At 36.5% G+C, this 571,424-nt stretch overlaps 18 protein-coding genes across 42 annotated transcripts; 11 read left to right on the top strand and 7 right to left on the bottom strand.

Moving 5' to 3' along the window:
• Positions 1–48,096: 48,096 nt before the first annotated feature.
• Positions 48,097–68,323, bottom strand: LOC126830470 (uncharacterized). The gene is made up of 8 exons (XM_050560858.2): positions 68,227–68,323; positions 53,748–53,861; positions 53,175–53,333; positions 52,151–52,287; positions 51,641–51,740; positions 51,103–51,206; positions 49,728–49,891; positions 48,097–48,245 (listed from the first exon to the last, which is right to left on the bottom strand). The coding sequence occupies exons 1-8, from the start codon at positions 68,263–68,265 to the stop codon at positions 48,097–48,099; spliced, it is 966 nt and encodes a 321-aa protein (XP_050416815.2). The 5' UTR covers positions 68,266–68,323.
• Positions 68,324–108,008: 39,685 nt separating this feature from the next.
• Positions 108,009–114,935, top strand: LOC126830206 (dextranase). The gene is made up of 3 exons (XM_050560543.1): positions 108,009–108,104; positions 111,406–112,600; positions 113,299–114,935. Exons 2-3 carry the CDS (start codon positions 111,689–111,691, stop codon positions 113,821–113,823), a joined length of 1,437 nt encoding a protein of 478 aa, XP_050416500.1. The 5' UTR covers positions 108,009–108,104; positions 111,406–111,688; the 3' UTR covers positions 113,824–114,935.
• Positions 114,936–119,640: 4,705 nt separating this feature from the next.
• Positions 119,641–122,528, top strand: LOC126829731 (dextranase). The gene is made up of 2 exons (XM_050559844.2): positions 119,641–120,569; positions 122,007–122,528. Exons 1-2 carry the CDS (start codon positions 119,658–119,660, stop codon positions 122,526–122,528), a joined length of 1,434 nt encoding a protein of 477 aa, XP_050415801.1. The 5' UTR covers positions 119,641–119,657.
• A 7,677-nt stretch (positions 122,529–130,205) lies between these two features.
• Positions 130,206–132,847, top strand: LOC126830285 (transmembrane protein 186). Its single transcript, XM_050560645.2, has 2 exons — positions 130,206–130,343; positions 131,766–132,847. The coding sequence occupies exon 2, from the start codon at positions 131,774–131,776 to the stop codon at positions 132,767–132,769; it is 996 nt and encodes a 331-aa protein (XP_050416602.1). The 5' UTR covers positions 130,206–130,343; positions 131,766–131,773; the 3' UTR covers positions 132,770–132,847.
• Positions 132,848–134,601: 1,754 nt separating this feature from the next.
• LOC126831119 (transmembrane protein 131) lies at positions 134,602–212,170 on the bottom strand. 3 transcript variants are annotated; one of them, XM_050561753.2, is made up of 39 exons: positions 211,967–212,168; positions 208,187–208,257; positions 196,058–196,095; positions 183,548–183,613; positions 183,070–183,193; positions 182,228–182,341; positions 181,688–181,810; positions 181,293–181,373; positions 178,049–178,199; positions 177,165–177,283; positions 176,664–176,772; positions 176,043–176,148; positions 175,161–175,311; positions 174,475–174,645; positions 173,599–173,709; positions 173,034–173,156; positions 172,078–172,182; positions 171,500–171,586; positions 165,432–165,584; positions 164,672–164,747; positions 163,474–163,591; positions 162,135–162,270; positions 161,304–161,413; positions 160,540–160,618; positions 159,917–160,089; positions 159,383–159,522; positions 158,601–158,802; positions 157,240–158,102; positions 155,848–155,996; positions 152,732–152,943; positions 151,823–151,926; positions 149,464–149,556; positions 147,158–147,397; positions 146,575–146,677; positions 145,651–145,772; positions 145,267–145,407; positions 142,283–142,395; positions 141,405–141,575; positions 134,602–140,672 (listed from the first exon to the last, which is right to left on the bottom strand). In XM_050561753.2, the coding sequence occupies exons 1-39, from the start codon at positions 212,088–212,090 to the stop codon at positions 140,535–140,537; spliced, it is 5,610 nt and encodes a 1,869-aa protein (XP_050417710.1). In that variant the 5' UTR covers positions 212,091–212,168; the 3' UTR covers positions 134,602–140,534. The 3 variants fall into 3 exon arrangements, with proteins under 3 accessions (XP_050417710.1, XP_050417712.1, XP_050417711.1); XM_050561755.2 differs by lacking the exon at positions 141,405–141,575 and having other exon boundaries at positions 211,967–212,170; XM_050561754.2 differs by lacking the exon at positions 149,464–149,556 and having other exon boundaries at positions 211,967–212,169.
• Positions 212,171–212,360: 190 nt separating this feature from the next.
• On the top strand, positions 212,361–223,383 carry LOC126831120 (ELMO domain-containing protein 2). 3 transcript variants are annotated; one of them, XM_050561759.2, is made up of 8 exons: positions 212,361–212,383; positions 214,137–214,327; positions 215,327–215,459; positions 216,566–216,695; positions 217,222–217,355; positions 218,002–218,070; positions 218,768–218,901; positions 219,599–223,383. In XM_050561759.2, exons 2-8 carry the CDS (start codon positions 214,171–214,173, stop codon positions 219,748–219,750), a joined length of 909 nt encoding a protein of 302 aa, XP_050417716.1. In that variant the 5' UTR covers positions 212,361–212,383; positions 214,137–214,170; the 3' UTR covers positions 219,751–223,383. The 3 variants fall into 3 exon arrangements, with proteins under 3 accessions (XP_050417716.1, XP_050417715.1, XP_050417714.1); XM_050561758.2 differs by lacking the exon at positions 212,361–212,383 and adding an exon at positions 212,394–212,679; XM_050561757.2 differs by lacking the exon at positions 212,361–212,383 and adding an exon at positions 212,394–213,172.
• A 14,453-nt stretch (positions 223,384–237,836) lies between these two features.
• LOC126829573 (mucin-2) lies at positions 237,837–248,550 on the top strand. Its single transcript, XM_050559519.2, has 7 exons — positions 237,837–237,923; positions 238,974–239,154; positions 239,818–240,032; positions 241,040–241,324; positions 243,502–244,515; positions 246,668–246,765; positions 247,190–248,550. The coding sequence occupies exons 1-7, from the start codon at positions 237,872–237,874 to the stop codon at positions 247,226–247,228; spliced, it is 1,884 nt and encodes a 627-aa protein (XP_050415476.1). The 5' UTR covers positions 237,837–237,871; the 3' UTR covers positions 247,229–248,550.
• Positions 248,551–262,684: 14,134 nt separating this feature from the next.
• On the top strand, positions 262,685–274,874 carry LOC126830191 (alpha-N-acetylgalactosaminidase). Of its 2 annotated transcripts, XR_007683753.1 has the most exons (9): positions 262,685–262,742; positions 264,736–264,904; positions 265,878–266,052; positions 267,000–267,174; positions 268,770–268,852; positions 269,628–269,789; positions 270,683–270,880; positions 272,627–274,075; positions 274,107–274,874. XR_007683753.1 is itself a non-coding variant. In XM_050560526.1 (8 exons), exons 2-8 carry the CDS (start codon positions 264,750–264,752, stop codon positions 272,876–272,878), a joined length of 1,200 nt encoding a protein of 399 aa, XP_050416483.1. In that variant the 5' UTR covers positions 262,685–262,742; positions 264,736–264,749; the 3' UTR covers positions 272,879–274,874. The 2 variants fall into 2 exon arrangements, 1 of the variants encoding a protein (XP_050416483.1); XM_050560526.1 differs by having other exon boundaries at positions 272,627–274,874.
• Positions 274,875–276,159: 1,285 nt separating this feature from the next.
• On the bottom strand, positions 276,160–305,546 carry LOC126830189 (SLAIN motif-containing protein 2). 7 transcript variants are annotated; one of them, XM_050560518.1, is made up of 10 exons: positions 305,170–305,546; positions 300,915–301,060; positions 296,204–296,224; positions 295,105–295,242; positions 291,064–291,216; positions 289,870–289,911; positions 287,586–287,684; positions 286,008–286,103; positions 284,981–285,281; positions 276,160–284,319 (listed from the first exon to the last, which is right to left on the bottom strand). In XM_050560518.1, exons 1-10 carry the CDS (start codon positions 305,469–305,471, stop codon positions 284,247–284,249), a joined length of 1,371 nt encoding a protein of 456 aa, XP_050416475.1. In that variant the 5' UTR covers positions 305,472–305,546; the 3' UTR covers positions 276,160–284,246. The 7 variants fall into 7 exon arrangements, with proteins under 7 accessions (XP_050416475.1, XP_050416477.1, XP_050416479.1 ...); XM_050560520.1 differs by having other exon boundaries at positions 295,147–295,242; XM_050560522.1 differs by lacking the exon at positions 287,586–287,684.
• Positions 305,547–306,104: 558 nt separating this feature from the next.
• Positions 306,105–344,478, top strand: LOC126830184 (nucleolar protein dao-5). Of its 6 annotated transcripts, none has more exons than XM_050560499.2 (14): positions 306,108–306,166; positions 308,389–308,462; positions 311,975–312,090; positions 314,422–314,599; positions 315,269–315,388; positions 318,452–319,786; positions 323,978–324,196; positions 324,774–324,830; positions 325,563–325,598; positions 326,191–326,232; positions 326,539–326,589; positions 326,957–327,051; positions 335,925–336,108; positions 336,780–344,478. In XM_050560499.2, exons 2-14 carry the CDS (start codon positions 308,456–308,458, stop codon positions 337,871–337,873), a joined length of 3,534 nt encoding a protein of 1,177 aa, XP_050416456.1. In that variant the 5' UTR covers positions 306,108–306,166; positions 308,389–308,455; the 3' UTR covers positions 337,874–344,478. The 6 variants fall into 6 exon arrangements, with proteins under 6 accessions (XP_050416461.1, XP_050416456.1, XP_050416458.1 ...); XM_050560501.2 differs by having other exon boundaries at positions 306,120–306,166; positions 311,978–312,090; XM_050560504.2 differs by lacking the exon at positions 308,389–308,462 and having other exon boundaries at positions 306,105–306,166; positions 311,978–312,090.
• Positions 344,479–350,616: 6,138 nt separating this feature from the next.
• Positions 350,617–384,935, top strand: LOC126830464 (transcriptional regulator ATRX; the record flags this gene model as incomplete). The annotated part of the gene is made up of 27 exons (XM_050560852.1): positions 350,617–350,634; positions 351,472–351,661; positions 353,403–353,579; positions 358,303–358,860; positions 360,891–360,988; positions 361,309–361,417; positions 362,295–362,472; positions 363,003–363,210; positions 364,083–364,223; positions 365,930–366,077; positions 366,674–366,783; positions 368,976–369,116; positions 369,523–369,700; positions 370,185–370,322; positions 372,303–372,478; positions 373,205–373,444; positions 373,914–374,128; positions 374,783–374,868; positions 375,308–375,476; positions 375,714–375,822; positions 376,264–376,382; positions 376,689–376,866; positions 377,104–377,286; positions 377,951–378,122; positions 378,261–378,391; positions 379,371–379,463; positions 380,094–384,935. Coding segments are annotated over 27 exons (4,545 nt in total), but the record flags the coding sequence as incomplete, so codon positions are not given.
• An 11,574-nt stretch (positions 384,936–396,509) lies between these two features.
• On the bottom strand, positions 396,510–414,755 carry LOC126830185 (PAN2-PAN3 deadenylation complex subunit pan3). 3 transcript variants are annotated; one of them, XM_050560507.2, is made up of 18 exons: positions 414,456–414,755; positions 411,466–411,566; positions 409,913–410,068; positions 409,438–409,561; positions 408,249–408,400; positions 407,184–407,249; positions 406,135–406,239; positions 405,626–405,683; positions 404,436–404,594; positions 404,141–404,257; positions 403,256–403,399; positions 402,805–402,982; positions 402,221–402,308; positions 401,971–402,110; positions 401,432–401,561; positions 400,819–400,883; positions 400,307–400,445; positions 396,510–399,213 (listed from the first exon to the last, which is right to left on the bottom strand). In XM_050560507.2, the coding sequence occupies exons 1-18, from the start codon at positions 414,616–414,618 to the stop codon at positions 399,067–399,069; spliced, it is 2,232 nt and encodes a 743-aa protein (XP_050416464.1). In that variant the 5' UTR covers positions 414,619–414,755; the 3' UTR covers positions 396,510–399,066. The 3 variants fall into 3 exon arrangements, with proteins under 3 accessions (XP_050416464.1, XP_050416465.1, XP_050416466.1); XM_050560508.2 differs by lacking the exon at positions 409,913–410,068; XM_050560509.2 differs by lacking the exons at positions 396,510–399,213; positions 400,307–400,445; positions 400,819–400,883; positions 401,432–401,561 and having other exon boundaries at positions 401,696–402,110.
• Positions 414,756–417,188: 2,433 nt separating this feature from the next.
• On the bottom strand, positions 417,189–438,301 carry LOC126830192 (hsc70-interacting protein). Of its 2 annotated transcripts, none has more exons than XM_050560527.1 (13): positions 438,181–438,301; positions 434,284–434,403; positions 433,819–433,873; positions 433,082–433,151; positions 432,564–432,701; positions 431,649–431,733; positions 430,604–430,714; positions 430,018–430,120; positions 424,170–424,286; positions 423,779–423,848; positions 422,804–422,886; positions 421,851–422,042; positions 417,189–421,001 (listed from the first exon to the last, which is right to left on the bottom strand). In XM_050560527.1, the coding sequence occupies exons 2-13, from the start codon at positions 434,394–434,396 to the stop codon at positions 420,999–421,001; spliced, it is 1,140 nt and encodes a 379-aa protein (XP_050416484.1). In that variant the 5' UTR covers positions 434,397–434,403; positions 438,181–438,301; the 3' UTR covers positions 417,189–420,998. The 2 variants fall into 2 exon arrangements, with proteins under 2 accessions (XP_050416484.1, XP_050416485.1); XM_050560528.1 differs by lacking the exon at positions 438,181–438,301 and adding an exon at positions 436,352–436,372.
• A 36-nt stretch (positions 438,302–438,337) lies between these two features.
• Positions 438,338–444,884, top strand: LOC126830187 (xaa-Pro aminopeptidase 3). Of its 2 annotated transcripts, none has more exons than XM_050560511.2 (7): positions 438,338–438,504; positions 439,186–440,080; positions 440,904–440,991; positions 442,243–442,377; positions 442,833–443,020; positions 443,626–443,746; positions 444,122–444,884. In XM_050560511.2, the coding sequence occupies exons 2-7, from the start codon at positions 439,268–439,270 to the stop codon at positions 444,289–444,291; spliced, it is 1,515 nt and encodes a 504-aa protein (XP_050416468.1). In that variant the 5' UTR covers positions 438,338–438,504; positions 439,186–439,267; the 3' UTR covers positions 444,292–444,884. The 2 variants fall into 2 exon arrangements, with proteins under 2 accessions (XP_050416468.1, XP_050416469.1); XM_050560512.2 differs by lacking the exon at positions 438,338–438,504 and adding an exon at positions 438,510–438,560.
• Positions 444,885–446,851: 1,967 nt separating this feature from the next.
• On the bottom strand, positions 446,852–464,154 carry LOC126830188 (amidophosphoribosyltransferase). Of its 5 annotated transcripts, none has more exons than XM_050560513.1 (12): positions 464,036–464,154; positions 456,877–457,054; positions 455,797–455,930; positions 454,320–454,453; positions 453,519–453,631; positions 452,896–453,032; positions 452,447–452,551; positions 451,782–451,910; positions 451,325–451,452; positions 450,519–450,740; positions 449,590–449,710; positions 446,852–448,218 (listed from the first exon to the last, which is right to left on the bottom strand). In XM_050560513.1, exons 2-12 carry the CDS (start codon positions 457,023–457,025, stop codon positions 448,082–448,084), a joined length of 1,509 nt encoding a protein of 502 aa, XP_050416470.1. In that variant the 5' UTR covers positions 457,026–457,054; positions 464,036–464,154; the 3' UTR covers positions 446,852–448,081. The 5 variants fall into 5 exon arrangements, with proteins under 5 accessions (XP_050416470.1, XP_050416472.1, XP_050416474.1 ...); XM_050560515.1 differs by lacking the exon at positions 464,036–464,154 and adding an exon at positions 458,697–458,826; XM_050560517.2 differs by lacking the exon at positions 464,036–464,154 and adding an exon at positions 458,777–458,793.
• A 188-nt stretch (positions 464,155–464,342) lies between these two features.
• LOC126830190 (multifunctional protein ADE2) lies at positions 464,343–474,425 on the top strand. Its single transcript, XM_050560525.1, has 8 exons — positions 464,343–464,450; positions 466,353–466,550; positions 467,417–467,595; positions 468,481–468,688; positions 469,933–470,102; positions 470,606–470,783; positions 471,245–471,403; positions 471,949–474,425. Exons 1-8 carry the CDS (start codon positions 464,438–464,440, stop codon positions 472,110–472,112), a joined length of 1,269 nt encoding a protein of 422 aa, XP_050416482.1. The 5' UTR covers positions 464,343–464,437; the 3' UTR covers positions 472,113–474,425.
• A 510-nt stretch (positions 474,426–474,935) lies between these two features.
• On the bottom strand, positions 474,936–516,188 carry LOC126830186 (serine/threonine-protein kinase DCLK1). The gene is made up of 16 exons (XM_050560510.2): positions 515,949–516,188; positions 510,133–510,826; positions 505,029–505,125; positions 491,317–491,430; positions 490,600–490,673; positions 489,903–489,978; positions 488,429–488,525; positions 487,909–487,966; positions 487,428–487,550; positions 486,651–486,797; positions 486,052–486,185; positions 481,445–481,522; positions 480,036–480,132; positions 479,078–479,158; positions 478,628–478,741; positions 474,936–477,956 (listed from the first exon to the last, which is right to left on the bottom strand). Exons 2-16 carry the CDS (start codon positions 510,823–510,825, stop codon positions 477,843–477,845), a joined length of 2,097 nt encoding a protein of 698 aa, XP_050416467.1. The 5' UTR covers position 510,826; positions 515,949–516,188; the 3' UTR covers positions 474,936–477,842.
• An 8,590-nt stretch (positions 516,189–524,778) lies between these two features.
• Positions 524,779–534,562, top strand: LOC126830193 (myeloid differentiation primary response protein MyD88-like). The gene is made up of 6 exons (XM_056103087.1): positions 524,779–524,918; positions 529,753–529,805; positions 530,152–530,196; positions 530,872–531,064; positions 531,534–531,625; positions 532,869–534,562. The coding sequence occupies exons 2-6, from the start codon at positions 529,787–529,789 to the stop codon at positions 533,096–533,098; spliced, it is 579 nt and encodes a 192-aa protein (XP_055959062.1). The 5' UTR covers positions 524,779–524,918; positions 529,753–529,786; the 3' UTR covers positions 533,099–534,562.
• Positions 534,563–571,424: the final 36,862 nt, after the last annotated feature.

The raw sequence follows: 571,424 nt of genomic DNA, 5'->3' as shown, positions 1-571,424 counted from the left end.
TGGTTTTGAAAATGCAGTCGGACTTTGATTCCTTTATATGAAGCTAAAGAGTATAATATTTGAAGCTAGATGAACTGGCCAGCAACAGGCCTATTTAGGTTTCTTTATTCAGGTTAATGAATAAAAACCCCACCTTTTTCTGCACCGATTGGGCTAATGAAGACGGCATATGAGGGAAGTTTTGCCCCGAAAGCGGCATTAAGACCTACTCTAGAATCAAATGCCAACTGTTAAGAGTTATTTTACGTGCAATCTAGTTTGTACACGGGTCCCTATCATCCCTCTGCCCTGCATCACTGACATGGGAAAAACAGCGCTTGAAAATCTCGAGAAACTTTCTCGTCCAACACCGGAAACGAGCGTGAGAACTCCGGATTAGCGAGCCAGTGTCTTACTTACTGAGCCACCACTGCTCCCAAATCTACAAAAGTTTCGGATAAACAGTTTACACAAAACCCACGAATGTACCATTTCAAATACAACACTTCATATTTTACTGTATGTCCATTTTTGACACTACGGTGTTTTTAAATAGATGAATTATGAATTAACTCTGACTTCTACGTTGTGCATATGGTCAGTGACATATAGGAAACTACAGCATCTATGGTAGTACGTTATGAGTTATGATACTGTCTCTATCCCGGCCTCGAACCAGAGGCTGAGAGTACGCTATAAGAACCCTGCATGATGTCGGTATCCCGGCCTCTAAGCCGTGGCGGGTAAAATGCCCTGTACATGTAGTACCGTTCTATGCTGTCTTTCCTAGGAACACTGAATGATGTCTGAAAATACCCCAAGAGTCCTAAAGGTGGCAAGAGCCACATACGTCTTGATAGTTCTACATGATGTCTTCGCCCTAGCTTCTAAGCCGAGTAGGCGTGGGTATGATGTTCCCATAGGAACTCTGAATGATGTCTGTTTCCCAGCCTCTCAGCCGAGTAGGCTGTGGGAACGTCCGTCTGAGAATAATAAATGATGTCTCTATGAACTCCAATAAAGGAACCTAAAACTCACTCGTTCTTATACAGAGGATACGTGCATGGGTCATGGACGGACCCCCGGGAAATTGGCCAGGTACTTCCTTTATCTGATTGGTCAGCTGCTCATGAGCTACCATGGACTCAAACACAATGTTCTAATATGAGCACCCAGGAGGAGAGACGGGTGACGGGTGTTCACTTTCCTAAAGCGTGGGCTACCATATTTGGATTACCAGACTATGTCATCTACAAAGTGCATCTCGTTAGCCTAGTTTTCGTTGTCACTCGTACTAGTTAACGACTTCAATACATTAAACAGAGAACTTGAATAACCTCTACAGTATATATAGTATTACACATTTGTCAATCTATGAACAAACGTTCTTCTGTTAAAATTTTAAGATCTGTTAAAACTACTGTTAATCATTTACGGTCCTGGGACCGACTTTCCCGTTGCTATGTGACACTTGCAGATGGAACTTACAGGATAAAATGGCGGTCCTCTAGATTTAACAGGGTACCAGTGGATAAAAGTGGGTTTAACTATACAAATTATAAAAAGCAAACATTTGAAGATACTACCCAAATAGCTTGTCAGAAAGTATCATTTCAAAATATTGAGCCTAACTATAGTGGGTGGGGGGGGTACACTTTAGGTCATAAGATATGTCATTCTGTCAGTTGGCGTGGTTTCGATTACACACTTATACATGACGAGGACTAGGGTGGCATGCCTAACCTTGAGGGTTTTGTATGATTGCAATAAAATGATACCATTTTTATGTTAGTGCAGAAATGACCTAGTTTGTGTTGAGTTTATGTGAACCCCCATTTGCTCCCTCTCTCTCCCTCTCTCTCTCTCTCTCTCTCAAATTTTTTTGGTAATTATTCAGTATACAATGTCATAGCAACGTCTTTAAGTTTGACATAGTCTCCTTGGCCAAGGTGACACACTTGACTTCCTGAAGTTCTGTTTTAGTCTTGTGTAAGGGTGAATTCTTCCATAATTTTATGTTTCATATTACATGTCTTCCTTAGCAATATACATCAGCTATTTATCTTGTCTTTGTTGGGTTGTGATTTAATCCAACTTTGTTTATTACATTTATATTTTAGGCCTTTTGAAATACGTTATTGCCTTCTCTGGGGATGTATACCTGTTGTCTTTGTTGGGTTGTAATCCCTTCTCGCGTGTGACTTAATCCATTCGTGCACCCATCTTTGTTTACTTTATACTTCATGTATGGCATAGGCCTATTGATATATTTTATTGACTTCCGGTTTCGGGGATAATCTCGAGGCTGCATGTTGTATTTCTGTATTAGTTAATATGGTTGATAACCCACACACACTGTAATGTTTACGCAATGCGTCAGTTATACGGATAGGTTTTATGGACTTCCGGTTCCGGTAACAAGTTATAGAAAAGAATGTTGAAATGCGTCGTGCGCTTTAGTTCATAATGTATGTCATTGCGTCAAGTGTTGTGAAACTGTGTAGGGCGGACAATTTCGAACAAAATAAAGATTTCCATCATATCACACTGCATGGCGTATGCCCGTCTCATTTCGATCAATTGATGCAGGAAACTCGGATGGTAAACAACGTTCTACTGTTTCATTTTATTTAATTCCCAAAAGGGAAGACGATGGTTGCCCTTCAGGTTTATTGAGACTTTAAAGATGTATTTCTTATAGGGTAGCTATTTCCAATAAAATTGTGGCATATTTGGTTAATATGGAAAGTAGAGACACTCAATCTGAATACCCTGATAAAACACCGACGAGGTCCCACAGGACCAAAATTTAAGGGTGTCACTAACAGGCAATCTGTCTGCTCGAGTGGCGTATTTTAAGAAGCGCTTGTTACGTGGTCATCAAAATGGCTAACGCTCGTGAGACCATTGAGAAAGACTTAAACGAGTAGACTCGGCGATCAGACGGATGAAAACGAAGTTGGCAGATGCTTTCACCATGGGGCAGTTTTCTTAAGATTAAAATGTTCTGAGAGAGATTTAAAGCAAACGCTTGACAGATAAATAAGTTTGAATATCTTTAAATCCAAATATCAAATAACATAGTTTGTTTGCAGGACGGCATCTTTAAGAACAAAACATATATAATAATGTGTGTCAGTGAAAACCAACGGGATGATAGTTTTGTATAAGATATAGTGGGTCAGAAACGGGAACCGTGTAAGAATCTGTAATTGTATAACACTAAAGTAAAGATTAGACAAAAGAGTCGCTTTGTTGCTTATTGGGTATGGAATACCAAACAGGTCTTAATACGAAATTTCTGAAGTTTTTCATTTACTATTGGGAAGTATTTTTATTTCTCTTTTCAAAAATGTAAATTATTTTCTGGCACATTCACATTTACGTGCCTTGAACTTAATAACAGATCGAATTCGAATCGAACTGAACTCGTTTAATGCATCGCTGGAAAGTTATTTTTCTATCCGTCTTTCAATTAATTAGTCCCTGACACATTAATGATTACCCAATTTAAACATAGAATAGCCTAATTACTAAAAATGAAGCTATACTTTCCATTTGTTAGTTATGGAAGGCCCGTATTAGCCATACCACATAGGTGGTTTCACTACTGTCACCATTGACTATCACGGCAATTTTTCTTATGTTACAATTCTGGAATACATAGAGGATATTTGTCGTTTTAGATTGAATAACATATTTTATTTCATCGAGAAGCAAGAAAGCTTATATTTTCACTCATGCTACGCATTCGTGAAAATATAAACGTTTTCTAGCTTAGAGATGAAATAAAATATGTTATTCACGACAAAACAACAAATGTTCTATTTATTTTATGATTTTACAATCATTTTAGGTAAAAACAACTAGCCAGTGGAATAACACTTTTATTTCACTGATAAAACGCGGTATTCCACTACTGATCATAAAATAAATATTTATAATGTAAAAGGATAACAAATCCACGTGTGAGTGCTCAAAAAAAGACTCTCCATTATTGTATGGTGACTTATTGTATGCCAGGTTTGTTCCCCCACATTATATAAGGATCTGTCCAAACCAATATTTTATATTATAATACTTATTTCAACATTTAATTACCTTCAGTCGTGTTTATGTAAAGTTGTTATTTTGATTAAAATGCTCAATATATTCCCACTGTTATCTCGGCTCATTGTTCATTGTCTTCCAGAATACAAAACCACATAAAGCAGTATTCCCGTTAGAGATGTTTAGATAAGTATAATGCACTAGGTTCTCGAAAACATACAATAGAAGCACAGATAGAATCAACAATTCTAACTAATTAAACATGCATTATGCAAGAGCAAAATCTGCTTATTACAAGTCTTTCTTTAGGCCTGAAATGTTATCTAAATTATCAATTAGACATTAATTAACTTATCCAGACCATAATAAACTATCGATGTCAAGGCTAGCCTTCAATGTTGGCTGGATTAGATTCCTATATGCCGCTTAACGGCCATTGATAATTAAATCAAAACAGTGGATAATCGAGATTATGCTGTTTATATTAATGATTTTAGTAATGATGACCGAGACTATGCAAAAATTTCACCCGCTTTGTTCTCGGCGCATAGTGGATCAATTTGACTGAAATTTTCAGCAAATTACCTTTACACTATCTAGTTTTTAACTATTATAGCGAGAACTGCCATCTCTTTATCTTATCTCCCATAATGTATCTTTAATCAACGTGAATTTTAAGTTCAAATATTTGTATCATTTGACTATGTGAATTCACTCTACTCAAACTGAATTGTTTGGTGTGTTTGTGGCGAAGCGGTCCCCGTTTTACATGTGTACGCATGTCGATGTGATTGAACGTAGTGGAACTTTTCCCTATATAAAAATTAATTCACCTGAACAATATCAAACTATCTACCAAATTTGGCTAGAACCGATTTGACCGGTTAACATGTAGACAACTGAAATGAAGAGAGAAATGAGGTTTAACATCCACTCGACACGAACTAAGTCATTTCGGGACTAACATATGGTTCAATTTTGTTTCAATAATTCGCTTCTGTGTATGGGACTTTAGCTATGGAAGGAAACCGGTGGACCCGGAGAAAATCTCCTTATGATCGAACGCGCAGCTTAAGAGAATAAGTGTGAAACTTAAAGCCAGGATACGAACCAATACGTTACAATATCTTGGCAATAGTAAAGGGAGATAACTTGTTTGATCATGACGTTCTGTGTTTTCGACAATATGTTGTTTTTCTGAAATAAAACGAACAGGGCTAACGAAGACTGAGTGCATGTGCCATACAGTGTGCGATGCGAGAATTGTCATGTTTACGTCTTTCAATGCTCTTACAAGCCGTAGCAATTAGATCAATACATTACATCACTCGAGTAGAGAGGCTGTCTGATAGTGACACCCTTCCATTTTGGTACTATGGGCTCCGTCTGTGATTGATCCGCGAATCCAGATTAGGTGTCTCTACTTGCCATATTTACCACATATGCGATACTTATATTGGAAATAGGGGGGTCGGTGACTAAGTGGGTAAGACGCTGGCTCGCTAGCGTGGAGGTCGGGTGTTCGATCCCTGCATTTGCCGAGAAAGTTCATCCAGATTTTCCAGCGTTGTTTCCCCTTGTCAGTGATGCAGGACGGAGGGCCTGACAAGGTCAGCTGTCTAGTCGTTCGGATGGTACGAAAAACCGAGGTCCCGTGTATACATTGAAATGCACTTAAAAGATCCCTTGGCAGTTGGAATTCGATATAAGAGTAGGCCATAGTGCCGCTGCCCGGGCAAAATTTCCCTCATAGCACACTGTATGGCGTACGCCCGTCTTCATTAGCCAATCGGAGCAGGACAGTAGGACGTTAAACCCCATTTCATTTCATTTTGTTTATATTGGAAATAACTACCCTATAAGTACTTTGGGTGGGAATGCATCTTTAAAGTCTCAGGGGACATGACGGACAACCATCGTTTTTCTTTTTGTAAATTAAACAAAAATATGCCGTAGAAACGAAGTTTGACGTCCGATTTTCCTGCACCAATCGGTCAAACGAAGACCAGCATACGCCATGCAGTGTGTGCTATGAGGAACATCTCCAACTGGGCTATATTGCGCCAAACATATGGTGAAATTATTCGAGACAAAATAAAAGAAATCACATAAATATATTTATATCCATAAATAAAAACTAATATCACATATATAAAATTAAAAATAAATATCAAATACTTTATGAATATAAACAATTGAAATGGAAGAAAAGCGGGTTATTTGTAATAAAATTGTGTCTCTTTCAAAAAGTTTAGGATCTTACAATACAGCTGCGGTTGAGAAAACAAATGTGTAATGTCTGACAACGGTAATATTTTGATCTCGCTTTAAGATGAAAAATTGTGATTAAAAAATGTATGACCAATGCGAGAGCGACACAATACAACTTGTTACAATAGGAGTTGGGCCTATCTCTAAGGAAAGGCTTGATGTGACGAAGTTTGTCTGTGCCTGCAAGATCCCATGATCGTTGCCAGTGGCCATAAATGAGATGATTTATTGATGACTTAAAATCTTGATATTGTATTAAAAACGATGATAGGGGGAGATCTATAGCAGGTTTGGAGTAAAATCTGCTTGATCATACCTTTAAATCAAACGTGACTGGGGAGCCAGCAAAAGATAATGTAAGACGTTCGCTCCATCTGTTGACCAAAGAAAGTTGTCATTGGTTCCGTGGGGAGGGCCTAGCAAGGAACTACGTACAGTCGTTCGGATGGGGCGAAAAACCAATGTCCCGTGTACATATTGGCGTGCACGTAAAAGAAACCTTGACAGTTGGAATTCGACATAAGACTAGAACGTATAGTGCCGCTGTCCGGACACAAATTCCTTCAAAGCACACTGAATGGCGTATGCCCGTCTTCACCCCATTTTATTTCATTTCAGTTCATTATGTAGCTAGATACAGAACAATAGTCATTAGCGTTTATCTATTTGCAAAGACAAAAGAACAATGGCGTTTCTGGAATGTTGAAGTAATATGGGCTAATATAAATTATTGTTTCAGCTATATAGAACAATAAACACTTGGTCCTTATTGTTTAATCTATTTGCTATAAAATAACAAATAGTTTATTTGTAAATGGAAAAGAAGTTATAAATGTTTGAACATAGGCTATTGATTATAATCAGTAAACTAAAGTGGTATTTGGTCTAATGATTTAAAGTTTATAAGACAATACGGGAAAATGTTCGTGATTGTTAAACTATTTTTAACGTGAAGTCTCTGGGTGTAATTCCAGTAAAATGGATACGAGGAAATCCTTTGTAAAAAGTTGGTTTCTAATTGGAACCCATTTGTTAAAGATCTATGCTGACCCTTATGTAAATGGCACACTTTACGTTTTCCATTTTCTCTCTTCTTCAACAAAACAGGTCTACATTTCTTCCAAGCTGAACGTTCCATCATCTACGGTAGGCTGGTCTCCAATTACAAGTTTGTTTATTGAATGATGTCTATGATATTAAAACACACCCACCACGATCTTAACATGTTCGCAAATATTTTTTGATGGGTCTGTTCTTAAACCATGCTGAATCCAAAATGGTAAATTATATATCGTTGATATTTTGGGTAGCCTACATGTTAGCGTGGATTTAGCCGTGAAAGATGCAAATCACGCACCGGTACTTTAAACAATTGTTTATTTAAACTATTGTTTTGCGACCTATTGTCATTTTGCTTTTCAGCTTTAAAGGAGCTAAATCGCTAATATTTGGGACTTTACACAAATGGGTCGCAACGCATACAATAATGCAATATGTATCTAAACTGATTTACATTCAATCGTTTCTATTTTTACTCTAAATTCAAATCAGTTATGTTCGGTCCCAATCGAATGGCAATCTCTAGCGTCTGGTTGTTATAGTCTACACCGATAGTATTTATTGCGCATGCTCTCCAGATAAGAATATGCCGTCACCGTTTGACATGACTTGTGGAATATGTCTCCGAGTCCCTTGTTAGAAATGGCGCTGAAGCGAATTATTGTTCACGATTCGTGTACCAATGGTAAAATGTTTATTTTGTCTTACATATTGGATACCAGAAGCCCATATTTTCCCGGTAAGACCACAACATCAATGTGGATTTAAATAGACAAATAATTCGTGTTTTCAATGTCGAAGACTTTGGATGATACTGAGTTAGAGACTTAAAATAGCCACTTTAAAGTAGAAATATTTTCATTGATTTATAAAAGCCAACCACATTAAGTATATGCATGGAGTTAAAACATTATCACTAAACATTGACGGGCCTCTTTTTGTTACTGGGGCGTTGGGTGGCCGCATGGTTAGCACGTGCGTGCTGTATCATAAAGCCTGTCATTGAGTCAACTGGCGTGGTTTCGAATCCCCGGTTGTACGTGACAAGGAGTAGGGTAGCCTGTCCAACCTCGTGGGTTTTCTCCGGGTCCTCCGGTTTCCTCCCACTGCTAAAGACCCCTACGCGCAAGCGAATTATTCAAATAAAATTAAACAATATGTTAGTCCCGAAATGACCTGGTTTGTATCGAGTGGACGTTAAACCCCATTTCTCTCTCTCTCTCTCTCTCTCTCTCTCTCTTTTTGTTACTCGTGAGGATGTTGCACACAAAAAGGGGGCGGGATAACCATCTGCCTCGATCACTCCCCCTCCCCCAATTAATTTTACCTTCCTGTCGCCTCACCAACGCCCACTATAATAACGATTATAACAGCATGAATGGTCAACGCTGTACTACAGTTATTATGGGACAAAGATGGAGTAGTTTGTATTTCTATGGTTACGTGTGCAGTACGTGGTTGGAAAATGTTGCTCGGGTAGCAGTGTTGTTTCAATTTCCAAGAGTAAATGCTACCTGGATGTATTGATGTTCACGCCAATGTGCATACATGTTGGCTACAGTTTTCCGTTTCTTACGAAAGACTAGGCACACTTGCCCGGCCAGTCCCGCTTGTATCATGTAGTTTCGTGTATCTCTGTATTGCTTCTAAACCATCCCATTGTTTAGACCAATCAAGTCGGAGTAAAATAATTCTGCGCTTTGGTTTAGTTCCATCGACTTACAGGACCCGCCCGTGAATAAAACAAGTACAAGCATACCTCCTGAACCAGAAACTGCCATGACATCATCACAATCATCATATCAAAACTTAAAGTCTACAAATCGATATACAGTTGTCGAAGGAACAAGCATGCCGAGTTTCATATCGATCGTAGTCGAATTGACGGAGCCTTGGAGATTTGAGTGTGTGTGTGTGGGGGGGGGGGGGGGTATAAGAGTGTCGCCCAAGAACAAGAAGAAGAAACAATACATGACCACATGTATGCATCAATGATGTATGATGTAGTACCAGTAGACGTTTTTATATAAAAAAAAATCTGGCTCACATTAAAGATACCTTATTGGAGATTAGATAGAGCTGGCAGTTCTCACTATAATAGTTAAAAACTATATAATGTAAAGGCAATTTGCTGAAAATTTCAGCCAACTTGATCCACTCTGAACCGAGAATTTAGCGATTGAATTTTGGGCCTAGCCTCGGTCACCATTAATAAATTCGGTACGATAAACTATAAAGTCTCGATTATCCATTTCTTGATTTAATCATGAATGAGCGTAGAGCAGCAGATCGGATCCTAATCCAGTAAATATCGCAGGCTAGCGACGACATCGATAGTTGATTATGGTCTGGATAAGTTAATTAATGTCTAATTAATAATTTAGATAACATTTCAGGTTTAAAGAAAGGGCTGCAATAGGCAAATTTAGCTCTTGCATAATGTATGTTTAATAAAGCGCGTTTGATCGACCATATTTTACAAGACACCAGGAAAAGAGCCGAAGTGGTGGAATTTGATTTAAACATTGGATCACAATTCCATGACACTTTCAACGGAAATATCAGTGAGCTGAAATTTGACTGTATATTTGTTATAGCTCTTAAGTTCAATAATAAGGATAATTCGTATTTTCCGTGTTTTGCGTCACTTCCTGATTCTTCAAATCTTCGTTACAGATCAATCGTAGCAAAGATCTGTTTGTTAAAATTAACATTGTCCTTTAAGGTTTCTTCTTACTTTTATCTCTCAGCTCCATTTTTTTTTCAGTGTACGCCAATACGTTAATGTTTATTCTTACTTACTCTTTTCAGCTCCAATTAGTAACAAACCATTCATTTTTTCTCTATAATTATTGATTTTATCATTGCTGAGTTATTCGAAGAAGATAATTGATATTTAATGCAAAAGAAAACGTGTGTTGGCGTTCTATTCACAATTTACAACATTAAGACGGGATAGGAGTGGGGCTAGCTTTTGGAAGCGGAGACGGACAAGGAAAACATGAAATAGTTTAACGTCATTCCTTTCTGAACCAAAAGGACTCTTGATGACGACAATGGGCCATATAAGCGTGGATTTAGGCGCGAGAAATTTGATATTTTCTGAAAGATGCAAATCACGCACCGGTACTTTAAACTATTATTTATTTGAATTCCAACTTTCAAGGGTTCCTGGACGCACACGTCAACGAGTACACAGATGGACCCCGGTCTTTACCGTCCCACCCGCACAACCAGACGATGTTCTTTGCCAGTGTCACCATCCAGTACCAGGCTGGAAAATCACTAGCAACTTTCTCGGCCAAAACAGGAATAGAATCTGGGACATCCTGGGCGAGCTTCAGTTACAATTTTTTCACGACTAGTGGTCGGAACTAGAAACCGAATCGTTAGTGAGTCGTCACCCGAGGCTTCCAGATCACAGGCGCCCATTTATGTCACGTGAACAATTTTTAAACGTCATCGTAGGTTTGATTGTCTACCTAGCGAAAACTATTGAGTATTGCCACTGGTTGACAGAATCTAGAGTAGTGAACTTTGATCCCAATTATTTAATTCCAATCCGTGATCGGTTTCAGACGAGTTATTTGCCACTGAGTTAGAAATTGGAATCAGACCAGTTATTTATTAATCTCGCTTACGAACATGAACGTAACAGTCTTTTGACATATACTTAGTCATAGTTTGATGTTATTTTTGAAATTTTTCCAGATAAGTAAGTCTTTTGACGAGAGAGTTGTTTGTGATTTTCCAGTCTGGTTTCACCATGTCAGCGAAACTGGTTGGTGGGCCTGACAAGAAAAGTTGTCCGGTCGTGCGGATGGGGTGTTAAAGGCCGGGTTCCACTTGTTGAACCAACTAAAATAGAATTAATACATCTATCTTGTTGTAGCTATGTATGGTTTCATGAACTGTTGTTATAGTTTTTCTGTATATATTTGCCCCACATGCTTGTATTACAGTATTAGCCCAATTAAATAAATAACTGTTTTTGCATAAGTACATGTATGTGTTATATTTTATTGCTGTATCCAGTTACTAAATGCCTCTAAAAGATTAGAATTTATACACTGATATCACACTACATGGCGTATGCCGGTCACCGTTAGCCCGATTGGTACAACAAAGTAATTTCAGACAAACTACTTCATTCTGAGCGGAGTTATGGCCGTTTAGTCTCGGTTATCATTCCTACCGTTGTTACGATAATAAACAGACTCGATTATTCATTTTTTAATTAAATTATTAATTGACAATTTGTGTTTAAGTCTCTTGAAAATCAGAACCATTCGATGGTATAAAGAGCTGATTATGGGCTTGACATGTGAATACATGTCTAATTTGAGACCAAACGAAAAATCTGCATTGGGCCGATTTAGCTCTTACGTACTGTATTCTTAAGGCTGAGGTCTCTTCAAAGTGAAATACTATAACCTATATTGACGGCACATGACGGCACATGACTTGGTGCTTTAATTAGATCAGTGAACGTAATAGCCAACTTAGAAGTAAAGGTTGTCTGGTTTTTAATTGTAATTCTTAATTATGACTTATTTTTTTTCCCGATAAATATTGCTAATTAAAGACGTTGATTCTTGTGATTTAGAAAATACTATATGGGGTGGTCCAGAAAAAAAACCAAGTACACTAATTAAAGTGGAATAATTGTACCTATATCATTAAAGTTTCAAATGTACAACTTTAGTTTAAACATATTTTATTGACAAATATCAAAAGGATTGAGCACAAGTTTCAAAAACTTAGAAAAGCCCTTTCCATACATATAAATGATAGACATTATTTAATACTAACAAGATTTCGAAATAGTATATACAATAATAAATAATTTATAAGTAATATAAGTAAAGTCAGATGAATTATATCTCAAAGCTCTATATAAAATAAGTGAAGAGGTGATAAAGAGAATATAAAATTATATTTAAAACATTGAAAAATAAAGTTTAATAAATGGGATATAAATGAACTGATGCATGTATAAAATGATAAAAAGAAATAATAAAAAAAAAAAAAAAAAAAAAAATTGGGGGTGGGGGTGCGGAAAAAAAAAAAAAAAAAAAAAAAAAATAATATACCGGATAGCCCAGACAAAAAAAAAACGAGTACACTAATTAAAGTGGAATAAGTGTACATATATCATTAAAGTTTCAAATGTACAACTTTGACGCTTGTGATTTAGAAAATACTATACCGGACAAAAAAACAACCGAGTACACTAATTAAGGTGGAATAAGTGTACCTATATCATTAAAATTTTACATGTACTGTACTCCTCAAAAAAAAAGTAGGGGATATTGAAATGCAAATACCCATGCAGGTTGTGATATAATAAATAGTCATGGACACTTGACATGCTTTGAGAGTATGTTCACAGATGAAGAAGATATCACCCCAACAGAATCACTGAGCTGCACACGCGACACGCAATAGCGCAATACACGTGGGAGGGGTTCATTGTCAATTTTGACACTTCAAGGAAGGGTTGATGAAAACTGCCGCGTGCTGGTTTATCTATCCATGTTTGCTTTCCTATATGTTCTTGCATAAGATTTACTGACGAATTGCTGAATGTCTGAGGACTGGTGGAGCAATTACTCATTATTAAGACAAAAATCAAAAACGTCCATTTTCACTTTTGACGAGTGAAATGGGGCCGTCAGGTAAGCCGCCCATATGAACTGTTTATGTTCATGTGTAGGCAATTGGCCTGTTATTAACATACACTGGTTACCTCTAATAAAAACAGCAGTGCATTTCCGCAGTTTTGTATTGTTTCTGAATATTCCCCTACTTTTTTGAAGAGTATAAATGGATATTGCAGGTGCACCGCTCACATTGTGTTAAAAATAGTTTGAGTTTTAAAAAGGAATGTCAAATCACAGAAATCGAATTTGTTATTTCTTTTAAGCTTATTTCTGCCTATTTTGCACGATTTGTATCTTTCAGTTCATTTTCCTTAGATGGTCCTTCATAAACCTTTTCCGAGAGACTGTTCCAGAAGGCGTAATCCATCTGATTTAGGTCCGGGAAATGGGGCGGCGAATAGTCTTTTTTTTAAAAGATGAATTAATGGGTTTTAATAAACACGCGATTGCCGCCACAGAACTATCTCGAGGAGGTATGAAATAATTACTCCTAATGTCATGCGTGGCTCTTAATTTAATATCCATAAAACAATCTACCCCAGTGACGACTGCAGTTCCGGACATGCACCCGATGGATTACGTCACCTGGAACAGTCTCTCGAACGTACGAAACCAGTTACAGAAAATGAGCATAAATAAGCTTTGAAGAAATAAGAAATTATATTTCTGGATGGGAAATGGGCTTACGGGCAAGGCGAGGGACATTTTGATTATGTAAACTAATATGAGTGTGTATGTGACGTCTCAATCCGGCGAAACATGATTTGACATACTTTTTTTAAAAACAAAAAACAAAACAAAAAAAAAAACCTGTGGACTTACAATCTGGACAGGTGCAATACTTTTTTGAAATATTCTACTTTAAATAATGTACCCGTTTTTTATGGACCACCCGATATATATGAGCATATATTTGTGATTTTTGTTTGCTTTTCTATTCGTCTGTTCGGAGTGTCCCTCGAGTGTAAAGACCTCGCGAGTCGGGTAGTGCCATATGCCTGTGGTGTCGCACTTCCGGTTCATGCAAATTCTTGTCAATCGGTAGTGTAAAAAAACCCATTGATTAAATACATGTTAGGCATATGCGCCGAGATTTAAGTCGAATTAACTGATTTAACAAACTTTATATTTATTACTGTCCTCGCTAAACAAGAGACTCATATGGTTAGATTCGAAAAAGTTCAGTCTGCATTCCACCGTTCAGTGGTGAATATATATAGTTTCGGATATACCATTGTGCTTAAGCACCGGTCCCCGTTGGCCGCGGGCGGGGGATACCGGGCAGATCTTCCCTGATAATTCAAACATTTGGCTAAGTCTTAACTACTCCAAAATTTTCTGAGCATGTATGCCGGACTGCCTGTGTAAGCATGTCAAGGCCTACCTCCTTCAAGGTCCAAGTAGGGGGCCTCAAACTTAACTAGCACAGGTTCTCATTTGTCCTAATCCGCCACGGGTTCTAGAGCGGAAGGCCTGGGAAGGAAATGAGTCTAAATATTCAGTTGGTACGAAAGACCTAGGTCCATTCGTATATACTCGAGACAAATACCAGTATTTAAATACAGATGTGACGCCATCCTTTGATATTCCAAATAATGGTAGGGGCAATGTGCCAAGCGTACATTATTTATACTAGATCAAATTTTGGACGTATTTCATTGCAAAGCACGTGCGAGTGTCAGTATTTTAAGTTGTTTAATGTTGTCGAGCTTAAGCCATTGCGTAACATATTGAAATAACAACTCGTGACTAACGTCACTCGTGTTGTTTCAATATATTACTTAATGTCTCGCTCTCGACCATTAAACCACACATAATACACATCCTTTGAATTATCTTACGGATACTTTGACAATCGTACCTTATGTATACAAGATGGTGGACAATATATGTCTTTCTTGAAACCGACCAAGTCGATGTGTACAAGGTCCGTATTGTTATAGAATTGTTGTAATTAAATATATCGAATGGTTTGTTTTTATGGTTTATTTCAAACGCACAGAATGACTTCTAGTTTGATAAAAACATAAAACAAAGAAATCAATGATGTTAGGTTGTTTAAACCAAATTATTCTTTTCGTTTTTTTGCTCTAAAGTCTATTCATTATTGTATAGATTTTCTTTGCTAAAATTTTAATAATAAACAATCTTTTACGAAACACGTAATATATTGACGTCTGATATTCGACAAAAGCTGCTAATGAACGCTTCTGAGCAAAAATGTAGAATCGGTTCATCTATTTTAGGAAACCGTAGTGGCTTAGTGAGTAAGACGTTGGTTCGCTAACCTGGAGGTCTCGTGTTCTCTCCCGGTATTGGCCAAGACAGTTCATCTGGATTTTCAGGTGTGATTCCCCCTTGTCAGTGGTGCAGACAGGGATTGGCAAGGGACAACTTATTATCGTTTGAATGGGGCGAAAGCCGATGTCCCGTGTACACATCGGCCTTTACGTAACATAGACAGTTGGCATTCGAAGTAAGAGCAAGGCGTAGCGCCATTATCCGGACAAAATTTCTTTCATAGCACACTGTATGGTTTACGCGCGCCTGCATTAGTCCCACCGGAGCAGAACAGTAGAACGTTAAACCCCATTTCACTTCATTTCATCTAATTTATTGACTTAAAACCCTTTTCAGATATCGTTCGCTACTCTATCCGATCGATAACCTCTATTGACTGCTTTTAAAAATCTTATGGGAGCATGAATTCGTTTTAAATATTTTCAGAGTACAGGTAGAAAAATAAGCTTTGTCTGTTTTCAGAATGCATGTTTCATCTTTAAAACATTCTTGGAGAAATTCAAAGTTGAAAATGTTTTGGTTGCCTTTATTCTCTAGAAGCAGTAATTACTACCCACAATGCAAATAAAGTCGATCAGACCGAAATAAGTAGTCTAGCCATGCCACGAAATTAATTATTAAAGTAAAAATTTAGAGGCATTAAAAATCAAAATCCATTCTGGTCTCTTATTTCTTCGTTTTAAGCTGAGTCAACAGAAATTTCTATTCAGAAATTGTAGTTCCCCTTGCAAGTCGTTTTGGAAGGATGAAATGGCACATATTACTTAAGTAATGGACGAGAAATCTGTGTGGGAAGCTTTTTATCGGCCGGTCAGTAGACCTACGACTAATGGAAGTCATATTTATATTTAGTTTATTGAAACAATACATAACAAGATATGGTCCAGTCAAAAAATTGTTCGTCTGTTGTGTGATCCAACATATAACACAAACCTTCTATATTGCGATTACCCATAGTTGACGCTTGCAGCCATTTTTTATAGCCTCGTTTATCACGGAGTTCTTTTACATTATTCTGTTATTCTCGGGATAATTACTCATAATAAATTTCGCGGGTTGTGACGTAATGTAGCTGTAATTGTTATTATACACTTTTACGTTAAAATATTTAGATCTCCGGTTAATCCCGATTGATTTGTAACACAGTGGTGGATTGAACGTTAACCCGACTGTTAACCCGTCGTTATTTGGGACAGGAATCATCACTCAGTCCAGCAGTTTTTGAGTGTAATTCCCCTCAACACACTGAGGAATATGATCAACAGGGCTAGAGAAGATGGGAATACGTCTTGCAGTGTTCTATGATGGAATCACACCCGTAGCCAGCAGTTCATATTTATATAGATAGCCCATTCTTACTTGTTCAGGGTGAAGGTCAGTATCATTGGCATCTTCAATCAATTTGATTGCAATCCTAGAAGCTGAATATTGGTCAAAAATATGCGATTGCATAGATCACATCTTGAAGATCCCAGATGGCTGCCATAATATATTTTAAAAGTTACGGATCTATGGAAAATTTGGCGCTTTCGTCCAGAACGACCTCATCCATCTTAAATCTACTCTTTGTATTCGTATGTCATAGAATTTAGCATCATCTTACATTTCACTAAAACGAACGCGTTAATCTGTACATTAATCTTTTATCACTAACATTTAATCATGCCAAAAGGTAGTGAAACGTATAGAGATGATATCTGAGAATAAAGGATTAACTTTCCCTGATTGATCACCATGTTATGTAATACTAATAATACAATATACCTTTACAACTTTATGCATCAATAAATCTATTTGAATTTTAATAATTCAGATTCAGAGACGACACAACGAAAGCGAATGTAATATGATTTAATGAAGCATACATAATACAAATTAAAACAAAACAACAAGCAATTCGATAATCCGTCTTTTCAAATAGTTTTTTTTGGTTTATAAAATGGAAATGGATAGCGTTCTGTCACGGCAAATGCCCGAGTAGTCAACTAATTTTCTCCCAAAGCTAAAGATCCTACGTGCAAGCGAATTATTGAAATAAAAACTTAAAGGGCAATATTGGTGTCAGTCATTATCAACTATGTGATAGTACTGGTTAAACACATTCCAAATATAATTTTAACACAGAATTCATTGCTAAGATAGATGAATAATACAGGTGTCATGAATCGGAAGTGACGAACGCCAAAGGAAAACTGACTGAAGCGACGAGTGAAAACATATACACTAATAATTCCTTCGAAGAACAGTTTCTAAGGCGCTGTTGGTTGTTATGTTCTCTGATTATTTGCAGATTAGTGTTTTGAAACAAGAATGTTTGAGTTTTTTAAATGGCCCACTGACGTTAATTGTTTCATTGATGTGGTAGTAAATTCCATAGAAAAGGTCCAGCAAAGAAAAGGCACGTTTTCAATTTGTAAGTTAAATAGTTGGAGATTTTAGAAAATGTTTTTTCTGACAATGTAGATTTCTACTTTTTTGTTCGAAACACTTCACACGGACGGTTTTATACAGGTTCTGCGGTCTTCTGTCATTGTTTATGTCCACTGTAGGCAAACAATTGAACATAATGATATATACCAGATTAATAATAATAATCTTTATTCACAAAAAACATCAGGTAACAAGAATTCATTAAATTTCATTATACATTTTCATTATATTTATACATTTCCATTTCACATCAAACTAGAAATGATTTAGATTTAACGTTAATTAGAAACGAAATGACCTACTCTCTCTCTCTCTCTCTCTCTCTCTCTCATTTCACACCAAACTATAAAAGATTTAGATTAAACATTAAGTAGAAACGAAATGACCTACTCTCTCTCTCTCTTTGATAAACAATATGACTAGTTTGTGTTCTGTGAACGCCCCCCCCCCCTTCTCACTCTCCCTCTCGTAAAAAAGAAAACCACACGACTAAAGAATCTTTGATATCAGTGAGGAGTCTTGCTATATAGTACCAAGCATAGATTTATTAATGTATTTTCGTGATGAACATTTCATTACTTTTAGCAATAGGTGAACCAGTGTTTAGAACTGCTCATGGTGTGTAAATATTTATATTTTAATGTAGTAGCCATTAGATAAAGAAAAGAAACGCACTTGGAGATGTTTATTGTTTCTATAAAAGGTTGATTCAATTATTGAACTAAATTGATTTGTTTGAAGTAATTTGGTTAATTCATTTGGGGATCTTCATTAAAATTTTCTACAAATACAGTCTTTACAATATGTTAGTTCCGAACAGTGGTTCAGTCGTAAGACGGTAGCTCAGTGAGCAAGACGCTGGCCCGCTAACCAGGAGCTCCTGTGTTCGATCCCTAGTGAGTTGGCCGAGAAAATCTAGAATTTCTATCGTGGTTCCCCTTTGTCAGAGGGTAAGACGTAGGAGCTGGCAAGGAACAACGTATAGTCGTAGGGATGGGAAGTAAAATGACCTTTGCTCACAGTTGGGCGGGACGTCGTAAAATAATCTTTGACGCATGGTATGCGAAATAGAAGTAGGCTGTAGAGCGTTGTCCGAGTAAAAATTCTTCCACAGCACACAATATGACGCATGCCAGTCTTCATTAGCAGAAAAGAAGACCGCAAAACACCATTTCATTTCATTTCTTAAGGTACATTTATCTTCGTTCCATTTCAAAACCAGGGTTTTCTTTTCTGCTGATGACGTATTTCATCCATTACAGCAGTGATACATTCCGGTATGTCATTGAAATTTCGATGGAACACTTTTGCAATCGCAACTTCCAATAACTTATCTTACTTTTAACTAACTAGTCCATCCGGGTGTTTGCCGAGAAGATTCATCGTGATTTGCCCATGTCAGTGGTGCAGTTCGAGGCGTCTGGGACGGAACAGCTCTTTTTCGATGGGATGGGGCGAAATACCAAGGCTCCGTGTCAAAGAACCCTTTACAGGGTAGAGTAGATTTTCTGGACAAAATTTCCCTCATAACACACTGCATGAGTCATAATGTCCGTCTTCATTAGCCCATTTCATTTCATATAAATGGATGATTGATGCTATACTCTAATCTGGCAATTCTGAATGTAAGATATCAAACGCGAACGTGTAAACCAGAGCAGTCAGGTAGAATAACATGTGGCTTTTAAAGCGCTAGGATCTGTACAACTCAAACCGTTCTATGGAAGACGCAACGATATGCCTCAAGGTTGACAACAACCAAAAACGGGGAACTGAGTACCACAACAAAGCGATCGCCTGGAGGTTTGAATACCATAACAATACCAACCCGAGACTGACAAGTGACAAGTCGTTTCTTGGAAGTATGACCCACTCTAAGATCGGCTAAGGTCAGGACAGCACGTCATCTGGTAAGATCTGCTGGATGGCACCCTGTTACGGGGAGGGGTTCACATGAGTTCGTCAGTACTGACTCTTTTCATCACCAATGTTTGGAGCAGAAGGAATGGCCGGTCTAATGCGTGGGCTTTCGGCCATAAAGTTTGCCACTGAGTTAAATGTCTACGTGAGAAGGTGTAGAATCGCCGGTCAAACTCCACAGATTTTCTCCTGGTCCTTCCACCTAGTCTTTGTCGAATTGACGTTAAACCCCATTTCCCCCTGTTTCTCCCCCCACCCCCTTACACACAAGCTCAGGGATTGTAATTCCATATGTATGTACCTCGTTTTGTAGATTATGTCATGATAAATAAGATAAATAATCTGATTTATTAATTTATTGATGTCAGATTTGTGTCGATTAGACTTTAATTAGACCTCAGGTTCCAGCAACTTATTAATGACATCTGATAAAGATGATACCTAACTCCTTTGTTGTGTAAATATAATATCTGATGTTGTGTAAATATAATATCTGATGAAGATGATATCTAACTCCTTTGTTGTTTAAATGTTATTATAACTCATTGTTAGTGATAATAAACATATTCTCGTTTCTTGTAAAAGAAGTTTCAGTTCCGCATCGATGCTAACAGCATAATGTTCCTCGCTATATGTAACACATTGAAACAGACTAACACTTTCAAGTCACCAATACTGGAAGAGCTCGGTAATCGCCCCGAAATAACTGTCTTCTTCTTCTATTAGTGTTTAACGTCCGCTTCCACCGCGGGTGATATCACAAATATGTTGTCTTATTTTTATAATCTTAGCGCACGCGTATGGGGTCTTTGCTGTGGGAGGAAATCGCAAAACCCAAAGTAAATCCAACGAGGTATCGAAACCATGAAACTATTCAATTGGACAACTACTTTCATTATGTATAGCAATCGTTTTGAAGCGTTTCGCTCCTGTTATGCAAGATCTTTTTTCGAAGTTCCAAGTAAACGTACGGCGCCAAGACCACATAATGATAAATTTGAAATGTTCCTATTATTAATTAGAACCGGTTTCGCTTTAGTTTTTATATTTTATGCCGACATTTCGTGCTTTAAATCGTCCTAGTGCAAAAACCGAATATTTGAACATGTGACTACCGAGGTCACAAAGAACAAAAGTGAATTTAGCAAGTTTACATTTTTATTGAAAGAGTGATTACTTTCGATCAATTTCAGCATGTTTTTATGATACAAGAATGGCTGCGCATTCACTTTAAGTGTAAATTACCTCATTTAACCCGGATAGCCCAAAAAAGCCGCAACCGCGGACTGATTACCACCCGGCCACGTATTCTACGCAAAATTTTACTATAGAAAAGTTGGGTCTGGTTTTGTGCCCATTTGATGGACACCTCCTCGCACCGAGCTTCTGGTCTAAAACTTTCAACTGACTTATGGGGAAAATCTCATAACTGACACCCATATAATGACATGCAAAACGTTTTGAAGAGCGATATTAGCCTTAGAATGAAAATTGCGTATGCACATTTCAATTAACTCATCTTTAGCTCTACAAGCAAGTGTATTGCCCAAGTGAAGTTTTGATTTGACGATGTCTACGCATCTACCATCAATGTAAACATTTTTTTTACATCAACATTATGATTTTGTTTTGCAGGAAAAACAAGAAGTTAGTCTTATCAGGATTGAATTTTACTTTAAACTCTTCTTCGAAGTCTATTGCAATGTTTAGTAGCTTAACCAGAGACTCCCTACTCGGGGTTACAAAAGTTACATCATCGACATAAGCTATTGCTTCGACATACACATCCCCGATGGAACAACCAATTTTACTTTTACGGCATCTTACTAACTGTTCATCAAGATAGGGTTTTATACTATTTTCTGATTAATTTACATGTTCAACAAACATCTGGCCGAAGGGACATAATCCTCTCTGATTTAGTAATTTGAAGAGCTTAATTATAGTGGCCGTTAGCGGCCATTCAAATGTCATCTAAATCGTCGCCTTATGAAGAAGGCGACAAGTCGACGAAATCAACCCGCCAACACGACAAAATAACCCGACGATCGTCGCCTTCATTTCGTCGACTTGTCGGGTCAATTCTGTCGACTTGTCGCGTCAACTTATTCACAATTATTTTGACTTGTCGTGCTGCGACTTGTCGCCTCGGGAGTTAATCTGTGCGCATGCAAGTTATCCAATCAGCAAATGCGCAAGCTCGAGTTTGACTAACGAGGCGACAAGTCGCCGCATGACAAGTCAATATAATTGTATTTTGTCGGGTTGTGAATAAGTCGAAGGCGACAAGTCGACGAAATGAAGGCGACGATCGTCGGGTTATTTTGTCGTGTTGGCGGGTTGATTTCGTCGACTTGTCGGGTTGTGAATAAGTCGAAGGCGACAAGTCGACATTATTGACCCAACAAGTCGACGAAATGAAGGCGACGATCGTCGGGTTATTTTGTCGTGTCGGCGGGTTGATTTTGTCGACTTCGACTTATTCACAACCCGACAAGTCGACAAAGTACAATTATCACCTGACTTACATTCGACAGCTGAGCAAGTGTTACTTAACAAAGATTATTTCAGTTATGTTTATCTTTATTTAAATATTCTTGATTTACTTGCGATGGAAAAAAGAGATCTTTGTGTTGTTATATTTTTTGTTTTGATTATTATGAATTGAGGGTAATGATATGCTGGCGTTAAAGCGTTTGGTGGGGGTTACCCAATACTTGATACATCTGGAAGCTGGATGAATTAATATGCTGAGGATTGATGAATGTGACATAGTAATATTGAGTACTTACCTTATTGCCCGAGTTTTTGCAAAGGTAACCTTTCTTACATATTTAAAATGTAATATAATAGAACCTTAATCATTAGTATTCCAAATGCAAAATAAAAAATGAAATGAGGTTTAACGTCCATGTTCTGCCCCGGACAGCGGCGCTACGGTCTACTCTTATATCGAATTCTAATTGCCAATGTGTACACGGGGCCTCGGGTTATTGTCTCATCAGAACGACTATACGCTGTGCCTTGCCAGGTCCTTTGTCCTACATCACTGACCATGCAGGGGGAACAATGCCGGAAATTCCTGATGAACTTTCTCGGCCAACGCAAGAATCGAACACTGGGCCTCCAGTTAGCGAGCCAATGCCCTACTCACTGAGTCACGGTGGACCCTATATGGGGATTAGCCACTTTAAATGTTAGAATTTTATCTTTGTGACTATTCCTTTTGTCTTCACAATGATCAATTGATTTTCAAAAAGAAGACCCTTCACAGCTACTTACACGAATCTGCGGCATCAACGTCAATCAATAAATGTTTGAGAGACGTAATCCTGAGCCTTAAAAGAATTACTGTAATCTCGAGCAAGAACAGATATCACCGGATGTGGTTTTGTGGTACTGATAGGAATCAAATCGGATTACAAACCAAATACGTGTATACAAATTACCATGAGGATTGTGATTGTTTATTTATGTTAAAGGAATGGCATTGGAAGAACTGTTAATTGACCAGCGTGTGTTAATTCTGTCATGAAACATCGCGAATATTAATCCTTTCACCAAAAAAGGAAGGAAGACTGTTAATAACGGTATAAGAACTTTTTTATTCGAAAACTAACAAGGAAGAACAATGTGAGGACGTCTGAATTCTGGGGACTTTTTATTTTGAAAACAGTTCTTGGATAAATTGTGTTGTACTTCAAGTGTTCTTTTTTTAAATCATGGCGTATATTCCTTTCTGTGTGATTATTATTTTAAACGCAGGTAAGATTGTCAAAGTAGCTCGCGTATTCCCGAAGAAAACGGTACAAAGCATTCTTTTATGGGTACATTTTTGGTTGAGAGACCGGTATATACCCCAGGATGATCCATATTGTTATTGGTGCATCAAGGGGCAGATCCACGCCCATTTCTTGTATGTGTGTGTCGTCTACAGACCGCATTTGTTAACGTATCATCTTAAAACCTCTAATACTTATACTCTAAGAAACCGCCAGGGGCAAAGTCACAACCATTTTTTCTAGTGTTCCTGTGTGTCGCCTACAGGCCGCAATTGTTAATTGTCTTGAAAGCTTTTCATACTTATTCCTTATACGCTAAGAGTGACCTAGTATTTTGGGTGCATGCCCGTTCCCCTGAGACAGCCACGCCCAATTTGTGTGCGTGTCTGTTTCGCTTACAGACCGTAATTCTTAACAGTTTGTTTTGAAACTTTGCATATCTATCCCATATATCCTAAGGATGATACCTATTGTTTTTCTGGTTATTGCCCGACCACCAGGGGCAAAGTCACGACCATTTTTTCTTTGTGTGTCCTGTGTGTTGCTTACATTCCTTATAACCACGCCCAGTTTTTGTGTTTTTGTCTACGGGCTGGAATTCTAAATGGATCATCTTAGAACTTGGCATATTTATTCCTTATACTGTAAGGATGGCAACTATTTATTTTGGTGCATGTCCACACCCACATTTTTTAAAATTTGTATCTGTAAATAGTCTACTGTTTGCAATAATTAACAGATTTTGTTCAATAGGTTGGTACCTATTTATATTGTTCCATATCCAACCCCGAGGGGCAGAGCCACGCCAAACCATTTGTATTTATTGTCTACAGGCTGCAATTCTGAATGGATCACTTTGGAACTTTTCATATTTATTCTTTATACCGTCCGTAAAGACAGCCACTATTTATTTTGGTACCCCCTGTAAATATTTCATCTGTACATTTGGTAAAACCAACCCAACGCCTAGTCTTCTTTGCTTCTTGTCATATTACAGTCACTGCGGCCATTTCATGTTTTATTCTCTACATTTTAAAAAGTACCATATAAATCAAGGGAGGAATGTGGACGTATATTGCAGCGTTGGCGATGCTCTTTTTATTCGATTTTGACGAAACTTGAGATATAGGTCTATCTCCGAAAGACCTCGGTTCCTTTCGATATTGGCATGTATCGGATCATGACTTCATGGATTATGGCCCCTAATTGTACGAAGAATAACGTTTTTAGCGTGTGGACACTCTAGAGGTCACAATTGCCATCCCTTCGATATTTGCGCATATCGTATCGGTTCGTAGCTTCCTAAATTATGGCACCTTGTTGTATGAAAAATCACGTTTTTAGTTTGAAGTCCCTCTAGACGTCACAATATATCACCGTTATCACCAAAACTGCAGGACTTATAAATCAAAATCTCTCCGAATCAGTTTTACAACGAATGCTATACATAATGATACTAGTTGTCTGAAAAAAACGATTAAATAGTTCCATGACTGGAGTCCAACATTGAAACTATTCAATTGTTTTTCAGATAACTAGTATCATTATGTATCACAATCGTTGTAAAAATAAATCGGAGAGATTTCGATTTGACAGTTTTTACGTATTTTTGAAACAGGTTTCAAAGTGTGTTGGTTCTGTTATGCAAGATCATTTTCGACGTTCCAAAGTAAAAGTTCGGTGCTAAGACCACCTAAAGATAAATTTGATATGTTCCTATTATTAATTAGAACAGGTTTCGCTTTAATTTTTATATTTTACGTTGACATTTTATTGCTTTAAATCTTCCTAGTGCAAAAACGGTAAATTTCACCTTTTGACCTCCAGGGTCACTAAGCCTAAAGGTGAATTTAGCAAGTTTACATTTTTATTGAAAGTGTGATTTCTTTCGATCATTTTCAGCTTCTTTTCATAATACAAGAATGACTGCGCATTCACTTTCAGTGCAAATGAACTCATTTGACCTTTGACCCCGAATATCTCGAAAACCCCCAACGGCGGACTGATTACCACTCGGCATCGTATTCTACGCAAAATTTTACTCTAGAAAAGTTGGGTCTGGTTTTGTGCCCATTTGATGGACCCCCCCCCCCCGCGCTGAGCCTCCGGTCTATTAGTGTAGATAAGTATATCAAGGATGTGGACCGTCTAGAGGCCACATTTTTCATCCGATTTTGATAAAACTTTCAATTTATGTTTATATTACAAAGATCTCGGTTCCTTTGCATCATCGCGCATTTCCGAACGCAAATTCCTGGATTATGGCATCTGATTGATCGAAAAGTCGCCTTTTTAGCCTGTGGACCCGCTAGAAGTCACAATTTGTATTCAATTTTTTTTTTTTTTTTTTTAAATTTAAATATATCTCCGTTCCACACGACTGAAGGGTGAGTTCGAATTTCGTGAAAATCAGACCCAAATTGCCTGACAAAATGGCCGCTCGTTGCACGCAAATAGTGTAAAAGTATGTAAGACCAAGGTTGTGGACCCTCTAAAAGTCATAATTTTTATCCGATTTTGATGAAATTTAAAATATATTTTTATATCACAAATTTGCGGATTTCGGGCCATAACTTCCTGGGTTATGGCCGCTGGTTGTACGAAAAATCGCTTTTCTTGTAGCTTGTTCTCTATCCATCTCTTGCAAAATGTGGGCGTATCTTGCCTGGCAACCTCTGGTTTCGATCAAGTCTTAGTGTGCGTGCAATTTATAAATTGTGCTTTGAAGATTTTTTTCCATTTCATCTATTAGGATTTATAGTATGTTGACTGGAACGAATTAGGTACTTGTGACTTGTAGAGATTTTTAAACATCGGTTAAGCACAAAGCTTCTCAGTGGCGAGGTTCTGAATATAGATTCTATGGTAGTGTGGGTTTTTTTTGTTTTGTTTTTTTTTAAATTGTGTAGATCAAGTGTACAGCTTGTTAACTGGGCTTTAAGATCCCCATCTGATCTTTTAGGATTTTACGCTCTCTGCTACTTGAGAATTGTAGAGCTTTTTGAACTTCAGTTAAGCACAAATATTTGGAATATAGATTCCATGGTAACGCTGTGGTAATGGGAAATGATTGGAAGAGATTCTCTAGTGTTAACAGTCTGTGGGTTTTAGACAAAATCTCGACACACTTGGTAAGAACCATACTGATCCGCAGTGAATATTCGCTAGGCAGCGACAATCACTGATAAGGATGACATCGAGGTGACTTAATGGGCCACAAATTTTAACTTTTGTCACCCGACAAATTAAATTCTAAAACATTTTTTTTTTATGTATTAGGAAAATAATTAAAGACGTTTGAAGTATTTGTATGTAAAAATTATTTCATATTTGATATAATGACAGAACTTGTAATTTTAGGCGCACGCGTTAAACTACCTAACCACATGTAATAGGATTTTGTATGTACTGGATAATTGTTTTATAATAGGCCTACATAAATAAATTACATTGTTGTAAGTTGTCTTTTTTATCAGACATTTTTGGCAGATAAAATATTCGAGTTCGCGGAGAAAAAATATGAACAATTTTTTTACATAAAAATTATTATCCATTTTTGCGGTATTCAAATGGGACCTGGGAAATAGAGACTACAACACCTTCCGAGGCGAAACTCGAAAAGTCGCCAGAGCGACAGCAAGCCAAAATGATAGGTCCTAATTTCCTAATTTCTACTTTTCGAGTTGCATTTGGGCTTGGTATGCATGTTGACGCCTCCTCACTGACATCAATAAATACAAAAATGTGACCAAGTCGAAAGTCGAAGAGACGGTACACAAGTTGAAAATTAGGAACAAAGGAAGGAGCGCTATTTTGGCTGTGTATTATTTCTTAATTTCCTATTTTCGAGTCGATTTTGGCTTGTATAGCGTGTTGTCATCTCATATTTTGTCGTAACTTCGACTTTCGCGTTCCGAAGCAATCTGATTAAAACACAGATCCGATTTCGTTTCGTTTTTTATAGATCTAAATTTCGTTTAACTTGTCTTTACTACACCAGGATCTGGAATAGTTGTTATCATTGACGTGTTCTGGATGATGTGAGGGATTGGTCAATGAAACGGTCTGTCATGTTGAGCTTTTGGCGTTATCCACTACAAACATCAATGCTGGTTGGTTAATAAAATATCTGACGTCATAGGATCAAAAGTCGCTCGTATGACCTCTGACGCGACCTCCCATAACAACTGGTCAGATCTTTATGTTGTGTAGGCCATCGAAAGTATAAAAAACGAAATAGAGATCTGTATTTTAATCAGATTGGTTCCGAAGAGGAGAAAAGTAGAAATTATGAATGGTAGTTATAGGCGTCCATACCAGGGGGTTTCGATCGTGGGCCGATAGAATTCCCCAGGATTTAGCCAGTGTTGTTTGTCCTTGTCAGCAGTGCAGGATGGGGGGCCTGACAACGAACAGTGCCTAGTCGTTTGGATGGGACGATACACTGGGGTCGAGTGATTGTGTTGGTGTGCACGTAAAAGAATCCTTGACAGTTGGAATTCGACATAGAGTTGACCGAAACGCCGTATGCTCGTCTTCATTGCCGAACAGTAGGACGTTAAACAAAATTCAATTGAATTTCTATTTCAGTAAAGTTCTGTGGCGGTGCTGTGAATGCTTGCACTGATGATCTACCAGATCCAGAGTGTCCTAACCTAGCAGCTGATAATGAATGTTTATTTGGTGCTAATGAAACTGGAACGGCCTGTGTTTGCCATCAATCCTGTATGTCCACAGATATGTGTCCCGGTAAATATACTTCTTATATTTCTCCCCCGTCACTCGGAGAAAGCAGGGCATTGTTCAGATGGGTTCTTCCAAGCGTCCGTCTGTCCAATACATCTTTTGGAATACAAGAACCCAACTTCTAATTGTGGCAGAATGTTCAAACGTTGTGTAGTTATTCATTAGGTGAATATCTTGACTGAATTCGCTGGTGGGTATTTTCGGCCGAGGTTAAGCCGAGATAAGCAATTTAAGTGGTCGAGACTTTGGAACACAATGATGCAGATTATAATGGAATGCGAGTGTTGAAACTTTGTTTTAGTTTCATTACACCAATACACTATATGTAAAGTGCATGATTATCTAATTGCTTAGCCCATCTATTTAGTTTTGAATTAAGGCGTGGGACACTATCCTAGCCTTCGGCTTAAAATAATGAAATATGCAACATACCCGTTTGACTCGGTAATTAAGGAGCTGAGATGAAGGTGTCACAATGACACGCGTTTTTGCGTCCATTTTGTGACCCCTCTCAAATGCAAAATGGTCATGTGGTTTCAATGTGGTTTTCGGTGCTGTTGTAATACTATAGGGGTAATATACTGTAAAGGTTATTTAAGTTCTGTAAAAGATACTCTGGTTAATGTATTGAAGTCGTTAGCTAGAACCAGTGACAACGAGAACTAGGCTAACAAGGATATGTCTAGTAGACTAAAATCGAACAATGCCATCATAGTCTGGTAATCCAAATATGGCAATCCCATGCGTTAGCAACGTGGACACTTGTCCTCCTGGGTGCCGATATAAGTATGCTGTGTTGAAATCCAGGGTAGCCTCTGAGCAGTTGACCAATCAGATCCCGGGGGTTAGTATCTTCTTTATATCCTCTTTATAAAGAACGTGCGGGGTTTAAGTTTCTTTGGGCATCATTTCGGTTTCTCAGAAGGACGTTCCCACAGCCTACTCGGCTAAGGGATAGAGAACTTATATTTAATCTCATAGTTGTGTGTGTTGTTTCCGGTATATAATTTTTGTATTATGGATGTTGTATTCGATATATACTATTCAAAACAAGTAGGGGATATTTGATTTTTAAGTGTTATTAAAGTCACCTAATGAAACTGACGAAGAAACAAATGACAAAATGAAATGAAGTTCACATTCATCGATTTATTCCAAATGATCGTTAGACTAAGTAAGGCACAGACTGACCATTATAAGGGTAAAATGATACCCGGGGTCAAACAGCAAAGTTACCACAGCATCACAACCAAGTCAGTAACGGGTAAATCCTCCTCTGTTTGCCAAACAAGCATTGATCCGACGTGGCATACTCCTAATGAGACGTCTAAGGTCATTTTGGTCCAGATTGTCCCATTCCTGTTGCAACGCAGCAGCAAGTTCTTGAACATTGGCAGGACGTTGTTGACGTTGACGTAACCTCTGTCCAAGCATGTCCCAGACATGCTCGATGGGGGAGAGGTCGGGACTCAGTGCTGGCCAAGGTAATGTGGTGATGTTCTGTTGTTGGAGGTAACCTGTAACGATCCTGGCCCTGTGACATCTTGCGTTGTCATCCTGGAAGATGAAACGGCGGCCATGACGTCGTGCGAACGGCACAACATGGACTGCCAAGATGTTGTCCCGGTAGTACTGGCCTGTAACACGCCCTGCAACAACATGTAAAGCCGTTCTTCCAGCAACAGTGATGCCTCCCCACACCATAACAGAACCACCCCCAAATCGATCATGTCTGATGACGTTAACGTCTTGGAAGCGCTCGTTTCGACGACGCCACACACTCCTACGTCTGTCCAAAAAATCAACAGTGAACCTTGACTCATCTGAAAACATCACATTGCTCCAGCGTCGATTATCCCAGTTTTGACGATCCCTACACCAACGACGTCTTGCCTGAATGTGATGATCTCTCAAACAAGGGATCACGCGAGGACGTCGGGCGCGAAGGTGACCCCTATGCAGTCGATTCCGAATCGTCTGGCCACTCACTCTCACACCAGTGTCTGTTTGAAGACGAGCGCTGATCTGATTTGCTGTGATGACACGATTTCTCAAGGCCAAGGTACGGATAAATCGATCCTGGGCTTGAGTTGTCGCCCTTGGTCGACCTGAGCGTGGTCTGTCCTGTACAGATTGTGTATCATGGTATCTGGACCATAGCCTGCTTATGACAGACTGAGAAACATTCATTGTCCGCGCCACAACCGCCTGTGTTGTGCCGATCTGTAGCATGCCAAGGGCACGTAACCTTTCATTTTGGGTAAGCCGACGCATATCAAAATTTGTTTTCTGGTCACTAAAACAATTAAACTGATGTTTCCACCCTGGAATTCAATGCCACAATGACTGTAACATTCAAAGTCAGAGTCGTGCAAATCTTGGGTTGGACCCCCATGATGATCCCAAGCATCACCTGCATTCCATTCGTAGTCATTTGCATATTTTAGTATTATGCCCCCAAAATCAAATATCCCCTACTTTTTTTGAATAGTATATAAACTTAGTTATAACCAACAAATAGTTCCAGAGTTAATGTTTTAGACTCCCTTAGAGGATGCGATAAAGATATATACGCAATGTTTAAAGTGGAGTCATAGAGTAAAGAATTACAAAAATAACCAGAGACAATACTAGACGATCACAAGACTTTATAATATGTAGCAGTGAAGAGAGTATGCGTCACACGTTGGATGTGGCGAGCGTTTGGGTAGTTTGTCTTCCCACATATAACCAGTGACGCATAGCATAGCACTTGGCATCGTGTCGTACATAATCGTAATGCCCACCATCCAGTGTCGTACATATAGCATGTCTCAGGTTTATTACATTTCAACCCCATATAGCTCTTAATTGCACCGCAGTTGGGGAGGGGGGGGGCGGAAACCTCTCGATGTAAATATTGTAACCCAATGGAATTTTGTTTCTCATGCCAAATCAGCGTTCATCACGCCCATGTGGTACCTGGTTCCCCTCGGTTACCGGTTTGGTTCGTTATCAGACTTGGTTCAGTACCCGGTTTGGTTCGTATGGAAGACCAAACTGCTCTTGTTTCTTAATTTTCTGTCCTTAATTCTTATTTCTTGTCGTATTTCTGAAGAAATGTAAATATAACTTTTTGATTTCCTAAACGAAATTTTATCTTTATATTAAAATATAATTCAATTAAACTAGGTCATTTCGGGACTACTAACGGTTCAAGCAGGGAATCGAAATATGACAACAAATGAAGGAATAAGGATTATGAGTTAAGAACAGTTAAAAAAGAACTGTTTGGTCTTCCATAGGTTGGTACGCGGTTTGGTTAGATACCAGGCTTGGTTCATTTCCCGACTTGGTTCAATACCCCATTTTATTTCACTTCGTTTTAATACTAAAACTAAGGAGGCCGCTGTTGTTCTAAATACGTGTTTATAGTAGTGATATATCACTAATACAGAATTGACAACAGCTATGATATTGCATATATTAGCATTAGCTATATATAGTCTGGAGGCTCAGTGTGGGGGTGGGAGGACAAAACCAGACACAACTTTCCTAGACAGGGTTCCCGCGGTCCTTGAAAATCCTTGAATATCCTTAAATTTAAAATTTCATTTTCAAGGTCTTGAATATCCTTGAATTTAGCGGAAATAGGAAAATATCCTTGAATTTCAGTTGAGATCCTTAATTTTGTTTCAAATGTCTTCAATTCCTTTTAAATATGAGATTATAACGATAGTTGGTAATGTTTGGGTTATTTTTAAGATGAAAAATTGTAACTTTAGGCTAAAAAATGTCCTTGAAAATCCTTGAATTTGACGTATATTTATCCTTGAATATCCTTGAAAAAATGTTTGACGAAGCCGCGGGAACCCTGCTAGAGTAAAATTTTGCGTAGAATACGATGCCGAGTGGTAATCGGTCCGCCACTGGGGCGTTTTCGAGATATTCGAGGTCAAATGTCAAATGGGTTCATTTGCACTGAAAGTGAATGCGCAGTCATTCTTGTATCATGAAAATAAGCTGAAAATGATCGAAAGTAATCACACGTTGAATATAAATGTAAACTTGCTAAATTCACCTTTGTTCTTTGTGACCCCAGAGGTCAAAATCTCGCCGAATTAGTTTTACAACGAATGCTATACATAATGATACTAGTTGTCTGAAAAAAACAATTAAATAGTTTCATGGCTGGACGCCAGTCTTTCGATCATTTTCAGCTTCTTTCATAATACAAGAATGACTGCGCATTCACTTTCAGTGCAAATGAAGTCATTTGACCTTTGACCCCGAATATCTCGAAAACGCCCCAAAGGCGGACTGATTAGCACTCGGCATCGTATTCTACGCAAAATTTTACTCTAGAAAAGTTGGATCCGGTTTTGTGCCCATTTGATGGACGCCCTCCACCCCACACCCACACCCCTCCCCCGCGCTTAGCCTGCGGTCTAATAATGTATCGCTCTCAACCCACTCGCCCGTATCGGCTGATATGTGGAAATCAACTCTTAAGATTCACCCTTCGATTTTCAATGATGTCTGGCCCAAACAAATATGCTCCAAGGCGTGAATACGTCAAAGGTACAAATTACTTGTTATGTCAAAATGAAAATATTTCATTTGAATGTCCTAATATGGAAATTGCCATGCTGATAGATAACTCTACATAGCATTCCGTTGGTGGCGTGTTTAGCTGATAGTTCGATTGAATTTAAAATGTGTAGAATATCAGATAGTTCTCTTTATAGCAATGTTAGCTTGAGACTGTTATTATTACGTCTTCAATATATGAATGCTTAGAATCATATGTACCCTCATTTAAGTCAACACAGTGCGCAAATCTAGCCAAATTGAAACTGTTATGTCTGAACTTATCAAAGAGGGGTCATGATTTTAATTCTGGAAATTTGTATTACAGGTGCTCCAGCACTATCCGACCAGAGATGTGACTGTTTGTCTCATGTTATAGTTTGTGGTGGGTGTACACCTAACGCCGGATGTCCAGTGGCAAACTGGGGGACAGTCTGTGCCAAGACATGTAGTATAAGAGGCGGTAAGTGCTCTTCATAATATATTTTTGTTTATTAGGGTTACTGCTGGATTCCTTTTGGCCTTGAACCTAAGAAAATGATCAATATCGTATTTCTAGTTTTCTGTGACAACCGGACGAGCCGCCATCTTGGAAATACTGGTTTATGACACACTGGAATATACAAATAAACTCCCGTGACTATCAGACCCCCAACCCGATAAAAAGAAAAACTAGAACTACCAAAACGTTTACTGAATTGTACAATTTTTTGCCAAACATGAGACTGTCTTTAAAAAAGAAATATGCTGAAATTGGACATGAAACCTCTTTAGAAGATTGATAATGGACACTGGCCAAGGCTAGTTTCTATGTTTGAAGTCATTGCGGACTTGACATCTCGGTTTTTTCGTTTTTCTGGGAATCGGCAGTTTGGGAACATCCACAACGCGGCGTCTAAAACATCCATTGTATAGCACCTGCCCAGAGAATAGTAAGTGAAACGTTGAAGTTTCTATGCGCATAAGAAAGTGCATGTCCCTTATTAAAAAGTGTGATTCAACGAATTTTTGTTTATAAATCTTGAACAATTGAAGATGAGTTGACCTCATAATTAAAAGATAAAAGTAAAGTAATAAAAAGTACAGTAAAGGAAAAATAAATTTAACAAAATAGAACATAATGATACAGAACAGAGCGAAACGCAACGTAACGCAATGCAAAAAAATGATACAATACAATTAATTTCTATTTCGTTATGCTAATGATCTTAGTCTTTCTTTTCGTTATTTCATGACCCACATTTATCATTTCTGGCAAAACACGACCACGATACACTAACAGCCAGATATCGTGTTCCACCGCTTCCATTATTCGTACAGATAAGTGTATTGCCATTAGTCTGTGGGGATGGAGAGTAACGTCCAAAACAAACCGGGCTGTGGTGATCGAGACTGGCGTTGAATTCAACGACAACTCGGGCTATGGTGCTCGAGACTAACGATGTAGTCAAAGATAAATCGGGCTGTGGGGATCGAGATGAGTGTGGTAGTCAAAGGCAAATTGGGCTTTGTTGATTGAGACTTAACGTTGTGATGTCAAGGACAAAACGTCTTGGGATACTTTTTATATTATATAAAATAAAATTAATTGCCTCTCTCTTTCTGTATGGCAACAATCTTTCTTTCAGATATTTTTTGTGGGCTATTTCTGCAAGGTTCGCCAAATGAAGAACCAAAGGGAGGAAATTACCCATATGAATATGGAGATATAGAATACTGGGGATGTGTAGAGGGGTATGAACAAACAGGAGGCTCAATAGGGCTAACAATATGTGGTTCAGGCTACATGCATATTACAAGTGTCAAGTACGGTGAGCGACCTACGTGCACTCGTAAGTATACTATACATTATATAAAGTGGTCTGTATTCATTGGTGTAGACCTGTGGAACCCTATTTTATTTCATTTTCATGTACAATGGCACGATGAGAAATGGTTCCACTACTGATGTCTTCCGTCTTGCTCCAGCCACAGTTGTGGACCGTTCTAAGGGCTTCCTTTGAGCAAGTTTTGTCATGATTTGATGACAGAAACGTTACTGGCCTATATAATTCCCTTAATTTCTAATGACACTGACTCTAAACTATACTGCACATAAATTAACATATAATAAACCAATTCGCATTGAAATAAAAGTGAAGCATTACCGCATAATTATATAATTATATGATTTGAAAACATCCAACTGCTACGCAAAATTTCTGTCCTATCCAACTCAATATGTCCGCCCAACAAGAAATAGCATGCGCACTCCAGCGCACGTGATCGCACGTCACTTTCTATATATGGATTTCATGTTCATATTTATATACTAATGACATAAGCGGGGGGGGGGGGGGGTGTTGCGGGGGATAAGTATTAATTTATCGTCCAAACATGAACAAAAGTTGATTATTGTTCCAAAAATGAGTGTAATGGGCCTCTTCTCATCTGGATTTCACCTCGGTGATGTCATGGCGTAGAACGTATAACCACAAAGAAAAACTATTTTAGTGGCACACTCTTCAATATTTGTCATAGGATTACTTATTTCAATACAAACTGTGATGATTTGTGTTGATAATTGTGCGTTTGAAACTATATTTTCTTGCGCGAGTATATCAATTGTAGCGGCGAACCAAGACAAGTTGAAGTTAGCCGATACAATATTGCACCTATGGCACCATGTGTAAGCATGTGCACAATTGTTTAAATTTAAATCTCTTGTTTTCAAGGTGAAATGTCTTTCAAAATAGAATAAATAATTTCCCATTTGACAAATGAAATGGGGTTTAACATCCTATTGTTCTATACATACATTCGTATTACATTATTTATGAGTTCCGACCCATTTGTGTAAATTTTTAGGTCCAAAATATTAGCGATTTAGCTCCTTTAAAGCACACGCGTTAGACCATATTAGAGCATCCAACTCCACACAAACTATATTTAGCGCAGTACGTTCCATGTAATATATTGCAAGAGGTGGTGCTTAACTTGTGTAATACTATAGGGTTTATTTTAGTTATAAGGAAGGTGTTCTGTTTAATATAGAAATTCTTTACCTATATGATATGTGACGAAAACTAGGGTAATAAAATAGCTTGCATTATTCTACTACTATCTTAGACTAACTCGCCGACAGTTATGTCAGTAATTATTGCTGGAAGTAGGGTACTATAGTTCAGTCATTTTGTGCACGGATTAGTACAATTGACTAGAATAGTGTTGACGTAAAACGCTGCCTTAACGAAACACTTACCCAAAAATGGTAATTGTCCCGCCCTAATAGCTGAAGCATTATATTTCTATATAGGAGAGAGCGAGTTTGATTTACTCCCAGATATCATGATGAGACAGTAGGGAAGACTATCATCATTTAGAGCTCAGGGGAAATACCCATAGCCTCCCCGGCTTAGAGGCTAGGGTGAACACATCATCCTAGCGCGAACCTTATGTAGAACTAGCAAGAAGTATGTGGCTCTTGCCACGTTTAGGCCGTTAGGTCTGAGTTAGAAAGGATATTAAACTCAGACCGCGGGTAATTTAATAACTCGAAAAGTACTATCATAACTTTGTAGTTTGCTGTATTTGTTTAATTATATAAACTTAGTAACAACATAAACGGTGTTCCAGAGTAAATTAATTAATGATTGAAATAATTGATCCCACAGCGTGAAGTCCGAAGAAACGCATAGACTTGTTCCTAAGTAATATAATTGTTCAATATTTGGAATAATTAAAAGCTGCAAATGAAGGAAAATATTTCTAGCTTGTTTATTGTCCCTGCCACTTTAGTTTTAATCTGTATAATCTTGTAAAGTAACTCTGCTTCAGGTTCAGAAGACCTTATTTTGATATTCAGCTGGCCAACGTGTCGGCTTGGGTTTTAACTCCTGACTTTTAGTTTTAAGACACTATAAGTAACATCTTAGTTTATATCCTACAGACATTGTATCAAGATACACCCAATTAAAACTATCGAAAAATCAATATGCTTAATTACTTAATACGTAATGTACTTTATAATAGCTGTTAGCCATAAAGTACAAAAATAGCGGATTGATATTTACGGGACTTCACAGTGACACAACAGCGTTTGGCACACGATATCTTAACATAGCGTTAAGTAAAAATATATTTCATTCTAAAGAAATCTAAAATTCTTATATATTTACTAAACATTTTCTCTGTTTTTGTTATATATTGAGTATGTGGATTGTCATGTCTGATCTCCTGTATTCTATGTCTTTGTGATATAACAACGTATCTAATTCTATCCTTATCATGTTCTATTACCAGGTGTATATTGTGGTGCCACACCCAAGATATTATATGCCACACCCAATGTATCTGAAGGCTGGTTTTCTGATACAGCAGCATACTCTTGTCAGATAGGCACCATCCAAACGTCAGGCGATGACGGACTCGTTACCTGTAATGCCCATGGTACCTGGACGACATTAAATACCCAACCTTCTTGTAAACGTAAGTAGTAGTTCCTGGGCGACATCAAATGCCCCACCTTGTGGCATACGTAAGTGACAGTACCTGGGCGACATCAAATATGCCACCTTATTGTATACGCAAGTAGTAGTAGCTGGGCGGCATCAAATACCCCACATTATTCCGTGCGTAAACAGAGGTTCCTTTAGAATAAAACACTTTTTGAGAAATGTATATCGACAACTGTTATAGCAGAACATTTTGCCAAGTATTTTCTCTTTTGAAAGGACAAACACTTTGATTAGGAATGAGAATAAAAATTGTCGATTTGAGTACAATGACAATCTGTTAATTCCTTAGATAAATTAAAGCCAGTTATTAATAGTACTTTGTATTCAATGGACAACATTTTAAGCAAAATGTGATACTCTTGAAACATTAACTTACGTTCGTATTGGCTGTTTTCCAAATATTATATTTCAATAAAAATACTGATTTTGATACAAATTTGAAATGTTAAATTGCTCCTGAAATTGAATTTGGGTAGATTTAAATTCATTCATTTCTGCGTTATCATTGGTGTATTTTGTATTTGACTAGTGTTAAATAACCTGCAAAATATATAATTAATACCAAAAACCATATTAATGTTAAATAGAGTAGAGTTTATTTCTTACCTCTACATAGGTAAAGCTGTTATCACCAGGTTTTTTTGGGGTTTTTTTTTGTAATGTTCAATTATTAAACAGGCATTATGCAAGAGCTAAATCTGCCTATTATAGGTCTTTCTTTTGGCCTGAAATGTTATATTAATTATCAACTAGACATTAAGTAACTTACCAAGACCATAATCAACTCTGGGTGCCTTTGGATGGCTCTGATTAGTATTTGGATAATTTTGTGGTTGATGAAATAACCACAAACATGGATAATCAAGACTTTGTTTATTATCTTGGCAACTGTAGTAATGACGATCGAGGCTAGACAAAAACTGTATCGCCTACAGCTTGGCTCAGTGTGAAGTAATTTGAATGAAATTATCAGGATATCCCCTTTTCATTATCTATTTTCCAATTATTATAGGGCGAAGTGCCAGCTCTTTATTTAATCATGCCTACTGCCGCTTTAATAATCTGAAAACAATATATATTACTACCACAAATCATATAATATTTTCTAGTAATATTACGTGATGTCACTAACCATGTGATATATAGCCAGACACTGAATAGAGAAACTGAAACACAACTCTCCTGAACAATTTCATGCATTGCGGGTATACATATAAAAAAGGAGCGTCAGATATTATCTTTATCAGATGTAATTCACCAAAATGTCTGCAGACATGGAGTGTTTATGATTGCCAGATTATCTTCTAAGCTATGATCACGTGTCGGAAACGAACGAAGCAAATGATTTGCCATTTAAATATGCGAAACGAAACAAAAACGAATGGTGGATACACACACATAAACGAATGATTTAGCATTAAGTCGTGCATGTCTTCTTGTGTTTATACTTTTATGGTGCATGTCTATTATACTAGATTTTAAATGCTAATTTGAAATATTTATTTCAGCTCTGGTTGCCAACTACAAAAGATTGCCTACTTATGGACCAGTAGCAAATAAAACCCTGACTATAAAACAAGGCAGAAGTGGCGCTTATTGTGGTGTTGTGTGCTTACAATCTTACTATTGTGTTGGATACACTTATGATTCGGGAAACAAACAATGTGAATTAAATGAAAGTGGAGAAACGTCATCAAATACCAAATACATTCTAACTCATCCTTATTAGAGTCTTTATCCCAGAGGGGGGTTGGATGGCCGAATGGTTAGCACGTGCGCGCTATGTCATACGGTCTGTCATTGAGTCAACTGGCGTTGTTTCGATTCGCCGGATGTACGTGACAAGGAGTAGGGTCGCCTGTCCAACCTCGTGGGTTTTCTCCGGGTCCTCCGGTTTCCTCCCACTGCTAAAGACCCCTACGCTCAAGCGAATGGTTAAAATAAAATTGAACCATGTGCCAGTCCCGAAATGACCTAGTTTGTGTCGACTGGACGTTAAACCCCATCTCTCTCTCTAACTCCCTCTCTCTCTCCCAGGTGCTGCCAAAGGATCGGAGAACCGTTTTTATTATTATTAAATCAAGTTTATATAATATGGAGAAACGTCATCAAATCCCAAATACATTCTAATCCATCGTGACTAGATTTTATATCATATGAGATCAACAGCATGTAAAACTTAAGTTTGGCCTAAATCAATGAAGTTTACCTCTTTAACCATTAGAAATGGCCGATGACTCAAAAGCAATTGATCATAACAAGTTTACCTCTTTAACAATTAGAAATGGCCGATGACTCAAAAGCAATTGACCATAACAAGTTCACCCTGTAGCACGCAAAGTGTGTAGCTTCCATTCAAAGAGAGAAATTAAAATTAGGTTATATAAAATTTGAAATTATCGCTGTTAAACATGCATTATGCAAGAGCTAAATCTGCCTATTGCAGGCCTCCATTTTGCTCTCAAAATTGACACCAGATAGTTATACGATAACGTGAATTCGACTCAGATCTTAAAAATATAGGGCCATTTCTGAGGGCATCTTAAGCCATCGTATGATCGCCTGTGAAATTTTTCAAGCGCCAGCAGCAACTTCGTGAGCGTTGGGAAAACATGCCAAAAATTTGTCAGATCTTGCGAAGGTTCATTTTAGTGTTGAATTCGTTTGCCCTTAATAAGGCCATCGTGAGGGCATTGCGAGGCCTTCACGTAGTTGTGTTGCCTACTGAAGACAATTCTTGGTTACTTCGTATTGTGTTCGTATGGAGAACAAGTGGCTGCCATGCAAGATAGGACCATATTTTGTAGGCGATAGCATGGGCGCAGATCCCGGTGGGGACACCGGGACGGGTCCCCACCAATATTTTTAGTCGTGGGGACATGATATACTGTGTCCCCACCACTTATTTCCGATGTTTTGCTCACTGTTTAAAAATTTTTGAAATTGAAATCATCCCAAACATGTTATTTCTAACATAACATCACCACTGTCACATTCAAAATAGATAATATAATACAACTGGTACTATGTGAATCATTAAAATAGCTATGGGAACAATATAAACAACTAGATTTAACTTTAAAAAAAGCGAATCGTTATTATTTCAATGTGTCTGCCATTTTTTAATTTTAACGTGGGAAATTCGCCTTTGCCATCGGATTTGGAGGTTGAGCTGGAATCTCACTAGTGTAAATTAGTTGTTGTAGTGTACATGAGAGAATAAATCGTGAACGGAGGCTTGAAGATTTGTCTTTAGATTAGATTTCGTATCATTTGCTGCCTCAGGGATTAGAATTGTTTGTCAGAAAATGATGCTGAAAATACCCACAGAGTGCGTTTTAGAGCGTATAGTCTTCAAAACATTTAGGGGGGGGGGGGGAACCCTCATCTTTACTAATAGTCGCCCGCGTATGGACTGTCCCCACCACTATTTTTTGGCGATCTGCGCCCCTGGGCGATAGACAGAGGACAAGCTAAAAAAGGCGATTTTACGTACGTTTACAATCTAGGGTCATAATCCAGGAGGTTACTGTCCGATAAGCGCGAACATCAAAGGGCATCGAGGTGGTTATGCTATGAATATAAATTTCCAGTTTCGTCAAAAATCGGATAAACATTGTGACCTCTAGAGGGTCCACAACCTTGGTATTACATACTTTTACACTATTTGCGTACGGGGAGCGGCCATTTTGTCCGGCAGTTTCGGTCCGATTTTCACAAAATTCGAACTCAACCGTCATTGTGGTTTAACAGTGATACACTCAAACACCGAGACCTTTAAAGGAACGACACGCTAAAAAACACGATTTTGCGTACAATCATAGGCCGTAATCCCTGATAATATCGACGGACAGGGGCGACGACAATATACGTCCACATGAAAATGTGGGCGTATAAGAATGCTCAATGGCACCGATAATCAGACGAAGTAAACACGATTTGACAAGATGCCCTCACGATGGCCTTATGAAGGACAAAATGGACACACGAATTCAAAACAAAAAGGCATTTTTGCCAGCGCTCAAACATTTACTCAATCGTGTGTCAATTTCCAGACAGTGTGACGCCCGCTTAAGACCTTAAGTGTTATCTAAATTATTAATTAGACATTAATTCAGTTATCCAGACCATAATCAACTCCTATGCCATTGTTAGTCTGCGATATTTGGTGGATTTCTCAATCTGATTAAAACACAGATCCTATTTCGTTTCGTTTTTATAGTTCAATATTTCGTTTTACTTGTCTTTACTACACTAGGATCGGGAAGAGTTGTTATCATTGACGTGTTCTGAACGGTGTGAGAGATTAGCCAATGAAACGGTCTGTTACGGCGAGCTTTAGGTGTGTTTTGCAAGGAACTGTGAGTAATCCTCTAGTAACATCAATGCTGATTGGTTAATCAAATGTCTGACGTCATAGGGTCCAAAGCCTCGCGTGTGACCTCTGACGTGACCTATCGCTCAACCGGTCAGATCTTCATGTAGTGTAGGCCATCGAATGTATAAAAAACGAAACGAAATATAGATCTGTATTTTAATCAGATTGGTGGACTTTTTATACGTTTTATGATGGATGATTTAACGTAAAAAAAATGGATAATCGATTTTGCCCTCGTTATCTATTTTGTTAAACATACATTATGCAAGAGCTAAATCTACCTATTGGAGGTCTTTCTTTAGGCTTGAAATGTTATCTAAATTATTAATTAGATATTAATTGACTTATCCAGACCATTATCAACTCTCAATGTCATCGCTGGCCTACAATATTTACTGGATTGGAATCCGATCTGCTGTTCAACGCTCATTCTTGCTTAAATATAAAAAAAATGGATAATCGAGACTATGTTTTTATCATACCTACTTTAGTAATGATGATCGAGGCTAGGCCTAACATTTAATCGCTAAATTCCGGGTTCAGTGTAGATCAATTTGACTGAAATTGTAAGCAAACTCCCTTTACATTATCTAGTTTTTAACTATTATAGTGAGAACTGCCAGCTCTTTATCTAATCCCCCATAATGTATCTTTAACGTTTATAACGAGAACTGTCAGCTGTTTATCTAATCTTACCTAATGCTTGTGTTGTAAGCTGTCCTGTATAATTTGAATTAAAGTTTATTTTATCTGTTTTTACATATTTAACATGTCTTGCTAGGTCCTGTACTTGAGTCTTGGGGTCATATATAATCAAGGAGATGCCACGGGCCTGATCAAACCCCAGCATGCAACTCGTATCAGTGGGCACCTTCGGCAAGAATGGTTCTACCGTGTCAACAATATGATTATAATCTGGGGTAGAATTTTTTTATCTTGGGGGGATTCAGGGTGGCGAAGGTGCTCTAACCGGGGCGCACAGCAAGAAAAAGGGTGTCTGATTGTTCGAATTGGACGGAAAACACTTGTGTGTATCTTGAAAGATTCTTCTTACAGAACACTGCAGAAAGTAATAGGGCGTAAACCAATTCATTTCTTTTCTGGCATATGATTACCATTTTATTTGCTACTTTATTATTCGCTTTGCTGTAACTAGGAAGTGAAAATTGCCATTGGCAGGCGTTACGACGGACTCAAAACAAAGGTAATTGGTTCACTCTAGATTGATACAAACAAATGCCTGTTCTTTGCGGGGTGGGGACGCACTAGATGCGTTGCTTTGTGTACAGTGAATGTTATAGTTTGGTTGACATTTTGAATTCTATTGTTCTCTTCATAAGATTTAACCACGCTGTCATAGAACACAAGCAGTACACACGCCTTTAGCATGTCGCCATTTATACAATTATACTATTCAAAAAAAGTAGGGGATATTTGATTTTTAAGTGTTATTAAAGTCACCTAATGAAACTGACGAAGAAACAATTGACAAAATGAAATGAAGTTCACATTCATCGATTTATTCCAAATGATCGTTAGACTAAGTAAGGCACAGACTGACCATTATAAGGGTACAATGATACCCGGGGTCAAACAGCAAAGTTACCACAGCATCACAACCAAGTCAGTAACGGGTAAATCCTCCTCTGTTTGCCAAACAAGCATTGATCCGACGTGGCATATTCCTAATGAGACGTCTAAGGTCATTTTGGTCCAGATTGTCCCATTCCTGTTGCAACGCAGCAGCAAGTTCTTGGACATTGGCAGGACGTTGTTGACGTTGACGTAACCTCTGTCCAAGCATGTCCCAGACATGCTCGATGGGGGAGAGGTCGGGACTCAGTGCTAGCCAAGGTAATGTGGTGATGTTCTGTTGTTGGAGGTAACCTGTAACGATCCTGGCCCTGTGACATCTTGCGTTGTCATCCTGGAAGATGAAACGGCGGCCATGACGTCGTGCGAACGGCACAACATGGACTGCCAAGATGTTGTCCCGGTAGTACTGGCCTGTAACACGCCCTGCAACAACATGTAAAGCCGTTCTTCCAGCAACAGTGATGCCTCCCCACACCATAACAGAACCACCCCCAAATCGATCATGTCTGATGACGTTAACGTCTTGGAAGCGCTCGTTTCGACGACGCCACACCCTCCTACGTCTGTCCAAAAAATCAACAGTGAACCTTGACTCATCTGAAAACATCACATTGCTCCAGCGTCGATTATCCCAGTGTTGACGATCCCTACACCAACGACGTCTTGCCTGAATGTGATGATCTCTCAAACAAGGGATCACGCGAGGACGTCGGGCGCGAGGGTGACCCCTATGCAGTCGATTCCGAATCGTCTGGCCACTCACTTTCACACCAGTGTCTGTTTGAAGACGAGCGCTGATCTGATTTGCTGTGATGACACGATTTCTCAAGGCCAAGGTACGGATAAATCGATCCTGGGCTTGAGTTGTCGCCCTTGGTCGACCTGAGCGTGGTCTGTCCTGTACAGATTGTGTATCACGGTATCTGGACCATAGCCTGCTTATGACAGACTGAGAAACATTCATCGTCCGCGCCACAACCGCCTGTGTTGTGCCGATCTGTAGCATGCCAAGGGCACGTAACCTTTCATTTTGGGTAAGCCGACGCATATCAAAATTTATTTTCTGGTCACTAAAACAATTAAACTGATGTTTCCACCCTGGAATTCAATGCCACAATGACTGTAACATTCAAAGTCAGAGTCGTGCAAATCTTGGGTTGGACCCCCATGATGATCCCAAGCATCACCTGCATTCCATGCGGTAGCTATTGGTGCGTTTGGGCGTCACATGTAACTGGAAATGTTTCTTCTGTTAGGTTCTATAATGACTTTTTTCGTATTTATTTGCATATTTTAGTATTATGCCCCCAAAATCAAATATCCCCTACTTTTTTTGAATAGTATATTAATCAGTGCAAGTGGACAATAGTATAGTCTTGGTCATCCAGGGTGATAGACTTGTAATAGTAGACCATAGTTTTGTCGGTTAGGATATTTGAATTACAGCATAATATCTCGTCGTGTATCCAGTAGAACCTTTGGGATTTTTGATTTCGGTTCTCCCTCATCAGTTGTGTCTAGTCGTTCGGATGGGACAAAAACATGACCCGTGTGCAAACCGATAGTGCATGTAAGATATTTCCCCAAAAAGGTAGAATTCCAAAAACAGTTTTAAGGTTTTGCAACTGTGGGGGCAAAATAGGGAGGGGTACTGGAGGTTCCCCCCCCCCCCCAGGGGATTTGCGTAGGTTAAGAGGGTCTGCCCTGCGAAAATTTTGACCCTCTACATGACCATTTTGAGCTATTTGGGGATGCCCCCGTACTTTGGCCTTAAAATGGCCTGAAAACAGTTGCCGCTGTCTGGACGCAATTTCCTTCCGAATATAGAAAGGAAAATTAAATATCGTATGTTAAACCTGGGCCCACGATTGAGTCAGAATGTGGTACACTCGTGGGAGACGGGCGTTCTTAATCCTCCAGCCAAAGTGCTTTGTGCCTACCATTTTTCCACTCTGAGGAGGGCCAGGTTAAAGGACAATATTGGTGTCAGTCATAATTATGTATGTGATAGAACTGGTTAAATACATTCCAAATATAATTTTAACACAGAGATCATTGCTACGAGAGATATGTAACAAGCACGTGAAGAAACGGGAATTGACAAACATGACAAACACGAGTTGCCCTTCTATATATCTGAATGAAGTAACGAGCGATAACAGACAAACGATCGAATTTCATTTCACTGATAATTCACTGATAATAATATGGGACGGTGAGAGGGTATATCACAATTCAAAAATAGAATTGGCTGTCACTAGATAAGGGTATACGAGAAAAATAAAAAAAAATCCCGTGCATTCCCCCGTTTTATTCATTCTGTTCTTAAGAAAAACATTTTAATGCACGGACGTTTCTAATTTGTTCGTTATCTTTTATCTAATGATAACCAATTCTTTTTTTGAATTGTCAGATATCCTCATACCGTCTCATATAATAGCTTTTCATCTTCAACTGAATTATCAGTGAAATGAAATTCGATCGCGTGTCTGTTATCGCTCGTTGCTTCAATCAGTTATATAGTATGATAACTCGTGTTTGTCATGTCTGTCGTCACTTCCCGTTTCTTCACGTGCTTGTTACACATCTCGCGTAGCAATGATATCTGTGTTAAAGTTATATTTGGGATGTATTTAACCAGTTCTATCTCATATTTTATAATGACTGACACCAATATTGTCCTTTAATGCAATGGTTGCATTATCTTACTACAGACGCCGGCTCGTATGAGACAGGCTTTAGTCACAAAATGGCACGGAAACGATATTCTGTTAGTTAGTTTATAGTTAGTTTATTTCAGCCATAATACATTGTACAATGCCAATGTACTTGAGAAAAGTTATAACAATTTGATAAAAGTCTTCTATAAGTTAGTATTTTTGTTAAAAATGTTTTAAATAATCAACACGAAGTTCTATTTATGCCGTTGAAACATATCCTGGCCTATTATTAACTTACATTAATATATAAACACCATATTTAAACAGCATATGTTGAAAAACATAAATAAGCAATATGGCGGAATATTAACATACGAGTATTTACTACAACAAAATAAAAATAGAAATGTAAAAATAAGACTAAAAAAAAATATTAATGGAGCAAATGAAGACGGTAAAACAAAATAAAAACTATAATTGCGAAGCAGTACTTACAAAATAGACATAGAAATAAAAAAAACAATAAGATGAAAATAAAATAAAAACTTGAACTGCGAATAATTACTTGCGTGTTTCGGCAAAATGTGTCAACGCGAAGGTCGGGTTAAATTTTTCTATGATCTTCTGTGAAGTATAAAAATAAAAATTGAAAATAAATATCACCGTAATAATATCAAACTACGTTACTGTATCACGTAAAGATACAGAGAAAGAGAGAGATGGGGTTTAACGTCCACTCAACACAAACTAGGTCATTTCGGGACTAACACATGGTTCAATTTTATTTCAATAATTCGCTTGCGCGTAGGGGTCTTTAGCAGTGGGGGGGGGGAACCGGAGGACCCGGCGAAAACCCACGAGGTTGGACAGGCGACCCTACACCTTGTCACGTACAACCGGGGATTCAAAACCACGCCAGTTGACTCAATGACAGGCTTTATGATACAGCACGCACGTGCTAACCATTCGGCCATCCAACCCCCCACGTAAAGATACAACATACAACAGTAAAGATACAACATGTAGTGTCGGGTATCAAAATAAATGCCTATTAAAGTGGAAAAAGTCTGCCATTAAAACCAGAAGTTATACTTCAAGATCAAACTTTTTGGATATTAGTTATTAGTAGATAGGATCTGGGCCAGTTAGGGTCTTCAGAAGTGTGTAATAGAGTATTCTAGTACATGAGGATTGTTTACATTGACAGCGGTGCTACGGCCTACACGTGTATTAAACTTCTGTCAAAGGTTCTTTTACGTGCACGACAACGTACACTGGACCTCGATAAAAACACGGAGGCCGGTAAAATAAAAAAATGCGGAATATTACACGAAAGAAAAGGAAAAACGAATTGTAAAACATCTGATTTCAAACTACAATACAGGCAATGTGACTAATTGTTGTAAACCTTGTTCTGATTGGCTCAGCATATCTGTCAATCTTCCATCAGCAGCTATAAATATTCCACCTAAAATATACGTAAAACAGGGATGGTCCATTATTAAAATGTACAGAATTAAGAGATAGAGATGGGTTTTAACGTCAACTCAACACATCCTAGGTCATTTCGGGACTAATACGTGGTTCAATTTTATTTCTATAATTCGCTTACACGCAGGGTTTTTTTTAGCAGTGCTTATGTGTGTGTGGGGTGGGGGGGGGGGGGCTTGTCAGTGGTGCAGGGCGTCTGGCCTGACCAGGACAGCTGTCTAGTCGTTCGGATGGGACGTAAAACCGAGGTCCCGTGTACACATTGACGTGTACGTTAAAGATCATTTGGCAGTTGAGATTTTATATAGATACGATTAAGCCGTAGCGCCACTGTAGCGCCGCTGTCATATCACACTGTATGCGGTTAGATCTTTTTGATACGGCCAACTTCAAGTTTGGTCAAAAATAGATAATTCAAAATTAGTATATAATGGAAATTGAATCCAAATTACTTTATTGTGGGCGAAATTATCAGTGTTTGAAGTTTTTACACAGATTGTTTGTTATCGTAGCAACGTTACTTGTTAATCTAGCCTCGATTTTTAAATTAAATAATTAAAAGGCGATCGTATTTCAATCCGTCTACCTCTGCGCCGTTCGATTGTCTAGGTAGTTGATTCGAGGCTTGTCACGTGAATAATTTATATAACATTTGAAGCCAATAGGCAGATTTAGCTCTTACATAATGTAAAACAATAATTTAAACTACCAACCTGTATGTATGAATAGAATTCGTTTTCCTTTAAACATTTCCTTTCTTGTATTTAGAATTTGAACCAATCCTAAAACTGCTTTACCTGTATAAACAGGGTCCAACACAATACCTGTTTTTTTACCGACCATTGTTATAAATTCTGTTACACAAAATAAACAAATGGATGGATGGTTGGATAGATGGATGGATGGATGCGTAGATAAATGCATAGATAGATACACAGGTTGATAACATAGATAGACCAAGATAGATACATTCATAGATACATACATAGATACGTACATACATAGATAAATAGGGGGCAAAGCTAAGTACACTTTTGTCCATTGAATAAAGGCTTTTATCAATGGAATGCCAAAAGTGCCACATTTAGCTAAGATTTCAGAATTCAGTAGAACTAATTTCTATGAAAAAAGGAATCGCATTATAATCACCAGGCTTAAGGGCGTCGTGACCACTGGGAATTTGCATGCGAAACCAAATATTTGTCTAGCCCAATGGGCTTATGAAGAAGAGCATACGCAACGCAATTTGCTATGAGGATCATTTTGCCTGGACAGCGGTGCTACGGCCTACCCTTATTTCGGATTCCAACTGTCAATATGTACCCCTGTTTTTCGTCACATCCGACCGACTATGCGTTGATCCTTGCCAGGCCCTACGTCCTAGACCACTATCTAGTAGGGGGAAACAGCCGATGAGCTTTCTCGGTCAACACCGGGATCTAACACCACACGAGACGTCCAGGTTAGTGCGCCAACGTCTTACTTAGTGAGACGCCAAGGCTACCATAAATAAAAAAAGTACGACCGGAATAGTTCCCAAAGGAATGCGGCATTCTACAAAGAATACGCACATACGGCCTGGTGTACGAGAATCGGCGGCATTTAGTGTAGACTTGTATATCAAGGAAAATAATTAAAGCCCCTTTATGATTTGGATAACTGAACCGAAACTGCAGTTAAACATGACGTGTAAATATATAAAATGAAATGAAATTGGGGTTTAACGTCCTACTGTTCTGTTCCGAACTCGTCTTATGAAGACGGGCATACGCCATACAGTGTCCTATGAGGGAATTTGTGCCCGGACAGCGGCACTACGGCCTACTCTTACATCGAATTCCAACTGTCAAGGGATCTTTTACGTGCACGCCAATGTGTATACGGGACCTCGGTTTTTCGTTCCATCCGAACGACTAGACAGCTTTCCTTGTCAGACCCTCCGTCCTGCATCACTGACGAGGGGGAACCACGCCGGCCTACTCTTATATCGAATTCCAACTGTCAAGTGATCGTTTACGTGAACGCCAATGTGTACACGGGACCTCGGTTTTTCGTTTCATCCGAACGACTAGACAGCTGTCCTTGTCAGACCCTCCGTCCTACATCACTGACAAGTGGGAACCACGCCTGAAAATCTGGATGAACTTTCTCGGCCAATGCATGTATCGAACACTCGACCTCCAGGCTAGCGTGTAAATACAACCAATTTATCGGATGATTAAAGTCTTCTACCAGTTTTCATTCAGAAATGTTTGCCATATTTTGATTTAAAACCAGCAGCCTGCCGATGTATTCGTATCGTTATTCAATCAAGTTTTTAAACACACAATACAAACCTAATTCTTCACGTGTTGATAAACCATAACCGTTGCCATGGTAACCAGGTATGACATTGACAATATTCTCAGCTTTAACATGATGTAAACCAAGTTTTGTTAGAATATCGTCTATACTGGGAATCACTCTATTAGTCTGCTCACTGACATCTATACCATGACATCTGTCACATAGAAGAAAGACACAAAACTAATTTATTTCAGGACTAACATGGTGTTGCGCGTAGGGGTCTTGGGCGGCCATTCAGACCATGTCGGGATTCGAACCAGCAACATCTCATCTAATTAAAACCGGAAACCGGAAAATCCTAATAAAATCAACGTTAGACATGCGACCTCGCACCTGTCAATCAGGAGATACTAATCGTAGACCGGTTGGGGAGGTTTGGGCGCTATATATAATTGAGTATTTGGGGAATACTAGCCCTAACCCTTTTTAGAAGACTGATCTTGGATCGAAGTTACCGTTCACGAATCTTAAACGGGTTAGGTTTAAGAATTTTGGGGAGAGGATAAGTCTCGACATAAGCACTCACCTAGAGAGGAAATCAACGGTAACCTTATGGGCTACAGTTTATGTGATCAACACCATTACAAAACGAATATAATAGACCTTAACGCCTAGTAGTTTTATAGTATGACACTAATTTTATGTCCTTTTTGTAAGCTAGGTGAAGAATTCTTGTATGGTGTATTTTTAGGGTCAATCGCTTAAAAAGGCATTATGTACGATTTAGATAAAGCGAGGACAGTTCTCGCTAACAAATAGATACCGTAAAAGGGATACTAAAAATTTCGGCCAAATTACTACATTCTGAGCGCAGTTGCAAGTTTTCAGATGAATAGTGTTGTCTCTTGATACGGTATTATACAAACGCTCCATTATCCATTTTAAATTATTAAAAGATAATCGTGTTTCACTCCATTAAAAGTCGTGATCATCCGATGGTCCAGTGGGTTGATTATTGGCTTGTCGTGTTAATAAATGTATTTAAAATACAGATGTAACGTCATCCTTTGCCAATCGTACATTATCTATACTAGATGAAATATTGGACTCGCGTGACGTATTTCATAGAAAAGCACGTGCAGGATAGTGTCTGTATTTTAAGTTGTTTAATGGTCTCGAGCTAAAGACATTGCGTAATGTATTGAAACGACACTTGGCTAAAGTATCAATATTTTACTTAATGTCTTGCTCTCGACATAAAACTTGGGGACAAAATAAGGACCCGCAGTAGGCAGATTTAGCTCTTATATAATGATATTTATTTCCCCTCTGGTCAAGTACAGCCTTGTTTATATTGATGACGTTGGCGTACCTTAGATGTGATTATTACACATGGGGTTGCCACGGGGCATTTTGTTGACGTACCTGAGATGTGAACCAGTCAGATAGTTGCCTATAGCTAGACCAGCCAATGTATTACCCAATCCACAAGATGTAACAACTATGTCATCAAACCGTTCACATACATTCTATAACATATAACACACAAGATGAAACAACTATGGCATCAAACCGTTCACATTTATTATGTGACATATAGCACAGAAGATGTATCAATAACGTCATCAAGCCGTTCACATGCATTCTGTAATATATAGCTCACAAGATACAACAACTACGTCATCAAACCGTTCACATAAATTGTATAACATAACATTATTATAGCACTCAAAATGTTACAATTCATATTTAGCCCCAATTGCCAATGACGCATCAATTTTGAAAATAAGGTCAAATTTCAATAAGACCGCCCATTATGCATGAAAAACGTCATTAGCTGTCAGTAAATGGAACAAAAGAATGAAGATGGATTTTTAGACGACACAGACACAAAATGGCCTCTGATGATCCTCAAAAACTCAACGCTGTGTCTACATAGGACTTCTTATTGTTACAAACTTACCTGATTCATCATCTCTCTAAAAGCTTCGATATAACCAAATACCCCGACTTCATTCGAGCCCCCCACTGGAATTGTATAACATTTCTCTCCTGTTGTTAATCTGAATAAAATCACAAATGAAATGGGGTCTAACGTCCTACTTTTCTGCATAAATAAAACAAGATCCGAGTACAATAAGATATATTTGATGCATCCCTGCCCTGCACACACCCTCCCCTAAGAATTCCGCATACTTCTCTGTACAGTTTGGGCCTCGTGGTAAACTCCAACAGAATTGGTATATACTAGGACAATATAAGATATACTATGCATGCCGATTTAATATAAATAATGAATATCTTGCTTATAATTACAGGTTGCAAACATATGTATGTAAGTTAATGTCATAATGCCATGTATAATGCTTTGTAATAAAATAAAACAACAATAAAGATTGCAAACAGCGATGGTACAAGAACAGAACCCTGTGGTACTCCAACATTATAGATTGATATAAAGATCACTTCTTACTTTATATGTTGTCGAAGATTCTCAAACTTAGGAGTCAGGCCAGCCTTCCCAACTTGCGATTTCTGTACAATATACATCTTAGCGGCAGATAAACAATTCAGCAACATGTTCCCCTCTATGCTTATCTTGCTCTCATCCTTAAAAATAAATGATTTTATAATATGCACGAGTTTCTGCGGCTAAAGGGTGCGTGTGTGGGGGGGGGGGGGTCAAGAAAAACATACGGTTTTAAGAATAATTTATTGCTTATAACCATTTTAGTTTACTTTCGGCGTTAATGGTAATCGCACCAGTAGTCATAATCAACTTATAATAATTTTTTAGCGGTTTTAACATGCGCTTTTGTTCATTAGTTTTCAATTTTAATGAGTAGGATCCCTTACTTTTATTGTAAAGGTTATCAAACAATATGCCTTCTTGGTGCAAGATAATAGCAGATATATACTAATGTATTTCATCGACAATAACCTAAATTCATTTTATTTAAATGCATCCATTGATTGGTGAATATTTTCAAACTATAAGGGCACGAGTGTGTGTTGGGGTGGGGTGGGGTGGGGTGGGGTGGGGGTAATCATTGTTAAAAACATATCTTGCGCTTTGTGAATGAGGCACCCTATCTAATTCCAAATACATTACTCAGTGGGTGTACACGTGCCAAGGAAAATATTGGCCTGTCCCATCTCGTGGATTTTTCTCCAGGTCCTCCGGTTTCCTCCTACTGCTAAAGACCCCTACCCTCATGCGAATTATTGAAATAAAACTGAACCATATGTTAGTCCCGAAATAATCTACTGTGTGTTGAGTGGTCATTAAACCCCATTTATCTCTCTCGTCACGAATATCAAGTCACTCATGCATCTGAAGAACTAAATTACAGTTTAGCAAATCATGAGATTACTTTCAAATGGATCCACATTTTGAGATTTACCCTTTGGGTTACATGCGTTAAGTTGTGGCTTGGTCTATGCATCCTGGGACCGTCACTTTAATTCGTCCGGCTTCCGTCCTGTGTAAAACTTACATGTTCATTAACTATCAACAAAAGATGTGATTTCATTCCCACTTCTCGTGCTGCTATGGCAAGAGATCTACAATGATTTGATTGAAGCTGACCACCGGTGATAACCTGTTTGTAACCTTGCGCAACAGCGCCAGCCAATAAAAAGTCTAGTTTCCTAACCTGAAATTAGTAGACAAACAAATTATTAAATAATAATGTTGAATAAAAATCACACTTAATAGAATTAAAAGCAGTTAAAGGACATGGTAAATGACTTCATTTATTAAAAAGTTAACACAATTCTATACACAAAGAAACGGGTTAAGCACTCCCTGTATTTTTCACAATAAATTGCATTATGAGGTTTGACGTTTAAACCCTGATAATATAATCTGGTTGGCAAGAATACATCTTACACAAAGAGTTTATATCCAGTTTTTAGATTTTAATCATGATTTTCAAAAAAATTTCAAGATGCCGTGTTTGGGCAAAGGAATAAAGGATTCACAGTGAGGCCACATCCTGTCCACCGTCTTCATGGGCAGAACAGTAGGGCGTTAAACCCCTTTTCATTTAACGTGCTCTCCAACTTACCTTGTTACCGGAGAGAGTACTTCCTGTCATGTCATCTCGTTTTATAAATATTTTAAATTCATCAGGAACACCGGGTAAATTCCATGTGTGTATTGGCGTGTTTTCATGTGTCAGCTGAAAAATAAATTTAATTTCTGTGAATTTTATTTTAGACCATACACAACGTCATTAAGTATGGTCCAATAAATCATTCAAATTGATTCAAACGTAGTTATAGAAGACATACTTATAACCAGGCCTCGGGTTCGCTATCGGTATTGGTCCAGAAAGTTCCCGAGGGTTTTCCGGCGTTGTTTCATCTTGGGAGGTGTGTAGTAAAAGGACCAGTCTCTATTTGTTCGTATGGGACGGAATGTCGAGGTCCAGTGTAGACATTGGCGTACGTGAAAAAGTTCTCTTGGCAATTGGAATTTGTTCGCTGTCCGGGAAAACGTCCCTCATACTCATAGCACACAATGTATGGGGTATGCCCGTGTTTAATAACCAAGTCGATGCAGAATAGTGGGACGATAAACCACATTGAATTTCATTTCTTGCTTAAATATAGTCTCTATCAGCCATAAAATATGTTATATTAATGCAAGAATGCGGCGATTTATTGCGGGAAGGGGCGCAACTCTTACTTGACTTGGACAAAGATACTGGATAATCAATCACATTAAAAACCAAACTCCCGATTAATCATGGGCAATGGACTTTTCGTCAAATATTGACAACGGTCCCAGAACCTCCGTATGTTGAAGATTAGGAGGTTCTGGGTGATCGAGCCTAGCTTAAATATTGTAAAACATTGTGACATAAACTACTCGCATGGGGAAAATGGATGGATATCAAATAAATGCATTTACTTTAGTGTCAAATGGACACTGTCCACATGTTCCTGTGATTTTCCCGTATTTTTAGCAAATAAACTGACTTTTTTTAAAATTTGAAATATGTGTTTTTATCGAAAGAAATATGTACCGAAAGGACTGACTGATTTGTAAGGCAAGACAATTTTATTCATGATTTTTAATTAAATGGCGAAAGGGGTACCTCACGGAGAAAAAAAAAATGTCAACTGAAACGCGTCTTACCATGTTCTTTTATTATACACCAGGGCCCTGTTCCTCGAAATCTTAATTAAAGATAAGAATCCAAATTTTAGTAGATACTTCAATTTTGATTGGCTAAGCACTAAAATCAATCTAATATTATCCAATCAAATTACTAAAATTAAAATTTCGTGAAACAGGCCCCTGAGGTATTTTTTTTTATTATAACAGACAGCTTTATTGATAACATTCACTAGGTTTATTAACTGCAAAGTTTCAATGGGGTACTGCCACCGTTATCTGTAGGTAATTGGGGACATTTGCAAGACAATTTCATACAGGTCAGATTATAATTTTTGTCGTTTGAGGGTTCACAAGGTTCTACAAACTGAAACAAGGGCCTGGTCGTATAATCATTTGGATGGGATATGTGCGGATCTATTATGAAACCAATGAAGATAAAGCTTCTGGGTCCCTAGGCCAGGGACCCCCACCCCACCTCCATCGAAGCAACTTCTGCTAAAATGTACGTCTACTGTCGTGGTGGGACCATTACTATACAGAACAGGAATGTTTAGGGGTGAATAGCTACCATGCTATAGCTGGATGTCCTGGCAATATTGCAGGCAGAATCAGGATTTAGAAATTAGGTTCCAATCAAATCTTACAAGTGTAGGGTTTGGTATTAATTTCTTGTTTTCTTCTGTCATAAAGCAAATCCATGGAAGTAGTGAACAGTAGTTACCAAGACCTCGTTGGTGGCTGAAAAGGGTCTCCATAACAGTTCAAGCTACAGGGCCCCAAAATATTGGTCGTCCGCTGCTGGGTTAAAATCATCCAAAAAAGGTAAATTTTTAAGACCATTACCTGCCTTTCTCGCAACCTACGGTGAGCAGTGACCAGGGCTATATCCCATAGAACAAAATAATCAGCTTTTAGTCAATTGAAATGGCGCAATCCTAAAATAATTTAGTTTAAACATTCGTGAATAGTGCGCGCGCATTTTCAGGGTTCGAATGGTGTATGAAATTACGATGTATTAATTGATTAGTGAATTTATTATTTTTCATTGATTTCAGACCAATTACGCTTATAGTTTGCTACGAAAGCCACAAAGTCACGTTGACAGGTCACACTTACCGTTTTGTTTTGTTTCTCCGGTGGGTATTACGCCGCTTCGTCAAATATCAAGAGATATAGGACCCGAAAAAAATTAACCATGAAACTCGGTAACTGCACATTTAATAACAACGATGATATATAAAAGGAAATTTATTTTTAAAAACATAATACGGACACCCTTTATGTTTCTATGTATAGATGGATCAGCTGAGCAAAATGACGTGAAAGTAATTTTTGAAAAAGAATGAGACTGTGTACGGAAGAGTGTCGCTGCCAATATTAAATGCTCTGCTAAAATGTCTTTTCGATGGATTATGTGTAAAAAGTACAATGTACAAAGTCCTAATACCGGTAATGATAAGGTCAAAATACCGCTAAGGCAAAAATTCAATGTAAAACGTCAAATGTAATGTGTTAAATGACAAATGTTTTATTGGAAAATGCTGTTTTTTGACATGTCAACATTTTACATCTCTCATTACATTTCACATTTGCGCTCTGTCGCATCTCATTTGTCATTTACGCTTTCTTCATAGCATCTTATGCACAGCACTATTTTTGATATAATTATTCAAATGTAGGACATCAAGTGATTTATTAACATATACGGAAAAGACGCCGAGATCAACCAGGCACACTATAAGCCAGGGGCCTGTGTCACGAGTCGCAAAAATAGACCTTCCGTAAAAACTACCTTGCCAATTATCGAAAACACTCTTAATCCCCTCAGACGCCAGTGACCTCAGTGACCGAATGCATATTCGTAATTATCTATATACAGCCCGCGTGTGTATTCATTAACCCCTGACTATTTCCTTAATCCCCTAATTAAATAAAACAATTGACTACGATATAATTTGTTTTGTAATTTAGATTGTTTTATCATGTCCCACCCTCTCTTCTAACGACAGCGATTTTAATACTGTGTTTTAAAGTGACTTTTTGATAGAGTCCCTCTACCATCGTGTGCAGTCCAAAAGATACGAGATACATTTCGTCAGAAGAGTATTGTGGTTCTAATTTTCCGAGTAAAAAGATGTGGTCATGCAAAATGTATCATAAAAAGTCAAACATATTGAAACGCGATTTGTAAATGTCGATCCATTATCAGACCGTAAAAATGACCGTAAAAATGAAATACGAAAAAATATCTCAATATACGTTAGAATTAATAGTACAAATCAAGTTTGTTGTTAAGTGGAATAACAGATTAAAAAGGGTCGTCTAACTATCTTTGTGTATTGATATAATAATATGGCAAGTGCAGTGTCGTTTATATCTGTCACTAATCAATCCGACTAAAGTTGCACAGATGGGGTCATAAATTAATTAAGAATGCTGATTAGGTAATTATCTTTTTTTTTACGCCGGCCAGATCAATTAGCTTTGCTCACCGATGTTTTTGTAATAAAGTAGCCTCGTATTATTTGTTGATTGGCGTTTAAACAACATTTAATTGACTTGTTATGAAATCTGAATATAAATCATTTGTCGAAGGTTCGGATTAGCCATACTAGTCACCAGATTTCGTTGCAGCCACGGTCGTCCAGCGAATTTCTTATCGTGTGGTACATACCCTTAAAGTATGCTGGCTTATAATGTTGTTGTTGTTGTTTATTACAGATTTAACGTCCAATACAATTCATATGATATTATGGACAGGTTGATTTAATTAAATTATATACACTTAAAGGGTTGAAAAATTGGTAAAAAGGATTAAGGTTGTGTTGGCGTTTTGTAGTGTAATCATTGCACAATCAATCAATCGCGTGAATGAAATCTTCATCAAACATACCAATCAATTTGATACGATAATTATTACAAATGAAATACGAAAAAATATCTCAATATACGTTAGAATTAATAGTACAAATCAAGTTTGTTGTTACAAATTATTACAAATTTAACGTCCAATACATAATGTATGATATTCAAATGTAGGACATCAAGTGATTTATTAACATATACGGAAAAGACGCCGAGATCAACCAGGCACACTATAAGCCAGCATACTTTAAGGGTATGTACCACACGATAAGAAATTCGCTGGACGACCGTGGCTGCAACGAAATCTGGTGACTAGTATGGCTAATCCGAACCTTCGACAAATGATTTATATTCAGATTTCATAACAAGTCAATTAAATGTTGTTTAAACGCTAATCAACAAATAATACGAGGCTACTTTATTACAAAAACATCGGTGAGCAAAGCTAATTGATCTGGCCGGCGTAAAAAAAAGATAATTACCTAATCAGCATTCTTAATTAATTTATGACCCCATCTGTGCAACTTTAGTCGGATTGATTAGTGACAGATATAAACGACACTACACTTTGTAATAACCATCATAATATGCAAAAATGACAACTAATAATTCCCAACTATTTTTTGCTTTTCAGGCATTTCTGCTTTTCAGGCCTGCGGTTATTGTAATTTAATGCACTCAATATTTCTAACCCTGCTTTTCTACATCACCATAACATCCAGTGAAGTACCACTCAATATTTTAAATTGTCAACCTTCAGGGGACTATTGATCATTGTGCAGTCATTGTTCTAAGGGTTTTTCGTATATCAGTGTAATCACTCGCATCAACATCCACATATCAATTATTTTGGTTATAACACAAATCAAATCTCATCTTCGTGGGATGTTGTCATTATCAAAACCTCATCAAATCGTTGTAAATACTCCACAACAATCTATTCTTTTACCATTTGTATTTATTTCAGTGAAAGGGGTCGTTGATAACATTTCATCAATTTTCATTTTCTTGCAACGTTTGTATTATTAAAACCCACTAATCACTGTGTATACTCCACAACAACTTATCCATTAATCAATTAGTCAATTTTTTAGGTTAATTGGTATTATTACTTATTAGCGTACAATTAAATCAGATTACCATTAGGTACACGTAATTAAGTTACATCCCTGGTTTGTCATCATTAACTTAGCATTGTGGTGTACATGTATATATTGTCCTGTCATATTTTCATTTTTTATCATAGCTTGATAATGACTAGAGAAGCCTAGTCGAAACGTCGCTCAGTAAAAAGCAGTAATTGTATTCCATAGAATTGTGACCTGTAGACACTACACTTGCCATATTATTATATCAATACACAAAGATAGTTAGACGACCCTTCTTAATCTGTTATTCCACTTAACAACAAACTTGATTTGTACTATTAATTCTAACGTATATTGAGATATTTTTTCGTATTTCATAATGGATCGACATTTACAAATCGCGTTTCAATATGTTTGACTTTTTATGATACATTTTGCATGACCACATCTTTTTACTCGGAAAATTAGAACCACAATACTCTTCTGACGAAATGTATCTCGTATCTTTTGGACTGCACACGATGGTAGAGGGACTCTATCAAAAAGTCACTTTAAAACACAGTATTAAAATCGCTGTCGTTAGAAGAGAGGGTGGAACATGATAAAACAATCTAAATTACAAAACAAATTATATCGTAGTCAATTGTTTTATTTAATTAGGGGATTAAGGAAATAGTCAGGGGTTAATGAATACACACGCGGGCTGTATATAGATAATTACGAATATGCATTCGGTCACTGAGGTCATTGGCGTCTGAGGGGATTAAGAGTGTTTTCGATAATTGGCAAGGTAGTGTTTACGGGAGGTCTATTTTTGCGACTCGTGACACAGGCCCCTGGCTTATAGTGTGCCTGGTTGATCTCGGCGTCTTTTCCGTATATGTTAATAAATCACTTGATGTCCTACATTTGAATATCATAATATCATACATTATGTATTGGACGTTATATTTGTAATAAACAACAACAACAACAGCTTTCCTTACTGTCATGATTGGATTATCGTATTAAATTGATTGGTATGTTTGATGAAGATTTCATTCACGCGATTGATTGATTGTGCAATGATTACAATACAAAACGCCAACACAACCTTAATCCTTTTTACCAATTTTTCAACCCTTTAAGTGTATATAATTTAATTAAATCAACCTGTCCATAATATCATATGAATTGTATTGGACGTTAAATCTGTAATAAACAACAACAACAACATTTGAATAATACCCAAAATAGTGCTGTGCATAAGATTCTATGAAGAGAGCGTAAATGACAAATGAGATGCGACATGTAATGTAATGAAAGATGTAAAATGTTGATATGTCAAAAAACAGCATTTTTCAATAAAACATTTGTCATTTAACACATTACATTTGACGTTTTACCCTTAATTTTTGCCTTAGCGGTATTTTGACCTTATCATTACCGGTATTAGGACTTTGTACATTGTACGTTTTACACATAATCCATCGAAAAGACATTTTAGCAGAGCATTTAATATTGGCAGCGACACTCTTCCGTACACAGTCTCATTCTTTTTCAAAAATTACTTTCACGTCACTTCGCTCGGCTGATCCATCTATACATAGAAACATAAAGGGTGTCCGTATTATGTTTTTAAAAATAAATTTCCTTTCATATATCGATGGCTTGGAACACACCTGTACTATGTCCATTTTTAAGGTTTGAGAAAAAAACGTATTTTAAGATTTCAATCAGCTATAAAAAAGTAAGTTATCAGTGGATGTATATGGTTTCAGGAAAGATTATTGCTTGAATCAATTCAAATAGGCTGATAGAGACGCACTTCAACTTAAGCACAGCATACAGCTGATTTTTGGATAAATGTGATCCACAATGACTTATGTCCGTACTTTTTTGTCAGAATAATTGCACAAAAGACTTATGTCCGGACATGGACTACGTGTGTTCTAAAAAAATATGTGGGTAGTCCACAACAAATGACTTATGTCCGTACTTTTTTGTTCAAATTGATGTACAAATGACTTATGTCCGCACTTTTTTGCCAGAATAAATGCACAAAAGACTTATGTCCGGACATGGACTATGTGTGCTCTAAAGAAATATGTGGGTAGTACATAACACGTATGGTTATTGTGCCTTTTCGACAGCTTTAAATTGTCAGGGGACTTGCATCTTTTTACACAACAAGCGCCCTGGAATAAGGATTTTTAATATCTAAAAATCTTATTTTCACCAAAAATGGACATAGTACAGTTGTGCTCTAAGCCATCGATATCATCGTTGTTTTTAAATGTGCACTGGTCTTTTTATTAGAGGTAAACCAGCGTATGTTAATAACAGGCCAATTGCCTACACATGAACATAAAGAGTTCATATGGGCGGCTTATCTGACGGCCCCATTTCACTCGCAAAGAGATACACTGTCAAAAGTGAAAATGGACGTTTTTGATTTTTGTCTCAATAATGAGTAATTGCTCCACCAATCCTCAGACATTCAGCAATTCGTCGTGGCATGCTCCTATCCAACCGTCCAATCACGATTTGAGGCAATCTGACCTACTCCTCTTGCAGTCCCACAAACACGTACCCGATCATGTCCCAGACATGCTCTATAGGGGAAAGATCAGGAGTTATGGCTGGTCAAGGCATATGGACAATATGGTGACGCTGGAGGTAGTCATTCACGACACGAGCGCGGTGGGCACGGCCATTACCATCTTGAAAGATGAAACGTCGACCTGCACGTTGAGCAAAGGGCAGAACTATCGGTGCCAGGATGTGGTCACGGTATTACACACCAGTGACCCTTCCTTGAACAATATGCAAGTCCGTTCTGCCAGCCATGGTGATCCCTCCTCACACCATAACAGATCCTCGCCCGAATCTGTCATGCTGTCTCACGTTAACGTTAGCATGACGCTCATTTACACGCCTCCAAACGCGAGCACGCCTGTCGGTGAAATCCAAAGTAAATTTGGACTCATCTGAGAACATTACACGCGCACATCGACGATTACCCCAATTTCTACGCTGCCTACACCATTGACGTCATTGCTTGTGTAGTGGCTCTAGGGCGACCTGAACGAGGTCTGTCATCAACATTGTGTGTTTGATGGTACCGGTTCCACAGTCTGCTGATCACAGGCTGTGGCACATTACGCATGTTGGCTACTGCTCGCTGTGTAGAGCCCATTTAAAGCATGCCAATAGCACGCCTCATTGCAAACACTAAAGCAAAGATACGCTTAACAGTAAATCTTATCCAAGAACCGATAGGAAAGCAAACATGGATAGGATAAACCAGCACGCAGCAGTTTTCATCAACCCTTCCTTGAAGTGTCAAATTTGGCAAGGAACCTCTCCCACGTGTATGGCGCTATTGTGTGTCGCACGTTCAGCTCAGTGGTTCTGTTGGGGCGATAAGTTTTTCATCTGTGAACATACTCTCAAAGCATGTCAAGTGTCCATGACTATTTATCATATCACAACCTGTACAGGTATTTGCATTTCAATATGCCCTACTTTTTTAAACAGTATTATATTGCTCGAAAATATTAGCCTAAATGCTGAAGAATGGGGGCGCTTATATATAAACATAGAGTCAATGTGCTAGACCCTCTTCGATGTAGCGTTCTCCAATTAGGCGAGAGGTAATTATTTTCGATCTCGAATAACCAGTCTTTTTGACAGCTATCGATACCGAAAAAAATGTCTCGATTCGTTTTCTTTGTTTTGTGGAACAAAGATCTCATATTAGTTTACACAAAATACACAGAAAGGAGCGGCAAAGTAAAGCATTACTTATTACACGAATAAGTCTCGATTTCAAAGGACCATTTTTTTAAAACCAAGGAAAACGACGAAAAGAATTCTACTCATCCGATTTTAACAAACTTGGGGTCAAATTGAAGCTTACATTCCGAAGAACATTTCTACGGGACGAATTGAGATTATATGAAATAGATTTGATTTCAGACTAGTTTACATAAGACCAAAGAAATATTTTGATTTAGATAAAAGAAAAACAATGAAGTATTACTTAATATATACAAATTTTCAACAATATTATATTTATTTATCATTGTCCTAAACCAAGCCCGAAACCAACCGAGTCCGAAATTGCAAATTGCAACAGGCTTCTTCTACAGTCGCATCGGATAGAAAGACCGTGTATGTCGCCTATTTCATGCAACTCCAGTTTCACAGCTATTTCTTTAGAGTTTCAAGTTTGTTTTTGTTATTCATACAGCTGTAAGTCATAGACTTCTAGCTTATACTCCACCCACCCCAATGCTTTCAACGCCACAATGTTTACAGATCTATAAAATTGCGATAAAATACATTTAATTAAAGTAAAAAAAAAATTACGCAAGGTAGCCTAATTGTCTTGTCCTTCGGGTGGCATGAAAAGCCGAGGCCCCTTGACCACATGCCGTGACATGTGGGCTTCCACCACATGCTTTCACGTAAAAGACAATAGCATCGCTGTCAGGGTAAAATTTCCCCTGTAGCACACTGGATGGCGTACGTCCGTCTTCATCAACTCAGTCGTTGCAGACGTTAAAATAGTATTATAAGTGTTTCATGTAATTCATATATTTTTAGATTTTCGAGTGATATGAGGTTCTACGTCAAAAAAGGATAGCTACAACGCGAGGAAAAAAATTTGTGCCATCTAAATCTGCCGTCCTTTGCTCCAAACATTTCAGTGAAGAAGATGTTGACCGAACACCCACATCGTGTATTTCATTGAGCGGTGGTAACAGCCGGTGTTTCTGAAGCAACGAAGAGAAAATTACCTGTACGAAGAACACTTTTAAACGGAAAGACCCCAAAGTAATCACGCCCGATAAACCAATCCTGAAAAGAACGCTTGAAGTCAGCCAGACACAATTAGTATTCACACGAAAGAAGGTACAACTTCAGGCTAATTAAAGTCGTCTTATGAGGAGAAGCACTAACTTACAGAATATTATCACAGATTTAAGGAGCAACGATCTTTAAAAGTACCGTACTAATAGTTTAAGTGTCTTAGAAAACTGCGCACGTGGTGTGACTGACCTTTCGAAAAGACAAATTGCTATGAAGAGTGATAATCCTGTACTCCTTTGACCTTGAATTCTTCTACATCCAAGAACTATCGCCAAATGGTATCAGTACGTTGATAGTCAACCAGGGTTTACTTCTTCAGATTTTTCAGCATTAAAATCAACAGCAGAAAGTATTGGAAATACACCTATGGTATGCTCTTTATTGATGGGTGAAATACCAATAAGAGAACGTGTGGAATGGGACGGTCACGGATATGGGGACTGGGTTAGATGACGACAGTTTACCAATAGCTAAAGAAGCATTAACTGTCAATTTAGTAAAACAATGTTTAGAAAAACTTCACTCCGTAGGCGTAACAGTTATGTCACTAACATTTGATGGTGCTGCTTCAAATCTGGCTAAGATTAAACATCTTGGATGCAATCTGGAACCGTTTGGTAACTTTAAAACCCAGTTTCCCGACCCTTCAACTCAAAATAGTATCTCAGTTTTCGTAGATCCGTGTCACATGTTGAAACTCGTTAGAAATACTTTAGCTGATAAGGGTTCCTTGGCAGGTGGTGATAGCCAGTTAGGGAAATGGAACTATATCGAAGCCCTCCATAAATTTCAAGAGAATGAAGGGTTTCGTATTGGTAATAATTTACGATCAGCGCATATAAATTGGTATAAAAAGAAAATGAATGTTAAGTGATTCAGTGTCCTGTTCTTTAGAATTTTGTATTAAAGAGTAAATTTCTGCGTTCAATCACCGCGAAGCTACAATTAAATTTATTAGGATTTCCAATACCCTTTTCGATATTCTAAATTCTAGAAATCTCAAAGCATATAGTTAGAAATGTCCATTTCAAGAAAGAAATTCTACAAAATATGTAAATATTTTAATGAAGTTAGATCACATATGATGTCTTCAAAGCAATCATGTAATGGTAATAGAAAATACAAACTAATAGAACAACAGGATTTATAGGTTTTATTATAATTATATATCGATAGCTTGTTAAGTCTTTATCAGAATACAGTTGCATGTCAACAAGTTGGTTAAAATATTTGCTTTCATTTATAATCAGATAAGACCACGTACTTCGTTGAAATTGTTTACCACTGCAAACAGTGCCTATACTGTATCCAGTAATTTTATTAATGTAAATTCTGACCCTCCATCCGTATCCATTATTAAATCAACCCTTAGTAAAATATCTAAATGAATGATTACGTTTATATTCCTGATCCTATCCATTTGTCGTTATGTTCTTTAAAAATAGTGGCTTATATTGCTGGATTTGTTGTATATAGACTGCAAAAGAGTTTGCGTTGTGAAAGTGCATTGGTACACCTTTTAATTGAAATAAAAGGTAAAGGCAGTTTACTATTTCCATTTTATGATCATATTAATATATGCATTACATGTAACCAGTTCTTTAGACAGTATCTGATTCATATATCCTTATCTAGTCAACTGTCATAGTATTATAAAATCGGTTTTACATTCATATTTGTGTCAACCAATATTTTCTTATTCTTTAGGCTCACACAACCCAATTGTAATCATGTTATATTGTTTATTAAATCGATTGCTGAGAAATATTTACAAATTAAATATTTTTTGCGCGAAAACAATACACTGCATCATTGCGACACATTGTAAAGACTAAAAGTCGACAGATGTACACAAAACTTATCCTATTTTCAGGACAATAATTGTAACTTTGACGAAACAAAGGTCTCATTCGATTTTTTCCATTGACGTTTAATATGTGATTAAGATAATTGTAATGTCTTGTTACATAAAGAGCCGCGTATATTCATCATGTCTTTGTAAATAGGCTTACCGAACGGAATTGACCAATTTGTGGATTAGTATCATAATAGAGATTAACCTTTTTATACGCCCACATTGAAATGTGGTCGTATATTGTCGTCGCCCCCGTCCGTCCGTCCGGCGTCGACAATTGCTTGTGGACGCTCTAGAGGCTAAAGTTAATATCTGATTGACTTTAAATTTATACACAGTGTTTAAGGTCTTGAGACGAAGAAGCCTATTGATTTTCAGCGATTTCCAATATTTGCTGCCAGAGTTATGGCCCTTGATCACTTTGAAAAATCTTGTGGCCGCTCTAGAGGCCAAAGTTAATATCCGATTGAGTTTAAATTTATACACAGTGTTTGAGGTCATGAGACGAAGATTTCTATTGATTTTCAACGATTTCCGATAATTACTGCCAAAGTTATGGCCCTTGATCACTTTGCAAAATCTTGTGATGCTCTAAAGGCTAAAGTTATAATCCGATTGACTTCAGATTGATACACAGAGTTTAAGATCTTGAGACGAACAAGTATATTGATTTTCAATGAATTTTTATGACTTGAACAGTTAAATCCATAATATTAAAAGCTTTGCATACAAAACGTTAACATGGGGCAGAACTTTATAAAAACCAAACAAATTCTAATAGTTTTCTGATAATTACTTCGTGAGTTGTTGCTCTTAATCAGATTTTAGTGTATTATAAATGTTTCATTACCGAAAAAAGTAAAATTATGCGATAACCCTTGTTGACTACCCGGACGATTTAGTTGCTGTGGGCGTATGTTTCGTTGCCTGGCAACCTATCTTTAACAATAATAAGTGTTTCTTACTGGGGATTCTGAAGTGAGAATCACACCCAGAGTCTTTAAATGAAATAAATGTAATGCATTATTGTTCTTAAATAAGCTGATTGCTTTGATTTTCATTGGATTGGATTTAGGGTTGAAGGTAACATAATTTCTCCATTAACACTAATAGTTAATTAAGCCCCCGACATTGCCTCATTTATACATACTCCTCGCAGTGTTTCGTTTGATTAGAGCTAATCCCACTTAACACTGATGTAAAGGAACCAAATTTCTGTGCCAAATTATGACTGGTCAATAGTCCGATTAATAACCAATAGCTAACTGCGTAACAATAGGCTATCATTACGCTTTAAACAGAGCTCCAAATAAGACCAAATTAAATATGTTTCCATAGCGTTACGTCATGACTCGCGATTTTATTGTGCCCAATTAACCAGTGCATAGCCGGATATTTTAGAAAAACTATTTGCGTTACAAACGAGGATATCAAGACGGATACAATGTAAACAATACTGTTTGGAGACGACCAATATTTTTACCGTTTTTAATACCTTAAATCACTGCCCAAATGATTTATTATAATTTAATAATTTGCTATCTATATCTGTATATATGCTGCCTTTCATGGTGTTAAACAAATTTCCTCTAGGATATTAAAGTCTTAGTTTTATATATTCCACACAACCAGCTAGTGGGCTTCTTGATGGCGTCACTGGCTTCAATCATCATAATCAAAGCCCTATTATTATAGGGAAAGTTGTGGGCCCCAACGCCATGGCGTCATACAGCTTTACTTAACAAAACGTTTTATTTTTTTCTTTCACTATGAAGAAAGATGCTAAATAAAATACACTAAAATTCGAACTATTCGACAATATTGTCTAATAATTAACTAACTAGACAATTTTGTTCAATAATTAACTAACTAGACAGTTTTATAAAGATGGGGATTCTCTTTGATTCAAATATAATACGTTTATACGTTGAGTTTAACGGCCTGTTTTTCTACACCATTTGGGTCAATGAAGACGGATATAATTTATGTCACGATGTCAAGCTTTTTTTTTATGTGTGCGCCATTATCGACACGGGACCTCGGTTTATCGTAACATCCAAACGACTAGACGAAGTTCTTACTACATATACGGCTTTGGTCATAATTGTAAAATGGCGTCATGCCCTGGAGTCTCCAGTTCAGTAAAGCTTCTTGATAGAACATAATAACAGTCGATAATTAATTTTATCACACAATAATACATACTACAGTAGATATCGCTTGTGTGATAAATTCCATAATCTACTGCGATATCTCCTTAGGAGATATCACTTTACATGAATTTGATTGGTCAGTTAAAAAGGAACTACATGTTTGTATTTTCAAAGAACAGTTCATTTTTTATTATTAAAAATGAATTATTTTTATTTAATTGACCTTGATGGAACACTTGGTCAATATAAAGGACTTTGCAATGGTTTAATTGCTATCAAAAAATGATGTATCACTACGCCGCTATGTAATCAGGTTCAGTAAAAGTGAAGTCTATAGCAAAGAATTATATTTATTTATTTGTGCATTTAAGAAAGGATTGGGTGATAAATAAAATCTCCTACTCGTCTTTTTTTATATCAAAAAAATATCAACACTCGTCGATAAAGTAAAAAAAACTCGGCAGAACCTCGGTTTTTTACTTTATCGACATGTGTTGAGCCTAGTTTTTTTTTTACTTTATCGACGAGTGTTGATATGTTTTGATATCAAAAAAGGCTCGTAGGAGATTCTCTATATATCTGTATCAAATCAAATTACAGTACCTTCATCCTATATTTCGGTATATTAGTGATGGGTTTCATCCAGTCAGCCGGTTCATAATGAAACAATTCATCCCGGTTGTCTTCTCTATAAAATGTTTCTTCTTTCATCATCTTCGTGTGAATAATTTTTGCATTTGAACAAAACGGTCAGGTTTATATCTACCACCATAACAAAGAAAAACACATTAACGTTTTTAATCCGTTTTCTATGGTGGATGATAGTGGCCATGTAAAATCGCGTCCCTTTTGGTTGAAATAGTACATGTAGTTATATCGAAAATATTGTACAATTTGTAAGCATAAGATTAGGATACAAAGACAAGCCAAGTATAGGCTTATATTAATAGGTTTGGTATATACAATTTCAAATAATATGTGATATAGACAAAAACCAATTACAGTATTTTAGTTACGGTACAAATAGGTAGGTAAATAATTTTAAATAAATAAATACGGAGCCTATACAGGAGATACCCAGGAAAAAGCCTAGGCGAGATCACTGATGACGGAGAAATCGCCTCCGATGCAAGGAAATGGAAAACGCCCCCCCCCCCCACTCAATATCATTTTTCTGCACACACTCCTATACATTGTACTATAGACTTGACTAACAATCAACCATATTCCTCTTTTCGCCAGCCCCCCCCCCCTCCTTCCTCAGGTACTCACTCCCCGCCACTCTTTCTTCGCCAGGCACCCACACACCCTCTCCCTCTTGCAAGCAGCTCAGAATTGAAAATTGGCCACCACTAGCCGTTACCTAGACTACGTCACGTACAAGAGAGATGTCAACATTTTGCTGATAAAAAAAACCTGTGCGATGCACATTCATTCTGAAAAATACTATTATAGTGCAAAAGTAAAAAATAAATTGCCTAATTCACAGGCTGGCTCGTTATTCGTCATTAGCGAATCCCAAATAACGTGCCAACACGTTATTCGGAATTCGGCTGTAACGCATATATACTATTCAAAAAAAGTAGGGGATATTTGATTTTGGGGGCATAATACTAAAATATGCAAATGACTACGAAAAAAGTCACTATAGAACCTAACAGAAGAAACATTTCCAGTTACATGTGACGCCCAAACGCACCAATAGCTACCGCATGGAATGCAGGTGATGCTTGGGATCATCATGGGGGTCCAACCCAAGATTTGCACGACTCTGACTTTGAATGTTACAGTCATTGTGGCATTGAATTCCAGGATGGAAACATCAGTTTAATTGTTTTAGTGACCAGAAAACAAATTTTGATATGCGTCGGCTTACCCAAAATGAAAGGTTACGTGCCCTTGGCATGCTACAGATCGGCACAACACAGGCGGTTGTGGCGCGGACGATGAATGTTTCTAAGTCTGTCATAAGCAGGCTATGGTCCAGATACCGTGATACACAATCTGTACAGGACAGACCACGCTCAGGTCGACCAAGGGCGACAACTCAAGCCCAGGATCGATTTATCCGTACCTTGGCCTTGAGAAATCGTGTCATCACAGCAAATCAGATCAGCGCTCGTCTTCAAACAGACACTGGTGTGAGAGTGAGTGGCCAGACGATTCGGAATCGACTGCATAGGGGTCACCTTCGCGCCCGACGTCCTCGCGTGATCCCTTGTTTGAGAGATCATCACATTCAGGCAAGACGTCGTTGGTGTAGGGATCGTCAACACTGGGATAATCGACGCTGGAGCAATGTGATGTTTTCAGTTGAGTCAAGGTTCACTGTTGATTTTTTGGACAGACGTAGGAGGGTGTGGCGTCGTCGAAACGAGCGCTTCCAAGACGTTAACGTCATCAGACATGATCGATTTGGGGGTGGTTCTGTTATGGTGTGGGGAGGCATCACTGTTGCTGGAAGAACGGCTTTACATGTTGTTGCAGGGCGTGTTACAGGCAAGTACTACCGGGACAACATCTTGGCAGTCCATGTTGTGCCGTTCGCACGACGTCATGGCCGCCGTTTCATCTTCCAGGATGACAACGCAAGATGTCACAGGGCCAGGATCGTTACAGGTTACCTCCAACAACAGAACATCACCACATTACCTTGGCCAGCACTGAGTCCTGACCTCTCCCCCATCGAGCATGTCTGGGACATGCTTGGACAGAGGTTACGTCAACGTCAACAACGTCCTGCCAATGTCCAAGAACTTGCTGCTGCGTTGCAACAGGAATGGGACAATCTGGACCAAAATGACCTTAGACGTCTCATTAGGAGTATGCCACGTCGGATCAATGCTTGTTTGGCAAACAGAGGAGGATTTACCCGTTACTGACTTGGTTGTGATGCTGTGGTAACTTTGCTGTTTGACCCCTGGTATCATTTTACCCTTATAATGGTCAGTCTGTGCCTTACTTAGTCTAACGATCATTTGGAATAAATCGATGAATGTGAACTTCATTTCATTTTGTCATTTGTTTCTTCGTCAGTTTCATTAGGTGACTTTAATAACACTTAAAAATCAAATATCCCCTACTTTTTTTGAATAGTATACGAAAGAAAACTGTCCTGTGCACGCCAACAAACCAGTCAAAACCCTACTCGCTTGACAAACGGTCGTCTGTCGATCACTTACCTCTACGGTCGGCGGTAGAAAGGAAATGGTCGGATGCAAGGTAGTCCGGCCTGTTTTATTGCCGATTCTCGAATAACGTGCTGACTCAATATTCGGGATTTGGCAATAACACAGTGTAGGAGGGGGCTGCCCCGTGCTCGCCAGCAAACCAGTCAACACCCTATTCGCTTGACAAACGGTCGTCTCCTTACTAGTCGGACACCCAATGTTCACTTCCACCTACTTTCGGAGGCAGCGACGATATGGTCGGATGCAAGGTACGCCTGTCTGTTTTAGTGCCGAATCCCAAATAACGTGCTGGCTCGGTATTCGAATCCCGAATAATGTGCTGGCTGTTATTCGCGAATCCCGAATAACGAGTCGGCACGTTATTCGAGATTCGGCAATAACGCGGGTGAGTGAGGGAGAGGACTGCCCCGTGCATGCCAACAAATTACTCGCTTGAGAAACTTTCGTCTCCTTGCTAGATCCCGAATAACGTGGTGGCACTAAAACAGACCGGCCTACCTTGCATCCGACCATTTCATCGCTAGGAGTACGTAAACGTTGGGTGGCCGACTAGCACGAAGGCGATCGCGGAGAAATATTTGGTGACCTCTCTCCTGATAATCGGTGATATTGCTAAGAGTTATCTCCCTTTAATTAATTTGCTGACCTTAGGTCGTAGACGTTTTTCCTAAACTCTGCATCTTTTGGATTTTTTTGCAAATCTGATTAAAACACAGATTCTATTTCTATTAAGTGAAAAACAAATTCAAACTACCCCATTGCCCAACGTTGCCATACCTTGATATTATAAGGGATATTGCTAAGAGTTACCTCGACCCTTTAATTAATCCGTTGACCTTGACCTTAGTTCTCCGACTTTTTCCTTAACACTGCATCTTATTAAAACACAGATCTATATTTCATTTTTTTATAGTTCAGAATTTCGATTTTGTTGACTTCACTACACTGAGATCTGGAAGAGTCGATCGAGGGTCATCTCTCACCCGGATTCGAAATGAAGTTAGCAAACATATTTCTAGAACCAATAAAAAACATGATACATATATAATAATTGTTACTTTGTATTAGAAAGTAACATTCTAAGGCATATTAATGCATAATATATATAATAGACGAAAAAAAATACAATAAGTTATTACCGTACACATACCAAAATATCGCAGACTAGGCTAAGTGAGTGCACCACAAAGGGTACGTATTACTCCACTAACAGGCACAATCCTGCTAATTTGTTATGTCTTCTTTGTAGTTTAGTGTTTAGATGCTAACAATACCACATTATCTCACACGCCAAGTGAACACGTTGAAAAGGGTACGTCTGTGAAATGAAGCTATCAAACATTTTCCTAGCGCCAATAAAAAGATGATATATATTTAACACTATAATAATTGTTACCTTTTTATTAGAAAATAACATTTAAGGCATATTAATGCATAATATATAAAATAATAAGTTATTACCGTACACCTACTAATAAAACTCTCACACGCTAGTAAACATGTCTTTAACTTCTTTTGTAAAAACAATATGCTAACTTCGTTTCAAAGTGGATTCTATCAACTAATTGACTTAACTCACTCTTTTTGTCAAGCCATAGATCACGGAAAGTATACAAGAGCAGCGTTCTGTGACATCAGCAAGACTGGGCCCGATTCCTAGAAAATTCTTAAGCACGTTCTTGTGCTTAGATTTAAGTAGACTTTGCATTTAAGTAAACTTACCTTATTTTGTGTTCCCAGAAAATTCTTAAGAACGTTCTTGTGCTTAGATTTTAAGTAGACTTCATTGTAAGCACAAGAACGTTATTGTGCGTTCCAAAAAAAAACTTAAGCACAACTTCGTTCTTAAACATAGTCAATCTAAGCACAAGTCCCAAGCAAAAGACGGCTGATCGTAGAGTTATTCGACGGCATTTCCGACACCTTTTTATACCAAAGAGACAATTACAAGACAGAGAAAATCCTTCTCCAGAAGAAATTATTAATACTATAGAAAATTTCGCTTCTAGGCCTACCCTGAAACCATTTTATTTATTTGCCAATTAGTAAACAATAGGCTACAAACACACGGGCTACTTAAGATCAGGCGCTCTCACAATTATTCAGTTAGTTTGTATGTGTCTGCGTTTTTTTATCTTGTGGCACATTTTATATGTGTATAGGGGACATGTCAAATGCATCTAAATCAACCTAGGAATATATATTATGACGTCAATGAAGCAGACGACAAATTTATGACGTAATTCGCATACCAAAGTTGTTTTTGTGACGTTAAAGAGCATCGTAGTCTCAGTTTATGGTAAACTTTACCAGTCACAATGTGCTTAGACTTATACTTGACTTGTGCTTACGTAAGAATGGTCTTGAGAATTTTCTAGGGACGGTATTTTTACAGACGTAAGAAAAGTGAAGCATGACTTTGTGCTTACTTTAAGAATTTCTAGGAACCGGGCCCTGGAGGGCGTCTGGTATAGGAGCGGACCCGCTAGATTAGTTTATCGATTACTTAAAAAATAGAAAGCAAGTAGTACTTGTTAGTGGTGCCTCCTCTAACCCCAGGATTGTCCTTGCCGGTGTCCCACAGGGCTTGGTTTTGGGTCATCTTTTATTTCTGTTATATATTAATGATATTGTAAATGATATTAACTCGAATATTAGATGTAATAAAGATAAATACAGTCGCCATCGAGCCCACGACAGACGCCGTAATATTAATACCAACAAAATGCCACGTATACATGATAAAGACAGGTTACTACCAGTGCGTATGCGGTACAAGAATAAAACCTAACTTTCAAATAGATAATTCCGAACCACAATGAAATGGCATATATATTTAACACTGTTTAATAACAATTAAATTTTGGTGCCTTGCGTTGCGACCCGACTCTGTCAATTGTAAAATGAAAATGTAAACCGAAATGTTTAAAATAAGTCGAAATAATTATCGAAATTACCTTTAATATAACAGATTTAGCTCTACTAAATCCTGACCGACACTGACAACCATAATTGGTCATTGCTCGCTCCCCATTTGCCTTAAAGCCCAATCCCTGCCAGTTTCTAGAATAATATGCAAGTGTTTATTAATATTTTTATATTGTATTGACTGTATATAGTCAGAAGCATGAGCCGAAGGCCTATACGGGTTTAACACAAACGCCGTTGACCAATAGAGATTACACTTCAGGCAGCCCGAGTGTATGATTCGCGCTGAAGTTCAAATCTAGCTGCCAGTTCACATGCATACTCATCGCAGTGTTTCGTTTGATTAGAGCTAATCCCACTACTCACTGCTGTAAAGAAAGCAAATTCTTGTTCTAAATTATGTCTGGTCAATAGTCCGATTAACAACCAATAGCTAACTGCGTAACAATTTAATACCAAACAGAGCCCCAAATTAGACCAAATATGTTTATTATGCCCAATTAACCAGTGCATAGCAGAATATTGCAGAAAAACTAATTGTGTGACAAACGAGGCTATCAATACTGATATAATGTAAACAATATTGTTTTGAGACGAACAACACTTCCACCGTTTTTAATACCTTAAATCACTGTCCAAAGTTTTAGGGAAGGCCACTGATTAAAAGAAGGGCTGTCATGTTGCTGTGCTTGGGGATAGATTTGATATAACGGGAAGAATAGACACACTCCCTCCAAAGCGCATGTATTAGAAGCTAATCCAGCAATGGCCAGAGAGGGATTTCTCGGGCCATTGCTTCAGGAATATGGTCCACATGCTATGACGCAAGCTTTACAATGGCTGGGTTGAAATCATAACTCTCACAACAAATGAACAGCTAATACTCTATGAATAATTATGATGCCACTCAAGCCATTGATGACTTGCGATATGCGTATGACATATGCGAGACATGTATCGTTTTGTAGAGTAAGATGAGTTACACATGGCAAATTAAAAGTTTATTTCGATAAGCACTACGCCTGATTTCAAGGGATATCATTAGTAGGTTATAAGTTAAAAGAAGTTAAAAGAAACAGACAATAGATTTAACCTGTCTCGACTGTAAATAATCGTTTCCCCGATATTACATACCGATATGATCAATTTTACAATTATAAACAAGATGATGACTGACAACGTACAAAACTAAAAACCCACAAGCCAGCAGTGGGGCTGATGTCCCCCGCCGAAATCCCCAAATAAATAGATAACACATATTAAATCACACATTTATTTTTTACAAAAGTATCGAGCAATCAAACTGATTATCAACTATACACTAAGTTTCATCACTCTCCATTAGATAAATTATCTTGTCCCAAAGCATCGACCAATGAAATTGCTTAGCTCTGCTTAGCTTTAGCTCGAAATGTTAATCATTGAACTCAGTCAAGACATTCACCTAATGAACATCTACATCAAGTTTAAACATTCTACCTCAATTAAATGAGCAGAAAATGCTCATTATCGAACATAGTCAAGGTATTGATGTAATAAAACTATACACCAAGTTTCATCACTTTCACTTAATTAGAATTAAAGTTACCGTATCCCACAGTACCAACCAATGGAATTGCTTATCTCTGATTACCCTAAGCAGAAAATGCTCATCTTCGAACTCCATCAAGGCATTGACCTGATAAACAACTACACCAAGCTTGATCATTCTAGCTAAATTAGAAGGAAGGAGAGTTATTGTGTCGTAGAAAGTGTGACGGACAGACAGACAGACGGACGAACCCATTTTAATAGTCCCCAGCCATATTCATACTATAAACATGCCAAAGATTCGAAACGGAAACTGACAACACCTAATCAAGGGTGACGGATTTATTGTGTCAAGTCTGGACCGCAGATGTTGCTTATACAACAAACACTATATTTAAACATACATTATGCAGAAGGTAAATCTGCTTATTGCATGTCTTTCTTTAGGCCTGAAATGTTATAGAAGCTATTAATTAGACATTGATTAACATGAAAAGACCTTAATCAACTCTCCGTGCCATCTTATGTGTGCGATTTTCATTGGATTTGAAACCAATCTGCTGTTCAACGTCTAGTTGATATGTTGTTACGGAGTTGATATTTCTTTCTGAATAATCATAATATTAAACATTTATTAGTCCCACTTATTCCGAATTGGAAACTTAAAATATATTGCTAGCTTTCACTTTTTCAGGATCATGCCCTTGACAGCGAAGGAAAGGGCTCAACGCTATCGAGATCGTAACCTTCGGGCATGTGCCTCGTAAAAATAGAAAAATGTGTACTCTTATTTTGTTCATCGGAATGTAAATAGATCCTAAATTAATAACTTTTGTGTTCAGTAATCCGACCAAAGAATTATAATATGAACATGTTATTCACCTGACTGGCTTCTAAAAGACTTTTTTGTAGTATACATTTATTGCTTAGGATAATGCCTTTTTTAAAAGAATAACCGCTAGAGCGCGTTTTATTCTGTTTAATTCTCATAAATAACGTGCTGGAGCATGTAACAATTTGTACTATTATTCACAAAACAGAACTATGGTAGCTGATAGTGGTTATATAAATCTCGCCTTTTTCATAAGGCGACCTCACGCAATCACGACACCACTAAAGCGACAACACATTTCAGTGATTGTTGCAGTAACAACGACAGTATTTGGGTCTTGGTCGCTTTTTACAAGACACGTCATAGCTGCGCCAACTGAGATAGTCCTACCATGTGAATCAGATCAATCCTTCCTAAAGCCACGAAATAAAATGAAATGGGGTTTAACGTCCTACTGTTCTGCTCCTAAACTGGGCTAATGAAGACGGGCATACGCCATACAGTGTGCTATGAGGGAAATTTTGCCCGGACAGCGGCGCTACGGCTTACTCTTATATCGAATTCCAACTGCCAAAGGATCTTTTACGTGCACGACAATGTGTACACGGGACCTCGGTTTTTCGTCCCATCCGAACGACAAGACAGCTGTCCTTGTCAGGCCCTCCGTCCTGCATCACTGACAAAGGCAAAACACGCCGGAAAATCTGGATGAACTTTCTCGGCCAATGCAGGGATCGAACACCCGACCTTCATGCTAGCGAGCCAGCATCTTACCCACTTAGCCAAGTGATCCCCCGGCTCACTAAACAGACGTCCCGAGCAGGGACGTAAATGTGGGTGCGGGAGAATCCGTGCAACTAAACTGCATACATCACGCTATAGTATATAATAAACTTGTCATGTTTCAAAAATTGAGGAAAAAAGATAGTCGGTCTCAAAATAAGCGCTCACGGCAGTCGGTCACGGATTAATTGAATTAATGGGGTAAACAAACAATGCAAAAATAGAAGGACAAATCCCAAATACTTAATATATGTATTTGCGTGCATCCGTGCCCCTAAATTGAATACGTCGCGCTACTCACAGTATAAAATAATTTTGTCAAATTTTCATGTTTCAAAAAAAAAAATTCACTCTTATTCTGTTGTATGTTGGTCTAAGAAAAGAAACCCATGGGGAAAAATAGTAGGTCTCAAAATAAGTGCAGTCTATGCAGTCGATCCCAAAATTATGCATTGGCGACTAAATGAAATAATGAGGTAAACAAACAATGCCAGAATAGAAGGGAAAATACTTAATGTATTTGCGTGAATCCCTGCACCTAAATTGCATACGTCACACAAAACCTTGTCAACTGTTTTCACTCTTATTCTGTTATAAGTATATTGGTCTCAGAAATGGTTTCCCCACAAGGGAAAATAATAGTCGGTATAGTATAAAATAACCTAGTCAACTGTCATGTTTGTAAAAAAAATCATGTTATGAGTATGTTGGTCTAAGAAATTGAAGAGGTTGTTACGAAGATTTTGATATTCTTGATTGTCATACGAATAATATTAGTCGAACAGTTGGTAAGAAGTTATCGAAAGCATGGTTTTATCTTTTGGTTTGGTAAAAGAAAAGGTGAGTTTGTTTCAGAAATAGTAAAAAATCTTTTAATTATGAAATATTAAGTCGATCTATTGAACTTTAGAATTTTTATTTGCGCATATTCAATGCCAGTAGAAACTAAAACGTATTTTACTCATGTTATAAGTGAGAGTCGTCTGGTCATCAGAATCCTGCAACATCTCCCCCCCCCCCCCAAAAAAAAAATAAAGCCAATAAAATGTACTGCCATCCTGGGCTTTCCATGTCAAGGGATAAGGAAGGCTGACGGTTCAGTCGCGTCAAAAAACAATTCATACATTAACAATTTTTTTCGGTAAATGCTAGTCATTTAGTCGCATGATAAAACATCCTTGAAGTTGTGAATTGTGTTCCTGTGTGTCTTACTTATGCTTGTTGATGTCAGAAATGTGCGTTGATATCTCGACAACCTCTGCTAACTTTTGAACAAACAAAGGACAGACACAGATGGGTGAAGACCATTAAACATTCGCGCATAACCAGACTTATCCTACGCCGGGAAGGCATTTTGAAAATCGTTATTCTTTATTTAAATAATCACATGAAATTGTACACAAAGTCAACAACGTGAAACAAACTTTAGATTACACATTTAAAAGATCTTAAACTGTTTTATTGAAATGTGTATTTGGGTGGTTCCCAGGTAGGAAGCACCGCCCTAGATTATTATATTGTTGACATAGTGTGTAGTCCCGATTATCTAGGAATATGTCACTGACAGCGCCTTCTTAACAAAGGCAACCAGAATACTGACTCCAGATTAAGACAGTTGCTTGCAGAGGTTTGGTTATGACCGATCGAGGCTTAAATGTGTCAAATTAAGTAGAGTAATGTTACTAGTGACGATTTTAAATTTCAAAAAAATTTTCTCTTATATGGATGACCAGGAAGTCGATTTGTTTGTGCTGACAATGTCGACTGCTGAATACAAAATTAGTTAATTATGATAGTAATGTGCACTTACAGAGCGCCAAATACATCTAAACCAAAAAGCATGCAATAATAATAATACGAAGAAGAAGAAGACGAAGAAGAATCAAAATCGATTCACAATTTAGACTTTCAATGGACAGGTCTATTTTTCGGAAAGAACTGAAACTAATTGTTCGTTTCATTTTGATAGCATACCTAAAATTTTAAAACAGTTATAGCCTCTAAATAACCCCGGAAACGAAAACCAAATTTCGCTTCTAACAAGTTATGCGCATTTACAAGGGCTATACAAAAATTTCAGCCATTATGGCGTTAACTCCATGCCAGATTTCAAATATTTATGCCAAACTACCAATTTCGAAGAGTTCACGTGGTTCTGGCATGCGCAGACATAATTTTCAAAATAGCTTTATCCTCTATGTCACTGTCACTGTCACTTTTCATGGACGCCGAAAATAGTGATTTTGAAAAAGATATAATAAAAACAATAATCCGAACAAAAACAACTGTGTCTGAGACAACGTACACACGTGTGAAACCAGAGGCACTCGAAGGGATTAACTTTTCTTACATTATCTTGTCTAGAATACTACAATAGTGTTTTGACTCGGTGAAGTTAAAATTAGGCCAACAATTTTGAGTAAATCGTTAAGTCTGAGAATGCTTTGTGAACTCGGGGCTATGTCTATACACAGTGAGTATGAAGGCTAATAGATCCGTAAATAACCGAGTCTTCAGCTGTTATTTTAACGTAGTCATGGTTTCCCGACCTCGCATCTTCAGAAGTAAATCAGTCCTAAATATACAGGAATAACTACACTGAAACCTTTGTCACCAAACTGTTTTGATTTTGAACGTGGAAAAACAAGGATTTTCTGGTTATGATATCGCAAGGATCGATGGTTACTTGATATGATGTAGTAGTTTCCCGTTAAAGTCGAGATATTTTCCCAGGTAGTACGATATATTTTCACCGGTGGCTTCGATATTATTTTCCTAGCGATGTTCCTTGTAGTTTCGATATATTTTCCCGATGGTATCGGTATTCTGTCCGCCGTGGTTTCAATATATTTTCCTGATAATTCCGGTATATCTTCAGTCGTAGTTTCGATATATATTTAGTCGTAGTTTCGATATATTTTCCCTAGACAGTATCGGTTTATTATTAGATGAAAGGTTATATATTCAGGATCGCGGCTGTCGATGAAAACGTATTTTGAAGAATTGATTGAATAATAGTTGGCAGTAACTAGGGTAAATAGTCTAATACGGATGAGTTAGAATGTATTTGGTATTTGATGACGTTTCTCCACTTTCATTCAATTCACATTGTTTGTTTCCCGAATCATAAGTGTAACCGACACAATAGTAAGATTGTAAGCACAAGGCTGCACAATCAACATCACTTCTGCCTTGTTTTATAGTCAGGGTTTTGTTGGCCACTGGTCCATACGTAGGTAATGTTTCGTAGTTTGCAACAAAAGCTGAAATAAATATTTCAATTAGTAATTAATATCTAGTCTAATAAACACGAGAAGTATATATACAGTCCGTATATGTACCTAGGTATAAGTCCTTAAAAATCTCTGTATAGTCCATGAAAGTAACTATAGACGATGTATAAGTAGATGCGAGTCTACAGACCATATTATTATAATAACCTTAATAGTCCATATCAGTACCTATAAAAACATATAGTTCATATAAGTAACTACCCTCAAAGTAAGTACATACAAATGGTCCATATAAGTACATAGCCAATACAAGTACATGTAGTCAATGTAGTTCTTATAAGTACATACAGTCCATCTAAGTACCCTAGACCATATAAGTACCTGTATACAGACCATATAAATACATTTAGTCCATATAAGTCTCGATATACATTAAAGTTCATGTATGGAAGATTTTGTAGGGGATTCGCACAATCCAGTTAGCGTGGCTTGAGTTGAGGGACAAGAATTTCTTTGAATCTAAAAACTGGGCTTTACAGTTCTTTATTGTCGGAACTACTACTTACGTATACAATAAGGTTGGGTATTTGATGTCGTCCAGGTACCATGGGCATTACAGGTAACGAGTCCGTCATCGCCTGACGTTTGGATGGTGCCTATCTGACAAGAGTATGCTGCTGTATCAGAAAACCAGCCTTCAGATACATTGGGTGTGGCATATAATATCTTGGGTGTGGCACCACAATATACACCTGGTAATAGAACATGATAAGGATAGAATTAGATACGTTGTTATATCACAAAGACATAGAATACGGGAGATCAGACATGACAATCCACATACTCAATATATAACAAAAACAGAGAAAATGTTTAGTAAATGATACAGTAGTCTTTGCTGAATAAATCGTCCTCATTAACGATGCATTATACCGAAGCTAAGTCTGCCTATTGCAGGTTTTTCTTTCGGCCTTAAATGTTATATAACTTATTAATTAGATAATTTATTAACTTGCCAAGACCATAATCAACTCTCTGTGCTATTGGATGCTTTGATTTTCAACGGATTTGAACACGATTAGCGTTTAATGATTTAATTTTAAAAAAATGAATAATCGTGACTTTGTTTACTATCGGAACAGCGGTAGCAATGACAATCGAGATTCCACTATTATCCAAACAGTGAAGTGTGTTATGGAGCGAAATGTGTTGTGGGTTGAGTTAGTTTTACTTAAAGATGCATATGCAAGAGTTAAATCTGCCTATTGCGGGTCTTTCTTTAGGTCTTTATAGTTGTATAAACTATTAATTAGACATCTATTAACATTCATAACAAAACACAACAAAAGGTATATATGGATATAACTACTTCTCTATTGTTTAATAACGACGTTTCGTAACACACACGTCACGTATTCAAAGTTAATGATACATATCCATCTAGTCATCCTACTTACACCAAATGAATTGTAACAACGGTAACAATGACAATCGAGGCTACAGTGTTTTTGAAATTCGGTTTTCTCAGCTCAGAGTGATGTAACTTGATTGAAATTTTCAGCATATTCTCTGCACGTTATCTATTTTTTACAGTTGCTGATTTAGGACATGCAACAATTAAATTAAGTCGAGCGCTTGAGATACTTAAGTCGAGCGCTCGAGATACTAAGTCCAGCGCTCGACATAATTAAGTCGAGCGCTCGAGATAACACAATCGAACACGTCTCAACCGATGTTTTAAGCTCACATCAGGGCTCGAACCCAGAACTATAATCTCGAGGTAGCTGGTCAGCTATAGTTTGAAGCGCGACAACCCCTCCCACATCTCGGTTTTTATGTATCTAAATGTAAATGTTGCGACCATATTACGCCAAATAACAAATATAATTTTCATAAGTTTACGTTTAGTGTCAACAACAATATGAATTGTGACACAAAGCATCTCATATGTCTTGACTTGCAATGGGTGTCAAATTTCTACATAGAGGAGACGGGCACGCATCTATGGGATAGAGTACGCAACCATCGACGGGATTGTAATATTAAAAATGGACCCTTATTTGTAAATAGACATATCTTTAGATGTGCACAGCACCTACAAGTAAAATTCCAAATTTTCCCTTTTTATAAAATGAAAGCCGATGACATCAAAAAAGGAAATTAATGGAAAACCATTTTATTAAAAAAAAAACGTTCCTCGACTTAATAGTCAATAAGTAACAATTGGCCATTAACTTCATTAAATCTTAAATCTATCCCAGGATTATCTTCCCCTCATTGTTCCTAAATTGAACCCATATTAAACCACGTGTGTACATGTTTTTTATTAGTTAACGATATACTATGTAACCATAGACAATGGTAACTATAGCCAATTACAACGAAAGTGTTACTATGTAAATATGTATAAATATACTATGTATACGACACAATTCATCGCGTCCATTTTGCATACCGATAGTTCATTGGCTAATCACGCTTTTTTACCGACATTTCGCCTAATAGTTTGGATGCAGCTATGGCGGGTGTGGCGCCAGGCAGGGTAAGCTTACTCTTCCGCACACCTGTTACCACTGTTTGTCGTGTATTTTGTACACGAGGAGCAGACCATTTGCTGATTACACTATTTTGCTTGAATACACTATTTTGCCTATAACGTTTTTAAGGACTTCGAATTCTGTCTTATGGTTTGGATTGTTCGTACTTGGTTTTATTTCATTAATACTATACTGGCCGTCTTTATACAATGACATTATTTATGAATAGTCCCAAGACGGACGAAACGTGATCACCAGAAATGGACAAAACTGAACATGAAACAAGGTAATTAAATTTGTGTTGGTCCTTAAGTGCTCGATTATCCTTACACATGGGGCCTCTTTACATTAAAATGAAATAAAAGGGGGGTTTAATGTCCTAGGGTAATGAAGACGGACGCCCGCCATACATGTACAGTCTGATAACTGCCAAGGGTTCTTTTAAGTGGACACCAACGTGTACTCTCCTTATCAGGCCCTCCGTCCTGCACCAACGGACAAGGCTGAGCCACGCTGAAAAATTCCGGGGAACTGTCTAGACAAACACAAGGATTGAACCCCGGACCCCCTGGTTAGTAAACCAGCACCTTACGCACTGAGGGGTACGCACCATGGCTCCTGATGTGAAATGGGGTTCGACGTGCCTAAACCAGTCGGGCTAATAAAGATAGGTCACTTTATATAATTTATGGTATACTTACGAGTGCACGTAGGTCGCTCACCGTACTTGGCACTTGGAATATTCATGTAGCCTGAACCACATATTGTTAGCCCGATTGAGCCTCCTGTTTGTTCATACCCCTCTACACATCCCCAGTATTCTGTATCTCCATATTCATATGGGTAATTTCCTCCCTTTAATTCTGTACCAGGCGGACCGTCCAATAATAGCCCACAAAAAATATCTGAAAGAAAGATTATTAGCATATCCAAATTTACCCAACTCGTTAGTCTCGAACATATCCAAGGCCTATTTTAGTCTGCCTCGGAGCACGTTCGTGCTGTGAAAAAATAAAAAGACGAGCTCTCAGAAAGTTTCAATTTTGGTAAAAAGTCGCGACAGGTATCACTCAAGAGAGGCTCATCGTTGTACCTAAACCATATCTTTTTGAAAATTGGAATCTGAGATACGCTTCGGTGTTTGTCGCTATACGGCGCGTCGAGCGATCAATTTCTCGCATGAGTGTCCAATGAAACTCCAGCTTGCTAGAATTTGCCTGGCAAACACGTGTTGAAATGGTTCAACAAATTGTTTAATACATTTTGATGCTTCTTTATTTTTTTTTTTTTTCGCTTCTGTGTCCTGCCCTAAAAATCAGCCAGTAGAAAAGCAATGTCTTCACTCTAGACTGTCTTCAATCAGAATCACGTTTATTGCGAATTCTTCTTGATTCAAAGGAATTTATGGTTTCTGGATAAACGATTCTAATTTCCGCCGGATCATGCTTACATTTCAAACTTATTATTTTCAGTTGCATCAGTCACCGGTATGAAGTAATATATAGGTATGGACCATAGGCTTCCGCACAGGCAGGTTTGCCAGTTTCCGTGTTGTGGCAGTGACCTCGTCCAGTTTCCGAAGATATACGCCAAATTGACGCTAGAGACCATGTATTTTTTCAAACATTCAACAAAGACCAACGATCATCAAAGAACGATTTGTTTTTGACGACAACGTTAGTCTCGGTCAACAACGAACGAGTTGACGTTGGCTGCACCTGCCCTACTGACAAGTGGAAACTTAGCTGGAAATTTGGTTAAGACACAGTGGCCATGTTTAATGCGGGATCACCCGTCGTGGTGATTTTAGTAGCTACATGGACAACTTTGACAAAAGGTGATAATATATATATGTTATTCCAATATTTTCAATTTGGCAGAGAAGTAGCCTTTCAAAGATGGCGCGTCTTTCCGGTTGACACAGAAAACTAAAAAAATACGATATTGATCATATGCTATGCTTAGGTTCAAAGCCAATAGGAATCAGGACAGTAACCCTAATAAACAAAAATAAATGATGAAGAGCACTTACTGTCTCGCCGAGTACATGTCTTGGCACAGACTGTCCCCCAGTTTGCTACTGGACATCCGGCGTTAGGTGTACACCCACCACAAACTATAACATGAGACAAACAATCACATCTCTGGTCGGATAGTGCTGGAGCACCTGTAATACAAATTTCCAGATTTTTTTCTTTTTGGATAGATGTTACGTAATGTGCTTAATTACAAGACGGTGGTACACAGGTGAATATATGTTATTTCTATATCGAAAAGTAATAAATAATAGTGGAGTAAAAGGTAGAGTATGCTATTCGAAGTACTCATATATTCAAATTATAATCTTTATTCAGTATTTAAGGAAATGAAATGAAATGGGGTTTAACGTCCTACTGTTTTGCTCCTAACCTGGGCTAATGAAGACGGGCATACGCCATACAGTGTGCTATAAGGGATATTTTGCCCGGGCAGCGGCGCTACGACCTGCTCTTATATCGAATTCCAACTGCCAAGGGATCTTTTACGTGCACGCTAATGTGTACACGGGACCTCGGTTTTTCGTCCCATCCGAACGACTAGACAGCTGTCCTTGTCAGGCCCTCCGTCCTGCATCACTGACAGGGGGAAACCACGCCGGAAAATCGGGATGAACTTTCTCAGCCAATGCATTGATCGAACACCCGACCTCCAGGGCGACCTTTGGATGTAGACTATGGTCGCGACTACAGTCTGAACCAGCGCCCAAACGCAAATGGCCCTAGCCATTGACTATTCAATATGTATATTTTATCATGTATTTTTAAAAACTGATTAATTTTCCATACTGTGATGTGAAAGCAAGCTATAAATAGGTTACAAATATTGACGCGTATACAATCTCCCTGATAATGCCTGTCTACTACATCGTTAACACTGTTCATCACGTGCATTTTGCATACCGATAGTCCATTGGCCAATCACGCTATTTTACCGAGATTTTGCCTAATAGTTTGGATGCAGCTATGGCGGGTGTGGCGCCAGGCAGGGTAAGCTTACTCTTCCGGACACCTGTTACCACTGTTTGTCGTGTATTTTGTACACGGTGAACAGTCCATATGCTGATTACACTATTTTGCCTTATTACACTATTTTGCCTATACCGTTTGTTTTAGGACTTCGAATTTTGTCTAATAGTTTGGATTGTTCGTACTTGGTTTTATTTTGTTAGTCAATATCAGAATATTTTTCATTGGATTTATGTTACCCAACCAAGATCATTTCACACGTACAGTTTTTTGTCGAGTGCCTAATATATTCGAATAAGAAGATCCTAATCTGTCCAATTCATCAAAAAAAAGACGGAAAAAAAATCAAATTTAACATCTTACTACAATGCCCATTCACTAACTTTCAGATGTTAACATGGGCCCTATAATACCGACCAAGGTGTAAATAACGCAACGAAAATCGACAATTTTATTAAATTTTTCAGAAAATCTTCTTCTCAAGTGTCAGTTTTGTCAGCCATCTTTGAACTATCCCGACCGTGCTTTATCGCATGGTATGGCTGGTCACGACCACCGGTTGAACTAAATACCATTCGCATGCAGATGGTTCGACTATAGTACGAAAATCCGTGCAACCGAAGGTCGCCCAGGCTAGCGAGCCAGCGTCTTACCCATGGTACACAGTAGTGCAGTATAATAAAATGTATGAACTATATAAAACATAATTATATTACAACAGATAACTAGTTCTTATGCTGTTAGCCTTAAATATATATCTGCTACATTATTTACAATGTTTATATCCGACATAACTTTTATATACAAGAAAATGTTATTGCAATAGGATGAGTCGATCCATGGTTTGATCTAAGGTCTTTATACATTTGACAAGATACAATGAAATGAATTTCATCTTCGATAAGCAGCCGCATAGATTATCCAGAAAATATTTACATATTCTGTCAGATCTATCTATATTATACCATCTTCCAGTTTATATTGCTAAGTTGTGGTTCCCACATCTAAATCTGGTTAATGCTATTCGATATTTATTATTATAAATTATTGATGATGTTTGTAACACAACATCGAGAGTCACACTCACACATTGATGACGTTTGTAACATAAAATCGACAGCCACACTCATATGTAGATGACGTTCAAAGTCGACTTTTCGACTTTTCTACTTTTCGCCTTGGAAGTTGTTGTAGTCTCTGCCTTCCAGGTCACATTTGAATACGCGCATACAGACATTTTTGTTAACGGGAATTGCGCGTATTCAAATGTGACCTGGAAGGCAGAGACTACAACAACTTAACTATTAACACACTGCGCTATTAGCGACCTATGATCTGTCGTACTGTCGACTTTTCGACTTTTCGCCTAGGAAGTTGTTGTAGTCTCTGCCTTCCAGGTCACATTTGCATACGCGCATACAGACATTTTTGTTAACGGGAATTGTGCGTATTCAAATGTGACCTGGAAGGCAGAGACTACAACAACTTCCTAGGTGAAAAGGTAACTTTTCGAGTTACATTTTGGCTTGTATAGCGTGTTGGCGCCTTCTTACTGACATCAATAAATACAAAAATATGACTATGTCGAAAGTCGACAAGACGGTATACAAGCCAAAATGCAAGTCGAAAAGTAGAAATTAAGAAAAAACGGGGGGGGGGGGCGCTATTATCGCGGTGTGTTATTTCTTAATTTCCTATTTTCGAGTCGATTTTGGCTTGTATAGCGTGTTGTCACCTCACATTTTGTCGTAACTTCTACTTTTCGACTTTCGTGTTCTGAAGAGGCGAAAAGTAGAAATTATGAATGGTAGTTATAGGCCTCCATAGATATAAGAGTGTGTTGTGGCTAGTTGCCCTCTCTTCTGAACAACTTTCCTCTTTTTCTGAAGAAGTGCCCTCTTTTCTGACCAATTGCGCGAAATGCTGCAAAATTGTCCCCGAATTTCGAAAGAGTTGCCCCAATCAATCATCGGAATGTTCGCACCAATGTCATAATATTCCCATTGTACTAATAACAACACTGTGCCCTTTACCTACTGCATCTCCCTTGTTACAGACAGGCGATACTAAAAAAACAATCGCACTCAATGCACGTACATGCACCATTGATCAATCCTGCTTGCTTGTCCGCTCGCAGCCTCAATGGGGTGGTTAAGACACTGGCTCGCTAGTCTGGAGGTCGGGTGTTCGATCCCTGCATTGGCCGAGAAAGTTCATCTGGATTTTCCGACGTGGTTTCCCCTTGTCAGTGGTGCAGAACGGATTGCCTGACAAGGACAGCTGTCTAGTCTTTCGGATGAGACGAAAAAACCGAGGTCCCGTGTACACATTGGAATGCACGTAAAAGATCCCTTGGCAGTTGGAATTCGATATAAGAGTAGGCGATAGTGCCGCTGCCCGGGCAAAATTTCCCTCATGGCACACTGTATGCCGTATGCCGTCTTCATTAGCCCAGTATAGGAGCAGAACAGTTGGACGTTAAACCCCATTTCATTTCATTTCATTTCAAGCCTCAATGGGACAGGAAACTAGTTAAGGCTGTTGGTGATTGACTGATTGTGGCTGGTATCCAATTACCTCTGATTTCGGTTTCGATTTTAAAAAGTTTGCAGTTTGCAGCCATTTTGTTGGACCGCAATTTCGATGAAGAACACGTGATATGACGAAAAAACGAAACTAGTTTTATTTACTATTCCTGTACCTCACCCATGGATCATTTTTCTCCTCGGATTGAGGCCATTACAGTTTTCAGTTGATACAAAGATGAATTTTAATTATTTCGAAAAAAAAATATTTAGTCGTCAAATAATGTTTTTCCAATCGGGACCGATAGGCCCTGGCCATTCTGAGCCCTCGTGCATACTTTGGCGCTTCGAGGCCAAAGTTCGCCCCAGGGGTTTGGCACAATATTTGAAAAAATGTTCAGGATCCAACACCCAATTCAATTTTGACCAAGCCCGGATTAAGTGGTGTGCTACAGAAAGGAGCCCCGGTGTTAAATGGGCTCCCAAATTAGTTCTAAAATAATAATTTATTATTTTATCTATTATGTTGTTTCAAATAAATCAGCCATACTGACATATAACTTGCATTTGTATGACGGATAATGACCAGAACACGCCCGTTTTTTACTGTTGATGCAGGGGTCCCGTTGAAACTATAAGCAAAGGGTTCCAGCCAGGTTTAATCCGGTTTCCACTGGTGGATTCTAGATTAGATTTTACGACCAGGTTAACATTTCATAATATTCAGAATCAATTAATCTGTTTTTGTTTTATTTATTTTGTTAAAGATACATTATGGGAGATTGTAATAGAGAGTTGGCTATTCTTGCTATAACAGTTCAAAAATAGATGATGAAAGAAGAATATATTGAGTCAAATTACTTTATTCTGAACAAAGTTATCACCATTGTAATTTTTGACTAGAAATAGGAGTCAACTCTCTCTTCACCGTCTCCGAGAATGACCGATCGTTTGATTGACAGGCGTTGACTCCACCTACATATTATTAATCTCGATTATCAAGTAACGTTTTCAATGGCTGTGGTACCGTTAGCCTATTCCGTTTGAGACGGGGTTGCAATTCAATTCGTATCACACTTATTTTTACTACAAATTAAAAATAAGACTTTTAAAGATACATTATGGAAGATTTTTATAGAGCCATTCTTGCTATAACAGTTCAAAAGTAAACGATGAAAGAAGAATATAATATTGAAAATTTCAGTCGAATTACTTTATTCTGAACAAAGTTATCATCGTTGTATTATTTGACTAGAAATGGTAGTCAAATGTATCTTCACCTTGGTCGATCGTTTGATTGACAGGCGTTAACTCCACCTACATAATCTCGATTATCAAGTAACGTTTTCTATGGCTTGAGACAGGGTTGCAGTTCAATTCGTATCACATTTATTTTTACTACAAATTAAAAATAAGACTTTTATTATATAGATAAGAAGCGAAAGTTTGAAAGGAATGGACCTAACTAATGAGGCATAATTATAGCCGACTTCTTGTTAGCCTGCGTATACTCTTGTACTGTAACTGGTAGGCCTACGTAACTCCCGACCGAAACAGACAAATACTAATAGGAAACAGTGATCCAATGGGGCTGCAATTCAACTGGGGGGATGTTAGCTGCAATGTTTATCAATTTCGATAACTTTTCTGTAAACGCAAGTGACAAAAGAGCGTATAATGCCGACATCCAAACTCTCATTTTAACCACAACTGAACATAATATCAAGGCCGTATATATCAAACTTTCGATCAAATTGACTGACATGCGGCATCGCTCAACAGCGGCCTGGCTTCGTACACTCTATTATTTAGCCTCGATCTAACTGATGACGTCAACGTAACGGTTAATAATTTCTCCGCATGGGGCGCCATTTATGATTTAATCAATCAGTGAAATCCTATTTAAATCCAAGCTGTAGCCGAGCCATCCGTGGGTCTACAGAGTTGATTTTGGGCTTGTTGTTTAAATACAGATCTAATTTATAATTTCTATAACATCTGAAGCCCAAATTAAGACTTGCAATAATCAGATTTAGCTCTTGCATAATGTATGTTTAAATGAATTTAGGAAAATGTAAAAAGAATCGGAAATAGCTAGCATGCTCAAGGCCAATATGCTACCCGATCCCACGAACTCAATTGCCATTTATTCCTTCAACAGTCACGACCGGTGTCAAAATCTTGATCATCTTTATGTTCTTGGGGAAATTATTAGTGAAAGAGCGTAATAAGGGGGGTAAATAGCTTTAAAACAAGATGTCAACTCCCATGGAATTAATACTGCCATTTCAGAAAAAAACACTCCTAAAACTTTTATTGTAAAATTTCTTTCTTGAAGGATCATATCTATGGTTTTTATTAATCCTATTCGTCGTCACGTTTCATGTTTGTTGATTATAACGGGGAGTGGATGGCTGAATAGTTAGCGTGTGCACGCTGTATCATAAAGTCTGTCATTGAATCAACTGGCGTGGTTTCGAATCCCCGGTTGTACGTGACCTCGTTGGTTTTCTCCGAGTCCTCCGGTTTCCTCCAACTGCTAAAGACCCCTACGCGCAAGCGAATTATTGAAATAAAATTAAACCATATGTTAGTCCCGAAATGACCTAGTTTGTGTCTAGAGATTAGTTATAATCTCTTGTTGATTATAATGCATGAATTATGGGATTTATTTCGAAAGGGGCGCAACTCTTTCTTGGCTATAACTATAAAGTTTCATTGTCCATTGTGTAACAGAAAGTTTTGTTATATTTATGTGGTTGATTATCCAGTAAAATTTCGTCAAATGTGGATGATTGACCCAGGCCTAGGAGTTAAACCTGTTAAATGAAGTGTCTTATAAATGACTTGCAGCATTGACACCTGTCAATAATGAAAAGAGAGTGAGTGACACATGTTTCCCGTCAACCTATCTAACCAATGCATGCGCTTAGTAGTGATGTCTTCGCCGGTCCGGTGATGTGGTGAAACAATACTGTTTATGCTCGCTGTTAATTATTGCACAGAAACCCCACCCATTTCCCTATATGATATCAACTAAAATTGACGTATACTCGCAAGAGTGTGTGACAACATTGAAATTGTTTAGTTATTGCACTTTTAAGGTCCACCCAATCTAATAGAGCGAAATCCTTGTGATCAAATAAGGCAATTTTTTTATTGAGTCATGACAAAATTTCAAGTACATGTCTCTTCATTACATTCATTATGATTCAGTAACATTAATGAAAATAGATTTTTATACGCCCACATTTTCCTTGGATGCAAATAGTTTAAAAGTAAGTAATACCAAGATTGTGGACCCTCTAGAGGTCACAGTGTTTATCCGATTCTGATGAAACTGAAAATATATATTTATAACCCGAAGATCTCAGTCCCTGTTGATATTAGCGCATATCAGACTGTAACTTTTCTGGATTATGATCCCTGATTGTACGAAAAATCGCCTTTTTAGCTTGTTCTCTGTCCATCTCTTGCAAAATGCGGGATATCTGAAATGGCAACCGCTTGTTGATTTTTATGTTAATTTTTTGTAACTGAAGAAGTTTTATTCAGTCTCAAATCTTACAATGTATCCTATCAACCGGTTTAATGGAATAATTAAATATTTGCAGCGACAAAGTATAAAATACGTATTATAAATTATTAATTGGTATATTATGTTTGAGGGAAAGGTATTTATACGGGTACAAAAGAAGCCGTATACGTTTTATCGGAAATTTAGATAAATGATTTATTGATTGTTTTGGAGGAAACATGTTATACTAAAACGTGTTACTTGATAGGCCATAAATTCAATCTAATAAAATGTATAAATTACGCCTTTCGGTAACTTTTCTTTGGAATCATGACATCAAGATTGGTACAAATCATCGTTAGTCATAAGTGGACCTACACCCTGGTATGGAAGCCTATAACTACCATTCATAATTTCTACTTTTCGCCTCTTCAGAACACGAAAGTCGAAAAGTCGAAAAGTAGAAGTTACGACAAAATGTGAGGCGACAAGACGGTATACAAGCCAAAATCAACTCGAAAATAGGAAATTAAGAAATAACACACCGCGATAATAGCGCCCCCCGTTTTTTCTTAATTTCTACTTTTCGACTTGCATTTTGGCTCGTATATATCTTGTCGACTTTCGACTTAGTCATATTTTTGTATTTATTGATGTCAGTAAGAAGGCGCCAACACGCTATACAAGCCAAAATGCAACTCGAAAAGTAGAAATTAGGAAATTAACACACTGCGCTATTAGCGACCTATGATCTGTCGTACTGCCGACTTTTCTACTTTTCGCCTAGGAAGTTATTGTAGTCTCTGTCTTCCAGGTCACATTTGAATACGCGCAATTCCCTTTAACAGTATAAAATCGGCCTCGCTTAGCAGTGGGACTTTTTCTTAATTTTGAAAGATTATAAAGTATGTCTATGAATTAATTTTCATAGAAAGAAAACAATATTTAAGTGATTGCATTTTATAAATTAAGAATTGTATCTTATATATATATCACAGAAATAGCTGAATTCGTTGCACTATACCATATGAAGTATACAATCGGCCTTGCTTAGCAGTGGGACCTTTTCTTAATTTTGAAAGATTATGAAGTATTTCTATGAATTAATTTTCATAGAAAAATTATATTTAAGTGATTGTATTATATAAATTAAGAATAATATCATGTATATCACAGAAATAGCGGAATTCATCGCATTATACAACATGAAGTATACAATTGGCCTCGCTTATCAGTGGGACTTTTTCTTAAGTTTTGAAAGATTATAAAGTATTTCTATGAATTAAATTTCATAGAAACATTATATTTAAGTGATTGTATTATATAAATTAAGAATAATATCACAGAAATAGCGGAATTCATCGCACTATACCACATGAAGTAGACAACCGGCCTCGCTTAGCAGTCAGCCCTTTTCTTATACGATTAAAAGATTTGCGGATATTTTTTCAATTGATTTCCATAAAATAATGATATTTCTTTCTAATGTGTTACGTATATTAAGCACACTATCTTATATATCCCAGGAACACGGAAATGCATCATCCAATACCGCGTATAGAGCCTAATCGGCCTCGCTGGGACTTTTTCTTAATTTTGAAAGGTTATAAAATATTTCTATGTATTATATAAAATTAAACATGCATTATGCAAGAGCTAAATTTGCATATTCTTTGTCTTTTTTTAGGCCTGAAATGTTATATAAACTATTAATTAGACATTGATTAACGTATCCAGACTATAATCAACGCTAGCCTGCGATATTTGTTGGATTATTATCCGATTTGCTGCATAACTTTCCTTCTCGATTTAACGAGTAAGTGGATAATCGAGACTATGATTTTTGTCGAACAGACTTTAGTAATAATCCTTATAAGACATATAGAAGTAGATTTCACAAATTAAAAACACTTATATGGATATACTACTTCTGAATTTATTAACATGCTACGTTTCGATACACATACAGATATCGTTATCAAGCAAATAATGATTTATAACAAAAATGTGGTGCAATATAATTTAACAATTGGAAACCATGTAACAGATTAATCAATAATTAAGAATAAACAAGATGAGAGAAGTAATAATATGGATAAACAATTACAAAGGATTAACAAATTGAAATCTTGTAATGTATTGATAACAATTATTATTAACAATAAATAGTCCTTTCTAAACTCGACCTTCAAATAAAATGGGAGCGACTTAAACAAGAAAGAGGCGGGGCTTACATCTGCCTCGCTCGTCAGAATCGTAAAAATCGGTTTCGCTCAGCACGCTTTTTCATTTACCAACTAGACTCTATCACACAGACATTTTTGTTAAAGGGAATTGCGCGTATTCCAATGTGACCTGGAAGACAGAGACTACAATAACTTCCTAGGCGAAAAGTAGAAAAGTCGACAGTACGACAGATCATAGGTCGCTAATAGCGCAGTGTGTTAATTTCCTAATTTCTACTTTTCGAGTTGCATTTTGGCTTGTATAGCGTGTTGGCGCCTTCTTACTGACATCAATAAATACAAAAATATGACTAAGCCGAAAGTCGACAAGACGGTATACAAGCCAAAATGCAAGTCGAAAAGTAGAAATTAAGAAAAAACGGGGGGGGGGGGGCGCTATTATCGCGGTGTGTTATTTCTTAATTTCCTATTTTCGAGTTGATTTTGGCTTATATACCGTCTTGTCGCCTCACATTTTGTCGTAACTTCTACTTTTCGACTTTTCGACTTTCGTGTTCTGAAGAGGCGAAAAGTAGAAATTATGAATGGTAGTTATAGGCTTCCATACCCTGGCAATCACTTTTTAATGTATCTTCACTAAAATATAAACGTTTCTAGGGATTGTCACCGTTTACAATATTATCCCCACCATTTTATTTGTCAATTCTTTATAAACTTACAGCGAGATTTGTTTATCCTTATTTAGGGTTCTCGTTATACAACGCTTACCCAACTGTCGTAATGGTGTTTATTTTCGGGTTTGAGAGATTTTAATTACGATTCAAAAACGGCTTGGGCGTGGATCGATAATTTGGAAAATTAAAATTAACTACTGTTTTAAGCAATTTGTTTCGCATCGTTCGGCTCCAGATGGTCTTTTTTACATTTAAACATACATAACTGTATGTAACAAATTGCACTTTTTAGTTCACTTGCCATGAGTTTATGCTCGGAAAAATCGTAAGAAAACAATAAATAAAACAGTAACATTTTTGCAACGCTTCGCTCGGCAACAACCTCGTTTGCACAGCCCCCTCCCCCCTTTTTTATAGCTGTTACAAACTTTGTATTAGTGATATTTTACTACTGTATAAACACGTACGAGCGTATTTAGAGAGAGAGAGAGAGAGAGAGAGAGAGAGGATAACGTCCAATGGACACAAACTATGTCATTTCGGGTCTAACATATGGTTTAATTTTATTTCAATAATTCGCTTACGCGTAGGGGTCTTTAGCAGTGGGAGAAAACCGATGAACCCCGAGAAAACACACGAGGTTGGACAGGCGACCCTACTCCTTGTCACGTACCGCCAGGAAATCGCCAGTTGACTCAATGACAGACCTTATGATGCAACGCACGCGCTAACCATTCGGCCATCACCCCACCACCACCACCACCGACACGCGCACCCGCACACACACACATACTGTGACAATGCTGTGACAATGAATATTGCTACACGTCATAATCTCGTCATGGCGATATTAGTCGCGGTGGTTCCAACTCTTAAAATGAACACCATGTCAAGATCTAAATCCGTGTGAAAATTATTGCCGTTCCCATAACTCGACCAATGAAATTGCTTTTCTCAGCTTAACCAGCGAATGAATAACTACACCACATACGGACAATCTTCCACAATTAGAAGCTGTGTTTCAAAAGATGTGTTGGACCGACGGACGCTTGGAAGAACCCATCTGAACAATGCCCTGCTTTCTCCGAGTGACGGGGGAGAAATATAAGAAGTATATTTACCGGGACACATATCTGTGGACATACAGGATTGATGGCAAACACAGGCCGTTCCAGTTTCATTAGCACCAAATAAACATTCATTACCAGCTGCTAGGTTAGGACACTCTGGATCTGGTAGATCATCATTGCAGGCATTCACAGCACCGCCACAGAACTTTACTGAAATAGAAATTCAATTTAATTTTGTTTAACGTCCTACTTATCTGTACCAACACTGGACATTGATTAGTCCGGAGGATCCACCTCCGAACCCTGTTTAGTTGGAATAAGTTTTGTTTTTCTCGCTGTTTTGCCCACTGGATCATCGATGGTTTGTTTTGATATAATTGGCTAATTAAGATATGTACTTCATTAGCTCATTAAAAGTCGAATACCTCGTTAACAATGCACCGTAGCACCTAGAAATGTATTATCAACAGATACAAACGTGTACCCAAACTAGATCATTTCGGGACTAACATATGATTCACTTTTATTTCAATAATTGGCTTGCGGGCGTTCCGGAGAAAACCCATGAAGTTGTACAGGCGATCCTACTCCTTGTCACGTACACGCGCGTGATCGACACTATACCACTTTACTCAATAACAGACCTTAGATCATTCGACCATCGTGCTGCTGGCACCAGACTTGCTTTCCAATAGCTCCTTGCACACTCTTTTAAATTGCGCTCATTTCGCCCGCAGCGACATCGAAAGGGTTCCACCACGTTATTTTTCGTAAGTAACTACCTCCCCGTGTCGGGATTGGGTAAGTTGTGCGCCTGCTGTTCCCAGAGGCGTAGCCGTGAAATATATATTGAGGGGGTCCGCAACCCTAACCCCTAACCCATTTTTTAAAACCCCTAAAAAATATAAACAAACACCATGTGGCCATGCTGTCTACCAAGACACCGCGTGCAAAAGCATTATGGTTACGTTGCTGGCTGAGCGGGCGATAAATATTTGGTTTAGGCGGTTATGTTTTTGGGTACCTACATGCGATTCACTCTGATAAGTGGCAGAAAAAAATTAATAAAATATTACTGACAGGCTAACTAGACACAATTTTATGGAACACAGGTACTTTTCACTCCACACATGTTTCCAGGATGATTATCTCTGTGGTTTATTTTAGCAGTATAAACCATATTGGGATATACACATATTTTATACAGATAGAATCTTAACTAATCCTAATAATTGTTGTAAATAAATAGGAGTTTGGGCCTACTTTGTAAATTTTTTTTTTTTTTTGGGGGGGGGGGGTCCAAGTATATTCAGACCCCCCAGAAAAACAATTGGGGGTCGGAACCGCCATGTGTGACGCCCATGGCTGTTCCCCTTGGTGGTGGTAGCCGTTTAACATGCTACTTGTGTGAAATCGAACCCTGATTCCCGTTTCCCGTCAACACCATCGCCAAATGATGGGACAAACACTTCATGGAAACCGCGATAGTCATTGTTATTAGGATTTCAGTCTTGGTCGTCTCTACTCTTGACACTTCATGTCAAAGTCGACAGGGACACGGGAAAATCCCACGATAGGCAACGTTATTCGGTTTGCAATGTTTGCCCGTCGCCACTTTTGACAGTAGCTTCGCAGACTAGGTCTATCTCTGGTATAGAGAAGCGAAAGCGGGGACCACGGCGCATTGAATGTATTAGCTCTACAATTGCCACATCCATTACATGACTAATGATCCGTTCGCAGTTTCGACTCGCTCTCCGAAGGAAACACGCCTTATTTGCATGCCTAAAGTATAGCCTAACTGCCAGGATCAACTAAATAGCCTTCTCGAGTTCGAGAGAGAACCACGTGTAAACGCCCCAGTCGGAGAGCGAGCAGGAGGACGACGGATCAGGAAACCAGGAGAACAGTAGCCAGGACTGAACAACGCCGTACTCCTAAGTCGTTGTGAGATCCCTCGCTACGCGCACGGAACAACCGAGATGGAGCCGGGACAGGCGAAACCTAAGATACAAGTTCGAGCAAGCGCGCCGAATCGGAATCTCTCCGCGGCCAAATACCGAGATGGCAACCAGGACTCGCTGATGTAACGATAGGACGAACCAGTCTGTCCCGCCGTGTAAGCGTACACTGGAACCGTCTGGAATGAATCTCCGGACCGCTGATTGCCGCAAGCTGTGACTATAGTTCCAACGTTCCGAGGGTCAACCTCGCCCCGCCGTTTCCATTGCACGAAAGACTGATGTTTCCAGTTCCAGGACAACGACGCTACATATCGAATTCCAACGTGTACGCCAATGTGTACACGGGACATCCATCCTGCACCACACCGGAAAATCGGATTAACTTTCTCGGTCAGCGTCTTACTCACTTTTGCGCACAAGGCCAACGTGTACACGGAACCTCGGTATTTGTCATGTCCGAACGATTAGACGATCCTTCACGGGGAACTTTGCTCGGCTAACAAGAGGGGCAAACATGGGTCCTATTGCTTACCTACCCAGCACCTTGCGTACTGAGCAACCTCGGCTCCCAAAATCAAATCGATCCCCGTTCCCATACCGATCGCTCAACCGAAAAGGTTCCCATTATATTAGCTGCTAATGTGGGAATACTTGGATCTACACGGACAATCTTACCTGCGTTTAATGTAATAATCACCCAGAAAGGAATATACGCCATGCTTAAACAGTATAATCTAAATACAACACAATCTATTTCTCGGAATTTAAGAGGTTCCAAACCGACGTCCTCACAAAGTTATCCCTTTAACATAAATAAATAAATAAACAATCGACATGGTATTGTATAAAAGTTGCGAGCTTAAACACACGTATATACGTATTTGGTTTTTAATTCGGCGTACTTCCTATCAGTACCACTAAATCACATCCGTTGATTGCTGCTCTGCGCGAGACTATATTCTTTCTCTTAAGGCTCAGGATGACTTCCCTGATCCAGTTATTGATTCACGTGGATGCGACTTCAATAAAAAAAAAAAAAAAAAGATTCGTGTAGTTTTTGTTTTAATTTGATGAGGGTTTTATAGAAATCAATTGATCATTATCAAGACAAAATGCAAATGAAAAGTTGGAATTAATCAAGAGCGGTTGACAGTAGAAGCTATATTAGCTAAACATCCGGTTGGGCACGCTAGTCAGCAATCACCCAGACAAAATACTTTGCGTAAACCATACTCATTTCTCGTAGTGCTAATTTATCGTTACAGATTCCTCGTCACGGACAATTCATCTGCAATGACATATCATACACAATAATTTCCGCTCGTCTTCACTGTTACATGGTCGTATTTATTTGAGGTTTCCTTTTCATTGTTCTGTAGGAATTGTAAATGAACTGGGATCCCTTTCTTCCGGAAATATGATTTGAAACAATTTAGATAAAATGGATTCTTCTAAGTATATGATTCAAATCTTTTTCCACTGACGTTGTAATTGATTTGAACCGTTAATCTAGATTAAAACTCAAGTTAAAATACCGATCATTAATCACAATAAAAATTTAATTACGGAAAACAAATTATATGGCTGCTTGGCATCAGAGAATAAAGCATTGTTCTTTATGTTTGTTAAATAAATAATAATAATAAAGGACGGGGTTATCGTACTTTCTTCTGTCGATATATTATGATTAACGGTTTTATGTAACAATAGCACGAGTCTTGATTCCTGTCAATTATGTTGATTACAAACAGATAGATATTTAATACTTTCAAGAACAGTACTTGGCATAGGTTCATATCGCAGACGCGAGCCACGGTGGCTTCGTCTGTAAGACGTTGACTCGCTAATCTGGAGGTCCCGTGTGCGATCCCTTCGTTGACCCAGAATGTTATCGGGATTTTCCGGCATGGTTCCTCCTTGACAGTAGTGCACGACAGAGAGTCTGTCCAGGAACAACGTTCGGGTGGGACGAAAACCCGAGGTCCCATATACACATTGGCGTGCACGTAAAAGGCCCTATAATTTTCAACCAATTTCTATACATACAAAACATAAGGCTAGAATAATGATCACTTGCATGATCATTTTTATTATTAAGAGGCCTAGGATCATAAGTAAATGGTATCGGGTTATGGTCCTTTTGTCATGTACACCTTTTCGCGGCGTTTCCACACGCGTTTCCACCGTCGAAAAAGTCGGTCTAATGCAAATGTAATGTTTGCATGCCAGCGATAAAAACGCGCGCAGTCTTAACAATAACCTCTTTAAATAGTTTAACAACCCCCGATGGTTTGTCAGCAAGCTGAATATTTCACCGCAGACTAACAATCATTCGTCCGTGACATAAAATCGCCGACAAACATTCGTTGGTGTGAACAGGCTTTAGGATGTATTTTGTTTTCAGAACTTTGTATTCAACTTTTCTTCTAATTTTATTTGAGCGTCCGTTTTTCTGTTTGTCAATAAATCATTTGATATTTCTGCATTTGTTTTTAATATTCAAAGCTTATTTTTCTTATACATAATTACGTAGGTTGTCTGATTAAACATCAAAGAGAAAATTTGAGTGTTCGCTAAGGAGAAAAAATTTCATAACAACCAGTTGCTTTTTCTGTTGTATTTTAAACATTAAAGTAACGATGCGTCATTGGCTTTTTTTCGGTAAAATATCAAATATAAAATTTCTTACGACTTAATCCACGCTAACATGTACTCTGAGTATTTAAACAGGCATTATTCAAGAGCTAAATCTGCATACTGCAGGTCTTTCTTTATGCCTTTAATGTTATATAATTTATTAATTAGACATTAATTAAATTACCAAGACCATAATTAACTCTTGATGCCATCGTATAGTCTAGATTTTCCACAGCTTTAAATCCGATCTGCGGTTCAACGGCCGTTATATATTTACCGTAAAATGGATAATCGGGACTTTGTTTATTATCGTAACAACGATAGGAATGCAAATCGAGGCTACAGTGTTATTGGCGACTCAGAGTGAAGTAATTTGACTGAAATTGTCAACATTATCTATTTTTAACTATTATAGCGAGAACTGTCAGCTCGTAATCTAATATTCCATAATGACTCTTTTACATTTGATAAGAAAAATCAAAATACCAACTCTAGATAATGTCCCGATAATGAATGCCAATAAATTTTCGGAGACAACAAAATGACGACTGGTTTATTTCATAGCGAGCAACATAGATCGATGAAATTTCAATTCCACATATCTTTGTAAATACTGAACGGAATTGAACCATTTTGTGGACTGATATTCTTATTAAGAGATTCATCGTTCACAAGTGATTCATATTACTGAAAATGGCGCATCGGAACTAAAATGGTTGTTGCCTTATTATGGATGTTATGAGTAGTAACATTCTAGAAGATACCATACAGAAAAATAGGACGTTGAACCCTATTCCATTTCTTTTGAATTGGTTTGATTTGTTGGGTTGTTTTTTTTTTGGGGGGGGGGGGGGCTATTGTCAAAAGAAAGTGTTTCGATGATTTAGGACGGTGTACAGTCGATATTTCAGGATGGTGTACAGTTGGAAGACTGATTTCAACCCAGCGACCCGTAACTGGTGATTTGGCACTGAACAATGGCTGTGTATGGAGCTCTAAGTGCGTCAACTGATATGACTGCAAACAATGATGCAGTTTGTGTATTTTCTACAGACCTACTATAAGTCCATTTAGGATCACTTACTACAATAATTAGGACATGAATACTTCATGTTTCCTATTTAGAGTGGTGTTGTTGGGCAATAGACACGTCCTTCCTGAGATCATTAGGGTCCAAGACACGTTACAGTATGATAATGATATAAATCGTTTTGTAATGAACTTCATGAATGATATTTTCGTGTTTATTAGCCCCGTCGGAGCAGAGCAGTAGGAGATGAAACCTCAGTTTATTTCATTTCATTTCCTTAGTCATTGTAGAACGTATATTTTGTTTGAGAAAGTAAGCGATGTTTGGTTGTAAACGTAGATGTAATTAGAGGTTTGAAAAATCCATTAGCTGGTAATTGAATATTATTCAAGATTTATTGAAGCCTACAACTGTGACGAAGTATAGTTATTGGTAAATAGAAAAAAATACGTTTCAAAGGTTAGATTGATCCGGAAAAATTGGTTAGCGGTAATGGTTAGAGAAAATCAGGGCCGTATTTAGCGGGGGTGCAGAGGGTACATTGCACCCCCAGAAAAATATGGCGCCCGGAGCAATTGCCCCCCCCCCCCCCAAAAAAAGAAATTGATAACCTTTCAATCATAAAATAATACACTTGATTATGATCACCCAGTGGTGCTCAGTTGGGCATTATTTTGACGCCCCACCACTCTGCTGCACCCCCACTTTTAAAATCCTACATATGGCCCTGGAGAAAATTATGTTCATTAATTCGCAGAGTAGAACACGCTTCTATCATGTCTCTAATTTAAATCTCACAGGCGAAGTCTTACGAAGAGTTCGAATATTTTATGTCCAAGGCCGGATTGGGCCTCGGACCGTCGGACGTGATCAGTGGTCCATAGGCTCAGAGTGGGGACATTTTTTGACGAATATTAGATGGGAGCCAGTGGAAACCAGTTGATCCGACGGTCCAGAGCTTCCCGGCCCGCCCCTGTTTATGTCTGTGTATCATGTAGAACAGATTGGGGGCACTGTTGAATCTCAAAACTAACACGGTAAACACATTGTCCAAGTACTATTGGCTGTAATACAAAAAGCAGAAACTGGAATGATCGAGACTAATAACTCTACGACTTTCTTTCTTTTTTTTTCTTTTTTTAAAAAGGTGGATCAATATTTATTTTCTTGATAATCGGTGTTATTGTAACGTTACGTTTTTATTAACTGTGCAATGAATGCTCCTTTTTGAGTTTCGCGTCGATATATTTACGTTATCCAGTGAGTAATGTTTGATCTGATAGCGACCTATTTTTGCCTTGAAAGCATCATATTGTTTAGATCTCAAACAATCTAGTAGAATGACAATGTTTATCGATGTAGCCTTTCAAATTAAAACCAGAAAGGATGGCTTCTAGAATTAGTCTGTGGGTGACTTTGGGTGTATTTATTCCCAAGAGTCGTTGATAGTTCGCACACTTGTATTAGATCAGTAAGATTAATCAGTGTGACTTTTAATCTATAGAATATCGAGTTCGTTTTAGAACATTGTTCAGATAGATGTACACGTGTTTGATATTGTCGAGGGGCCACGGTGGCTAAGTGAGTAAGACGCTGGCTCGCTAGTCTGGAGGTCGCGGGTTCGCTCGCGGTGCTGGCCAACAAAGTTCACCCGGATTTTCCAGCGTGGTTTCACCTTGTAAGTGGTGCAGGCTGGAGGGCCTGACAAGGAAAGCTGTCTAGTCGTTCGGATGGAAAGAAAAGCCGAGGTCCCGTGTACATATTGGCGTGCACGTAAAAGATCCCTTGACAGTCGGAATTATATATAAGAGTAGGCCGTAGCGCCGATGTCCTTTTAAAAATGTCCCTCATAGCACACCGTATGGCGTATGGTCGTCCTCATTAGCCCAGTCGCGGCTGAACTGAACAGTAGGACGTTAAACCCCATTTCATTTTGATATTATCGAATATAATACGCACACCACTCGTGCCCCCCCCCCCTCTTCCCGCATATATACGATTTTCTTATGGGAAGCAAAACCCCGTGGGCGCACAAAGGTCAATATTTATATTTATTTCATTTAAAGGTCCGAAACGGGTGAATTTAGGGCTGCGTGGAGCTTACTGGAGTCGATTTGTAGCCTTGATGCCTTAAGGGACAGATAATTAACTCGTCTGAAACCGCTTCTTAAGCAGTCAATAATTACTGCAATAAATCGTCCTACTGTTCTGCTCCGACTGCTTATTTCTGGATAAGCTTTTAGAAAACTGTTTTTTTTTTCGAGCCAAACGACGTTAAGCTAGCGCTCATCCTAGTGCTATTAGCTCGGTCAACGGCGTTCGACACAATTCACCATGATATTCTCAGTCAACGTTTGCAAACACGTTTTGGACTGGGGTAAGCAGTCCTGGAAAGGATAAACTCGTTCATTCAGCACCGCGCGCACAAAGCTTTGGTATAATTGGTTTATATCGGGTGAGGCACGTCTGGACTACGGTGTACCTCAAAGTTCAGTTCTCAGACCGGAACCGTTCTCACTGTATGTTGCCCCACTCGAGGATATCATTGTCAGACAGTGTCTTCATACTATGCCGATGACACCCAATTGTACATCTGTTGAGAAACTAGGATGGATCACACTGTTCAAGCTTTTATTGAGACCTGTGTGGATGAAATTCGGCGTTGGATGCGAGCGAATATGCTAGCATTAAATGACGGGAAGACCGGGGTTGTCTCGGTTTTTGTTCAAATACAAGAAGGCTGATGACTCGGACATGTCTCCATGAACCTACTCTGGCTTCCCATTGTACAAATATGTCGCTTTAAAATTCCGCTCCTGTGTATTTAAAAGAGCTATCAGACTCAACTTGTCAACTATGAAGTCGAACAAAACATATGTGGATAGAACATTTATGTACAGCGCACCGAAGGCTTGGAAGGAATTACCGGCTACAATTAGAAATATTGAAAAATACGAGTCCTTTAAATCATCGCTTAAACCGTTTTTATTTAAAGAGTATTTTTAAATGTTTAGCAATGTTACTTCAAATTCTATCTACAACATTGTAAAACGCGTTGAGATATTATTTGTATATAGTAAGTGTTTCTAATTTTTTTTTTTTTTTTTTTTGGTGTGCGTGTGTGTGTGTGTGTGTGTGGGGGGGGGGGGTCTGTACATGGTGCAAACATTCTGCCAACGTAGATGTGGCTCGGATAGAGGTGGCAAATCCCTCAAACAAATTTCTATGAGAGACATGTAAATTTAAATCATTGTAAGGTCAAGCTTACATATGTATCAATAAAATATAATATTGTTCAGTGAATATTATTTGGGAAAGCGATATATTGGATTATTGCGGTATCAAAAAAAAAAAACATTTCAATAAAATTTACATTTTCCGATGTATTGATGTATAAAGTTATTGTCCAGCTCTCGTTAAGCACAAAACGTGGCTCTGTCGGGTATGGATTCATGTAATATTCGATTAAATATTCATGTGTGCATGCTGTAATTAATGGATGTTTTGTTGCAATAAATATCTTGTTTGATCTTTGTTTTGTATTTTCTTTTAATTATTATAATTATGCAATTACGTTTAATGCAATTACGTAGGCATGATGTCCTTAATGGATGTTGTGATGCAATAAATATCGTAACAGAAAGTCCCAGTTGCATTTACTCAGCTGGCGTGGCATAACATAAGTCCCAATGGATATTTCTTAGCTGGAATGACATAAGGCCCAATGGATATTTCCTTAGCTGAAGTGGCCCAAGCAGGGGCAGATCCCAAGGGGAAGGGGGGGGGGGTCCAAACCCCACCCTCAGCTACATAACAAAAATTGTAAAAAAAACACTTTATGAGAAACGTGTAATAGACCGGGGGCTCAGTGCGGAGGGGGGGGGGCATCAAATGAGCACAAAACCAGACTCAACAGTTCTATAGTCCAACCTTGAAATTATTCAATTGTTTTTTTCGGACAACTAGTATAGCAATCGTTGTGAAACTGAATCGGAGAGATTTTGATTTGACAGTTTTTACGTATTTCTGAAACAGATTTCGAAGTGTTGTAGCACCATGGGCCTTTCGTCAGACGTGACGAGCGGGCGATGGAAACCGGTCGCCACATCCTACGTACGACCCATGCATCTTTTCTTACTACATATCTTAGTAGTCTTGTGATCATCTAGAATTTGTCTCTAGCTGTCTTTGCTTCTGCTTCACGTTGTGTATATACTTCTTACTGTTTTCTTAAGACGTTTGTCTTTCCAGGAATAACAATGCTACAGTTCGTTTTTACATTTTATATACCATATAGCTGCTTACATATGGATACAATACATAATAGAATAAAGTCATTCTCTCAAACCTCCTTCAGCCAGACTCGTTGGGCGAGACTGCTGATAGAAACTTTAACATCTTTTCCCTTCCATAATCTGTCTTTTGTCTGGCGATTGCTCACAAATATAATAGTTTTGTAGCTTGGGTTTTGGACCTTCAATTATCTAATTGGTCAAATATGATGTAAATAATTAGAGAGATTGGTTAATTGAGCCAAATGACGTCGAAGCCCACCCCTTATATGGTAATGGAAATTTACTGGAGAAACTTCCCATGAGATATCTGTTATCAACCTAGAATTGAATGTTTACCACATTATAACTCTTTTTAATGTCATCTGTCACTCACTCGCTAACCTAAGTTAAAGAACAAATATGTGAATCCATTAACTTGCTAGAGATATTATTTAATACAATTTAATGCTATCATTAATTATAAGAGCAAAAATTCTAGCAATATTAATACAGTGTTTTGATCTTTTTCGACATTCGAAAGTAAACGTACGGTGCTATGACCACCTAAAGATAAATTTTAAATGTTCATATTATTAATTAGAACAGGTTTCGCTTTAGTTTTTGTATTTTACACTGACATTTATTGCTTTAAATCTTCCTAGTGCAAAAACAGAAAATTTGACTTTTGGTTCTCTGGGGTCACAAAAAAACAAACGTGAATTTAGCAAGTTTACATTTTTATTGAATGGGTGATTACGTTTGATCATTTACCGCATGTTTTCATGAAACAAGAATGTCTGCGCATTCCCTTTCAATGCAAATGACCTCATTTCATTGGGGAGGGATTTGGTGCAATGGTTAGAGAGTAGGATTTGTGACCGAATGGTTGCAGATTCGTGACCCGAATTGTGCGCCGAGTTCTTGTGTCCTTGAATAAGACACTTTATCCCTGTATTCCAGTCTACCCAGCTGTAAATGGGTACCGGTAGGATGGTGATACAAAAAACAGTTGCGCCAGTTGCGCTCCTTGAAGCAGCATATGTTGGGGCTCTTTCTAAGAGTTCGGGGGTAAAGGGAGGTAATCAGGCTTTACCTGTATCCTAGAGACCGGGACAATAATTGTGTAGCGCTTTGAGCATAAACTTGGTTTATGGATATAGCGCATTATAAATATACTCATTATTATTATTTGACCTTGGACCCCAAATGTCTCGAAATCGCCCCAACGGCGTATTTGATTACCATTCGGCAACGTATTCTACGCAAAATTTTACTATAGAAGAGTTGGGTTTGGTTTTGTAACCATTTGATGGACATCCCCCCGTACTGGGCCTCCAGACTAACGGTCGTTTCGTGTGCTTTATCCTTTATCTTCAGATGGTGGGATGGGCTTGGCATTCAAAGCGGGAAATAATGATATAGACATGTGTAATATCACAATTAATGCTTTGTATCAATGAAATTGAATCACAATGTGATACTGTTAATTCATTATAAAAAATTGCACACTGATAACACTTGCCATGGAAAGCAGGAATAATAGCTGTACACCAACAGCCCCCCAACACCCCAAGAACTATAATGTATTGCGTATGCTCGTCTTCATTGTACGGGTTAGTGCAAAGCAGTACGACATTAAACTCCATTTGATTTTTTTTCTCTTCATTACAATATTGTCACTCCCATTACAGTATTATTTAGTTTTGGCCATATCTATTTTAGTGAGAAAACTAAACATCTGTAGATGCTATGTTTCAGTTTAAATATTTGTTAGAACTTTAGCTTCAAATCCTATTTGAAAAAAGGTTGATCTTATATAGGCCCTTGTTTGTAGTTAAAACCTTTTCAGTTTATCGAATAAATTATGTTTATTGGGCGATAATCCCTTTTACCGTAAATGGATTTCCAAAATTCCGTATGTTCCCTTATCCATTATATTTTCCGCATTTTGTCTGCAGGCCTAATATTGCCCATACCCATCCTGTATTGTTTGTTTGGTGGAAGTTTAATAAAGATTGTTATATAGAGGTCAAGTATGTACTGGTGAGTGTCAGCCTACAATATGATGATATCGACAGATAGATATCCAGCTATACTTACTCAAACGGCGGAGGTGGGATTTCTATTAAGGAGGCCCTTGATTTGTGGATCGCATCTAGCAATGAAATGGAAAGGGGATTTAATCTTCCTACTGTGCTAATGAAAATGGGCAAACGCCATGCAGTTTGCTATGAGATGAATTTTGCCCCGACAGCAGCTCTACGGCCAACACTTATTTCTAATTCTAAGAACCACATGACATTCAATATCATCAGCTAAATCACCCGTACTAATACAAAGCTAAATTTACACGTTTCATAGAAACATAGTAATAAATGGATCCGCCACTTTCTTACACCACCATATGACACTTAAAAAGTTGAACCTCGCCCTAACAATACCACAGTTTATTATCATACATTCTCGACAAGACTTTAATACGGTCTACGCACTTCAATATCTACAGTATTAGATAATAAGTCTTTGTTCTAATCGGTGCGACAAGAGGAGGTACTGATTTTAACAGTAAGATAAGCTTTCACTGTTTTTGTCGTTATTTTATTTTTGGGTATTGAATTTAAATCGTGAAAATTGATGTTTGGAGTATTCTTGGCGATTTTAAGTGATTTTGATATGAAGAAAAATTTTCTTTGCGGGATGTTGCGTGACCGAGTGGTTTCTCTCGTGCACTTAGGTCGTAAAGTCTTTCATTGAATCAAGTGACGTGATCTCAATCTCTAACTTGTCTAACCTCGTGGGATTGCTCCTAATGCTAAATACCTAACTAAACATTTCAAAATGTACCAAATGATAGTCCCGAAATTACATCGTTTGTGTTAAAGACGAGAGAAACCTCGTCAAAACTTAAACTTTTAAATAACTTGTATTACTGTAATCGTGTCATGTTTTATTCTCATTAAGTGTTTCATTTGAACTTATTTGTTATATTTGTTTTCCGATCCGTTCGAAAACTCTACTGAAAGTAAGTAATACTGGTTATACGGAATTATTCAATCATTCAAATTTGATGTCGGTTTGGCGAACCATGATGAATTTGGGAGTTGACAAGATAAGTCAGGGAAGTTTCTATTATTATCTGTAATATTCATCGATTCATTTACATAATTTACTTAATATATTCCAATCATATGATACACGTAAAATGGATGCCGATGCTCCTTGCCTTCGATAATAATCGAATCCACCCAGGGACAGTTAACATAGTTCTATGTAAACGAGATTAAGGGTGCACTGTGTAAGAGCTAAATCTGCCTACTTCAGATATTTATTTTGGCAGTTATTAACATGACAAGCCCACAATGAACTCTCTAGGCGATCGGATGACCGAGATGTAAATGGATTGAAAAGCGATTGAGATTTAAAGAATTACAGACCAAAAAATGGATAATCAAGTCATTATAGCTTCGCTCAGAATTAAGAAATTTGAATGAAATTTTCAAAATATTACAGCAAGAAAGGTCAGCTCTTTATCTAAATCTTACATAATGTATATTTAATTAAGTTTGGTGCCCACTGAAACGGAACACTAAATAATAATTAGTGTTTTCGGAGGCTGGGTTTTCATAATGATATGACATGTCAATTTGTTAAAGGACAATATTGGTGTCAGTCATTATAAAATATGTGATAGAGCTCGTTAAATACATCCCAAATATAATTTTAACACAGAGATCATTGCTACGGGAGACTTGTAACAAGTACGTGAAGAAACGGGAAGTGACGTCAAACATGACAAACATGAGTTGTCCTTCTATATAACTGACTGAAGTAACGAGCGGTAACAGACAAACGATCGAATTTCATTTCACTGATAATTCCGTTGAAGATGAAAAGTTGTTATATGAGTCGATGAGAGGATATCTGACAATTCAAAAAAAGAATTGGCTGTCAGTAGATAACAGATAACGAACAAATAAGAAAAAGTCCGTGCATTACCATGTTTTTATTAAGAACAGAATGAATAAAAACGGGGAAATGTACGGGATTTTTCTACTTTTTCTCGTGTCTCTTATCTAGTGACAGCCAATTCTATTTTTGAATTGCGAGATACCCTCTCACCGTCCCATATAATAACTTTTCAACTTCAATGGAATTATCAGTGAAATGAAATTCGATCGTTTGTCTGTTACCGCTCGTTACTTCAGTCTGTTATATAGAAGGACAACTCGTGTTTGTCATGTTTGGCGTCACTTCTCGTTTCTTCACGTGCCATGTTCGTTCTTGCTCCATCGTTTGTCTGTTACCGCTCGTTACTTCAGTCTGTTATATAGAAGGACAACTCGTGTTTGTCATGTTTGGCGTCACTTCTCGTTTCTTCACGTGCCATGTTCGTTCTTGCTCCATCGTACACTCATACTTGTTAAGAAATAACATATTCGTTGTGTTTGAAGGTTTAAAAAGACGTTTCGCTGTGTTTGAAGGTTTAAAAGGACATTTCGTTGTGTTTGAAGGTTTAAAAGATGTTTTGTTGTACTAAACAGATGTTTCGCTGTGTTTGAAGTTTTAAAAAGAAGTTCCTTGTATTTAAAAAAAGACGTTTCTTTCTGTTTGAAGGTTCAAAAAGCCGTTTCATCGAATTTTAAGGTTTAAAAAGCCGTTTCGTTGTGTTAGTAGTTTTTAGAGGCCATTTCGTTGTGTTTGAAGGTTTAAAAAGTCGTTTCGTTGTGTTTGAAGGTTTAAAAGGACATTTCGTTGTGTTTGAAGGTTTAAAAGATGTTTTGTTGTACTAAACAGATGTTTCGCTGTGTTTGAAGTTTTAAAAAGAAGTTCCTTGTATTTGAAGGTTTAAAAATATGTTTCGTTGTATTTGTAGGTTTAAAAAGATGTTTCGTTATATTTGAAGGTTTCGTTAATAAACTTTTAAAAATCGACAATAATTTACGCCCTAGACTAATTCGTAACTTATCTCAGTTTCAGTCCGGAACGTACCACGCTCCGCACCGTTTATGCGCGTTTTAAAAATATAAATCGTGTTTTATAAATTCCCGAAATATACACACAAATATCATGATTGTAAGTGATAATTCTAAATAGTGTTTGTTACCGAAAAAACAATAAAATTGCGAAATTAAAGAGATTTAGTTCATCGATATCATTCCCATTGAATCCTATTGTGTGACCTGGTTTGTTTACATTGATTTAATGCCCCCGTCAGACCGGGGTGGCGTCCGTACTGCGCTGGTGCGACCTTACGGCGACCAGAAAATGTACAAGGTCAGTGGCAAACGTGAACACAACGCCAGAAAATGTCCGCAAAAAATTTCAAACTTAAAAAAAGTCGCCATCTTACCGCGACCTGTTCGATTATACCGCGTTCTAACGGGGGAGCCCGTCACGAATTCTCCTCGCTTATGTGGTTTCTGTTGAGATCTATTGGTTTGGCAACGGCGATCATCGGCGAACCCGCGACGCTCTAACCACGATTGCACCGTAAAAGTCCACTATTTTCCCGATACGCATGCGCGAGTGGAAGTGTCGTAAAAAAATAGCCTACCAATATTGGATTACGGGTTCGTAAAAAACAGCCACTTTGGTGATTTTTTTTTTATTTTCGCAAAAAACACTGTGTACCAGTACCAGTCCGTCTTGTATTTTTGTTTAGAATATATTACTATCAGTTGTTTATGGTCCATAGGGAGTTCAATAATTTGTAGTATTTTTATTCACTTGTTAAAAATCTTCGAATTTTACCAGTCTGAATATGACGTAATGACCATAGCAACCATTATTGTCAGACCAGCCTTAAAATGAAATTAACTTATTATCTTTTAAATAAACTCCCTAATTTTGTATTTTTTTGTTTCAGGTGTGTGTTTAAATAAGACAGTGGTTGAATTTCATTGTTGATGGCATACAAGCAAAATTTTATGAAGATTTTCTTTTGAGGTGTAGAATTTGTGGCTACTGCAAAGGGAGTCTAGTACCCAGAAAATATCCATTCGAAGTGTGAGTCGCCCAGGAAATTTAGAGCACTGTTATACTCATTCAACGCCAATTTCCGACCAATCAGAATCCAAGACATTTCCATTCTGGGCTACAATATAAATCAAATATTCTGTTTGACATTGGTACTTATTTAGTGACCCAAAATGATGGCGACGAAGACGATTCTAGCTCTGTTAGTCCAGTTCCTGATCAGACAAGCATTTGGTAACCTCAATACATATCCTGCGCCTCGTGGAATCCAGGCATCCAACAAGTTTCGGGTTTATCTTAGTCAAGGTGGACAAAGACAATCCAGTTTCACCTACATCACCACATCAGCTCAGCGTGCTACAGAGACGCCCAAAACCAAAGGTGGGCGTTCGGTTTCGTGGACATCCTTCTCGTTTTCGGGAAGCGCTGTTACCGCCGAGATCCACACTCCACACGACTTTCAGAACTGTATCGTCAGACCGCAACATTACGGATACAAATGCCAGAGGACCGGAAGTAAAACAGCCCATGTTACAATAAGCAGCACGAGCAGAATGATGTCTGTTGAGTTTGACTATGATTATGGGAGCATCAATGTTGACATTAAGGACAAGATGCTGATTTTTGCGGATCCACCAGAATCAAATGTTCCAAACGAACACGATAGCTCGGTTCTCTTCTACAAAGCCGGAGTTCACAACTTGAACGGCCAGATGCACCTAAATAACAACATAAAAACTATTTATTTAGCTCCTGGTGCCTGGGTTGAAGGGGGCTTTCTCACAACAGCTAATCATCGGGTTACGCTCCGAGGACGTGGAATCTTGTCCACACGATCCTACAAGTGGCGTGACGAAGAGTTCCTCTGGGCAACGCTGAACTTCGACAAAGGAGACAATCATGTTGTAGAAGGGATTGTCATGGTCGATCCCCAACGATTTTTCTTTAGAGGTCTTAGTGGCTACAACACCATCCGCAACGTGAAGATGATAGCTCCCTGGGCGCATAATTCAGATGGTGTGGCAATAGGACGTGATGGGTTAGTTGAAGATACGTTCATCTGGGCTAACGACGATTCTTTTAAGGTAATAACAAAATCTTATTCAGTTTATAGAACTCATACACTTATACAAACACCTGAGTAAGAGCTTTTATATAGTTATGTAATCCAAGATGGTATGGGAAAGAGGCATACTGCGTAGAGGAAGGTTCGTTCATCTGGACCACCGACGACAATTTTACGGTTTGCGTTAGAAATGTTTTTCGGTTGATATGAATTGCACTTGTTTGCATAGACAGGACGTGCCAATTTGGCTGCATAATTAATATTGCAAACTACAATATTGTGAAAAATAAATCTCTAATAGGAATATCGACAGACATAATACAAGAGAATATTTCTACAAGGTATCTTACCCTATTAGTATTTATCTACCAGGAGTTGGCTGATAAAGTAGTATTCCCGCTCGGAGTATTCCAGTCCGGTTTCCCCGTGTCAGTGGTGTAGGATGGGGGAGGGGGGCTTGCAAACACTTTGGTCTAGTCGTTCGGGTGGCCCCGTGTACATGTTGACGTACACGGAAAAGAAACCTTAGACAGTTGCGATTAGATGAAAAGTAGACAGAAACGACATTGTCATGGCGAAATTGCATCATCGCGTATGGCGCATGTATGGCCGTCTTTATTATCCCGATTGGTGTGAAAAAGTAGAACGTTAAACCCCATTCCATTTCATTTGCTCACCTAAAGCCGTTAATCTATACTGATATCTCTTCTCACTTAGGTTTATAAAGACAATATGGTCGTCAGACGATGTGTGGTCTGGCAGGCTCAAAATGGCGCCGTGTTTCAGTTCGGATGGTGGAAGAAAAGATACGCGAAGAAAATAAGGATCAGTGACGTCGACGTCATTCACACCGACTGGTGTACATTTAAGGGGCGTAAGTGTCATCTCAGTACGAATAATGCAATCATTGATCTGGGTGGGAACAAAACGAAATCCTTTAATGTCAGTGACATTGTTTTTTCTAATATCCGTATTGAAGGTTCATGTCCTAGATTAGTGTACTTCAAGATGAACCCTTCCTCGACCGGAAGTGTCACCAATATGCATTTTAACAACTGGTCCGTCGAGTCCCAAACGACCCACGACCATCTCCATAACGAAATACAAGGAGCCAATAAAGCGCCAATATCAGGCTGGACGTTTACTAATTTAAAGATCGGCGGTCATTGTATCAGTAGTCCTAATCAGGCTGATTTTAGACTTGAATCTCACACTAACAATATTAAATTTATATGTCATTAAATACAGAGAACTTGTCCTTATTCGTTGCTTTATATTAATTCGGGGGCTTGGGTTGTTCTAATGAAATTGGCATTATATATACTTGTCTATTATATATACTTGCATCAAAGATGCTTTCCCACAAAAGTATTTATCGGGTGGTTATTTCCAATAAAATTATAGCAATTTTAGTTTAAAGTAGAAACATCCAATCTTACTTGAAAAATAGCCTACAGGATTCCCAGAAAACATCAATGGAGTGTATACGAAAGTATAAGGACTTCATTAACCGGCAACCCGACGATTTGGGATATCTGCTCGAGTGACGTCAACGGCTGCACGCGAAGGTACGCGTCAGCCAAGTCACGTGACACAAATATGACTTTTTTTTAATAGATTTTTTATACCTTAGGTTATTTCTTCGCGAATACAATGTTTTGAGAAGGATTTGAAGCAAAGTTTTGATAGATTAATTAGATTGAATATGTTTTTAGTCCAAATATAGCATCTGACCACCCAGTTTGTACGCGGGAAGGTATCTTTGATATGTCTTAAAATGTTATTTTCTAATATAAAAGTGACAATTATTATCCTGATAAATTATATACATGTATATAGGTTTTTATTCGCGCTAGGAATATGTTTGGTAACTGCATTTCGAATCCGGGCGCTGGAATATGCGTGAGAGATTCCACTCGGTTATTAATATTAAGATCATATTTTTATACATACTACCTACGACATTGTCTTGATAATTTAATCATCCATTTAGATCCATGTCAATTGGGCTTTGAAATATTCAAAAATGGTTTGATTCCGCAATTCAATTTACAAAAGTATCCCGAAGACTTTATTGGTGCTTCAGCTTGCATCTGTGTAAAATGTGCAAAGGCGTTCTGTATTTGCAGAGCCAATTAGTTATCCCGCTGTTTATTTTGTAAATGTATGGTGGAACTTTTAAAAATCCTTTTGAGTGTTATCAACGAATTTCTTATTGTTATACTATTGGGATTAATTTTAACGTGTCATTTATTTTACATTTTAGAGCTTTATTCGTGTTGTCACTTAAAAATTGGTATGTGTTTTCGTGAAAAAGTAATACAAGTTTAATAATAAATATATTTTTCACTTTAGTCCGCCTAAACAGCTTCATTCTGACCTTTATTTCATAGACATTGACATAAAACTATAGCAGATATGATAAAATTGATACAACGTCAGTGGCCATCTTTGGTGACGTCATAGGGAAATAACCTACCACGTGATGAGTGTCCACCCAAGTCCAAACCTATTAAACATTTCTCCCTACTCAAATGTTCCTACAGAACCATAGCAGATTCAGGACTATTACATGTGTGTAGAAGGTCAACAGGCAGAGCTTTAAATGGGAATAACTGTAACACCCTTTCAAATATATGTCTATGTCAGCCGTTTCAACAATTTTTATCCGATTTCTAGGGTTATGACCACTGCCTTTTACCCATAATTGTGAAATACGTGCCAGGGCCACTGTTATTAGTTTCAATCAGAGGAAACTTAACATATATGTTAAGGATCAAAAGATTCTGGCGGTTTTCGATTTTGGTATGCATCATGGGGCAATTTGTATGGTAATGATCCTTTTCTTTTACGTAAAATGTGAATTATGTACCCGGTTATGTGGACTTTTCCGAAGCCGCGATTTTTTATTCGAATCAATAAAATAGGAAACTTTGGCGTGATTTTATCACGAATATTGATAATTTCGTTATCCGAAAGTCGACCATCTTGGCAATAGCCCCTAATGGGCTTTGTCAAAATCGTAGGACCCAAGAAGTATTTATGCCAATTGATATGCTTGCACTAATCGAGGTGTTTTGTAACTTCCTAGTTTTCCTCCGAATAATTATAATTTCCTCGTGCTCATTGGTGGATCCGCTGAATCTAAAGATCATTAATAGAACAGAACAAAGGGCCTTTGAAAGTTTCATGTGAATTAGATATGAATTATAAATATCGAAGAATTGTTACTTGACTTCCCAGCTTCATTTTTATATTGTAAAGACTGTGTTTGTTAAAGGATTACAATTAAGATGAGAAAATGACTTGGCTGAATTACTTTAAACAAATCAATTTACTATAATAACTGAATCAACCTTTTGTAGAAACAATAAACATCTCCACGTACGTTTCTTTTCCTGATCTAATGACTACTACATTAAAATATAAATATTTACACACCATCTAACATGAGCAGTTCTAAACACTGGTTCATACGGTGGCTGAGAAAGGACATCCAATGATTTTATTTTTCCCAAATTATCTCGATCGATCGACTTAAAAATTATCTCGATCCATCGACTTAATAATTATCTCGATTTATCGACTTAATTATCTCGATCAATCAATTTAGAATCTCGATCGATCAACTTTTTTTATAGCGAAGCGGGGACACGGCCTCGGGCACTCTCCTTCCCCTCAAACCAGCGGCTCAACGACGGTGACGAGAAGGGTATGTCGGGAGCTGTAGGATTTAGCTCTTACATAATGTATGTTTAATATGTACTGTCTCTATAATTCCGTTTTATCGTTTAAGGACAACACATGTTGATATTAATATACGAATATCATTGTTTTTGATTTATATTATTTAACTCCCTTTAATTTTAGGGCAGTTGGTTTTTGGACCCCTGATACCATTTCACACATTAGACCACATAGCTTAGTAGCGATATGAGCCTCAGCGGAAGCGGGCGTTAATACAAAGCTACTGGGACTAGAATGCGGAGTGGGTGTGTTCAGTTCTTAACTCAATGATATATTCTCTAATACACTGTTCGGGGTCTCGTTTACCGACACGTAGTGGAGGATATCCCAACTGCAGTGGGAAACAGTTTGGGCACAGCGAAGTCGGTGCGAGGTTGTTCATAAATACGTCATTGGAAGTCAAACTGTTTGGGCCCCGCGAAGTCAGTATGATCTTTGTTGGTAATTACGTCAGAGTAAGCCAAATAGTTTAACTGAAATAAAACCAAGTTTCAAATTCATGTTTATTTTAGTTTATAGCATTGAACCGTGTACGTGTTTTTGCAACAGGTAAGAGAATGTTCTGATTAGATATAAACCAATCCTTGAACGTTTCCATTAGACATCATATCTTTACACAAGGGGTGTGGTGTCATTTGACTTTAAAGATGCGTTTATGGGCGTTCTTACTATAATACAGTACTGGCCAAATTAATAGCAATTTTTTTTCTAAAAACGTTGCAGAATTAACTCACTAAATTTGAAGTATGGATAAAATCATACACCGTGAATATATTGAACTGAATATTCTTACACATAACCATATTGACATCTACTTCACATTGCATGGTTGGTCGAGGTAATTGATGATGACGTCATGACGTCGTAGCGGCTGATGACGTCATCGACGTCCGTCATGTTGTTTTTTTGCCGTTTTTGAAATACGGTCATTAGGGAATTCTCTAATACAAGAACATCAGTTACGTTTTGGGGAGAATACAGGACAAGCACACTCAAAAAACAATGATTTCAATGGTCGTGCATGACGTCATTACGACTGTGTGACGTCACAATGACGTCATCTCGCCGAAACAGGTGTTTTACGCCAAAACGCTTCAACTTGACTGATTTCCATGTTTTTGGTGTTTATTTATATCTTTTCTTGGGCGCCGAATCGAACTACGGCTTTTAAAATGTTCAAAAATCGACGTAAATTGATTTTTTCAACGATAGTTGGTATACAACGATGAGCACATGAGCGAGTAGACTGTGGGGAAAGTTACAACTCATTTCCAGGCGCCATTTTGGGTCCCAATTATGAGGCCATAAATGCTATGATGTCATGGCTTCATACAGGTTTACATACCAAAATTTGTTTTTTTCTTGTAGTATTAGGCGTTGAGGGATAATATAACGTTTTACCCTAAAAAAAAAATGCAAAAGAAACCAATGCAGTTTGGTTTAGTGATAAATATATCAGTGTGTTTTACTATTTACTCATTGGATTATAAATGATTTCTTTTTAAATTCCTCAAATACAGAGTGGTTATGCAAGCGAAATGTGCAGAAAAATCGAATTTGACAAACATCAATTAAAAAAAAGAAGTATTTTTTATATGGTGCCGGGCGTTTCTTTCATAATGGCCGCCAAATTTGGTAATATTATTATTATTATTATTACAGCATATTTATAGCGCGCCCTTTCATAAAACATGTTCAGGGGCACTTTACAATTAAGTGACAATGTAATCATAAATAAACAACAAGATTATGGATATGTTAACAATTGTATACAGAGTCAGTTAAAAGCCTCATTAAATAAATGTGATTTAAGTTGTTTTTTAAAAGAATATAGAGATGTACAACATCTTAAACTAAATGGTAGATTATCCCATAAAACAGGTGCTTGATAACTAAAAGGGGGGAATTGTTAGGCCTCTCTCCCCCAGAAAAAATTCTAGACATTTCAAGTCGGTCTTGCCTGGCCGTGAATACGGCAACCTGAAAGTGGTCGATTTTAATGTAGACATCTGAACTCCAATCAACAAATCAATCAATCAGGCTGTTGTCGTTGCATTCACATGACACCAGACGTGTCACCGATGAAACAAATATGCCTGAAACAAATGTCGCTGTTAGTGCGACCCATTTGTGACAATTTCTAGGTCCCAAATATTAGCGATTTAGCTCCTTTAAAAGCGAATGCAAGTTAAATATGTTTAATAGTACTTTTATCTAGTGTATCTTTTATTTTGATTTTTCTTATAGAATAAGGCTATATAACAATAATAGTATGTTCAGCTATACTTTTCGTTTAAAAAATGTATGTTTTATGTCCTATAGACACTTATTCGCTGAAATCTATGACATCCAACAATATAATAGATCATATAAATAGATAATAAGTTTGCATGACGTCATATGAAAATCCTGGCTTCACAGTTGTCGCAACTTTGTCTATACACGGCGTTGCGTCGACCAACCATGCAATGTGAAGTAGATGTCAATATGGTTATGTGTAAGAATATTCAGTTCAATATATTCACGGTGTATGATTTTATTCATACTTCAATTTTAGTGAGTTAATTCTGCAACGTTTTTAGAAAAAATTGCTATTAATTTGGCCAGTACTGTAATTTAAAAATAGGTAATGAAAAATGAATATATTGGAAATTTCAGTCAAATAACCATATTCTGAGCGGAGTTGTTAATAGTCGTTAAAGGTTTCACGGTATGGTCTCGATTGTCAAGTACCATTGTTACGATGATAAACAAAGTCTCAATCATCTAATTTTTAAAATAAATTACTGTATTAAATTACAATCGGGGTAGGCTGGTGATCTAGAGAGAGTTGATTATGGGCTTGGCATTTTAATAAATGTTTCAATAATAATAACATCTGAATCCAGAATAAAAACCTACATTGGGCCGATTTGGCTCTTACATAATACATCTTTAGGCGATGAGCAAGATCCAATGGCATAAAAACTAAACACTATTTACTGAATAACATTTACTGGTTTGTAAAGATATTCTCATTTCATCTTTTTCAAGCAAATGATCATAGCGTCCCCGTCACCTATTTACAGCCCCTGCGTTAGACCTCAAATGCCATGTGCGCCGCGGGTACTGTTTTTATTCTTGTAAGAAACCAACCCATGAGTAGAACGCCATGCCAAATAGGTCACTGGTATTTAAAACAATGTTATCAATTGTATTGCCATTCGTCCATTATCTGTTTAAAATGTTGAAAATAACAAATGTTCTGATTAGATATAAATAAGTCCTTGAACGCTGCCATTAAAAGTCAGATATCCTGTTTGACACTGGTACGTATTCAGTGACCCAACATGATGGTGACGAAGACGATTCTAGCTCTGTTAATCCCGGTACTGGTCGGGCAAGCATCAGGTATCCTCAATACATATCCTGCACCTCACGGAATCCAAGCATCCAGCAAGTTTCAGGTTTATCTTAGCCAAGGTGGAAACCGAAAATCCAGTTTCACCTACATCACCACATCAGATCAGCGTGCTAAAGAGGTGTCCCATGCCAAAGGTGGGCGTTCGGTTTCGTGGACATCCTTCTCGTTTTCGGGAGGCGCGGTTACCGCCGAGATCCACACTCCACACGACTTTCACAACTGTATCGTCAGACCGCAACATTACGGGTACAAATGCCAGAGGACCGGAAGTAAAACAGCCCATGTTACTATAAGCGGCACGAGCAGAATGATGTCTGTAGAGTTTGACTATGATTATGGGAGCAGCAATGCTGACATTAAGGACAAGATGCTGATTTTTGCAGATCCACCAGAATCAAATGTCCCAAACGAACACGATAGCTCGGTTCTCTTCTACAAAGCCGGAGTTCACAACTTGAACGGTCAGATGCACCTAAATAACAACATAAAAATTATTTATTTAGCTCCTGGTGCCTGGGTTGAAGGAGGCTTTCTCGCGACTGCTAATCATGGAGTTACTCTCCGAGGACGTGGAATCTTGTCCACGCGATCCTACAAATGGCATGACAATCGGTTCAGCTGGGGAATGCTGAACTTTGACCACGGAGGCAATCATGTTATTGAAGGAATCGTCATGGTCGACCCCGAACAATATTTCTTCAGGGGTCTTAGTGACCACAACACCATCCGCAATGTGAAAATGATAGCTCCCTGGACGTTTAATTCAGATGGTGTGGGAATGGGACACGATGCTCTAGTTGAGGATACGTTCATCTGGGCCAACGACGATTCTTTTAAGGTAATAACAAGCTTTTTCGGTAATCCTTAAACGTCCACGAACACCATAAGCATGACTTTAGGTAACCCCTGATTGCATAGGACATGGTGATTCCATGATGTCAGAGTTAGGTAACCCGAGATGGTATGGGACATGATAATTTAGTTGGAGATACTAGGTGAACAGCTGCTCTTTAATTTAATAACAGTGAGTTAAATATATGCTTAACTGTATTGATGTATCAATGTCGTCTAATCCAGATAATATTAGTGTTAAATTGTCAAAGCCCATTGCTAATGAAATTTCTATTCAACCATGTTGCCTTGTTAATCTTTCACTCAATATGCGATCATGCTGTACGCAAACAGAAAGTAAATCAGATTGTTCTAACTATCGATCGGTCTCATTGTTATGTTTACATTTGAAAAAATGTATACCCAAGCATATTTTGAACTTCCTCCTCGACAATTCACTATTAACTAAGTTGCAAAATGGTTTTAAGAAAGGCGATTCAACGATAAATCAATCATTTCTTTCAAAGGCAACAGATGATGCCATGATGAGCATTATGTGAGAATCATGTTATCTTTATATTTGAAAAATGTATACACAACCATATTTTTAACTCCCCCCGCGACAATTTACTATTAACTAAGTTCCAATGTGGTTTATGAAAGGAGACTCAACGATAAATCAACTTATAGACATAAACCATTTCTTTTCAAAGCCAACAGATGATGAGCATTATTAAATGGCTGACCAAGATAACAACATTTACCGTTAAGCATTGGCGTCACTCCCGGAGACTGCAGATGAAAAGACTCATAATCGAGGGTACCTTAGGCATTGGGAATGTTACTTGATAATCGAGAATATGTGGGCGGAGTTATCGTCTGCCAATCAAACGATAGGCAATTCTCGGAGACGGTGCGGAGACAGTTGGTGCCAATATCTAGTATCTACATAAGTTATATAGCCGAAATATTAGTCTAATATATAATTATTCCCAGAACGGGTGTTTCGAACGGATCGGTTCTTTCGCTCCTCACTTCTTCATATCTAGTATCTACATAAATTATATAGCCGAAATATAAGTCTAATATAAAATTATTCCCAGACGATAGTTCTTTATATATGTTGATTAAAGATCCTACACAAGCTGCCCAAATTTTGACTTCCGATATTGAGAGAAAGAGGGACTCGCAAAAAATGAGGTCTAGTGGCTGGATGGACCCGTGTACACGTTTGCGTACACGTAGTAGAACACTAGACAGTTGGAAATAGGTGATTACAGACGGAAACGCCGCTGCCACGGGAAAATGTCCCTCAGCGTACATTGGGTATATATAGGCTACCCGTCTTTGTTATCCCGGTTGGTGCAGAACAGTAGAACGTTAAACACCATTTCATTTACCGTAGTAAAGTCGTTAATCTGTACTGATATTTCTACTCGCTTAGGTTTATACAGACAATATGGTCGTCCGGCGATGTGTGGTATGGCAGGCTCAAAATGGCGCTGTGTTTCAGTTTGGTTGGTGGAGCGGAAGAGACATGCAGAAAGTAAGGATCAGTGACGTCGACGTCATTCACACCGACTGGTGTACATTCAAGGGGAGTAACTGTCATATCAGTGGGAATGATGCCGTCATTGATCTGGCTGGGGACACGAAATCCTTTAAAGTCAGTGACATTGTTTTTTCTGATATCCGTATTGAAGGCTCGTGTCCTAGATTGGTCTACTTCAAGATGAATCCTGCCTCGACCGGAAGTGTCACCAATATGCATTTTAACAACTGGTCCGTCGAGTCCCAACCGACCCACGACAGTCTCCATAACGAAATTCAAGGATCCAATAAAGCATCAGCATCAGGCTGGACGTTTACTAATTTAAAGATCGGCGGCCATTGTATCAGTAGTCCTAATCAGGCTGATTTTAGCCTCGAATCTCACACTAACAATATTAAATTTATATGTCATTAAATACAGAGAACTTGTCCTTATTCGTTGCTTTTTTTTAATCCGGGGCTTTGGGTTGCTATAATGACATTGGCATGCAGATATATATATAGAGCTAACATTTCCATCAGGGCACTTTTTATTTTAGTTCGGGGTATTGGGTGGTTAAATGGTTGAACACGTGTGCGTGATATCATAAGATCTGTCATTGAGTCAAGTTCCTAGCTTGAGCGTGACAAGGAGTAGGGTCGCCCGTCCAACGTCGTGGGTTTCCTCCAGGTCCTCCGGATTCCTCTCACACCTAAAGGTTCCTACGCACGGCGAATTATTAAAACATGTCAATCCCAAAATGACCTAGATTATGTCGAGTGCACGTTAATCTGAAAACTGTCGTGTCTGCGATATGTCACACTATGTCCTGGAAGTATCATGATTGACAGGAGTCAAGACTCGTGCTATTGTTATATAAAACCATTAATCATGATATATCGACAGAAGAAAGTACGATAACCCCGTCCTTTATTATTATCTATTTATTTAACAAATATAAAGAAACGGTGGTTTATTCTTAGAGGGCAAACATCCATGAAATTACAATGGTTTGTTTTCTGTAATTACATTTTTTATTAAAAATATTGAGATCGGTTTTCTTTCTAGAATAAAACTTGAAATCGATAACCATGGTCTAGAAAAAGCTGAAATCGATTGTCACGTGAAATGAAATGGAATTGAGTTTAACGTCCTACTTGTGTATAAAAGGTCAACAGAACTATAAATGGTAATAATTGGGCAGATAAGTGTATAACACTCTTTCAAATCTGAATACAAGCACTACAATTTGCATGGCTGTGTCCGTTTAGGGTCATTTATTAAAGATACATTTAAGCGCTATTTTGTCTTCAAATGTTATATAAACTATTATTATGGCATTTTTAACATGACAAGCATATAATCAACTCCATAGACCATCGGATGGCCGAGATTTAAATGGATTAGAACGCCTGCGAGATTTAAAAATTTAACGATAAATTTGAAAAACGAGACTAAGTTTCGAATGTCTAGTACCGTTGCTACGATAATAAACAATCTGCGCTATATCTTCGAACACCCATAACTCCGCTCAGAATAAAGTAATTTGAAATTTTCAATATATTCATTTTAACTGTCTGTCCGTCCGGATGTCCGTTCACCTGTGTTTGTGGACAGTCTAGGGGTCACAATTTTTATCCGATTTCTTGGATTATGGTCACTGCCTTTTACCCATAATTGTGAAATATGTGCGAAGTCTGTGGACCCTTTAGGGTCACAGTTTTTGGTTTCATTCAGAGGAAACTTAAAGGGCCAATCTCGATTATATTTTGGAGAATATAACTGCTTAATTTTGTGTTAAAAGCCCTTAAAATACTCAATATACGTGATACGTTTTCAATGGAAATGAAGACCGATGTCTCAAGCCGTTTTATACGGCGTCTGGATAAAACCAGACTTTTATTTTATAAAAATAACGTGTAGGTGAAATTGACCTCCTTTCGTTATCAAGTACAACATGTGGGTCATGCAATGCATAGACCTCTAAAAGAACGGCAATAGATTATCAGGTCACCTAACGAAAAAATTGCCCCGAAATCTTAAAAGAGTTACGAGTCCGGATAAGCGGTTTCGTGGGTCACGTTTAAACGACGTAATATTTCGAGCTGAAATTTTGAGATAAGGTAAATACAACATTCCTCTATATTTTTGCGCTTAAATTTCATTCATACGTACCCGAACCTCATTTCAGAGACTCTCTTAAAATTTTGGCGGTTTTCGATTTTGGTATGCATCAGGCGACAACTTCTGGGGTTATTGTCTCCTTTTCTTTTACGCAAAATGTGAATTATGTACACAGTTTGTGGACTCTCCAGATGCCACGATTTTTATCCGAATCAATAAAATAGGACAATTTGGTGTGATTTTATCACAAATATTGATAATTTCGTTACCCAAAAGTCTACAATCTTGACAATGGCCGCTAATGGGCTTATTCAAAATCGTACGTCCCAAGGAGTATTTGTGCCAATTTGGATGCTTGTATCATAGGATTCATAGGAGTCTGACTTTCTATCCGTATATAGATTTATGCATACACAATAAAAGCCTCGATTATTGAAAAAAAAAAAATGATTCGAAGCGGGAGCAGGTAAAATCGAGGCTTCAGCAGACATGCATTCCTGTTCTTTTTTATTATATATTGTCTAGTTGGGCATGGTGTATGCATATACGGATAGAAAGTCAGACTCTTGTGCTTGTATCCAGATTTGAAAGATTTCCCTGTCATTAAGCAGTTCTCTACAGCACTAATCGAGGTATTTTGTAATTTCCTAGTTTTCCTCCCACTGATTATAATTTCATCGTGCTCATTTGTGAATCCGATGAATCTAAAGATTATTAATAGAACAGAACAAAGGGCCTTTGAAAGTTTCATGTGATTTAGATCTGAATTATAAATATCGAAGAATTGTTACTTGACTTCCCAGCTTCATTTTTAAATTGTAAAGACTGTGTTTGTTAAAAGATTTCAATTAAGATGAGAAAATGAATTTACCGAATTACTTTAAACAAATCCATTTACTATGAATCAACCTTTTATAGAAACAATAAACATCTCTGCGTGCGTTTCTTTTCTTTACCTAATGGCTACTACATTAAAATATAAATATTTACACACCATCGAACATGAGCAGTTCATCTATTGCTCAAACGATAATAAAACTATTGAAATGTTCATCACGAAAATACTTTAATAAATCTATGTTTAGGACTGCATAGCAAGACTCTTCAGTGATATCTTAAAAAAGCTTTAATCCCGTTGTTTTCTCTTTTAAATAGTGAGAGGTCATTGTCCGTTTGAGAGGGAGGTGGCCATTGGTATGCATTTCGGATGGCATCCTTACAGTGAGTGAAAGTAAAATTTATTGTTTAAAGATTTGAAATCATCGTTGTTATTTTCACTGTACAAACTAGTGTGCATGTGGAAACAAAATATAAATTAGCGTTAAAGATGGGTTCCCAGAAATGTATTTATCGGGTGGTTATCTTCTATACTAATATTTGTGACTGTCATTTGTCTGGCTGTCTGTCTGTTCGGGGTTGGCGGCTACACTAAGTCTGCCCCGAGTCTGAAATTTGGGGTATAGGGGTAGCTCGGACCGGGGAGTAGCATAGGCCAGGTGGCGTTAGTCTACCACTTGCGGTTTCGGAGTTATGACCCCCGAGCGAAGCCGGTCTGTTCGGGGTTGGCGGCTACACTAGGTCTGCCCCGAGTCTGAAATTTGGGGTATAGGGGTAGCTCGGACCGGGGAGTAACATAGGCCAGGTGGCGTTAGTCTATCACTTCCGGTTTCGGGGTTATGACCCCCGGGCGAAGCCGGGTATCCTGCTAGTTTCCAATAATAATATTTGTGACTGTCGTTTGTCTGTCTGTGTGTTGGCGGCTACACTAGGTCTGCCCCGAGTCTGAAATTTGGGGTATAGGGGTAGCTCGGACCGGGGAGTAACATAGGCCAGGTGGCGTTAGTCTACCACTTCCGGTTTCGGAGTTATGACCCCCGAGCGAAGCCGTGCATTCTTCTAGTTTCCAATAAAAGTATGGCAATGTTGGTATATATGGAAAGTAGAGATATCCAATCTTACTAGAAAAATACTGGATTCCCCGAAAAACACTCATGGAGCGTATACAGGACAAAAATGTAATGGTTCCCCTAATCAACAGCCCGACGATTAGGAACTTCTGCACGCATGATGTCAAAGGTCACAAGCGAACATTGAGTGCTTGATGTACAAGTTGATAAACTTTATGAAGAGTTAGACGTACAATACTTTCTGAGATAAAAATGAAGAAAAAAGACCCGGGTAGTGGATAATCCGAGAATTTAATTAGAAATTCGATATTTGTAATAAATAGTAAGCGATTAAAGACAACATCGTATTATGTATGCAATGAATTCTCCTCTGACTCCCAAGACGTGACGTAAACATGACCTGGTTTGATCAAATTTTAATAGCAGGGCATTCCTTCGTAATTACAATGTTTGAGAAGGATTTGAAGCATAATTATGACAAATTAATTAGTTTGAAAAAGTTTTTGGTCCATATATACCATTAAATCACCCAGTTTGTACGCGGGAACCCATCTTTAATGTGGCTGATTTATAATTTAATTTGAATAAAAAGATATTTATATCATTTATTTTTACATATTTTTCAGCACTAAGCCGGCCGAGTCAGGTGGTCACACAATCAAAAAGTTGCCCCCGCCATCACCAAACCTCTGCATGTCACTGACCAGGATAAGACCCACGACTCCACCCTTTGTCACATCAAGAGGGAGTTAGTGTTACTACGGCGCTGGTTCGCTAACCTGAAGGTCCCGGGCCCTTATTCACGAAAACTTAAACTAAGTTACAACCGAAATTTTAAGAAATACTGCAACTTCATTGGATATATGCAAATTGATTTTACTGGTCAGCCAATCGAATTGCAGTATTTCTTAAAATTTCGATTGTATCTTAGTTTAAGTTTTCGTGAATAAGGGCCCAGGGCATTCCGGCATGGATTGCCCTCGTCAGTGGTACAGAACGGAGGGCCTGACAGGGAACATCATCTTTTCGTTCGGATTGGCGTACATGTAAAAGAACCCCCGACAATTGAGTTCTAAATAAGAGTAGGCCGTAGCACCACTCTCCGAGAAAAAATTCACATTAATCCCCATTTCTTTACAGTTTCGTCACGTACGCTAGTACAGGAAGGAATTGAAATTTACCTCATAGCATACAGCATGGCGCATGCCTGTCTTCATCATCCTGTAGGACGTCAAACTCTTTATTTCATTACGTTTTCATCACGTACACTATTAGTCATTACAAGAAGGAATTGGGGAATTTCCCTTATAGCAAACAGCATGGCGCATGCCCGTCTTCATTAGGCTGGACGATACCAGGGCCCTCGTATAGCGGAAGACTGAGGGGGGGGGGGCATATGCCTGGGGGCGACACTTCTTGGGGCGACAAATTATAAAAGCATTTTCCCACAAAACATTTGCCATTTAACACTTAACATTTGACATTTTACATTTAACTCTTGCCTTAGAGGTATTTTGACTTTATCAATATCGGTATTAGGACTTTGTACATTGTACTTTTTACATAATATAATCAATGGAAACGACATTGTCGCAGAGCATTGGCAGCGATACCCTTCCATAGAGATAACTAATCACCGGCTTTCGCTGCAAATAGAGAGGGTAGAATTAGGATTTTGCCAAGATATATTATAGGTTTATTCTATCAAATGGAGGGTTGAGGGGGAAATAAACATAAGATTTTACTTAAGTTGATTTAATAAATAGTTATTTAGATAAGCATTAAAAGTTTAAAAGAATGTATTTTAAAATTTCTTTAATCATAAAAAGTCAACTGAGCGCAGACAATGAACAAAGCATATACAGTATGCAGAGGGGGTGGGAGCGTCACTGAAACTTTCGCACTGGAGCGCCACATAGGCTTACAAGAGTGGAATTGAAAGAGCGGAATCATCGATGAAATGCCAATAAAAAAACAGATCAAGTTCATATAGCAATATTGACACAGCACTTTCTTCGGTCTAGTTCCGTTACACTCTTCAGTGGCATAACCTTTTGAGTGGGCTAACAATATTTGCTGAAATCATTAAATATCGATGACCGGGGAAATTCTATCATCGTACAAATATTGAATAACGAGTGCAATGATACTGCCATGATTCGGGAATATCATATAAAAAAAAATCGAAGTCCGTCGTCCGGGAATCCGTGCGCAATAATTCTCCACAGGACAAACATGTTCAAAGTTGATGGTACTCCGATTGTCGTAGGAGGACGTCGCCCCTAGTACACGTCGAGTGTAAGCCGGGTTGGTCGACAATAAATTGCCTCCTGATCTGAACTATGCTGTCCCAACATTACCCAGTGTATGAACAACACGTTCGGAATGTTTAGAGGGAGGATAGTGTCCATTTTTCAAAATTGGGGCACACCCAATCCGCCCCTAGCACACAATCCCACCCGTCATATGTGATTCCTGTGTTGAATTGATATTAAATCTCAATATCTTGTTTCATCTTATCTTAAATAGTGAAGGAGCCGTGGTGGCTAAGTGAGTAAGACGCTGGCTCGCAAGCCTGGGGCGCGGGTTCGATCACGGTGTTGGCCGAGAAAGTTCATCGTGATTTTCCTTTGTTAGTAGTGCAGGACGAATGGCCTGACAAGGATAGCTGCCCAGTCGTTCGGGTGGGACAAAACACCGCGGTCCCGTGCACGTAAAAGATCCCTTGGTAGTTGGAATTCGATAAAAGAGTAGGCCATAGCTCCGTTATCCGGGAAAAATGTCCCCTCATAGCACATTGTATGGCGTATACCCGTCTTCATTAGCCCAGTTGGGGCAGAACAGTAGGACGTTAAACCCCATTTCATTTCATCTTATCTTAAATTTTTAATAGGGAACCAAAAACATGTAAGAGTGGATTTGAAAAAAAAGGTTCAGAAAACAGTCCAACTTTCACTTTAAGAACCTTTCATTTCTGATGAGTAAAAGATTTTGAAAAAAAAAATTAAAAAAATTAGAATAGTATTATTATTTCTCTTTTAAAGAAATGTTATGTTTCAAAATGATAAAAAACGACTTCTTTCATCAACCAACTTATCAATGATTTCATAAATTAATAACATAACTAATTTAATTCAGTATTTTGTATAAAAAAAAATAAACCTTTTCTTAAAGAACTAAAAAGCTTTAATTTAATTAATTGATTGATATGCATGTTTAGATCAATATGTTCTTGTCAAAAAAAAAGTTTTTCATGTAAACAAAGAGATTGGCCAAGATGTTCAAATGTATTTATTTATTTTAATTCTAGAATCGATGGGAGTATTGTCAAACGGAAGATGAATTCACTGAACTATTATAAAGTTTCAATCCCGATCATTGTTTTTTGGGGCCGCCATCTTGGCGCTATTTTGTGCTTCGGTCGGGACTATTTTATATAAATCATCACGTATTTTATTTTTTTTTTAGCTTGGGAATGATTCACCAATACTCAGTTGATGTCAGTTCTAAACAAATAATAATACTTTCAATGTTATTTTTAAGAACAGCAAAATTATGGTTTGGGTTACTGATTTATTGCATACGTAAGAAAATACGCAGCTAGTTATACACAAGAGATAACCACACACACGTATACACGCCTTGTCCCGAATTTGGTGACTAGATTGAGTGAAAAGTTCATTTTAGCAAATTAAAAACTGAAGGTTAAATTTTCTTAAAATTGCTTCTGTACTTTTACCATGATGTAGTGTCGCTTTATAGGTATTATCGCTCAACGCTCCCTTTTGCATGGCCATTTTTGTTAAATTTTTGATCCAGAATCGCAGAAGAGTGTTGGAGTTACATTTTCTGGCAAGTTTTGGTTACTGGAAGTAATTTCGGGTAATCGCCTACTAAAATGACATCACCGCATTATATATAGATTCCTTGGACTAGGTCTAGTAAAAAATCGAAACGGCCACTTCTCTTCAATACTTTTATTTATTAAGTTTTATCAGAACATTGTGTTTGATATGTGAGCTCTTTGTGGTTATAAAGGTCAATTTAACATTGGAGAAAGTACTCGTCTGATTCCGTCTTCCGTAAAGGGAGTTGTTTCCCTTGCACAAAGGTCAAAGCATGGGAAGTTTGTTCGCTCATCAACGGTACGATAGTTCACAGCTAGAATTATTATTGCTTTAAAGAACTGCTGAATTCCATTGGTGACAACAGACTTGAGGTAGGTAGAGGCCGTATATGGTACTTAGCAGGAATTACAAAGTAATTTATAGAAATGGTAGAATGGTCAATCGCCGAAATAGTTCATCTTTGAACGTAGTCTCTCACTCTGACTAGTCAGTAGTGACTACTCTGGAGGTAGGTGTCCTCATTCATGGAGCTTGTAGGAGGAGGGGGTCGATGGTTTATGGCTAGCGTTTTAGATCATAAGGACTGTCATTGATGAGTCAAGTGGTGTGATATCGATTCATATGATACGAAGGACCAAGGTCATATTGGAATGTAGCCTACGTAAAAGAGGGAAATTTTGCCCAGACAGCGGCACGGTTCAAATGCCAAGGGATCTTTTATGTGCACGGCAATGCATAGACGGGACCTCCTTTTTTTTTCGTCCCATCCAACCAACTACACGTCCCTTGCCAGGTCCTCCGCGTGTGAACCACGCCGTAAAATCCCAATGAACATAGGCCAATGCAGGGGTTGAACACGGGACCTGCAGGTTAGTGAGACAAAGACCTACCCACTGAACCACCGTGGCTCCTTGTGTGATAAGGATTAAATATGCCAATTTCCAGGATGATCCATTCAAAATTGCGGTCTGTAGGTAATAAACATGCACCAAAATCAATAGTTGCCGTCCTTATCTTATAATGCTAAGTTCCAAGATGATCCATTCAGAATTGTGGCATGCACAGTTGCAGTCTGTAGGCAATAAACATAAAAATTGGGCGCGGCTGTACATGCACGTTATGTTATAAAGATTAAATATGCCTACTCTTATATCAAATTCCAACTGCCAAGGGATCTTTTATGTGCAAGCTAATCTGTACACTAGACCTTGGTTTTTTGTTTCGTCCCTTGCCGGGCCATTGGCCCTGCACAACTGGGGCACTGACAAAGAGGAACCACACCAACAAATCCCAATGAACTTTCTCAGCCAACGCAGGGATCGAACCTGGGACCTCCAGGTTAGCGAGCCAACGTCGTACTGAGCCATCGTGGCTCCCATAAGTAAAATATCACCTTAGGATTAGAATTATTCACAGGTGTTCAATTACAGTCCCGTTTGAATGCTAGCGATGGGCCACGTCAAGACATGCATATTTTAGTTTTCATTTCACCTTTTGGCTTAGTTTTTGATTTAAATAAAAAAATGTTTTAATTTTTTTCTCATTTAAGTTTTAAGTTTTCAATTTATTTTTAATTCAATTTTTTTTATTTCAGTTTTTGATTTACACTTATTTTACATTACTTTGTTTTATCAAAGATGATTTGAATTTAATTTAGTTTTTGTTTTGTGTTATTTAGTTTTTATTTTTGGGCTAAATTTTATTTTTATTCATGTTTTTTTTTTACATTTTTTATAGAGGAGTCACGTAGATAAAACATTTTGTCTACTTGCCATTATATTTTCTAATTCCAGTTGTTAAAATGAACTATCGCAACGGAACACGTCTACTGTATCAGGTTTCTGCAGTTCTTCAAAAGATAAACAGACCAAGTTTTCCTTCAACCGTGCTGAATTATTGTGGAAATGTTTTTATGTGTAGAAACCTATACACTTTACAAAATCGTTCTAAGAGGTTTCTGTCAACTTGTTTTAATCATGGTGTTTTATTAAAACTGACGAGCCATGAAGTGTTGAATTGCCTTCCTTTATTAATTTGTACAGAACATAATTCATACACTGGTTGTTCTTTTGGACGTTATGATTATAAACAACAACAGTTAGGTTCACATTTGATAACGAAAACTGCAAGAGGAAACCGTTGTTTCCACACATCCAATCAGAGACATGCAACTTTCATTCATACAGAGCATAATGTGTACGCCTGTTTTTCTCGACGTTCTGAATATAAACAGTTCGGTCCAGGTCTGCTGACAAAAACGGCAATAGGAAAGCGATCTTTTCACACATCACATCTTTTGTGTTTAAACAGTGAACTTGAAAAGGAGTATATGTCGATATATCGCTTAAAAAATATGAAATATTTACAGATATTAAACCGGTCTAAGATTTATCTGACTGTATCTTCGATGATTAGTCTTCTACCGACTATTTATAACGGAGTTTACGGTAATGTGAGTCCGGTTCTATTTTTGTCACTTTCTGCTGTTATCACATGTATTACTGTTGCTTTATATATACTAAGCGCATTAATGCCAAGAATTGTCGGAGAATTGGGCATCAATAAAAATTCCGACGAGATAAGACTGTCGTATTTGTCGTTCTGGGGTAAAAGACAAGATTTACTCATACCGGTCAACATGTTGGTGCCTTTTGCAGAAATAGTGGAATCGTCTAAGAAAGACTATGTAGTAATCAAATTGCGTGATATGTCAGATAAATGGTATCTGTTTCCTCAATATGCTAAACTATTGGAGAAATCAAAAATAGAATCTGTTTTAGGTAAAATAGAAAAATGATATCAGTTGGTGTACCGGTAATAGAATTTAGTATACATATATATTATTGTGCTGTATTAAAATATCTCCAATAAATACCTGTTATGTCTTGTATATTTTTAGTAGGGTATCTGTTTGTCCTTAATTTTGTGGTAATCATATAAACATGTATTAAGCCTATTCAGAATAGTACATTCCACATAAATTGCCAAGAATTAGTTTTGTTGAAGTCTGGTTATAGGCCCTAGTATCCTATTACGGGAATGCGAGCTTAATTACAGTATTTTCCTACAGGGACCTCTTTTGACCTAATTCTGCCTAGTTAATCCATTGAAGAAAATAGTTGAAATCCAATGAAATGAATTTAACTGGGGTTTAATTAACGTCCTACTTTTCTGCACCAACTGGGCTAAAGACATACAGTGTGGTTTGAGGGAAATTTTACCTCCATTTCAAACTATTAAAATGCTCCCAACTGTCCTGCATTCCGAAAACCAGCCAATATGTCCCGCAATCGCTCACCAATATTTCTGTTTCTCAAACATTCTGCACATGCTTCATATTTTTACTGTTGTGTCATAGTACTCGTAATTTTACGTGTAATAAATTTAAAGTACCGTAAAGGAAAATTCCTTCTTTAATATTTACGTGCAAACTTATGACTTATACATGCAGTTTTGAAAAACTGACCTGATTTCCGAATGTCATTGCTTCTGATACCGCAAATGTTGGCGAGAAATGGATAAAAGTGATTCATTCTTCAAAAGTGTCGTCCCCTACACCAGCATTAATTTAATCAAATTACTTTCCATGCCAGTTTGTAAGGCTTATATTGAGTGCATATTTTTACTGATGAAATATTATTTGAGAGACGACAGATATGAGATTCAAATTTAATTAAACTTTAAATATTCTTGTCAGGAGCTTCACAAGTATATATTAATAAATCACAAATTCTTAGAAGCCGCGAAGTCGAACAAAAACTACTCTTTTAAATCTTGAAGTTTTAGTAACATATCTTTCAATGTCTATTGTCTTTGCTTCATCATAGATCATAAACTCATTAAACTATCTTGAGATGTTATACATTCAGGAGAAAATTACATGTTATCACTACAAAATCAGTGTATTTTAGTACCAGATTGCTGGAAATGGCGTTTCCAGGCTTCTAGTTTTCAGAATTTTTCAAAGGCGGTTTTATGCCTATGTTGCTCTTGGTGAGCGACTCCTCAGAAAACAAGAGGGTTTTTGAGCAAAATATAGGCTATTTTTTCCAAAATGTCCAGCAATGTAATCAAGAAAAGGTGGTCACCCTAACCAATGTGCACATGGGAATTTGGTTTTCCATCCTATCTGAACAACTAGAAACTGTCCTTGCTAGACACTTTGTCCTGCACCACTGATAAGGGGGAACCACGCCTAAAAATCCAAAGAAAAATTCTCTGCCAGCACTGGGAGCAATCCGAGACCTCTTGGTTAGTGAACCAGTGCCTTCCTCCCTGACCTTCTCATTAATCTATACATTTCAAACAGATCAGATGACCAATGATTCAGAAAGAGCAATAGTTATAGAATAAACCGTTTGTTTCACTGATGTAAGCCCATATAAATTTAAAAAGATGATATGCTAAATGTAATCTCTGGGTTTTCTCCCAATGCTAGAGACACTTTTGCACAAGCGAATTAATTGAATAAAATTGTATCATGTGAGGGACTCCCAAGGTGACCTAGTTTGTGTTTACTGGAGTTAAACCCCATTTGTCTCTCACTCTCTCGGAGCGTTTACAACAGATTGTGGAGGAGGGGATAAACAGAGAGATGGAGATATAATTTTAAAAACAAATAATACAGTATTGCAGTAAAAACAAAGAAATTTTTATTTTTCTTAAAATGGATATTTTTTCCATCGCAGCAGAAGTTATGAATATCAGCACTTTAAACAGACCAATCAAAAGACAAAATAATAGACCAGGTGGAGCCACTTGCTATTCATCCTGGTTGGGGGTCAAAGGTTACCACAATTAACACGTCACAATAAGGTGTAATGTATCCAAGAAAATGGACATCACTCATTGGTTAACTTCTTAACCAATTAAAAATGTTATACGTCAACTCCTGGTTAACTACTAATCCAATCACAAATACTCTTACAGCTAAATCTAATAAAACACAGTTTTCTACTGGTTCACATCTAAACCAATCAAAAGTAATCTTAAAATCTAAGTTTGAAATTGATAAACAGATTTAGCATTACCAAATTATTTTTTTTTACACATGGTTTTACTGTGCAACAAAAATAAATATCTGTAACTAAATAAAATATTCTAATTCAAATATCGTACTGAATCAAAAATAGCTAATCACATCTAGGTATCTGTGATTGTTGAAAAACTTTAATAATCAGAAATTTAAAATACTTGTTTCTGAAATTAAAGAAAATTGAGATTGCTCTGAATTTTTTAAGTTCAGAAAACATATTCTACTTGTACAAAATCATTCTGTATTAAAAATTAAAGATGGTTGCCAGGCAACGAAACATACGCCCACAGCAGCTAAATCGTCCGGGCAGTCAACAAGAGTTGTCGTATATTTTTACTTTTTTCGGTAATGAAACATTTATAATACACTAAAAATCTGATTAAGAGCAACAACTCAGAAAACCATTAGAATTTGTTTGGTTTTTATAAAGTTCTTCCCCATGCTAACGTTTTGTATACAAAACTTTTAATATTGTATCATGGATTTAGCTGTTCCAAGTCATAAAAATTCTTTGAAAACCAATATACTTGTTCGTCTCAAGATCTTAAACTCTGTGTATCAATCTGAAGTCAATCGGATATTAACTTTGGCCTCTAGAGCGTCCACAAGATTTTTCAAAGTGATAAGGGCCATAACTTTGGCAGTAATTATCAGAAATCGCTGAAAATCAATAGGCTTCTTCGTCTCATGACCTTAAACACTGTGTATAAATTTAAAGTCAATCGGATAATAACTTTGGCCTCTAGAGCGTCCACAAGATTTTTCAAAGTGATCAAGGGCCATAACTCTGGCAGTAATTATCGTAAATTGCTGAAAATCAATAGGATTCTTCGTCTCATGACCTTAAGCACTGTGTATAAATTTAAAGTCAATCGGATATTAACTTTGGCCTCTAGAGTGTCCACAAGCTTGTGGACGACGGACGGACGGGGGCGACGACAATATACGACCACATTTCAATGTGGGCGTATAAAAACTGATTAACAAAAATAATGGTTTTCGTTCAATTTTTGTAGTAAAGTATTTAAGGTACAAATTCTTTCTATTAAAAACTAAAAATAATGCATTAACAAAATAATTGGTTTTCTTGACCAAAACAGAAAACAATGAGAATTGCAATTCATCTCTAACAATTCAATAAATAATTTTACAAAAAATTAAATTTTAAATATTTGTGACTCGCGAAAGGAAAATGAGTCTGAAGTCACAAGTCTTTGTTTACCATAATAATATATGAACAAATGGAAATAGATGAAAAATATTTAAAATTTTAATTTCATTTACTTCTCAAATATGAACTTCTACATTTCGTGTTATAGTTTTATGTTATATCATTAGCCTATTTTAACGTATTTTGTTCATATCGTAAAAAAGACTTGGGACATCTGACTTATTTTGCTATCACAGGTCACATTAATTCTACAATATAACATTTTTTTTCCTTCCATCAAATAATAGGTTACAATCTGTCAAACCGTGTAATTAGTCTAGTTATAACCATGTTTATAGTTCAATATCGGGGTATTAAACAGTTTCCATGGTTACAGATCAGGGGATACATAAACCCGGAAATCTTAATAAGATTCTGATTTTTCATTGGTTGCAAGTCTCAAGTCAAGGTACCACACTTTTTTTTTTATTGGCTGAGGATAGAGGTAGTGATTTTCTATTGGCTGACAATAAAGGTAGTGATTTAATTCCTAATTTCCCTTTCCAGCTTTTGGCTCCTAATGTAGTTTAAATTTTTCGTGAAAAGGGCTCCATGAAATTTTTCATTCTAAATTATGGATAAAACGACACTTTTGAGTAAAAAAAAACTTGGTAAAAATACACTTGTATACATGTTTTTACACAATTTAATTTTCAATTTCAAATGCAATAACACAGCTTAGGGTACCAGAATCAACTATTTTAATATAAGTAAATATTTGAATTAGTTGTTTCATAGCTATACTTAGACAGGTTAAAATAATCCCCTATCTGGTTACCATGGAACTGTTTTTAGTCATCTACAGGAATTTAGTCGCTAGGAATTCACCGTGTTTCTCTAGGAATTCGCCGTGTTTCTCTAGGAATTCACCGTGTTTCAATAAGAAGAATACATCGTGTTTTGCCGTGCTTCCCGCAAGGAATTCGCGAGCCTACCTTAAGCTAGGGTCGAACTAATATTGTCTATAATAAATTAAAGGAGTTGTAATATAGTAATGCTCCCAGGAAACGTGTACATGTATAATGTACAGACAGGTTTGAATAACAAATGAGTTAGGTAATCTCGGGAAGACATTTACCGCACTTTATACATACATAACGCCGGCCAAAATGTATGCAAACTATGAACAACTTACAATTTTTTAAACATAACAATTCATCTTCGTCTATAACTTAGATGTAATCCGTAAATTTGGGGCTACTATCAAATCCAAACTTTAAATTATATACGATGAGCTTTTACACAATACTTCATTACTCGCAGCTTTGGTTAATCTAAATCAATTATCCATACAGCACGTACAGTAAATCACTCCGCGGGTCCCTTACATGGTCAGAAACGCGGCAAAAGATTGGGACTACATGTATATTCTTACGCTGTTTTACTCGGCGAATAATATCCGCTGTGACAATATACATCTACTTTATGTCACCCAATTCATTTCGGTGGGAGCAGATATTGAATAAAGCCATTTCACACACACATACGTGTACATTACATGCGCCTCATATATTTATACAATATCCATGAGTGTGTTAATTCTCGTCTTCACCCCGTTATAATTTACTTATTTTGAGTACACTTTCTGAATGATTCCATTCTTTTGTACGTCCAACTTGTCGATTTCCTACTGCATATACATGTACCCTGTGTAGCTGCAATCTATAAGCTTATACATACATGTATGTTTGCGTTTAAAATCTAGATATCAGAAGCTCGAAAGTTATACTAGACGGTGAATACGCAAGTTTCGTGGTTGAACCCGCATCGATATTGCATAATATCGGTCCCATATTTATCTTTGCTACTCGGACAAACCCAAAGAACCACTCGGACCAATTAAATTACATTATAAGGCTTGACTTATTCATTTTAAAAATATAATACAGACAATATGTTATTTATGATTAAATCACAATACAAAGAGGCGAATAATTTATAGATGAGTATATTCATAGCTGGAATGGCCGCTGCCGGTAAGTACATATTAGCAAATATTTATCTTTATAACATCAACAATTTAATTGTTTTTCTTTGATGGGCTTCATGATGAAACAATACCACGGGTAAGTACATAACGCTTTATTATTTCAAAGAAAGCAGATGCATATTAAAACAAACAAAATTATCAATTATTAACGTACGGTTAACCCCATTGCGGAGTGATTTACATGTATGGCACTGTGATTTATGAATGGTTGATTTAGATTAACTGAAGCTGCGAGTAATGAAGTTATGTGTAAAATCTCATCGAATATAATTTAAAGTTTGGATTTGATAGCAGCCAATAAGATGAAATGATACGTTTAAAAAATTGTAAGTTATTCATTGTTTGCATACACGTACATTGTGGCACCACGTTATACATGTACAGTGTGTTAGAAATAACGGTTAACGGTTAACATATCTTGTACTCAACTTAAATAAATTACATTTTTCGTCAACATGCTTACATCGGGATGATATCGGCACTCAAGCGATTCACCGTGTTTCACCACGAAACACCATAATTCACCGCGAAACACCCTATTTCGCGGTGATTTGGCTAGCTGCCGTTTCGCTAGCGATTCTCCAAGATTCCACCGTGAAATAGAGTGTTTTTCCGCGGTGTTCGGCGATTATAGTTCTAAACTCCAGGACTGTAGTGTACGAGGGAGTTTCAGTTTATAAAGGAGCTCTATGTCTTCATGAAAATAAATTTATTTTTCTAATCAGAGTAATTGTAATAAGAGAATACATGTGTTATATCGGTAATGTACGTACATGTGTATATATATATATATATATATATATATATCTTCTTCATGAAATTATTTTTGAATTTCATCCTAATTTTGAAACATATCTCTGCAAATTACACGTTATTAAAATTATGTCTGATCTTAAAAAAACATCTCTCAGCAAAATACCTTTTTGCAAGTCAGTTTTCTCCAAATACTATCTAGACATATGTTAAAACCTTTACACTATGAGAAGAAAAATAAATTTAACACCCAAAAACTGAGCTCAACTTTACTTAACCGAATTTGTCACAATTAAAATATCTGAAGTCATTTATCATGAGTATCCTTGAAAGGTTAATGATGACATTATGAATGTTTTAACCTATATAAAAGGGTACACAATAAAAGGTTAGATATAAAATTTGATGGTTCACAAACAATACAAAGGTCTAAACTAAAGTAATTGTTGGTATTAGAAAGGATGCATCTTACACATTGAATTTGTTATTTTGTTTGGTGCATCTTATACACAGAATTTGTTATTTTGTTTGGTGCATCTTATACACAGAATTTGTTATCTTGTTTGGTGCATCTTATACACAGAGTTTGTTATTTATATTCATGGAGAAACACACCTCTTATACATGATAAAATAAAGCAGATAATTAATTGGTGCATCTTATACACAGATTTTGTTCAAGAGGTATAATTATTCTGTTAAAAATGTTCACTGTTTGTAAACCATAAATTTCAATATTTAACCAAATATTGAGATGATTAGTGGACAAGGTTGTCTGATCAATTATTGGCTTTATTCAATTTATCAAATCTGATGAGTGGAATAAGAAGGAATAAAAAGCAAAAGAGACACAGCAGGGAGGAGATAAAGGGGTTTTGAATGAAAGACAGAAGAAGGAATGAAGCAAAGCTACATAAGGAAAAGAAACATTTAAAAGAGTTGCGGAAAGGATAGAAAGAAGAAGATAGGATAGTAATAGAGGGAGTAAGCAATACATGGACAAATGATCAAAGGAGAAATGAAAATGAAGCCTATAAAGATACTACAAAGCAATAATGCACATTTTAGATTTCAAGAAATGAAATAAGGGGAAATTTTGCTCAGACAAGGTCATATTCTTATTTCAAATTAAAACTGTCAAGGGATCTCTATGTACACACCAAGGTGTACACATGACCTCGGTTTTTCGTCAAGTCTGAACCACTAGACTCTTGTCAAAACTTGATAACTGCTTGTAACAACACCAATGAAATTTTTGTTAACTATCAATAATACCTAATTATTGGTATATTTAGAGTAAAATTAATGCCTTCTTTCTCTTCCCCATCCATCTGGTGCGTTTTTAAAATTAAGATCTACACATTACATACAAAGGTTTCGAGCAAATTTTAACAAACTGTCAACTCAGCCAAATGTTGAAAAATTGAATAAAGCCAGTCCTATATATCATATGTTCACTTACAGAAAGATAGAGCACACAATATAAGGAGATCTAACAAATCATTTCTAATCTAAAACCACAATAAGAGGAGGATAATTAACTCTCAAGGACTAGTTGTTCAAAGGGAAGTAATTCTATTGTTTCTTCTCCTCTTCTTCCTGGGTGGGTGTAAATTTTCCCCAACTACTAGAACTGTTATTGGTAGATCCAGGTCCCCAGATGTCCTGTACAGGACCAAATGGATGGAAACTTGCACCACTTGCCGTTGTTATCTGTAGAACAAAAGAACAATTTAATTAAGGTTGCTGATAACAATTACACAATTTCTGGACAATACCTAATTCTTCACAGCTTACAAGACAAAGATTTTATTTAAAGATACATTATGTAACATTTAGATAAAGAGCTGTCCGTTTCAGCTATAATAGTTAAAAAATAGATAATGAAAAAAAGAAAATTAATTAAAAAGAAAATTAAAGCAACATTGGAAGATTAGATAAAGAGCTGACAGTTCTCGCTATAACAGTTAAAAAAATTTCAGTCAAATTACTTCACTCTGAACCAAGAAAACCGAATTTAAAAAACACTGTAGCCTCAATTGTCATTGTTACCATTGTTACAATAATAAACAAAGTCTTGATTATCCATTCTTACAGTTAATCATGAACAGATCGGATTCCAATTGTACCCATCAGATGGCATAGAGAGTTGATCATGGTCTTGTCATGTTAATAAATGTCTAATTAATAGTTTATATAACATTTAAGGCATAAAGAAAGACCTGCAAAAGGCAGATTTAGCTCTTACATAATGTATATTTAAGAAAACACACCAAAATATCAATGGTAGATTATGTCACGGTTTGGATTCAATCGTACCAAAAGATTTTACCTAACACTTACAGGTGGCGCTTGAGTGATAGTGTGAAAATTCTCATTGATATATATATTGTTATTTCTAAAATAGCCAAAGTTTTTAATTTCATTTAAAATAGAAATAATTACCGGAATAGTTGGGCTGTTAGAACCCGAGAAGGAGGAGCCACTGTCATTCATGGTAGAATCAGTTGGTATGGTGTTGCCAGCGCTAGTACTAGGGGTATTCCCCCAAATGGAAGCAAAGGAATTCCATCCGCTTGTAGCCGAGTTAGTGATAGTGTTCCAGAAACCACCAGACTATAAATAAAATATATCGTTATGGCAACACAGAATTTAACAACACATGACACACTTATATGTAATAGAAGTTTATTTCTGGCAACCGGGTTCTCTTGTCTTGATCAAGCAGATATTTGATTAAAGATACATTATGTAAGAGCTAAAACTGCCTATTGCAGGCTTTCTTTTGGATTCAAATGTTATATAAATTATTATTTAGACATTTATTAACATGAAAAGCCCATAATCAGTATAATTAACTCTTAAGTTCATCGGATGGCAGAAGATTGGATAATCAAGATTTAGTCTCGGTTGTCAAGTACCATTAATACAATAATAAACAATCTACGCTACATCTCCCAACACTCATAACTTTGTCGAGAATAAAGTAATTTGAATGAAATTTTTAATATAATCATGCACCGTATTAAATTTCTGCTTTTTAGTTCTTTGGCGAATGTTTTGAAAATTCACTCTACTCTTTGTCACGTACAAACCTGGTATCAAAACGTTACCACTGGACTCAATGACAGACCTAATGATCTAAAGTGCAAGTGTTAGACCATTCAGCCACCTAACCATCCTAACTAGTAAAGGCATGGATTCAACACCCGATTGACAACACTCTCTAACAGATTTCATCTGTCAGAGTTCTTGACTACAGGTTGCCATTGATTTTTGTTTTTGTCTCTTCTATAAAACTGGATGTTTTTCCATGAACTTACATTAGGATTAGGTGGTGAATCTGTGGCCGATGACCAAGAAGTGGTGTCGAGGGGTGAATCCCACAAACTCTCACTTCTAACTGGAGGTACATCAAATCCGGGCCAATCTTGTCCTGAAATATATATTTATCAATTGTGAAGAAGGGATTGGCAGATTCCAAAAGAACTGAAATCACAAGGTATTTGAATATTCTGGAATTCAAAACTTACAATCTATGAAGAGTGGCAATTCAAGAGGAGTGACAATCTAGCACGAAGAGTGACAACCTAAGAACAGTGACAAACCACCACGAAGAGTGGCAATCTAAGAACAGTGACAATCCGCCACAAAGAGTGACAATCTACGAAGTGACAATCCACCACGAAGAGTGACAATCTAAGAACAGTGACAATCCACCACGAAGAGTGACAATCTAAGAACAGTGGCAATCCACGAAGAGTGACAATCAATACAAAAATTTCAGCTGCTCACTCTGCTGTTAAATTTGTGACCTGAATCTGTATTGCGATTCGTATTGTAACACGACACCTGTGTCCTGTATTATGATACGTATACTATTCAAAAAAAGTAGGGGATATTTGATTTTGGGGGCATAATACTAAAATATGCAAATGACTACGAAAAAAGTCACTATAGAACCTAACAGAAGAAACATTTCCACTTACATGTGACGCCCAAACGCACCAATAGCTACCGCATGGAATGCAGGTGATGCTTGGGATCATCATGGGGGTTCAACCCAAGATTTGCACGACTCTGACTTTGAATGTTACAGTCATTGTGGCATTGAATTCCAGGGTGGAAACATCAGTTTAATTGTTTTAGTGACCAGAAAACAAATTTTGATATGCGTCGGCTTACCCAAAATGAAAGGTTACGTGCCCTTGGCATGCTACAGATCGGCACAATACAGGCGGTTGTGGCGCGGACGATGAATGTTTCTCAGTCTGTCATAAGCAGGCTATGGTCCAGATACCGTGATACACAATCTGTACAGGACAGACCACGCTCAGGTCGACCAAGGGCGACAACTCAAGCCCAGGATCGATTTATCCGTACCTTGGCCTTGAGAAATCGTGTCATCACAGCAAATCAGATCAGCGCTCGTCTTCAAACAGACACTGGTGTGAGAGTGAGTGGCCAGACGATTCGGAATCGACTGCATAGGGGTCACCTTCGCGCCCGACGTCCTCGCGTGATCCCTTGTTTGAGAGATCATCACATTCAGACAAGACGTCGTTGGTGTAGGGATCGTCAACACTGGGATAATCGACGCTGGAGCAATGTGATGTTTTCAGATGAGTCAAGGTTCACTGTTGATTTTTTGGACAGACGTAGGAGGGTGTGGCGTTGTCGAAACGAGCGCTTCCAAGACGTTAACGTCATCAGACATGATCGATTTGGGGGTGGTTCTGTTATGGTGTGGGGAGGCATCACTGTTGCTGGAAGAACGGCTTTACATGTTGTTGCAGTGCGTGTTACAGGCCAGTACTACCGGGACAACATCTTGGCAGTCCATGTGGTGCCGTTCGCACGACGTCATGGCCGCCGTTTCATCTTCCAGGATGACAACGCAAGATGTCACAGGGCCAGGATCGTTACAGGTTACCTCCAACAACAGAACATCACCACATTACCTTGGCCAGCACTGAGTCCCGACCTCTCCCCCATCGAGCATGTCTGGGACATGCTTGGACAGAGGTTACGTCAACGTCAACAACGTCCTGCCAATGTCCAAGAACTTGCTGCTGCGTTGCAACAGGAATGGAACAATCTGGACCAAAATGACCTTAGACGTCTCATTAGGAGTATGCCACGTCGGATCAATGCTTGTTTGGCAAACAGAGGAGGATTTACCCGTTACTGACTTGGTTGTGATGCTGTGGTAACTTTGCTGTTTGACCCCGGGTATCATTTTACCCTTATAATGGTCAGTCTGTGCCTTACTTAGTCTAACGATCATTTGGAATAAATCGATGAATGTGAACTTCATTTCATTTTGTCATTTGTTTCTTCGTCAGTTTCATTAGGTGACTTTAATAACACTTAAAAATCAAATATCCCCTACTTTTTTTGAATAGTATATATGATATGTATCGTTACTATAATAATAATATTATAATATATTTAAAAGCATGATTACCTCCCTTTAACCCTGAACTCTTTGAACCTTAGACCCGAAACCTATGCTGCCCAAAGACAGTCTTTTTATGTAATTAAATACACCATCCTATTGGTAACCATTTATAACTGGGTAGACTGTAATACATGGATTTCGTGTCTTTTTCAAGGACACGTAAACATGACGTACAATTCAAGAATACAAGTTCCGGTCTCGATCCTGCAACAGTTTGGTTATAAATCGTATTCTCTAAGGGGTTACTCGATCGAACATTCTGGAACGGAATTCTTTCAATCCACAAAATAGTGATAATCGAGTGAAAAGGGGGATTTCAGGCTACAACGCATGCATCGACTGAATAAATAAATATTTCAACCAACCATGCAGCGAAACATATTTGTTGTGTTTAATTACGTCACAATTCTACTCACACCACCTCCGTGGTCTGAACTGACAACTGTGACAGGACTGAATACCGTGTCACTCGATTGCAATTCTGTCAATTCGGGACATTCTGGACTGTGAATCGAGCATCCCCTTTCTATTGCGCTAAATTCCTTGATATAATTACCTTTGAGTCTAGGAAGCTGTGCATCATTTTCGACTTTTAAATCAAAACTCAGACTTTTTATCCAAATTCTTAACTTAGCTGCTTTTATAGTTCTTTTTTTTTTTACAGTAATTTTATATATTCTTATTTTTCCTTTGACTATTTACATGTATTTTATTTTATTGTTTTGTTTTGTATTGTATCTTCTTTAAGTTTGTAAAGAACATCTGGGCACTTATGTGAAAGATCTGGTATATAAATACACCAAAATAATAATAGTTAGGTTATACCATTATATAAGAGCACTTTACCTTGGTGAAGCATTTTCAGTTGATGCTCTTGGAATCTGCGTCTACGATCTGCTTGTAACTGTTGCATCATGGTTAGTTGTTGAGCTTGTTGATGTGAATCCAGATTGGATGTGTTGAAGCCAGGATATAATCCACCAATACCTGAAGACAGATAGAGAGAAATAGGGTTTAACATCCACACAACTCAAACATTTCTGGACTAACATATGGTTCAATTTTAGTAGTGGAATGAAAGCGGTGGACCTGGAGAAAATCCATGCGGTTGGACAAACGACCCTACTCCTATTCAATGGCGACCTTATGATTTAAATTGCAAGAATTAAACCATTCCGACACCCAACCCCTTAAATGCCAATAAAAGCAATTTAAATTTTATAACCTTACCATTTACTGCGTAACCAAAATCATTTGATGATGAGAAGGATCCAATATTGCCTGGTCCACCACTGTTATAGCTAGACTGGGTGTTCTCGTCTATTGTATGTAGACCAAAACTATTCACTCCCCTGAAAAACACAGAAAAGCTTTTAATTATGACAATTACACTATGTAACAATCTCCCATATTTTGCTATATCTATTTATTTTACACCATTTCACAGTGGTGTAACAGGGTGGGGGCAAGGGCAAGTGACTGGTACATGTGTAAAGAGCACAAATTTTCCTTTGGATTCTAACCTATAATTTCCATTATGGAACAATTATGCCCTTTCCTTATTTTTAGATTGATGTTTCTGCTCAAATATAAGTGACATTAAAACTTTCCTTGTTATATAACATTAATATTCAGTACAATTATTAAATATATTGTCAAATTTAGACCGAAATTCTGTAAGGGAGACACAAGTGTCTTTGTCCCCAGGTGCTACACTACTGTCATTTCATATTGGTCTGAAGACATTTCTAGAGAGAGAGAGAGAGAGAGAGAGAGAGGGAGAGAGAGAAATGGGGTTTAATGTCCACTTGACACAAACTAGGTCATTTCGGGACTAATGTTCAGTAGAACACAGATTATGACTGGCTGATCATGACTCGTCTCTAGCAATCAAAAACCTTTAATATAGAAATTACTCAAATAGATCAATTATATATGAATAACAATTATCAGGCATATAAATCAAACAAGTGTTTTGATTTATTTGTATCTATATGCTTGATAACGACTTGTGAAATCTAGCTGAAGCGTCACAGTGTAATAAACCATAGTAATTGTTATTCCATAAAAATTGTTTTAATTGATTGTGTCCCAATTACTAAATGCCATTTAAAAAAAAAATAGTCACTTTAAGTAACATAAAAGTTGACTTACATGTTTTCAACAATTGGTATAGGACTGCTAGTTACTGGGGGATTAGTCCATGGATTACCTCCCTTATTCTCTATGGGTGGTGACACGGGCTTGGCCAACAGACCTAAAAATACAAAATAAATAATGCAATAAAACATACAATTCTAATCTCAAGCCACATTCTCTCTTAATGTGGACAAAGTGAGATAAAATATACAATTCTTCTAATCTCAAGCCACGTCACGTACAAGCAGGTTATTGAAACCATGCCACCTTAACTCAGTGACAGTCCGACCATCCAACCCCCAAAGCACAAAAAAGAAACAACTCATAACAGTAGAACAGGCTATAACTGATATGCTCCTACTGGTAATATCAGTTGAAACTTGCGACTTTTTGACACACCTCTAACAAAAGATTTAATTTATTCCCGTTCCAAATTCACTTTGTGACTTCTAGGACAATTTTGACTTCCCGCTTAAAAACTCATCTGTTTAAATCCATAACAAAACAGTAAACAAAAACTTAAGCATTTTGCTTGCGCTGTGAACAAGCCTTGAGGAATAGGCACGATATAAATGTATCTATTATTATTATCATCTACCTGGTATTCCATTATCTGAAAACGGATTAAAGCCAGAAGCAAATCGTTTATCTGTTCTATTTTTAGACTTGTTGTCGACTCCATTACTGCTGTTGCTAACGATGCTACTATAGCTACTGCTTCGACTGGAGCTTGTCAGACTATCAGGAGAAAAACCATTCGCATTACCATTACCACTAAAAGACTTGATATGCTTGGAAGCAAAGTCTTGTGTTTGGATCGACAGGGCAGTCAGGTCTCCTAGAATTCAACAATTTTAATTTATTATGTTAAGTTCACAGGTTCTAGTAACAAGTCAGAGAGAAAAAAAGAAACAACAACAATAACTACAACAATTAAAATCTAAATGTTTAAATATTTAAAAGATGAAGGTTAGTTTAGTTTAACAATGAAAGAAAGAAAAATCGTATGTTATTTTCACGAGAACTCTTGTGTTAGAAAGGAAATGAAACATTTGATATCTGGCCGACATTTTCATTATTTCAATTTCTTTATAAAACAGGAGTAAAAACTGATTCACAAAGGAAATGAAATAGGTGTAATATCCTACTGTTCTGCCCCGACTGGGCTAATGAAGACGGGGTTCACAAAACAATATATCCATATGTATAATATGCATAAAGGGATTTACATGTAGTAGTGATGGGTGCTAGTATATATACAGGCGGTTATATAAGGGGCATGTAATTAGGTGGCGATTATAGGAAGCCTGGATATAAAGCATCTGATACTGTTTTTTCCAGGCTAGACTAATAGAGCAATAGATTTATTTGAATATTAAATAGGAGGTAAATTTTGGAATACTGAAGCTCATTAGACTTAAAAGAGATGCCCAATATATATATTTTAGGAAATAAAACAGGATAATTCTATGTGGAAGGCTGTCAGAAACTTGGACCATTATTGGGCTGATATTCCTATAAGAGATTCAACTTTCACATTATTGTAGTTTGTTAGGTATTCCTGTAGTGCTGAATGACGCATCAGATTTTTAACGGAGATGCCAAAGATATATTTCTATGACACAAAGAAAAGCAAACGATTAGTTTTCTATGTATGGTAAGACAAGTTGCCATGCTATATTTGGGTCTGGATAAACATGATTACGTTTGCTGGGATTAGGAAAGAGAAGTAATAATGATGTTTATTAGAGGACCACCAAATGAACAATTGAGGGAAATGAATAGTGATGTTTATATTAGAGGACCACCAAATGAACAATTGAGGGAAATGAATAGTGATGTTTATATTAGAGGACCACCAAATGAACAACTGAGTGAAATGGATAGTGATGTTTATTAGAAGATAACCAAATAAACAATTGAGGGAAATGGATAGTGATGTTTATATTAGGGGACCACTAAATTAAGGGAAATGAAATGAAATGGGGTTTAATGTCCTACTTTCTGCTGTATCCAGATTAATGAAGACAGAGGAGATTGCTAAGCTGAGTTGCTAGCAAACTCAACAGCTCCATTAAACTTTCTACAATTAGGCTATTTCGTTGTATTTTGGTGTTCGATTTACATAATTAGTGATTTACATAATTAGTGAACTACAAATAACTTTAAATCAATGTGTGTATCAGGGTTTCTGTTTTTAAATTTTGCCTGTCAGACATTTTTCAGCAGGGTTATCAGAGACGAGAATTATGTGCTGATGATTAAAAGTGTGATGGGAGATCAAGATTAGTGAAGTAACAGTTTTGATTAAATCCACCACTCATTAGTACAATGCATCTATGTAGGGGACATAACTCCCCTGTATCTATTAATTAACCTTTTATACTTTGCACCCATTGAGCCTTTTGTTTCATACACTATAAAAATGGACAGAAATCTAATTTAGAATTGTTTGTTTATTAATTCAATATCAAACTTAATTGAAATGAAAAATTCAAATATCATAATTTAGTATCTAGGTTTGATTTGAAACATTAAAATAATGGTAAGATGTTTAAATCTTGTAATTTTAATGTAATCAATAGTGTTTAAAATCCCAACATGCAAACATGAAGAAATTCAAAATAGTGAAATGAAAACTTGAACTTGCTTATTTCAAGGATACAATCTTTTCATTGGTTTAGAGAATTCATCTCTGTTTGGATCTTTAGCCAATGAACAGGTGGCATCCTTAAAATATTTTAGTTTTAAGACATCACGAATAAGCCATCTGGAACGATCAATTTTTTGACAAATTAAGTAAGGCCTGTAAAGGTCCATCCAATAGCTCATCGATCAAGGTTCAAAAGGTGCAAAGAATTCCTTTAAAATTGATAATAGGAATAGCACAAAGGGGGAGCTAACCAGGAGTAAAATTTGGTATGTCCCATGCTGGAGGTGGTGAATCTCTCCCAGGGTCCTCGCTGTCTGTTTCTGTGGTTACAACAACAACAGCACCTAGCAAGACAACACAGCAGCCAATGAAAATCATGCAGGCAAACAGTAAAGTAATACAAATTATAACAACACAAGTATATTAGGAAATATAAACCCATGCAAACTTAATGGAACTTAGCTAATATCAAAACATGTCTCAATATTCAACAAATTAATTTAAGTTTTTCTTAAAATATGGATTTAAAAATAAACACTCTTATTTATAAAATGTGTCTATATATTCAAGAGATTAATATCAGGGTTGTTTTTTATTATATTTCTGATTTAGCATGAACATTTATATTTCATACTTCATTTAAATTCCAATTTGATCAAAATTAAGAATAAATCTATGCAATTAAATTTTTATTCTGAAAGACTATGTAAAAGTAAGTTCATTTAATTTTAGTTGTGTTTCTGGTTTAAACTATCATCAGTCAATCAAAAAATCAATTATATATTTCAATATACACTTTGAGGTATTGCAATATATTGTTGTATGAGGGTTTAACATGAGAGAGAGAGAGGGGGGGGGGTACATCCACTGGACACAAGTTAGGTCATTTTGGGACTAACATATGGTTAATTTTATTTCATTAATTCGCTTGCGTGTAGGGGTCTTTAGAAGTAGGAGGAAACCGGGGGATCTAGGCAAAACCCATGAGGTTGGACAGGCGACCCTACTCTGTGTCACGCACAAGCAGGGGAATCGAAACCACACCACTTGACTCAACAGACCTTATGATGCAATGCGCACGCACCCAACCCTGCTGTAATAAACAAGTGTCCGCTCCTACAAGAGAGAGAGATATGGGGTTTAATGTCTACTTGACACTAACTAGGTTATTTTAGGACTAATATGGTTTATTTTTATTTCAATAATTTGCTTGCGCATTGGGGTCTATAACAGTGGGAGAAAACCAGAGGATCTGGAAAAAAAACAAAAACACGAGGGAATCAAAACCATGCCACTTGACTCAATGACAGACATTATGATGCAAAGCGCTCATTCGGCAACCCCAACCCCCCCTGCTCCTACAACACATCAGAAGTGAAATAAAGGTCTGTGCAATAGATTTATAGATTAAAGTGAAGTTTTACATTAAATTTGCATAAGTAATATAAATATAGTGATCTACTCTATCTAATTGTATACATTCATTCAACTAAAAACTGGATATTAAAGCACCCATTTCAAAGGTCAAGGTGTCAAACCAATTTCATTTTAAAGTATCAATGTGTTTAATACACCTCAAATACGAAATATGTCATCAGATTGATTATTTAACATTTAATTAAGAAAACAAAATCAGAATATCCCAGCTTGTTAATGTCCCGTCTTGGATTTAATCGGAATTAAACTTGACCCATCAGGTTTCTGCACTACTAATAAAAGATGGCTGAACTGTGTTACACTTGAGCAGCATAGATCTATGACATTCCAGTTATAATAATTTTGTAAATACTGAACGTAATTGAACCATTTTGGGACAGATATACATCTTTCACAGTATTTAATTTACAAGTGATTTCTATCTAGACCTTAGTAACTAAATAGACTTCTGAAAATAGTACCTGAAGTACTCAAATCTGAGAGATTAATATCCAGTTTTATACTATGTTATAATAATATAATTACACTACTCAACAATTTACAAATAATACACAACATAAAGCTATATACTATATAACTACATTGAGCAGTAAGGTGATAGGGATACTCGATTCGTAATCTGAAACATTCTGATTAACAGAATTTCCATCGATTTTCTGTCAATCGGATTAAAATACAGATTGATATTTTATTTCATTTTTTTATACTTCTGATGACCTCTACTGGTGTATGTAGTGTAGACAAACAAAATTTTGAACTATAAAAAAAACAAAACGAAATAGGATCTGTGTTTTAGTCAGATGGCAGTGTGTCGGTTCCCATAACTGAGGTAGTGTGAGTAGAATCGTGACCTAATTAAACACAGCCAATGTATTACGACGGTTATGATTGGATGAGATATTTTCTTACATCCGATGTTGCCGGATATCCTCTTTATCACTCAAATATCACTGTTTATGCCATAGAAAGGATTAAATTCCAGAACGTTCAATCGAGCTTCCCCACTGAGATAGTGTCTGTGTGTACACATACACGATAATAAGTTGAAAACAAATTCTACACTACAACTCTCAATTGAACAATTAAAAAGTCTGTTAATTTTGCTTTACTTCAGAATTGACAGACAGTTTTATAAATTCTATAGAAATCACAAGACAACGATAATTTTTTTACCTTTTGTTTTCTTGGCTGATTTTGATGTTCGTTTTGTTTTTGTTTCATCTGATTTTTCTTCCTTCGTTGGTTTACTCTCCATGGAATATGGCAGTTCTAAGGAACTGAAATGTGAATTCAATGCATGGTTTGATTTAATGCATGTTTTTCAGAAAAATTAGAATTTAATTCATGTTTTACAGAAAAGTTAGAATTTAATTCATGCTTTACACAAAAATTAGAATTTAATGTTTTTCGGAAAAGTTGGAATTTAATTCATGTTTTACACAAAAATGAGAATTTAATTCATGTTTTACACAAAAAATGAGAATTTAATTCATGTTTTACACAAAAATTAGAATTTTTATTCATGTTTTTTTTACAAAAATAAGAATTTAATTCATGTTTTAAACAAATATGAGAATTTAATTCATGTTTTACACAAAAATGAGAATTTCATGTTTTATCAGCAACAGTAAAATAAGAATTTCGAATATGGAAGGTAACGGAATTGGATTTAACGTCCTACAGTTCTGCACTTGCCGGGTAATTAAAATAGCCTATTGTTCTGCATTGACTGGGCTAATGAAGACAGATATATTCGTTGGTGAAGTGTCAAAAGGGTGTATCTCGGGAAATTAGTCAAATACACATTTTTGCATTTTTAAACTCTCCCAATTAACATGCACATTTCTGTCTAAGCTGTGTATCTCTACGCCAATTAGAACTGTTCTGGGTATCATGTGTCCAAATGTTGTATCTTGATTTGTGGAAATTTGAAATGCATAAGGTTCTATTTCTTAATCTTTAGAAATTCTTAGATACACCCTTTTGACACTTCACCGACAGAGACACTACAGTCTACACATTTTTCGAATTCCATCTGTTGAAACACAATCCAGAACAAGATGACAAGAAATTCTTATATACCTTGGTCGGAGGATATTTCCACCAAAAGTCTCGTTTGGGTTTACTCGTATTTTACGATGAGCTTTTGATCTTGAAGTCAGTAAAAATTCACCCTCGCCATTAAAATCATCGAGAAGATCTACGGACGTTCGCTCATTAACTCGTACTTTCAATTTTTTGGATTTATTTGTTGTAATTGGTGGCTCGGGTGTGGAATCACGAGCACTGGAATTCTGAAAAATAAAATACATTTATAATATTCAAAATAAAAATAATAATCTTGACATGAGAGAGAGGGAGAAATGGGGTTTAACGTCCACTCGACACAAACTAGGTCATTTCGGGACTAACATATGGTTTAATTTCATTTCAATAATTTGCTTGCGCGTAGGGGTCTTTAGCAGTGGGAGGAAACCGGAGGACCCGGAGAAAACCCACGAGGTTGGACAGGCGACCCTACTCCTTATCACGTAAAACCTGTTGACTCAATGACAGGCTGTATGATTAATCTTGACATGAATATCTATATAGAGAGAGTAACAGTCCCATCAGGGCTCTTATTTCAGTTCAGTACTGATTGACTGCTGGAGAAACGAAATGAAATGGGGTTTAACGTCCTACTACTATTCTGCACATAGAGTGTGCTTTGAGGGAAATTATGCTCGGACAGTGGCTCTACGGCGTGCTCTTATTTATAATTGTAACTGTCAAATGTTCTTTTAAGTGTATGCCAAAGTGTACTTGGGACCTCGGTTGTTCGTTCTATCCGGACGACTATACCTTGTCCCTTGCCAGGATTTCCATCCTGCACCTCTGACAACAGGGAACCATGTCAGAAAAAATCCTGATGAATTTTCTGGACCAAGACCAAGATTGAACACAGGACTTCCAGGTTAGCAAGTCAGCGTCTTACTTACTGAGCAGATGTCAATCAAATTACATTCTATAAATTTATGTATTTCTTTAAAAACAATAACATAAAAATATTGAAAAACTTGGGATCATCCTAAAAAAAAATTCTCACATTCTTTAGAAAAAATATTTTGTTGGTCCAACGTGATGTGGTGTAAAAAAACCCAGTGATAAAAAAGGTTTCTATTTAAAACATCTTTTATGGGCATTTAGTAATTGAAATAATTAACACAAGGTACAGTAGAATCTGTATGAGCAGCCACGCCTATTCAGCGAAATCTCCTTGTAAGCGGTCACGATAAATTCCCCCCGTAGAAATTCTGTTGTTTCATCTCTTTATTCAACGGTCACTCCTCTAACGCGGCCAGCGGTCACTATTTTACAAATAAATTCAACAAAACATCGCCCATTCAACGGCCATTGTTGAATGATACCATCTTGTCGTTCTTAGTAACACCCCCGCTAATCCCGTGAGAAGTAGTTAATTAACTGGATCCCCACTGATCAGGTAAAAAGAAATGTAAAAATAACAATCAACCCGGGATTATCTGTTAATTAATCTTTTGTTTTATTAAACAAAATGACAAGTTTACAGAAGTTATGTCCGAAATTTGAGTAAAGAATTTTCGTTCGGCGCAAGATTCAGCGACGGTCAAATTTACCGCTTCCAATGCATCCAAGCATAATATTTAATTTATGTCAGCACAAAAAGCAACAAGATTTTATTAAGAGGCCACTACCGTTAAGCGGTCAGTTGTGAAAATTCCCTTGGGTGGCTGCTTAATGCAGATTCTACTGTAAAATTCTATGCATAGACAATTACTTACTGAAGTTATTACTATGCCATGTTTTGATGAGGATACTCTCGTCTTTATCACACAAATGATACAAATAATTGCGTATCCATAAAACTGTACCTTGTGTTAATTTAAGATCATGTCCAAAAATATTTAAATATTTAAAACTCAAACCTAATATAGATCCAGTCCTCATAAGAGGACCAGTATTTACTGTAAGAATCTGACATTAAGACATCCACCCAACATGGACGGACAATCAGTATAAAAAGACCCCTGAGTTAAGATAATTTTCAATTCAAATCCTGATCATTTGATCAATTATAATGTAATATGGTATCTTTCCAGATGAAGTAACATTCAAACTTAAAGATGTTATAATTGTCAGAGACAAGAGATGAGTGATTGTACAAGATAATTTGTTAATTGCTGGCCCCAGGCTTCTATTTACTGATCAGGACAAATTATCAACAGTTATTATATAACACAAAGCTTTCATTTTAAAACATTAGACAGCTGGTCACTGATTTTCATATATCTTGTTTATCTGAGATTATTCAAGCAGGGTGCCCCACACAGCCAAAATTTGCTACATCAAAAGTTGAGAGAGAGAGAGAGAGAGAAATGGGGTTTATCGTCCACTCGCCACAAGCTAGGTCATTTCGGGACAAACATATATTTTAATTTTATTTCAATAATTCGCTTGCGTGTAGGGGTCTTTAGCAGTGGGAGGAAATTGGATGACCCGGAGAAAACCCACGAGGTTGGATAGGCGACCCTACTCCTTGTCACGTACAATCGGGGATTCGAAACCACTCCAGTTGACTCAATGACAGGCCTTATGATACAGCGCGCACGTGCTAACCATTCAGCCATCCAAACCCCCATCAAAAGTTGAACTCACCACAGAGAATGAGCATGCTCAAATGACCGGTTGTCAAGTGATTACTGGCTAGACTTGTTATTTACCTTTCCAGTCTATATTTTTATTGATATTAAATATAACACGATCATTTATCTAGTGACTATAAATGTGAGAAATTAAGTTATGGCTTATTATATATATATTGTGGTATAATTGTCGAAATATTTGGGGATATTCGTAGATATTTATTTATGGTGGGGCACCCTAATTCACGGCATTGACTGATAAGGTTGATTACAAATGGTATTGAACTAGCAGAAGACAAGGAAACGGCCTTCAATTTATTTTACAAATTTCTCTGTGGTCTTAAATAACCATGGCCACCCATACCGTAATAAATCCAGATTTTTCTGCTGTTTAAGAAACCATGGTCACACGTACCAAAATATAGCTGAATTTTTCAAGTCAATAAATAGGCCACTATTCCAAAAATACCTCTGAGTTTTCTGTTTGAAAAGTGCCATACCATGCGAGAAATTTGTGAAATTACGATCCCAACTTACCTTGTCTTCATTATCACCATTAGATGAATCGGTTGTCGTGGAGGAAACTTCATCTTTGTCGTCAGGGAGAACAGACGTGTCCTTCGACCTAACTCCACCCAAGATATCATTTCCTTTACCACGTTTTTTCTTATTTCGGGATTTGCCACCTGTAAAATAAAATTAAGTATTGTAGCCAAAAATGGAAATTTCTTGGAAAAGACAAGTGGTGTTGTTGACTGAGTATAACAGTTCTCTAAATCACACGAGGTGACTCACTACGAATGAATATTTCCTGGGCAACAGAATGCTTTTGAGGTGCCAAAAAATTCTACATCTCAAAATTTTATTCCATGAAACTTCAGAAAATCTTGCTTGTGTAAAACTTTACCCAGGATGGAACAACTGACAGAGCCAATTTCATAGCCATAGTAGGCCAGATTTTTTCTATGTCCACTTAGCATACTAAAAACTGCTATAATAGGTTGATGCATGTACAAAGTTTCATAAAGATATATCCAGGATGGAAGGAAGATTGGAGCCTGTTTCAATATCTCACTCATTACTTCATGTGGGATAAAATAATTGATTGACTTATGCCCTTGTGTTCCAAATTTTATGTCAAATTTGTCTGAATGGAAAGATAAAAGAATATTTAAGTGAAACATGTATAGTTAAAAGGGCATTACTACTACTAGGCTGCAGAGTTTACAATGAGCACATTCAATAGCCCCCTGCATTAAAACTTTTTGTGCATGGGATACAAATTCTATTGATTTAAACCCTTGTATACCAAAAAATACCAGCAAATGTCACTGGGAGATGGAAGAACAAAGCCCATTTCAAAAACTCACATTCCTCTAACTTTATAAGTGTATTAGTGTGGGATAATAACAAATTTGTATTGACTTACAGTCTTGTTTGTATACGAAAGGCACTACTACTATATAATAGATTGGTATGTGTACAATGTTTTTCAAAATGTGTACAAAGTTTCATAAAATGTTTACAAAGTTTTTCATAATATGTACAAATTTTCTCAAAATGGGTACAAAGTTTTTCAAAATGTGTACAAAGTTTTATAAAATGTGTACAAAGTTTTTCAAAATGGGTACAAAGTTTTCTAAGTTAAAGAAAGTTTGTAAGTTTTACAAAATATTATCCAGGACTGATGGAACAAACAGAATCCATTCCATTAAATATACATGTAGTATGGAATGATTCCATATAGGTTTTTCCAAAAGAAGTCACCTTAGTAGTTAGGCTAAAATTGAAAGTGGTCATAATAGTAGAATAATAATGTTGAGCGGTGTTTGTACCGTGTCACAACTTTTGGCTTGGAAAAACCCATTTTGGTGTCCTTCCAGAGTAGATCCGTACGGAGTGGAATAATAAATAGTTTTATTGACTTACCATTATTTCTGAGTATTACATCTTCCTTATCCATTAGATCGGTGATGTAGTCTATATTATTATCGTTAGGATTGGTTGTCATTATATACGTATCTATTTCACTCTTCTTATCAGGATCACGTTTTCTATCATTAGTAGAACTACTCGAATCTACAGGGGTATCCGCTTGTTTCTTGGCTACTTTCACTTTGCGTAATTTTTGTGATGTGTTATTTTTATCATTTATATTATTGTCAGTAACATTGTGTGGCTGTTTGTCTTTTTCATTTGTCTGTGGTTTTCCACCATTTTGTAAGTTTGCTGATTTTAATTCTTTTTCTCGAGAAGATTGCCGGTCGACTTTCCGACTGGTTCGAAAAATCTTCCTTGGAATGAGGTTACGTAAAACACTTAGTATGCTGCTGAATAACGATTCTCTGTTGGCACGACGATATTCAACATGGCCATTCACTTCTAAAATACGATTTGGAGTCGGATGCTTTACCTCTGCTACCGAAGGTTGAGGTGGTGGTTTTGGATACAAGGGAGACAATCCTGCTATACTATTGAGATCAAATACTTTCCCTTTGTCAAATATCTGAGCATTGTTTACTTTCATTTTACGTCGAAGAATATCGGCCACGATCACACGGTCTGCTTCGAAATACGCGGCTACCAGGATACAGAATAGCAGGAATCCCATGACGCAGACGATAGAATAATAAAGAACAGGTTCCCAATTTGGGCGCGGTAATGCTGCCGAACATTTAGGTAATAAATGTGGAGGAACAGTTGCTTGTAAGGTGTAATTTGCCGGAGGTCCCAGACTTGTAAATATAGTTAAACTTCTTCGTATTCTGGACATAGTAAAATCTGGTGTAAACCTGAAATAAAAAATAAATTTTAACTGTAGTATTTAAAAACAGTTCCTAGCTTTTATAAGGGGAGACTATGCAGAGGCAAATGCTGTAGCAATAGTTGAATATTCCCAATGGTCCAGATTAATGAAGCACATGCAAGATATAACTTCACATACAGAGATTTCAGATACAGAGAGATGTTGCTCAGTGAATAAGGTGCCAGCTCACTAAGCAGAAGGTTCCAGGTTTCATATCCATGGTTTCATCTTTTTAACTTCAGGACAGAGAACCTGGCAAGAAATAGTGTCTAGCAGTTCGGATAGTATGAAAGGCCAACCATCTGACAGTATGTTACGGATCCCCTGACAGTTTGAAATCAAAATAAAGAGTAGACTGTACCACCATTGTTTTGGCAATATTTTCCTCATAGCACACTGCATGGTCTATGCCCATCTTTATCAACCCGGTTGGTGCAGAAAAGTAGGACGTTAAACCCCATTTCATATAAGCAAAGAAACTTACGCTATATCTATTTTTCTACTGGTATTGGGCAACATTTCAAAGCCTTCACAATCCAAAACTTTAAACCCGAACCCTTCACATGGAGAATCATTTATACTGAAACTCTGTACGTAAAATGCTAATTCCCCTGTATTACGTAAAGTGAACGTTCTTCGGACGGTGAAATGTGGAACCAATGTTTTAGTTGATTTTTTCTCAGAAACTGAAAAAGAACAAACACAAAACATGACAATGAAGCAGCAGAACACATGTCCGCAGCGACTAAGTCCTCTGAGCAATGCATATAGGTGGTCACATTTATTTCTTTTTAAATGATGGGAGCATTTATAAGAATGTAACAATCCATAAAACAATTATAAGAAATAATTCAAATTTCTTCCTAACGCTAACAAAATCATTCTTTAGATGATAACAGTTCAAGTTATTGGAAATCACTGAACATTAAGGGGGCCATAAACACTGTGTATAATAACTTTAGCCATTAGAGCAATCTCACACGATTTTCTTAGTAATCAAGGGCCATAACTGCAATAGTAATTATAGGAAATAGGCTTCTTCATCTCAAGAGCATAAAAACTTTGTTTAAAATTTTTCAGTCAATCATATGATAACTTTAATCTCTAGGGCATCAACAAGAAACTGAAGGTGAAGGACAGAGGCGGGCAACGACAATATAAGATCACAATTCAATGTGAGCTATATAAACAAGATACAAACTCGTTCAATTGATAGAAGCTGTGATTCTCGTATATTAACAATTAATAAAAAAAAGTGGTACTGACTATCACAGTTTTTAAGATGTTTTTCAGTCATATCAAATAACAACGGTGTACTTGATCCAGGTCTACGACTACTGAATCGTAAATCACCACGACGACCTTGACCTTGTACCACCACTGCATCAATAATAGTCAGGTTATTCCTGAAATATAAAATAGCATCTTTTATTTATAAATGCACAAAAGAAATAGGATTCAAAGACAGAAAACTTAAAAATATATATAATCGATTGACTCAAAACATCATCTTTTATCAACTCCTTGGGACAGTTTGGTTTAAAAGATCTTCACCTGTTAGACATACAACTCTACACCTTTTTGAATCGAAACAATTCGACTTGACTCAATCACAGACCTTATGATTTAAACCATTCGGTCAACCAACCCACTTGAGAAAAACCACGAGGTTGGAGACAGGCAATTGCGTACAAGCGTGGAATAGAAATGACGCCTCTTGACTCAATGACAATACCTTATGATCTAAAGTGCACCTAAGACTCTGACACACAGAGAATATAAAATACAACCTTTAGTTACCTGATAATTATTAATGAAGTTCGAAATGTATCGTCTCGTGGTTGGAAACCTATTTTTATTTTTAACTTCTGTCCTGGTTTTAAAAGAGCTGCCAGAGAATCATCATGTGGTTTTGGTCCGAGAGAATTCTCTACATATTTTCTATGGCTAATCCACGGATTATCTGCTTCTTTCTGAAATGATAAAAATATAGAGTTGGTACCAGTAATCCTAAACAATAATTAAAATACCTTTTAATTCACACATTCATGGCACATAAATTTTAGTCTGAATCATTTCAAATTGATGAATTCTGGGTGCTTGATTTTGGGCCTATAATGTATTGAATCGACAAATTCAAGGCAGTTTTAGTGCTGGATGTATGAATTGACAGAATTGAAATTAAATGATCGAAGGAAGAGATTGTTTTTCAGACAGCATTCTAATTGTCAAGGGTTCTTTTATGTACACAGGCAGACTTCAGTTTTTCATCCAACCCGAACAATTAGGCAAAATTTACTTTACATCATGAAAGATGGGTTATTTCATGTTGTTCATGCTGGGATTCATTCTGGAGACATTCTACTTGAACGACTAGTGCCATTATCACTCGTCTACTTCCAAGAAACAAAGGACCAACTTACAGTATATGCTTCAAGATCTCTTAAAGTAAAGGCATCTATATCTTCTGTTTCTATATATTCAGATACATGTGCTGATAACCTGTAATATATAACAAATGAAATGCAATGGGGTTTAACGACCTACGTTTCTGCATCGACTGATCTAATGAAGATGGGAGTACGCCAAACAGTTTGCTAGGAGGTAAATTTTGCCCAGACATCAGCACTAAGGCCTACTCTTAGTTCGAATTCCAACCGTTAATGGTTCTTCTTTGTACTTCTTTATACTTTCAAAATTTTGGGGGAATATGAAGTTTTGACTTATTTTTTTATTTTAATCACTGTGAAAATAAGATTAGAAAGTAAGATTAGATAAAGAGCTGGCAGTTCTCGCTATAAAAATTAGAAAATAGATAATGAAAAGGAAATATTTTGAAAATTTCAGTCAGTTGCTTCACTTAAGAGCCAAGAAATTGGCGATATAATTATATGCTAGCCTCGATTGTCATTAATACCGTTTTTACGATCATAAACAATGTTTCGATTATCCATTCTTACAGTAACCGCATCCAGCCCAAAACGTATTTGAATCCACTAAATATTGCATGCAGGCATCCGATGGCATCGAGAGTTGATTATTGTCTTGGTAGGTTAATTAATGTCTAATTAATAATTTAGGCCATAACAAAGACCTGTAATAGGCAGATTTAGCTCTTGTATAATGCATGTTTTTACATAACATGGTTTATTACTATAATTCTATTATACTAGATATTTGTACTGACCTTTGACCTATGAGGTCTATTATAGTGTGTGGACTGGGATATAAAGACAAAGGTAAAATTTGAACTAAAACAGGAAAATCACCCGGGTTCTCCACAATAACATCAGATATCTGAAATAATACAAACACATCTTTCATTGATTCAATTTTGAATTTATACATATGACCAGCTTGGTCTAATTAAGACAAATACAAACAGATATTTCATTAGTTTACTTAAATCATGTGATCAGCTCACTTAAAATGAGACAAATACAAACACATCTTTCATTGGTCCATTTTATACATGTTACCAGCTCAGTAACCATGGTTCTGTTTTATCTACCAGTCCTTAATGTGAAACCCCCGACATATACCATGACACCACACAATTCTGACAATTCAGAGTGTTACAACTTGACCAGTCATTACAGTCAAAACGTTTGATTGTGTCCTGATTCTGCTCATGCTACAACTTTGTCTACACTGGCAGAACTGTGACAGTAGCTCAATTCTCGCATCACTATATTGCAATTTCGCCAATTTGGAAATTTCCAGACTAGGAATCGAGCACCCTTCACGAATTTAAACATGATGTTAAATTAAAAAGAGTGAGAGAGAAATGGAGTTTAACATCCACTCAACACAAACTAGGTCATTTCAGGACTAATATGTTTCAATTTTATTTCAATAATTTGTGTGTGTAGGGGGCTTTAGCAGTGGGAGGAAACCGGAGGATCCAGATAAAACCAATGAAGTTAGACAGACGACCCTACTCCTTGTCACATACAAGGAGGTTAGTCCTACCAACCCCCCTTGGATGTTATATATATGGTGACCTTAAAATACTTACGGATATATTCCCAATCTGTGTAAGAGGAAATTTAACGAGTGATTTTCGGACTAAAGATGGCCACTGTAAATAGGCCTGGGCAGAGAATAAAAAACCTCGAACATGATTTGTATCTAGCTCTATTGTAACATTAGCTCTGAAATAAATAATTAAAAAAAAATTAAACTTGTTACACATCGAGTTGTGAATGGCTGCACACCAAAGCTACCATTTTAGTCAGTCACTAATCAACTGGCGCTAACCGCTCCATCAATTCAAGTCCAATCGACATGAAAATTGGCATGCTCCTTCTTTGAACAATTCTGCATCCATTTAGGGAATTAGATTTTTGAATTTCATCCAACAACTTGGTCAGTTCCTGGTCCATAGTATGATCATACTTGTTTATATAACTATGCCTATACATTTTATTCCTGATTTATTTATTCATGTAACCAAAGCATGACATAAAATAATAGTTTTAATTCTATATAGACGTACGTAACTAACGTATGAAAATTAAATGGTAGCTGGCTTTTTTTTCGCACGTATACAGTGAATGGCCATTTTGCTCAGTAATCCCAGCCAGAATTTGGCTATTTTTTTAAAATTGCGTTAAAGTTTTAAATTTTTATTTAGAACTGAAATAAATTAACTAAAAACATTAACAGAATTGATTGTGTATATCTGAAATAGACACGACCGAAGCACAAAATAGTGCCAATATGCCGACGTCAAATCTAGAGTTGTAGATGATGTTATTTTTGTGAAAAATCATTGGAAGAAGCGATAAGACGTTCTGTACGGATTATACAGTCCTAAAGGCTGCAAGAAGGCTATTGTTTACAATGTAACATTGTGTCTTGTAATGTTGATAATGATCATAATGATGGTGTTTACATTTGTTTGTTGATGTGACCTCATGACCTGTGACGGTTAGATAACGTCATATGGATATCATGGCTATTCACTGTGTCAGAGTCACTTCTCTGCAGGTAGGGTGAGTCTGTCGTTCAGATTGTCTATATAGATTGTAACAGAAAATGAAATGTGGTTTAACATTGAACTGTTCTGCGCCTACTAGGCTAATGAAGACAGCCATATGCCATGCAGTGAGCTATGAAGACAATTTTATCCCGACAGCATTTCACCTACTCTTTCTTGAATTTCGTCCCATCTGAAAGACTAGACTTTTTTCCTATGTACTGCACCATAAACAAACAGAAAACACGCTGCTTTCAGCCTGAGGAAAATTCTCTGCTAACAACGGAATCGAAACCCAGGATTTCTTAAAACTGTGAGCGAGTGCCATACACTCAGAGACACATTAGTCTTAAACAATACCATCCTGTATACTCACATGTTTTGTTCTGAATTTTCTAATTTCTCCCATTTTTGTTGTAACCATGTATATAAATATTGATCTGTATTTGCTACTTCTCTCTCTAGATTTAACCCCACTAACCACTGATTACCACCTACAGATAGAAAAACATTTTAAATATACAATAGATCTGGTCAACAGTAGAGCTGGCGAAAAATATCGATATAGCCGATAATCGTCGGCGACTATGGAAAAATATCGATATTGATATTCAATTCTTGATATTGACACTCGTATAAAAAATAAAGGAGCTTCAATAAAATGAAATTAACGGAATGTTTTGTGTCAAATAATCGTCGTCATATCATTCAAAACACGCTAAAAGTAAAAACACACACACTAGACAATGTACAACCAACGCGCCGGTAATTTTTGGGGTCGTTTACAACAATGGCAATGAATAATTAATTAATTGTTCGGGGGAAATAACTCGATTTTAATAGAAATTTACTTATTGTTATAAGCAGCTGAGGAAAATTGTTGACAGCAACTGGTGACGAGCGCAAAGCTGCGATTAATATTTTGTTAATAATACTAATACTATAAAATAAGCTGTGAACGAAACAAACATTAAGAAAACATAGTTTGAGGATCATAGTTTCTTTTTTTATTTGATCAATAACACATTTAAATGCATTATTAGCATACAAACAGTTATTTCTTTCAACTTTAATTTTCCGATATATCGATATTGCCGAAATGGTTGCCGATATATCGATATTCAAAATAGGTATCGATTGCCAGCCCTAGTCAACAGTTCATCTTTAAAACTGGTCTGCAGTTCAACATACTTTCAAACTGGTCTGCAGTTATTGCAAACTTGCAAACTAGACTGCAGTTCACCATACTTTCAAACTGGTCTGCAGTGTAAAAGTAGTTACTGATCCTGTTAGTAAAAGTATATTACACAACTTAAAATGTTAAACCAAGTTCAGTTGTTAAACTCAATAGAACAAAGAACATGCACAACTTGGCATGTGTATATCTATTGCATACAGGTAAATAAACAGTAAATGAAGATATAATAACTTATAAGAACAGGTGTGTATATTATAATAACTTATAAGAATAGCTGTGGTATATTATAACTTAATGTTAAGAATAGACATGGTATATTATAAAGAACAGACATGGTATATTATAATAACTTATAAGAATAGATGTAATAACTTACCTGGTGTAAACGTAGGTAAACCAACATAACAATCCTCTAAACATTCTCTTTTAGAATTAAAATATATCTTTCCAACCTATAATACAAATACAATAAATTATATCTTTCCAACCTATAATACAAATACAATAAATTATATCTTTCCAACCTATAATACAAATACAATAAATTATATCTTTCCAACCTACAATACCATTTAAAAACAATACTTTTAAATAGTTAACTACAACCAATGCAAAGAAATTTAAACTGAAAGTCTTTAAGATCTTAAATCATATTAATTACTTTAAGGCATTACAAAAGAAATATTCTGGTTCTCAGACAAAACCTTTAAAGGATATTTGGAAAGGATATTTTTATTTTTCTGACTCGACATTGTCAAAGGATCACTGGACTAAATGACTTCTCATTTTTTCTGTATAATCCAAACTACTAGACACTATTACCTTGTCATTACCACAGGTACTATTCCTTATAAAATTATGAAGGTTTTTATGGTGGGGCCCATAGGGTTTTAACCCTTGTGATATTCTCGTTACGAATCCAGTGTTCTTCAAGCACCCAGCCTACAAGTGAACCCCCTATACTCACCCCATTTTGTTCCTCCACCACTACAGCCCCACCCTTGATTTTAACCTCCTATATTCATGCCCACGGCACTACAGCCCCGTCCCTTCGAAAGTTAACCCCCTACACTCAACCAAATTAGATTCCCCCCCCTCTATAAGCCCAACACTTGAAGAAAACACCCTATACTCACCACATTAGGTTCCCCCGGTTGTAATATAACTATATTATCATTCTCGGGAACAAAATAAAACCTTGTATCGGCCGGATTGAATGTAACCTGCGTCACCTCCATATAATCTTTAAACGTACTGTTTATCTGTAACACTTTATATGGTGTTCGACCCTGAAAACATGAAGATTAAACAAACTAGTGACATGTCATGCAAACACAGTCATTGTTTTATAAGGCGCTACATCGAGATAGAGCATCATCGAGCATCCAAATCTGGATCAATGAGAGGTTTTTTAATCAAGCACTGAACAGTTAAAACTAGCTCCCCCATATTCTATTTTATGTCACTGACAATTGTTCAAAAGTCAGTGTGTAGTTATGTATGCTAGATGAACTTAGAATATGAAGTTCTGGTTAAATCAACTCCACTAATATAAACTGTTTTAACTAGGGGAGCTTTTATAGGAGAGAGATATTTGACTTCTGCAGATTAATGAGAGCTTTTTTAGATCACCAAGCAAATATAAAAAAACAATGACATGACAGGGAATAATTTCCCTTTCTAAACCACCTTATAACACTTCTCATTAATTAAGATTTGATGTATATTTTCATTACTTGAAATACTTCTATGTCCAACTTGAAAAATAGGGGAACCATCGTTGTAATAACTAGAAATAATTAATAGAAACTGTTAAAAATCAACACGCTTCTTCTTTTCACTAACATCAACAACTTGTAAAAATCTTATAAAGTTCTGATCACGAGTTCACAAAGCATTCTCAGACTTAATTTAAGAATTTACTCAAAATTGTTCACATAGTCCTTTATAAAACTTTTATTGTTTTAATATATCAAATACATCAAAAAGAGACTATGTGAAAAGTTTTGTCATTCTGGATCAAAGATATTTCTTATAAACAATGATTGAAAGTTGATTAAATTCTTAACTTAAGTCTGAGAATGTTTGTGAACTCAGGGCCTGATGAAGAAGAAGTTGTGGACGATGGATGGACAGGGTCTTTGTTTAAACATAGTTTATTGTACTAGAACATAAATAAAGTACAAACGGATTGGGACAAAAGTTACGAGAACTTACCGATGCCCTCTCCACATACATTGTAATTGATAGTTATAATAGTACAATTGATAAAAACATACAAAAACGAAGGATATAAATGTTATAATAAATAGTTAAAAATCCCATTATAGAGAAATTCTTAAATATTTGGATTATGAAAGTAATTTTTTCGACATGCCCAAAGAATCTCGCTGGGGGATTTAGTATCTTCTTATGAAATTCAATATGAGTATTCACCCTTGCGAATAAAAAATCGAAATCGAAAGTTGGAAGGGGAAAAACTCACAAAGTAGTAGTATTAAGTAGTATTATGTACACAAAAATAAACAACAACAACAACACCAACAACAAAAAAAAACAACAAAACAAAACAAACAAAAAAACAAAAAAAATGAAACTACACTATGCATACTTATCAATTGAACCTTTCAGTTGACTTAATATATTTTTGTACTTGATTAAAGACATTAATGTTAATGTCAGTATATTTAAGGTTATGGTGCTGATTATTTCGATATCAAACAAGTTACATTCCATAAGATAGTGCTTTGCGTTTTCAGATGACGCGCCACAAGAACATTTAGGATTTTCAATTAAATTTATCCGAAACAGATCTGAGTTAAGGGAACTGCACCCATGACAAAGTTTTGTGTGTAAAATACTCAATTTTCTATTACTGCTCGCATAATAATTTGGAGCCTTTATTATCTCGAATCTCTCAGACAATTTTTTTTTAAAAGCTTTGATATTTTCTATTTTCTTTGTTGATGAATCCAATAAGTTCCAGTCTCGAATTGTTGACGGAAAGAACGAATTTTTATATAATGATGTTCTACAGAAGGGTGGGGAAATATGATCACTATTTCTTAAGTTATATCTAAGTGTATTGCTTTCAAAGGAATGAATAATATCTAGTAAGTATTGGGGTGCGTTATTGTTTAAAATTTTATGTAGGGTGGTAAGACGTCTTATACTCTGGCGTTCAGAGAGCCTGTTCCAACCAGATTCATAATAAAGCGCTGCTCGGCTACAGAATTTTGGAAGTCCAGAATGAACGATATCGAGTTGATTGTCGCCGAATTTGAAATTTGGAGGGATTGAAAATTTTTTTTAGTGAAAATTACAACCTTAGTTTTATTGGGGTTGAATTTAATTGACCAATCTTTTAAGTCTAAATTGAGTAAATTTTCGAGGTCTGGTAAGTTTGTTTTGTTGCACCCAATTACCGTGTCATCGGCAAAGAGTCTAGCGGTATTATCTAAAACATCCTGGATGTCGTTCATATAAACAAGAAAGAGGAAGGGACCTAGTAAAGATCCCAGGGGTACCCCGGAGGCCAAAGTTGCATAATCCAAAAGGTAACTGTTTATGAAGACTCTTAGTTTTCTACCGGTGAGATAATTTTTTAGCCAGTCTATCATTTTGTCACTTATACTATACCCAGATAGTTTGTGGAGTAAACCTAAATGATTAACCCGATCGAATACTTTGGAGATGTCACAATATATGTGACATGAGTACTGTCGTTTGTCTATAGAAGATAGCACGTCCTGGTAGATTTCTAGTAACTGATGCACAGTGGAATGTTTGGCTCTGAAGCCTGATTGAAGACAATTTAATAGATTGTTAGAATGAAAATAATTGTAGATGTGTTTGAAAACAATTTTTTCAAAGATTTTGCTCACTGACGATAATAAGGATATGGGACGATAATTTGAAACGTTACCTCTGTCCCCATTTTTAAACATGGGCATAACATTTGCAATTTTCCATGCACTAGGGAACGTGTTAGAACTAAGTGATTTGTTAAATAATAGTTTCAGGGGTAAGAATATCGTTGAAACGACATTTTTCAATAGACAGTTATTTATTTTATTGGGGCCTTTTTTATTTTTAGGGTTAGGATAACATCAATAATCTCTTGATTGGTAATTTCCGGCATGTGAAACATAGAGTTTGTTCGTTTGGGCAAATACGGAAATTCCTTTTTGTCAACATTGCTTGAAACTGAACCGAAGAATGTATTTAAAAGTTTGGCCTTATCGAAATCTTAATGTGCAATAATGCCTGTATTGCTTGATATTAATGGTGGTATATCAGAATCTACCTTTTCACCTATATAATGTTTAATATGTTTCCAAAAATCTTGGGGACTCGCTTCTGGATTTGACAATTCAGATACCAACCTGTCATTGTACTCAGTTTTTAAAACTTTTTTATAATTATTAACTTTATTACGTTGATATTTGTATTTCACTAAATGGCTAGGTCATTTTGTTTGAATGGCCCGCTTCCTTAGACGATCACGAATCCGAATCTCCTTACGTAGACTTGAATTAAACCAGGGTTTATCCGAAGGTCCAATAATTACTTTCTACCTGGGAATACATTCGTTTGTAAATTTCGTAAGAATTGAATAGAAGATATCAATTGTGTTATTTAAGCCAAAAGGAGTTAGCGCTTCGTCCCAATTAAAATCAGAAATAAGATTATTTAACTTTTCATAGTCTGCTAGCTTGTATAAAACAATTTCTCGTTCAAAACAAGTCCAGAACCGCAGCAACACCTTTATGGTCTGATATGTTCTTATCAATATCTATAGTTTCACTTAGACATATCTTAATCTCGTCTTGAATAAGAATCACGTCTAGCAAGGATGATTTTGAAGCGGTAACTCTAGTTGGTTCATAAATGATATTTTTCAGATTGTTTGTTAGCATCAAATCATAGAGTTGACCATTTTTTAGACCTAAAAGATCAAAATTAAGATCCCCGATTATGATTACATTTTTTGAGAATTGATAAGCTAGTTCTATTGATGATTCTAAAAATAACCAAAATTCAACGCACGAGTTTGGCGGTCTATAAGCAGTAGCTACCAATATGATATCATGTTTTAACTTCACTTCAACCCAAACTATTTCAGCGTCCTTAAATTCTAAGTCTGATCTTCGTCTACATGATAGTTTCTTATCAACATACACTAGAATTCCTCCCCCACTGAAATTCCTATCTTTTCTAAACAGCTGGTGAAAATTTTTAAAAGTAAGAATCTCATTACATTACAAGCAAATATATAAGTAAATCAACCAGTATATTATAGTATCTAATATGAACCCCACACGTCCCCCTTCTCTCAATAAAGATAGGGTTTAGATCTACTTGTCTAGGATGCACCCTGTTACTTTGATCAAGGAAGGGGAAGGGTGTGGTTCTATTCCTATTATGGATTTATAAGTATGGGTAGTTTCTAGAGGGTGTGTTAAGTGTACGGCAAAATATAACATATATACGGAAATGTACATACACACGATAAACACAATAAATAAATAACAATATGAAACAAAATTTCAAAATACGAATACATACGAGCTCAAAAGCAACCTTTTATAAGAGGAAACAAGTATACTATATATCAAGATGATAAGAATGGTATAAAATGATCATGTAAGCCAAAATGTGGATAGGATAATTGATGAATAATCAACCGTTTGGCCCTTTTAGAGATGTAAACAGGCGCTCGTTAAACTAAGTCAGTAGTGAGTAGTGATTAATATAAGAGCGATGTGTTAGCTATATACTAAACGTGATTACATTATACAAACAAGTAAACAAATCTCAGTTTTTCTTTTAAACATAGATAATCTAGATGAGAAAAGTGGGATGGGGGCACAATGAAGACTTTCGGTACATTGATATTAAATCATGTTAAACATTACGAATAAAGGATGGACGTAGAAACAACTAATAGTATATGATTTTTTTATCATTATACTAGAGGTGTAATATTGTGAATTAAGATTGTATCATCATTTTTTGATTCTAGCTAATTTGTGTTTTATTCTCTTTATCTCTTCACTTATATTCATGTGCATCTGGATTCGAATTTTTAGACCGGATTTATCAACTGCAAAAATTTTGCCGTTGGCAAACCTTGCCGTGCTAACTTCAGTGTGCGATTGGACCTCTTCCAGAAGTTTAACATTAGTGTAAGTCATATCTTCAGCTATCGAAATACCAGAATGTTTTAAAAGTTTTCGATGTTTGATAACTTTTTGACGATCATCTCACCTAACAATTCTTACTATCACACCCCTGTGTTTCGGAGGTTTGTCGTCTGCCTGCTTGACTTGACCAACTCGGTGTGCTGCATCAACACTTATTTCATCTGTGATGTTGAGTTTATCTTTAAAAAGTGATTTAACCATTTCCACACAGTTTTCATCTGCAGATTCTTTTAAACCAAATATACTTAAATGTGACTTTCTGCTGTATTGTTCGAGATTGTTCAGTTTATTTTCTAAGTATATTATTTTCTGAGATTCCTCACTCAAATGTGATTCGATGTTAGACACTTGCTCTTCAAAATTATCTATATCTCGTCCTACTGTATCGTGGACTGCTTCTATGTCAGTCACACGATGTTCAACTTCAACCAATCGTTTGTTTATGAATTGTTTAAAGTCATGTTCAAGTTGCGTAATTGCGGCTGATATACCTTTTTCCACTGCGTTATCAATCATTTGTTTTATATCATTTTTGTCAATAAAGCAGCTTTCTGGATCATCTTCGTTTAGGGATTGTAGACGAGGAATTTTGCATACTTCTTCCGACTCACTTGCAAGACTGGAGTCGCTGTGTCTGTTCATTTTTCCATTTGAATTGAACCTTGATGATGAGTGCTTGTTAGTACTTTTCACTTCGTCTTCACTCATTGTTTTTGTTTTATTAATTTCACTGTCATCGTTAAATCACAAAAGTTTATAACTTTATATGGAGAATATTTACCTCATTTAGTTATCCTATGCACGTCCTATTGATAATCCGTTGCTAAATTGAGCTACACAGGATGTTTAACAAACATTTTTGAGGAGCGGGTTACCGTGCGTCTTACTTGCCGCCATGTTGGTTATGCAACTGACAGGGTCAACAGCAATATATAAATTATAGGGGGTGGGGACTGGGGTACAGCTAATTACACATAGTCAAAAAAAAAGAAACTTACAGGATAAACTCTATCAAATACAAATTTATCTGGAATGGCATAAAGACTTCCTTCTGCTGTTCTTAAAGTCATAGGTATAAATAAATCCTGATAAAAAAAAATATAAATAATTAGTTTAATTCTGGTCTGTAAGCAAACGTTAAAAACATACTACTTAACTGTCAGAGAAAAACGTCATCTAAATCTTGTCTTCACCCATAAAACAATAGCAGCCTGATTTCTCGCTGCAGTGTCTGGTTCTCCAGCAGTGACCTTCACTAGTTTACGTCCAGACATTTTGTCAACAACTGTTGGCACCACAAGGTGTGGAATATTGGTGATAAACCAAGAAAGCAACGTTGCGGTGCCCAGAACACAAGTGACCAGTCCAAAAGCCTAAAATAAGCTACATAACATTGAGGAACTTGGCAGTCAAAGGGTAGGAATAATTTTTTCCAAAAAGTAAACAATACACTTTTTCAATTTTCTTGAAATCAAAAAAAAACCCCAAAAACATGTGATGTTATAGCAAGAATTAAATGAATTAAAAATACTAATAAAAGAGTTAATTTACAATATATAAGAGTATTATTACATACTTGAAATTGTGTGACAATCATAACTTCTGCTGCGTACGCCCCTTCCTCACTAGGCGCTATAACATCCACACTGAATACTGCGTAATGATATGGTTTAATTGTTAACTATAACAAAAAACAAAACAAAATATTTAAACCTATTCTGTATCAATCCAGCTGATTTCAAAGGGCATATACCATGCTAAGTGCCATTATCGAAATTTTACAACAGCAGTGCTACTGTCTACTCCCTATTTCAATTTTCCACTCTCAGGGGATCTTTGATTGGTTGACAATGGTATACATGGGATCTTGTTTTCTGTCTCATCCGGAAGACTAAATATTTATCCATGCTAGGTGCCCCATGATGTACTACTGACATGGGATGAAAAAAGGGTGGAAAATCCATCTAACACCTTTTTTAAGAATCAATGTTACCTAAAGGTGCATTAGAAAGAGCTGGTCATTCTTGCTATAATATTTTCAATAGATAATGAAAAATGAATATATTGAAAATTTCTGTCAAATTACTTTATTCTGAGCAAAGTTATGTCTGTCTGTAGAATAGTGTAGTCCCTATTTTCATTGCTACCATTGTTACAATAATAAAAAAAAGTCTTGATTATCCATTATCAAATAGCGACCTTGTTTCAGTCTGTCCAAAATCACAATCATCCAATGGTCTTCACAACCGATTATGGGCGTGTCATGTTAAGAAATGTCTAATTAATAATTTCTATAATATTTGAAGCAGATTAAGCTCTTACATAATGCATCTTTAACATCAAACAAGTTTTATGGTTGTGTCATGTTTTTAGTTATGTATCAATGGAAAAGCAAGGAAATGTACAAAGCTTACTTCTTAAGTAGTGTAGAAAATCAGAACCATAAAGACAATAAGATAAATAGATATAATATTAACTTATAGGGTCTATATCTATTTCTGATTGCGTTACTTTAAAGGGGAGATAACTTACAGGGTCTGTATCTATTTCTGATTGATTGTGTATTCTTGTTAAAGTTGTACCATTTCCCTTCTCGATACCTAATATACGTACTTTAGTCTGTTTCATATTAGATGTATATTCACCCAGTATAACCTGATAAATAAACATTAGAATAAAATTATAGTCTGTTTCATATTAGATGTATATTCACCCAATATAACTTGATATAGAAATAAAATGAAATGAAACAGGGTTTAACGTCCTACTTTTCTGCACCGACTGAGCTAATGGAACCCAGGTTTACACCATACATTGTGTTATGAGGGACACTTTGACCAGACAGCGACACAACAGCCTAATCTTATTTTGGATTCCAATTGTTAAGTTCTCTATCCTTCACCACTGACAAGGGGAAATCCCACTGGAAAATCCTGGGGAGCTTTCTCGATCAACTATGGGAGCAAAACCTGATACCTCCTGGTTAGCAAGATAGAATATTATTCACTGAGCCATCACGGCTAGATTATATTTACCTGGTGCAGTACAAAACTCTTATACTTTAGACCATAAAAGATTTCAATATTATTTGACTTACTTCTACAGGATTATCATTTCTAACTGTAAAAGTCATACTACGTGATTCCCCGACTCCCATAGTACCAAAATCTAATTGACCTTTGAACTTCTCTGGTCGATGATGAATCACCTGAAACATGAAATATAAAAAATAAGGTTCCGTACATTTAGTTACAAAGAGAGAGAGAGAGAGAGAAATGGGGTTTAATATCCACTCGACACAAACTAGGCCATTTCTGGACTAAGATATGATTCAATTCTATTTTAATAATTCACTTGCATGTAGGGGTCTTTAGAAACTTATGGTAACCGTAGGGTCAGACAGACAACCCTAATCATTGTCACTTCCAGCTCGAGGAAAGTGCACAAAACTAGTCTCTCATGAGTGTCCAAACTATTCTCCCTTTATCATGAGTGTCCAAACTACTCTTCTTTGATCATGAGTGTCCAAACTACTCTTCCTTGATCATGAGTGTCCCAAACTACTCTTCCTTGATCATGAGTGTCCAACTATTGCTCCCTACATGGTCCTAAAATAGTTCACAGCAACTGAAATGAGCAGTAGTTTTGAGCGGTTCAAGTGCTCAAAGGTTATGGTTTATTAAATATGCAGCATGCAAGAGTTAAATCTGCCTATTACAGGTTTTTTATTTAGGCTTCAAATGTTATATAAATTATTATTTAGACATTTTTGTCACATGACAATCCCATAATCAACGACTACAGTTGACTCGATTGTCAAGTACTGTGGCTAGTTCGGTCTGAATAAAGTAATTTAAATGAAATTTTCAGTATATTCACATATTCTATTTTGGAACTTTTATAGCAACAACGGTCACCTCTTTATCTAAATCTTACATAATGTATCTTTAAAGAAAATATGAATTTCATTTACCTTGAAGAGTCCATTATAGACAATTAATGGAATATGAAAGACGGATGTATTAGTATGTAGTGTAAGGACTGTATTAAAATGAAGCTGTGTAGCGTTTGGATGAAACATTACTATAAATGGTATGGCTGTCTGTTGTGGTAAAATAATCATAGGATCACTAAAATTTAAAATCTGAAGAAAAAAAAAATTTTATCCATTTAAAATTAAATATTTTTGTGATCTTTATCCAGCGTATCAAATTTATTTCTGAATTATATACTATATTTTACAGGTTAATTGACAGAACACATTCTGGAATTGATTTCTTCAATTCCTTAAAAGAATTTCAGGCAAGCAGATCTGTGTCAACAGAATATACTATATCGATCAATATTACCATAGGTCAAACATTTGATTACTTCAAGTTTATGCTCACACCATGCTATGTTTTAGCGACTGGCAGAACAGTGACTAGATTTGATTCTGTGTTACTCGTTCTGAGCTGACAATGGAGTAAACCCTATGCAATTTAGATCCAAACTCTTCATTTTTAAATTGTATAGGGTACTCGCTATAACACGAGTGGATACCAACAACAGTGATATAGTAAAGTCCTATAATATAGTGCTATAGTCAAGACCACTGTCTTGGAGACCAGCTATAAACCAGTGTATTTTAGTAAATATGCATTGTGGTTAATAACTTACCGAGAAATAAGGTGCTGCTGACAGAGGGAGACTGACGTTATATATTACGAGTGAAAAGTTAAAAGTATTGGTAAAAGCGAGAGGTCTGCTGACATTATGTATATGTTTTAGACTGAAGAAATATGTCATGTTAACATTATACACCATCGACCTGAAACAAAATAAAAAATATATTAAAATTATTGGAAGATAAAACATGGAATGAAGTTGAACCTCTCATAAGGTTCAATTTAATTTAAATAATTCGCTTGCATGTAGGGGACTTTAGCAGTGGGAGGAAACTGGTGGAACCCGGGAAAACCCACGAGATTGGACAGGCAACTCAACCCCTGGTCATGTACAAGCGGGAATTGGAACCATGTCGCTTGTCTCAATGAGAGACCATTTGGTCATCTAGCCCCCTAGCCCCCCTTGGCATTCTCTATGTCAATGGACAATGATTGAGAGTGCAATGTAAGGGGGAGAAATTCTTGGTGGCCAGCAACATTTCTGCCTACACATCATCAAATTCCAGCTGCCATGCCTGGTCCGCTTCACCCCTGGCAAGTGACAACCAGGCTTGACATTTCTGGGACAATACAAAATGAAACATGCACATCCATTAACAGATATGAGTATCGATTAACAGATTTGAATGTTTGATATGAGCATCAATTGATGGATTTGAATGTTTGATATGAGCACAGATTGACAGATTTCAATGTTTGATATGCACTTCAACTGACGGATTTCAATGTTTTATATGGGCATCGATTGACAGATATAACATCATAATTAAAAGATGGCTGGTTCACGGGTGATTATACTTGTTTCTACTATGGACAGATTCAGATTTTTAACTTTTCTTAGATTAAATATTCTTTAGAATCTGAACATACATACCCATGTAAAACATTAGCTTGGTATGGCAAGACTAATTTATGTAGATTATTTTTGGATCTGATGATAATTTTTCCCGACCACTGTCTGGGATGTAAGGCTTTAACAGCTGTAATAAACACAAAATATATCAAATACAAATAGGGGATAAAAGAAAATCAAGATTTTTGTTGGACAATATTTAATTTTTCAAGGCTAAATCCACATTAAAATTTAATCAAATTGATTATGATTATTAAATATTTAATTAAAAAAATAAACCAAAATAGGAGAAAGAGAGATTTTTTTTGTCCGGGACTAACATATGATGCGCTTTCATTTCAATAAGTTGTGGAAAGAGGAAGGCAGATTTTCCAGTCACAAACAAGCTTGGGATCAAAACCACACCACATGACTCAATCTATACTAATATTTGTGACTGTCGTTTGTTTGTTTGTCTGTTCAGGGTTGGCAGCTCCACTAGGAATGTCCAACGGCTTAAATTTGGTGTATAAGGGTTGCGCGGACTGGGGAAAAACATAGGCTTGGTGGCGATGGCTACCACTTCCGGTTCATGACTGTACCCGTGCTCCCAGGGTCAACTGCTAGTGATAAATAATTTGGTGTAGAATATTAGAGACATACCTTTATAAGTGATATGAGCTACAGTAGTTTGTTTTTTATCATCTGGTGGAATTTTACTTGGTCTAAAATCTATACTGATAGCATCATTAGGTGGAGATACTACTATACTCTGTAAAAAAAAAACATAAAAAATATTTTATTACAAATCTTCAACATTTAAATTTTGCTAAACTTTTCAAACTATATCGAAAGGTGTCAAGCAAACAAGATTTCCAGAGATCTAAAACATTTGATTCTACTCACATTATCTGTGGTTTAACCTACTACTGTTTGCTCCAACTGGACTAATGAAGGCATGCTATAAGGGAAATTTTGCCCAGAGAGCAGCACTACAGCCTACTCTTATATTGAATTCCTACTGCCAAGGGTTCTTTTCCATACATGCCAATTTGTACATGGGGACTATGTTGATGTGTATTGTTACTTGTTACTTACACTAATATGTATTGTTACTTACACTGATAAGTATTGTTACTTACACTAATATGTAATGTTACTTACACTGATATGTATTGGTAAAGATCCAGTATTTAATAAGCTGAGTTTAACAGATTTAGGTTCATCAAACGTTCGTAAAATTCCGAAATCTATCATTTCAACAGGTGAATATATACCAGGTTCTGTAAACAAATTCAAACTAACATTATTTGGGGGATATGAAATGAAATGGCGCTTAACGTCCTACTTTTCTGCACCAACTGGTCTAATGAAAACGGACAAGGGGGAATAAACACAACAGTTCATTTCAATCATTAAATGATATTTTTACAGTAATATAGCAGCATATAAAGAGAGAATAGATCGTAGAAGGTTGAAAAGAAATGGGACCTTAATTAACATCCTTGTTAAGAGGAAAGAGGGAAAGAGAAATGAGGTTTAAAGTCCACTTGACACAAACAAGGACTAACATATGGTTCAATTTCATTTCAATAATTTGCTTGCGGGTAGGGATCTATAGCAATGATAGGAAACCGGAGGACGCGGAGAAACCCATGAGGTTGGACAGGCAACCCTACTCCTTGTCACGTACAACCAGAGAATCAAAACCACGCAACTTGACTCAATGACAGACCTTATGAAGCAACGCACACACCTTAACCATTCGGACCTAACCCCCCAAGGGACACTGGATTTTCCTTCCATTTGAATGACTAAACACTGTTCCAGGCCCTTCATTCACTGACAAGGGGTAACCCTGGGATCAAACCCAAGACCAATTGGATATCTGAAAGAGCGTCATCCACAAGAAGACCAAGATGAGTAGCCCTTGATGCCCAGTTCCCAGTTAGATTATCTGGTGATTTGAGGCTATTGGAGCCATTCTTTAAGTTCCCAGTTACATTGTCTGGTTATTAGAGACTACTGGAGCCATTAATTAAGTTTACCTGAAGACACCTCTATTTCTACAGGTAATATTAATAATTTATCTTGACTTTCTTCGCTTGTTTTTATACGAATAAAGGCTGTATGATTATTCTCTACCCGAGCTATAAAATTAGCTCGCATCACTGACTTTGTTTCAAAAGGCTGAATCTCCTACAAGAAAAAAATAACATAAACAATGTTTTAATCTAAATATCTACTTAAAGTTATTAATTTATAAAACCAACCACATCTAGTCTTTGTTAAAGTAACAATCTTGTTATTAATTTATAAAAGTCAACCAGTACAGTCTTTGTTAAATAAGCAATATTTTTATTCCCGATCATTGATAGAAACCAACCACACTCAGACAATGCACAGAGTTAAAACATTCTATGTTGTCGTCATCTACAAATTTATGGAATCTTATAAACCTCAACATTTCTCAAATACATTTGAAAACTCTTATTCTGAAATTAGTTGGCTACCACAATGGCTTATGTTTACAGTAGTGACATCATACACAGATAAACAATGGGTATTATTCAAGGATATTGTATATACTAGAGCTTAAAGATTCAGTATGTAAAAGCTAAATCTGCCTATTGCAATTCATTTCTTTGGTCTCATGTTATATAAATCATTAATTAGACATCTATTCACATGACAAGTCGATAATCAACTCTAGACCATCAAATGTTTGAGATTTTCAACGGATTAAAACACAATCGCAAGTTAATAATTTAATAAAAAAAAATGGATAATCAAGACTTTGTTTATTATTGTAACAATGGTAGTAATGACAATCAAGATTAAACTATTCTTCAAACAGCCATAACTTCACTCACAATAAAATAATTTGACTGAAATTTCCAATAATTTTTCAATATATTCATTTTTCATTATCTATTTTTTAACCATTACATGTATAGCGAGAACTGTCAGCTGTTTATAGAAATCTTACATAATGCATCTTTAATATGTTAGAATTTCTAAATTAATATGCATATTCAACAACTAGTATGATTAAAAACTGATTCATGATGACAAAATTTTATTCTAGGTCACATAGACTTATTGATGCTATAATAAAGGGGGTCATGTAGTATATGTAAATATATATATATCATAGATGTAAACCATCAATATGAGAATTTATTGACATTTTAATCTCTAGGGAGGTCGTTCACTTACTTGTATTAATTAAAGTTTAATTAATTACAGTTTAACGTCTGTGTGCATGATTTGCATTTTTTGCAATGTACAAAATTTCCCAGGGCAAAATTCGCACTAAAATGTACTCAAATTAATTCCAAAAAAACCATAGGTGACACTGTCTTGCGATGACAATATCCTCTATGTCGTTTAAAGTGGATGACGAATGTTGAGGAATTTTCAATTTATCACATGTGTAAATATTGAGCGAAATTGAACCCTCAAATGACAGATAGATACTTTAATAATTGATGAATTTAAAAATTGTAGATACTTGAGTCATTGTATTTTAATCTAATCAATAGACCTATGAAACGGATCTGTTCATTTCAAGTAGATTTCAAAATGATAAACGTTGATGTTTTGAAAAATAAATTGTTTCAATGGCATTTAGTAATTGAACTGGAATATACAGGACACAATTCCATGGAATACAATTACTGCTTTTTACTGAGCGACGTTTCAAGTAGGCTTCTCTTATCAAATCTTCAGTATTAAGTAATGGTTTTTATATGTATATATTGTCACGTTATATTTTATATTTTATCACTGTTTGATAAAAGATTAGATAAACATAGTAGAAACATCGCTCTGTAATAAATGAAATGAAATGGGGTTTAACGTCCTACTGTTCTGCTCCTATACTGGGCTAATGAAGACGGGCATATGCCATACAGTGTGCTATGATAGAAATTTTGCCCGGGCAGCGGCACTATCGCCTACTCTTATATCGAATTCCAACTGCCAGGTGATCTTTTACGTGCTTTCCAATATATACACAGGACCTCGGTTTTCCGTCTCATCCGAAGAACTAGACAGCTGTCCTTGTCATGCCCTCCGTTCAGCACCATATGGAAAAGATATGGATACAAATATCGATGAGGATCTATCCAAAGCCTGAAGAAAATTTGTACCCAAAAATACTTTACAAAGGAACTCTTGGGCAATAAATAATTTCAAGTCTTGGAGTGTGTGGAGAAATAATCGAAATGTGGACGGAAATAAAATTCTGAAAGATATCTTAGACATGGAATATGGATAACCGATTTAAATATGCCGATAAGTACGCCGTCTATTTCAGTTCTGAATGCTACAAACTGTACCATAACAATATTTAATTATCAAAAGAATAAAAAAATTATTTCTGTGTTTTTTGTATTATTTCGATCATGTAAGTCATAACCGGTTGATATGAGCCGAATATATCGACCTGCGATGACGTCATAAGCGTTATGAAATATCAACCTGTCATGACGTCATCAGCGGTTGATATGAACCGAATATATCAACCTATGATGATGTCATGACAGGTTGTTATGAGATATAACTGCTATGGACATCAAAGAAAAAACTACCGCCAGTTGTATATATATGAATAGCTGCCCCGATACTTCCCTGTTTAAAAGGGGAAATCGTGTGAATTTGTCCCAATTTTATCAGACGTGTACGTCAAATATATGTAGCAGTAATAATAAGCTTTCTTATTCAGTCTTTGCCCAGTAGATATTTATATTATTCATGTACATTATATCTTTACTTGCACCTAAATGTCGCAATAAAATTTATATTATGATTAAACGTTTTGATAAAGATGATATAATTAAATAACAAGTGACAGCCATAGGTCTGTTTTTATCATGGTACATGCAACATGTGGAGCATAGTGTGTTCTATCTATAGACCTATATAATAGTTTATGTTATGTTTACAAATAAACAGTTTCTAAGCAAAATCTGATCAATAGACTCTATACGTATTAAATGATCTGGTCTTTTCAACTAGATTTGATACTGATGAGTATTTTATAGTTTAAAGTACAAGTATGGCACTAAAAATAGTAATCATGTTGCGAGATTTAACTTCCATATTACTGATAGAGAGAAATAGGGTTTCACATCCCAAGTCCACTCAATACAAACTAAGGCATTTCGGGACTAAGATATATGGTTCAATCTTTATTTCAATAATTCATTTGTTGTATGGAGGAAATGGTTGGGACATTCCTTTTAGAGAGTTGTAGTGTTATAGAGTGCTTCAATTTAACATCCTTACCCATAGTTCTTTTCCAGCCTCTTTTTCACCTGACGGTAATTCCAGGTGTAAATCTCCCTCACTTGAAAACATTTCTAATACCTGTAATATAAAAAAAATAGGGTTTATGTCCTACTTTTCTGTACCGACTGGGCTAATGGAGTTGGGCATATGGCATCTGTGAGGGAAAATTTTTGAGGACAGTGGCGCTACGGCCTGCTCTTATATCAAATTCTATGTGCACACCATTGTCTATCGGAGATGTTTACCGGGCCATGGCTCTTTTATGTGCACGCCATTTTCTATCTGAGCAAGGGTTCTTTTACGTGCACGTCATTGTCTAACCGAGATGATAGATTGTCTACCCAAGATGTCTGAGTTGAAAGATGGTCTAACTGAGATGAAATAAGACTTACCTGTAATTTAGTGCTGTGTGGATTATGCATTTGTATTAGAGGTGAAAAGGTGCTGTTAACTGGTACCCTTGCACCTAAATAGGGTCTTAATCGGTATGGATTAGGAACCCCTACCCCAAAAACCTGTTGAGAAAAAAATAAGAACATCAATCAAACATAGACAAAAGTAGACCCAATGAAATGAAATGTGGTTTAATGTTCTACACCTACTGGGTTATGATTAATATCGGCAAAGTGTTCTTTAATTCGCTTTGAAAAAGCATGTATTATCTTTAACATTCTGAAAATGGCCAGATTCTGCTACTCTTTTAAGGGAGTGCTGCCATTCTGCCCTCTCGTTTCCTATGTCTGAAATATCTAGTCAAGACTCTAGTGTCCTGAACGTTTGACAACTAGAACTCCCACAACTCCCACCCCCACCTACCCCCTGAATATTAACACAAGAATCTTATCTGATATTCTAAATAGCCTACTGATGTAGAACGCGAACAACCTGCACCCCCTCCCATACCCATATGAATATTAACACGAGAATCTTACCTGATATTTTAAATAGCCTATTGATGTACGGATATAAAGTGTATTTTCTACATTGCCCACCTGACGGGCTAAAAACACCACATCAAATGTTGTATTCCCACCAGGGGGCACCACCTACAAAATTAAACAACACAATGGTTTAGAAGGGCTTGTCAAACAGACGTGAGGGGAGAAAATAACATTCAATTCCGACTTTACAGTACATAGTGTTATTCTACCCTCCTTTGTCAAGTCTCGGTGATCAAGATTGATGAAAATACAGAAAATTTTGTTACCGTTTCTACACTTCTTATCTTTTCCACATTCTGTTCACTCTGTTTTTTTAGCAAATCTACTGCTGTAGCTTGTTGCTCAATCTTTTTAACATACTCAAAGAACGCTTGGGCAAATGATTACCCATGCAAATCATTCTGTGCGAGTAATTATCCCTCAACTGGCAAATCCATATTTGGAATTTACGAGAGTAGCCATCTACATCAGTGTGCCCCGTTATAATTTCATCTATTATCTAAATAATGATGGAGGGGTATGGTTACTCTGTGTGAATAATTACACCCCAATCATTCAAATCCATATATGCAATTTGCGAGAGTAATCATCGACACATTAGTCTGCTAGTGTCACAAAAATAACAACACTTCCGCGTCCAAACGAATAACCCTACAGAACTTGATGGGTGGGTTGAACGACACCGCGGATAGAAAATGATCAATTAAATGTCGGCTATTTAGTCTTAAAATCAATTCATGTCAACATTTTCTTACTCCATTAGCGCAGATGGGTGCTTGAGATCTATTCACGGGTTGTTAGTTTGGATGCAAGTAAAATTAAAGTTTTCTTACTTTGTCTTGAAAAAATGAACAATGAAAGTGAACTGTACTGCCTGATATTGAAACTAAATGTAGCATATTTTTTGTATCTGTATTTTGAACTGTAACTTTTTCCATACGGGGCATCCCCACTGGCCTGAAATAAAAACATTCATTAATAATCGAACCAAGGTCAGCCTATCCACCAATATGTAATCAATCTAAAACTACTATATACAGGCACTAATCGTCATTTCGATTCACTGTGTTCATAAGCCCGGTTGGTGCAGAAAAGTAGAAGATTAATTGTTGTCCATCAGTTCTTCTATTTTCAGATACCTTGATACCATGAACTAATTGTATCATGATTATCATATATAAATAATGGTTGCCAGGGAAACCAAAATACTAGTAGTATTACTACACTCTATGGTGTTTCCCAGTTTTCATTAGGTACAGAAAAATGAAATGAAATGAATTTTGTATTACTATTACACAGAAAGCTACTTACTGTTCAGAAAAATCCAGTAAAGGGGGATCCAATCGTACTGTTGAGAAAAAATTATCATCTTGTTGTCTGAAATAATAAAAAAAACCCAGATTACATAAACTGCTTTATCTTCACATTCTATGGGGGGGGGGGGGGGGGGAGGGGAGCGAATGGTTTAACGCATACACTTTGTATCAAAAGGTCTGTTATTGAGTTACGTGGCATGGTTTAGAGTCCACAGCCACACTTGTAACTTGTACGAGAAAGGGAGTAAGGTCATCTGTTTAGACTCAAGGATTTTCTTCGGGCCCTCAAGTTTCCTCCCACAGCTAAAGACCCCTGCGCACAAACGAATAATTGAAATAAAATTGAACCATGTTCGTCCCAAATGATCTAGTTTGTGTCAAGTGGAGGATAAATCATTTTGGGATAATCAGAGGATCTATTTAAAAAATAAAATATATATCGCAAAATGCAACAAATCAAGCCAAAAAAACAAGACATTTACCAATTAAATCGGGAACCACATTGGCTCAGTGAGTAAGACATTGGCTTGCTAACCTGGAGGTCCCATGTTCGATCCGTGCATTGGCCGAGAAAATTTATCGGAATTTTCAAGCGTGGTTCCTCCTTGTCAGTGGAGCAGGACTGAGGGCCAGGCAAGAGACAATGTCTAGTCCTTCAGATGGGATGAAGATTCAAGGTCCTGTGTACACATTGGCATGCACATAAAAGATCCCTTAGCAGTTAGAATTCAATATCAGAGTAGGTCGTAGCGCCACTGTCTGTGCAAAATTTCCCTCATAGTCATAGCACACTGTATTGCATATGCCTGTCTTCATTAGCCCAGTAGGTGAGCAGAAAACACTGTAACCCAGGTATCATTTAATCTTGTGTATCTAGCACTAATTTCTTTCACATTCGTTTAATATCAAATCTTTGTTTAAAAATTCGTAAAAATCGTTTAAAATCACCAAAAATGATCTAATTTGTACTTGTGTCCAGTTTAAAGCTGACTGATTAATTTTGATAACGAGTGTCCAATTTACAAGTATTTAATTTCCTGACCACTGTTCAAAAATGAATTATTAATCAATTGGGTTGTTTATTTTTTAACAGTGATTGAGCAATTAAACACTTTTAAATTGGACACTCATTATCAAAATTGAATGGTCAGCTTTAAACCAGACAGAAATACAAATTAAATGATTTATGGTGATTTTAAACAGTTTTTACAAATTTTTAAACAAAGATTGGATATCAAATGAATGTGAAAGAAATTAGTGCTAGATACATAAGATTAAATGATACCTGGGTTACAATTAATGTAGAACATTAGTTAAACCCTATTTCATTTCATTTCACCAATTTTATCATCTACATGTAAAAAATACAGATTTGGCTGAACCATATAGAATCTTTTTTTTTCAATTTTGAGCAATTATACTAATCACTATACTTTGTTTATATCTTATATTACTTGTCTATATATTCAACATACCAACAAGGAAGCAAATTAATATAAGCCTAAATTGTTTCAATATAGTAACTAGAATATACAGGTCACAATTCTGTGGAATTGATTATGGTTGAAAGTTGATTATGGTCTTGCCATGTTAATAAATATCTAATTAATAGTTTATATAACTTTTAAGGCATAAAGAAAGACCTGCAATAAAAATTGCAACAGATCCACAAAGTGCTTCTCCTCCATCAACATGCTAACCCGGTTGACCGGGCTTCGATATCGGTGTCGGTGGATATAGTTCCCTGGAATTCTCTAGCTTGGTTTTAACTTGTCTGTGGATGCAGGACGGAGAGCCAGGCAAGGACAACATCTAGTTGTCTTCATTATATTAGCCCAGTCAGTATGCAGAAAAGTAGGACCTTAAATCTCAATCTGATTAAAACACAGATCCTATTTCTTTTCGTTTTTATAGTTCAAAAAACTTCTTTTACTTAATACTTGTCTTTACTACTAGTACTACACTAGGATCTGGAAGAGTTGTTATATTACATGTGTTCTGGTTGATGTGAGAGATTAGCTCTTGCAGGGCATGAAGCACACGGAACTGTGGGTATCCCACCAGAAACACAAACGGTGATTGGTTAATCAAATGTCTGACATCATAGGGTCAAAAGTCGCTCGTATGCCCCCTCACGCGACCTCCCACTACAAATGGTCAGATCTTCATGTAGTAGAGGCCATCAAAAGTATAAAAAAACGAAACAAAATATAGATCTGTATTTTAATCAGATTGCGTAAATCTCTTTTCATTTCTCCTTCATCAATTATATTCTCAAGATTGAGGCCCTTATAATAAGAGATAAATTAAAAAGCAAAATTTATCATGAAGGGAAATAAAACCAAGTTGGAATAAAACCTGCCTTTATAACATATGAATGACAGTCATTATAAATATTTTTGTGTCAAGATCAATTAATTACAATTTTATTACAGTTAAACATGCTATGTAATAAAATGGTCGAAATTAACATGAAACTGAAGCAAATTACACAAACAATAGAAATTCAATTTTTACCCTTTGGTATTTCTAATTCTTTATTCTAATTATCTATTTATAGAGTACATGAAATATGTGAGAACCACACCATAAATAAAACAAACAGAAACAGAAAGTAGGTCATTTTGGGACTAACATGTGGTTCAAATTTATTTCAATGAATCACTAGCGCATATGGGTCTTTAGCAGTGGGAGGGATCTGGAGGACCCTGAGAATCCCAACGAGTCTGGACCGATGACCCTACTCCATGTCACGTACAAACAGGGAATCGAAACCACACCAACTGACTCAATGACAGACCTCATAGTTTCACACACACACTTTTGATCACTAGACCAAGTAATCTAAAGTTTGCTGCGTTTGTTAGGCTTCTACATCTCACATACATGTATATGATTCATGAATGAGACATAAATTTCAATGACATATCATATTGTTTGTGAGTTCATAAGAATCTGAAATGTTTATTTAGAATTTCTTTGTTCATTAGTTATTTCACCTTTGATATTTACTTTACAGACAAAATGGTTATTTTTGACATTAATGAGAGACAGTCATTTTTAATGATTCATATATCCATATATTATATATACATGTATACATGTACATGTATATCTTACGAAATAATAAAAAAAAACACTATTGACAAAATATCAGAAATCAGCGGCTGCCAGGCAGGATACGCCCACATTTTCGAGAGATGGATAGAGAACAAGCTAAAAAGAAAGCGATTTTTCGTACAATTAGGGGCCATAATTCAGGAAGTTACGGTCCGATATGCACGAATATCGAAAGGAACCAAGATCTTTCGATTATAAACTTACATTTCAAGTTTCAACAAAATCGGATAAAAATTGTGACCTCTATAGGGTCCACAACCTTGATATACCATATTTATACGCTATTTGAGAACGAACGGCGGCCATTTTGTCGGTCGGTGATATAATAATACGGTTTTTCAAATCGGATAAAAATTATTACCTCTGTAGGGTCCACAAGCTAAAAACACGATTTTTCGTACAATCAGGGGCCATAATTCAGGAAGTTACGGTCCAATATGCGCGAATATCGAAAGGAACTGAGATCTTTGGGTTATAAACTTACATTTCAAGTTTCAACAAAATCCGATAAAAATTGTGACCTCTATAGGGTCCACAACCTTGATATACCATATTTTTACGCTATTTGAGAACGAACGGCAGCCATTTTGTCTGTCAATTTTGGGCCGATTTTCATGAAATTCGAACTCAGCCATCCTCAGGGTGTAACGGTGATATAATAAAACGTTTTTTTAAATCGGATAAAAATTATGACCTCTATAGGGTCCACAAGCTAAAAACGTGATTTTTTGTACAATCAGGGGCCATAATTCAGGAAGTTAAGGTCCGATATGCGCGAATATCGAAAGGAACCGAGATCTTTGGGTTATCAACTTATATTTCAAGTTTCAACAAAATCGGATAAAAATTGTGACCTCTATAGTGTCCACAAGCTAAAAACGTGATTTTTCGTACAAACAGGGGCCATAATCCATGAAGTTTCGATCCGATACATGCCAATATCGAAAGCAGCCGAGATCTTTTGGAGATACACCTATATTTCAAGTTTCGTTAAAATCGGATAAGAATTGTGACCTGTAGAGTGTCCACAAACAAATTGTGGACGGATGAACGAACGTCCGGACGGACAGGGGCGACGGCATAATACGTCCACATGAAAATGTGGGGGTATAAAAACACTTGCTTGAAGCACCATAATATTGAAATGAGGTCAGCAATATATGCATATATACATAGAGCTGGGGGATATTTCGGTTTTCCATAAAACAGTCAAAAATACTGTCTTCAGATATTTAACATAACTATTGAAAAAATAACTTTCTTTTATATTATTTACGATATTTTATTGCTTGGTGATGAATAAATACTGTTATAAACTCCAGAGCGTTCATTCCACGAAGTTTCCAAACGCTGTTACAGAGTTTTGTTTTCGTCACGTGACTTCTCGCTCTTTTCCACCCGACTTACACTTTTAAAAGAGCAGCAATATAAATAATGCTAACAGTAGAGATTGACTGATTATCATTCAGCATCAGCAATGTCATGGCAGTTCGTGATCCGAAAAATTGTTATTTGATTAAATCGTTTGATACTTTTTGAGATAGCACTATGTTTTATAGTTTAATTTAGTATTCTTGTATTGTATAATGCATTTTCAAGAAGGTATACATTGAATGAGAAAATACGAGTTTGCAAGGCTAAGTGAATAGCATCAAATTATACCTGCTGTACCTGTAGCTATAAAAACATGCATGGCAGAAAGAACACAAACTTCTTTTTTTTTTTTTACTTTTTTGTGCCTCCTTCATATGTAAATATTCTAAATTTTAAGATATCATAATTTTAATATATTGGAAATTAAAATTGTAATAAACAAGAGAGAGAGAGAGAAATGGGGTTTAACGTCCACTCGACACAAACTAGGTCATTTTGGGACTAACATATGGTTTTGTTTTATTTCAATAATTCGCTTGCGCATAGGGGTCTTTAGCAGTGGGAGGAAACCGGAGGACCCGGAGAAAACCCACGAGGTTGGACAGGCGACCCTACTCTGTGTCACGTACAACCAGGGATTCAAAACCACGCCAGTCGACTTAATGACAGACTTTATGATACAGCGCGCGCACGCTAACCATTCAGCCATCCAATCCCCCTTTAATAAACAACAATAACATTTATCCCACCCTTTAAGCAAGTCTCCATGGCTATAGATAGATCTATGTCTGAACTAGCTCATTAGATTTTGTTTGAAAATTCGGTGCATATGTACTTTTAATAATGTTACGTGACTACTCCAGGGATATTTCAACATTTTATGCATGTTTTTTTTACATTTAAAGGGTGCTAAACTTAAATTATTCACATGTTATAAAATATTGTGGTAATATATCGCAATATTTTTTGAAAATATCACAATATCTGTTTCCAGGGATATCGCCAAGCTCTATATATACATGTACTGTGAATGTTTACACCATTATTATAGCTATAAAGTAAATATCGTCCAGTCCTACTAAAACAATGGTGATATTTATGTCAATAGAGAAATATCAAGAAATGAAATGAAATGGGGTTTAATACCCTACTTCTCTGCACCAACTTGGCTAATGAAGAAAGGAATAAATATCTTCTTGTCCAACTAAAACAATGATAATATGTCAATAAAAAAATATCGTCCAGCCCTACTAAAACAATAGACAATGATAACATGTTAATAAAGAAATAGTGAAATGAAATGGGATTTAACATTTTACTTTTCTGCACTGACTGGGCTAATAAATATCATCTAGACAGTGATAATGTGTCAATAAAGAAATATCATCCAGTTATAATATAGAGAGTGATAACGTGTGAATTAATTATGTGTTGATTTTCTACAACATACTGTATTATATTGATTGATTTACCATTCTTGACACTATAAATAATGGAAACTATTTGATTCAAGCTATACACACAGCGTCCAATTAGTTCCACCAGATTCCTGAAAGTCTCAATGCATCATTTCAACTCTATAGACTCCCTTGCAAACTACATTATTAGCATGAATCTGATATATTAGAGAAAAATGCAGATAATGTATCATTATTTTAAATATGCATTATGCAAGAGCTAAACCTGCCAATTGCAGGTCTTTCATTAGGCCAGAAATGTTATCTTAATTAAATAATCAGACATTAATTAACTTATCCAGACCTTAATCAACTCTCGATGCCATCGTTAGCTTGCGATATTTAGTGGATTTGAATACATTTTGTGATGGATAATTTAACGTAAAAATGGATAATCAAGACTTTGATTATTATTGTAATTAAATAACGTTATTAATATCGCTAATATTTTGGTTCAGAGTTAAGCAATTTTACAGAAATTTTCTGCATATTCTGTTTTCATTATCTATTTTTAACTATAATAGTGAGAACTATAAACTCTTTATCTAATCTTACATTATGTCCCTTTAATTCTTATTTTTTAAATACTATCTATTGGCGGTTTGCAAACATATAAATGAGATGACCATATGCCATACAGTGAGTTATGAGGAAAATTTTGCCTACTCTTATTTCCAATTCCAACTACTAAGGATTCTTTTGCGAGTATAGCAATGTGTACACAAGGTCCTCAGTTTTGTGTCCCATCCAAATGAATATACCAGGCCCTCCATCATACACCAATGACAAGGGGAAAGTATGTCGGAAAATCCAGATGAACTTTCTCGGTTAACACAGAAATCGAACACGGGACCAGCAGGTTCACGAGCAGACGTCTTACTCACTGAGCCAACCGTGGCTTCCCAAACCTATACAGATATTGAGCAGATAGCAGACACACACGCCAATGCACAAGCTTGAAAGGTGACTGGTAACAATCTCAGAAAAAAAGATGGTGGCAAAAAAAACAATAAAACGAAATAGAAACTTTAGATATCTCTTAACTCAAAGCAATAGTTTACAATATGTTGAAGCCGCATTATGGAAGATAAGATAAAGCATCGACAGTTCTCGCTATAAGTATAGTTAAAAAATAGAATGTGCTGAAAATTTTAATCAAATTACTTCACTCTGAGCTGAGAAAACCTCATTTTAATAACACTGTAGCCTTGATTGTCATTGTTACTGTTACGATAATAAACAAAGTCTTGATCATCTATTTTTGCGGTTAATCATCAACAGAAGCTTAACCGCAGATCGGATTCAAATCTGTTTTAAATTGGACCCATCAGATGGCATCAAGGGTTGATTATGGTCTTGTCATGTTAAAAAATGTCTAATTAATAGTTTATATAACATTTAAGGCCTATAGAAAGACCTGCAATAGACAGATTTAGCTCTTGCATAATTTATGTTTAAATAAAGCCTTAAAACACATAGTCTGGAGGCTCAGCACGGGGGGGTGTCCATCAAATGGGCACAAAACCAGACCCAACTTTTCTAGGGTAAAATTTTGCGTAGAATACGATGCCGAGTGGTAATCAGTCCGCCGTTGGGGCATTTTCGAGATATTCGGGGTCAAAGGTCAAATGGGTTCATTTGCACTGAAAGTGAACGCGCAGTCATTCTTGTATCATGAAAATAAGCTGAAAATGATCGAAAGTAATCACACTTTCAATAAAAATGTAAACTTGCTAGATTCACCTTGGTTCTTTGTGATCATAGAGGTCAAAAGGTCACATTTTCCGTTTTAGCACTAGGAAGATTTAAAGTTATAAATGTCAGCGTAAAATATAAAGATAGGTTGCCAGGCAACGAAACATACGCCCACAGCAACTAAATCGTCCGGGCAGTCAACAAGGGTTGTTGCATATTTTTACTTTTTTCGGTAATGAAACATTTATAATACACTAAAATCTGATTAAGAGCAACAACTCACGAAGTAATTATCAGAAAACTATTAGAATTTGTTTGGTTTAGAGCATCACAAGATTTTGCAAAGTGATCAAGCGCCATAACTTTGGCAGTAATTATCGGAAATCGTTGAAAATCAATAGGAATCTTCGTCTCATGACCTCAAACACTGTGTATAAATTTAAACTCAATCAGATATTAACTTTAGCCTCTAGAGCATCCACAAGATTTTTTGAAGTGATCAAGGGCCATAACTCTGGCAGTATTTATCGGAAATCGCTGAAAATCATTAGGCTTCTTCGTCTCATGACCTTAAACAATGTGTATAAATTTAAAGTCAATTGGATATTAACTTTGGCCTTTAGAGCATCCACAAGATTTTTTGAAGTGATCAAGGGCCATAACTCTGTCAGTAATTATCGGAAATCGCTGAAAATCAATAGGCTTCTTCGTCTCATGACCTTAAACACTGTGTATAAATTTAAAGTCAATTGGATATTAACTTTGGCCTCTAGAGCGTCCACAAGATTTTTCAAAGTGATCAAGGGCCATAACTCTGGCAGTAATTATCTGAAATCGCTGAAAATCAATAGGCTTCTTTGTCTCAAGACCTTAAACACTGTGTATAAATTTAAAGTCAATCAGATATTAACTTTAGCCTCTAGAGCGTCCACAAGCAATTGTGGACGCCGGACCGACGGAATCCCAGTCTAGGAAAACCGACGTTAATCTGCGACGGAAAACACGTATATGGCGACGAGATTAAATGTTTGCAAATTCTTTATGAGTTTTTATGAATTTCGCCGGAACATGGACGCAGATAAAACCGACGAATGCATTGTACATAGTAGTTCACAGGATATATATGTCGTAATGGTCAATGTTAGCAGGAAAATTTTGGCAGGCTTTGTGACGCGGCCTGCAGGCTGGAGTCCAACACTGAAACTATTCAATTGTTTTTCAGATAACTAGTATCATTATGTATAACAATCGTTGTGAAAATAAATCGGAGAGATCTCGATTTGACAGTTTTTACGTATTTTTGAAAAAGGTTTCAAAATGTGTTGGTTCTGTTATGCAAGATCATTTTCGACGTTCCAAAGTAAATGTTCTGTGCTAAGACCACCTAAAGATACATTTTAAATGTTCCTATTATTAATTAGAACAGGTTTCGCTTTAGTTTTTATATCTTACGTTGACATTTTATTGCTTTAAATCTCCCTAGTGCAAAAACGGTAAATTTTACCTTTTGACCTCCAGGGTCCCTAAGACTAAAGATGAATTTAGCAAGTTTACATTTTTATTGAAAGTGTGATTACTGTCGATCATTTTCAGCTTCTTTTCATAATACAAGAATGACTACGCATTCACTTTCAGTACAAATGAACTCATTTGACCTTTGACCCCGAATATCTCGAAAACGCCCCAACGGCGGACTGATTACCACTCGGCATCGTATTCTACGCAAAATTTCACCCTAGAAAAGTTGGGTCTGGTTTTGTGCCCATTTGATGGACACCCCCCGCGCTCAGCCTCCGGTCTAACATGAAATCTACAGAGTCCTATCTTGTTAAAGAATAATCACTAACAGTTGAGACATTGGTTGGGTTTAAACAATATTTTTAAACCCAAAAATATACATGAGTATACAAGTATATATTCCTCCAGATCGTTGATTGAATTTATACAATATTTTATTTTGAGTATAACATGAGAATATACAATACTGATATATACATGTTCTCCTCCAGCTCCTTCACACCAAGTGTAGTATTAACAGTTAAAAAGCTGAGTACTTTAAATGACACGACTGTGGGGGAGTCTAATAATAAATCAATACACTGTTTCCTTATTGAAATGTGTCAACGACCTAATCACACTTGGTTTGATTTATAGAATCTCTACAAGTTAACAGGTAGACAACTGGATTGAGAAATAGTGGGTTGCAAGATAGATATATGAGTATGTAAACGGCAGCCAGGTGTTAAAATTCAATGGTCATCAATGCTGTATGTCTGGCTATTTTGATCTTAGATCTTTGCTACAGTGCCATGGTCGTGCTGGTAAAGAGTGATCGTATTTCAGACCTGTTCATAAGGAAAAACTTCCACTGTGTGAAATTGTCACTCTTACCTCTTGCAATCCATATTAGACAATCAAGAGAGAGAGAGAGAGAGAGAGAGAGAGAGAGGGGGTCATTTCAAGACAAACATATGGTTCAATATATATTTATATTCAATAACTTTTAATTGCTTAAACATGCATTATGCAAGAGCAAAATCTGCTTATTACAAGTCTTTCTTTAAGCCTGAAATGTCATCTAAATTATCAATTAGACATTAATTAACTTATCCAGACCATAATAAACTCTCGATGTCAAGGCTAGCCTTCGATGTAGGCTGGATTAGATTCCTATATGCCGCTAACGGCCAAAGTTAATTAAATCTGAAAAAGTGGATAATCGAGACTATGCTGTTTATATTAATGATTTTAGTAATGATAACCAAGACTATGCAAAAATTTCACCGGCTTCTTTCTCGGCTCATAGTGGATCAATTTGACTGAAATTTTCAGCAAATTACCTTTACACTATCTTGTTTTAACTATTATAGCGAGAACTGCCATCTCTTTATCTTATCTCCCATAATGTATCTTTAAATTAAAGTTTTCAAAGATTCAGTTAGTTTGTTCATGGCTCTAGTATTGTATGTTTAACTTTTAAGCTGATACCAAGACTGGATACGGTTGGTTTTTATCAGTTAATAAACAAATGGTTAAATGAAGATGGCGATACACCATACTTATAGTGAAATTTTGCCCAGACAGCGGATTTTCCACCAACTCTTAATCAAATTCCAAATCTAAAGGGTTCTTCTACATGCACATAAATTTTCTGTACCATCCGAATGACTAGACAACTGTTCCTTGTCCGGTTCTATGACAAGATAAAACCATGCAGGAAATTTACCGTCCAACACCAGGAGCGAACCTAGCAAGCCAGTGTCTTACTAAGGCAACACTGCTTCCTATTAATTAATATACTATGGTGTGGTCAAGCATCATTCACACTAGGTAAAAGAAGCAGAGTATATCCTTTGTTTACTTTCATTAGATCAATAATCATACTATTGACTGGAACCACTGGGGAAAACGATCAATTAAATAAACAAATCTTTATTAACATTAGTTTTTACCTAAACATTGGCTATGCTTCACCACGTTCTCTATTTTTATACATGTATAAATAATAACAGTGTCAATGTGTGTAATATACACTTTAGACGGTGCAATATTACAAGAAAAATGGGTTCCCAGGAAAAGGAATATATGTCCACGGTAGTAAATTGTCTGATAAAAAGTTACAAGGGCAATAACCCATAGTAACAGTGTCATTGATGGGAATGTCAACGTGTGTAATTTATAAGACTAAAACAAAATATGGGTTGCCTGAAAACGAAACATGTACCAACAGAGGTAAATTGCCTGATAAAGAGATATCAAGGGCAAGAAATGCAAGACACGACGTAATTATCGGAAATCATTCAATAATACAGACTAAAAGAAAACATGAGCTGCCAGGAAACGAAATATATGCCCCCATCAGCCAATCGCCCAAGCAGTCCACATTAAAAGATGTGAGTCTTTTATATATCGCACTTGAGCATTTACCAGTACAAGACACTAAAAGTTTACCAAGGGCAACAACCTATGTAGTAATATTCATAAATCTTTAAATATTTCAGACTAAAAAGAAAAAGAGGCTGCCAAGCAATGAACATACACCGATAGAAGCAAATCTATATGACTAAGTATTTTACAGGTCACTTGAGCAAGGCATTAAAATGTTATCAAGTGCAATAACCTATGTAGTAATTAAGTAATTATCAGAAAGGATTCTTGCCAGAATTAACCTAAACAGCACATCAATCAGATGCTAATGTTAGCTGCTACAGCAACCACAAGAATCTTCAAAGCGATCAAGAGCAGAAACACCAAAGTAATCATTGGAAATCAATAGACTTCTTCAGATGAAAACTTTAGCAACTTAAAGAGTTAGAAGACTTTCAAAGTGATCAAGGGCAATAACTCATTATCAGGGCAGAAATCATTGAAAATCAGTAGACTGCTTCATCTCCAAAGCACAAAGATTGTGTATAAAGCCAATCGTAAAATAAATCTACATGCAGCCGTGACAGCATTCAAAAGATTATTCAAAAATCAAAGTGAGCCAGAGCTAAAACTATCTAATAATATCAAGAAATTTCGATGATAAAGTGCAGGCATATAGTTTATTTTGGGACTAACACATGGTACATGTATCAATAATTTGTTTGCATCCTAGGGACTTTAACAGTGGGCGACCTTAATAACAGACCGTATGATTAAAAGTGCCTGAGTTAGACTAGACAAACGTCCTAAAGCTAAAATATACTTTTACACCACAAAAAATAAAATAAAATGTACTTATTGGGAGTAGCTCACCGTCTCCCAAATTAACTTGTAATGATTAAGTTGATAAGTGGATCGCATCAACAATATTCATGAACCAAGGAATTATTATGATATCTTGAACAGAACACAATTAAAATAAAGATTCTTACCTAAAATCTTGATTTGAATTTGAATGGCCTGGTTTTATCTGAAAAATATAATAAAAATATATACAGAGACAGTATAGTACAGTGAATTTTCATAACACGTAAAAATATACAGGTCTATTAGAGGTGTATGAATGAAATGGTGTTTAACGTCCTATTTTTCTGCTAATGAAGACAGCCGCACACCATGCAGTGTGATATGAAAGGAAATGTTGCTACCCACTCTTTGTCGAATAGTTCTATTACATGCAGAGTTTTCTGTCCCATCCAAAGGACAAGGTTTGCATACCCTTACATACTATAAACATCATGATCATTTCACTAACCAAACTACCTTCTGTATATTAAATCATTTGTCCAATATCCAATATACCTTTTCGATTAATTAATTGAGAGTAAACATCTTTCTTTCTACAGTGTAATTTATTTATATTTAAGTAAATGATTTCTATATACCTGTTTTCAGATCCCATAATTATTGTATCTTTGTAATATGTAAATATTTATTGAATAAATTGAACACTAACAAGAAATGAGAAAAAAAACAACAAGATGTTGTTCTTTGCCAAGCCCTCCACCCTGAGAAACTGTTTCGACCAATACTAGGACACACACACTGGCAAGACCGTGCACATAATAAAAACCTTCACATTTCGAATTGGAAATAAGAGTAGGCCAAAGTACCGATGTCTGCTTAAATTTCCCTAATAGCACACTGTATGGTGTGTGTCTGTCTTCAATAGCCCCGTCAGTGCAGCACAGTAAGACTTAAACCCATTGTATTATCAATTAAACTGGATAATATACTGTATGTAATATGCATACAATTACAATGTATAATAGTTTCATATACATTGTATACAATGTATAATAGTTCCATATACTGACTATATGCATACAAAGTATAATAGTTTTATATACACTGGTTAATATAATGTATAATTGTTTCATATACACTGGATAATATACAGTATATGTATACAATGTATAATTGTTTCATATACACTGGCTATAATATGAATACAATGTATAATAGTTTAATATGCACTAGTTATGTTTACAATTCATAATAGTTTCATGTACACTGATTAATATATACCGTAAAGAAGTTTCATATACACTAGTTAATATACAATGTATAATAGTTTTCTATTGATTTTATATTGAGAGAGAATCTGGTTGACTGAGGTATTGATTACCCTTGAACAAAAGACAAGATTTTAACATTATTATTACATGTACCACACCCTAAAATCTCATTCACAGATCAGACTTCTTTAGATTTCGATATTGCTTATAAAAGCTTTCGTGACATTTTATACATTGCATACAGATTTTAAACTCTCGCATTTCACTAATATTAAACATCACACATCGCATACAGATTTGGAACACTAGATTTCTTTAATATTATACATCACACATACAATGTACATGTATCTCTAATATCATACTGCAATCACCCTTACTTTTGATTTCCAAAATATTAAACACCGCAATTCTGCATACTTTTGACTCCATGCTATTAAACACTGTAATCCCACATCCCTAATATTAAACACTGCAATCCCCCATACTTTTGATATCTATACTAATATTAAACACTGCAATTCCACATACATTTGATTTCCCTAATATCAAACGCTGCAATCCCACATACTTTGGATATCCTTAATATTATCCATCATTCATCACACACAGACATGGAACTCTCGATTTTCCTAATAATATTCTTTATCATTATACAATCATTCATCGCAAACAGGCTTTTGATATCCTTAATATTATTACATATTCCAATCCCACACAGACTTGGGGAATTTTGGTATCTTAAATTTATAATTATTAATATTATACATTCACCCATCACACAGGTTTCTCTATTTCTCTAATATTATACATTGTTATCATTCAGAGATACACGTAGTAGACTACTCTACCCCTTAAAATATGCTATACATCTCACTTGCATCCCATCCATTAAACAGTATTTATAACCATATGACGAAGTGAAAATATCTCTCAACATTCAACATACCCCACAGACAATACAAACAAGCCAAAAGGTCCTACATGTAATAGTGCTGGGTTATCAACCGTTAAAATTTTTATTTTGTTTACTTAAGAAAGCATGAATTAAGCTGTCAAAAATTAAATTTCGTTCGAAAAAGATTGTCAACTTTTATGAAATTGTCAATTCATCTGAATACTTGACAGAATTATTACCATGAGATGTTTTTGTCACTAACACTGTAATCATTATGGTTGATATGGGAGTGGTCTTAATTATAACAACCGAGACCAAACATTAAAATACCACTCCTATATCAACAAGTTCAAATATTTAAAATACAATATAAAATAGGGTTTATTGTCCTGCTCTTCTGTACAAATAAATACAGCAAACATTTAAAGCAACAGACCGTTGTTTTTATTTTACAGTCTATGTCTTCTCTTTAAACCAAGCTAAAGTACCGAATCTAGTTATGATGGGCCTTTTTTAAGTCTGATTGAATCCGAAATAGGACGATTGTCTACCATTGATATTTTGGTTTCATTTTCTTATTTAGATGTTAAAAAATCAATCTTTGTACCGGTACATTTACTGAAAAATGCAAAATGCCAACTATATATATTGGAGAAAAAAAGAGAACAAGCTCTTTGGGTAAACAGCACAGCACCTTGCAACCTCTTAATTGAATATTTTTTTCAATGTGATTATGTCACTATCCTCAGAGCAGAGTACATGTACTGTACATGCCTGAATTTTTCACGACTAATTGTTAATATTAAGCACATGATAGTACATGCAAATATTATTATTGGGAACACCCAATAATTCGAAGAAGAATGGAGTTCGCAGGCGTGCACATAACCAGTACATGTTCTGCACAAAGCAATACCAAGCGATAAAATAAATAAAAAGATAGATTGCCAGGCAAGATAATGTTTGACGCTCACAATCAAAGTTGTTAAGCTTCTTCACCGAGATGGAACACTAATTGTTTAACGCCCACTGACTCTCATCCTTCTTATCACATTCGTATTCATGTATACATTTTCATGCAAGAATTCCACATAAGGGAGACCTTGGGCTCTCTTCATGAAAACTTAAACAAGTTTGAACATTCTAGCTCAATTAGAAGGTGAGTTATTGTGTCCCAAAAAGTGTAACAGACAGACAGATGGGCAGACAGACAGAAGAACCCATTTTAATAGTCCCCTGCTTTTTTCAAAAGGGGGGGGGACAAAAATATATGAATATATGAGAGCGAGAGAGAGAGAGAGAGAGAGAGAGAGAGGGTATCCTCCACACAACAAAAACTAGGTTATTTTCGGGACTAACATATATGGTTCATTTTTATTTTAGAAGTCTTTAGCAGTAGAAGGAAACCGATGGACCCAGAGAAAACCCATGAGGTTGGACAGGTGACCCTGCTCGTTGTCCCGCACAAATGTGGAATCGAAACCACACCACTTGACTCAATGACAGACCTTCTGATCCAACGTGCAAGCGATAACCATTCAGCCACCCATTCAGCCACCCAACCCCACTCATACGCCATGCAGTGTGTCAAACTGAACCAATTCACTCGAACTATGCTCTTCACATTACTGTTTTCCTAAATTAAACTGAGTCATATACAAACAGACTGGTGTTAAACAGGAAGTTTTGATTCAATTAAAAATTTATGAATAAAACAAATAAAAGGAAACATAATAAAATATGATATAAATATACAAATATGTCACCAAAGAAATAATTATGACAATGACCTACTAAAGTTATCACAAAGTTTTGTTTGGGGAAATAGGTGATTCATCAGCAAGTGTTATACGGAAATGAAATGAAATGATAAGGGGTTTATTGTTGTATAGACTGATGAAGATATGTCATTGAGTGTGCTACAAGGCATTCATCCATATTTTCCGGCGTGGTTTCCCCTTGTCAGTGATGCAGGACAGGGGGCCTAACAAGGACAGCTGTCTAGTCTTTCGGATGGGACGAAAAACTGAGATCCCGTGTACACATTGGCGTGTACGTAAAAGATCCCTTGGCAGTATGTATGGTGTATGCCCATCTTCATTAGCCCAGTTTAGGAGCAGAACAGTAGGACATTAAACCCCATTTCATTTTGTGCTACAAGGCAAGGGCAATTTTGCCCAGACAGCAGCGTTTCGGCTTACTCTTCATCAAATTGCAACTGTTAAGGCTTCTTTAATGTGCACAGTCCCCTCAAATAACTAGACGCTGTTCCTGTCATGTTTTCCATCTCGACCGACACCCGAACCTCCTGATTAGTGAGCCTGTACTTAACTCACTGAGTCACCGAGTTTAACGAGAAGAGTCAGAAAATGAATAGACTAGATCGGACTCAAACAAAACAAAATGGCAATTTAAAGTTGATCAATAGTTTTGATAACAAAAGTGGATATAAGTGAATATTATGTAATATGTCTCGTACGGACTAATCAGAAAAATATAATACACTGCCAAATATAAATTATATATACATTATATATACATTGAAATATATATATACATTTCTAACAACTGAACTCAGAAATCTGGTGTAAACCAAAAATTGTTTGTAATGTTGATTTTATTGGTTTCGTAAGAGTTAGGAAGAATAAGTTGATATCATTCACTTTTACAAATGAAAATGTATGACACAAACACATCTACAATGTAAGTCGTCAATGTTTAGTCAGTTCAAATTGTCAGTAAATACGGTGTGGTCCATTAGTATGTGTTATGTCCCTTAGGTGTTAAGACTGTGACTAGTGATTGGTTAGGTTTGTTACATTTTTGCACTAGAATTAACATCTTTAACAGCTTGTTACACACCTGATAATTAATGACTACTGTATAATTTCTAACCACATTCTTCTATACATAATAAACATAAGTTTAAAATAATGATCCTTATGATTTAATGACAAAACATTTGATTAGTAAAACGATTAGGTTTACAAGTGAATAGTATCAGTTTCACAATGTTAAAGGGCATATGGTTCTATGCTTTGGAGACGAAAATGGGTCTAAAAGCACCTAATAAAGGAGCTAAATCGCTAATATTTGGGACCTAGAAATTGACACAAATGGGTCCAACACATATATACAATGTAATAATGTAATATGAATGTATATAAAATGATTTACATTCAATTGTTTCCATTTTTACCCTAATTTACGATCAGTTATGTTCGGCAAAATATGGCAGAAGTCTCAACTGAACGGCAATCTCTAGCATCTGGTTATTCCAGTCTACAGGATAGTATTTATTGTGCATGCTCTCCAGATAAGAATATGACATCACCGTTTGACATGATTTGTGGAATATGCCTAGCCTCGTTCTTCGAGTCCCTTGTTACAAATGGCGCTGAAACATACATGTATTATGGTACACGATTCGTGTACCAGTGGTAAAATGTTTAGTTTGTCTTAAATATTGGATATCAGAAGCCCACCTTTTCCCAGTAAGATTACAACAACAATATTGATTTAAATTGACAAATAATTCATTGGGATGATACTGAGTTAGGGACTTAGCTACTTCAATGTAATATGAATATATTTAAAGTGATTTATATTCAATTGTTAAAACAATTATTGTAATTTCTAGTCAATAATGTTTGGTGAAATATGCGAATAGTCTAAATTGAACAACAGCCGTTTACGTCTGCATGTGTAATTATTATCATTTCGTTGTTTGTGAATCAGTAATTACTAATTACTTCCTCATTGTCCTGTGGGATATATCTTTCATTTTTCATTACAAATGAAGCCAGAAACCATAGAATACATGACTTGTGTACTGATTATACAGCATTCATTGTGTCTTAAATATTGAATATTAGGATTCCATATTTTCACAGCAAGATACACATGTACATGCAACAACATCAATATTGATTGAAATGGACCAATATTGATTTCTAACTTGTGTTTTTAATTTCAAATATTAAGGGACATATTGCGGTAGACTAAGAGGTTTAGCACCTTTATCTATCAATGAGCAATATGACTTCTGACTTATTTTCTAATAAATATATATGTACAACGTATATAATTCGGACACACCAGTACAGTCATGTCAACAATACTATTATTATTATTATTATTATTGCTGTGTTCAGTCATCGGTGAAACACTTCAACACAAGGTCACCTACGGTACAAGCTCAGACAATGTTTGTTATATTTGGCTGGTGAGCTGAAAGGAGCTCCCCTTTAATTTTCAAAAGTCAAAAATTACTCTCCTAAAAAAAATCCCCTAGCTCGGACAATTTGATGAGTTTGGTAAATAAGTATGGCTATAAATCATAATAATAAAAGTGATTCCTTTCACTATATAAAGCAGATGTACACCAGCTTCAAAGTAGAATAGTTGTACAATCACACACTGATTTTTGACCGATACAAAAACTCTCTTCAGATCCTGATTCAAGCTCCACCAAGTGCATAATAAAACAATTGACTGCAATCAACTAATTAAATCAATCATTAACCCCACCATTTCATTTGAATTTAAATTCCAACTGTCGGGGTGGGGGGGGGGGGGGGGGGTAGTAGTTTAACATGAGCACTGAAATCACAAGGTCTGTCATTGAGTCATGCAGCATGGTTTCAATTCCCTGCTTGAAATTTGACAGAGGAGGGTCGCCTGTCCTACTTCGTGTGTTTTTTTCTGTGTCCTCAGTTGCTAAAGAACCTTATGTGAAAGCGAATTATTGAAATAAAATTGAACCATATGTTAAATGTTAGTCTCGAAATGACACTGTCTGTTTGTCTCTCTCTCTCTCTCTCTCTCTCTCTCTCTCTCTCTCTCTCTCTCTCAGGGGAAATAAAATGAAATGGGGTTAAATGTCCTGCTGTTTTGCTCCGACTGGGCTAATGAAGACTAGCATACGTCATCCAGTGTGCCACTGCCATGAGGGAAATTTTGTCCGGACAGTGGCGCTACAGCCTACTCTTATATCGAAACTTTCTGAAAAAGTTCATCTGAGTACCTGTAATTGCTACAAACTTTACTGAGCACTCATGCATAAAAACCACTTTTAAAACTAGTTTTAATGATGATAGGTGGAGAGAAGAATATAATGTAGTACATGTATCAAGGTCACCCCAGAGGTTCTAGTTCAATGGATACATGTAGGTTGTTTTTATTTATTAAGTTTAACAATTTAAAGGAATACAAGTTTATAAATAAAGGCTAGCAACAAAGAATATGCCCTACAACAGTCCACAAAAATTGTCGCATATTTTCTTGGGGTTTTTTTTGTGATTTACACTAATACCTGATCAAGATAGAGAGACAGAGAAATGGGGTTTAACAACCACTACACACAAACTAGGTCATTTTGGGACTAACTTATGGTTTAATTTTATTTCAATAATTTGCTTGCGTGTAGGGGTCTTTAGCAGTGGGAGGAAACCAGAGGACCTGGAGAAAACCCACAAGGTTGGACAGGCGACCCTACTCCCTGTCACATACAACTGGGGAATGGAAACCACGCCAGTTGAACTAGAAACCTATGATTCAATTAGTTAAAAAAAAAAAATAATGAAAAATGTATATACATGAATTGAAAATTTCATGCAAATTACTTTATTCTTAGGGCAAAGTTACAGTATGACTATTTGAAGTTATGACTGTAAGAAGATGTAGCGTAGATTGTTTATTTTTCTAGCAATGGTACTTGACTGTCTCAATTATCCATTTTATAGTTAAATCTTAAATCACACAGGTGTTTTAATCCATATAAATCTCAGCCTTCCGACAGTCCAGTTAGTCAATTTTAGGCTTGTCATGTTAATATATGTCTAAATGATAATTTACATAACATTTTGAACATAAAATAAAGACCGGCAATAGACAGATTTAGCTCTTGAATAATATATTTTACATTAAACATAAAACTGATATCAGTAGATTAGTGTATTATTGTTGTTATAAATGCACAAATCTGCTACTTCACACTGACCACATACAATATATTGAGAGAGAGAGAGAGAGAGAGAGGGTTTAAGGTCTACTCGAAACAAACTAGGTCATTTCGGGACTAACATGGTTCAATTTTATTTCAATAATTCGCTTGCACGTAGGGGTCTTTAGCAGTGGGAGGAAACCGGAGGACCCGGAGAAAACCCACGAGGTTGGACAGGCCACCCTACTCCTTGTCACGTACAACCGTGGAATCGAAATGAAATGAAATGAAATGGGGTTTAACGTCCTACTGTTCTGCTCCTAACCTGGGATAATGAAGACGGGCATACGCCATACAGTGTGCTATGAGGGAAATGCTGCCCGGGCAGCGGCACTACGGCCTACTCTTATATCGAATTTCAACTGCCAAGGGATCTTTTACGTGCAAGCCAATGTGTACACGGGACCTCAGTTTTTCGTCCCATCCGAACGACTAGACAGCTGTCCTTGTCAGGCCCTCGGTCCTGCATCACTGACAAGGGGAAACCACGCCGGAACCGTGGAATCGTAATGATGCCACTTGACTTATTATGGTGTAACAGTGATATATTTGAACGTTCTTTTAAATCAGATAAAAATTGTGACCTCTAGGGGGACCACAAGCTAAAAATATGAGTTTTCGTAAAATCAGGGGCCATAATCCAGGAACTTGCGGTTCGATATGCGTGAATATCAAAAGGAACCAAGATCTTTGGGTTATAAACATACATTTCAAGTTTCATCTAAATCGGATAAAAATTGTGACCTCTACAGTGTCCACAAGCTTAAAAAGTGATTTTTCGAACAATCAGGGGTCATAATGCGTCAAGTTTCAATCCGGTACATGATTGGCAAGTTAATAAATCATAATTTATATAACATTTAAGGCCTAAAGAAAGACCTGCAATGGGCAGATTTAGCTCTTGCATAATGCACCTTTAATTTTATTGTGGTTAACTCACACGCAACTGTAGAAATGAAAATGTATATATTGAGATATTGTAATGTAATATCAAAATGGTGTCTATATAATAGTGTATTGTTGTTATAACTGTCTAAATCAATTTACCAATGGTAACATATGTTCCAACATAAATAAATATATATATTAGTACTATTACCATAAATTTTTTGTAAAACCATAATAGTGCAATTTGGTTTGTTTTCCTGCAAGCTGGTAAAAAAGTGTCTGATATTGATTGCAGTTTGAAGTCTCGTCAACATAATACTTCCCTCATCTTCAGGGCTGACAGTCAATAAGTGTCAGAGACAAGTATCTCTGACTTTTGTTCAAAAATCTGACGATGTAACTTTGTAAAATTAAATACTAGACAATGTATGACAAATCTACACACGTTAAAACATGGTCCTTCAGTCAATGACAACATATATTAACAAATTGAAAAATGTATATATTGAACGATACTGTAATCAAATATCAAAATGGTCCTTCGATCATTGACAACTTGGTCCTTCAGTCATTGACTATCATAGCATGGTCCTTCAGTCATTGACAACATTGTCTTTCAGTCATTGACAACATGGTCTTTCAGTCAGTAACATGGTCCTTCAGTCATTGAAAACATGATCTTTCAGTTATTGACAACATAGCCAAGAAAGTTCATCAGGATTTTCCGACATGGTTTCCCCTTGTCAGTGGTGCAGGACAGCTGTCTAGTCGTTCAGATGGGCAAAAAAACTGAGGTCCGGTGTACACATTGACGTGCACGTAAAAGATCCCTTGATAGTTGAAATTCGATATAAAAGTAGACCATAGATTAGTGGCGCTGCCCGGGCAAAATTTCCATCATAGCACACTGTATGGCGTATGCCCGTCTTCATTAGCCCAGTCTGGAGCAGAACAGTAAGACATTAAACCCCATTTCATTTCATTTCTCTTCAGTCACTGACAGCATGACCCTTCAGCCATTGACAGCACAGTCCAGCAGTATTTTATTATTTCATATTATTGGAAGTTTTCCACTTTTTTTGGCAAAATACATGTACACTATTTATTTCATTATTATCAGTTAGGTATAAATATAAAAGATATACACACAATATACATGTAGTTCTAAAATAGATCTTTTATACCTAACTAATAATAATACAATATATATTGTATGCAAGTCGTGAGAAAATAATACAATGAAGTCTAGTGTAAAATATGTTTAAGTTTTTCGAAGCCTGTGTGATCGTATTTCTTCAATGGGGCACAGCAGTGAGATGACAATTTAAGGTCATGTGTACATATTGGTGTGCATGTTAATAACAGTGGCTCAGTGAAAAGGGAGACAGAGAAATGGGGTTGAATATCCACTCAACACAAACTAGGTCATTTTGGGATCAACGCAATAATTACATTTTATTTCAATAATAACAGTGGCTCAGCAGGACGACAATTCAAAGTCCTGTGTACATATTGGTGTGCATGTTAAAGAACCAAGTTGAAATTCGATTATAGCGCATGAACGGCAGGGTTAGCCCTGACTGTATAAAAGTTGCCTCACAGCATACTGTACAGTCAGACAGATGTGATGACAATATAGGATCAGTGGCGGATTAAGCTCCACCAAGGCCTGAGGTGGCAGTTGCTGGAGGGCCTATTTAGTTTTTAAATAGGGCCTATTTAAAATGGCGTGGGCCGAATTAATTTCGGGTCAGGGCCTATGTTGATTCCCGTTGGGCCTAAACCCCACCCCCTAACATTCATTGTCTATGCGTTTTTAATTGTATCAGACAAGACTAAAAAAAATTTTTTTACAAAATCTTTGGGCCTGAGGCTGTAGCCTCATCAGCCTCACTGATAATCCGCTACTGTATAGGATCACAATCAAAGTAGTTACACGAACAAAGTCATCAGTATCACAAAAAAAACATCTTTGAAGCATCTAACAATTTACTTCCTTAGAGAACATAACTCGACAAATGAAATTTGAAGCACAAGAAAAGTCACAGTAACCTGTGATTTTAATAGATATTTCATTACATAAAACATCCTATTCAAATTCAGACAGCATGTAAATCATACATTATGACATTATAATAGGGATGAAAGATACTTAAAAAGTGGATGATATAAGTGGATGATATATATACATTTAGGCTACATTAAGAAAGTATGTAAAATGTCAACAAAAGATATGAATTATGAATACATATTTATTGTTGTTTTTATGTTTATGTAGAAGAGGGTGCCACAACCCTTCTTTTAAAAGCATGCTGTACAAAGCTGCACACTGTGTTTGCCAGTGCAAATGGCGGGTTAAACATATTTTCAAAACAAAATGGGTAGTTTAGGTCCTCAAATGTTCCATAAACAAGTGTCTTGCAGAGTTCCTAATAGTGTTTGCACTCAATGAGATAATGCCACTCTTTTTTAACTTGCTGTTGAGGGAAAAGCCACGGATGTGGAGTCATATTCTTGTACTGTCCTCTCTCTATTTCAAGAGAATTCAGAATGTGCGTTTAGCCAGAGACGGGACATGGTGGTTTTCGTTTTATGATTTTTGACAACTTTGCAGGTACTGGCCTGTTAATATTGTTTTTAAACCTAAAAAATGTTTCTGGTCATCTGAAAAACGAAGATGTCTTAACTTTGATGATGTATGAGGTCATTAAACAAGTCTATTAGGCCTTCAATCCCATAAAAGTTTATGTTATTCAAATGGTTTTGAATTCCTTTCTCAAATTTAATTTCGATTCACAATCAATGTGGATGTATAAAAACATATAACAGTTCCAAGGAATGGAGCTATACGCCCTTTTATTGGGGGGGGGGGGCCACGGTGGCTCGGTGAGTAAGACATTGGCTAGCTAACCTGGAGGTCCTGTGTTCGACCCCTGCGTTGGCCAAAAAAGTTCATCGGTACTTTTCCGATGTGGTTCCACTCCTTGTCAGTGTTGCAAAATGGATGTCCTGGCAAGGGACAATGTACAATCGTTCAGATGGGACAAAAACCCAAGGTCCTGTGAACACATTGGTACCCATGTAAAAAGCCCTTCGAAAGTTGGAATTCAATACAAGCATAGGCCTTAGTGCCTCTGTTCGAACAAAATTTCCCTGATTGCACACTGGATTAGTCCAGTCAGAGCAGAAAAGTAGGACGCTAAAGCCCATTTCATTTCCTTTAATATGGGGCATTTAAAAAAGATGTACTTACTTCTAAAGGTATACCACCATTATTATAATCTCCTACTATATACGTTAAATGTTTGTCTGTTTGTATGAAAGCTGTAATAGATAATAAACAGTGTTAAATATTAATCGGACAAAAACAACAATATACGAAATACGAAAGAGAGTGAATATGTACATTTGTATTTTAACAATCTTATTCTTACTGGTCAGCCTGATGTATATATTGTTTCGTTATATTTTATCATTGTTTGATAATGACGAGTGAATCCTAGTCGACACATCGCTTAGTAATAAGCAGTATTGCAGACCTGTACAATATAGACTGTTATTAAAAAGTGGAGGAGAACCGCACTACACACAAAACCAAACAGACAAGATAAATCTACATAGCTATTGCAAGAAATAAACAACAAATATCAAATCACTCAAGTGAATGGATCTAAAATTCTAAAATTGTTGTATATTCAAGGTCAGAATGAAAAATATATCTGTCTAAAATTGTTGTCTTTTCAAGGCAGGAATGAAAAAAAAAACGTCTTTGTGCACTGTCCTCAAGTTTCATTACTCCCAGTCAATTAAAATGAGAATCAGCTGCTTATTACAGAACATACTCATCAGTTAAATCGGTCACGAAACAAACAACTAAAAGCATGAACTGTATAGCTCAATTCGAAGCTGATTTAGTGTGTTCTGAAAATTGCTTAGTCTATGTAGAATTAACTCATCAATAACTTCCATATGATTTTTCAAAATTAAATAAATAGGCATCTTCCTCTCATGATCTTAATCATTATGTTAACTGGAAAAGACTGGACATAAGGCACCTGTCACAGACATTTTCAGACACAAATTATCAACTTGTGTGATAATTTGTGTCTAACAATGTGACAGGTGCCTTACACTGTATGTTCAGTCTTGCAACTGCAAAATAACTACAGCTTCCATAGTGTCCACAAGCAATTATTGTCAACTTATTATGAGAGAGTAAAAGAAATTCAAACATTTTTTTATACATGTACTACTGAATGTGTTGATCATCGAAAATCATTTTTCTCCATATAAATAATCATTGAAATAAGTATCAAAAAATTAGGTTTTGGAACTAATCTGTTTTTTTAAAAAAAACCTGGTGTCAATCTGTAGATAAAGGCCATTTTCCAACGCTATAAAATAAAGTCAGTCACCTAATTTTGATTAAACTAAGATAAACATGTCAACAGTGAGGCTGATGTTCCTCTGTCTCAATCCCATAATAAATAGATGACACTCATTAATTACTTTTATGAAGCATCAAGTATTCAAATCACTGAGCAGAAAAAGCTTATTATTGATGTAATGAAACTATATACAAAGTGTGACCAAGTTTCACACTCTTACTTGGAAGCCGCAGTGGGTCAGTGAGTAGGTCGTTAGTCAGGTGTTCGATCCTGCTGTTGGCTGAGAAAGTTTGTCAAGATTTTTCGCCATGATTTCCCTTGTCAGTGGTGCAGGATGTAGGGCCTGATAACGTGTATATTGTTATCATCAAACTTAGTTATGACATTCACGTAATGTCAAGGAACATCTACACGATGTTTGAACATTCTACCTTAATCAGAAGTAGAGTTATTATTATGTTTCAAAACGCGTGAAGGACAGATGGATGGACTGACAGGAAAACGCATCTCATAGTCCCCTGCAGGCCCAGAGTACACACGGATTTGTAGTAAAAAAAAAACATTGACAGATGGAATTCAAAATAAGAATAGGCCGTCGTGCCCCTGTCTGGACAAAATTTCTCACATACCACACCGCATGGCGTATGCCAGTTTCCATTACCCTAGTCAGCGCAGAAAAGTAGGACGTTAACCCCATTTAATTTCCTACAGTCTATATTGCAATACTAGTTACATGTGTCTCTTATGATACTTTTACAATTTGTTTTTTTCTTTTGTCTTTTGTCATTTGATAGACTGAACCAAGGGAGTAGAAAACTATTTATCAATACAATTCTTCACAATGATTGATATCTCAAGCGTGACACTTGTTGACATGATCCATTGATTAAAGCCAGGGAAACGATATAATTTTCCTTAGCAACAAATTGCATCACTGTCAGTAATACCAAATTATTTGATTTTAAGTATCGGTACTGTTAATTCTTTTAAAAATGTCAAATTTAGAAAATGACCTCGTTTGAACATTTTCATTGATAAGAAATTGTTTGCTGGTTTACTTGAGTAAAACAAGCCAACAGTAGTCAATGTATTGATATAATGAATCTATACTCAAAGAGTTTCATCGCTCTCCCCCAATTACAACCGAAGTTATCGTGTTCCAAAGTCTCAACTAATCAAATTGCTTATCTCTGCTTAGCCGTAGTGGAAAATGCGCATATGTATATTCATCAAAAATATACCTTTTTCCTGAACGCTCAATATAACTTTTGTTCATTTTCTTCCTAAACATTGTGTATTTCTTAAAAATAAGGTTGAGTAATTAAGGTACAAAAAACAAATAGGTGAAACAGCAAGGACATGTATATATTCTTCCAAAATATACCTTTTTTCCTAAAAGCTTACTGTAATTTTTCCTTAATATACATACATAATTTCTTAGAAATAATTAAAGGGAGAAATGGTACAAAAAATAAATTGGTGTACAAGTACATGGAGGTTGGAAGAAAATACAGATCAATTACATGTAATTTAGGGGGGTACATTTCCTCGTTGCTAACTGGTTTCAGGATTTAGTCATCACGTACCGGTACCTATCATTTTTTTAATTAAGGGGGGGTACATTTCCTTACTGCTAAGTGGTTTCAGAATTTAGTCATCATATACCTTTTTTCCCTGGAATAATATCTGAGCAAAAGGAAGAATTTAAAATATCCTTATGGAAAAGTCATCATACAACAACTTAAAATGTGGATTGGGATCGAGATTCGTCTTGCATTCCTCGCATGATCAGAATAAATCTTTATCTCGACTGACTGGCGATTAACTCTAAAAATGACTCTTTAAATCAAAAAAATGTCTGATGTGGTTGATGTCAGTGTTTAATTACCCATTTATGTGTTTTATATTGTAATTTGTAATAACTATTCCTAGTGCCAGACTAACAACTTAAACCATAAAACACTCATCAGTATCAAATCTAATTGAAATGAATAGATCATTTAATATATATAGTGTCTATTGATCAGATTTTGCTTAGAAACTGTTTATTTGTAACATAACATAAACTATATATAGGTCTATAGATAGAACACACTATGCTCCACATGTTGCATGTGCCATGATAAAAACAGACCTATGGCTGTCACTTGTTATTTAATTATATCATCTTTATCAAAACGTTTAATCATAATATAAATTTTATTGCGACATTTAGGTGCAAGTAAAGATATAATGTACATGAATAATATGAATATCTACTGGGCAAAGACTGAATAAGAAAGCTTATTATTACTGCTACATATATTTGACCTACACTTCTGATAAAATTGGGGCAAATTCACGCGATAGTATGGCCTGAGATTTCCCCTTCAAATAGGGAAGTGTGTGTGCAGTTATTGCAGCGTTCGCGTTGACAACTCACTAAATAAAAAACAAACTTAATGTCTGAAATTTGTTTTCAGAGATAAACTATTGTGGTAATTAGCAAGAACTTCTCAGATAAAGCTGTCACAGACCCGCAATCAACAAATATTTTTGGTGTAGAACGTCACAATATTTCCTGATTGTAAACACAACAGGTCCGTTATTCACTAACATTTTATGGAATATACCGTTACGTTATGAGGAAGAAAATAATATCCTACCTTGGCCGTGGCTTTCTACTGCATGTATATTTGATGTATTAGGGTGTAATGTATGTAAAACTATAAGAAAACGTAAAATATCTATCACTTTGTCTTTCGAGTAATTCTCTGACACCCGCGCCATGCTTGCATCCTTCACTGACTTGTCAATCTATTGAAAACTGTTAGCTCTACAATTCAGAAACAATTCTGCAAAATCTAAAGCAAACAAAAATAATATTTTCCACAACGATTCATCTAATATGTATGCAAACTCTCTAATAATTACGTATTTGGGGTATTGCTAGGAATATGCAATACGAAACTATATCAAAGAAAACTAGCTCTGTATACTAATCTAATGCCTGAATGGGTAATGAAACAAATATTTCTATTGGTCGTTTCTCTAGGCAACATTATCGAGTCACTTCCTTACTGGTATGGCGTGTATTGCTCTTATTGGGAGTCATTGCTCATTCATTATTTTGAGGTTGCAAAACATCCATATCATAGCATAATATGTCACCACAATTACGCAGTTAACTACTGCCAATTGGCAATGAGTTTGCGGGCTACATACACACACTAACATTAATTTTTTATGTTTCTTTTGGTCTAGATTTTCTAGGCTTAGCTCTATATAATATTAATAATGTATATTTTTTGTTATTGTAAATGTAAACACTACGGACTACGTTACTGAGACTTCATGAAATTAAGATGAGGAAACTATAGTAAGACGAGGTTTTGGAGATACATAGTTCTTTCAGGCAATAGCCTATATATCACGATTTTAACTGACCTAAAACTACTATATTTTAGTCATAGTGACAACAATTGATAATTGTGATTTATTCAATTTCCTGAACAACCTTACAAACAATTAAATCTCTAGGCTACTGCCAGAGTGGAATTGAAATGATCTGAGTGATTATCAGTATCAGTGGAAAGTTCACAAGCCTGTTACTGGGCAAAGGTTTTCATATCAAACGGACCAATATATGTTGTTTGTGGCGAATCTCGCTCACAAGTGAAAAATTTAAACTACCTAGTACCTGGTACTCCGGCTGGTACCACCGTACTTTGTCATTAGATTAGGTTAGATATAATAAAATAACCATAGGATAGTGCCTATTAGTATTTATTTATTTTTTTGAGACATTACATGCGTTAATAAACATACTTCCAAGACGGAAACAAATAAAATCTTTACTAAAATAGCATACGGTAAGTAGAGTACGGTAGGCCTACATAAATATGTGTAAATGAATCTTTGTTACATTGGAGACAAGATCAGATCTTGTGGCGCAAGAAGGAAGCAGTCCTTCAAATAATAATCCCCTAGAAACACATAACAAGACAGGTATCCCTTGCAAACGTCTATCTTTAAGTTAAATTTTAAAGTAAACTAAAAGCAATATTTGAGTAGATTTTAGTATGGATTAAAGATATGGTATTGAAACTAGATAATGTAAAGGGAATATGCTGAAAATTCCAGTCAAATTGCTTCACTTTAATCCGAGAAAACCTTATTTTAATATCACTGTAGCCTCCAATTCTCAATTGTCATTGTTACAGCTGTCACGATAATTGATAAAGTCTTGCTTATCCATTTTTGTGGTTAGGCCTAATTATCAACAGGCTTTGAACAGCAGATCAGATTCAAATCCAATGAAAATCAAGAGTTGATTATGGTCTGATTAATAGTTTATATAGCATTTCAGACCCAAAGAAAGACCTGCAATAGGCAGATTTACCTCTTGCATAATTCATGTTTAAAGTTGTGAAAAATTTGATATTTTCAGAAAAATGCAAATGATGCACAGAGACTTTAATAGATTTTGTCAGTCTGTCTTTAATATTTGTGTAGGCCTACTGTATGTTGTATGTTTTGATGGGTAGGGAGCCATGGTGGCTCATTGAGTAAGATTCTGGTGACCTAACCAGGACGTCTTGGGATTCCTCCTTGTGTTAGACCAGAAAGTTCCCTTGGACTTTAGTGTGCACATAAATAGATTTCTCTCATACTTAGCACACTGGATGGTGTATGCCCATCTTCATTAGCCCAGTCAGTGCAGAAAAGTAGGATGTTAAACCCCATTCCATTTCCCTTTGCTGAGTAGCTGTTTTGTACCATCTTTTCTAAGGCTAAACATAGAAATGTTACCTGTTTAATGTAATTTATTTTCAGATTGTACAATAAATTGTCTTTACCTGTTAATCCAATGTGGTCAGAATTATGGTCGAATTTATGGAGCTCGATATTCTTCTCCATATTAAGACCGATGTTGAAGTGGATTCTAAGACGAGTAACAGGAAAGTGTGAATTATTACGAATAACCTATGAAGAGAATCATGGATCACAAAGAACCAAAAGAATAGGTAACTAATTTATTGACAATTCCAAGCTTGTACATAACAAGGAGTCGGGTCACCTGTCCAACCTCATGGATTTTTTCCAGCTCCTCTAGTTGCCTCCTACTCCTAATGTCCCTTCGCGCAAGTAAATTATAGAGATGGAAATTGTGCTATATAATAGTCCCAAAATAATGTACCCTAGTTAATCTGATTAAAATACAGATCTATATTTCGTTTCCTTTTTTATACTTTCGATGGTTTACACTACATGAAGATCTGACAGGTTGTAGAGGTCATACGAGTGGCTTTTGACCCTATGATTTCAGACATTTGATTAACCAATCAGCGTTGATGTTTCTAGTGGGTTACCCACAGTTGCGTGCACCTCACTCCAAAAACTTGCCGTAACAGACTGTTTCATTGGCTAGTCCCTCACATCATCGAGAAGGATGGTTATATAATGACTCTTCCACGTCCTAGTGTAGTAAAGACAAGTAAAACAAAATTTTGAACTATAAAAAACTAACAAATAATATCTGTGTTTTAATCAGATTTGTACCCAAGTTTGTGTTGAGTAGATGTTAAACCCCATTTTTTCTTCTCTATTCTTTAGCTTAATTCCCAGTGTAGAAGTAAAATGTCTAATAGCTTACATTAATTATTCAAGGGAGGTAATAATTATAAAGATGGAATAAAGGATCAGACTAGTAATTCTCTCGGGGGGGTTGGATGGCTGAATGGTTAGCGTGCGCGCGCTGTATCATAAAGTCTGTCATTGAGTCGACTGGCGTGGTTTCGAATCCCCGGTTGTACGTGACAAGGAGTAGGGGCGCCTGTCCAACCTTGTGGGTTTTCTCCGGGTCCTCTGGTTTCCTCCCACTGCTAAAGACCCCTATGCGCAAGCGAATTATTGAAATAAAATTAAACCATATGTTAGTCCCGAAATGACCTAGTTTGTGTCGCGTGGACGTTAAACCCCATTTCTCTCTCTCTCTAGTAATTCTCTCCCTGTTTTATTTTAAGAAAAATCCCTGAAGTTATCTCATCAACCCTTTGTAAAACAATTGATTGTACCTGAAAATGTCGATGTTGAAGTGGCAGAAGCTACAAAAGAAATAATGAAAATAAAAGATATTGTGCCTGAAGTTCATTCACGGTGAGTTTCATGGTGTTTTTTCATGTAATGATTGGAGCCATGGTGGATCAGTAAGGGCACTGGCTCACTAACTAAACTGGTCTGTCATTGAGTCAAGTGGCATGGCTTCGATTCCCTGCATGTACATGACAAGGCGTGGTTTCCTCCCACTGCTAAAGACTCCTATGTGCAAGTGAATAATTGAAATAAAGCATGTGTCGAATGGACATTAAACCCCATTTCTCTCTCTCTGGAAGTCTCGGGTCTCAACCCCAGTTTTCCCAGGATGATTTCCCGCTTTTCAGTGGAAGACCTGGCAAGGAACAGAATCTGGTTATTCGGATGTGATGATAAACAGTGTAGCCTGAAAGGAGTGGTAGTGGCTCAGTAAGTAATAGGTTGGTCCCGTGTTCCATCCCAGCATTGGCTGAGTTAGTTCATCAGGATTTTCCAGCCTAGTTCCCTTTTGTCAGTGGTACGTGTCAGGGGAGCTGGCAACGTGTATCATTGTTGGAATGGTACAAAATGCTGAGGTCCCATGTCCACATTGGCGTGCACGTAAAAGATCCATTGTCAGTTCGAATTTGAAATAAGAGTAGGCCGTTGTGCTGCTGTACTGGCACAGTGCCCCTAATAGCATTGGCATGTACATTATATAACCCTTGACAGTTTGATTTTGATATAAGAATAGGCTGTAGTGCCTCTGTTGAGGTATAGGTGAATGTCTTGACCGAGTTCAATGATTGATATTCCCCATTAAAGTTATGAGCTAAGCAATTTCATTGGTCAATGCTTTGGGACAAGATAACTTTGATTCTAACTGATGGAGAGTGATGAAACTTAGAGTATAGTTTCACTATCAGGTACTTTAAAAAATTTTTAAAACCCAACTGAGTTTGATTGTGAACATTTTATCCTTAGACTAAGGATCCTGGAAAAGATAAATGTGCAATTAATAAATATGTGTCATCTATTTATTTGGTGATGTTGGCAGTGTAGATCACCCTCACTGTTGGCTTGTTGGATTTCAATGATGACTAGGTAAAAATACCCAAGATCCACTGGCTCACTTAATGTCTATGGGCCTCATGTATTTAGTATTTATTTGTTTGTCTTTTTTTAAATAGATTTTCATCAAGTTTTAGTTGTTGTTTATCACAAGTTGTTGGTTATAAAAAATTAAAGAATGAAGTTGAATTGATGAGAACCACACCCTATTCAAGTGATAATATACATCATGAAAATAAACTCTTACAGGTAATTTATTAAAAAACAATTGTGCAACATGTTTTTTATGCATCCACGGCAGTTGTCAATACATGGAAGTGCCAAGTTCTTTTCCAACCAGATTCCCCATTGTCAGTGGTGGGTACTCAGATGGAACGGAAAACTGAAGAGTAGACAAGTAAGGCAAACAACTTGATCCTTGTGTTGTCTGAGCAAGTTCCCGGAAGTTTCCAGCATGGGTTTCCATAGTCAGTGATGCAGTACAAATAGACTGGTCATTTGGGTGAGATAAGAAAACCAATGTCCAGTGTACACCATGGTGGGCACGTAAAAGATCCCTTGACAGTTGGAATTTCAAGGCGTATGTCCTTCTTCATTAGCCCAGACGGTGCAGAATTATAGGATGTTAAACCTCATTTCATTTCCATGAAAACCAAATAACTTGTAATTAGATTTTTAAACATTAGAATTGAAATAACGGAAATATAATCACAATATGATCAATGAGGATGTTTCTGTAATTTCTACAAAACTAAAATTACTTTTCTTCTTGTAGTTATGGAATTTATTGATGCCAGACACAAAGTTAGAATCCAGAATAAGCCGACAGTGGACAGATATTGGTTTCCAAGGAGAAGATCCAAAAACAGATTTCCGAGGAATGGGCATGTTAGGATTTAACCAGCTTTTGTAAGTCATAATAAACAAAAATTGATTTTATTCAAGTACTGTTTCGGTCACGGGTTCGCTTCTGGTGTTGGCCGAGGAAGTTAATCGTGATTTTCCACCATGGTTCCCCCTTGTCAGTGGTGCAGGATGGAGGGCCGGACAAAGACAGCTGTCTAGTCGTTTAGATGGAACAAAAAAAACTGAGGTCCTGTGTACACTTTGGTGTGCACGTAAAAATAATGAGTAGGCTTATACTGCCATACTTTATTATTATCACAGGGATGTGATTCGCCACCTCTAATCATCCAGTGTACCATGTTTATTGCATGGACTGGAGGTTGGCCATCTCTGATCTAGATTAACTGATACTTAACTCTTGTTCCATTCCTGTCATGCAGGACAGAGGACCTGACAAAGGTAAAGGGTCCAGTAATTTGTGTTGTACAGAAATGTAGGGTGGCACATTACCCACTGACAGTTGGAAATCAAGTAGGTTGTGGTGCCGCTGTCAGGGCAAAATTTTCTTCATTAGCTTATAACACCCCATTCCATTTTTTTTCATTCCCCACTTAGGAAATCCATTTACTATAATTTGTCTCAGTTTCGCTAATAGATTTATATATTATTATTGTTAAGGTTTTTATTTTTTTATTTCATTTTTTTGTAGATATTTTAGTGAAAATTATACAAAAGAAGCGAGAAATGTTTTATCTCAATCCCATCATCCACAATATGGGTAAAAATATAAACTTTTATTTTATTCTGGATGTATATTGTCGTCACCCTTGTCCGTACATCTGTCCATCCACAAATTGTTTGCGGACACTCTACAAGTCAAAATTCTTATCCGATATTGATAAAACTTTAAATATAGGTTTGTCTCCAAAAGATCTCAGTTCCTTTCGATATTGGCATGTATGGGACCGTAACTTCCTGGATTATGGCCCTTGATTGTACGAAAAATCACATTTTAACTTGTGAACCCTCTAGTGGCTCAGTAAGTAAGACACTGATTCACTAATCAGGAGGTCGCTGGTTTGCCCCAGAGTTGGCTGAGAAAGTTGGTCCTGTGTAGACATTGGTGAACTGTTGGATTCAAAATATGAATAGACTGATGTGCTGCTCCAAATCTAGGGTGCCATCCACATTTCCGCCTCATAATGAATGTAAACATATGTAATAAAATGCATATAATAACACTGTCTGAGTGCCCAGGTAGTATTGTATTGCCTATATAGTTGTTGGCCGATCATTATCTCATCAGAAAGCAGTTCTATTCAAGTTGACATAAACCCATTTCATTTCCTCAAACATAATTATGTCCCATTACTGTATATTAATATTATATTGTAGTATATTTTATATTGTAGGTATTCATATATTAATAGTATATTGTAGGTATTCATATATTTATAGTATATTTTATATTGTAGGTATTCATATGCTATAGTTGGTATTAATTTAACCAGTATGATATATACCCTGTTGAAAGGGGGTAAATTACGAACACATTTCTATAATTTAAAACAAGCACCTGTCACTATACAAGATTTACATGATGTTTATTGTAAGTTATTTATTTAACTTGAGTAGTGGGGGTGAGTCGAGTGGTCTAACCCATCTCATCGAGTCAAGTGACATGGTTTTGATCCCAAGCATGTACGTGATGAATAGTAGAGTCACCTGCCCTCAGGCCCCCCCCCCCCCGTACTGGTAAAGACTCCTAATTAGAGCCAGTGACTTTTTGAAGTAATGAAATGTGCATGCTCTTGGATAGCTGAAGCTGGCAATTTGAAGCTAACCCATTAACAAGGCCAAGATAAACCAATTAAGAAAAACACGTCACGAAGCTAGCGAGCTAGTGTTTTTTAAAAGGATTATTTGCTCATTATTTTATGATCAGTAGTGGAATATCGCGTTTTATTAGTGAAATAAAAGTGTTATTCCACTGGCTAAAGTAGTCCATGTTGTTTTTACCTAAAATGATTGTAAAATCATAAAATAAATAGAACATTTGTCGTTTTGTCGCGAATAACATATTTTATTTCATCTCTAAGCAAGAAAACGTTTATATTTTCACTCATGCTACGCATTTGTGAAAATATAAGTTTTCTTGCTTCTCGATGAAATAAAATATTTTATTCACTCTAGAACGACAAATATCCTCTATGTCTTTGTGTTCAGGCGACAGTGAGTCAAGTTAGCTTAACGACCACCAACCTTATTAAATGGGCTAACTAGCTCGCTATCTTCATATTTTTCAGGTTATTTGTTTCAAGAATTTAATAAATTCTGGTTTAGAGAAAAACCTAAAGATATCATGGAATTTGGAAGATTAAGAGATAAATTTAATAAACAAATTGCAGAAAGACTGCAAGAACCAAGAACCATTCTACAATATAATAATAAAGACTGAGACAACCTGTTTTGATTCTAGTTATATACCACCACAACTTTTATATTCTCACTGGGCCAATAAATACAGCCATATGACATGCAGTGTGCTATGAAGGAACTTTCCTCTGACCTACTCTTAATTTGTATTCTAACCTCCAGGGTATAAAAGTGGGCCTTAACACCAAGGCTGGACAGAGTTAAATAGTTAAAAAAAAAAATTAACTATTTAAATTAACTAGTTATTTTAATAAGGAAATCTAGCTCTTTGTGAGTTCAGTGCGATTATTTTCAACTTATGGACACGTATATGAACAGAGACAAATGGCTTTTTGTAATGAAATGGCATCTGCAGTCAGTTTTTTGCATGAAAATAGTAAAGATGATTAAAAATATTGGAAAATTCTGTATTGTTACGCTGGATAAACGTGTAGAAGGTTATATGAACATGAATATCTTTAATCTAGATATTGCTATTTGTTTTTGTTCTGTTGTAATTTTGACTAGTTAACTCATTAATTTTAACTAGTTAATTTTAACTAGTTATTAACTAGATATGACAAAATTTTGACTCCGTCCAGCCCTGCTTAACACAATTCTGTTATGGCAGTCATCTTTGGCCCTGTTGGTGCAGGAAAGTAAAATTTTAATGTTTGACTCGATCTGCAAACCTATAATGTTAATTATAGACAGATATACACTTCACAAAGCAAGTTAACACATTATATATAGCTATTTTAATTATTTCAATCATTTCCAGGTCACTTTAATATAAGTAATACAAATGCCGTCCTGCTGCGAGAAGTGTATATTTTATCAGGCTGAATATCATGGCAAATTTCATATGAATCATCTATTTCTACCCTTGGGCCAGTAAATATGAGTGATATCAGATCCCTGGTCTTCATCTATTTTAACGAGTGTAAAACCTATCGCAGGTTTGGTGGTTGTATATATTATATTCTTGTAGAGCAATAAAATAATCCTAGAAATTTTTTATGGTAAAAAGTAGATAATCTGGTTTTAGTCTTTGTCAGTTTTTGTACACAGTCACTAACTATTATATGTAAGCAAACGTGTTAAATTCTATGAATGGATGTTTGTTGTAATAGACATATCCATAGGCGTAGAGGAGAGGTGGGGTGGGTGTGGTGCTGTATCATTCTTGCTCGAAAAAAACGGCGGCAGTGCCCAAAAAATGAACTTTTCCAGATAGCACCCAATCAACAGTCTGTGAAATTCACTAAGAACCAAAATGTTTACATTGACTGATCTCATAGTGTATTATTTATCATCACGCCTAATTAATAATTATCGTATACGTCCACACCATAGTAGTGAAACTAAAACATGTTGATGTAATACCACAATAATAGAAATAGTAATCTAGCTGTGAGGTGGGATTTATGTTGATGGGTCAAGTCAAACATCATCGGACCAGATAAGAGCAAAATGCGAATTGCATGTAGTTCATAATCAAATTTCGCACCAGTCGAAACAATGAAAAATCTCAAAAAATAATGGCAAGTAGTGCCTAGCATAGCGAATTTTCTGGAACTGCAGTTTGAGTCTGAGAACTAGACACCCTGAATCAAAATCAGAATTGTGTGATTTTCTGAAACTCTGATCTCCAGTTGGGAATTGCATCACCCCACCCAATGGTCAGTAAACATCCCAGATTTCAGCCAGTTCATTTTACAGGATGGAATAGTTGTAATTTTTATATTTTTACTTTTATATCCACTGAACTGGGTATTATATCTCGTCCCACATAAGGTTTTGTAAAAGTCAAACGTTCTGTATCATGGGTATTTCCTGTTTCCTTTTTTCATCATTTGGCCACTGCATCACCCGAAAAAAAAAAATTTGTCCCCTTCCCCCCAACTCGTATGCCTATGGACGTATCAGTGTTTTAAATAGTCATGCTGGGCATTATTGGCATATTTATGATAATATCTAATTTTTCATAGCTTAATCCAAGCTAAAATGTACCCAAATTGATTTAAATTTTTAATAATGAGCTAGTTAATTAATAGTGATAATAAAATTGTATAAACATTTATCAAAATTTACTCAAATTCAAATTTAACATTTATTAAGAAAACAAAAACAATCTCCTTGTTTATATTCAACAAGAAGCCCAACCAACGATTTTACCTGTAATTTTGGGTTGGTGATGGCTTGTTTATATCATCTGCAACAGATGTTTTCAAATTATACTGAATGGAATTGAACAATTTTTGGACTGATACTCCTTTAAGAGATTTAATTTTCAAAATTTTGTATTTTGCAAGAGATTCAGCAATCTGTTAAATGATAATCAAAGGCTTAAGGAAATAAATCGATCCTGTTTCACCATGATACATTTTGTTTAATTTTAATGATTATGTAAATGTTTACACAATTATGCAATTTTTTTAAGATCTATATACTATATGTTGTTGTTTGTTAATTTTGTAGTGTAGAGTGTCATGCATGAGACAGAATATGCAGAATAGACATAATTTCACATTAACTTTTAGTTCATTATGTAAAATGTTATTCATATTGTTATCTTAAGACAGAATAGACATAATTTCACATTAACTTTTAATTCCTTATGTAAAATGTTATTCATATTGTTATCTTAACTGTATTTTTAAAGTGCTAATCATGTTTTTGACTTGTTGAAGTTTGATTGAATTGGTTATGTGTTGGGACACTAACCATGAGGACCCATTTGTTAAAGTTTGAATTATTTCTGTGTTATGATGAAATCTGTTTTACATTAATGAAATATATTTATATATAATAATCTAGTCAATGTATTTATTCATGTATCAACAAACAGGGTAAGTTTTATAGTTGTAATTGCTTCTATATTAATAAGACAAGGGCACAACTGCTGTTATAACTCTACTAAGCTCTATTGATGTAGGCTCCTAAATAGTAACACACTTACATATAAGGAATTGGTGGAACTAATGAATATTAATGAGGTATAAGAATAGATTACTATTGGTATATACATGGTATAGAAACTATAGGACATTACAATAGTGAGTGGGGAGGGTATATAGTGACTGAAACCAAACGGCTTTCAATCAATCAAAGTAAAACTGTCTCAATTTGGACTACAGTTTGTGTGAATTGTACATTTATCCATATATAACTATTTCATGGTTCTAGTTAAAGCCGATGATCGCCATTTGTATATTTGGACAATAATTTGTAATGCTTCATGGCTTATATTCCTGCTTAAATGTACTCATATTGATTAATTAACATTTGATTCAGAAAACAAAACCAAAATATGAAGCATATCTCTCGGCATACATTCATTTGTAATAAAAAAAACCCAAGCCCATTAATAAATTATCCAGGATTTATAGGTGAGGTCGACTTGATTACCTCATTAGCAAAGGGGATGCTGAATGTTGCAAAATTCATTTCATAATATCTTTGTAAGTACTGAATGGTTTTGAACCATTTTTGAACTGATATTCCCTTTAGAGATAACATGTGCAAGGAATTAAAAATTTATCAAATTGACGATCAGTGGGTTTAACTGAATTTGTATTAAAATTGTTATTTTTTTTTCTCATTTTCGTGGGCATGGTTAACTATTAACATTCCACTGACTAAACCAACACAAATAAAAAAAATCACAATAGAATTAATTGTCTCCCTTTATTTTTGTTTTTAAACACCAACATGATGTCCACTGGGTTTATTCGTATTGGCATATCAGCTTTCTTTTTTTTTCTTTTTTTTTTTTAAGTAAAAATTAGCAAAACGGCATAGGGTGAAATCCGTCGGCTTTCTTCGATGAAGGTCTGTTTTTATAACAAGCCAATTCATGGTGGTAAAAGACTTTGTTTCGAAAATTTGTACTTAAACAGTATTCACAAATTTAGTAGAATTGATTTGGTTGTCACCTAGAATTTGAAATGTGTTCACTTACCAATATATCATAATGCGAAACTTAGTCGATTAAACCAATCCCATCCCTATGACTATGATGAAGAGAAGGTAAATGGTCTGATAAGGGGGAAAAAAATTTCATCATCAATGCCACCATTCGTTGCAAAGTATGGCGCAGCCCATGTCCCCAGATTGTTGTACCCGAAAAGGCTATTCACACAAGAAGAGCTGGGTGTGATGGAATATGCGGATGCCGCTTCTTACTGTAACACTCAATTTCGCAAGAAGTAGGCGTCTCTAGATGTTAGACCGTTACGGTCACTAAAAACGACTTTATGCGAAGTAACCGTCCACTGATGCATTGGCACTCCAAGGGGATCCAGGTAATTATTCATCAGAGGAAATGATATAAAATTGGGTTTAACGTCTTACCTTTCTACAACCGGGATAATGAAGATGGATATAAGCCATATAGTATGATAATAATTAAGATGTGGCGCATAAATTTATAGTCCTGGCACATTATTGTATATCGTGCTAGCGTTTGAAAAATATCACTCATGCGCTGGCTTACGCCACACAGTTCTAGACATACGTAGGCGGAAGTTCTAAAAAAAACTGCCGACCACTTTCAAATTTGCCCTTTTTCTCCAAGATCCTTGAAAAGGTTGTCAAATTGCAACTTGTCACTTCGTAGAACGAGACAACCTATGGGATAAACTCCCGTCTGCGTATCTAGTAGCACACAACACAGAAACTGCTCCCAATGTTGGTGCTACTGGATTATCAGCTGCCTTTGACACGATTGACCATAAGAAGCTTCTACGTCGTCTTGAGTTTGATTATGGAATCTGTACAGTTGCCCTAAATTGGTGCTCCTCATATTTGTCTGGAAGGTCACAAGCTCTAGTAACCGGAAAAGCCGTCTCAACCCCAGTGACTCTAACGTGGTGTGTCTCAAGGATCCATCCTTGGACTGATATTGTTTTGTCTCTACACTAAAACCCTAGTGGAGCTGTTGAACCGACATCTGATTACCCACAAATGCTATGCTGATGACACCCATCTCATCGTCAGCTGCCTTGTACGCTATGTGATCATGTCAAGACTTGATTACGGAAATAGTCTGTTAGCAGGAACTTCGAAAGAACAGCTATATCGTCTTCAACATATTCAGAACCGCTGTGCCAGAATCATCACGACGACTAAACGGCGTTCTCGCATATCTGCAGCTCTTAACTCTCTACATTGTCTTAGAATTCAGGAACGGATCGAATTTAAAGTGCTCTCTTTAACATTTCAAACTGTGTCAAAAATGGCCCCACCCTATATCTAGAAGATATTGTTTACCCATATGTTCCAACATCCATCCAGTTCCCCGCGTTCTACTGATCAATGTCTGCAAGTTGGTCATTGTTGGTGTTTAAGAGAAGTGGTGCGTTTATGTGGTCGTGAAAACCTGATACACATATACTCACATGTGCGTTATCCGATGTTGTTAGATTAAATAAGTATGCCCCAAGCCCCACTTGTGGGAAATCCTGTACCCGCTCTGTGCACAATGATTTCAGTCTCGCGGTTATATAGAACCTAATAATGTAATATCAGACAAGTTGAATTAAAAGCTCAGATAGTCACTGAGTGGATAGTGGATGTGGACTGGACAAGCAGGCATGTATATATGATGTTATCGAAATACATATTGTTTCATAATGTAATCTTTTAGATTAATATGGGCAATTTTGAAATGAAATGGGGTTTAACATCCTACTGTTCTGGATTAAATCGGTTAATGAAGACGGACTTACGCCATAGAGTGTTCTATATGAGGGAAATTTTGCCCGGACAGCGACGCTACTATACTCTTATATCTAATTCCAACTGTCAAGGGTTCTTTTACGTTCATGCCAATGTGTACACGGGACCTCCCATCCAAACAACTAGACAGCTGTCCTTGTCAGGCCCGCCGTCCTGAACAATTTAGGGTTTATCAAAGATTTCTGTAAAAAGTCCCTTAATATGTGATATGTCTGTTAATGAAGATGTGGGTGTCCTTGGGGGTTTGTAAAAGTCCTAAGTGATCGGTGGGTTGTAAATATTGGTATTCAATGTCCACTTCCACCTAAGTGATATCGCAGTCAATGTCTTTGCTTGATATTTTTTGTGTGTTGTTGGTCTTTTGGGGGGGGGGGGGGTGCTGGGCATTCATTCATGGAAAAGGGTCGTGCAAGTAACTAATGGTGATGTTGACACGTCTTTTCTTTTTATCTTTAAGGACAACGAGACTGCCGTAGCGGTACACCGCAGATCTACCTTCTCACAAGTAAAGAGAAGGTTGACACTGGACTGTTATTCTGAATCTTGGATACCCGTAGTCTGCTTTCAAGATTAATAGTTGTTGAATCATTTTGGTTTTGGGTATTGTCATCTTTAGCTCTCTAATTCGTGTGTAGCCTCTAGACCTTTGGGTAGAGTGTGGGGTGACTTTCCATTGTCTTATTTCTCCAAAATCAGAATTGATATCCCCGAAGCACTCGTCGGTGTACGATACTGGAAAGTCGTAGACTAGAACCTAGCAGAAACGTTTGTGGAACTAAGTCTTCGTGAACATGCCACTCGTCATCCTTGTAGTAGATCCTAAACTACCGAGAAGGTCAGTTAGGCATTTCAGGGTGCCTGCTACTAACCGCCAAATGGCAAGAGCGGTACGTCGAAATAAGGTTTGCAGTTCCCAGTATTCCAGTTTGGAGTTATCTGGGGATTATTGAGTAATATTCGACGCGCTCGATATGAGTTTCTGCTGGTTTCCCCGGGGACAACACTAGATCCATATTGACGCCGGTAACTAGGAGACTGGAAGACTGGTGAAAACGTTAACAGGGTGAAAACTAATTAACAATCGATGAACCCCTGGTCTAAAGCCTGACTCACACTATGCAACAACTTAAGCGACGAGTTTGGCGACAAATATCGCCGCAACATAAGTGGAGTGAGCACATTACACGACGACTTTGGCGATCACGAAAGAAAAATCCTGTCATGTGCGACTGTAGCTCTACGGGGTAGACGTGATACTTTCGCCTAGGCGTTTCTCCGACTTCACGTTGTGGAGAGAGAGAGAAATGGGGTTTAACGTCCGCTCGACATAAACTAGGTCATTTCGGGACTAACATATGGGTTAATTTTTTTTATTTCAATAATTCGCTTGCGCGTAGAGGTCTTTAGTAGTGGGAGGAAACCGGAGGACCCGGAGAAAACCCACGAGGTTGGACAGGCGACACTACTCTTTGTCACGTACAACCGGGGATTCGAATCCACGACAGTTGACTCAATGACAGGCCGTATGATACAGCGCGTGCATGCTAACCATTCGGCCATCCAACCCCCCTTCACGTTGTGGAATCTCAAGACCAAATTGTTCGCTACTCCTGGCTCTAATAGTCAATATAACACAACCGTAGGTTATTATATTCCCTACTTTCAACACACATAACATTTGACAATTTATTAATAAATTCCGGACATTTTCGTTGTCATTAAGTATGGTTTTACGTATACACTACGCATGGCATTTCCGAGAATTCAAAATTTATTCGACAGCTAACCGCACATTCGAATCCAAATTTAAATTACCCATTTTACCATGGTATGTTTTCCCGCTTTTAACACATACTTTGAACTTATTATCTCCTGCTTACATTTTTAACAACACAACACGAAAAATCCAGAAACAGTTTAAACCATTGCATAATCTAAGCTGACCGCTATATTGATGCGCAACATAAGTGATGCGCTGTAGTGGCTGCTCCTGTTTAGTTTAGCTCTCCAAGTTTTGTGTATTTTTGGCTACTAAATTTAGTTTATGCATGTGAAAAGTGGAAATATGTGTGTATAAGGTTACATGGAACACATTTGTGAAGGAATCATTGTCATTATTGGATTATCTCTTGCAGTATTTACTATTTTCTGAAAATTGGAATACATTTGAAGTGTTATAGAGTAATCAATGAAGCATAGAAACAGCCATTTTATTAGACTTGGGTTTCTTTCCTATTGTTTTAACATGCTCACTTTTAATCCAGTTAAGTATAACTCACATGTGATTAAGATATCTAGAGAGGAACTCATTTCAAAACAACAACTTAACACTTTATCTGTTAACCAGTTTAAATTTTTACAAGATGCAACACTACATATTCTTAAAAATGTTCAATCTAAAACACGGCGTGGGTGTTCTTCTGGTCTCACAAAGAAAGCAAAGAAAGCCAGGAAGAAAACAAAAATATCATCATCATTGAAAATTGGTCTCTTGAATGCACAGTCGGCTCGTAATAAGAGTGTTAAAATATATGACTTAGTAATTGATTATGACCTAGATGTATTAGTCGTCACAGAATCATGGTTTAAACCTACTGGTGACGAAGCAATAATTGCTCAGATAACACCCCCTCTTACACTTTCGTCCATCAACCTCGGCTTACATCTAGAGTAGGGGGTCTTGCAGTAATCTATAAATCCGTAGTTCCAGTAAAACTCAACGCATCGTCAATTGATCTGCCCTCGGTCGAGGATCTCAGTCTGACAGTGAGCACCCAGAACAAATCATTCAACCTTGTTTGTATTTACAGGCCTTCACCCTCGACAAAGAATACATTTTCATATCCATCGTTTTTGGGAGATATTACAAAACTTTTTGAACAGTATCACATATTGGATACAATGTTTTTGGGAGATTTTAATATTCACTGGAATAAATCTGATAGATCCGATGTGAAACAGTTTATTTCCATTGTTGACTCTCATTCTTTGCGGCAACATGTTCAACAACCAACTCACAGGTCTGGTAATACTATTGACTTAATCATCACCATGAAGACTAGGAAAACATTCAGAGTGTCATGGTAGAAGATAAACAAATCTCTGATCATTACCTGATCCTTACTGAATGTAAGATTCAGAAACCAGGGAAGGAACAAAAACATCTTGTGTGTAGGAATCTTAAAGTTATTGATTATAGTAAATTCAGATCTGACTTGCTAAATTCAACTCTTCTTCAATATCCACCCCAATCTGTGAATGATCTTGCCACTTTGTACAACAAGACTCTGTCTGACCTTCTAGACTCACATGCGCCTCCAAGAAACAGAACTGTAACTGTCAGGCCTAATACACCATGGTATGACTCAAATGTTCCAGAAGCAAAACGTTCTCGGCGCCGAGCAGAGAGAAAATGGCGTAAATCTAAATTGGAGATCCACAGACAACTGTATTGCTCTCAGAACTCTCACTTAGCCAACGTTATCCGAAAAGCTAAAAGTAACTACTGTTTAGCTAAGCTCGAGTACTGTGGTCAAGATGCACGCAGGATACACACATTCATGCATTCTCTCCTGGGTAAGAAATCTGAAACGAAACTGCCTTCTTCTGATAATTCCAAGAAACTAGCAGACGAGTTCAATCGTTACTTTGTTGACAAGATCAATAGAATCAGAACCTTGCTTTTTGAATCTTCTGACAATTCAACCTCAATTGATTCAACAGTTGAATTTTCTGGTGGCGCACTCGAGAAATTTCAGTTGTTTTCTGAAGATGATGTCTTAAAGATAATCCGTTCATCTAAGCCAACCACTTGTTCATCAGATCCCATTCCCACACCTCTAGTGATTCAACTTGCAGACGTGCTTCTTCCTACAATAACTTTGATAATAAATAACAGCCTTCAAAAAACATGCATTGGTTAAACACCTACTTAAGAAACCTTCGATGGATAAGGAAATATTCAAAAACTATCGTCCTGTATCCAATTTGCCATTCATTTCAAAGATATTGGAAAAAGCTGCAAACATTCGGTTGAACGATCATTTGATTCGGCACTCACTGTTAGATCAGTATCAGTCAGCTTACAGACAAGGCCATGCAACCGAGACAGCTCTTCTCAAGGTCGTGGATGATGTCAGACATATTGTTGACAGAGGTAACTGCTGTTCCTTAGTAATGTTGGATCTTTCAGCCGCTTTCGACACGATTGATCCATTGGTGCTCCTAAAGAAACTTCACGTAGAGTTTGGCATTACAGACGGTGTCCTTGCATGGTTTGAATCTTACCTTCTCAGCCGTAGTCAGTCGGTACAGATTACAAACACCGACTCAGATTCTGTTAATCTTTCGAATGGAGTTCCCCAAGGTTCTGTGTTGGGACCAGTGTTATTTGTACTTTACACAGTCAGTGTCGCCAATACACTTAAAACGCACCAGCTTATGTACCACTCTTATGCTGATGATACACAAATTGTTGACAGCTGGAATTCCACAGATCATCAGGATTCATTTAATAGAATCGCATTATGTACAAAAGATATCAAATCATGGATGACCAATAATATGCCCAAACTCAATGATGATAAAACAGAGGTCATGGTTATTGGTACCAAACAACAACTTTCTAATAAATCTGCATCTACCATCCACATCGCTGACTCTCAAATAAATATTGTTAACTTGGTTAAGGATCTTGGTGTCCATCTTGATTCTGAGCTTAGTATGGAAAACCATGTCAATCATTTGTGTAAAGTCTCCTACTTCCATCTCCGGTCTATCCGACAAATTCGACATCTTATTACAAAGGATGCTGCGCATACTTTAGTCAGATCATTAGTTTCCTCACGACTCGACTACTGTAACAGTTTACTCTATGCTATAAATCCGAACCTGATAAACAAACTTCAAATTGTGCAAAACACTGCATCCAGGATCGTCTGCAGATCTGACAGAAACTGTCACATTACACCTGTTTTAAAAGAACTGCACTGGCTACCAATCACCCACAGAATCGATTTCAAACTCCTGTGTATGGCCCATAAATGTTTAAATGGAACAGCCCCAGAATATCTTAGTTCAATGCTATCTGAATATATCCCCAAACGCACCCCAAGGTCAAAAAATCATCACCTTCTAACAGTACCAAGTTATAGATTTAAATCCTTTGGGTTTCGACGATTTTCCCACAGTGTGCCAAAACTATGGAACTCTTTACCCGTAAATCTCAAAACTTCGCAATGTTTGGAAACTTTCAAATCAAAATTAAAATTTCATATGTTTGAATCCTATTATAAACCTGCGCCATGAGAATACCGTTTGGATGGAATGCGCGCAATATAAATATTCATTATTATTATTATTATTATATTGTTTCATTTTAAACCATTTATTTAAAACCTAATACCGACCCACACGCAATTCGCGAATTAACATTGGCCATTCAGTTTTAAATGTTCCTGGGGCAAGCCTTTGCCCTAAACCTACACGCTCTCTTGCGATTTACACAGGTTTTTACAAAACAACACGAAAATCTGGAAACCGGTACATTGCTTAAGCTACTCGCTATATTGCAGGACCCCGTGTTTCCTTTAAAACCTTCATTAGAACCTTATACCGACCCACACGCTATCCCGCGAATTTAAAAAGGGTCATTCAGTTTTAAATTTACCTTGGGCAAGCCTTGGCGCTGAACCTAAACGCATTTACTGCGATTTTACACAGGTCCATACCTTAGCCTTACCCGGTTAAACACATATACATTACTTGAACAGAACAGTACATTACATTCATTTACAAAATTCACGTCTAAAACACCCCTCTAAACTTTCGAAATGTTATTACGATCTATGCATCCGAATAATTCTTATGGAGTTTTGCGTCAAACGCGCAAACCCTCCATTTCCGAACGTTCTTCCTGCCTAGACCGGAGACATCATTTGTTTTCTTTTACCTAGCTTTACTGTTTCAATTTTAGGAATCTTATTGATTCCTACGTTTATAGAAAATTACCTATGTTTAAACCTAAACCTTATTTTTCCCCCATTTACTTAGATTTTCTTAATTTAATTATTTTAACTTTTTATCGTCCTTTTTACCGATTATTTTTTAGCAAATCCCTAACCTCTAAAATTCCATTAAATCTACCCCTTGGTCTTTTTGGCTTTCCATGGTCAGTTTATTAGGAAATATATACCTACCTAAAAACGACTGGAAACTTCTTCTTGTAAGGATTTCCTCCAGGCATCCTCAAGTCAACGACACCAAATAAACGTACCTGTGACACTATGGGGACAGATGTGACACTTTCTTCAAGGCCTTTCTTCGACTTCACATTGTGGGATCAATTATATCAATCATCAATTAACTGACGCTGGAACACCGTTTATGTTGTTACTAAGTTTACATAATTAAACAAATACAGCAAACTACAAAGTTATGATAGTACTTTTCGAGTTATTCAATTATCCACGGTCTGAGTTTAATATCCTTTCTAACTCAAACCTAACGGCTTAAACGTGGCAAGAGCCACATACTTCTTGCTAGTTCTACATAAGGTTCGCGCTATGATAATGTGTTCACCCCATAGCCTCATGATATCTGAGAGTAAATCAAACCAGCTCCCTCCTATAGAGGAAGTATAATGCGCCAGTTATTAGGGCGGGCTATTACTATTTTTGGGTAAGTGTTTCGTATAGGCATCGTTTTACGTCAAAACTATTCTAGTTAATTGTACTAATCTGTGCACGAGATAACTGGACTATAGTACCCTACTTCCAGCAATGGATACTGACATAACTGTCGGCGAGTTAGTCTAAGATAGTAGTAGAATAATGCAAGCTACTTCATTACCCTAGTTTTCGTCACACTACAATGTATATTGGACTATATCACTATTGAGTATTATTACTGTTTCTACCAAGTATACGACAGCTCACACATTTAATAAGTGCCAGAATTGCAAACTTAATTTCAATTAGTTAGGCCTAAATTAGATTACCCGAGTCACTTATACATGCCACAGAAAAAAATTCCGAGAAACCTCGTGTGTGGTTATGTCACATGAGACGGATAATCAAAAATGATTGTTTTAATATACTATTCAAAAAAAGTAGGGGATATTTGATTTTGGGGGCATAATACTAAAATATGCAAATGACTACGAAAAAAGTCACTATAGAACCTAACAGAAGAAACATTTCCAGTTACATGTGACGCCCAAACGCACCAATAGCTTCCGCATGGAATGCAGGTGATGCTTGGGATCATCATGGGGGTCCAACCCAAGATTTGCACGACTCTGACTTTGAATGTTACAGTCATTGTGGCATTGAATTCCAGGGTGGAAACATCAGTTTAATTGTTTTAGTGACCAGAAAACAAATTTTGATATGCGTCGGCTTACCCAAAATGAAAGGTTACGTGCCCTTGGCATGCTACAGATCGGCACAACACAGGCGGTTGTGGCGCGGACGATGAATGTTTCTCAGTGATACACAATCTGTACAGGACAGACCACGCTCAGGTCGACCAAGGGCGACAACTCAAGCCCAGGATCGATTTATCCGTACCTTGGCCTTGAGAAATCGTGTCATCACAGCAAATCAGATCAGCGCTCGTCTTCAAACAGACACTGGTGTGAGAGTGAGTGGCCAGACGATTCGGAATCGACTGCATAGGGGTCACCTTCGCACCCGACGTCCTCGCGTGATCCCTTGTTTGAGAGATCATCACATTCAGGCAAGACGTCGTTGGTGTAGGGATCGTCAACACTGGGATAATCGACGCTGGAGCAATGTGATGTTTTCAGATGAGTCAAGGTTCACTGTTGATTTTTTGGACAGACGTAGGAGGGTGTGGCGTCGTCGAAACGAGCGCTTCCAAGACGTTAACGTCATCAGACATGATCGATTTGGGGGTGGTTCTGTTATGGTGTGGGGAGGCATCACTGTTGCTGAAAGAACGGCTTTACATGTTGTTGCAGGGCGTGTTACAGGCCAGTACTACCTGGCAAACATCTTGGCAGTCCATGTTGTGCCGTTCGCACGACGTCATGGCCGCCGTTTCATCTTCCAGGATGACAACGCAAGATGTCACAGGGCCAGGATCGTTACAGGTTACCTCCAACAACAGAACATCACCACATTACCTTGGCCAGCACTGAGTCCCGACCTCTCCCCTATCGAGCATGTCTGGGACATGCTTGGACAGAGGTTACGTCAACGTCAACAACGTCCTGCCAATGTCCAAGAACTTGCTGCTGCGTTGCAACAGGAATGGGACAATCTGGACCAAAATGACCTTAGACGTCTCATTAGGAGTATGCCACGTCGGATCAATGCTTGTTTGGCAAACAGAGGAGGATTTACCCGTTACTGACTTGGTTGTGATGCTGTGGTAACTTTGCTGTTTGACCCCGGGTATCATTTTACCCTTATAATGGTCAGTCTGTGCCTTACTTAGTCTAACGATCATTTGGAATAAATCGATGAATGTGAACTTCATTTCATTTTGTCATTTGTTTCTTCGTCAGTTTCATTAGGTGACTTTAATAACACTTAAAAATCAAATATCCCCTACTTTTTTTGAATAGTATAGGTGAATTTATTTCCTTGGTTGTCGCTTAACTTATCGCCGAGGTGAGCACATCACACGTAATAGTTATTATATACCTTGTTTTCAAGGTGTATGGGTTGATGCACCGTCTCTTTTTTGAGTGGGGCTCCGAGGCGACTTACACTAAATACTTTTTCGAGAAATAGAGATTTTTTCTATTTTTCCCAATTTCAAAAGCATTTTTCATTTCACAAATTTATCAAAGTTTCCCGTTTAGAGCCCCCCAAATATCCCATCGCAAACGCTTATTTCCACTCAGGTAAATGATGTCAGTACACCGCACGTGCATTTCACGGTTTAAATCAGGCCAGGGAAAATGTTCATAACAGGGATATTGATTGGTTGGGAAAAGCAAACGTCATCCAATCATTTTGTACAATACATGTAGCCATTTCTTGTTGTTTTGCCAACATCCTGGCAGAAATGAATGCGAGAATTCGTCGAAGAATCCTACTTTATAAAATTCACAGATATATATTTCTAAGACCGAGAATATCAGTTCTGCAAGAGATTTCAATGATCGCGAAGATTTACAAGCACGATCCTTCACAGAACAAGAAATTAAAGCCATGCAGATGAGTCGAATTCTGCCAAACACGAGGAAAAATACCAATTGCATAGGAATATGGTGACACTTCGAGATCAGTACAAAAGATTGGATTTTAACTTTTTTGATAAGCAAGGTACATTTGCTAATTTCCGCACAGATCAATTCATTAACTTCGCGAGGTATTGACATCCACTGACAGACAAAAACAAGAACAGCCATAAAATGAAGACGAGTTGGAATTGTAGAGTTCTCAAGTTTGTAGTGTAGAAAATGCCAATGGATTAATTTATACTAGTAATATATTTGGATTACGTGCTGCGGATGAGCATAAACCGCGACAAAATGTGAAAGTGTTTAGTGTTGAAAATGCCAAGAGATTAATTTATAATAGTAAAATATTTGGATTATGTGCTGCGGATGAGCATAAGCCGCGACAAAATGTGAAAGTGCGACTAGGCATCAAAATGTAAAGAAATGCGAGACAAAATGTAAGAATCTGACTGAGATGGCGCACATTCGAAAAGTGCTGAGACAGTTGAAAATGATGACTCTTTTTTTAACATGTTCAAAACGGGTTGTAGATGTTCAAATAAATATACTGAGCGTCATAGAAAACGCATCACTTAGTTTTTCGTATAACAAAATGATCCTGTAAACATATCTTATTTATTTTGCTTCTTATTGTGAACAATATTCAAATGGGAACACATCAATAACAACACATTTGTACACTTATTGATGTTTAATCTGTAATCAAGGGTAAAAAGTCAGAGGGGTCAAAACAAAAAGTACGACACAGATGTCAGTAGCGCGTGTGTCCTCCACGGGCCATCATCACGGTAGGCTACAGCATTAACGCGACCCCTACAAATGTGTAGGGCGGTCCGGTGATGAAATGTGAAGCCTCCCCACACCATTACACTTCCCCCACCCCATCGATTCGTTTCGAAGACGCAGCAGTCTGCAAGACGTTCCCCAATACGTCTCCACACACGTTGACGGCCATCAGCGTGATAAAGATGAAAGCGACTCTCATCACTGAAGAGCACACTTTGTCAGTCTACTCTTCTCCATGTCTGGTGTCCTTGAGCCCATATCAAACGCCGCTGACGGTGATGATCCCTGAGGATAGCTCCAACATAAGGTCGTCGTGCACGGAGTCCTACTTCTCTTAGACGACGTCTTACGGTGTTGGCACTTACTGGTCCTTGTCTTCCGACGACTGCTGCACCTGTTCGAGTCGTTGGGCGGAATCTGTCACGCAGATGAGTGACCCGGATGTAGCGGTCTTGAGCCTGGGTTGTAACGCGTTGTGGACCAGGACGTTGACGGTCACGTGTTGATCCAGTAACTCGAACACGTTCCACCAACCTTACAATAGTGGACTGATGACAATTGAAGTCTCTGGCAATGGCACGTGTAGACATGCCAGCCCTGGACATTCCCATGGCTTCATTCCGTTATTTTCAGTAAGTCTTGGCATCTCTAGCTCGATTCCTTCACACGTCCAACAACAAATTACGACAGATTGACGTTTCACAGTTCATGTACTGCACATTAAGTTTAAAACATGCTTTTAAAGGGCTCACACACAATGCTGCACGTGCATATTGGGTTTTTCATGTGCATCTCCTGCAATTTTTTTTTTGCACACGGGCCGATATTTTTTGCGTTTGGGAGCATTGTGTGAAACAATAGTTCACAGTATTGCATAATATTATACATACAAAACCACCTAGTAATAAAATATTTGGGAAAAAAAAGCGATGCATTTTCCATGGCGCTCAGTATATGTAAATCATGATTTTTGTTATTTTTGTCCCTTTTCAACTGATACACGGCCACTTTTCAACTGATACACGGACACTTTTCAAAAGTGGCCGTGTATCGGTGTATACCCTCCTATTTTCATCAAAGAGTCGAGAAAAAGTATGGGTATAAGATTTGTTACCGACGAAGCGACGATTTGGGCGATCATATCAAACATGTCTGATATTGGCGACCGACCGAGTGCGCACACTAGACGAGTTTTTGATTTTTCATCGTCGTCGATCGAAATTGCCAATGTCGTCGCGTTGTGTGCGCCAGGCTTAAGACGTACAATCTAACTCATGTCGGTTTGCGTTGTTGAAATATGATGACTTAGGTATTGCTATAAATTGAGTTATCTGAATAAAACGATACACAAAGTAAAAGAGAGCCCGAGTTATAAATAATATATCTGTGTACGCGATATCGAATAAACTAAGAGATATATATCAAACCATGCTACCTTTAGGGTATTCTCAATATATATCGTATGGTTTTATACACCTGGATGACGAATATATTGGCCTAATAAATTCTAAACTTTTTAATACTGTTGTTTGCTTTTAAATGTTTTAGTTTTTGACCATGCTTTGATTTGATCAAAGCCAATGATAACCCGTACAATCAATCGTATACATGTACGTATAAACTATCGCTCGAAAACTAAATGATAGCTAGCTGTCTGCGTTAAGGTAGCGGGTCTCTTAATGCAGAATGCTCTTGTAATGTGTACTTACTGTGCATTTGTAACGGGCGGGGTCTAGTGGTCTAACGCGTGTGCTTTAGGTCATGAGGTCTGTCATTGATTCAATGGCGTCGTTTCGTTCCCATGATAAGGAGTAGGGTTGACTGTCCAACCGGGTCCTCCGGTGTCTTTCAACTGCTAAAGACACTTACTCAATACAATTTATACACGTTAGTCCCGAAATGACATAATTTGTGTCGAGTGAATCTTAAACCGCGTTTCTTTGTCCCGCATTTGTAACTGGAGTAAGCTACCGTGAACAAACTTAAAAGTATAAAGCTTCTATGTTCGTATATATGCATTTGTAGGCAGTAGTATCAGGTAGGTATCAAATACCTGATAATATACTATGACCCGAGATGGGTGGTTATTGTGTAATAATCATGATAGCCCCGATGAGAAGGACATGGTATTGAATTTCAGCTGATCTGCACATGTATAAATAATGTTTACGGGTGGATATAATTCCTAATTATATCAGTCGATCTAGAAATGTATACATTATTTATATTATAAATAATAGTTAACGAGTTGTATTTATTACCGACTTGTTTAGATTACGGAGATTTCTCATCCGTGAAGAAAATGTATATTTATTTCACATTTACCCATACAAGGAAGTATAAAGGTGAAATTTTGTGTGCATGGGGATTCGTCTAAATTTTATCACGTCTTATGGAATAATCATATTATTGATTATATAAAATGGTCGATATAATGATACCATGGGTGATATATATCATATCTTTTCTAACAGGTAAGCCATTTAATGTTTTTAGACATTTTAGAAGATTGTTGCCACCCCCCAGGAAAAAAATGGGATTACCATGTGTGGGGGCAGTCATTGAGAATATTGTCCTGGTCAACGTTATCGGAGATTTATAGCCATATTAAGGATAGGAAAGTGGGTTGTGGCAGTTCCAAGTAGAGGGCGGCGTAACCGGCACATCACACCGGGGTTCAGTAGATGACAGGGGCCGGATACATTTCTACTGTGTGTTTACGTCGACATGACTAGTATTCGTGCCGCATAGCCCGATCTTGCTCAGGTCCTGTGGGGGTGGGGTCTCAACAATTCTCTCGGTGTACCTGTTTGCATGTTGGTCGATTTTGTACGACTGACAGAAAGCCTCCATGCTAATTTCACTCGGTTAGTGACGAAAATATAGCCTTTTTACACTATCTCGACGCGGTAGGTCAGAAAAAAAATAGTCGGTAGCACAATAAGTGCAGTCATTCGCAAAATTTTGCACCAGCTACTAAATGAATTAATGAGGTAAATGAAAAATGCCAAGATAGAAGGGAAAATCCCAAATGCTTAAATTCGATATCACAATACGCGCCAGTTTTTCAAAGCAAAATAACATGAATTCTCATGCATAATAGTACTCAATTTTACTCATGTTATAAGTGTTTTCTGACTATCAGAATTCTACAAAATTTACCCCCCAAGTCCAGGAAATGGCATTTCGGGGTATAAAGCTGCCACCTGCCGTGCTCAGCTCGTGGCTGCGTCACTCGTATTAGAGGCGTGTGCATAATCGATATGTACGCCCCTGGACCTGGGAACGACTTCCTGAAACCCCATTGGCTCGAAACGCTAACGGCCCCCGGCATATGTGCTTTTCGCACTTTTGAACCTTGCTATATGGAGATCTTGACGGCTCTGGGACCATTTTCCGTCGCCGTAGTAGTATAGTAAGGACACCAACCCGATCTGACGGGGGTATAACGTTGGATTAGACGTAGCAGAACCTTTAACAGTTTTTTTTTAAAATTGACTTCAGAAAAGAATAATTTGTTCCAGGTTTATGTACAGGCCACTTTATGGGTCTAAATAATGTGACGGCCTGTTACACCAATTTAGATGAATTCTTAGAGTTAAACTGTACAGTATCGCAACAAATAGAAGTCCGCGAATTATATTTCGTGACAAAAAAATCAGATTCCACGGACTGCAAGCCACCTATAGCAAATGCTTCATTTTTGTAAGTATAAATGATTTAACACACTAGTTGGGGGTTGGGATGGCCTAGTGGTCTAGAGTGCCTCTAGCTGTCCGTTCACCTCGGCTTGCGGCTGTGGTTTCGATCCCTGGTATTACCGTATGTGGGTTTACTCCGGGTACTCCGATTTCCTCCCACAAGAAAGACGCGTGCGCTAAGATAATAATAAAAAAAATAAGACTTGTCTGCGATATCACCTTCGGTGGAAGCGGACATTAAACACTAAGAACAATTACAAGTTCGACTTGATGGGAACTGCGATAACTAAGTGAGTAAGGCGTTAACTCGCTAAGCAGGGGGTTTCGGTTTCGACCACGACATGGTTTCCTCTTGTCAGTGGTGCAGTACGGAGGACGTGGCAAGGAACACTGTCTAGTTGTTCGGCTGGGAAGAGGCTCTACGTACTATGTTATATTTACAGTGATGGTTGTTATGGTAACAGTGTACTATGTTATATTTACAGCGATGGTTGTTAAGTTAACATTGATTGTGCCATGCTATATTAACAGTGGTGGTTGCTGTGGTAACAGTGATTGTACTATGTTATATTTACAGCGATGGTTGTTATGGTAAGATTGATTATACTGTTATATTTACAGTGGTGGTTGGTATAGTAACAGTGATTATAGTATGTTATATTTACAGTGATGGTTGCTGTAGCTATAGTAACGATGACTGTGCTGTAGATGTATTTACAGCCTCTGGTAAAGAAGACAAGTACAATTATATATTGCAATCTTGCACTAGGAGAAATGGTTGTAAAGAGAAAGTTGGATGGATAGCTAGTCATGGTGCATGCAATGCTTCAATCTATTTTAGTTATTCAACATATATGATGGCCAGATACGAGTGTATCGCAGGTATATATCCATCTTTACCCCATATTCTATGGCAGCGACTCGATTCTATGTTAGTGGTACAGGAGCAGGACGTAGGATCTGACATGGGGGAGAGTCTAGTCCTTCGGATGAGACGAAAGACCGAGATAAGGTGTTCAAATTGGTGACATATTAGAGTCAAAATTCTTGCCATTTCTAAATAAAGAACAATACGTAATCTAAAATAATATCTTAAAACTGCCGATGCGTTTTTGGCATTTGTTGTAAAACTATCACATTTCTCACGGCTTAATCCACGCTAATATGTACTCAAGTTCATTATTAAAAATTAATCAATACCAACGCTAGATAATCTACTACCTTGGATTCGATCGGATTTAAAATAGACCCATCACTAATTATTCACGGATAACACAATTGCATCGGGCTTATGAGATAGCGAACAGCTTAGATCGATAAAATTTCAATTTAACACATCTTTGTAAATACTTGACGGGATTGAACCATTTTGTGGACTGATATTCCTATTAAAGATTTATTTTTCACAATATTGCAAGAAATTACTTTTGCGCATACCTGATACAATGAGATTTTCATTAGGTCAGTTAAGTGCAATATCCGATTACTTTTTAAATACATGCACTAGCTGACTCTATTTGCTAAATAATTAAAATAATGGGGTACGCTTTTTTTCTTAACCGGGCATTAAATATTATAAAATATTAAATTATTCCACAAATATTCCATATAATGGGCATACAAACTGTACCATATTGGAGTCTCTGCCCAATTTCCATAAAGATTTATGATCAGTGTGTACGACGCTATCCATAGAGTCCCGAATTTCTTGTAATTTTCCTCCTGGCAAGGAATGGCGTCTAGTCGCCACTTAGATGGCCACAGAGCGGCTGTCCGATGCATGGTGCAGTTGCATTAATGTACACTTATTATACTCTAACAATGACAATTTATATCAACTTTCCAAACCATTTGTTGTTAATTTTATTTTCTTTATTGTTGAAATCTAGATGATCTGATCATAGCTAACAGCAGCGACGCGGAATTAACAAACCAGGTGATTTATCTTCAGAATGGAGAAGGTACATCACAAGTAGCATGCACCGTAGAAAGCGCCTGTGGCACTACTGTGGTAATAACAGCTATTGATGTTAATTTGACATGCGATGCCGGTACCATTAATTGTAACCATAACAATGACTATAGAATCAAGGAAATATTGGAAAGTTCAGACCATTTTCTACAGCTAGAAATTAATGTCACAGAGGGCCATAGATTTTGGATACAGCTTAAAGGTATGTATATAATATTTTTGTTTTCTTAGCTCCCACTTTTCAGCAAAGGTAGTGGTGGGGCAGGTGGGGGTATTTAACTGAACCTGTCACACTATTAAAAATAACTTTACATCTTGTTTTAATACTACACCAAAAAAGAAGACGGCATACTCAACAGGGCGTTTTGCTTACTCTTTGTCACATTCCAGCTGTCAACGGTTCTGTTAGATCTTTGCTGACAAGAGGAAACCACGCTGTAGACCCCAAGGAACACTAGAAAGGCTTTGATTAGTTCTTTTGCATTGATTTTTATTTAGAAACAGTGTTATGTCCACCTCTAACCCAACATTATTGGCATCTGCGAATTTTTATTATTAAAGGGACACCATGTAAGATTTAGATAAAGAACTGGCCGTTCTCGCTATAATATTTCCAAAATAGATAATGCAAAATTAATATATTGAAAATTCCATTCAAATTACTTTATCAACGGTTGACAAGGTGTGTGCATTGGCCGTAACCACCGTATTGGTCATTTGAGTCATAGCCTCGCTTCTCCATTTTTAAAATTAAATCATTAAATGGCCGAACCGTACTAATCTACTCAAAAGCGAAGCCATCCGATAGTAGGCCCAAAGAAAGACCTGCAATAGGCAGATTTAGCTCTTAAATAATTTAAGGCACTTAATCATTTGCAATATAATATAATAAGTGCATGTCTAAAGCACATCTGTACTTATCTAATTAAACTGCAATCTTACTGGTCGAAATATGCTTGAAGCTGCATTCACTGTAATCTACCTCTACTGTTTAGGTCTGTTAAGTTATATTTATAGCACGGCTTTCATGAGGTAACAGGTTTAAACATCGAGGTCGCAGTCCGATATGTTAAACCTGTTAACGAATAAAGCGTGCTATAAATGACTTGAAATATTGACACCTGCTCAACATGCTTGTTGTTATTGCACAGAAAACCCACCCCACTTCTCTATATGATTTCTACTAAAACTAGTGTAAACCAGCAAAAGAGTTCAATAACATTGAACATGTCTAGTTATTGCACGGTTAAAGTAGCTAAGTCTCTAACTCAATATCATCCAAAATTTTCAACATTGAAAACACGATTTATTTGTCAAATTAAATCAACATTGATGATGTGATCTTACCGGAATAAGATGGGCTTCTGATATCCAATATTTAAGACAAAATAAACATTTTACCATTGGTACACGAATCGTGTACCATAATGCGCTCCAGCCCCAGTTGTAAAAAGAGACTCGAGGGACGAGGCTAGACACATTGCACCAAATCGAACGGCGTATGTAGACTGGAATAACCAGACGCTAGAAATTTGCACTCGATTGAAACTGCTGGCTTATTTCGCCGAACATCTCTGATTTGAAATTGGAGTAAAAACGGAAACCATTGAATGTAAATCAGTTTATATACATTCATATTACAGTATTATATGCGTTGCGACCCACTTTTGTCAATTTCTAGGTCCCAAATGTTAGCGATTTAGCTCCTTTAAGCTCCACCCAATCTACTAGAGGGAAATAAATTTGCTTAGTCAACGAAAAGTACAAAGGAAGATTTCCCGTGCATGTTACAATTTCAATTAAATTACTTTTTTTTAACTAACTATGATAATGAAGGCGGGCATACACCATGCATTGTGTTATGAGGGAAAGTTTAGTCAGACAGTTGCGCTACCCTTATTTTCCAGCCTGGAGCCACGGTGATTTCCCCTTGTCAGTGGTGCAGGACGGAGGGCATGACAATGACAACTGTCTAGTCGTTCGGATGGGACGGAAAACCGAGGTCTTGTGTACACATTGGCGTGCGCGGTAAAGATTCCTTGGGTTGGAAATCGATATTGGAGTAGGCCGTAGCGCCACTGTCCATCAAAGCACACTGCATGACGTATTCCCGTCTTCATTAGCCCAGTCGGAGCAGAACAGTCGGAAGTTAAACCCCATTTCACTTCATTTATTTTCCGGCCAACACCGAATCTTCTGGTAGTGATCGCGCCGACGCCCTATATATACATTGAGCCGCAGTGACTGCTTCAACGTATCTAACATAGACTTAGTCTATAAATTTGTTTTATAGAGGTCCGATATAAATCTCGCATGGAATGGATTGATTATCCTTTGTCAATGATCTACATCATATATGTCTTGGATTTATGTTTTCAGCAAATGATTCGGTTTCGAAACTTACGGTTAGTTGTGGTGCGAAAAAAAGAAACACTGCACAAAATTCATGTGTTGAATCAACAACAGCAATAACAACATCAGACACAGCGACATCCAATGTAACACTAGATACATATAATGTAACAACAACAGAGCCAGCGACATCCAATGTAACAACACCAGAGACAGTCACATCCAATGTAACACTAGATACATATAATGTAACAACAACAGAGCCAGCGACATCTGATGTTACAGCACCAGCGACATCCAATGTATCAACACCAGTGACATCCAATGTAACAACACCAGAGACAATCAATGTAACAACGCCAGATACATCCAATGTTACAAGGCCAGAGACATTCAATATAACAACACCAGCGACATCCAATGTAACAACATCAGAGCAAGCGACACCCAATGTAACAACGCCAAAGACATACAATGTAACAACACCAGAGCCCACGACACCCAATGTAACAACGCCAGCGACAGCGACATCCAATGTAACAGCGCCAGAGACTTCCAATGTAACAACGCCGGAGACATTCAATGCTACAATACCAACAACATCCAATGTAACAACACCAGAGACAGTGACATCCAATGTAACAACAACAGCAACATCCAATGTAACAACGCCAGTGATATCAAATGTAACAACATCAGAGACAGCTACATCCAATATAACAACACCAGCAACATCCAATGTAACAACACCAGTGACATCCAATGTAACAACATCAGAGACAGTGACATCCAATGTAACAACAACAGCAACATCCAATGTAACAACGCCAATGATATCAAATGTAACAACATCAGAGACAGCTACATCCAATATAACAACACCAGCAACATCCAATGTAACAACACCAGTGACATCCAATGTAACAACATCAGAAACAGTGACATCCAATGTAACAACTTCGGGGATAGTGACATACAATGTAACAACACCTCAACAAGCTAACCAAGAATCTACGTTACCAAACACATCTGAACCAGATGGTATGTATTTATACACTGACTTCTACGTACAGGACAAATTGCACTATAAAATCCATTTGCCATTTGAAACTTGATTTCGACAAACCCCACTGCAGCCCACTTGCCATTTGAAACTTAAGAAAATCCACTGCAGCCCACTTGCCATTTGAAACTTGATTTGCAGAAATCCCACTGCTATGTAGCCCACTTGCCATTTGAAACTTACTCTTAGTCATACTAAACTTGCGCTGTCTGTCTACAATTAGTTCCGCTTGAGAACAGACAGTAAGCTAGTTGACCGACATTTTAAGTCATAAATTGACGATTTTAGTCGAAAACGCTGAGTATATTTCGAGAATTTTGAGAAGAATACATTCTGCTTTCGTTTAATAAAATCGAGAAGGTTTCATTAGTCTTTTAGTGTATAAAAGATGTGAACCAGAGTAGCACCGCATTACAAAACAAGAGGGTTGGATGGCTGAATGGTTAGCACATGCGCGCTGTATCATAAAATATGTCATTGAGTCAACTGGCGTGGTTTCGATTCCCCGGTTGTACGTGACAAGGAGTAGGATCGCTCCGATCGCATGTCCAACCTCGTGGGTTTTCTCCGGGTCCTCCGGTTTCCCCCTACTGCTAAAGACCCCTACGCGCAAGCGAATTATGGAAATAAAATTGAACCATATGTTAGTCCCGAAATGACCTAGTTTGTGTCGTGTGGGCGTTAAACCCCATTTATCTCTCTCTCTCTTTCTCTCTCTCATTACAAAACAGTATACAAATTTTGAATATTGCGACCATTAAGTAACATATGGTTCAATTTTATTTCCATAATTCGCTTGCGCGTAGGGGTCTTTAGCAGTGGGGGAAAACCGTAGGACCCGGAGAAAACCCACGAGGTTGGACATGCGATCGGAGCGATCCTACTCCTTGTCTCGTACAACCGGGGAATCGAAACCACGCCAGTTGACTCAATGACATATTTTATGATACAGCGCGCATGTGCTAACCATTTCCTCCAAATAACTTTATTCTGAGCGAAGTTATCAATGTTTGTAGTTTTGACCAAATGTGTGCGTTGATTGTTTATTATCGTAACAATGGTACTTATTATTCGAGGCTTAGCCTTGCTTCTTATTTGAAATCAAATTATTAAATGGCCGAACCTTTCTAATCTACTTAAAATCGGAGCCATCCGATGACATTCAGGGTTGATTATGGCCTTGTCATGTTAAGTAAAGCAGTGGACACATTAGCCGAATCGTTCGGCCGAATCAATCGGCGCCGAATTCTATTCGGCCGAATGGGTGGACACACTAGCCGAAAGCTTCGCCCGATTCAACCTGCCGATTGCATCACCTTTCACGTCACATGATTAAACATGGCGGCGTCTATGTCTTCACTGTATCACGTGAATTCTCGATATGAGTGGTGATTGGCTAATGAATTCTATATTCGGCCGAATGCTTCGGCGAAGCGGACACACCAGGCGAATATAATTCGCCCGAATATATCAAACCTGTTTGATTCGGGCGAATGACAGTGGGCACACTAGGCGAATTTCGACGCCGATTGATTCGGCCGAACGATTCGGCCGAATCATTCGGCTAGTGTGTCTACCGCTTAACGTCTGATTAATAATTCATATAACATTTAAGCCCTAAAGAAAGACCTGCAATAGGAAGATTTAGCTCTTGAATAATGCCAATTTAATCGTATGTAAAGTGATTAATATGAAGTTTTAAAAACTTTATTGTAATGTATATAGAGGATATTTGTCGTTTTAGAGTGAATAACATACTTTATTTCATCGAGAAGCAAGAAAACTTATATTTTCACGAATGCGTAGTAGCATGAGTGAAAATATAAACGTTTTCTTGCTTAGAGATGAATTAAAATATGTTATTCATGACAAAACGACAAATGATCTATTTATTTTATGATTTTACAATCATTTTAGGTAAAAACAACATGGACTACTGCTAGCCAGTGGAATAACACTTTTATTTCACTGATAAAACGCGGTATTCCACTACTGATCATAAAATAAAATCAATTATGTTTAGTGAAATATGTGACCAGTCTAATTTGAGCTGCAGTTGATTCTACAAGGTTATTTTTTAAAATATTTTTGTCGTTTGTTAAATAGTCATTACTAATTACTTTGTTTCAGGACGAACTATCCTTATTATTGTTGTGTCTATAATAGGTGTGCTGGTTCTAATGTGTATCATACCTCTTGTCGTGTGGTGGTGTCATATAAAACAACGGGTAAGGTAGTTTTATTCTATTGAAGCTATATCACATCTTTGGTGCATGTATATAAGAAACTATTGTAATCTAATTATTTTCTAAGAAAGAGAAGAAAATAAAATAAAATTTAACGTCCATCCGACAGAAACAAACTAGGTCAATTCGGAACTAACATATTGTTTAATTATATTTCAATAATTCACTTGCCGCGTGGGGTCTTTTATCTAGGTGAAATGAAATGGGGACTAACGTCCGACTTTTCTTTACCAACAAGGTTAATTGCAGTGTGCAATGCGGGAAATTTTGCCTGCTCAGTGGATTTCCGTGTACACTTCGTCGATTCCAACTGTCAACGTTAGGAGGGAAATAAATTTTGCCCGGACAGGGGGCGGACAGGGGGCTGGCTATACGAGTTCAAGCTATTACGATTATTTTCTTTCAGAAAAGCTTCTACAAGTTGCCATCATTAGAAATGAAATGAAATTAGGTTTAACGTCCTACTGTTCTGCTCCGAGTGGGCTAACGTTGATGGTGTCATCGTTTGAATCAAATCATCGAAGTCGAAATGTGCCAGTTGCTCTTGTATTGTTTCAACATGTTGCAGTTTTGTGTGTATATAGTTTCTTTAGATTTTAAATACGGGTGCCGTCTTGGGGTAGGCAATAAACAGGACATTACATGAAATGGAGTTTAACGACCTACTTTTCTGCACCGACTGGGCTAATGAAGACGGACATACGCCGTGCACTCTGCTGTAAGGAATTATTTTCCGACCAGTGGTGGTTCCATCTTCATCGTATTTTATTATTTTAATGGATTTTAATCCCCCCATTTTATGGTATCTTACTGTATTTCATATTCTTTTATATATTTTCCTAATCACATGTGTCCAATATTCTTTGTTTTACAATTTAACATGCATAAGAGATAAATCTGCCTGAAAGATCATATAAACTATTAATTAGACATTTATTAACATGAAAAGACCTTAATCAACTCTCGATGACATCTTATCTGTTCGATTTTCATTAGATTTGAATCCGATCTGCTGTTCAACGTCCCTTGATGAATAAACACGAAAGTGAACATTGGGGACTTTAATTTGTTAATTATCGCGACAGCGCTAACTATAACAACCGTGGCTACAAAAATTTAAAAATGAGGTTTTCTCGGCTTAGAGTGAAGCAATTTAAATGAAATTTTCAGAATAAACCCTTCATCTAGTTTTTAACCATTATAATGAGAACTGCCAACTCGTTATCGACTCTTTCATAATGTATCTTATAACTTGTAATTAACGTCTACGGGCTAAACCCTTTTAGTTGCCATATTATTTGACTGTAAAGAGGGATTGATTATGGGATCAATGCCATAGGTAACGCGTCTTCAGCCAGTTAAAATAAGAGTTCAAGAAACGTATTACAGATAGAAACCTGAGCTTTGAAGTTAAATGATGACGTCAGCATAAAATTATCAAAAACATGACTTCTTGGAAGGAGTTAACTGATATATAATTATATTCACAAAGCCGATAGGAAATGATGTTATTATAGATTGGATTCTAATATGATATATAATTGTATATTCACAAAGAAGGAAATGATGATATTATAAAGGATTAGTATATGTTATATAATTGTATATTCACAAAGAAGATAAATATGACTTTATTGTAAACATCCACTTCTTCCGTTACATTTACTATAAGCATATTAGAAACCTGACCAATTGTTCTCTTATTCTTATAATTATTAGTATTGTGTATTTTCATTTAAAAATTTTATTTGATAATTAAAGATACTTTCCCAGAAAAGTAGGCCTATTTATCGTGTGGTTATTTCCCATGAAAGTATGGCAATTATGGTATATATGGACAGTAGAAATATCCAATCTGACTAGAAAGATACTGGATTCTCTTAAAAACAACCATGGAACGCATACAGGACAGAAATGTAAGGGGTTTCCCTAATCGGCAGCCCGAGGATTAGGAATGTCTGCTCGCGTCACGTTAATGGTAGCACGCGAAGATTGAGCGCTTGATGTATATGTTAATAAACTTGATGAAGAGCTAAACATACAACACTTTCTGAGATAAAAAAAAAAAACACGGAAAAAGACGTGGGTAGTGGATAATTCGAAAATTTAATTAGGCATCGATATTTATGGATAGGGATTAAAGACAACATCGTCTTGTGTATGCAATGGATTATCCTCCGGCTTCGCACCCGTTGCTAGGTAGTGCGTCAGCTAAGTCACGTGACACAAACATGACTTCTTTTAATAGATTTTGTATAGTAAGGGTTTTCCCTCGCGAAAACAGTGATTTGAGAAGGATTTGAATCCAAATTTGGATAGTCTATTAGTTTGAATATGTTTTTAGTCCAAATACATCATCAAATCACAAAGTTTGTAGGCGGGAATGTATCTTTAACCGATTGTCAAAATCAATATTATTTTGTAATACTTAAAGATACATATACAAACTGTGTGATTTGATGATATTTGGACTAAAAACAAATTCAAACTAAATAATTTATGATAATTTTGCTTCAAATCCTTCTCAAAACATTGTAATTTTTAGGGAATACCCCTGCTCTGGCTCCAAACATATCAGAGATTTGAGTGACGGCACCAGATGGGCTAATGTCAACTAAAAATATAAAAGTGCTATGGTGTTTATATGGTGAAAACATCTGCTTATGAGCAGCTGCAGAAAAACAGGGGAATTTTCCACGAAATTTTAACTAAGATAAAATCGAAGATTTTAGTAATTTGATTGGATAATATTAGATTGATTTTAGTGCTTAGCTCAGTCAATCAAAATTGAAGTATCTAATAAAATTTGGATTTTATCTTTAGTTAAGATTTCGAGAAACAGGGCCTAGGATGTTACGAGGGGGGATTGATAAGTAGTGAGCCTCGATTGGAAAACCGTGCAACACAATGATACCACGTTTTGCACGTGCACTATTATGTTCCTCGGGCTCTGTCACAAACTTTTATCACATTCGGTTAAACTGTTTGGTTGTGACAGTTCGTAACAATCAAGTAGGGTCTGTTATCAGAAAATGGACCATATCGAGGCGAGAGCTGTGATTAAGTATCTGCATAAAAAGGGTCTAACACCTAAGGCCATACATGGTGATATGGTTGAGACATTAGGAGATGATGCTCTTTCATATGCCACAATTAAAAGGTGGTCAGCTGAATTCAAGCGTGGCTGAGACAGCATTGAAGACGAACCACGCCCTGGTCGACCAAAAACTGTGTCAACACCTGAAATGATACAAAATATCCATGATCTGATAATGGATGACCGGCGAGTTACTGAACGATTCATAGCTGGGGTAGTTGGTATTAGCCAGGAGAGAGTTCATTCTATTATCACTGAAACTTTGGAAATGACAAAGGTTTCAGCACGATGGGTGCTAAAGCTTTTGACGCCTTATCAAAAGCGTTTATGTCAGAAGAGAATCTAGCCTTATTTGAAACCGATCCTGACCGCTTCCTAAAACAAATTGTTACTATGGATGAAACTTGGGTCCACCAATTTCAGCCAGAAACAAAAGAGCAGTCAATACAGTGGAAACATGTGACGTCGCCGACCCCAAAGAAGGCAAAGACTGTTTCATCGGCAGGAAAGGTGATGGCCTCAGTATTCTGGGATTCTGAGGGTGTTCTCATGGTGGGTTACCTCTAAAAGGGTCAAACAATTAACGGTAGACACTACGCAGCACTTATAAGGCAGTTGAGGCAAGAAATTGAGACCAAAAGACGAGGAAAGCTGACCAAAGGTTTGATTTTCCACCAGGACAATGCGTCAGTGCACAAATCAGCTGGTGCCATGTCAGCAATCCATGACTGTGGTTTTCAACTTCTTCAGCATCCACCCTACTCTCCTGAATTAGCTCCCTCAGACTTCTATCTGTTTCCTGCTCTGAAGAAATGTCTTTCCGGTAGGCATTTCCCGTCTGACGATGACGTCATTGCCGCGGTGGATGATTTTCTACACACCCAAGACAAAGACTTCTACAGAACTGGAATAAAGGCTCTGCAACACCGATGGCAGAAGTGCATTACATTGAAGGGGGACTATGTTGAAAAATAAATGCATTTGATTTGAATTTCTTGTTTCTTTCTGTGTTAGACTCACTACTTATCAATCATCCCTCGTAAGCCACAAGTGTTCATTTATATCGATCAACTCTTTATTTTTGGTTATTAATTATTTTATTGAACATTATTGTATTACCAGTCGGTTTCGTCGATTTAAAAATTAGATAAATAGATATTTGTTGCGTTGATATTTAAAAAATAATAACTTTTACTTAATTTGGCTTATACCGGAAGCCGTCGGTCTCTCAAATTACCTTCGTTGCGAAATAAATAGGTTTGTCGTCCTACTTTTCTGCACTAATAAATACAGGTGTGTAACATAAACAGGAACTCGATTTTTCGTCCAATGACTACTCGTCAGAAAGGGCCCGTCAGAGGGTAGGGGGAGGGGGGCAGCTTGGGTACTTGTCCAGGCGAGGGACCCAGAACCTAGAGGGAAAATGGGGTTTAACGTCTCACTGTTATGCTCCGACTGGGCTAACGAAGACGGGCATATGTGATACGGTAGTGTGCATGCTATGAGGGAAATTTTGGCCTGCTCTAATATCGAATTCCAACTGCCAAGGGATCTTTTACGTGCACGCCAATGTGTACACGGGACCTCGGTTTTTTGTCACATCGGAAACGACTAGATAACAGTGCTTGATAGGCCCTCAGTCCTGCACTACTAACGATGAACTTTCTCGGCCAACACCGAGCCAGCTTCTTACTCACCCAGCCAGGGGCGGATTGGGGTCGGGAACCGGCCCGGGCTCCCGTGTCGGAGCGGCCCCTTTTACTGGCCGCGGAGCCCGGACGTATTGCTCTCCAGCGAGAACATTTTGAAAAATGAACCCTAAATATGCGATTTGGTGGCATATCTGATTATAATCTCTGTCAAATTCAGCCAGCAGACCTGCTATCACCAAATTTTGCTAAGGTCTTAAAATTGAATCTTTTTTTGGATATACGAACCATTGGCAGACGTTTCTGGCGTATCCCCAAAAACAGGGTGCAGGTGACTTAATAATTAGTAAATTTGCGGGCGACAGTGTGGGGTGAATCCGATGAAATTTTCGGATGAAATTCGGAATCCCCATTGCAAGATTCCGAATTCCGGCCCACACCCAGCACATCCGGCCCAGAAAGTCTATTATACTAGCCCATTCAAGACTCCAGTGATGGCGTGGCGGCCCGTAAAAGCCACCGGCCACATACAACATGATCACCATCGCTCCATAGCCGGTCCAATACCCCCGCCCCCCATATAATGTTCAGTAGAAAAAAGGTTTTTAGACGAATTGGACAAAATTATTTTTTTCATTTTTTGTCCGATCGCCCGATGGCTCAATCCGCCCCGGCACCCAGCCATCTAGGCCACGGAATGTTAAGGGAGCAAGAAGTACGTCAAGTAATGTTTCTTAAAAATAATTTATTAGTATAAATTAATGAAACAAAAATACACTGTTAATTGATCTTAAAGCATAGAATAAAACCAACCGTATTCGAAATGAAATTAGTCAACATATTCCTAGCGCCAATAAAAACCTATGTATACGGTAATAACTTTTTTGGGTTTTTTTGTGTCTATTATGAATATTATACATTAATATGTCTTAAAATGCTATTTTCTAATATAAAGGTTAGAATTATTATCGTGAGAAATATATATTGGCAGCTGCAAACACTACCCGCCGTTCTGGAAACTCGAGTACCTTGGCCCTGATAATGAACGAAGCGGACATTGTCTAATCAACTATATATCCAGGTCATCCTGTGGTATAGAGCGTTTATTACGGGCTTGTTATGTTAATACCTTTTTGAATCATAATTAATTTAACCAGGGGTTTGTTCGGGAATTTGAGCAGCGGCGGTTCAAAGGTGTAAACAACGTCAAGTTTAACGTGGTTGTTAGAGGGATTACCTGAGAATGTTATAAAATCGGAAGCTCTGAGACAATAATTTCAGCACATTTAGATGCATATATTATGTATAGGATTAGATAGGAGTGAAGCCAAAACGACAGCAATGCTTGGCACGTTTGTTTGTTCGACATCATTTCAATGAATGTAGAAGAAAAAAACGTGCTCTGCGCGAGGATAAAGAAAGCCCCATGATTCCCCCTCTGGGCACTTGCCTAATAGCGTCCGGCTGAGGGCATCTTTAGCTCTCACATAAAGTTTCCTTAATTAAAGGGAAAACGAAACACCGAGGTTCCACGTAATAAATATTTGCAATAAATGGTAAGATTATGCGTCACTACGTTGATATATTATTCGTCATTATTGATTATGAAAACTATCATAAATTATACATCTTCCAAAATCCAAAAGAACACAACCAACCATGATTGATCTAAGCTTAATGGGCGGTTCTATCATAAGAAAGCACAATATACGTGGAACAAGGAAATATCTTAACCAGATAATTCACAGTAAACAGCAAAGCAAGAAGCTGTTCTGGCAAACAAGAAAGGAGGAGACCTTGGATTTCATTTAGTACTCACATCATGCCATCCATGTGAAAGGGTGCTGTTCGTACCTACAGTTAACATCAATCTAGTTAAATTTCGTCACAATGTCAGGGAATTCTACGGAAGATTCATATAACCATGAAGCGCATGATATAATCGCGAATGGCATTATACCCGCTTTATGTGGTTTGGCGGTTTTACTGAATATCATATCATTTGTTGCAGTTCTACAGAGCAGATCTTTTCCAGCACATCAAATGGTTGGTTTCTTATCACTTCAGACGACAGATGTGGTGTTTGGGCTCCAGGGTTTGTCTGTTCGTTTGCTTCCAATCACGTACACCAGTGAGCACTTTCTTTGTAAAATTCGCCTGTATTGTGGTCTTATTGTGCCCTACTCTACGATTCTATCAAACCTTTTGATAACAACTGAGCGATTTCTCAGCATAACCCTGCCAGTGAACTTAGCCAAACAGATTACGTGGAAAAAGATGTTGATATGCGTAATTTTTATATGGATCATTGCAATTACTTTAACTGTTTCGTTTTTCTTCGATGGTTTTCAGGGACCAGTGTGCCAGTTTATAGTTACCGGAAATCCCAATGGATATATCGTTATTGGCTTTTTCATTTGTATTGTATTCTTAATCATTTTTGTGATGTATTTTTACATAGTGAAGGTTACCAGACGTCACATCCGGCAGATCACAGCAACATTGGTTGGAAACAGCAATGTAGTAGAGCAGAGAAACTCTTTTAAGAACAAAGCTGACCTGCGTACGACCGTCACTGTTGGTGTTATCGTCGGTGCCTTTGGGATTTCATACTGTCCAATTGGGCTTTACCATCTTTGTGTCAGCTTTCTGGTGTCCGATTTTGTCGCCTTCGTCTCGACAAACCAAACCGTTTTCTCTTCTTTGTTGGCGTTATGCATTCTTAACAGTATTATTAACCCAATTATTTACATCTTCCGACTGAAGAATTGTCGAAGCGAAATGATAGCAAGAATATTATGCCGTCCACAACCCGACTTCTCGAACCCCTAATTCCATATTTCCGGACGCAAAAATGCTTGATGTTTATATTTCGGAAAATTTAGATGGCAAAATAAAAAAAATCGTTAACCCATATTAGCCACTTCTGCATCTGGGTTTATACTCTAAATCAATTTCACTACTCCTTAAAAATACATGTACAGTGTATTGGGGTATCTGAATTTTGTAGTCCTTTAACAGGAGTTGATCGGAAATTAAAATTTTGGTTAGCGAAAATAGAGATTAGTTTTTCTGTGTTGTGTTATTATGTTATTATCGTTCGATGTGGCAAGTGCTACTTCAAAAATCAGACACGTTCATCGAAAGATACAACACAGTGGTGACCAGATGCCGTTAATTACGCTCCTAAAGCGGAGGGCACAGTGGTAGCCGGATGCCTTTAATTACGCCACTGAAACGGAGGACACACACTGATGCAAATAAAAGATTAACAATATCATGCAGCTATGGGGTCACCAAAATATGGCAAATGCTTCGGCGAACCGAAAACACTAGGCGAATATATTCGGCTGAATACATCAAACAGAAGATGGATTTCGGCGGCGATTCATTCGGCTGAATGATTCGGCTAATGGGTGCAACGCATATGCCTGGCTTTCACGTGAACTACTAACGATACGAATCACCCTGAATAGAGGGGAATCGAAATTCGTATAGCAATTCAGCAAAAATAAATAAAAAAAGGTCGTAGAGAATCTGGAATAGCTACGAAGCAGTTACGAATAGTTTACGAAAGAGTTACGATAATTCGTGGATAATCGGGTGAAAAATATGCTGGACATCAAGGTAGGGTTACGATATAAATGTCTGAAATGAAAGAATCATCTATACGAATTGTAGCAATTCAGTTACTAATACACTACGCTCTCCAGAAATGATGTCGACAAAGCATTGGCACTATTGTAACAGAGTGATTTATACCTGAAGTTGACGTTTATATTATGTTCGTTATTTATTTTTAATAAGTAAACTGGTGTGACAAAACTGATCTATACCTGAAGTTGACGTTTAAACTCTCGACAACTTCTGTGAAGACACGTTCTTAATAATCATCTAGTTTATTCAAGATGTTCTTTAACAAGCTACACATGATCCGCGTGTAACACTAGACTGAATTTCAATGAGAAAGTATTAGTGGTCAGTTCAATATACCTTGACCTGACAATGACTTTTAAAGAAATATGCAGTTTAATTACAAACACCATAATTGATAATAAACAATACCATATATGATTATCACTCCTGTCCACCTCAGCTAATTGTTAGAGGCTTTATAAGCAGACGTTTACTGACAGCAAGTCAGACTTGAAATAGCGCTTTTCTCGATTTGTGTCTATTTCATGTTCTCATTAAAGGTCTTATATACATTATGATATTCTGTTATCTATAAGACATAGTGTTACACTATTCGTCAATATGGAGAATAAGAATTGTATCGGGATCACGATACATTTACGAGTTCCGAAATTAGCAGCCCGTCCACGAAAGTTTTTGAAACAATACGAATAATACGAATGTGTAAGAACCAAATAAGAATCACTCACGAACCGTATATACGATGTACTACAGACTGGAAAACGTTTGGAGTTGGGACGATAAGTGGCATTCGAAGCACATATTAAAGCGGGCAACGAAAGATTTTGATTCAAAAATCACTTACGAACTTCAAGAACCGTCTACGATTTATCTACGAACCGAAAAGTGTTTGGATGCGAGGTTTTTCTTGACATTCGTAGCCCACGTGAAAACGGACGTAAAGAGAGGTCTTATATCGTCGTTGTATACCCGTCCTCATAGCCGTTTACTCGTTTTTATGATTGTATCGTATTTTATTGCTATTCTGCATCGAAATAACTAATAAAAACAACCAGAAATAAAGCATACAAATTAAACAGAATGTAAAGATAAATACAAAATTTTCGAACCGTTTCTGGTTTGTTTAAACTAAGGGGGAAACCACGTAAGCACATAAAGTAAAGGTATGTTATACCAAGGTTGTGGTCCCTCTAGAGGTTACAATTTATATCCGATTTTAAAAACCATTCAAATAAGACGTTACACCCTAAAGACGGTTGACTTCAAATTTCGTGAAAATCGGACCGAAACTGTCCGACAAAATGGCCGCTCACGTACGCAAATAGTGTAAAAGTATGTAATACCAAGGTTGTGTTCCCTCTAGAGGTCACAATTTCAATCTGATTTTGATATACGTTTATATCCCAAAGATCTCGGTTCCTTGTGGATCCTCTAAAGGTCACAATTTTAATCCGATTTTGATGAAACTTAAAATATATGTTACATCCCAAAGATTTGGGTTCACTTCGATACTTGTGCGTATTAGACCGTAACTTCCTAGATTACAATCCCTGATTGTATGAAAAATCGCTCTTTTTAGCCTGTTTTCTTTCCATATTATATATCAAGCAACCGCTTGTGTTTATTTAACGTAATATTATTATATATGGTACACGTATTATATTGAATACGGTATAGTGTTTGGTATAGTGGCACCGATATCCCACATTTATTTTGTGTTTTGGTTATTTGTGGTGATGAGGGATACATTTGAACTTGGTCGGACTTGTATGGAATCTGTCGTCCATAAGTGGATAATACCAATCTTTCCATTCGGCATTTAGAAATTGTAATTCAGGTCTACTTCAAAGCGAAATTTTAAGTCCCATATTATTTTCATTTTAGATTAATGATGTTGAAAACCATTTGTACTCTGAAAATTGTCCATCCATTCCATTAGATACCATGAACCTTTTTCTTTTAATGTATGCGGACAACAGGGCAGTGTTCTCGGAAACACCCGATGGTTTACAACAGTTGCTTGACTCATTATGTAATTATACTTGTAAATGGAACCTCACTGTAAAGACGAACCAAAACTAAAATTGTTGTTTTTAGAAATGGCGGGAAATTATCAGTAAATGGAAACTGGTTTTATAATGGTTTTAATGAATTAGAAATTGTTGACACTTTTAACTATTTATGATTGATTTAAAACTATAATGGTAATTTTTTTAACCCAGAAACATGAAGCCGATCAGAGCAGGAAAGCTTTATTCTCTGTACTAAGAGTATATAATGATAACTATTTTAACATTGAAACTAAATTGTCAGTATTTGATACTTATATATGTCTTAAGCATTTTATCATATGGAGCAGAAATATATGGATTTCATAAAGCCCCTGATGTGGAGAAAGTTCAATCAAATTTTTGAAAACAAATACTAGGAGTTAGACAAACAACTATGCACAGTATGATTTATTTTGAATTAGGTTGATTCCCTTTACATGTAATGAGAAAAAATATAATTTTTAAATATTGGACAAAACAACTAAATACTGATAATAAGATTTTAAAATGTTGTTTACAGGACCAGGTTTCTAATAAAAGTCAATGGATTACAAATATAAGGAATGAATTATTTCAAAAAGGTTTAGGCTATATTTGGGAAAATAGAGAATCCTGTAACTCATCATATTTCAAAACCATTAAGCATAGAATTTTAGATAGTTTTAAAGTTACAATTTGATATTTTCTAAGAACGTCAAAACATAATTATTTCTATGTCTTTTGCTCAATAGGTTGTCAACTCACTATTATACGATCATAGGTTATCGTTATCACACTTAAAAACATTCACACCGGAAATAATAACACAATTACCTCCCTTGTTTTCCTATTCCCCACCATGGAATAGTTATCTTCAAACGTTTGAATTTGAAGATGAAAATGATATTTTTGCCAATTTCTCAACTGGCAATAGTGAATTATAGGATTAATAGGATTATTCTTTAACAAGGTAGGGCTGTTTATAGATACCATTTATTTTAAGGCTTTATTTTAATACATTTTAAAAATATAACTTAAAAATATGAAATTGTAACTTTAAACAATTATGTATCGAACTTATTTGTAATTCATCAAAAGGTCTCTTTTATCAGCATTTCATTTTAACTTAGAGTATTATTTGTCCAAATCCATTCCAAAGAAATATGCTAATTGTATTTCAAAATCCGTTTATCTGCCCATACCTTATTTATAGAAACAGGTAGATACAACAGTGTTGCTAAAAATAAAAGATTTTGAAAATATTGCGATAATGACTCTGTTGAAGATGAGTACCATTTTGTATTAATATGTAAAAAATATAAAGATATTCGTTGTAAATATATTAAACCATATTATAGAATTAATCCAAGTGTATATAAATTTATTCAACTTCTGACTACATAATATTAAGGAATTGACAAATCTAGGAAAGTATCTATTAATAGCTTTTGAATCGAGAAACAAATTACTCCAAAATCTAACAATATAAATTGACATCTTAAATATTTGTAAAAAAAAAATGCAATGTCTACTCTCCTATAAATAACAACCCTTAAAAAAAATCTAAATTGTAAATAATTTAACATTTGTATTTTTGCATGTTCTGTATATTGTACTGTATATAGACAAGCAACAGAGGTTGGATAATTATGTTTTATTCGGAGACTGAATGCTGTAGACATAATTAGACTTGGATTAAATATCCAATTGTTAATAGGTTACCAACCAAATAAACAATTGGAGTTTTAATCCAAGTCTAATCATTTCAACAGCATTCGAGTCTCCGAACAATACATAATTATCCAACCTTTGTCTTTTTCTCTGCTCATAGTTATCTGGCTTTGCGTTTCTAATTAAATGTCTAAACTAGTGTTTGTATAATTTAAAGAAGCTAAATCGCTAATATTTGGGACCTAGAAATTAACACAAATGGGTCGCAATGCATATAGTAATGTAATATAAATCTATATAAACTGATTTACATTGAATCGTTTCCGTTTTTACTCTAATTTCAAATCAGCATGGCGAAATAAGCCAGAAGTCTCAATTGAATGACAATCTTTAGCGTCTGGTTATTCCAGTCTACACCGATGGTTTTTATTGCGCATTCTCTCCAGATAAGAATATTACGTCACCATTTGACATGACTTGTGATATTTCTAGCCTCGTTCTTTGAGCCCCTTGTTCCAAATGGCACTGAAACGCATTATGGTACACGATTTTGTCTTGAATATTGGATATCAGAAGCCCACCTTTTCCCCGTAAGATCACAAGGCCAATGTTGATTTGAATTGACAAATAATTCGTGTTTTCAATGTCGAAATTTTTTAATGATATTGAGTTAGAGACTTAGCTACTTTAAAGTAAGTTGTGGATTTGTAGGTATTTTCCTCTACTTTAATATTGTACTGTATTGTATATGATGGGCAGTTAGTCCAAGGACTAAAGAACTGAACTGAATGGTTGTACATCTGAACACTTGTCACGAAAAATGTCGACATGTTAATTAACAGGTAATGAGGAAATATACTAATCATTTTATAACAATCCAATAATTAGACATTACAAACATTAAACCTACCGAATGACCGTTGTCTGATAACTAACAATTTTAAATGACTAGCAAACATTATACATCCTAAAAAAAATGACTTTGGTCTGTTTCTGTCAGAGGGACCGCGGTGGCTCAGTAAGTAAGGGGATTGCTCGCTAAACAGTATAATACTATAGGGCTTATTTTAGTACTAAGAAAAGTGCTCTGTTGAATATAGAAATTCTTTACCTACATGATGTGTGACGAAAACTAGAGTAATGAAGTAGCTTGCATTATGCTACTACTATCTTAGACTAACTCACCGACAGTTATGTCAGTATCCATTGCTGGAGGTAGGGTACCATAGTTCAGTCATCTCGTACACGGATTAGGACAATTAACTAGAATAGTGTTGACGTAAAACGGTGCCTATACGAAACACTTACCCAAAAAATGGTAATTGTCCCGCCCTAATAGATGACGCATTGTATTTTCTATATAAGAAAGAGCGAGTTTAATTTCACTTCAGATATCATAGAGCGGCCCAAGAGGGGAACACCGTAGCCTTCTAGGCTGAGAGGCTGGGATTGAGACAATGTATAGTATTTAACCCGTTAGGTCTGAGTTGTAAAGGATGCTAAACTCAGACCGTAGATATTTTAATAACGCCTAAAGTTTCTATAATAGATGTTGTAGTTTTCCTGTATTTGTTAGATCTGCAAGCCACCAAAAGAAACTTCAGGTTGGAATGTTATTCAGAATAGACGCATCGCATAAAACTTGGGATCATCCGACGTGGTTTCCCCTTGTCAGGGGTGCAGAACGGAGGGCCTGACAAGGACAGCTGTCTAGTCCTTCGGATGAGACGAAAAAAACGAGGTCCCGTGTATACATTAGAATGCACGTAAAAGATCCCTTGGCAGTATGGCGTACGGTCGTCTTCATTAGACCAGTATAGGAGCAGAACAGTAGGATGTTAAACCTCATTTCATTTGCATAAAACTTGCCAAATGTTTTATTGTATATTTGTGACCACATCTCCAACTTTACCTAAGCAATAAGGCTCCTTCCCAAACACAGAATTGAATCTAGGAAATGTTCTCAAAAACGCAACCTGACTTCTGAGAATGTGTTCTCCATGATTTTCATGTAACTCATGCTGCACGTGCTGTTCACCGGGACCAGCCCTATAAAATGCACCCCCATACCTGGTTGAATCATTCACACTACAACGTCAGCAGCATGCCACTAATCACGATAGCTCAGAAGAACCAGGTACTTGGAAGACTCGACGCTGGCCACACTGCCCAAGCCGTTGCCAATCACTTCCAGTTCAATGTTCGGACCATCTACAGGCTTCATCAACGCTTTCGGGCCACCAACACCTCGGATGATCGCAACACCTCGGGTGATCGCCCCCGAGGCCCGAGCTGGTAGACCAAGGGTTATCACAAGACCGCCATGTTGTGCGATAGCACGTGCAGAATCCCTTCACACAGGCATCTGAGAACGTCAGACAGTTGGAACACACGTAAGACCCATCAGTACCGATACAGTGCGCCGACGTCTCACCAGTGAGAACATCCATTGTCGTAGACCTTACCTTGCGACACAGGCAATTGAAAACTGTTCTGTTCACAGATGAGAGTCGATCTCTGTATTGCGTATCAACTGCAGATGGCAGGACCAGAATATAGCGTCGACGTGGCCAACGTTATTCTGACCAATGTGTCATGGAACGAGACTCATGGGGAGGTCCAAGCATAATGGTTTGGGGTGGAATCGGCCTGAACCAGAGAGTGCATTTTCGTGTGGTGTTCCAAAATCTTGGTCCAGGGAAAGGAGGCGGCATCATAGCAGTGCGCTACATCGATCAAGCTCTCAGACCCCACGTCATACCACATTTCGCACGTCATCGAAACAACGTTTATCCAGCATGACAACGTCCGTGCCCACGCTGCCAGAGTTACTCGGGACTTTGAACAACAACCGAACTGTGTCAACCTTATGCAATGGCCAGCCCTTAGTCTAGACCCGATTAAACATCTTTGGGATGAAATTCAGAGGAGTCTTAATAACGTCGTACCAAGACCAAACATAGCCGATGGATTGCGCCAGGCTTTTCTGAGAGTGTGGTTCCAGGTGCCAATGGCGTTCAGGTCCACTCCATGTACAGACGTTGTGTTGCTGTTATTGACACTCGCGGTGGACACACCAGATACTGGTGTATAGACTGTATACAGACTCTAAACCTCGTAATGTCCTGGAATTGTGATGAATTAATCACTGATCAACATACTGTTCACAAAAAAATGCTTTGATCCATTTAGTAAGTCGTTTTCTAGAATGATTTGATTAAAGGGCCTCTCTGATTTTGAAATCGTGCTGGCATTTTTTTTTTCTGTTTAGTATAATTATACGTAATATGCATTAATATGCCTTAAAATGTTATTTTCTAATATAAAGGCCGCCAGTGATCATGGACGGGATTATCGATCGCTCTTATTAAGCGGGCTGCAGGTATCTGATCATTAAAAACGAAACTGAAAGCGAAACTTTTACTTATGATTCGTTTCGTTTGGCGCTAAAAATCCTGATGTTTTTCAGTGTTTTTGCAAAAAAGTTATAGTACATTTTTTTGGAAGTATTAGAAAAATAGATGAAGGTGTTTGAATATATCTGGATATTATTATTAAAATAAGTAAAAGGCACCGTATTCTGCCCTAACCAGTGACGTCTTAGGTAAACAATGCACGCGCCACTGAAAAATGATTGACGCCGCGTGATGTGGCGTCAACTGTTGAAGACAGTCATCTTTTACAGAGATATTAGAAACCTTTTGTAATTTTCTGTGAAACAGATTGACCCCAACCCACGCCCCAGGTCTACACGGTGTTTCCCCCCGTTCCAAAGAGACTGGTGAAACAAGACTAAACTCGGATCAATGTGTTCCATCACGTGACTGCAAGTGTCATGTGATTTAGTTTACAAAGGTAAGTGATTTTCAGGAGATTTTATTCGTGAAATAATTAATAAGTTTCTACATTTATTATAAATATATCGAGTGTCAGGCATGTGTTATTTACGTGTTGATTTGTTGCAATATACCGTTATACGGGAATCTAATATCAAATCTAATATGTTCTGTTAGTGTTATGTTATCGGTGAAAAGGTGGTCGAGTTATGGTCGTAAAGGCCCGGTCCCAGTGGCCGATGGACACAAAACGTATGCAAAAAGGACACCACAGCGGACATCCTTCAATATACCAGATACATCCCAGATACAAACTCTTTGTCCGTTTTGAAAACTTTATATACGAGATGCATATGCTTACATCCTTTCTATTTCTGTGCTACTAACGATGTATAGACGTTCCATGTACCTTATCTTTCCTCCCTCTTTCCGTTTTCAGCTGAAGCGGATGTGAGTTGCGAGGATGCAGAGAGGATACAGTGGACGTTTAACGGATGATAACGGACATGGAACGTTTGGTGCTCGTATATGTCGCGCATTTACATCGTACACGGCAGAAAGTTCATCCGTTATAAAAGTTTTGTGAAGCTCAAAACTTTTAGCGTGGATGAAATCAAAGTGAACGTATGCTCGATGGATAGAGCGTATGAAACACGTATGCAATGAGTACACAACGGATGCATGGCGTTTTCAAACGGACGGCACTTTTTTCCCCCCGTTTTACATCCTCTTTGCATCCGTAAGTGCAGTGGGACCGGGCCTTTAACACAAAGCCCTGTATAGGGAAAGTTACGACAACTCATTTCCAGGCGCCAATTTGGGTCCCAATTATGATGCCATAAAAGCTACGACGTCATGTCTTCATACAGGTTTACATACCAAAATTTGTTTTTTTCTTGCAGTATTAGACTTTGAGGGATAATATAACGTTTTACCCTAAACAAAATGCAAAAGAAACCAATGCGGTTTCGTTCAGTGATAAATATATCACACAAAATCATACTCAAAATCGGGGAACTTTCTGAGAGTGATATCTCGTAATCAGTGTGTTTTACTATTTACTGGTGGGATTACGGCGCGTCGAATTACCCAATAACACCCAATAACTGCCCAATAACACCCAATAACTCCAAAATAACACCCAATAACTCCAAAATAACAACCAATAACTACAAAATGTTGACTTTGGAAACACAAAATAACAATTTAGTTGAATTTAAGAAGCATCAATGCTTTGTGTCCAAATCAGAGTTTCACGCTCACTCGCCTGAAGGGAGATAACTCATATATGTGATTTTTGTTGACAAGAAATTAATAACACCCAATAACTGCCCAATAACACCCAATAACTACCCAATAACACCAAATTGTTGACTTTGGAAATACAAAACAACAATTTAGTTGAATTTAAAAGCCTCACAACGTTGAGCCCAAATCAGAGTTTAACGCTCACTCGCCTGAAGGGAGATAACTCGTGTATGTGATTTTTGTTTACAAGAAATTAATGTATGCATGACGATTTTAAAATGTTAAGAGTGACGATTTTAAAATGTTAACTACCCCCTATTGTGTAATTAATTTGACAAAGTGGTGAAGAACTTTGTACTATGTTCTAAGAATAGGTTGGGGAAAATACCTCCAAGGCGTTATATTACGCCCTACACACAGTGAGTGGCAGTTGTCCAGGACGTTATATAATAACCTACGCACTTAACGGGTTAAGGAAAGCATTTACTGAAATAGGGCCTATATAGGTCAATCTGATATTGACTAATGGGAATGAATCCATCATTTATTTTGCAAAATTATAATCAGTTTACAACGTGGAATTAAAAGGATCCAGTTAATAAAGTCAGTAGATAAAACAAACACATCAGATTTATCTCAATGTCTTGTTGAAATTCAATATAATAGCACATTTAATTCAGTATGCCCGTCATCATTAGCCCCGTCTGAGCAGAACAGCAGGGTGTTAAACCACATTTCATTTCATTCTTACATTTTTTTTTCAGAATCACAAAAGAAAATGAAGATCATAGTTTATTTTACTGTTGCCTGTAGCTTGGCATTCGTCAGCTGTCTTGAAAATGGTCTAGCACGAACTCCACCAATGGGTTGGTTGTCATGGGAACGTTTTAGATGTAATATTGACTGTGTTAACGATCCAGATAATTGTATCAGGTAAAAAAAATAATGATACTCTCAAAATTCGACCAGTCTCCGGTTTCACAAGTTAAGAATTTACTCAACTTTCAATCACTGTTTATAAGAAATATTTTGATCCAGAAACACAAACATTTTCTAATTGATGTATTGATACATTAAAACAACAAACTTTTTATAAGGGCGCTATTTTAGTTAACTTAATTCTGAGAATGTTTTGTGAAACCAGGTTCTGATCCCAATTTTGAACAACTCTGTTGTCCAGTGCTCACAGGAAGTAAAATGCATGTTCTCTTTGTATAACAAGGCTGAGGAAACAGGGCGAGAGACAAATGAGTGTTTTAATATCCACTTGACACAAACTATGTCATTTTGGAGACCATGAGAAAAACCATGAGGTTGGACAGGTGAATCTACTCCTTGTCACCTACAATCTTGGGATCAAATCCAGTGACTCCAGGCTAGAGATCTAGCACCTTAATCACTGAGCCACCACGACTCACCCTTTCTTTTCTTGGGGGTGGGGCTGATGAAATACAGATCTATGAATTTTATTTCTAGAGTAAATCACATATGTTTTGTAGTTCTAGAGTAAATCAAAGTTGGGATCTGTAGTTCTACAGTAAATCACAGTTAGGATCTGTAGTTCTCGTAAATCACAGTTGGGTTTATAGTTCTAGAATAAATCGCTGGAATAAATCACTGTTGGGATTTGTAGTTCTAGAATAAATCACAGTTGGGATTTGTAGTTCTAGAGTAGATTACTGTTGGAATTTGTAATCTGGGGTATGCAGAAGGAAATATTTTATTTTTTTTTCTCCATTTCTAGCGAATATTTATATTAGACAATGACTGTTGTTAATGATAGGTAGTAATCTATGTGTGTGCAGACTGTTGGGTTTCATTAAAAAATATCATATTTTGTATTTCTAGTGAGAATCTAGATAAAGCAATGGCGGATGAGTTAGAATATTATATTTTGTATTTCTAGTGAGAATTTATATAAAGCAATGGCTGATGAGTTAGTAAAAGGAGGTTATAAAGATGTTGGCTATGAGTATGTTAATATAGATGATTGTTGGCCATTAATAGACCGAGATGCGAAGGGATTTTTGGTAGCCGACCCTAAACGTTTTCCGAGTGGAATGAAAGCTCTAGCTGACTATGTAAGTAATAGATAAAATCAAGCTCTCGTAATGAAATGGAGTGAAACAAAACAAAACAGAGAAATTTGACAAACAACACTGTTTCGGCCAGAGAGAGAAAGAGAGAGTTTAACGTCCACTCAACACAAACTAGGTCATTTCGGGACTAACATATGGTTTAATTTTATTTACATAAATCTCTAGCGCGTAGGGGTCTTTAGCAGTGGGAGGAAACCGGAGGCCCCGGAGAAAACCCACGAGGTTGGACAGGCGACCCTTCTCCTTGCCACGTACAACCGGGGATTCGAAACCACGCCAGTTGACTCAATGACAGACTTTATGATACAGCGCGCGCACGCTAACCATTCAGCCATCTAACCCCCCTTTCGGCCACAGAAGTTTCAACCAGAAAAACCAATCACAGCAGAAAGACAATCATCAAATATTGTACTGATCATTTCTTGATTCGGGAGCCACGAAGGCTAAGTGAGTAAGATGCTGGCTTGCTAACTCGAGGTCGCGGGTTCGCTCACAGTGTCAGCCAAGAAAGTTTCCTCAGTATTTTCCGGTGTGGTTTCCTCTTGTCAGTGGTGCAAGACAGAGGACCTGACATTTGGATAGGATAAAAAACCAAGGTCCCGTGTACATATTGGCATGCGCGTAAAAGATTCCCCGGCAGTTGGAATTTGATATAAGAGTAGGTCGTAACGCCGCTGTCCTGGCAAAATTTCCATTATAGCGTACTGTATGGTATATGCCCGTCTTCATTAGCCCAGTTGAAGCAGAACAGTAGGAGGTTAAACGTTCAGCTTTCTAAGTCCATTGTACAGGTCTTTATGGCGTGGGCTGGAAAATCAATATTGTATTAAACATTTCCTCATTCACCTTCTTAGGTTCATTCTAAAGGCAAGGGCCTTAAACTTGAACAGCAGAAAGACAGCCAGCAATTTCTTCATTCACATTTCTAGGTTCATTCTAAAGGTCTTAAACTGGGAATTTATGGAGATTTTGGCACCAAGACTTGTGGAGGTTACCCTGGAAGTGAATTCTACATGGAACAGGATGCCAACACATTTGCTAGTTGGGGAATTGATTCGTTAAAATTAGATGGTTGCAACAGTAGAATAGCAGACATGCCCTTTGGTATATGAACTATTTTTTTTATTTATTTTTCCCCGCCTTTAGAGGAAAGCAGGGGACTATTAAAATGGGTTCGTCAGTCTGTTTGTCTGTCTGTCCATCTGTCTGACCGTCACACTTTTTGGGTCACAATAACTCTCCTTCTAATTGAGCTAGAATGTTCAAACTTGGTGTAGGTGTTTATTAGGTCAATGCCTTGATGGAGTTTGAAGATGAACATTTTCTGCTTGGGGTAAGCGGAGATAAGCAGTTTGATTGGTTGATGCTTTGGGACACGATAACTTTAGTTCTAATTAAGTGAGAGTGATGACACTTGGTGTATGGTTTTATCACATCAATACCTTGACTATGTTCGATAATGAACATTTTCTGCTGAGAGTAAGCAGAGCGATAAGCAATTTGATTGGTCGAGATTTTGGATCACAATAACTCTCCTTCTATTGAGGTAGAATGTTCAAACTTTGTGTTGGCGTTCATTAGGTGAATGCTTTGATGGAGTTTGATGATGAACACTGTCTGCTTACGGTAAGCAGAGATAAGCAAGCTGATTGGTTGATGCTTTGGGGTACGATAACTTTGGTTATAATTAGGTGAGAGTGACAAAACTCTGAGTATAGATTCATTATATCATTACCTTGACTAAGTTTGATAATAATAATTATATTCTTAGGCTAAAGAGTGATCATAAGCATTTTGATTGGTCAAGACTTTGGAATATAACAACTCTGTTTTTAATTGAGGTAGAATGGTTAAACTTGATGCAGATGTTCATTAGGTGAATGTGTTGACTGAGTTCAATGATTAACATTTCGAGCTAAAGCTAAGCAGAGCTAAGCAATTAATTATTGGCCGATGCTTTGGGACAAGATAACTTTGATTCTATCTGATAGAGAGTGACGAAACTTAGTGTATAGTTGATAGTCAGTTTGATTGCTTGATACTTTTAAAAAAAATAATTGTGCGATTAATTAGTATGTGTCATCTATTTATTTTGGGATTTCAGCAGGGGGACATCAGCCTCACTGTTGGCTTGTTTATTTTTAAAAAAATACTTTTACTGTGAATTAAGCCTGGAAGTAACTATATTTTATGCGTGCCTGACAAAGAGACATAATTCCTTTTCCAAATGAAATGAAATGTGGTTTAACGTCCTACTGTTCTGTTACAACTGGGCTAATGAAGATGTGCATACGCCATACAGTGTGCTTTGAGAGAATGTTTCCACGGACAGTGGTGCTACGGCCTACTCTTATTTGAAAGTCCATCTGACAAATGTGTACACAGGACTTCAGCTTTTCATTCCATCATAATGACTAGACATTATTCCTTGTCAGGCCCTTGAGAAACTTACTTAGCCAACACAGGAAGAGAACCCGATACCTCCTGGTCAAGCAAGCCAGCGTCTCACTCATTCAGCCACTGTGGCTCCTTTCTTTTTCCATGATATACCAATTTTTGTATCATTACTTAACCACTATGAATAACAGTAATATTTGGAAGTTGATTGAACTATTTATACCAACAAATGCCACATCAAATGGATTATCTCAGATGATAGGAATTTATTGTTGATTTCATCTGTTTGCTGTTTATTTTAGGCTACCCTATCATGGAATTTTACCTGAATCAAACTGGACGACCAATCCTTTATTCTTGCAGCTGGCCAGCGTATACTGCTACGGTAATTTATGTTTTCGCATATGTATGTATTTGTACAGTGAAATCACAGTGGGGTTGCTCTACTACACTATGACTCCAACCCTGGCAGTGTATATATCTCCTACACTATGTCTACAGTGTACTTTGTATTTGAAAGTTTAACTTAATGTCATTAAACCTAAAGTAACAATAACAAAAAATTAAGGTCAATTTTACATTGGAAACAGGAGCCAGAGTTTTGATTGGGGAGGGAGTGGGGGTATTGTTCTATATATAAGATAGGCTACTGTAAAAGCTTTATTATAAGATAGTCTACTATAAATTCTATATTATAAGATAACCCACTATCATTGTTATGTTAGATGATAACCCACTGTAAATACTATATTATAAGATAGCCCACTGTCAATTCTATATTATAAGATAATCCACTGTCAATGTTATGTTAGAAGATAACCCACTGTAAGTGTTATGTTAGAAGATAACCCACTGTAAATAATTTATTGAAAAGTAACCCACTGTAAATTCTATACCCCACTGTAATTTCTATATTATAAGATAGCCCACTGTGAATTCTATATTATAAGATAGCCCACTGTCAATGCTATCTTATAACATCACACACTTTGAATGCTCTATTATAAGATAGCCCACTGTGAATGCTCTATTATAATATAGCCCACTGTGAATGCTATATTATAACATCGCACACTGTGAATTTTATATATGATAACCTACTATAACATAAGATAATGCATGATGGATGCTATGATCAATAGATATTGTGTGTTTTTCAGCCCGACTATAAAGCTATCGCTAAAAGTTGTAACATCTGGAGAAACTACAATGATATACAAGATTCATGGGACAGTGTATCTGGTATTGTTGAATTCTACGCAGCTAACAAGTTGAATTTTAGTCAAATTGCTGGGCCAGGTCATTTCAATGATCCGGATATGGTGAGTGCTGGTGTTTGTGAGCATGCAAAGATTCTACAGGGGGGTTGGGATGGCCTAGTAGACTAGAGTGTTGCATTTCGAGCTCTAGCTGGACGGTCAACTCTGGCTTGCAGTTGTGGTTTCGATCCCTGGTGTGAGCATATTGGACTTGGAGATAGGGGGCACCTTTTCAACCTCGTGGGTTTACTCTGGTTTCTTCCCACAGTAAATACCCTGTGTGTGCACTAAGCATAAAAAAATAAGACAACTTGGCTACAGTATCACCATCGGTGGAAGAAGACGTTAAACACTATAATAGAAGAATTCTACAGTAATGAGAATCTGAACAATGTGACACTGAATGTGTTAAATCTTCAGTTCACAGTATAGCATGTGGCATTGGCTTTTGATCAGATCCCATTTATGTGTCAGCAGGGAATGCCACATGTTGACAAATTAGTTGAATACATCATCACTTTGTAAATACTGATCGGAACTGAACCATCTCTGGATGTATAATCCTTTTAGAAATATATGGGGTTAAATGTCCTTCTTTTCTGCACCGACATGTCTAACGAAGATGGGTTCACGCCCAGACAGCGGCACTAGACTACTCTTATTTCGCATTCCAACGGTCAAGGGTTCTCTGTGGTTTTTTATCCTGTCCTAACTACTAGACACTGTCATTGCTAGGCCCTTTGTCCTGCAACACCCACAAGGGAAAACCACATCTGGAGCAAACTCAAGATCTCCTGATAAGCGAGCCAGCCTCATACTCACTGAGTCACAGCAGCTCCGATCAGACAGAGACTTTAACTTTACTTTGAAACCCCATTGCAATATTATGGCTTATTAAAGTAAATTAAAGTATTTTTATTAAAGTATTAAAGTATATTTATTCCTCCCTGTTTCAGTTAATTATTGGTGATTTTGGATTAAGTCATAACCAAGAGAGATATCAGATGGCGATGTGGGCCATCATGGCCTCACCACTTTATATGTCCAATGATCTTCGTAGAGTGCCCGAAGATTCAAAAGCTATTTTATTAAACAGAAATGTTATTGCTATTAATCAAGATCCACTTGGTGTCCAAGGAAACAGAGTAATTAAGGTATGGTTCACTTTTATATTATATAAATCGTTTCAGTGGCATTTAGTTATCGAACTGGAATATTCAGGTCACAATTCTATGGAATACACTGAATTACTGAGCAACGTGTTGACTAGGCTTCTCTATTCATTATCAAACAATGAGAACATATGTACACAGCAATACTTGATTAATGATGACCAACCAGAAACACCCTTCTAATTACCATGAAGGAAACCTAACTTAATTACTAACATTTGATACTATACCGGCATCTCTGTATTAAGAAAGTTAGATTGTTATATACATGTACGTATTTATCCTATGTATTTCCTGGAACATATGTGACATTCACATTCTATGAGAGTCAAAGTAAAATGAAATGGGGTTTAATGTCATACTTTTCTACACCAATTGGGCTAATGAAAACTGCCATATGCCATGCAGTTTTACTCTGAGCTGCACTACAGCCTACTTTTATTTCAAATTCAGGCTGTCAAGGGTTCTTTACAAGAGACCTCGGTTTTTCTTCCGATACAAATGACTAGACACTGTACCTTGCCATTCCCTCCGTTCTGACGAACTTTCTCAGCCAACACGGGGAGCGAACCTGACCGTGTAGTTGTTAAAGGAAATAAGATCCTTCTAATGACGATCACTGGCTTTATGAAGAGGACAACATAAAATGTCTGACAAGAAAAATTTTGAAATAGCAACTCGGCAACAAACTATACATGACTTGAATATTATATCTATATCTTAGATGTAGCGCAAAAGGAAAGCCATGAAACATACTTTTCATTATTCTGCATGTCTTTTATGGAACAATCTACCTTTTGATGTAAAAATGTTTAAAATGTTAAATTTCACATGAAAACACAAATATATTTAGAACTGAAGAAACCATAATATTCAACTGATGTCATACTATTTGTTTCCTCTCATCGTGTGCTCATACAGTGGTTGAAATAATTATTACTATTGATAAAAACATCGCCCTTTAAATCACTATTGCATTTTATCTTATTTTGTTTATAAATGGGGTGGTTGAGTGACTGAATGGTAAAATGAAATGAAATGAAATGGGGTTTAACGTCCTACTGTTTTGCTCCGAACTGGGCTAATGAAGACGGGCATACGCCATACAGTGTGCTATGAGGGAAATTTTGCCCGGACAGCGGCACTACGGCCTACTCTTATATCGAATTCCAACTGTCAAGGGATCTTTTACGTGCACGCCAATGTGTACATGGGTCCTCGGTTTTTCGTCCCATCCGAACGACTAGACAGCTGTCCTTGTCAGCCCCTCCGTCCTGCATCACTGACAAGGGAGAACCACGCCGGAAAATCTGGATGAACTTTCTCGGCCAATGCAGGGATCGAACACCCGACCTCCAGGCTAGCGAGCCAGCGCCTTACCCACTTAGCCACCGTGATCCCCCTGAATGGTAAAAAGCATGCACGTTAAATCACAAGGTCTGTCATTGAGTCGTCGCATGGTTTCGTCTCCTGGCTTGTACGTAGGGTCGCCTGTCAAACTTCGTGAGTTTTCTCTGGTTTCCTCTCACTACTAAAGACTGCCATGTGGTAGCAAATTATTGAATGAAATTGAACTGTATGTTAGTCCTGAAATGACCTAGTTTATGTCGAGTGGACATTAAACCCCATTTCTCTCTATCTCCCTCTTGTTTATAAATAATAGTATTCCTCCTTAAGATTACTTGTACAAATATGTTACATCATTATTATGTTTATTTTTCATTACAGCAAGGTGACATAGAGATATGGACACGCCCACTACAGGGTAACAGCGTTGGCGTCTTGGTTTCATGCACAGGTGGTGCCACTACTGCTCAGGTTAAATTTCAGCTGACAAACATAGGATTAAATAATCCAAGTGGTTATAATTTAACTGAGGTATTTGAAGGACAATTTGTCGGAATATTTAAACCTACTGAAACTCTTAATATTTCTATTGATCCATATGATGTGTTCTTAGTGAAAGCCAAGCAGTTATAAACCATGAATTAAATAAAATGTATATATTGACAAGGGATATATAACAAAGAACTTATAATGAATTTTTATACTAAGATTGTTAATTAAACACAACCTAATATTGACAAAGAATTTTTAATACCCAATAATACATTCTACAGTAGATATCGCTTGTGGATATATTTCATAATCTACTGCGATATCTCAGTTGAAAAGGAACTACAGTTTTTTTAATTTTAAAGAACAGTTCATTTCTTATTAAAAGTAACTTTATTAAAATGAACTATTGTTGTTCATTTGACCTTGATGGAAACACTGGGTCAATATAAAGGACTTTGCAATGGTTGAATTACTGTCAAAAAATGATTTATCACTACGCGGTAATGTTCAGTAAAAGTGAAATCTACAGCAAAGAATTATATTTATCTATTTGTGCATGTAAGAAGGGATTGGGTGATAAATAAAATCTCCTACTCGTCTTTTTTGATATAAAAAATATCAACACTCATTGATAAAGTAAAAAAAAAACTTGGCAGAGCCTCGTTTTTTCTTACTTTATCAACTTGTGTTGATATTTTTTGATATCAAAAAAGACTGGTAGGAGATTCTCTGTATAACAAGGAAATTATTTGTTTGTTAACGGAACAAAGTCCATAGTGAGAAGTGATGTATAACAAGGGACTTACATTACAATGATTATTTTATACTAAGATTGAATGAAACAGGGATTCTGTTCCATTTTATACAAAAATGTAGATATTGACAGGAACTTATTATGATTTTTCTAGACTAACTTCAAATTAATTCTAACAAGTGATGTATAACAAGGGACTTATTCTGATTTTTTTGTACTAATATTGGAAGAAATGGGATTTTTGTTCCATTTTATACAAAAATCATTAATTAAACAAAATGTACCAGTTGACCAGGGACTTATTATGGTTTTTTTCTGTGTGGAATTAAAATTATTTCACTCTTAACAGCATGATATAATACTTGTAAAAAACATTGTGCTATATGTGTACAAACCAGTGAATGCTTGCCTTATAAATTATGTTGTGTTTCAATAATATGATAATGGAACAGAAAGGGTTCTTAAACATCTCGCCTAAATACAACCAAGATGAAATAAAAAAATCCAAATGTATTGATAATTATAACACGATATCATATTTATATATATATATGGTAGATCTTAGGTTAATTTGCCTGAAATTAGTTGTGCTTAACCAGTCTATTGACCTTTCAGGTGCTGATTGACAGGTCTGCAGATTATTTTATACAAAACATTATTAATTATTAACAACTGGGGTGGGGGGGATAACAATTCAGAAGATTGAGTGTAACAAGTCAACAAAATATATATATATCTGTCTTAAATCCTATGGCATGTTCGGGTGCTGGAGAGGTTAATATATATTTCAATTACTCATGGTACAAATACTCAAGGTAAATTATCATGGTCAAACTAATTTAATATTTTGATCTTTGGGTGTCATGATTAATAAATAGCCACTTTAACTGTGTCTCCGTATCTATGTTTGGTTTAAAATTTCAAAAACTAATTTAGGATTTAAAGATTTTGAGATTAGCAAGCCAAAATAATTTGAAGCAATTTTTAAATATGACTTTCCCAAGATCAAAACATCAAATTAATGTGACCTTATTTAAGGACATTTATGTATCTATACTAATATGTGTGACTGTTGTTTGTCTGTTCAGGGTTGGCAGCTACACTAGGTCTGTCCCGAGGCTCAAATTTGGTGTATAGGGGTAGCTCGTACCAGGGAGTAACATAGGCCTGTTGGCGTTGGCCTACCGCTTCCAGTTTCGGAGTTATAGACACAACCCCTGCAACGCCGGGTCATATGCTTCTATTCCATTATTCCTGTTGATTTCTATCGTTTATTGACTTTAGACTTACAACTTATTAAGTACTTATATTTATTTTATTATTAAAGATATTATGAATATTATATTCCTAACATTTAATAAGAATTAAAATCATATTGTTGAAGATCATATTTAATTATTATGTTCATATTTATGCTCCTGTGTGTATGGTTGTATACTGTCACATCCTCGGTATCCACAGTGGCATCGTTCTCTTCTACTCCACTAACCCCTGGGTCCATTGACTGGGGAGGCATATATTCAAATTTTTGACCCTTTATAATTGTACTATTTTTATCGACCAATCAAAAGATAGAATGCTAGGAAACAAAACAAAACATACACCCACAGCAGCTAAATCGTCCAAGCAGTCGATAAGGGTTGTCACATATTTATTCTTTAGTAGGAAATAGGAGCTTTTGCAAGACACTGATATCAATTTCAAACAGATCGAATGATAAATTTAGTTGTTAGAGTGTTCACAAGGGGTACAACAACGTGAAACAAGGGCCATAACCTAATGCTTATAAATTTTATACAGATTGGATGAGGACTTTTGTCGATAAGAGCATTCAAACAGTTCAATAAAGTGAAACAAGGGCCATTAAGTAATTAATAGGCTTCTTACTTTGACTGATCTACATAATGCATATAAATTTCACACAGATCGGATGATAACTTATCTTGTAATACACTGTTCGAGTTCTACATCCTGTCCGTAGGTCCATTCACACGATATTGTAATACACTATATAGTTAAGTTTATCACTCCGTCCGTAGGTCCATTCATACAATCTTGTAATACACTTTTCCTTTTAACCGACCTTCACACATCTTTCAAAGACTGTTACAATAGGGGTAAATATCATCGGGTTTGAGAACTTTTGATTCTGGCATATTTGTCAGTATTGACTGACACACAGTGAAATTGTAGCGGGGTAGGCTGGTGAAGTGGATCGTGTTATCTATAAATGTCATAGATTTCATCCTGGGATGGTATGTAACAGAAATGAAATGGGGTTTAACATTCTACTCCGACTGGGCTAATCAAGACATAAAGTGTGCTCTATATGTTGTCCCTTGTCGGGCCCTCTGTCCTGCACAATTGACAAGGGTGGGGGGGGGAATCTTGATGAACTTTCTCAGCCTACTACCGGGATGGAACAAGGGAGCTCTCTGAGCCACCATGGCTCCCATTGTATGTAACATTGTGCAGTACATGCTTACGGCTGACCCCCCCAGATCCATTCACTAAATTTGATATTTGTTGTTTTCTTACAATGTCTGTGTAGCTTGTATCTTGTCCACGGGTCTGTTTTTTTGAGGTTTGCATGTAGTGCAGCCCCCCACATTTACTAATAGACTATCAATTGAAATTGAGTTTGGCCCATAAAAGACAAAAATCAGTATCATCAGAGCATTTGTGTTTACTTCAATCTGAGTCAAGTGGTTTATTGTTAATAGTATGGTAGCATTAATTCATATTTTACATATTTACGGGGATCTGGTAAACATGCACCTTTACCAAGAAATAATTTCTATATTTAAATAATGTACAGCAAGGATCTTCAATTTAGATCAAATATTTTTACAGCGTTTATATTTTAAATGTACAATAGTATAAGATTAGTCACAATAAAAATATAACTCAGATTAACATCCTACTTTTCAGCATCTACTGGGCAAATGAGGATGGGCATACTCTTATTACGAATTCTAACTGTAAAGTGTTCTCTTACGTACAAGCCAATGTGTACATGAGATGTTTTTTGGCCCATCCGAACAACTAGACACTGTTCTTGCTAGGCCCTCTGTCCTGCACTACTGACAAGGGAAATCCTTCTGAGGAACTTTCTCAGCCAATGCTGGGAGTGAACCCGAGACCTCCTAATGTGTGATTCAGCGTCTTACTGAGCAACAGAGGAAACAACAGAGGAAACATTATTGTACACAATAATGTATTAATATATTCTAATAAGAAGCTTAACCTTGCTATAACTCTTCCTTAATAAACTTATATTAAATTTACCATTTGAATTATATATATATATTTATATATATATATGCACCAGTATCATACAAATCATTAGTTATCATTGCGGTCATTTATTTATTTATCACGATCCCCGAAGAACTAAAAATTTAAATTGTTTTGGCTGTATATATAACAAACATCTGTCGAGTTAAAACTACATAAATTACATTAGCACTAAACAAATGATTTGAATAAAATAAAATGTCTTTTTTTATTCTTATTAACAGATACATCATTCACAGTCAACTCTTAGTACTTTCAAAATAAAAATATAAATTGTTCAAGTGGCATTTAGTAAACGACTCAAAATAAAACATGGCACTGTTATATGGGATATGCGTTACTTGGACGTTTATTTCTAGCTTCATTTTCATGAGAGTTCTCTAGTAGTTTTGGCTACATCTCATCTTCTCTTATATTTTTGCTTGATATAGGAACAGGAGAACCCTTGTTCTAAAGAAACAGGTGAATCCTTGCCATATAGAAACAGGAGAACCCTTTTCATACAGAAACAGGAGAGAACTTGTCTAAACCTGGTTAGATATAAACATCCAAGGAACATGTATTCCATACACTTGTGTTGTGTTTCATGAAACAAATTATATATTTGTAGGTAGACTAATAATAAAAACTTATAAAACTTTGTGAAAACTGAGTATGTGCAATTTCACTCAATTGTGGGAAACAAAAAACTTAAAAAGTTATAAGAATGATGTTATTGCTATCCTATATTGGAACTCTTGTGAAAATTGAGCTCGCATGAAATTCGAGCTCTTGCGAAATTAGGGTTTAATGATTATCAATCAAATTCTTACATCAACACAAAAACACATTCAATTTGAGGAAATTAAAAATTCCCAAGTTTAAATTGTTTAATGTCATGGTATAACAACTACTTACTTACACAGTATTTAAAATAACTAAATGAAATTCTGAAATAAATGATCTTAAATTAACAATTCAAGAGGAATCTTAACAGCTCCAATTAAAATACAAGCTTTTTTCTTACCAAACCAAAGAATTATAAAAACAGTTGAATTTGTGGTTATTTTTCTTTCATATTCCTAAAAGTTTATATCAAGAGGAAGACATAATCCATATTTTGGTAACCATAGTTTCCAACTTATAATTCATAACAAAGGTGAAACTGTCACATGCCTGAAGAACCGTGTTTCTTATTTCAAGAACACAGACATAATCAGAAGAGCCATATCTCTCTCATTCTCAACATAGCTATAGTGTGAGGTTTCAAATACCATCATAACCATTCCTGACATTATTTTCATAAAGATTGTATTTGACTAAAAGATTATTTATTTGTACATGAATAACATTGTTTGAATACCTACATATATTTAATATCTCTATAAGTTTATAATATATTATATCATAGGTTATTTGAGCAAGGATATATGGTTAAATATAAATTTTCAATAGAATTCATCACAGCAAGTCCTAATCTATAAGATTACAGATACAAAACAAATGATTCTGATTTATTACATAACCGAAAGGCAGATATATGTAAGAAATATTAACTCTCTAATTTTGAAAAACAGGATAAGGACAGTGGTCGGGGTATCCTTACTCAACTTATCTGACTGTCAAACAAGAGAGTTGTATTCCTTGAATCAACATGACACTATTAAGGGAGAGTCAATCTTGAATTAATGACACTATTAAGGAAGAGTGCATAGTCTGGTTATGGAGGTCAGAAGTTCCCACAAGAATTAAATTTAGTGTAATTCTGGGGTGGATCTACGATGAAATTAATAAAACTTAAGCATCAGGGGCCCATAATCCTGGAGGGGCACCAGACGCATCTTTAGTTCGCCTTTCTTAAATTTTTGCTAATAACAGTTTAAGACTCAGGGCCCCCAAAATGTAGTTCTACAACTGGCGTAATTGTAACCCCCATCTTACCCAAAATTTTTAATATGGAAATTACCTCCCCGACCCACCTGAAGATTGCCAACACGACTAATAAATGATATTCAGCAGGTATATGATATGACCAATATATAAACAAGTTTATCATCACGTGTATACATTAAAGATACATTATGTAAGTTCTTGCTATAATAGATAATGATATTTAGCCGGTATATGATATGACCAGTATATAAATGAGTTTATCATTAGGTGTATATATCAATTAACTATCATAATTACAATTACATACAACTTAAACCTCTTAAAATGTCACTCCCTAAAATTAGTTATTTGTTTGTATTGATATTTTGGTTTGGTTTCTTTGAATACATTTTAGCATGGATTAAGCTGTTTAAAACAAGATGTCTGAAAAATGCAAATAATGATTAATACATTATCTTTATTTGAATCTTGATTGGGTTGTATCTCGGCAAAACAATTGACACTTCGACCCAAGTTCTCTTTAAAATTAGATGGATTTTAAGAGATTTCAGTGTTTTTAAATAAGAGACCAGATTCATAAATTATATATCCTCCTTTTTGTCTGTCAGAAATAAATAAATTACCAAAGTACTGTAATAATAAGGGCCAAACACCCATATAAAATGAGATTTTATCAATTTTTATATATCAGTTTAATTACCTAATTAAATAAGTTATAATATATATGTAAATATATGTAAAGAGATTGTTTATAAAACAAGATATCCAATCTGTAACATAGTTTAACATCCACTCGATACAAACTAGGTCATTTGGGGACTAACATATGGTTTCATTTTATTTTCAATATTTCACTTGCATGTAGGTGTGTTTAGCAATATGAGGAAACCAGAGAAAACCCATAAGGTTGGACAGATAACCCTACTCCTTGTCACATACAAATGGGGAATCAAAAACATGTCACTTGACGAAATGACACACGTCATAATCCAAAGCGCATATGTTAAAGCATTTGGCCACCTACCCCCCCTACTGTACAGGGTTTGTTCCTGGACCTAAATGACCAAAGTATTCCGACATTAAACCCTATCCTATTCAAGGGAGATAATCTTTTTTTTGCTATTCAGACTCTTCCCATAATAGGCTATGCATTTTATAACCATGTTTTGTTAGTCTCAAAACACTTCAAGGGAGATAATCTTGTTTTATAATCAAGCTGTTCACATATAGGGTATGTATGATATATTGGTATATATAAATGATATATAACATGAGATCAATATGATAGGAATAATGTATAATTTGTATCAGATACAGTCTGGTTTCTATCCTGTAAATGTGATAGGAATAATGTATAATTTATATCAGATACAGTCTGGGTTCTGTCTGTCAATTGTGATAGTAAATAACCTTTATTCTATATCAGATAATGTCTAGTGTTTATCCAGTCAATGTCAATAGGAATAACATATAATTTATGTCAAATATAGTTTGATTCATACTGTGTTAATCAATGCCAAGCATAGTTCTGAGGTGCCAATTCAGTATTTTATTTTTCCTACTATAACAGATTCTTCACATTTACTAATAAATTTACTTGGTCATTAGATGTTGAAATACACTGGAGGGAGGGGGGTATGGAGGAGCATTCACTAGATCTTAAAGGGGGATGGCAATTACCCTCTAGCCCCCCCCCTCCCCCCAAGGGCTTACTTGTTTGTGGCCTAGATTTGCAACTACCCAATCAATATCCCATTCCAAAAACTGTGCCCCCCCCCCACCAATGTACTTTAGCCATCTACTACCCTGTATGCAACCATGGCAATTCTTTTGGATGCAAACCTAAAATTATTCTGACTTTAGCAACACTGAACAAATCTGTGATAATATTCAGAATTTAATGATATTTTTATAGAGAACTAAATGAAAGATAAGAAATTATGAATGAAAATAATTAGGAAAAACACACTTGCCACAAAATGTCTTGGTTCAGACAATGACGTCACTAAAATACAGAGACCCCCGATATCATAACTTGTTCGTTTACATCTACAGTAAAACAGAAAATTATTTTCAAAGGTGCAATATTTTCATATGTCATTATACATATTTACATCTTTTCAACTTGCATCAGAAAAAAAAAAACCCTTGCGTTCTTACCCTGCTTCGAAATTTTTTTATGTAAGTAGATTCAACAATATTTGTATACATATTCTTAGAATTTACAAACCGAAATAGGCAAGAAATTTACATCATTACTGCTTTCAATATTCAATTAATTTCCAAGAGGTGGAATTATTTTGTTCAAAATAGTGTGCAAAACAAATTGATTTCCATAAGAAGAATTATAAAGATTTTTGATCACTTTCAATATTTTTTTAAAAGTTATTCAGAATAAAAAAAGGTAAATTTCTGGCAAAAAATATATCGATTAAAGTGCAAAGTGCTTTGAGCATGGACAGAAAAAAGATTTGAGTGTCAATTTTTAGTTCGAACGACAAATTCCACCTCCAGGAAATTAGGCTCCCGACAAAAATATAAAACTGGGTATTCTCAAGATTAAAAATTATTTCATTTAAATGAAGTTTGATTAGGTTATGGCTACCTGCATTACACATTGACAGATGCTGGGATGCACAATTGCCAGCCGGAACGTCCTGATTATTGATAGAATTGAAATCGAGTGACGTGGAATTGAGCCCTGTCACAGTTTCTTAGTCAAGACAACGGAGATGGTGTGAGTAGAATCATTACGTAATTAAACACAACTAATATGTTTCAGCTGTGATGATAGGCTGAGATATTTTCTTATGCAGTTGTCGCTCACTTGTTTTTCATAATTTTTGGGATTAAATTCTGTAACGTTAATCAAGTATCCCAAAAGGGCCATAACTCTTAAGTGTACCAGAAACAATACAAAACATTCGATCAGTCTTTATTTTTTAACTGGTCAACCATTGAGTATGTGTATTTCCGTAGACCTATTCTATTGTGATGTAAATTTAAAATAAACTATTTTACCGATTCAAAGTGTCTTTTTATTGGCTGAAAACAAAAAACCCTATCATAGATTTTAACTCTAGACCAATCAAGTTTCTCTATACTGTATATTATTGATTTTGTATTATTGCTGATTATTAGTCATGGATCTATCCAAATATGTAATATCTGAATATATTAAATATTTCATGATTGTAAACAATGACTAGATGACATCTTTATGTATTATATTACTTCTAAATATAAACAGCTCTTTTCTAACACGCTATAATCACCATTCAGACCCTTCATTAATGTTCAAAATCATTTTTATATTCACTGCTCCAATCTTAACACAAAACGAAACCGTCTTCATTTGAATTTTTTAAAAACATTGAAATAAAATTAAATCATTGTTTTTACGCAAATCTGATATAGATTGAACGTTTAACAAAGCCAATGATGACCGACATACATAGTCATGCAGATATTTTGATTACAAACAGTCAGGGGAATCTTAAACGTGCAGTGTGTGTTATTTGCAGGACTTTGGTTTTCGGTCCAATCCAAAGGAATAGACACTTTTTCTTGCCAGAATCTTTCTAGACCAACACTGGGAATGAAACGAGGACCTCCATGGTAGTGAGCTGGCTCCATATTCATAAGGTCGAAATGAAATAACATGGAAAATGTCCTACTGGCCATACAGTCCTATGAGGGGGATTTTGCCCAGGTTAGTGAGCAATTGTCTTACTCACTGAGTCACAGTGGCTTCAATTTCTAGAAAAAGGATTTATAGTGTTTTAGAAAAGAGATATTTATATTTAGGACTAGCATGATATATGATTTATATAAGAGATGTATATACTAGAATAAGTATTGGGACATTCAATATTAGGCAGTAGATACAAGTATAGGATTATATTAGACATAAAAACCCATCGTATACAACCATTAAATAGACTTCTTCCGTATCTTTTCCACAGCAGCATTACATTATCAAATTTTAAAATAAGTCTTAAAACTCATTTTGTTTAGGAGAGCTTAAAACTCACTTGTTTAAAAAAGCTCAAAATTAATTATCCGTGTCATTTTATAATTGTATCCTATTTTTAACAAATTTTGTGAGTGACAATTAAGATTCTAACATTTGTGATCGTTATACTTATTACATCCATGTAATATAATTTGTTTATTGTACATTAAAGTTAAAGTGCCCTTGTGCACTCTACTCTTTGATAAAATGGCATTCTATAAAAAAATATTAATAACTGAACTACAAAAGGCTTTTCATGTGACATTAAAATCAATTTATAAAACCACATCATCTAAAATGCACTAGTTCCGATGACTCTATTTGTTATCTGATTGGTTTTAATATCATAAAATAGCACATATTAATAGACAAACCACTATTTCGATTCAGCACGGATAATTCTCTACATTATATTTATTCGGTTTGAAATAGTCAATACTGTATATCAAACCCCGATAAAGAAGTCGCGGCTGGATACTAACACACATGGTTATTTATCAATAGTAAGGCCATTTCACCATAAACCAGTTAAACATTGCAATCTTGTATACATCTACATTTAATTGCTTAAGTTTTCTCTTTAAATAATTTCAATCTCAATCAATCCAGGTCAAATTGTCTCTACTTTTTATACAACAAATATTGGTCTGGCTGATCATGTCTCAGTTCACCCATTAAAAATGCATTCTACATGCAGATGAACGTCAGTATGACTCTCACCCAATCATAAGATGTACAGAAATCTGTTTGACCTTTGTCAATGTCTAGACAACTTACACGATTTTGCTGACACCAATATCATCATAGAGAAAGGGGAGAGAATTTAGTGCTGAGTGATCAAGGCTACTGAGTCTAAAAAAAAACCCCGAAAAACAGATGTAAAAAAACTTAAACCAGAAAATATGTTTTCATAAAACTTTCCAAAAACCAGTTTTGGAACTTGTTCATTTTTTTTTTTTAGAAACACGTCTGCTTCAGGTTAATGTTATTTTGTCAGTAGAAGCAAACCAGTCTAATATCCTGTAACTATTAATAAGTAAGCATTATCCAATTTTAACAGGTCACCAAGCCTGGAAATAAGACTTGTGTCACTGATAACTCAGGTTTCATCACTCACAATTCTTTCAGGCCCTCACCTCCAAAGCCCCTGAGACACTGATAATGTCGAGCTCAAAGTTCTTCTAGGCCCTGTCATTCTATAAGACAAAAGTTTCTTCTTTCCTGTAAAACTTCAATTGCACACAACATTTGATCAGGAACGCGTTATTTCCAGGTGTGACTTGTTTTATCAATATGTAAACATCACTCTGTCGTCTGTTACTGTATTTCACTCTTACTGGTTTGGCACGAACACTATAAAAAGACACGACTTATTTTTCGATTAAAAAAACAAAACAGCAGAATAAAATTCCCACCTCCATCTTAAAAAATAAATATCAAGTCGAACTGTTTTGTTATCACTATCAAGCTTATAAAAACATCCTTCGTAATGCTCGTCGTCGTTAGCAACGTTTTTACACCCACGACAAGTCTTGTTAAAAGTTTTGCGGTAATATCTATATATACATATATTAAAAACATCCTTCACGCCAACTGTCAGCAGCTTCTGAGTTAACGTTGGGACGTGGAGAGGGTATATTTGATCTGAAATAATCAATAAAATATGTTAGATTCCTATTTTAATACGTGCACATAATTGGTGAAATAATTTCAAAATGATTTAATGATGTTAGAAATTTGTTTTAAATACAGATGTGACGTCATTCTTTTATGTTTGATATGCTCTTTTGATCGACCTACTGAACATAATTGGTGAAATAATTTACTAAGGGGGTTGGTTTTGGGCGATCTAAATGCAAACGGGTTAATTCAATAGTAGTAAATATTTCATAGACAACAACAAAAAGAGAGAACCAATTACGTTAGTTTTAAATAACAGCAAATAACAAATACTAAAAGGTCTATTGGAATAGCCTTATAAAAACTATTTGAATTCGAGTATTTGTGTGAGCTCTAAAAGTAATCGAATGAAATGAAATGAGGTTTAACATCCTACTGTTCTGATCCAACTGGGCTAATGGAGACGCCACACAGTGTGCTATGAGGGCAATTTTGCCCAGACATCCTTGTCTTAAATCAAATTATATCAAGTTCTTTGTCAGGCCCTCTGTCTTCACCATATGACAAGGGAGAGCCACATCGAAAATTCACAATGAACTTTCTCAGAGTAATCAAATAAATTGAATGTTTCAGCTGTGGTGATTAGTTGAGAATCTAATCAATAGATGTAATTGATGCAACTTACCTTCTGGGAGATGGTAGTGACGATCGTCCAGCATTAGGACGAGGTATTGTTCTACGCATCATAGGTTGAGGAAGACCACTTCGAGCAGGGGACACAGCCCTTCGTAACCCCGAGTTGGGTTGTTTTAAACCGAAGCCTGGTGATGGGGCTCGTATTGATGGTTGCTGTAGGCGTGTAACAGGGCGTGTCTCTGGTGCCAGGTTGGCGTCATCGCTGCCGACAGATTGATGATCAAGACTAGAATCACTGGAGTACTGTTGTATTCTACTCATACTTGGTAAACTTCTTTTACCACCATTTTCTATACAAAAAAAAACCCCAACATTTATATACTGATTAAAATAGTATTAATCATAACTAAAGCCTATCACTACAACTCAGATATCATTTAGTTGTGCTGTTTTAGTGGGAGTTTCTGTATTTAGTGTTTAGTTTCAAACCATTGTTAGAAAACTGTTCAAACTTGTTGAGAATCATAGAAAATTAGTGGGTTTCTACTGTCACATAGTTTAAAATGGTCTGTCTAGATTAGAGAGAAAGAGAGAAATGGGGTTTAATGTCCACTTGACACAAACTAGGTCATTTCGGGATCAACATATGGTTGAATTTTTATTTCAATAATTCGCTTGCGCGTAGGGATCTTTAGCAGTGGGAGGAAACCGGAGGACCCGGAGAAAACCCAAGAGGTTGGACAGGCGACCCTACTCCTTGTCACGTACAACCGGGAAACCAGTTGACTCAATGACAGACTTTATGATACAGCGCGCACACGCTAACCATTCAGTCATCCAACCGCCCTGTCTAGATTAGATGTGTTGGGTTTATATAACTGTTTAGTTTCCTGGAGCAGTGTCGAGTAAATAATCAGTCTGTTAATTAAATTACTGAACATGTCACATTGATAATTAATTACCATTTATCCATCCAGATAATTTGAATAGGTGTCTACCCCATGGATGAACTCAGGGGTTAGCAGAGTGGAACCGAATAAGACAACTGGGGTTACCGAGGATGCCATTTATCTTACCATAATTATAACTATGTTGTGCAGCATGTGGACTATCTGGAGGACTACTACCATCAGAATCTATACTATTTCTATATCTCTCTAACACACCACTATCTGTAGATAATAAAACACATAACATATCAACAAAGTCATTCAACATTATTACAAATTGTTTACATGTCATCTTTGACCCCTTTAGATATTTAGTCTTTCGAAACAATCCCTTCAGCACCAGGTACAATACTGACTACCCCAGTTCCCTAAAAAAAAAAAAAAATCATAAACTGCAACATGATCTTTTACATCCATGCTAATGCGAACATTAGACCTTACATTTGCGTGCCATCCGAATGACTATATAATATTATGTTTTTTCTTGCCTGGTTCTCTATCTAGCACAACTGACAAGGTGAAACGAGACTAGAAGATCAAGATGAACTTTCTCGGCTGACACTAGTGAGTCACTGTCATTCTAATTGAACCACTCTGATTATGCAATGTGCAATGATTATGGAATTGATTGGGATTACATGTAATTCAAATTTCACCTGGTTGCTAATTTTTCTAAAGTTAATGAATAAATATCTACCACAGTTATTGTCTAAGATGAGGAAATATCTACCACAGTTATTGCCAAAGGTGAATGATAATTCTACCACAGTTATTGTCTAAGGTGAATGAATATCTACCACAGTTATTGTCAAACATGAATCAATATCTACCAGTCTAAGGTGAATGAATATGTACCACAGTTATTGTCAAAGGTGAATCAATATCTACCGGTCTAAGGTGAAGGAATGAATGTGATCTACTAGATGAGAGAAATAAAGGTAAAGATATGAAACGAGTTTATCTACTAAAATATGATCTAAATTAGAGAAAAGTGGTATATTAATACTGGTACATTTCTGGACAGAACAAAACAGCTGTTCTTTAGATCGACACAAATGGCCCGAGATATGTGAAAAGCTTTCCGTATTATAGGCCAATTTTGTGTGAACCTCAGCTGTTCACGTGACATGATGGTTTGGGGCAGTCTACGGATCCCTAATTAGGGAGGTTTCGGGTTTATATTTGAAAGAGATATTTCAGATGAATTATTTGTGCCTGAATTTGACTATCTCTATAATACAAATAGAAACGTAATAGACTTTTGGCATGATACTTCACCTCAAGCTTAATGTTAGTTTTGAAAGGAATTTTCCATTTTACAAAAGTGTCTGTGATACCAGCTGATTTCTGATAACTGCATCAATGATCAACTCACCACTACCCAAATACAGAGGTTTGTCGATCTATTTTTAAACATCTAAGTTAAAGGTGAGCGAACTGTCTCTTTAGTTATATTAGTTAATGATATTTGTTTAGCAAGCAAAAATGAGGAAACATTAATCTCACAAAATCTGTATAATTTATTATAAAAACCATCCCTACAAAATCTGTAGAATTTGTCATAAAAACCACTCCCACAAAAATCTGTTAAATTTGTTATAAAAACCATAACCACAAAATTTGTTATAATAAAAAACATCCCCACAAAATTTGTAGAATTTGTGATAAACCCCATCATGCATCATGTTGAATAAAGTCACAAACCATCAAATCTTGCTGGACTGGAACGTGCGGAACCAATCGGTGAACCACTGTTTTCTGCGTCGCTAGCCCCGAGAAAACCAAAACCTTTTCTATTTAAGCCTGGTGAATAGTGATATACAAAAACATAGATAGATAGATAGATAAAGACCTCCACACAAAAAAATAAAGAAAAAATAGGCATAATTATTAAAATCAAACATGCATAAGGCCCCACCAATTTGAATTTTTGTTCTTCAGAAAAAAAGATTAAATTTTTGCTTCTTACTGCCTGGGGGATTTTTTTTTGTTTTTTTTTTTGTTTTAAATGTAAAGTGTGCTTGTTTGCTCTTCTCCAAAGCTTTGAGTTAATTTTGAAATTTTAAGCAAAACATTGTTCATAAGAAATGAAATGAAATGGGGTTTCACATCCTAATTTTCTGCACCGACTGGGCTAATGAAGACGGGCATAGGCCATACAGTGTGCTACAAGGGAAATTTTGCCCGGAGAGAGGCGCAACAGCCTATTTTTATTTGAATTCCAACTGACCAGGGTTCTTATCTATGCATGCCAATGTGTACACGGGACCTCAGTTTTTCATGCAATCCGAAGGATTAGAAGCTGTTCCTTGTCAGAAGATTGATTCAAGAGGTTATTTATTTATCAAGATTACAAAGAACTAAAAATCAAATTGGTTTGGCCTTACTAATGGTGATTACAATAAGGTTTTGCTAAAACACTGTGTTATAATAGTGATTACAGTAAGGTTTCGCTATAACACTCAATTATAATAATGATTACAGTACGGTTTCGCTAAAACTTAAAGGAGCTCACCCTCTTTGATTTAGGTAAAAATAAATTATTGATCTGTTGCATCTTATTTCAATTAGTGATGAGATTAGCCTAATAAAGCCTTATAATATGGTTAAATTTTGGTTTCAAAAATTTAAGCCAAAGCCAGTTTATTTAATTTTCTGGCTTCAGTTCAACTGTTGACAGTTTTACACTAAATCAGTTATATTCGCTCTAACTGAAGACTTAAAACAGATATACATTTTATCAATCAAATAAACTTTCTTTTATAAAGTCTCTAGATGTAATAAATTTCGTAATGTTCTGCATCCTCTGCAGGTGATATAAATGACATATATATATCACTGTGGATTAAGCCTTTTAGAAATTTGATATTTTCTGACAAATGTTAATGACGCACAAACTTTAAATCAATATTTTCACATTTTTCTCAAATCAAAGAGGTTGTTGCCAATGTTCCCTCTAATTTTTATTAGTCAGTGTGTACAAAAATGTAATGGTATGCAAATTTTATTCCTGAGAAAAAAGTGTATGTATGTGCAAGATATTTGAACAAATGTAAATTTGAAATTGTTTCAAGATAATTTTGACACAGTCTCCTATCTCATGAGTCTCACTCTTGCCTAAAAAAACTGTTAAAAATGTTAATGTTAAAATTTTAATGCATCACTCTCTAAGTGATGTTGCGGTATCTGAAATGTGTGTGCATGTGCACAGTTTAGAGGGAATTGAAAGGGAATTGCTAACTACTTTTACTGATGTAGCTAAGGCCATACAAAAAATATATTCTGATTCTCAGACAATCCTTACCAAAATCTGAAGTAGGAGGGAGGTTTTTATTTCGTCAAAGGATCAGTACTGGTCTAAATGACTTATAAAAAACATCAAGTTTCAAGACAAGAGAGAGAGAGAAATGGGGGTTAACGTCCACTTGACACAATCTAGGTCATTTCGCGACAACACATGGTTCAATTTTATTTCAATAATTAGCTGCGCGTAGAGGTCTTTAGCAATGGGAGGAAACCGTAGGACTCAGAGAAAACCCACGAGGTTGGACAGACGACCCTACTCCTTGTCACGTACAACCGGGGAATCGAAACCACGCCAGTTGACTCAATGACAGACCTTATGATACAGCGCGCACGTGTTAACCATTCGGCCATCCAACCCCCCACAAATGTTTCAAGGCACTAAACATCTTACCATGTTGTTTATAGGAATGCATGACCATCTAGTATCATTTATGATTGTCAGTAACATTCATCAGGGTTGTGTACTTTTTGATATATTTACTTCCTGTAATTCATTAATTAATGAGACCATGTTTTATTTTTTGAAATATTAAAAGGTCATGCAGCCCTATTAAATTGATGTAGGATTATCTGAGAACCAGAACATTTTTTGATGTGGCCTAATCTATATATAGAAAGAAACTATAATAAGGTGGATATATATGGGTGGGTATTTTTTTTATATCTTGGGATGTTATTTTACCTCGTCGTGGTGATGGATGATGGGTTATACTCTGTCGTAAACCTGAAAAAATAAACAAACAAAAGTAGATATACAATTTAAAGAGAGAATTGGGTTTAATGTCCACTGGCATATCCATTGGATTCTGTGCAACCATAGTCTATCTATGCTTTACCTATCCTATACTTGAAATACAGAATTTAAAGCAATCTCTTGACCTCTTATTACCAAGTAAATGGGGGTTAAATGGCATCTTGACACAAACTAGGTCATTTTGGGAATAACATAGTATGGTTGAATACTATTTTAATAATTTTCTTGCAGGGGTCTTAAGCCGTGGGAGGAAAACACAGGACCCAGAGAAAATCTACGAGGTTGGACAGGTGACACTACTGCTCGTCAGGTACAAACTGGGAATTGAAACTATGCCACTTGACTTAATGACAGACCTTATGATCTAATGCACACATGTAAAACCCCTCTATATAATCTAACCAATGTCTTCAACGGTCGGACTATTCTTCATGATTGGGATTGTTTTTGGCGATGGCATCATGTTCAGTTTCTCATCAACACTATACTTCTGCCATACTAAGACTAACATGGTTATTTTCATTGTAATGCACATGCACACAATGTGATGGGGAGAATTTCTTCTAGACAGGGACACCTACTCTTTGATCAATTCCAACTACCAAGGGCTCTTTAATGTGCTTGCCATTGTTTATATTATATTTGTGCACTAAACACACTCTCCTTGATAGCCCCACTGACATCAAACTTGACATATGATGAGAACCAAGCTTGAAAAAATTTGATGATTATTCTTGGTCAAGAGAAAGAAAACTCCAAATGACTAGACACCGTTACTTGCAAGGCAATCTGTCCTGCATGACTGACAAGGATAAACCACACGGAAAAATCCCTTGGAACCTTCTCAGCCAACGGGACTGAAGTCGTTACCCCCTTCTTGGTCATCTAGTGCCTTACTTTACCAACATGGCTCCCAGAAAGAGAGAAAGGGAGAGATGTGGGGTTTAACATTTATTGAACACAATTATGGGACTGACATATCGGCCTTAGACAGTTGGAGGAAACTGGGAAAAAACACATGCTATGAGACTGGCAACTGGCTTCACAAAGCAAATTGATATGACATGGCATGCATGTATATCAAATTGAGCAGCCATATTTGAGAAATTGCACAAATCTTACTTTCTTCTTGTAACTTAGCAACAGCCTCTATATCACTAACAGCAGGTATTCTATCGTCGCGGTAATCATTTTCTTTCTCCGTACTATGTAAACGACTTCTATCTTTATTTTTCCGTGGTCTGGTAAATGTTCCGGTATCCACTCTTCCACCTCCTAAAATACAAAATAAATCTAACACATTCTAAGACATATTGGACAATAGTACAAATCAAGGACAAAATTAAGGTCAAAAGCATCTTAAAATGAGTTCTGCTGCGATTCTGACTGTCAAAGAAAAGTTTTTGTTTTTTTATATTTTAGCCATTAAAATTTTAAGTTATATTATCAAAATCTAAGTGGAAATGGAATAAGTGACAATTGTTGAATTTCTTTAAGTTAAAGCATTAGGTATGATTAGATAAAGAGCTGACAGTTCTTGCTATATATATAATAGTTAAAAAAAAATATAATGAAAACAGAATATGCTGAAAATTTCAGTCAGATTGCTTCATTAAACACTTGTAAATTGGACACTCATTATCAAAATTGAATGGTCAGCTTTAAACTGGACAGAAGTACAAATTAAACGATTTATGGTGATTTTAAACAGTTTTTTTTACAAATTTTCAAACAAAGATTGGATATTAAACGAATGTGAAAGAAATTAGTGCTAGATACTCAAGATTAAATGGTATCTGGGTTACAGTGACAGGACCTCTAGGTTTGCAAGTCAATGTCCTACTCACTAAGCCACTGTGATCTCGAATCAACCCACCAACCTGCCGATCCGCACCCACGGAGCAATAAAATGTTGACACAGATGGATTTGGATGTACATGTAAGTGAAAGACTAACGAGGGGATGTCCGGCCAGATACGCTCACATTTTGCAAGCGAAGGACAGAACAAGCTAAACAAAAATGTTATTTTTTGTTCAATTAGGGTCCAAATTCCAGCAAGTTATGTTCGGATATGCGCAAATAGCGAAAGGAACCGAGATCTTTGGGACATAAACATATATTCTAAGTTTTATCAAAATCTGTCTTCTAGAGGGTCCACAACCTTGATATACCATATTTCTGCACAATTTGCATACCAAAGCGTTTCACTCTGATTTTTATCAATCAATCAAAAAATCCTATAACTATACCACGAGTGGGTGATGGGAGGTAACTCGCATTTTGTTGAAACTAAGATGGCCGAATCATTGTTGTAAACTTTGTTAAAATACTTTATGACATCTTTTTGTATGCATGTCACTTCTTTGATATTAATAAATTTCTTTCCAAGTTTCTCATAATCGAACATACAAGCTGCTGTATTGTGGTGAACAAAAACAATGATGCTAAGACTGGCATGCAATCTGTTTTTTGATTGGTTCTTAGAATCAACCTACGTAGCCAATGAAATCATCAAGGGAGGATAATTTGATTTAGTAAATACCCTGTGAATGGACCCATTGGTTAATGGAGTGGGAGTACCAGAGGGAATACCGAGGATAACATAAACCATATACCAGATAGATAGGCAATCCCAAGTATCTAGAATTGTGACCTCATGGGAGACAATTCTTTAATCACGATTGTGAGGACCTCTTTTGCCATGACAAAGAATGCCTGTCCTAACTTGTATACAATCTTCACATACGCTGTTAAATACTGTACATGCCGATATTATTAGTGCTATAAAATAGAGCATGAACTTGATTCATTCTGCTCATTTAAATATATATCTTCCCACCAAATCTATTATTACCATAAATAAATAGTACTGATAGGTTGATAACCATGTTATATTATTAAATATTAGTAATATCTAAAAGGGGTGATGGCATTATTCTGATACCTAATATAAACACGAAATAGACTATGAAGTCAGACCTGTAAATAATGGTTTTACATGTACCTGACATTTTCAACTTGTTAGTGCCAGACATGTATTAATAATATCAATAAAAAGACAAATCAGTGCCAGACAAAATGACAGGCACCAGATTACTAGAGGTTTAGTGCCTGACAAAGCCTGAATCTGTGCCTGAAATTGTCAGTGACAGGTGCCATATTTCCAGGCTTGGTTACTATGGAACATGATACAGAAAATTCTATAAAATCTTTGAAAGATTTTTATTACCAAGCAATTTGATTAGTTCTCTCACACTAATCAGCAGTGAATATTCGCTAAGCCGCTACAATCACTGAGAGGAATGACATCGGTGTGAATTAATAAGTTCACAATATTATTTATTAACTTTTTTTTTTGCAAATTAAATTCTAGAATATTAGAGTATTAGAGAAATAAATAAAGGTTTTGAAGCATAACTGGATAAAAAACATTTCCTATTTAGTGTAAATGGGTATATAAAATGAGTAAAACGCATCAATCTGCCTGCACGCGCCATGGCACCAACATGTAGAAGGCATTTGAACTTATAGTTATAAAGGTCAGTCAGAATAAAAATATGATCTTAATCAATTTTGTATCTGTATTGGATACTAGAATAATGCTATCACCCCTTTTAGATACTACTAATATACAGTTAACATATGGTTATCAAGTTCATGGTCTAGTATTACAATCTGTTTCAGGGTTCGATCACGGTGATGGCCGAAGAATTTCCTCAGACGACCCTACTCGTTCTCACATACAAGCAGGGAATCAAAACCATGCCACTTGAATCAATCACACCCATTAAACCATTCAGCCACCCCTTCACCCCTACAAGATTTTATGTAAATCTGTCATTCTCTTTTGAAAATACCATACCCAAAGAGAAAATACATATATCATATATAATTATTATAATTATAATAGATGTGAAATAAGTGTAAGTAAACATAGTTTCAATGGTGATAATCATCTTTTATAAAAGCAAAAGCTCTTCAAATACGTGTGGATGATTATAATATTGTAATGATTGTGATTATAGAGCCTCAGGATAAATATCAGTGTTTATACCATAATCTCATCATGGTGATAAATGATTAGGAATTGATCAGCTAAACTACCTGGTTATAATAGTGTTTATACCATGATCTCATACACATGTATGGTGATAAATGATTAGGTATTAATCTAGAACTAACTATAATATTAATATATAAGATACTACATGTATGATAAATGATTAGGAACTACCCAACTAGAAATATTTCTAAGAAGACACTATATGATGATGATCACTTATTCTACAACTAACCATGTAACCATAAACTACTATTTCTCTAACAGGTAAGAAGTCTACATTTGATCATAACTTTTCAATAAGGCTAAGAAAAACAAATACCTATGTTTACGGTTACTTGGCCCCCCAAAATAGGATTGGTCAGTCGGAAAATCTTCTTCCCGTGGGTTTTGTAAAGCCTATTTCCTAGCATTTCTAGTCTAATTACTGAGTAATTAGCGATTTTGGTTAAAAAAAAAAATGTTCGATCAGGTAACCGTAATCATAGGTATTTTATATTTTGACCTTCCTTAATTTAAAATACTGATTTATTTTTCTATATTTAACCATAAATTTTCAATTAAATTACTGAATTATTTTTCTTCTATATTTTATCATAACTTTTCAATTAGATTAAATGAATTAAATTACTGAGTTATTTTTCTATATCAAATCATAAGTTTTTATTATTATTAGAAGCAAAGAGCTAAAATGTTTCAATTAAAAATACTAAATTGATTTTTTTTAAAAATTTGGTGTTAAAATAATTATAAAATCTATTTGGTTCATATCTAATATTATCAGTTTCATTCAAAAGTGGAAAACATTTATTACAATATCAATATTCTGATGATAAAAAAATAAATTCTATGCAAGCTTACATAACAAATTATATTTAAAAAAAATTAAAAAAAAGAAGAAAAATATGAAACTGACGATAACTTACAATAAACTCTCTCTCTGTGCTAGCGTACATAAAAAATTATTAGAAAAAAAAAAGAGAGAGAGAGAAAAAAATAAAATAATAAGAAATTAATAAAGTGTGTAAATTAGAACTTAACGATAAAATACATAAAGACTGAAAATTGCAGTGTGAAAGACCACTACCTAGCCTGTACCCACCTAACGAAGCTAATAGTGATTTCCTAGATAAAGGGTGCATACCATAAGGGGTAGTATTTTCTGTTGATCTACTAAGAGGGGATGATTGTGAATTGGGTTGTGAACTACCGAGAGTAGGCGTGCTGCAACTTCGATTCACTGAAAAGCAAAAGATGATAGGTTAACGATATGCAAGAGACAGTTATGTACATATAAGGAGAGGTACATACATTGATGATGTTCATCAGGGCTTTCAATTCAAAATCTTACCAGCCAGTCACTTTTCATGATTTTTTTCTCTACTTTTTTTTAAAGAAGGACAATATTTAAAGTTATCTCAATTTTTCAAAATATATTATTTCTAAAGTGTTTTACACATAAAAACTATAAATATAACTGTGGTGTCATATTCTGTGAAATTCTAATTTTATGTAAATGTACAGACAGATCAGTTGACTGACAGGCAAGATCTCCAGCTGGTCAGGACTGGTGAATATGATTGAATTGATAGCCCTGAGGTTTTTGTACAACAAGACAAAATACAACAAGAACAAGTAGATATGTGAACTTCCCAGATACACAGGAAGTAGTATCAGGTGATTTAAAAATGATATGCATACCCTACATTGTACATGATACCTGTCAGAACAATGCATGCCTCACATAATACATGTACGATACAATATATCATGATAACAAACACAAAGGCATAATACATCACATTGTGTACAGGGAGCACAATAAGTACAGGGGCGTAATACACATCCATCACACAGAGGAATAATACAATACCGTGTGTACAGGGGTGTTTTACATCACAATATATACATGAAATACATAAAAACTTGAAGTTTATGATCAACAATGGCATTGTTCTAAAATATTTGGTGCATTTTTATAAAATATGCCCTATATGGGCACGGTCGATCATAAAATTACCTACTAAAACCATTTGAAAAAGAAACAGGAAGGCGAGCCACGAGACCATAAGTACGTTGACAAGTGATTTACAACAACACTTTCTTATAATGATACGATAAGAAATAAAATAAAAGACCACTACCCAAGGTGATAAAAATAAAATATTTAAAAATTATACCAAATACACCAAATAACTAACCTGATGATACCCATTGTAAATCTATAAATTACAATCATTATATAATTATTCATCAATATTTTCAAAAAATTAAAAATAATGCAAAAATTGAAATGAAATAAGCTGATGTTCATCTGAAAACAAAATTTGTATTCAACATAATAAAAAAAAAACCAACTAAAAAAAATTCTCCAATATATCTCCAAAGCCACTGCATGCAACTGATATGTCTAACATATATAAGTTGTGTGATACGTTTTACATGACAAAATCTGTGACAGGTGCCTAATGTCCAAGCTTGTATGTATTGTTAAGTTGATTTAAAAATACTTTTTATAGCATGCATGGTACCGTCGTATACTGAAAGATGTTGTAACCATTTTATAGATTTAATCTGTACATAAAAACATTGGTAATACAGTACCATGATAAAATACATTGCTAAATATAATTACTAGTACACATGTTCATCTACTATAAACAAGGCTCACGCTGTCTGTTACCAAAGTCGCAATTGATAAAATATAAAGGTAGCTATTAAAATTTGATTTCAGCGATAAGTTTTGGGGTGCTGGGTATTCTTTTTGAGAACTGGCGAAAAAATTTTCTAAAAGGCTAATTGTATATCCTAGATTGACCATTACATTGAATGTTAATCACAATCATGTGGCGGTGCACTATAAATTAATTAACTCACTGATAATCCAGATCATGTCAATAAGTAATACTAACCAATTGTCTCGGATTAATAATTAGTTGATTGATAATTGCCATTATTTAATCCTGATAATTAATCTAAGCAGTGAATATTTGATGTTTCGTTTCGTCTTAAAAAAAATACAAATGGAAATAACCCAAAGGCCGACAGTTCTTTACCGAGAAAACTAAATATTTTGTTAGTTGAATTTCGTTTATCGTGGCGTCATATAGCATGTAGAATATACAAGCATGCCTAACTGGATGTTATTATTTCAAATTATATTATCAGCATCGGTCAGAAACGAAAGAACAAGTTGTACAGCGACAATTCTCGAGTAAGAAAACGGTCTGCCTTTTGTTTCATTACGGCCGCCAAAATGCTCTTAAGTGAACGATGAGTCTGATAGTAAGCATCTCTTACAAATGAAATTGAAAATCCTATCATTTTATCATGGATTCTGAATCTGATACCTGAAAATAACAACATCCCTATTGTACACGCAAAACATAAATTTATAGAAAATTGGCAATCCTTGGATGAGATTTGACAAGTAAATACTAAAAATATATTGTGCAATACGGTGTGCGAAAAATAAAATCTGGGCCCTGTTTCACAAAAACTTAAATCTCCTTAAAATCGTCTTACACTAAAATTCCATCCTAACTTAAGATAGATGCGTTTCACAAAACGATTTTAAGCATTTTAGATAAAATCCACAAAATAATATTGTAAGTTAAAATTCTATCTTAACTTAAAATAGTGGAGTTTAACATACTATTTTAGGGACAATTTTAACTAAAATCAATTTTAACTTAGGACAGCCGTCACTCTCTCCTAACTTAAAAATCACAACATTAACAAACATTGATTGAGCTACGTTGTGGGATCTATTGCGACATATGGATATATTTGGAATAATGATATTATTGCCAATGGCCCGGGTTGTATAATTTAAACATACATTCACAAAAATAATTTTCATTAATTTTATTGTAAGGCAATATAAGCAATTAGATGACGCCCTAAATTAAAACTCCAAGAACAAAAAAAAAAAACCTCAAAACTCCAGTAAACAAAACTCTTTGTTACTATTTTATATATTACCATGATTCAAGTATAAATAATATTATTTTCAAATAATTAATAGACCAAAAAAAAAAAAAAAAAAATCCTAAAAAAATCTAAACCCACTTCATATCTAATGTCGAAAAAAATTTTTTTTTGTAGGCCGACAATTGTTTAAAATGAGAGAGAGACTGAGAGTGAGAGTGAGAGTGAGAGAGAGAGAGAGAGAGAGAGAGACTTTTTGGGACTAACACATGGTTCAATTTTATTTGAATAATTCGCTTGGGCGGAGAAAACCCAAGAGGTTGGACGTACAACCGGGGAATCGAAACCTCGTCAGTCCTATAATACTAGATACGCCATATGCAAAGTATTTATGGCTTTGGGGTTATGAAGATTTATATAGGAGCCAAGGGTATTTTATATTGGGAAAAAATCATTTTAATTTAATTAGATAGATAGGCATTATCCAATAAGGAGTGTGGCACTTTGGCATTTTCAAATTATAATTGAAAGGGTCAATGGGACTGGAATTTCAAATCTAGGCATCGCCGGAACATTAGTTATTTCGTGTATTAGTTTAAAAGTTATTAAATACTTTTAAAAATCGACAATAGTTTAGTCTAGATTAATCGTTTGAGTCAGAAATATCACATGTTTGTGACAATTTCTCAGTAGTTTCTGTTATCCAAAATACCATAAAACTACGAAATTCAAGCGATTTAGTTTATCGATACACATTATTTCCATTGAAGCCTGCGAGTAAATCAAATGTCAAGGTCACGAAAGCGACATGCAAGTTCAAGGCCAACCAACTGATACATTTCAAAACAAAAAACACGCAATAAACTTATATATTTCATCTTTCTACGATTGACTGACCATTTGCAGACATTGTTACAACGTATGAAACCCTCCTTATTGGTATTGTAACGGTTAGTTCAAACTGGCAACAGTTTTCAGTTCCGAAGCGTGTACGCTCACACCCTATGTGCCCTCACCGGAATTGTGCACCACGCGAGCGCAAGCAATTTTAACTAAAATCTATTAAAATTGCATTTTAAGTTACAATCGATCTTCGGGAAACGCTTAAAATTTAAAATTTCAGTTTGATTTTAGTTAAAATCTATTTTAGTGATTTTAGTTTAAGTTTTTGTGAAACAGGGCCCAGATCTTAGTAAATCATCTCAAAACTGGGCTAATGTATTATGTAAAGAGAACTTTTGTTGTTGTACATGTATATTGTATACTGCTAACTGTTTTGTACATGTAATAGGTCTACCTGAGAAATGTTACATGTTATCACATATTTTTGGCAGATAAAATATTCCACCTGGCGGGAAAAAATATGAACATTTTTTTATATAAAAATTATCCATTTTGGCGTGACAAAAATTATCCATTTTGGCGTGACAAAAATTGAAAGCCAGTGTGAGCCCCAACTATTAATATTACAGTACTCATTGAACAGATACTGGGTGAATGAAGTGTAAGATGTCTAATTGTCAAATACAGTATTATTATTAAAAGGCGATCGCACTTTTAATTTGACATGATTATTCAGTTTTATCAGGAATATTCGCAAAATTGTCTAATACAGTTTTAAAAGGCAATGGCACTTGTGAGGTCAGAAAATAATTTTTGAATTTGACATGATTATTCAGATTTATCAATTATTTTGGCAATATTTGAGAAACATTTGGCAAACTATCACAGACGCATAAACATTTTAATATTCAATTTATTTCTAATTTCTATTTTAAGTCTTACATATCTTTTTAGTTGTAGGACTTACATTAAGATTTGGCACTCATAATTTGTCAAACAGTGTTATGCTTTCATGAGGCTTAGTCGAGATAAATTCAATTTGATTAAAATCACAAGTCATTTTTATTTAATGTTGCATCATAAATGTGCATCAATTGATTAATCTTATATTTCTCTTCTAAAATATTTATTGCTACATTTATTTAAATAATTCAGAAACTGTAATAAAGGATTATTTAGGTTGCTAGGGTTTCGAAAATATTTTGATGAGTATTTTAGGATTTATTTAGTTTCATCGTCCTATTTCTGATTTTAAGTGAATCGCTTGACTGATCATGAAAAGGATTTATTTGAGATAATTCTAAAGCTTGTCACAGTGTTTATATGAATTTATTTTACAAATAAATCATGTCCTCATGCTTCAGATTTATATCTCAATAACTAGTACAGGAAGAGGACTGCATCACACACAACAGTAAAGCCAATCAACACTGGAGAAATATCTACAAAAACATAGACAACAATACGACAAAACACAGACACTGTAAGCAAGGTATTACAATCAAGTGATTGGATTTATAAGCATCCATTGGCATTGCTCTTAATAAAACTGGTATCACTCAATAATTTGTAAGCTTTTAAAACAACTTTCTGATGTCATTGTTTCATAATATGCATTGTATAATTTCTTGTATCGGAATTCCGTAACTTGAAAAATGAGACTACAGTACATGCACATACATACATGTACTAGTAACAATCCAAAGTCAGAAAGAGAGGATGAATTTTAACCAGTCTAGATCTCATCTATATATCTTATTATTTGTTTTGAAGTATTGGCATTATCATTATCTTTGTGCTGCAAACAAATCAGTTTCAATACCGTCTAAGAAGTTTTATTGTCGTAATTCGATTTACGATATATATTTCAAAACCTCAGTGAAGTTAATTTCAAAATTGATATGCTCAGTATACTGTGAAAAGGTAAGTTTTGATACTAATTTAAAAGCTTTAATGATAACTTAATTTACAAGATATATTTCAATACCTCGTGAAGTTCATTTTAATATTGATATGCTTGGTATACAGCCAAAAATAAAATTTTGATAATCATTTACAAAGTTTAAGTTTGATACCAGTTTTCAACATCTCGGTGATAAACTATTGCAACAAGTATACGATGCAATACATTGTACTTACTTCTAGCGACTTCATCCATCTTTGAAAGTAACGACTTTCTTCCAGATATCAGCTCAGGACTTGGATGATCAAACTCCTGTCTAACCCATTTATATGGACTAACTTTTGTTTGTTGTGGGGTAGGGGCCTTAGGGGAACTATACAACCTAGAAAGAAAAAAAATAAATAAATGAAAGCAAAACATAAGCTAAGGTTAAATTTTATAGCAAATGTGGTAGAAGCAAACATAGGGGAACTATACCATACATGTATCTGGTTGATTTTATATGAGTACTGTAAATGTTAATGTATTACAGTGTTGTTACAGTACCAGTAATTATGTTGTGTTAATGGAGGTGTAAATATAATATATCACACTAAGTGAAAGTCAATAACATTTTATGCTACCATATGATTTCTACACTTAATGGACAAATTGTTGCCTTATGTTACTACCTGTATAATATATATCAACATACACCCCATCTGTCGACACATTCTTATATAATAAACCACCCAATCAATACAATAGCCATTACAGGATTAGGGTTTTCTTGAAATGAGACTATTAATCTCAAGTTTTGTCTTTCAAAAACACCTACCCACATGTATTAACATTTTACTGATTATTTCTTGTGGGTAAAAATAATTTAAAGGGAAACAATAAGGCCACAAATCTAACAAGAAAACCCAAATTCATTAGTGTTAGTATTTCAAACGTCAAAGATTTAGAATCAAAAGATTTTGTGAAGAACAAGCAAGTACATTTTTCCCCATTCCCCCAAAAATATAAGACATAAGATTTTAATAAATGTTCCTGAAGAATAAAAGTTGCAATTGGTCAGGCCTTTGACACCTGGTAATTAATGACAAGATCAAATCAGACAGTACATGTCATAAAACTGATTCATGGTTTTAAATAGACTTACTTGTACATTATAAAAATCATCATTATAATCATACAGGTATATAAATATGGATGTTACTGACACTTAAAGGGTCGCCATTATGTCATAACAGAGTGACCATAACCCTGGCACGATAAATAAGATCCTGTGGGCCATGAGGACACTATAATATATAGTAATATGCAAAATTTATATTGTAAGAGGGTGTGTGTGTGTACTCATGCCAAGGAATTTGGGGCTGTATGTAACCAGTAATTTGGCTTCCGGTACATGTAAGCAAGATTATGAAGCAGATGGCTTAAAAAAACGCACTGAAAATTGAAATTGCATTTTTTGCAAAAACTCAAGGGGAGCACAAAAACTGCACCTCCGCCCAACTAATTCACATGTGAAGAAATGAATTCAATTAGGTAACAACAGAAATCTAAAGCCATGTTTAACGTTTTTTTGGAATCAGGACCAGAACAATGAAAGAAGAGGGTTTAGTGTTTAACCTACTGATTGTGGGTCTGTAATTATTTACACAGTAACTGCACTATATCAATATAAAGAGCTTGAGGTTTAAATCATTGTTTACATCTATAGTTGTTGTACACCTAGGAAAGACCAGCTTTCAAGTCAATATTATAAAGGTTACACACATGTACTTTGTACTAATACAGTTGGTGAATACTAATTACTTAACACAGCTACATGTATCTTACTCTCCCAGTGAATTTTTAATGAGAATGAATTAAACATACAGTGTAGGCCTACATGTACATTCATTTTTACAATAACATTAGCCTGCTGTGTTTAATTAATTGCTCGTTTCTCATGACCTGTGTGTGAAAAACACATGTAACATGAGGTAATAAATAATTATTGAGATAGAATTTTAAAATTTTGCGTTTAAATAGGTTAATAGGATTAAATAATTGTCATTGTTGTTCTTGCACGAAATGCCAACTTTCATATATAGCCAGTGAAGATTTGGAACAATGCTCATTCTTTAGGGTAACGATATCTAAACTCAACGATATCTAAACTCAATGACAATCCAGTCTTTTTGATTTTTGACAAAAACTTCAACTTCATACAAATCCGAATAAGGATATAACTTGAGAGTTCAAAACATTTTGTATCGGTTACTTAGGCAATTAAAACCATATGGTAACCAGTGATTTATTCAGATCTAATAAATTTTTATAGATATAGGTATTGTTTTACAAACTTCTTCTGATGAATCGGGACCAAATAATCAGGAAAATGGACGGATCATGAACAAACATTTAACTAACCACGACCTTATAATTATAGAACATGATCCAAGTCATTTCTTCCCATAGGCGAGCTCAGTCTGCGTTGTTTCTTTTTATATCAATAGTAGTATTATTGACATGTCATTTGCATTTTCGCTAAAAAAAATATCAAATTTCTCACAGCTTTTAAATGCTAAATATAGGCCCTATTGTCAGATTAATTATTAGGCCTAGGACTGTGGACTGTACAGTGTTGTGGAAGCTTACGTCTAGCCCTTGGATCCATTCACTGATCCCTCCCTCTCCCCTGCAATTGCTATTAACATTTAATTAAGAAAACAAAATCAAAGTACCAACACTAGATAATCTCTCGACTTGGATTCAATCTGATTTAAACTAGGCCCTTCAGGTTTCTCTGCTACCAATAAAAGATGGTGGCATATTGCTACGCTCTTGAAAGTAACATAGATCAATGAAATTTCAAACCTCTAGACACCCTAGAGTAGTGTAATACAGTACTAAAAATTGGGTATTGGCTACATTATCACAAACTTGACCACATACGACAGAATTGAACCACCTTGTTATCAAATCCAAAATTGACATGCATACAGGAAACAAAATTAGGTCCAAAGCAGAAGGTCCCAAAACTGACTAGGTTATATTTCTGTGGAAAGATCGTCTGTGTAAAATTATTGAGGAAGACAGAAGTATATTAAAAAATATATGATCAAATAAAAACTACATGCAAAGATATTGTTAAGCTTATATGTGGAGATTTTAACAGGACTCAGCACTCCACTTGGAGCTCCCCCTTTAATATTAATAAATATCATTTGATACGTAAAATAACAAATGTTTTTTTGTTTTTGTTGACTGTTACAACTAAATTTTTTGGCCGTTATATCCATAACCCATCTGTACTTGAATCCATGACCACTTGGACCAAAGACCACTCGGACTGTCGGACCAACTGATAGACCACTCGGACCAAACAAAAAGACTACTAGGACCAAACAAAAAAAACACTCGGACCAATAATAAAGTTTTGTTTTAATAAATTGTGTTTGTTTTAATATGACTACTCGTACCAATATTAAAGTGTTGTTTTAACAAAATAATTGTGTATGTTTTAATTGACTACTTGAACCAATAATAAAGTGTTGTTTTAATTGTTGTTTGATAATTGTGTTTGTTTTAATAGCGAAGAGTGGAGCACTGAAATCTTAATCTTCTCTTACCAATTGGTTATGCTGTATTTTCGAGCAAGACGGAAGACATCGGTAGTAGAACCATTTCTACCGTGTTACAAGCTAATCAAATTGATGAAGCACATCAAAGAAAAACAATTATATTGTTGATGTAATAAAGATGACTATTTGCTAATATGTACTTACCCGTAACGCACATCTAGTAACGAAGACATTTTTAAGTAATGTATATCCTCACCTATAAATTATTCGCATCTTTATATTGTGATTTAATAATAAATAATATATTGTCTGTATTTTATTTTTAAAATGAATAAGTCAAGCCTTATAATAAAATTTAATTGGTCCGAGTGGCCCTTTGAGTTTGTCTGAGTAGCAAAGATAAATAAATTGGTCCGAGTGGTATTTTCGTTTGGTTCGAGTAGTCTTTTGGGTTGGTCCGAGTGGTCTCTGTTTTGGTCCGACTGGTCTTGGTACGAGTGGTCTTTGGTCCGACTGGTCTGGATACCCTGTACTTGCCGTCTGTGTTTATGATTATGAATGAATAAAATGATGTTTAACATGATAAATTTCTGTGCCAACTGGGTTAATGAAGACCGACGGGCATACATGACATGGCAATGTGTGTAGGCAACAACTACAAGGCAATATTCCTTACATTCAAGCCCCTAATAAAGCCTGCTCAATGGCAAGGGAAAACCATGATGGATAAACCCTGCAAACTTTCTTGACCAACACCTGGAGCAAACCTCGAACCTCCTGGTTTGTAAGCTTGTGCTTTACACACTGAGCCACCTTTCTTCCCTGTTTCTAATGCTAATGAAACTTAATAAATTACTACTTAACTAATAGTAATACTATTACTACTAGACCTAGTCACCTACTATTCAGATTTTAGGGTTTCATTTCTACTTACCAGCTTTCATCTTCTTCATTTTTCAGAGACAATTCATCGACGTTCACTATTTCTACTTCATCTAAACCTTTTAAACAATCCTTAGTCAGTTTAGATTTATCGTTAGATTCCGTGTGTTTTGTAACGACTGGTTTGTTATCGGGATCACCATTTGAGAGATGGGAATCAATCGTCTGTAATTTTTGTTTGCTTCGAAGTAATTCGTTCTGTTTCTCGAGTTTCTTCACTAAGTCTTGAAGTTTTTTCACTTCATCTTGGGGATCGATTAATGAGTTTGACTGCTCCATATTGTTGTAAACCATCTGCTAACACCAAAAACAGCTATAACGTAAAATTTAAGACATTCTTCTCAGACTTGATCACTTCGACGCCATATTTACAACTTGACACGCATGCGCTGTGTCATTTCCTGGACTGATGACAAAATGTTATATTTTTAATTAGGCTCCCGCCTATCCTTGAAAATCTATGTACTTGCCAAACAAAGAATATTACTTTTTTACTTTGATTTTTCCCATAGACATTTCTAGCAATAAAAACTCAAAATCGTTAATAGAAGAGGCGGTTTTTGATAAAATAAATGACTTTCTTGAATGAAAGTTAGAAATAGAACAGAAAAGAAAGAAGTCTTTTGTTTCAGTTTTACACTTTGGCTTTCTATTTTTGTCAGTCAACAAATTTCTGAACAAGTCAGGGCCATTTCTACCAAACGGTTTTATTTTCATTAAACTCTAGATTATGTGCTTTGATATAATATACACAAATAATTATTTTGAAATTTATTATAAACTCGACTGTTAACTGAAATTAAACCGGGCTAAAATTCTCATCAAAAAGCAAATTGTAATGCAAGGGAACTAACTCGTCAATTCTTTTGTATTTGAATATCCAGCTAGAAATGTTTAGGAAAATACCCTTTTTGATAACCGAGACAACAATAATTGCCGCCCGGAAGCTGTAGAAAACGAAATAAGCAGCGTACAAAGTGTGTATTTCTGTAAGGAAACCTGTTTTATGATTTTTTTTACATGCTTTGCCTAACATCCATAGAAATAACGGTATATATAACGTTTAACAAGCACTTGTTCAAAATGCACTATCGTATAGACAATTCCAAATCACTTGAAATTCCAATATCATATCCCCCGTGTGTGTGACATGTTTAGAAAGGGATGTAGTATTTGTCGACATTGACATTCACATTGTAAACAGTCAGAAATTAACATTTCCTTGGATTTTATTTTGAATTTTTTTTTTGTAAAGAAATCTAAGCTAACTTAAAATCAGATGTAGGTTTATTTGGCCCTATATAAACTGACTTTAGTTTTATTTAGCACCACATTTGGTGGGCACTTTTGACTGGAGTAGTATCTTTATTGAAGGCATGAACATAACTTACTTAGTGAATATTTGACTGTATCACGGTTTCATTTTATTTTCGCTATTTAGCCGGAACTTAAGTCTGATTTTCGGACTGTTTCTGCCGACGATGGCTGTACGGCAACCGTAATACTAACCCTAGCATTTGGTTTGTCTATGGAATGAATATCGATGCATTTTTATAAGTTTTTTTTTCTGTGCAGCAGCAATCGTTCTCGTGTCACTCTCCATACGAAAATAAAGAACTGTGCATGTCTAACGGAAGTTCCGACTAAATAGCGAAAATAAAATGAAACTGTGAGACGGTCAAATATGTAAACATATAGCGCTAACTTAATATTATTTTCCATAATATTTAGGCATATTTACGAGATACCGATTATGGCTAATAGATGTGCAGATCCCATTCAATCATGTTCACGGCAAAAATTAGCCTAATTGGTTTCACGTAACTGTCATATTTACCACAAAGATTTATCAAATCGATTATGCAAATCTTCTAACTTGTTTGCTTGCCAGATTAACAATTCAGTTTCCAAGGGGGCGTCCCCCACAAGCGTCACAAAGTGCCTGACGTTACTTCATTTTCTTTTGAATTTCACATTAAATATACATATTATCCTAATACGAATACAGGGCATTTGGGAACAGTCAGCTGGTACAACTTCTTGTTTTTATTTTTGGGTGGTGTCTTCAAGAACAGAATAAAGTAAAATTAATTTTTTAATATTTTTCCTTTTGTCTTTAGTCTTTAGCCATCTTGCCAGGCAACTCATCGTGTTTACGAGAACCAATTCAAATACCAACTCAAGACTTACATCATGTATGCGAGATAGGGAATTGAAATCAATTTGGTTTCTCGTAAAAACGCCTCTAGACATTAGAATTTGATATTGGTCCATTTCAATCAACCTGGATGTTATCTTACTGTGAAAATATATAGTAATCCAATATTTAATAATAATATGCAATAACAAATTTAAAATCAGCTCCCTACATGTGAGTGCTATGACAAGGTTTGATGAACACATTACGAAGCATAACAATGCATTTCAAGTCAATGCAGAATTAAATGAATTGCTAATCCACAAACAACAGAATGAAAATAGATAAACTTATAGACTAGATTAACCAGACTCAAAAGACTACCATTCAATGCTTAAATATTTCACCAAACAGAACATAACTACCGGTAATTAGAAATTGCAGAAAAAGTTATTAAAAAATATAATGTAAACTAGTTTTTTGATGTTTTGATGTGCTTTTCGACCATTTTGGTTTATTTTAAGGTCCCAAAGAAAAGAGTTATAGCCTACACCATTAAAATTTAGGATGACAAAATTAAACAAAATAGTTTGGATATTGTAAAATAATAGTTTATATCGACTATTGTCACTTGGCCATACTAATTTAAAATCATAACCATGTTTGAAATCAACTCTGACAAAATAAAATCCATTGTGCATTATAAAAGTTACTGTATATTGTAAAATATCACCCTCTTGTATTTTCAATATTGTTCAACACCAAATGGCACCTGTCACTTGAAATTTTTCAGTATAAACATGAAATTTTTCAGTATAAACTTGAAATTATTCAGTGTCAATGTTTCAGTATAGGTTTGTAATTATTTAGTGTAAATGTTTTAAAACTTGAAATTATTCAGTGTAAACATTTCATTACAAAATTATACAGTATAAAAATGAAACTTTTCTGTGAAAACTTTGAACTTTTCAGTATACATGTACATGTATACAATTCAGTATGAACATGAAACTTTCAAGTATAAACATTTCAATATAATTTAAAATTATTTAGTATGAACTTTAAATTTTTCAGAAATTTCTTGATAACGTCTTAAAACAGCCAATTTGGAATTGCTAGTGGGTTGGCTCAAAGGCTACAAATGGCGGGTAAACAAATCATTTTCATTGTGGCCTGCACAGTAGCTTTGTACAGTCATAACTCATAATATATGTAAAATGTATGTTTCTCTACATTAGAGAATCTGTCCACTGGTGAGAATCTGGGTTACCCACAGGTCTGCGAATGGTCTAACATGCACGCTTTAGCAAACAGTAACACATACACTTTAGTTCATAAGGATCTGTCATTGGGTCACCTGGTGTGGTTTTGCTTCCACGATGACAAGGAATTAGGGACACCTGTCCAACCTTGTGGGTTTTCTCTAGGTCCTCCCATTGCTAAAAACCCGTACGCCATGAAGCGAATTATTGAAATTCAATTGATCCATATGTTAGCCCTGAAATGACCTACTTTTAAACATCTGGATTTTGTATAGCGTAACATTCATACAGTGAAATCGTTAGTATAGCCTTAAAAGAATTGTTGGACAGATTCTATCTAATATTACTCCAATCATTTTGTAGTGTAATAGCCTTAGCTTGTTGGTGCATGATAATATTATAATTACATCCCCTTACCATTATTTACCCTACTAACAAAGCCTTTTGTGGTATGATTATATATGTATGTTAGTGCTGGCACAATATATAGCGTGGAATCGATGTATCGCAATTCACCTTCTCACAATTCACGTGTTGAATCTCAAGATGCTGAATCGATTTTTCACGATTCTTATTTGTCGCTTCAGTAAGTTACCTGTCACTCTTAATATCGTAGCACCTGAATCACAATATGTATCTTATTGTGACTGCAGTGGCAATGCCCAGCACTAATGTATGTATATAGAATACATGTATATAGAGCCCAATATTATAATATGTGATATGAATAAAAATGTTAAAACAGTCTAAAATATTTTTTTAATGATAACACGAAAGGTAAAAGATTTCCCAATTTTATCATTTTTAGCCTATTTCAACATTTTTGTTCATATACTGCAGTATTGTTTATGTAGTAACCATGGTTTTAGCTGTGCCTGTTATTAATATTATTATCACCTCTCCTCATATACCTGAACAAAGTTTTAATACACCTACATTGTGTAAGACCTACACATTTTCTTTAGAATCAGAGAGTTTTAGTGTCCCATCAGAGAGTTTTAGTGCCAATCAGAGAGTTTTAGTACTAGTAGTGTCCCATCAGAGAGGTTTAGAGTCTAATATTAATAAAAGAGCATATGTTGGTATTTGTAACCAGTCAATAGAATTGTACATACACTTGTAGATGAGAAATATTTTCATGAGAAGCTATCGGAAAATCCTTTACAAGGGGCATTGAACTGCCATTCATCCATTTCATTTCACTGTTTACTTAGCACTATGACCATATAATAATGAACATGAGAAATTTATGAATGTAAGTTTTAAATTACTATGTAAACTTTAAAGAATAAATACAACTTTGGCTGTCCAATTAACCTGCTGTCTAGCAGTAATCAGATGACTCAAATAACTGTCTGCAAAACATATTGTTAATTTAACCCTTCGGCTTACTAATTGTCATTTTGAGCAAATAGTATTTACATAAAGGCCAAAGACAAATGTGCACCTCAGTGAAGTGTTTTGTATGCTCTACATCTTGATTTGATTCATGTGTACCTTACATGTACCTTGTGAAGGTGTAAGATTGCTCCATATTGTGGTTGATAAAATTTTTGCTGTGTTCCCCCTTTTACAAAAAATGAATTCTCTTGATCTCAAGGACTTGAGTCCTGGAGAGGACAGTGTATATGTATGTGTTTTTTGGGACACAATGGAAATCTGAGGTTGTGTGTACACCTTGGCAGAGGCCTACATTGAAAATAATCCTTGAGTTGGCGGTAATACTACTATCTGTGCAAATTTTGCATATTTGATAAGCGTGACTAATGCCGAAATGGTAAACACCATTTTTTAAAGTAAAGTGATCGAGGCGCTTCATCCTTAAGTGTTCTTTTTTGGGAAACTGTTGTGAGCATGGGAGATAACTCTTGTCTATTTGTAAGCTCGGTATATTTGACATGAAATATCTGTTTGTTTGCATGTAATAATTTAGATGTATTATTAAGTATTGTCACATCATTGTAATGTTTAAATAGTTTGATACGTGATATGAATAGTAATAAATACATGTAGTATCTTTATCTCTGTCACAAGATTTATAGAAAAAAAAAGATTCGAGACAAAACATGTCTGTCAATTACAGTTGCCAGATCTTGAAACTACTGATCTTCATCTGAAGGATTGTGAAGGTCTTAGTTACAAAATACAATATTGTGAATCTCAAATGTTTAAAGATATTTCCTAATATGAGCATCCCTTGCATTGCAGACAATATATAAACAAGCCAGCATTCAGTAAAATCTTTTGATTATATACCATTCTTTTCTTTTTCAAGTGAATTTTAGCATGGATAAATCTGTTAAAAATTTGATACATTTATTGTCCGAAAAAAGCAAATGACAGTGGGCATGTTGAAGGACAGTCTAATTTTTAAACATAAATATATCTCTATATGGAGAGTAAACATTATGCTTGAAGTCGAAGGCCACACCAAGTTGATTTTCTGTTTTTTCTTTCTTATTTCTTCAGGAAAAAGACTAATTTAAAAATCTAAAGAACATGGTTGCACTGTTCTAAGATTATAATAAAATGTCATTCCCTTTATTTCAAGATACATTCCTGTGTAAAAACTGGGTGATTCTATGATATATTTGGACTAAAAACTTACTTAAACTAATTAATCGACATGTATCAAAGTTTTGCTTCAAATCCTTCTCAGAACATTGAATTCGCCAGGGAACACCCCTGCTATAAAAAATCTTAATAAAAGAAGTCATGTTTGTGTCACGTGACTTAACAGATGCGGTACCTAGAAATGGGTGCGAACCCGGGGGGAGAATTCATTGCATATACAAGATGATTTTGTCTTTAATGGCTGTTCATTTATCATAAATATTGAAGCCTAATTCAATTCTTGGATTGATTATCCACTGCCCACATCTTTTTTCCACATTTTTTATCTCAGAAAGTGTTGTACTTTAAGTTCACCATCAAGTTTATCAACTCTACATGCAACCTTTGACGTCAATCGAGCAGACATTCCTAATCGCCGGGTTGCCGGTTAGGGAAACACTAACGTGTCTGTCCTGCGCTGCATGGGTGTTTTTCAGGGAAACAAATATCTATCTAGTAAGACTGGATGTTTCTACTTTCCATACATACCAAAATTGCCATACTTTTATTGGGGATAACCACCAGATAAATACTTTTGTGGGAATGTAACTTTAAGTGGCTATTCACAGAAGCACTGAAAATTAAATTGGTTTGACCTGAAAAATTGATGACATGCATCTGTCAATGTATATTTCTCTAACAGATATTTTAATCTTGACTCGTAAAATAGAAAATTCTGAACAAATGAGAACGGCCTTATTATGAAGAATGAATAGTTAATTTTCAATTAGAATAAGTTAACAGTAGAATGTTAAATCCCATTTCATTTCTTTCATTTATTTTAGCAGATAACACAAGCAGCATGGTGATGGTGGATTGTACAGCGTGTGCTCATCCAATAAATCTAGAAAAACACAAAAAACTTCGAACACATCCAGAATTTAATGTGGTGATCTGTAAGGTAATTTAATCAGATTTTTAAACATTAGAATCATAATATTATATGTAAATGGAAGTAAGAAGTAAGATGTATTTCCTTGACATAATTTGCTCGGGTGTAAAAATTGCATAAAAATTGCTTTGTGTGCTAGATAACTGACGACTTCTGATGACCCAATTCTGGCATCTATTAACCCTGACTAATTAACCCTGACTAAAAATTTTGAAACATCATCCCTGGTGTGTGTCCTGGTACAAATACACCAGAAAACAGCTTAGAATGACTGTATGTTGTTCATCCTTTTGTAAGGGACAACGTATAGTCGTCCAGATGTGACAGACCCTTAACAGTTGGAATTCGAATTAAGAGTAGGTCTTAGTGCCACTATCTGGGTAAAATTTCCCTCGTAGTCCATTGCTTGGCATATTCCGGTCTTCATTAGCCCAGTCGGAGCAGAACAATAGGACGTTAAACCCCATTTCATTTCATTAGGCCAGTTGAAACGCATTTCATTTCATTTGTTCACTCCTTCACGCATGTGGTGTTAAACATTTACAATTGACTTCAGAAAATTATTCTTATGTTACAAACTCTAAATAATTTAGCACAATCTTATATGTCACCTTTTACTACTTTATTACTTTTATTACATATATCTGTGGATCCTTATCAGATGGGTTACTGCTTCGTCAAACAAAAACACAACTGCATTGATATGGTGAAAGCCTTTCTCTTTTAAGTCTCCCATTTATGGAGAAAACTAAAGGTCCTTATCAGATGGGTTACTGCTTTGTCAAACAAAGGCATGACTGCGTTGATATGGTGAAAGCCTCTCTTTTATGTAATAAGCTCCCACTTTGTGTTAAACAAAGAAAGTGATAGTATACATGTATATATTTTTGTTAAATCATTTTAAAAAACCTGTTTAATTTTTATCATTTTTAAATTGAAATAAATTTCATTTCATTTGTAGTATACAATCGATATATATTGAAACTGTTGACAAATTCATTTTAATCCTAGGTCGTAAGTATACGTTGGCCAGAACGTAGGATTGAGGCTGTGAGTCACCAAAGTTGCAATTCATGATAAGAATATGAAAGTGGCGATGAAAACTTGATTTCCACGATAAGGTTTTTGGATATTGGCGATTTTTTTTTTTTGGGATCTAGCAATAAAAAATCTTAAAATTCTAATCATACCTCGCCTAGATTTACCATTAGATTAAGTGTTAATCACAGTTCACAATCACGTGACGACATACTATAAATTAATCAACTCGCTGATGATCGTGTCAATAAGTAATACTTACCGGTTGTCTCGGTTTAATGATCAGTTTATTGATAATTGCCAATGATATCTATAAAACCAATAAGTCATTATTTACTACTCATGATTAATCCAAGCGTGATTATTTGATGTAAAATATACAAGCATGCCTAATCGGATATTATTATTTCATAATTATATTTAATATTATCACCATTGATCGGAAACAAATGAAAGAGTCAAATAGCAACGATTCTCAAGTGAGAAAACGGTCTGCCATTTGCTTCATATTACAGCCGTCAAACTGCTCTAAAGTGAATGAGTATTATTGTTAGCATTTGGATGTCTTACAAATAGAATTGAAATTAGTATCATTCTATCAGGAATTGTGATTCTGATACCTTTACGGTACATAAAAATAACAATAGGCCTATTGTACATGCAAAACATACATTTTTAGAAAATTGGCAATCCTGGGATAAGATTTGACATGTAAATAATGAAAATATATTGTGCAATGCGATGTGCAAATAGACTAAAGTCACCAAAAATAAAATCTGATCTTAGTAAATCATCTCAAAACTGTTCTAATGTATTATGTATAGACAGATTTTGTAAGTTGTTGTATATTGTATATACCTATAATATTTATATTAGACCTACCTGGGAAATAAATTTGTTAAATGTTGTCTTTTTTATTACACAGCATTTTTGGCAGATAAAATATTCCAGTTGGTGGAAAGAAATATGAACATTTCTTTTATTTAAAAATTATCAATTTTGGTGGAAAAAATTGAAAGCCCTGCAAGAATTGAAAAATTTTGTGGATGGTCTATAGGCTAAAGTTAATATCTGATTAAATTTAAATTTATACACAGTGTTAAACGTCATAAGACGGAGAAGCCTTTTGATTTTCAATAATTTCCGATAATTACAGTCCTAATTTTGGCCCTTGATCACTTTGAAATATATTGTGGACTTAGTTGATGTGGACATATGTTTCATTGCCTGGCAACCTATCTTTAAGCGACATTAAACCCCATATACTATTCCATTCCAGAACTCTTTAATTGTATATTTCAGAAATGTTGGGATTTTTTAAAGAGTGGTGAGATATCAAAAGATGAAGATGGTTATGATGAACAGTGTCGATGGTGTGGGGATGGTGGAGAATTACTTGGTTGTGATTACTGTACTAAAAGTATTTGTAAGAATTGTATCAAACGAAACTTCAGTAAAGATATCCTAGCTTCAATAATGGGTTAGTCTCAATGTAGTTTATATTCTCAATCACTTTGACATCACATAGATATCCTAGCTGCAATAATGGGTTAGTCTCAATGTAGTTTATATTCTCAATCACTTTGACATCACATAGATATCCTAGCTTCAATAATGGGTTAGTTTTAATGTAGTTTATATTCTCAATCACTTTGACATCACATAGATATCCTAGCTTCAATAATGGGTTAGTTTCAATATAGTCTATATTCTTAATCACCATGACATTACATAGTGGTTTTAGTTTTACCTGAGCTAATGTTGAACATTTTTAGCTTTGTGCCAGAAATGAAATACTAATGAGAAGATGAGTACTAATGAGATGGTGGAATAGAAATAAAATGATGTAATGAGATGGTTAAATACATGTACTATATGAGATAATGAATTATTAATGAGATGATGGAATTAATGAGATAAAATACAGAAATTATTCCTGTCCCAATTTTGAAATTTTGATGTAATTAAACATGGTTCCAGCTGTAATCGGTGGTTGAGATATTTTTTTGTAAGAAGGTGTGTGAAAATTGTCAACTTCCACAACAGGCCTGAAAATTGATTCTTCCTTTTGGAAATCACAGCATGTTTCTCGTATATGGCAGAAATTATGTTTTAAATTAAAATATTCTTTCACTTAATTTTATTTCAGATGAAAATGCTAAATGGGAGTGCTATGGTTGTAATTCAAGTCCCTTGGCTAATCTGGTCACAGAAGCTAAAGAATTATTAGAATATGTCAAGGAAAAAAGAACAGAAGATGGAAAGGGAGGTAAGTGAGATTCAGGTTATGTAAAGGGAGGTAAATGTTTGAGTCATTTGGATTATCAACTTAATGAGGCTGCTATCGTCACTTGGCTGTTTAAGGTCCCTCGAGCCTCATTCATGAAAACATATACTAAAATTATTTAAGGATGCTTTGTTTTCATTGGTTGAGGGTTAAAATACTTTTAGCTCTTAGTCAATGAAAATGATGCATTCTTAAAATATTTGAGTATAATCTTTTTAGATTAAGGTGCATGATCTGCATAATGCTCAATTTAGCATGTGTATTTACAGGATTATTAAAGTTGCAATTTCATATTTTTAAGTTATATTTTTAAAATTTATTAAAATATAGCCTTAAAATAGATGGTATCTATAAACAGTCCTAACTTGTTAAAGAATAATCCTATTAATCCTATAATTCACTATTGCCAGTTGAGAAATTGGCAAAAATATCATTTTCAATTTTAAATTCAAACGTTTGAAGATAGCTATTCCATGGGGGGAATAGAAAAACAAGGGAGGTAATTGTGTTATTATTTCAGGGGTCAAAGGATTTTTAAGCGGGAGAATAATACTTATGATCGTATAATAGTGAGTTGACAACCCATTGAGCAAAAGACATAGAAATAATTATGTTTTGACTTTCTTAGAAAATATGAAATTTTTGCTTTAAGATTAAATGTGTTAGTCACTTGGATTGCAGGAACATTCACTGCAAAGTTGGTTAAATGAAATCAAATGAAATGGGGTTTAACATCCTACTGTTCTGCTCCAACTGGGTTAATAAGACGGACATATGCCATACAGTGTGCTATGATGAGGGAAATTTTGCCCCAGACAGCAGCGATATGGCCTATTCTTAAACTGAATCCAACTGCCAAGGGATCATTTACATCCGAACGACTAGACAGCTGTCCTTGTCAGGCCTCCTGTTCTACACCTCTGAGAGGAAACCACGCCGGAAAATCCCGATGAAATTTCTCGGCCAGTGTCTTACACACTTATCCACTGTGGCTCCTTACAGTTGGTTAAGATCTGTTGTTTGTGCAGTGCATGATTTTACCTGCACCTTGATCATAGGGATGTCAATTTTTTATACCCTTAAATAAATATTTCTATTCTTTTACAGGGTATGAAATAAGCCTCTTATATGGTAACCTCAAAATAGGTTACGCTAATCTGCATCAAATTTGAACTGGTAACCTATAGGTTACGATGCCATATTTGTTTAGAGCCGACCCTCGAATTAGCCAAGGGGGATTTGGGGCCAATTAAAAGATTAGCCAGCTACCCCTAAGCTTATTAAATCAGCAGGGCCCATATTCCTAAGCGAATTAGTGGATTATTGTTAATCCTAAAACTCTCTACAAAATTGCAAATAACTAAATAAAAAATTTTTTTATACAAAAATGTACAGATTGTCGTGTTCTTTCCAATGATATAAAATTCAATTGTACAAACTAACAATTACCGGTATATTACTATAAATAATATTGAAAAGTCAGTTCCACTAAAATTATGACTTTTCTCTGTCATAATAAACGTGAACATGTATCTCCTAAGATTTTATTTTAAAAAAAAGAACAGTGTTCAAAGTAAATATAAATATATAACTTTTAGAAAGAAATATCGCCCCAAATGACCGTCACTTCATCGCTATGTGACATTTCTGCCTTTGTTGGATATATGGTGGGAATTGTCGTCTTCTTTGCTTCATAGCATCGAAAATAAAAATATATAGTTGAAATCTTCGGCAATGTAATATTCCTCTATGTAGCTTGTAATAAATCCTAAAAGTTTTGATTCAATTTAGCTTTCCAAACTCTAGAATTATTATCCGTAAGTTTTGTGGTATCGTCTGTCTGGAAACGTATCCAAGATATGGCGGCCGACACGCTTGATCTCGGCTGCTTCGCATCATTCATAACGTCCCCCAAAAATAACAAATAGTTGATTTCTTCGACATTATCATGTTCTACGATATGCCTGGCAGTAAATCATAAAAAATCTGATTCCATTTCACTTTCCATGTCATAAAATTATTAGCCGTGAGTGACAACGTGAAAATATTGGAATAATCCCAAAGTCATTGACACGGTGTGAATTTTCACCTCTGACCTATTACGTAAATACCGGAAGATCCATTGTTGAAAAGTATGTTTTTTATTTGATAATTTGCGAATATAACATTCCTTTTCATTGGGTGTTTTATTTTTATTACTCAATCACCATTAATTTAAGAAATAAAAACAATAGAAATCAGTTGATTGATCTGGCGCTTTCGTTCGCTAAAGAGACAAATGAGTATGTCGTTGCCAGGTATGATGGGTCCGCGAGTTGATTTGCTACCGACAAAATGACAGGTGCGAACTTAACGATCTTTCAGGCATTTATTTATAATTGTAAAATGTTTTAATGTAGTAGTGGAGTGAATGTTTTAACTGAAACCTTTAGTTTATAAATTATAGCTCGGTGGTCGAGAACGGAAGTCCGTTCGCGTGTTTCCAGGTCATGGTAACCGATGCGTAACCTGAACGACCGTTCGCGTGTTATTTCGTACCCTGTTTTAGTGAAATGGTCTTTTACGGCATGCATTTATGCATTAGACTATTGAAGAAGGGTGGGATTGGGTGGTCTAGTGGTTAAACGCCTACGAGTGAAGTGGCATGGTTTCAATTTTCTGTTTGAATATGACAAGGAGTAGGGGTGCTTGTCCAACCTTGTGTGTTTTCTCCAGGTTCTCCGGTTTCCTGCCACTGCTAAAGATCCTTACTCACAAGCAAATTATTGAATAAAACATGAACCATATGTTTGTCCAAAAATGTCCTAATTTGTATTGAGTGGATTTTAAACCCCATTTCTCTCTCTATTGTAGACTGGTGAACCTTAATTTTTTTGTACCAACGACTAGACACTTCCTTTCCAGGCCTTCCGCCTTTACCACTGAGAATGCCAAACCGAGCTCAGAAATCCAGAGAAATTTTATGGGCCAAAAATGGAATCGAAACCTTGACCTGGGTACTTAGCAAGCACAATGACAAATAAACACATGTTTTATTTTTTTCAGATTCAGATTCTGAAGACAGTGAAAAAAAGTCTTTTAAGAATGAAAAGAAAAAATCTAAAGACACTGAGGAAGATACCAAAAAATCCAAAAGTGACAAAACCAAAAAAAAGAAAGCAGATGAAATCGATGAAGATTATTCAGATGCAGAAGTTAAAAAATCAAAGAAGACAGCAAAGAAACCTACAATAGAAAATCGTGGCAGTAAGTCAAAAGATTTAGTTGACACCGATGATGAAGATGATGGTGAAAACAAGCAATCCTCAAAGAAAGAGAAAAAGAAAGATTTAAAGAAAAAGGATAGTGATAATAATGATGATAATAATGAAGATGACAAAAAGTCCTCTCGGAAAACCAAGAAGAAAGATCCAAAGACAGTAAACAGTGATGATGATGAAGATGACAAGAAATCCTCAAAAAAAGATAGAAAAACAGACACAAAGATTGTTGACAATGAAGACGATGATGATGACGATTACAAAAAGTCTTCAAAGAATAGTGAAAAGAAAGACCCAAAGAAAAGAAAGGGAGCAGAGAGTGAAGAAGATTCTGATGCTGAAAACAGTAAAACATCCCCCAAAAAAGCCAAAAAGGCAGATATCAAGAAAAAGAAAATTGATGATGATGATTCAGATGATGATGATGCGAAGAAGACCAAATCACGCAGCACACGTCGAAAAGCGTCAAACGTTAAAGCTAATAAAAAAACGGGTGACTCCGACTCAGATTCTGAGTCAAGGGGTAAAAGAAAAAAGAAGAAAGAGGCAACAACAGACAAAAAGAGTAAAGCTAAAGACAGCGACGGAGATTCGGATGAGGATGTCAAACCCAAGCCACGTACAAACTCTAGGGGTCGACCAGCTAAAAAGAAATCTGACATCGAGGAGGATTCAGATGATGAGGATGCCAAACCCAAGCCCCGTACAAACTCTAGGGGCCGACCAACTAAAAAGAAAGCAGACATCGAGGAGGATTTGAATGATGAGGACGCCAAACCCATGTCCCGTAGGGGCCGACCAACTAAAAAGAAAGTTGACATCGAGGAGGATTCGGATGATGAGGACACCAAACCCAAGCCCTGTACAAACTCTAAGGGCCGAACAACTAAAAAGAAAGCTGACACAGACGCTGATTCAGACGATGAGGACGCCAAAACAAAGTCCCGTAGGGGCCGACCAACTAAAAAGAAAGCTGAAACCGAAAGTGAATTATCAGATGCAGAGTCCAAAAAAAGTAAATCAAAACCGAAAAGATCAACTAAAAAGGCAGTAAAGGACTTTGATTCAGATGACGAAGACAGTCCAAAGAAAAGAAAATCTAGTCGTAAACCAAACAAAAGTAAGAATTGCTGTTTTTATACACCACAGGATTGTAATTGACACTCAATATAATGCTCAAAATAGGATATTTACGATCGCTGCTTTCATATTTTTATCGACTTTGTTGACTGACAGCGTGAGTCCTACCTGATCGTATGAAAAATAAGTTTTTAGCTCGTGGACACTTGAGCGGTCACAATTTTTTTACGATTTTGATGAAACTTAAAACTTATCTTTATTACCCATACATCTTGGTTCATTTTTATATTCGTGCATGTCGGACTGTTAACTTCATGGATTATGGCCCCTGATGGTACAAAAAATCACGTTTTTAGCTTGTCCCTTTGGAGGTATTAATTTTTATCAAATTTTAAAAATCGTTCAAATATATCACCTTTACACCCTAGCAATGGTTGAGTTTGAATTTCCTACAAAATGTGTAAAAATATGGTATATCTAGGTTGTGGACCATCTAGAGGTAACAATTTTGATCCGATTTTGATGAAACTTGGAATGCATGTTTATATCCGAAAGATCTTGGTTCCTTTCCCTACTTGCGCGTATCGGGCCTTAACTTCCTGGATTATAGCCTCTGATTGTACATAAAATTTTGTAGCTGATCTCTGTCCATGCAAAATGTGGGCATATCTTGCATGGCCACCGCTTGTTTAAAGTTCAATCAACTTATGTTCTATAATGAATGAATGCGGTGTTTTAACTTCTCAGTTTTCTGCACTCACCTGGTTGTTGAAGACAAGCATGTACCATGCTGTGCTATGAGCAAAATTTTGCACGGACGCAAATGAGAACATTGGACCTCGTTTTTATTTGTTACATTTAAACTGCCGGTACTGGAAGCCCTCCGTCCTTCTCCACTAACATGAGGAAACTAGGATGGAAAACCTTGTTGAACTTTCTTAGCCAACATTGGAATTTAACCTGGGATAATTATGAATTACCTGTTTATAATTCCCATTAATTGGTCAGGTAAATATGTTATAGCTTTATTATGTATGAGATATGTCTAGGGATCTTACTTGGGACCTCCTGGTCTGTAAGACAGACCCTTACTCACTTAGTCACCGTGACTCCCTAGTTTTTATACGCCCACATTTTCATGTGGACATATATTGTCGTCGCCCCTGTCCGTCCACAATTTGTTTGTGGACACTCTTCAGGTCACAATTCTTATCCGATTTTGACGAAACTTGAAATATAGGTTTATCTCCAAAAGATCTCGGCTGCTTTCGATATTGGCATGTATCCGATCGAAACTTCATGGATTATGGCCCCTGTTTGTACGAAAAATCACGTTTTAAGCTTGTGGACACTATAGAGGTCACAATTTTTATACGCCCACATTTTCATGTGGACGTATTATGCCGTCGCCCCTGTCCGTCCGTCCGTCCACAATTGTTTGTGGACTCGCTACAGGTCACAATTCTTATCCGATTTCGACGAAACTTGAAATATAGGTGTATCCCCAAAAGATCTCGGCTGCTTTCGATATTGGCATGTATCGGATTGAAACTTCATGGATTATGGCCCCTGTTTGTACGAAAAATCATGTTTTTAGCTTGTGGACCCTATAGAGGTCACAATTTTGATCCGATTTTGTTGAAACTTGAAATGTAAGTTTATAACCCAAAGATCTCAGTTCCTTTCGATATTCGATATACGCAAACCATGTCTGTCACGGCATAATTTATTTTTGTGTGCCGTAGTAGACCCTATCATCCCAAATTAGTTTAAAGAAAGATGTATTGGTATTTTGTTTATTTATACTTAAAAGATGTGTAGGCCTAGGTCTATTCATTTTACAATTATTCTACGTTCTGTATATTTGTTTATTTGCCGTAAATAGGTCACCCAGACCAATTTAGGTCACCCAGACCAAGTTACGGCACTCCAATGTTAAAGGTTTGAATGTCGTAATTGTCCAACACGTGCCTGCAAATTTTCATGATGTTTCTTATTTTATTTCTTACCTGTGTTGACCGTGGATTTGCTACGGCACGAGAGTAGGACTAGGAGGACGATGAGAGCTTTCTCAGTTTCTGCCTGACCTGATTCTCATTCCACCATAATAATAATTAATATTCGTGAGACACGTACAACAACTTTACAAACAAGTCAAATAATACAACGTGTTTTAATTATCAATATCTACCTGTTGTCATAATTCGTTGTACTCAAATAAAACACAAACACCGTTTTAAGAATCATTTTAATTTTTAATCTCAAAGTAATAAAGTAATATTTGAAAAAAAAAACCCAACAAAACAACAAATACCGGAAGGTCCTCAACTTATCTATCCAGAGAAACAGAGTGGGGCGGGACAATTTTATGCTCAGTCGGGTGGTGTCAAAAAGTTTTTAGATCCCTGTATCATTGATGAAAATTAAGTGAATTTGGTAAAATTTGAATATATAAATGGAAATTTGATTTGCACTGAACCAAATACAAAAGGCAGCAGATGCTCTGAAAATACACCCCTGTGTTTCAGTATGACCCTGTAGGCACATTTTCAAGTGTGTGCGCAGGCACACTCAACTTTTATAGAGCCCTGTCTATAGAGGTCACAATTTTAATCCGATTTTGTTCAAACTTGAAATGTAAGTTTAAAACCCAAAGATCTCGGTTCCTTTCGATATTAGCGCATATCGGACCGTAACTTCCTGAATTATGGCCCCTGATTGTACGAAAAGTCACATTTTTGGCTTGTGGACCCTATGGAGGTCATAATTTTTATCCGATTGAAAAAAACGTATTATTATATCACTGTTACACCCTAAGGACGAATGGGTTCGAATTTCATGAAAATCGGCCCAAAATTGACAGACAAAATGACCGCCATTTGTTCTCAAATAGCGTAAAAGTATGGTATATCAAGGTTGTGGACCCTATAGAGGTCACAATTTTTATCTGTTTTTGTCGAAACTTGAAATGTAAGTTTATAACCCAAAGATCTAGGTTCCTTTCGATATTCGCCCATATCGGACCGTAACTTCCTGAATTATGGCCCCTGATTGTACGAAAAATCGCGTTTTTAGCTTGTGGACCCATTAGAGGTCATAATTTTTATCCGATTTAAAAAAACGTATTATTATATTACCGTTCCACCCTAAGGACAGCTGAGTTCGAATTTCGTGAAAATCGCCCCAAAATTGACAAACAAAATGGCCGCCGTCCATTCTCAGTTAGCGTAAAAATATGGTATATCAAGATTGTGGACCCTATAGAGGTCACAATTTTTATCCGATTTTGTTGAAACTTGAAATGTAAGTTTATAATCCAAAGATCTCGGTTCCTTTCGATATTCGTGCATATCGGACAGTAACTTCCTGAATTATGGCCCCTGATTGTACGAAAAATCGCTTTCTTTTTAGCTTGTTCTCTATCCATCTCTCGAAAATGTGGGCGTATCCTGCCTGGCAGCCGCTGGTATAAATATCTTCGTACAACATAATCTCGGGCCGCTGGATTGTTGACTAGAATGTCCAGGGGCCTTATTCACAAAAAACTAAGATATTTTAGGAATTCAGCTCTTTCAATGGCCAAAAGCTTCTAGGATCATCCAATGAAATAGCTTCCTCCTTAAAATATTTTATATTTTAGCTAAAGTTTTCGTGAATTACGCCCCTGGTTTGAATCCTGGTATTTCAGAACATTCAATTAATAGAGTATCCACCACTCTTCCTTGGTAGAACATTCAATCAAACAAGCTATCCCCCACTCTTCCTTGGCAGTGCATTCAATCAACTAGAGTATCCCCACCCTCCCTTGGCAGAACATTAAATCAAATAGAGTATCCCCCACCCTCCCTAGCAAAACATTCAATCAATTAGAATATGTTGACTTACGGGTTTGGGTGGTTGAATTGTCTTAAAGCGTGTGCTTTAGATCATAAGGTCTGTCATTTAGTCAGTGGCATGGGTTTCGATGACCAGTTTTTACGCAACATGAGTTTTGTCGCCTATCCAACCTCATGTTTTCGCCAGGTTCTCCAGTATTTCTGTCGGTGCTAAAGGCCCCCACAAGAGATCTATTGAAATAAGATTAACCATATGTTAGTCCCAAAATGATCCAGTTTGTTTCACAAGTACTTAAACCTCATCTCTCTCTCTCTCTCTTTCTCTCTCTCTCTCTCTCTCTCTCTCTCTCTCTCTCTTTTGATTGACTTAAATTGACTTCTGGAATTATTTTAAGGTAAAGAATTACTCGATAATGATTCTAGTGATTCAGAATCTCAAACCAAGAAAAAAACAAATAAGAAGATGGATGATAGTGACTTCGAAATGGAGGAGGAGGAGGGATATGCCAAGCGTGGAAAACAGAAGGACGATTCCGCAGAAGAAGTTGATTATGAAGATTTCTTGAAGGAAGCAAAGAAAAATACGAGTAGATCAGCCAGTAAGCGGAAGATAGGTATGTTTTAACTGTGTGCTTTAAATTAGGGCTGGCACTGACTACCATTAATTGAGCGATTATCGGTATTAAAGCATTTTGATGGTAGTCGATACAGATTTGAAATATCAATTATCATGCAATTATATATGATCATTTGTAAGAAGAAATCAGTCGTTGTTGTTTGTATTTTAGAGGAGAACCGAAAAAAGCTCCCCTTAATCAACAAATTGAAAAAAATCGCTCCCCTAAAAAAGCTCTTCCAGTTTCGATAGGAAGAGTGATTTAGAAATTAAGGAGAGTGATCAATTGCAAGGAGAGTGATTAGTTGTGTGTATGGAAAATGGTTCTGAAGATCAATAACTGCATGTTAGAGGGTCATTCCTGGGTTTATAAATGATAATAAACCCTCCATGACTTTGTAAAGGAGAGCGATTTTCAATTTTAAGGAGAGGGAGAAAAAGCTCCCTCGTCGACATTCAAGTGAGCGGCAGACGCTTGAGATTGATCGCTCACCTTAAAAAACAATGACTGAGAAATACATGAAAGATAATCCTTATCACAGTATTTATGTTTTTATCCTTATTTATGTTTTCAGCCACAATTACTGCAAAGAAATCTACACCAGCATCAAAACGTTCAGGATCTAGTAAAGGTTGGTACACAGTTCTATAATTGTCTGCAGCTGTTCCATTTAGGAGCCTTGTTGGCGCAGAAAAGTAGGATGTTAAACCCAATTTCATTTCTGTTCCATTTAAAGATTTTCTGCATTATTTGAGAGATAGATTGGGTTTAATGTCCCCTCGACACAAACTAGGTCATTTTGTAACTAAAATGCAGTTCAATTTTGATTTAATAATTGCCTTGTGCATAGGACGAAACCAGAGAAAACCGATGAGTTTGGGCAGCCGACCCGATCCTTGACACATTCAAGTTTGGTATTGCAACCACGTCACTTGGCTTAATGACAGACCTTATGAGCTAAAGCTCATGCATTGGACCACTTGACCACCCAACCTCCTACTCCTCCACACACACAATTTGAGTTTTGCTAACTATTAATTTATCTTTTCATAATCTTGAAAAACTTTAGTACATCAAATCTTGCTTTGTTTAATAGTATATTTATGCCTGTATTCAAACTTGTGATGTGACGACCAATTTCAACATGGGGCACGCACACACTTAATTTGAGAGTTAAGTGTTGAATGTGAACAAATTCTATAATGTCAATGTAGCTTATATAAATCATCATATGGCGGGGTGGGATGTTATTATAGTCAGAAATATCTCTCTACTGACAACAAGGCTTTAAAAATCATTTCTGTATCAACATTTCGAGACAAGAAAATTTTCAGAATATATGATAATGTTTTATTTATTACAGAAACTCCTAAAAGTCGTAAAGATCGTTCTGTGTCAGGTATAGTGATTTTATTTTAAAATACTTGACAAATTTATAGTAGCAATAATAGTATTGATGATTTATAAAAAAGAGCCACATCCAACATTTGTACGCAGGTAAAACATGCTATGTTGTCATCTGCAAACTGGTTGAATCTTACAAACCTCAACTGTTCTTATAATACAATGGTTGAAAACTCTTAAATTGGTGGGCTACTGTGGTTCTGTTGAAGCCTGTGGAGGCCATCTTGTAATTTCAACTTGTCACAGCTAGGAGTTGGGGCGGAAAGTCGAGGGGCAAGTATTTTGAAACGCATGCTGGTTGCAGGAAGTTAAGATTACAAAAAGGTTGCAACCGGTTCCATAGTTTACCATAAACAACATTATAGAGAGATTAATGAAATGGGGTTTCACATCCTACTAATAATGTATATTGAAATAAAATTGAAACATAAGTTGGTCCCAAAATGTTCCAGCCTGTGTCAAGTGGACATTAAACCCTCTCTCTCCCTCTCTCTTTTTTTAAAAGTACTTTTTTTTATTCCACATTTTGGTAATACCATAATTTTTAGCATCAATAAAGGTTTTGTTTATATTTATTCTGTTTTTAGAAACCCCAACACCTAGATCAAGATCTCAGAAGACTAAAAAAGGTACTTGAAATATTAATAGATCAGAAAGATTATAAATTTGTGTTAAAATATATTATGTAAGAGCTAAGTCTGCCTATTGCAGGTCTTTATTTTGGCTTCATTTAGACATTCAATCACATGATGAGATCTAAATGGATTTGAATACCCGCAAGATTTAAAAATATAACAATAAAATGGGTAATCAAGACTTAAGTATCGTAACGCTACAATAATATATGATCTGCACTATGTCTTCCAAAAGTCATACTTTTGAAGACTTAAAATAGTAGATGTGCTTTGGTAAATTCTGTATATTATATTTTGTAGTTGAGCCGAAACCGAAATCAACGCCCAGATCAACAAGTAAAGATACTGGTGGTGAGTATATTTTGTACAGTTTATTATGGCAACTGCACTGACTGAGCGAGAAAGACGTGGACTCGATAACCAGGCACTGTTGTTTCAACAAGGCTCTTTAGGATTTTTCGTTGTGATTCACACTTGTCAGTGTTAAAGGACTGAGATACAGGGCTTAGTTGAAAATTTCTCTCATAGCAAAAAGCATGGTGTATGCCCTTCGTAAGTCCCCATTTCATTTATGTCTGACAAAGTCTGTGACAAGTGCCTTATGTCCAGGCTTGTATATAGAAGTTGTGTGATAATTTGACAATGTCTGGTGCCTTATGTCAAGACTTGCCACAATAATTAGGATGAGAATATTAATCATGTTATGTTTGTTTTGTAGGTAAAAAGACAAGTTGTACGGCCTGTGGATCCGGTATTAACATATCTAAAGATGTACCATTTCAGCATCCAGATCTAGATGTTGTCATCTGTCAGGTCAGTATTTATAACACTTACTACTCCATTTGACGTTTGGGGGCTTAGGTGGCCGAATGGTTTAAGGCATCATGGAGTCAAGTAGCATGGTTTCGATTCCCCGCTTGTACATGACAAGGAGAATGGTTGCTTGCCCATCCTCACGGGTTTTCTCTGGGTCCTTGGGGTGTTGGGTGGCCAAATGGTTTAACGTGTCATGGAGACAAGTAGCATGGTTTCAATTTCCACTTGTACACGACATGGAGTATAGTTGCCTGCCCAACATTGTAGGTTTTCTCTGGGTCCTGGGGGAGTTGGTGACCAATGGGTTTAACTCATCATGGATTCAAGTAGCGTAGTTTCGATTCCCGTGACAAAGAGTATGGTTGCCAGTCCAACCTTGTTTGTTTTCTATAGGCCCTCTGGTTTCGTCCCACCGCTAAAGACCCTTAAACTAGGGGTTTCAGGTCAAAGTTTCAAATGACAGAAAAAAATTTTTAAAAAATATTTTGTGAAAATATACATAAAATGCTACCCAAATTTTTTTATTTCATCAAAATATTCTAATTAGATCCAAAGTTATGGAATTTTAAAATCCGAGATCGACGTCAATGTAATCAAAATGCTCTATACCAGTCAATGCGTGGCATGGCACCAAAATAGGTGCTTTTCAGTCATATTTGAGTGACGTCCTAAGCGGTATTTTCCCTTCAGAATCGCTAGTACCAATTTTAAAACTGAAATCCGCACGTTATTGTCAGCTAAAATTTATTAAAATCGTAATAATTTGAATGATAATATGTCAAATATTTATAATCTGGATGATACCTCAAGAAAGTTTTTTTATATTTAGTCGAAATTTGGCAATTTTCAGTCATCAAAACAGATAAATCCATTTTCTACGGGTCTACTTATCTGATCACATGGTATCAACAACCATAATAACCACAAAAATGTTATCTATCGTTTGATTGGTTCTATATCAAAATCCCCCGGTAACTAAGGTGCGGATTCACCAATGAAGTGAGTCGTAGCAATGGAAAATCTCAGGCCGCGTGACGTCAGAGCGGTATTTTCCCGCGAGCGTCTCATGTAAACAAACGGTAATTTCGCTTACATTTCGATAATTTTTTAGCCCGAATCTTTGCAGATATTGAGATTGATATTAAACTATTGCAATACAATTGCTAGTAATGCATTTACATAAAATAGTAATTCAGAATCGTAGATTGAAGTGGGCTATTTTTCAGCCGCTGGCTGTCCGATTTCACGCTAAAGTCACATGACCTGAAACCCCTACTTAAACGCAAGTGAATTAATGAAACTCCCGATATGATCTAGTTTATGTCGTGTCAACACATGTTAAAATTTATTTCTCTTTCTCTTTACCCATTTGACAATTACGAGCCATGGTGATTAAGGCTCTGGTCTTCCGGTCCAATCCAGATATTGATCCGAGAATCCCCCAGCTTTGTCTCCCGTTGTCAGTGGTTACTGACAATACACATACAGTCATTAATTACTTCCACTCCAAAATTTTTTGCATGCAAAATTCAGCAAATTCATTGATTGTAATGACATAGGCTTCTGAACATGCCAGAATTCTTCTACAGCCCAGTCAGAGTAGGAAGTTAAACCCTATTTCATTTCAGTTAAGGATGCATTATTCAAGAGCTAAATCTGCCTATTGCAGATCTTTCTTGAGGCTTTAAATGTTATATAAATTATTAATTATATATAATTTATTAATTTGCCAAGACCATAATCAACCCTCAGTGCCATGGGATGCTCTAGATTTTTAACAGATTTAAATACGATTGGCAGTTAATGATTTGATTTAAAAATGGATAATTACGACTTTTATCGTAACAATGTTAACAATGACAATCGTGACTACACTACATGTCCTGCAATGGACGATAACTCCACTCAGAATGAAGTAATTTGACTGAAATTTTCAACATATTCCCTTTTCATTATTGAGTTAACTATTATAGCGAGAACAGTCAGCTCTATTAAATATTACATAATGCATCTGTGATATATTTTAGGACTGTACTGAAATGGGTTTTCCAATATGTGAGTCGCTCCCTCAATATCAGTCGCTTGTCGCAGGACGTCATTTTGTGCTACGGGCACAAAAGCATTGTTAACAATGGATTTTGGTCAAATTGTCGATTTTGAGATTGAGGTTGGAACATCAAGAAATACAAAAAAACTTTGTTATTTGAGAAGGATTTTGACGATCTGAAAACTGGAAATGGTGTTTTGGGGGTATTTTATGAGCCTACCTGATTAAAAAGGCCCAAGAAATGACGTCTATTCTGTGAAAAAATCGGCAAAAGTAATCCAATGTTTTGAAAACGCACGCGGTGCTTGATGCTAATCTCCATACGTCATTTGAAAGGTCATGAACTTAACTTTCCATATTTGGAGTAAACATAGGCAAATTCTTTGTCAGTAACGAATCAGAGTCAGTTTAACAAGATCAACCGTAGGCCTTTTCGTTGCCACGAATGGCCGACCTCCCGATGATAATACGCGATTTCATTGTCTTAAAGCTCTTGCACGCGCTCGATGTGTAACATGGGCATGCGCAACGAGGATGTTAACACAGATTTGTTGACTTGCCAATCTGTCAAATTCATCTTTTGTTCAATAGTTTTATGAATGAAAATTTCGTCATTTCGTATTAATATTAACTAAAAAGTTTGAAAAATGTCATCCAAGTCTAGACCCGCTGCCCATGTTGCACGACTCCTGAATTCAGCCAAGCAAATCGGTATTTAAGACGCCGGAATGATGAATTTCTACTCGGTACTACTACTAGTACTACTGACACTGTATAGTAGTGTATCGGCGATGGCGGGTTCGATTTTTTTTAAAGTACAAAACCTTCTATGTGATATTTAACATAACTATTTAAAAAAAACAAAATCTTTATGTTAGGCCTATATATGATATTTTATTGCTTAAATGATTGATACTGTTATAACCCCGCCCAAAAGGTTTACGCCGTGAAAGATCTTGTTTACGTCACGTGACTTCAAGCTCACTTTTCCACCCGACTCAACTGATTACCGTAAGAACTATCCCTGCTTCTGCTCAATTTCTATGCATCTTGACAAATTTCTTATACAGATACTTTGATTTTCCAAAGGAATCATTGATTTTCTTATTGAAATACATTTTAATAAAGCAGAAGTATAAATAATGCCAACTAGGACATGAGAGATCCGATAAGTCGGAAGTGTCATTCAATTGTCATGTGGTCAGTGAACCGAAAAAAATCGCTACTTCAAGTATTTGGCTAAATAAATGGATTCTTTTTGGCATAGTACGTATGTTCTATAGTTAAATTAGTATTCTTGGACTAATGTAAATGTATTTTCAAGGAGGTATACACTCGAATGAGTAAACACGAGTTTGCACCGGTAAATATCAGATCATTCCCGTAGCTAATAATAGTAATAATTAGTATACGGTACATGTCTAAGAAAAGAACCCTATACATCCAAGTGAAAGTATTAATAAAAGGAAATGTTTAATGCCTTCTTATTTATTTTGCTAAACTGATTTAAATCTTTTTCTTAAAATTAGAATGAATTTGATTTGTGTCAGATACACTTATTCTTTGGTGCTATAAAATTTGAGGCTTATATTAAAAATAATTATGTGTCATACAATGTAACTGAAATGTTATTGACCATTACATGATTTTTGGAACGTAATTAATTCTATTACTCATTACTTTTGAAATCTCCCATTACTCATTACGGCCTTTACATTCCATTACCATCACCCCAGCCCTGGCATACAGCTTAATACGAAAGAAATTTTGCCAGGACGGCTTTCTCTTATATTGAATTCCAAATGCCAAGGGATCTTTTACCCGCACGCCTATGTGTACACAGAACCTCGGTTTTCCATCCCACCCAAACAGCTAGACAGTCCTTGTCAGTCCCTTCATCCTGCACCACTGAAAAGTGAACCCTGCCGGAAAATCCTGATGAACTTTCTAGGTCAACACCGGGTTTGAGCCGCGACTTCCAGGCTAGCGAGCCAACGTCTTACTCACTTAGTCATCGTGGCTCCCATTATAAAATGGTGATATGTCTAGACTTATACCATGTTGAAGATAGGCCTATACATTAAATGTTCTATTAATGAGAGTGATACAGATTTTATGGTTAGTGTAGATTTTGATAGTTTTGTGTTAATTTGTGATACAAGTAAATTACTTGATTGTAATTGTAGATTTCAAACATACTTCAAAAACATATTAGCCTTTGACGGTTTGATAAGATGGGTGCACCGATTGCAATCACCGTACTTATTTTTCGAGGCTGAGCCTCAATTCACCGTTTTTAACTTAATTCATTAAATTGTCGAACAATTTTTACATGTATGTACTGAAAATCTGACCCATAAAATGGCATCTAGAGTTGATTATGGTCTGGTCATGTAAATAAATATTTTATTAATAGTTTTTATAACACTTAAGGCCTAAAGAAAGACTTGCAATAGGTAGATTTAACACTCCCATAATACATGTTCTAAAAAAAGATCCACAATAAATGGTTTTTAGTTCACAACATGAATTTTGCGTGAAATATCTAAATTAGAGTACCCTAACCCTAGTCCACATAAAAATAGTCGTCGCCCCTGTCCATCCAGAAACATAGGTTTATCCCCCCAAGATGTCGGTTTCTTTTGATATTGGCATGTATCGGACCATAGCTTTGTGGATTATGGTCCCTGATTGTACGAAAAATCATGTTTTTAGATTGTGGACACAGTATGTTTATAACCCAGAGATCTTGTTATTCGTGCATATTGGACCATAACTTTCTGAATTATTGCCCCTGATTGTAAAGATAATCACGTTTTTAGATTGTGGACCCTATTACAATTTTTATCCGATTTAAAAAAAAAATTCAAATATATCACCGTTACACCCTAAGGATGGTTGAGTTCGAATTTTGTGATTATCAGACCAAAACTGCTGGACAAAATGGCCGCTCTTGTACGCAGATAGTTTGAAAGTACGTAATACCAAGGTTGTTGATCATCTAGGTCACAATTTGTATCCAATTTTGATGGAAATTAAAATATACGTTCATATCAGAAAGATCTTGGTTCCTTGTGATAATATTGCAGGTCAAATGTAACATACTTGATAATGACTCCACATTGTACGAAAATTCACTTTTTTAGCTTGTTCTCTGCTAATCTCTTGCAAAATGTGGGTGTGTCTTGTATGGCAATCACTTTTTGATAAAAAAAAAAAAATGAGTTGACTTTAAAATGCACAAAATGCATAATAATATCTATATTTTAACACTATTGACCATAATGATTATGGCGTGTTTTTTTTTTTTATAAGGTTATGACGTCAAACATCTGGGTCTTTTAAGAGTTGATCTGTGATTAACGTCATGATATCGCCTCATGACATCACGTCATGATGTCGGTCACAGAGCTTTGGCCTAAATACAGCCCCGAAGCCAAGGCCACATGATTTTGGGAATGGGCTATTGGTGATTTGTTATGAGGTTATGACGTCAAACATCTGGGTCTCTTAAGAGTTGATCTGTGATTGACGTCATGAGGTAAGCGTTTTTTTCCATCCACTGGAGCCAGGTGTTATGACGCCATATGGGGATTGTGGGTTAGGATAAGGGTTAGGAATGGGTTAGGGCTAGCCCTGTCTACATCTCGAGACTCTGACGAAATCTGCAGGCCACAGCCCTCATACATGCCAACTATTCCGATTTTGTCGGAATCATTCTGATTTTCTGAGTCTAATTCTAAATTCCGATTTTACTCTTTATAATTCCGTTTTTTAAAATTTATTGGAAGAAATTTATTATATTTCATTCCTGACCTTTTTATACGCCCACATTGAAATGTGGTTGTATATTGTCGTCGCCCCCGTCCGTCCGTCCGGCTAAAGGCTAAAGTTAATATCCGATTGACTTTAAATTTATATACAGTGTTTAAGGCCATGAGACGAAGAAGTCTATTGATTTTCAGCGATTTCCGATAATTACTGCCAGAGTTATGGCCCTTGATCACTTCAAAAAATCTTGTGGACGCTCTAGAGGCCAAAGTTAATATCCGATTGACTTTAAATTTATACACAGTGTTTAAGGTCATGAGACGAAGAAGTCTATTGATTTTCAGCGATTTCCGATAATTACTGCCAGAGTTATGGCCCTTGGTCACTTCAAAAAATCTTGTGGACGCTCTAGAGGCCAAAGTTAATATCCGATTAACTTTTAATTTATACACAGTGTTTAAGGTCATGAAACGAAGAAGCCTATTGATTTTCAGCAATTTCCGATAATTACTGCCAGAGTTATGGCCCTTGATCACTTCAAAAAATCTTGTGGACGCTCTAGAGGCAAAAGTTAATATCCGATTGACTTTAAATTTATACACAGTGTTTAAGGTCATGAGACGAAGAAGCCTATTGATTTTCAGCGATTTCCGATAATTACTGCCAGAGTTATGGCCCTTGATCACTTCAAAAAATCTGGTGGACGCTCTAGAGGCCAAAGTTAATATCCGATTGACTTCAGATTGATACACAGAGTTTAAGATCTTGAGGCGAACAAGTATATTGATTTTCAATGAATTTTTATGACTTGGAACAGCTAAATCCATGATACAGTATTAAAAGTTTTGTATACAAAACGTTAGCATGGGGCAGAACTTTATAAAAACCAAACAAATTCTAATGGTTTTCTGAGTTGTTGCTCTAATCAGATTTTAGTGTATTATAAATGTTCCATTACCGAAAAAAGTAAAAATATGCGACAACTCTTGTTGACTGCCCGGACGATTTAGCTGCTGTGGGCGTATGTTTCGTTGCCTGGCAACCTATCTTTGATTGATAAAATCCCTCTCGTTTTATTTTTACATTGACGACTGTCTCGGCATTCTCGCTGTTTGTTGTGAATCTGATGGCCATACTGTTTATCGTAGTATGAGTCGGTAAAACAACGAAAATAGTTGAGAACATGTGTCATGTTTTCCTTATTATTATTAATATAAAATGGAATAAGCTATTATGTCTGGACTAATCAAGATCAAAATGTCATGTGGTTATTTCCGTCATTTGCCGTGTCTAATTTGCATAATTCGCGGTAAAACGACGGAAATAGCCGAAAACATGTCTCAAGTTTTCTCGATTGTTATTAATATAAAATGGAATAAGCTAATATGTCTGGACTAATCGAGATTAAAATGTCATGTGGTTATGTGTCAAGTTTTCTCGATTGTTATTAATATAAAATGGAATAAGCTAATATGTCTGGACTAATCGAGATTAAAATGTCATGTGGTTATTTCGTCATAGGCCGTGCCTAATTTGCATACTTCGCGGATATTTTTTGCTTCGCGGATATTATTTGCTACGCGGATATTATTTGCTACGCGGAGCCATTCTTGCAGACACTCGTACAGTACACGGTGGGTTTACCGTTAGTTGACAGTAACGTTGTTGCTTCTTCCTTAGCCATATTTCCTTCTGACTTGATAAAAAATGTTTTCAAGCTGTTTTCCATGTTTGAAAATAACAAATTACAATTATAAATAAAACCCAGTATAAATAATTTACGACTTCTACTTCCGTGTCGGTCGTCAAGACAAACAAAATGGCTTCCAAAACAAATGTCAGATAAAAATACCGGGAAACTTACGGCAAAGAATTATCTAGGTCATGCCTACATGTAAATGACCAAAAGCATATATGCATACTTTCGTATATAAATAGGTAAAAAAACCTCAGATGCATGGACCTAAATCACCAGCTGTTTTTATCCAATAATACAAGGTACTGCTTTAAATAGGTGCTAATTTCTCCAAATTTTCTTCATCCTCTTAGGCGGGACCCAAACCCCACGCCCTTCAAGCCTCAGGCGCCTGCAGCACCTCCAGCGCTCACGGTGCTTTGCACCGATCGAACTTGGACCTGCGGTCTCGCTCTACCCTCAATACAAGGCATTTTGATTTTCAATCTCCTCAGGTTGGCATGTATGAGCCCTTACCCTAACCCTTATCCTAACCCACAATCCACATATGACATCATAACACCTGGCTCCAGTGGATGGAAAAAAACGCTTACCACGTCATGACGTCGCATCATGATGTCGGTAAGCGAGCTTTGCCCCTAAATACAGCCACGCAGCACAAAACCACATGATTTTAGGAATGGGCTATTGATGATTTAATACATTCAGTGTACATAAAATAACTTACAAAAAAAACACCATTTTGGCCGCTGTTACCATGGCAACCAACATGGTTAGATTTTGATGGGCACATTAATTTCAAATGTGTAATCAGAAATTTCTTTTACTAATAATAATAAATTAAACTCCTTCCTGCTATGCTATTGGCTTTAAATCCAAAATAAAAGAAGCATGTTTGGAATAGACTGTTTTTCCCTGTTTGGCCTTTTTTCTAAAATGTGACAAAAAGTCTGGGATTTGATTTTATTCATTTAGAAAAAGTAAAAAATGTCCCAACCGAGTTGGAACCACGCCTTGGGTGTTGTCTTTGGTTTATACTATCAGAAAATCATGGGTTTAGATATCTAAATTGAAGGTTGCTAAGGATTATTGAGGGAAATTTCTTCTGAAAATGTCCCAAAACTTTGAAGTCCGTTTTCTCATTTTGACGTTTTTCCCATTTCGAAACACCCACAAACTTCAAATTATCATAAAATTCTTATCCCTGGTTCTAATTTAAAAAGAGTTACATTTTTGGAAAGCTCAGACTGTAAATGCTATCAACTCATTTTTCATAAAAATGACCAAGAGACTGGTTTTGTGGGAGCAGTTCACATATACCAGAATTAATTATAATTTAATGTTAATATATTTTAGGATTGTAATGACTTCCTTAACAGCGGTGAGATTACAAAAGATGAGGATGGTCTAGATGAACAATGTAGTTGGTGCGGTGAGGGTGGAGAATTACTTGGATGTGATTTCTGCGATCGTGTCTTCTGTCAGGCTTGTATCAAGAGAAATTTTGGCAATGCGAATTTAAAGGCTTTACTAAATGCTGGTGAGTTGTTAATTGTTGTAAGCTTGGTGCCATCAGCATTAAAATAAACTATGAAGATTATGAACGTATAGTGTCTTTATTAGCCCTGTTTCTGGACGAACCCTATTCATTTAAAGAGACATGGTAACAAGAATTTTATAATGCATGCTGTATGCCCCATACTCGTTAATCTGGTTTTATAATAGGATTACAAAGCCCATTTCATTTAGGGAGCCATGGTGGCTCAATGAGTTAAATGCTGGCTTGCTGGCATGGAGGTCTAGGGTTCCTCCTTGTTTGTGATGCAGGATGGAGGGCCTGGCAAGGGATAACGTATATTCATTCGGATGGGACAAAAAAAAAAACAAGGTCCTGTGTACACATTGGCATGCAAAAGGAAAGAAAGAGCCCTTGATAGTTGAAATTCAATTGCTGTCTAGGCAACATTTCCCTCATAGTGCACTGTGTGGCATTTGCCTGCCTTCATTAACCCAGTGGGAGTAGGATGTTAAACCCCATTTTATTTTATTTCATTTATACTTTATGCTGTATGCCCTGTCTTCATTATTTTGGTCAGTAAAATAGGACATTAGACCCAATTTCATTTATTTAAAAATCGTAAAGTTAGCACCATCTGTACAACAAATGTTGACAAAAGATTATATGCATGGAATTTATTGTTTGTATTTCAGATGAGGATGTAAAATGGAAGTGCTATGTGTGTGATACAGCACCTCTTCAGACTTTAGTTGATCAAAGTAAACAACTGTTCGAGAAAATAGCGAGCGCTAACATAGAATCGGCAGCTAAAGGCTCTAAGTCGAAATCTTCTGCGTCACTTACTGTTTTCAGTGTGAAGCCTGCCGGTGTGGCTGATAAAGTCAGCAAAATTCTCGACGCATCGCAATCGTTGCAGTCTCTGCTAGAAACATTAAGAGGAGAAAGTTCAGTGGTTGGCTATAGTGATGAGAAAGATTGCTCTAAAAGGCTAGAGAAAGCATTAAACGTTTTTTTTAAATCTGTTGATGAAATCGTTAAAACTGAACCACCGAAACCCAAATCTCCAAGCAAAAGTAATTTGGTGAAAATGGACACTGATGATGAAATCCAATCTCCGTCGAAGAAAAGTAAATCTAAAAGTGATACAACTCCGGAAAAGAAAGACGAACCATCTAAAATGGTTTTGTCAGATATCAGTGACTTTAGCAATAGCGCTGATGAAGAAGAGAAGGATGACAAAAAAAAGAAAATCGATGATTTCTTAAAGGATGATTCGGCTTGGTGTGAGGTTTTCGGAAATAAAGGCCAGAAAGATGAGAAAGAAAAGGATGAAGAAAAGAAAGAGGTAGAATCTGAAAACGACAAAAGTGAGTCTGGGGACAAGACAAAGACAGGGGATGAACCAGTGGAAAACAGTATTAATTCTGAGGATAAAACAGAGGACAAGGAAGACAAAGAGGAGGGAAATTTGGAAAGCAAAGACGAGCAAGCTGCGGAACCCGTGAAGAGCGAGGAAAAGGTCATTAATAATGCCGGAGATGCTGAAGAGAAATGTGAAGAAAATGGAAATGAAGATATGGAAAAAGATGCTGGAGTTGAAAAAAATGTGGGAGAAGAAAAAGGCAAAGATGAAGAAAAAGATTCCAAAACTGAAGAAGAACAAGAAGGCAAAACCAACGGACTTAGTGTGAAGCGTAATTTGGAGGACTCCACTAGTGACAATGAAAATAAAAAACCCAAATTAAGTGGGGATGATGATTCTGAATTACCTTCATTTGACTGTTAATTAAATTTCAAATTTTTGAAATCATTTTATTATATAATTGACCAGTTGTTGAAAATATTTGTCACACATTTATCCTTAGTTTTCTACGCAAAATACATCTCAGATTTTCATTAAAAAATGATTTTTTTAGGGTGTTGTTAACCAAACTTTTAGGAGTTTTTAGCTTGAAATCTATACATTTTTGATATAGTTTAATTTTAGTAGGAAAGAGTATAATCATTTGTATCTTCAGGATTTTAGGGATTTTAATAGATATTTGAAAATCCCTGCACAACAGCAGTACAAAATCATTGTTAGGTTGAAATGAGAGGTGGTTTATTCATCTTTATAACGTTTTGGCTTAAAGACCCTTTTAAATATCTATTTATGTCTGCTCTCACCGCTGGCATAATCCTTTAAGATCCTATTGTGTTTTTTTACGATATTTGAACAAATTCAGGGTAATTGATTCAAAGTTGTTAGCGTTTCCAGAAGTTGCACATTATCTCATTAAATAAATCTGTCGGATCGTCATGCTTTATTTTACCTCCAAGTCAAGAGACACATCAAAGGGAAGATAATAACTCGTTGAATGACTTGATAATTATATTTTTGTATGCTCGCGTTTAAATTGTTGAACATTGCAGTGTGCCACAGAAGAATCAAGGGTTTACAGCTACTTTTTAGTTACTGAATGTGGCCACCTTTCTGTATTGCTCAGATGACTTGGATGCTTTTGAAAACACATACCCTGCATTTGAATTTAAGATTATTTTCTTTTATGTTGTTTTTATCAAAATTAAAAAAAAGCTTAGGTCCTACCCAAAAAATATTCTGGTTATCAGACAATCCTTCCCAGAAATCTGATACATATGGGAGAATATTATTTTTGTGTTTTTTTGGGTTATTTGTCAAATGATCACTACTTGGCTAAATGAGATTGTTTTTATTCAGCCCTATTAAAGTGTGGAGCCACCGTGTCTCGGTGAGTAAAATGATTGCTCGCTAACCCAGAGGTCCTGCGTTTGATCCCGAAGTTAGTCGTGAAAGTCCATCAGGATTTTCTGGCTTGGTTCGCTATCGTCTGTGGTAAAGGAGAGTGGGCCTGTCAAGGTACAACGTATAGTCGTTTGGATGGGATTGAAACAAAAACAGGTCCCGTGTGCACGTATAAGGACCCTGGCAAAATTCCCCATAAAGCCCACTGTATGGCATGTGCCTGTCTTCATTAACCCTTTCAGGGCAGAATGGGGGGTTGGATGGCCGAATGGTTAGTACGTGCATGCTGTATCATAAGGTCTGGTGTGGTTTCGATTCTCTGGTTATATGTGACCAGGAGTAGGGTCGCCTGTCCAACCTCGTGGGTTTTCTCCGGATTCTCCGGTTTCCTCTCACTGCTAAAGACCCCTACACACAAGCGAATTATTGAAATAAAGTTGAACCATGTGTTAGTTTGTGTCGAGTGGACGTTAAACCCATCTCTCTCTCTCTCTCTAAGGACCTTCAATTTCATTTCATTTCCTTTTAAAATGATACAGGATTATCTGATCAATAGAATATATTTTTTAAATGACCTTATTTTGAATTGTAAATATGTTTTTTCTCTCTCTCTTAACTGATATGCTAATGAACTTGTTAGGAAATAGCAATTTTTACAAAATTTTCCGATATAGAATTATTATTGGGAGAAGATGTTGGGGATTTGAGGGGTAAATAGGCTATCTGAATGGGATTGGGGAACAGGCCTGTCCTACAGTGTATGTAATACCCTTTCCCTTAATATTTATCTACCAGTTGATTTCGTTCCTTGAGCGATTCTAAATTTTTATGTGAAGATTTCATTGATTATTCACTCCCTTCCTTTAATGGTGATTATAATATAGAATACAGGCAGCCTAATGACCATCGAAAAATGTCAACACTTACCTCCAAACAAATAACCCACAGATGGATCTCGATCTGATCATCCGCGCCACAGGAGTAAGAAAAGGTTGACACATTTCCATTCATGATTCAGCATTTAATTTGTCCCTTTCAATCCATGGCATCATTCTACCACCCAGTTCTGTGGGTTATTGCTTTGGACGCAGTGTTGACATTTTGCGACAATCCATAACACACATGATGTAAAGGACACAAGACTTAATATCATTGCATGCAAGTATTTGGTATATATTTCCGCCCTTCCCCCATTATTTGTATATAACATATCGGTGTTGTATTAACATTTATATAAATGTATTAAATCGTTCTCGAGCTGTAAATTGAAAGCTTATTGAAATAACAAATGTTTGTAAACTATATTTGTTATTCTTAAACGTTGTTTTAACTTTAAAAGAAAAAGAACTGAAGAAAATGAAATTCTAAATATTAGGATGATTATGATTGATATTTTTGATTTTTTCTTTGAATAGAATAGAACATTTTAAATTGTACATTAATTTGCTAAATCCTGGTTTCTTTATCCATCTTCATTGGCCTAGTCAGATGTTAAATCATTTTATTTTCCATTAATAAATAACAGTACTTTATTCCTTATATGCTGTCGACTAGGATCTAGAGCTTATAATTTTAAATTGTACTTTGGTATGTTAAAATACTTCCCCATTTTTTTTATGCCGGTCAATCCAGGGCAAAGATTACACAAAACACTCTCAGACTTAAGAATTTACTCAACTTTCAATCACGTTCAATATCTTTGATCCAGAAACACAAAAATTTGCGCTTAGTTTCTTGTTCAAGTATTTGATACATTAAAACAACAAAAGTTTTATTAAGGGCTATATTTGAGTTAAAATAAGGTGAACAAATTGGAGTCAATTTTTTAACTTAAACCTGAGAATGTTTTCTGAAATCGGGGCCAAGACTTATGGTACTTGTACTTAAGGTTACCGGTATTTATCTAATCACAAGTTAATATGTGTGCAGGGAACATTGTATAGTCGTTTGGATGGGACGAAAAACCTAGGTCCCGTGTACACATTGGCGTGCACGTTAAAGATCCCTTGGCAGTTAGAATTTAATATGAGAGTAGGCCGTAGCCACCTGTCTGGGCAAAATTTCGTTCATTGCACACTGTATGGCGTATGCCTGTCTCATTAGCCCAGTCGGAGCAGAACAGTAAGATGTTAAATCCCATTTCATTTCATTTTTATATACGCCCACATGGAAATTTGGTCATATATTGCCATAGCCTTGGTCCGTCGTCCATAATTTCGTGTGAACACGAAGAAGCCTATTTACTTTCATCAATTTCCATTAATTTCTTCTGGTGTTTCGGCCCATGTTACCACTCTGTTTAATGCTGTGAATGCTCTTAACAACAAAAGTTTTCATCCAAGCTGTATAAAATTTATATACATCATTTGAAATTAGTGAAACGAAGAAGCCTATGGCCCTTGTTTCACTTTCTTGAACCTTGTTAACGCTCTAACGACAAGTCGTTATCCAATTAGTGAAACAAAAAAGCCTTTTGAATAACAGCATTTTCCGTTAATTATGTCTAGAGTTATGGCACTTGTTTCACTTTGTTGAAGGTAGTGAGCGCTCTAATGACAAAAGTTGTGCTTAGTGAAACAAAAAAGCCTTTTGAATATCAGCATTTTCCGTTAATTATGTCTAGAGTTATGGCACTTGTTTTACTTTGTTGAAGGTAGTGAGCGCTCTAATGACAAAAGTTGTGCCACCTATATGAGCGCTCTAATGACAAAAGTTGTGCCACCTATTACCAGTGTCCGAAACAAACATTCTCCACGCACAGGCCTGCAGGACCTGTGTGACACATGATCATGTGGGTACCTCAGGTGACACGCAGGCCCAACCAATAATAATATTTATAAGAATAAATATGCGACGACCGCTCGGACGATTTAGCTGCTGTGGGCACATTTTTCGTTGCCCGGTAACCCATCTTTGATTCCAAGATGACAGCGTGAACATTATGCACTGTCTATAGTACACTTATACATGAATAATCGTTTACATTTACATTTTAAAAAACAAATAGCCAGTCTTAACTCGTTAGAAGTCCTAATTCTGAAACTGAATTTGTTAGATATAATGATTACAAATCTTAAATTCATATACTGTTTCCCATTGTCGTAAAAAAAAAAAAAAAAAGGTGTAGACTCGGCCTCATTAGATCATGAATCATTCCTTCAGTATTAATATGCAATAAAGCTTATATATGTGTAACGTGATATATGCTATTTGTTGTAATGTGTTAACCTAGTGATGACAAGGAGATTAAATATTGGTTTTTCGTTAATGTTTGATTATCTTAGGAATTATTTACATAATACCTTAAATCTAAATACAAAACTTGTTATTTAAATAACATTTACTAATTGACAAGCATAAATAAATATTATTAGACCTGCCTACTGCATCAGAGTTTTGATAAGGATTGTCTGAAAACCAGAATACTTTTACTTACTCAGCTTTTCTTAAAGGGATGTTTCCACTAGGTTTCTGTACTGTCTGGATCAATGCCTGATGAAGACTGGACAAGCCTAGTAGAAACATCACTGTATAAATAAAAAGCAAGCTATGTAATTGATGTGTAAAAGTTGTACAATTGTTAAGGTTAATTGACGTAAATTCTGCTTAGGAAGTTAAAGAAAGTCATCTCAAAATTTTATAGTTGTGTAACTTTTAGTGACTTGGAAATTGGAATACCCATGTATAATTTAGGAATTTTTAGATGCTGATTGGTCAATTAACCTGGAAAGTACTATAGTACAGTATTTTTTCAGTGACATTTAGTAATTGAACTGGAATATTCTGGACATAATTCTATGGAATACAATAATTGCTTTTTACTGAGGGATGTTTCGACTAGGTTTCTCTAGTCTCAATCATTGCTTGATAATGTCTAGAGAAGCCTAGTCGAAACGTCGCTCAGTTATAAACGGTTATTGTATTTCAGAGAATTGTGACCAGTGTATAGAAAATAGTATACTTACTTAAAGATGCATTTATTTTGTGGCATTATTAATATTTGTATCCAATTATTGTAGATGTTTCAATTTTTATCATTTTAATCGTGAAGTTTTTATTATAGTAATTTGTTTTGGGGTAATTTTTAAACATTTAAAATTGGAACAAATTAAATGTCTTCAATTTAAAGTAAAATGTGTATATGTTATTGGGATTGTTAATATGAAGTTAAGTTGAGCAATAGTCAGTATTTGTAACGTTTATGTCTATAGAGATTATCGTCTGAAACCAGTGAGTTCGGTGATGGCCGGGGTCAGATTAAGAACAATACAGATTTTGGTGTCCCCATATAGGCTTATATGTAATTCCAAATATAAACAATAATAAAACATGAAATAAATGTGTATTTTTCAAAAATGAGGTTTTATACACGTCATAATTAATTAAGACAAAGCAGGCAACAGTAATAAGGAAGGAGAAAACAATGAAAAACTTATTAAAATTCTTAATTATTTTTTAAATTACATATCTTGATTTTGTCAACTAATAAAGCTGGTGGTGCCCTAAGCATGTGCTTATTTTTCCTTAATTCTGCCCTGGTGAGGCCAGCAGAACAAACTCCTTGATTGTATACCACTCATGTATAGGGCCGAGTAGTAGTACTCAAAAATGTCAGAAAGGTAGATATTTCATTCTTTGATTGATGTCCTGGTTGTCGCCCCTTACGCTCTTAATGCCACTGTCTGAAACACTTTCAGCACATACAGATGATAACTGCTTCGTAAATATATTGTTATGTTATTGTCATTATGGGAAAGATTATAATGTCCGCACTCCATGGAAAACAGTCATGTTTCGCTTTTATTATGAAACTAGAAATTGGTCTATAAATATGAATTTTGCCTCTAGTTTGACAAGATGTTAAACTCCCCTGACAGTTGGAAATGGAAATAAAACAGTTGGGCCAAAATTCACATATCACACTGTATGTCATATGCCTTTTCTTTTAGCTGAATTGGTGCAGGTCAGTAGGATGTTAAACCCCATTTCATTTTATCAATTTTGAAATTATATTTACTTCCGATACATCATACCGGTGCTAAAATTTCTGTTAAATAAAGCTACCAACAGAAAATGACCTTTTTGAAAATTTAACAAATGTGACCTGAAAATGGCATCAAAATGATAAGAGTCTGTAATTAAATGGGATTTAGCATTTCTACTTGTGACTTTCAGGGGATTTTAGAACATTGAGTTCAACTTTTTACACGAGATTTGTGATGTTACGAGTTGACATGAAAGAAATGTAAGACAGTGTTACAAGTTGATACAGAGATATTTGCCGACATTGATATTTGCAAACATCTTAATGTCATCTTGGAGCATGATTTGTATAATGAAAAATGGACTAAAACTTGATTCTGCAACTTTATATCAAATCACATAGTACCATGTATGTTGTTACTTGCATGTCATTTTCATTTTCATTGAAATTTTCATTACTGGTACATAATTTTCCCAGTTGCCATGTTTGATCACTAATCTACAATTCATGTAACTAAATATCCATATTATTATAATGATGTTGATGTTAATATTAACTATAGGTTATATGTGTATTACATATGTTGTTACGTGTTGTCACTCACTGTAAATAAAGCCGAAAATAAAAGTAGAACCATCCACTATCAATCATATCTTCTTATCTGTTTGGAGGGGATTGGGTGGTCAAATGGTCTAACAGGTGCACTTTAGATTAGAAGGGCTGTTAAGGGGTGTGATTTTGACTCCCAGCTTGTATCTGACAAGGAGTAAGGAGGCCTGTGTAACCTCATGGGTTTCCTCTCATTGCTAAAGACCTCTACAAAAAATTATGGAAGGAAATTGAGTGGACAATAAACCCCATTCCTCCTACTCCCGGGGGATTAGCTGAGTGTTATTGAGTCAAGTGGCATGGTTTGGATACCAAGTATGTGTTTGAATTTCAAAATAGTCCGTCATTGAGGTTAGTGGCATAGTTTGGATCCCAAGCATATAAGTATTAGTGACAATATTTTCTTATGTTTCAATTTCAAGTGGGGTGTTTTCGGTCTTGTGCTGACAAGGAGTAGGGTCACCTGGTTCTTTGATTTCCACCCACTGCTAGAGAACCCTACCTGCAAACGATTTATTGAAACCGAAATGTACCTTATTTTAGTTGAAACATGACCTAGTTTAACCCCCTTTTACTCTGTAGTATTTTGTCAAGAGATTGCTTCAAATTCTATACTTGTACTTAAACATGCACTATGCAAGAGCTAAATCTGCCTATTGCAGGTTTTTCTTTAGGCCCGGAATGTTGTCTAATATAAACTATTAGACATTTATTAACAAAACAAGACCATAATCGACTCTCAATGGCATCGGATACTCAAGATTTTAACTAGATTAAAACAGTTCGCCATTTAAAAACTTTATTTAAAAATGGGAAAGCGAGGCTAAGTCCCGATTATACCAGTGCCTTATACCACTGTGCACACATCTTGTCAAAACTACAAACAATGACAACTTGGCTGAGAATGAAGTAATTTGAATGAAATTTTCAATATTTTCTTTTTTATCATCTATTTTTGAATTATTATAGCAAGAATGACCAACTCTTTATTAAACTCTTAACTAATGTATCTTTAAGGATTGGTAAACCACAGGTGGACATTAATGCGAGTTGCCAGACTAATTGTTCAAATTCAGTCTTTTCTGTATTTTTCAAGTTTACGTGGAAAACGTGTCTAGTTATTTGTATGGGATTAAAAATTCAAATGTACAAAGTTCAAGCCATATAATCCTAACTAGTCTATTTTTCTTTGGGGTTGAAACCACAGTCTACCAAACATTTAAGTCCTGTGTGTTCATAAAATACCCCTTTATAAATGAATTAGTAGGAAATTAAATGGAAAGTGGATTAACTATTACTTTTCTGTGTAAGACGGATGTATCCTATGCAGTGAGGTTGAGTGAAATTTTCTTTCTGCCTATTCTTCGATATTCAACTGTCACTGATTCTTTAACTTTGCGTGGCCGAATGGTTAGCGTGTGCCCTTTGGGTCATAAGGCATGTCATTGAGTCGAGTGGCATGATTTCAATTCTCTGCTTGTATGTGACAAGGAGTAAGGACGCCTGGCCAACCTCATGGTTTTTTTCCGGGTCCTCTGGTTTCCTCCCACTGCTAAAGACCCTTTCGTGCAAGCAAATTATTGAAATAAACTTGAACCATGTTAATCCCGAAATAAGTTAGTTTGTGCCGAGTGTGAGTGGATGTTAAACCACATTTCTCTCTCTCTTTTTTTTCTTTCCTATCCGAAAAACTAGACACTGTGCCTTGCCAGGCCCTCCGTCTTGTACCACTGACATACCTCCTTATAGCAAGCCAGTGGCAGTGCCTTACTTGCATCTTGGCTCTATGAAAACAAAAGAAAAAACGATGAAAAAAAACTTTTCTCGCCAAATATATAGGAAGTGTTATTGTTAAGTCCCAGGTTTACATTTTAATAATTTCATAATTAAATTTTATTCAGAATGACGAAGACCTGCGAGTGGTCAGTTATAATAGTCAAAACTTCGACACAGTTTCGGCACTGCCTGCATGAAATACCTTATTTTGGTACCATATTGTGAACATTATATAAATGGTATTTGGGTCATATAAAATTATTTTTTTAATTGTTATTAAAAATTAATGATATGCAAAATTATGCAAATTAGATGACGTCATGAATAAATTATGCTAATGAGGTCCAAAACGAGGTCAATCACGTGACCAATTTATTAGCAGACTTGGCGGCCATATTCTGAATAAGGTCGTACAACGATGGGAATTTATTATCGTTATTAGGCTGATTCAAGATAGGACATATTTGAAGTCGATTCCTTTCGTCGGTTGAATCTACGGTGAGTCGCTAGTTCTTTACAGAAAAGAAAAAAACCCAAACTTCTTCCAAACTTGATCGATCTTTTGTCATTTTCCTAAGTGTGAATCAATTTTCGCGAATACGATGTGATAACCAAAAGTGCAACTAAGGTGTATGAGAAAAAAACCGCGAATTTCTGTCATAATTTTAATGAAAGTGTAGCGACCAGAAAGACTGTATTTTGCTAGTGATATGAAGTCAACCCTCTTTGCATCTGAGACATCTTGATAGATTTTACTGCTAAAAGTATCATTGTTTGCTTTACAATATTTTCGGCAAAATGTTTTATGGCTTCACCACGCATGCGTTGATGGCGGAAGTGACGCATGGGAAACCGAAAGTAGCTTTATACAGTAAAAAAATCCCAACATCTCATAGTCATACTTTGGTATACTATTGATCAAATCTGCGCATGAAATAACTGGTCTAATATATTATTTAATAATTAGGCAATATAACACCTTCTGAAAATAGCACATTGTTAAGTAAATCATAATTCTTTTGACTTTTATCTGAAGATATTAAAATAATGATGTATATGATTCATAGCGGTTGGCTCCACTACTGTTTTGAATGTCCTGCCAATTCTTCGATTCTTACCTGGAGATATGTTCAAGTGTAAGAGAACAATTCGTAATGTTGCGACCGTTGAGAAAAAGTTGATTGAATCATCTATCAATGAATTATGATGAGAACAACCCCAATGATTATATTAGTAGTTATTATGTATTGATATTGATATTTGTAAATTCGTTCGCACTTTACCTCACTGACCATTGGCAGTTTTCCATGACTGGCATTCTTTGATGTCTTGTTATTCAAGTCTACACCGGTAGTATTCTCCTGTAGAATATGTTTAGCATCGTTCATTGAGTCACTTCATTACCAATGTGCCAATTTACACAAAAAGTCCAAATTGTATGGCAGTTTTTGGTGTCTTGTTATTCCAGTCTACACCGGTATTATTTTCCTGTAGGATATATTTAGCCTCGTTCATCGAGTCACTTCATTACCAATGTGCCAATTTTAAAATTTTCATGTTGTCTTAAATATTGGATATCAGAAGCCCATCTTTTCAAGGTAAGATAACATCAATGTTGAGATTTAAATTGACCAATAAGCAGTGTGAAAGACTGTGGAGGATATTGAGTGAGAGACTTTAATTTACCAGTCAACAGTTGAACCAAATTTCTAATACTCTCAAATAATGTGTATTTTTATTTTTCAGAAAAATGCTTATTAATTGAATTTGATTACCTGAGTTTAAATATCATCACAATGTCGGTAAGATTTGTTTTATTTATAAGACAATGTTTATTTTATTGCTGTTAAAAAGGCTCCGTGCCAATTCCATCGACCTATGCTGCTCAGGAGAAGCTAATTGTAGGCCGTTTTGGAATTTCCAGAGTCCACAATGGCTGCTTTATATAAATGAGTATATTGGGGAATACTAACCTTAACCCTTTTTAGAGGGGTAAAAGGTAAATTGGATCCAAGTTCAGTATACTGGATCCAATTTAACTTTTTACCCCTCTATAAAGGGTTAAGGTTGGTATTCCCCAAAGTACTAATTTATACAAAGTGGCCGCTGTGGACTCTGGAAATTCCTGAACTTCCCCAACCGGCCTACAATTAGCATCTCCTATGCTGCTTGCTATGTAACAGGATGGTAATTTGTGTCTGACATTGTCTGTAACTCGTGCCTTGTGTCCAGGCTTGCTCAACAATAGTTTGGTGATTTGAAAAAATTACTAGCGAATAAAGTAGTGATTAGTTGATGGTGTAATCTTTTGTCTTGAATTTGATAAAGATATTGTAATATGAAAAATAAACGCAACAATTCCTATAGAAAACTGTCATTAATAACCTTTCAAATTCTTTCAGAGCACTAAAGAAGAGTCTGCCTCGTAAGTATCATTTCTCTAAATGATTTCATAGTCTAATTAAGGAGTGATATTGTAATGTTCAACAATTTCTTTTAAGCTATATTTACATTTCAGGGCCCTCTCTGGCAGCTCACCAGTTCCCCAATGGCAAAAAATCCCTTTTGCTAAAATTCTGCCAACAAATTTTTATTTTCGTGGAGTAGAGAGTAAGGATGCAGTGATACATCCAAAGGATTCATGATTGCAATTATCACAATAAAAGAAATGTTATTTAGACACATAACTTGTACATACATGTAGCATAGTTGCCGACTGGATAATCAATGGTCAACCGCAATTGGAGTTGGTTTCTATGGTGACTAGAAACTGTTCACACAAGATGTTTTATTATCCTACTATCATTTTGACGAGAATTCAGCCGAAAATAATACAAAATATATTACAAACTTGATTCTCCCAAATCATAATTGCAGTTATTTTTTTAATCAGATATATCGTGATACAGCCATTATTGAGAAAGAAGGTGATTGTTTAATCATTTGACGCAATAATTGCATTATTTTTTGGGCTAACATGCTTGATATTTGGTGAATACTTAGCCCATTTTACTTGAAGTTTGGCTAAGGAAACCTTTTTTCCAGAGCGGACATTAACCTTCATAGCGTTGTATCATAAGATCTGTCAATGAGTCAACTGTATCAGGAGTAGAGTAGCCTGTCCAACCTCATGGGTTTTCCCCGGGTCCTCCGGTTTCCCCCTTCTGATAAAGACCCCTATGCGCAAACAAATTATTGAAAACAAATTTAACCATATGTTAGTCCTGAGCGTGAGTCGAGTGGTCGTTAACCCTCTCCCTCTCTCTGTTTCATTTCTGTATATTTGCAGTAAAAAAACACCATGGAAAATTAAATTTACAAATTCCAAGAAAAAATCAAAAGATGAGAGTGATGTTAGTGAGTCAGAAGAAGAAGAAGAAAAAGTTAAACAAATAAAAGATAAAAAGCGTAAAACAGGTAATACAGATGATTTAATCCTTTCTTTTAAATATACTGAGACACAATGAAGTTTCATCACTTTTATAAATGGATGATTGTAAATTTCATAAGAGAGTTACACTTTAATCTTGCAATTCTCAATGTAGAAATATCAGATAACAATGATAACAGACAAAAATGATATTTTCACAATTGATGAAATGCAAAACAGATCAATTCTATCAAGCACCATTTAAAGTAGCTAAGTCTCTAACTCAGTATCATCCAAAGTCTTCAACATTGAAAACACGAATTATTTGTCAATTTAAATCAACATTGATGTTGTGATCTTACCGGGAAAAGATGGGCTTCCGATATCTAATGTTTAAGACAAAATAAACATTTTACTATTGGTACACGAATCGTGTACCATAATGCGAAACGTTTCGGCACCAGGTGTAACAAAGGACTCGAAGAACGAGGCAGACATATTCCAAAAGTCATGTCAAACGGTGACCCATATTCTTATCCAAAGATAAATACTATCGGTATAGACTGGGATAACCAGATGTGAGAGATGGTCATTCGATTGAGATTTCTGACGTATTTCGCCGAACATAACTGATTTGAAATTAGAGTAAAAACAGAAACAATTGAATGTAAATCAGTTTATATACATTCATAACACATTATTATATGCGTTGCGACCCATTTGTGTGAATTTCTAGATCCCAAATATTAGCGATTTAGCTCCTTTAAAGTAAATTGGACTGTTCAAGTCTATATTGGCTATATATATCCAGTGTGGTGATTGTAATGGTGTTTGTATATATTTCTAGGTCAAGCATCAGATCCCCTGGCGATAGTGAACTGTACTGCTTGCGCTCGACAGATTAACCCAGCCAGAGACTCAGTGCTACGTAAACACCCCGATCTCTCTGTTCTAATATGTAAGGTAAAGATAACATCCTGATCTCTCTGTTCTAATATGTAAGGTATAAATAACATCCTGATCCTCTCTGTTCTAATATGTAAGGTAAAAATAACAGTTGACTAAATTTCTTTTGCATGATTAAGAATAAGGATACACGGTTTCCCTTTGTTAGAAGTGCAGGACAGAGGGCCTGGCAAGAAAGGGTCTAGTCGCTCTGATGGGGCGAAAATGGATGTCTCATGTACAACTTTAAAGAACCCTTGGCAGTTGGAATAGAACTATGAGCAGGTGGAAACCTTGATGTCCAGGCAAAATTTCCCTCATACCACATGTAATGGCATATGCTCGTGTTCATTAGCCAGGTCGGTGCAGAACCGTCATCTATCTATATAATGATGATGAAATTGGGTTTAACGTCCTACTGTTCTGCTCCAACTAGGCTAATGAAGGCGGTCTATCTATATAGATAAGATCAAAGATGTGTGTGTGTGTGTTTAAGGCCATCAAATTTGGGCCCCTGGCAAACTGGGTTTTGGCCACGGGCAAAAAATGATTCATCACTTCTCCCCACCCTCACATATGTGGTATCAAATTAACCAGAATGACCCTGAGAATGTTCCCCGGTTGTACGTGACAAGGAGTAGGGTCGCCTGTCCAACCTCGTGGGTTTTCTCCGGGTCCTCTGGTTTCCTCCCACTGCTAAAGACCCCTATGCGCAAGCGAATTATTGAAATAAAATTAAACCATATGTTAGTCCCAAAATGACCTAGTTTGTGTCGAATGGACGTTAAACCCCATTTCTCTCTCTCTCTCTCCCTGAGAATGTTTTAGGCTACCGAATTTGTGCCCCGGTCTGATTACGTCCCGAGCGAAGTCGGGTATCATGCTAGTTTGTATATAACAATAAATGGAAAGTACAGAGAGCAATAATTATTTCAGAAATGTTGGAGTTTTTACCACAGTGGTGAAGTAACGAAAGACGAGGATGGTTTAGATGAACAATGTCGATGGTGTGGAGAAGGAGGAAAGCTGATTGGCTGTGATTATTGTCATAATGTCTTCTGTAAATCTTGTATATTGCGAAATTTTGGTCGCTCCGAATTATCTGTTATTTTAGATGATAGCGATGGTGAGTTGATCGGGTGGTAATCTTTTCCCGTTTGATGTGAGAGTGGGGTGGCTTTAAAACATCAGGTCTGTCATTGAGTCAAGAGGCGTGGGTTTCGATACCCAGGTTGTTGGTAACAAGGACTAGGGTCACTTGCCAACCTCATGGTTTTTCTCTTGGTCCTTCAGTTTCCTCCCACTGCTAAAGACCCCAATACATGTTAGTCCCGAAATGACATTGTGTCAAGTTGACGTTAAACTCCATATCTGTCTGTCTCTCTCTCTATTTTATGCTAGAAGTATTGAAGCAGTCCCTTCAGGAGTATTTACAGATGGCATGGAGTAAAGTTAGCCAATAATCTTCAATCATATTTGATACATTCAGCTTATAGTATAAGTAGGGGACCACGGTTGTTCAGCGGGTAAGATGTTGGCTCGCTAACCTGGAGGTCGCATGTTCAATCTCTGCGTTGGCCGAGAAAATTCAACGTGATATTAAGGCATGGTTCTTCCTTGTCAGTGGTGCAGGACAGAGGGCCTAGCAAGGGTCAACGTAAAGCGTTTGGATGGGACTAAAAATCTAGGTCCCTTACACAGATTCGCATTCATGTAAGAGATCCCTTGACAATTGAATTCAATATGAGGGTAGGCCGTAGTGCCGCTGTCTTGGCAAAATTTCCCTCATAGTACACTGTATGGCTTGTGCCTGTCTTCATTAACTCAGTCGTAGTAGGACGTTAAACCCCATTTCATTTCATTGTATTTCCAAGTAAAAGTTTCTGACAATGATTGTCAAGTTTTGGAAGTAGAAGTACACACAAACCTGGATATAAGGCACCTGTCACAGACACTGTCTTGTATTTGTCAGGCACTATTCCTCTGCTGTCTGTCTTTTTGTCAGAAACTGAGATCCAACGTACACCTTGGCATGTACCTAAAAGAACTCTTCGCTGTTGGAATTCAGTGGTGAGAAATCTGAGGCTCATATCGGATGGTATGGCGTATGCCCGTCTTCATTAACTCGGAGAGAGCAGAAAGAGAGAGCGTTTGACAACTAATTTCTTGGAAACGCTTTAGGGGGGTTGTGTGGCCGAATGGTTAGCATGTGCGCGCTCTATCATAAGGTCTGTCATTGAGTCAACTGGCATGGTTTCGATGCCCCAGATGTACGTGACAAAAAGTAGGTTCGTCTGTCCAACTTCGTGGGTTTTCTCTGGGTCCTTCCGGTTTCCTCCCACTGCTAAAGACCCCTACACGCAAGCAAATTATTGAAATAAAATTGAACCATGTGTTAGTCCTGAAATGACCTAGTTTGTTTGAGTGGACGTTAAACCCCATTTCTCTCTCTCTCTCTCTCTCTCTCTCTTTAGTGAGTAAGATGTTGGCTCACAAAAATCCATTGTCATTTTCTCACATTGTTCTTCCTTTGTGGACAGATGGCCTGGCAAGGAACAATAGTCATTCAAAAGGGCCACAAATGAGGTCCTGTGTACACATTGGCGTGCATGTAGAAGATCCCTTGGCAAAATTCGATTTAAGATAAGAGTAGGCTGTAGTGCTGCTGTCTGTGCAAAAAAAAATTCGGGGCGCACAGCATTGTGTGTTTATCATCATTAGTCTGTTAGGTGCATTAGTCCCGAAATGACCTAGTTTGTGTCGAGTGGACCTTAAACCCCATTTCTCTCGCTCTCTCTCTCTCTGTTAGGTGCAGAAAAGTAGGACGGATATTAATTCCCGTTTCATTTCATTATTCTTTATTTCAGACTGTGCTAAATGGAAGTGCTATGTTTGTGACAAAGACAAACTCAAGCCATTGGTCAATCATTGTGACGAGCTGTTCAAAAAGGTAGCAGAAGACAGGAAATCCAGGGAGGCAGCAGCAACAAGAGATCAGAAGAAAAGTAACGGGGTCGAGAAAAAGTCAACATCAGCTAATAATGGTAACGAGTTAGAATTTAAAATAAATCCTTCACATATCACAGAAACCGTCACTAGATTAACCTTGACTACAGACTGTTTTCAGAGCGTTTTAAACGCAGTTTCGTTAAATCTTAAACATGAAAATGAGGATTCTGAGGCATCTTCTTCATCGGTGGATATGGAGACCAAATTACGTAACGCAAAAACTTTAGCAAGGGGAATGAAATCCTATCTGAAATCGCTACATGAAATAACAAAGCCCCAAAATAAATCACATTCACAATCAAAAAAAAAAAAATCTAAAATTAAACAATCGAAGGTTAATTTAAGTGATGTTTCGGATAATTCAGATGTGAGTGGTGACTCAAAATTTTCAAAATCATCAGTAAGTAAATTAACTGTTAAATCCAGTAAAACGAATGTGAGTTTGTTGTCCAGTGATGAGGAGTCGAAGACTATAAAGGAGAAAAATAGACCTAAAATAGCAACTGGTGATAACGTTTCCGATGATGAGGGGTCTTCGGTTAAAAAGAAAACTAAAACACCAACGGATGTTTCCGATGATGATGTGTCGTCAATCAAAAAGAAAAGTAAAACATCAACTGATGACAACAAGACCTCAATTAAGACTAAAACTTCAACCAGTGATATGGTTTCTGATTATGTTGAGCCCTTAATTAACAAGAAATCTAAATCATTGATTGATAAAAGAGTTTCCAATGATGACAAGCCCTCAAATGAAACATCAATCTGTGATAACATTTCCGGTGATGAGGAGTCCTTTATTAGAAATAGAACGTCGACCGATTGTGATGAGCCCTTAATAAAAAAGAAAAGTAAATCATCGATTGATGATAATGTTTACGATGACGAGGAACCTTCAGTTAAAAAAAAATCAACCAGCAATCCTGACTCTGTAAATAAATATAAAACAGATATGTCCAAAAAGTGTTCAAAAGAGAAAACATCTAGGGAAGAATTCAGTGATGTTTCAATGGAAGATGATACCGAAATGGACAGAAAACATTCTATGAAAAAATCGCGGAATAAATCAGTTAATAAAAAACTGACTAATGAGATGGAAGATGAAGACCAAGAAGGAAAAGAGTCTGACTTGGATGAAAAAGTTGACAAAAGTAATGACATTGAATTATATTTAAAAACCCAGGAAAGTGATGATGATGATGACGATGACGATGATGATGTTATTAGAATGGGAGGTGATGCGAAAGAACGAAAAAGGAAACGTAGAATAGACGATTCTTCAGATTCGAGTGTGAAAATGTCAAAAAAGAAACAAAAATCCAAAGATATAGAAAAATCAGATAGTAATGAAAATAAAAAACAGAAATCTAATTTCAAAGGTGAAGAGAATTTAGACCCGTCCCCAGAGAAAAAAAAAGATTTTCACATCTCAGACATTTCTTCTGACGATGAAAAAGGTATCACGGAAAATTCAAAGTTAGACACAAAAAATAATGACCGTGCGCTATCTGATAACGATGAAGAAAATAAAGCAGCTCAGTTGGATCTGTTGAAAGAATTAGAAGACGAACTTTGTTTAGAAAAAGATAAAATGTCCGATAGTGCGAGTGAAACAGATTTAAAAGGAAGTGACATGGACTTCTCGTTATTTGATAGAGGTGTGGCTACAGAAGCTTCAAGCGATGACAATAATGACATGGCAAACCTTTCTCCGGAAGAGATTCAAAAAGATGACGATACAGATTCTAGTCTCGCAGATGCCAAAACTAAAAATAAAACAGAAAAGCCAAGTCCTGACAAGAAATTAAAATCAAAATCCACAGATAAACCAAAAGGGAAAAAAGTTGAAAAATTAAAAACAAAGAAGACAGGTGAAAAATATGAGGAAATAGCCGAAACGAGTAAAGGTTATAATGGTTACTATAACGATGATGACATATCAAGTTCGGATCTTATCATGAGCTCAAGTTCGAGTGATGATTTTATCCCGGAGAAATCCAGAAAACGGGTTCGAGTAACTAAGAAAGGTACATGATAGTACTTTGCTGCTTTAATGTATTACATGTACATGAATCTTTATCTCTTGCCTTCGAAAAAAATCTTTCATTTTTATCCTGCCCGTAATTTTTTAACTTTAATCAAGACCTTTCATTTTTATTCCACTCATGTTTTTTTTTTTAACTTTAATCAAGATCTTTAGTTTCCATCCTGCTCATATTTTAAAACTTCTATTGTATTTGAGTAACAGCCAGAATGTTCCTGATCTATAATGCTATGTGCCCAGTAGTTGCAACAGGATTTTCCAGTGGCTTTGTGAACCCTTTTATAAGCCAATGTGTAGTTGTTTAGTGGCCTTGTTTCAAACATTCCTTTTGAATACACAATTTGTATATGAATTAAATCCATAGGATAGTAGGGCAGCAGACAATCTGATTAAAATACAGGTCTATATTTCATTTCGTTTTAGTCGACGAAAGTTAATATCCGAATGACTTTAGATTTATACACAGTGTTTAAGGGCTTGAGACAAAGAAGCCTATTGCTTTTCAACTATGTCCACTAATTACTGCCAGAGTTATGGCCCTTGACCTCATTGAAAAGTCTTGTGGACGCTCTAGAGTCTACAGTTAACATGAAGATCTGATCGGGTGTAGTAGAAGGTCGTGTCGGAGGTCATACGAGCGGCTTTTGCCTCTATGAGGTCAAACATTTGATTAACAAATCAGTGTTGATGTTTCTAGTGGGTTACCCACAGTTCTCTGCACCTCACAGCAACAATTTGCTGTAACTATCATTGCATTGGCTAATCCCTAACATCATCCAAAATCGCGGGTTATATAACAACTCTTCCAGATCCTAGTGTAGTAAAGACAAGTAAAACAAAATTTTGAACTATAAAAAACGAAACGCAATAGGATCTGTATTTTAATCAGATTGCGCAACTAACTGTTTTGATTTTTTTAAAATCTCGTCTGAAGCTTTAGTTCAGATAAATCGGCTTTTAGAGGCACAAAGGCCATTGGAATACAATCACTGGTTTATTATAAAATTAATAATTCTCAATTTATACAGCACAAAAATACTTTATAGCAGTTTCTATTGTGCTTTTGAAGATTGAACAAATCTATTCATGAATAAGCCTGGTTGAAAAGATGAGTTTTAAGCTGAGATTGAAACCTTCAATCGTTGATCTTAAGTTTCTAGTGGGAGAATATCTTTTATGTATTATTATGTATTCTGGAGCTTTATTATGCATACTTTGAGAAATTTCGACAAATATTGTGCTTCAAAAAATATAGAACACTTTTTCAGAATGTCATGCTAGATGTATAATGAACCTTTGATGGTATTCCAGATATAAATAGACCTTGATTCTTTCATGTGCTGAGCCACTATATTATACCTCAAGAGGATTAAAATCAGCTTTTATTTCATTTTGGAGGGTTGAATGGCCGAATGGTTAGCACGTGCGCATTGTATCATAAGATCTGTTGTACGTGACAAGGTGTAGGGTCGTCTGTCCAACCTCGTGGGTTTCCTCTGGTTAACGTGCAAGCAAATTATTGAAATAAAATTGAACCATATGTTAGTCCCAAAGTGACCTAGTTTGTGTCAAGTAGAGTTAAACCTCATTTCTCTCTCTTATTTCATTTGTTCTTTCCCTTTACTCTAATTTGTGTTTCATTTGTTATTGTGTCAGCGGGTAGTCATTCTTTTTAGTTACCGGGGTATTGATTTATTTTTTTCAAGTGCAAATCTTGAGGAATTTTGAAGATAGTCAAAACAATTTTGAAACCAAAATTTATTGATTTGTAATGCGTGAATCTGTTTATTTTATTATTGTTGTCCAGGTTTGAAATAACAGAAGGAGTTGATGAATTCTAACAAAGATATGAAAATAGATAGCAAAATGTATATTTTTAATAATCCAATAAATGGAAAGTCTGTGCAAGCATATGGTTGTAACAGCTTTTGGAATTTACTTGTTAGTATCAATATTTTAAAAATTTGCTGAATGCTTGCAAATTTTGGTCAATAAAATAATGGATGTGTCATCAGGCCTTCTGTATTTCACTTTTTAAAGCCTCCAATTTACTTGAAAACAAAATCCAGGGATTATTGACTTGTAACATCCCTTAAATGACATATAGTTCTCACAATTATAAATTTGTTATCAGGAAGATCTGGTTCTTTAAATTATAAATTTAATATTTTGAAGATCTAGTTCTCCAAATTATAAATCTGTTGTTTTGGAAGAACTAGTTATCACAATTATGAATTCGTTATTTGAAAGAACTAGTTTTCAAAATTATCAATTTGTAATTTGGAAGGAACTAGTTCTCAAGATTATAAACTTGTTATTTTGAAGAACTTGTTCTCTAAATTATAAATTTTGTGTTTGGAAGAAACTGATTCTCTAATTTGATATTTGGAAGGAACTAATTGTCAAGATTATTTTCATGTGATGTGGTATCAATCAGGCTAATGAAGCGAGTTCATTAAGCATAACTTCTCTTTGAAATATATTTAATCCACTGACTGGCAAAGGGATAACCCCATACATTTAATCATATTTTTTTTTGCTGATGGGGAAGTCCGTATTTGAATCACAGGATGAAATAAAATATGAAAATCTATCTGAAATCTGATATAAAAAAAAATGTCAACCTTGAGAGGTAGTTTCTTTATGAATTGTAATTGATCGTTTAGAGTTATAAGTGAATTCAGCATTTCAGAATCTGTTTCTTTATTTTTCAGTGAAAGCAGGCAAGAAATCAAAGACCAATTCTGGTTCCGAATCAGAGTCGGATTCTGATTTTGATTATAAAAAATCCAAGAAAGATCTGAGAAAAGACCTACAAGCAGAGAAGGAAGCTAAGAAGAATGCCAAGGAGCGAAGGAAAGCAAAAGAGGAGGCAGATGATGATTCCGATAGTGACAAATCTCAAAAGGACAAAAGGGGGAAGAAAAAAGCTGCTGAGTCAGATAGTGAGGATTCTCAGAAGTCAAGAAAGGGAAAGGAAAATGGAAAAGATGCCAAACAGAGTAAGAAAAAAGGTGACGAATCTGAAAGTGAAGATTCTGATCTTACGGAAAACGGCAAGAAATTTGCTAGAAACGGCAAAGATAAGAAAAAGAGTGATTTGGATGATAGTGATGATTTAGACAAAGAAATAGATAGATTAGAAAAAGGAAATGAAACATTAGAGAAGAAGGCGAAGAAAAAGAAAAAAGAGGAAGAGAAGGATGACAAAAAGAAAGACAAATCTAATAAGGAAAATGGCAAAAAATCAAAAGAAAAATCCAAATCTAAAGGTTAGTTAACTCTATATTGCCTTACTTATGTTTTATTCCTTTCCCTTCTTTCAAAGGACACCACATGGTGCATCAACACAGTCTTTTGATTTAGCAAGCACTTAAGATGTACCAGAAATTTTTTGAAACGGGAAAAAAATATAGATATACGCATATTTAATAGAGCTTGTGTTTTACAACTACTCTATTTTACATGTACTAATGCGTCTTGTAGTTCTGATGATGGACCATCAGTACAAGTAAAATATAAATTATAACTATAGCACCATCACCTGAACTACTTGAGTCATCAGTACATGTGAAAACAAGCTATATCACTATCATCAGAATTACAAAAGTCATCAGTATGGTACATGTTATAATTACAGCACTATTATCAGAACAACCAGTCATCAGTAGTTGTAAAACACAAGCTCTATTAAATAGGCACCTGTCACTGACAATGTCACTTTATTGTTATGCATAGATTCAGGCTTTATCAGGCACTAAACCTCTGGTGCCTGTCATTTTGTCTGGCACTGATTTGTCTTTTTTATTTATATTATTAATACATGTCCGGCACTAAGTTGAAAATGTCAGGTACTATTTCATTAGTGCCTGACATTTTGTCAGGTAAATGTAAAACCGTTATTTCCAGGCCTGATGATGGTGTTATAGTTATAGCTTGTTTTAACAAGTACTCATTACTCTATTAGTTCTGATGATGATGATACAGTTGTAGCTTGTTTTTATACGCCCACATTTTCATGTGGACGTATTATGCCGTTGCCCCTGTCCGTCCGTCCACAATTTGTTTGTGGACACTCTACAGGTCACAATTCTTATCCGATTTTGACGAAACTTGAAATATAGGTTTATCTCCAAAAGATCTCGTTTCCTTTCGATATTGGCATGTATCGGATCGAAACTTCATGGATTATGGCCCCTGTTGGTTACGAAAAATCACGTTTTTAGCTTGTGGACACTATAGAGTTCACAATTTTTATCCGATTTTGTTGAAACTTGAAATCTAAGTTGATAATCCAAAGATCTCGGTTCCTTTCGATATTCGCGCATATCGGACCGTAACTTCCTGAATTATGGCCCCTGATTGTACCAAAAATTGCGTTTTTAGCTTGTGGATCCTATAGAGGTCATAATTTTTATCCGATTTAAAAAAAAGTTCAAGTATATCACCGTTACACCCTAAGGATGGCTGAGTTCCAATTTCATGAAAATCGGCCCGAAATTGACAGACAAAATGGCCGCCGTTTGTTCTCAAATAGCGTAAAAATATGGTATATCAATGTTGTGGACACTATAGAGGTCGCAATTTTTATCCAATTTTGTTGAAACTTGAAATCTAAGTTGATAATCCAAAGATCTTGGTTCCTTTCGATATTCGTGCACATCGTACCGTAATTTTTTGAATTATGGCCCCTGATTGTACCAAAAATCGTGTTTTTAGCTTGTGGACCCTATAGAGGTCATAATTTTTATCCGATTTAAAAAAACGTATTATTATATCACCGTTACACCCCAAGGACGGCTGAGTTCGAATTTCGTGAAAATCGGCCCAAAATTGACAGACAAAATGGCCGCCGTTCGTTCTCAAATAGCGTAAAAATATGGTATATCAATGTTGTGGACACTATAGAGGTCACAATTTTTATCCGATTTTGTTGAAACTTGAATTGTTAGTTTATAACCCAAAGATCTCGGTTCCTTTCGATATTCACGCAAATTGAATTGTAATTTCCTGAATTATGGCCCTTGATTGTAGGAAAAATCACTTTCTTGTTAGCTTGTTCTTTATCCATCTCTCGAAAATGTGGGCGTATCCTGCCTGGCAGCCGCTGGTTACATGTACTGAGGATAGTGATATAGTTATGACTTTTTTTTTCAGACTCTTGTAGTTCTGATATTGTTATGACTTATGTAATATAGTTATAACTTCTATTTTACAGGTACTAATATCTCTTGTAGTTCTGAGGATGGTGATATAGTTATGACTTGTTTTATAGATACTGATTAGTCTAATATTTTTACAGGTACTGATGAGTCTAGTAGTTCTGATGATGGTAAAGCCGATCGAGATCAATCTGATGAAGATAGTGATGATGAAGTTACCATCAAAAATTGTCTACCGGTACGTCTAACTAAAATCCTAAAGCCTTCAAATCCATTTAAATCTCGGCTAGAGAGTTTATTATTGACTTGTTAAGTGAAGAAATGTTTGAATTATAATTTATATAACATTTGAAACCAAAAGAAAGGCCTGCAACGGGCAGATTTAGCTCTCGCCTTTTAATGCATTTTTAATTAATGGGTTATAGTGTGTCAAGCTAGCGGAGATTGCTAATAAGGGAGACAACTTGTGTACTTAAACATATGGTTCAGATCACAATGATATACAATATACCACAATATGAGTCATGACGTGTGAATATATTGATGATGATATTTTAGATCCCGAAGTTAGAAGAAAGTCAAGATGAGAATGAACAAGCCAAGAAAGATATATTAGCTGATTTAGATGATGATGATGATGAAAGTTCATCAGTTGACGAGGATTCCGGTATGTAATCAGTAATTAACAGAACACTGTTTCTGCAAGTTACCGTCGTCAGTATCAACCACACTGACATTTAGTAATGGAGAAATATCAACAGAAAACAATTTTATGTGGGAAAAAAATCAATGGTTCCATTATATCAACACAGAATTTGTGTATACCCTCATTAATAACAACCACAGTAACTGAGAAATATATTACTGTACAAGTTAATTCTATTAGCACGAAGGTTCGATAAGTATCCTGTCTCTTATCGGTATCAAGCACAATGACATTTAGTAACTTTGAGAAACACATTAACAGCATACAATTTTTATAGGAAGCGATCACTGGTGTGGGTCCGAGGGGAAACCTTTAGGATTTTTTTTAGCCTTGTTCTGAATACAGACATGAAATGTATGGCATGTAAAACTGAAATATGTGCATGCCTATAAAAGAACCCTGGACATTTGGAATTTAATATAAGATTAGAATGTAAGGCCTCATTACAAACTGCATGGCGTATGCTAGTCTTTATTAGCCCAGTGAGGGGGTTGGATGGCTGAATGGTGAGCGTGTGCGCGCTATATCATAAAGTCTGTCATTGAGTCAACTGGCGTGGTTTCGAATCCCCGGTTGTACGTGACAAGGAGAAGGGTCGCCTGTCCAACCATGTGGGTTTTCTCCGGGTCCTCCGGTTTCCTCACACTGCTAAAGACCCATACGTGCAAGCTAATTATTGAATTAAATTAAACCATATGTTAGTCCCGAAATGACCTAGTTTGTGTCGAGTGGACGTTAAACCCCATTTCTCTCTGTCTCTCTCTTTATTAGCCCAGTCAGAGTAGAACAGTAGGATATAAAACTCCTTTTTATTTGTTTTTCCTGTTATTTGATACAGATGATGTGCCAAAGAAGAAATCAGGAAAGAATAACAAATCTAAAGCGAAAGCGGTAAAAGCAGAGGATTGCTCCGATTCTGATTTTGAGCCAGTCAAAAAGAAACGAGTGAGATCAAGTTTATTGGATGAGAAAATATTTGAAAGTGATTCCGATGAAGATAAACCAAAGAAAAAAAGGTAACAAAGAAATATATGAATTGATATCTTCATGCTGGGTTGGGTGGCAGAATGTTTTAACGTGCGCTTTAGATCACAAGATTATTCATTGGCGTGGTTTCGATTCCCAGATTGTATGTGACATGGAGTAGGGTCATCTGTCAGTGTCCAACCTCCGGTTTCCTCCCACTGTCTAAGACCCATATGCGCTACTGTATTATTGTATTTTTTTTTTAACCATATGTTAGTTCCAAAATGACAGTTTGTGTCGAGGGTATGTTAGACCTCATTTCTCTCTCTCTCTAATATTTTCATATAAAAAAAAAAAACAAAACATACTGTGAAATCGGTCCTTCCATTACAGCAGCATTAATTATCAATCGCCGAAAGAAGTTGAAACAATTAAATTTGTTTTGACCTAATTAGAAAATTTTCAGATTTAATTAATTTATTTTTGCATTTCCATGGAAACAAATTTGACTATACAAGTGCGCAGAATGTTGATTACTGGGTCTTGTTAAAATTTCTTTTAATTTTTATTGAAACCCTAGGAAACAGAAAGGAGGCAGTGACGATGATTTTGATCCGGGGGATGACTCTGATGATTCAGGTGTCATTAAAAAAAAGAAGAAGAAGAAGAAATCAAGTAGTAGTGAAGAAGAAAATACAGACACTGATGAAGATAATAAGAAAAAGAAACGTAAACGTATAAAAAGACCGAAGAATTCATCTGATGAAGAGGCAGAAGAAGATGATGATGTAAGTTTTGTAATTTATACCATCTTAGAGGGCCAGTATACTCTTTTGAGAGTAGTGACTCGCCTGGAGGTCTCTTTATCGATCTCTGTGTTGGACGACCCTCTGATATACTGTGGGAGGTGTGGGGCTTGCTGAACTGGAGGTCTTTTATTGAAATCTGTGTTGGACAACCCTCCAATATACTCTGCGAGGTTTTTGGGGACTCACTTGTCTGGAGGTCTCACGTTTGATCTCTGTGTTGGATGACCCTTTTATATACATGTATGCTGGAAGCATGGTGGAGACTCGCTGGTTTTGTGTTCTCAAGTTCGATCTATGTGTTGGACAACCCTCTGATATACTTTGGGAGCATGGTGGGGGCTCGCTTGTTTGGAGGTCTCATGTTCAATCTCTGTGTTGGACGACCCTCCGATATACTCTGGGATCTTCTGGAGGTCCTATGTTCATTACTGGTATTGGCAGAGAAAGTTACTCATGATTTTCCGGCATGGTTTTTCCCTAGTCAGTAGTTCAGGACATGAGGGCCTGTTAAGGACGGTGTCTAATAGGTTGGATGGCATGAAAAACTTGAATCTTTATTTTGGCCTCAAATGTTACATATATTATTATTTAGAAATTTTTTCACATGACAATCTATGCCACATCTTGTCAAAACTTCAAACAGTGATAACTTTACTCAGAATAAAGTAATTTCAATAAAATTTTCAATATATACTTGTTGCATTATCTATTTTTGAACTTTTGACATATTATTAAGAACGACCATCTCTTTCTCTAAATCTCATAATGTATCTTTAATAAAATGTAAAATAATCTTGAGTACATATTTAGCATTATGATTTTATGAACAATATTTGAACACTATTATTTAGGATGAGAAAGATTCTCCGACGAAAGGTGGACGTAAGAAGATTCGTAAAGTTATGTCTGATAAAAAAGTTACAGATGAAACCAAGGCAGCAGCAAAAGCTGAGGAAGACAGACGTAAAAGAGTTTCTGAATTACAGAAGAAGGTATGTTTTAATTATGTACTCGAGCTGGCTGATATCCCTGGAATCAAATATTATAAGTATATCGCCATATTTGATAAAATATCAATAATTTTAGTTCATCACCTTATGAATAAACATGAGGGAGTTGGTGGTCTAGTGGTTTAACTCGTGCACGTGAAATAATAGTCAGTCACTGAGTCATGCAAGTGGTGTGGTTTTTATTCCCCTCTAGTATGTGACAAAGAGTAAAGGTTGACTGTCTACCCTTGTGGGTTTTCTCTGGGTTCTCAGGTTTCCTCCCACTCTAATTATTGAAATAAAATTGAACCATATGTTAGTCCTGAAATGACCTAGTTTGTGTCAAGTGGACATTAAACCCTATATCTCTCTCTCCATAAATAAATATGCATCAAAAGTTGAACATGCCCTAAGAGTTTTCATTTGACACATTGTAGTCAATATATAGGATATCATATCTGCTACAATCTGTAGTGTATTGTTCAGGCAAAACTTATCACAATTTTTCTGTAAATTGTTACAGGCCCCATTTACACATAGGCATGCACATAAAAGTTCCTTGGGCAGTGGGAAGTCGATTTAAGAGTAGGCCGTAGCTAGTGTTGTGAGGTTTTTAAAATTTCTTTCGGTTTCGGTTTTTCTGGGGCAAAAAACCTCGGTTTCGGTTTTCGGTTTTTTTTATTCATTTAAAAACTGTATTATGAATGTACTGATTTATGGTTATCTTATATGAATACTTGGAAGCTAGAAAAAATATAAAACATATTGATGTAAATTGTAAACAAGTTTTTTTTACTGTGATATGACTTTAATTATGACTAGTTAAAACAAAGTTACTGTAAAAAAAAAAGATCTGACAAACTTTGTCAAACAAGTTACACAACACCATAATAATAAATTAACATAACAATAATAAATTAACATAACGACATAATACCAATGTCCAGAAACAATAAAGTTACTGTAAGCTTATAAAAGATCCGAAGAACTTATCCAACAAATCAAAACAATCAGTGACTCAGTGTCTTAAATTATGGTTCAGAAAAACAAGCATTTCTGCATGGTTTGGTTTCAGTCGGCATCGTCTGTCACTTAACATTTTGTATTGTCATCCAATCTTTCGTAGTGAGAGAGCCATGGACTCGAAGTCGAAGACATTTTACTTCTTGAGGAAGCCATCGTGCGTAACTATTGACAACCGGCTAAGGCTTGCATAAAATTTTGGATTATAAACCGAACCGAATTGAGAAAATAAATAGTCTAGGCCGTCCAGACTTATTAAACTATTAAACACTCTATACATAGGGGGCCTGGTTGATCGAAAATAAAAACGAAAGTGGCTACATTGAAATTTTGGAATTTCTCAAACATTTCCGAAATGAAAAAAGGGTAAATTAAAATTTAGGAATTTGGAAAAAATAACCGAAATGCACAGTTATTTTTTGTTTTATCGGTTCGGTTTTCGGTTTATATGTAAAAACCGCGGTTATTCGGTTATACCGAAAAAACGCACATCACTAGCCGTAGCGCCACTCTCCGAGCCAAAACGTCCGTCATCGCACAGTGTATGGCATATGCATGTCTTCATTGGCCCAGTATATGCAGAACAGTAGGACACTAATCCCCATTTCATTTTATTTCATGTTTGTTTTTTCTACTTTCAGTTTAATATTGTACAACAATGTGATATTTGATTGTTCTACTTTCAGTTTAATATTGTGACAATTGAAGATGAATCATCGCTAACTAAATGTCCTATAACAACTAAATTAGTACTAGAATCAGATAAAGATGGCAATCCATTGGTGGAAGTCGTTAAATATCTCATTAAAAAATTAAAACCACATCAAGTTGAAGGTTCGAATTACATTTTTAGATTCATTTCTTGGCTATTGATGGCTGAGTGAGTAAGATGGTCCTGTGTATGATCCTGCAGTTGGCCGTGAACATTCATCCTGATTTTCTGCAGTAGTTCCTCACTATCAATGATGCAGGACAAGATGGCTGGCAAGGAATAGTGTCTATTTGCTTGGATGGGACAAAAAACTGCATTCACAACTGCATCACTGAAATCCAAATGTGCATGAACTATTTCGGGGTTCATGAGGGGTTGTGCAGGAAGGAGGATAAAAAAAAAAACCTTGGCAGTTGAACTTCGATATATGAGTAGGCTGTAGCGCCACTCTCCGGGCAATATTTCCCTCATAGCACACCATTTGCGTATGCCTGTCTTTATTAGAAAAAGAGGATGTTAAACCCCATTTAATTTCGCTTTATTCAGAAAATATCCTGCACCACACCAGAAATTTAAACTATTCTTTTTCAAAAACTATCAAACATTGTGACATAATAAGCAGGACAGGCCTTATTAAACAATTGACAAAATTATCCAAAATTGTGTTTTATTTTCTATAAGGGTTTATTTCATTTTATTTATTTAATAAATTTTCTAGCTATACAGTTTATGTGGAGTTGTTGTATAGAGTCATTGAAACGGTTAAAGAAAGAGGAAGGCTCCGGTTGTATTCTAGCTCACTGTATGGGGCTTGGAAAAACCTTATCTGTAAGTAAGCCTTAATCTGTGAAAAAAAATGTGACTTATTCAATGCTTTATTTGCACTAATTTAACACTAATTGATGCATGAAACCTTTAATAGATTAAATGAGATATATGGTATAATAATGTAGATTAATATCTAATAATAGATGAAACTATAACTGCCACGTTACCCTTTAACTGACACCATTGAACAGTTAAACAGATTTCCACATGAGCATTGCACAGATGTTATAAAATGGACGCAGAATTAGCCAATAAATCCAGCAATATCAGTTCCATTTATGCATTTGTTACATATGTCATAATATAAAATGCACCAAACAAAGACTTGACAAATTAACTTCACTTCGGTTATCAACAAAATATTTAAATCGAATTGCAGAAATAACCTGTTCAATTGTCCTTTGAATGGCAGAAAAATTGATTAAAAATAGAACAGAATTAACACTTTATTATAAAGCCTTACTAAAAATCTTAAAAAGTGATCCTGACAAAATTGGTTATATTTTGGCAAGGGAAGATATTAAAAATACTTTTCTGATATCTATATGATTGCATTGATTCATTTTATTTGTCCATTGGAATCAAATATCTTAATTATATATGAATAATGAATATCACATACCACATAAAAATATTTGTTTTGGAGGCTAAAAATACAGTTTTTGCCAAAATGACATTACTTCCAGTGATAATGAAAATGTTAAATTCATTTTATGAAACCATCAATGGCATTAGGCTTCACATGGTGAAAATTTTATGAAGATCAAAATATAATTGACACTTTTATGGACCAAAAACCTTGAAAAGTGACCTGTAGAAAATAGCCTATTTCTCCACAACTGAACAAGTTAGAAACCATTTTGTGATATCTATACTATATGATTGCATGGGTTCATTCTGTTTGTTGATTGAAATCAAATAATAAATACGACTCAGTTGAATAAAATATTTCTTTTGAAGGCTAAACATACAGTTTTTGCCCAAATGACATCATTTCTGGTGTCAGTGAAAATTTTAAATTGGTTTGACCTAGTCATAATTGTCATTAGGCATCAAAATATTTAAAAATATGAAGACACTGAATGGGTTGTAAATAGCTTAATTTTACACTTTTTTTTTTTCACCTTTTCATCGAATGACCCAAAAATGAAATCGAAATTAAAAAAAAAATTAGAGAGAGATTTTGAGCACCTTTGCAGGGTACACCCTTTACCGAACTGTCAAAATTGTAGTTTTTGGTAAAATTACGCCACGTCTGGTGCCGACAGGAAACGTTATCGGTAAAATAAAAAGATAGACACATGGAACAATGGAGCATGTGAACTTGGTTTTATACAAATCGAACAATAAATAAATAAAAACTGAATTAGCCTATGGCGGCTAATTCAAATTACCGAGACATAAATTGTTCAGATTTTTGTTCAGTCAGATGACTCTTTAACCCTTGGTTAAATGACATAAAAAAATATTCATAAATCTTTTGTAAAACTTTAAATTTTTTAAAATTTGGCGCCTAATAACTAGGACTATTTGCCGAAAATCAAAATTTACATAGCCACGTGCCATGTCTCCGGCTATGCCAAAATGTGTCAAAAGTTGAAATCAGATGATTATTGTTAAAATTACGGCAATATTTTTAAAAACGACAAATTTGGTGATTTAGGACATTTCGTATTGTCACAGAACATTCAAAATAGCTTCATCCTCTAAGTCAGACCCACTTTCCCAGTAAAAACCGTAGACATCGTAACGATGGACAAGCAGTTGCTGAGATCTAATAAAAATGGAAACGGAGAAATATTAAGAATAATAATCCGAACAAAAACAATAGTGGTTCACATAGGCTACGCAGTGTGAAACCCAAATGAGATATGATATAATATCAATTGATATCTAATATTAGATGTAATGAGATATATGATATAATAATACCAATTGATATCTAATATTAGATGAAATGAGATATATGGTATAATGATATCAATTGATATCTAATATTAGATGAAATGAGAGATATTGTATGATAATATCAATTGATATCTAATTTTAGATATAATGAGATATATGGTATAATAATATCATTAGATGAAATGAGATATATGGTATGATAATATCAATTGATATCTAATATTGGATCAAATGAGAGATACCGTATGATAATGTTGATGATTTTATTGTGTTTTATTTTTAAGGTTGTATCATTTGTTCATACTGTTTTATCAGCAAGTGAATACACGAACATGCATACATGTCTTATTGTCTCCCCTTTAAACACCGTACTCAACTGGAGGAACGAATGTTCTATGTGGTTACGAGAAAAAGATCGTATGGATGTAAGTTAACTCTTCTGTTTGTAATACCCACAATTGAATTAAATATAGAAAATCCATTCAGTAAATTTTCACAAGGATATTCTACTGGTTACTTCAGACCATTTAAGGGATTTTTTTGGGCGCTGAATAGTTGAATGCATGTACTTTAGATCATAACGTTTGTCATTGTATTGTACGTGTAGGGCCGGCCGCCTGTCCAATTTTGTGATTTAGCTCCAGTTTCCTCCGACTGCTGAAGACCGCTATGTACAACCAAATTATTGAAATAAAATTGAAATGAGCTAGTTGGTGTCAAGTGGATGTTAAACCCCAACTCTCTCTCTACTACAGATATATAATAATAATAATAGTTTTATTCTCAACTACATGTACAAGCTTAGTATCAAATGAATTGTTTCTATTACAGATTTATGAGTTATCTAGTGTTAAAGACAACCATGCTAGATCAAGATATTTACGAGAGTGGCAGCGTGATGGCGGTATATTAATTATAGGCTACGAAATGTACAGAAATCTCACGAATACTGGAAGAGTTAGAAATAAAAAATTACGCAAAGTTTTCGAGGAAACACTTGTGAACCCTGGTAATTATTATTTTATTATTATTTAGTTTCATTATGTTTTTAAAATCTTGTTTGTTCTTTGAAAGATCATGGCTGATGGTTGATGGCAATGAAATTATTCAGGCAAGGAGATGTCATGAAAATGTATTTTGTGAAGTTTAGTATATATTCTAACAAGTTTGCTTTAGATCATAAGATCTGTCATTGACTCAAGTGTCGGAGGGTTTCAATACCAATATTCTATGTTACAACTAGTATGATCGCCTTCTTTTTGTTGAGTGGACATTAATTTATTTATTTATTGTATTTTGCAAGGGATTATGATTTATGGCATTATTAACTGGTATATGATTTGAATTGTGAGCAACTGGTATATGATTTATGGCATGATCAACCGGTATACGATTTGAATTGTGAGCAACTAGTATATGATTTATGATATCACATCCTGTTTAGAGTAATTATGTTAAATAAAGTTCTTGACATAAGTTCGGATCTTTTTCAGGTCCAGATTTAGTTGTCTGTGATGAAGGACATATTTTAAAAAATGAACAGTCAGCCATTTCCCAAGCCATGAACAAAATTAAAACCAAGAGACGAATAGTTTTAACTGGTACTCCCTTACAGAATAATCTCAATGAATGTAAGTACTCCCTTATAGAATAACCTCAATGAGTCTAAGTACAGTGGACTCTGTCACTTCCGACATCTGATAGGGTGACCCATGCAGCTACAGAAATACAGTCAACCGCTGATAGTTCGAGACTACCACTGAAGCGTGCACATTCGCCGTGTCGAGGCCAACTTTCTGACAGTATGATACTATAAATAGCCATGGCACGTGCAATTCTCTACAAATCTATTGTTGACGATTTTGAATAGCAGTAAAATTAAGCTTCTTGGTTATTACAGCAGATTTAGAAATTACGTTCGTTTCATTTTTTAAATCGCTTTATCATTAACTGTACCGTTAAGAGCGGCATCTTTTGGTTTAGTACAAATACTATCTCTGAAACACTCGGGTTAGACAGGAACATGATACTAGCAGTAGTTTTATTTTACTTTTACAAGCTTCTTAAAACAATTGTTGAGCTAGCTAACGTGCTCATTTCTAAATTCAATTTCTTGTTCTAGCTTTCTGTTATGTTTCGTAAAAAAGTAGTCTTGATTATCCCGACCTGTCAATCAGCCTTAGAATGGTCGATAGACTGGTTAAGCGAGACTAATTTCAAAACAAGGGCACGTAACCTATCTTTTACTCAAAAGTGTCTGGATGTTATGGATGACACATGGAACCAGTTTTCAGTCTATTATTTATAGATGATTATTGGTCATAGCTTATTAAGTACAACATGATCGTTTATTTAGTGAATATAATTGTGTGAAACTGATTTGAGGCTTGGCATATATATAAATATTGTGGCGAAATTGTCGAGATATATGGAGATATTTATTTATGGTGGGTCACCCTACATCTGAATACTATGGCATTCTGTGAAATCCGTCGTCATTTTTATGTCTCGATTTATTTTCTTATTACTTCAACCAAAAAAGTTTTGAGTGATCTGCATTCTGAATATTTTGAATTACGACATTAATCAGGGGTCCCGTCACAAGATTTGCGTTGAATTAACATTTGATAATTTGTCTCTCAATCAGTGGGTGTTAACCTATAAGCAATCACCAAACAATTATCGGTGAGCTTAGGACACATTTCGGTCTTTATTGATTACCTTGAAAATTTTATAATCTCTCGATAGAGAACACTTTGTATTTCATTTGATTTTCTCACGTCAAATACAGTGACATTATTATAAATTGCTGAGATGAAGAATCACTATCTTATAATATTGTGTTCATAATATGTGATCGTCCTGCAAAGCGTGCCCATACGGATTTGACATTAGATGTCAAGCAGCAAATTATAGCAGATTTTGAGAAAGTTCCACGACCAACACAGAAGGAATCAGCTGTTAAGTATTCAATAGATGGTTCCGTGTAGACAGAAATTACCCATAATTGTTTGTGCTGTCGCCATCTTATATGGCAACTAGTGGTAACTATGTACGCTGTCCTTGTATTAGTGCAGCACCATACAGCACAAATTACTTTGTTAAAGCAAAAAAAACCTCGTTAAACCGCTAAAAAAATATAAGAAACCCTTGGGCCATATGGTCCAACCTCGTGGGTTTCCTTTTTCTCTCCAAATTGTGTTATGCGTGTATGATACATAAGGTCTGTCATGGAGTCAAGTGGCGGGGGTTTTATTCCCTACATGTATGTGACAAGGAGTAGGGTCGCCTGATCCAACCCATGGGTTTTATCTCTCCCTTCCTCACTTCATTGGTGGTTTCCAAATGGTTTAATGCGTGTATTTGATCGTAAGGTCTGTCTTTGAGTCAGGTGGCATGGTTCCGATTCCCACTTAAGCGTGACAAGCAGTAGGATCACCTGTCCAACCTCCTGGGTTTCCTTCAGGTCCTCTGGCTTCTTCCTACAGCTTAATCCTTGGTATGTGCAAGTACATTATAGAAATACTCTCTCTCTTTCTCTCTCTCTCTCTCTCTCTCTCACTTCACATCCCAACCACATAATTGATCTCTTCTATCTATATAATTTACAGACCATTGTATGTTGAGTTTTGTGAAGCCAAAATTATTAGGAACGAGAAAGGAATTTTTAAATAGATTTGTAAATCCTATAACTAATGGTCAGTGTTCTGATTCTACTCAACATGATGTCCGTGTCATGAAGAGAAGAGCCCATGTTTTACATGAAATGTTAGCCGGTTGTGTCCAGGTAAGTAACATCAAATGTCTCTGGTCGAGAAGAACCGTTAAGATTCAGGTTCTGGTCTCAGTTCTCATAGATGGCTGCGAGTCACAGTGACTCAGGGAGTAAGACGCTGTCTCGCTAGCTTAGAGGTACTGTGTTCGTTCCCTGTGTTAACTGAGAAACTTCATCAGGATTTTCTGATGTGGTTTCCCATGTCACTGGTGCAGGTCAGTGGACCTATTGGACGAAATTAAAAGTGGATAAGATAAAAGACTATTGGGAATGAATATTAGTCCAGTAATGGGTAAATCTCATTCAGTATTTACAAAGATGTGAAGATTTAGATATTTATGAGCATTTGACATCCTCTGTAGACAATATTATATAGCCAATGTCACCTTAAATGTTCAATAATCAGTTTGAGTACATTTTAGTGTGGTTTAAGCCATCAGATATTCTCTGAAAATGCAAATGTCGAACAGCGACTTTAGATTATTAAAATGTACATTATATATCCAATATAATTATATATCTATGGAATTCTTTGTCCCTAACACTAAAGTCTGCTGAAACATTAACTTCATTTAAATCAATCCTCAAGACCTATCTTTTCAAACGTTACCTTTAAATAGAACATGATCATGTGTGTTTTGTGTTAATAGTTTGCTGGGTGTGATGTAGATTATTAGTATTAATTACTAAATGCCATTATATTTAATATAATCTATATTTTATTATATTTTTAAATAGAGAAAGGATTATTCAGCTTTAACCAAGTTTCTTCCACCCAAACTAGAATATGTGATATCCGTGCGTTTGGCACCTGTACAAATGACTCTGTATGAAAAATACTTAGAAACCAGTGGTCAGGGGGTTGGTGGTACCATTATTACCAGGGGTGGAAGGCTGTTTCAGGATTATCAGGCTCTATCAAAGATATGGACCCATCCGTGGGTTCTTAAACTCTCTGAAATTAGACAGGAAGCCAAGGTGAGTAAAAAAAAAAATGAATTAGTTTAGATCAGAGAGGAATTAACAAAGAAATTATTAATCACTAGCAAACTGCAGTAGTGTGAAAATGAAAATGAAAATGGTTCAACAATAGACATTCACTGCAGACACTATAGTCAACACAAGCCAGTACGATCCTTAAACATACATTATGCAAGAGCTAAATCAACCTATTGCAGATCTTTCTTTAGGCCTGAAATGTTAAATAAATTAATTAGACCTTAATTAACTTATCCAGACCATAATCAATTCCCAGCTTGTACGTGACAAGGAGTAGGGAGGGATGTCTGTCTTACTTGATGGGGCTTCCCTGTGTCCCCCAGTTTCCTTCCACTTCTATGACCCCCAAGGTTGCAAGCAAATTATTGAAATAAAATTGACCCATATGTTAGTGCTGAAATGGCTTAGTTTGTGTCGAGTGGAAGTTAATCCAAATTTTTCTCTGTAGGCGAAGTACGATGATGAAGAGGACGAAGAAGATGAATTATCCAACGATTCTTTTATTGATGACAGTACGTCTGATGAAGGCTCTATGTCAACAGATGACAAGAGTGATGACAGTATCATCATGAAGGGTGACAGTGATAGTGATGCCCCAAGGACAAGGCGTACAAGGGGGGCGGCCAAAAAAGACTCCAAAAATAAAAAAGCCAAGGAAGAACAGTAAGTAAAAATCTAAAATCTTTAGCTTTTGTATTCAGTTTTAAATCTCAATCTTAAACATTCCTGTTTCAAAACCCTTGTCTATAAACAGTGCATGATTTACCTATAGGCTTGGCAGACTGAAGTCTAGGGCGTCAAAATCCCTGAATAGGCCGAGAAAGTTCCCCCTTTTCAGATGTGTATATAGTCATTCGGATGGGACAAGATCCCGTGTACACTTGGGTGTGCATATAACAGATCGCTTGCCAGTTGGAATTTGAAATAATAGTAGTCCATGGTGCTGTTGTTCGGGCAAAATTTCCCTCATAGCCTGTCTTCGTTAGCCCGGTCAGAGCAGAACAGTGGGACGTTAAACCCCATTTTCATCTTCCTCTATATGGTGTGGGATTGGGAGACATGGCCTAGGGCTTCTCTTTATCTAAATTTGGCACTGTCTGTAAATTAACAGTGAATATAAAAACTGGCAGCCACTTAGAAACTGTTCTTCAGTATTAAACCGTTTTCTGAATGACAGTATTATCTGACAGTCTTGACGGACAGTGAAATTTACAGACCTACTGAACTTAAATTGTTATTTATGGACAAGTATAAAATATTTGTTGTTATTTATCGACAAAGTATGTCTAAGTATGATATATTTGTTGTTATTTATAGACCGAGTACATCGAAGGGTAAGACAGAAGAAAAAGATGAAGTGGTGAATACATGGAAAACACGATCGCGAGGTGGAGGGGGTGACAGTAAGTTATAAAATATTTTTATTTAGATATCTTTAATACATCTTGTTTTACACAGATCTTTATGAAATGAAGCTATACATAATTGGGTCTTTTTGCTCTCCTATCCGTTCGGGGGGTTGCGTGGCCGAATTGTTTAACACATGCACATTAGATCATGAAGTCTGTTATTGAGTGAAGTGGCATGGTTTTGATTCCCACATTGTATGTGACAAGGAGTAGGATCGCCTTTCCAACCATGTGAGTTTTCTTCAGGTCCTCCAGTGTTCCCCCCCCCCCCACTTCTAAAGACCCCTATGTGCAAGCAAATCATTGAAATAAATTTGGGCCACATGTTAGTCCCAAAATGACCTAGCTTGTGTCAGATTATATATGTGATATAGACAAAACATTATTATAATGTCTCTGCAGTGTTGTGCAATAAGAATGATTTATTTATCAGATGATCGACTACTGCCTGGGTTAAATGAACCTGATACACCAGGACCTATAAGTAATGAATGGTGGGCCGAGTATCTGAAAGAAGAAGATAAATACAGATTAGAACTGAGTGGAAAGTTGACTCTCTTGTTTAAAATTCTACAGATGTGTGAAGAAATCGGTGATAAAGTGTAAGTTATAATCTAAAATGTAACAATTTTTGTGATTTAAGAAACGGTTTCCTATTACCTAGTGGGAGCCAGAAAAGTTCTTTTAAGATTTTCTGCGTGGTTGCCCCTTTTCAGCGGTGTAGGATGATGTATAGTCGTTCAGATGGGAAGAAAAACCAAGCTCTTGTATAATGCCTGTTTTAAGATTGGTTTAAATAAGTTAATGACTAATTGATGGTTTACTGTGTTATCTTTCAGACTGGTATTCAGTCAGTCGTTGCTATCGTTAGATATTATAGAAGATTTTTTAGATAGTATCGACAGAAAGTTTCAAGAAGAAGCTGAGAATAAAACAGAAGAGGAAAAGGTAAGTAAACTGTAGTTAAAATGTAAATAATGCAGCCAGAAATCGATGATAAAAGTACACATTGAAAGAAGAGGAGGAGAAATAGATTAAAACATCCACTCGACACTAATTATGTCATTTCTTAACTAACACGGCACTAATTATGTCATTTCAGGACTAGCACAACACTAATTATGCCATTTTCTAACTATCACAACACTTACTAGGTCATTTTCTGACTAACACAACACTATCTAGGTCATTTTCTGACTCACACAGTTTTATTTCAATAATTCATTCATGTGTTTGGTCTGTGGCAGTCGGAAAATATGGAGTAAAACCATGTAATATGTGTTAGTGACCTAGTTTGAATGGAATGGATGTTGATGTCTCTGCAATCCCTCTCTCTCTCTCTGGCCATTGCTTCCTGTTATAGTATTTTATATTATCTTATATGAACAGGTGAATACATTTGGTAAATGTTGGACAAAAGGAGCAGATTATTTCCGTATGGATGGTTCAACAAGTGTATCATTACGTCAGTCATGGGCAGAACATTTCAACAACCCAGAAAACTACAGGTATGCATTTCTTTTTTTGTATATGCTTTTTTTTAACAATACACTTAGTAATCTTGGGGGAACAGTATAATTGCCCAGCTCGTGGGGAGTTTGGTGGTAGAATAGTTAACGTGTGTGTTAGATCAGAAGGTCTGTCATTGAGTCAAGTGGCATGTTTTTTTCCGTGACAAGGTGTAGGGTCGCCTGTCCAACCTCATTGGTTTTCTTCAGGTCCTCCAGTTTCCTCCCAACGCTAAAATTGAACCATATGTTAGTCCCAAAATAACCTAGTTTGTGTCAAACCCCATTTGTTTTTCTCTCTTTCAGAGCTCGTTTATTTGTGATATCAACTAAAGCTGGTGGTTTAGGTATTAATCTTGTTGGAGCTAATCGTGCTATTATATTTGATGCATCGTGGAACCCGTCACATGACATCCAGTCTATATTCAGGGTGTATCGATTTGGTCAGGTGAAACCAGTTTATATCTACAGATTCTTAGCACAGGTACGTTTAAATATCATTCTATAGTAGTAGATAAAGGTTCTGTAGGATGTAGACTGTGATATATGATAAATATATATCTTTTATTATTGGCACATATATATATATTATATCTTTTATTATTAGCACAAGAGCAGGTATTGGCCAAGAAAGTTCTTATTTGTACTTATTTTCAAGCTTGCCCAAGACTTTGCATTAGAAAAACTTTAAGAATTTGTAACATTTGATTTATGTTGACAGGGCACAATGGAAGAGAAGATATATGAAAGACAGGTCACCAAACAATCTTTATCACAACGAGTGGTGGATGAACATCAAATAGAACGCCATTTTACATCCAGTGATTTACAAGCTCTGTATGCTTTTACTCCAGATAGACTAGATGATCCGAACCATGTGGAAAAAACACCTGTTTTACCCAAGGTAAATACCAATATAAACACTTGTTTTATCCAAGGTAAATACTGATATTAACATCTCTGTTATACTCAAGGTAAATATTCATATAAACACCTGTTTTACCCAAGGTGAATACTGATATAAACACCTGTTTTGCCCATGGTATAAATAGATAATACACCTGTTTTACCCAGGGTATATATAGATAAAACACCTGTTTTACCCAGGGTATAGATAGATAAAACACTGTTTCACCCAAGATACAATGAATTTTTTGTTTCCATGAAATTACATGGTTGTTTTTTTTGTGGAAAATTATAGTCTAAGTACAGCATATTAATCTTATATTATCCAAGATTACATGGTTTTTTTTTGTGGAAAACTATAGTGTAAGTACAGCATGCTAATCTTATTACCTGGTCACAAGAGGATAATTGCAATTATTGTCACCAAAAACAATCTATTATAAAACTCCTAAGTTGCCAGCCCACCCTTATAGGTTTTTTCCGGGAAACTGGTTTCCTCTCCCATGCCTAAAGACCCCTACTCGCAAGCGAACCATTGAAATAAAATTGAACCATGTGTTAGTCCCGAAATGACCTAGTTTGTTTGTGTGTGTGTCTCTCTCTCTCTTAACAAACGATATACTGCTTCACATTTTTCATCCTGAAATTTGTTTTTGTAACAGGATACTCTATTGGCTGAATTATTAAAGAATCAGAAAGATTGGATTGTGTTTTACCATGAACACGATTCGTTACTTGAGAACAAGGTTGATGAAAGTTTAACGGAGGAAGAGAGAAAGTCTGCCTGGGAAGAATATGAAGTAGATAAAGATCGTCAACCCGTTGTTAATAGAGGTGTGTTGATTTATGATAGTTATTCATATAACATCATTTAAAGGAGAGTTGTGTGACCCATCAGGTTATGTCAGAAAACATATTTTTCTGTTGTTAATTTTTAAAGCCAGTAATTATTAAACTATGTTTTTTTCTCAGCTCCTATGATGAATCCGATGTATAACAATATGATGGGAGGAGCCTCGTATAATCCACAGATGAACTCTATTCAACAGAGAGCTTTTAGTGCTGAAAATGTTTCACAAGTTGTTCAACTAGTCAGAAGCAAGGTTCGTATTATTACTTTCATCCTATATGAAAAGGGAACCGCGTTGGCTCAGACGCTGACTCCCTAAATTGGTGGTTTTCATTCGAATTACAACTGTCAAGGGTTCTTTTATGTGTACGTCCCATCCAAATGGTCCTTTCTGCCAGGGAAGCCACGGTGGCTAAGTGGGTAAGACACTGACATGCTAGCCTGGAGGTCGGGTGTTCAATCCCTGCATTGGCCGAGAAAGTTCATCGTGATTTCCCGATGAGGATTCCCCTTGCCAGTGGTGCAGAACGGAGGGTCTGACAAGGACAGCTGTCTAGTCCTTCGGATGAGACAAAAAACCGAGGTCCTGTGTATACATTGGAATGCACGTAAAAGATCCCTTAGCAGTTGAAATTCGATATAAGACTAAGAGTAGGTGATAGTGCAGCTGCCCGGGCAAGATTTCTCTCATAGCACACTGTATGGCGTATGCCCGTGTTAATTAGCCAAGTATAGGAGTAGGACGTTAAACCCCATTTCATTTCATTTCCTCTCTGCCAACATCGGGGTTGAACCTGAGACCTCCTGGTTAGCAAGCAATCACAACAAGTCACTTCGACTCATAAACTGATAGGACAAACACTTTTTATATCGTTGACTATTGTAATCAAATTTAAACAGAAAATATAACGTTATAAATACAATGTTATTCAAGTGGCTATTTATTTATTAAAAATTGCAAGAAGAGAAAATCAAATTGGTTTGGACTCGGTGAAATCATTTATAATAGTTAATCTTTGTTTTGTATAAAAAAAGCCAACGTGAATATTGTTTAAAAAAAAAATATAAGTTAAATTAATCTCTATTTTACAAGTGTCGGTAGATTCAAATGTTGCCGGCTTGCCGCTACAATGATTTGTGCTGTAGATACTAGAAAAGTTGGATTATGGAGCCCTCAGGGAAATCTAATATTGTACAAATTATCTGAAATGTTCGAATGTTTTTATTTTTAGTTCCCACAGTTAACAGGTGATATGTTCCAAGCCCAGGTACAGAATATAATCATGCAGCAGATTATACAATATCAACAACAACAAGAACAAGAGGTAGGTCATCTTATACTACTTTTACTTGTATCATTACATAGAGAACTAGACAGATGGTATATACTACTTTCACTTTTCTCCCACAGCTAAAGACCTCTACTTTCTTTGATTGCAGGAAATTATTAACTTTGTTTTTATTCTTATTTTTTAAAAAATTAAAAGTTATGATGTGGCCCATTTTTGAGACGTGGTATCTGAGATCCAGAGGTTTTTTTTTCTGTGACCTTATTATTTTTTCTATGGTTGCGTGTATTGTATCATGAGATATATATATATCTATCAGGAGAGCAGGGCTTGTTATTGTGCTTCATATACATATCATATCATGGCCATTATTGTTAGATATGCATGTATCGTAAGGGTTATCATGGTCAATCATATAGTTCAGTGGTTCCCAACCTTCTGTTGGTTGCAACCCGATTCTAGAAACCAGCATCAGATCGCGATTCCTCAAGTTACCTTTTACTATGAAACATCATCATTATTTACATTTATTATTGTTTTACTTAATTGACAACTTATTAAAATGAGAGGCCGAGGAAACAAATCATGGGTTTTAGAGGAATCTGCCACGACATTCTGTGAATTTTTATCATTTGTTATTTAATGTTTATATTTAAATTGTTTCAGATTGCAGCCAGACAAAGACAAGAGATGGAAAGATTACGAATGATACAGAGTCAAGTTGCGTCTCGTGAGAAACAGTACAACCAAGCTAACGCGTTCGGGGGACAACCGTGGGCAGGAGCTGGCAATAAACTTAATTACAGCAGTTTACTAGGTCAACCAGCCAGATCCACGATGGCTTCATCAAACATGGAGAATATAATACGCGACAGCCTGACGACAAAGCCTACAGAAAAGACGCCCAGTAAAAATCCTCCAACAGTCGTAGATCTATCGAAGTCTTGATGCGGGAATAATAGGAAGTGTAATTATTATGGGAGTATGGTTAAGTTAAATCGTGTTTTACCTAGTGGATTGAATACTGTATATATTAGACATTAGCGATAGACAGAAGAGGGAATAAAAGGACAAAGTGATGGAAGGCAAAATAAATAAATTAGAAACAAGCTGTTCATGAAAAATGTATCCAAAGAATCTTGTTTTTGAACATTTTTACAGCAAATTTCTGTGTATTTGATGTATACCTTCTTGTAAAGAGGAGAGCTTAGCTCTATAGTAAGCGGCCATGGTTCATTTGCGATCAAACAAAACGAAACTGATATCGTATGTGAACTGGTGTTAAATACATATTTTTGACTGGATTTAAGTTTCATTGACTAATTCATGGGTGTCATACTTCAATCATTTTCATCACTTTATGTTAAAAATAGACAGAATTGGTTAATTGAAGGTGGGAAAGACACCCTCCCATCCCCCCTAATAATTTTAGTCGGTGTTGTATCTAGTCATACAATACACTATCTGAGACATTTTTTAACAGTGATAGGTCAAGATAATCTGTATATTTACATCATTTTGTATGTCGTAATTAGTCATACATACATATGGTGTATGATCTTTTCTTGGTAATTACATAAATTTAGTCAGTAATAGTTATTACCCACAGTAAAAGAATTATTTGGGAATTTTGAATATGATTCACCAATATCCAATTAGGTAATTCCTGATTGGACGTTTGCCAACTTGCGTAGGACATATCTGGAATATCCGAGCGAAACAGCATCCATGATGCAAACATAATTCTGATGTTAATTTAAATATTTTAAGAAATAAATAGAAATAATTTTTTTTAAGTGGGTACTTATCCCTTACAGACATTTAGTAACAGGATAGAGCAATAAACTAGAACATATGAAAAACAGCTACTGATATAATTGGGCAATGTTTCCAAGAGTATTCTCTAATTGTGCTATGGAGTTACTACTATTAACGAGATAGAGCAATACACTATAACACATAGTTATTGAAAACAGCTACTATTACATTTGGGTATTCTCTCAATGTAGTAACTGTAAGTATGTGTTTTAGTCTTTGTTAATTGTGCCATCCAATTACTAAATGTCTCTAAGTTTAACATTCTCTAACAGAGAACTATCTACTTTCAGAATAGATCTCTGCACTGAATGACCGCCATATTCAAAAATTAATATACTATTTTGTTATGCAGTTCTAATCTGTTGAACATTTTTCATCTGCACACAGACTAAATAAACATGTTTGATTTTATTAAATGGAAGCAGAATAGATAGTTTTCACAATTCTCGAAGGATACATGTACTTAGTGTTTCGACAAGATTTGTTCTCAAATGGAGCTAATTTTAACAGACAGCATAAGTTTCATATGTATGTTTAGTTTCATGTGGATATTTCCAAAGATTGCGGAAGTAGTCAACATGTTTCTTTTTTAAAATAGAAAGCAATATTTTGTTATTATTCGATTGTATGTGAATAAGTGAATATGTAAATTTTAAATCTTTAGAATCAATAATTGTAATTTAGAGAATAATGTTTTTATTTTTATCATTTTGTATCATTTCATCCTGGAGGTCCAATCTCATTATTTCCTGATGGTTTATTTGTTGATAAAGAATTCATTTATACATTATTACCGGAAAATTTTCCTAAATATACGTAAATTATTGTGGGGAACTAAATATACACTATTCCCCGCGAATTTTCCTAAATATAGGTAAATTATTGTTGGAAATTATTCTAAATATACATTATTCCCGGAGAATTTTCCTAAATGTAATTAAATTATTGTTGGAAATTAATCTAAATATACATTATTCCTGGAGAATTTTCCTAAATATAAGTAAATTATTGTGGGGAATCAATCTAAATATACATTATTACAAGGGAATTTTCCTTAATGTAAGTAAATTATTGTGGGGAATTAATATACATTAATACAGGGAATTTTTCCTAAATATACGTAAACTATTGAAATAAAATTGAACCATGTGTTAGTCCTGAAATGACCTAGTTTGTGTGGAGTGGAGGTTAAACCCCATTTCTCTCTCTATCTCTCTCTCTCTCTCTCTCTCCAATAATTGGGAAAAATTACAGAATATGTCCACCAATTGAAATTGTTATTAAATATTTAATTTAACACAAATAATGGGCCAATATTAATTAAATATTTAATTTAACACAAATAATTGAAGGAGATAACAGAATATATCGACTAATTGTTTCGAGCACAATACCAAACCTGAGGTAAAATTCAGTCTGAGCAGTGGACAGATCCTAAAGTCTAACCAATTATATCAAAATTGTAGAGCTGAATCATTTATGGGGTAAATTTATTTAGTTTCGATTTAAGGTCATCATCGTTTTTTAACAAATGTATATTATTTTTGCCATTAAATGGTTGGTTGTGACGATGTTGTGTCAAGTGAATTTGTTGGTGTGAACCCTGCAGCACCTGGTACCCTGCCCAGTTCCATGAAAAAATTAATGTAAAAAAATGATTTCTTTACATTTAGTAACACATTTTCAAAGCCCCAGTTTAGTTGCTCTTTTTCTGAACCACCAGAAACTATTGCTCCCCAGACTACCTCAAACCATTCGAGTTACAGAGCTAGTATACTGTTGTCAAATAGTTCACAGCTGTTCATGTGATTCAGATGGTTTAGAAGCCGTAGCGAGACTGTCCGGGTAAAATTTCATTAGCCCAGTCTGAGTAGGACGTTAAGACTCCATTTCATGTGATTCAGATGGGTTATGGCAATAGTTTCGGGGGGGGGGGGGGGGGCAAGTGCTAAAGGGTTGATGTAGGGAGCTTTCCAAAATTTATCCTAATTGAAGGTTAATTGTTCCAGTCCAAATCTGTCTTTTATTGTCCATATGTGATAATTGATGCTACAATATGGTGTGCTGTGGGTAAACAAATGGTGCTGTAATTCAAGAAGGGTGGCTATCACTGTGGACTGTTTGTATGTTCGCTATAATCGTACCAGTGGAGCACTGGTATATGTTCTTTAACATTGTAAGGTTGACAGGATGCATTATGTAAAAACTAAATCTGCCTATTGCAGGTCTTTATTTTGGCTATAATCAACTCTCTGTAACATCGGATAGTTGCAATTTTTTAAAGGATTGAAACCCGTTTAATAATTTAATTGAAGATGTCTATTGACCAGCCTTTCAGATTTGTTATATTTTGAAAGATAGTTTTGAATGTATGTATACATCCATGCTGATTAGTTGAATTGTGATATATTTTTGCTGCTAAATAATGTGAACATTGTTTTTTATTCAGATATAAGCTTCTTGTACCAGTATATAGTATGATCAAAACCTAAAAAACCAAAGTCTTTAATTATGGAGAATTCTATTTTCTTAGATTGTTTTCTTTTAAGGTGTGGTATATGCTACGCATTTTTCCCCTAAAGAGTGTTACCAACTAGAAATTGAGCTGTCAACGTCAAATAACCTTGGTTGGCACTTGGAAAAATCTCTTTTAAGTGAAAGTTTATCCTGGAAATGTTTACTGTTCTTGGTCATCGTTTTGCTTTAGACAAGTTTTGCACACAATTTCTACAATAACGGGTATTAATAAGTAAAATATTTAGACTATTGCACCAATACCTGCTTTCATTTCTGAAACAACTCGCATTAATTATTGTATTTAATTATTTTTAGAAATTGTTGTTTGTGATGCCTTATTCAAACATTTTTGACTAAAATCATGTTGAATATTTTATAAAAGGTTAATAATTTCAACTGTCCACTAATATTGTGGTGAGTTCTCACTAGTTGGTTGAGATTCATCCTTCAATTCTAATTTATTAAGCCCTGGGTCCATTCACAGGGTTTTCACAAGTTCAAATTATCAGCCCTTGATCATAGGTTTACATACCAGTCTAAACGTCATTGGTTATGTTCACCACAATAATTTTCATTGCAATACTTCCCTTAGCCAACTCGATTGGTCAATAAAAATAGCACAAGTATCAAGGGCGGATAATTTGACTTTCTCCCCCGTGAATGGACCCACACATTGGTACTATGGCCTACTCTTATATTGAATTCCAACTGTCAAATGTTCTCTTATGTACATAGGACCTTGGGTTTTAGTTCATACAATGAATTGTATCAGTAGAGTTATACTATATTTTCGGTGAAACGTTCTGTGAATGTTTTCATCCCAATCTTCCAATACTGTTTCCACCTCTTGTAAAGATCTGACAGAAAATATGCCTTACAGATAATTATAGACATTTCTCTTGCTTGTGTTCAATTCTGTTTCCAACTTGTGAGAATTTTAGAACTAGGTTTACGCAAATTTTATTATTGTAATTAAGAGTAACAATGTCCAATTTTCAACTGCTAAAAGTATATTTAAAGTTTATTAAATTTCGTTGTTTGTATTGATGTCATATTCCACCAATCAATCGATCAATCAATATTGTCATCTATCAATCAGTCACCATGGTGTTTTGTATCTTGTTTGTTTGTTTGTTGATCGTGTTGTGAATTAAAGCTGCTTCCATAGACAAAGGCATCTCTTGTTGTTATATTAAATTGTTTCAAAGTCTTATAGTAATTGTTGGAGTAGGACATTAAACCCATTTCATTTCATATAGTAATTGAACAGGAATATACAGGACACAATTCTATGGAATACAATTAAAGGAGTCAAGTCTCAAACTCAATAACATCCACAGTCTTCGACATAGCAAAAACGACTTATTGCTCAATTTAAACCAACATTGATGTTGTTATCTTACTGTGAAAAGATGGGCTTCTTACATCCAATATTTAAGACAAAATTAAAATTTGCAATGTAGCAACTCGACGAATGAAGATTACATTATTATAGGCGTTGCTACCCAGTTGTGTCTATTTCTGGGTGCTAAACAATAGAGATTTAGCTCCTTTAATTACTGTTTCTGTATACTCCCCGCAGTGTTTCGTTTGATTAGAGCTAATCCCACTAAACATTGCTTTAATGGAAGCAAATACGTAACAATTTGATTACGCTTTAAACATAGCTCCACATTGGACCAAATGTGGTTACATCGGGATTTTATTATGCCCAATTAACCAGTGGATAAAAGAATATTGTAGAAAAACTAATTGCGTGATAAACGAGGCAATCAACATTGATACAATGTAAACAATACTATATGGAGACGAACAAGACTTTCACCGTTTTTAATACCTTAAATCACTGTCCAAATTAAACGAAGGGCTGTCATGTTGCTGTACTTTGGATAGATTTGATTGAACGGGAAGAATAGACACATTCCCTCAAAAGCTCAAGTATCAGAATCTTCAATAGAACTTAATAGAAGGCTTGATCTCGCCTTAACTACGTACATCTTATCAAGCAAAACTCGCGGTCGTTGCTTCAGGAACATGAAATATCAGAAGCCATCCCAGCAATGGGCAGAGAGGGATTTCTCGGGCCATTGCTTCAGGAATATGCTGTTTCTGTAGTCTTGCGAAGTCTAGTGAAAATGTCCCTCAATAATAAACAGTAATTGTATGCCATAGAACCATAAATGACAGAAACAATTGTCGGGTGACAGACTATGTTATATTTATAGCACGGCTTTCATGAGTTAACAGGTTTAACCAGAGGCCGAAGGCCGAGGGGTTAAACCTGTTAACCAATGAAACGTGCTATAAATGACTTGTAACATTGACAACTGGTCAACATGCTTATTGTTATTGCACAGAAAACCAACTCCACTTCTCTATATGATTTCTACTAAAACTAGTGTAAACCAGCAAAAGTGTGCAATAACATTGAACATGTCTAGTTATTGCACGGTTAAGCTCCATCCGATATACTAGAGGGAAGACAATCTGCTTATTCAATGAAAAGAACAAAGGAAGATTTCTCATCCATGTTACAATTCTTATTATTATATTGTCGGGCTGCGGTGAAACGAGGACGACACACCTTCACGTGTTAGTATATTGGTAGGAAGTGGAGAAATGTATTTTTCACGACCTACTCTTCAGCACCAACTGTGATAATGGAGACAAATGGTATACTCGATTGAACTTTCCGGATTGAATTCTCTTAATTCCTAAAACAGGTGACAATCGAGTGATTTTGGGCTACGGCTCATGCAGCAAAGCGTCTCTTGTTATTATATAGGTGGGTAGGATAAGAAACCTTATCTCTTAACCCTCCGTGTTTCGAGATAAGTTTCGATCCCTACATTGGCCGAGAAAGTTCATCCAGATTTTCCGGCGTGGTTCCCCCTTGTCAGTGATGCAGGACGGAGGGCCTGACAAGGACAGCTGTCTAGTCGTTCGGATGAGACGAAAAACCGAGGTCCCGTGTATACATTGGAATGCACGTAAAAGATCCCTTGGCAGTTGGAATTCGATATAAGATTAGGCGATAGTGCCGCTGCCCGGGCAAAATTTCCCTCATAACACACTGTATGGCGTATGCCCGTCTTCATTAGCCCAGCATAGGAGTAGGACGTTAAACCCCATTTCATTTCAATTCATTTTGTTTCGAGATAAGAGATGGTATAATCACATTGGGATTTCAATAAGCAAACCTGACAAATTTTATACTCCCACATTTTCATGTGGACGTATGTTGTCGTCGCCCCTGTCTGTCCGTCCGTCCTCAATTTGTTTGTGGACACTCTACAGGTCACAGTTTTTATCCAATTTTGACGAAACTTGAAATATAGGTTTATCTCCAAGTCCAAAGGATCTCGACTCCTTTCGATATTGGCATGTACCGGACTGTAACTGTATGGATTATGGCCCCTGATTGTAGGGAAGAGCGGGGATGGTTCGGACGGTGGGATGGTCCGGACACCCCCATAGCTTTAATCTTTACAATGCTATCCGTTTTCTGATTGGTTATTATAATACTAAAGATCTCATCTTGTAACATGGAAAACACATGGCAGAGATAAACATTCAAATGTAGATGCAGATAAGCTTTTTTCTATTTTTGACAAAGTTGATGTAAAAAATTTCTAAAGTTAAATGGTTAAATTTATTCGGTGTTTAACAAGTTTCTTTTAGGAGTAGACTGTCACCTCTTTCTTCCTTCGCTAATTAATAGAAATACATTGAAAATTTATCATATTTTCATTGTAAATAAACATAATGGCGGCTTATATCAGAATTATGGGTTTAGGGTACATCCGGACACTGTCCGGAATTATCCCAGAAGTGTTCGGATCAAACCATTCAGTATTTCCAAGAGTCAGATTTGATAAAAAAAAAAAAGAATGATGACTGGCAGTTGCGGGGTATAATAGGTTTACTAAAATTATGGGTACTGCTTTACTTCCATTAAATGAAATTCTGTCAATTCTTCCGAAACCCTTATCCAGTAGCAAAAAGGGGATGAGTTATTACTACAAATTTGGTCCGTCATACCTAGAGAATAGTAAGAAGCTTTAAAGCTTTAGAATTATCAGTTAATTCCTTTTTGAATACATTCATTTATTTCGTCCAGCTATGTTAAAAATTTGTCTCAGATGACATTCAGCTTTAAATTTATCACTACTGTATTAACTTTATTGTTAAAGGAACTTTTTGAAGAAATAGAACTAAGCTGCGAAGGAAATCTTTTCGATTTGCTTTTGTCCAATCGTCCTCCACTTGTCCAAAGTATCCCCCAGGTGACATTTTACTAACCCAACAAAAATAGGTCCAACACAAAGACTTTTATAGCTAAACAGCTGTATCACTGACTGAATATAGTCAATAAGTTAATGTCTATTTTCCATTCTTAAGCTCGGCTCGGAGACAAATGCATTAGTAGTTGCACAAAAGTGAAAAAAAAACCCAAAGTGTCCGAACCATCCCCGCTAATCACGTTTTTAGCTTGTGGACTCTTGGTATATGTACGCTCGTATTTTTATAACCCAAAGATCTCGGTTCCTTTCAATATTTGCGCAAATATATGGTCGTATATTGCTGTCGCCTCTGCCCGTCGTCCACACTTTCATGTGAACACACTACAGACCATAGGCGTACGGGGAAATTTTTGACTGGGGGGGGGGGGGGCGGTGGTGGTTGGTGCCCCAAAAATGTAGTTAGGTTCTTAGTATGTTACATAATAATAATAAATTCGCTGTTAAATTGGACACATTCAAGAACACAATATCTTTTTTTATACAACTTTCACAAAATACAATTGTGTGCCCAAATTTTCCCAGCATTTGGTGCCCAAAATAGGGGGGGGGGGGCGGTCGCCCCCCCCCCCCAGCCCCCCAGCTCGTACGCCTATGCTACAGACTACATTTATGATCTAATTATTTTGAAATTGATATTATGTTGTTACATTACTGAGATGAAGAATCCTTTGTAAATTCAAAAAGTTCTGTTAATTTCTTCTCGAGTTATAGACCTTATTTCACTTTATTGCACCTTGTAAACTAGTGAAACGAAGAAGCCCATTGAATTTCAGCAATTTCCGTTAATTAGGTTTACAGTTATATCCCTTGTTTTACTTTGTCGAACACCGTTAACTCCAATGATGTCTATACTAACGCCATTGGTGAACTTTAACAACAAAAGTTACCACCCAATCTGTATGGAATTTATATGCGTTAATTAAATTAGTGAAACGAATGTCCCTCTTGGATTTCTGCAATTACCGTTAATTAAGTCTAGAGTTATGGCCTATGTTTCACAACAAAAGTTTTCACTCGAGCTGTATCAAAGTTATATGAATCATTTCAGTAAGTGAGACAAAGAAGTCTAGTGTTATGACCCTTGTTTTACTTTGTTGAACATTGTGAACACTCGAACGAGAAAGCCATCATCCGATTTGTATAAATTTATATGCATTATTTAAATTAGTAAAACACTGCATGTGAACGCTCGAACGACCAAGTCATCATCCGATTTGTATAAATTTATATGCATTATTTAAAATAGTAAAACAAAAAAGGCGGTCGAATTTCAACAATTGTTGTATATTACTTTCAGAGTTAAGGCCCTTGTTACAGTTTGTAGCATCTTGTGAACCCTTTAATTATAATCTGATCTGTATGAAATTGTCTTGTAAATTTCCCCCATTACCTTCAAAAGATTAAATATGCGACAACCCTTGTTGACCACCCGGACGATTTAGCTGCTGTGGGCGTATGTTTCGTTGCCTGGCAACCTATCTTTACCTTGTTTTCCCTCTAGAGGTCACATTTTCTTCATCCGATTGAAAAACCCCATCGAATATATCACCGTTACACCATCATGATGGTCGAGTTCGTGAAAATCGGACCGAAACTGTCGGACAAAATGGCCACTCCCTGAACGCAGATAGTGTTAAAGTATGTAATATCAGTAACAGAGGCCCGGCGGAGTAGGGGGGGGGGGCTTTAGCCTCCCCAATATTTTGGCCGCAAGTACCCTTTTCTCCAGGTTGTTGCACGCAAGTAACTATTCTATTAAAAACAAAAAGGCTTGAATTTAACATAGAAGCGAGTAGAAGTGAGACTTCTAGAACGTAGACTTTCAGAAGAAGAAAACCCTGCTATGCTCTATACTATTCCTAGGGTTAAGAGACCCGAGGCTGCGAGGGTCGCGATGGATAACTGAACGGTCGATCTTTATTTCAAGTCCCTCATGTCTGTTGTATCTATGACATATTAGGTAATTAGAAAAACGACGGGGTAGAGTTTTATTTATACTCTTTCCTTGTGCCCCTTATCTATCAAATAATTCACTGCTGTGGCCAGTTGAAACAAGCGGTTGTCATGCAAGATATGCCCACATTTTGTAAGAAATGGACAGGAAAGAGGTAAAATCAAAAGGGATATCCTATCATTCAAGATCATTTGATCCTTAACATATTTAAGGTTCATCAGAATGGTAGCCCCCCACCTGGAGTGCCTATAATGTAGGGTGACCCATGTACTCTACAGAAATACAGTCCACCGCTGATAGTTCGAGACTACCACTGAAGCGTGCACATTCGCCGTGCCGAGACCAACTTTCTGACAGTATGATACTACAAATAGCCATGGCACGTGCAATTCTCTACAAATCTATCAACTATTACAGCCGTAAAAAAATTATTGTTGACGATTTTGAATAGCAGTGAAATTAAGCTTCTTGGTTATTACAGCAGATTTAGAAATTACGTTCGTTTCATTTTTTAAATCGCTTTTTCATTAACTGTACCGTTAAGAGCGGCATCTTTTGGTTTAGTACAAATAATATCTCTGAATCACTCGGGTTAGACATGAACATGATACTAGCAGTAGTTTCATTTTACTTTTACAAGGTTCTTAAAACGATTGTTGAGCTACCTAACGTGCTTATTTCTAAATTCAATTTCTTGTTCTAGCTTTCTGTTATGTTTCGTAAAAAAGTAGTCTTGATTATCCCGACCTGTCAATCAGACGTAGAATGGTCGATAGACTGGTTAAGCGAGACTAATTTCAAAACAAGGGCACGTAACCTATCTTTTACTCAAAAGTGTCTGGATGTTATTGTGGCGTAATTGTCGAGATATATGGAGATATATGGAGATATTTATTTATGGTAGGTCACCCTAACTATATACAAATTCCGTACATATTTTGTGTGAAAAGCAGGGGCTATAGCTCTAGAATGTAAGGTCGAATGCTACCAAAGTCGAATTGATCCAAGAACTTTTGATCCTTAACACACAGTTGAAGTCCATAGTGAAAGGTAGACAAACTTCATTCATATTTAATATTTTGTGTAAAATGCAGGGGCAGATACGCAAGCAAATGGAAAGGGGAGTGACTATTTGACGGGGAAGTTTCGGTCCGATTTTGCGGAAATAATTATTGTGTAACGGTGATATATTTGAACAGTTTTGAAAATAAGATACAAAGTAAGACCTCTAGAGGTCCCGTAAGCTAAAAACGTGGTATTTCCTACAATCAGGGGATCAGAATCCAGAAAGTTACAGTCCAATACGAGCCAATATCGAAGAATCCCAGATTTTTGGATATAAATATATATTTTAAATTTCATCAAATTGGATAAAAAAAATTGAACCACTGGATGGTGTACAATCTGGGTATTACGATCAGATCCTAATGTTAAAGCTACTGGCAGATTTCCTCAAGGTCACGACATGTAAACAGGGTTAGGGCAAGCGATTGTTGCAGAGGATTGTGAGTTAGGGCTAGATCTTTGGTTAGGGTTTGGGCTAGCCCTGTTTACATCTCGTGACATTGTCGAAATCTGCAGGTGGCCTTAATATTAAGATCTAAACTGAATATTATATGCTTTTAGGGGAGCGGCCATTTTGTCGGGCAGCTCGGTCTCATTTTCAGGAAATGTGAACTCAACCGTAATTATGGTGTAACGGTGATATATTCGAATGCCTTTTAAATCGGATAAAAATTGTAACCTCTAGAGGGACCACAAGCTAAAAACGTGATATTTCGTACAATCAGGGGCTACAATCCAGAAAGTTACAATCAAATATTCGCGAATATTGAAAGGAACCAAACATACATTTCAAGTTTCATCAAAATTGGATGAAAATTGTGACCTCTAGAGTGTCCATAAGCTAAAAATGTCATTTTTCGTACAATCAGAGGTCATAATCCATGACGTTACGGTCCAATACATGCCAATTTCGAAAGAAACCGAGATGTTTGGGATATAGACCTATATTTCAAGTCTCGTCAATTTCGGATAAAAAAAATTTGAATGTTTTTTTACAATCAAATAAAAACTGTTACTTCTACTGGGTCCACGGTTCGTAAAATCAGGGGCCATAATCCAGGAAGTGACGGTCCTATATACGCTAATATCGAAAGGAACCGAGATCTTTCGGTAATAAACGTACATTGTAAGTTTCATCGTGCATTATGCATATATTTGTCAAGTTCAGCATCACGGGATTAAACCACCATAGATTGTGTTTTTATGGTAAGGGAGTTAAAAATGAAATAAAATTTCACTTCATTGCTGAATAATTTTATTAGCCAGATATCGCTTAGAAAGCGTCTCCGACGAACTAGATTCCCAAGAGCTTCCGGGGCTTAGGCGGCCCCTGGACCCTCGCCTAAGGACCTAGGATGGTACCCCCCCTCCCCCAATCAAGAATTGCTTCCGCCGGCCCTGTGGTTTGATTATAAAAGCACGACGTTTCGATAAGTATCCTCTTATCGTTATCAAGCACAATGGTAAGAGGATACTTGTCGAAACTTCGTGTCCCATAGAAATTGTGTTCTGTTTCCCAATCGCTAAATGCCACTTAAAGATTATGTAATATCAAGGTTGTGGACCTTCTAAAGGTCACAATTTTGATCCGATTTTGATGAAACTTAAAAGATGTTTACATCACAAAAATATCTCGGTTAAATTGTACGAAAAAATCGCGATTTTAGCTTGTGGGGCCTCTAGAGGTCATATCTTTTTTTACCCAATTTTAAAAATCGTTTAAATATATCATACATCGCGGTTTTAACTTGTGGCCCCTCTAGAGTTTAAAAACCGTTTAAATAATCATTGTTACACCCTGGTGATGGTTGAGTTCGAATTTCGTAAAAATCGCACCGAACCTGCCCCACAAAATGGCCGCTCCTTGTACGCAAATAGTGTAAAAGTATGTAATACCAAGGTTGTGGACCATCTGGAGGTCACAATTTTTATATAATTTCGACGAAACTTAAAATATCAGACCATAACTTCTTGGATTATGGCCCCAGGTTGTACGAAAAATCACATTTTTAGCTTATGAACCCTCTAAAGTCATAATTTTTATCCGATTTTAAAAACCATGTAAATATATCACCGTTACACCATAATGAAGGTTGAGTTCGAATTTCGGGAAAATCGAAACGAAACTGCCCGACAAGATGGCCGCTCCCTGTACAAAAATGGTGTAAATTTGACACCTTTATGTCATGATGGCGGGGCTAATATTTATGACGTGTGCAGCAGCCAATTAAAGTACTACTAACCTGAAGGGGGTTGCGCGTGACTAATGCACTGTAATGTCCGTATCTCATCGCGACCCGGTAAACCATCCACATTCCGATAAAGAGTGGAAATCTATTAAAACTAGTTTCACTTTCCAGATCAAAATGTTGCAATGAGAGACTGGGGAAATAAATCATGGGCGTCAGAGTATCTACCATACTAACATACAAATTGGAATTGTAAGAGTGCGACGATCGATGATTTTATAGACATCTCAATGGCGCATCTTTCGTTACTTTACAACGTCAAGAGAGCAAATCTAACACTCACTAATTTCTGAACAGCTCAATAATATGATTTAAAACATGCAGACAGGGTAACACTTCTTCAAATTTATCAACATTATTTGCAAGGTATGTTTCTCGGTCAATCAGGAGCCAGGTTTGCCCAGTGAGTCAGCCGTTGGCTCACCAACCTCCTGCGTTTCCGGTGTGATTCCGCGTTGCTCATTGTCGGTAGTGCAACACTGCTTATAGTCGAGAAAAAATGCTTTCCCGATTTCACCTTGGCAGTTGGAATTCGATATAAGAGTAGGACGTAAAGCCGCTGTCAGTGTGAAATTTCCCTCATAGCACACTGTATGGCATATGGCCGTATTCATTATCCCAGTCGGAGCAGAACAATAGGACGTCAAATTCCATTTCATTTCAATTCTCGTCAATCAACACTGTATAATAATAACTTTATGCTTCAGGACCAAAATAGGACTGAGCGTCTGTTGTAGTTAGGTGCCCGTTCGGCTCATTTAAAGACGGAGAGAAATGTCCTTAATTGAATGCGCCAGAGTGACCCCCGGGACAAACGAGGTAATAGTTACTTAATTGGTCATTTTGGATTTAAAAGTTAAGTCTCATTAGCTACTGTGGTACTGTTGAGATGCCGACATAAAAACAAGAGCAACGCTTCCACTATTCCACATTCCTGCTTTGATTGATATGGTATTTTTTAACTGGAATATGACAAGCGACAATGAACGCTAGGTGTTGAGTTTGTTATGTCAAAATTTGCAGAATAATTGTTAACAAAAAAGTGTGTGTGACACCGCCCCAGGGGTTCGGGGCCTGCACCAAAATAAATAGTTGCTGTCCTTACGGTATAAGGGATAGATAGGCCAAGTTCCAAGATGATCCATTCAGAATTGCAGTCTGTAGTAGATAAACACAAAAATTGTGGCTCTGCCTCTGGGTGTTGGAGATGGAACAATATAAATAGGTACAACCCGGTTATTGAAATGCTGAATTTGAACAAAATCTGCAACCTGTTGAGTATTTACAGAGTCGGGCATGCACCAAGAATAAATGAGGTCATATCTAGTGTATAAGGAATAAGTTTGAAAAGTTTTCAAAATGATCGATTTAGGCGACACACAGACACAAACAAAGAAAATATGCGTATCTCTGCCCTTGGGGGTCGGGACATGCACCAAAATCAATAGTTGACGTCCTTGGTCTATAAGGAATACATATGCCAAGTTCCAAGGCGATCAATTAAGAATTGTGGCCTGTAGGCAGCACACCGACACACAAAGAAAATATGGGTACGGCTCTGCCCCTGTGGGTCGGGAATTCACCAAAATAAATAGGGATCATCCTTAGGGTATAAGTATGCAAAGTTTCAAAAGGTTCTGTTAATAGAATTGCCGCCTGTAGGCGACGCGCACACACAAAAATTGGCATGGCTCTGTCCCAGGGGGTCGGGCATGCACCAAAAATAATAGAGGTCATCCTTAGGTATGACGAATAAGTATGAAAAGTTTTCATGTCGATCAATTAAGAACTTAGGCCTGTATGAGACGCACACGCAAAAAGAAAATGGTTGTGGCTCTGCCCCTGGGAGTTGGGCATGCACCAAAACAATAAGGAATAGGTATGCAAGTGGATCCATTAAGAAATGCGGACTGTAGACGACAAAGAAATAAAAAGAATGGGCGTGGCTTCGCCCCTGGGGTCGGGCAAGCACCAAAAATAATAGGGACCATCCTCAGGGTATAAGGAATAAGTATGTAAAGTTTCAAGACGATCAGTTAAAGATACATTGTCCCGAAAGTATTTATCGGGTAGTCATTTCCAATAAATGTATGGCAAATTTAGTATATTATGGAAATTATAGACACCCAGTCTTACTAGAAAAATACTGGATCAACCGAAAAACTCCCATGGGGCAAGCACTGGGCAAAAATGTTTGGGTATCACTAACTGGCAACCCAATTGTTGTCTGCCAGCTTATTGTGTGCTAGCTTGACCGAGGGAGCGGTTGTTATTTTTTGATCAAATGGTTAGGGGGTTTGGAGAACAATGAGGGGTGTCAACGTACAGAAGATCCTGCAATTACACGTCAGAAAAAGTAGTGGACAGAAAATAATTACAAATTTACTTAGGCCTCAATATGTATGATAAATGGACAATAAGTAATGAAAAATACATTCTGAAAAATGGACCCTCCCTCAACGAATTGAGCTGACAGACATGGCGTATAACAAGTTTATTTATAGCGTTAGGTATATCCCCGCGAAAACAAAGTTTTGAGAGGGGTTTGAAGCAAATTTTTGATAGGTTGATTACATGTAGTTTGAAGTCAGACAGGTTGTATGCGGGAAACTTTCCCGCGGAAAGTATCTTTAAGAATTGCGGCCTGTAGGCGACAAACATACACACAGACAGGGACAACGGCATTATACGTCTACATTATGAATATGGACGTATACAAGTCACTATTTTTATGTCATACTATGAAAACATTAGCGCGAAAACAAAACGTTATTTTCCAATCGCAAATAGACTGTTTGTCATCTTACATGTTTTATGTATATATCCGAGGAGTTTTTAGGGTCACGTGACAAACAGTGTTTGAACATGCCGGAGAAGCTGTGGAACAAGGGCATGAATGCCAAGGTCAGTTATTTTGAAAAATAAGTGTATAACGATTTCCATCGCATATTGATTAGGGGGCTGGAAAGGTTTGGGAATCGCCTCGTATGTATACCCCAGTATGTTTCCAAATTTACCCAACACATTTATAATGGTTCTTTTCAGGAATAAACTGTGTTTTGTGCACAGATAGTTCACATAATTGTTTTGGTTACACCCACACCACTCAAATAGTCAACAGTAATAAATATTATATTTATACACAGTAAACTGAAAAAACACCAGTAACTCACAATTTATTTCATAGGTGATTTTATTCATAAAAATACAAGCTGATGATTACGTAGACAATAAGGAAAGATTATTTTAACAACAAAACTCTTCTATTTTCTTTGCACATATATTAACATATTGAAATACATTTATAAAGTTATCATAGGATAGCAAGATAAATCAATATATCCCCAAAGGCCACAGCGTTCTAAAAGACAAAAAAAACTATCACAAATTAAATTTGATAATCATTATAAAGATACCAAAATAAATATAAACTGTTTATTAAAATTATTATTTAACTTACATGTACACCAATATTTTAAAACGTAATATGAATCCCTAAATGGTGTAAATATCACAAATCTAGATATATTGAGAAAATTGGCTTGAACTCACTATGGGGAAATTTTGTCGAGATAACATTTCTCACCATTCTCAGTATCAGTTTAATTTTTTGTTTTTTGTCAATGCAAATTTTATTAATAAAATCCCGACTAACATCTTTATTAAATGAATTTACTATTTGAATAATCTTATGTTATGTTTTGTGAATATCTCAATTGTAATTTTTTCTGGCTATTACAACACCGAACCAAATTTTAAATAACCAGGGATTATTCGCAGTTCTTTCTGGCTGTTACAAAACTTAACATAAATTTAAATAACTTTTATCAGAGTTTTTTTTACCCCAATATTCAGAGATTATTGTTTACTAATTTTATTCCAAATAAACTGTTCTAATTGTCTACGCATCAGCTGACTTAAAATAGTTTATCAATTGTTTATTTACAAAAACATGAATAATATACATTATACCAACAATAATGTTCAGACCTGGTAATAAGAGTATGTCAAATCTTAAATACCCCCCTTTGATTCATGGTAGACTGTTCCTCATTCAATACTGAAATCATAAACTGCTTTGGGTCAATCCATTTTTTCAAAGGGGTGTAAAAATAAATGACTAGCATTCGTTCTCAAGTCTGGTAATGTTTAAATGTAATAACAAATGTATGAGTGATAAGGAAGAAAATGGGGAAGGGGGGAAGGGATGAGGGGTAGCATCTGCATCAACTTTACTCTCCAATAAACTTACTGACAACCACTACAGCAAAACATTCAGGACATTATTTTCTGTTTTTATTTTTTAAATTTGTGTATTACTGAAGACACAAATACAGGGATGCAGATACATGTAACAGTATTTTTAGAACACTTTATGAATCAATCAACGTATTGTCCCGTCCATTGGGTAAGATTCGCTGGTACCTTATAATATGATCAGTAAATTTAGACATTTCGCCATCTACATCCCTATGGAAAGTTCCTAACAATACATTTAAATCCCTTTTGTCTTTGTTGTCCATGAAAAATAATGATGTAGATTTAATAACAAATGAACATGTTAAAATCGTCTGCGTATTCATGACTAAAAATGTTCAGTTGATAATGATTATAAGAGCATGTATTGCTTCAGAAATTTGGCATTTTAAAAATATTTGGACAATATTTGAAACTTGAAGGTTAAAAAGATGTAGAAATCCAAAAACTGGCTGAATAAATAATCTAATGAAATTTTGTTTGTAAGTAAGACGAAACCAGTCGTCAAGTCATACAGTTCTCTGCTATTTTATAAAATATTCAATAGCTTAAATAATATCAATATTTTATATTTGATCACAAGTATACTTATAAAAAGTTTCATTTGAGATATAAATCAGAGATGAGCCCATAAGGGTTTTATCATTAAAACCAACATCAGATAACACAATTAAAGGCTGATAGTGATGTTTTAACTGATAACTGCCTCATTTCTAATATAAATGATGACAGTTTTAATTCACCAATTTGCTAGAACACTTAATAGAATTTATGGCTCCAAGTAAATAAAACAGTCAGTCTGTTGCCGAGTTTCACACAAAATATTCCAAATGATCAATTGAAAGTTTATTTATTGTTTTAAAATATGGATGAAAACATCAATAGAATGGTCGTTGATGTAGAAAATATGAATGATTTAAGACTAGTTCTAAGGTCCTTTTTTTCTCTAAAATTTGACTTGGAATCAAAAATATTTCATAAAATCAATTGTCTTCTATTCCAAGAAAAAGTTTGGTCTTCTTTCTTTTTTTTTTTTGATTATTCATTCACTCTCACAAACCCTCCCAAATGATAAAAAATGATATCTATCTATACTGATATTGAAATGCTTACAGGGTCAACAAATGACCTTGACTTGCTCTTCAAACGTGATGCTGCTGCCTGATATAAAGGTATAGCTACTTTTATCCAATTTTATCCAAGATAGCACCAACACTGCTATAACAATTACCAAAAAAAACTCAATAATCAAGTCTTCATGGCACATTAAACCACAGTTTATCGCCGACAAAAGTCCAGATCACAAAGTCTTTTACATACAATACACATCATGATTCAGTCACAAAATCAAGGGGAAATAACTCATAAACAAAACAAATTAGTCTTTAACAAAGAGTAGATAATCCATGTTCTCTCTCAATAAAATATATTCGGAACACAATTGTTGTCATAGATCAAGGGAGATAACACTGCTGCTAAGAAAATGCCGCCTGATGGCCCGCGTTTAACAACTCACTAAACGAACTCTCAAAACACCGCTTGATTTCAGCATAACTGACAACAATAACACTCTGTTCATCTCGGGACATCAAACATATCTTCTCTGGTACACCAGCATCCACCTGGCAAAACAAATAAATAAAAAATTCAATGACATCAGGTCTGTCGACAACTAGTATCGCAGTGTAATTTGCGATACATATTTCGTCTGTTGTATCCCCCTCATATTGTAAATAAAATATAAAAAAATAAATACATGTAACCATATTGTAAAATGAGAAATCAAAGTAAGAATTCCTGTAAAATATTATTGTTTATATCGTGTGTCTAGTTAATCGAGTTTATTCATTAATTTCCATGTGTTTCTGATTGAACAAAAATAGTAACACGATAAAAAGCAGACAATATTATTTTCTAATGAAGATCTCTAATCAACTATGAAAAATTACCGACAACCCTGAATGACATGTTAATTGTTAGAAGAGGTATGATAAATTAAGACTAGACGAGAACAAAGAAATGAAATGAAATGGGGTTTAATGTCCTACTTTTCTGCACCAACTGGGCTAACGACGACAGAAAGAATAAAGGAAAAACTTAAATTGTTTCAAAGGTACTTAGTAATGAAAATTGAGATACACAGGACACAATTCTATGGAATACAATTACAGTTATTACTGAGCGACGTTTCCACTTTGATTTTCTAGCCTTTATCAAATACACAGTTAACAATTCTATGGAATACAATTCTGAGCGACAATTGGACTGGCTTCTCTACTCTTATCAAGCAATAGTACATAATGATTAGAGAATCCTAGTCGATGAATTCAAGCTGAGAGATTATGTACTGTTGAATTTTTTTCATGGATTAATTAAATGTTAAATAACAGATTGGAATTACAGTTTAGCATGGATGTGGCTGTGAATAATTAAACACTTTGGAAAAATGCAAATGTACTCCGACCTACTTTTATTTCAAATAGCAACTGTCAAGAGTTCTTTTACATGCGTACATGTGAACACTGTTTATTTGTCTCCGACCCAATAACTAGACACTGTACCCTGCCAGAGTCACAGTAGCTACCTATTTCTCATCCAAACGACTAGACACTGTTCTTTGTCAGGCCCCAATCTTGCACCACTGACAAGGGGAACTTTCTCGCCCTTCACTAGGAGTGAACCCGAGACCTCCTGGTTAGTGAGCCAGTGTATTACCTTGTTTAAACACTGTACAATATGAGCCATATCAATCCACGGAGTTCCATTTTCATCTACTTGATGGAAGAGATAATCACGGAACAACTTCAAGATGTAACGATCTCCAGTTTCAGACCAAGCCTGATCCAAACTAAACCTGAAAGTAAAATATCATTATCATTTTCTAAAATTTTATGCATTTTCAGGAGTAATTTAGGGTCATTCCATGTCAAGTTGACCGAAGTCTACTAAAAGTATTATGACTTATGTAAAACTGCAAAGTTATGCGACTCTAGATATTGACTGAGCTATGGCCTTTTGAATCAGGGTTAGTTACCATTCACATGTTTCAAAACAAATAGGCTATGATTCGATATTGGTTTTCTGATATTATTTTGACTCTCTATGAATTCATGAAGTGTCAAAAATCTTTACTTGAGAGAAAATAAATCGATATTTCGAAAAAAATGTAGTAATTTTACTGCAGTATATTAGAGGCTGTACGGAAAATTGATGTGAACCCTACTTACTCTTGTCTCTCGTTAATCGTACCAAACTTGCACAACAAACGGAATAAACGACCATTTTCAACTTCCTGAAAACATAAACAAATGTGAAAACATTGGGTTACAACAAACAGAATTTGGTCAGATTACTTTTACTACTTAACCCTTTGGCACTTGAACCGCCCCAAACCCCCTTAACTAGGGTTCCTTAGACCATCCTGTCATGTGTACGCTAAATGGTCGGTCCTACAATCTGGACAGCTATTCACATCTCTGGCGGTTTAAGACGGTCTAATTTTCTTCAAGGAACTGGGATAGTCAAGTACTAAAGGGTTAACACCCCCACCCCTTTTTAGTAATATTGCTGTTTGTAAATGTATCGATGACTGCTAATACTACAACCCAACATTGAACAAGTGAAGAAAAGATGCTTAAAAACCAAGGTCCTGTGTATACATTGGCACGCACGATAAAGAACCATTGACAACAGCTGACCATAACACCACAAAATTTCCCTTATAGCACACTGTATGGCATGTGCCAGTCTCCATTAGCTCAAACAGTGCAAAACAGTAGTATTTTTAACCCCAATTCATTTCATTTCAATTTTACCATGTTTAGTTTAGTTTCTCATTACCTTGGCAAGCTCGTTGTAAACAACGTCCCCCCGCAGCTGTGCAGCATCCAGTTGGGTAAAAAACCTTGCTCCTATCATAGGCATGACATCATTGATACTTCTAGGGCGATTCTGATTGGTCAGTAAATATCTATACAATATACAAATATACAATAATTTAACAAACAGAATAACATCAAGGTCAGAATGGATGGTGGAAGACCGAGAAACACACATTGTTACTGTTTGCTTGCCAGCAGGGTTTTCATTTCAATGACTGGCAGAGAAAGTGTGATAACTTTACCTATTGATCAATTTACATGTCAAGAAATTACAACTTAAAAGAAATTTAGTTTCTATGTGTAAAAACACTTAAAACAACATTTAAAAACTGAGGCTAAAAATTATCCTTTTCTTTGGAACGAATATCTTGATAATCCAAGAAAGTATGTCAAAGCTTGACCCACTACCATTAGGGGATTTTTTTTTTAGGCATAAAAATTAGAAAATATAATTTTAGACTGAACACAATTTCAAGAGGAAAGAAATATAAGACAAACAGGATTAGGTTCTTTAAATCTGGAGAATAGTTCCTGGAAACCAGATCCAACGCATTCTGGAGATTTTCTCTTTGCAGCGACATCACAGAATTACAGGCTAATGCTAACACTATGTTCCCCAGGGCGTACAGATCCTTTTGCTGAAAAAAAGAGAAGAGTTTGTTTCATAACACTATAATACACAGAATTATGAACTTTTGACAAGATTCAAACAGAACCCTAAAAAAACTCAGAAAATAATTTGCATTACCTGATAGTGCTGCATGACAGCCATTGGGTTGCCCTGGTTACTATCAAAGTTCAAGACATCTGCTATTCCCAAACAGTTTATTCGCAACCTGTAGGGAAATTTCAAACAAAAAAATATTTAAATATTTAATTCAATTCGAAGGAATGTTTTAGCATTTGGTAGTTATTTCCAAACCATTAAATTTGATCATTCTTTTTGTATCTTATGAAATATTTAATGATATTAATTCATTGAAATAAAGTAATGTTCAAATGTTATTATCAAAATCAACTTCAGTCATAGTAAACATTACAGGAATTTACAGTCTTCTATTTAGCGTTGTCCAGGCAAAATTTCCCTCATAGTATAGTGTATGGCTTATGCCCGACTTCATTAGCCCAGTCGTAGCAGAACACTAGCACACTAAACCCCATTTCATTTAACATTCTACCCATCAACATGAAGTGTAGCTGAATTCCAGGCACACTATCAAATGGATTATTAAATTATTATGATTTAGTTTAAAAGACCAAAGAAATTTCACCTTGATTTAAAGGAATTAAATTATAATCATTACTGTAAATGAATTGATAAAGAAAGTTTACCTCGATTTTCCGTAGATGAGAATCTTGGTTGGATCCAATGATCGACATGCCAGTCCTGTAGCATGTATAGCACGTAAAGCTGAACTCAGTTGAACTACGTATGTCCAAATCAATGATTCTGGTAATAACCCACTTCCTGATGATGGACCTGGATGAGATGCACCACCATTCATAGACACTGAAAATAACAGAGACAGGGTTTAACTTCCACTCAACACAAAGTGGGTCATTTTGGGACTAACATGGTTCCATTTTATTTCAATAATTCACTTGCGCTAAATGGTCTTTTTGCAGTGAGAGGATACCAGAGAACCTGGAGATACTCTTTGTCATGTACAAGCGGGGAAATGTAACCACTCCACTTGAATGAATAACAGGCCTTATGATCCATCACGTACACGTGGGGAATCAAAAGCTCAATTAGATGGTCATATAAAAAAATATTTATTACCATTAGTAGCACTATAGGGTCTGGCTGTGGAGGTATCCCCGTTAAATGGGCTACTATAACCATTGACAGGGGCAGGCATATTGCTGAAATGTCTGGACATCAGAGTCTCACTAGCCGGGAAGTAGTCAAACACAAATACAATGGCTGAAATAAAATAGATTAAAATTAATTTAATAATTTGTGATAAAATAAAGAAACATGGCTTGCCAGGAAATGAAACACACACAACAGCTAAGTTGGCCGAGCTGTAAATAATGGCTGTCACATTTCTATTAAACTGATTAAAGGCAACAACTCATGAAATATTATCAGAAATAATAACAATTTTGATGAAACTCATATTTCTTCCAAAATTTAATCCAAACCATGCTGTACTTGGAAATTGTCTCATGAACATAATCACTGTGTATAAATTTCAAATCAATCAGATGATATTTTTTGTAAGCAATACAGCGTTCACAAGAAATGAAATGAGGTTTAACGGCCTACTGTTCTGATCTGACTGGGATAATGAAGAAGGGCATATGTCATGCAGTGTGCTATAAGGGGATTTTTTTGTCTTGACAGTGCCGCTACGGCCTACTCGTATTTCGAACTTCAACTGTCAAGGGATCTTTTACGTGCACGCCAATGTGTACACAAGACATAGGTTTTTCATACCATCTGAATGACTATATGTTGTTGAGGGAAAACACGCTGGCATATACTTGGAAACTTTCTCGGCCCACATCGGCATTGACCATAGGACCTCCAGGTTAGAGAGTCAAAGTCTTACTCACAAGAAAATTTGTGATTGTATTTGTCAAGAACATGAACATTGTTGTATGGACAGACAGGCCGATAATATATGAATTGTGTTCATATGTAATTATTGTTCAAACTTACAATTATCACTGAAAACTTTGGTAGTAAAAACTTCTCGTAATTGGACAATATTAGGATGGTACATTTTCTTCCACATGTCAATCAGTGGCATACATTTAGTATTAACCAATCGGAATCCTGTAAAACAGAAAAATTTCCCATGAATTTACGTAGACAATAAGTCAATACTTACCATGAAGACAATAAGTCAAAACTTACCATGTACTCAACATAGACAATAAGTCAAAACTTATCATGAAGTCAATCAGTCAAAAACTTAAAATGAACTTGACGTGGACAATAAGTCAAAACTTACCATGAACTCGACGTAGACAGTAAGTCAATCCATCTTTCGTATTTACAGCTTTAAAACAGGATGTGGGATAACTAAAGATGTTTGATTTTTGAAGAGGATTAGCAGGTGGTGGTTCCAGTGGAAACATGTTATGATAATTATCAACTTCAGATGGGATCTCTGAAAAACAAACAAACCCAAACATCAAAGTTCTTGCCAGTATTTTTGTGAACATTGGCTCAATATTTATTAAACTATGTCAATGCACCTCATTATTGTCATTTGTTTCAATCAAGTTATAACTGAGAGCTAAACTCTTGAGTCTTATATATATATGTTTTGTCAATCGGTATGACCATAATTTTTGAGAAGTTTTGCCACTATAGAATAGGATATTTATTATTAGTATTACCGTATGCCGATTTTTAAAGATAAAAGTAAAAAAGAATAATGAGTAAAATGAAATGAAATGGGGTTTAACGTCCTACTGTTCTGCTCCTATGCTGGGCGAATGAAGACGGGCATACGCCATACAGTGTGCTATGAGGGAAATTTTGTCCGGGCATCGGCACTATCGCCTACTCTTATATCAAATTCCAACTGCCAAGGGATCTTTTACGTGCATTCCAATGTATACACGGGACTTTGGTTTTTCGTCTCATCTGAAGGACTAGACAGCTGTCCTTGTCAGGCCCTCCGTCCTGCATCACTGACAAGGGGGAACCACGCTGGAAAATCTGGATGAAATTTCTCGGCCAATGCAGGGATCCAACACCCGACCTCCAGGCTAGCTAGCCAGCGTCTTACCCACTTAGCCACGTGATACAGCCTCTGAAGAAATATTACAAAGACCTCTGTAGGATATGGAACTCTCCTAGAACATCTAATACCAGTTCATACACAAATGATAATTGAAGTTTGACCTCCTAATTTTCTGCACCAACTATGCAATGTGCTGTGAGGGAAATTTGCCCAGACAGCAGCACTAAGGACTACTCATTTTTCGAATTCCAGATGTCAAGGGTTTTTGTACAGGTCGCCCATGCCAACGTGTACCATCCATACGATTAGACGTTGCTCCTAGCCAGACTCTCTGTCTGCACTATTGACAAGGGGAAACCACCCCGGAAAATTCTAAGGCCCTCTCTCTCGTCCAGTCACTTGATACAGAGAAATGAGTAAAGATATATATAGATATAATAGAAGATTACCTGGATTATGTGACTGATCAATCTGGGCCATTGTTAAAGCATGCTCATTCAATATTTGCTGTAAATATAATATACATCTAAAGACAATGAAAAAATGAAATGAAATGGGGTTTATTGTCCAACTGTTCTGCTCCGACTGGGCTAATGAAGACGGGCATACCCCATATTGTGTACAATGTGGGAAATTTTTCCCCAGTCAGCGACGCTATGGTCCACTCTTATATCAAATTCAACTGCCAAAGGACCTTTTATGTGCATGGAAATGTGTATGTGGTACCTCGTTTTCTGTTCCATACGAATGACTAGACAGCTGACCTTGTCAGGCCTCCAGTCCTGCAATACTGACAACAAAGTGCTGAAATGGCATGATCTGTCCCTTGTTTAGCAGTGCTGATGGGGTTTAACTAACGTCCATTCAACACAAAGTAGGTAATTATGAGACTGACATATGGGACCATTTTTTTTTTTATCACCTTGTACATAAATTCAGGTAGAAGACAAAGACTTACCAGTTTCAGTTCATCTGGCATAAAGAATTGAGGCATGTTAGTTTTTAACTTCATGTGGGCTATGTGGGGTGGTATGCTGGGATACATGGTAAAATTTGGTAGAACCTGCAAAAGTAAATCACAACATTAATTTCAAGGGTTGAAATAGAAAAGGAGAGAGGGAGAGAGAGAGAGAGAGAAATGGGTTTAGCATCCACCAGACATAATTTAAGCTGTTGGAAAAAATAAGCTGAAAAAAAAATTGTGTGTATCTAAGATACCGTTAATGTTTACATCGCCAACAACCGGTTTGCAGATTTTAAATTTCTGGATAGCTATTTTGGGCTGCACAAGTTACAAATTAGTCAGAAAATAATAAATGATTTTTGATGATATTAGCATGCGCTTTTCATTACGCTTTTGGAAGAAGTAGCTTAAATTAAAGCGGAACAATATCGTAAATACAAAAACAACCATAATAATTAAGAGCGGGATGGGACGAACAGTGGAATTCTGCTTTAAGGCAGGAAAAAATCAGGTCTCATCCACAAACTAGGTCATTTCAGGACTAAAATATGGTTCATGCATGTAGGGGTTTTTAGCAGGAGGAGAAAACCAGAGGACCCAAAGACAACGCACGAGATTTGACAAATGAACCAACTCCAATACTAAACTTACGCTGTCTGTCTACAATTTGCTTTGCTTAAAAACAGACACTAAGCTAGTAGACATACATCTTAAGTCCTCAATCGACAATCTTAGTCGAAAACACTAAGTATATTTCGAGAATTTTGAGAAGCACATATTTTGCTTTCATTTAATAAAATTGAAATGGTTTAATTAGTCTTTTAGTGTAGAACAGGGGTGAACCAGAATAGGACCGCATTACAAAACTGTATACTAATTATTGGATATGGCTGCCTATTATTGACAGATCTTATGATCTAAAGTGCATGTGTTAACCCATTCATCCACTTACCTCTCTGGAGGTGAAAGGAGAATTAAATGGTAATTACTGATTATGCAATTAACACAACCATCGTGAAATAATAAATCTCGTTACAACTCACCACTCCTTGATGTTGAGGAGAGAAATCCTCTGGAGAATAAAAATACGTTGTACCACCAACATTTTCCTGGAAAATATTATTTAACAGCAATAAATATGTTGCTCCGATTCTTTCTTCTTCTTTTTCTATGAGCATTTAACATCTGCTTCCAGAGGATATCGCAGACAATTTGTCTTTTCTGCAGGACGAAACCGGAGTATCCGGAGTAAACCCACAAGGTTGAGAAGTCTCCTCTATCTCCAAGCCAAATACATGTACGCTAACATCAAGGATCGAAACCGTGACCTTTTATATGATAGAGACTCACTTTATAGATGAAATGGAGTCTGACATCCTACTTTTCTGCACTATCCGGGTTAATGGAGACGGGCATATGCCATCAAGTGTGCTATTAGGAATGATAATATCAATAAAACAATCAGAAAAAGACACAAAAAAATACCAGGCAGAACGACAGATGCCAGAGAAATTGTGCTTGACAATGTCTGTGACAGGTTTCTTATTTTCAATCTAGGCATGCTCATACGGAAATGAAATAGAATTTAACATGCTACTGTTCTGCTCCGACTTGGCTAATGAAGACAGGCATACGCTATTACAGTGTTCTGTGAGGGAAATGTTGCCCGGACAGTGGCGCTATAACCTAATTTTATACTGAATTCCAACTGTCTAGTGTTCTTTTATGTGCAAGCCAATGTGTACATGGGACCTCAGATTTCCGCACCATCCGAATGACTAGGCAGCTGTCCTAGTCAGGTCCTCTTGTCCCGCACCATTGACTAGGGGGAACCAAGCCGGAAAATCCTGATGAACTTTCTCTGTCAACACAGGGATCGAACACAGGTCCTCCAGGTTAGCGAGACACTGCCGCTCCTTAAAAGTGAAGGCTGACCTTTAAAATTTACATAGGATCTCCTCAGGTCATAAGAACCAACAAACCTGAACAGTGTTAGCAGACGTGCACGCTGACCTGTACACAGACAGACCATAGTTTTCCGTGATTTCAGTCCTGAAAGCGCCAGCCCTGTTAAGTGAAGGCTAGGCTTATCATGAGTTACAACATACCTGAATAGTGTTAGCTGATGATGATTTTTGTGGGATTGTCGTCTGTCTAAGTGGAGTGACTGGTGAAGCTGTACGACGTAACATGAGTGGCGAGTTGGTTGGTGATATTCCTGGACTTGGACTCGGGCTCACATTGGATGAGTAGATCAGACCTGAAAAGTTGGCAGTTGGAGAAAAACATTATCGTAAACACAGAGATAGAATCACGCTTTTACGTCCTCACAACAGCACCTTAGAAACTGTTTTTAATCATTAACACACGTTATAAATGACGATATTATTACAACACAAACTAGAAATCATTTCAATAATTCATTTCTATGAAATAGGGTTTAACGTCCACTTGACACAAAGACATTTCAATAATTCAAATGTACACAAATTACTATTACAGTATTACAAGGGGTTTTTACACATTTTTTTACAACCCAGGACATACATGTAAGTGCTGCTCAGGTCCCAAAGCATTAACAGGGGTTAAAACGAGCCATTAGGCCATAAATTCAGCTTTCTAGCACTACATGTATTTGTCTGCCTTTCATGACTGGAATCAATGGTCCATGACTGCAACTGTAGGAGGTTTGTGTTCCATAACTTCTAGAGATGTTCAGTAAAGACATTAATGTCAAGGGTTCAGTGACTCTCTGTTCAACTAGCCCAGCCCCCTTATTGGATAAAAGAGTGCAATGGCTTTCAACGTGCACTTGGTGTGTAAGTGTCTTTAGCAGTGTGGGGGAGGGAGGGGCGAAGGACCTGGAGAAATCTCATGAGGCTGGAGAGGCGACACTAGTCCTTATCCCATGCAAGCGGTGAATCTAAACCATGCCACTTGATGACAGACCTTATGATCTAGTGCACTTGTATTAAACCATTTGGTCGCCCAACCTCCCCTATTGGGTAATAGCTACTTACCAAGCCTCTAGAGAAGGAACCAGTCGCAGACTTTGTCAGACATAAATTATCACAGATAATACATGTATATGCATTGTGGGATACTTTATGTCTGACAAAGTCTGTGACAGGAGTTAGGTACATGTAAGTAGCTATGATTAATATGATTGTAGGGATAGTACTGACGACACAGGGATTGTGATTGGATAAGTAATACTTACTATGATTAATATCATTGGTGGAGTAATAGCACTGACAAACAAGATACATGGATTATGATTGGATAAGAAATACTTACTATGATTAATATGGTTGGTGGGAGTGATAGTACTGGCAGTTGACATCATGGAATATGAAGAGAACGATGGTGTACTGGCACTATGGGATAAAGTACCAGATTTAGGCGAGAAATCATTTGGAACCTAAAATAAACAATGTCAACAAGCTGAACTAAGATAATAAATGTTCCTTGTTCTCAGAAATGATTGGTTAATTATCACCCCCTGTATTTTGAAAGACCAACAGGGTGTTAAACGAAAACAGAAATCAGATGATCAAAATTACGATAACCTACATGTATTTGATGATTTCAAAACATATAATTTACAAAATATGGAGTTACAAATTTTGTCAAAATAGATTCATGATAGCGTTTTTATTTGATCTTAAAATGGCAGTTATGTACAATAATTTTCTTGTTACAGAAAAGAAAAATGGTGAATCCATTTGAATTCATAGCAATACATGTATATAGTGATGGTAATATTATTCACCTTATTTGGAAGTGATGCTGCTTGGGCCAAATTTAAAGCAGCAAAATCATTGGCTAAACCTTGCTGATCCATGGGGCCTCCAGTTGTTGGCACAAAGGGCTTAGCATTCTGGGAGAGAGACCCTAGCATACTGTTACGAGATCTTGGTCTAGGACGCTGTGAACGGAAAACAAAACTGTTAGTCAGACGAACTTTCAAAACTATGCCGTAAACTTCTTAATATTTTAGGAATATTGTGTTTTCATTGGTTACGCTTTTAACTCTCATTCAACGAAAGGGCAACAAACATAAAATTCATATTAGTGACAGCTGCAAAATTTCAACTTACGTCCAAACAAATAACCAACTGCCAATCTGCGCCAACAAGAGTAAGAAAATGATGACTTACAATCTATCTTTCTCTGTCTGCGGAGTTGTACATATATCTTCCCACCTACCCAGATCCGTCGTTGATTCATTTGGAGGCAAGTATTGAAATTTTGCAAAGTTCATTTAGTTTCATGTTTATTCAAGAAATCGACCCTTGAATGCCTCAATCCATTTAAATCTGTTGTGTGTACAAAACCCATGAACAGGTAGAAAAATAGCATATATTAGGCTTATAATTTGAAAAACTTTTAGCCTGTGTTCCTTGGCGGATAATTTATAGAGTTTAGGTCAAACTGGCCAAACCAACATAATTTTTAAGTTTTTTTAGGGTCCTGATACATAATAGCCTTACAACCCTCTTCAAAACTTACAAATCTGAAACTACATGTACATGTAAAAAAAAGTTTTTTCCCGGAAGAAATAGGATGAATAATTTTTAATAGAGATTTCCAAAGAATTTAAAATCAAATTGGTACCATACTTACTTTATATAATTAATAAGCTAAAACATCTCACAGAATTAAAGGACAGTACAGTACATGTAAAAGGACACTTGTCTCTCAAGGCCAAAACATTTGTCATAATAGAAATCGTTTTATACATGTGACATAATATTCCCACCGTTGTGATGAAAATACATGTACGTGTACTGCTTCTTCGAGCAGTTCACCCCAATGGGTCACATGAAAAGCTATCAACTATTAAGAGAAAGAGAGGGAGAAATGGGGTTTAACGTCCACTCCACACAAACTAGGTAATTTCGGGACAGACATGGTTCAATTTTATTTCAATACATCAATACATGTAATTCACTTGCGTGTAGGGGTCTTTAGCAAAAAGAGGACACCGATGCACCCGGAGAAAACCCACGAGGTGGGACAGGCGACCCTACTCCTTGTCACGTACAATCGGGGTGTCAACTATTTAAGGGCCATCTAGTTCTATTACTTCGGCAAAGGTTTATGGGGCAGTGAATTCAGTTATGTTTGCCTGTCCAATACTAGAGAAGCAATTGTGAACTGTGTATTTCCAGTTCAATTACTAAATGCCATTGGAGCAATATGGAATTAACCCTGTACTATGTACTATATGTATCTATCTTAAGTCTGGACATACCTGTCACACACTTTGTCAGACACAAATTATTACACAACATACATGTATATAATTATAAAAATACTTACACCAGCAGAAAATTGTTGGAATTCTTGAACAGAATTTGGAACTGAACAAAATGTAGCATTAAAATACTGATCCCCACTGTTGGGTAGATTCTCTGTCATTCCTGTAAGAAATAACCATTTATTAAACAAATTGTGATTCATGTTCATTGACTTAACAAAAAAACAATGCATGAAAATAACATTTACTAACTATTGCTTCTAAATTTAGAGAAATAATCAAATCTTGATGTCATTTGTTTATTTCAGATTAGAATATTACGGTATGCCAATTATTTAATCATTGTCTGTCATTGAGTCAAGTAGCCAGGTTCCAATTCACAGCTTGTTCATGATGAGTAGGGTCGCCGCCTCGCCGGTGCAACCATGTGGGTTTTCCCCAGGATCTCTGGTTTTCTCTCACAGCTACATGTACATGTAAAGACCCTAAGTGCAATACAGTTATTGAAATAAAATTGAATATGTTAGTCCCAGAATGACTTAGTTTGTGTTTAGCCTCTCTCTCTATCTCTATCTCTCTCCCTCTCATATTTTACATACATGTACATAACTTTAGTTAATAAAATGTTTAAATATCCTGCCTGTTGTTTTACATGTAGTATGATTTTGTTTATTTTTCCTCACAAGAGCTGTAAAACTGATAAAAACTGTTAATTAAAGGAGCTAAATCGCTATTCTTAGGCGCCTAACTATTGACACAAATGGGTCGCAACACATATAATAATGTAATATGAATGTATATAAACTGATTTATATTCAATCATTTCTGTTTTTACTTTAATTTCTAATCAGTTATGTTTGGCGAAATATGCAAAGAGTCTGAATCGAATGGCAGTCTTTAGCGTCTGGCTATTCCAGTCTACACCGGAAGTATTCTCCTACATGGGATATGTTTAGCCTCGTTTATTGAGTTGCTACATACAATTGGCACTCAAAAGCATTTCTGGCACACGAAAATTTTCATTTTGTCTTAAATATTGGATATCAGAAGCCCATCTTTTCAAGCTAAGATAACATCATCAATGTTGATTTAAATTTACCAATAAGTCGTATTTGTAATGTCGAAGACTGTGGATGATATTGAGTTAAAGACTTGGCTTCTTATACTTGTTTTAGATGCATGATGCAAGATTTAGATTAAGAGCTGACAGTTCTCACTATAATAGTTAAAAATAGATAACGAAAAGTAAATATATTGAATATTTCAATCAAATTACTTTATTCGCAGCGAAGTTATGAATATTTGTAGTTTTGATACAAATAGTGTAGTCTCAATTTTTATTGCTACATATGTACCATCGTTGTGATAATCAACAAAGTCTCGATAATCCATTTTTAAATTTAAATATTAAATGGCGGCCATGTTTCAATCCATTAAAAAATAGAGAGTTGATTATGAATGAGCTTGTCATGTAAATAAATGTTTAATTAATAATTCATATAACATTTGAAGCTAAAAGAAAGCTTGACAATAGTCAGATTTAGCTATTACATTACATGTACCTCATGGAACTTTAACAAAGACGCTTATTTTTAATAATTAATAGAATTCAAACATTCTTAAAATCTATAAAATAAGTGTTTTTTGGTTTTCTATTATTGAATTTATATTTGTATAGTAAATATGTTATAAATCGCTGATCTTAAACTTAAAGGTGATTAAACCTTTGAAGTTTGATCAGCTGATCAGGATAAAACAATGCAGGTGATATAATCCTTTGAGTGCCATTTAGTGATTGAGCACAATAAAAACAAAATACAATTTAATTGGAAAGCATCACATTTGTACCTGATAAAACGAGAAGAGGACACTTGCCGAAACGTTGTACTATTGTACATGTATGTGTATAAACCAGTGATTGTTTTTCATATAAATTGTGTTGTGTTTTCCATAATAATTGTGTTTTCACTGCTCGTGATGACATGCCTTTAATCAATTAAGGCATGGAAAATTATATATATATATATTGTCCCAAAAAAACAATGAGGATCAGTGTCTTTACACTAAAAAGGATTGTCTGTTTCTATTTTGGAGCTGTGGCGGTTTGGCTTGCTAATCTGAGGTCCTGTGTTCGATTCCTGTGTGGGCTGAAAAAGGATTGACTATTCCTGTTCATCAACAAATCTTTTCCCAAATTTATTTAATTTTATGATTTCAATGATCCATTTACATGTAGCATTTAACTAGTTCTGCCACCAAAACTAATCTTTTCAAACTGAAAATGAAGTTATGATGCCATATCAATATAAAATGGAACATTTGAATTACACAGTGCTATTGGTCAAAGAGTTCAAAATTATCTTAAATTTCATAAATCAAGTTTAAAAACCTGAGGCAGACTACATAAAATTAATGTCAGGTGTGTATATCTATATAAATTTTAGTTAGTAAAAAAAAATTCAACAATTAATCAAATTTGACATGACCTAGATCTAGTTTATTATAAAACAACAGTACTATTAGTATTTATTACTACAAATAAAACTCCATTAAAATAATAACATATGACGTCATGAAGTTGGATTATTCTCATATTTTTCCCCCAGACTTGTAAATTTTTTTAATCAACTTGTTATACTCATAGCGTAGGCAAATAATTAAGCTTATAAACAGGGAAATAAGCCTCACATATTTTACTTGGGTTATTTAAACAAAAAAGAATTACAACTAGAGATATTAGTATTAATAACATTGATCACCCTTAATTCAAAAGTAAAAAAAATGGTGTCCTGTTGTTATTGATGTTTTTCTTTAACATGACACAATATACAGGACATGTCATATGGCTGACACACATTTTCATTGTCACACAGTAAAAAGCATATTTTACTGTCTTCATTCGTGCCGTGGTTTACACAGTACACACAACATTGTTTACGTTCTCAATATAGTGGCTTGGCGGGGGATTTATCTAGTAAGTAGGTCACTTATTTAGTTCATGTGTAAGCCTTGAAATTTATCAATAACTACAAAATAAAAATATTGGCCTCACCTTGATTTTCTGGAACACCGTTCGGTGTGTTGGGGAACGAATTTGGCATCGAATTGGGGTTCGGATGCAGAAATTGACATTCGTCCCCGTAGAGACAGGCACCCGTATTGATAAAATAGCGGCATAATGCGGCCTTCTTTCCTAGTGGGACCGCACTAGTCATAGTAATAGGGAGGCGAAAATCACCTCTTCAGGCAATCACACCCAAAACAATTATAATTTAGACTTAATTTTCGCCAAACGTCTGTTTATTATTTCTGTCCGATTTCTCTCATTTTGAACAGGTACTCCATTACGATTGCGCACGCATAAAAGCAGTGTATTATGGGTAGGTGAATATAGGTCAAAAAAGTTTTTGTTTATTTTGTTGTGCAAGCGTTTGCGTATGTCAACTACGGAGGTCTATTAAGATCAAAGCTTTGTCTGTTTAAGTCTGTTTAGATCGAAGAACGATACAAATACATATTGTTCTGTTGGCAGGAAACCATCGAGCAGACAAAGCGTCATCGTTTAATTGGATTAAATCGGTGGGAGGGAGAAAATCCACGGCTGTGGTGGGCGTTAAATGATAAATCGAAAGTAGACTGGTATTTGACAGCTCCTCACTGAGATGTTGGTTACCAGATTTGTCCAGGAACTTTAATCATTTTCCTAGATTGATGTTGCAACTACATTATTTATCAACTCATCGTTAGATCATCACATGTAATGACACCAAGCAAACTAGCTAATAGTAATAGTTTTATATTAATCGCAGATAGTGTTGATATACATTATCACATCCTTGAGAATTGACACAAACTAATAGTTTTATGTAAGTTACAGATAGTTTTGAAGTGTTACTTCCTTATCACATTCTTGAGAATTGACATAAACTAATAGTTTTATGAGTCCCAAATAGTTTGGAAGTGTTACAATGTTATTACATTCTTGAGATAATGCTCATGGAGTAGGCACATGTAACTGATACAGACTATTTTCTGTTGCATTATAAAGAGAAAAATAGGGTTTAATGGCCACTCGACACAAACTAGGTCATTTCAGGACTAACAAATAGTTCAATTTTATTTCAATAATTCAGTTGTGTGTGTAGAGATTTTTAGCAGTGGGACGAAATAGAAGGACCTGGAGAAAACCCATGAGGTTGGACAGGCGACCCTACTTCTTGTACAAGTGGAGAATCGAAATCATCTCACTTGACTCAAAGACAGACCTTGTTTTTTTATAAAAAAAAAGATTTTACAGGTCTGATTAAGCCTAATATATTATGCTATTCGATCATAATTCCAAAAACAAAGCCAAAATATCAACAGTATTAAAATCTCATGGTTTGAATTCAATTGAATTGTAAAGAAGCAAAGAAAATCATCAATTTTTTTTTACCCGGGCATGTATAGGTAGCGCTGGCTTTTTTAATTATTATATCATTGGCTGAGGATACTGAATGTTGTTAAATTTTCATTTATCATGTAAATACTCAAAAGAATTGAACTATTTGGGAACAGTTATACTTCTAGAGATTTAAAGATGCATTATAAGATTTAGGTAAAGAGCTGGCTGTTCTTTATTGAAAATTTCATTCAAATTACTTTATTCTGAGCCAAGTTATCACTGTAATTTTGACAAAATGTGTCATTGTTTATTATCGTAACACTGGTACTTATTATTAGAGACTTAGCCTCGCTTGTCCATTTTAAATTAAATCATTAAATGGCTGAAGCATTCTAATCTACTTAAAATCGCCTGGAGAGTTGATTATGGACTATTATGTTAATAAATGTCTAAATGATAATTTATGTAACATTTTAAGCCTTCAGTAGGCATATTTAGCTCTTACAGAATGCATTTTTAACTTTTAGAATATAGTTTACAAGGAATTCAAAATCCGTCAACTGACGATCAGTGCCTTCAATAGTTTGAGTTCCCATCCTTCCAAGTCTCCTCCTCTGTACTGTCTCTCTTTGGTTTATTTGAAGTTAGTGTTGTTTCTCCTACAGTATGATACAGATTGAAAATGGCCATTCTCTGATACTGAATGCATTTTAATGGAGCAGTACAAAGTTTCCATGCAAATGAAATATTTTAATGAGATGGAATATGCCAATGGAATTTGATTGTTGACTATTTTGCAGTGTAATCTGGAGGTCCTGTATTCGATACCTGCATTGACAGAGAAAGTACCTTAAGATTTTCCCTATAAGTGGTGCGGGACAGAGGGCATGGCAAGGGACAATGTATAGTCTTTTGGATTGGATGAAAAAATGAGGTCCCGTGTACATATTGGCATGCACGTAAAAGATCACTTGGCAGTTAGAATTCGATAGGCTATAGCGCTGCTGTTCGGGCAAAACTTCCCACATAGCACACTGTATGGCGTATGCCTGTCTGCTTTAGCGCAGTAGGAGCAAAACAGTAACATGTTAATCCTGGTGTTATTTCAATTGTCGCACATGGAGAGAGAAAGAAATTGGGTTTAATATCCACTTAACACAAATTAGGTCTTTTCGGGCTAATATATGGTTCAATTTTATTTCTATCATTTGCTTGCGTGTAGGGGTCTTTAGCAGTGGGAGGAAACTGGAGGTTCCTGAGAAAACCCACAAGGTTAGACAGACAACCCTATTCCTTGTCACATACAAGCGGCGAATCAAAACTACGCCACTCGATCGACATGAGCATCCAACAGGGTTACAATTAAACATCTATGTTCTTAAAAAAATAAAAAATTAACAATTTTCGAATACATAATAGAAACACTTTATTACATGAAATTAGAACGCTGGAAACAAATGAAAGTTATAAATGTTGATTACATGTTTACATACATATATAATTATAATACTTGATTACACTACAATCTGTCTAACACAAGCGTGCGTTATCTTGGCATAGGTAGCATGTAGGGTGACTACGCAACATACTTGATTAACTACAGCCTGCCTCGCACAAGTGTGGGTTACCTTGTTGTAGGTAGTATGTAGGGTGACTCTGTGGTGACAGTGCACGCAACATTACTCTAAGTCTGCTGTAACATAAACTATAGAAACAATCGGAATTAAATAAACAAGCAACAAATCCATTAGATGCAGTAAGCCTTATATTTTAGTCCTCTAATTTCACAAGTTCTTCTCCATTCATTTCTTGTGTCTTATGAATCTATTTCTAAATTTAATAATTAACATGTCCATGCTACTCTAGAACTCGGCAAAATCACAAGTCTACAATCAATATATGACTTAACTTATGCGTGAAATAAATAATAAATTCAACTCAAATGTAATCTCAACAAGCATTTTATCCTCTTAACATACTGAACTAGATATTATGGCGAAGCAATGCAAGCAGATCCTGTCTCGCAACTGTATACACATGGCTGACATTTTACTGGTTGAGAGATAAAAATCTAATTAATATCTAATAGATCTATTAGTTTATTTATTACAAACTTAATAAACATCTAAATAGATCTATTTTTTTTATTTATTACAGGTTTGATAAGCATCTTAACAGGTCTATTATTTTTTATTTTCCATGTCATTAGACACATCATATTTTCAGATAAAATTCAATTATGTATCTGAATAACTGACCCAATTAAACTTGAGGATATACATCTTTAATGAGAGTTCTCAGTGTGTTAAATTAAAACAAGCAAATACATGTCATTAATAAAAACAAACAAATGGTATTCTAAACCAAGGGAAATAATGCCCTTCTTATATACCCTTATTTCTGATTCCATTCAATGTGCATAATTTGAACATTTGATCAAGACAACCTCTAAGTAGATTTGATTATCAAGTACTACAGAGAATTGCGTTAAAATGGAATAATACAATAAGGCTGTTTTAAATGTACGCATTTTCGTAGCACCCGTTTCCATGTAATCAATCTTAATGCGCAACGAAATTCTGCGAAATGCGTAGATAGAAAACAGACTTAGAGATAGATAGTGATGAGGCATTCAGTCAGAATAAACAATAGTGATCCGGATGGGATTCCAAATGAACATATATTCAATTAAAGCTGCTGGTAACATCTAATTTTTCATAGCTTACTTCAACGTAAAATATATTTAGATTCATTATTAGGGTGACCCACCATAAATAAATATCTCCATATATCTCGACAATTACGCCACAATATTTATATATATGCCAAGCCTCAAATCAGTTTCACACAATTATAGTCACTAAATGAACGATCATGTTGTACTTAATAAGCTATGACCATTAATCATGTATAAATAATAGACTGAAAACTGGTTCCAAGAGTCGTCCATAACATCCAGACACTTTTGAGTAAAAGATAGGTTACGTGCCCTTGTTTTGAAATTAGTCTCGCTTAACCAGTCTATCGACCATTCTACGTCTGATTGACAGGTCGGGATAATCAAGACTACTTTTTTACGAAACGTAACAGAAAGCTAGAACAAGAAATTGAATTTAGAAATAAGCACGTTAGGTAGCTCAACAATCGTTTTAAGAAGCTTGTAAAAGTAAAATGAAACTACTGCTAGTATCATGTTCCTGCCTAACCCGAGTGATTCAGAGATATTATTTGTACTAAACCAAAAGATGCCGCTCTTAACGGTACAGTTAATGATAAAGCGATTTAAAAAATGAAACGAACGTAATTTCTAAATCTGCTGTAATAACCAAGAAGCTTAATTTAACTGCTATTCAAAATCGTCAACAATAAATTTTTTACGGCTGTAATAGTTGATAGATTTGTAGAGAATTGCACGTGCCATGGCTATTTATAGTATCATACTGTCAGAAAGTTGGTCTCGGCATGGCGAATGTGCACGCTTCAGTGGTAGTCTCGAACTATCAGCAGTGGACTGTATTTCTGTGAGTACATGGATCACCCTATCATTATTTAACATTTAAAACCATAATATCAACGAAACATGTAGATAATCCTCCAGCTTGGATTCAATCAGATTAAAAAATTATCTATTTTATCGTTAAACATGACAGTGGTGTTCTAATTTACTTAAAATCGGAGGCATCAGATTAAAAGGAGGCTGAACACAAGATTTTAACCAACATTGAATGGAATTTAACCCTATAGAATTCAATTTTTACAAAATATTGTAATTGTCGATTCAAAATCTTACCAATGACTATACTGTTCCACAATTAATTGAATATATTGTAATTTGGAATTCATTAATCACACCAATCACTTGCATCTGACTGAAATACTACTGCCAATAATAGTTACATATTACACATGATTTAACTGATTGAAAAACTCTTAAAACCATAAACATTATTCTGAGAACAGAATTTGGGACAGTGGGATAAAGCTAAAAAAGACAAGGGAATGCATTTTGAAAGTGTTGCTCTGATGGGTGGTGAACGTCAAGCCAAAAGTAAATTACTTTGCCTCCCCCCACCATATATATATTTTTTGCCCTTCCTAAACATGTAAGGAATTGCTGTTCCCACCTGTTCCTCTGCAATACACAACTGTCTTGGGGTAACGGAACTAAACAGGCCCCTTGATATAAACATTAATATGAAAAGAACTAATATATAGATTATAATAATGTGAATTAAATGATGAAATAGGTAGCACTGCTGCACTATCTTGGGTATGTTTAGTCTTGCTGTTTAATTTTAAACCAATGTTGGCAAATTGTTCAAATTCATTCAGAGTCATCAAAATATATTTGGTTCCTATTGATGAGTAGTTTAAAACAGTCCATCTAGATTTGGGTTTACACACATTTACTTTCACTAGTGGTGTTGAGTAATTAACAAACTGTGGAATTTTAATAATTTGCTTACAATGGTTTGAAAATAAACATCAAATATAGAAACTCCTGCTTTATGATACCCGAGATGTAGTGTGGTACATCTTCATATTGTTAAGTATGTTACTATACTAGTATGCATACACCCAGTGACAACAACAGAACGATCTGTCTAGCATGAAATACAGGAGGACATCATCAAACACAACCACAAATAACAACAAAAACTTAGATTTTCAGGGAGGAGGACAAAGCAACACAAGTAGTCAATTGAAAGTTCTAGCTCTCCCGAGCCTATGAACAGTGACAATCAAGCAAACCAGGGAATTTATGGCCAACAACGAATAATCAGCTCTAATAATCACACCATGAAATTGACAGTTACTCTTTAAGAGAATAAGATGGGTTCAACATCCATTCGACAAAAACTAGGTCATTTTGGGACTATCATGGCTCAATTTATTTCAATAATTTGTTTGTGTGTAAGGTCTTTAACCTCGGGAGGAAACCAGGGACCCAGAGAAAACCCAAAAGGTTAGACAAACAACCCTACACCTTTGTCAATTACAAGAGTGGGATTGAAACCACATCACTATTCTTAATGTTATTGCTCTTCGATGGTCCTGGCATAATTAAAAGTCCCCCCCACCCCAACGGATAGACAAACAGTTCTATTAAAGTCGTGGATGAATACTTAGTATTATTTATCAAATGTGAAAAATCAGTAGCTCATTCATTCTCTCATTCATGTACCTGGTCTTCACTTCATTACATGTAGGTTACTGAAAAATATCAAAATATTTTAAATTAGTTTCATTCTTATTCCAATAATTTGCTTGCGTGGAGGTCTTTAGCAGTGGGAGGAAACTGGAGGACCAAGAGAAAACCTACAAGGTTGTACTACTTGTCACGTTCTAGCAGGGAATGGAAAACACACCACTTGACTCAATGAAAGACCACCCATCTCACTGATCATTTTGAGACTAACAAAGAGTAATTTTTATTTCAATGGTTACATGTGCAATGTGCTCTGGAGAATATGGCCAGGGCAGCACTGTTTCCATCTACTCTTCTACCAATTTCGAACACCAAGGTTTTTTTAATGTACTTTCCAATATGTAAATGGTTAGACTATGGATTAATTGTACTATCCCCACAACTAAGTATACACTTTCCGAACCCCAAGAGATTTGACTATAGGCTTATGTTAATAAATGTTTAAATAATAATTTATATAATATTTGAAGCCCATAAAAGAGATAACTACAATAGGCAGATTTACGATGGTCCAAGCTAGGGTTTATGAAAGATCTATGTGAAATTTCACTGAATAGCAGAGTAAATGCAAGTGCTGGGGGTCCTTGGAAATTGTCCAAATGTGCCAAGGGTCCGTGAGTGAACAGAAAGCTTGAGAATCATTGATGTAAGTTACACCACCCGGCCACCTATCCAATGGGGTTTTAACATCCTACTTTTCTGCACTGACTGGGCTACTGGATGTACTGATATTGTCAAGAATTCTTTTACATGCACACCAATGTGTACCCAGTATCACAGTTTTTCGTCCCATCTGAATGACTATACATTGTCCCATGTAATAAGTTTAATCCTGTACATATAATAACACTCACCGTGCTGTCAGGCATAGGATCTTCTGGTGAACCATCAGGCATATCTCCTGGCACACCACCAGGCATTCCTCCAGTACCAAATCTATTAGCCATTTTGTTAATAACTTGCTGAACCTTGGGATTGTTCTGATATTTAGAAATATTAGCTGGATTTGCAGACACATCCTGGAAGGCAGCCATCACCTCTGGATCCTAGATAAGTCAAAAGTATACAGTTCTTTACTAAGGCCTTCCACCCCAAAAAAATGTTTGTTTCTCAGACACTCCTTCCTAAAATTCTAATGCAGGAGTTGTTTATAGGAATGTGTTATTATCCAGTATCATATATGATAATTATTATTAATATTCATCAAGGTTGTGTACTTGATAATTGGGCCTATGTGCAATAATTAATAACACAGTTATGCTTAAATGACGCAGAAGTATACGAGAACCTGATGGCTTTTTTTTGTATGGCCTAATATTATTTTTATCCTGAGTTTTGTGATGGTAAATTGATTCATAATTGGGAAACTAGTCCAATACAATTGTAAGAGGAAGAAATTGTTAGATTCATGAATTTGTAAGCATACCCTGCACAGTGTATGACAGCTGTCACTACTTATAACAGGTTCAAGGCCCAGTTCCCTGTCAGATATATGCAAAAAGACAGAAATGGGGTTTAACAGCCACTTGACACAAACTAGGTCATTTCTTATCTAAATAGTTTGCTTGCATGTAGGGTTCTTTAGCAGTGCGAGGAAGCTAAGGGCCCGAAGAAAATCTGTGAGGTTTGACAGTCAAGTAGAAGTGGGGAATCAAAACCACATCCCTTGACTTAATGATAGACCTTATGATTGAAAAAACGCGCACACATTTAACCAAACATAGTCACATAGGATTTGTTTCAGTTTCAAACAAATATGATGGAATTTTTAGAATCAAATTAGAATGTTCAATGATAAGATACTCACTTGGAATGCTGCCATGATTTCTGGATCTGAGAAGAGTTCACTAAGGTTAGGCATACCTGGCATGCCACCCATACCCCCTGCCGCTAAAATATTAAATACAGATAATAAATATAAATAAACTCAAAGATATCTGTGTGTATGTTCATCCATCGTGCTTCGTTGCCACAATCCACCCTCACTTATGTGCTATCAAATTAACCAGCATGACCCCTTGAACGTTTTAGGTCATTGAATTTGGACCCCAGGCCAATCACGCCACATCACCACACTCCACCCCCACATGTGATATCAAATTAACCAACATGACACCATGTATGTTTTAGACCATCAAATTTGGGTCCCTGGGGCGAATTTACGCCACTGGCAAATTTAGGCACTGCTAGTAAATACTAAGATTTGTGTAGCGCAACTATTCAATGCAACTAGAAAATCTTCTCACTTTGGCGACTAAATAACCAAGTTTTCACTTTGGATTTAATAACTGACACAAAATCAATCTGCCAAATATTTTCTGCAAGAATATTCCATACAATTTATACACAGTATCGAAAAGTTCTGAATCCAAACAAATAACCAATATTAAATATAGATACAATACTAACAAACTTCAACATAAGAGAGAGAGAGAGAGAGAGAGAAATGGGGTTTAACATCCACTCGACACAAACTAGGTCATTTCTGGACTAACATATGGTTTAATTTTATTTACATAATTCGCTTGCGCGTAGGGGTCTTTAGCAGTGGGAGGAAACCGGAGGACCCGAGAAAACCCACGAGGTTGGACAGGCGACCCCACTCCTTGCCACGTACAACCAGGGATTCGAAACCATGCCAGTCGACTCAATGACAGACTTTATGATACAGCGCGCGCACGCTAACCATTCAGCCATCCACACACCCCCTCAACAAAAAAAAAAAAAAAAAAAAAAAAAAAAAAAAAATACTATAATAGGTTGATCTATATATAAAACTTACCTTGGAAACCAGGCATACCTCCTGGGAATCCACCAGCCCCTGATGGCATATCACCTGCAGCACTCTGTTGCTAAAAAAATAAATACAAAACATGATGGGTTATCGTGATTTGACAATATTCAATGGAACACACAAGCAATTATATGTTAAAACTATATTTTTCCATTCCATCCGAATGACTAGACAGAGTGTCCTTGTCAGACTCTCCGTCTTGCACGCCAGACTGAGGAACCTTTGCCCCAAACACCAGGTGGGAACTAGAGAGACCTTCAGGCTAGCATGCTAGCATCTTACTAAATGAGTCCCAGTGTTTCCAACACAATTCCGAATTGAACTAATAGAATCTCTAGGTCATCTCACCTATTTCTGCTTCTAAAAATTGAAATCTCACTTGTTTTTGTTTCTCATATTCTTCTCGCGCTTTCTTTATTCTTTCTTTTCTTTCCTTTAAAATTCTTTCTTCCCTTATTCTCTCATATCTTCGGTTGTGTTCCATGATCTTTAGTGCCTGCAAGAGAAACATAAAATGAAATGGGGTTTCACGTCCTACTGTTCTGCTACAACTGGGCTAATGAAGACAGGCATACAGAGTTACAAGGGAAATTTTGCCGGGACAGCTTAGTTAGTGATCATGGACACATACTCAGAATGTAGATCTATATGGTAAGAGATTTACCCTAATTAAGTACTTGTGTTAAACTATACACAACGCCAACTCATCCCAAATAAAACCAGCGGCTGCCAGGCAGGATACGCTCACATTTTGCAAGAGATGGATAGACAAGCTAAAAACAAACACGATTTTTTGTACAATCAGTGGGCCATAATCCAGAAAGTTATGGTCTGAAATGCACAAATATCAAAAGGGACTCAGATTTTTGGAATATAAAGATATGTTTTAGGTTTCATCAAAATCGGATAAAAATTTGCGTACAAAGAGCAGCCATTTTGTCGGGCAGTTTCATTTCGATTTTCACGAAATTCCAATTCAACCTTCATTATGGTGGAATAGTGGTATATCTAAATGGTTTTTAAAATTGGAAAAAAAAAATGTGACCTCTAGAGAATCCTCAAACTAAAAATGAATCAAGGTCCTTGATATACCATATTTTTTACACTGTTTGTGTACAAGGGGCGACCATTATGTCCAGCAGTTTTTGTCCGATTTTCATGAAATTTGAACTCAAACAGTTTATAACAGTGATAAATTCATACGTTTTTTTTAAATCTTATAAAAAATTGTGACATCTATAGGGACCACAAGCTCAAAACGAGATTTTTCGTACAATCAAGGGCCATAATTCAGGAAGTTAGGATCCGATATGCGTTAATATCGAAAGGAACCAAGATCTTTGGGTTATAATCACGCATTTCAAGGTTCATCGAAATTGGATCAAAATTGTGACCTCTAGGAGGTCCACAACCTTGATATACCAGATGTTTACACTATTTGCGTACAAGGGGCGGCCATTTTTCTTAGAATTTTGGTCCGATTTTGACGAAATTTGCACTCAACCATCATTAGGGTGTAATGGTGATATACTAACTAACATGTTTTTTTAAATTGGTTAAAAATTGTGACTTCTAGAGGGACCACAAGCTAAAAGCGTGATTTTTCGTACAATCAGGGGCCATAATTCAGTAAGTTACAATGCGATATGCGCGAATATCAAAAAGAACCAAGATCTTTGTGATATAAACATGCATTCCAAGTTTCATCAAAATCGGATGAAAATTGTTACCTCTAGAGGGTCCACAACCTTGATATACCATATTTTACACTGTACAATGGACGGTCATTTTGGTTTTTTAAATTGGATAAAAATTGTGACCTCTAAAGGGACCACAAGCTAAAAGCACGATTTTTCATACAATCAGGGGCCTTAATTCAGTAAGTTACAATGCGATATGCGCGAATATCAAAAGGAACCAAGATCTTTGTGATATAAACATGAATTCCAAGTTTCATCAAAATCGGATGAAAATTGTTACCTCTAGTAGAGGGTCCACAACCTTGATATACCATATTTTACACTATTTGCGTACAATGGACGGCCATTTTGTCCAGCAGTTGTGATCCGATTTTCACAAAATTCGAACTCATCTATCATTAGGGTGTAACGGTGATATATTAACCCTTTTAGGGGGATAACGACATTAATGTCGTTTTCCGACACATGCGCTTTACGGGGATAGCGACATTAATGTCGTTTCACCGTAAGTCGCCAAAGAAACAATGTACACGATTGGCTGTATGAGATAATTCTATTTTTATCAACTAATGGGTGAAAGAAATGCATGATCTAATTTATAAGAACGGTAACTCTTATATTGTTTTGATTTGAAGCCGGATATTACCGTTACTTAGCGATAACATAAACAGACGGCCTCGGGCTGTCAATAACATGGCGTCTGCCACGAAACCCCGTAAGCGTCCTCGCCCTAATACGTTTACTGTAGACGATGTTGTTGACATGATCCATATTTCTGATGAAGAAAATTGTTCGGCTGACAGTGGCAGCGATATTGACATTGATGAACTGTCTGCATACGAGTCAGATTCAAGTGAATCAGATCGAGATTGTCAAGAACGAGATGTAAATAATGTAAAAAAACCAAGAAGATGCTTGACGGAGTCGACGATAAATATATGGCCTAATGACGTTGAAACACTAGTACATCAAGATGATAATTTTGGTACAGAAGACCAATTAGACGACATTTGGATACATGTGAATGATAGGCAAAATGACAGGCCCCCAATCTTACATGATTTTACAGCTGAGTCCGGTCCTGTGTGGAATCCAGAGAACTGTCATGAACCTGTGAAGTATTTTGATAAATTTTTTGAATCAACCAATTTTACAAATAATAAATCTCTTTGGCAGTTTTTTGTAGACGAAACAAACAAATACTTTCAATATAGATATGATAAATATGAAAATATACCGCCCAGATCTAGACTGCATTTATGGATTCCAACAGATGTACATCAAATGAGAGCGTTTATCGGGTTGATCATAAATATGGGCTTGGTACGAAAGCATACATTAGAACAGTATTGGAATGTGAAAGACTTATCCCAAGAGACACCAATATTTAGAAACACTTTCACGTATGAAAGTTTTAAACTACTCCTTCGTTGTTTTCATGTCAGCGACAGTTCGATGGAGCCGAAAAAAGGAACTTTTAATTATAATCCCATTTACAAATTTCAGTCCGTTTTAGACCATTTTAATACGTCTTGGGCACGTGCATATCTTCTGTCATGTAACATAAGTATAGATGAAAGCATAGTTGGTTTTAAGGGCAGACACGATCTTGTGAACTACATAAGAATTAAAAAACATCATCAGTGGGGACCAAAGGAATATAACCTGTCTGATTCTAGGACTGGATATTTGTATCAGACCTTATACCACACATCAAGTATAAAAACTTCACAATATGGACAGCCGTATGATGTATGCGATAAATTGTTGAGAAACCATGGTGGAAAGTATCATCATTTAATTGTAGACAATTACTATACTAGTATAGACTTATGTAATAATATGTTGTCTAAACAAATATATGTTACAGGCACGGTTCGTTCAAACCGTAAGGGATTGCCCCCAGGAATCAAACAAACTTTAAAAAAAAAAGATGAAGTTATTGCTGTACGTAAAGGTCAGTTGTTGGCAGTCAATTGGTACGATCGCAGACAAGTTAGGTTTTTAACAACGCATGGTTCCGCTAATGATGTCAAGCTAACTAAGAAAGACAACAGACTCGTTCCTCAGTTAGTGAACGAGTACAATCACAGTATGGGAGGGGTTGACCTCAGTGATCAAATGACAGATCATTACGCAGCAGAATTGAGAACTGTAAAGTGCTGGCGGAAAGTTGTTTTTCATCTTATAGACAGAACAGTTACTAATGCATATTTGTGCTATAAGAACAATAAGAATATAAATGGAAAAAAACTAAATCATCTCAACTTCATGATCCAGTTAGTAGACAGACTTATAAATGGCTATAAACAGCCACGCCGAAAAATTGGTCGTCCCAGCCTCACAACTCAAAACAGAGTACTTTCTAGCATACAGCATTACCTAGAATCTATTCCTGATAAAAAGCGTAAACAGTGTGTGAGCTGTGCACAATCAAGGGATGTAGGGTTTAAAGGTACGTGTATAACCACATGGTGTCGAGAGTGTGGAGTGGGTCTATGCCGCAGATGTTTTCCTGGTTATCATTTAAACTAAAGTAAACATGTTAATTATTGAAACTTCAGTTTGTAAAAGAGTGCCAATATTTTGCTACATGTAAAGCTTATAGTTTATCTGAAAATGAAGAAAACATTTAGTATTACCAATATACTGGTATGAGTATTATAGCTGTAATGCTGCAATTTGATCAAATGACATTATTGATTGTTGATATGTTTTGTAATTGGTGATTGAAAATGTGTTCATTAATTGCAATTGTATTTTACATGTAATGCAATTTTGATTAGATAGTATAATTTGATTGTTGATATTTCTGCAGGTTCTTCTGTTTTCCTTGAAACTGCTGAAAATATGTAGCTAATTGCATTAATACACCTGGATTGTAAGCCTATATGTATTTCACCTGTGATGCAATTTTGATCAAATAGTCTTCTCAACTGAATATTGAATTTATTAAAAGTTGATTTTTTTCTATCCTGTTATGTTTCATTGAAATTGAAGAAATGGTGTACACAAGTTGCTTATTTATTTATTACACCTGAATTTACCTGTATTTACCTGTAAGTGCAGTTTTCACCATTGTTGTTGCGATTATATAGTTGTTACCATTTGATATATTTTAATTTAAAATGGTTAGTGAAAAAATTGGGGACAAATTGTACATTTTTCAGTACACCTCAATTTAATTGTATTTCCACATGTGACACTACTTTGACCAAATGATATTATTGATTGTTGATATTTTTTGTAATTGGTGATTGAAAATGTGTTCATTAGTTGCACCTGAATTTCACTTGTAATGCAATTTTGATCAAATAGTATTATTTGTTTGTTGATATTTCTGTAAATTTTTCTGGTTTCTTTGAAACTGCTATAAAGGTCTATGCTAATTGCTTTAATACACCTGAACTGTAAGTCTATTTACCTGTATTCCACCTGTGATGCAATTTTGATCAAATAATCCTCTCAACTAAATATTGATTTGTTCACAAATTTTTTTTTTTATCCTGTTAGGTTTCATTTAAATTGAAGAAATTGTATACACAAGTTGCCTATTTATTCATTGCACCTGAATTTACCTGTAAATGCAGTTTTCCCCATTGTTGTTGCTGTTACAGTTATTATCATTTGAAATGTTTTAATTTAAAATGGTTGGTGAAACATTTAGTGACAATTTGTATATTTCTTAGTACACCTCAATTTACCTGTATTTTCACCTGTGATACTCCATTTTATTTTTTAAACTTTTAACTTGTTGTTTCCAAAATTCATTATTTATGTTGTTTTTTCTTAAATTAATAAATTTTTGAGAAAACAAAATACTTTTATCTTGGTTTATAATTTTTACCTGAGCCACACCTGTATTTACCTGGGTAAAATTGTTCCAATTACAAAGTTTTTGCATTTTCATATAATGTGGTGTATAAGCATATGTCTCACCAAGTTTGGTGAATTTTGATAACATAGTTGTAAAGATATAATAATTTTAGATTTGATCCTAGCTTAAAATTTATTCACTAAAATTAATTCCCCCACAGTGGTTCACCAGTTGCGAAAAATTGCCCACTAAAAGGGTTAAAACATTTTTTTTTTTAGATCGGATAAAAATTGTGACCACTAGAGGGACCACAAGCTAAAAACGTGATTTTTTGTACAATCAGGGGCCATAATTCAGGAAGTTACGATCTGATATGCACGAATATCTAAAGGAAACAAGATATCTGGGTTATAAACATGCATTTCAAGTTTCATCCAAATCGGATAAAAATTGTGACCTCTAGTGTCCACAAGCTTAAAACGTGATTTTTCGTACAATCAGGGGCCATAATCCATGAAGTTATGGTCCGATACATGCCAATATCGACAGGAACCAAGATCGTTGGGAGATAGACCTATATTTCAAGTTTCGTCAAAATCGGATAAAAATTGTGACCTGTAGAGTGTCCACAAACAAATTGGAGACTGACGGACAGGGGCGACGACAATATACGTCCATATGAAAATGTGGGCGTATAAAAATATTCTTACATTAGGTTTAACTTCTTGTAACATCAGATTAGCATCATCATCATAATCTAGTTTACAAGCTGTTGTTAAATCATGGTAGGCTTGTTCCCATTTCCCTAATAATCTATAATACACATAATATATATACATTACAATATACCAGGCAAAAATTAGAAAATCTAATATCCTAATGAATACGCACATCGGTAATTCCACCTCTTCATATTCCAACGTTCAAACTACGTGCAATGAAATGAAATGAAATGGGATTTAACATCCTACTGTTCTGCTCCGAACTTGACTATTAATGAAGACAGGCATAGGCCATACAGTGTGCCATGAGGGAAATTTTGCCCGGACAGCGGCACTACAGCCTACTCTTATATTCTGGATGAACTGTCTCAGCAAATGCAGGGATCGAACACCCGACCTCCAGGCTAGCGAGCCAGCGTCTTACTCACTTAGCCACAGTGACCCCCAACTAAGTGCAAGGCCATAAGATCTAGCTTTAAATGTTAATATTAGATCCTTATTATCAGAGTTTTATATTTTTAGATTTGAAAGATTTTAATAGTCATTCTAAGAATATTTGAAGATAATTTTTTACCTGCAAGCTTTGCCTCTCCATTTATAAGGTGCAGCAGAATCTGGATTCATTTCTATTGCTCTATCACAGTCATGCATAGCTTTCCTTGGTTTATTTAACCTTATAAAAGCACTGAAATAATATAATACAGGTAATTAGCCGTGTCCGACAGTGATCTACACCCTTCCCTCCTCTGCTGGCATATTCTTTTTCTCCTACATGCACCAAATGTACCAAGTATTGCTGCCGTTTTGGTCTGGCTCCACTTTAATCCATTACAAGTAGGCATCTAAATGAGCAGAAATATTGTCTCAAAGCTTCTAATTTTATACACTTCTTGAATAAACCCCTGGACCTCACACTAAACTTGACATTATCTCCACCTTGGGTTCCCCCGCTGCTCAAATTCCTGAACAGATCCCTGGTACACCAGTATATCACTGATAGCCAACACATGACACATTGCACCTCGTAATTATAAAGGTCTAATGTAAAAAATATTAACATTTTTCTTAAATTAATTGGGCATTAAGTAAGAAAAGATAAGCTGACAGTTCTCGCTATACTAGTTTAAAAAATAGATAATGAAAAGAGAATATGCTGAAAATTCCAGTCAAATTACTTCACTCTGAGCCAAGCTATCGTCAATACAATTTTGTCTAGCCTCGATTGTCATCACTGCTGTTGTTACGATAATAAAAGTCTTGATTATCCATTTTTACAGTTGATTATGATCTTTGTATGTTAATTAATGTCTAATTAATAATTTATATAACAATTCAGGCCGAAAGAAAGACCTGCAATACAAAGCAGATTTAGCTCTTGTTGAATAATGCATGTTTAATCTTTAGAACTTATATGGCACATCTGAAGTTGTCAGGACCGCCGTGATGCACCACTGACAAGGGGCTTCAAGACTAGAAAATCTAAGGAGCTTTCTTAGCCATCACTGGGATCATATTCTCGACTAGCTCAGCCACCGTGGTTCTACTCCTAAAGAACTAACAAACAAATTTACTTGGCAATACCATTTTAACAAAAGTACTATTTTCTGGTGTAACGTTACCTGGCTCGCTTTGCATACATCAACGCTGAATGTGGATTTAGTTTAATGGCTTCTGTAAATAGTCTAACAGCTTCTTCTAAATTACCTACATAATATATATTTATCACGTTTAAAACATGTTTATAATAATAATAACTATATTCATATTTTGGAATTTATTATTTGAAATTGTTGATAATCAATAGCATTCTTTGTGCTTTCTTCTTTGTCACATTACTCATAAAAGATCCCTTGACAGTTAGAACTCTGGACAAAATTTCCCCAAATATCCCAGTCGGAGCAATACAGTAGAACATTAAACCCTATCTCATTGTCTTACGACCTTAAATGCTGTATAGTATACATATTTAATTGGATAGCTTTAGCCTCTAGAGCATCCACAGTCCCTAAGTAATGATGGGTGACGGATGGGTGTGATGACAATATACGACTATCATTGTGGGTAAGTAAAACAAAGACATGAATTGGATTAAATTGTTCCCTGACCTCTGGTGTAATAAGATATATATATATTAGTCCTGGAACAATATATCAATGAATTGATGTATCGTGATTCACCTTCTCACTCTGAATCCATTTTTCAAGATTCTTTTTTATGCTTTTTTGTTGCTCCAATAAGCAACCTGTCACTCTTAATTATCCCTGTCACACATTACACAAACACTCTTAAATTGTTTTCGTCCTTATTTTGATCCACATCAATATCGTGATATAAGATAATTTTATATCTTCGACATCGGCAATACTAAAAATATCAATTGTTCATTTATCCTATTGTTTTTTTTAGTATATATTGAGCTGGTTATAAATCATGATACGAATCATATCGTAATATCTGATTTGTAATATTATCTTATATCGTGACTACAGTGGCAATACCCAGCACTAATATCCATATATATATGTGTGTCTTACCGGAATTAAAAGCATCAAGGGCTTCATTTCGTTTATCATTAGCTTGATCAATATTTTCATCTGTTATTTCATGATCATCTGGAGCATATTCTGGCATTTCATTATCATCATCCTCAATCACACCAGTAGCATCTAATTCTATTAAATAAATAATCATACAGAATGGAACAACAATCCATTTTATATTAAAATCACTGTTGTTCACTACTGTATAAAGACAATCTATGACTTTTTAAAGATTCATTGTGCCAGCTAGTATATTTTGAAAGATGAATGTCAATAGGATCCATTCATTTGATTTGATATATATGTTGCTGATTATTTCATGCAATGTCTATGTAGTTTGTCTTGTCTGCAGGTTTATCTTGTAGATTTTGTTTTGTGTGCAGTGCGGTCATCCTGCACTTACTATTAATTAAATGATAACCAATAGGTATGAATCAAGGTGTTAGGGTCTTAAATCCATTATTTTCACAACTACTGTCCAGTAATTTCGCATAATTAGATAAGCTACTGACCAACATCACTTTCAACTTCTTCCTCTTCCTCTTCAGGTTCAGGCTCAGGTTCAGGTTCCGCAGCAGGTGTCTAAAATAGACAGTGAAAGTTATAAAATATAGTGCTGTTAAGTGAGTATAGCAATGGCTCACTAACCTAGAGGAGCTATGGTGGCTCAGTGAGTAGGATTTTCCAGCGTGGTTCCCCAATTTAATAGGTGTAGGATACAGGTCTTGGCAAGGGACAGTGTATATAAAAAAACGAGGTCCTATGTACAAATTTGTGTGCACATAAAAAAACAAAAACCTTGGCAGCTGGAATTTGATTAAGAGTAGGCCTTTGTGATGTTGTACAGGCGAAATTTCCTGATGTATGGCTTAAGTCTGTCTTCATTAGCCCAGTCGGAGCAGAACAGTAGGACATTAAACCCTGTTTCATTCCATTTACTAATCTCAAGGTTACAGGTTCATTAAAACGTGATCTGTTATTAAGTTTTGATTCCCTACTTGTACATGACAAAGAGTAGGGCTGCTTGTCCAACCTTGTGGGGTTTTTGGGGTCCTACGGCTTCCTTCCATGTCTACGCATAGGCGAATTATTGAAATAAAATTGAACCATATATTAATCCCAAAATGGCCTAGTATGTGTCAAGCAGACGTTTCTATCCCAGCCCGTCATGTGATATCATCCTGGACAAGTCAGGGTCAGGTTCCAACAATATAGACAGTAATTTAGATATAATCATGAGATAACTTACCGGCTGGGGTTCTGATTTAGGTTCGGGTTTACGGTCAGGTATCTTTCCCCCTAAACTGTTCAAAAAAAAAAAAAGTATACAGTATTAAAATTCGAAAATATACAGAAATAAATTTCTAAAATATACAGGATTAAATTGCTAAAATATAAATGATGAAATTTCAAAAATATAAATGACTAAATTTCAAAAATATAAATGATCAAATTTCTATGGCAGACTGATTACTGGAGAATTAGTTTATATATCCCTCTTCACAAAAATAGAAAGAAAATATTCATTGGATTATGTGCTATTTAATAAATGTATAATTCTCTCCTACTCCCTGAGTCTGGAACTGTCTGTCCACAAAAAAATTTCAATTACATTACTTACTTTCTTACAATTAATTGTTAAAAATTTATAATATAATAAATAAATTGTTTCCTTTGTGATAATAAATATTGACTGTGACTATAGACTCCATACCTTTCAATATAATCTTTAAAGAACGATAAAGCTGGCATGTGTAAAAGATTTGCATCTCTTTTACACATCTGGATGAAATCTTTCAACAGAGCTAATTGATTCGCATCCATCATGGATTTCCTACAAAAAATTAAAAATCAACTCATACTTTTTGTCAATTTTATCCTAATTTAACTAAATAAGGTCACTGTAGACCCAGTGTGCAGGTCTGGAAATAACAGTTTTAGATGTACCTGACAAAATGTCAGTCACTAATGAAACAGTACCTGACATTTTCAACTTAATGCCGGACATGTATTAATAACATCAATAAAAAAGACAAATCAGTGCCGGACAAAATGACAGGCACCAGAGGTTTAGTGCCTGACAAAGCCTGAATCTGTGTCTGACATTGTCTGTGACAGGTGCCTTATTTCCAGGCTTGCCAGTGTGCATGATTTCCATAAAGAGAGAGAGAGAGAGAGAGAGAGAGAGAGAGTTTAACTTCCACTCACAAACTAGGTCATTTTGGTTTAATTTTATTTCAATAATTCGCTTGCGCGTAGGGGTCTTTAGCAGTGGGAGGAAACCAGAGGACCTGGAGAAAACCCATGAGGTTGGACAGTTGTGTACAACTGGGGAATCGATTTCCATAAATAAATATAAAAAAGTAAAATTTACCGAGTACCATATTTCCATAAATACCCTCTCCATAAATAATATATTTACAGTAAACATCAGTAAAATATAACGAATACCATATTTCCATAATCAAAAAATAAAATATAGACCAACAATTTAACTATTTCCATAGTTAATTATGAAAGAAAAACCAGTGGTTGCCAGGCAAGATACCCCCACATTTTGCAAAATGTGAACAGAGAACAAAAAAAAAAAAAAAAAAAAAAATTTGATCTCTACAGTTTTCACAAGCTAAAAACGTGATTTTTTTTGTACAATCCCCATAATCCAGGAAGTTATGGACTGAAATGCGTGAATATCGAAAGGGATTGAGATCTTTGGGACATAAATATATTTCCTAAGTTTCATCAAAATCGGACAAATATTGTGACCTCTAGAGGGTCCACAACCTTGATATTACACAATTGGCGCACCAGGAGTGGCCATTTTTCTGGGCAGGTTCATTTCGATTTTCCCAAAATTCAAACTCAACTCTCTTTATGGTGCAATGGTGATATATTCAATTGGTTTTTAAAATCAGACCAAAATTGAGACCTCTAGAAGATCCACAAGCTAAAATATTATGGTCAGATATGTGCGAATATCCAAACGAAAGGAGATCTTTGGGATATAAACATACATTTTAAGTTTCATCAAAATAGGACAAAAATTGTGACTTCTCGCATGTCCTTCAGGATAAAAACATATTTTAAGTTTCATCAAAATCAGATAAAAATTGTGACCTCTAGAGGGTCCACAACCTTGATATTACATACTTTTAACACTGTCATTATGGTGTAACAGTGATATATTCAAATGCTTTTTAAATTGGATAAAAATTGGGACCACTAGAGGGTCCACAAGCTAAAAACGTGATTTTTCGTACAATCAGGGGTCATAATACAAAAAGTTAGTCCGATATGTGCAAATATTGAAAGGAATCAAGATTTTTGGGTTATAAACAAACATTTTATGCTTCATCTAGAGTGGCCACAAGCTAAAAACGTGATTTTTTGTACAATCAGGGGCCATAATCCAGGAAGTTGTGCATAAATATAGAAAGAAACCGAGATCTTTGGGAGATAAACCTATATTACAAGTTTCATCAAAATTGGAAAAAAATACAGAAAGAAACCAAGATCTTTGGGAGATAAACCTATATTACAAGTTTCATCAAAATTGGAAAAAAACTGTGACCTGTAGAGTGTCCACAAACAAAATGTGAACGGATTCACGGACGTCCGGATAGGGGCGACAACAATATATGTCCACATGAAAATGTGGGCATATAAAAACTATTTACAGCATACCAAGAACAATATACCTAGAGCAGCATTTTGACGCATATTTCAGTAAATAATATAAAAGAAAAACACCAAAATATTTTCAGTATAACCAAGTAAAATACCTGATACAATGAACTGTATTTCTGTAAATAGTTATAAAGAAAAAAAAAAACATATTTTATAGTATATATATATATAGAGAGAAAAATATACCTCTCTAGCAACATTTAAAAATGTCTGTATGTTATTATAAAAAAAAAATTCCAAAATATTAACAGTACAACCAAATAAAATACCTAATACAAGATAAAGCAACGTTCTGAACCATCATTTTCTAGTTCCCAACTTAAACTCAATTGAATATTGCTGCAAACTATGACCCACTTCGAAGCTTAAAATCAAAAGACCCAAGAGAAATTTGGTTGGTTTATAGAGAATATTCGAATTAATTCAAAATTCAACGTCTTACAAAACTAATGTTGATGACATGATCCTGTTTTAATCCATGTGAGTTACAAGAGTTGATATCATTCATGAAATAACTTTATTTTCTAGTGCCGGTTTCACAAGATTAGATCATAATTCATATACAGTTCTACTTGAAAAAAGGCCAGTATGAAAATCTTTTTGTTTGGTTTAGGACTTTGAAATAATATCTCATGAATTTCAAGTCCTGATGCACCATTTGAGCAGTATAGGAATCACTTGCAGTATTTACAAAGATGTGGAATTAAAATTTCACAGATTTAAGTAATAAGCCTGTCGCCATTTTGTTGATGGCAAAAATTTATTGGAAGGTCTTTTTTTTTTTAAATTCGATTGAATCCAAGTCGGGACATTATCTTGCGTTAATGTTTTGATTTCTTAATTAAATATTAAATAATCAGAGTAGATATTAGCATGGCTTAAGCCGTGAGAAATTTGATAATTTACCGAAAATGTAAATGGTGCATTATTAGCAATCTTGTAGATGCTAATCAGTGTTACATCAACTTAAGATCTAAACCGTTTTAAATTAAGGCCAAAATAAAGGATTGATAATTAGTGATGATGCAAGCTCTATACTATTAAATGCTTGTTTGTTTCCAAAGACGGGGGTGGGTGGTGACCAAATGGTTTAATGCGTAAAATCTTTAGGTCTGTCATTAAGTCAAGTGGCGTTCTTTCGATTCCCTGGAGATTAGTCACCTGTCATTGACAATTGCCTTATTTCCAGGCTTGCATCTAATAGATGTTATACATGTAGGTCTACATTCAAGGCAACAGGCAGATAAATATTATCTATTAGATTACATTTCTGAAACAAATTTTTTATCTTATATTGGCCTGATTGCATTACACTTTTAATTGTAGTTGAACTGGTTCTGGGAAAATTAGACTTTGAAGTTGGACAGCTTTATGAATAATAAAGGAAGCAAAACAGGTTACATGTGTCAAATAACCAGATTTTGTGAAATAAATCTTTATTTGCTGAAAATTAGAAGAAAGGATAATTTTCTGTTTCCAAACTTCCAACATTAACTGTGTTCTTAGTTCTAGCCTATTGAACCATTCTGTTAGTGTTGACGCTGTTGACGTTGTTGTGTTCGTTCCGGTAGTGTGTGGCTCCCAACCATAGAGACAAGACAAATTTAAACATATCAAACATAGATGCACTATTAATTTGATGACTTAACGCGGTCTGCTTTGCAAACAATAATTTCGATATTTTATAATGTGAAAGGAATGCTGCATAATCATTGGACACTATTATAATTTTAATATAATAATTAAAATAAGGGGAGATAACCGATACCAGATAATCTACCCACGCGACGTGCTCCAAATCTTCCACAAAAAAATATGAGACAAATATTTGGACTTAAATTGTAACCATGACATCATTTCTAATATACAAGTATCGATTATAGTCTCTGAACCATTTAACATCACGCTTGCATGGTATCATTACCTTCAAAATATGTTTACTAAAATGCAAAGTATTTCCCCCAGTATTCGGCTTCGGGAAAATTCGATTCGACCTTGACCTGCGTCATAAATTGCACTTATATCATGGACAATGTTCGTTCCTATAACCAGCTGGTCAGATACGATTCGAAGACTGGATGTGATTTATGTTGCAGTCGTGTGCTGCATCTGAAACTGTGATTTTAAATAAGAGCTGTGATAATAAACCAAATTCCGCAAATTGAAAAATAAATTGTGATTGTGAATGATGTAAACGATGCAATGGACCAAGAAAAGATAACTCTAAGACTCTTTCCAATTTTCCAAGGTAAACAATCTTCGGGTCAGGTCAAGACCTCGATCAACAACATTAAACTGTTCAAAGTTAAAACTTTTTATCTTCTTATCGGCCTTTTTACACATAACTAATTATGCTCATTTGTTGGATGTATATTTTACTGTTGGCACTGATTTGACTTAATCTGCATCTGAATTTAATTTTTGGATGTGTTTCAAGTTTTGGGTTGACTCTTCGATTATGAATAAACTACTTATAACCATTTGTTATAAACTCACCCGTGTGTTTGAAATCACCTCCCGTTAAATTAAATCCATTCTACAACTAAATATTCCACTTGGGCTAAAACATTCATGTGGTCATGCTGGTTAATTTGATAACCACATATGTGTGGGGGGTGGAGTGCGGCAACGAAACATTTTTCGCCAGTCGTCACCCAGGCCCATGCAGTTTGCCTGGGACCCAAATTCGATGGCCTAAAACATCACAGGATCAGGCTGGTTAATTTGATACAACATATGTGGGGCCGGATCGTGAGCAAAAAGCGCAATAGGCAAACACACACACATCTTTGATTTTATTTATGTAGATGATTTGTTCATAATACAAAAGGCATAAGAAAGGCCCATGGAATAATTTTCTACTTTTTTTTTTTAAAAAAAAAGAAGTTATTATTATTATAATATTATTATTTTTTTTTTCTATTTTCAGGCCCATGTCCATAAAACTGAGAGGACAGTAAAACAGACAACTAAATTTCGATATCTGTAAATTGAAGGCAAAAAACTTTAAAATGAAGTTTACTTGTAGCCTGACAAGAACTACACTTTCTCTCTCTAAATTTTACTGCCAACATTTAAAGCTACTTAACATGAAGAAAACATGGCCAAATATTTTGATTTGTCGTCATTTTGGTCAACCGGTCGCCCAAACGCATCCGCATTTGATAAATGACGGAGAAGTTACCCCAGGGTTGACAAAATCAGAATTTCTGTCCCGTAGAATAAGGCTTGTAGAGAAAGCAAGAAGGACGTTTAAAGGAGTTAAAACCGTCAAGGATCATATACTGATAATCCCAGGAGCTTCGAAAGTTTTTATGACAAACGATATACCATACCCTTTTAGACAAAATACAGATTTTCTTTATTTATGTGGTTTTCAAGAGCCTGATAGTGTGCTAGTTTTAAAAACTGGAAATGAAACCAGTGAAAGAAATCACACGTCCTGCTTGTTTGTGCCTGAGAAAGATCCTGAAAAGGAATTATGGGATGGACTACGATCGGGTACAGGAGGCGCATTAGAACTCACAGGCGTTGACCTGACGTATGATATCAAGCTATTTGAAGAATTTTTAAACAATTTTTGTAAATTAAATTCTGGATTTGTTTTGTGGTATAATTTTCTGCGTCCAGTTAACCCAAAGATTCATAATTCCGTTACTCAGGGAATGATGTTGGAATCAAAATATAAATGTATGGAAGACCCAACACGCCTTTGTCAACAATTGAGAGTGATAAAATCTCCAGCAGAAATAGAATTAATGACGCAATCTGTGGAAACGGCATCTCAGGCTTTTATTGATGTTATGAAGTTCTCCTCCCCAGAGGTATATTCCTGTGTGTAATTCCCAAGCTTGGACATAAGGCACCTGTGGCTGTCACAGACTTTGCCAGACACAAATTATAACACAATGCTTTTATTAAAACATATATAGGTTGTGTGACAATTTGTGTCTGATAAAGTCTGTGACGAGTGCCTTTGTGTCCAGGCTTTGTGATTGCCAAAACTCCAAATCTTTTTTTATGTGTGTATGATGGATGGGGGCATGGCTCATGGGTGTGTTCAGGAGTTTAAACAGGGGAAAGTGAGCCCACACCTAACTTGATATTGTCTCCACCCCAGACTCTGCCCTGCTCGAATTTCTTAACACACTCAGTAGGTCAGCGGTAGCCAGTCTATGGCACACTGCACACATATCTGTATAGGATTAGAGTGAAGTGATTCCAATGCACCAGCAATGCTTCGCACATTAGATTGTCTGATGTTATTTCGATGAATGTAGGAGTAAAGTAGTGAGTTAAGGTGTTGGTTGCTAACTGGAAGGTCTTGGTGTTACTGTTGATCCTGGTGTTGTCCAAGAAAATCCTCTGTAGTGCAGGACAGAGAGCTTCACAAGGAAGCAACATCTACATGTTCGGATAGAACAAAAAAAAATTGAGGTTCCATGTACACCTTTTCGTGGACATCAAAAAAACCATAACAGTTGGAATTCATTGCGGCCCAGGCAAAACTACGCTCGCAGCACACTGCATGGTGTATACCTGTATTTCACTTCTCTGCAGATAATCAATGTTTTAAAAAGTTATTACCTTGTTTAGAGATTAAACCCTATAGGTATATATTCAAGTTTTTCTCCCTCGGTTTTTCAGGTAAATGAATCAGCTTTATATGCTAAAATGGATTATGAGTGTCGGATCAGAGAGGCTGAATTTTTAGCTTACCCACCTGTTGTTGCTGGTCAGTATAAAAGCAAATATAAACTTGTCCGGCAGTAAATCTTAAAATGGCCAGACCGCTTTGATTAGGGTCAAAAATAGAATCCTCCTTTCCTTGGATTTACCATGAGATGCGAGATACTACACTTATTCAAAAAGCCAAATTTTCGAGAGTGATTAAGTACTCATTACTCCTGCAGATTTCATGAAAATATATGAAACTAACAGTTGACCTTGCGCTCGCTACATGGGTTGTGCCCGAAATCGAAAGTAGTAAAACTCTGAAACCGGAGGCGTAGTGCAGTGTTACCAGGTCTATGTTACTCCCATGTCTGAGCTACCCCATTACACCAACTTTCAGCCTCAGGACAGCCCTAGTGTAGCTGCCAACCCTGAACAGACAAACGACAGTCACAAATATTAGTATAGATAATGGAATATATCGTAGTAGAAATGTCATAATAATTTGTCTGTGTTAACATTGAGCTCAGTATGGGTTATAGGTGACACTGACTTGTAATGACCAAATCATCTGCCGTGGATGCTAAATACTGACAAATCTTCAAGTCATAATATCTTTGTAAATACTGAAGAGAATTGAACCATATTTTGGACTGATATAACTTTTAGAGATTCAACTTGTACAATAGTGTAGTTTACAAGAATTCAAAATCTTCAAGTGACAATCAGAGACTTTTGTATGTAATAAAGCTCTGCAGATGCTATGATCCCTTGACATCATTTTGTTGACATTCCAGAAACTCTTATCAAATACCAATGAATTATTACATAAACTTCAAGATGCATTATGTAAGATTTAGATAAAGGGCTGACAGTTCTCACTATAATAGTTTTTAAAGCAGACAATGATAAATGAGTAAATTGGGGATTTGAAATTACTTTTTTCAGAGCAAAGTTATCAGGATTTAAAGTGTTCACAATATAGTCTTAATTGTCAAGATTCATTGTTACGATAATAACCAAATTCCCGATTATCTATTTTTAAATTAAATTATTAAAGATGCATTATCACTGTTTGAAGTTTTGACTTGTTTTTAAATTAAATCATTGCATGGCGACCGTATTTTAATGTGTTAATATCTGCATTTTCTAATGTTCTAGAGAGTTGATTATAGGCTTGTCATGTGAATAAATGTCTAATTAATAATTTATATATAACATTTAAGAACCAAAGAAAGACCTGCAATAGACAGATTAGCTCTTACATCATGCATCTTTAACTATAATTTTACAATCTGTTTGCACTTTGCAGGAGGTCAAAGGGCAAATATTATTCATTATATCAACAACAATCAGCAGATTAAAGGTGGTGAAATGGTGCTAATGGATGCTGGCTGTGAATATCATGGATATACTAGTGATATTACTAGAACATGGCCAGTCTCAGGTACCACGATTATCCTTCAACATATACTCTAAATCTAAATAAACATCGCCAAAATAACACACAATGAGGTTGATTCGTTCCAAATTTGTCTCTTTTGAAATCCTCCAGCACAATCTGAACCTAAATTTGTACCTGTTTGTTTAAGTGCTTCAGCCTAGTCATATAGCGCCAAGTGTTCAATCTCTGTGTTTCCTAGAAATGTCATCAACATTTTCCGATGTGGTTCCCCCTTGTCGGTGGTGCAGGACGGGGGTGTTCTGGCAAGGAACAACATCATATAGTCGTTCGGAGGGGATGTAAATTCATGATCCCATTCGGTGCAGAACAGTAGAATGTTAAACCCCATTTCATTTCTTTTTGCTTTGAGGTGCCTGTCATGGAAATAAGAAGTCATCTGTAGTCATCATGCTTCATGGATATTGGACATGATTCACACTACTTTCGCTTTATTTCAGGAAAGTTTAGTCCAGCCCAGGAGAAGTTATATAATGGTGTCCTGTCAGTTCAAGTAGCCTGTATAAACTTGTGTACCGTTCAGTTCTCTTTAGATCAAGTTTATCATGCTATGTTAACTTTCATTGGTCAGCAGTTACAGCTGCTAGGATTGGTTGAACCTAATCTCCAAACATCTAAATTAATGCAGGTTTGTTAGCTACGCATTATTTATGTTCGATAATTCTAAAGTAAACTAACGCTAAGCAGTGGCCAAACCAGGGTTGTAAAAATCCACAAGCCCAATGCCCAGGGGTCCCTATTTAGCCGTTCTGACTAGTGCCCTTTCACTCCTGACTTTTTCATAGTTTGTGAATTTTTTTTCATGCCCCTGGGCCAAACATTGTGTGAGTATTGGTCTATAATATCACCGTTAGATCAAAATTATGGTCGATTTCAAATTCCGTGAAAATTGAACCTAGATCATCTGACAAAAATGCCGCTCCCTTTTACGCAAATAGTATGATTATATTAACATGTAATACTAAGGTTGTGGTCTCTCTAGAGTTCACAATTTTCATCTGATTTTGATGAAACGTTAAATATATGTTTATATCCTAAAGATCTCGGTTCCTTTTGATCTTGAGGCATGTCAGACCTTAAAATCCTATATTATGGCCCTTGATTGTACTAAAAATCATGTTTTTAGCTTGTGGACAATCTAGAGGTCACAATCGCTTTTTAAACTTGTTCTCTGTCCATCCCTTGCAAAGTGTGGGTGTATCTTGCATGGAAACCACTTGTTATGTTTTTCAGAAAGTTAAAGAGTTTTGTCCCCACCATGTGAGTCATTATTTAGGAATGGATGTTCATGATACCGGTGAAATATCTCGTAGTATCAATCTTCAACCGGGTATGATAGTCACAGTCGAACCAGGTACGTTACAGAATTTATTATATTTTTCTTAATACTAAACAGAATTGATTGAAGTGATATTTGTTTTAGCGAATCAAGTTTAGAAGGAATTCAAAATTCCTCAAATGGTGATCAGTTGTGAGAAACCATCATTATTAACATGAAAGTTCATCACGATTTTCTGGCGTGGTTACTCCTCATCAGTGGTGTACAACAGATTAAGGGTCTGGCAAGGGACAACGTATTGTCGTTATGATGGGACGAAAAACTGAGGTGGTGTGTACACATCAACGTGCACGTAAAAGAAGCCTTGACAGTTGTAATTCAGTATAAGAGTAAGCCGTAACGGCACTGTTTGGGTACAAGGTCCCTAATTATAATTGAATTTTTTTGTAGGAATATATATAAAAGAATCTGACACATCAGTACCAGAGGAGTTTCGGGGTATTGGTATACGTATAGAAGATGATGTGTTGATAACAGAGACTAAACCTATAGTCTTGTCGTCCAGTTGTCCAAAGACAGTAGAAGATATTGAATCTGTTATGACATCATCATTTGGATGATCATTGTATTATTTAAACCCAGATCAGCTAATTGTGTGATAATGACAATAATGAAAATAAACGTTTATATTTTCTTAACATTTTTGCTTCTTGCTCTGTTCTTATAATTTGAAAAACAAATGCAGCTACGTTTAGAATTTTTCATGAAACATCAATCAAAGTAAAGGATTTCCACAACTACGGAAAAAATGATTCTGTGTTGATACATGAATATGGTATTTATTTGTACAAGTTTCTGGGTTTCAGTTTGTCTTAGTTTGTGCACATATGATGATATTTTACTGGATAATCAACTACCTAAAAAACCCAACTGCCAGTTATGCATGGGCAATGGAACCTTAGGTAAAGTCAAGACTGAGTTGCACCCCTTTTCGAAATAAATCCCATAAAAAGTCATATGATTTGTTAACAAAAAAAGTTAATTTACTATATTTAGAATTGTATCATATTATTGATAAACCTGTGTTTTTGTTATTGACAAGAGGATACTTGTTGAAATGTTATATACTAATAATGATGCTAGTGATTGTTATCCATAAAGTTGTGTTTGTTTTGTTTTAGTGTTTTTTTATCACTAAATGCCTTACACACAGTATGCTGAGTGTCATTTTGCCCATCATTGACTTGTGTTGCTTCAGTGAGGGACTAGATTCACTAGGCTGTATAGATTCTCCCATGCAAGTTTCACTATCAGCATTAGTTTGAACTGCAAGGAAAGATTGGACTGTATGTAAACAGGGGTTAGTGTATGTTAATAGTGCTTGGCTTCATTTTAAATTCACAGAAAACTATACCACTCTATGGAATGTAACACCTGATCATATCTGGTTGAAATCCTGCAGTTAGATTGATTTGCATTATTGCCAGTACACCGGCCTCTGTTGTTAACTGTCAGAAGACCAGCACCTGTTGTTAAGTGACAGAAAACCAGTCCCTATTAAATGTATTGCTAACCGTCGGACCCTGTTGTTAATTGCAAATGGTTGCTAAAAAAATGTAAAGTTATTCTCATGGGTGGAGCATCATTTAGGTTTTGTTTTTCTACCAGACATGCCACAGTAATGTTCTGTTTTGGGAAAGTTTTTGCAATTTTGTTCCCACATTCTCTTTGGTTCAATATCTGTACTTCCCTACTCAATCACTGAGCAAGAAAACTGTAGGGAGCATACATGTAAAACACAAATATTAATATCTTGCCATGACAAGATGATAAGTGCTGTGTTAGGTGAAGAGAGGCCCTAGCTTATTCTCCTCATTAGGCCTTTCCCAATCACCACACCCTCATAAAGATCAGTGTCGTGTTTAGGTGAAGAGAGGCCTTTCCTAATCACCACACCCTCATAACTAGATGAAGATCAGTGTCGGATTTAGGTAAAGATATGCCCTAGATTATTCTCCTTGTTACACCCTTCCAAAACACCACACTCTCATAACTAGAGGAAGATCAGTGTCGGGTTAAGGTGAAGTATCGGGTAGTTTGTCCATTTATCCATTGATGGTGTGCATTAGAATACAATTAATGTCCTAGATTACATAATGGGGAGGAAACTATTCCATAAAAGCTGGCATTAGCGCTCAGTGTATGGAGGATATGATGAGATATAATTTCTATATGGCAATCTGGCAGTGTCAAAACTATTGTACACCATGATCAGATGTCCTGTAATTTTTGAGGCCCTATAGGCTTCAGTCTGTCAAATCTATAGGGAAATCTTGATGTTGAGGCCCTAGGTTTCAGTCTGTCAAGCTTATAGGTAAATCTAATTGAGGCTCTAGGTTTCAGTCTGTCAAATCTATAGGGAAATCTTGATCTTAAGGCCCTACTCTTCGGTCTGTCAAGCCTATAGCTAAATCTTGATCGTGAGGCCCAAGGCTTCAGTGTGTCAAGCCTATAGGTAAATCTTGAGGCCATAGGCTTCAGTGTCAAGCCTGTAAGTAAATCCTAGATCTTGAGGTCCTATGTTTCAGTCTGCAAAAATCTTAAAGCCCTAGGTTTCAGCCTGCCAAGCCTATAGGTAAATCTTGATCATGAGGCCCTAGGTTTCAGCCTGCCAAGGTAAATCCAACATTGAGTAAGACCAATCTGATTAAAATACAGATCTATATTTCGCTTCGTTTTTTATACTTTCGATGGCCTACACTACATGAAGATCTGACAAGTTATAGTGATAGGTCACGTCAGGGGTCAAAAGACCGACTTATGACCCTTTTGACATCAGACATTTGATTAACCAATCAGCATTGATGTTACTAGTGGATTACCCACAGTTCCGTGAAAAACACCCCTAAAGCTCGTCGTAACAGACCGTTTCATTGGCTTATCAATGACACCATTCAGAACACGAGTTAAATAACAATTCTTCCAGATCCAAGTGTAGTTAAGACAAGTAAAACGAAATTTTGAACTATAAAAACGAAACGAAATAGGATATGTGTTTTGACCAGATTGGAGTAAGACCCACCGTGGACCATTTCAATTACTCCCCTTGCCATGAGAAGATGATAAAACGTAATGATTGTATGCTTCAAACAATTTTTATACAAATACAAAATAAATTCAACAAGTTTAGATAATTTTATACAAAAGTAAACAGTTTATTTACAATACAATACTGCCATGGGTATGTTGGCTGAGCATTAATTATTTGGTTCATGGTTTAACTTGATACATTGGTTTAAATGTAAACAACACTGACAGAAATGAAATGGGGTTTAACATCTTACTGTTCTGCTCCGACTAAATTATGACAGACATTACAGAATCTGCAATGGGTATGTTGTTTGAGTATTAATTATTTTGGTAATGGTTTAACTTGGTCTATTTTTAGCATTGTATACAACATTTTAATGGGTGGTTTTCAAGTGGCTAAAACTATTTAAGGCCAGCTCAATTTTCTTCAAGGTCGCGGAGATGTAAATAAGGTTAGGACACGTGATTGTTGGCGAGATTGTAGGTTAGGGTTAGCATTGGGAATAGGTCCAGGATTAGGGTTAGGGTTGGGATTAGCGCTGGTCCTGTTTAAATCACGTGACCTTTGACCAAACTTGATGTTGGCCTTATCAAATAGATCTAACCTTTTAAAATTCATGGTCAAGGGAAATAACTATGCATCAAATTGACCTCATTTCTCTCCTCTAACCATTACCCAAACTTTTGGATTTACATGAATTAGATAATAGACCTTGTATGGTTCAATTTGTGGAATTTGGTTAATTCAAGAGCTAAATTTGCCTATTGCAGGTCTTTAGGCCTTAAATGTTTTATAAATTATTAATTAGACATTTTTTAACATGACAAGACCATAATCATCGGATGACATTACTTTCAGCAAACAGTTAATTTGTGACAGTCTTGGATTCTATTATTAGTAAGATCTTTACTTTAAACACAACAGAGATAAAATAAACTTCTAGTTTATTGTATTCACTAACCAAATGTAAAGACTTCACCTAATACGTATTATGTCTTTAATAATATTATATTTTCATCATCTCCAGACCCTCCTACACTGCTATTTGTTGGGGTTTTTTTAAATTCCCATGTAACGTGCATGTCTTTAACAATATTATATTTTCATTCAGATTCATACCCTCCTGCATTGTCTATTGAGGTAATTATTTCCATTAGGATGTTGTAAAAACTGAGCTGCCATGTCCATTAGTTAGCAAATTATATTTAGTCCCATACTGCTAACAATAACAAATTTCACAAAACATTAATATAAACACATCTATATGTATATAGCTTCTGTCTTCAAGTCTTTTTCATTAAATACACTTTACACATAGTTTACCAGTCTAATTTGACTGGATAATCCCCCGATAAACAGGCCGTACAATGTCCTACTGCCTGGCCATTGTCTTGAATTCCCTCTTGAACAGCTTTCACTAAACCTTCTATACTTAAATATTTGACACTGTCGGCACCTGAAAAATAACAAAATGGATTCCTGTAATAATAATATGTACCCTTATACCATGCTCAAGGCACTACAAAGTCTTGGTGCCAGGATAGGCTGCAATTATATAGCCAAGCAGGGATAATAAACCCAATTTCTTACATCTACCAATCCTTCCCAAAAATCTAATGCAGTAGGGAGGTTTTTATTTGTTTTGTTTTTTATTTTGTCAAAGGATCACTTACTGGGCTACATCACTTCTCATAAACATCACATTTCAAGGTACATTTATCTCATCACATTGAGTATGATTATCCAGTATCATTTACATTGTCGGTCACATTTATCAGGGTTGCCTTGATAAATGAGTCTATAGCACATTGGGGTTACTTCCTGTGAACCAGAATATATTTTTAATATGGCCATAATTTTGAATGTTTCCTGTGTGGATGTTCAGCTAGAGGCAATAAATTCCACAGGACAGGCATTATGTGAACATACAATCTGTATACAAAAGATTTTAAATAGATGAAAAGCAGACCTTAAATCCTTATTGAAAGAGAATAATCAAGAAATGGGGTGTAATGTCCACTCAAACCAAACTAGGCCATTTTGGGAGAATTTTCAAGAAATAAGGAGTACGGTAATGTCCACTCAAACCAAACTAGGTCATTTTGGGACTTACATGGTACAATTTTATTTCAATAATTTGTTTGCGCTTTTGGGGGTTTTCGCAGTGGGATGAAGCTAGAGGACCCAGAGAAACCCACCAGGTTAGGCAGGTATTGAAACCATGCCACTATATTCAATAACAGACCTTCTGATCTAAGCAAAAGCCCAGATGGGCGAGCCAATGATGCGAGTCTACTGATAAAATACTTGATTTAGAATAGGCCCTTAAGATGAAACACAATCAACAGAATTGATTAATAACAGTGTGATTCTGTGGTTTGTCATTGTGAATATTTGAATCATAATCTTCAGGGTTCTAGTGCTTGAAAACTGTTTCTTATTGCTCTTTACAGGGGTTGGGGTGCCAACTCATAATCAGTTAGACGATCAAACACATCTGCCTTTATTTTGCTGCAAACCTGTCAATAGATTTGGTTAATGTTCAAATCAATATCGCACAGTCTGATATGGAGGGCGTGTACCACCACTATATCAGGCCCCGGTTTCACAAAGCATTCTCTGACTTAAGTTCGTAATTTACTCAAAATCTTTGATCCAGAAACACAAAATTTGCATATAGTTTCTTATTGATGTATTTGGTACATTAAAACAACAAAAGCCTGAGAATGTATTTTGAAACAGGGGCCTGGCTAATTAGGTCTACAATGTATGTAGGGGTATATATAATGTTGGACACCACAGTGTGCCCAGAGATAAATGTACTTACATAAATGTTGAGGTAAATCTTCTAATGGTATTCTGTTGGCTATTAATTCTTGTTTAGTTGGAATGTTGATACCCATATAACATGGGTATTTAATAGGCGGTGACGCCACCCTGACATGTACCTATCAATATATATAATCTCATATTTAAATTTGAGGAGAAGCCTGTACTTGGATACATCACATTTAAATATGAGGAAACACCACCTGTACATCTACCTCCCACATTTAAATGGGAGAAGCCACCTATACACATCTCAATAGGAGGAGACACCACTCGTACATGTACCTATCACATTTAAATAGGAGACACCACTCGTACATGTACCTATACACATCTCAATAGGAGAAGACACCACTCGTACATATTTACATAGGAGGAGAAGCCACCCGTACATGTACCTATGCACATCTCAATAGGAGAAGACACCACTCGTACATGTACCTATCACATTTAAATAGGAGGAGACACCACTTGTACATATTTAAATAGGAGGAGAAGCCACCCATACATGTACCTATCACATCTAAATACGAGGAGAGACCTGAACATGTACCTATCACATTTAAATAGGAGAAGCCACCCGCACATGTACCTATCACATTTAAATAGGAGACACCTGTAAATGAACTTATCACATTTAAATAGGAGGAATATATACAAAAAATATAATTATCAGATTTAAATTGGAGGAGACATCATCCTCACGCATGTACCTATCAAAATATATAACATTACATTTAATAAGGAAGAGATGCCACTATTTTAGGACTGATAATCCTTTTAGAGAATCAAACCCCATAATATTGTAGTTTGTAAGGGATTTAAAATCCTTTGAATGCTAACCAGCAGCTCTAAAGAAGTTAGTACCATAAAATGAGGTTTAGTGGCTTTGATTTTTATAATCAACAAAACCACAACATGACTTACCTCTTTTGCACCATATTTTTTCAATAATTTAACAAGGGCTTGCATGGTGTTACCTCTGACGATGGAGTCATCTATTAAAACAATTCGTTTTCCATCAAAGTTATCTGTTAATGGTCCAAATTTTTTGGCCACGCCTAGTTGTCTTAATCGTGTAGTGGGCTGGATAAAGGTCCTACCTATATATCTATTTTTAGAAAAAATTTCTGTGTATGGAAGCCCAACCTGAAATAGAAAATGAAAACAAATAAGTCTAGAATGATTCCTAAAACCAGTGATCTCATTTCAGACGTAACTACCAAAGCAGGCTGTTTAGTATTAACAAAAGAAATAAAATGGGATTTAACGTCCTACTCTTCTACTCCAACTTGGCTGTTGAAGACAGGTTATGCCATACAGTGTGCTATGAGGAAAATTTTCCTCAGACTGTGGCACTGCGGCCTTTCTTATATCGAATTACAACTGCTAAAGACTATTTTACGTGCACATATAAACAACTATAGGTTGTCTCTTGCAGATTAAAAAACATTATGTAAGAATTAGTGAAGCAATAAAACACATAGTTTCAATATGATCGAAAATTAATTTAAGTCAGCTATCAATGAAATAAAATACCCACAATTCTGAAAATGCAGTGATTCGGAGGATACTTGATTGAACTTTCCAGAATTGAATTCTCTCAATCCCCCAAATAGTGACAATCACATAAAACACATAGTTTACATATCATTGAAACATTGTGTTCATAAAACTTTTTAAACTCAGTTTTTTTTTTCGTTTCAATCGCAGGCATAAAAACTTTAACATACTGTTTTTGCATATTCCACAGCTGAGGGTGTGGCTGATTCAGGAACAGTGCTAACTATGTCAGCATCTGCTGGTGCCTCTAGTGCTAGTTGTCGACCACATCGTTGTCTGGCAGTATACACCATCTGACCTATAATACAATATAAATAGATTACCTCCTAGAAATAACTTTATTTTAAGAATTAACATAAAGAACACTGCCCTATTTTTGAGGGGCATAAGTCTATATATCGAAAAAAAAATTATTAATTCGCTTGTGTGTAATAGGTTTAGCTGTGGGAGGAAACAGGAGAAAACCCACAAGGTTGAACAGGAGACCCTGGTCCTTGTCATGTACAAGCGGGGAATCGAAACCATGCCACTTGATTCAAGAACTTATGATCTAATGCGCACACATTAAATCATTCAACCACCCAACCCACTTTAGTCAAAGCAATTTTAGAGCTACAAAACACTTACTTTCAAAAATACTATCAGCCCTTGCAAAATAAACATATTCAAATATACAGAAGGCCGGTAACTGTTCATTAGGTCTAGGTACAATACCACAAGATTTTATTCCACTTTTACTGATTTCTACAATCTCACCTGAAATAACAATTGATTGATAATTTAAGTTTCTTTTCATAACTAGCTGAGTGTTAATGTCTGCTTCCAACAAGTCCGATATTGCAGACACAGTTCTGGTTAATGTTAAATCATAGCCGATCTTGGAGCACATAGCCGATCATTATGCACTCTAGTATAATATGTTTGCAAAATATTCCCTTTTTTCTTAAGTTGCTTCCCTTATCGTTAGTTTGTTTTTTATTTAGAGTGAAGCCTGTATCACTACAGGCCTGGGACCGTACAGCGCAGTGGACGTTTAGAGCTAAAACCGCATCCATTCATTTGATCTGATATGTTTATGGTGTCTGTATATAGTGTGTCAGGATATACAGAATTACCAGTATTTAAACTAATTAGCCTGGTTTATAGAATTACCAATATTTAAAATGATTACCAGGACATACAGAATTATCAATATTCAAAATGATTACCAGGATATACGGAATTCCCAGTATTTAAATTGATTAGTAAGATATACAGAATTACCAATACTCAAACTGATTAAAAGGACTCACCCGGTAAAACATCTCTATAAAATTTTGCACCAATTGTGTGAAAAGAACATGTTTCTGATCCTACGACAAAACCTTCGACATTTTCATCTGGTACCAAATCCATACCTGAAAATATACCGAATTGTTTTATGCCACACCAATTTGATTTTATGAAACAGTTGTTTTAATTTTTCTTCTTTAACAAGCAAGAGTACTTTTTGTTCCAAATTTTTAAAGTTTTGAAATTTTAAACAAAACATCTTTCACATGACTCAAGTGGCTATTTATTAATCAACACGATGAAGAACAGAAAGAAAACCCTAGTCGAAATGTTTCTTAGAAATAAGTAGTAATTGTATTCCATAGAATTGCAACCTGTGTAATGTGAATTTTTCCCATAATATGGTATTTAAACCAACTTTTCCTTTTGTGCCACAAGTTCAATTGGTAAAAGAAATTTTAAAACTTACTTTTAAAACTAGGGGGCAGTATTTTTCCTATAGAGAGTGGTCTGTTACCAAATGGATCTCGAACAGCATAAATAACATCTTTATACATTATTAACAAGGCATACGATAGGGTTGCTACTTTCATCATAGATTTTATTCTGAAATAAAAATATGAAATTAGCAGAACTTATTGAAATTAAATAGGGTTCTTCATCTCATTAATGTAAACAACATATATCAATTTCAAAGCAATCAGATGATAAATGTTGTCTGTAAAGCGTTCACAAGAAATTGTGGGCGACGTGCGGACCAACCGATGGATGGACAGACTAACGGGGCAACAGCAATATACAACCACATTTCCATGTGGGCGTATGAAAATGGATAATCAAGGCTTTGTTCATTATCGTTACAATTGTATTTGACAATTAAGAAGACTTTAAAGATAGATATCTTTGCTCAGAATAAAGTAACTTGACTAAAATATTCATTTTGCATTATCTATTTTTAAACTATTATAGCAAACCGGCCAACTTTTTTGTCTAAATTTTACATAATACACCATTAACCGTTTGGCACTGGAAAAAAACAAACTATTGGCTACACCAGTGAAGAATATTCCATTAGGAATCTGTTATAATTACCTGTTGACCCAGTTAGCACCATTAGGTTCCCCACAAGATGGAGGATGTGTTAGAAACTGTGTTATTAATTCGCTATCAGAATCTGTGGACAATCCAACACCACTCTTTAATAACTGAAAAAGAAAGTGAAATCATGAAATAATTACTAAGGAACCAAGGGGGTACACAACACTCCCTTAAAGAGTAGGAGAGGCTGGACAGACCGGTAGATCTGTGAAGCTGCTCAATCAAACAATGATGCCAGCGGAGAAAGCAGAGCATAATAATTACTATGTCTTGGTCAGCACTTAATCATGTTTCTTATCCTGAATGTGTATAGAAAAGAAATGAAACGTCACAGTTTTCTTAAAATTGCAGACAATATAAACAAATCAGTGTCACATTTTATGTGTTCGAAAAGATCTTTTGATAGACGTCTGTCTAATTCGAAAGAATGCAAGCTTAGAGATTATTTACTGATGATATTTTAGTTCAAATGCTAAATAATCATTCGCGATCGGCTGCATAGGCAGTGCTGGATTTACCTATAGCCTTGGCAGGTTGAAGCCTAGGGCCTCAAGATCTGGTGGGCCTCCGACAAATGTGCATACAATTTGTGACACTGTCATAAGCTTTTTTTTACACGCACTGTATAGTCAAATATCCGTCATCATCCTCGGCTTTGCACAATTGTGTTTAAAACAATCTTCATCTTGGTCTAGTCGTGAGGGTGGGCCTAATAATATAATTGGAATAAGCTAGGGGCTCTCTTCATCTAAGACAGGTGCCCTGATTCCAGGCTTGTTTAAAGTATAGACCTACCTTGTGTCTGAGTTCTGGTGCATTAACTATTTCACCATTATGTGCTACAGCTATTTTACCATGGGCCGTATTAACAACAAAGGGTTGTATATTGATTAATTCAGATCCTCCCATTGTAGAGTAACGAGTGTGACCTGAAAATATTCAACATCACTTCTAACTTTAAAGATGCCTTCTAACGTACAAACTGCTAGGTAATTTGTTGATATATTTGGACTAAAAACATGTTCAAACTACTTAATCTATAAAAAATTTGCTTCAAATCGCTCTCAAAACATTGTATTTGTGAGCAATACCAAACAAGAAACATCCACTTAGCACAAACTAGGTCATTTTGGGAGTAGGGGGAGACCGGAGGAAACTGACAAGATTTTGCCGGTAACCCTACTCCTTATCATGTTCAAATGTTGGGTCAAACCCATGCCACTTGACCCAATGACAGACCTAAATAATCTAAATGTACTGTATGTATCCTACTTTTAAAGATACATTATTCAAGAGCTAAATCTGCCTATTGCAGGTCTTTCTTAAGGCTTTAAATATTATATAAATTAGACAATTATTAACATGACAAGACCATAATCTACTCTTGATGCTATGTTCTAGATTAGAACAGTTTGGCCATTTAATGATTTAATTTAAAGATGAAGAAGTGAGGCTAAACCTCGAATATACTGGTACCATGGTTATGTTAAGGAACAAATCTTGCCAAAACTACAAACAGTGATAACTTGGCTCAGAATAAAGAAATTTGAATGACATTTTCAATATATTCATTTTGCATTATCTATTTTTGAACTATTATACATGTAGCCAGAATGACCAGCTAGATCTTACATAATGCATCTTTAAAATATCAAAATGTGTTAGGTTTAAAGATACTTTCCCACATACAAACTGTGTGATTTGATGTTTTTATTTGGATTAAAACATATTCAAAATAATCAATCTATTAACCCTCTCAAAACTTTGTGTTTGCTGGGGGTACCTATAGCTATATATAAACTTTTGTTAGACGCCTTGTCTGTCACCTTAGGTTCATTTATGGAGAGTCCATTTTTCAGAATATATTTATCATTACCATACATATTGAGGCCTAAGTAAATTCTTAATTATTTTCTGTCAATATCTTTTTCTGCCATTTAATTGCAGTCTTTTGTACAGTGACACCCCTCAATGTTCCCAAAACTGTCTAACCATTTCATCAAGAAATAACAACCGCTCCCTCAGTCAAGCTAGCACACAATAAATAAGCTGGCAGACAACAGTCGGGCTGACAGACGACAGTCAGGCTGGCAGTTAGTGATACCCTGACGTTTTTTCCCAGTGCTTGCCCCATGGGTGTTTTCGGTAATCCAGTATTTTTCTAGTAAGATTGGGTGTCTATACTTTCCAAAATTGCCATAATTTTTTTGGAAATAACCACCCGATAAATACTTTCGGGACAATGTATCTTTAAATGTCTGGATGTACTTACCTATTCCCATATTTCCTTTTAATCTAATCATATCTTCGTTTTTAAAGATTTGTTCCACCAGACCCATTCCTTTCTTTGTTATAAACCGACCTTCTTCACCGGTAGTTGTAACAATACCAGCACTTTCTTGTCCTCTGTTTATATTCAAACACATATTTAGTAAAGAAAATGAAATAAGGTTTAACACCCTAATGTTCTGATACAACTGAGCTAATAAAGAGGGGCATACGCCATAGAGTGTGCGATTGAGGGAGAAATCTTGCCCAAACAGCAGTGCCACGGCCTACACTTATATCAAATTCCAACTTTTAAGGAGGAGAGCATCCACGGTATCCCCAGTGTTCTCATTTTGTTGTACTCCACTATACCCTGGGTTCAATTGAATACGTGAATACCCCATGGATAAACTTAGGGTATAGTGGAGTGGAATGGAATGAGAACACTGCAGACACTGAGGACAGGAGGAGAGAGAAAGTTAATTAATCCCTATTTACCCCAGCCTAGGTTGGTTTTTTTTTTTAATTTTTCTAACCTGGTTCTCATTTATCCGGGGTGTCTTCCTGAGTGCTTAGTTACATGGATTGTATGAATAAAAATTAGGCAAATCCGTGTACACATTGGCATCCAGTCCAAAGAACTTTTGCCACTTGGAATTTGAATACCAGTATTTTCTTTTCACTGGCTGAAATCCACCGGTTTAGAGATGTTAATAATAGTGGAACTGTGTATTTCCAGTTCAATTACTAAATGCCATTGAAACAATTCAAATAAAGGCCAGTCTTACAATTCAGCTACATTATAAAAAAGCCCCAAATTTCATTCTGAATCATTTTATTATCTAATACAATAAGAGATGACAGGCCCGCTGCCATTACAGACCCATTTCCAGGGGGTAAAATCGCTAAAATATAGTGCCCTCTAAAAAGGTGAGTGCCCTCTGAAAAACAATATGTTTTTTATATAACCGATTAAATGCTCATTTCCAGGAGGTGCGTGAGGTGCCTCCCTCCCCCCCCTGAAAAGGTATGCGATATGCTCTCTGAAAAACACTATCTTTTAACTATAAAGTTGTTCCCTCACCTGTGTTGTAAACCGACAAGACCGAGTGTAATGATATGTGGTATGTCTAATTCTGTGGGCCATGGTTCTATAGCTACAGCACCAAACACACCACAATAATGTCTCAGACCACTCTCTTCATTCTCACCATGTAACATAGGCTCACACATTGTCTTGAAAATTTATTTCTTCTACAAATCTGAAAGCAAACGGAGACATTATGAAATAAAATGAAATGAGGTTTAAAGTCCTACTGTTCTGCTCTGACTGTGCTAATGAAGTAGGGCATATGCGATACAGAGTGCTATGGTGGAAATTTTGCCTGGACAGCAACACTACGGCCTACCCTTGTATCGAATTCCATCTGCCAAGGGATCTTTTATGTGCAATCCAATGCGCACAGCAGCACACAGGACCTCAGTTTTTCGTGCAATCTAGACAGCTGTCCTTGTCAGACAAAATCTACTATAAAGGAATGAAGAAAACCATGGGCATTCTTTATGATAAAATAAAAATCTCTTAATTTTTTATGTGACCTGGTTGTTAAGACACAAATAATATCCAATAATTTTAAAAGTTTGATAAGTTACACAACAGATGATAGCTCAAAATGTCGCCACTATTGACTTATAGTAACTATGCAATAAAACAATGACTAGATTTAATAATATTGAAACAAGTGTAGGAGATTAGTGTATGAATGTACCTCTTACTGGTCTCAATTACAATGTATAATATTCTGTTCTAATAAAATGACAAGAACTATATTTATTAATATACATAACACAAGAAAAATATGTTTTATGTTCAAATGCTTGGTATATAAACTCTGAAAGTATAGGAAATGAAAGGACATGAAATAGGATTTAACATCCTACTGTTTTTTCTGATTAGGCTAAATGACTAGGTGCTGTTACTTGCCAGACCCTCTGTCCTACACCACTGAGGCACTGACAAGGGGGAACCACAGAAGAAAAACATCTTGAGGAACTTACTCAGCCAACACCAAGATCACACCCGAGACCTCCAGGTAAGCGAGCCAGCATCCACCCACTGAGCCACCAAGAACGAACCTGGGACCTCCAGGTAAGTGAGTCGACACCTTACTCACTGAGCCACCAAGATTGAACCCAGGACCTCCAGGTATGTGAGTCAGTGCTTTACCCACTGAGCCACTAAGATTGAACCCGGGACCTCAAGGCAAGCGAGTAAGCGCCTCACCCACTGAGCCACCAAGATCGAATCCCGGACCTCCAGGTACGCGATTCAGTGCCTTTGCCACTGAGCCACCAAGAACGAACCCGGGACCTCCAGGTAAGTGAGCCTGCACCTTCTTCACTGAGCCACAGCAGCTCCAAAAATAAAACAGAGATATCAAAATATTAGTAGCTCCTTATAGTAAGTTCAGTAGAACCAAATCACAGATAAACTAAGAGGAAACTTACAAGGTTAGGCAAGCGATCCTACCACTTGCCTCCTTAAGACTTACATTAAGATACACATCAAAATCCTTGGCAAGAAAAAAAAAAGCTCTGCTAACAAAACAACTATAGTAGATGTGGTTTGGTTCCATTTAAGCATGTTCTTAATCTGCATGTACCGGTATTTAGCTGGTACTAGGCAATTTTTAATTTTCATTAAAACTGTGAAAAACAAAAGGCTTATATTGGATAAAAGCCTCTATACTTTTGTCTGTCAACAAGCTCATGATGACTTTTTTGACCTTGTCTGCTTGCATTTAATTCACAGTTAATTTACATGTTAAAACAAAATTTAAAAAGACGAATATTTTCCTTATACACCTAAAATATATGTGAGTCTGACAAGGAATTATTTCATACCTGCTTGCAAACAATACACACTGTTGTTAAATTTAAAAATAAGAATATCTAAAATATAAGCTAACATATAATAAGCTAACATGAGATATGCAAGAAGTGTGAAGTCTGTACTTCATGTCTTGATATGTAAACAGTCCACCCTGATCAAACTATACATGTATAATTCATATTATAAGCAGTGCTTTATTTCAGTACAATATTTAATTCCATTTATTGATGACTGACCTACAATATCCATAAATAATACAATGAAATATTACATAATGCTTGTATCAAAATGACACAGAATAACTGGCATTGAATTTATTAATACTATTCAACTGTTCAGTATTTTTCGCTCATATACACAAGCATTAAAGATGCATAATGTAAGATTTAGATAATGAGCTGGCTATAACAGTTCAAAAATAAATAATGAAAAATGATGTCTGGGCCCTTATTCACGAAAACTTAAACTAAGATACAATCGAAATTTTAAGAAATACTGCAATTCGATTGGCTGACCAGTAAAATCAATTTGCATATATCCAATTTGCATATTGGTCAGCCAATCGAATTGCAGTATTTCTTAAAATTTTGATTGTATCTTAGTTTAAGTTTTCGTGAATAAGGGCCCAGGAGTTTTGACAATAAATAGACAATTGTCAAGTACCACTGTCTCGAATGACATCCTTTTTAATGTTAACTGTGTTGTCTAAACCATTCAATAGCTCAGCCATCTGACTGTCAAGAGAGTTGATCATGGGCTTCTCATGTAAATAAATGTCTAAATAATAATTACCGTAATATAACATATGAGGCTAAATGAAACACCTGTGATAGCATATTTAGCTCTTACATAATGCATCTTTAAAAATATAGGCCTACAAAGACATTTAGTCATGGTATTATTTTTATTGTTCGATTTACAAAGCGCTTCATAAAGCATGCACACATCTTGTCAAAACCACAACCACTGATAAAGTAATTTGAATGAAATTTTCAATATATTCATTTTGCATTATCTATTTTTGAAATATTATAGCGAGGATCATTCCACATTTTAGCTGTTGTGACGGAGAAAGCATATTCACAAAAACATTTACTATATTTCGGAATCCTCAATATGCTACTATCGCTTGAAGAATGAAGTTGGTTTACCGGGGAGTATGAATGAATGTCGAGAGGAACCGGGATTGTTAGGTTATAAACATATATTTTTACCTCTAATCAGGGGCCATAATCCAGAAAGTTACGATCTGATATGCACGAATATCGAAAGAAACCAAGATCTTTGGGGCATAAACATATGTTTCAAGTTTAATCAAAATCGGATGAAAAATGTGACCTCTAGAGTGTCCGCAAGCTAAAAACGCTATTTGGGAGATAACCTATATTTTAAGTTTCGTCATAATTGGATAAAAATTGTGACCTGTAAACTGCCCACAAACAAATTGTGGATGGATGGATGTCCGGATGGACTAACAGGGGCGACGACAATATTATACGTCCACAAATAAAATATAGGCGTATAAAAATGTGATTTTTTGTACAATCAGGGGCCATAATCCAGGAAGTTAGGGACGATATGCGCAAATATCATGTTTCATCAAAATCGGATAAAAATTGTGACTTCTAGAGGGTCTACAGACAAATTGTGGACAGACAGGTGGAGGCGATGACAATATATGTCTGCATGAAAATGTAATATGCAATAATTAATAGAATACAATATCAAAAAAACATCGTTTTATCCATGTCTTATCCATCCTTGAAGAAGTTAGTATTTTTACTAACGAAATGTTGGATAAAACGATGTTTTTTTGATATTGTATTCAACTAATTATTGTATATCAACTTATCTCAATATCAAATGCATCATCAAACCTTCTGTAATTGGTTTGTGTTACCTGTTTCTATTGATGTTACCTGTTTCTATTGATTGGAAGTTTCTCACATGAAAATGTGGGCCTATAAAAATAATATTTCCAACCCTGATCCAAATAAACAAGTGAGGTCAAGTCAGGTCATTTTATCCTATTCTTTTGTACTTAATTCAGCTGTTTTTATTATTAATTTATCTTTTATCTCTCATAGTAGACCAAGTTATTGTAACCTCACCATTTGGATTTTATGCATTTGTATCAACCTTAGGAGGGTTCTGTGGAAAGATTTTAGATGTCTGCTGGATTAAATAAAGAGGAGTCAGTGAAAAAGAAATTAGTGGGTAGACTTCTTCCCACCCCATTTTTTTTTTTAAATTCCCTGCAAGAGATACCTTGATCTGGAGTATTTACTAGTAACACACTCTACAAAAATATTTGCATCTAAAAGCATCAATCAGAGATATGTCAATTTTGAAAGAAAAGTACACATTTTTATTTCTGTCAGATATGGATGGCAAGTGTCTAGTGAAGCAAGGCAGGAATTTTGTGAAAGGATTTTTGTGATGAGAGTGGGAGCAAATTCTTGTGAACAAGAGGATCAGAAATGGGGACAAACTAGAGACCTGTCAGTCAATTCTGCATTTTATGAGAGAGTTGTAATCTACATTCTATCACCCCACACACTTGTTGTATAGGGTACTGCTAACTGGGCGGTTCACTATTTTTCTACTTTGTACACTAAAATTCCCCATAGTAAATTAAAAGCTCGGTTAAAAGACATTATTCACAGTGTCTTTTCTTCTAAATTGGGAAATGTTAGATATCAATATTTAGTTGTTAATTACAATTCTACATATTTTGTTAAGAACCATAGTGATTCCAAAAATAAATTCACCGCCAACAAGATAATTCAGATGTTGGATTTTTTAATTGATAATATCTTTGTTGAATTTGGAGGGGAAATTTATCAGCAAGTGGTAGGTATCCCCATGGGCACCAACTGCGCACCTTTGCTTGCTGATTTGTTTCTCTATTCCTACGAAGCCGATTACGTACAGGCACTCGTAAAATCCAATAAACGATTAGTCAGACATTTTAATTTCACTTATCGATATATCGATGATGTACTATCACTGAATAATCCAAAATTTAGTGATTATGTAGAATTCATATATCCTGATGAGCTCGAAATTAAAAACACTACTGACAGTGACAATTACGCTTCCTACTTGGATCTGCGTCTCGATTTTGACAATTGCCATAAACTTAGTGTTAAATTGTACGATAAACATGATGACTTTGACTTTCCGATTGTTAACTTTCCATTTATTAGTAGTAACATTCCAATATCACCAGCTTATAGAGTGTTTGTGTCTCAACGAATTCGTTACGCGAGAGCTTGTTCATTTTATTCTGATTTTTTAAGTAGATCGAGGCATTTGTCATCTAAACTTCAACTACAGGGATATTTGCATACTAAACTTATTAAAACCTTTAAAAAGTTTTATGGGCGTCATATTGACTTGATTGGTAAATATAACATGTCTCTCTCAGCTATTATTCTAGATATATTTAATTGACGCGTATACAATCTCCCTGATAATATATGTCTACTACATCGTTAACACCGATAGTCCATTGGCCAATCACGCTATTATACTGAGATTTTGCCTAATAGTTTGGATGCAGCTATGGCGGGTGTGGCGCCAGGCAGGGTAAGCTTACTCTTCCGGACACCTGTTACCACTGTTTGTCGTGTATTTTGTACACGGCGAGCAGTCCATTTGCTGATTACACTATTTTGCCTGATTACACTATTTTGCCTATACCGTTTGTTTTGGGAACACAACCGGTGTAGGCTGTGATAGTCCATTGGGCAATCACGCTATTTTGCCAAGATTTCGTCTAATAGTTTGAATGCAGCTATGGCGGGTGTGGCACCAGGCAGGGTAAGCTTACTCTTCCGGACACCTGTTACCACTGTTTGTCGTGTATTTTGTACACGGTGAACAGTCCATATGCTGATTACACTATTTTGCCTTATTACACTATTTTACCTATACCGTTTTTGTTTTTTAGGACTTCGAATTTTGTCTAATGGTTTGGATTGTTCGTACTTGGTTTTATTTTATCACTATGAAATGAAATGGGGTTTAACATCCTACTGTTCTGCTCCAACTCGGCTAATGAATTCCATCTGCCAAGGATTTTTCCAAGGGACCTTGGTTTTTTATTCCATCCGAACAACTAGACAGCTGATCTTGTCAGGGACTCAATCCTAGACAACTAAAAAGGGGAAACCACATCGGAAAATCGTTATAGACTTTCTCAGACAACACCTGGAGCGAATCCGCGACCTTGGTTCTCTATAACCTTGAATACGATAATGATGAAAAAGTAAAAGACAACAGCAGAGTGGAAAAGTGATGACATAGTGGAATCGAGTGCCAAGAAAATTGCAGATAGCGATGCATAATATGTAAGCCTGTGACATCACATCACATTAAATACAATTCTAAAACTACAGTTGAGTTAACTAACTGTACACATGGTGCCACACCATTTATTCCACTAAAGATGATCTGTGTTGAATGATATTTGCACACGTTTGTTTGTATTTAGAACACGAAAGAATTTCACCAGACAAATGACCATTCGTATGTGACAAAAAAAAACCTACAAATGATCCAAGTAGCGCGCAGGTACTCACAGACATACAGGTCTTTTTTCAGTAGGCCTAACCCGTATTAAAGGAGCTAAATCGCTAATATTTGGGACCTAGAAATTGACACAAATGGGTTGCAACGCATATAATAATGTACTGGTAATATGAATGTATATGAACTGATTTACATTCGATCGTTTCTGTTTTACTCAATTTACTGTAATTTCTAATTAGTTATGTTCGGCGAAATACGCCAGCAATCTCTAGCGTCTGGTTATTCCAGTCTACACCGATAGTATTTATGATGCATTGTCTCCAGATAGGAATATGGCGTCATTGTTTGACATGACTTGTGGAAAAATGTCTAGCCTTGTTCTTCAAGTCCCTTGTTACAAATGGCACTGAAACGCATTATGGTACACGATTCGTGTATCAATGGTAAAATGTTTATTTTGTCTTAAATATATTTGATATCAGAACTAGAAGTCTATCTTTTCCCAGAAATATCACAACATCAATGTTGCTTTAAATTGACAAATAAGTCGTATTTTCAGTGTCAAAGACTTTGGATGATATTGAGTTAGAGACTTAGCTACTTTAAGTTTTATTTTTCCTAAAATTAAGTAAAGCATGGTCAGTAAAGCATGGTCGGTAAAGCAAGGGGAAAAACAAAATTAATATTCATTGAAATTCTTCTGTATTAGCTATTTTCCTATATGATTGAAATTCATCTTGAACAGGATGGGTAAAAATATAATCTCGCATTTTTACAATCATTGAAATATAAGAGAAAGATTGATTATACTTACGCTGAATTTATAGAAACACGTTGGAATTGATTCTGCTCTACTTCTAGTTTACATTCGTCGTTTGTCACATTTCTTGAATTCGCGACCTTGGCATTCCATACCGGCAATTTAACCCCTTCAAATACTTGAACTCAAATTCTTTCGCGTCCTAAATACAAACAATTTATTCTTGATTTTCAAGAAATCAAGCTCCAGATTCATATAGAATTTAATTTGAATATCTTTAATTTGAGTGGATTGACTTTTGAAATGAGATATAAGAAATACATGGGAACTATTAATCGTCGCGGATCTTTTTAGACGTTAAACGTCGCACCACGTGTTGAGATTCATTTGCGGGAAATCTCACTATTTTGTTGTTTCTGAATAAAATCGTCCCCAGAACATCGCCAGAAAAACACCATGGAAGCGAAAGGTATTACATTTAGTTCATATTATATTAATAGTTGAGAAAAAAGGATTGTCACGATCGGGATCTTATTTGATTCTTTCTGTTATTGACATATTCACTTGTGCTCGTACTCGATTTGACACGAATCGTGAACCCCTTCTTGAGTCGCAACGTGAAACAAGCTGATCAGGTCAAGGGTCACGTAAGTTCACGGCAATGCGAATTTTGTTTTTAATCTGTTAATCTTTCATCAAATAAGTCTTTTAAATATTTTGTTCATCAACGGTATTTGCACGTGGTTCAGGTATGCTTACACTTATGGACAAATCACTCCCAATTTATTGCAACATGACATTTATATTCATTCAATCATTGTTGGCCTACTTGCAGAGGTAGTACTACTACTACTACTACTTTCATTCAATGGGAATTGATTTATTATATGTTAAGCTATGTGCAGTACTGTTTTGGGTCAGTTTATGTGTAAATTAAGGGAGCTATAGGCCAGTAACCTTTTTGTAGTCATTTGACTAAAATACTTGCGCAAAGGAACTCTGTAGGCCGAGCCACTACTGTGGCTGGAGTAAGGCGGAAGACATCAGTAGTGGAACCATTTCTAACCATTCACCACCCCACCTTTAAAAATAAATCCTACTACTAGTAGTAGGATTTATTTTTAAAGTAGTACTAGTAGTAGGATTTATTTTTAAAGGTGGGGTGGGGTGGTGAATGGTTAGAAATGGTTCCACTACTGATGTCTTCCGGTAGTGGCTCGTCCTACAGAGTTCCTTTGCGCATGACTACAAAAAGGTTACTGGCCTATAGCTCCCTTAATTTACACATAAACTGACCCAAAACAGTACTGCACATAGCTTAACATATAATAAATCAATTCCCATTGAAATAAAGGTGAAGCCTTACCGCATAATTATATGATTTGATGAAACCCAACTGCTACGCGAAATTTCATTACAAGAAACATCGCTATGCAAATGTAGAACGCATAACCACAAAGAAAAACTGTTCGGTAACTATTTTAGTGGTCCAATCTTCACTATTTGTCATAGAATTACTTATTCCAATACAAACTGTAATGATATGTGTTGACAATTGTGCGTTTGAACCTATTTGAACTTGTGTAAGGAGTCTTAGACTGTATCAATAGTAACGTTAAACACAACAAAAATTTTGAAATCCCATCACTGGTTACAAGTATAGTAACTAGTGAATGGTCAGTAATTTGAGTCAAGTGGCGTGGTTTTGATTGCCCATCGGTTTGTGAAAAGGAGTAGGGTCATCTGTTCTACCTCATCTTTATCCCAAAATGACCCTCTCTTTCTACATGGACCTTATATAAGGTCCATGCTTTGTCAATTGGAAGTTCGCAATAGCTTAATTAGCCAATCAAATTTTGATTTTTCTGTTAATTACTTCATTGGTGTTTACTTTTGATATTTCTTGGCATCTTGTAAATGTTCCCAGTCCTTGAATGCAAAAATATGTGGCACCCTTTGGGGAAAACTTTGTGCCTGCAACCAATATATTAGTAGTTCAAGGTATCAAAGTCACTTATTAACAAGTTAGGGTTATGGCCAAGACCAATTTACAACACGTCAAATAAAACTTACTAATATAAGACAATGTTGCCACCACTTTTGCGTATTATGATAGAACTGGATTATTAACACATTCGAAATATAATTTTAACATTGATATCTTTACTAGGACAGGTACATAACAAGTGTTTGCAGAATTCAGAAGTTAATCAACCGAAAAAAAAATCTTTTATTATAGCTACTGCATAGATGATCTGCATGCTCACTGATAATTGGATGAAGAGTTGTTATTTTAAATGGGGGGATATTGGTGAATTTGAGAAAGGGAGTCTATGTAAATTGTTAATTTTTTATTTTAAAATTTTAACAGAACTAAAGTTGGGTGGAAAGGTTATTGAGGGGAAGACGAAGATAGTTTATGATATAGTTGATCAGCCAGGTCGGGTTCTCCTCCAGTCTAAAGATCGGATTACAGCTGGAGATGGAGCAAGATCACACGAACTTGCAGGAAAGGCAGCCATTTCAACCAGTACAACATGCGCTGTTTTCAAACTTCTGGCGGAAGCAGGTAAGCCAAAACCTCTAAACACCGTTTCAATGAAATTTAATGTGTTATGAAGTAGGGATTAAAGTCCTACTTTTCTGCATCAACTGGGCTTATGAAGAAGGTCAATGGTTCTTTTAATGCACGAAATGTTTACGCCTGACCTCAGTTCTCTATCCCATCCCAAATGACAAGATACTGTCCTTGCCAGGCCCTCCGTCCTGCACCACTGACAAGGGAAAACATGCAGGAAAATCCTGAAAAATTTCTCTGCCATGTGAGCGAACCTGAGATCACCTTGTTAGCAAACCAGCATCTTGCTCACTAAGCCACTGCGGCTCCCATTAAAAGTAGCAATATTGCTATTGATTTATGGAAACTCTCCAAAACCAGTCTTTGCATGGGTTTTCACAAATTCAAATTATCTGCCCTTGATTGTAGGGTAGGTTGATTCTACGAACCAATCAAATAATTGTTTAGATACCAGTCTTAGCGTCATTGTTTATGTTCACCACAATAATCTTAATTGCAAAAAAATGTGAGTTACTTCCCTTCGCCCATTCGATTGGTCGATAAAAATAGCTCAAGTATCAAAATGGATAAATGATTATGTTTCCCCCCCCCCCCCCCCCCCGTGATTGAACCCAAGGTATAGTGGAGTAGAATGGAACGATATCACTGGGGATACTGCTGTTCAATTTAGACTGTTCAGATATTTCACCGAACAAAATTGATTTTTTACAAAACTAAATATAAATCACATTATGCATTCTTATTACATTAATATGTGCTTTTAGGCCCATTTAAGATTCCAAAGAATAGAGCCATACACCCTTTAAACATACAAAATGTTTTTGAATTTCAGTCTAAATGTAGAGTTTATTTTGCAGGTATTCGAACTCATTTTATTAGTAAACATTCGGACACAGCGTTATTGGCGTATAAATGTGTCATGATACCCATAGAGTGGGTGACGAGACGAATAGCAACTGGATCATTTATTAGACGACACACTGGTGTACCGGAGGGATATCGCTTCTCTCCACCTAAATTAGAAACTTTCTTTAAGGTATGTATGTTGATTTTTATACGCCCAAATTGAAATGTGGTCATATACATGTATTGCCGCGAGCTCTGCCCGTCTGTCCGTCGTCCACACTTTCTTGTTAACACTCTACAGAGTAAATTTATCAACTGATTGTTTTGAAATTGATATATGTTGTTTACGTTACTGAGATGAAGAAACCTATTCAATTTCAATAATTTCTGCTGATTTCTTCTGGAGTTATGGCCCATGTTTCACTTTATTGCACCTTGTGAACGCTTGAACGACAAAAGTCATCATCCGATCTGTATGAAATTTATATGCATTATTTAAATTAGTAAAACAATAAAGGCTGTTGAATTGCAACAATTTTTTGTATATTACTTCCAGAGTTAAGGTCCTTGTTTCAGTTTGTAGCACCTTGTGACCCATCAAAGGACGAAAATTATAATCTGATCTGTACGAAATTCTCTTGTAAATTCCCCCCATTACATATAAAAAGATTAATTATGCGACAACCCTTGTTGACCGCTTGGGCGAATTAGCTGCTGTGTTCATCCTGCTTAGTTTACAAAGGTGTAGGCTTGCCTTCTTAACCACATGTTCATACTGAAATTATCTAGTTGTGTTTTGTCTTGGACAACAGCTCTACGGCCTACTCTGTTTTTCTTCCCATCTGACACTGTCCTTGCCAGGCCCTCCATCATGCACCACTGACAAGGGACACAACACTGGAAAATCTTGGGAATTTCTCAACCAACACAGGGATCAAACTCTTAAGCTCATGGTTAGTGATCCAGCGTCTTACAAACTGGACCTCCGCGGCTCCCTAGTGAATTTCAAACAATGATTATTATGGTATTGGGGTGTGATTGTTCAGATTTAAGTTATGTTTTTAAATCTTTCTAGGATGATGCTAATCATGATCCCCAATGGTCTCATGAAGAATGTATAGCTGCTAAAATAAAAGTAGGAAACCGAGTTATAGGAGAAGATGATATTAATATTATGGGCAAGATGACTGTTGCTGTATTTGAGATATTAGAACGAGCATGGGCGTCATTAGACTGCAGTCTTATTGATATGAAAATAGAATTTGGAGTAAGAGTAGACACAGGTAAAATTTGTCCTGTTTACTATATCGGGTGATCATCATTTGAGGGATTTTGAATCCCTTACAAACTACAATATTGTCAAAGATGAATCTTTAAAAGGAAATATTGACAATATATACTGAACTACTGAAAATTGTGAAATCCTCAGCATCTTCTGAAGACACATTAAGCAAGCCAGTGACAGTGTCACCTAAAAATTCTTTGATTGGCGTTATTTGAATTAATCCAAAGCAGGTAGATTAACTACCATTGATATTTTAGTTCTGTTTCCTTAATTAAATATTAGTGTTAGATAATCAGTTTGAGTAAATTTTAGTGTGGATTAAGACATGAAAAATTTAGAGCTGGGCGATATCCTGGGAAACAATTATCACTATATTTTCAGAAATTATCATAATATAATCACTATGTAGCTATAAAATGTCAATAATTTCACTTTATCACCTTTTAAGTGTAAATAACCATTCATAAAAGATTGCACATACCTACTGCCGGATTCACTTTAAACTTTGTGGTCAATATTATTAAAAAATTAATCAAAAATACAGTGCCATATTTACAAACAAAATTTAATAATCTATACAAAGAATTTCTATAAATGTTTGTTTATATTTAAATTTCAACTTGCAATACATTACTTAAGATATTTGATTTTATTAGATTATTTACTTGTGATAGAGGCATACAGTTTGTGTTGTTCTATCGGCCCTGCATCTTTTTATAGGAGCTAATAACAGTTTTTTTTGCTATTAATTTATCATTAAACAATAAAATATCGTAAATAACAAAAAAAAGACGATATATTTTCAGAAAATATCATCCAGAAAAATCAAAACCAGAATGTTCGGTTTTTCGATATTTTTCTGAAGATAGTATTTTTGACAGTTTTTATTTCTATTTTGGTTTTATATTGAAAAACCAAAATATTGCCCAGCTCTAGAAAAATTAGACATTGGTTGTGGACTTGTGGGTAATCTTATAGATAGTGATTTGTGGATTGTGTGACCAGCGGGTGACAGTAGATCAATGGAAAATCTAACTCTCTCATGGCTGTTCTGTTATCCTCACCAAATGTCTCCATGTATTAATGATTATTACGGGAGAATTGACTGTGGGTAATCTTATAGATAGTGATTTGTGGAGATTGTGGCCACCAGGTGACAGTAGATCAATGGAAGATCTGACTGGCTAATGGCTGTTAAGTTACCCTCCCCATATGTCTACAAGTGATCATTAATTGTTTCAGGAGAATTGGTTGTGGGTGATCTTATTGATAGCGATTCGTGGAGATTGTGGCCAGCGGGTGACAGTAGGCTAATGAAAGATAAAGAAGTCTACAGACAACTGAAGGATGTGACATCAGAAGGTCTTGAAACTGTCAAGAGAAATTTTCAGTGGGTAGCAGAACGAGTAGAGGTATCTAGGCTTGTTAACTTATTTTAACAGAGTATCTTTCTCTTCCCTATAGTCAGAGTTGGGTGGCTGCATTATTTAATGTTTGCGCTGTAGATCATAAAGTTGGGACACTGAGTCAGGTGGTGTGGTTTTGATTCTTCGCTTGTTTGTGACGGGGAGTGGGGTCCAACCTCATGAGTTTTCTTCGGTTTCCTGCCACTGCTAGGGCTGCAGTGTGCAAGCGAATTTATAAAATAAAATTGAAAAATGTTAGACCTGAAATGACATAGTTTGTGTCGAGTGGACGTTAAACACAACAGGGCTTATCTCGTTGGGAGCTATCGTGCACGTAAAAGATCCCTTATGAGTAATAAGTAGATGGAAACGTCTCTGTCTGGGCAACTGTCCCTGCACACTGCGTGGCGTAAGCCCGTCTTCATTAGCCTGGTTGGTGAAGAGAAATAGGTCCATTTCATTTCAGTATCTTGTTTGATTCGGTTTATTTATATCTTTTTTTTCTACAGAAATTGATCCCCAAGCCATCCAGTCGAGCTGTTGTGTTAATGGGATCCCCGTCAGACACAGCACACTGTGAAAAGATACGAGATTATTGTAAAAGTTTTGGTGTGCCGTGTGAATTGAGGGTGTCGTCTGCTCACAAGGGTTCCAAGGATACACTGCAAATACTCAGTGAATATGAAGGTTGGTAGCAAAGCTCTCGTGTTAATTTTTACATACTTTATTAACCCCGGTAGTGAGGTGGCCGAATGGTCTGTCATTGAGTCAAGTTGCGAGGTGATGGTAATGTCATGTTTTTCCAGAACACCTCATATCATCTCTCTTTGAGAGAGAGAAATGGGATTAAATGCCCAATCGACACAAGCTAGGTCATTTTGGGACTAATATATGGTTCAATTAATTTGCTCGGGGTCTTTAGTAGTGAGGGAAAACCGGAGAACCCAAAGAAAACCCATGAAGTTTGAAAGTCGACCCTACTCCTTGTCACGTACAAGCGGAGAATAGAAACCATGCCACTTGGCTCAATGTCAGACCTTATGATGCAATGTGCATGTGTCAACCATTTGGCCACCCAACCCCCTTTATTATAATCAAGCACAGATGATGTTAAACCCCATTTGATTTGTGTTTTAATTATTGTCCAGGTGAGGGTATACCTACAGTATTGATCGCAGTAGCTGGACGTAGTAATGGTTTAGGTCCCGTTTTAGCTGGTAACACCACCTGGCCTGTAATCAACTGTCCACCTGTTAGTGCCGACTGGGCAGCTCAAGATGTTTGGTCATCTCTTCGTCTTCCTTCAGGTAACATATTTTCTACCTCGTTTCAGATATGTTTCAACTTAAGCTTATTGTTAAAGATGCATTGTGTAAGAGCTAAATCTTTCATTGCTGGTTTTTCTTTGGGCTTCAAATGTTATATAAACTATTATTTAGATATTCATTGGCCAGTCAAGCCTATAATCAACTATCTAAATTGTCAAATGGCAGAGATTAAATGGATGGAAATAATTTAATTTTAAAAGGGATAATTGAGAGACAATCTTTGTTATATCTTGTCTGAACTTCCAACTCCGATAACTTGCTCAGATTAAAGTAATTTGGATAAAATTTTCAATATATTAATTTTTCATTATCTATTATTGAACTATTATAAACTGGCCTGTGTCCGTCTGTTCTTCCTTTTGGTTCAGGAGTATATTGCATATAGATATCTTAATGAAACCTAATATATAAGTTGTGCCTTTTCATTAATTATAAATTTAATCAGATTTTTTGACATGGTTTTGGGAGTGGGATGTTGATAACCAAGTATTTGTCTTGTAATAAATTTTTATTTGATATTTTAGGTCTCGGTTGTGGTACAGTCATTTCAACAGAAGCAGCCGCTCTCAATGCTGCACAGATTTTGGGTCTCTCAGATCATGTGATTTGGAGTCGATTGAGAGCAAAACAAGTGAATGCGAGAATAGCCTTAATACAAGCCGATCAAAAAGTAAGAGACAATAAATAAGGTGGTGTCTCTTTCAATTAACAAAACAGACAAGTGAGAGTTGGATACATGTGAATGTGGTATGTTTGAACAAGCTGTTGTCATTTAGTATTTCCTATTATAAACTCTAGATGTATGGCTGTCACCTTTCAATTGATATTATCAACTTTGTAAATAATAGAAATCCGTATTACAAACATGACCAATTGAGATAATAAACGTTCCAAAACAGTATTTAGACAACCCATATACATGTAGGCTGAGGTGTGGATTAATCTTCAACTTTTTTGCATTTACTGGTCTAATGAAGATGGTCTGTTTGGTTTACTCCTACTGCTAAAGATCTCTACACGCAAGCAAATTATGGGAACATAATTGTACCTATGTTAGTCCCGAAATGACTAATGAATGGACATTAAACGCAATTTCCATCTCCAAAATAGGTGTCTGGGGGTGGGGGGAATGGCCAACGTGTGCTATCGGGCGTGTTGAATCAGAAGGTCTGTCATTTGGTCAAGTGTCATGGATTTGATTCCCCACTTGTACGTGACAAGGAGTAGGGTCGACTTTCCAACCTCATGTGTTTTGTCTTGGTCCTCCAGTTGCCTCCCACTGCTAAAGACCCCTACACACACTCAAATTTTTAAAATAAATTGAACCATATGTTAGTTCCGAAATGACTACTTTGTGTCGAGTGGACGTTAAACCCTATTTCTCTCTCTCTCTCCCATCCAATATATTAGACAAGTTGAAGTGATGTGCAGTTACTTTGAATTTAGCTACCTGTTCATTAATCTGTTGGTGCAGAAAAGTAGGATGTTAAACCCCATTTCATTTCATTTATTTCACTTAACCCATACAATGACCAACCTTCCATAAGTCTTATCCTCAGTTTGTGCAGAAAAGTAGGATGTTATACTCCATTTCATTTCATTTATTTCACTTGACCCATACATGACCAACCTCCCATAAGCCTTATGCTCTGTTTGTGCAGAAAAGTAAACCCTAATCCCCATTTCATTTCATGTATCCTAATGTTAATCTATGATTTATTAATCCCAGTTTGAATCATTGTAAAAGAAAAATATAAGATTTATCCAGGCCCTGAGTTCACAAAGCATTCTCAGACTTAAGAATTTACTCAACTTTCAATCACTGTTTATGAGAAATATCTTTGATCCAGAAACACAATACCTTACACATAGTCTCTTATTGATGTATTTGATACATTAAAATAACACAAGTTTTATAAAGGACTATATGTTAACAATTTTGAGTAAATTCTTAACTTAAGTCTGAGAATGATTTGTGAACTGGGGGCCAGTATTTAGCTTAATCTATGCATAGAACTAGACTACTAAGTGGAGCACCCACTGTGTGACGTCACTACTTTATATTAAAGGCTGGTCTCTGAGAATAATACTAGATCTTTGTGTCATCTGGAGAATATCTTCTCTAGGGTTAGGGTTCGGGTTAGGTTTATAAATTACATGTCAAACGTACAAATTGAAGCTGTAACAACGGTTGATTGTGGCTAAAACTATTCTGAAGGGTTAGGGTTAGAATTGTGGGTATAAACACTGACAGATATTCTACAGATCGGTCAAGATCCAGTAGCCTGCGGTCTCTGACCCAGAGAATCAGCACAACTTACTTCAGGTTTCTACTGACCCAAATAAAATGCCTGGCACAAATTGTGTTATGTTTGGCTATTGTGTTATGTAAAAAAGAAAGAAATCGGGGCTATCCCGTTAGTATTCTAGTTCTATGATCTGTTATAGGTAGTGTTATCAACTTGTTTTATTGTTTTATTAATGGCATTATCACTCATAATATTAATGATCGACGCATCGAATTACCTATTAACACCCAAATAACACCCTCCTCATTCAAATAATGATCCGAATGAGTCTTATGATCAGAATTGGCCAAGAATATGGTCCCAATCCGCCGATTACCTTCTATACTGGTATAAAATGGAAATACCAGGTGGGAGGGTGAGATTATAATATCGGATATGGGATGAAAACACATCATGCCGCTTGAGGTGTTTATGGGATAATCTACTCGAAAAGACAATGAAAGCATACATTATGGTTTTATGAACACAAATCACATACACGAGTTATGTCCCTTCTCGCAAGTGAGCGTTAACTCCGACTTTGGCAGAAAACAGAAGCTTGTTTAACTAAATTGTTATTTTGTGGTTCTGAATTTTGAAGTTATTGGGTAATACGAGGTGCCGTAAACCGATCAAGGACCAACACACATATGATATCATTCCTATTCTCATGTACAACATTTATATTCTTTGAATAAAAATTATTAATATGAGGAATTGGGTTGCCGAGTGGTCATGAAGATATTGTTCTGTTTGGAGGAAGGGGTTGTAGAGGTCTAACAGTGTTCTGTAGATCGTATAAGATCTGTCATGGAATGAGTGGATTGGGTTTGATTCTAGGCTTGTATGGGTGTCTATGGTGTCACATGTCTAACCTTGTAGGTTCCTTCCACTGTTAGTGACCCCTACATGCATGTTAACTGTTGAAAGTAAAATTGTACCATATATTAGACCTCTAATGAATGCAAGAACAGTAAATCATTATTTCGTAAATAAAATGACAGTAATTCATGTATGGTAGTCCATTAAACAGTAAATCATGAATGTGTAAACCATTAAACAGTTAATCATGAATGTGTAAACCAATACACAGTAAATCATGAATGTGTACTCCATTACACAGTAAATCATGAATGTGTAAACCAATACACACTAAATCATGAATGTGTACACCATTATTCACACCTGCCCCCAACCTATAAAACAAATCAATGGCTACGGCTTATATTTTTTATTATTAATGCTTTCGCCGATACAGTATAAGCAACAACATTCTGAATCTTTTCAACATATTATATAAATTTATTGTATTTTGACGACCTAGACTGGACAGTCTGCTCTAAATAACGCCAGACTTGTTCCTACGTCACAGTGCTATTATATATAGGTCCGAAACGGCAGGGGATGGAGTTAAGTGGCATTTACACGAAATAACCCAATCAGTTTCACAGATTTATTGCGAAAGCCTAATGTAACGTCTGTTACCACATAAAATGACTGACCGTTTTACGTTCAAGTATGCCTTCTATATAGGTGACGCCGGATCACGAGGCTTCATGGTGCGTTTATTGTTCACATTTATAAGACGTTGTAACGTGATTTACACTAAATGGGAAATGTTTTTTATCTAGATATACATCAAACACCTTTATTTATTATTCTAATCCTTCCAAAAAATGTTCTAGAGTTTAATTAAAAGTTAATATTGCGAGCTCATTAACCCGCACCAATGATAGTAGCAGCTTGGCGAATATCCACTGCTGCTCCTTGTATGGGCCGGTTGTATTCTCTTCTGACGGACTGATGCAATAGCCAATCAAATTGCGTTATATTAGACGATGTCATATCTGACTTAGCAACCAGTTTTCCTGCCAATTTGTGTTAGCTTCGACGTCCTGTATCCACGAATTTTGTAGGGCCGCCGACATCAAATAACACTTTTTAAACATTCTTCTTCAAACGATCAAATTATGCAGCACGCGCACGAGGGTTTGGCGTCATTTTGCCATACAACGTATATAACCATTATAGGCCTATCTCGTGTCAACAGCCTTGCTATATTTTGCATGCGACGGTTGTATGAGTAAGTTGTGTCGTGTAAACGCCTCTTAAGACTGGGTGATCCGCTCTAATACACCAGATTCACTCCAACGTCACTAGTACTTTTCCGACTTTATAGAAGTCAAAATAGCTCTGTGAAATGAATGAGTGTTGGGGGGGGGGGGTGCAAGCGCCCAGTTTAAGCTGGTGCCTATAGAATACTTGCATATAAAACTAAGCTTTATAAATTATGCTCTTACAACAGACAATAAATAATGATAAATATATATAATGACTGATTTGATAAAAACATTAACCCCAAACAATTAGAAATGTTGACAGCGTTGGCGTTAAAATACAGCAAAAAGGCACCAAATATATCTAGAAAGTTGACAAATTATGTAAAATTCTGATAGCCTACAAATAAGTCTACATAACAGTACAGATAGTTGAAAAGATCGGCTTACGAGAAAATATACATATTATAATATTCCTCAAAGGTTAATTATAAATTAACATACTCAAGCTTAAAACTATGCCATTTACTAAATATACCGTATTCGATCGAATAATCGATCCCGAAATCCCAGAAAAATTGGAATTTGAAAAAACCCACAGTTTTCCATCCACGGTATCCACTATGTATCTTCCCCGTGAATGGAACAGTGACAACCACACTGTTAAATGGTGTTTTATTTGAATATCCTTGCCTCTGTCAGACAAGATGGATAGATATACAGCTAGGCTGATGTGTAACATATGACCGAAAATCAACGAACAGGAGCTTTTTTCGAGATATTAAATGATGGATGCGCGCTCATTCTATCGAATACGGTATCCGGTTTATAAATAAATAAGAAAATATGTACAATATTAATTAATATAAATTTTTGTAATTGGGGTTTATGTACAATGCGCTTTATTATACAGAATATCAGATCGGGGCTAATTTAAGCGCGGATGTTTTCTTGCTGTCAAGAGGAAACCACGTGACGCATCTCCTCTCAGAAGCCTTGAGATTCTATTTCAAGTTTTAAACTTCCAAAATGAGGTATTCAAATAAGACATACATATAAAGACAAGGGATGACGATGATATAATAAATATATAAACAAAGGCCTAGCTAAATTACACACGACACAATTCTGAGCGATGTTTCAAAAGTAGGCCTATTCTCTAGTCTATATCAAGCAATGATGGGGTTGATAAAAGCTTAGAGAATCCTAGTGTAAACGACACTCAGCAATAAACTCTAATCTAATTCTACCATTTGCTTGCTAATGACTCGAGAATCCTAAAGATACTCATTAATAATTGTATTCCGTAGAATTGTGTTCTGCGTATTTCCACCTCACTTACTAAATAACATGGAAACAACCCAAAAATAAATTGTACCCTGTTTCTACAAGAAAAACGTTGAAATAGACAGATAGAGATTCAAAATTGGGTAATATTTTCTTTCTGCGGTTAGGTTGCACGTGCTTCTGACTTACGGCATTGTGCCAAGGTAACCACCAAGAGCCGTGATCTGGAACAACTAATCATATTGTTTGCCCCTCTCGAGCGCAATTTACGTCATAATTATTAAAACTAGTAATATGCTAATATGATTATTTCAAGAGATACAACTTCTTACTTACATAAAGTAAATTGACTATTTACACTTATAAAAATGATAAATTATAGTTTGCATATGTCGCGAATACCGCTCCATGTGCCCAACAGGCGTTCCATCCAAAAAATGCAACCCGATTTGAAAAATTACAAAAACTGTTCAAGTCTTCAATTTGAGTCATTTCTTGCAGATTGTAGGCCCACCCAGTACTATCCAGAAACGCCCATAAATTAATTGAACCGAACATGCAGCCTCCAGTTGTCCATGTCATAGATCGCCCTTAAATTAGTTGACTTTCAGCACTGCCATGGCAAATTTTTGTTTAATGATTTCAGTTATCTGTCATCGCAAGTCCCGATGATTTAGTCTTTCTCGGTTTTTGCGAGGATAAATGTTGCGACACACGGTCGTTAAAACTTTGGTTCCGTTCACTCATTGATTTGTTGACAAAATGTGGGGTGAGGATGACGCCAATTTAAAATATTTCATCTTCGTCGTCTGAATGACAGCTATTGCCACGTGCATGTAGAGTAAACGTTGCTCCCCCTCTTCCCTGGAAATATCGCGATCCTTTATCTAACGCTGTCGACTGAAAATAAAAAGACATATTTATTGTTAAATATATGACTATCTCTGACAAAGGCAACCAGAGTTACCAGACAGGAAAATGAAATAAAAAGAAGTAAAATAGGGATTAACGTCCTACTTTTCTGCTCCGACTGGGTAAATGAAGACGGATAAACGCCATGCAGTGTGCAGTCGTCTCATATAAAGGGTTCTTTTACTTACACGCCAATATGTACACATGACCTCGGTTTTTCCCTCCATCCGAACAATTATAAACTGTGCCTAACTAGGGCCTCCATGCTGCACCAGTGACAAGGGCGGGGGGGGGGGGGCACCACGTCACGTCTAGCTGGAAAACACTGGGAACTGTCTCGGTCAACACCGGTATCGAACCCTTGACTCCCTGGTAACTTGTAACTTATTCAGTGTGCCCAGTGTTAAAATGAAATTAACGTCCACTTGACACAAACTAGGTCATTTCGAGACTTAATGGTTCAGTTTATTTCTATAATTCGCTTGTGTGTAGGGGTCGTTAGCAATATGGGGGGGGGGCGGAGAACCCAGAGAAAACCCACGAGATTACACAGACATCCTACTCTTTGTCACGCACAAGCTTGGGATCGAAACCACGCCACTTGACTCAATGAGACCATACGATCGACCACCCAATGAAATGATATACAGAAAACTTACGGTAATAAGCCTAATGCCAGCAGTGTCTGGTTTTCTTTTGGTCTTCTGTTCAAAATGGTTGTTTAATGTCTTAGCTATGTTGTCATGGATATCTTCATCACGTGCTGTGTCAGACTGTAAAATATTTCAAAAATTTGAAATTTCTATTGCATAATCAAGACTAAAATAAAATTATGTTTTTAAAAAAAAAAAAAAAAAAAAAAAAAATCTGTTTATAAGAAAAATAAACAATTCTGTTTTTAAAAAATATAAACAATTCAGATTTTAATAAATTATAAATAATTGTAAAAAATTCGGGTCTCTAATATTGGTACAATTGAAGCACCGCTATTAAAGACAATAATATTAGATAAAACGAATTCACGGAATCTGTGGTTATTTGAGAGTAATTATTATTGTGTGAACAAAACGCTCGTCAGGTATATTATGATATAAATATTGTATACTAACCGCTACCCATGGATGAGTGAGCACCTGTTCTGCTGTAAATCTTTGATCAGGATCCACTACTAACATATTTGTTATCAAGTCCTAAAATAACAAAAACATGAATGAAATTGGGTTTAACGTCTTGTTGTTCTGCAGTATATCATTATTGAAACGTCTTAAGGTTTAACCTAAAATAATTCTGAACAATTATTGATTTTAAGTCAACAAAGAGGTCACAATTCATTGAAAAAATAACCGAATCCCACAATAAAATGAAATGAGATGAGGGTTTAACGTCCTACTTTTCTGCACCGGCTGGGCTAACGAAGACGGGTATACCGTATAACTATACGCCATACAGTGGACTATGAGTATGAGCTAAAGTTTGCGTGGACAGAGGTACTAGGGCTTACTCTTCTTTAGAATTCTGTCAAGGGTTCTTTTACTTGCACGCCGTACCACCGACAGTGGGAAACCACACCGGAAAATCCCGACCAACACCTTGATCGAATCCTGAACCACATTTGTCACGAAATAAACTCCATAATTGATTGAACAAGTTGCTTTATATGACCTGTCCATGGACATCTCTCGGCCGATTTGAGCGAGTCCCAAGTTGTGAAATTGCAGATAAACAATGATTTTAATGGAATTATTTAAAAATGCATTATGTACGATATAGATAAAAAGCTGACCGTCCCGCTATAATTGTTCAAAAATAGATTACTTTATTCAGGGCGAAGTTATGGCCGTTTGGAGATATAGCGTAGATCGATTATTATCGTAGCAACGGTACTTGGCAACAAAGACTACTTCCCGAATATCCATTTTTAAATCTCGAACAAATGTCTAATCAATAACTTAGATAACATTTGAAGCCAGAAAAAAGAACTTCAATAGGCAGATTTAGTTCTTACAAAAAAATAATGCAATGTAAATTAGCAGAAGGTATCACTTTCACAAATACATGTATACTTACTTTAGCCGATTCTGATACGTCATCCCAATATGGTTGTTTAAATTCAAATTTTCCTTCTAGAATTTTGTCAAAGAGTTCTTCTTGGTTATCTTTAGCACTTTATAAAATAAAAAATGATAACTGTAAATGCAAGAATGTCGGTTGCCAGGTAAGAACGCCATGAGTCTGATTTCCACCACATAAAATATCCAAATTTATATTTATAATGAACGACACTACTTTTCGCCACCCACCAGAATAATGAACACGGGCATACAGTGTGCAATTAGGGAAATTTTGCGCGGATCGCTGCGTTTTCGCTTACTCTTCCACCGAATTCCAACTGTAATGGGTGCACACCAATGTGTACACGGCACCTCGGTTTTCCTCCCATCCGAACCACTAGACGACATTCCTACATCCTATACCATTGGGGGGATCATGTGGCTAAGTGGGTAAGACGCTGGTTCGCTAGCCTGGAGGTCGGGTGTTCGATCCCTGCATTGGCCGAGAAAGTTCATCCAGATTTTCCGGCGTGGTTTCCCCCTTGTCAGTGATGCAGGACGGAGGGCCTGACAAGGACAGCTGTCTAGTCGTTCGGATGAGACTAAAAACCGAGGTCCCGTGTACATATTGGCGTGCACGTAAAAGATCCCTTGGCAGTTGGAATTCGATATAAGAGTAGGCCGTAGCGCCGGATCCCGGGCAAAATTTCCCTCATAGCACAATGTATGGCGTATGCCTGTCTTCATTAGCCCAGTTTAGGAGCAGAACAGTAGGACGTTAAACCCCATTTCATTTCATTTTCATTTCCTATACCATTGCCAAGCTGGGGAATCCCGACTAACAAGCCATCACGAAGCCTGTCATCAATCATCCGCGTGAAGTGTTTTTTTTTAACACGTAATTCTTGGCAGAGAGTAAATTTTCGTGAAAGTCGAACATTACCACGTTACCCACGTTATCCTTAGAAAAAGGGGTTTGGGGTTTAACGTCTTATTAACTTTAGGGGTTGGGTGGCCGAATGGTTAATGCTTGCACGTTGGATCATGAGGTCTGTCATTGAATCAAGTTGGGTGGTTTTGATCCCCGCTTGTACGTGTCAAGGAGTAGGGTCGCCTGTCCAACCTCGTGGGTTTTCTCCGGGTCCTCCAGTTTCCCCCCACTGCTAAAGACCCCTACCGCAAGCGAATCATTGAAGTAAAATTGAATCATGTTAGTATCTCTTTTATCAACTTTATATTTTGGTCCCTCTCAGATTAACAAATGGTAGTATTTTTATTTTATTTCAATAGTCACACGTTAAAGGCGAAGGTGTAGGTGGAGAAGCTGTCATCTCGGTCCATGCCATTACATTTTGGGCTCTATAACTACACAACCACCGCGAGAACGTGCACATAAACATATTATAAAACTGTATTAGTAGCTACCTGAAAAAAGGCGGGAATCCACATAACAATATATAGGTAATAACACCAGCTGACCAGACGTCAATCTTTAAACCATATCTAGATAAAATAAAGATAAAACATACAATGAAGTTTATGACTACAATAATTATTTGTCGCCTATTCTCCAGTGCCGACGAATATCAGTGAATGTAAGACAGAACAAACAAAAGAACTGGGGTTTAGCGTCCTACTGTTCAGCCCCGACTGGGCTAATGAAAACGGGCATACACCATACAGTGTGCTATGAGGGAAATTTTGCTCGTAAAGCGGCACTACAGTCTACTCTTATATCGTATCGAATTCCAACTGCTAATGGTTATTTTAAGGCCCGTTCCCAGTGGCCGATGGACACAAAACGTATGCAAAAAGGACACAGCGGACGAGCAAACTTTCGGGGGTGGCTCCATCCGTTTTCATCCGCTCCAGAAATGGACAAAATTGACGAAAATTTGTGAAAACAGAACGGAAAAGAACGAACGTGTGAAGTATGTAGCGGATGAAAGCGGATGGAAGTGGATGACAGCTCCGAATGGGTTAGGCAAATTCCAGACATCCTTCAATATACCAGATACATCCCAGATACAAACGCTTTGTCCGTTTTGAAAACCTTATATACGAGATGCATACGCTTACACCCTTTCTATTTCCGTGCTACTAACGATGTATAGACGTTCCATGTACCTTATCTTTCCTCCCTCTTTCCGTTTTCAGCTGGAGCGGATGTGAGCTGCGAGGATGCTCAGAGGATGCAGAGAGGATACAGTGGACGTTTAACGGATGATAACGGACATGGAACGTTTAGTGCTCGTGTATTACGCGCATTTACATCGTACACGGCAGAAAGTTCATCCGTTATAAAAGTTTTGAGCAGCTCAAAACTTTTTGCGCGGATGAAATCAAAGTGAACGGATGCTCGATGGATAGAGCGTATGAAACACGTATGCAATGAGTACACAACGGATGCATGGCGTTTTCAAACGAGGGCACGTTTTTTCCCCGTTTTACATCTTCTTTGCATCCGTAAGCACAGTGGGATCGGGCCTTTACGTGCAAGTCAATGTGTATACGGGACCTCAAGTTTTCGCCCCATCCGAACGACTATACGTTGTCCCTTGCCAGGGCCACTGTTCTGCACCACTGACAAGGGAAAACCACGCCGGAAAATCGAAGAGACGAATGTAAGACACTTTCATTTCTATATGATCAGGCTGTAGGAGTTTAAAGTCCTAATTTTATGCACTGCATGCGGTGTGCTATAAGAGGAATTGTGATCAAACAGCCGCACTGCAACCTACAATTATTTCGATTTTAAATTACCTCTAAATATCGTCCCCTGAGAGGTAAAAGGTCGCAAGTGACAAAACAGGCAAATTTGATATTTTTGCACCAAAACTTTATAAATTGACCCCTCCAGGTTATAACAAACAATGGTGACAATTGCAATGATACAAACTACAATATGGGTAATTAATATTAGGTAGTAAGTGGAAAACTTTACCAAGATGTCACCGGAGAAAGGTAGTAAGTACACTGATGGCAGTGTAACAAGGTCGTAAGTGACATTTAAATATGTGCAGTAGCAACTTCTTTCTGGCAAACTTCTTTCTGGCTTTCCCACAAAAGCCTGTGTACATTTCATTTTGCGATAGTAGTGTTTAAAATTGATCAACCCGCAGTAGACTTTAATCCTTGATTGGGCACATTAAAAAACACAATACAATTTATATGGAAAAAATAATCACTGGTCTGTACACACAGCACGACGTTTCGACAAGTATCCTCTTATCGTTGTCGTTTTGTGCTTGATAACAATAAGGGGATACTTGTCGAAACGTCGTGCTATATGTGTACAAAACAGTGATTGTTTTTTCGATATAAATTGTGTTGTGTTTTTTTTTCACAGTAGACTACACAAAGAACGGGGCTGTAGGGGGGCCTTTTTGCGATACTGCATGTAAGAGACGCTTTTAATACCCCACGTTCGCCGTTTCAATGGACTGTAGTACGGTATGCGTACACACTAGAGCGAATGGGAACTAGAGAGGGATAGAGAGAGGGTTGTGATGCAATGAGACGCCCCTTGAGAGAGAGAGAGAGAGAAGGAGTGATGGGTGGGTGGGGGGTCTGAGAGCGAGAAAGAGAGTAAGAGAGATCCACATTGTAACTTAAAGATAGGGCTATAGAGAGCTAGAGGGGGGGGGGGGGGTAGTTAAAGAGGTGGGCTAGGGACAGAGAACTAGCGGGAGTGAGGGCTAGAGAGAGCGAACTAGAGAGGACGAGGGCTAGATAGAGAGAGGACAAGAGCTAGAGAGCGAGCTTAAGAGTGGAGTAGAGAGAGAGAGAGAGGGGGTGGGGGCTGAGAGCGAGAAAGAGAGATCCACATTGTAACTTAGAGAGAGACAGGGCTATCGAGAGGGAGATGGGGGGGGGGGTAGCTAGAGAGGCGGGCTAGGGACAGAGAGCTAGCGGGAGCGAAGGCTAGAGAGAGCGAACTAGAGAGGACGAGGGCTATAGTGAGAGGACAAGAGCTAGAGAGCGAGCTTAAGAGTAGAGAGAGAGAGATGGGGATTAACGTCCACTTGGTTCAATTTTACTTCAATAATTCGCTTGCGCGTAGTGGTCTTTTATCAGTGGGGAAACCGGAGGACCCGGGGAAAACCCACGAGGTTGGACAGGCAATCATACTCCTTGTTACGTACAACCGGGGAATCGAAATTACGCCAGTTGTTTCAGTGACAGACCTTATGATACAGCGCGCACATGCTAACCGTTCGGCCATCCACCCCCCCCCCCCCCACCCACACACACACACACCCTGAGAAAGATAAGAAACAAGATGGAAAGAGCTAGAGAAAGAGAGAGATGGTGAGAGCTAGAGAGCGTAAGATAGAGAGAGACCTAGAGAGATAGCGACACGGAAAGTGAGAGCTACAGAATGGGCTAGTGAGGGAGGGACTTAAGAGAGTTATCGGTAAGGGGGGGAGGAGCTAGAGGGAGAGAGATAGCTAGAGGGCGAGTGGGGAGGTCAAAAAGCGCTAGAGAGTTGGCTGCCAAGGGATGAGACTTGTCCCTCGAGAAGAGAGAGAGAGAGAAGGGCGGGGGTGGGGCTACAGAGAACAAGCTAAGGGGGGGGGGGGGGGGGGTTAGGGAGTTAGCTCGCAAAAGAAAGATGTGAGGGAGAGCTTGACCTCGAGGGAGAACAAACTAGAGAGAAGGGCGAGAGCTAGAGAGTAAGCTTAGACTATTAGAGAGAGATAGAAAGAGAGAGAATCCACAAGATAAAGAACTAGAGAAAGAGCAAGAAAGATCGGGAGAGAGGGCGTGAGCTAGATAGAAAGCTAGAGCGCGTGAGATAGAGACCTAGGAAGATAGCGAGATAGAAGGCGAGGGCTAGAGATGGAGAGATGGGGCGGGGTCTAAAGAGAACTATCGATATGAGGAGAGCAATCTAGTGGGTGAGGGGCGGAGGGGGTGGGGGGGGTAGAGAGAGATAGTGATAAGCCTGCGATGTGATGATACTATCAATCTACTGTGAGAAGGATAAAAGAGATCGAGAGAGAGAATGAGCTAAAGGCTGAGGGTAGTAGGGAGGGAGCTAGCAAGGGTAGGGAGTAGCGATAGAGAAGGGAGAGCAGAGGGGGGGCACAGCAAGGGAGAGTGGGGACTAGAGCGAGATAACAAGTGGGCGAGATAGAGAGGTGAAGAGAGTGAGATAGAGAGAAGGTTGTACGATACCGTGAGGCTTGACAGGGAGGGTGCGCGCGAGAGCCAGATAAAGGTATCAAGATAGCGTGAGGGATAGAGGGAAGAGGGGCCTGGGGTTAGAGAGGGGTATAACATCCACTGAACACAAACTAGGCCATAATTTTACTTCAATAATTTGCTTGCGCGTAGGGATCTGTATCAATGATAGAAAGTCGGAGAAAACCCAACGAGATTGAGCAGGCTACCATACTGTTAACCATGCCACTTAACTCAATTACAGACCTTAAGATCCAAAGCGTACCCGTAAGACCAATATAACTTCCACCCCATGGCAAAATCACATAAGGTCGTAAACAGCAATAAGTATGTATCTTTGGTTATAGGTAGAGAGTAGAAAGTGGTCGTAAGTGACTTTTCCGAGTTACCACACCTGATAACTGAAAACTTTATATTGTATTTCTAGCTATTCCCAATCATAACATACTGTACAAAATATTAGAAAAAACAATAAATAAACAATTTTACAGGACCATTTTCAAACCTTTAAACTCGATTTTCTCGAAAAGTGAAAAATGTCACTTACGACCTTTTCCCTCTCAGGGGACGTAATGTGTTGTCAAGGCATAAGGTTGTTTTCGTTCCATCCTAACAACTAGAGAACTTTTCCTGGAAAAGCCCTTCGTCAAGGACAAGGTGAATACTCTAGACTGGAAATACCCACGGCACTTACTCAGCAAATACAAGATTTAACCTCTTGGTTAGTAAGCCAGCGTCATGCCACTAAATATTTTATAACCTAGACCGGTTTGAACCCGAGACCTACTGGTTTATAATTATTCTATAAACTATCCCTGATTCAGTTAATATTTATATAAACTAACCCTGATTCAGCTAATATTTCAGGCGCAACATAAGTTGGTGTTCCACAAACTGTATACATGACGTCATCAACAACTGTAGCCAGACCAAAATCACCCAGTTTTAAAGATTTACTGTCGTCACCATGGTCACACACCTAGAAAATATATTACCGTATAATTAGCATGCCCAAATTTGGTAAATAATTATTGAGAGAACTTACCATAAAACTGTAAGTCGGAAAATAATATTGGTCCATTAAAATGTTTGAGTTTGAGGAATCCTAGAATAATGTAGGCTAATCAAGTCAACATTACAGTTCATTTCAATTTAGTAAACAAAGTCATATTCATCTACAAAACGGGGTTTAACGTTCTACTTTCCCGCGTCAACGGGCTAAAGAAGAGGGGTCTACGCCATACAGTGAGCTACGAGGAAAAATGCCCGGACAGTTGCACCACGTACAGCCTACTCTTATATCGAATTCCAACTATCAAGGGTTCTTTTGCGTGCCAGCCCCAAACCACCCCTTCCTGCACCACTGACAGGGGTAAACCACGCAAGAAAACCCTGTCTTGACCACTGAGCCACCGCGGCTCCTTGATGAAAAAATAAAACATACCAGCAAATTCTCTGGTTTAATATCTCTGTGTACGATGTTGAGGGAGTGAAGATATTTAAGGGCACCCGCTAGGTTATATATCATACCACTAGCATCACGTTCTGTATATTTAGTTGATGTAGATATTGCATCAAACAAATCTCCTCCCTAGAAAAAATAAAACAATATTAGTGAGCAGAAATTCGGCCGTGTATCTGTTATCACTCGTCATCGCTTCAGTCAGTTATATAGAGCGCTGACTCGTGTTTTCCCTTGGCGTTCGTCACTTCCGATTCGGGAAACCTGTATTACTCAGCAATGATTTCTGTGTTAAAAGTATATTTGGAATGTGTTTAACCAGCTCTATCACATATGTGATAATGACTGGCACCAATATTGTCCTTAAAACATATTAATATGACTTTCATCATATTCAAATCTTAATCTTCGGACTAAGTCCTTTGAAAACAGTTTCACGTTGCTCTTTTGAGGGTAACTGCCCTGAATCAACGAGGTTCATATCATTAATCAGAAAGGGAGTAAATTGGCTCATAGAGCTTGGATACGGCTAACTCTGAATGTCAGTCGGATAGCTCCACATTCCCCGCGCCCCGCTTCGGTCGCCACAAATATTGACTGACTTGTGTTGATTTAAATTCATTGTATGAAGACATGAAATAGAGTGGGGTTTAACGTCCTATTTTTATGCGCCGACATACGTCATTCAGTGTGCTATGAGGGGACCGTTATCAGGTCCTGCACCAATGGATAAGGGAGACCATCTGTAATAAAACATACCTTTACTAATTCCATCACCATAAAGAGAGAATCTCTGGTATCAAATTCTTCAACCAGTAATATAATATTGGGATGTTTCACTTTACGTAAAATAGACACTTCATTCTCTATCATCTTCTCTTCCTGTATAAAATACAACCATAATCATGTGGAGATAACTTTTTGTGTTAAATAAAAGATGCGATTTAACATTATGCTTTTTTGAATAGACTGGGCTAATGGAGATAGGCCAACGCCATACTGTGTGCTATTATGGGAAATTTTGCCAGGACAACGGCAACACGGCCTACTGTTATTTCGAATTCGAACTGCCAAGGGTTATTTAGATAGATTATGGTTTCTAATAATCCCATAATTTTTGTTTATGTCTATTGAAATCCAAACCCATGGTTTCTAATTCAGTTTTCGTCATCAAGATGTAGGAGCACCTAGTAGTATACATTGGAATATAAAATAAATAATATAATATTGTTTAACTTACCTTTCCTTGACATCTTGTTTTATCAATAATTTTCAGTGCAAATCGTCGGTTGTTAAATCTGAAAATATACAAAATAAATAATACATCACACCATAGCTTAAGGGCGCTGGACTAAAATATTCTGGGTGAAAATCCCGGCAAGAATAATCCTCGTAGACGGACACATCACATCACAAGGAGTAGAAACAGCGACCCCAAATTAAGTGAACCTGTTTATTACTCACCGACACACCATGACTCTGACAACTGATGAACCAGGAATATCTGTCATTAGTAGTAAAAGATAGAACACCTCCAATACAAATTAAGGAGAAAGTGAATAAAATATTAAGATTATACGCTTTCCGCTGAGCTGATACTCACTCTGCGTCGTGGGGTTCGCTCGCCCAACACCGGGATAGAACCCGGGACCTCCCTATTAGCGAGCCAGTACTATAATTACCGGGAATATCTTTCAATAGGAGTAAAAGGCAGAATCCCCCAAGTTATGAAATTTAGGAGAAGATTGACTTATTATTACCTATCAATACATTCTTTAACTACAGCAAAATTTCCCTCTCCTATAACCACGCCCACTTCATATCTTTCTGTTAATTCATCCGGTAGTCTCGTTTTTCCTGTAATATTATAAAATAGGTTATAGGTTAAAGGCAAGAATGGGAATATTATAAAATAGGTTATAGGACACACGACAAGAATGGGAACACACTAAAGTGATCAAGCGCCAGAGCCTTCAAAGCACAGAAACGGTGCATTGAATTCAGAAAAGGTTTATACACGATTACTGTAGTGCGTTATTTCATTTCATCTATACACGATTAATTCACATTTCACAAACTATCAGTAATAGGAAGCTCTAGAATATTGATTTTACAACTACGAGTTCCTGTTTCAACCTAGACAAATTATAAACACGTTCTCAAATAGATTTTTATACAAAGCTAACAATCTACAGCTCGTGTTTTCCCCAAGAAACCATACTTTCATGTACACGAGTAGTTCACGTTTCAACAACTCAAAAAGTTGGTATTTGGGAAATGTCTGATATTGATTTCTGGCTTATGGTAATTATTCCTTTCTAAACGTTGGAACGGGAAATTGTATGAAATGAAATGGTGTTTAACGCCCTTCTGTTCTGCACCTACTGGGCTAAAGTTGGCGGGCATACGCCATACAGTGTGGTATGAGGGGCATTTTCCCAGAACAGTGGCAATACGGCCTACTCTTATTTCGAATTCCAGCTATCATGGCTTCTTTTACGTCCACGTCAATGTGTACACGAGACCTCGGTTTTCTCATCCGAACGACTACCATACGCTGTCCATTGCATTGCCAGAGCTTTCGTCCCACACCACTTTCTCGAACACGGGTCTTTCAGATTAGCGAGCCTACCTTTTACTCACTACAGAAGTTATGTAGTAGTTTTTATTTGGCGACCTTTATAAATGAGTGATCGGTACCCGATTAGTTCACAATTCAACGATTATTAAAACAATACATCGGTGAAAGAACACTGTCTATTATTGATTTTGCATCCAACCATTTCCCTTGTAGAACTTTAACCTTGTTATAGACATGTGAAGACACATAGCCAAATTCAATAATTTCTAAACAAAGTAGAAAATGGAATGAAATACGAGTTTAAGGATTCATTTTTCTGCACAAATGAGCGAATAAAGACAGGCACACCCCATGCAATGTGATGTGAGGGCCCTACTGTCTACTCTTATTTCGAATTCCAACTGCGGAGAGAGAGGGAATGTTGAAGAAAGACGTCTATTTCGGTACCAACATATTGTTCAATTACATTTCAATAATCTGTTTGCGCGTAAGGGGTGGGGGTGGGGGCGGAACCTCCGGAGAGAAACTCCGCGCTTAGTTTGAACAGACGCCCCTACGCCTTATGGAGTACAAGCGGGAAATTGAAACCACGTCCCTTGAATCAATGACAAGCCCCCCTCTGGGTAAACAGGTAGTAAAGATATAAAACTTACCAGCAGATCGTCTGGTTGTTTTAGGTGAATTAGGTAAACTACTACTACCATTACTGGTACCATTACGATACTTGGGCTGTAAAATAATACATTTAATTTAAACAACAGAGTAAATATTACTCTTGCTAATTATTTAACTAGTTAGGTAATAATCTGTGTTGTATCTACGTTGGTGACACACGTCATGGATTTTGGCCCCGTGATTTTTTTCTACCTAATAGGCTCAGTGTTGTCTATTTTTCAGGTGGGTTAGGGATGTTTTAACGCCCGCTTCCACATAAGTAATTTCGTCGACAATCACTTTGGTGCAAACCGACATTAAATTACGGTATTTCACACAAACACGACGATATTTCCATACGGAGAATCAATCTATGGTGAATTCTGGGTTACGATTAGTGTTACCCTCCCCTAACACTTGTGTGTCGAATTTTCGACCTCCCAAACCAACCTGAAAATAGACTTCTGAAATCCTGATAGAGGTCAAATAAGGTATTCTTGTTGCTCAACCCCTTTCAATTTCTGAATAAAATATTGTTTTAGAAAAAACAAAATCCTGACGCCAACCTATGCTTTAATTAGATATATAAATAGTGGTGGTTCTCATGCACGAGATAGTGTATGCTTAATCGTTCTAGAACATCGGATACCACTTCGTAGTTGAAATGACAATTTCTGAGATTCAAGATCTACTTACTGCAGACACAGTTCTGAGTTTTCTGGGAGATTTTGGCGACGATGTCCGAGATCTGTTGGGTGATTCTAAGCCAACTGAAAAAAAATATTTATATGTTATAGGCAAGTGAATCCCAAGTATTATCATATGAGAATATAAAGGGATGAATGTTTAGTTGGTTTTCTATGCTAAACTAGGTATGCTTACCTCTCGCCATTTTTTTTTTTAAACCATATTTTTATTCAGGTTGACTGAATGGGATTGGGGAACAGGCTTAGCCTATGTAAAACCCCTCTCCCTAAACATTAAACATCTATAATGCACTTCAATGAAACGTTAAATCAGTTATTACAGCCTGTTTGACATCTGAACATTATTTTGACTGTTAAAACGAGTAGTAAAATATAAAAGCTTCGTTGTTTTTTTAGACTAACATACGGCTATTTGGTTTTATATCGAAACGAGAAAGAGAGAAAAATGGGGTTTAACGGCCACTCGACACAAACTAGGGTTAGGGTACGTGATTGTTAACCCTAGCCCTTTTACATCTTGTGACCTTCACGAAATCTGCAGGTGGCCATAATAATTATACCTAACGTCCAATATACCCCTTCCCCCGTCATCATCTGCCGGCGGGATGATGTAGAAAAGTAAGACGTTAAACCCCGTCTCCTATTTTTGTTTCGTTTCCAATTTAGCCCAGGGTCCGACTTGAAGAATTATCAGTATATCACTTACCTTCGTGAAGACTTCTAGACGAGGAAGATTTACGTGGAGTTTTTGGTGATCGCAATGTAATTCTCTCCCTTGATTGGCTCAGATTGGCTTTATACCCGCTCACTAATCTTACTTCTACAAAATATGATATATACAAAATATTATATATTCACAATATTATACATACGAAATTTAAACAAAATATTATACATACATACACAATATTATATATACACAATATTCTGATTGGCTGAATTTCATCGGACAATAATAGCCAGCATATTGCGATCCTAAAGCAATTTCAATTGCCCATATTTTTTTTATGAAATTATGAGCAGAAGATGCATATCTATCTGTACCATATCTATCCCTGTCGGTCAATTTTTTTGCAATAGCTGGGGTGCTACTGACAAACAAGTCAGTAAGACCATTATTTTAGTCAAATTGGTAAATAACTGACAATATTGGTTTGTAGTGGCTTACAAATGAATGCAGTGAAAGTTTTAGTTTCTTAATACGATTTGCGTCGTTGTTTTAAGATTAAGACTCGGAGAAAATCATCCATTCTCGGGGAGAAATCATTTATTTTATCTGTAGGCTGAAATCCAATTTGAGCGTCAGATTGAATTAGTCATTATAGTTATTCGAGCTAACCGCCCGTTAGACATGTGGTTTAAAATCTCTCTGAATAATGACGAGAACCATCTCGTCCTCATCCTGAACAAAGCTGTGTCAATCACATGACCGATGCACGCGCAACTTCCACAAACATCTTACAACACCGTGCGCGCGAGGACGTGTTGTTAGGTCAGAACAATCTGACATTAGTAACCACTATTGATTTTTACCTAAGATTTCTAACTGAGATTTTCTTTCTTTTTTCTCTAAAGAGACCTTCAATCTGTAGTTCACTGATTCAGAGAAAATGAAATACCTTTTTTGATTGTCGTAGTATAATATTAATTTGAATTGTGAGCTCCTCTTTAAGGGTGGCGGTTACGTGTTGGGGAGGGGATGGGGTGGCGTGGTAAGTGGCCGAGTTGGGGGGGGGGGGGGGTGAGTGGCCGAGTCGCATAATGTGAGTGCGTTACATCATATTTTTTATCATTGGGTCGAACGGTATGGGTTTGATTATTATCGATAATCGATCTTTCTTTCACTAAAACCACGATCATATTAAAACCAACCTACTCACTCAGCCACTGTGGCTATATGGAAAACAATCGTATCATTGGTTTGTACGTTTCGACAATTTTCTTCTTCTCGCTTTCAAACAAGAATTGTAATTTGACGATATAAAAATTTTAATTTTATATGCTCATAACATTATTTAATTAAATTATCACAATGATCGAGTTAGATATTATAATGCATTTGAAGCTGATAACAATAACACTGCCATTAGATATGGAAGCTATCAATTTATTATATAAAAGTTTAATCACGAGAAGACAATACCACAGAGACTAATGTAGTAATGATATCATTATAAACTTGATGATGTAATCAAGATCATGAGCATGTGATCAGTTTATCTGACATACATCTAGTACCTTTGTGACATGCATTAAATACAGTGGTGCCAGCACAGTGGTGTCTCTTCTCTCATTTGTGACCGGAATCAGCCGTTTATGACCGCAACTTGACGAAGCCCGCCGGTAATTAAGGTGTTGTTCTAGATGGGTTATAACTTGTTTCTAGTGTAACAGGATGCCCCTGTCGGGAATTGAACACCGCGACCCCATGCACGGAATCCAGTAGTCAACACAGCGCAGCAGTCTAAGCGTTTCCAGATATACCACCACACAGCCCACATATTTACATCCCTACTACGTCAGCAAGAAGCCCCAACTTCTAAAGTCTAAGTGGAAGATGTGCATATAACAGTTTGTGTATGTGTGTGAATGAAATTACGTTGCCTGTGAGTGACCGAAGGGTACACATATAGACACAAGGACAATAGGATGTCCATCTTGTTTATTATGAAGCGTATAGCGACAAATTCCCATTGATGGAAATCAGCTGAAGAACTGTTTTGGACTATCCAAGAAGTTTGTTTCAACGTAACCCCGACTCAAAGCGATCACCAGGTTATGGCGACTGGGTGTTAAATGGACACAGCTCACCAAATATTCCTACGCCGTCCCTTTTCCCCGGCTATTTTTGTTGAAGAAAATGGTTTGAAAATACATTTTTTGTCAGGTTTTGGTGAATATTCGTGATTTTGAGGCGGAAAGATACCAGAGTTGAGAGCTTGGTTAGGTTGAAATGTAGGGCGGAAAATTGCAATTTTTGGGGGGTCTTTACTTCCAGTTTGTGTATTTCAAGTTTTCCATGGTGTACCTCATACGTGCTTTTGAGCAAGATGTTGCCACATGTTGCTCCATCTGTGGTAGAAAGCGTTGTTACCCAGCGAAAACTTGGGGAAAAGTTAGAGTCGGTCTAAGAGACGAGAATTAACATTGGGAAAATCATTAGTGATCTGTGGCCAAACGAGGCTTGGTGGATGCGGATCAGGGGTAATAACCCAGGCAGTAAAAATAATGAGCATGTAGTTAATCATTGTCTCATCTGTTCGCCATCTTGAAGACGTAATTACTAGTGAGAATTACCGGAAATTATAGAATTAACTCCGCATCATAAACATTCAAATTATTAGATGACGTCATCTTAGCTGCTCCGGGGATTTGAATCTGTCAAATCACTGCTTTTTCATGAAACAACGCGACTTTATACGGCCACAGCACACCATTATTAATTTCCCCATTGACTCTAATTTTAACTCTCGTCTCTTTGACTGGCTCTAATATTTTCCCAAATTTTCGTGGGGTTGGACAATTTCTACCACAGATGGGGAGTCATGTGGCAATCTCTTGCTCTAAAGCATGCACGGGGATTCACCATAAAATACTCGAGACACGCAAACTGGAAGTAGCATACAAATAAACATGCAACTGTCCGCCCTACATTTCGGTGTAACCAACCTCTAAACTCACCGAAACCTGACATATATTCAAACCCCTTTCTTCGATTCAACACCTAAATGTCAACAAAATTCGCAATGCAAGAGGCAGCAGGGTGGGGGGAGAGGGAGAGAGAGAGAGAGAGAGAGAGAGAGAGAGAGAGAGAAAATGAATTTTGCACTATAATGAATTAATGGGGCCAGCTGTGTCCATACGACCCAATAATTATAATGGTACAGTTTATCTTAACATGACCGGACCTCTTCGATTTAGGACAAAAATAAAAAAAAATCCATTTTATTGGATTCTAGACCTTGATTTGGTTTGTAGCATTTCCTAAATATAGAAGCACTGCGTGGCTGCCTGCGAGTTTCCTCAAGTTGCGGTGATGAACAATTGATTCCGGTCACAAATCAACTGTCCAAGAAGATATAATCTGTAAGTGGAATTTGATGATTGGGCAACACATTTTTTATGGGAAACAATTACTAGTTTATTCTAAAAGCACGACGTTTCGACAAGTATCACCTTATCGTTATCAGCCACAATTGTTTCTCAAAGAAAAGAAAAGAACGCAAGCGGCTATTAGACCCCGTGTTGTGTTATTGTATTACATGTCGGAAAGGCAAGGATACTTTTATTTTCCAGCGCCGAACAAATTTAAGGGAGGGATACATTTTATATGGTCTCCTTGCGTTCTACTACCGCGGTTTTGTTTCCGGAGCATAAACAGCAACCTTTTATTTTGGTTGGGATATCAAACGCATGGGATGCAGATGATTGGGTCTTCTTTTTCCTAAAGACACAATTTGCGTATTAATTCTATGATATTAGGCCTCGAATTATGACCGAATAACTAGCTAAAAAATAATGTTATACTAATAGCAATACAACTGCCTGGGGCCAGATCCTTAATTCAAAACAACGAAATATTCCATAAAAACACGTCCTCCAAATTCTCCAATTACAAAAATAATGAGATTACATCATCTTTGATAGAAGCGACCTCTAGGGAAGACAATGGCGACAGAAGGTACCCGAGACATGGAATCAGTTCAAGACGCCGGGGAGTTTCTAATTTTCTATCCCAATCAGGACATGTATTCCAATCAAGAACTATAATTTGGTATGCATAACACGTTCTGATAATTGAATTTGAAGTCTTGTGACATGGCTAGTTCGTGAGGCTTAACGTCCGCTTCTGTCTAGGGTTATATCGTAGACAAATGTTTCCTAGGAAACTTGCAGAAAGAGCCATTTCCATGATTAAAGGCGTAATCGTGCCTCTTGTTACGCCATTATCTTAAAAGGGAAGGAATCCTAAAGACGCATTATTATGTAATATATAGATAAAGAGCTGACAGTTCTCGCTATAATAGTCGAAAAATAAATGATGAAAAATGAATTTATATTTAGAATTTCATTCAAAGTACTTTATTTTAGGCGAAGTTATGGGTGTTGGAAGATGTAGCGTTGATTGTTTATTATCGTAGCAAGGACACTGGACAAACTAGGCTCGATTATCCATTTTATCGTTACATTTTTAAATCTTGTAGGTGTTTAAATCCAGGCCACTCGATGATCTAGAGAGTTTATTATAAACTTGTCATGTTAATAAATGTCTAAATGACGATTTATGTAAAATTTGAGGTCAATATAAAGACAAGCAATACGCAGAGTTAGTTCTTGCATAATAAATCTTAACTGACGCATGCCGAGATTTGTTTCAGAAAGTGAGCTTTGTGGCTATTTTCGTTTATTTGATTTTTGTGCGTTGATGTTTGTCAAGGAACTAAATGGGGTTTACTTTCTGCACCAGGTGGGCCTACGATGAAAATTTGCCCAGGCAGTGGCACTTTCGTCTATACTTCATCGAATTCCAACTGTCAGTGATTCTTTTACGTGCACGCCAACGAGCACACGGATGGAACTCGGTTGTGCGTCCCATCTGAACGAATAGACGCTTTTTGTTTTCCGGCCGTCCGCCCATATAGCTGGCAATGCACGGGGAACCAGTCCGAAATATTCTGATAAACTTATTCGGTTAACACTTGAATAGAACTTGCGCCATAATCTCCAAGCCATGAAGACAGTTATGCGAAACAAAATGCCATTGACTTTAATATGAGAGTGCCAAAGATGTAAAACGATAATAAAATGTGTCCGTAGAATTGTTTATCACGCGATAAAATGGGTGCGATACGCAATCAAAATCAATTTAATCATGAAGCACAGACTGACAAGAGGCGGGTTGAGCCTCACAATAATTCTGAAAATAGGCTAACCCCAAGAAATACACGTATAATCAATCTCCTTAATAGAAATGCAGTGAAATGAGGTTAAACGTCCAATTTTCTGCTCAGACTGGACTAACAAAGACGGACATACGCCATGCAGTATTCTTTGAGGGGAATTTTTCCCGGACAGCAGCCCCACGGACTCATATAACTGTCAATGGTTCTTTTAGGAGTCACGTTGGCCCAGTTTCCCGGGATACCAAAAACCGAGGTTCTATATACCATTAACACAAGAGAACCCTTGTCGCTGTAAACCAAAATAATAGTAGGCTGTGTCACGGCTATACGGCTACAAATTATTTCCCTCGTGACCGAAAAGTAAGACATTAAACCCCATTTTATGTTGTTACCCCCCCCCCACCCACAACACTTGACGACTTTGAGAAAGGCGGTCCTATTTTAGAAGCAGGGACTGGTTCTCCTTTCTTGCTTCCCCGAGACCACCTCTCCTTAGTGTGAATTAAAATTCGTATAGGTAAAAGTTTTTTCTATTTATATTTCTCCATTATAATAACATACAACAGATAGGACAAAACCAATCTCATTCATTACACTAATAAATCAGCCTATTAACCCTCATAATATGATATCTGATCAGATTAGGCCATTGGTTTTCCACGTCATTACATTAATAGGCCCCACGACAACCATAAAATCATCAAATGGCAAATATAACATCAAACGATTTAACGGTTCGCCTTTAAAGCAAATATAAGGAGTATGTCGAATGACAAACGTCGTTGTGCACGAGGTAGGGTGTGCTTAAAACACGTTATACCACTTCTCACGAATTAGATATTTCAATTATTATTTAATTGCAGTTAAAGTTAAAGTGGCAACTGATCAATGTCCAAATTGATATCCCTCTAATCTTTCATGTCTAAAAAGTTGGAGTTTCTATAAATAGTGCAATATTTGATTCGAATTAAATTGTCATAGCGCCAGCAGTATTTAATTCGAATTAACTGTTGCCGTGAGAACGGGGTATAAAATGAAAGTCAAAGCGTTATAATTAAAGTAGGAAATGACCCGTTTGAATTAATTTTACCAATACATTTGATTGCGGGCTTTCGATTTCCCGCTTATACGTGATAAGGAGAAGGGTCGCCTTCCCAACCTCATGGGTTTTCTCCCATAGCTAAAAAAAAAATCCCTTACGCGCAAGTAATTTTTTGATAGAAAATATGTTTGTACCGAAATGACATAGCTTGTGTCGAATGGACGTTAACCCCACCCCACCACCTCCTCGCCCGTTAAACACTATTTCTCTCTTTCTCGATCGTGTGCGATCATTTATTCAGGAGTATTTTCTCTTTAAATTTAGAAACAAAAAATGTTAGATTCAGTTGTTGTATTAACTCAATAATAATTTATAGTCTAAACTTAGTTATTCTCTATTTGATCAGTTTTAGACCAGGCCTATTGAAGCATTTTTAAATATGAATTCATTTATTCTTCATTTGATCTATTTCAGCGACATTGTTGAGCTTTGTTTAATACAAACTCAGTTATTCTCCATCTGATCGGCAACCTACTGAAGCCTTGTTCAATATAAACGGAGTAAAATATTTCCATATTACACAGTTCAGTAATTAATTCAAAACATCAATCATACTTATATTGGGAAGTCGATTTATACATTGATCAATGGCGTGTTTCTATATCTCGTGAATACAATAATGCAGTTTAAATCAGTTAACCATCTCAGACTGAGCTTGACGAAGTTGTAAAGGCCGTGTTACTGAATCACCCGATTAGATTTTATTACATACTTCGAGAAGGTATTTGTTGAGTAATAAAACCTTCTAGTAGTTTATCGAGGGCTGGCCGTCCTTACCGCACGGTACAAATAAAACCTTCTAGTAGTTTATCGAGGTTTGGGTGCTTCCGGAGTCCAAAATGGCCGCTTTATATAAATGAGAATTTTGGGGATAACTAACCCGAACCCTAACCCTAACCCTTTTTAAAAGACTGAACTTGGGTCTAATTTAGTTTTTACTTCTCTTAAAAGGATTAGGGTTCGGGTTAGTATTCCCCTAAATACTCATTTGTATAAAGCGGCCACTTAGATATGAGTTCTGGCTTGTTCTGGAATTTGTTGCTTCTAGTGGTGATAATATTTTTACCGTGCGGTAAGGACGGCCAGCCCTCGACAAACTACTAGAAGGTTTTATTACTCCCTCTCTCTCTCTCTCTCTCTCTCTCTCTCTCTCTGTTGAACGTCAAACCCCATTTCTTTTCTCTCAGGAAAATTGACCGTCAAACCTCATTTCATTTCTCTCAAGAAAGTTGAACTTTGAACCCATTTCATTTCTATCAGAAAAGTAGAACTTTGAACCTATTTCATTTCTAAATCAAATTATCTAATCAATTCTGTTTCACATACAAGAAACCAATTTACCCAATCAATTTCTGTTTTACATACAGGAAATCAAGAACCGGATCAAGAACCAGACTATTAAATCATACTATAAGTTTCAGTTATTTAACATTTACTTTAACAATTTCTTACGCTTTTCTTTTCCCTGGAGCATGTTCCACCCACCATCAGTCTGGAAATCGCGTACCATACCAAAGATTGCTCAATTAATTTCCGCTATTTCACACTACATTACACAGTACTCAGACTGTCGGCCATTATATTTATAAGCTTCAATAAACAGCATGGTATTAGGTAAAGCCTGGTTGAACAGCAGGTTAAAAGAATCAAACAAATTCTGCAACAGGCTTATACTAAGGACCAGGTTAAAGAGGAGAGCTGACTCGGCTGCAACCAGGGGCCCGATATTGAAGGGCCCCGAAAATCAGTTCTTAAAAATAAATAGTTTGTACCAAAAATAAAACCGGTACCGTTTAACAAGGGGGACAACAATTTTTCACAGCTACTTTAAGGTCATTACAGGGCATACTGAGATACAAATTGAATTTTGTATAAGTGTAATGGACTGACTGGAATATGGCCCTTTTTAACTGTTGGTGCAAAGGCCCTAGTGACAATTTCATGGGCCTCATGCAAAGCGCAATCCGACTATAAATATATTTGAGGAAATTTTACTCGGACAGCAATTGAATTCCAACTGTCAAGATATCTCGGTTTTTCGTACCACCCGAATGACTAGACACTGTTCTTTGCCGGGTTGCCATCCTGCACCATTGACAATTGGAAACGCTCGTCCAACACCGGAATCGAATACCCAATAAACATAATCCTCCATAGACTGACATGGGTCGGAATCCGGCCTTGAATACAGTTATGAAAATTTTACCCGGCCAGCAATTGAATTCCAACTGTCAAGGGATTTCGGTTTTTCGTGCCACCCGAATGACTAGACGCTGTTCTTTGCCGGACCTACCATCCTGCACCATTGGCAATTGGAAAGGCTCGTCCAACACCGGAATCGAATCCGTAACAAACATAGTCCTCCATAGAATGATATGATATGGGTCGGAATCATTTAAAGCGAGAATTTCATATTTTCTAAGAAAGTCAAAACATAATTATTTCTATGCCTTTTGCTCAATAGGTTATCAACTCACTATTATACGATCATAGGTGTCATTCTCACACTTAAATCTCATTTACACAGGAAATAACAACACAATTACCTCCCGTGTTTTCCTATTGAAAACAATGGTCAGCCATTTCCTCAACGTTGGAATTTGAAGTTTAAAATGATATTTTTGCCAATTTCTCAGCTGGCAATAGTGAATTATAGGATTAATAGGATTATTCTTTAACAAGATAGGACTGTTTATGGATACCATCTATTTTAAGGCTATATTTTAATAAATTTAAAAAATATAACTTAAAAATTTGAAATTTCCGCTTTATGACTTGGTGTGTTCCTTGAAATTGTTATAGTGGAATCATTATGAAAAATTGGCCACTTAGATAATTACATTTCTGTGATCATATTGATTATATAATTATATACATTGCCATAAAATAACCATATCGTGAAGTCTCCTTAGACTTGCAATAATGTAGTGCATTCTACATTTCGTTATGGCAATTTAGCCGCCGTAAAGTCTAGCTGGTTTTGGTCTGACGGGTACAAGATGTGGCGGTACTCTACATAAACCATATCAAGAACACAGGGGATGTCCCTTGGCAGCAGGGTCCGCGACAGGGACCTCTGGGCCCCGAGACAAACAACTAGGCGAGGGGTGTGTGTGTGTGTGTGGGGGGGGTCTCTCCCCAAGAGTTCGAATATATTTGAAAGATACATGGTCTCTAGCGTCATTTTGGCGTATATCGGGGGTAACTGGAGGTCACTTAGCTAAAACACATTGGTCCGCAATCGGCAAAAATATCGAAAAACATCGAGATTTTTTAGCGGTTAACGAAACGAAGACGAAAGTAAAAATTCCGCTTCCAGTTTCGATTTTGAAGATCAGATAACAGTCAGCCTAATCAGAGCCATCGATAACTGCGTACATGATTACTGCCGACAGAGCGCGACACGGGCGCTTATTATCATTGTAGCGTTTACAGGCCCGGACTAGGCCCCGATTACCTGCCGGTGACGAGAGCCTAAAAAACGAGGTCGGGCCCGGGCACCACGACGCGACGGTCAGGGAAGGTGACTAATAGTTTTTAATTCACCAAATTTTCCCCCAAAGTGGACTGACAAAATCCGAGAAGGCCCGGACAGGAGGCTTATACAGTGTAGTGGTTTTCGATTCTAATCCTATCCACACCACTAGGTACCCACTTCCAGAAAAGTCACGGGTAAAAGTCACCTGGATAAATGTTCCAGTTGCCCCCCCCCCCCGCCTCTCACGGGCCCTGCCTGCAAGGCCCTCAGTCCTGCAGGCCTAACAATGAGGAACCACGTCGGAAAATCCCGATAAACTTTCTCGACCAACGCAAGTATCGAACACGGGAGCTCTAGGTTAGCGAGCCCTTATCTTACGCACTGAGCGATCGTCGGAAAATCCCGTTGAACTTTCTCGGCCAACGCAAGGTCGAACACGGATTCTCTAGGTTAGCGAGCCCTTATCTTACGCACTCCAACCGACAGAATCCACATATGAAATTCATGCTGTCATATTTGTGTTTATCTTGTGTCTCATGTCTGGAGTGAAATCCAGTGAATTTATTCAACAGCAGGAATCGATATCCAATTATGTAATTCCGAATCAGACCGATTGGTTCAGTTTATTACAGTCCTGGTCATCTATTGTTCTAAGTCCAATGCACTGGGTCTCAATATCAACTACAGTATTCATTAATCATAGATCTCAAGAGAGGTCTTCAAAACTCAGGATTTCACGAATACGAGACTTTTACAAATAATTGAAAGGGCGATGATTTAATGACGAAATATTGATGAAAACAATAACTATAGTCGTAAACCTTTGACTGTCGCCTTTGTTCAATCAATCTCGGCTGGTTACCCATCCTTGCACGGGTAGGTGTGGTGGGTTCGTTATGCCCAATTGCCAAAAACGCCTACTTTACATTTCTCTTATTATTTGACTGAAATTTTAAGCATATCCACTTTATCTATTTTTTTTAACTATTATAACGAGAACTGTCAGCTTTTTTTTTTATCTAAATCTTCCATAATGTATCTTTAAATTTGGTTATTATGAAGTTATTTGAAATGAAATGAAATGAGGTTTAACGTCCTACTTTTCTGCTCCGATTGGGCTAATGAAGATGGGCATACGCCATACAGTGTGCTATGAGGGAAGTTTTGCCCGGGCAGCGGCACTATGGCCTACTCTTATAACGAATTCCAACTGCCAAGGGATCTTTAACGTGCACGCCAATGAAGATATTTAAAAGGAAAGCTAACATATTACTCATGGAAATAATTGCACTGCAACTGACAATGTTTTGTCAAGATTCATAAAAAAAATTGTCTCAGAACATACAGGTTTATACAGGATGTTACTTGGATTGGTCCTACTCAGTGAATATATACAACCTATTTGGATAGGTCCCACTCAGTCAATATAAACAACCTATTCTCGTACAGAGAATACAAGAGTATTGCGACAACCTATATGACGAAATAAAAAACATGATGAACTATTTTCTCTCTTAACAGAATGTGAAGAGATATTTGGATGACTGTGGAACAGTTGCTATAAAATACTATGATTGATTGAACATCTGAAGACTTGCAGACGACCAGATGTTTTTATATGACGAATGATGTAAATGATGTGTTGGAATTAACAAACACGAGAATGAGCAGATCTATTCAGTGTTTTAACTTTCTTGACAGACAGATTTCCTTTTTACAAACCATCTTGACAGCACAGGTTTTTTTGTATTTGTATGTTGGTATTCGTGGAGCTAATAGGCCATTGATTTTCTCTGTTCAGTATAATTGAATCTGGGGTTTGTGTGGGAATAAAACACACATGTTGGTCTGACATGTGAAATACGAGATGATTGAGTTAGATTTTGGCTTACAGAATCAAGTTAAAGAGAGAGTCCACTCACCTATGATGGTAAAATGTCAATAAAACGCTTACGGGTAGGAAGGTTTTTTTTTGGGAAGTAAAACCGGAGAACTCGTACAAGTATAAAATCCCCCACCATCGCCTTCTATCAAGTTAAAGAGAATGGAGAGGTTTTATATCATTTGAAGATACGCTTCATCGAACATATCTATATGGTACTCATATTTCCAATAAAGATATGCAAATTTGGTATATACATAGAGAAAGCTACGCACTCAATCTTACTGAAAAACGCCCATGGGGCGCACACAGGACAAACAGGTAAGGGTATGACTCACTGACTGTTTGTCGGCTTGTGGTCTGCTCGAGTGACGCAGGGATAGGAGCACTCCGTATCTGTTGGCTAGCGGCTGTGAGAACATTGCGAGACTTAAACGTACAGCAGACTCTGCGATTAAACAACAGAAAAAGAAGTCGACAGAGGTCAGTACAAGAATTTACTTAAGATTTGATATTCATGGTAAATGGACAGCGAGTAACGACAAATGCAAGGATAATATATAGTATATTGATTCTTTAATTTTAATTTAACCGGCAACGCCAACGCTACGCTATATTTTATTTTAAAACTACATGTGTCTTAATTAGCAGGGGTTTGGGCGTGTGTGTGTGTGTGGGGGGGGGGGTAGGGTTAGATTAGGGTTAAACTACTTGTAACTCGCAACGCTACGCTACATGTTATTTTAAAACTATCAGTGTATTCACATTAAGTGTCCATCAACTCACACCGTCATTCCAGCAGAATTAACCTCCGCCCTATTACCATGATCTGGAACATGTCCGTCATGCTGTCAGTTAAGATTGGAGATGCCATTAGTAGAACTTAGTCATCATCAGTTTTTGACATTTTAAATTCAGAACCATTAAGATTTTAAAAGACCAGATAGGCAGTGTTTAAACGTGCTTAATGTCTCGCCATCACCTGTCTTGTAAACGTAATGGAATAAAATAAAATGGAATGGAGATTAATGTCCCACTTTTCTGCACCGACTGGGGTAGTGAATAAACCTAATTAATGGGGTACAATGTCTCGTCAAGTGCGTCCTTGTAAATATAATGAAATGGGTGAGATGCGTATACAGCACCTTCTTTGTAAATGTAATGGAATGGGTTTTACGCTATGTCAACACCTTTCTTGTAAATGCAATAATGTGTTTAGCGTCACGCCAACGTCATCCCTGTAAATGTAATGACGTGTTTAGCGTCACGTCAACACCGTTCCTGTAAATGTAATGATGTGTTTAGCGTCACGTCAACGCTGTCCCTGTAAATGTATTGATGTATTTAGCGTCACATCAGCACCGTCCTTGTAAATGTAATGATGTGTTTAGCATCACGCCAATGCCGTCCTTGTATTGATGTGTTTAGTGTCACGTCAACACTGCCCTTGTAAATGTAATTTTGTGTTTAGCATCACGCCAACATCGTCCTTACGTCTCGTCAACACGCCATTGTGTTATTTAGATGTTATCACATCTTTATTTTAATTTTACATCTTTGTGAGAGCAATTGGCCTGGAAATTGATATTTAGGAATAGTTGTCATATGCATTAGCATTCCTTCTGTAATAATACTACTGGTTGTGCAACAAGTGAGAAACTGTTTAGTCATGTCTTGAACACCATTAGGCTAAACATAATCACTCTGTTGTGATTGGTCGTCAAAATCACCAAATTGCCGCGCATGCCTGACGTCAGCCCACCATAATCAAGGAATTAGATTAGCGCCCAAGTTTGTTCTAGAAATGAACAAATAATGTCTCCATGTTTCGTAATCTGTATTATTATAATAGAAGGCCGGCTGATGTACCCGGTTGTTCGTGGTCGGGGTTTTCAGTTCCATCGTCAAGATATGTTATGAATGTCGGGCCTGTGGGCCAGATATTTTGATTGCGGTCGTATTCCCCCAAGCCACATATAATGGACAGACAGACAGACAGGGGTGACGCCAACTATCAGACCATTAAACAGAAAAAGAAGTAATGTATGTTTACCTTTCTGATCTAAATCAAAATCCTCCATGGAACATTTCTCCGCACCATAGGCGATAAATATAGTTTCATCTTGGAAAAAATCTGACAAACATGTCACCTGAAATATATTGTAAATTGAGATTTAAGGTCTATCTGTAGCAGTTTATCATTCTGAACATAGAGAACAATATATTTCAAGAATAGATCTCTGTCCTGAAAGACCGCCATATCCAAAGCTCAGTAATGAGGTTCTACTGCATTACACAGCTGTAATTACACACACAATGATTAAATAAACAATTTTAATTTATTAAATGAAAGCGAGATAAATACTTCTCAAAATTATCGATTTAGATCTTAAAATGTCTTTCAACTAGCTTAGTGTCTATCTCAAGTGGAGCTAATGGTAAACAGACAGCGTAAGTTTAGTATGGCGGTTTGCGTTTCTTATGACATGATGTAACCATCTTTTATATTGCGATTTAATATTATTTTTGTATTAAAAATTATTCACATTCATGAATATGAATGTTTGGGTATGTGGGAATACGCACCATGTACGCACTTAACCTTATATGAATTTTTAAATGAAATAATGTTTCTTTTTTTATATATACACGTATATTAAACACAGGAGGATTTCTATTTGTGATGCAGAATGGAGGATCTGGCAAGGGCAGTGTCTACTTGTTCGGGTGTGACGAAAATCCGAGGTCCCATCTACATAATGGCGTGCACGTAAAGAAATCTTGGCAGTTGGAATTCGATATTAGAGTTGGCCGTAGTGCCGCTGTCCGGTGAAGAACAATAGGACGTTAATACCCATTTCATTTCGTTTTCAAGATTATGTAAAGTGCTTTCAAGATTTACAAAGTATACCATCGTATGCGAGCTAAGGTAATTGAGTACATATTGGTTTGTATACATATATTAAACAGAATTTTCGTCTCTGAAAAAAAAGAAATTTCTTTGTATAAATGAAGTAAGTGTTGACAGATCTCCATGTAATTATTAAATATATACAAGGGTTAATAAAACCTGTGTGTCGCCATGTAAATTATATACAAAGTTTTAATATAACAGTCGAGTGTATGTAAAAAAATACCTTTTTTTTATGTATAATATATACAAACTTTAATAGAACAGTTAAAGTTACAGACAGATCTAAGTTGTTTAAATTGATCTGAAGCATCAGAGATAATAGGACCACACTTCATGATGTGATGATAGGACCACACTGCATGGAGAAATTTAAAGAGGCATTATGTAAGATTTAGATAAAGAGCTGGTCGTTCTCGCTATAATTTTCAAAAATAAATAATACAAAATGAATATATTGAAAATTTCATTCAAATTACTATATTTTTAGCCAATTTATCAAAGGTTGTAGTTTTCACATGATGTGTGAATTGATCGTAACCACCATACTGGTCATTCGAGTCTTTGCCTTGCTTCTCCATTTTTACATTAAATCATTAAATGGACGTTCTAATCTACTTAAAATCGGATCTATCCGAGGGCATCGAGGGTTGATATGGTCTTTTCATGTTAATATCTAAGTAATAATTTGTATAACATTTAAGGCCCAAATTAAGACCTACAATAGGCAAATTTATCTCTTACGTAATGCCTGTTTATCACGTCCAGATAAATTTGTAGCTGTTTTGCCATTTGCTTGCTATAATCCGTGTACTTAATGCCTCTAAAGATTACCCTTGAAGTCCAATCTGATTAAAATACAGATCTATATTTCGTTTCGTTTTTTTATACTTTCGATGGCCTGGCCTACACTACATGACAAGTTATAGTGTGAGTTCACAGGGGTCAAACGAGCGGTTTTTTACACTATGACGTCAGACATTAATTAATTAATTGTGTCATGTGACGTAAGAAATGTTCTGTGTAAGGTAATTCAATGGTCAGTGAGCAGCTAAAAATACTAATATACGTCCTCGTCTGGACCAGTTACAGTGAGCGCGGTTAATCAGTTATTGTTGGGAACGGTCCGATTTACAGTTTGTTCGTTCTGCGTGGTAGGGGTACAGCATCACTGAAAATGCTTGAGAGTAGCCATTTATAATTCGTTAGAATATGTTGATGGTTTTTAGATACATTTTATGTTAGTCATGTGGTAATGTACATTAGCTTTTGGGATGGAGAAATTAGATTTTTGACTGGGATACCCCACTATTGAAAAAGTCTGGCAATTATCATTCTTATGCTGAGCATTTTGCAACAAGTTTCGTGCGATAAGTAAATGGGCTCATCTGGCTTAGCCTTTTGTGTGGGGAAATAGAAAACATCTGAATGGGAAGTATTATGTTAGTTTCCCACAATAATGAGGTAGTATTTGGTAGTATTTAGTTATTATTGGGTACTAGTGGGTAAATCGCCCAGCCCAACGTGGATATCCCACCACTGAAAATTTCTTGAGGTGGTCTTTTTTGATACATGTGAATTTGCTGAACATTTTACAACATGTTTCTTGTGGTTAGTAAATCGGATAGTGGGGTAGGATGGGCCAGTTAGGGGCGCCTGACGAGTCTACCCCACCACTGAAAATATCTGACAGAAGCCAATTTTGATGCACGTGACGATGCTGAACATTATGCAACATATCCCATGCAGATAGTAAATGCGCTGATCTAGCTTAGTTCAAATATAACACAGTTCCTAGTTCCTCGATCAATTTTAAAGGTCATGTCATGTCCAAATTCAATTAAAAGAGAGTATGTTTGGGCCAGACGGAGAGTATAATTTTCACCTCTTTGGGTCAATATTGTATTTGGGTTCTCGTGAAATTACAAAATGTCTGGCCTAGACGACGTTAGGTCAATATACCAGATAAAGGAATTACACTCACCAAGAAACCATTAAATAAATCTATTGATACAGATAGCAGTTAGCTATGTCCGGGAAATTACTGATTAACATGGCCGAGTAATGATGCTTAGATTCCAGCTCACGGATTAAGATAGCCGAGTAATGAAGATAGAGAGGAACTAGGATAAGGAACTGGATGACCCGATTTACAAATCACAAACACATTAATCAGTGGCTCCTGATTCTGAAAACAGTTCCGATACCAACTTACTTCAATGGTCCAAATTGGAAGAGTTCTCAGTACGGGACGCTTATATTTGAACCATTTACACTACTATTTTTTTTTACCGTTATCGGAACCGTTTCTGTCACTCATAAAATCTGTAATGTAAACGGGCTTTTAGGTTCTTGTTTATTGACTCGGTGGTTGACTGCAATAAACTGTCTCAAGATAACGATTTGGGAGACTTCTAGACAGTTGAAGTAGATTGACGGGGTGGGCTTGGGTGTCACAGATTTGGGAATAAGACTTTTTTTGATATACATGTATATATTTATGGACGAAAATAATGCTTTCGATTTTGTCTAAATATGGTGATTTGTTTTATGGATGACGATCTGTCTTTGGAGACAATTTTATGTTTATAGATAAAGCCACGGTTGGAATATAGCCGATTGTGTGTTCCACTGTCGACGCAGTCGCCTAAGGCAAATAATGAAATTAAAATTGGTAATGAAACTGACTTATGCATATTTCAAATACAAAGGGAAGGTAAGTCTTCCTCTCAACAAATCGTAAGCCATACGTATGACCTTGGCTATTTCATCCAGGCTGATAATCGTCGTAGTCGAAGAATGATCGAGGCTAAGAATATAGAAACAGTGACCCCATCTCAACGGAATGATTGAGATTAAAAATAGAGAAACAGTGACACCATCTCAACGGAATCATCGAGATTAAAAAAAGAGAAACAGTGACACCATCTCAACGGAATCATCGAGATTAAAAATATAGAAACAGTGACGCCAAAGAGACGAGAATTAAAATTAGACTCAATGGTGCACTGTGTCCATTTAAGAGCGAGCTGAAATATTGTAACATATGCTGGATGATCGAGACTAAGACTACAGAAAGATTGTAATACGTAGTATTGATTTAGACTAAGAATATAGAAACACTGTAATTTAGTGCCACCTCGTTTCTTTATGATATCATTTATACCTAAAGGGCTACGTCATGCTATCTTTCTACCGAGTCATTAGTGAGTTATTAAATAACCACTCTAAACTGATCCGTGGAAGGAAACCACGTGAAGATACTTTCCTATAGCTTCTACCTAACTTAGTGTCATATTCCGTTACTTTAAGACGTGAGTGTATAATATGATCAATGCCATCCACCTGTCATTCTCCTCCCTACTCTTATCATGCAATATTCCCCGCCATTATTCTTGTAACCATAGTAACGCTAAAGCGCGACAGTGTGCTGATAAAAGCATTTTACAGCTTTCAATATTTATGCTAATCATTATGTTATACGGTTCATTGTTATAGAAACTCCGAGAGCATGTAATGACGGTCGTATCTATTAATTCCCAGATTACTATCTCCTTAATTAATAATCCCTATTAATGGCGTCTTATCAGAAATTAAATGGGGGTTAACCTATTTTTCTGCGTCTACTGGGCCAATGAGAAGACGAGCATACGCCATAGGGTGTACTATGAGGGACATTTTTTCCGGACACCGGCACTACTGTCTTCTATTATATCGAATTTCAAATGTTAAGGGTTCGTTTACGTACACGCCAATCTGTACACGTCAGGAGCTCGGTTTTTCGTCCCAACCGAACGGCTAGACACCGTTCCTTCTTAGACCCTCCGAACTGCACCACTGAAAAGCGGACGAGACCACACCGGAGTGAACGATATAACAGTAATATGTGAAAACCTGAGAAGGGGAACGTATAGTCGTTTGGATGGGACGAAAAGAGTAGACTGGAGTGCCGCTGTCTAGGCAAAATTTCCCCCATGGTACACGTAATGGCGTATGCCCGTCTTGATTAGCCCAAATCAAATTGTTTCAATGGCATTTAGTAATTGAACTGGAATATACAGGTCACAATTCTATGGAATACAATTACTGCTTAATGAATAGAGAAACCTAGTTTAAACGTCGCTCAGTAATAAGCAGTAATTGTATTCCATAGAATTATCACCTGTATATTCACTAGCCCAGTCGGATCAGAAAAGTTCAACGTTTAACCCCATTTCATTTCGCAATATGTAAAATATAGACCTACCTGTCTACCGTCCACGGTAAATATTTTCTTGACGCTGCCGGAGTCGAGTTTAATAGCTTCCGTGATATCATCTAGCACTTGGGAGAAGGAATGGGCAGTCTTTTTATTTAACACAATACGCACGGCTTTACGTGGTTTTGATCCGTTTCTAATAACAGTAACTAATTTAGGTTTAATAAATCCCTTGTCCTCGTCTGTGAGGTCACGTGGTGATGTTGGCGTCTGTTCTTGTGCTTCACGCGCCTTGGCGTTGACGTTCCAATTAGGGTTGACTGATTTGTGGTATTCTATATCGCGGAAGATGTCGGTGGAAGCACACACATAACTCTCACCCTCCTCCAGCTGATCTAAATTTGTGATTATCTTGGCAGAATCCACTGAGAATATATATCTAACTCCTTGAGGAAGAACGTTTTTGTCACACAATGGACTCGACGTCAATTCGGCCAACAGAGATTCAAATGTTCGAAACCGCTCGGCGGACACCGCATACAGCATTCCTTTGAAGAATCTGTCCCCATTTCGGTAAAATCGAACCTTTTTAGCTCGTTTATTCTCCGATACGCGTAATATGCTGTGACGTAAGAAATTGTTGCTGGCACTGGGACTGACGTTTCGTCCAGATTTACCTCCCTTGTATCCAACACGTGATCTGTCGTCTGCGAAATGGTCATCCCAGCCATTTTCAGTCATCCTGTAAAGAGAAGGTCACGTGGTTAATGGAGAAATTAAAAACATTTTAAAACTATATCAAGATTAGAAACATTTAAACTATACCAAGAATAGGAACACCCTTTTCAACGCACGTTGGGAAATTCCATGGGAATCACCACCAGACAAGTTTAAATAAAGCGTCCCTGTAGACCTAGTGTGAAAACACCAGACAGGACTCACAGATAGAAGACAGATATTAGAAGATGTCGAAATAAAATCATAAACGTTCGTATCTGATGGACTTAGATTAAAAACTGTCAACTATGCGAAATGAACAGGGAGTTGAACCAGGTATTCAATAATGCATAAATTATTAAATACTGTTGATCGATATAACATTTAGTCCCGAATTGACCGAGTTTGTGTCGAGTGGATGCTAAACCTCCATTTCTCCCTGCCAACATAAAATTGGAGAATATATTAAAATCAAAATTATTGTTTGAAATACTGAAACCACGCCCGAACAGAACTAGTCGACATAAAGTTTAAGAAAATGTTAAAATCAAAATCATTACTTGAAAATCCGAAACCACGCGTTACAATACTGTAAAGTTTGTATCTAACTCTCTAGTTACTATTGCTGAAATCAATTCTCTAAGACAAAACTCTGACAGATTGGCCTTTCTATGGAAATTATATCGTCGTATCTCCAGTAGATACTGCGAGTTGGGATTATATCTGAACTGGTGATTCACATGAATATCCAGTCATATAGGTTTGTTTTCAATTACATGTTTTCTATGATTCCATGGCCTCTCAGACGGAACTACGCCATTCAATCGATGATGACTCAATGCTGTAAGACCTATGATTTATAATGATATATTCAAAACCGGCCATTTTTGGGTATTTGTTAGCGTCATTGTATTACTTCCTGTCAAGTCTCGCGAAATAAAATATAAAACAATTGGCGTTGAGATATGACTTATGTGTTATTTATCAAAATACATTATGCATTTTTCTTTTTTCCGTCGGGGCTTCTAGTATTTCACATTTCGTTGCCAATCGTCTCTCTCATGCGCCATATAGAACGAAGGGAATGGATATTTTTGTTAAAAAGTTAATAAAATGTTTTTAGAACGGTTGCCAATATTAGTATAAGATTGTTCTTTTCTAAAGTAGCTTTCCTTTTCAAGAATATCCAAATGAAATGAAATGGGGTTTAACGTCCTATTTTGCTGCACCAACCGGGCATTATATAGTGTAATATGAGGGCAATGTTGCCCGGACAGTGGCGGCTATGGGTTCTTTTGCGTACACACGACACCACTTCTATACTGATATATTTTGTCAAGTGTACAATGCTAGGAAGTAGAATTTTGTCCGTACAGTGGTGTTTCCATCTACTCTTTATCCAATAACAAGTATTCGTGTACGCGCCTGACAATATGTGTACACGTGTGAACCTCGATTTTTCGTCCCATACGAAGGATTAGGCAACACTGTAATAATCAGCTCAACAGCCGCTTTCCGTGATCAATGGGAACCGGGATTGAATTGAGAAATCCCGAAGGTTCGTTTTCGCCCACATCGGGAATCGAACCCATGTCACCTTAAATAACGACAACAGGACAATTCGTATTACTATAATTAAATATTCTAATAATAAACCACACCTGATCAGCCAGGTCGCTCTTTAACTCGGCTCTCGTATTACCTGTTGATTAACAAAATCTTCTTATTGATCTTTAACGTACTTTTAATGCCCACTTTCACACAAGATCATATGGCAGTCTACTTTCACACAGGATCAGATCACAGTCCGCTTTCACACCCGATCACATCGCAGTCCGCTTTCACACCAGGTCATATCGTAGACAAAAGGTATTGTTATAGCAGTTTATAATGGATTAGTAGTAATAATTAACCGCCATTAGCCACGGATTATCGGATAAGGCTGGTCAGCAAGCTAAAGTTACGCTGTTTGTTTGCAATTAGCTCTGCTTGAGAATAGTCATGAAGTATTTATTCTGCTTCCATTTAATGAAATTAAAAATGTTTATTTAGTCTTTGTGTGTACGAAAGGCAGGCCTATAAAATGGAGATTAGAGTCGCATTACTAAATAGTATAACTATTCTTTTAATATCGCGGCCATTTAGGACAGAGATCTATTCTCATAGTAGACAGTTCTATGTGGACAGAATGAGCTCATCACTTCTTCTGTGATACCAAATATTATATAATAGAAATAGAATGAAATAGGGTTTAATAACTTCGTAGTTTTCTGTGCCGACTGGGCTAATAATAATGGGCATACACCATACAGTGTGCTGTGAGGGAAATGTTGATCACTCTTATATCGAATTCTAACTGCCAATGTGTGCACGGGACAGCGGGTTTTTGTCCCACCCGGACGACTATATTCTATATTCTCTCCGTCCTACCCAACTGACAAGGGGGAACTTTGAACACCGGGGTCGAACACGGCATAGGGCGACCAGGTCAGTGAGCCAACGTCTTACCCACTGAGCCAACTCGGCTCCATACATAGAATGATTATGGATTATTATTAAATCAAGACAGACATAAACTGGGTTCCCAATTCTATTTAAAATAACTACTTTATCCTTTCTGTAATCTGTCTGATATCTGGACTAATTTAAGCTATTGTTATAGATTAAAGCCATTCTTGTCAATTCTTGAACATGTCGTTCTATTTTGAAAATAAGGGGGTGGAGCCGAGTGATCTAACCAGGCGCGGATCCAGGATTTTTTGAAGGGGGGGGGGTCTAGGTTGGATAATTGCTTAACTAATTGCGGTGGGCGTATGCCACCGCCGCGAGCGCCAAAGGCGCTAAACGTTGTATTGGCAAAATTGGCAAATTAGATTCAATTTGGTGCATTCTGACGTTTTTCCGGAAGGTAAATTCCAAAATTACAGGTCTAAAAATCGCCAATAAAATCGCATAAAATGTCCTTAAAATGTTGATGGGGAATGCTCCCTTCACAGGTGAGGAACAAAATATCTTCAGATACCATATTATGGTTGTTCAAAAATCTTATAAATTCCGCTAGCATATTTTTTTTAAAATTTGATAAAATAAATGACCAGGTATTTTTTCTTATCAACGCTGCCGATAAAATTAAAAAGCAAACACAACAATATTCAACGTCAACAGGCGAACAGCCTTAATAAAACTCTTTAAATTTCAATAAACTTATATTTTCATACAATACGGTGTTAAAAAATTGCCGTCGTCAATAGGCGATTGGTCCCGACGGCAATTTATGCTGTCGACGTTTTTGGCTAATTGCCAGAGCTGTATGTGACTATTTGTTTTTGCCCACAATGGAATGAAAGTCATGACTCAACTCAATGTATACCAACTCATCGCAATTTTTGGGTCAGATTCAGGCTTTTAGATTTAAGTTTCTCGGACCCTTCAAATTTTCAAGCTTGAGCAGGGGGGGGGGGTCCGGACCCCCTGGACACCCCCTCTGGATCCGCGCCTGACTAACGCATGACAGGCGTGACCTCCTGGTGTCCTCCTACTGCTACAGACCCCCAAGCGAATTACTGAAATAATGGTAGTCCGCTAGGACTACAGTTTGTGTTGAGTACACGTTAAACTCTTTAAATGAAATTGACCTATGTTAGTCTAGAAAAGACATAGGTTGTGTTGAGGGGACGTTAAACCCCATTTCTCTCTCGCTGTGAAGAAACTGTCATGGAACAATGTCATAATACTAATTGGTGATCCATCAAGTAATCGGATAGACCATCTGTGATAAATCGACAGGTTTAATACCATAATACATTCTATTACGTATCTACTGGTTTTACCATTGACCTATTATAATATACAGGAATGAGTGAACGTACCCCCGGCTGGACTAATGAAGACGGGGGTACGCCATATAGTATGTCAGTAGGATGTTAAACCCATTTTATTTCATTTCATTTGCAAATTGGTAAAACCTACAAAGCTGACGTAAAGGCAATTGTCCGAGTAAAACTGCTAAAGTTCATTTGGCAGTAGGAATGAAAGGAAAACAGAAGTAATAACGACTATCCGACCATAATCCGGGCAAAACCACCCATTTCCGCCGCACATGTAATCAAATGCATATAATTTATAAACAAATTAGTGTTTTTGACTAAAAGACAATGGTATGGTGTTAGAAATCTAAACAGACCGACTATTATTAGAACGCTGTGTGCATCACGTGACGCGAAGACATTGGTGTTCAGATGTCAGATTCGATTTTTTTAGACAAACATAACGCAACAGAACGTGCAATTAAAATGGACAGATAATGAAGTCATGAATACGCATGAGTAACCCTGTGTTACGTAATCAACTGATAACGGAAACGGGGCTAAAGAACTGCCGGAAAATCGATGCGGGCCAGTCGAGTATAGAAAACATATGGCTCTCCCAGCAGAAAATTATTACGTCATTTGTCAATATGCCGTTTGAGAGAGAGAGAGAGAGAGAGAAAGAGAGAGAGAGAGAGTAATTTCGCATGTATTCCATTTATTTATAAGTAATTAATATTAAACCGTGAAAGTTAAATATTGTTCCAAAAGACCGAGTAACAAATTGCTTTTAAAACGTTGTTGTCTATAGGCTCATAAATACTACTTGCTAGACATCCGGTCAGTTACAATGTAAACCCGTGAAGTTAGGCAGGTAATCCCAAGAAAATGAAAGATATGCCAATGTAACAGATATCGTCCGTCTAGCTATTAGCTAACCGGAATTCATTAAAACTTTTCATTAGAGTTATTTCGTCCTTTTCTAAATAAGAATACGACACTGGATATAATGTATTTTATAGTCGACGATAATTTTACAGTGCACATATTGAAAAGACGCCGAATATCTACATTATTATTAGCCATGAGAACGGGAGATGACATCGGGTGTTCCAGTAAGAGTAATCATGGCAATCCTTGTATACAACACGAGGGACTACTTACGATCAAAACAGTCGGCAGTTTTCACTTTCATTTGGATCGCCCAAATCATTATTATGTCACTGCCAGATTATGTTTATATATAGTAATCACATCATTTTTTAAAATATTATACTTTAGATAAGTATATGACATGCCGGTGTAATAAAAATACTATGATATAACTGTTATATACCCTACCTGTGACGTAATAAAACACACTTTAATTATTTCCAATATATTCCCTGTTAAAGCCGAGTGTCGTCTGCCACTAGATTTTACTCGTCTGCTAATAAAATCAATTCTAGAAACAAAATCGATAAAACGCGCGATTTTCATAAATTATTCCATCGTTTGATTTACACGGTTGTCTCCACACACGGGTCGGCGATAAACGAGTAGCTATATTTCTACGTTGACAACCACTAAATCTTTAACAAAAAATACTTTACGATCATAACAACGTTTCATTTATTATATATTCGACTATTATCCAGTCGCATTCGTTTTTCATTAATAACACACGATTAAAAGACTTAATATTCGAGACAAACGTTTTCGGCAATATGGGTCGCTCTATTATCTGATTAAGGGGTAACAGGAGAACTTAAACGCAGATAATTATAATATTAAAAGTCGATTATATCTTCAATAAAACTAATCCATTCCCAATTATATTTAATTAAATATTTTTAAAATAATAGCTACCCTTTAATAAATATGTGTCTCTTGCATAAGATTATTACTTACCATACCCCCTATTAACAATTGACCTGTCTGAATGGTAATCCCTTTGAAGAGAGATTTGGCTTTCATTGAGTGATATAGTGTATTGTATATGTGTATAACGGTAATCATATGTACTTATATTAATTCTCGGGTATATATATCAAACCATTGTATATGTCGCCAATTAGTTACAATTTGACGTACAGGCTATAATATACATGATAACAGATAAGGAGTACGTTTTAAAGCTCCGCACAGAGTTCCCCATAGTAAATGAAATGAAATGGGGTTTAAATGTTTGACGGACTGGATGTATGCAGTTATAACAAACAATCATTCAGATAAGGTTAGCCTTTTAACGTGTTCGTAGAAGAGCTTCATCAGGGTTCCCCGTAGTAAAAGAAATGAAATGGTTATTTTTACAGTTTTAACAAATCAGGTTTCGACTCCCCGGTTGTACGTGACAAGGAGTAGGGTCGCCTGTCCAACCTCGTGGGTTTTCTCCGGGTCCTCCGGCTTCCTCCCAATGCTAGAGACCCCTACGCGTAAGCGAATTGTTGAAATAAAATTGAACCTATGTTAGTCCCGAAATGACCTAGTTTGTGTCGAGTGAACGTTAACCCCCCTCTCTCTCTCTCTCTCTCTCTCCCCATCTCTCTCTCTCTCTCTCTCATATTACACTATATTTTCCCAATTGGTGCAGCAAAATAGGACGTTACACCCCATTTCATTTCATTTGGATATTCCTGAAAAGGAAAAGCTCTCCCTCTCTCTCTCTCTCTCTCTCTTTCTCTCTCTCTCTCTCTCTGTCTCACAAACCATTCAGCTCGCTCTTTTTTTTAAAGGGTTTGTTTTAAAGAATTTAAGGTCAACGTATTAATTATATATAGGTTTGCGTTAGTGTAACCATTCAGAAAAAGCGCGCGTTAGGGTTTTCTAGCTAGGGAAACGTATCCCGTCCCGCAAAAAACTAATACAACAACCCATGCAGGATGGAAGGTATAAAAGACGCCAGAGAGGTTAACACAAACTATCTTGCTCAATCGATGTTTCATTTCTTGTACTATATTATATATATTCTTAAATTACGATTGATTTGTTGTACATCCATGTATCTATTTTAAATGGTTTTATTGTATTTGCATATAACCTTAAATGAAATGAAATGAAGTGGGGTTTAACGTCCTACTGTTCTGCTATAACTTTAAAATAAAGATTGTTCTCGCAAAGTATAGATGATAAAAAAAAATATGGCATTCTAAAAGTTTGATCATGTGATTGGTCATATATATAAAAATATGGCATTCTAAAAGTTTGATCATACATGTATATATATATATATATATATATATATATATATATATATATATATATGTGTGTGTGTATTTAATGTTTATTTGTCTAAATATTCATCTCCCGGACATACCCCGTGCAGTGTGCTATGAGGCATGGAATGAAATGAAATAGGTTTAACATCCTGCTGTTCTGCTCCGGCTGGGCTAATGAAGACTGGCACACGCCATACAGTGTGTTATAAGGGAAATGTTTCATGGACAGCGGGGCTACGGCCTACTATTATATCGAATTCCAACTGCCAAACGATCTTTTACGTGCACGCCAATGTGTACACGGGACCTATCAGAGCGACTAGACAGCTGTCCTGCCCTCTATAAGGGAAATTGAACCCTGAGAGCGGCCTACTCTTATTTCCGGTTCCAACTTAAAGGTCTACGAATAATAGTTATGATTTTAAATTCACATGTCGAGGTGCATGTTCTGTATTATTCATGACTACTATTCACATATCTGTAGCATTTGCTTGATAAACACGAGAGTATCCTCGTCGAAACATTGGCTTAGTATTAAACTCAGTAATTCTGTATCCATAAAATTGTACCTTTCAAACCTTGTGTTAATTTGTTTTTTAGTTAAAAAATTGTCTCGGGGACAAGTCTCTGGGGTCTCATTTTGGCTTCGCTACGCTACCCTGACAGCGCCCCAACGCGAATTGGGTTCGAAGGGCCTGCACTCCTAACCTAATTATTGAAATAAAAACATTATATAAATATGCCATACTGACCCCCAAATTACATGATTAGTACCGAGTGGACGTTAAAGGACAATATTAATGTCAGCCATTATCACAATGTGATAGAACGAGAAAAATAGAAATAGCCCGTACATTCCCTTGTTTTTATTCATTCTATACTTAATAAACTTAATAAAGATATGGCAATGCACAGACTTTATCTATTTTTTTCGTTTTTTCTTATCTAGTGTCAGTCAATTCTTTTTATAAAGATATCCCTTCACAGTCTCATATGACAACTTCTGGTCTGCGAAGGAATTATCAGTTTTTGCTCGTTACTTCAGTCAGTTATATAGAAGGATAAATCTTGTTTTCCATTTATTGCGTTATTTCCGTTTCTTCAAATCTTCGTTACCCATCTATCGTAGTAATGATCTCTGTGTTAAAACTATATTTGGAACGTGTTTAACCAGTTCTGTCACAATATGTGATAATGACCGACACCATATTGTCTTTAAACCCAACTTCTCTGTCTTTGCAGAAACAAGTGACAGTATTATGAATAATACACTACCAGTTATCTCCCTTCAAACTGAAGTCAATGGAGATACTCGTTTGGACGTTCCGGAATTAAGGTCTCTACAACCCAAAAATAGTGACAATCGAGTGAAAAGGGGCATTTCGGGCTACAACGCATGCACCGACCCCATAAGATAATATTTCAACCAATCATGATAGCTGTAATACATTCGTTGTGTTTAATTAAGTCACGACTCTACTCACACTTCCCGGGGCTGAAAGAACTGTGACATGACTTAATTGCGCGTAGCTCGTTTTCAATTCTGTTCCTTCGGGACGTTCCAGATTGACAATCGACCATCCTCTCGACCTATGCCCAGTTTCTGAAAGGATAACAGAACTGAACTTAGGATTATTAAAAATATTCTATAATCTCCATATAGGGATTTATGTTATTAAGAAGGGCTAGCTCTTACCAGGGACATATGTACCGTTTCCCCTTTCTGTCAAATTGAGGGGTAAAATCAGAATTTTTGTGATAATCCCATATTTTGAAAAGAAACACAACGTTATTGTGAACACAAGTCAAGGCTACTCACCTATCAAAGTTAGCCATCTTGGTATATATATATATATAGCGCTGATATTAAACCTTAAAGTTGTAAACAGTTTTAAATGACTTGAAATTTTTAACTATGAAATAATCACAAGATGTAAATATTCCACAGGTCCAGTTTTTACTGCGAGAACTTTGCTTTACCACAAAGCAAGCGGATTCTTTTCCCCACGTTTTTTTTCTATCCGGATTGTCGATACCAAACATTAACAAGCTGGACACCCTATTTTAACTTGATGATGATGAGAGAAGATGACACACCCTCTCTTCTCGTGACAGCAAATTCTAACACCGTATGTTTTGTTATTTTTTTGAGTTTTTAATTACTTTTGTCGAACTAAATTTACCCAAGCGGTTATTACAACGAAAACTTGTTAGGCGAGTGTCCGGGCAGAAATAAAAAAAAAACAAAGATGGGTCGACTCCAGATTTATATAGTTATTTCCCTTTAATAACCATCCGATATTCCACTTCAAAAAGTCATACATCTATGCGAACATGTTTTGTGGAGCTTGGCTACTATTCCGCCATTATAATATGTTGCCACAAGTGCTTTACCACCCCTTTTCTCAGTGCCTCATATTCTCTTGGCAGTGTATAGTTAATACTGGACAAGCCGCCATCTCGAAAATGAAATGGGGTTTAACGTCCTACTGTTCTGCTCCTAACTGGGCTAATGAAGACGGGCATACGCCATGCAGTGTGCGAAGAGGGGAATTTTGCCTGGACAGCGGCACTACTCTTATATCGAATTTATACTTGCGATGGCCAACAGTACATGAAAATCTGACCTATCATACAGAGCGGCTTTTGACCCTATTACGTCAAACATTTGATTAACCAATCAGCATTGATGTTTCCGGTGGAATGCCCACAGTTCCGTCCACCACACGCCAAAAGCTCGCTGTATCAGACCGTTTCATTGGCTAAACCCTCACATCATCCAGAACACGTTAATAACAACTCTTCCAGATCCTAGTGTATTGAAGACAAGTGAATCGAAATTTTGAACTATAAAAAAAAAAAAAAAAAAAAAAAAAAAAATAAAAACCAAATGTAATAAGATCCGTGTTTTAATCAGATTGAAAATACATCAACAGTCTCCGTTAACATAATATATTATTAGTAAACAACACCATTTTCCTATAACATAATGTAATATTAGTAGATAACAATATTCCCCTATAACATCATGTAATATTAGTGGAGACCAACAAACTCATTAAACATAATGTAATATTAGTCGACACCAACACTCCCTTTAAACATAATGTAATATTAGTAGATACCAACATTATCCTTTAACATGATCTAATATATGTGTACACCAACATTCCCCTTAAAAATGGTGTAATATTAGTGGACACCAACATATCCTTCAACATAACGTAATATTAATGGACACCAACATCTCCTTTAACATAATGTAATATTAGTGCACCAATATTCTTCTTAAACATTATCTAATATATGTGCACACCAACATTTCCCTTTAACATACTATTAGTAAACACAAACATTATCCTTTAACATGATGTAGCCTAATGTAAGTGGACACCAACATTCTCCATTAAATGATGTAATATTAGTCGACACCAACATTATCATTTAACATAATGTAATAAGTGGAAACCAACATTCTCCTTTAACATAATCTAATATTAGTCGACACCAACACCCCCCTTTAAAATAATATACTATTAGTAGACACCAACATTATCCTTTAACATGATGTGGCCTAATATAAATGGACACCAATATTCTCCTTTAAATGATGTAATATTAGTGGACATCAACATTATACTTTAACATAATGTAATACAAGTGGACACCAACATTCTCCCTTAACATAATGTTATATTAGTCGAAACCAACACCCCCTTTAACATAATGTAATATTAGTAGAGACCAACATGCTCCTTTAACATAATGTAACATTTTCCTTCAACATAATGTAATATTAGTGTACACTACAATTCCTTTTTAAGTACAAAGGAACGTCCTATGTCATTAGTACGTTATATTTCAAAACATACAAGACTAAAGTCGGTTGCTAGCCTAAAAAATCAAACAAACATATAGCTCGTCAGCAGAAGAATGAACTCTTTCACCCAAGCTTTTACAGCAGAGAAAGTTGTAAGTTTGGTGTTTATCTGAGAAATCGTGGTTTGTATTATCATGTAAAAGTTGAATACAATAAAAACAACTCGTGTAGACGATTATAATCTATCGATTCCATCTTGGTCCGTGTTTATATTTCTACCATGCAGCTAAAGATAACTTTTAAACGATTTTTAATTGATCCGTGTTTAATTGTCCTGGAGAAAATTAACGCACACGTACCATCGTTATCACAACTTGTGTGACGTCAAATTACAATTTACATGTGACTGGGGAATAATTTAAAATCATGGGGAGATTTATCTTCATTCTGTACACAGAGAACTGTCTACTTTCAGAATAGATCTCTGCACTGATTTTCCTCAACATTGCAAGATTAGTATACAGGGCTATTTCGTAATGCTGTTCTTTTCCGTTTTGCGTCTTTCATACCCACAAAGACTAAAAAAACCTATCCGATTCTAGTGAATGGAAGCATAATAAATACTTTTCTTCAATATTCTCGAATTATACTTAAGGACTAAAACGGTTTGCTTAAAAATAGTAATGTCGGTCATCTTACAGTGGGTTGATATATCACGCTTTTGTTAATAGTAAGTGCAAGAGGACAACACCACACACAAATTATTACACGAGACAAACCTACGGACAGGACACAATATACACAGGCATCTTAAAAAAACCCTATATATCAGATCAGCTAGCCATAAGCGTTCACTGCGCTGTACAGTCCCCGGTCTGTAGTGATATAGACTTCACTCAAAATGGAAAACAAAACAATGAATGATTCGCAGGAAGGACGTAATAGAACTAAGGTTTATCTATTAAAGATCTAATTAAGTCCTTAACATGGGAAACCTGACTGAACAGAATAAATGTAGATGTGATGGATCCGCGGAGATTTCTAAAATGTCTCAAAGGTTCCCCGAATCGAAAAAGTATGACTTGAACAGATCATGATGGCATCGGTACCATCTTGAAAAAAGTCGTCAAGCGATGCGCAAAGGAAAAAATAACACCAAGAACCGATCTTGACGCCATCTAAACGATCTTGGAAAAATCCGCAATCGAAGGAAGTTTCGACTCGATCATACTCAAATTAGCGGAGTTTTAGGGGCTTTTTTTTCGAAGAGCGTTGGCCCCAAGAACAAGAAGAACAAGCACAACAAGATGAACGCCGTTCGGGACCCAGTTGCAGATCCAAAAGGGAGGGGAACCACTGCAATGGTGCTTTAATTGCCCTCGAATATCCCCAACATGATTATAGCGAGTTTAGTGCACTGGAGAACAGTAGGACGTTAAACTCTATTTTATTGGATTTCTCACGGACTATAATTATGGACGAAGTTTTTTATCCCGGTTAGGACGTTAAACTCCATTTTATTGAATTTCTCACAGACTAAAATTATGGACGAAGTTTTTATTTTAACATCATAAACAACGAAGAACATCAAGATAAATGAAACAATGGTAAGATAAACGATGTGCTTATTGTTGGCCTACTTGTATTATTATGACAAGAGTCTGTAGTTAACGTGTTACGCTAACAATTTATCAGCAATAATAGCAACAGTGTGGATTCAAAATGCTGCAATAACAACTATTCGTTCCTCGACAGTATTTCAAGTATTTTAAGTAAAGAAACAGTTCTTTTGAAGCCAAGGTTCTTGAAGAATCAAGCACTAGCATGATGCACTCTAGTGAAGAGATTTGCTGGCATTTTACTTCATAAATAAAAGTACGAAACATGGAATGAACTTTGCCTGCGATATTATCCTAGGTGGAAGCGGACGTTAAGCTCCTATGACTGACTGGCTGATGGAATGAAGTGAAAGTGCCTTAAACGTCTCGCCATCGCAACAGTTCGGCAATTTTGAGACTAACATATTGTTGATTATGAAAGTGGACCTTGTTTTTTTGTCCCGTCCGAACGACTAGACAGCAATGTCCTTTCAGTTGCGATGGTGCTACACATGAAGTTGGGGCTTGAATATATTCGGTATTTGAAAATGCGAGGTGATCAGAGTACATGAAGCTGCCACCCTTATCTATCTTTTGTTAAAATTCATCATGCGAGCCAGAGGTGTAGAGCCGCGGTGGTTCAGTGAGTTAAACGTTGACTCTCTAATCTGGAGGTACCGTGTTACATCCCGGTGTGTTGACCGAGAAAGTTCACCGGGATATTCCGGCATGGTTCCTCCTTGTGTCAGTGACGTAGGACAGATTTTGATGTGCTGAAATGACAGGGCCAATTACAATTGTTAACGTTTTCAATGAATTCACGACTTATATAATTGGGTATGACCAACCTTTTCAAACATAGTTTAGATTTGTGACATCAGATGGAAATTTAGATAACTACACGTTTTCCTATGTAGGTGTATTGATATGTAATAATAAGTGCAACAGGACCGCACTACACACAAAACAAAACCGACAAGACAAACCTGCGGACAAGACAAACTACTCAGATTTTAAAAGAAAGAAACCACGTATTAAATCAAGGGAATGGATCCAATGGATTCGGGGGACAGCCGTAAGCGTCCACTGCGATGTACAGTCCTCGCAAAATGAAAAAAAAAAACCTTAAAATTGAAATAAATTTTTTTAGTGATCGAGTGGACCTATGACACAGAAAAACCGTAAAATTGAAATACATATCTCATGAATTTCGACGATGTATGTTTCGCACAATATTCAATTATCACGGCTTAATCGACGCTAAAATAATAAACTTAAATTAATTATTTAACATTCAGTATAAGTCGCATTATGTAAGGTTTAGATACAAAGCCGGCCTCTAGCTATAATAAAATTGATAACGCAAAATGAATATATTGAAAATCTCGTTGAGCAATGTTATCATTGTTTGATATGCGTTTAGATCATAAGGTCGGTCATTGAGTTAACTGACGTGGTTTTGATACCTATAATAATTGTGTCCGCGACAAGGACTATGGTCGCCTATATAACGTCGTGGATTTGCTGGCATGATAATCGCGACTAAAGTGTGTCACGTGTCTCAGTGTTTAGTTTTAAAACGAACTTCCTTATTCGCCTGGTCGTAGCTTTACTTACAGGGCGGTGAATACCTGTGAGTGTGGTGAACTTATTCCCTTCGTCCTTGTTTTTACTTAGAGGGCGGCGAGTAGAGCTGGTGAATATTGATTATTTATGATAATTAACAATATTTATGACAATTTATAATACTTATAACAATTAATAATATTTTAGATTTAAGATGTTTGGACTGGGTGAAAGTCTGTAACTTTGTTAAGTTTATCTCAACAGTACACCACTCTCGGTCACTAATAGAACCCCATAGTCTTTAACTTATTCTTTCGGATGATAGAGACTACCAATATATATAATATTGTTTCCTGCCATGGTTTATGTACTAATAATAACGCAATTCCAGTGTTCAAGATAAAATACCCATATTTACAAGATTATTTATTCATATGAAATATAATCTTAGTTGAGTAGGCCTATATAAGTAAAATAATCTCTGTTGAGTAGGCCTATATAAGAGGAATATCAGGATGGTAGTCCAGTCAATCTAGCTGAAAAAAGGGCCCAACCCAAAACAGATTGCAACAGAATTTCTTTTGGTGGTATGCATTTCCGTAAGGTCTCCTGCACATCATACTAAAAATGTTCCAAAATATTTTTGGTGGAAAGGGGTCAAATTGCGTAATATGCTAATTAGCATAATTTCATGTTTCAAAAATTGATTTAATGCTATTATTTGGCTATCAAATGTTCAACTTTGGTGGCAATTGTATCCAAACCCATGTTTTCGTGGCCAGGGACACAAATAAACACATTTGGAATATACTCACATAATTACCTGATGCACAATATGCAAATTAACAGCCGCCATTAGTGAAAAACTTATTTCCCCCCCCTAAATCTGAAACTCTTTGACTTAGCTCAATGAAACCAGTACCTATGCCCATAATTACAGGGTCAAGGAATCCAGTGAAAACTATTATAGTTCATGTAGGCATTTGCGTTACAGAAATTATGGTCTTTAGACCCCCACCCCACCCCAAATGACTTTCATTGAGTACTAAGACCAATATTTTACTGCAAGAGACTATCCTCGGTGTATTACTAAAAGTTTATTGTTATAAATTTCGTTTAAAGTAGCCAATATCATCCAAATTCTTCGACATTGAAAACACGAATTATTTGTCAATTTAAATCAACATTGATGTTTTCCATAATAACACTCACTCAGTGACTACAAGGGAATATTATGAGCAATACCACGTAAAAAGTCCAACACATGGTGAATGTTTAACTTATAATGTCCAGTACATGCTCTGTGTGTTATACAGGCTGCTCTGCAGCTATTATCTGTTCCATAGTAACTTCTTGTAGAGCTTGGTGTTTCTTCAGGGCATCTAGAAACTTCCATATGTTGACATGGCAACAGCTAACTGGAGTCTGAAATCATCTATGCCACCCTTCTATATTGTTGATCGTTCTTGGAGGCTGGACCATAGTTCAATTGTATAAATATTCCTACGGTTACGACTATCAGGTCTCCAAATGTCGGTATCATTCTGAAGTCAAGATTGGATTCATTGTCTGTTTGGTAACGTTGATGAGGTCCCTACGTCTGCAATTTACGGTATATCTCAGTTTCAGGAAAAGCTCTCTGGATAGACTTTTTTTTTTAGTAATCTCAAAGTCATTAATGACAGACAACAGACGACAACAGTCTTGTTTTTAAGTAGAGCACCAACACGTGGAACTATGTGGTTGTCGGTAGGAATTGGTATCCCCAGTCTTGTTTTTAAGTAGAGCACCAACACGTGGAACTATGTGGTTGTCGATAGGAGCATGTATGGTGTAAATCTGGTAAAATATATCAGGTGCAACTTTAGCGGTCTTCAGCCAACCGATGAACGGTTGAGGTCGGGACCCTCAGGTTGGTCACTGTTAAATATAGTAAAATTCCACCTGGATTGTTTGAACCACTGCCAGACAGAAGGAAAGATTCCCCATTAAAAATTTCTTTGTATTGGTCTGGTATTTTCATGGCCTGTTGAGTTGGTGGTAGAGGTACCAGCTTTCCTGGTAGTAGTCTTGAATTCTTGAAACATCTTATAGTACGTTTGAGGTGTCTAATAGGTGGAAGCTGGGAAATGGTTCCTTCTGGTAGTTTTGAGACTGCAGCAGTGACAATTGGTTCTACAATCTCTTGAGTTCCAGTGGATGGACTCTTTATGGTATTTTTCACCCCAAGAATCATTTGAGTACTGGGTCACCAGCATGAGGTTGTTCACTTTTTCTGACTGGCTGACCTCTTCTCTCTGGATCTTTACTGTGGTTTTGCATTTACCATGTCTGCGTTTCTCGCATTCCCGGACAACAGCACCATTAACACGGACTTTTGCAAATTTACTGTTCATTTTATTATAAACAATGTGCTCAATTTTCAATTGTGCTTATTTATGTGATTAACTTTGAAATAAAATTAACAACTATGTTATAATGTTTTGATAATGATTAATGTATAGGTACATTACAGTGTGAATTCATCAATTAATAAACTATATTAAAAACAAATAAAATTACTGACAATAAGATTAACTGTTATGTTTTTATAATGATTATATTATGTAATGGTGATGAAAAACGTTGAGGGTTTCTTAATACCTAAAGAGTTCCTGTGACTGTTCAGGTGTAACTGTTAAACTAGGTGTGGCACTGATTGGTGCACTTATAAAAAACATCGACTGGACTGCACTGACATACTTGTGGAGACTTCAAAGGACATAGCTGTAGCACCTCCGAAACCAGTTTTAGAGAATTCTGATGATAAAGTTTTGATAATTTGTTTGTTTTCATCAGGGCTATGTGACCACCCCCCTCCCCCCCCCCCCCCTGACAACAGTGCTCTGGTGCTAATGCTATCAGTCAAATGTTCTCCATAATGAGGTACAGATACTTTTATTACTTTCTTTGAAAGTAATAAAATGGGTGTGGGAACTTGATTTTTCAGGTTATTGCAAATGCTTTGGGTTTGGACTAATAGTGTATTTTTCAGTCATGGCCGAGGTGTCTAATTTGCATATTCTATATTATGCAATACCACTGTGTTTTTCGGCACCCTTGACCCTGAAATTATGAGCGTAGATACTGGTTTCATGGAGCTAAGTCAAAGAGTTTCAGATTTAGGGGGAAATATAAGTTTTACACTAATGGCGGCTGTTAATTTACATATTGTGCATTATGTAATAAAGTGATTATATTCTAAATGTGTTTATTTGGTTCCCAGGCCACGAAAACATGGGTTTAGACACAATTTCCACCAAATTTGAACATTTAATAGCCAAGTTATAGCATTAAGCCAATTTTTGAAGTATGAAATTATGCTAATTAGCATATTACGCAATTTGACCCATTTCCACCAAAAATATTTTGGAACATTTTTGGGATGTTGTTTAGGGGACTATACTGAAATGCATCCCAGTGAAATTAATTCTGTTGCAATTTGTTTTGGGTCTAACCCCAAATTGACTGGACTATGGTGCACCGACAATATAAACTGATCTGTTATCTACTGGTTTATTTCCCCTATACTGTAGTAGTATATTATATATCTTATAAGAATGAATATCATAGTGGTTGTGTATAGAGAGAAGTAAAAACGCGTGATTGCTATTGTACTATAAATAGCTACTTTGGGTATTTCCCTAGTCATTCTCTTTATTTACCAAAGCTTTTTTATAACTGTGATATGGCCTTTTCATACAAATTCTTAACTTAGCTGTTTTTATATTTCCATTTTGTTTCAGGAAGTTTATATATTTTTATTTTTCCGGTGACTATTTACATGTATTTTATTGTTTTGTTTTGTATTGCATCTTTTTTTAAGTTTGTAACGAGCATCTGGGCACTCGGGGAAAAATGTGCTATATAAATACACCATAATAATAATACAGTAGAGTTTAACAAAGGGGACATAGCCTTATCACACCCTCGCCAAGGCAACCGCGGGCCATAGGGACATGCGCCGGAGAATACGGATACCCCTTTTCATTGTTGATGCAAGGAGTGCCATGCATGCTTAATCCGGCACGGGACTTTCTGCAGATTAAAACCCGCCATGGCCTTCGAATATTTCGAGGGGATTATGTTAAAGTTTTATGAGCTATATTTAAAGGGGCACTATGTAAGATTCAGATAAAGAGCTTGCTGTTCTCGCTATAATAATATTTAAAACATAGATAATGCAAAATAAATGTAGGCCGATTGATAGTTTCATTCAAATATTATTTTGAGAAAAGTTGTATTGTTGACAAGACGTGTGCATGATCGTAACTACCGTACTGGTCATTCGAATCTTAGTCTCGCTTCTCCATTTTTAAATTAAATCATTAAATGGCCGAACCGTTCTAATTTCCTTAAAATCGGACATATCCCATGGCATTGAGAGTCGATTATGGTTTTGTCATGTTAATGTCTAATTAGTAATTTATATAACATTTAAGGCATTTTTTAAACAAATTTTCACAAGTTGATTTCCTTTATTTTGTTAATGTAGAATGGTAATGAATTGCTCTTTTCATTTTCTTTGTTTTATTTGTTTCGTTTGAATTTGATTTATCAGTTTAGTTTTTGATTGTTTAATTTTTGTTAATGAAGTTGATTCTTTTAAACTTTGTTTTTATTTTTGAACTCTACTTGGTGTAGGTGTTCATCAGGTAAATACCTCGACTGAGTTCAATATAGAGATTAGCCGGTTGATTTGTTGGATATAAACCTTTGAATAATAGCGCCTAACAGGCAGCTGTGTTTAATTATGTTCTCCTGATTTTGATTGTTTTTGTGTGTTTGAAGTATATGTTTGTGATATGCGCTTAGAAACACTTCACGTGTAATGAAGCGCTATATAAATCGAACAATAATAATAATAATAATAATGAAAGACCTGCAATAGGCAGTTTTAGCTCTTACATTTTCTCTCCTTTCAGAAATCTCAACGTTAATAGGAAAAACAAACTCAAAATGTCAGAACAACTACATGGTAAATATTCCACGTTTACAAATTAAAAAATGAAATGAAATTGAGTTTAACGTGATTAAACCCCGAGCTAATGAAGAAGGACATTCGCGATGCAATGGGACATTTGCTCGGCCTCATAATCTTTTCTAATTACCACTGCCACAGATTCTCTTACCCGTCAGACTCTTCTTGGTATCTCTCGGTAGCGCCCGATAATCCCGGAGAACCTGCTCGGCCAATCACAATCCTGGTTCATTTTTTACATCCAATCACAATCCTGGTTCATTTTTACACCCAATCACAGTTCTGGTTTTTTTTTACTCAATCACAATACTGGTTCATATTTGCATACAATTATTTATTTCAGTACACAAGGGTGGCGATCAAGATCAGTTTATGACAACAGACGACGGTAGGATGTTTAATAATAATACACATAGTATACGTTTTATTAAAGAAAGATGCATTATGTAAGATTTAGATAAAGAGCTTGCCGTTCTTATTATATCAGTTCCAATATACTTTATTATCAGCGGAGTTTTCGCTGTTTGAAGTTCTGACAAGATGTCACTGTGATCACTCTGGGTTCCATTGGTTTTTCTTGTAATTTTTCATTTTAATTTATTAACCTTATATTTTTTTCGCTAAAGCTTGTTTATTATCGTAACTACCATACTTTTTATTCTAGATTTAGCCATTTTTAAATTCAATCATTAAATGAAATGACGCCTGGGTTTCAATCCGTTAATATCCCCGCCATCCGATAGTTTTGATTATATGCTTGCCATGTGACTAACATTTGAAACCAAAAAAGACCTGCAATTGGCAGATTTAGCTTTTACAAAATGCATCTTTAAAGCAACCAAGTACGGTTTGATGTTTCATTTTCGCACGGCTAGTTTGCCTCGATCGCTGTTGCGTGTCAACAGGTGGGGGGGGGGCACTAAACCTCACAGCGACCGTGATTCCATATATCATGTCTTTTGTCTACATCGTGTTGTGCAATCCTCAAGGCTATTAATTCTTTTATAAAATTGTTTGCTCAATGTCACATTATTATGAAAATCATTTTTGACGTCTTTTTCAGTTGAAAACGGTTGTCCCCAATATTACCACGCCTTTGTATGTTACAACCCGGATGGCGCCGACCTGCGGTTTGTAAAAGATCTGGTTAACAAATTAGAAAGTGAGCCATATAATTTAAAATTATGTGTACCTGGTCGAAACGACTTACCTGGTGGTCCAACTCATACCATTAGTGCAAGTCTTATAAAAGATAGGTATGATGTATTTTATATGCATGTCAAATGGCACCCACGTCCGAAGTGAACTGATTTTTTCCCCCATGATTTCTAATCGTCTTCTTACGATTAGTCACCGAAATCAACCGTTCATGGCTAAAACTTGACCTTGCGCCGAAATCAACCGTTTAAGACCACACCTTGACTTTTCAGCAGAAGCAACCGTTCATAACCGGATACTCCAGACACTGTTCTATGAGGCAAATCTTGCCCGGACAGCAACACTACGGCCTACTCATATCGAATTGCAACTGCCAGTGGTTCTTGCGCGGTAGATCACAAGGTCTTTGTATAACCTGGCGTGGTTTCGCCCCCCCCCCCACCCGCGGTTGTACGTGACAAGGAGTAGGGTCGCCAGAAATAAAATTGAACCATATGTTAGTTCCGAAATGACCTAGTTTGTGGCGTGTGGATGTTAAACCCCATATCTCTTTTTCTCTAACTATAGATGCAGAAAAATGTTGATAATTATGTCACCACGATATCTACAGAGCGAGATCTGTGAATTCCAGACAAACTTTGCTGCCAGTTTGTCCCTACGTAAGTTTAATAAATAGTTCTGTAACTATGAAGATATTTTTTCTCGACAACCTAAATAAAAAAAAAAACGAGGGGCCTGGTGATGGTCATTTGTGGTAGAGCACGGCCGAGACATTGTGGCGCAAAAATGCACGTCGAATGCGACGCAAAAATCACCCGTACCTTAGACTTGCATTTGACATGCACGGCCCCTTTCGGGTCAAAAAATTGAAATTGGAAAGTTGAATTGAAGGCGAAAGATATGGAAAATGAGAATGATTGTTTCATTAAAAATCACTTATTAGAAATTGCAATGATATGGTACGAAAACATAACGATAATTCTCAAAACAATATTGTGCACTATTCTGATATGGCGATTATGACGTCACGGTACTCGTACTGAATAACACGTATTTCTGTATAATTTGACTGAACCAAACCCAGATTTTTCACGATTTTGACAACTATCACGTAGATTCTTTGGGCATGTTGCCGTTTTGCACCTGCGCGTGTACAGAAAAGTAGGACGTTAAACCCTATTTCGTTTTGAATAATACAATTAGTAACGGATATGCCATTATGAATAACATGTCACTCTTCATGTCTAAATATCGAAAAGTGCAGTTTTTATGTGAATCCACTGCTCAGGCATCCTCATTTAAGATATCTTTAATTCGTTTTAGTTACTGATTTAATTAAATGTATTTTGGAGACATTCTGTAGATATACATGATTAAAATCTGTTATTTTGACATCCAAGTTTGAATGTCGAAAATCGAGCTATTTCATTAAAAACGAGCTGTTAGATCTATTATTCCATCTAATAAAATGCGTTTCTTAGTTCTTCTATATTCATCCGAGAAATCTGTTTTTCTATTTTCAAATCTGAATATCGAAAAACAAAAATTGAGCTAACTTCACACTGCCGCAACGTGCGACAATAGTACGCCCTGAAATTCAAATTCACAGTTTGTAATTATTAATTTTATTCTCTTATTGTGAAATTTGAATCTGTAATTTTATTTTTTCTGTTCCTTAGAAATATCATCCGTAAGACTAGACATTGTTTATTCAATTCCCCATTCATGCACCACTGACAAGGGGAAACCACTCTGGAATTTCTGAGATACTGTCGCGGACAGCACCGGGGCGAACCCGTGAGACCCTGGTTTGTGAGCCAACGCCTTACTCACTGACTACACCAGCCAATATAAAACACATTGAAATGTTAAAGTGAAAAAATGTTTCTTTGTAATTTTCAGGTGCTCGAAGTATGCGTCTTGTACCATGTCTTATAGAAGACTGCCAGATTCCCAACGTTTTAATACCTATAGGCATGTGTGATTACACAAGAACGAATATACTGGACTGGACATGGGATAGACTTGTATTTTCTTTAATGGGATCTCTTGATTCAACAGAGTGGGAAAGATCGCGATCTGAACCCTCTTTACGGCTATTACCGACTTTTAACCAAATCAATAATAGTTAGCAGCTCCTTCAACTCCAAAATCAAATAGTTCATCCTCAAGCTTCTCCATAGTTTCCAAAAGTCTTCCCAGCAGCAGTTCATCTTCAAGTAGCAGCTTCCCCACCTACAGCTTCCAGGAGTCTTTCCAACAACAGTTCATCCTCAAGTAGCATTTTCCCCACGGCTTCCAGGAGTCTTTCCAGCAGCATTTAGGGTGTAACTTCAACTATTCATTAACCACTGATCCGATTGTAATATGCCTAGCGCTTCTACGAGACACAAGTTTTTAATTCATTTTCCTCATCTCCCGGGAGTCTTCCCAATGACTGATTGGGTGCTCCTAAATCCCTCTTGTGTAACTTCACCAGTGATCCAACTGTAGTATAACTAGGGACTTCCACTAGGCGCAAGTTTGTAAATAATGTTCCATGTACTTTTATAAACTATATATGTTGCCAATTTTATCTCTAATAGTAATGACTGTCCAAAATGGCATTATGGCCTTCTTTTCTTACACGGGAAGCGGGTAAGATTAGATAGTAGGTAAGACCGAGATATCGGCGATACAATAACACTGTTATGATAATAAACGAAGTCTCGATTATCCATTTTTACGGTAAATCATCAACAGTTAAACATATTTAAATTTACCTAATATCCGAGTCATCCAATGGCATCGAGAGTTGATTATGGTCTAGGTAAGTCAATAAATGTCTAATCAACAAGCCAACAGTGAGGCCGGTGTACCTCCGCCGAAATCACAAAATAAATAGATGGCACAGGTTAATTAATTTCACGTTTACCTTTTTCAAAAGTATGGAGCAATCAAACTGATTATCTATACTAAGTCTAAGCACAAAATGTTCACGATCAAACTCGATAAGTTTATTTAACTACCTGATAGTGAAAATTTAAAACCAAGTTTGAATCAAGGTTATCTTGTCCCAAGGCATCGAACGATGATATTGCTTAGCTCTGCTTAGCTTTAGTGGGAAATGTTAATCATTGAACTCAGTCAAGACATTTACCTAATGGACTAGGCAGGAAATTCTCATCACCCAACTTAGTCATGGTATTGATATAATGAATACATACTCGGAGTTTCATTGCTCTCTCCCAATAAGAACCCTAGTTATCGTGTTCCATGGTCTCAACCAATCAAACTGCTTATCTCTGCTTAGCCTACATAAGTACTAATGTGGATTAAACCATAAGAAATCTGATATTTTCCGAGAAATGTAAATCATGTATAGTTACTTTAAGCCCCAACATTTTAACATTTTAAGTTTGTAATTAATTGCCTTTGTACATTTTAACATACGTGGTTTAATAAATAAAATATTAAAATTAATTTCATTCACTCTCTACCGACTCAATAGAATATCTTTAAACACAAGATACTGTTTGGGATAAGTTTTTAATTAATTAATTGCTTTTGTACATTTTAACATTTTAACATATATGGTGGTATAGTAAATAAAATATCAAAATTAATTTCATTCGCTCTCTAATATATCGACTCAATAGAGTATCTTTAAACACAAGATACTGTCCCCTTTTTTATAATCCCGAAATAATTTGGGATAGGTGCAGTAATTACAACGCACTATCAGTGGGGGTACAAGCAAGGCCTTATATACTCTTCAAAAAGACCGGTGTTGTTCCACTCTCGTAACGACTGTTTCCCTATAAAGGGTGCTGGCTGGGCTTCGTATATTGATTGATGATTGAAACTTATGTTACAATACAAACAGAATGTGCTTTATTTAACTTGTCTTGCCTAGAATATACCACAGAATACACCGCACTGGACCCACACCTCTTATATTCTTAATTCAACCCCTCAACACCCTTCGACTTGCCCCCCCCCCCCCCACCTTCCCGTCACAAGGTTAATTCGGTCCTGGATTAATGTGTACCAATCTTCGTACTACCGCTATCATTGTCCATGGTTGATATCCTGTACTACTGGAACTGTTCATTGTTGATATCATGTATCACTGTGCCTGCCCATTGTTAATGTCCTGTACAACTGTCACTGTCCATTGTTAATATCCGGTACCACTGTTACTATCCATTATTGATATCCGGTACCACCACCACTTTCTATTGTCGATATCTGGTATCACGTACGTGAATCATAAAACAGCCAGCCAGTCAAAGAATGAAATGAAATATGGTTCAACGTCCTACTTATCAGCACCGAATGGGCTAACGAAAACGTCCACTTTTAAGTCTAGATTTAAATGGAGCAATTTACAGCTTCTGAAGTCTATTAAAGAGATTTATAAACATTTACTGGTTTCAGACAATATTCCTCTCTTTTTTTATGGCTTAAAGATGCATTATGTAAGATGTAAATAAAGAGCAAATAGTTGTCGCTATAATAGTTTAAAAATAGATAAGTACAATATTGAAAATGTCAGTCAAATTACTTCATTCTATGGATAACAAACACTATACTATTATATACACACTACGTTTCCACAAGATTTCACTAGTCATTATTAAGCATACATTACATTTTACGAACGTTTGAAGAACAGGGCGGTCTGGATTTTCATTGATACCGTTGTTGGTATTTTACGATAAGAAACGCGATGGTTGGTTATGGACTTATATAGTTTATATAACATTTGAAGCCAAAATAAAGACCTACCGTAGGCAGATTTAACTCTTACATAATGCATCTTTAATTAACCTGGAAGTTGATCACAGTTGTTCTAATCATGATCTAGATCTGTTATTAGAATATTGAAACTGATGGACAATGCCCCCCCCCCCCCTCCCCTTTAATGTTTTAAAATGTTGAGTTTTAACTTCAAAGGAATAGATTTTGTGTTGATTCCTGATTCGACAGATTTTGATGTGCTGAAGTGACAGGGCCAATTACAATTGTCATCGTTTTCAATGAATTCACGACTTATATAATTGGGTGTGATCAACCTCTTCAAACATAGGTTAGATTTGTGACATCAGATGGAATAATCTGATATTTACGTTTGTAGGGAATTTAGATAACCGTGCACTACCAGGAACTGAATACTGCAATTTTAGTTTTAAAAAAATTGAGAATGGTTCAACAATAGGCATCCAGAGAGACAAATAGGGTTTAAACTCCAATCTATACAAACTAGGTCATGTCGGGACTAACATATGGTTCAATTTTATTTCGATAAATCGCTTGCGCATAGGATTGTTTTTTGCTGTGGGAGGAAACTGGGAGACAAGAAAAAAACGAGGCTGGACAGGCGACCCTACTCCTTGTTGCGCAACGTTGGGAATAAAAACCACGCCACTTGTCTTAATGGCAGCCCCTATAATCTAACACGCACGTATCAATATTATGTATATTTAGTGAGGAGATTTTTTTTATAGGCCTTTTCATTCGGCTATACACTGAATAAAATTATTGTTTAAAAAAAATCTTTTACAAATAAATACAATTGAATTTAGTGCAATATTAAGTTTAAAGACCTTTGTAACAAACTGGTGGAATATGATTTATTACAAAATTACTATAAAAAAAACAACCTTGGTAGAAACTGGATTAATATTAGAGGCGGGAACAAGTCGTGGGACCTCGAATCTGAGTCGAGTCCCAAGTCGCCGCAAATTGGTCCGAGTCGAGTTTCAAGTCGCCGCACATCGAATCCGAGTCAAGTCCCAAGTCGCTGTCTTTAGTACCATCAAACCGAGTCCAAAATCTCTTATAAGTCGCTAGTCCACCAGGGGAATGTTCAGTAGTCCGCAGGTTCACTAGTCCGCCGATATCTATTATTGCCATTTTTACGATTGATGATCACATGTAAATACACACCCGTAACGAACACTGACAATAATACTAACGCTCCCACACTGACAATAAAATGTAAAACACCAACCCCGACCGACAATGAAATGTAATATACCAACCCCGACAATGGTATGTACGCAAAGCACTGACGCTGACAGTGTGACGAATTTTCCAAGAATTGATTGAATTCAACATAAGAGTAGGCCGGTAGTTTCCCCTCGCAGTACACTGTATAGCGCATGCTACCGAAAGGAGGGAGAAACTACGCTGCAGAATCCCGGGGAGCTTACTTGACCAACACCAGGTGCAGTGTACATAATCAAACTGTATATTGAGAGGAAGAAAGCCGACAACCCGACATTTTAACAGGACAATACGACATTTTTACGCGACATTACGACATTTTTAAAATTGTCGTATTGTCGGGATGAAATGTCGTGATATCGGGTTGTCGTATTAAAATGTCGTATTGTCGGCTTATGAAAGACGACACAACGACATCGCGACATGATACCAATCAGCCACCATGCCTGCTGTTTTTTCAAAGTCAATTTTCGATATACATTCCAAGTAGAGCCGCAAGTCGGGTCTTTGATGTGACCTTATTCGGACTCGAGTTCCAACCTCTAAATAATATTGCTTCTATATAAATACCTTAATAACCAATAAAAGAAATACAATTAGTAGAATCGCTTGCCCAACCTGTGTGTTTTCATACAGGTCTTCCGATTTCCTCCCACTGCTAAAAAAAATAACACCCAAGCGAATTATACAAATTAAAATATACCGCGTGCTATTTCTAACATGAACTAGTTTGTGTCGAATTGACGTTAAACCTCATGCCGTATGTTGTATATTCTTATTAAATCAATACTGTGGACAGATATAGTTTCAGACTTAGAAAAAAAAAAAATAAAACCGACTTTAAAAATCAGTTGATTAGTTAAGTTTATAAAACGACTTTTAAAAATCAGTTGATTAGTTGAGTTTATTTGTAGTTTCATAGACAGGTCGGATTCATGTATCATACGGATAGGTTTCAGACCACTTGAAAGCCCACCTATAGAAAAACATAAACTATTTTTGTATAATAAGGAGCAGGTGTGTGAAGGATATTGTACTTATTGACATGCTATATATTCTACAAGGTGGGATTGAAAGATAACATGGCTCGACGCTCTAATGAATCTTTGTCTTTTTAAAAAATGTTCAGGACCCATCTGTCGACATACAGAGAAATAAAATGAAATACAATGAAATAGGGTTTAAGGTCCTACTGTTCTGCAGCGACAGGACTAATGAAGATGGACATACGCTATGCAGTGTGCTATGAGAGAAATATTGTCCGGACCATCGGCACTATATGGCCAACCCTTATTCCAAATTCCAACTGTCAAGGTTCCTTTAGTTGGTCTAGTGAATCCGAGAATATGTGGGCCGAAAGGCGTTATTTATGCAAAATTGAAAGCCCCAGTGTAATTGTGTTAAATTTACAGTATGCGGGCATTTTGAAACTATTTTATTTGTCTTTGATTTTCTTACACGTAGTGATGTGGTGTTATTTGGTTGTTTATTTTATCTTTTGTTTGCCAGTAGTACAAGATAAACCCTACACGTTAGCTGGACAAATCTGTTTATTAGAATCTGAGCGCACTCCGCTTTATGCATTGCACACACAACAACAGTAAAATAGCGTTTAGCCTAGCTCACAACCCGACGTACGTCCTACAACGGGTAGTCTATTGAGGAAATTTTAGTAAACCCGTGCGCGAAACTTACGTAACTTGGGGTGTGTTCGGCACCGTAGAAGATCCCAGACTTGCCGTAGAGACAGACATATTTTTCACCCGGTTTCTTGCGATTGGTTAAAGAGCTACCAAGCCCTAGGACCCGTGCGTGTCCAAACACGTACGAATGTTGTGAGCTAGGTTTCAGCTAAACAGATCTGTTTATTTGATCAGTGCGCACTCGGCTTTACGCACTGTACCATTAGTCGTATGTTAATCTAAGATGACCAATGCATTGTGGTGATCTCCCGCTATTTGTGATTCATTCATAAATCTTAGTGAATGGGCGTATTGGTCCTATACGTTCAAGAGATCATCCGCGATCACTGCTTACAGATTTTTCACGCGTCTGCCCCTTTTACTCGGCGATCAATTTGATAGTGTTAAATCTGCTCTGCTGCCGTATCCTCGTTTCTTTACGTCCACTAGGTTTCATTCTCTCTCGTCGCTTCGACAGCAAATTGCCACGGATCGATGGTGGAGTGTCGACGAGAGAAGCGCAAGAAGTTACGCTATGGTATGACAGTTCTCCATCAGCCGGTGGTTAGTCCACGATCTCTCCGCCAATTTCAAATACTTCTTAGAAAAAGATCCGTGAACGTTCCACTTATGTGAATGGAAAACTTGATCTAAAGCGCACAAATTAATAAATCTGGCTAATTTAATTCAACCAAAAAAAAGTTCGGATCAGAAAGTTTCAAAGTTAAAAAAAAAGTTGTTTGTGAAGTACGCCATGTTCTTTTACCGGGGTCATTTATAATGGCGGTGCTTTTTTAATATTGCAAACGATTTCGTTTCAGAGATGCGAAATTCTTAGGGAATATTAAAATTATTTTTTAAATGGATGGATATTTTTTGTGGATCGTGTTTTTATTAAAATGAAAAATAATTCTTCACTTGATTCAGAAAAAAACTTTTTGTGGTTCGGAATAACTGATTTATTCGATGGTGTACGGAACAAACAGATGGGTATGAATTGTACTGGACTTTAGTGGCGGTTTCTTCATATCAGACATGACCGATGAAAAAAATGTATGTCCGCAAAAAAATCTATCTTTTTCTTTTATTTCGGGCGTTGTTCTTTTTGAATATATGTTTGTGGAAGTTAGTAGGCTCTAATCATATACCGTTGGGTAACAAGTTAGAAGTCACTGATTTCAGTTCTTTTTTAGAAGATTACGAAACAACTAACGATATCAGCAGTGAAATTACGGTAACCCATGACGATTTCATCCCATCTACGGCTATTGCGCCTCGGGAAGAAGTGTGCGGCAATGAGTGTTCTAAGGATTATGGTGAGCTCCCACCAGGTGGTTCGGAGGATAAAGTTCTGTATATCGGCGGTCTTTTTGATTTTTCGTGTTCCTGTAAGACCGGGATTAATGGGAATTCTGAGTTGGTGTCCGCGGAGTTAGCCGTTAGCCATATTAACCAGTTTAATTTTATACCCGGATATAAGTTACAGTTGCTCTATAACAATACTCAGGTAAGCCAAGTTACAATTTTTATATAGCATATTCCAGGTTCCCACCAAACATTGTCATGGATCCACCCCTTGACATGGCCATATATCTGGTCCCGTCGCGAAGTTTCAATTTTTACATCGCATATTTCAAGTTCCTACCAAGCATTCTTATGAACCCACTCCTTGACACAGCCATATATCTGGTCCCGTCCCAAAGTTTCAATTTTTACATCGCATATTCCTAGTTCTCGAATATTCTCATGGATTAGTCCATTGACACAGTGATATACCTGGCCCCGTCCCCATTTTTACATCGCATATTCCTAATTCCCACCCTGTGTTCTCGAACATACCCATAGATTCATTCCTTTACACAGCCGTATACCAGATCCCGTCCTCAATTTCGTCCTTAAAGAAAAGCTAAGTTATATTTCTTATAAACCTACTCCTGTTTTCTCGAACGTTCTGGGTTATGCATTAATAAAAATTATTGGTTCCGCCCCGAACGTCCCTTCAAACAGCGATGCCGCCATATTCCTGGCCCCGTCCCACACTTTTTACGCCCCATATCCATAGTCTCCGTCCCCAACTTCTTCCAGACTTATCTCTGTATCCTCGAACGTCTGGGAGGAGATTCATTCCACCATTCAATAAGCTAAGCTATAATTTTTACAACGCATATTTCCTAGATCCCGCTGCCATTTTTTTCCATACCTACCCATCCCTGTGTCCATGAACGTTTTTAGGGGATTTATTCCTTAACACATTCATATACCTAGTACCATCCCCATCTATTTACATACTTAACCCATATTTTCTCGTGGGAGATTCATTCTTCCACACAGATCCCCACCCCTTCTTGTTTTTTTTAAAAACAAATTCCCGATTCCACCCCCTATTGGCATGCAGAGGTTAGGTGATGCCAGGCGCCATCTTCTTGATTGGAATCCGAGGGAAAGACTCCTGCATGTGGCCTGTACTCCGAAATGTGAGAACGGAACAGTTTCCATATGTAAAATCAATTATGGCCTAGTCCGCAGAAAAGAATAGTTAAATCAGATGAAATATACTTAATTCAAATTATGTAAAACAGCTTGTACAATAAACTTAATTTTAAATTGGCTCTGAACCGTCGACGACATACTAAACTTAAGCTGTCGGTCTACAGTTAGTTTCGCTTCAGAACATACACTAATCTAGTTGACCAACATTTCAAGTCCTAAATCTACGATTTTAGTCGACAACACTAAGCATACTTCGCGAATTTTGTTGGGTATTTATTCTGCTTCCATCTAACAAAATTTAAAAAGTTTATTTAGTTTTTGGGTGTATGAAAGATGTGAAATGGAGTAGAAATGTATTACAAAACAGTTTACTAATTTTTGGATATGTCGGCCATTTAGGACAGAGATCTATTCTCGAGGAATGAAGTAGATGGATCTCTGTGTGTATAATGCAGTCGACGACTCAGCCCCCTTCCCGACAGGCCACTTAATCTATCACTGTATTCTCGAGGAATGAAGTAGGTGGATATCTGTGTGTATAATGCAGTCGACGACTCAGCCCCCTTCCCGACAGGCCACTAAACCTATCACTGTATTCTCGAATGTCATGGTTGATTCAACCCTCCACACTTGTATGCAATGTATAATTTTCGAGTTTTCGCAATCGCTATAAAATCTGTGTAAAGATATTTTTTAAAGAGATATTTGCATGTCTCGAACCCATTATCTCAGTCAGTGATTAATTTAATTCTTCGTGCAATCTTTCAAACTGATGAGGCGATGTCAAAACTTTCTCCGAATCCTCTAAATGTGCATAATTTTAGGCTTCTTTTGTGGCATTATGCGTTATTATAGATTTTTGCAACCTTTGCAACTTCTGTTCTAGATGATAAAAGTACCAAGTAACATCGCTTTATTTGTGCGTGTAAAACCATGATTCCAAATATGTCCTGCAATTTCGGCAGTTTATTTTTTTTTATTTTGAACATCTAGCTGAAATTAGTAAAGGGCGTGTAGCCCACAACTCAATATTAACCACAATTTGTGACCTTAAAAACACGGAAAAAAAATTTGCTGTCTCGGCAATATATTATGTAAACTGAGAATAGGAGCCAACGACATTTCGGGAGAGAGAGGGGAGATTGGGCAGATGATTCATATTATTAAAGAAATTTCATCGAATAATATCATTTACCACAACAGTAACGTTTTTTATTTTCCTTTTACCGAATAATGTTTTTGATATAAGAAATTCTCACTGAATAAAATGATTTACCTAAATAAACAACAACAAATTCAGTGTCATCATAGTTGGTGATACATTTTTTCTTATCCTTTAACCAAAGAAAGCTTTTAATATCATTTTCATAAAAAAGAATTTACACCAATATCATTTCTCTAAATTCAGTGTCACCATAGTTGATGATATATTTGGCTGCCCTTTGACCGAAAAATGTTTTTAATATTCCATAAATCGTTTACCTAAATTCGGTGTCATCATAGTTGGTGATATTTATTACCGCCCTTTGTTTTTAAGAATTATTTCGTGAAAGGAATGTTCACCGAATAAAACAGTAAATAATTCAGTGTCATCATAGTTGATGATATTTTTTGCTGCTCTTTGACCGAATAATGCTTTTAATGTTATAAGACCACAGACATTATCCCTGGGGCTCATTGACTTCCTTTTATATATTACATAGGACCTGTGTGTTGATATAGCCTGTGTCAACTTATTATCTATTTATAACCTATTAGAAAGTGACAGACCGTCTCAAAGAACATATTTTTTTTAATGGATGTTTCAAAGAATCTCTGATAACTTACCTTTCCTAATTTGGCCGTGTTGTGTATCAGTATTTAAACATACATTATGCAAGAGCTAAATCTGCCTATTGCAGGTCTTTCTTTAGGCCTGAAATGTTATCTAAATTATTAAATATACATTTATTAACTTATCCAGACCATAATCAACTCCCGGTGTCATCGCTAGCCTGTGATGTTTATTGGATTAGGTTCCGATTTGATGTTCGACCTTCATTCATAATTTAATCATGAAATGGATAATCGAGACTATGTTTTTTTTATCGTACCGACTTTAGTAATGGTGATCGAGGCTAGGCCGAAAATTCAATCACTAAAATCTCGGTTCAGAGTGGATCAATTTGACTGAAAGTTTCAGCAAATCCCCTTTACATTATCTGATTTTTAAATATTATAGTGAGAACTGCCAACCCATTATCTAATCTCCGATAATGTATCTTTAAGGCAATTTACTCTTTACCGTTTATGTTGTGTTAAGGTAGATGACAAAGATCAGAAAAAGGGCTTGGGAAGAAAAGGGAAATTGGTTGGCTTCATACGAGTCAAAGTAAGGCGTAAGCCCAATATACGCCCGAAGGCTAAACAATTAGAGAAAGGGGCGAGGGCCAAACAGAATGACATGACCCGAAGAGTATCCCCACGAAGAGAAATTTCATCTGATTATTCCCGCAAACATAACAAGGAAAGGCAACGATCGAATAGTCCTTTATATTCTAGGAAACGTAGTCAAAAGGAACCGACAGTCTAAACCAAATATTAGAAGTAGGGTGATAAAAAAATGACCACGTTTTAGAAATGAGCCAAAACCCGCAGAGAGACAAGGGGAAACTGCAATCATGGAGGTAAACAAAGATCCTAAAATCATCAACACAGCATCAATATTACTTTCAGAAACTGACATAAACTTATTGTCTAGGCGGTTATAATTTACTCAAACACCTAAACATAACAAAGAACTTCTAAAATCAGAATTATCCAGTTTTGGTCGAAAACTACGATTGGCAGAATATTTTACGGATTTTCCACATTCACATCAAGATGGGAATAGTGTACAGGAATGTGGATCGGAAAGTCTAGTCCGTAATAAGTCATAGTTCACACCCAATCCAGATAGAGGTGTACATAGACAACTATATTCATACAATATTAGACCAGGGTATCCTGTCAAAGGCTTCTAAATCAAATTTATCACCCCTAGAAAGAAGTAGCTTACATAAACTTTCAAATAATGGGAATATTATTATCAAAGAAGCCGATAAAGGGGGTGCTATCGTGTGGATGAACAAACTGTACTATAGACAGAAAAATATAGAATTATTAGGGGATTCTAATTACTATAAATTGCCCAATTTACATGAGGAACAGACAAGTATAGTAATTAAATTTATAGGCAGTCATAGAGGTGAAATAACAGATAAAGAATATGTTTACTTGACCAAATTTGAGCCTAACCAAGCGATTTTTTATGGATTACCAAAGATTCATAAAAGCACAGAAATTGGAAATGCAGTAATGGAACAAAGGCGGGAGGTGATTGCCATTCCAGACCCTACTGACTTGAAATTTAGACCTTTTGTAGGTGGACAAATAACTCAACACAATGTTTAAGTAATTTTATAGACATTATTCTCAAACCTCTATGCAAGCACATCTAGAGTTACATACGAGATGGTATAGATTTATTGTGTAATTTACTTAGTAAAGCTGAACCAAACAGTGTACTTGTCACGTTTGATGTTGAAAGCTTGTATAGTAATACTGAAATAGAACCAGGCATAAGGTTTATACATTTCTGGCTCGATAGATTCCTATCCGAAATACCCACACGTTTCTCCAATACTTTTATCATAAATATGCGGTCACGATAGTCATTTCTAATAATATTTTCTACTTTGATGATGAAAACTATTATGAACAAATTAAAGGCGTATCGATGGGAACAAAAATAGGCTTAACATACGCGACTTGAACGCTACGCAACCTTGAAAAAATTTGGTTCGCCAATATTGGAGAACGTTTCGGTTTGGAATTCAAGTTACAGATTATATATAAAACTAAATTAAGGAAAGACACACAAATACTAATATAACGGATAGCGCTTTCTTTTCGTACTGAACATCGTCAGGTCATTTTTATTTATGATAGATTACAACCTCATGGCGTTACTATAAAACATAATAATTTACATATTTCCACATTAAGTAAATAATCAATAAAAATATAATTTCATCTCTTACTATAATATCCGTTTATTTAATTCTGGTTTGTACTTTTTGATGAAATAATTTTCTTTACATTCAAGTAAATCATTATTTAAAAAATTCAATTTGTACAAGGGAAATGCTTTGAATTTTCCACCTCATCACGTTTTTATGTGTGCTCTTAAAGGTATTGTTCGATTACTTGGAATCTTAATTTGCGATCTATGATGGTTCATTCGGAGGTTTAGTTGACCTTTTGTTTTACCAATGTATTTCCTTTTACAAGTTTACAGCCATAACATACAATGAGATAAATTACATTTTTTGATTTGCATGTCATGCTTTGTTTTACATGAAAATCTTTGGATTCTTTTATTTTAATGAAGCTTCTTATTATCATGTTACATGGTTAACATCTTTCATCACCACATTTGGAAACAATAGGTTTCTTATTTTCTGAATCAAATTTTGAGGAAGTGAGAATTCGTCTCAAGTTCGGGGGTTGTTTCAGACTGTTGATTACATTTGTTTTATTCATAATATATTTAACTTTTTCACTTTTAACTGTGGTAAATGTGATCTAATTATGTCCATATAATATATATTAGCTGGGAGTTGTATCTACCTATATTTTATTGTATATATAAATGACAAACTCTTGTCATTATTGGTATATTATTAAGCAGAGGGAGATGTAGAAGGGTGGTGTTCGGGGTGGAGGGGTATCCGCAATCCACAGGTAGCCGACGACTGGTGTGTGTGTGTGGGAGGGGGCATTTGAGGGTCGAGGAGTTTTTTGCGTCGGTGGCTGGGGTGGGCGAATCTGTATGACATCGAACGGTAGCTGATAGAAAGCCTTTGGTGACGACTGGGGCGTAGTATTTATCGTTCGCTGATAGAGCTCCATGACGACTGGGGCCGGGGTGAGTGCATCCTCGGTTACCCAGTGTACTCATTCCGTTCTACTCCACTATACCCTGGGTTAATCTATGGGGGAGACACGTTTTCAAGTTATCCGCCCTTGATGATTGTGCTATTTTTATCGACCAATCCCATAAATTGTTATTGGAAAAGGAAGTTGACAAAGGGAAGTAACTCTCATCGGACAATGTTAGGAATTAGCCTATTCTAAATGCGTAATTACCTGTAGAGCCGGAACATAGAATGGTCACGGGAAAAAAATATTACATGGTGGGTTTTAAGACCGTTGGCATCAACTAAACACCTTATACATAATTTTTTGATGGGCCACCATTTTTAACCATATTTGGCAATGTTGCATATTTGCAACAGCGGTTTATTGAGGGTACAATTCAGACGAGGTATAACATGGGGAAACCCCCAAATCAAGAAAACAGAATTGATATCTTCTATATATACATTTGTGACTGTCGTTTGTCTGTCTGTTCGGGGTTGGCGGCTATCTAGTAAGTATTGGGGTGCGTTATTGTTTAAGATTTTATGTAGGGTGGTAAGACGTCTTATACCCCGGCGTTCAGAAAGCCTGTTCCAACCAGATTCATAGTAACATAGGCCAGGTGGCGTAAGTCTACCACTTCCGGTTTCGGAGTTATGACCCCCGAGCGAAGCCGGGTATCTCGGGGTTGGCGGCTACACTACGTCTGCCCCGAGTCTGAAATTTGGAGTATGGGGGTAGCTCGGACCGGGGAGTAACATAGGCCAGGTGGCGTTAGTCTACCACTTTCGGTTTCGGAGTTATGACCCCCGAGCGAAGCCGGGTATCCTGCTAGTATATATATATATTTGTGACTGTCGGTTGTCTGTGTCTGTCTGTCTGTGTCTGTCTGTTCGGGGTTGGCGGCTACACTAGGTCTGCCCCGTTAGTCTACCACTTCCGGTTTCGGAGTTATGACCCCCGAGCGAAGCCGGGTATCTCGGGGTTGGCGGCTACACTACGTCTGCCCCGAGTCTGAAATTTGGGGTATAGGGGTAGCTCGGACCGGGGAGTAACATAGGCCAGGCAGCGTTAGTCTACCACTTCCGGTTTCGGAGTTATGACCCCCGAGCGAAGCCGGGTATCCTGCTAGTGAAATAATATTCTTTAATAGAAAGTTGAAAATTGAATGATAGAGATAGAGATAAATGGGGTTTAACGTCCACTCGTCACAAACTAGGTCATTTCGGGACTAACATATGGTTTTTAATTCTATTTCAATAATTCGCGTCCACTCGACTCAATAATTCGCTTGCGCGTAGGGGTCTTTAGCAGTGGGAGGAAACCGGAGGACCCGGAGAAAACCCACGAGGTTAGACAGGCGACCCTACTCCTTGTCACGTACAACCGGGGATTCGAAACAACGCCAGTTGACTCAATGAGGGGCTGTATGATACAGCACACACATGCTAACCATTTGGCCATCCACCCCCCCTGTGAAATAAACAAAATATGTCAATAACTAAATTCAATCATTCCATTTTGGATATCCCATAAAAGAGTTATTCCCCCTTATTTTGCCTTCACTAAACCCCAATGTTGCATATTTGCAACAACATTAAAAACAATTCTAAAGTAAAAATAATACTATGAAATACGGAACAATTATTTAGTATTGTAGTTACGCCCTAATATGTACCCATAAAAATAAGATATATGACAAGTTCAGCACTCACTAAGTATTTGTACAGTAAGGGTCCAAAGATGAGGCAGTGACATAGCGTGACTTCACGTGGGGGCCGCCATATTGAGAGGCCTAGTTCACATAGTGACTGATAGATGGAAACACTGTATGTTGCAGCTATGCAACACTGGGTTATAAGGGTTGCAATGGATATTAGGGAAAAATGTGTTTTCAATTTAAGTTTCTGCACTTACCAAGTATCTCATTGGTTGTAGTGGGGTCGCGTCGGGGGTCTTCTTGCGAGCTACTATTGACCCTGTAACGCCACACATTTGATTAACAAATCAGCATTGATGTTTCAAGTGGGTATTTGGAAATACAACTTTTACTTTGTCTTTGCTACGAATGTCTACCCACAGCTCCGTGTACCATACGCCAAGCACTCGCCACAACAGACTATTTCATTGGCTAATCCATCACACCAACCAGTACGCTGGTTATATAACAATTCCTCCAGATCCTATAAGTGCAGTGAAGGGAAGTAAAACGTGATCTATGTTTTAATCAGATTGTTATCTTATCAACTGAGTACAGGAAGATTTCTGAAAATTGTCTCCTTAGAGAAATAGCCTACTTTTACTTGTTTGAAATTGCTAAGTCCTTATCGATAAAAGTACATAAAATGCTCTAGTCGTTACTTATTTCCGGCTCTACTATATTGTTTATCCCCGGGGAAGTCTCACAATGTCTACATTGTCTGAACTGATAATGATAAAGTGAAAAAAACAGGATGTATTTATAATACTCAACATCAACACATATTCGAGTTTTAGAGTTCATTTCCATTACGTCACTAGAAGAAATATTGTGAAGCCGAAGAGGTATACATCATACATACAAATCAGGGGAGAGAAGTTGTAAAAGTCTCGTGTTCGCACACGACGTTGGCCGAGAAAGTACCTCGGGATTTGTTGGTGTGGTTCCCCCCTTGTCAGTGGTTCGGGATGGCGTGCACGTAAAAGAACCATTCAGTTGGAATTCGAAATAAAGTAGGCCATAGCGCCGCTGTGTTCGCGAAAAATTTCCCTTGTCGATCAGTTCAACTTGATCTTAGACTGGCCATCATTATAAATCAGATTTGGGGTCCGTTTCGGTTTATTTGATGGAATGGCCAATTTGATGACATCGACAGAGTTACTGTTGCCTGGTTACTGTTGCTCACTTCCGGTTTTGTTAAAGACGTGAACACAGTTACTGTTGAAGCCATAAATATATGTTGAAGCCAACTGGTCAGTGTTATTTGTCGATAGGTTCTTGTTTATGTTAGATTTGTCGGTGTAAATCAGAGTTGGGACCCTTTCTGGTTTCGTTGATGACGTCGATATAGTTACTGTTGACGGAGTGCTCACTTCCGGTTTTGTTAATGACGTGCACACAGTTACTGTTGACGTGAACTCGTTTGTGTTGTTTGTCGATAAGGTCCAAGTTTATGTTAGACCGGTCAGTGTAAATCAGACAAGTGGATGTATATATAGGAAGTAGGTAATTACCCTCAAGTTACAACCAGGAGATTTTAACAAGATGAGATGGACTCACCTCTTGGGACCTCGGTCATTTTCTTCCTATCTCTTTGTTTTCAATAATAAGATCAAAATAAAATTAACTTTACGGCATGGGCGAATGAATTAGGATGTCCGTAATGACACTTGAGCGACGACACATCGACTGTATGGAGATTATGTTTGGAATAAGACGGTAGTTAATGTTCAGTGACAAGCCGTCAATGAAATTGTTGGGATTTAAGTCGCTGATATGTATACTTATAGATGAGACGCGCGATGGAATAGTCTTCATGTCGGGGATAATAACCTTATATCTATGTAGTTCACTAACAGAACATACATTTTGTTGTTAGGGTCATTTCAATAAGGTCTGTCATTGGGTCATGTAGCGTGGTTTCGTTCCAAGGCTTACAGGTGGCACGGAAAACACGTCGTCGGTCCAACCTCGTGGGTTTCCCCCCAGTCCTCTACAAGCGAATCATTGAAATAAAACTGTAGCAGATCTTAGCGCCGAAATGAACAAGTTTGTGTCGAATGGACATTAAGTTGGAGTCATTAATTTATTTATTCCTTTCGCGATTCCCATATGAGGGCTAACCTGAAGGTCCAGCGTTCGATCCCTTCAACTCACTGGGATTTTTCGTCGTAGTTACCCCTTATCAGTGGTGCAGGACAGAGGGTCTCACAAGGGACAACGTATAGTCGTTCGGATTGCACGAAAAACCGAGGTCCCTTATACACATATGCAATAAAAGATCATTTGGTCGTTGGAATTCGATATAAACGTAGGCCGTAGCGCCGCTCTTCAGGCAAAATTTCCCCCATAGCACACTCCATGGCGTATGTCCGTCTTTATTAGCCCAGTCAGATCGGAGCAGAACAGTAGGACATTTAACCTCATTTCATTCATTTCATTTCCAGGGCCGGATACAAGGTTTTGTGGGGCCCTAGGCCAAAATATTTTATCGGGCCTATTACACAGACACCCATTCTTTCATCAAATACAAAATATCAACAGTGGCATATTTATTTATGTACATTATACATTGCATGTATTGCATTAGTTTACATTAGACAGGTGACGTGGCATTAGACCCAATTACACAGATGTTTTCCTAGATTTGAGCTTTGCGAATTTTATAATGATGCCTTCAAAGTCCATGCGCTGATATAAGCAATTTAAAGCTGTCGGGGCTCTAAGTACAGTGGACTCTGTCACATCCGACATCGTACGGGATCGTTACAATAATTCTGATCACACAGCGTTTCGGAATACCGAGCTTTCTCCAAAACCGGAAATACTGTAACTTCGAAAACCGGAAGTATTTTTAAATTGTAGCTTCGAATCACCAGAATGCTATTCCCTTTATAAATGATAAACTTATTGAGGGGATTTATTGAACCAAGCGAGCGCTTAGGGAAACACAGAGAATGATTACGCGGGGACCCCTAAAAGCGCTGGGCCATAGACCATGGCCTAACTAATTGGCATGTGCCTTAATCCGACTGTGTTCATTTCAAATATGAGGGGCTCTTAATTACACATATTATGCTGTTGGCATTAACTATGAGAATAACCCCTGAGTAAGACGCTTCCTCACTAACCAGGAGGTCTCGGGTTCGGTTCCGGTGTTGCCCAAGAAAGTTACTCGGGGTTTTCCTGCGTGGTGGAGGGTGGAGTGGGCATGGCAAGGACAGTGTCTTGTCGCTCGGGTTGGGTCCACCACTGGCTGTTAAGGCTCTATCGAACATTTGTCTCTGGCAGCACGAACAGCATCAGGCCGATTTCGCAGTGTACACATCGTTTATGAATGATGTCCCAGTTAAGTAACTGGTATTAATGGAACTAATCCTCTGTTTTGACGTACTGGTATATATAAAATTCAGTTCAGCCATCTCGGGAATAATCTACTAATATCCATACACTAAATATATCCGTTAATCCACACTTCATCAGCTCCTTAATCCCTTACATAAACAAATTACAGACGTTAATGTTAATCAAGGGTTTATAAACTACAGTATATAAAGCCCAGTCCGTGTGAATAGTATCTAGGGGAATACGTGGAGACTTTGGTTCTAATGCTAGGAAACATAAGTATTATCAGCTTGAGGAAACAAACAGAACTGGATCAAAGACATATATTGTTTCGTGCTTGTATCATAACCATTGAGTTGTATTTTCATGACAAATCTTTTGTAATTGGTAAATCATAAATTACTCAAAATCTTTAAATTCTGTAACACGTTCTAGTGACAACATGCCTGACAGTGCGGCCTAACCGTTGAGTTAACCGACTGTGCGTCTTATAGGTGGGCTAAAAGTCTAGGACACTAATCAAATTGGTAGATTTAAATTTATACATGTCTTTAACATTTTTACAAAATGTGACTAATTACACATTAATTATAAAATAATCAGAATATATAGAGTAGGCCAGAGTTTAATTTTAAAATCAGGACAGACATTAATTACATACATTATGCAAGAGCTAAATCTGCCTTTTGCAGGTCTTTCTTTAGGTCTGAAATGTTGTCTAAATTATTAATTAGACATTAATTAACTTACCAAGACAATAATTGACTCTCGATATCATTGTTAGCTTACGATATTTACTGGATTATGTTCAACTTTCATTCATGATTTAATCATGAAATGGATAATCGAGACTATGTTTTATTTTTATCGTACCGACTTTAGTAATGATGATCGAGGCTAGGCCGAAATTTTAATCGCTTAATTCTCGGTTCACAGTGGATCAATTTTACTGAAATTTTCAGCAAATTGCCTTTACATTATCTAGCCCCCCCCCCTAATTTTCGACAGTGCCCTTTTTTACTGCTGAAAGTGCCTTTTCTCAGACCCAAATATGTCCGTTCCCAACCCAGACCCAAATATGTCCGTTCCCATCCCGTTGCGGGGATCCCAAATGACTCAAACCATCTACTCAAATACGCCAGTCTGGTCTAATTAATGCTTCCACTTTCAAACGAATTCTTGTTGTTTAGCTGACGGTGCCCTAATACTATAGAGTGACTATAGACATACATCAATAATAGCATCTTGTGGAATCGGCGGCGTATACAACTTGATGTAGCATTGTTTCATGTGTGGACAGTACACAGTACAAGTTACAAGGCTTAAATAGTGAAGTGGCTAGGGAATAGATTCGTCTTTTTCCCCATCATAATGTATCGCTCGCCTTGACAATTTTCGAGTCGCATGTTCAACTGGCTTTTTTGCTCGATTTTAAGGCTCTTTTTCAACGATTTCCGAACGTTTATTTAGACGAAAATATCAAATATCAGCCAAATAGCTCTTGGAATGGCTACAGATGCAAGGTAATGACGGATAATTTTCTTAAGGAAATGACGGATAATTTTCTTGGGGGACCCCCCCCCCCCAACCCCCCCCCCCCCAAACCCCCCTGTCAGCGGCGTGCCCCGTCTCCGCGGTCATTGCCCTCATTTTACGGCGCCCCCCTTTTTCAAAATTCCTAGATCCGCCCCTGCAATATTATCCATAATTGTTGACTTTAAACACGAAAACAAATTCGATATTTGTCCGTATATAGAGACAGCATGGTCTTCATTGTCTAGATTTTGATCGACTAATCTTGGTACTATGCAATTACAGATTCCGTTCGTTTTCACTGCTACTTAAAAACTGAGTAACAAAATGGCTATCGTGGTTGCAGTGGACCAAACTTTCGCTATATATGACCCCGAGAGACTCCTAGCGCTCGGTGATCATGGCGTCTCAATGTGTAGGCAATTATAGTCTAATATAAAACTTGTCTTTTGAAATGAAACCAGTTCCTCGATAATCTCATTCAGTTGCAAAATAATGGAGAACATGCTGGGTGGTACTGGGACAAGTTTGCCCGGACAGCGGTGCTACGACTTACTCTGGTTTCGCTTTCGGAATGTTTAAAGGGTGCAAGTCGCTAACTCAATATCATACACAGGCTTCGACATTGCAAACACGACTTATTGGTCAATTTGAATCAACATTGATGTTGTTATCTTACCGTGAAATGACATCCAATATTTAAGACAAAATTAAAATTTTAAAATTGTCATTTGTAACGAAGCGAGAGAGAGAGAGGCGGAGAGAGAGAAATGGGGTTTAACGTCCACTCAACACAAACTAGGTCATTTCGGGACTAACATATGGTTTAATTTTATTTCAATAATTCGCTTGCGCGTAGGGGTCTTTAGCAGTGGGAGGAAACCGGAGTACCCGGAGAAAACCCATGAGGTTGGACAGGCGACCCTACTCTTTGTCACGTATAACCGGGGATTCTAAACCACGCCAGTTGACTCAATGACAAGTCTTATGATACAGCACGCACGTGCTAACCATTCGGCCATCCATCCCCCCCCCCCCTTGTAACGAAGCGACTCGATGAACGAGGCTAAAATACCCCACATAGAATACTACCGGGGTAGACTGGACTAACCAGATGCCGAAAACCGCCATTGAATTTGGTCTCTCCGCGTATTCTCCGAACATAACTGATTAGAAATTACAATAAAACAGAAACGATGGAATGTCAATCAGTTTATATACATTCATATTACATTATAATATGCGTTGCTGCCCATTTGGGTCCATTTCTAGGTGCCAAAGAATAACGACTTAGCTAACTCTTTTAATGGGTTGTCTACGGCATACACGGAACGAATATGCACCCCGTCCTGCACCACATACGAGGGAAAGCAGGCTAGAAAATCCCAATGACCTTTCTTAACCAACACCTTAATGAAACCAAGGACATCATTATCAGTGAATCTCTGTTATTGGGTCAAATGGCTAGGTTTCGATTCACCTGTCCAACCTCGTGGGTTTCCCCCAAAGCTAAAGGCCTCTACGCCGAAGCCAATTATTGAAATAAAATTGATCGATCTGTCAATCCCGAAATGAGTGGACGTTAAACACACACACACACACTCTCTCTCTCTCCCAGCGCTGGACTGCAAAGAATGAACAAAAAGGAAATTAGACCAATGACAGATTCTGTTGATGCGCCGGTAACAGCTGTAAGATTAATTCAAGTTTATTCTAGCTATCTATTTCTGTATATGGATTAAGGTTTCCCGCTCATTGGAAAGTATCGCTTAAGTACTACCGGTATATTCACCTTCCTATTTGCCCACTCGATTTTTGTAACCGGTAGTTTATGCAGTCAAACGGCTAATCGTCAAATTTTAGATCTGCACAATGGGGTTTTTGTATGTTCTACGTCCAGTTTAATATTGTCACAGGTGTATAGCCGACTGTACACAATTAATTTCCCTATTGAGTTTAATGTTATTTCTCGTCTCTTTGATCGGCTCTATAACCTTTTCTCCAAATTCTCGTGGGTTGAACGCTTCTACTACAGATGGAGCAACATCTTGCTCAAAAGCATGTATGCGGTTCACCGTGTAATGGTTGAGACACACTAACAGGAAGTAGCATACAAGTAATCATGCAACTACCATATGCACCCTACATTTCTACTTAACCAACCCCTTAACTCTCTTACCCTTCCGCCTCAAAATAATGAATATTCATCAAAACCTGGTTAAAAATGTTTAGTCAACAGAGGTCGCCATGCAAAAGGGAGGCAAATAGAAAGGGCATGTAGCCTAGATATTTGCCCACTAGATATGCTGTGACCGGATGTTAATGTTTTCATTCTATAATAATCTCTATGTTCGATCGTCCAGTCGAACCATAGACTAACTCTGACTGTATGATCGGGACTACTTGTTGTCTAATGCTATAATCCCCCTGTACCTATTAACTTGTATATTTATATCCTTTGCTTCTGGGATAAATATCCGCCTAGGTCGTTATAATCACGCCGCTAGAAAATATAAACCTGTGAAGTTTCTAATAATAGAAACAAACGTAGGGGAGAGGTTGATGACTTAGAATTCCAGAATAAGAAAGGTCGACATACTATTGATGTGATTTAATTAATAGTTTGTACAATATGTTTTCTTTTCAAATGGCCCTTCAGAAAAACGATTTCAAATTAATGTCAACTTGCTCTTCTTTAATGACGTTTTTTGAAAAACGTGTTGAGTATTTGTATTTCGTTTCAGACCAATAAAAGTCAATATTACGAGGTCCTGGGTTCGATCCCTGTGTTTCACCTTGTCAGTGGTGCAAGATGGGGGCTGGGGGCATGATAAGGAATAGCGTCTAGCCAGGGCGTTCAAGATATGTTGTCATTTAGCGCCACCGTCGGGGCTAAAGTACCTATACTTCATAGTACACTTTATTAGCCCAATTGATGCAGAACAATTTATCATTTATTTTCTGCGTAAACATGATCCTTACTCTGTGGCTAACTTTTTCTAAGTACATGTAGGTACAGCTTCTGAAATCATGGGGCAAAGCGGTGACTCTTTCTAGAACTCCTCGGATGATTCACGCTGGTAACAATTTCTGTTGATCATTCGATTTCCAAATCAATCCCTTTTGATATCTTGATTGACCCGGAAGTACATCAACGGATAATTCACGTGCCTTCTCCAGAATGAGAAATATTGATTACATTTACTGAGCATTATTTATAAAAGGTTTGCACTCTAAGGGGAGATAATCTTGAGCTATACCAGTAAATCTATGGAACGTGATCATGTTGTTATCTACAGTATTATGTAATAAAAGCGATTCAATTATCACCAGTACTTCACGTATTGAAAGATATAGTTCATGGAATTTGACATATTACAAAGGCCCAAATGAAATGAAATGGTGTTTAATGTCCTACAGTGTGCTATGGGAGAAATGTTGCCGGGAGAGCGGCGCGAACCCACGACCGTTAGATGACCAATCCGTTGACAAATTCCTGAAAGTTCCTACTAAACTAATGGATCCTTGGATATGAAATTTGATTTAACGTCCTATTTAACTGCATCTATCGGGATAATTAATACAGGCATGCATCATGTAGTGTGCTATGAGGGAAATTTGGCCATGGCAGCGGTTGTGCTATAGCTTACTCTTAATTCGATTTCTGTCACAGGATTGTTAACGTATAGTCAATGGTTTTTGTTCCATACGAAGGACTGACAAGGGGATGCTGTAAGGGCTAGACTAGAAAACCCCGAGGAACATACTCTGGGCCTTCAGCTTCATACTCCCCGAGCCACTGAGTATTATCGATCTGATCGACAGCTTGGACAACATGTAAAATTGGAGTTACAACATGCCCACCATGTCTTTTCTTTACGAGAGAGAAAGAGGGATGTGGATTAACAGCCAGTCGAAACAAACTATTTCGGAACTAACATAATATGGTTCAATTTATTTTCAATAATTCGCATGAGAGCAGGGGTCTTCAGCCATTGGTGGTGGGCGGGGGGGGGGGACTCTGACAAACCCACGAGGATGGACAGGCGACCCTACTCCCGGGAACTGAAACCACGACACTTGACTCAATGATAGTCCTTATGATCTAGAGAACTAACAGTCCAAAACTGGTTCCATTCCACTCAGTATTTACAAATCTTTAGATGGGCCTCTTTTTAACCCGATTGTCTCCAGACTAGGAGAATGTCAATTACATTACATTTTTTGCATGGATTAATCCGTGAGTGATCAATTGGATATTGTCTGAAAAATTAAAATGACGATCTTTGCCTCAATGGGTATATGCAAGTTATTACCAATTATAATTAGCAGGAGTGAGTTTTATGAAAAACGAAATGAAATGGGGTTTTATATAACGCCCTACTGTTCTGCTCCGACTGAGCTAATAAAGACGGGGAGACACCATAGATTGTGCTATGCCGGAAGGTTTGCTCCAACTGCAAAGGGTTCTGTTATGTGCTCGCCAAGGCGTATACAGGACTTTCGTTTTTCGTCCCATCCGAACGACTATACGTTATCCCTTGCAATAGCTCTCTATCCTGCACCACTGATAAGCGGGAACCATGACAAATAACTCGATGACATTTCTCGGCAAACACCGGTATCAAACACGGGACCTCCAGGTTAGCGAGCCAACGTCTTACTCCTTGAGCCACCGCGACTCCCGTAAAAAAGGGAGAATATGGCTAGCTATTATTGCTTACATTTTCTCGAAGCCATTATCATATGTTGTTTTCTTACTTCGGTTAATTCTGACTGTTTCCTAAGTAGTTATCGACAAATGAAATTATCAATAGAAGTTGCATCTCTTATCTATCTATTCGTCTTATTACCGAGTTGACTGTCAATATTCTAATGGTCCAAGACCCATTTCTACATATAAAAATATGGTACCATATAGATCCACAGATCAACGTAATATCGATTTACTTAGGCTAAACGAATTTTCGTGTTAAAAAGTCTTTCTTGCTCGTTTCGTGTTATGTTAGTAGCTCGGGTGATGTCAGATTTAGAAGCAAGGTAATCTATTAATACAGGGTCGTTAAGTAAATCAAACAAAACCAGTGGATGACACATCGTTGGGTGTGGCCGACTCGCTGGACTCGAGACAAAGGCGTTCTGTTTGTGTTAACCTAGAAATGACGGAACCAAGGAAATGAAACGGGGTTTCCCCCATAGCGCAGTGTATGGTGTATACCTATTTTCATTAGCCCGGTTGTTGTAGAACCGAGGACTGTTCAATCCCATTTTATTTCATTTCACAACATCGTTAGCGATATAGGCAAAGACCGAGATTCAAATTGTTAAGCGCCAGAAAGCGCTGGAAATGTCAAGTATAACCGTGTTGCAGTAATTCATATATTCATACCACGCGAAGAAATGGTTCAGTAAATTCCCATGATTATAGTAGATGGCATTTCTGAAGGAATAAATAAAACGTGTTTTCGGGAATTATAAATATCACGTCAGTCTTCTACGATGTTGTGCAAATTTCGTAGATCGACTTCGCCGTTGCTGTATCCTAAATATACGGTGCGCCGTTCCAAACAAAAACCTAAAGAAAAACTCATTGAATTTAATCCAACTAGCGAAAAGGGATTTCTGACGGAGTATGTAATCCCTCTTGCCCTGTCTAACAACGTCGTTACTGTGCGATTAAACGTCACGGGTCTCTAGGGCACTAGACACAAGCCAAGATAACGATATCTTCCGCCATTCTTCGCGTATTTTGTAATTAACTTTACAAACTAGTTGCCCGTTATTACTCGGTCACTGGGGTATAACTCTAGTATGCAACAATCTAGTCACGTTATGTAAAGGGTTTTATTTAACCCACGCTTTTTAACCAACAACAAGACGATGTTCTAACACGTTACAAGGCGTGGCTTACAGTACTATAGAAGATCTAAAAGGCTACCAATTCGACTATACACTCGTGATTCCTGCCATAATTGCCCGGATTTGTAGCCAAGGCACGCACGTTGTTAAGTCAGCTATTATTACCTTTCTTGTATTTAACACACCGTGGTTCTTTCAAGTCAATTGTTCCTGGTTACAGCCAACCCTTTCACTCTTGTGATTTCAAAGATTTGATACCCAATTAAAGAGAAAGGCCGCTGAGGATGGGATTGGTAATCTTGTATTCCGATTTAGAAGCCCAATCCCCATTTATAAGCGAGGTCGAAAGATAGATAAATCGTAGTCCTATTTGTTACTGGTTGTGATTTCATGCTTTGATAGCTCATTAAAGAAGATTCGATTGGTAACATTGTAGTTCATCTTTGGAGCTCAAGCCACCGTGGCTCCCACCTTATTAATGAGGCGGGTTGTTGAAGATTCGATTGGTAATATTGTAGTTGGTCTTAGAAGCTCAAACCACTCTTTTGGGAGAGGTTTCACAGTACATATTGGTTACAGCGGACTACTAATCTCCCCATGTTTTTTATACTAATGAGAGGGGTTTAATATAGGCTATGTCTGCCTATGCAAATATGAATAAAATCTTGTTTATAACAAAAGTTGTTTATTTATACTAAATTAAAAACAAGCGCTCGATCATTCATCATCTGCATTAAACAAACAGGTTAAAGGGTGTATAGTTCTATTTGCTGGAACATTAAAATATACGAAAGATTGAAAAGCACATATTAATGTAATATGAATTTATATAAAATAGAATTTACCACTTCCGACATCTTACGGGATCGTTAATATATGCCGGATTACACCACCATGACTGAATACTCAATACCGGAACATCCATGTTTCTAAACCACTGTCCGTCTGAATTGTATTTAGATTTAGGATAACTCTAATTCTTTTACGTAGACGTTTTCTCGTATAGGCCACTAACAAGGGGACGCCACCCCGACCTACACCGACTGGGAAATCCCGAGACACCTATTGAGCGACATTTTAAGTAATAATTCGACGATTTTAGTCGAAAACACTGAGTATATTTCGAGAATTTTAAGGGGTATACATTCTGCTTCCATTTAATGCAATTGAAAAGGTTTAATTAGTATTTTTGTGTATAACAGATGAGAACCGGAGTAGGGCCGCGTTATAAACAATACACTAATTGTTGGATATGGCGGCCATTTAGGGCAGAGATCTATTCTCGAAGTAGAGTAGATACATTGTAATTGTCAGTGTGCAAAAGGGCGTCATACATAAGTCAGTATTTAAAGCAATGATTTGAAGAAGCTAAACCTCTGTCTTTCGGGATTTAAAATGGACGATCATGGGTAAGAAATCATAATATTAATGTAATATAAATGTATATAAACTGATTTATATTCATTTTTTAAAACTTTTATTGTAAGCTAATCTGGGTTGTTCGTCAAAATATTGAGTTAAAACTTTACGCCTTTTAAAGTTCAACATCTGATATCCACTTTGAAACAAACTCTTAATAACACAGTCAGTATATTATATTGTCCTTGAAGTACGATGCTATAATTAAGCATTTGCCTGTTTTAATTAAGCATGTTTAAATCAAAGACGCCCACAAATCTGCCTACACTGAGTTATATATAGGTATACCACCCTCGTGGAGGATTTTGTTTTAACTTAATTGGTTATATTACAATAGGAGACATGGTGGTTAGTTAAATAAAATAGGATTTAACGTCCTACTGGTCTTTCCGACTGGGCTAATGGAATGTATAATATGCTGTGGGCGATAAACCGAGGTCACGTGTACACATTGGCGTGTACGTAAAGGAACCCTTGACAGTTGGAATTCGATATAAGAGTAGGCCGTAGTATCGGGCGATATTTCTCGCATAGCACACTGTATGGCGTATACCCGTCTTCATTAGCTTAGTTGGTACAGAACAGTGGGACGTTAACCCCCATTCCATTTCATTTCATTCAATAATAGCGATATTTTGTGAAAAATATAATTGATGCGATTGTATCCGTTCATCTTCAAAATTTTCACATAAGGAAGAGATTGTATTAGAATTTAAAAATAATTTCAGAAACAACCATACATGTGGATTTTCATTTCTGTTAACAAATATTGGGAAGGAACCTGGCATCGACCCACTAATCTGGATGTCAGCTGTCTCTGTCGCAGAAATTGTAGGTTACTACTGCTATCGCACTTGCCAATCAAAACCTTTACCGGACAATTGTGTTCGGATAAAGAATTCATTATGGTAGTCTGGAATATTAAGTCGTTTATTGTGTACAACAATGAAACTCATTGCCAACAAGACGATTATAATCTAAGTAGAACTTTTATTACATCTGATGAGAAAATTGCCTATTTCTACTGACACACTTGTGTAACCTTTAGAAGAGAGAGATGGGGTTTAACGTCCCCTCAACATCTAATGAAATGAGGTTTAATTTTTCTGCACCCATTGGGCTAATGAAGACGCACAAACGCTATGCAGTGGGTTATGCGGGAAATTGTATCTCTTATCTCAAATTCCATCTGTTACGGGTTCTTTTAAGCGTACGTCGATGTTTATACGGGACCTTATCTGAACAACTAAACAGTGTCCTTGTCAGGCCCTCCGCCCTGCACCATTGAAAAGGGGAAACCACGCTGGAAAATAACGAGGACTTTTTCGGCCAGATTGGGAGCAAGCCCGGGACCCCCATATTAGTGACCCAGCGTCTTACTCATCCATCTATGGAATCAATCTGTTTCACAGAGATCTTCTAATATCTCTGTAACGGATGAGTGTTTCGACACGTGACGTCACATCACGCGGCGTCAATCATTGGCTTAATAGCGCGTGCATTGTTTACATAAGACCGTTACTGATTCGGGCTAAATGGTGAATTTTACTTACTTTAATACCCATTTACACTAAATAGGAAATGTTTTTTACCTACAAATAATTCAAACGTCTTTACTTATTTTTCTAATAAATGAAAAAAAATGTTTTAGAATTTAATTTGACGGAAGAAAAAAGTTAATATTTGGGACTTATTAAGTCGCATCGATGTCATCCTTATCAGTGATTGTAGCGGCCTTGCGAAAATTCACAGCTGATCAGTGTGCTATGGAATGGGTGAGAGAAAGTTTAATTAGGCTAGTTTCGTTTCCTCGTCTTGTCGCATATTCTTAAAGCGGTGAGCGCCAAGAAAAACAGAGCTACCCAGCCCACCCCTAAACACATGGCTGACGAGTTGCACATATTCTTTAACACTCTTAAGACCGTTAATTGGTTTCCCAAAAACAAAACAGAAATCTTCAAAAGACCACCGACAAGTGAACGGTTAACCCTAGTGTTTGCCTGTCTGTAACTGGGCCGTCTGACATGACGATGACGCCAGACTTGTATTAAATTATAACGTATCAACAAGTTTGAATGAGATGAGGGAAACAAGATAACGATCGAGTAGTTTATAACATCTATATAATTATAACATCAAATAACCATATCATTGTCTGTGTTAACTACACCCTATATATATCAAATAGTCTCACAAAACTCTCCCTATTACATGCCCTAATAGTAAGGTCTGTCATAGAGTCGCAAGGCTTCGATTCCCAGCTTGTAGGTGACAGGGGGTAGGGTCGCCTATCCAACTTCGTGGATTTTCTCCGGGTCATCCGGTTTCATTGCTAAAAAACCCTTAACACAAGCGAATAATTGAAATAATAATTGAACCATATTATGTTACTCCTGAAATGAACTTAGTTTGTGTCGAGTGGACGTTACCCCCCCCCCCCCCACCTCTCCCCCCCCCCCTCTCTCCCCCTCTCTGTTTCACAGTGTTAATGCAGAAGCCTTCTTTTAACTCTGTAGAAGATGTCTGACCTTTAAGTTCAAATTGATCCTGGCAGAATGGTGCCTTTTACTCATTTCACGCCTTCGCGTCCTTTTTTATGTACCTATTTACATTAAATAAATGAGAAATATTTTTGTATCTAGGTAAACTTCCAAAATATATATATTTTTAGTTAATAATTAAAAAAAAAATAATAATATTGTGAGCTAATTAACTCGACCCCACCCATGTCATACCTTTTGTAGATTGTAGCGGTCTAGCGAATGTTTACTGCTTTTCAATTTGCTAACTTCCATTCAAATAAAATGGAGAATGCGTACTAACTTATCCGTGGGTTAGGGTTAGTCAGCCGTCCCTTGAACTTTGAACCTTCACATAAAGTCTAAAACCCGGGGGGGGGGGGGGGTCTAGTGAGTCAAAGTGGCGTCGTTTCGATTCCCCGCTTGTAAGTAGGATCGTCTGTCCAACCTGAAATGATCCAGTTTGTGTCGAGTGGAAGTTAACACTCCCTCTCCCCACCCCCACCGACCCCATCTCCCTCTCTCTCCCTCACACACACGCACACACATATTTGATACCCATTATAGTACGGTCTATAGCAGTGGACTAGTCAATCTCTTTCAAAATAAAAGTAGTCCGGTAAGGCACACGACATATCTTTCAGTTGGGTACTGAAGTGAGCGGGGAGCGGGGTATGTCATTATCCAGCGTTAAAATTGACGTATAACTTCAACTAAGGAAATTTCCCCCCAACGCCTTGATAAAATGTTGCCTGACCTCCGTTATTTCACCCTACTAACACTACCACTTTAAATCTAATAACTGAATAAATTGTTCATTTTGTTAGAAGGTTTGTATGACATGATTGTATTGAAATATAATATAATAGTCAATGTATTGAACTGTTGTAGAAACATGCTGTATTGATTTATATTTTAAACATGACTTTTATGTCGTTTGTCATCATTAACTTTCAATAATGTTTATTTTAAAGACACGCCTAATGTTTTCAGACATATTTAACAGTGGTTTATAGCAAGTGTTATACAGTGTTCTATGTTAAGTTGGTTTAAAGGGCAGTGTTAAGTTGGTTTTGTAAAAAGTGTTATAGAGTGTTCCAGATTAAGTTGGTTTTATAGAAAGTGTTATAGGGAGTTCTATATTAAGCTGGTTTTATAGAAAGTGTTATAAAGGGCTAAGTTAGTTTATAGAAAGTGTTATAGGGTGACCCAGATTAAGCTGGTTTTATAGAAAGTGTTATAGGTGTTCTACATTAAAGATACATTCCCGAGTACAAACTGGTTGATTTGATGATATATTTGGATAAAAACATATTCAAACTAATTAATTTATCATAATTTTGCCTCAAATCCTTCTCAAAACATTGCAATTGTCAGGGAATAGCCGGCTATAAAAAATCGATCAAAAGGGGTCATGTTTGTGTCACGTGACACAAAGGGTGCGAGGTCGGGGGAGAATTCATTGCATACACAAGACGATGTTGCCTTTATCGCTGACTATTTATTATAAATATCGAAGCCTAATTAAATTCTCGGATTATCCACTGCCCGTGTCTTTTTCCGTGATTTTTTTCTCAGAAAGTGTTGTACGTCTAACTCTCCGTAAAGTTTACCAACATGTACATCAAGCGCTCAATCTCCGCGTGCAACCTTCGACGTCACGCGTGTAGACACTCCTAATCGTCGGGCTGTCGATTAGGGAAACCCGTACATTTTTGTCCATTATTTTTCTAGTAAGATGGGACATTTCTACTTTCATACCAAAATTGCCATACTTTTATTGGAAATAACCACCCGATAAATAATTTTCTGGGAACGTAGCTTTAAGTTGGTTTTATATAAAGTGTTATAGGTTTGTCCAGATTAATCCGATTTTATAGAAAGTGTTATAAGGGGTCAAGGTTTTTTTTAAAGTGTTATAGGGTGTTCCAAATTAAGCTGGTTTTATAGAAAGTGTTATAGGGGGTTCTATATTAAGTTGGTTTATAGAAAGTGTTATGGAGTGGTCCAGATTAAATTAGTTTTATAGAAAGTGTTATGGTGCTCCTGATTATGTTGGTTTTATAGACTGGAGATGTTTTCTATCGGGTTTTCATATTATTTTTTAGTTTGGAAAGTTTAAATGTCTGTTTGTCTTTCGGTTTTAGTTTAGGGAACATAATAATATGAGACTTCTTTTGAAACGGATGTTATCCACCAAAGCATCGTGTAAACATTTACCTTTTTATATAAACCTTTCAAAAAAATTATAAATTTGTAAACTTTTAAGAAAAGGTGTTTATTCATCTTATTTGATAATTCTGTGTTATCCCTTCATAAAATGCCTATATTAATGACAGAGTAATCTGATAAACTATTCATAAGTTCCATACCAATTACATCATACAAATGCCAGTGCAGGAAATAATTGGGCATTTTCTATAAATTTACCACAAGGACATTAAGGATCATTTACCACATTAATATGGTATAGATCGTTCTGTAATCAACTACACTTACGATGTAATTTAGTATGAATAACATTTTCCGGCAATAATCTGGGGCCTTAGTTATTAAAGATCTTAATGCGGGGAAGTAAGATGTCTGATATAAAGTAGTTCTGCAATACGGAGGCCTAAATTCGCTAACGTTTCGTAAATTATACTGCGACGATATAAGTGGGGCTAGCGCTAACCCCAACCCTAGCCCTAACCCTAACGTGCCATAACCTTATTTACATCTCAGTGACCTTGACGAAACTTGAATTTGCCTTAACAAATAGATCTAAAATGTTTTCATTGGCTGCTTTCCTGTTTACCGTGCGGTGACTATGGTAACCCAATACGTAAAATGGCGCCTATTAAGGTAATAATTCTATATCACCGGACATAAAGTGGCCGATATTGTTTCATCGTTTGTCAATAGATAATCTTTAAAACGGATTCCAGTAAATATTTACCTATAATGTAAGGCGATTTGTTCTGTAAGAGACTAATATACCTGACCTTATCGTATAGCTATAGAACAACACTACCAGCCTAAGCCTATTAAGGCCTGCTTTATTCAGCTCTTTGAATGAGGAGTCGGCGACGTAAATATGAACACGGGTATCCAAGGTATTTAATATTGTCCAAACACTCGCTTTATATTCAAACTATCGGTACACTTTGGTTATCGAACGTTTCTGACTGTCCACTCCTTGTGGAATTCCAACTGTCGACGCTTTTAACATAGTTCATTATAGTTTACAGTTGTATAGGAGTGGAGCTGGAAGTAGTGTGATTTCCATTCCTTGCTTGTACCTAACAAGGAGTAAGGTCGCCTGTCCAACCTCCGGTCCAACCAAGACCTCTACGCGAAAGCCCATTATTGAAATAAAATTGAACCGTATGTTAGTCCAAAAATGACCTGCCAATAAATCGCGGCGGCATTATTACATCACAATATTAATATTTCACAATAGGGATTCAAATAGCGCTATTATTTAATTTATTGTGACCTTATTATAAAATATTTGCCTTGATTGGATGTCCCATGAGATCAGTATATCGGACTACGGCTGAATATCTCATGAAAATCAGTATATCGTGCCTTGGTTGAATGTCTCATGAGATCAGTATATCAAAGGCGCGTTAAACAAAAGGACATTTTGTTTATAGAACTACTCTCACGAGACCTTTCTTATAATTGGCCATTAGGTAAACTGGTAATAACTTCTAGTAATAAATTATTTGTAATTACTCTATGGAATAGAACATTTATGCGGACTAATATTTCTATTATGCATTTTACTTGTATAATATTGTAGTTTGCAAGCAATTCAAACCCATCAAATCATCTTCCGTTCAAGGATTCAAGTTTAATTTACAGTATTGAAATTTGCCAGGGTTCTAAAATCTCGCAAATGACATTCCTGTCAGAGATTCGCCATCCGAATATTTTAGTTTAGAGATTTTGATGATCAGACATACAATTGCTGATTTACTAAACGGTTTATTCCTTGTTTAATTCTCTCTCCCTCTCTCTCCACGCAAAAATGTACCCGCAATGCCATTTAAAGAATATCACGTCTACAGGATATGTCGAATGTTACCAAATTTTCGATTCATCATATCTTCGTAAATATTCAACAGATTTGAACCATTTTGGACTGATATTCTTTTTAGAAATTCAATTTGCAGTACCTCAGATGACAATCAAAGACTTTAACGATATTTTTCAGACAAATTTGCTGAATTATATCACGGATTTATTCTGTGTTTATATATTATGTGGTGATGTGTTCTTGAAACGTTTGTGACATTTGCTTGTACATGGTGGTAAATAGAAGGGCCAGGGTTAGGGTTAAAAATTCAGAGGCCGACACGTCGTAATTCGTTAACCAAACTCAGTTTGACACAGATAACGCGGCTCAATCAAACCTAGCTTGCGTTGCCGTTTCATACAAAAGGAAATCGAAGAATTGCGAACGGAGATGTCTATCGCTCATTCTGAAGGTTCTATCTCACCTTTACAGGAAACGCTATTATAATACCATGTTTGGCTGCCCTGGAAATGACATCCATAAATAAAGATTGGATTCTAATCTATTACTCATTCCCTCTGATCTCAAATTTATTAAATGGAACAGTCTGAAAAGTTGATTCTTTTGTCGAACTTGACACGAATAAAAATCAGAATATATGTCGTCGTGGGAAAACAGCCTCGAGGACACTTCAATTACCAATGAAGTTAAACATGGTGTTGGAATATTTGATCAGACAGCCGGTGTGTGGGATATTTATAGGCTTTTAACGATTAATTAAAGGAGATACCCGGTTTTCACTGGGTTCTTAACAATGACATGGAGTTTAACATCCTAATGTTCTGTTCCGACTCGGCTAACGATAACGGGCATGCGCCATAAAGTGTGCTATGCGGGATAGTTTGCACGGGCAGCGGCTGTACGGCCAACTCTTATATCGAATTCTAACTGCTAAGGGATCTTGTACACGGGACCTCGATTTTTCGTCCCATCCGATTATATATTGTCCCTTGCCATGCCCTCTGTCCTTCATCTCTGAAAAGGGGAAACCGCTCCGAAAAATCCCTCTGAACTTTCTCGGCGAGCCAACGTTTTACTGACTGGACCACTTTGGTTTTCCGAGATTCTAAGAGTCTTCAACGCAGATACCATTGAAATATATGTGAGATTCCTCCTTTGATTAATAGAAGTCACGTAATAATGTTAAGTGAATGAATACAATACTTCATCTCCCTCTATTGCCAATACGTGTCTTAAATAAACTAAGTTCATCTTTTTTCAGTCAATATCGAATTGAGATATAACGTGTAACGATCTTGAAGGCAATATAGCGTTCTGCCCTTTCTTTGATTTAATTGAATTTGAAACGAATGAATTTAAAAACACGCATTTCAATTCATTACAGACTTGATTTTAAATATATGGGTCATTCTTAGAATAAAGGAGATATTAACCACAGTGGACATGGAATAACAGGGGGTATTAACCTCAGTGGGCATGAGATAACAGGGGGTATATTAACCTCAGTGGGCATGGAATAACAGGAGGTATTAACCTCAGTGCACATGGAATAACATGAGGTATTAACCTCAGTTGACATGGAATAACAGGGGGTATTAACCTCAGTGGACATGGAATAACAGGGGGTATATTAACCTCAGTGGGCATGGAATAACAGGAGGTATTAACCTCAGGGGGCATGGCATATTTCGGTTATTTTAAAACAAATAGTATGAAATGAAATGAGGTTTAACGTCCTACTGTTATCAACCGACTAGGCCAATGGAGACGGACATACGCCATAAAGTGTACTGTGGGAGAAATTTTGCCCGGGTAGCGGAGCCACTATGACATCATGGTCAGTCAGCCAGCCTGCTCCTTATCCGCTTAGCCACCCAGACCCCTACATCTACTGTTAGTAATTAATATTGGCAGTTTTATTCCGGATTAAACCAGAAAGTAAGTCTATTATTCCACATCTTCCAGTACATTACATACTGTCTGTTATCTTATCACGTGTCAGTCATGTGATTATGATTAACTTTGACGGACTGTAGCAATTACTTTTCCGATTAATGATTCTCACAAGCAGAATAAAATACAGGAAAATGAGAAGACTTACAGTTCCAAATCTTTTAAGTTATATTGACCCGATACACAGATCTGTTCGCCATATCGGCGTGGTTCCCTCTTGTCAGTGGTGTAGGACAGAAGGTCTGGCAAGGTACAGCATATAGTCGTTCGGATGGGAGGAAAAAAACGAGGTCCCGTGTAAATGACCCCCTGACAATTGGAATTCGATATAAGATTCCGGGAAAGCATTTCCTCATAGTTTAGCACGCTGTCAGAGCAGAACATTGGGACGTTAACCCCATTTCATTTCATTTGATCGCGATATGACACCACATGTATTACACTACACGGTAGCCAAAGAAGAATATAATAACCTTGTTACTTAACAGTTAGAGGTGGTGATGGTGGAAGAGGTGTCTTAGCCTCATGGATTTTCTCTGTGTCATCCGGTTTCTTCCCACTGGTACAGACCCGTCCTTTATTGAAATAAAATTAAAATTGAACTATGTTTGTTCACAATATTTACTCTTCAAGAACACCAGCTAACACTTTATATCCATGCAGTGAACGTCACAAAGCCAACAATTACTGCATTTGCAATACTACTCATATACTTACAACACTACTTATATAACGCTTTTCATTTAAGCCGCGAACAATACAAACCCAACAATTACCGTTGTAATTTTGAATTAAAGTCTCGATTGTTCAGTCTGTCAACCTGTCTTTACGATAACAATTTTATTTTAATCATGATGAACATTAGAGAATAATGAAGAAGAGGGCCACTGATTGATGACGACATCGCTTGTTCTGTTTTACCGATTGGGTTATCAATCTTCTATCAGGAAACATTTCAATTGAAAGTAAACGTTTCCCTGGGAGCTTGATCGCTTCAATGTAAACGTTAATTGTCCACTGGTCGGTAAGAAACAATTCCTTTCTGAGGTGTATTTTTTAGTTAACCAAGTCTGGTTCTATTGTTTCCTTAAATCGATTTGTTTGGAGAAGCAATTGTTGTAGTGGTTTGAACCGTTTATACAAATGAGAATCCGGTCTTTGATTATTTTTGTTTTGTGTATGATGAAAAAAAAACTACATTGAAAAAAATATCGTTAAAGCCTTTGATTGTCATCTGAGGGACTTCGAATTGAATCTCCAAAAAGAATATCAATCCAAAATGGTTGAATTTTGTTGAATATTTACTAAGATATAACGAATCGAAAATTTGGTAACATCCCCCGTAGATGGTATATTTTTGTATGGATTAAGTCATGGAAAATTTGCTAACATCCAAAACATGCAAGTGACGTACGTGCAAATGACAGAGAGAGAGAGAGAGAGAGAGAGAGAGAGAGAGAGAGAGATTAACATCCACTCAACACAAACTAGACCATTTCGAGACTAACATGGTTTAATTTTATGTGAATAATTCGCTTGCGCGTAGGGGTTTTAGCAGTGGGAGGAAACTGGAGGACCCAGAGAAAACCCACAAGGATGGAAGGCGACTCTAGTCCTTGTAACGCACAAGTGTTGTTATTATTTAATGCGCAGGCGTTAACCATTCGAACACCACTCCCCCTCCCCTCTGTAGATAAATGTTACAATGTTACAAACACCACATTTAGGGAGCCACGGTGGATCATTGCGTATGACGCTAGCTCACTATCCAGGGTCGACCCAGCGAAAGTTCCTCTGAATTTTCCATTCCTATTTCCAGCAATTTCAAACTATGTCATTTCGGGATTAACATATTGTTCAATTTTATCCAATAATTCGCTTGCGCGTAGGATTAATTATTGTCGTGAACGAAAGCCGGGAAAACCCATGTGGTTAAACAGGCGACCCTCCTGGATTATCGCCCTTATTGATGTTAATTCTAATTGATTAAATGCTCTTAGCTTGTATATATGAAAATTAAAATGCTTAGAAAAACACAGTATTATGCGGCTAGCGCTTTCAGTTCGATCGGAACAATTTCAGGGCTTTAATACATATTCACCATACATATATCAATATTGTAGTTCAACAATCGACTTTCTACGACTACACTTCCATCCAAACAAATGACCCGATGGACTGCTGGGTCAGTGAGTTGAACGATATGGCGGTTATTTAATATTAAGTCATAAACGGAAATATATCAACATTTTCTTATAGGTTAATGGGCGTGTCGAAATCTATACACGGGCTATTCGCAAGTAAGACAGCCCCTTATCACAAAACTGTATATCTTTCAAACTTTTTGAGCAATTGCTTTGAAACATGGCATAAATAATCGCCCAAACATTAGAATTTCAAACCCGTTTAAACTTTTAGAATCGGACTTTTTTTAATATTCAATTTTTATTAATTTTGTTTTTTCGGTCCGAAATCGAAATCTGGTCCAAAAAGTGGTAATTTGTAAAAAATGTAAACAATTTATTTTTCAATGAATTAACATGAAACTTGGTAGAATAAATTTGGTCACTCCTTACTAAATTCACAGTCATTCAGATAACAAATAAGCCCCCATTTTTGCAGGAAAAGTGGTTATCAATGAACAGGGTTAGGCTTAAATTTAACGATTGTTTGCTATTTCTCCGTAATATTTGCTCCCATCACACAAATCCTAAAATATGCATTTCAAGCAGGGAAAAATAAGATATATGTAGAAATATACTATTCAAAAAAAGTAGGGGATATTTGATTTTGGGGGCATAATACTAAAATATGCAAATGACTACGAAAAAAGTCACTATAGAACCTAACAGAAGAAACATTTCCAGTTACATGTGACGCCCAAACGCACCAATAGCTACCGCATGGAATGCAGGTGATGCTTGGGATCATCATGGGGGTCCAACCCAAGATTTGCACGACTCTGACTTTGAATGTTACAGTCATTGTGGCATTGAATTCCAG

The sequence above is a fragment of the Patella vulgata genome, chromosome 8 (genome assembly GCF_932274485.2).
Source record: "Patella vulgata chromosome 8, xgPatVulg1.2, whole genome shotgun sequence".
NCBI classification, from domain to species: domain Eukaryota; kingdom Metazoa; phylum Mollusca; class Gastropoda; family Patellidae; genus Patella; species Patella vulgata.
This window is presented reverse-complemented; position numbering and strand designations above follow the sequence as displayed.

Excerpts from the sequence above, each read along its gene's own strand:
- LOC126830191 (XM_050560526.1), top strand. The coding sequence starts at position 264,750 with ATGAAGATCATAGTTTATTTTACTGTTGCCTGTAGCTTGGCATTCGTC. Across the intron at positions 268,853-269,627 it reads GGCCAGCGTATACTGCTACG|CCCGACTATAAAGCTATCGC; the intron begins GTAATTTATGTT and ends TGTGTTTTTCAG. Across the intron at positions 270,881-272,626 it reads AAGGAAACAGAGTAATTAAG|CAAGGTGACATAGAGATATG; the intron begins GTATGGTTCACT and ends TTTTCATTACAG.
- LOC126830190 (XM_050560525.1), top strand. Across the intron at positions 470,784-471,244 it reads AATACTCAGTGAATATGAAG|GTGAGGGTATACCTACAGTA; the intron begins GTTGGTAGCAAA and ends ATTATTGTCCAG. Across the intron at positions 471,404-471,948 it reads ATCTCTTCGTCTTCCTTCAG|GTCTCGGTTGTGGTACAGTC; the intron begins GTAACATATTTT and ends TTGATATTTTAG.
- LOC126831119 (XM_050561753.2), bottom strand. The coding sequence starts at position 212,090 with ATGGCGCGGGTGTCAGAGAATTACTCGAAAGACAAAGTGATAGATATT. Across the intron at positions 183,194-183,547 it reads TTACTGGATTTTTCTGAACA|GCCAGTGGGGATGCCCCGTA; the intron begins GTAAGTAGCTTT and ends TTTTTATTTCAG. Across the intron at positions 172,183-173,033 it reads CAGAAATAGATACAGACCCT|TTAACAATTAAACCATATCA; the intron begins GTAAGTTATCTC and ends TTTTTGTTATAG.
- LOC126830470 (XM_050560858.2), bottom strand. The coding sequence starts at position 68,265 with ATGAAACCCATCACTAATATACCGAAATATAGGATGAAG. Across the intron at positions 53,862-68,226 it reads TACCGAAATATAGGATGAAG|CTGACACATGAAAACACGCC; the intron begins GTACTGTAATTT and ends TTTATTTTTCAG. Across the intron at positions 51,741-52,150 it reads AATCTTCGACAACATATAAA|ATTAACAACAGGAGAGAAAT; the intron begins GTAAGAAGTGAT and ends GATTTTATTCAG.
- LOC126830185 (XM_050560507.2), bottom strand. The coding sequence starts at position 414,618 with ATGACTAGTGCGGTCCCACTAGGAAAGAAGGCCGCATTATGCCGCTAT. Across the intron at positions 402,983-403,255 it reads ACCCTATAGTGCTACTAATG|TGTCTATGAATGGTGGTGCA; the intron begins GTAATAAATATT and ends TGTTATTTTCAG. Across the intron at positions 399,214-400,306 it reads TTGTACAGTGTTTAAACAAG|GTGGATGCTGGTGTACCAGA; the intron begins GTAATACACTGG and ends TTGTTTTGCCAG.
- LOC126830189 (XM_050560518.1), bottom strand. The coding sequence starts at position 305,471 with ATGGTTTACAACAATATGGAGCAGTCAAACTCATTAATCGATCCCCAA. Across the intron at positions 301,061-305,169 it reads AATGAAGAAGATGAAAGCTG|GTTGTATAGTTCCCCTAAGG; the intron begins GTAAGTAGAAAT and ends TTTTCTTTCTAG. Across the intron at positions 289,912-291,063 it reads TGCTAAGTTACAAGAAGAAA|GTTTACGACAGAGTATAACC; the intron begins GTAAGATTTGTG and ends TTATTTTTTCAG.
- LOC126829731 (XM_050559844.2), top strand. The coding sequence starts at position 119,658 with ATGATGGTGACGAAGACGATTCTAGCTCTGTTAATCCCGGTACTGGTC. Across the intron at positions 120,570-122,006 it reads CCAACGACGATTCTTTTAAG|GTTTATACAGACAATATGGT; the intron begins GTAATAACAAGC and ends CTACTCGCTTAG.
- LOC126830186 (XM_050560510.2), bottom strand. The coding sequence starts at position 510,825 with ATGACTGAAAATGGCTGGGATGACCATTTCGCAGACGACAGATCACGT. Across the intron at positions 487,967-488,428 it reads GTTAAAGAATGTATTGATAG|ATTTAACAACCGACGATTTG; the intron begins GTAATAATAAGT and ends GTATATTTTCAG. Across the intron at positions 479,159-480,035 it reads ACGTATCAGAATCGGCTAAA|GACTTGATAACAAATATGTT; the intron begins GTAAGTATACAT and ends TTGTTATTTTAG.
- LOC126830188 (XM_050560513.1), bottom strand. The coding sequence starts at position 457,025 with ATGTGTGAGCCTATGTTACATGGTGAGAATGAAGAGAGTGGTCTGAGA. Across the intron at positions 455,931-456,876 it reads CTTGTCGGTTTACAACACAG|AGGACAAGAAAGTGCTGGTA; the intron begins GTGAGGGAACAA and ends GAATATAAACAG. Across the intron at positions 448,219-449,589 it reads AGATTTACCTCAACATTTAT|GTGCCGACAGTGTCAAATAT; the intron begins GTAAGTACATTT and ends GTTATTTTTCAG.
- LOC126830184 (XM_050560499.2), top strand. Across the intron at positions 325,599-326,190 it reads TAAAGATCGTTCTGTGTCAG|AAACCCCAACACCTAGATCA; the intron begins GTATAGTGATTT and ends TTCTGTTTTTAG. Across the intron at positions 327,052-335,924 it reads TAGATGTTGTCATCTGTCAG|GATTGTAATGACTTCCTTAA; the intron begins GTCAGTATTTAT and ends AATATATTTTAG.
- LOC126830285 (XM_050560645.2), top strand. The coding sequence starts at position 131,774 with ATGAACTATCGCAACGGAACACGTCTACTGTATCAGGTTTCTGCAGTT.
- LOC126831120 (XM_050561759.2), top strand. The coding sequence starts at position 214,171 with ATGTGGTCAGAATTATGGTCGAATTTATGGAGCTCGATATTCTTCTCC. Across the intron at positions 214,328-215,326 it reads ACAAAGAACCAAAAGAATAG|AAAAATCCCTGAAGTTATCT; the intron begins GTAACTAATTTA and ends TTTTATTTTAAG. Across the intron at positions 217,356-218,001 it reads TTAGGATTTAACCAGCTTTT|ATATTTTAGTGAAAATTATA; the intron begins GTAAGTCATAAT and ends ATTTTTTTGTAG.
- LOC126830193 (XM_056103087.1), top strand. Across the intron at positions 531,065-531,533 it reads GCAAGTCTTATAAAAGATAG|ATGCAGAAAAATGTTGATAA; the intron begins GTATGATGTATT and ends CTCTAACTATAG. Across the intron at positions 531,626-532,868 it reads TGCTGCCAGTTTGTCCCTAC|GTGCTCGAAGTATGCGTCTT; the intron begins GTAAGTTTAATA and ends TGTAATTTTCAG.
- LOC126830206 (XM_050560543.1), top strand. The coding sequence starts at position 111,689 with ATGATGGCGACGAAGACGATTCTAGCTCTGTTAGTCCAGTTCCTGATC. Across the intron at positions 112,601-113,298 it reads CTAACGACGATTCTTTTAAG|GTTTATAAAGACAATATGGT; the intron begins GTAATAACAAAA and ends CTTCTCACTTAG.
- LOC126829573 (XM_050559519.2), top strand. The coding sequence starts at position 237,872 with ATGGTCGATATAATGATACCATGGGTGATATATATCATATCTTTTCTA. Across the intron at positions 239,155-239,817 it reads ATAGCAAATGCTTCATTTTT|TGATGGTTGCTGTAGCTATA; the intron begins GTAAGTATAAAT and ends TTATATTTACAG. Across the intron at positions 240,033-241,039 it reads CAGATACGAGTGTATCGCAG|ATGATCTGATCATAGCTAAC; the intron begins GTATATATCCAT and ends GTTGAAATCTAG.
- LOC126830192 (XM_050560527.1), bottom strand. The coding sequence starts at position 434,396 with ATGATGGATGCGAATCAATTAGCTCTGTTGAAAGATTTCATCCAGATG. Across the intron at positions 433,152-433,818 it reads CTAAATCAGAACCCCAGCCG|ACACCTGCTGCGGAACCTGA; the intron begins GTAAGTTATCTC and ends TGTCTATTTTAG. Across the intron at positions 423,849-424,169 it reads AATATGAGAAACAAAAACAA|CAACAGAGTGCTGCAGGTGA; the intron begins GTGAGATTTCAA and ends TTATTTTTTTAG.
- LOC126830187 (XM_050560511.2), top strand. The coding sequence starts at position 439,268 with ATGAAGTTTACTTGTAGCCTGACAAGAACTACACTTTCTCTCTCTAAA. Across the intron at positions 440,992-442,242 it reads TTACCCACCTGTTGTTGCTG|GAGGTCAAAGGGCAAATATT; the intron begins GTCAGTATAAAA and ends TGCACTTTGCAG. Across the intron at positions 443,747-444,121 it reads GATAGTCACAGTCGAACCAG|GAATATATATAAAAGAATCT; the intron begins GTACGTTACAGA and ends ATTTTTTTGTAG.